This window comes from Marmota flaviventris, chromosome 6 (genome assembly GCF_047511675.1).
Source record: "Marmota flaviventris isolate mMarFla1 chromosome 6, mMarFla1.hap1, whole genome shotgun sequence".
Taxonomy (NCBI): Eukaryota; Metazoa; Chordata; class Mammalia; order Rodentia; family Sciuridae; genus Marmota; species Marmota flaviventris.
Window position 1 is genome coordinate 15,800,765 of NC_092503.1, and position 576,716 is coordinate 16,377,480.

At 41.0% G+C, this 576,716-nt stretch overlaps 7 protein-coding genes, 2 long non-coding RNA genes and 5 pseudogenes across 11 annotated transcripts; 9 read left to right on the top strand and 5 right to left on the bottom strand.

Annotated features, from left to right (window-relative positions):
- The first annotated feature begins 68,621 nt into the window (after positions 1 to 68,621).
- On the top strand, positions 68,622 to 71,205 carry LOC114095984 (transcription factor AP-2-alpha-like; annotated as a pseudogene).
- A 24,574-nt stretch (positions 71,206 to 95,779) lies between these two features.
- LOC114095954 (uncharacterized) lies at positions 95,780 to 384,369 on the bottom strand. Of its 3 annotated transcripts, XR_011707696.1 has the most exons (9): positions 384,158 to 384,369; positions 367,282 to 367,366; positions 326,177 to 328,993; positions 323,917 to 324,539; positions 313,605 to 313,692; positions 313,250 to 313,406; positions 309,875 to 310,009; positions 304,389 to 304,554; positions 301,787 to 302,469 (listed from the first exon to the last, which is right to left on the bottom strand). It is a non-coding gene; the product is annotated as an uncharacterized lncRNA (long non-coding RNA). The 3 variants fall into 3 exon arrangements; XR_011707697.1 differs by lacking the exon at positions 309,875 to 310,009; XR_011707695.1 differs by lacking the exons at positions 301,787 to 302,469; positions 304,389 to 304,554; positions 309,875 to 310,009; ... (2 more) ...; positions 323,917 to 324,539; positions 326,177 to 328,993 and adding an exon at positions 95,780 to 95,885 and having other exon boundaries at positions 384,158 to 384,364.
- On the bottom strand, positions 152,241 to 222,765 carry LOC139706035 (uncharacterized). Its single transcript, XM_071613416.1, has 6 exons — positions 222,375 to 222,765; positions 221,573 to 221,753; positions 216,728 to 216,810; positions 160,561 to 160,641; positions 153,232 to 153,306; positions 152,241 to 152,289 (listed from the first exon to the last, which is right to left on the bottom strand). Exons 1-6 carry the CDS (start codon positions 222,763 to 222,765, stop codon positions 152,285 to 152,287), a joined length of 816 nt encoding a protein of 271 aa, XP_071469517.1. The 3' UTR covers positions 152,241 to 152,284.
- LOC114095948 (selenide, water dikinase 1 pseudogene) lies at positions 168,148 to 169,851 on the bottom strand (annotated as a pseudogene).
- Positions 191,518 to 191,809, top strand: LOC114095952 (small ubiquitin-related modifier 2 pseudogene; annotated as a pseudogene).
- Positions 228,686 to 231,059, top strand: LOC139706015 (UL16-binding protein 1-like). Its single transcript, XM_071612914.1, has 4 exons — positions 228,686 to 229,010; positions 229,231 to 229,506; positions 230,034 to 230,156; positions 230,869 to 231,059. The coding sequence occupies exons 1-4, from the start codon at positions 228,881 to 228,883 to the stop codon at positions 230,943 to 230,945; spliced, it is 606 nt and encodes a 201-aa protein (XP_071469015.1). The 5' UTR covers positions 228,686 to 228,880; the 3' UTR covers positions 230,946 to 231,059.
- On the top strand, positions 240,906 to 241,233 carry LOC114095951 (small ubiquitin-related modifier 2-like; annotated as a pseudogene).
- LOC114082493 (UL16-binding protein 1-like) lies at positions 329,144 to 337,236 on the top strand. The gene is given in 6 exon segments (XM_071613431.1): positions 329,144 to 329,214; positions 334,543 to 334,857; positions 334,940 to 335,190; positions 335,193 to 335,348; positions 335,895 to 336,070; positions 337,201 to 337,236. Coding segments are annotated over 6 exon segments (1,005 nt in total).
- Sumo4 (small ubiquitin like modifier 4) lies at positions 362,489 to 362,769 on the top strand. Its single transcript, XM_027939388.3, is given in 2 exon segments — positions 362,489 to 362,594; positions 362,597 to 362,769. Coding segments are annotated over 2 exon segments (279 nt in total).
- A 1,155-nt stretch (positions 384,370 to 385,524) lies between the features above and the next one.
- Raet1e (retinoic acid early transcript 1E) lies at positions 385,525 to 405,979 on the top strand. Its single transcript, XM_071612915.1, has 5 exons — positions 385,525 to 385,620; positions 403,048 to 403,311; positions 403,566 to 403,832; positions 404,677 to 404,823; positions 405,061 to 405,979. The coding sequence occupies exons 1-5, from the start codon at positions 385,539 to 385,541 to the stop codon at positions 405,147 to 405,149; spliced, it is 849 nt and encodes a 282-aa protein (XP_071469016.1). The 5' UTR covers positions 385,525 to 385,538; the 3' UTR covers positions 405,150 to 405,979.
- Positions 404,643 to 444,403, bottom strand: LOC139706016 (uncharacterized). Its single transcript, XR_011707698.1, has 2 exons — positions 443,981 to 444,403; positions 404,643 to 404,794 (listed from the first exon to the last, which is right to left on the bottom strand). It is a non-coding gene; the product is annotated as an uncharacterized lncRNA (long non-coding RNA).
- A 525-nt stretch (positions 444,404 to 444,928) lies between these two features.
- Positions 444,929 to 456,041, top strand: LOC114095949 (UL16-binding protein 1-like). Its single transcript, XM_027939387.2, has 5 exons — positions 444,929 to 445,077; positions 452,650 to 452,913; positions 453,138 to 453,401; positions 453,947 to 454,069; positions 454,791 to 456,041. Exons 1-5 carry the CDS (start codon positions 444,996 to 444,998, stop codon positions 454,793 to 454,795), a joined length of 738 nt encoding a protein of 245 aa, XP_027795188.2. The 5' UTR covers positions 444,929 to 444,995; the 3' UTR covers positions 454,796 to 456,041.
- A 33,305-nt stretch (positions 456,042 to 489,346) lies between these two features.
- Positions 489,347 to 516,463, top strand: LOC139706183 (UL16-binding protein 1-like). The gene is made up of 6 exons (XM_071613870.1): positions 489,347 to 489,405; positions 513,010 to 513,131; positions 513,378 to 513,641; positions 513,869 to 514,135; positions 514,679 to 514,806; positions 516,116 to 516,463. Exons 2-5 carry the CDS (start codon positions 513,038 to 513,040, stop codon positions 514,801 to 514,803), a joined length of 750 nt encoding a protein of 249 aa, XP_071469971.1. The 5' UTR covers positions 489,347 to 489,405; positions 513,010 to 513,037; the 3' UTR covers positions 514,804 to 514,806; positions 516,116 to 516,463.
- Positions 516,464 to 520,756: 4,293 nt separating this feature from the next.
- On the bottom strand, positions 520,757 to 522,082 carry LOC139706184 (heterogeneous nuclear ribonucleoprotein A1-like; annotated as a pseudogene).
- Positions 522,083 to 576,716: the final 54,634 nt, after the last annotated feature.

The following is a 576,716-nucleotide window of genomic DNA, read 5'->3' on the forward strand; positions in this document are numbered from 1 at the left end:
AGCTATCTATGCTAAGCCCAAAGCTGACATCATTATAAATGCAGAAAAATTGAAATCATTACCCCCTAAAAACTGGAACAAGACAGGGATGCCCTCTTTTACCACTTCTATTCAACATAGTCCTTGAAACTCTAGCCAAAGCAATTAGACATAAAAAGAGAAATTAAAGGGATACAAATAGAAAAAGAAGAACTCAAACTATCCCTATTGGCTGATGACATGATTCTATATTTAGACAATCCAAAAAATTCCACCAGAAAATTTCTAAACTCATAAATGAATTCAGCAAAGTAGCAGAAAATAACATTAACACCCATAAATCAATTACATTCCTATTCATCAGTGATGAATCAACTAAAAGAGAAGTAAGAAAAACTATCCCATTTGCAATAGCCTCAGGGAAAAAAAAGAAATATTTGGGAATTAATCTACAAAAGAGGTAAAAGTCCTGTGCAATGAAAACTATAGAACATTAAAAAATTGAAGAAGACCTTAGAAGATGAAACGATCTCCCATGCTCTTCAATAGGGAGAATTAATATTGTCAAAATGATCATACTAACAAAAAGCACTATATAGATTTAATGCAATTCCTATTAAAATTCTAATGATGTTTTTCACAGAAAAAGCAGTCATGAAATTCATTTGGAAAAATAAGAGGTCCAGAATAGCCAAAGTGATCCTTATTGAGAAAAGTGAAGCAGGAGGCATTACAATACCATACCTTAAGTTATACCATAGAGCTATAGTCATGAAAACAGGATGGTATTGGCACAAAAACAGACATGAATACCAATGGTACAGAATATAAGACACAGAGACAAACTCACATATATACAGATATCTCATAGTAGACAAAGGCACCATAAACATACATGGGGGAAAAGATAGCCTCTTCAACAAATGGTGCTGGGAGTACTGGAAATCCATATGTCATAGAATAAGATTGAATCCTTATCTCTCACTCTGCACAAAACTCAACACAAAGTGGATTGAGAACCTAGGCATTAGACTAGAGACCCTATGCCTCCTAGGAACAAAAGTAGACTCAAGTCTCCATCAGGTTGGCTTAGGAACTGAATTCCTCAACAAGGCTCCTAAAGCGCAAGAAGTAAAATCAAGAATCGATAAATGGAATGGATTCAAACTTAAAAAGCTTCTTCACAGCAAAGGAAACAATCAAGAATGTGAAGAGAATGGGAGAAAATCTTTGCCACCTGCACCTCAGATAGAGCATTAATCTCCAGGATATACAAAGAGCTCAAAAAACCTTAATACAGAAAAAAAAAATAACCAATCAATAAATGGGCAAAGGAACTGAACAGGCACTTCAAAGAAAAAGAGATATTAGTGATTAACAAATATATGAAAAAAATGTTCAACAACTCTAGCAGTTGGAGAAATGCAAATTAAAATTACAGTGAGATTTCACCTCTCTTCAGTTGAAATGGCAATTATCAAGAATACAAGTAACAATAAATGTTGACAGGGATGTGGGGGGAAATGTTCGCTCATACATTGCTGGTGCAACCACTATGGAAAGCAGTATGGAGATTCCTCAGAACACTTGGAATGGAACCATCATTTGGTCCAGTTATTGCACTATTCAGTTTATACCCAAAGGACTGAAAATCAACATATGACAGTGACCCAGTCACAGCAATGTTTGTAGCATGTAAATTCACAATAGTTAAGATGTATAACCAAACTAGATGCCCTTCAACAGAGGAATGGATAAAGAAAATGTGGTATATATAATGAAATATCACTCAGTCATAAAGAAGAATGAAATGATGGCATTTTCCAGGAAATGGATGAAACTGGAGACTCTCATACTAAGTGAAATAAGCCAATCCCCCCAAACCAGACTGGATGTTCTCTCTGATATGTGGATATTACCACACAACAGAGAGGAGATTGGGTGGGAGAATAGAAGTTCATTGTATTAGACAAAGGAGAATGAAGGGATGGAAGAGGGCATGGGAATAGGAAAGTCAGTGGAATGACTCTGACATAACTTTCCTGTGTTCATGTATGAATATACAACCAGCAAAACTCCATATCATATACGGCCACAAGAATGAGATCATAAATAATAAGTTATAATCCATGTATGTATAATATGTCAAAATACTCTCCATTGTCATATATATTTAAAAAGAAGGAAAAAATGTGTGAGATCACCAACTTATAAAGATCACCAACTTTATTTTGTTTCATAAATTAGAGGTTTCAGTCCATGTATGGCTGACACCATGGCTCTGGGTTTGTTGTATGGCAATACAACATGGTGAAAACATGTGGCAGAACAAAACCACTCAAATCAGGGTTAGTAGCTGAAAAATAGAGACTGGGAGCCTACAATATCCTTGAGGGCTGTCCCCAGTGACCCAAAGACCTCCCAGTAGGGCCCAGTTCAAAGTTTCCACCAAATCCCCTAGCACCAAGTTGGAGACTGATCCTTTAACACATGGGCCTCTGGGGGGACATTCAAAGTCTAAACTATAGCCCTACATTAACAGAATGAAGGACAAAACCCATATGATTATCTCAACAGATGCATGAAAAACATTTGACAAAATTCAATATCCTTTCCTGATTAAAATTCTCAACAAATCAGTTACAAAGGCAATGTACCTCACTACAATAAAGGCCACATATTACAAGCCCACACTTAACATTATGTGTTATGATTTGGATGTTAGGTGTCCCCCAATGGCTCACATATGTGATAATAAAGAGCAAAAATGATTGGGTTGTAAAAGAGTCTTAACCCAATCAGTGCATTAATCACTTCACAGGATTAACTGAGTGGTAACTAAAGTGTAAGTGTGGCTGGAGGAAGTAGGAATTGAGGCATAGTTTGGGAGTGTATGTTTGTATCTGGCAAGTAGAGACTTCTCTCTCTGCTGCCTGATTGTCATGTGAGCTGTTTCCCTCTGCCATACTTGTCTGCCATGATGCCCTGCCTCACCTCAAACCCCAAGGAGTAGAGTCTGCTATCTGTGGATTAAGGCCTCTGAAATCATGAGCCCCTAAATAAACCTTTTCTCCTTTATAGTTGTTCTGATCAGGTCTTTTAGTCACAGCAGTGAAAAAGCTGACTAAATCATTATGGCAAATAGCAAAGAGTTGAAAGGTTTTCCTCTAAGTTCAATAAGACAAGATGACCTCTCTTATTACTTCTACTCAAGATAATGTTTGATGTATAAGTCAGAGTAAATAGACAAAAGAGAAAAATATAAATTAAAATTGTTCCTTTCCGTAGATGACATGATCTTATGTATGGTTATCCCCTAAACACTCCATCAAAAAAACTATTAGAAATAATACATTAGTTCAGTAAAGTTGCAGGTTATGAACTCAACATATAAAATATAGGTAGCATTTCTATGTACTAAGAGAAAGCTATGGAAAAATAAAAAAAAATCAAGAAAACAATCCCACTTACAAAAGAATTTTAAAAAGCATCTGGGAGTCAACTTAAGAAAGAAGGTAAAAGACTAATATGCTGAAAACTATAAAGTATTAACTAAAGAAAATGAAGAAAATTCAAATAAATGGAAAGATATCCCATATTCATGGACTAGAAAAATTTAAATTATTAAAATCTCTATATTACACAAGATAGTCTACAGATTCAATATAATACCTATCAAAATTTCAATGACATTTTTCACAGGAATGGAAGAAAACAATCCCCGAATTCTTATGGAGCCACAAAATGGATTAAAGGCTTAAACCTAAGACCTGAAACTCTAAAACTACAAGCAAAAAACACAGGGGGAAATCTTGACATTGGTCTTGACAATAAAGTTTCAGATATGACTCCAAAGCACAGGTTACAAATGCAAAAGTGGACAAATGGGATTGCATCAGATGAAAGAGGTTCTGTGCAGTGAAGGAAAGGATCTACAGAGTAAGAGACCAGCTGCAAAAATGGGAGAAAATATTTGCAAACTCTACATCTAAAAAGGGACTAATAACTAAAATATATCAGGAACTCAACTCAATAATAAGATCATTTAAAAGGGGGCAAAACACCTTAAATAGACATTTCTCAAAAGAGGGCACACAAATGGCCCACAGGCACGTGAAAAAAATGCTGAACTTCAGGGAAATGTAAATTCAAACCACAACAGGATATCACCTTACACCTGTCAGGTGGTCATCAGCAAACAGACAAAAGGTTAGTTTGGCAAGGCTATGGAAAAAAGGGAACCACTTGTTGGTAGAAATGTAAATTAGTACAGCCATTATGGAAAACAGTAGTGAGGTTCCTCAAAAACATTAAAACTAGAACTACTATCTGAGCCAGCAATCCCTCCTCTGGGTATAGATCCAAAGGAAACAAAATCAGTAAGTCAAAGAGATAGCTACGCGTCCAGGTCCATTGAAGCACTTAGACAATAGCCAAGATAAGGAACCAATCTAAGTGTCCATCAACAGATGAATTGATAAGAAAAGGTGATAGGGAATGTATACATGATACAATACTATTCAGCCTTAAAACGAAGGAAATTCTGTCCTGCATTTGTGACAACATTGACAAGGCTACAGAATATTATGTTCAGTGAAATAAATCAATCACAGAAAGACAAATACTGCCTGATCTCCCTTTCAGGTGGAATAGAAAAAAGTCAAATTCAGAACCAGAGAGTCGAAACGTGGTTACCAAGGCCCTCAATGTGGGGGAGTTTGGAGAGATGTTGGTCAAACGCAAAATTTCAGTACTAGAGAAGAAATAAGTTCAAGATATCTATGTGACTATAGTTAATAACAGTATACTATATACTTAAAAATCATCAAGAGTAGATCCTAAGGGATCTCACCGCAAAAAAATAAAGAAGTATGTGAGATAATACATGTTAATTAGTTTGATTTAGACATTCCACAATGTATACCTATTTCAAATAATTGTTGGGTAAACTATAAATATAGAGAATTTTTATCAATTAAAAAGTATTTTTAAAAATCATTTTAATTACTACAAAAACCACATGATTTGGAAATTTTTTACAAAGAGGCCAATATAGTATAGTTGCAAAAATATTATTATCTTTGTAGTCCCCAAAGCATTTGGTTGAGTGCCCAGTGTGGTTGCCAGATATTTCTACTGTATTTCTCTGGAAGGAAACTAGTAACCCCAAGCTGACTCTCCTGAGGCATCCACAGCATCTGCTGGGACAAAGAAGCCACGAGGAGCTGCAGCTTCCTAGCACTGCTGTTCCACCTGCAATCTGCAAAAAAGTTTCTGAGCCCAGAAGAAGCATTCACTTCCCTCTGGGTGTGACAGCAGTCAACAGTGAGTGTGCAGACTCCTTCCCTAGCAGCGCCAGCAGCATTGACCGGATTCTCTACTTTCACTGATTACACGGTACCACGTGGGATCACTCTCTGCACAGGACTTCAGAGGTACAGGGTTCCAGCAACACTTTAAGTGTCTTTAAAGCACCCAAATCTCAAAACTACCTCCTTGGGACCTTGGGACGGTAGGGTCCTGCTTTGCTTAAGCTCTGCCAGGACTGGTGACATCACATGGGGAGGGCACTTGTTGGAAAATCATCAGTCATTTCAAGAGAGCATCAGCAGAGCCTGGGACCAAGTGTGAGGCGTTCGGAGCCTGAGCCTGCCATTACTGCATGGGCCGGCTGCTGGGGAGACAAGCCCTGAGTTCCTCTCTCCTGCTCAGCTCTCAGTTGTGCTTGGCCTCCAAGGAACTTCCTGAGCCATGCAGCTCTGAGCTGGTCAGGAGTGTTGACATGGCTTCATTGTGAAACCATGTTTACGCAGGTGTGCGTTTGTCACTTTCTTTTGATTCCAGGCTCGAGGGCGCTGAGCAGAGAATCTTGGCTCTGGCTTCCTTCAAGTTTGTGCCAAGGACCAGTTAGCCATTAGCCCGGTGGCTCCTCATGTCCACCAACAATGCCTTCTCCAATCTGGAGACCTCAGAGCCCCCGCATGTTAAGTATAGGGGCATCTTCACTCCCACCAAGACCTCTTCAAGTCCCAGGTTCTCAGGTTTCCAGGGTAAATCCAGATTTTTATGTAAAACCTCCTAATTTTACAATGTTGACAACTAAATTTAAAATTTTTAATGAAAACTGCAAGCAAAACAGAAGATGTCTTTGAGTCCTGTTTAGTTGTGAGCTGCAGTTTGAAAACTTTGTCTCATCTGAGGATTCCTCTGTGGTCTGGATATGGTTTGATTGTATCCACTAAGCCCTTCAAGTGTGGAAATTTAGTCCCTATTGTGAAATATGAAGGGGGTAGATACATAATCTGACTATGATGTTTACAGGAGAGGCCTTTGGGAGGTGATAATTAAATAAGGTCCTCAGAGTGGAGCCCCCATGATTGACTCCCTGTCCCTTGCCATGTGATCCCCTTTGCTACCTTGAGACTGCCAGCAAGAAGGCCATCACCAGATGTGGGCCTTTTCCCTTTGACTTGAAATGTGAGCCCAAATAAACCTCTTTTCTTTTAAGTACCTAGCCTCAGGCGTTTTATTACAGTAACAGAAAGCAGATTAATACTGTTCCCTCTATAATACCTACATGTCTCCAAGTATCATTCCCACCAGCTTGCCCATGAAAATATGTCCACAGGGGTGGGGAAATTTTTCCTCTACCTTCTCAGGGTTTCTAGCTGGTTTAAAAAAAAAAAAAAAAAAAAAATATATATATATATATATATATATATATATATATATATATATATATATATATATATTTATAGGAGAAAACATACAAATTTTATTTACAAGTACATGGGAGTCCCCACAAGAAAAATGAAGCCCCAAAATGAGGGAGCCTAAGTTCTTAATACTAGCTTGAACACAGAGCAGCAATTGTAGGAAAGTAGCTAAATATGTGGGGGAGACTAAAGGAAGATATGAGGTATTTTAACAAGGTCTGTTTGTGTGGATTTCTCTATCTCAATTTCTCTGGCAAGAAGAATATTTCTTCTTCCTGAAAAAGATCCCTTTTTAACAGGAACTTTGTTGCCTGCTTTTGAAAAGAAGAAGGAAGTTCAAAGAGCCCTTCTTTTTCCAGTGTCTTCAAATAGGGGCCGATGACATTTGAGTGGCCCATTGTGAACTCCCCCACCCTCCCTCAGGGCTGTACTTCCTCCCCTCTAGGCTCCAGAAAGGTGTGAGCACTACCAGCCTCCATGAGTCATGTTAGGGTGTGTGTGTGCCCCTCAAAAGCAGAGGAGGCCTGGGGGACATGGTCTCTTTGTTTACCAGGCCAGGGTCAGAGGTGACAGGGGAAGCATGGAGTGTCTTCACAAGGTGGGCGGCATGCAGGCCTTGAATAAAGACAGGGAGCAGGCGTCAGTGGTGAGAAAGGATGGCCAGTGGGACCATGACATTGAGAAGAGGGGATGAGAGACCCAGGAAAGAACGTGCCCGAAGCAAGCCCTCAAAGGAGAGAGACTCTTAGTCCATTTTCTGTTGCTCTAACAAAATACTTGAGGGGGATACCATAAAGAAAAGATATTTATTTAGTTTACCCTTAAAGAGGTTGGAAGTCCAACATGGGGCTGCCCACCTTGGTTCAGCCTCCAGTGCCCTCTAGCTATACCACAGCATGGTACCTGGTTTTATGGTGGGAGCATGCCCAGGAGTAAGAGAGCAGCCACGTGGTGAGACAGGAAGCCAGAGGTCCTCGAGGGCCAGGATTGCTCTTTTTAAAACAATTTGCTCTCCAGGAACTAACTCACTCTATTAGACCAACATTAACCCTTCCAGTGACCTAATTACCTTACTCTAGGCCCCACCTCTTTTAGGTCCCAGCACCTCTCAACAGCACCATATGGGGGACAGGTTTTCAGCACATGAACCTTTGCGGGGAAAACTATCTCCAGACCCACAGCAGAGTCCAATAAGGACAAGTCCACACCTCACAGTTTTCCCCAAGGCTGACCCTTGGTGTCCAGGCCTCCTCAGAGAAATGGTCAGAATCCTGGCCTTCGGGCCCCTCCTGCAGAACACTGTTCCCTTCAAGACATCCCCAGTGGAGCAGAGGGTCCCTCACGGTTATGATTTATAGTCAGTGGGCTGAGCAGCCCTGCTGTTTCTCTAGACCTTGAACCACCAAGTTCCCCACTCTGGAAGCCCCATCAGCTTTCAGCCTGCAGGACTGGCCTCCTGTGAACCCCTGAGAGGAGCAAACACTTGCAGAGTTTGTTCATACCTCTCATTGTGGGTTTCTATTTAATGAACTCCACGTTCCCAGGAAGTGCCCTCTGTAGTTTCAACACTACAATAGCTCTTGTTGAATTGGGGTTGGGGGGGCAGCTTTGTAAAGCACCTGATTGACACCATGAATAGGAACAGGCAGTCAGACATTCCTTCCCAGACCACACTGTTACCTGGAGCCAGTCTGGGTGGGTCAGTTCTGGGGGTGGGGGGCAGGGCAGAGCCAGAGAAGAGAACAGGTGACCTTGCCCCCAGACCCAAGGTGGCATTCTTTCTTCCCTAGACCTTAAGACTAGGACACTCAGTCAGAGAAGCCAACACCAGGCAGTGTTGACTATAATCTTCAGAGGATGTGAGCATCCAAGAAGACACAAAAGGGCCAGAGCCCTCCTGCTGTCCCTTAGATCCTGGGCTCAGATATGCTATCAGGATTTCTCCAGATCACCTAAGGCCATTTTCAAGGGTCACTTTGCCACATTTACCTGTTCAAACAAAGTGAGCGCCAGTGAAACTATCAATGATTTGTATTTACAGTGATAGATATTGTATGTATCTTTATTACTGGAATTACAAAAAATATCTTTTTCAAAAATCTATCTGTGCAATATGGAGCCAAGTGAAAACTCGGCAACTATGGTATCTGTGGATTTAATCAAAGTAGATTAGATAGATTTTCTTGCCCAAATAATACAGTTTGGTTTTGAGGACTGAATGCATTAACCATGTAGATTTTAACTCATTTTCTCTAAATTGTATAGATTTATGGCAAATATTTTCCTTAGAGATGACTTATATTCTTAAATGTTTTCTAAGAAAGAAGTGTATATATTTTAATCTACAGTAAAAGAATTGATACTTACATGTTTTTTATGCATGGTTTCTAGACTCCTTGCCTACAAAACAATGCCTATAAAACAAATTAACTAAGGTAGCTCTGAATGCACTATTTGGAATTGAAAAAGAGCAATTTTACTAAATTTGTACAATTATGCCAGTATATAACATTGTAAAGAGGGGAGGGAGAGGGGAGGAGAAATTTAATGTTATGGCTTGAATCTAGAAATGTCTCTCAGGAAGCTCATGTTTTAGAATCATGGTCCCCAATACAGCAAGGCTCAGAGGTAGAGCTTTTAGGCAAGATGGGAGCTGTAATCTCATCAGTGGGTCAATCCATCTGATGGATTAATAATTTGAATGGTAACTATAGACAGGTGGGCATGGTTGGAGAAAGTATGTCACTGAGGACTTGCCTTGCCTTGGGGTTTATGTTTTGTCCTTGACTCTTTGCATGTCTGTCTGTCTGTCTGTCTCTTCTCCCTTCCTCCCTCCCTACCTCTTTCCCACTCTCCCCTCCCTTCCATGAGCTGAGCAGCTTTCCTCTGCCATGAGGTTCCACCATCACCTCAGGCCCAGAGCAATGGCACCAGACAACCATGGACTGAACCTCTGAAATAAGTTCTTCCTCCTCTAAGTTGTTCTTATCAGGTGTTTTGGCCACAGTGATGAAAAGCTAACTAACACCAGGTGGATGTGTCGAAGAGACGCTCAGCCATGTCACATCTGAGCCTCCCCCTCTTCCCACCAGTTAGCTCTGCCACAGAGGCCCGTGCCATGGGGTTGTCAGTGTCTGGGGCCAGTCTGTATTACTGCAGAAGTGACTGGCACACACTCTCCCACCGTGCAATGTAGATGTCACTGATTCAACTCTTTGTTTCACTCACCAGGTTCTGATACTTCAGGGTTCCTAAAAGATTTGGTCTCCTCTGTGATTTTCTCAGCACATCATCTCTCCTCCAGAGATGGATGAAGAAAATACATCATGGAGTTCTTCAAGGTCACATCATCCCATCAGAGCTGCCAGGTATGATGGCAGATGTAAGAAGCAGGAGGTTGGTGGGTACCTCTGAGTCCTGGTGGAGTTCTGGTATACCTATGCTGTTGTCCTGGAGAGTAACTGAGAAGAGGGAGCAAAAGGAATCTTGAGATGAAGCGAGTGAGAGGACCAGGTCCATTCTAGGGACCCAGGTACAACTAAAGCAAGAAATCAGAGCAGCTACCTATGCTCAGCATGTGACAGAATCATGGAGATTTTTACTTCAACCATAGAGTCCTACTCTCCATATTGCCAAACATTGGTGGGACCAAACCACAAAACTATGAATAAGAACTAATAAAAACAAACTGTATGTGCCATATATGTTCTTCTTGCTGCACAGAAAATAGCTCCAAAACTTATTGATTTAAAACAAATATAAACAATTATCATCTCACACAGATTCTGTAGGTCAGGAATTTAGGAGCAGCTTGGTTGGGTTAATTCATCTCTAGGTTTCTGTGAATTATAGTCAGGACCATGGAACCAGGACAAGTCAGTTGGGGCCATGATCATCTGAGGGCTTGATTAGGGCTGGAGGATCAACCTCCAGGATGGTTCACTCACAGGACTGCCAAGTTGGTGCTGGCTGTTGACTGCCACGTGGACCTCTCCAGGTCCTTACAACCCAAGGCTGACTTTCCCCAGAACATGATCCAACAGAGCCAGCTGGAAGCCACAATGATCCTATAATCTAACCCTAGAATAAGTCACACTCCATCATCTCTTTGACATGCGATGTCCCTCCAGAGTTCCTGCATCAGGACAGGAATATTCAAAGGCGAAACACAGGACTGTCAGAGCTGTAACTTAATCGGCCTATCCTGGTTTGGATGGACTAATTGGGTGGCAACTAGGCAGGTGGGGTGTGGATGGAGGAGGTGGGTCACTGGGGCTGTGTCCTGGAAGGGTTTGTCTTCCCTGTGGCCCCTTCCCCCTCTCTCTCTGCTTCCTGGCTGCCATGAATGGAGCAGCACTCCTCGGCCACATCTTTCTGTCAGGATGTTCTGCCTCACCCCAGGCCCAGCTGGAGTTGGCCAATAATGGACTGGATCTGTGAAACTGGGAGCCAAATAAACTTTGCCTCCTCTAAGCTGCTCTTGTGGTGTATTATGGTCAGTGACAAAAAGCTGCTAACATGCTTCTGCAATGTCCTCTCATTTACATGGGATCGGTCCTGCTATTTAGTGTGGGAGAGGACAGCCCAAAAGCAGGATACCAGGAGGCAAGGCTCTTGAAGGACGGACAACACACTCCTATATGAGGACACTATCAGCACAATGTACATTCTTAGGAGAAATGACCAAATGAAATCCTTAGAATCTTCAAATCTTTCTTTGAAGCAGAAATACTTGTGGCAGAAGTAACTGCTGAGAGCCATTGCCAAGTAAGAATGACGCATGGCATGACCCAGGTCATTTGCAGTGACATTGCATGAAAGGTGACCTTGCTCAAGGACCAGGGCGGATCCGGGTTTAGGGCGGATCAGGGTTTAGGGCGCTCCTTGGGTTTAGGGCGGTTCCAGGTTTAAGGTGTACCCTGCTGGGAATAGGGCGTATCCTGCTGCCTCAGGCGCACCTGCTCCTTGAGTTCCTGTTGAGTTCTCACGGGATTCAGAGAGTATGTTGGGATACAGAGCCCAGTGGAGGTGTGGATTTTGCCCAGAACGTGTTTGTAGAGTGCCAGTGTGAGTTCGGGAATAAAGAGTTGCTGTTTGAATCTACAAGGTGTGTGGTGGTGAAGCCAGATTTAAAGTTAGGTAGTCAGTGTAGTTAGATAAATCGCGTCTAATATTGAGTGAAATCTAAAATGGAGGCCATGCTGGCAATGATTCCGGGAAACGCAGGACAACTCATGGAATGTTAATGAAGTCCCGAAAAGGCCCTAGGCCAAAGTCCACCTCAAAGAAATGTTAATGAACAGCCCCCAGCAAAAAGGTGCTGACTCAGAAGTCCTTCCTGACCAGATTACTTCTTTGGCCCACCTGTGTCCCACCCCTCGGTCCTTCCCACCTACATTCCATCACTGAAAGAACTATAAAAAGGGGAGACAACATCCCTTCCACGGATTCCACCTCTTGGGTCCCCTTCTTCCTCCGGGAGAAGTCTTTTCTGCTGTCCTTTAATAAACTTCTAATTTCTACTCTGACCTTGCCTCGGCGTGCTTCTTTGGTGTTATTCTTCAACATTGGGGAAGCAAGGACTCGTCACGGGTCAACAGCGGTAACAGTGGCTCATGATTTTGTGCCCAGCCAGACTGCGGCAAGTAACTGCATCCCAGTTTCCTTTCACTGTCTCCCTTCCCTACCACTAAAGCTCATGATATGCTCAAAGATGAGACTTTCAGAGAAAAGAGAAGCAGGGACACTATCTTGCTCTTTTCTTTTGGCTCACTGGACATATATTACCACACGTTTGAAAGGATCACCAAGATAAAAGACTGCTCTTAATCAATAAATCAAAGCTAAGAGATAATTGGAATTCAGTGAAACCCAGTTCTAATATGAAGACCAAAGGGGCAATTTGCTAACATGACCCAGATGAGGAATGATGACATCAAACTCAGAAAAGTGGAAGCAGATAGAGGGATGAAGAAAAACAATATGACCAAGTCACATGTGACTGGGAACTGTAAGCCATGGGGGCTGAAGTGAGAAGGGCTAACATTCTAATCTGTCAAGAAGCGAGCTTTCAAGGAAACTTTTCTTTTAATTAATTGCAGCAAACTTATAGCACAGAGATTGTGTGAAATGCACTGTGTTTTGTTAGCAGCAGAGGAAACCTTCAGACCAAGTAGCAGGGTCCCAGTGCTCAGGGAGCTTGTACTTAAAGAGCAAGAAATATACACTTCCACAGGTAAGTGAAACAAGAGTGCTCACCCAGAAGGGCAGCAAGAGGTTATGGGCATGCTGGATGAGGATGACCCCAGGGAAGCCTTCCTCTAAGAGGTGGAAATTGAGTGGGGCATTGTAGCACATACAGAATATTAATAGATAGGGTCAAGGTGGGGGGAAGCACAGAAATATAACAACCGTAAAGGACGAACTTCAGCAGTGAGACTGGTTGGCAAATGCAGGGCTTTTTTTTTTTTTTTTTGAGAATGGACACGATCTAGACTCTAACTAGACTGAGGGTTAGAAGTGAGCAGAGGCAGAAGGTTGTTCTAGATGGAAGAAGAGGCTGAGAGGGTGCCTTGGAATTAGAAACCATATTGCCAATGTTGAAATCCCAGCTGCCGTGGTCCAGCTGTGTGAACTTGAGAATGCTATTTAACTTTCTGAACCTCAATGTCTTCATCTGAAAAAGGAGATGACAAAAGTACCTCATCAGACTCTAATATTAAATGATTTCATATGTTAATGCTCCTGGTCTCACAACAGGGTTATATCCCAATAAACCCATGCTCAGCAGCCCAGTATCACAAAGGAGCATCATACCACATATTTATAGCCTAGGAGAAGATCAAAATTCAGAATGTGAAGTGTGGTTTCTTCCTAGAAGCTGCACCAGCTTCACACCACTGTAAGGTTGAAAAATTGTAACACTAGATCAGTACCTGGAACACTGCTCCATTATAACGCCATCATCATCATTATCATCACCATTTGTTCAGGGAAATAACAATGGCAGGTCTGCAAATGGAAAGTAAAGATTGATCTGTAGAATGCTGCAAAATTACAACAGAAAGGACCAGTGGTCAGTCAGTGGGAAGAGTCCAGATACATGGCTAAGTTTATTCCCAGGAAAACTAAGAGGATAGAAATTATATGATGAAAATTGTATCATATAAACAAAGTTAGTTAAAGGAAGAAATTGCACCCCAATCCCAGGCTTCATACAATGTTGGACCATTTCTCACTATGAGGCACAGCCAACACTGAATGGTGGCAGTCTTTGGGTCACTCAGTCTCTCAGGGACAAGGCTGATAGGACCTCTCTGGCCCAGATGTTAGGACTACACCTCTGGAACAATAGCCTCTGGTGGGGAATACCTTCACTGGAGGGCCTCAGATAAGATTTCAAATGTATTAGCCCATAAGCATCTCTTGTCACTTCTATGTACAGACCACTGGGGCATCTCCCCTCCTAACTGCAGGTGGGCAGGGCTTTCAGAGGGAGTCACAGTGCAATCCAGTAGGCAGTAAACACCTCTGCTACGGAATAAACCAGTGAGACAGGGAAGTCAGTCACATTTGATTACAGATGTTGTATTAGTATACTAGGGATGCTGTAACAAACACCACAGACGGGACAACTTAAACAACTTATTTTCTCCTAGTTCTGGAAGCAGGAAGTCCTAGATCAATATATTTGCAGGTTTGATTTCTCCTGAGGCCTCTCTTTGGTTTCTTGCTAAGCCCTTACATGGTCTCCCCTGTGCAGGCATGCATCCCTGATATCTCCCTTTGTGTCCAAATTTCTCTTCTTATGAGGACACCAGTCAGATTGATCTCATTCTAGCTTAATCCACCTATACCCTGACATATACAGTCTTCTGAGGTACTGGGTGTTAGGCCTTCAACATATGAATTTGGAAGCAGGGACTCAATTCAGCCTATAAGGATGTGTTGCATTTGACCTAGCTAAAGGAGTCATCTAACATTTATAAGTCATCATGTCTCTTAAATGCTGCAATGTTTTACCAAAAGTCTAATTAGTCCAGCCAACCTGAGCAATAGTGATCATAAATGTTATTTCTGTTCAGTTTTTGCAGAACCAACAAATTAAATTTTCAAAACATGATATATAAGGAAAAATTTCTCTTACAGAAACATGTCTGATGTGTGTAAGATGCAAATGTTAACAAGAATCCAACTCATTCTGAGCTGTGATATAAGAAATGGATTAAACCTGACATTCATTAAGGAAATTGAGGCTACAGTGCTGGTCCTAATTAAAATAAAATTAATCTCAATGTCATACAGTAAACACTGACAGGAGGCAGCATGCTCATGACTATTTTCATGCAGTTTTCATTAACCCACAATTAGAATCACTATCACAGCTCAGTCTATATGCTGTCAACATTTGGAAGAACAATTTAAAATTCAATCATGCAAAATATGCAAAAGAAAACAGATAGATATAATCAAATTCCCTCTTTGTTCGTGTGCTTTAGCATTCCCCCACCCAAAAAAATAGCTAGTGACTAAAATTACAAGAAAGGATGCCTCATGAACTTTCAGCAAAACTCCCTCCATTTAGGTAAAATATTTTCTCACAGTAATGCTTTAAGAAAAGCAGACAAACAAATATGTAAGACACATTATGAGTTACAGTTCTAAAATACAAAATGAAGTCAGGCCCTGTCTTAAGTTTTTTCCCCCCACAATGGATTCTCAAGACTATGGTTAAACTTCCAAAATCCTCTCCTCTAGAGGACCCAGTGCAGGTCCTTTAGCCTCACATTTGTGGTCCATGGGTATAAGTGGCCTCCCCATGTTGGAAGGAATGTAGTTGACATGCTTCACATCTCTCTCAGAGATTGTCACAAGGTGGGATGTAGCTAGCCCATTAGAACTCCTATTGCTACATTAGGGAATAGTGTGCTTGTTATAAAAATCAGGGATATTCTGGGTCAGTAGCTTTCAAGACTTCAAACACTATAGCAGTCTCCCTTACCCATGGCTTTGTTTTCTATGGTTTCATTTACCCATAGTCTACTGTGATCCAAAAATATTAAGAAATTTTAGAAATAAATGATACATAAGTTTTAAATTGGGTGCTCTTCTGAGCTGCAGGAGAAAAGTGTTGTCCCTCTCCATCCAGCCCTTGAGATGAGAATCATACCTTTGTCCAGTGTATCCACTCTATGTATATTACCCTCCTGTATTCATCTAATAGCTATCTCAATTATCAAGTTGATTATTGCAGTATCTCAGTGCAAATGTTCAAATAACTCCTTATATTACATAATAGTGGCCTCAAAGTACAAGCATAGTGATACAAAAAGGCACAAGGGCATAAAACTAGGAAGGACAAATTTGCTGTTGCAGCACTATAGGGCATATAGGAAAAAACATCCTACATATAGGGTTCAGTACTATCCACTGTTTCCGAAAGTCTTGAAACACATTCATGGCAGATAAGGGGGTCTACTACACTTTCCACCAATCACTCAATTCAATTGTTCCTCCTATTCCTTTCCCCAAAGAGTTTGACCACAATCATCTCATTCCCCACCCCACACACTTTTTTTTTCTTAGTACAGGGGATTGAACTGAAGGGTGCTTAACCACTGGGCCACATCCTCAGCCTTTTAAAATATTTTCTTTAGAGACAGGGTCTCTCTGAGTTGCTTAGGGCCTTACTAAGTTGCTGAGGCTGGCTTTGAACTTGTGATCCTCCTGCCTCAGCCTCCCAAGTCCCTGGGATTACAGGCATGTGCCACAATGTCTGGCTGTCTTGTTTTCTCTTAACAAGCAAGTAAGACATAAAATTAGGGCCAGGCTAAGAGCCAGGAAGTCCCTGCTGTACATGCCTGTCTTCTTGGAGGGCACCTTGTTGTGGTATTTGTGGAGGTTTCTGTGTCATAGACCCAAAACCACGCCCTGCTCCCCAACCGCCTCCAAACACATGAATACAGTCATGGCTGCTGCATGTCATAAATAGTTGCCTATGGAGAATCGAGAACAGTATGGAGGGTCCAAGAACCCACTTTCTGGAAGGTGAAAGTGGGTAAATCACCATAGGAAGAAGGAACAGGCTGGGTTGTGGCTCAGTGGTAGAGCACTCACCTAGCATGCATGAGGTGCTGGGTTTGATCCTCAGTACCACATAAGAATAAAAAATAAAGATATTGTGTCCACCTAAAATGGAAAAAAAAATAAAGATTAAAAAAAAAGGAACAGAATGATATCACATTTACTTTTGACAACTCTTATAAAAACCGCCAGTCCCACCTAGATGATGTCTTCAGCTCGTTAATTGAGAATCACCAGACCAAGTGACTTCTCAATTGTGCCCTCCTCTCTGGACAGTCAGGAAAGCCTTCCCAGAGGCTTCGCAGAAGCAAGACTGAAGGCAGAAGAGGTTGGGATCCACCCAGTTTCCTGGCCCTGTGGGGTCCATACAAAAGACTGAGGGGCATAAAGGGAAGACTTGATTTCTTCCTTTCTTTGACCAGTCATACCAAAAGCCAGCCGTTTCCACAACATTCCTGGAAATAGGACCCAGGGGGCCAGATATTTGGAGGCAGTGGTCAAAGTCCACCTGCCAGACCCCCACTTCTGGTCCTTTGGGAAAGAAGCAGGTAATGAAGAAACCCCAGGAACAAGGGACACAAGTCACTGACCTGCTGTGGGCTGGACCTGACCAGTCTGAGGAAGCACAGAGAGGACTTTGGGGCAGAGGGACCCATGGCAGCACCCTTTGGTGGACAGAAAGGGAGACTTCACTCACTCAACATTATTGCACACCTACCCTGTGTTAGGGAAGGCGCCACTGAGCAAGACAGGCCCTTCCTGCCCTTCGTGGATCTTTCCACCTTGTGAGATCCCACATTCTGCTAGCCATGGCAGGAGCTCCAAGAAGACACAGGCCCATGGGTAAACCTACAGATTATTTCTGCTTCTCCCTCTGCCTTCAGCCTCGGCCTTCCGCCTACTGGCCACAATCTAGTCAGCCTCAGCTGAGGCCACTCATCCTGCCCATGTAGGGGTGTGACTCGGTCCACGGGGAAATCCTGGTTTGGAGCCTGATGATCTCACCTGTGGGAGCAACTTAGCTACCTAGGTGAGCCCTCATCTGTCTCCACTCTTAAAGGTATCACCTGGGCCAGAGAGGACCCTGTCATCCTGCTTCTGACTTCAGTAGAAAGCTAAGGATAATCTACCACTATCTTAACCCTTAAATCAGTCACTTTCAGACTTTTTAATCCTGACCTACGAAGAAATATATTTTACTTCTGTTAAAGAAACTTCTTATGAAAGTAATTATGAACACATTTCAAAGTTATTTTTTATTGTTTTGGTACCAGGGATTGAACCCAGGAGTGCTTAATCACTGAGTCAGATCCTTATCCCTTTTTTATATTTTATTTAGAGACAGGTCCTGATGAGTGGCTTAAGGCCTTCCGAAGTTGCTAAGACTGGCTTTGCACTTGCAATCCTCCTGCCTCAACCTCCCAAATCACTGGGATTACAGACTTGCATCACGCCCAGCTCAAAGTTATTTTCATAAACTTACTTCAAAGAAAAAAATATTTCTTCTATCCATTTCAAGGATTTATTTGTGGAGAGCACATTCATAGAAAAATAAGATGCTTATTATTAGATGAACTACTAAGTAAAAAGTAAAGGCTTGGGTAAAGGTCACCAGATTCTTGACTGATACTGAGCTGACTGACAGTCAACTGGGTGGGTTACCTACCAGTTTCATTGAACAAGTCTTAATCCCCTTAAAGTGTATCAGAAAATTGCTTAAACATTTTCTCTGGAATGCTGACTTCTTTCCAGAAGGGGATATTGATTTACAACACACTAAGGTTTCTATCCCAGAAAAAAATTGGGGACAATTTTGCCTTTATTGCTACAATTGGAAAACATTTTATATCATTGAAACAGAAGTCATAAAAAATAATACTTACCCAAGTCCAAAGAGTTTGGTTCTTTCCCTTGTTTTCTATTTCTAAAAAAAAAAAAAAAAAAAAAAAAAAAAAAAGTTTTATTTAGAACTCACTGATGGTCCCAATCTACAGTATGAAAAAGCCCTGCTATAAGCTATTCTGTTTGTGTGCCAAAGGTCAAAGTAATGCCAGAGACTTGCTTTAAAAAGTTGCAATTTACTTATCAGAGTAATACCACTTGAAATGATTGTCATCCTTTCAGTTTGGAGGTTTTAATTTATGTTGGAAGCTTCACATTGTTTGTTAGAGCCAAATGTTTTCTATGAAACACATCTGAAAGTTTGTAATAGAAACCAGAACTTAAAGGTAAGAGATTTCATGCTAGCCTTCTTCATAATAGCCAAATCAGAAACAGCCCAAATGTCCATTGGTGGGAGAATGGTCAGTGCAAGCAGAAGAACGGTGATGGACTCAAACAAAGGAACACTAGCCATCGTGTTTTAAAGACTAAACTTCTTGTACACAACTGGGAGGACTCTTGCAGTCATGATGAGAACAAAAGCAGCCAGAAATAAACACAAACATACTATATGATTCCATTTACTTAACGTGAAAGAACAGGAAAACCAAACTGATGGTGAGAGAAATCAGGAGAGTGGTTTCCTCTGGAGGAAAGAACTACAAAGGGCAGGGCAAAGCCTTCTGAGTGTGGAAGCATTGATTTTTTTTTTTTTAATTTTTTATTGTTGGCTGTTCAAAACATTACATAGTTCTTGATATATCATATTTCACAATTTGATTCAAGTGGGTTATGAGCTCCCATTTTTACCCCATATACAGATTGCAGAATCACATCAGCTACACATCCATTGATTTACATATTGCCATACTAGTGTCTGTTGTATTCTGCTGCCTTTCCTATCCTCTACTATCCCCCCTCCCCTCCCCTCCCCTCCCCTCTTCTCTCTCTGACCCCTCTACTGACATTCGTTTGTCCCCCTTGTATTATTTTTCCCCTTCCCCTCACTTCCTCTTGTATGTACTTTTGTATAACTCTGAGGGTCTCCTTCCATTTCCATACATTTTCCCTTCTCTCTCCCTTTCCCTCCCACCTCTCATCCCTGTTTAATGTTAATCTTCTTCTCATGCTCTTCGACCCTACTCTGTTCTTAGTTACTCTCCTTATATCAAAGAAGACATTTGGCATTTGTTTTTTAGGGATTGGCTAGCTTCACTTAGCATAATCTGCTCTAATGCCATCCATTTCCCTGTAAATTCTATGATTTTGTCATTTTTTAATGCAGAGTAATACTCCATTGTGTATAAATGCCACATTTTTTTTTATCCATTCATCCATTGAAGGGCATCTAGGTTGGTTCCACAGTCTAGCTATTGTGAATTGTGCTGCTATGAACATCGATGTAGCAGTGTCCCTGTAGCATGCTCTTTTTAGGTCTTTAGGGAATAGACCGAGAAGGGGAATAGCTGGGTCAAATGGTGGCTCCATTCCCAGCTTTCCAAGAAATCTCCATACTGCTTTCCAAATTGGCTGCACCAATCTGCAGTCCCACCAGCAATGTACAAGTGTACCCTTTTCCCCACATCCTCGCCAGCACTTGTTGTTGTTTGACTTCATAATGGCTGCCAATCTAACTGGAGTGAGATGGTATCTTAGGGTGGTTTTGATTTGCATTTCTCTGACTGCTAGAGATGGTGACCATTTTTTCATGTACTTGTTGATTGATTGTATGTCCTCCTCTGAGAAGTGTCTGTTCAGGTCCTTGGCCCATTTGTTGATTGGGTTGTTTGTTCTCTTATTGTCTAATTTTTTGAGTTCTTTGTATACTCTGGATATTAGGGCTCTATCTGAAGTGTGAGGAGTAAAGATTTGTTCCCAGGATGTAGGCTCTCTATTTACCTCTCTTATTGTATCTTTTGCTGAGAAAAAACTTTTTAGTTTGAGTAAGTCCCATTTGTTGATTCTAGTTATTAACTTTTGTGCTATGGGTGTCCTATTGAGGAATTTGGAGCCCGACCCCACAGTATGTAGATCGTAGCCAACTTTTTCTTCTATCAGACGCCGTGTCTCTGATTTGATATCAAGCTCCTTGATCCATTTTGAATTAACTTTTGTGCATGGCAAGAGAAAGGGATTCAGTTTCATTTTGTTGCATATGGATTTCCAGTTTTCCCAGCACCATTTGTTGAAGATGCTATCCTTCCTCCATTGCATGCTTTTAGACCCTTTATCAAATATAAGATAGTTGTAGTTTTGTGGATTGGTTTCTGTGTCCTCTATTCTGTACCATTGGTCCACCCGCCTGTTTTGGTACCAGTACCATGCTGTTTTTGTTACTATTGCTCTGTAGTATAGTTTGAAGTCTGGTATCGCTATACCGCCTGATTCACACTTCCTGCTTAGCATTGTTTTTGCTATTCTGGGTCTTTTATTTTTCCATATGAATTTCATGATTGCTTTCTCTATTTCTACAAGAAATGCCGTTGGGATTTTGATTGGCATTGCATTAAACCTATAGAGAACTTTTGGTAATATCGCCATTTAGATGATGTTAGTTCTGCCTATCCATGAACAGGGTATATTTTTCCATCTTCTAAGATCTTCTTCTATTTCTCTCTTTAGGGTTCTGTAGTTTTCATTGTATAAGTCTTTCACCTCTTTTGTTAGGTTGATTCCCAAGTATTTTATTTTTTTTGAAGATATTGTGAATGGAGTGGTTGTCCTCATTTCCATTTCAGAGGATTTGTCGCTGATATACAGGAATGCCTTTGATTTATGCGTGTTGATTTTATATCCTGCCACTTTGCTGAATTCATTTATTAGCTCTAATAGTTTCTTTGTAGACCCTTTTGGGTCTGCTAGGTATAGAATCATGTCATCTGCAAATAGTGATAATTTAAGTTCTTCTTTTCCTATTTTGATGCCTTTAATTTCTTTTGTCTGTATAATTGCTCTGGCCAGTGTTTCGAGAACTATGTTGAACAGAAGTGGTGAGAGAGGGCATCCCTGTCTTGTTCCAGATTTTAGAGGGAATGCCTTCAATTTTTCTCCATTCAGAATGATGCTAGCCTGAGGCTTAGCATAGATTGCTTTTACAATATTGAGGTATGTTCCTGTTATCCCTAGTTTTTCTAGAGTTTTGAACATAAAGGGATGCTGTACTTTGTCGAATGCTTTTTCCGCATCTATCGAGATGATCATATGGTTCTTATTTTTAAGTCTATTGATGTGGTGAATAACATTTATTGATTTCCGTATATTGAACCAGCCTTGCATCCCAGGGATGAATCCTACTTGATCATGGTGCACAACTTTTTTGATATGTTTTTGTATCCAAGTCGCCAGAATTTTATTGAGGATTTTTGCATCTAGGTTCATTAGAGATATTGGTCTGTAGTTTTCTTTCTTTGAAGTGTCTTTGTCTGGTTTAGGTATCAGGGTGATGTTGGCCTCGTAGAATGAATTTGGAAGTTCTCCCTCTTTTTCTATTTCCCGAAGTAGCTTGAAAAGTATTGGTATTAGTTCCTCTTTAAAGGTTTTGTAAAACTCTGCTGTATACCCATCCGGTCCTGGGCTTTTCTTAGTTGGTAGTCTTTTGATGGTTTCTTCTATTTCCTCAATTGATATTGGTCTGTTTAGGTTGTCTATATCCTCCTGACTCAATCTGGGCAGATCATATGACTTAAGAAATTTATCTATGCCTTCACTATCTTCTAATTTATTGGAGTATAAGGATTCAAAATAATTTTTGATTATCTTCTGTATTTCTGAAGTGTCTGTTGTGATATTGCCTCTTTCATCCCGTATGTTAGTGATTTGAGTTCTCTCTCTTCTTCTCTTCGCTAGCATGGCTAAGGGTCTGTCGATTTTGTTTATTTTTTCAAAGAACCAACTTTTAGTTTTGTCAATTTTTTCAATTGTTTCTTTTGTTTCGATTTCATTGATTTCAGCTCTGATTTTAATTATTTCTTGCCTTCTACTTCTTTTGCTGTTGTTTTGCTCTTCTTTTTCTAGGATTTTGAGATGAAGTATGAGATCATTTATTTGTTGGTTTTTTCTTTTTTTAAGGAATGAACTCCAAGCAATGAATTTTCCTCTTAGAACTGCTTTCAATGTGTCCCATAGATTCCGATATGTTGTGTCTGTGTTTTCATTAATCTCTAAGAATTTTTTAATTTCCTCCTTGATGTCTTCTATAACCCATTGATCATTCAGTAACCTATTGTTCATTCTCCAAGTGATATATTCTTTTTCCTTCCTTCTTTTATCGTTGATTTTCAGTTCCATTCCATTATGATCAGATAGGATGCATGGTATTATCTCTACTCCTTTGTATTGTCTAAGAGTTTCCCTGTGACATAATATATGATCTATTTTTGAGAAGGATCCATGTGCTGCTGAGAAAAAAGTGTAACTGTTTGATGTTGGGTGGTATATTCTATATATGTCAATTAAGTCTAGGTTATTAATTGTGTTATTGAGTTCTATAGTTTCCTTATTCAACTTTTGTTTGGAAGATCTGTCCAGTGGTGAGAGAGGTGTGTTGAAGTCTCCCATGATTATTGTATGGTGGTCTATTAGACTCTTGAACTTGAGAAGAGTTTGTTTGATGAACATAGCTGCACCATTGTTTGGGGCATATATATTTATGATTGTTATGTCTTGTTGGTGTATGGTTCCCTTGAGCAGTATGTAGTGTCCCTCTTTATCCCTTTTGATTAACTTTGGCTTGAAATCTATTTTATTTGATATGAGTATGGATACTCCTGCTTGTTTCCGAAGTCCATATGAGTGATATGATTTTTCCCAACCTTTCACCTTCAGCCTATGTATGTCTTTTCCTATCAAATGCGTCTCCTGTAGGCAGCATATTGTTGGGTCTTGTTTTGTGATCCATTCTACTAGCCTGTGTCTCTTGATTGGTGAGTTTAAGCCATTAACATTTAGGGTTATTATTGAGATATGGGTTGTTCTTCCAGCCATATTTGTTTATTTATGTTACTAAACATGGTTTGTTTTCCACTTTGATTATTTTCCCCCCTTTAGTGTCCTACCTCCCACTGTTGGTTTTCATTGTTATTTTCCATTTCCTCTTCCTGTAATGTTTTGCCAAGGATGTTTTGAAGAGATGGTTTTCTACCTGCAAATTCTTTTAACTTTTGTTTATCGTGGAAGGTTTTAATTTCATCTTCCATCCTGAAGCTTAATTTCGCTGGAAACACAATTCTTGGTTGGAACCCATTTTCTTTCAGTGTTTGAAATATGTTATTCCAGGATCTTCTAGCTTTCAGAGTCTGTGTTGAAAGATCAGCTGTTATCCTGATTGGCTTACCCCTAAATGTGATCTGCTTCCTTTCTCTTGTAGCTTTTAAAATTCTCTCCTTATTCTGTATGTTGGGCATCTTCATTATAATGTGTCTAGGTGTGGGTCTCTTATGATTTTGCACATTCGGCGTCCTGTAGGCTTCTAGGATTTGGGGTTCTGTCTCATTCTTCAAGTCTGGGAAGTTTTCTCGTATTATTTCATTGAATAGATTGCTCATTCCTTTGGTTTGAAACTCTGTCCCTTCCTGTATCCCAATGACTCTTAAATTTGGTCTCTTGATGTTATCCCATATTTCTTGGATGTTCTGCTCATGGTTTCTTAACAGTCTTGCTGAGCTGTCTATGTTCTTTTCAAGTTGAAATACTTTATCTTCATTGTCTGATGTTCTGTCTTCTAAGTGTTCTACTCTGCTGGTAGTATTCTCAATTGAGTTTTTAAGTTGGCTTATTGCTTCCTGCATTTCTAGGATTTCTGTTTGTTTGTTTTTTATAACCTCTATCTCCCTGTATAGTTGATCTTTTGCTTCTTGGATTTGTTTATGTAATTCATTGTTGAAGTGATCTTTCATTGTCTGATTTTGCTGTCTGATGTCTTCCTTGAGACTCCAGATCATCTGAAGCATGTATATCCTGAATTCTTTATCTGACATTCCATCTGCTGCAGCTATTACCTCTTCTAACGTTGAGTTGACCTGCAATGCTTGTGGTCCTTTCTTTCCTTGTCTCTTCATACTGTTCGCGTTCCTTTCTACTTGGTGAAACTGTTGTGCTATTGAATTTTCCCCCTATATATTTATATTGGTCTTGTACAGTTGCAAAATCTCCCTCGGAGGCGTGGGCGGCGGCTCTGCCCCTCCTCCAATTGGGGCAATGTGCCTACCACGCCGGCAGGCCGCTGGGCCTGCTCTGCCGGTCGGTAGCAGGTCCGCCGACCTTGCAGGCGTGGGCGGCGGCTCTGTCCCTCTGCGGGCCGCTAGGCTTGTTCTGTCGGTGGTCGCAGTTCTGCCTACTTTGCAGGCGCAGGCAGCGGCACTGCCCCTCTGCAGGCCTCTGGGGCTGTACTGCCAGTGGGTCGCAGGTCCGCCTACCTTGCAGGCGCTGGGGGGGGGGGCGGCTCTACCCTTCCTCAGGCCACTGGGCCTGTTCTGTCTCTCGGTTGCAGGTCTGACCTGTTCTGATGGTGGTCACAGTTCCGTCTACCTTGCAGGCACGGCGGGGAGGGGGCGGCTCTGCCTCTCAGCAGGCCACTGCTCCTCTTCTGCTGGTGGGTCGCAGGCCCGCCTACCTTGCAGGAGTGATTGGAAGCTCTGCCCCTCCGCGGGCCACTGGGCCTTTTCTGTCAGTGGTCACAGTTCCACCTACCTGGCAGGCGCGGGGGGTGGGGGGCGGCTCTGCCCCTCAGCAGGCCACTGGGCCTGCTCTGTGTGTGGTCACAGTTCCCTCTACCTTGCCGGTGCAGGGGGAGGGGGCAGCTCTGCCTCTCAGCAGGCCGCTGCTCCTCTTCTGCCGGTGGGTCGCAGGCCCGCCTACCTTGCAGGAGTGATTGGAAGCTCTGTCCCGCCGCGGGCCACTGAGCCTTTTCTGTCAGTGGTCACCGTTCCACCTACCTGGCAGGCGCTGGGGGTGGGGGGCAGCTCTGCCCCTCAGCAGGCCGCTGGGCCTGCTCTGTGCGTGGTCACAGTTCCCTCTACTATGCCGGCGCAGGGGGAGGGGGTGGCTCAGCCTCTCAGCAGGCCGCTGCTCCTCTTCTGCCGGTGGGTCGCAGGCCTGCCTACCTTGCAGGAGTGATTGGAAGCTCTGTCCCGCCGCGGGCCACCGGGCCTTTTCTGTCGGTGGTCACAGTTCCCCTACCTGGCAGGCGCGGGGGGTGTGGGGCGGCTCTGCCCCTCAGCAGGCCGCTGGGCCTGCTCAGCATTGATTTTTGTTGGTTTTCAGTTTTAATGCACTTCATTTTTAAAAATTAGAAACGACATATTTACAGGATTTTTGTTCTGTTTTGTTTGGGTACCTGGGATTGAGCCCAGGGGTGCTTAACTACTGAGCCACATTGCCAGCGCTTTGTATTTTATTTTTGCATTTTATTTAGAGAAAGGGTCTCACTAAGTTGCTGAGGCTGGCTTTGAACTTGCGATCCTCCTGCTTCGGGCTCCTGAGCTGCTGGGATTACAGGTGTGCACCATCGCCCAGAAGGCAGGATGTTTTGAATATAAACTGTGAAGTGATTGCATCCAGCTAACTGATAATTCCATAACCTCACTTGCTTATCATGTTTGTGGCGAGAGCATTTCAGATCTGATCTCTTAATTTTCAAGTATATAATACATTATTATTAACTACAGTCAGCAGGTTGTACAATAAATTTCAAGAACTTAGTCCTCTGACTTAGATTTCATACCTAACATCTCCCCATGCTTCTCCCTGCAGCCCCTGGTAACTACCATTCTACTCTCTGTTTCTATGGATCCAACTCTTTCGAATGCCACATATAAGTGAAATCATGCAGTATTTATCTTCGTTTCGGCAGGGTTTTTTTTTTTTCCACTTAGCATAATGTTCTCCATATTTAACATGTTGTTGTAAATGAGAGGATTTTTTAAATTGAGTGTACTCCATCATCTATCCACACACATACACATCTCACATTTTCTTCATCCATTTGTCTGTTGTTGGGCACATAGGTTGATTCCTTATCTTGGCTATTGTGAACAGTGCTGCAAAAACATGGGAGTATGGTTGTCTCCTCCACATACTGCCTTTATTTCCTTTGGATGTATACCCAGTAGTAGAATTGCTGGATCATATGGAATTCTATTTTTAATCCTTTGAGGAACCTCCAAAATGTTTTCCATAATGGCTGTACTAATTTGCATCCCCACTGACAATATATAAGAGTTCCCTCTTTCCACATCCTTGTTAATACTTCTCACCTTTGGTCTTTATGACAACAGCCATTCTAACATGTGTGAAGTGATATTTCCTTGTGGTTTTGATTTGTAGTTCTCTGATGACTAGATATCAAGCAGTTTCTCATTCATTTGTTGTCTATTTGTATGTCTTCTTCTGAGAAAAAAAATTACCATTTAGATGTTGTACCTACTGTTTAATAGGCTTTTTGCTGCTGTTTTGAATTCTTTAGGCATTTTGGATATTAATCCCTTATCAGATACATGGTTTGCAAATATTTTCCTCCATCTCATAGGGTTTCTCTTCATTTTGTTGATTGTTTCCTTTTCTGTTAAAAAAACAAACAAACAAAACTTTTTACTTGGATACAATCCCATTTGCCTCTTTTGTACTTTTACTTTTCTTGTCTATGCTTTGGGGGACATATCCAAAAAATATTTGCCAGTACCAATGTCAGGAAAATGTTTCTCTGTTTCCTTTTAGTAGTTTCAGAGTTTCAAGTCTTACATTTAGCTCTTGAATCAACGTTGAGTTGATGTTGTACATGGCATGGGATAAGGGTCTGAGTTTATTTGTCTGCATGTGAGATCCAACTTTCCCAATACTGTTTATTATAGAGACTCCTTTCCCTGGTGAGTGTTCTGGCATCCTTGTTGAGTAAAGGTTGTGGGATTAAATGTGTGTATTTGTTTCTAGGTCCTCTTTTGGGTTCCCTTGGTCTATCTGTCTGTTTTTATGCCCTTACCATGCTGTTAGGATTTAGATGTTGTGTCCCTTGAAAGCTCACATGTGAGACAATGCAAGAAGATTTGGAGGAAAAATGATTGGGTTATAGCTTTAGCCTAATCAGTGAGTTAATCCCTGATAGGATTAACTAAAGTGGTAGGGTGTGACTGGAGGAGGTGGGAATTGGAGTGTGGCTTTGGTGTATATATGTATTTATATATTTTTATCTGGCAAGTAGAGTCCCCTCCACCCCCATTTCTTGATCACCATGATGTGAACTGTTTCCCTCCACCACCCTTTCCCGCCATGATGTTCAGCCTCACTTAGAGCCCTGAGGAATGGAGCCTGTGAGCCCTCAAATAAACTCTTCCTCCTCTATAATTGTGCTGGTCAGGTCCTTTAGTCCCAGCAGTGAAAAAAACTAACTAAAACATATGCTGTATGTTACTATCAATTTGTAGTAGACTTTAAGATCAGGTAATGCAATGCCTTGAGTTATCCTTTTTGCTCAAGATTGCTTTGGGGATTTAGTATGAATTTTAGAAATTGTCAATATTTCTGTTAAAAGCAACATTAGAATTTGACAGGGACTGCATCCAATCTATAGATTTCTTTAGGTACTAGGGACATTCTAACACTAATCCTTCTAATCCATGAACACTAGGTATTTTTTTCATTTATTTGTGTCTTCTTCAATTTCTTTCATCACTTCCTTGATTACATGTATTTCCAAGTATATTTTAGTATCATTTTAAATGGGGTTGTTTTCTCAAGGTAGGAGTAAAGTTGGCTATCATTGCCTAGAAACTACTGATTTTTGTATGATAATTTTGTGTCCTGCAACTTTACTAAATTTGTACATAAGTTCTAATTGGTTTGAGGGTGAAATCTTGAAAGTTTCCTATAAATAAGTTCATGTCATCGGCAAACAGAGAAAATTTAACTTCTTTCTTGGAACATTGATTTTAATTTGTATGCCAGTTACATGGAGATAAACGTAGGAAAATATTGTACTTTTTAATGTTGTATCTCAAAGAAAAAGGAATATTCTTTATAGATACACACCTTAAATGCAACTGTTTATGAGTGAGTTTGAGATCAACTCTTCCCTCTCTTTGGTGTCTCACCTTTCATAATGCTAAGCACCTCTGCAAGATGCTTTTGCACATGGTTCCATTGCTTGAGAATTTGTTGGTTGTTACTACTGTCACCTTTACTCACAATTACTCGGGTGATGCAAAGAATTAAACATCATTATTCTGATTTATACATGGACAAATTAAGGCTCAACAAGTATAAGAGTTTAAGAGACGTTCAAAATTCCACAGCTGATCAATGGCTAAGTCAGGACTAGCAGTCACATCTCCTAAGTCCAAATCACGTAATTCTTCCATAAGTCACCTGCCACCCTTTACCCAATAATGACTTCAAGGAAAGAGTCTCATTGTGATCTCCCTCTGACTCAGCCTCAATGCCTCCTTAGAGGAGTTCCTGATGGTGGCAACTGCCTAGTCATAACCACAGCTGCCATGGCTATGTCACACATGCCAGCAGGGTGCCTCCTCTCCGTCTTCATAGTTGGCTTATTCCTCTCAGCCAACTTGTGAAGAATGTTTTCTATCTGCCTTTCACATTTGTAAAAACTGAGACTGGGAAAGGTTAGATAACTTGCCCAAGGTCGCACAGCAAGTAAACAAGATGCCTGGGGCCATTCAGACCCAGGTCAGCCTGTGTTTAAACAGAATGTTCAGAGTCTGTGTTTAAATAGAATGTGTCTGCTTCCCCCTCCAAGTTTTAACTAAAAGCCATCTTCCATAGTGCATGCAGCCCTGTCCCTTCCCAGACCTGTGTGCTGAGTCCCAGTCCTTCAGCCTGTAGTCCTCACTGCCACCTTGTCACATCTGCAGGGTTCAGATCCTAGAAAGGAAATTCCATGTGATGCACCACACAGATGTTGATGGGGTCAGGAGGAACAGAGAACATTAGCAGTCGAGGTTCTTGTCAATGTTTAATTAACCTAGACCTGTTTGTTTGTGCAAAACTAAAGTAAAATACCCCCCTTCTTCTAACATAGCAATGTATGTGTTAGGAATTAAACTACACTTCAGAACTGGGTGTCATGAAGTAGGATTTTTTAATTTGCAAGTCAGCTATCATTTCCCCTCCCCCTGTGGTAGACCAGTTCCAGGCTGAAGTCTCTCCAGCTCTCTGTGATGTGCTGGTAAAAAAGAGAAGGTTCTCCATAGGCTGTAGCTGGCTCAGCACCCACCTCTAAGCCCTGATGTTCACCTGCTGAACACCACAATCTCAACACTGGACGAGGCCATTCTGTGACTACAACGTAGCCAGACGGAAACAAGACTACTTCGTAGTCATGTGTAAATGCAGGTTAAAGAAATATAAAAGCATTGCTTAAGTAAAAGTGACCCACATCTCATGGCTAATAAGAATGGCCACTGCTTTTTTACAAATCATAGTTCTCATCCTATCTCTCCTTTTTGCCATCAAGATAAGAATTGCCAAGATATACAATCGTAGAATTTCCCCATTCCTGACAGTACCCAAGGCAAAGAAAAACTAGCCTTCCTCCAACCCTCTCCAAAAGCACCGAACATAAGCTCAAGTCTTATAAATCCTCTCACACCCTCCTACTGAGACTTCCCAGCGTTTCCCATGTGGTAAGCTTCCAAAGTATTGTTATATTATTTAGAACTCTTCATAGAAATTCCCAGAAGTCTGGTGGCATCTGGCCATATGCATTGAAAGGAAGAAAATATAGCTTGTTTTATAGTAAGGGAGTGTGTTCTTTCTCACTACAAGAAGTGAAGGCCCAATCTGTTCAATGACAAGTGTGTTCCTGGTGTCCTTCGCCTAAAAAGTAATGTCATCAGTTACCCAGCTTCCACTTCCAAAGTCATGGGGAAGAATTCTGAATTTAGAAGATGAGATGAAATTTCATACTGAAATCTATTTCCTTCTTTAAAGATTAAGAATCCCAGGCAATATAAAACAATGTCAAATTATCAATAAAAAGGCAGGTACCTTTGCCTGTGCCCACAATTTCTAACATGCACACACTTCAGCAGGCCCTACTTTAGCTCCTATACTATTAAGTGCCCAAGATGAAGGTCAAAGGGGCTAATGAGGAGTGTCCATGTCCCCTAAGAGCCTGACTCAACAGATGGAAGGAAGGAAAACGTAAGCCCCTCACTGATTCAGACAGGGGACCATAGGGAACCAGATAGATAGGGATCCTGCTTGCTGAAGGCTTACATTCTCCTGAGAGGAGACAGCACTCAGAAAGTAAGAATGAACCAGAAAGGAGAATGACATCAGAGGATAGTGAGGGAAGGGCTCAGAAAAGGTTGGTTTTGAATGCTGAAGCATTATCAAAGGAAGATGAGCTATGGGTTTTATTTTTCCCCCTATTAAGCATATATGCTGACCAGATGCCACCAGACTTCGGGGAATTTCTATGAAGGATTCTGGATAGTATAGCAGTACTTTCAAAAGCTTACCAGATGGCTAGCGGTTGGAGTTGGCTGCTGACTGGGAGCTCAGCTGATGCCATCAGGCCATCGGCAGGGGACCCAGGCTGTACAATATTTGGACCACAGTTTTAAACATAGGTGTTGCCGAACCCCTCCTCAAAAGAGTATAGGATGATGACATACTGAACTGCCATGAAGGGACAGATATTCAGTTTCTAACAATACTTTATGTACTACAATACTACTTGGGAAAAAAAAACACACTTAGGAATAAGATAGCCTGGCTATGGTGATCTGGGATTGTACTTTCCATGAATTTGCTCAAAATCACTTTACCTTTTTGAGCATCCACAGTGTAGAGGGTCAATGTGACCGAGGAAGCAAACTGCCTCCCCAAGAACAGTGGCTATCTGTGCATGATGAAGGCATGCATGCTGCCAGGCAATTCCATAAAGCATATATATATATATATATAAACGCTCCTTGATGGGGGTCTGTTCAGCCTCCAAATAATAAAGCATAAAAAAGGTGATCTAGGGCTAGCAGCACTCAGAGCGATTCGCTACTGTGAAGCTGTCCATAGGGTCAGAAGAATTCCTCACTTACCCTCACACAGAGTTGCCTGGCAATGTCCTTGACATTCACAAATTCTCACTCACCCTTAGCCCTTCCTTACCAACACCTGTTCTGTAGCCAGGTGTTAGTCTGCATTCTGTTACTAGTAAAAATGGTCCCTGGTGTTAGTCAGCATTCTGTTACTATTAAAAATCCCTGAGATAAAGCAACTTAAAAAGAAGAAAGGTTTATGATGGCTCACAGTTTGGGAGGTTTCAGTCCGTGATCAAATGTCCCCATTGCTTTTGGGCTGGTGACAAGGCAGCCCATCATGGCAGGGAGCGTATGGTGGAATAAAGCTGCTCACCTCATGAAAGCCAAAAAGCAACCGAGCAAGAGCAGAAGAGGTCAAGGTCCCACAATTCCCCTTTGAGGACATGCCTCCCATGACCCAAGGCCTCCCGCTAGGCCCTACCTCTTAAAGTCTCCACCAACTCCCAACAGCACTGTGCTGGGGACAAGCCTTTAACACACAGGCTTTGGGGGAGACATTCCAGACTCAAACCATGGCACTGATTTCACTGCTAATTACACAGACACCGTTCATCCTTTTCAATGAGCAGGAGGAAAGGGGCTTTTGTAATTCCACTTACCCTAGAGCATTCCCCACATCTGGCACACCTCTCCTCCCCACTATCTGCCATAAACCAGAGGTTTCCAATGACTCCCATTGACCTTAAAACACAGGAATTCAAGAGCCTCCACCTCTGGGCCCTGAGCTGCATTCCAGCACAGTTATTACCCATTCCACACCAGACCTTCCTTACTACTGGCTTTTCCCCTATATGGAGCCCTGCTCTCTCTGATTCTGTGCCTCTGCCCTCACTGTTCTCCCACCTGGGATGGACAGCTTCCCACCAGGAATCCCACCTGCCATTCTGTATTCACGATTCTCATGCTTTCTTCTCCCCAACTGAGCGGGACCCTGCATTCTCTGAGCCCCATCACCCCCGCTCTGGACTTCCAAGTCCCACTTCTCACCTTCCACCCACATGACATAAGCCAGACCAAGAGCGAACTGCGCAGTCCCGGGGCTGGCGGGGCACTAGATCAGCATCACCCATGATAAGGTCTGTGGTACTGGAGTGATGGTTCTGTGCTCACCTTTTGTTGCTTCTTATTTTTCCTCCTTCCTCACTTTGTTTTGCTTATTTATTTATTGTTCCCTGCATTGTGAAATGAAAGAGCCCCCATTCTCAAAGTTCCACTTTTGAGGTCAACTTGTTCCAAGAATCCGGATTATTCTTCTTTCCCTTTTTTGGTTCTTTCCAAATAAAGCAACAGTCATTGACTAGCACAGATAAAAACACTAGATCCCAGGAGGAGATGGGATTTTACTAGGACTAGGTCAAGACATCAAAGACTTTCATGAAAGTTTGCAAACGTGTTAAAAACCATGGTAAGATTCATTTCAACTGTGAGAGAGTCTTCCTACGGCTCAAAGTCAGGATCCTTTCTGAGACTCCATGGAACTCCCAAGCCTTTCCTCCATCAGTTCTGGATGCCATGCCTCAATGGCATCCTCCTGACATAGTGGGCCCCCCTCTCTGCCCTCAGAGCTGTTCTCTCCTCTGTCTCCCTACAGTCTGATCAACCATATCCCTGCTTCTCCATTTCATCTTTTTTGCCACCCAGGGGGTGAGTATATAGAACCTCTTCTTTATAAGTATCTCCACAATATGAAACACTCACAGGTTAAGCAAACACACATTTATAGAGATTCCAAAAGTTCTTACAGTCGCAGTTCCTAGAAGACCTGGAGGACTTGGCTCTCTGCTTACACTGACCTTGAGTTTGAGGCCTCCTTCTCCCCCACCCTCTGCCCATCCATGCCCCTCTTCCCATGACAATAACAGAACAAATGTGACCCTCTTGCCAAGTGGGTGATCCTTTATCCATTTCTACCTAAGGAACAAATAATGAACAGTAAACTCAAGAAGGTCACATGCAGGACTTGGATTAACCTCACGCAACTGTCCCACAGAACAGGGACATCGCCTTTCTTCTCTAGGAAGCTTTTAAGCTGGTAGAATTTCATCTGTCTGGAATAATTAGATGTGTCTGCTCAGAGCCAGGGAAATAAACGGGCCACTTGCTCAGAGTCTCCCAGTCTGCAGCAGCCACCGTTCTTGGTGACAGTGTTCCTTTGTTTATTTGAATGATCATTCCTCCTAGCCCAAGGAAGTGCCTTCTTCATCACTCATCTGTCATAACATGCGTCACAGCAGTCGAGCACATCCCAACAGAAACACCTTTAAGAGGCTGTGACTCACCCAGGGTGGGATCGCTGGCAGAGGGATGCAGGCGCCGCCGGTTACTGAGGAAACCAGAAGGCATCTGAGATGGAGCAGCTTCCTGACTCTGAAATGTGGATTAAAGGCTCAACTGACTGCCCCACTGAAAGAAGAGAGGAGCTCTGTCCCTAGAAAGTCAGTTTTCTCCTTATGAGCGAATGTGTAGCTGCTACTCTAAAGATGCCAATTGCTCTTCCATGTGAACAATGTATTTACAGAGGCCAAAAGGTTTATATAGCGTAACAGTTAAGGGCGAACTGACTTTGGGATCAGAAACCCTTGGCTTAACTTTGGTTCCCACACTACAAATTACCTTGTTCCAGTTATTAACTTGTATATGTTTAATAATAATCCAAATCATAAATAAGAATAAAACTGCATCTGCCTCACAGCCTTGTCACAGGGCTGGCATGAGAGGTTGATTTTGTATGGTTGATTTTGTAAAGTGCTTAGCACAGCTTGCTGCAGAGTCAGAGGTAGATAAATTCTGGCTAGCAGTATGATTAGGATTGTTATGATGGCTACTTAGTCATGTACACGATGCTCATGGGGGTTGGGGGGAGGGAGTCTTCTATCTAGACTATATTGAGAAATAGTAATGAAATAAGAAACATGAAATGACCACGCTGGCCATAACCAGGTCACTAGTGTCTCAGTCCACATGCTCCACAGCTGGACTCGTTGGGACTAGATTTATTACATGGTGGCCAGAGAAAGGTGTAGAGAGTAGTCCCAAACATCTTAAGGCACTAATTCTCAAGTTTTAAAACAGTAGACATTCCTAATCAAATGCCACACCTAAGAGACATGCACTAGATCAGACTGTAAAGTCTCAACCACAACAAGTTTTACCCTTACCCCCTGAGACGCTATGGAGGCTCAGCTGATATAGATGTCTCCTTTGCCAAGGTAAACAAGAAACTCGGCTTTATTTTATTAAAAATACAAATCAACCAACTAAACGTAAAATCAAGGAACATGAACAGGGGAATGGCCTTGACACTGGAGCAGCTCCCTCCCTGTTCCTGATCCAGGGGAGTCAGCTAGTCCCAGAGCCCTGACATACTGTCTGTGGGTCTTGGGAAGAATCACCCACTTTCCACATCATTTCAACAGTTCGACTATGAAGCACGTGGGCAGTTTGAAATGGAGACTGGAAACTGGTTGGCTTCCAAAGAAAATTACCATAAATTGGAAACCTGAATATGGCCATTCATTCTCTGAACTTGGGGTATGAATGGATCTTTAATTAGGGCCAGAGAAAAAGATTGTGCTGTCTCAAATAGGATGGCAAAAAAAGGAAGCCCTTCCTTAGTAGGAACCATGGCCAAGACATGGGCCCCCGGTGCCAGCCCAGCTCCTGGCACATGGTGGGTGATCGACAATGAAGAAGAAATGGATGAGCATAATACTAGGGACAGAAGATTTAGGTCTGAATCTCTGTTCCTCCATTTCCAGACAGCACAAGCCTAGGAAAATCCTCTCCAAATTCCTTATTCCCCCTACAGTAGACTAAAAATAATACACATCTCAACATCACTGTGAGTCTTGCATAAGCTGATTCCAATGAAAATGATTTTCAAGCCACCACAAGAGTTTGTGGAAGAAAGTGAGAAGGGAAATTACCATTCCCTTAGTATCTGCTATTTTCTCAGCAGACAGACACTTTTCATGTTACCCTGTGTGACAGAACACAATGTGGGTTATTATTAAGAATTAATGGGCTGGGGTTGTGGCTTAGTGGTGGAGTGCTTGCCTAGCATGTGTGATCCACTGGTTTCAATTCTCAGCATCACATATAAACAAATTAATTAAATAAAGGTCCATCAACAAATTAATTAAATAAAGGTCCATAAAACAATTCATTAATGACTTTGTTGATTGGATTATTGTATGAGAGGATTCGGCTGCTTCCTCCAAAGCCTTCACCACTTCACTGGTGGCTTCTGGACTTGTGCTGCTGGAAACCAGCCTGGGTCTCCCTAGTAGGAAGGAGCAGCATCCTCAAGATGAGCAGCTGGGTATGGGTGCTGCCTGCATGAAGGATACACCTGAACATCAGGAGCAGAGGAACAGCCCAGCTATCTGCCTCGCCAACCAACCCAATTTAGGAATCGTATCACAGTTTAACATAAATGCTGAGCACTATGGATTTAGATTAGCTTAGATTTTTGAGGGCATAATGGCACATAATAGATTTTTCCCCTAAATTTCTTGAGCACAATGGCACATAATAATGAACAGGTCAAATTAACTGTTGACAAACTGTTAATTGTTGATGGATAATGAACCTGAAAGTGGACAAGCAAGAAGACATGTCAGGCAGAGAGAGAGCCTCTATGAAGATCTGTTTGGCTTCTTCCTCATCTCATTGTTCCTGCTCTTCCTTTCAACCCATTTTAGAAGGTGATAAGAGGATACACCAACATCATTAGCCCTGTCTCCCCTCTCCTTCCCCTTCCTGACATCTACCCCTGATGAATGGCACGCCCTTAGTCCATGAATTTAGATTTCTAAACTTATTTAAGAAAGGACAAACAAATGTGTACCAGCATTGTCATGAGAACTGAACTGGGCAATCAACTGTGAAGCAATGACTCCCATTTTCTAAGACTTTCTGCATATCAGACGCTATGCTAGGCATTTTAAATGTATTTAGGACCCCTTCAAATACAGTTTTTTTTTTTTTAATCTCTATCCTCTAGATGAGATCCAAAGAAGGTAACTCATTCAAGTTCACAAAGGTACATTAAATAGTAGGCCCAGGGTTAAAATCAAATCTGTCTAACTCCAAATCTGTGTTTTGTTTTGGGGGGTTTGTTTTATTTTGCTTTGTTTGATTTGGTTTGGTTTTGGTTTTGGTACTTGGAATTGAATCCAGAGGTGCTTTAACACTGAGCTGCATTCCCAATCCATTGTTATTTTTCATTTAAGACAGAATCTCACCAAATTACTCAGGGTCTTGCTAAGTTGCTGAGGCTGGCTTTGAACTTGCCATCCTCCTGCCTCAGCCTCCAAACAGCTGGGATTAGAGGTGTGCTCCACCATGCCTGGCTCAAATCTGTGTTCTTAACCAATACTTCACTTCTGTAGCCCACCCACTATCATCTGAATGTCCTCCCAAACTCATGTGTTGAAACTTAATCCCCACTGTGGTGGTATTAAGAGGTAGGCCTTTGGGGAAGTAATTAACTAACGAGGGCTTCATCTACCTTCATAAGTGGATGAGTGCTTCATTAAAGGAATAGAGGAGACCAATTTAGACTCTTGTACATCTGATTTCCATGAAGATTTCCTTGCAAATCTAATTTCCATGAAGGCCTAGACTGGACAAGGTTTGATAGACACTCCAACTCTGGCCACTTTGGGGGAAGTAGAAGAATAAATGATGGGCTTACAGGATCTGAGAGGCCCCATTTAAATCTGGATCCTGATTCCTACTGGTTGCATCACTTGGGTTTTTAGTTACAAACCTGTCTTTAAAGGGTCTATTGAAAAGGAGCCTATATGGATCAAATGGGAGGGCCGAAGGTCCTGGCTTGCAAACAGTAAGGTTGCAAGGCAGGTTCTGCTTAGGAAGCCAGGCTGACCTCACTGAGCGCTCACCTCCACATGGCCACCACGTGCATCCCAGACTCTTCCCTACCTAGTATCACTCCTCCCAGCCAGCATCTCAGGGGGACAGACACATAGTCCTCAGGCTCAACCTTTAACCTGCTGCCTTGCTGCCAGGAAGTTGGGAGAGAGAAAATCTGCCTGGAGGCTCCCCTCCTCCCATTGCAGAGTTTGAGGGAGCACTGTGCTCCACATACCAGTGAATATGCACCCCATCTCCTCCCTTCCTTCCCCTTCCTGCTGCCCACCACTGACTCTTATGTCTCACTCTTAGTCTGCACAGCCCCTGCAGACAGCCCAGCCCTCCCTGGCCTCTGAGCAGCACCAGCTGGCTGGCAGAGCTTCCCCCTCTTTGCTACAGTGGCCACTTGCTTCCCTGTGACCACAGGCTGTAAGCCTTCACAAAGTCCCTGAACTGTTCTAAATCACTAGTCAACAACAACAACAAAATGTTACTAGCAAAAATTTAATAATGGAAAGGAAGCAAATCCATGCAAGAAATATTCTTGGAATTTACTTCAGAAGCCATAAGAATAGCAGAGAATGCATGACATTGGACATGGAACCATGTGGATTTAATCCAATCTGTAAAATAAACTAGTGTGTCCTTGTACATGTCAGGTCACCTTCCCCGGCCTGTTTCTTCACTTAAGAAATGGAGCAAATAATGTTTGTTGAGCAACCTGTGACACAAGACAAGGTATAAAAAGTCAAAGGCTGCCATGGAAGGAGCCTCACAAACATACTCTGGCTTTGAGTGTTAGAGTCTGTAAACAAGTCAAAATAACACCTGGCATTTTGCCAGGGGAATGTTAGAGTTCGTAAACAAGTCTGGATGGTACCTGGCAAAATGCCAGAGGGAATGGTTTAAGAAGTAACAAAAGGGAGCCATTAAGTGTAGAGATTCCTTATTGGTTGACTGATGTATCTAGTTTATGCTAATTAGATAAGCTGTGTGGAATGTATAAATACTGCTCCTGTCCTGCAATAAAGGGCTCCCACTCCTGCTGTATCAACGTACACAAGTTGTTCGTCACCCCCTGGTTATTTTGCCCAGCCAGCCGGGCTGCGGCAGATGGTGGCCCGTACGGGGAGCCCCGGGACACTCGGGGGTAAGTGACAAAAAAAAGCTGCCCGTCCATAGATAGGACGGGAGCAATCTGCTCGTCCCTAGGCAGATAGGGTGAGAGGAAAAATGACCATTTTGAGAAAATGGAGAAGATTGATACAGTATGTTTGTGTCTTGTTTTGTCTAAGTGTATTGTATTGTCTTTATGATGAAAATATGGAAGGGGTGAGAAGTAAATTACTAAGGGAAGAAGGCACCCCAGTGGAACCAAGAATAGTTAGGGCATGTGTTGATAAAAGCCCAAGAACTCTAGTCAGAAAGAAAAAGAAAGTTCAGAAGAAGAAGGATTATCAGAAAAAAAGTTGCAGCAAAAGGCTATTACTAAATACTTTTCGTTACCGGAGGGTGCGTGAAGCGGAGAGGCGGCTGCTGAGTGTGCAAGCCGGTCACAGCGCAGCAAGGATTTTCCAAGAGGCGGTGGCGACTGGCCCTTCCCCGCCTCCTGGCCGGGGAGCTGGCTCTTCCACTGCTGGGAGCCCAAATCTACACCTGACCTGGAGGCACAGTCTCGCAGGCTCTTGCTCCCTGTGCCCAGTAGCAGTTTGAGTTGGGGACACTCCCCAGGGCCATCTGGGGCTGCCCAGGCACTACAGCCTGCAGAAGACGCTACTGGTGTCCCTGATGTTTGGTCATTTTCAATGCCAATAACTAAGCTACAATGGTTCTCCCACACCTGGAAGCTAATGAGTAATGAGCACCTTTAAGGCTTATTTCAAATGTAAAATCCTTGAGATAATGTACTAAATTGTTCAGAAGGTTGTTTTCTTAGTGGAATGCTACAGGATTTTCTTTAGCATCTTTGCAAGAGTTCCTGCTTTCGTCCCAGTGCTGGTGAGGACGAGGATGGAAAAATTTCCAGTGTTGCTGAAAACCGGATGAAACTTCGGCTGAAAAACGGACGAGACTTCGGAGCTATTGCTGTTTCTGCTGCTACAGCTTAGGCTAGCTGCCTGAAGAACTTACCTGGATTGTGATTTAAGCTAGTTGCCTGCAGAACTTACCTGGACTGTGATTTACCAGGACTGTGAGTTAATCTATTGAGACACTACTTTACCTGGACTGAGACAACAAACTGTAATGTACAACAAATTGTAACTCGGTATCTTTGCTAATGGTGTCATTGCTGGTATAATTTTTCCAAGGCCTTCTTGCATGGAGCCATCAATTGGCTTGGTATTGTGACATTTTGTATCCTCCCCTTCTGCTTGTAGCAGATTGTTTGTGGTGTTTGTGTAAAAACCACTATGGTCATTATTTAAATTAAACAAAAGGGGGAAATGTTAGAGTCTGTAAACAAGTCAAAATAACACCTGGCATTTTGCCAGGGGAATGTTAGAGTTTGTAAACAAGTCTGGATGGTACCTGGCAAAATGCCAGAGGGAATGGTTTAAGAAGTAACAAAAGGGAGCCATTAAGTGTGGAGATTCCTTATTGGTTGACTGATGTATCTAGTTTATGCTAATTAGATAAGCTGTGTGGAATGTATAAATACTGCTCCTGTCCTGCAATAAAGGGCTCCCACTCCTGCTGTATCAACGTACACAAGTTGTTCGTCAACCCCCGGTTATTTTGCTGCAGCTGGACTGCAGCATTTGAGAAGATGGAGGGCTGGGAGTGCCAGGTAAGAACAGCCATATAGAAGGCATCTATGCTCCCCTCGCTGCTCAGCCCAAAGGCAGATCGAATTTAGGCTTCTTGGCCGCAGACCCCAGCATGCCTGGTGAACCTGTCCCTCCTCCAAACAACCTGCAGGCCTATGCAGAACCCCTCTCCTTTCAACCACACTTGCTGTCTCCACGTAGCTGTCCAAAGTTCATCTCATGCTTTTAAAGTTCTCTCCTGTTGGGATGCCTTTTCCTTTTGCTCTAGATGCAACTGTTTCACACCAGGTCCCACTGTGAATAGTTACTATAGCTAACACTCCCTAAGATAACTTGCCCTCTGTCCCACAGGATGATTTATACATCCTCACCGGTCACACACACACGGAGGGGTTGTCTTGCAATGAGAGAATTCCTGTTCTCCCCACTTCGCCAGGCTGGAGCAGAGTGACCATGTTTACAGAAGGAAAAGGGCACAGAAATAAGCTTTTCAACATGCTAAGCACCATAGCTGTTTTCTTTTGGAAGCTGGAAAGTAATCTAATAAAAACGTGTGACAGCTCAAATTGGACATGGAAAAGCTATGGGGAAAACAAGGTAGCTGTTCCTAAACACATACTGCAACAAAGTAAAATACTGTTTCTCCTTTCCTTTTAAGATACTTCAGGCCACTTTTTAATCTTTTAATCTCAGAAGACCTAACTTTTAGGGTAAAATAATAATTTACAGACCCATCAATATGCTTAATCCTAAAAAATGCTTCTATTTTCTAAAGTCAAAGGTATAAAAATGTCTGTGACACTTTGGTGGAGATCAAATAACTTGCTAAAAGCGTGTCAGAAAGGAAATACAAAGAAAACAAAGGGTCTATAATTGTTACTTAGTATTTGCTGCCACCCAAGTGACTTTTTGAAAAACAATATCTAATAGAATTTATGGACTATTCATAGGCTTCTAGGTAAATAATCACCTATCTCTGATGCTAATATATATAGCTATGAAAAAAAATCACTCATTGAATAATAATTTCTATAAATCCTCTTCAGAGAAGCTCAATTCTAAAACTTTGCTTTTGACATAGGATCATGGGCTTTCATAGTTGAATGAAGCCTTGCTTCATCCCTCATTTTACATCTGATGGGTGAACTTGACCTGGCAATGTGGAGTGACTTGTTCAAGAGTGGTATGGGGAGCAAGAGTGGCTGGGGAGCAGTAGAAGCCACCAACCTTTCCTGATGTCCTTCCACTGCCCCACCTGGATACAAGAAGAATTAATTTATCACCCAACTTGCTACAGAGAAGGTGAAATGCATAAAAGGGCACCATACCAGGCCAAATGGAGCTCACCTAATTTGAAGAGACAAGTCACAAAATATTTGGCTGGGAGAGAGTCACTTCAGGTGGTGACAGATTTTTTCTTTTCTAATTTGTTTCAGAGCAAATAAAAAGTGCATTGGTTGACTCTTTCTCTCAGTCCAGTCAGAGCACTTGCTTTTCATTGTCAGACATACATTTGTTAAATGTTCTTGCCATCCCCATTTTTGTTGTTTCTAAGAAACTCAACAATCAATATTTTTAAACGTTTTGAACCTAAAGTCATGATTATAATTATAACCTCAACCTACGAACAGGTTGCATTCAAAAGTTCATTTGGAAGATATTTAGCTGATCATGAACTAAAATTCTGTCACTTTCCTCCTAATTCCAAGATATTTAGTTAAACAGCTTATACAAGATAAATACAGTCTTCATTGTCAGGATAAATCTGATTTTAAATCCCTGTTCCCCCAGGTCCTAATATGTCCCCTCTGCAGGACATCTAACATCTGTGAACTTTTAGATCTGGTGTTCAGTGCCTCCCACGGTACAGAGACACACTATCTCTCCAGCTTCACCTTCCATCACTTTTCCTACCTGCTGTGTGACTGCTGGCTCTTCCACCAAAGGCACTGAGCTTCCCACAAGCACTTCTCTTCTCCCCTTCTCCTACAGGAATCCCCACCCATCACGGCACCTGACTGCCAACTTGGGCTGCAGGTCTCCCTCCTGCTTACAGCATTTCTGACACTCGGATGCAATTTCTCCAAGCATTTATGTTTGGTTTGCACTCTAGTTGTTCATTTACTAAAAATAATCTTGAAGACAGGGCCTTTGGCTCCCTCACCTTGTATGTCTTTTTTGGAGTTCACACAGTGTCTTTGATGGTATGGGTGCTCACTAAATATTGGTTGAATTTCACTGTATCATAAGTTCAGATCCCCGATTTAGACTGTAACTGGTAAATGCCCTATCACCAATATGTTTGCCCCAGTTAGAAAGTTGAAATAAATAAGAAATACTAACCAAAGGAATAATAACTTTTCAGAAGTTTCTTTCAAATTTTAATTCTTCAAAGTCACATGATATTTTAATCCAGTGCTGCTATAACAAAATACTTGAGATGGAGTCATTTTAAAAAAAATATTTAGTACAGTTCTGGGGCCTGGGAAGTCTAAGTTTAAAGGAACTCATATCTGATGAGGTCTTGCTTACTACTTCATCCCAGAACAGAAGAGTATGAGGATATGAAGCATAAAAAAACTTAAGCACACAAACTCAGGCACTTGTATATTGGACCTGAATCTACTCAGGCGGGCTCCACCTTCATGACTGACTCATCTGTTCAAGGTCTTGCCTGTCAACACTACTGCATTGGGGACTGAGTTTGTAAGAACTTGGAGGTGCACATTCACACCAAAGCACCTGATATACAGAGAAGGGGGTGGTGGCTCTCTTTCACAGGAGGATAGAGGAATGCAAGAAAGGCAGATTCTGTGGTCTATCCTGACCTGGGACCCCCGATCACCAAATTCCATTCTCACTACAAAATGGGTTTCCCAGATGTTGCTAGCCATCCATGGGCTCTGTGTGTGAGCTATGCGCATTGGAGTTACATGAGGGGCAGGTCTGTCATTGCACTCTGATTGGGCTGTGCGACGCAAATGTGCCTCTCCTCTCACTCTGCCTGTGATCACTGCACCTGAGATGGGTGTGACTTGCCAAGATGTCAGTCAGTCTGCTGACATCACCACGCAAGACTCTACCTTTGAAACATTATCCCCTACCTTATTTGGTGAAGAATATTCTATTGAATCTCCTTTGTGGGTCTCCCCTATAAAAATAAAGAGGTTCTAGGTGCGCACTCTTTCCCAGCTGACCCTTAAGGTCACAGAGCTGTCCTACCCTTGACATGAAAACACGTGACAAAAACAATTTAGAAGAGGAAAAGCTTATTTTGGCTCATGGTCAGCAGGCTCCATGGCTCTGGGCCTAAGGTAAGGCAAAACATCATTGCCAAAGAACATGGCAGAGGACAGAGGATCAGCTCAAAATGGATAAGAAGCAAAGAATAAGAGAGGAGCCAGGGACAAGTTATAGAGTACCCAAGAGCGCAACCCCAGTGACCTACTACCTCCTCCAGCTATGCCCCACCTGTCTGAAGTTACCACCCAGTAATCCAGTCAAATCATTAATCCATCAGATGGACTCATCCACTGATTAGGTTACACCTCTCCTAATTTCATCGTTTCACCTCTGAACACCCCTGCATACCCCACAGGTGTTTGTAGAATGAGTGAGGCAGCTCTCTGGCCCAGCCTTATGACAAAGTAGACACTGGTCAGAAGAGAAGGACAAACATCCCAACCAAATCTAAAAGATCTCCTGGGTGAGCTCTTTGGGGATACTTAGAATTGGCTCTGTGTGACCTTCTAGCTGACCATGGTGAACTCCCATCCCAGTCATTTAGCTACTGGTACTCAGCCTCTTATCCTGACATAGATGAAGCCATGACACAGGTAATAAAATAACAGCTTGCAGAGAAACAGTGCAGGTTGAGGTTAGAGGGAGCCCAGAGCTCAAAAACATTCAAGTGGCTCTTTTTCCCCCACCATGTCCCTCTCCCAAGCCAGGGTTAGCAGCTAAGGTCTCAGAGGCACAGCTGTGCTGTTCTCTTCTATCACAGTAGTGAATTGCCCTAACTGACCTTGAAAACCAAGCCTCATGTGTAAGAGTGCTTCCCAGCCTTTCAAGGGGAGGCCCCCTTCAAAGCTCAGTCATTTTATCCCACACAAGGAGATAAACTTGAGGGCCATCAAAATCTTCTCTAAGGTCAGCCCAGCTTGCAGAAAGAGTATTAGCCAACTTTCTGAAGAACACTCAGAATTCATTAGTATGAAGTAATTGTGGGAGGGCTGAAGGCAATTGCCACCAGAAGAACTGGTTTAAACTCACCTATTCCTACTCAAACTGTGTATTTTCTTCACAAGACACTGACCACCAAGGACATTTCTAGCACAAGGCTCAGCAACAATTTCCAAAGGGTCAATTGGGCTGAAACCAGCAGAATCCAAAGAAATTCCTCTTTCTAAGTGTTGTGTTAGGGATATTTGAACCTCGACCTGCTGGAAAGGGGCCAAGGCTATAGAGGAGGAGACTTTATAAGAACTTCTAGGGAAACATAAACCAGGGTGAACTTTTCATTTAAGAACTTACTACTTTTAAGTGCTATTTATTTTTTTACTCATGCATCCATACACCCTATTGTTCATGGATTTCATAACATTCCATGTTCTGGGCAGTACTAGGTGACAGTGACACAGAGATGATATGAACAGCCCTTGCCCTTGGCCCTTGTGATGCTCTTAGTCCATCAAGGGACATGGAGGCATAAACATTGGAGAAAAATGAGGAGAGTATGTAGCCACATCAGAGGAGCACCCAGGACGGAGTCCCTGATGGGGGACCCATTGAGACAGGTGACCCAAAGCTGGGGTCATAAGCACAGGTCACAGGAATCCACCAGGGGAGAAGGACGAGGAAATATTCATATGGACTGACACAGATTAAAGCACTTCTTGAAGCTCTGATGTCTTTATCTAGTAAGACAGAAGAAGGCATGGATGTGACATTCTTGATGTCATCCCTACTGGCGCTCCTGAGAGGATTAGGGAGCAAATGGCAAGAACAACAGCTGACACTTGCATAGCACTCAAGGAGTTCACCCTCTGGTGGGCCATTTCCCAGCCATGGTGGGTGGATTTAAGGAGATTCCTTCCTGCTGAGACTCATTCTTCCAGGAGCCTGGAGTATGCCTTTAGCATCCAAGGGACAGAATTAGAAGGAAGCCCACAGCCAAGGAATAAAGCAAAGTTTAGCAGTGGAAGTGGTTTGGTGAATCACCGACCACAGGCCATGAAGATGAAGCAGCAGCCAAGGACACTGGCTTGAAATGAACTTGTTGAAGGCAAGCCCCCTCCCATCTCAGTTAGCAAAGTGCTTTCAACTGCTAGACTCAAGTCTTTGGGCTCCATTTCCTCATTCAGCACTTCAGACTTCACTCCTATCTGTTATCTGTTTCCACAGCAAGTGGTATGAGTATTCAGATTTCCTTCTTTCTTTTTAAATACATATTTCTACTGCTGAGGGACTGAGACTAAATCTCTTGCTTAAGTCACACATTGGTTAGTGGCACAGCAGGGTCTAAGATCATGGACCATCTTAGACTCTTCCATAAGCCACCCAAACATGCCTTCTCTGAATTTTCTAATTGACCAAGAACTTGAAGATGGAAGGCTTATAAAGCCAAGTTACATTCACAAGTCAGGTTTTCTCTTTGTGTGGTTTTTTTTTGGGGGGGGCGGGGGGGGGGATGTCGAATGAGATTGTTAAGCAAGGATCTGGTCTGCAAATGTTTAAAGAGCATGAGTGAGCATTTGTTTTACTCTTTAGGACCAAGAAATTTATTTGAAAGCCTTCTGCAAGAGATAAATTTTTTTTTGAAGTTCTTGATTCTTGCTGGAAAAAAAATCATGAACAGTTTTGCATTTTACTCCATAATATAGCTGGATTTGTTTTAACAGAAACAAGGACACTAGCTTGAAATAAGTTTCTCCTCTGCAAGTTTTGACTCAAATGGATTCTTCTAGGCAATGTCCCAGCTCACCCTGTGCTTTCCCGCACTCTTGTCACTCAGCAGAGAACCAACAGGTGCATGCAGGTGAGATTCAGAAACTTACACACCTTGTCCATCTCTGTCCCCACATCTTACAGGCCTTCACTGAATCTCAAAGAACAAAGCTATGAAGTCACATCCAAATTTGATAATGAGTATTAAGAAGATGACAATGAAAAATAATGATTTTTACATTTGTATGTGCCCAAAAGAAACCAACACAGCTCCTTCATCCCAATCAACTAGTATACTGTGGATCTGCAAATTAGCACTCTATGACTAGAAATTTACTTTAAATATGAAACATGATCCCATCACTTACTAATCACTGAGCAAGTCTATTGTCAACTGCTTTGGGAAAGCATGCTTCCTTTGATAGCTATTGGCAACCAAGTATATTGATACACTTGTGTTTAAGTATTTCCTTCTATGGAACTTCTTAATGTAGTGTATATGCATCTGCTCAACTTTTGGAATTTTCATATATGCCCAAATTGGGATGTCTGGTTCTCTTAATGCTCATGTCAGTGACAGTTATAGCTAATTGGAATTTCTAATTTCCTTTTATTTTCTCTTCTCTCTCACCGCCCCCCACCCCAGTCCCCCACCAGTGCTGAGAATCAAGCCCAAGGCTAAGCAAGCATTGTGGCACAGTGTTCCCACCCACTGGCCCAGAAATTCTAATTTTCTAAACCTGCAGAGCTGAGATCAAGATGGAGAGCAGCAGTTAATGGAAACTTCTGTTATCTATGAAAGGCTTTATTTGCCTAGATTTCCATTATTTTTTAACCCTCAGGCAGTTTATTTTGTTATAAATGCTCATTTGCACAAGGTCTTTATTTTTTCCCTTAGAATATGTTAACTGGGAAAAAAAGAGTATGTAACAGAATACAAACCCTTGTCATATAAACAAATATTGAGAGATGATTTAAGAACCCTGTATAGAATTTTATGTTCATGAGCTCCTTTTCTGGGAAGTTGCTTATCTTTGAGAATTAAAACTGGTTCAATTGAACAATGTAATATGTCATATAATATCAACTAATATTGACTGCAGCCACTGTATCTGTACTGACACAAGCTTAGTTCATTTCTAGGGGGTACTTTCCACTAAGTACTCTGAAAGCCTAGAATATTGAAAGGCTGGAAACATGGGCATTAATCATTCATCAAACACTGGAATGCTGGGCACACCTTCTACTGCATGAGCAGCCCCAGCAAAAGTAAAGATTTTCAATTTGGTTATGTTTTTTTGTTTTATCTAAATTTTATAACAACAATCCTTCTGAGGATAACAAAACTACACAATTGCTCTCCCAAGGCGTGCACAACCAGGTAGCTGAAGATTAAACTAAACAACCTTTTCTCACTTGTTTTTCATGGAAGACAAATGCTCTACCACTTCCACTGCCAGGCCTCTACACTCAGACATTTCCTCACCCCCTGAAAAATCTGGCTAGTCACCATTGCTTCCTCCACCTCATTCTTTGACTGAAGTGCCCTCTAGTGTTCACCTTGCTTTTAGCAAATTCACGGGCCTCTGATTCAAATGCCTCAACGGAAGTTTTATCATATTACTCTCAGGCAACATCTACAGATAAATTAAAATTATAGGACTTCACAAAAAGTGATAATAATACAGCTGAATACACCTTATCTTTCTAAAAAAATATGTATTTTTAATGTGGTGTTGAGGATTGAACCAGTGCCTCAACACATGCTAGGCGCACTCTACACTGAGCTACAACCACAGCCCCAAGAATATCCCTTATCTTAAATGCTTGGTAACAGAAGCATTTCAGATTTGAGGTTTGTTTCAATTTCTTATACAAAATGAGATCTTGGGGCTGGTACCCAAATCTAAACCAAAATTTCATGTATGTTTGTTTCATATACACTTATATGCATGGCCTAAGGATAATTTTATTAAATATTTTTAATTTTATAGTGATGAAACCCATCACTGGAGGCCAGGTGTGGAATTCTCCATTTGTGGCATCAGATCAGTGCTCAGGCACTCCTCCTGCTGACCATACAATGCTGAATAAGTAACTTCTTCCAGTTCTCACTTCCTCCATGAATGGATTTGGAGATTGTTGGCTCGGACATTCATGCTATAGATTGTTGAGGACATTTTTTTATCTGAAAGACCAAGACATCATGATCTGAAGAAATTAAGTGACTTGTCAAGATGATATCAGTTCATTTTACCACCTTGATCTTCTGCTACTCATAACAAAAAGAACTGCAGTTTACTTCATGGAATCATGAGCTAGGCACTACACTTAGACGACTGCATGTATTATTTTAATTGAGCCTCACAACACTATTTCAAGGTAGACTGTCCTTCCACCTACTTTAGAGATAGGGAAATAAAATATCTGGGAGAGAGGTTGAGGAAACATAGGTACCCATGTCACACACAAACACAGATTTGGACACAAGGCTGAATCTGGAACCCATGCTTCAAATCATTACTGATCTTGCTGCCTTGATGGTAACTGAGTATGGAGATATACAGGTAAAGGTGTATGGATATACTGTACCTAGGTATATATCAAAAATCAATATGCAAGATATAACATTATTTTTACAGGTTTTCAAACTGTAACTAAATTGCTTTTCAACTGCACGGTGGACAGGGGGAACAGGAGCAGGACACCCATTGTTTCTTCTTTCTTCTTACCTTCTATACCACAGAAATCACAAAAGCTAAATGCTACATTTCCCAGACTCCTTTGCAACCTAACTCCTGGAGGTGCTTTAGATTTTGTCAGTGAAATGAGGCAGAACTGGAACAGAGACCAGGCATCTGTTGCTCCTGCTGCCACACTGGTTGTGAAGACATATGGTTTCATTGCTGTACCATTAACAAAGATCCTGGGCTGTGGTCACTGGAAGGGCTGAGGGCAGGGCCTATGGCATCCATTCTTAGAGTACAGACTTTTATAAGCACAGTGTGTTTCCACAGCCAGCAATGTCACTGTGGCTATTGTAGTAATTTAAGGACTATGGTGGTTTCCTAGCCTAACTTGATGGGCTAGTTGTGATAGAGTGATATGGCACCACCACCACCCCCCCCCCCAGTGACTCATGCAGGTTTGGATAGCTTCCTGGGGCAAAGCAAGAAGATATTGAAGTCCAGGCAATACCAAAAGCAGGGACCGTGATAAATTCCCTGCCCTTTGGGGAGTGATCCTGAAGGACTGGACCCTCAGAAGAAGGATGACCTGGAGGAAAACCAGTCTTCAGACCCACTGCAGTCCAGCCTCAAGGCTTCTGCATGGCCCAAAATATCTTAACTCCTGAAATGGAAATAAGTAATTCTGGACTTGTCGCTTCCAAGTGTGATACAAGCAAATTGGAGTGATTCTGGAGGAAGGAAATACCATAAATTTCAAATGTTTTGAATGGCAACTTTTAAAACAGCATATCCCACATGTTGACTATGATAATCAGGCAGATATGACAAAGAGAATGGGAAACAGCAGAACCTACAGAAAATAATCCAAAGTTATAGATCAGAATTTTAACAGAAGTCTACTGCGTGTCACAATTTTAATTTAAAACTTTTCAGTAACAGCATTAAAAAGGTAAAAATAATTTTTAAATGTTTTCCTTTAACTCAATGTATTTCAATTGATATTTTTACTTAATCCTGATGATTTCAACACGTACTCACCACAGGCCACATCTCCACTTCTTTGCCTCTCACAGCCCAAGCCATCCTCTTCCCACCAAGGGCTGCCAACAAATGATGAATCCAGCATCTGTGAAAAAAATAGGCATTGCTTATAGTGCACTTGGATTCAGCCATGGAACACTAATGACAGGGACACTACATGTTATAACCAGGAAGATGCAACTTTTAGAGACCAAAACAATGGTAATAAAGAATAAGAAAAAAATAAGAAAGGGAAAAGGTAGAGTTCAAATAGTCCTTGGTAAGAATGTTCTACAAGCTAAAATCACAAAAGGCAAGCATATTCCTTTGAGATAAGGATTACAGATATAAAGAGATATGAAATATTATGACTGTAACAAAAATGGATAGCATCCTTTGAAAGGAGCAATTTTTTAATAATGTGGGAGGAAAAAAAAGAAAATGTCTTATGGATGAAAAAATCAGAAAACAAGGAAAATAAAAGTTACTATCAGTTTTTTTCAAGGTGAAATTCAATATTTGGCACATGTCTTACAAAGCAAAATACTCTCATGAGAAATGCATGTTGTTGGCTTCTCATTTTATGTTCAAACACTTTTTTAGATAAATAAATATTAATTCACTCTATTTTTAATTCTCATTCAGTAGTGCTGAGTCAGAGGCTTCGATGCTGTTAGTCATTGTTACTGGTGTTGCTTGCTTGTTAGTTTGTTGGGGAGGATGGACCTTAGACAAACGCTTTGCAAAAGGAGATCTGAAATACACCACAGTGAATCTGTGCAACCACAAGACTGGGATCCTAATTAGAGTAAGATGTACTCCATGTTTGTATAAATATGCCAAACCACACTCTACTGTCATGCATAACTAAAAAGAACAAATGAAGTAAAATAAATAAATAAGAAGAAGATTTTAAGTTTGTTTCTAGTGGGAACATTTCCTGTCCACTGTTGATAGGTCATGAAATATTCTCCAGCCAGAGCTGAACAGTGACTTTATGCCGTTTCTAGGCAGAGAAACACTCACATGGCAGTAAACATCAAGGCATCCTGGGAGGTGGCTCCAGTAATAAGTATTTCCTTGCTCTTTTGTACCCTTAAAGGTTCAATTCTCCTGACTTTTTATGTTTTCCTGGTGTCATTCTATATGTAAAATCCAAATTTTATGATTTCTTTTCAAAGACAAAATGTTACTATACTTCACACAGTCTAAGTCTGATCTTTAGAAATATTTACATCTATTTAAAATTTATTCATTAAACTTCTTAGTCATAAAATCTCATAATACCTGTGTTAGAGCCTATGGTTAATGTGTGCTTCCAATGCCTGAAAGAAACTGTATGTTTTATTAAAATACTTATCATAATTATAATACATCTAGGATAACATGGAATAGTTTTATAAAATCTAGAAAATCCTGGAAGTGAAAGTGAACTGTAGTTCCAGCATTCATTTTGTCTAAAGCTAAAGTGTTTTTACTGAAAAAAAAAATAGATTTTTTCCCCTCTGCAAACCTGAAGATAGTGCCACATGGAAATATGATTTTCAGGATTTACAGGTTGGTAAGGTGACTCATGGCAGAAGTCATATCATTCATCTATATCTATAGCCTGGGAATATGCCTCATAAATTGAACAAATGTCTACATATCTCTAACATACTCCCAAAGAAAAGGAATTTTAAATTCAAAAAGGAGTGTTGTCTTAACTTTAAGAGGCCTCTCTCTGGTCCATACATGAATTTGATTTTTATAAAAGGGAAGGAAAGATAAGTCACTTTAAATTCAAAAAGGAGTGTTGTCTTAAGTATCTCAATGAATTTGATTTTTATAAAAAGAAAGGAAAGATGAGACTAGTAGCAGCTGAATAAAACAAAAACAATAAATTTGTAGAATAAAATAGACACTAGTATTGCTGTGTGTATGTACGTGGCTGTATAACCAATGTGATTCTGCAACCTGTGCACTTGGAAAAATGAGAAATTTTACCCCATGTGATTCAAATGTATGATATGTCAAGATCATTGTGTTGTCATGAGCAACTAATAAAAATAAAATAAAATAAGCTCCAAACACAACTAACCAAAAATTACTTTGCAGATACACTGTGTATATTTTTTTAAGTAATTGATTTTATTTTTTAAAATATATGACAGCAGAATGCATTACAATTCTTATTACACATATATACCACAATTTTTCATATCTCTGTTTGTATATAAAGTATGCTGACACCCAATTTGTGTCTTCACTGTGTATATTTTTGTAACTTATATTCACTGTACAAAATGGAAGCTTTACTCAGAGATTGTTTAAATGGTGGTTTTAAGATTTTATAGATTTTTCTTCCCTGCCAATAAAATGTTCTCTCTCAGGAAAAAAAAAAACAAAACAAAACAATGAATTTGTCGTATCTATGACTGCACCTATGATAAAGAAGGGAAAAAATTAAACCTCCCCACCTCCAAGAGACCATGACTGGCAGCCAAGTAGACTATAAAACTCAGCAGAGGTTGACAAACCAGCACAGCCTTCTGGCTCCCTTCTCAGATGGCCTTGAGAAACAAGTAAGAAGCAAGCACAGCAACAGACTCCTGGACAGCCACCCTGATGACATGAGGACAAAGGAATGTTATTTCTAAACCATTGAAGAAAAGAATTTTATATCCATGCAAATTTTCATTTAAATGGGAAGGGGTTGGTATTCATTTTCTATCGCAGTCATGACAAATTACCCCAAACCTAGCTGCTTAAATCAACACATTTATTATCTTACAATTCATTAGATCAGAAATCTGAGTTGGCTCAACTGATGTCTCCACTTTGGATTTCAAAAGGTCAAAATCAAGATGTTCAACAGCTGAACTCTGATGCAGAAGCTTTGAAAAAAGATGTGCTTCCATGGGCATTCAGATTGTTGGCAGAATCCACTCCTTTGCTGGCTGTGAGCAGGACACTCCTTAACTTTAAGAGGCCTCTCTCTGGTCCACACATCTCCCAAAAGAGCATATCTAATCCTTCTCTTGCTTAGAGTCAAACTTTTCCTTCTGCTTTATCCTTCTTGCCTCCAGCCTGAGAAAGTCCTCTGATTTTAAAGGCTCATCTGATGACACTGGGCCCACTCAGGTAACCTGGAAAGATCTTTTTATTTGGGCTTCAACTGGTTTATAATTGTAACTACAAAACCCTTTCAGAGCAGTGTCTAGATTAGTGTTTGAATAAACAAGGGACAGGAACTTGAGAAGACAGCTTTAGAATTTTTCTGCAAAATGTGCTAAGAATATTTTGAACATAGAAAACCTAAAGAATATTTGCCCCTTAAAGATCCAAGTTGGGGAGGATCCAACATGGCAGCGGGCGCGGAGAGATCAAGTCTCTGACCTCTTCAGCTGCGCAGGCATAGGGAGTCGTAAACTGTCTAAATGCTGTTTGCTCAGGATCACTAGGCAATGCTGAGCTGACGTGGATCTGGGGCGAACAGTCTGGGCCTCTCAGAACACACACCGAGCCCGGATCGGCTGAATTCAAGCTCCCGTTCGCCTGCGTCTGGCAGACAAACTGCTGTGACTCAGCACTAAACGATCCCGCTGAAACAACTGGTCGGCCCTTCTGAACCTGCGGAGGTTAAAACCAACCGAGGCTTCATAGGCAGTGGCCACAGGATTGAGACGAGGCTTGGGAGAGCCAGTCAGGACCCACCAGTTGCATTGGTCACCCGGCAAAGGGAACGAAATGTCGCCATTTGTATGAGATACCACCATGGCAGAGAACTGACATCACCAGAATGCGGCAGAGGAGATAACTTCATTGAAACCGGCGGCGACAGGTGTGTAACCCCCTAGCCCTCCCTCTCCACACAGCGGGGAAACCTTAAGGGCCCCCCCCCAGCTCTCCCGTGAGCGTGATAGTCAGACTGAGGGAATCAGGAGTGGCGCGGGACCCGTGGCGCGGAACCCCCAGCTACCGCTCCCACCAGTGCTGACAACTGAGGTCTCTTGCACCAGCTACCAGGGGCGTGGCTACAGGAGGGCAAGCAAAATACGCTGAGGGTTCTCAGCTCCAAGCTCCACAAACTTAGGTCTGAGGGAATGGCAAACAGGGAGAGTGTGCCCAATTGTTCAAGAAAATATGGCTCCCAGGAGCAGCAGACCTGGCGTGTAGCCAGTATTGTGGTGAGCATCACCGGTGAACGGGTCCTGGCTTGAGGAAAAGTGGGGAAGTGACTAGACACAAGAAAAGGCCCTAGGCACTCAGGATTGGAGACCCGCCCAGTCTGGGAGGAGGAGCTGCTGCACAGTGATTGGTTCCCGCAAATTGAGAGGAGAAGCTTGGCCCGATGGGCACAGCTCCACCTACTGGAAGAGAAGTTAATCAAACTCTTAAGACTGCATTTATTAATTTTTTTTTAAATTTGGGTTTTTTCTTCATTTTCATTTTTTTTATTTTTTAGATTTTTTTAATTTTTTAAAATTTTTTAAAGTATTTTTTTAATTTTTTATTTTTATTTTTTTGATTATTTTTTTAAATTTTTTTCTTTTTTCTTTTCTATTTTTTTTCCTCTGTCGTTTCATTTCTTTTCAATTTCCTTATTCCCCCTTCCTTGAATTCTACCTGCTTACTCTCATTCTCTTTAGTAACTTCTTCCCTTCCCTTCTAATACATTTCCTCCCAAGCATCAAATAATTTATAGGAGTAAACAGTAACTCAGCAGTCAAATAGAACAAGAAGTAACATGAGCAGCATGAAAAATCAAGGAAGAAAAGGAGTACAAACAATGAAGGACAGCCTACATATTCCGGAGGACCTAGAGGCATCAGAAAAATGGTCAAATAAAGAACTCAAGGAATACCTTAGACAGATGGAATGGAATCTTAAAGAGGATATGAGACAGCAAATTCAAACAGTGAAAGAACACATTGAAAATGAATTACATAAACAGATAAAAGAAGCAAATAAGCATCTTTATCAGTAGATAGAGATTATAAAAAAATCAAACAATAATTCTAGAAATGAAGGAAACTATAAACCAAATTAAAAACTCAAATGAGAGTATCACTAACAGAGTGGAGCAAGTAGAAGCCAGAACGTCAGATAATGAAGACAAAATATATCATCTTGAAAAGAGTCTAGCCAACTCAGAAAGGCTGGTAAAAAATCACGAACAAAACATCGAAGAGATATGGGATAACATAAAAAAAAAACAAACGAAGAGTCACCAGGATAGAGGAAGGTATAGAGGTTCAAACCAAGGGAATGAGCCACCTGCTGAATGAAATAATTATAGAAAATTTTCCAGAAATAAAAAAGGAAACAGATGTACAAATTGTAGATGCATACAGGACACCGAGCATACAAAATCACAGTAGGCCAATGCCAAGACACATTGTTATGAAGATATCCAATATACAGAACAAAGAGAAAATATTAAAAGCTACACAAGAAAGGAGGCAGATTACATTCAGGGGTAAACCAATAAGGTTAACAACGGATTTTTCATCACAGACGCTGAAAGCGAGAAGATCCTGGAACAACGTATTTCAAACACTGAAAGACAATGGATGCCAACCAAGAATTTTGTATCCAGCAAAATTAAGCTTCAGGTGCAACAACAAAATAAAAATCTTTCATGATAAACAAAAGTTAAAAGAATTTGCAGCCAGAAAACCAGCATTGCAAAGCATCTTGAGCAAAACACTACATGAGGAAGAAATGAAAAACAATAACCAAAACCAACAGTAGGAAGTACCTCAGTAAAGCCAGAGGGCAGGGAGAAAGCTAATCATGGAGAAACAAACCAAATTAAAAAAAAAAAAGATAAATAATCAAACATGGCTGGCAGTACAAACCATATATCAACAGTAACTCTAAATGTTAATGGCTTTAACTCTCCAATAAAGAGACATAGGCTGGTAACATGGATTAAAAAAACAAATCCAACAATATGCTGCCTCCAGGAGACACATCTGATTGGAAAAGACATACACAGGCTGAAGGTGAAAGGTTGGGAAAAAATATACCACGCACACGGTCCTCGTAAGCAAGCAGAGGTGGCCATCCTCATATCGAATAAAATCGACTTCAAGACTAAGTTAATCAAAAGGGATAAGGAAGGACATTATATACTGTTAAAAGGAACCATTCACCAACAAGACATAACAATTATCAATATTTATGCACCAAATAAGGGTGCTGTGACGTTCATAAAACAAACTCTCCTCAAGTTCAAGAATCAAATAGACCACAACACAATAATTATGGGTGATTTCAACACACCTCTCTCACCTTTGGACAGATCCTCCAAACAAAAGTTGAATAAAGAAACTATAGAACTCAATATCACAATCAATAACCTAGACTTAACTGACATATATAGCATATATCAACCATCATCAAGTGGATGTACTTTTTTCTCAGTAGCACATGGATCCTTCTCAAAAATAGACCATATATTATGCCATAGGGCAACCCTCAGTAAATATAAAGGGGTGGAGATAATACCATGCATTTTATCTGATCATAATGGAATGAAACTGGAAATCAATGATAAAAGAAGGAAGGAAAAATCCTACATTACATGGAAAATGAACAATATGTTACTGAATGATCAATGGGTTACAGAAGATATAAAGGAGGAAATCAAAAAATTCTTGGAGATAAATGAAAATACAGACACAACATATCGGAATCTATGGGACACAATGAAAGCAGTTTTAAGAGGGAAATTTATCGCCTGAAGTTCATTCCTCAAAAAAAGAAAAAACGAACAAATAAATGAGCCCATACTTCATCTCAAAGCCCTAGAAAAGGAAGAGCAAAACAACATCAAATGTAGCAGAAGGCAAGAAATAATTAAAATCAGAGCAGAAATCAATGAAATTGAAACAAAAGAAACTATTGAAAAATTGACAAAACTAAAAGTTGGTTCTTCGAAAAAATAAATAAGATCCACAGACCCTTAGTCATGCTAACGAAGAGAAGAAGAGAGAGAACTCAAATTACTAACATACGGGATGAAAAAGGCAATATCACAACAGATGCTACAGAAATACAAAAGACACTTAGAAATTATTTTGAAACCCTATATTCCAATAAAATAGAAGATAGTGAAGACATCGATAAATTTCTTAAGTCATATGATTTGCCCAGACTGAGTCAGGAGGATACACACAATTTGAACAGACCAATATCAATGGATGAAATAGAAGAAGCAATCAAAAGACTACCAACCAAGAAAAGCCCAGGACCGGATGGTATACAGCGGAGTTTTACAAAACCTTTAAAGAAGAATTAATACCAATACTTTTCAAGTTATTTCAGGAAATAGAAAAAGAGGGAGCTCTTCCAAATTCATTCTATGAGGCCAATATCACCCTGATTCCAAAACCAGACAAAGACACCTCAAAGAAAGAAAACTACAGACCAATATCTCTAATGAACCTAGATGCAAAAATCCTCAATAAAATTCTGGCGAATCAGATACAAAAACACATCAAAAAAATTGTGCACCATGATCAAGTAGGATTCATCCCTGGGATGCAAGGCTGGTTCAATATACGGAAATCAGTAAATGTTATTCACCACATCAATAGACTTAAAGATAAGAACCATATGATCATCTCAATAGACGCAGAAAAAGCATTCGACAAAGTACAGCATCCTTTATGTTCAAAACATTAGAAAAACTAGGGATAACAGGAACTCACCTCAACATTGTAAAAGCTATCTATGCTAAGCCTCAGGCTAGCATCATTCTGAATGGAGAAAAATTGAAGGCATTCCCTCTAAAATCTGGAACAAGACAGGGATGCCCTCTATCACCACTTCTATTCAATATAGTTCTCGAAACACTGGCCAGAGCAATTAGACAGATGAAAGAAATTAAAGGCAAAGGCATAAAGATAGGAAAAGAAGAACTTAAATTATCACTATTTTTGGACGACATGATTCTATACCTAGAAGACCCAAAAGGGTCTACAAAGAAACTACTAGAATTAATAAATGAATTCAGCAAAGTGGCAGGATATAAAATCAACATGCATAAATCAAAGGCATTTCTGTATATCATCGACAAAACTTCTGAAATGGAAATGAGGAAAAACACCCCATTCACGATATCCTCAAAAAAAATAAAATACTTGGGAATCAACCTAACAAAAGAGGTGAAAGATTTATACAATGAAAACTACAGAACCCTAAAGAGAGAAATATAAGAAGATCTTAGAAGATGGAAAAATATACCCTGTTCACGGATAGGCAGAACTAACATCATCAAAATGGTGATATTACCAAAAGTTCTCTATAGGTTTAAGGCAATGCCAATCAAAATCCCAATGGCATTTCTTGTAGAAATAGATAAAGCAATCATGAAATTCATATGGAAAAATAAAAGACCCAGAATAGCAAAAGCAACTCTAAGCAGGAAGTGTGAATCAGGCGGCATAGCGATACCAGATTTCAAACTATACTACAGAGCAATAGTAACAAAAACAGCATGGTACTGGTACCAAAACAGGCGGGTGGACCAAAGGTACAGAATAGAGGACACAGAGACTAATCCACAAAGTTACAACTATCTTACATTTGATAAAGGGGCTAAAAGCATGCAATGGAAGAAGGATAGCATTTTCAACAAATGGTGCTGGGAAAACTGGAAATCCATATGCAACAAAATGAAACTGAATCCCCTTCTCTCGCCATGCACAAAAGTTAACTCAAAATGGATCAAGGAGCTTGATATTAAATCAGAGACACGGCGTCTGATAGAAGAAAAAGTTGGCTTCGGTCTACATATTGTGGGGTTGGCCTCCAAATTCCTTAATAGGACACCCATAGCACAAGAGTTAATAACAAGAATCAACAAATGGGACTTACTTAAACTAAAAAGTTTTTTCTCAGCAAGAGAAACAATAACAGAGGTAAATAGGGAGCCTACATCATGGGAACAAATTTTTACTCCTCACACTTCAGATAGATCCCTAATATCCAGAGTATACAAAGAACTCAAAAAATTAAACAATAAGATAACAAATAACCCAACCAACAAATGGGCCAAGGACCTGAGCAGACACTTCTCAGAGGAGGACATACAATCAATCAACAAGTACATGAAAAAATGCTCACCATCTCTAGCAGTCAGAGAAATGCAAATCAAAACCACCCTAAGATACCATCTCACTCCAGTTAGATTGGCAGCCATTATGAAGTCAAACAACAACAAGTGCTGGCGAGGATGTGGGGAAAAGGGTACACTTGTACATTGCTGGTGGGACTGCAAATTGGTGTGGCCAATTTGGAAAGCAGTATGGAGATTCCTGGGAAAGCTGGGAATGGAACCACCATTTGACCCAGCTATTGCCCTTCTCGGACTATTCCCTGAAGACCTTAAAAGAGCGTACTATAGGGATACTGCTACATCGATGTTCATAGCAGCACAATTCACAATAGCTAGAACGCGGAACCAACCTAGATGCCCTTCAATAGATGAATGGATAAAAAAATGTGGCATTTATACACAATGGAGTATTACTCTGCACTAAAAAATGACAAAATCATGGAATTTGCAGGGAAATGGATGGCACTAGAGCAGATTATGCTAAATGAAGCTAGCCAATCCCTAAAAAACAAATGCCAAATGTCATCTTTGATATAAGGAGAGCAACTAAGAACAGAATAAGGAGGAAGAGCATGAGAAGAAGATCACCATTAAACAGGGTTGAGAGGGGGGAGGGAAAGAGAGAGAGAAGGAAAATTGCATGGTAAAGGAAGGAGACCCTCATTGTTATACAAAATTACATATAAGAGGAAGTGAGGGGAAAGGGGAAAAATCAAGAGAGAGAACTGAATTACAGTAGATGGGGTAGAGAGAGAAGATGGGAAGAGAGGGGAGGGGAGGGGGGATAGTAGAGGATAGGAAAGGCAGCAGAATACAACAGACAATAGTATGGCAGTATGTAAAAAAGTGGATGTGGAACTGATGTGAATCTGCAATATGTATACGGGGAAATGGGAGTTCATAATCTGCTTGAATCAACTGTATGAAATATTATATGTCAAGAGCATTGCAATGTTTTGAATAACTAATAATTTAAAAAAATAAATAAAAATAAAAATAAAGATCCAAGTTGGCAATAGAGGAAGGGGATGGAGAGAGGGAGGGGGGAAGGACATAGGGAACAAGATCTACCAAATCATGCTGTGTCCATGTATGGGCAGACCACAATTGATCCCACTTATATAATATTTTAATTAAAATAATAACAATAACATTAGGGAGATTAGTTGAGTAGAGCAAGTGGGTCAGGAAAAGGAGCAGAAGAGGGATAGAGAAAGGGCTGGGGAAGGAGATTGATCAAATAACGTTTTGTGCATGTATGAATGTGTCACAATGAATCGCACTATTATGTATAATTATAATGCACCAATACTTTTTTGAAAAGATCCAAGTTGAAAGTACTTTTTTTGCAGAAAGCACCCCAACTATAAGGGGGCAGGGAAAGAAGACAAGAGAGCCAAGGAAGATGAGTAACCGAGTAATGTGTTAAAGATTATGACTGTGGAAAAACAAAGGGAAGGAAGGAAAAACTGAAAACAGAAAATAAGAAGGATACTTATAAATAACCCAGATACATAATTCAGAGCAGTCTAAGATCAATAGGGCTGGAGGTAGCAATGTGAAAATATGCCAGATAAGGCAAAGCAAAATTAATGACAAATGCAAATAAACATTTGTGTTTGTCAAAAGTGAAGAGTAACTAACACGACAAGAAAAACAGAATATGTAACTCATGAACCAGCAGAAGAAAATTCAGTATAGTAGCCAGGACACAAAAACAGAGGGAGAAATAAATTTCCAAAATGCACAATAAATGGAAAATATGATGACTAAGTCCAAATATTTAAGAGAAAGTCCAAATATGCAACCCATCTAAATCACTAATCTCAGCAATGAAAGACCTGAAATGCTCAGGTTGAATTTTTGAAAACTCTAACAATGTGCATTGTTTTACAAGATACCCTGAACAGGAAAAGAAAAAAATTAAAAATTTTAAAAGTAGTGTATCAGTCAAGACAGGCCAGGTTTGACTGGAGAAGTAAACACCAAAATTTCAGAGGCTGGAAACATTTATTGTACACTTAAAAATGGTTATAATGATAAATTTTGTCATATTTTTATCACAAATCTTTTACATTATTTTAAAAGAATGTTTATTCATGCTATGTGTCCAACTTGGGGTGGCAAGAAGGCTCTGCACATTAAAATAAAGGACAACAATTAGAAACTTGTTTCTTAAAATCATAACTGCTGATTTTGAAATTACTGAGGTGTGGCACATTTCACTCCCAGTTAAGCTACTGAGCTCCCAGTCTTCCACTGGCTGCTAATTCATAAGGCTCAGCGATGCTGGGTGGTCCATACCTGTAATCCCAGCAGCTTGGGAGACTTAGGCAGGAGGATCGCAAGTTCAAAACCAGCCTCAGCAACTTATCAAAGCACTAAGCAACTCAGCAAGACCCCATCTTTAAATAAACTATAAAAGGGGGGTGCTGGGGATGTGGCACAGTGGTTAAGTACCCCTGGGTTCAATACCTGCTATGTATAAATAAATAAATAAATAAGGCTCAGCAGCACCTCTTTGTTTAAGAGTTAAGTTCCTTGGACTGGGGCTGTAGCTCAATGGCAGACTGCTTGCCTAGCACTCTGGAGGCTCTGGATTTAACCACAAGCTCTTCCCAAAAGAGTTGTTCACATGCTGCTGGCATAATCCATGTCCCCCGCCCCCCCCTCCCCCCACCACCTCAATATTATATATTTCTGTGTTTAAACAGGAGATTCAAACCACAAATGAAAGTATAATTGTTGGAACTGCTGATTCTTGGAATCATAAAGGCTAAAATGCAAGACCAAGGAAGGTGGACGAATGTGTGAGGAGGACGGAGGATGGTGTTCATGGGACAGATGCATGAGGAGTGTTTGTGTTTATGTTAAAGCAGAGAATCCACTTAGCTGCCCACACCTGTTCTCACTGGTTGGCCCAAGGGGCATGTAAAATATGAGGGACAGGTAAATACCATAAGGTGGGGTCTGGAAGACTTGGGAACCCATGGGCCACAAGGGTGTGTCAGGAATAGAAGGCAGTGGCTTTGGGCCAGACCATGCTTCAGGAATAGAGGGGAAATGGGAGAGCATGGGAGGATGGGCTGTGTTTCTGGAAGGTCTCAAGGGAGGATCACGGAAACAAAAACAAACTGGAAAAGGCTCCTGACCCCTTCAGAGAAAATTCAGAGCTGACAGGGACCAAAGGACAGAAAAGGAGTTGGAGGCATATCTGAGGTGACCTCAGCTCTCCTCACTCTGAGTGTGCATGTTTGAGTGAGTGTGTCAGGCATGCACCGTGTGGACCTGCATGCACCACTGAGGCGCAGAGAGCTTGTTTCTCTCATAGATTTTCTCCCAGGCTCACAACTGCCCTGGGATCTCCCAGATCCCCTCCCTGCCCTGTTTCACCACCAACATCTCTTCCTTCCCAATACCCCATGGTTGCGCGTCCCTTGTCTACCCACCAGCCCCCGCTGTCCTGCCTCCTGGCTTTCTATCTGGCACATTCCTCTACCTGGTGTACCTGCTTCCCCAGCCAAGAGCCAGTCATCCTTCATGGATGGACACAAATATCACCTGCCATTATCTCTTCCTCATCCTCCCAGGATAAATAAATAATTCTCTCCTGTGTTCTCTAGTCCTTGAGTTCACAGTAAGAGTATCTCACATTGTGATGGTTGTTTATACATTTCAAGGAATATATATATATATATATATATATATATATATATATATATATATGAGAATATATATATTCCTTTATAGCTTTTATTTAATCAATTTTTTTTTTTAAAAAAAGGACCTACTGGGAAAGTGTGACTCTCTGGTTATGTGATAAATCGTATTTCCATGGAAGCAGGAGCTAAGAGAGGGTTCTTCTTGTGTTTGAGGGTCCCTATCCCATACAATCATCTGGGACAACAATACCTCAATCCACAGCTGCATCTGCATCTCCCCTGAGTTCATCACTATGGTCACTGCAGTCGTCCTCAAAGGCGTACCCTGGCAGCATCCCTGTCTCAGTCATCATGAGGCCAGCAGGTAATGGGCAGAAGTGAGAGGGAAGTAAGAGCCAGTGGCTTCTGGCAGCTGTGGAGAGCAACCTGGGCTGAGACCGGGGAGAGAACCTGAATCCCACTCTGACCCCACCCACTGAGTCTTCTCCCCATTAAATGGACACATGAACAAGATGTCCTACCCTCCACAGCCACCAGTGGGGAGGATAGGCTCCTACTGACCTGAAATGTGTATCTAAAGTTATTTGAATGATGCTTATCTTGTGGTTGCATGGATGTTTAAATGACTGGATCTCGAGGTAACAATGAAAGTGACTAAAGGAAACTTCAGGGATTACTCACAGCCAGGATGTGCTGCACATGCCTGTGATCCCAGGTTCTTGGAGGCTTAAGTAGGAGAATTGCAAGTTCGAGGCCGGCCAGGACAATTTAGCGACATCTTCTCTCAAAATAACAATTTTTATATGAGCAGGGGATGTGGCGCAGTGGTAGAGCGCCCCTGAATTCAAACCTCAGTACCTCAAAAGAAAAAGAAAAAGAGGTTCCTCTTGCAGCCTCAAGGGGGCAGCAGAGCTGGGCATCCTGCCTGGCAGCCTCAACTTTTCCTACAGGAGAAGTTGCTTTTGCTTTTAGAATTTTACCTTAAAGTTTTAGGTCCAAGGGCACAGAATCTACTAAGAACTATCGTTGATGGCAGGTTAGCTAACAACTGCCTTCAATCACGTTGATTTCAGACGGGACTCTTTGAGTCTGAAACTTTTTGATATTCTAATAATAAAAGGGATGAGTCCGAAGGTGGGGAAGACCATGGTTAAACACCCGGGCCCTAGAAGTCCCAAGTGGAGGCAGGAAAAGAATGAGGTGAGGTACACGGAACATCAGAATGATAAGCAACGCAGGAATTTGGAGCACTCAGGCAAGCGGCTACAAATTTGATGCAATCCTCATCAAAATGTCGAAATGTCTGGGGGACCAGTCAGTGGGAGGCTGCTGAGGGTGAAAGCCAGATTTTTTGACGCTCGGACTTTGGTTGCCCTGGCTGGAGGCCCCAACTTTTTCCTTTGCTTTGGGTTCCCCTTCACCAGGTAACAGCCCGGGAGGCGCAGCGAGTGCGGCGGGGAAGGCTGAAGCCGGAGGCAGCAGGAGTCGCTGGGGACGTGCCCTGGCCCGGCCCAGGCAGGGAGTGCGGGGGACCCAGGCGGGACCTGCACCACCACCTGATCCCAGACCTACAGGACCAGTTACACCCTGGGGTAACTGATGGAAAATATGTCTGTGGTCGGTCCGCTGTGAGTCAGCCGGCCGGAACCAGCCAGAAGGAGGAAGGGCATTGCCGGGGCGGGGACTCGGGCTTTAAAGGCTCGTGCGCTGGCCATTCTCGCAGTGCTCCCAGCTCCGGACCCATGGCAGGTGCCCTCCGCGCGGCGCTCTTTCTCGGCGTCCTGGCTCAGCTACCGCCTGATTTTCTTTGGGCGTCCCCGGTCGGTGAGTGGCGGGATCGAACTTACCGGGACGCCTCCGACCCCTTCTCAGTTCCCATATTTCCCCTGCGGGTTCTGTCCCACCGGTCTGTGTCCCCGCAGCAGGTTCTGCACCCTGCGCTTAGGGAGGGAGCCGCGGGACCGAGGATCCCAGGGAGCGGAAAAGAGACGGAAAAGTACGGGTAGGTGGATGGGAGGGAGCGAGATGACTTGATGAGGGTCCCCAGGGCCACCTCAGTCCTCAGGACTGAGGGCCAGAGCCTCTCTCTCCGGGGCCCAGGACCAAAAAAGAGCCACTGTGAAAGGGTGTGCGTTTTCCCACTGCGGGTGGCATTCACTTCTGGACTCCAGGGGCTGTGTTGTGTGTTTCCAGGGAGGAATTGCCCTGAACTCCTCCTGGCCCCTTTGCCCAGCACAGAAGTCTCTATCACAAGTCGTCCTGAGTCATAGTGGCAGGTCCAGTCCTTTCTAAGTTCATGTGATAATGTACTTTTTAGAATTTTCTTTTAAAGGTAAAGAAAGGGGGGGGGGGGTGTCTCATGAAACACCAAAGGGAAATCAGTAGGTAGACGAAAAAGACCAGGGGGAGGAAGGAGAGGCGAGAAAGGAAATACTGGGGAATTATATTGGCCAAATCCTATTGCTATATTGTGTGTGTGTAACAATAAATGCCACCATTAGGGACAACTGTAATGCACCAATGAAATTAAAATTTGAAGTATCATCAAAAAAAGGATTTTCTTACATTTGAAATATACCTATTTCAATCAGTAGGAAAATCGTTAACTGAAGTATATAACTCCTAATATTAGAGAGTTAGTACATCTGAAATGCATCTCTAGCAAACTTCCCCAGCAAACTTCCAGCTGCCGGCTGATGATTGGCTCACAGCTGGAAGTTTGCTGGGGCCCCTTCGGCTGTGGCTCTCAACATCTTTAACAATTTACATTATCTTTAAGAGAATTATTAAATATAATGAAAAGGAAAGGTGAAAGTAAACAAACAGATCTGTTAACCTTCTTTTTTGTTTACATATTAAAACAATCCTCAACAGTTGTTTACCCAATTTAAATTAAACCATATAAATCACGTGAAAAAAAATATTTGGAGCATTCATGATAGGTGTTTTTCTTGTCATTTTTGGAAAAATTACAGGATGCAATGACCAAAAAGACAATAAAGGATTGTGGTTATCAAATGAAACATTAGATTTGCACATGATTATTGCCCAAGTATTTAACTCATTAGCTAACTCATCAATTTGATTCATAGTATATGGAGTAATAATTTTATTGGGAGAAATTCCAAACACTCCCTTTGCTGCTTTTATTCCTTTGAGTATTAATTGTCCTACAGCCTCAGGATACCTAGTAAGAATAGTGTTAGGAGAATAAGATAAATGTATCCATAATAATGGACCTTCTTGCCAAAATACTCCTGTAGGAATATTTTTTGTTGGTAGTACAATAAATAATAAAGGCAAACTTATATCAATTCTATCCAAATGCATATTTTCCATATATGTTTCAATGATTTTTAATGCCTTTCTTGCTTCAGGCGTTAACATTCGGGGTGAATTTGGATCTGATGGACCTTTTAGGATATCAAATAAAGGTCCCAACTCTCCTGTTGGTATACCTAAATAAGGCCTTATCCAATTTATGTCTCCTAATAACTTTTGAAAGTCATTAAGTGATTTGAGTTGATCTACTCGTATTTGAATTTTTGGTGGACGGACCATGGTTGAGGATAATAGAACTCCTAAATAATTAATTGGAAAATTTAATTGTACTTTATCTATTGCTATCTCTAGATTATAATTTTTTAATAAGTTTGTAAGTGTGGCATAACATTCTAGCAATGTGTTTTTATCTTTGTGTGCTAATAATACATCATCCATATAGTGAAATATTTGTAGTTCAGGATTTTGATTTCTAAGTGGCTGGATTACTTTGTTAACATAAATTTGACACATAGTTGGGCTGTTAGCCATCCCTTGAGGGAGTACTTTCCATTCATATCTCTGATCAGGACCTTCATGATTCAGTGCAAGGATAGTAAATGCAAAACGTGAACTATCCTCAGGATGAATTGGAATTGAAAAAATATTTAATTAGTACATCTGAAATGCATCTTTATTTTTGATAAACAGACCAAAGTTCAAAAGAAAAAAAAAGAATTTGCTTTTAAAATATTTTTTCTTCTTTTTTAATTGATGCATTATAATTATACACAATAGGACCCAGATGTAACTCAGGAGTAGGGCTGCATGCACCAGACCCTGGATTCAAAGAACATGGTAGAAGATGAGTAGGCAGAATTAATATTGTCAAAATTGCCATTTATCAAAAATGATCTATACTATTATGAAGACAAACAACAATAAGTGCTGGCCAGGATGTGGGGGAAAAGGTACACTCATACAATCCTGGTGGGACTGCAAAGTGATGCAGCCAATATGGAAAGCAGTATGGAGATTTCTTGGAAAAGTGGGAATGGAACCACCATTTGACCCAACTATCCCTCTCCTCTCCTCGGGACTATACCCACAGGACTTAAAATCAGCATACTGCAGGGACACAGCCACATCAATGTTTATAGCAGCACAATTCACAGTAGCTAAACTGTGGAACCAACCTAGATGCCCCTCAATAGATGAATGGATAAAAAAAATGTGGCATATTTATACAATGGAATATTACTCAGCAATAAGAGAGAATAAAATCATGGCATTTGCAGGTAAATGGATGATGTTAGAGAAGATAATGCTAAGTGTAGTTAGCCAATACCAAAAAAAAAAAAAAAAAACAACAAATGCTGAATGTTTTCTTTGATATAAGGAGGCTGATTCATAGTGGGATAGGGAGAGGGAGCATGGGAGGAATAGAGGAACTCTAGATAGGGCAGCGTAATTGGAGGGGAAGGGAGGGGGCATGGGGTTGTTAATGTTGGTGGAATGTGATGATCATTATTATCCAAAGTACAGGTAGGAAGACATGAATTGGTGTGAATATACTTTGTTTACAACCAGAGGTATGAAAACTTGTACTCTCTATATGTAATAAGAATTATAATGCATTCCACTGTCAAATATATATATATATATATATATATATATATATATATATATATATATATATATATATATATATAAGTGATCCATAAATTTGATGCAATCCCCATCAAAATTCCAGTAATATTCTTAACAAAACTAAAATTCATCTGGAAGTATAAAAGAACCAGAATAACCAAAGCAATCCTGAGCAAGAAGAGCAATGCTGGAGACATGTGACAGTCCTTGATCTCAAGTTATACTACAGAGCTATAGAAGGGGAGGGGGATACCAGTGTGGTACTGGAGGGGGAAAAAAGATATGAAGAACAGTGGAATAGAATAGAAAGCATAGAGACAAATCCACATAGATACAGTCATCTGATCCTTGACAAAGTGCCAGAAATATATGTTGGAGAAGAGATAGCCTTCTTAACAAATGGTGCAGGGAAAACTGCATATCCATATGTAGAAGAATGAAAAGAAATCCCTGTCTTTCACCCTGCACAAAAGGTAAATCACCATGGCTCAAAGACTTAGGAGTTAGACCAGAAATCTTGCAACTGCTTGAAGAAAACATAGGGTGAGCATTCCAGCATATATATGCAGGCACCAACTTCCTTAACAAGACCCCCAAAGCTCAAAAACTAAAAACCAAAACCAAGAATGAATAAAAATATTTGCCAGCTGTTCCTCTGACAAGGAATTAATATGCAGAGTATAATAAAGAACTCAAAAAACTTCTCTCTCTCTCTCTCTCTCTCTCTCTCTCTCTTTCTCTCTCTCACACACACACAAAAAAAACAAGTAATGCAATCAACAAATGGGCAAAAGAACTAAACAGACATTTCTCAAAAGAAGAAACACAAATGGTCAACACATATATGAAAAATATTCAACATCCTCAGCAATCAGGGAAATGCCAATCAAAACTACTTTGAGATTTCATCTCACCCCAGTTAGAATGATAATCATCAAGACTCCATCAATAATTGTGGATGAGGAAGTGGGGGGAAAGGTACATTCACACATTGTTGGTGGGGCTGCAAATTGATATAACCACTTTGGAAAGCAATAGGGAGATTCCTCAAAAGACTAGGAATGGAATCGCCATATGACCCACCTATTTTACTCCTTGGTATTTATCCAAAAGAACTAAAATCAGGATACTATAATGATATTGCATGCTAAAGTTTATAGCAGTACAATTCACAATAGTTGAGTTATGGAACCAGCCTAGGTGCTTATTGACATCGAATGGATAAAGAAAATGTGCTAAATATATTTACACAGTGGAATTTAATTCACTTCTAAAGAAGAATGAAATTACATCATTTGCTGGTAAATGGATGGGACTGGAGAACATTATGCTAAGTGAAATAAGTCAGACCCAGAAAGTCAAAGGTTGAATGTTTCCTCTCTCATAGATACAGAGGGAAAAGAGAAAAAGAATTCAAAAATAAAAGGGGGATTAGGGCAGGGGAGCCATAGGATGAGCACGTAGATGCCCCCACTACTCGGTTGGGAAAACACATACTCATACTTGCGTTAGCCCAGCAAACCTCAGCAGTCAGTTTGCTTCGGTTCCCTGGCAAGGGACTGACCCGGAAAGCGGGATGGGGCTGTTGGGAAAAGCTGGAGCTGACGGCAAGATTGCTGCGGCTATAAATCCATCACTTCCCAGGTGAGTTGTTGGTGAGCAGGTAAAAAGGAGAATTTGCCTAAGTGATTCCAGGGAGCGGGCCAGGGCCGTGCCTAGCCCTCCAGCCCATGCCCGGCCGGGATCCATCTCCAGGAGCGCCTAGCCGCGGCTACTTGCCAAAATGGGGGACTGGCAGGACCTTCACTACTGCACCAGCAACAGGACGGCAGGGTTGCCCCAGCTGGGCACTGTAGGTCAATATCCCTACACGAGTGCCCCGCTGCTGTCCCACACCCCCAATGCCGACTTCCAGCCCCTTACTCCCCCGCCCTATCAGCCCATCTACCCCCAGTCGCAAGATCCTTGCTCCCACGTCAATGATCCGTTCAGCCTGAATCCCCTGCACGCCCAGCCGCAGCCGCGGGAGGCAGAGCCAGGCTCGGGGCTCCTGCACACACACACTGGGGTCTGCCCCACCAGCTGTCAGGCCTGGATGGATCCTCGCAGGGACTACCTGCGGCAAGAGGACCTCCTGCACAGCCCCCAGGGCTTGGCTCCGGACTCGGAGACCTTCCGATCCACTCCTTACCTCACGCCATTGAGGTCATCCTGCTGTAGAAGGTATTAACATCCAGATCAAACTGTAATTAAGAAAGGCTCCGTATCTCTGTCCAAGTGAAGCCAGATTTAGATAGGTAGTTAGTGTAGTTAGGTAAATCGGGTAAGATAAATAAAATGGAGGCTGTTATTGAGAATGGAGTCCAGGAAAACAGAGCAGCACTAGGGGAAATTGAAATGTTAATGTCCCCAAGGCCAGAGCCCATCCTAAGGAACTGTTAATGAAGCAGCTCCCAGCAAACAGGGAAGTGCTAATCAAGAGCTGCCCTAGGCCCTTCCTGCCCAAATTACTTCTTCAGCCCACCTATCTCCCACCTTTGGGGCCTTCTCACCTGCATTTTGACACTGCAAGATAAAGGGAAACAAAGGACAGGAGTGTGGGAAAGCTGAAAGAGACCTTAGCTATAAAAAAAAGGAAGACTTCCCCTTCCACGGATCCTTTCGGGTCCCCTTGTTCCTCCAGGAGAAGTCCTTTCTGCTGTCCTTTAATAAAGCATCTACTTTCCACTCTAAACTTGCCTGGGCCTGCTTCTCCGGTGTTATACTTCAGCATTCTGGGAAGCAAGGACTCATCAACGGTAACCCAAGTGCAACAGCAACACCATCCCTATTAACAAGGACAACCTCTTCGGTGGCGTGGTGAACCCAATGAAGTTTTCGGTTCAGTTCCAGGTGGACTCTCACTCCTCAGCTCCACCTTGAAGTTCAAGGTCACAGTGGGGAAGTGCAGCGACGCCTCTCACCGCCCGAATGTCTAAACCCATCGCTGCTTGGCGAAGTCTAAAACTGGAGGAAGATCTTTAAGAGAAAAACTGGACAAAATAGGATTAAATCTCACATCACTAGTGGAGGGAGAAGCCGTCCACCTAGCCAGGGACTTTGGGTACATGTGTGAAACCGAATTTTCTGCTAAGCAGTAGCTGAATTTCTCAACCGACAACATTCTGATTCCCAAAGAGCAAGTGACAAGAAAAAACATGCTCCTGGTAAAATATGCAAAGAGTTCACCACCACCTGCTGGCTCAGGACCTATCTTCCCCAGGGAACTGGCGGCCCAACCCCGTCCTGGAGTCCGGCATCCAGAGCTGCTTGACTCACTCCAACCTCATCTCCCTTGGCTTTGGCAGCCCGGCGGTGTGGCCGCGGTCACCACCCTGCACCAGAACTGCAGAACTAGCTCACCGAGGCCCTCAAGGCCATGGACAAAATGTACCTCAGCAACAACCCCAACAGCCACACGGACAACAGCGCCAAAAGCAGTGACAAAGAGGAGAAGCGCAGAAAGTGACAGCTCTGGATCGGCGACACTTAAGGCGGCAGCTGTAGCTGCCGCCGCCCTCCGGTGCCCTGGGTCCTCGGGATTGCTCTCTCGACTGCCAGTGGGGCAGCCTCCGTGGACTTAGCCCAGTGCCTCCACTTCCCCATCGGTACCAACGCCCCCTCCCCGCATGTGGAGCCTAAGAGAACAGAAGAGGCCGTGAAACCAGCAGAGGAAAGTTCTGTCGAGTTTTTTTTTTTTTTTTGGTCCATATATTATTTTAATAAGCACTAGACATTGAATAATAATTTATTCATATGAGCTGTTCACATGACTACTGCATGCTAGACATTTGCATATAGATACCTCATTTGTTTTACATTTCTACAAGTTTTCCCTTATCTTATGCATTTCATAGCAGGATGACCTTAGATTCAAAAATGTTCAGACTAAAAACAGACACTGGAAAAACCAAGATTTGGATTCAGATCCATCTTCCAGATTAGGTGCACCTTTTTTCTACTGTACTTCAAGTTTTATTGGAGGGAGGAGGAGAGGGTGAGAGGGAAGAGGAGGAAGAGAAGCATACTTGTCCACTTTTATTCTAACCAAAGAACAAGCTGCAGTCATAGTTTTCTTCTATGTAAATTCCAGAGGGAATATGACTTTAAAAGGCAGGTGAATCCTTGAGTGTGGTAGAATTCTGGACCAGAACTATGTCTTCAACTCCAATACAGTGCCATAAAAGAAAACTGATGTCACACCTGTATAGTCACACCTCACTTTTTTTTGAGTCAAACAGAATAAACAATCTAATTTAGTAATACCTCTTCAAATAATATTTACCATTAAAAATGATAATAGCGTCCATCTTAAATATGAAGGTTTCATAATATGGAAGGTATTTTTGAAATATGCAGTGAAGGAGGCAGCTTTCTTTAAAGTACCAAGTGAAGAGAATTCTATGTATAGGCCAAGCCCCCTCGGAGAAGCATGACCACTCTCAGTCCTCAATGTCTGCCACTCATATCTTTATTTAGCATTGTCCTTTTTCAAATGTAAATCCCTAACTTTCTGGAAGGGTTATATATATATATATATATATATATATATATATATATATATATATATATATATATATTTTTTTTTTTTTTTTTAAAAAAGAATGAAAACATAAGCCCTGAAGACTTTCAAATGTGGTATCTCCATTGGAAAAAAACCCTCATTTTCTTAAGGTGATATTTTGAAATAAAGTATACCATACACACAAACACATACATAAGTGCACACACAATTTGTGGAGTTTGCCCAAATCCTCTACACAAGCCATTTGTCTTAAGGTTATTTTGCATTTCTCATGAACCAGAAAAAGCAGTAGACTTCCCACTCATATTCTCTAATTTATTAGATGCAGCTTCAAGAGATCCTGAGTAGGAACAGCAAGCAGGAACAAAGGAGTTACCAACACACACACACACACACACACACACACAGGTTTTGAAGAGAAATGGACATTTAAATTTGTCTTTCAATACCAAAAATTTCCAAAATAGCTTTTTTTAATTCTTAATAAAAACAGTTAAATGTCAAAAATTGAGCACATGTCTTTGGATTTTCATTCAAATTCATGTTAAATACATTGATTGGAAAGGATTAATCTGCTTTGGATCCTATCTCTTCATTCCCTGTCAAGTTCATTAAGATCAAATTTACTGCAAATTTTCAGTTTGTCATGACAAACTGAAAAGACTCTCAAAAAATGTGGGCACAACCTCAGTCTGTCTTTGGCATGTGATTTCAGAGTTGTCTGTGGCTATGATTCACACATTTGAAGTTCCTTTACTTAAGATAATCGCATTGTATAAGTTCCCAAATCTCACAGTGAGTTAAGAACTGCATTTATTTGAAGAAGTTTCCTTTGGGATCTGTCCAAATCCACCTTAGCAACTGTTAGAAATGAATGCTTTGCCAGAACTATTAACTAATTTATTGATTTTTGTCTGTTGTCATTATTTTTGCTTCTTCTTGATTATAAGGTCAATTTTTACAACACACACATACACATACACAAACACACACACTTATACACAAAGAAGAGAAGGAAGGAAATAAATCTTATTTGATAATAAAATCAGTACTGTGTCAAAAAATATTAAGTACCAAAGGATATAACTGAGGATATTAGGAAGTGGTAATTCCAATTGGTCTTTACTAATCAGATTATGTCAAGAACATTTCCTTTGTTATTCAAAGTGCTATTCTTAGAAGATACATATATAACTGAATATTATTCAAAGGAAAATGATAAAAGTGAGAAAAAGACTGGAAATTATGTCATTTATGGAAATAAAAGAGAGAAATCCTTAAGTTATTTAATCTACAGGTACAAAGAAAATACAGTAAGATCACAAAAGTTGTCAAATATTTCAAACATTTGAAGATGTCAGATCTAAGACCATCAGATAAAACTTGCAGTTATGAAGATTTCAAAAGAAGCAATAATCTACACAGCCCAAATTAACTGGCTTTTAGAGACGGTTCACTTAATTTCCTGAACCATTTTCTGGCTTTTTTTTTTCTAATAGTAAATAAAGACTATTCAAGAAGGGACTACTACAAGTAGGGGTTTTGCAATGGGGACATATTGAATTCAAATCCTTCCTCATCCTTGAAGGTAGCAAATCCTTTGAAATTATTAATAATAAAGGTGCAGATGACATTCCTTAATTTCCTGACTATGTGGATTATTTAGCACTGAGATCCTATATTTTCTTTTTTTTTAATTTTTATTATTAGTTGTTCAAAACATTACATAGCTCTTGACATATCATATTTCATACATTTGATTCAAGTGGGTTATGAACTCCCATTTTTACCCCGTATACAGATTGCAAAATCACATCAGTTACACATCCACGTTTTTACATACTGCCATACTAGTGTCTGACATATTCTGTTGCCTTTCCTATCCTCTACTATCCCCCCTCCCCTCCCATCTTCTCTCTCTACCCCATCTACTGTAATTCATTTCTCTCCCTTGTTTTTTTCCCTTTCCCCTCACTTCCTCTTATATGTAATTTTGTATAACAATGAGGGTCTCCTTCCATTTCCATGCAATTTCCCTTCTCTCTCCCTTTCCCTCCCACCTCTCATCCCTGTAGAGCAGGGAGGAGGAGCATGAGAAGAAGCTCTTCCTTTGTTTAAAAAATATAACTGTTCTACCAGTTAAGGTTAACACCATAGCAGCACAATTCACAATAGCTAGACTGTGAAACCAACCTAGATGCCCTTCAATAGATGAATGGATAAAAAAAAGTGTCATTTATACACAATGGAGTATTACTCTACACTAAAAAATGACAAAATCATGGCATTTGCAGGGAAATGGATGGCATTAGAGCAGATTATGCTAAGTGAAGCTAGCCCATCCCTAAAAAACAAATGCCAAATGTCTTCTTTGATATAAGGAGGGCAACTAAGAACACAGCAGGGAGGAAGTGCATGAGAAGAAGCTTAACATTAAACAGGGATGAGAGGTGGGAGGGAAAGGGAGAGAGAAGGGAGTTTTGTTTTTTTTAAACAAGAGTAAATCAGCAACAACTAAAAAAAATTTAAAAAAACTTTTTTTTCTAAAAAAAGAACATAAAAATTTTTAAAAAATTATATGAGCTTCATGGGACTGAATCACCACCTTCCCTTACACTCTTCAGTTCAGATTGTAACCATACTTAAAAAAAAAAAAAAGCAAAGAGGATAATGACATTTTTATCAGTATTGTGAGTAATCTTGAACACAAATAATACAGGAAGTTCCATGTCATGTCTTCAGTTGTAGAAGTTTTCCCTCTTCAAGGTAAAGCGATCAACTTGAACTTTCTCCAGCAACACGATTGATTCACAGTTATATTAGGGAATATGTATTCATGTCTCAGTGATTCATGTAAATATGGTGAGTCTGTTTTTTCACCCTTTATTATTATTATTATTATTTATCTGGTGATCTCGTTTACCTCTTGTTTAGTGGGTTTTGAATCTTCCCTATTAGTTCCTCATGTGGTTCATGGTACTTATTTAGAAATTCAAGGTTTGGGGTATTCATGAGTTTAGCCCTGTTGTAGCATGTTAAAGATGACAATGAAACAGCTGAACAAATTTTCAAAAGTAAAATAAAATTTTATACATAATTAGTATTACATTTAGCTTTTCATTGAATTGAAAGAAAAAAGTGAAATTGGATCCTGGAAAAAAAATTTTAAACTTGAGTGGTTTGATAACCCTTCTATGTCTTGTGGGGAGGAAAAAAAAAAGTTTATTTTGTTCCATTGTCCTCCCTAAAAAGCATCATTTGAGCAATAAATGAATATTGTCTTTACACCAAGGGTTAGGGATTTTTCCTCTTTCTCTCACTCTTTTTGTTCAAAGAACTCCAAACATTTGGGACCATCTGGTATTCTGTATTTTCACTGGCCATATTGGAAGCAGTTCTAGTTGTATTGAGTTGTGCTGGCAGTACTTTCCATACCTGCCAATGTATCATAGTCCTTTGTTGCCCAGATAAATAAATATTTGATACACTTCAAAAAAATAAAGGGGGGAATATCATGTAAACAGAGAGAAAGAAAAAAAATGGAGTAAAGGAAGGGATGGGGAGGGAGGAAGGAAGGGAGGGGATAGGGAAGTACTGGGTAACAAAATCTAATACCAGATGTGTTATGTGCATGTATGAATATGGTACACATCCCATTATTATGTATAATTATAATGAACCCCTGCAAACATTTTACATGAGGATGTGCAGGGGCAGGAGAGGGGGAAACATACGATTGGTAGGAGTGTATGTTAGAATGGCTGCTTTTGACTTACAAGAACAGAGTTGAGTGGTTGTAACAAAGACTGCAAAGCCCTTGGGGCTGGGGATGTGGCTCAAGTGGTAGCGCTCTCGCCTGGCGTGCGTGCGGCCTGGGTTCGATCCTCAGCACCACATACAAACAAAGATGTTGTGTCCGCCTAAAACTAAAAAAAAAAAAAAAGACTGCAAAGCCTAAATATATAATAGTAAGCCCTTTACAGAAAATTCCAGGGCCCAGGCTGGAAATAACATAGGAGAGGATAGAGTTGACCCACTAGTGTATCCTTCAAGGTTTTAGGTTGGCACAAATCTCCCTGTGTTCTCAAGGATGAGATATCACTTTAAAAGTAGTGTATGGGGAATGGGGGAGACAGTGTCAGAAGACTGTACTTGGCCTTCCCTTCTAGGTTAGCTCTGATTCCAGCAAGTGACTCACTGTGCCCTAAATCATTTCTATTATAAATTCAGGGAATTTGAAATGACCCCTATTAGCAGGACCTGGGACAGGTCCCTTCATTCCTGGCCCCACATGGACCTTGTCAGTACCAGGGGGCTGTGGTGATGCTTCAGATGCCTGGATATGACTATCTCCCAGATAAATGAATGCATGTTTTCTCTTTCTCTATGCATAGAGATCCAAGTGAATGGGTGCATGCCCCAGGGGCAGGCTGAAAGGGAACACTGAATTGACTCTGGGGTTGAAGGGTCCCTCCTGATAGGAGCCTGGCCTCTCCTCCTAGGAATGAGTTCAGGCTCTGAGAAATGGCTGAGGTCTGGAAACTGAGCAAACAACCAGACTTTGGTGGGTGTCAACTTTCAGTCTCCTGATCATCTGTCCTTGGGTTTTGCTTTCCTTCTTGAAATCAGGCAGAGTCTGGGTTGCCTGCCCAGGAGCTTTTCCATGAGGTTCCCTGTGATCTCTCAGCTCCAGGCTTAGCTCCCCTAAGAGCCAACTGCTTCCTGGCTTCCTCCTTTTTCACTGTCTGCACCATTGCACACACTTTCCTTCCAACTGTTCATCGCCTCCATTTGGGGTCTATCGTATCAGCATTTTTCTTCCCCTTTACTACTGGGACCCCAGTTCTGAAATCCTAACTGCCACCATAGACCCCAGTCTTTAGCAATCATCATCAGTGACCTTCTAGACAATGCTGGTGCCCTTGTGAGCAGACTTTTTGTTTTACATTATATACTGATACATATAAACACAACAATTATACATATTAAGTTGTCCCATGTGAAGTTTCGATACATGTGTACCTTGTATAATGTTTAAAGCAGGTTAAACTTAAATATCTCTACAAATTTCAAACTTCTTACTTTTAATTTTTATTAGGGCATTAGAGATATACATGGTAGCTGGATTCATCCCAACACAGTCCCACATGCATGGAATCTGCCCTGCTCCATTTCAGTCCTTGTTCTCCTCCCAACTCCCCACCCACTCCCCTTCCATTGTACCTCCCTCACTCACCTATTTACCCATCCTTGATTGATGCTTTCCACACACACATTAAGGTCAAGTTCCCTGCGGTTACATTTATACATGCACATGACATGATTTTGTTAACTTCATTCTGCACTTTCCTCCCTTTCCTGCCCCCTTCCCTCCCTATCTCCTTCCACTCCACTGATCTACCTGTATCTTTATGATATCCAATCCTCCTCCCACCTTCTTTTTCTTTTTTCTCTTTAGCTTCCACATATAAGGGAAAATATTCGACCCTTGACTCTCTGAGTCCGGCTTACTTCACTTAGCAGGATGTTCTCCATTTTCATCCATTTACCTGCAAATGCCATAATTCCATTATTCTTTATGGCTGAGTAATACTTTATTGTATATAGATTCCATATTTTTGTATTCATTCATCTCTTGGTGGGCATCTGGGCTGACTGCATAATTTGACTATTGTGAATTGTGCTACTATAAACATTAAAATTGTTATATCACTGTAGTATGCTCTTTTAAATAAATATCAAGGAGTGTGATAGCTGAGTTGTATGGAGGTTCCATTTCTAGATTTTTGAGGAATCTCTGTACTGGTTTTTGGAGTGGTTGTACTAATCTTCAGTCCCACCCACAAAAAAATGTATGAATGTACCTTCATATCCTCATTAGCATTTATTTTTATTATTTTGTTCTTGTTTTGTTTTGTGGTGCTGGGGATTGAACCCATGGCCTTGTGCATGTGAGGCAAGCACTCTACCAACTGAACTACATCCCCAGCCCTGTGTTCTTGATAATTGTCCTTCTGAATGGGCTGAGATGAAATCTTGGTGTAGTTTTGCATTTCTCTGATGTATTTCTCTGATGCTAGAAATGTTGAACTTTTTTTTCCATATATTTGTTGGCCATTTGTGTTTCTTTTTGTGAGAAATGTCTTGTTAGTTCTTTTGCCCATTTATTGATTGGGTTATTTGGGCTTTGGGTTATAAGATTTTTTAGTTCTTTATATATTCTGGATGTTAATCTTCTGTCAGAGGAACAGTGGCAAAGATTTTCTCCCATTGTGCAGATTTTCTCTATATACTCCTGTTTCCTTTCCTGTGCAGAAGTTTTTTTGACAGCATCCCACTTACTTATTCTTGGTTTTATTTTCTGAGCTTTGGGAGACTTGGTAAGGAGGTCAGTGCCTGCACCTATAAGCTGGAGTATTCACCCTATTTTTCTTCTAGCAATTGCAAGTTTTCTGATCTAATTCCTAAGTCTTTGATCCTTTTTGATTTGGCTTTTGTGCAGGGTTAGAGACAGGGATCTCATTTCATTCTTCTACATATAGATATCCAGTTTTCCCTGCACCATTTGTTTAAAAGGCTGTCTTTTCTCCAACATCTTTTTTGCAAATTTGTTGACTTCAGATGGTGAACAATACACTTTTGACCGAGCAGTCAATCATTCAAGAAATCAAGAAGGAAATTTTAAAAATTTCAGAGCCAAATGAAAAGAAAAACACTCAGAATATTTGCAACAGTGAAAGCAGATGCACAAGGGAAATTTATAGTCATAGTGCTTACATTAGAAAAGAGATAGATCTGCCAGATATGGTGGCACATGCCTGTAATCCCAGCGGTTCAGGAGGCTGAGGCAGGAGGATCTCCAGTTCAAAGCCAGACTCAGCAAAAGCGAGGTGCTAAGCAATTCGGTGAGATCCTGTCTCTAAATAAAATACACAATAGGGCTGGGGTTGTGGCTCAGTGGTTGAGTACCCCTGAGTTCAATCCCTGGTACAAAAAAAAAAAAAGAAAAGGAAAGATCTAAAAAAAAATAATCTAATAATGCATCTCAAGGTTTTAGAAAAACAAATTAGCCCCCAAATCAGTAGAAGGATAAAAGTAATAAAAATCAAAGCTGAAATAAATGAAATAGAGACTAAAGAACAATACAGAGGATCAATGAAATAAATTTCAATGAAATAAAGAATGGGTTTTTTAAATTTTTTTTAATTTTTTATTGTTGGTTGTTCAAAACATTACATAGTTCTTGATATATCATATTTCACACTTTGATTCAAGTGGGTTATGAGCTCCCATTTTTACCCCATATACAGATTGCAGAATCACATCAGTTACACATCCATTGATTTACATATTGCCATACTAGTGTCTGTTGTGTTCTGCTGCCTTTCCTATCCTCTACTATGCCCCCTCCCCTCCCCTCCCCTCCCCTCTTCTCTCTCTGACCCCTCTACTGACATTCATTTGTCCCCCTTGTATTATTTTTCCCTTTCCCCTCACTTCCTCTTGTATGTACTTTTGTATAACTCTGAGGGTCTCCTTCCATTTCCATGCAATTTCCCTTCTCTCTCCCTTTCCCTCCCACCTCTCATCCCTGTTTAATGTTAATCTTCTTCTCATGCTCTTCGACCCTACTCTGTTCTTAGTTACTCTCCTTATATCAAAGAAGACATTTGGCATTTGTTTTTTAGGGATTGGCTTGCTTTACTTAGCATAATCTGCTCTAATGCCATCCATTTCCCTGTAAATTCTATGATTTTGTCATTTTTTAATGCAGAGTAATACTCCATTGTGTATAAATGCCACATTTTTTTTATCCATTCATCTATTGAAGGGCATCTAGGTTGGTTCCACAGTCTTGCTATTGTGAATTGTGCTGCTATGAACATCGATGTAGCAGTGTCCCTGTAGCATGCTCTTTTTAGGTCTTTAGGGAATAGACCGAGAAGGGGAATAGCTGGGTCAAATGGTGGCTCCATTCCCAGCTTTCCAAGAAATCTCCATACTGCTTTCCAAATTGGCTGCACCAATTTGCAGTCCCACCAGCAATGTACAAGTGTACCCTTTTCCCCACATCCTCGCCAGCACTTGTTGTTGTTTGACTTCATAATGACTGCCAATCTAACTGGAGTGAGATGGTATCTTAGGGTGGTTTTGATTTGCATTTCTCTGACTGCTAGAGATGGTGAGCATTTTTTTCATGTACTTGTTGATTGATTGTATGTCCTCCTCTGAGAAGTGTCTGTTCAGGTCCTTGGCCCATTTGTTGATTGGGTTGTTTGTTCTCTTATTGTCTAATTTTTTGAGTTCTTTGTATACTCTGGATATTAGGGCACTATCTGAAGTGTGAGGAGTAAAGATTTGTTCCCAGGATGTAGGCTCTCTATTTACCTCTCTTATTGTTTCTTTTGCTGAGAAAAAACTTTTTAGTTTGAGTAAGTCCCATTTGTTGATTCTAGTTATTAACTTTTGTGCTATGGGTGTCCTGTTGAGGAATTTGGAGCCCGACCCCACAGTATGTAGATCGTAGCCAACTTTTTCTTCTATCAGACGGCGTGTCTCTGATTTGATATCAAGCTCCTTGATCCATTTTGAATTAACTTTTGTGCATGGCGAGAGAAAGGGATTCAGTTTCATTTTGTTGCATATGGATTTCCAGTTTTCCCAGCACCATTTGTTGAAGATGCTATCCTTCCTCCATTGCATGCTTTTAGCCCCTTTATCAAATATAAGATAGTTGTAGTTTTGTGGATTGGTTTCTGTGTCCTCTATTCTGTACCATTGGTCCACAGAATGGGTTTTTTTTTAAAAGATAAACAAAATTGACAAACTGTTAGCCAAACTAACCAAAAGAAAAAGAGATGCAAATAAACAAAATCAGAGATGAAAAAGAGGATACTGCAATGGGTACTATTGAAATCTAGAGGATCATTAGGGGATATTTTGAAAAATAATATAACAACAAATTGGAAAATCTAGAAGAAATGGACAAATTTCTAGACATCTATGACCTACCAAAACTGATCCAAGGAGATTTTTTAAAAAAATCAAATTGATCAATAACAATAAAAAGCCAATGAGATTGAAGCAGTAACAAAAATTCTCCCAGCAAAGAAAATCCCAGGACCAGAAGGATTCACGACTGAGTTCATCCATATTTTAAAGACCAGTGGTCCTTAAACTCTTCCATAAAATAGAAAGGAAGGAATGCTTCCAAACTCATTCCATGAAGCCAGTATTAGCCTGCTACTACAACACAGTAAGTACATATTAAAAAGAACACTATATAGACTGATATCCTTGATGAACACAAAGATGTAAAAATTGTCAAAGAAATAGTTTTAAATTGAATTCAACGTCACATTAACAATTCATACACCATGATCAAGTTAGTTTTATTCCAGAGATACAAGATTGGTTCAATATATGCAAATCAGTAAATGTAATATACCACATAATAGAATCAAGGATAAAAATCACATGAGCATCTCAATACATACAGGAACACGTACAGGAAAAGCCTTTGGCAAAATTCAACATCTCTTCATGATAAAGACCTATGTAAAGTAGGTATAGAAGGATCATACCTCAACATAAAAATATTACCATGCTATGTATATTTTTTGCCATAACTTTACCACTGAACATTGTATTTACTCATGCCAATAAATATACCTCAAAACTATTACTTTTAATAATAGTATAATTCCTTATGTTGTAGGTATAACATTATTTTACGATGGTTTTAAGATAAATAATCCTAGTTAGTTGTATATTTATCATCTCTGATTATTTTCTTAAAATTAATTCATAGCAGTATAATTATTAAATTGAATGATTTCAGTTTTCTATATTTCTTCATCTTACCAATTTTGTATATTTCATGATCAAAATATTTTAAAGGTTATTTGTAATCATCATTTGGGTTTTGAATTCCCCCAAAGATACATGATTTAAGGCTTAGTCCTTAATCAGGTGGGACCTGATGGGACGTCTTTAGGTCATTGCAAGTGTGCCCTTCAAAAGGACTGTGGGATTCTAGCCTCTTGCTCCTGTTCTCTTGCTTCCTGGACATTAGCTTAGTGGTTTGGGCCTGATGCATTCTCTCACCATGCTGCCTTGCCACATGCTCAGAGCCTCAGGGCCAGTTGTTCATGGGTCAGAACCTCAAAAATTCTCAGCCAAAATAAATCTTTTCTTTTAATTCATTGATTATCTCAGACATTTGTTATGGTGATAGAAAAATAACACTGTAAATTCCCAACTCTTTCTACATTCACTGTCTTTGAACTTATATTCAAGATTTGAACTTTTATTGGAATATTTATTGTTCTCCTAGGACATTTTTAAACACTAACAAATAAATGGGAATATATATTTTTAATTTTTACTTTATTATTTTAGGTACTTGGAAAATATTGTCACATTATCCTTCAAACAAATACCAATTTTTTTTCATACTACCAGTGGATTTTTACAACTTTTTGCCAAAGCTTGGTCTTTATTAAAAATATCTAGCCAATGTTGTAATTGAGTGAAATGATAAATTATGTACCTTTTCACAACACTTCTGTATCTATGAATTTATGTTACAAAATTGTATAAAAAATTATGTTTGTACAAGTATGGTTACTGCAACCACTAAATGTCATGCAGAGGTAAAAAGAAAAGCGAATCTATATGGATTGGAATAAGAATATCTTCAGGTTAAAAAATATGGCTATAACCTGAGTGTTTCAGAGTATATATAGACTTTTGTTTGTTTTAAAAGTAAACATTTATACATACAAATAAATATTGTATTAAGGACAACAACATTTTCATAACCTATTCCATGTTTGCCTATTCTCTTATAGGAAAAAATATACTTGAAAAGCCGCTTGAAAAGTGGTATCAATTAGTCATAAAACATCCCTAATGTTAGCATATGTTACAAACAATTAGATTAAGATTGTCAACAGGAACACAGTGACAGTGATGAGAATTTAATGTAGGGCTAAGAATGTTCCTCAGTGGTGGGATAGGTGGAACCACAGCCACCTCGATGTTTTTAGCAGCTCATCTCACAATAGCTAAACTATGGAACCAACCTAGGTACCATACCTTCAACAAATGAATGGATAAAGAAAATGTAATATATATACATAGTGTAATACTACTCAGCGTTAAAGAATAATGAAATTATGGCCAGTAAATGGATGGAACTGGAGAATATTATGCTAAGCAAAATAAACTAATCCCAAAGAACCAAAGGCCGAATGTTTCTCTGGTATGTAGATGCTAATTCATAATAATGGGGTGGGAAAGAATGGTGCTATTTTAAACTAGGCAGAGAAGAGTAAAGGGAGGAGAGGGGTCATGGGTAGGAATGAAAGAATGGGTCAACATTATTACCTTATGTGCATATATGATTACATGACCTATGTAACTCTACATCATGTACAATCAGAGAAATGAGAAGTTATACTCCTTTTATGTAGGATGTGTCAAATACCTTCTACTGTTATGTATAACTAATTAGAACAAATAAAATATGTCAAAAAGAAAGAAAGAAAATAGGTGGAAAAGAGGGTACACATGGAAATATTAATATTATTCTTCTGTGAAGGGATCTTTCTAGAAAAACGTAAAATGTAGCTGAGTTACAACTAAGAACATTTACCTATGACCTACTTCCAGTGTGTGGTTATCCGATGAACTTAGTATACCCATAGGTTCATTTTGCTTTTGCTTTTCAGTGATAACTTTTTGTAAAATTTATTTTTTTTATTGTCATATTTTATACAAAGAAAATATATTTGTTTATAGTTTTTATATTAAACATTTGTATTTGTAAATATAAACATTTTCTTTATATAAAATGTTGATATACTCCCAAATTAAAATTTATAAAACCAAGTATGTTCAAACAAAAATTTTAACTTCTATCCCTGTCTCTTCCATTGACAAATTTCTTAAGTCATACGATTTGCCCAGATTGAGTTAGGAAGATATACACAATTTAAACAGACCAATATCAAGTGAGGAAACAGAAGAAACCATCAAAAGCTTAAAAACCAATAGAAGCCCAGGACCAGATGGATACACAGCCGAGTTCTACAAGACCTTTAAAGAAGAACTAATACCAATACACTTCAATTTATTTCAGGAAATAGAAAAAGAGGCAGTAATTCTAAACTTATTCTATGAGGCCAATATCACCCTGATCCCAAAACCAGGCAAAGACACATCAAAGAAAGAAAACTGCAGACCAATATATCTAATGAACATGGATGCAAAAATTCTCAATAAAATGTTGGCAGATCTAATACAAAAACATATCAAAAAGATTGTGCACCATGATCAGGTGACATTCATCCCAGGGATGCAAGGTTAGTTCAACATACGGAAATCAATAAATGTAATTCATCACATCAATAGACTTAAAGATAAGAATCATATGATCATCTCAATAGACGCAAAAAAAGCATTTGACAAAATACAGCACCCCTTCATGTTCAAAACACTAGAAAAACTAGGGATAACAGGAACATACCTCAACATTGTAAAGGCTATGTATGCTAAGCCTCAGGCCAACATCATTCTAAACAGAGAAAAACTGAAGGCATTTCCTCTAAAATCTTTCACCATTTCTATTTAACATAGTCCTTGAAACACTGGCCAGAGCAATTAGACAGATGAAAGAAATCAAAGGGATATGTATAGGAAAAGAAGAACTTAAATTAGCACTATTTGCTGATGATTTGATTCTATAACTAGAAGTCCCAAAAAACTTCTAGAACTAGTAAATGAATTCAGCAAAGTAGTAGGATATAAAATCAACACCCATAAATCAAAGGCATTTCTGTATTTCAGTGACAAACCCTGTAAGAAGGAAATGAGGAAAACTACCCCATTCACAATAACCTCAAAAAAAAAAAAAAAAGATACTTGGGAATCAACTTAATGAAAGAGGTGAAAGACCTATACAGTGGAACTACAGAACTCTAAAGAGAGAAACCAAAGAAGACCTTAGAAGATGGAAAGATCTACCTTGCTCTTGGATAGTCAGAATTAATAATATCAAAATGACCATACTACCAAAAACACTACACAGATTTAATGCAATTCCAATCAAAATCCCAATGGCATTCCTCATAGAAATAGAAAAAGCAATCATGAAATTCATCTGGAAAAATAAGAGACCCAGAATAGCTAAATAGACCTTCTTAGCAGGAAGAGTGAAGCAGGTGGCATCACTATATCAGACCTTAAACTATGCTACAGAGCAATAGTAACAAAAACAGCATGGTATTGGCACCAAAACAGACTGGTGGGCCAATGGTACAGAATAGAGGACACAGAGACTAACCCACAAAATTATAATTATCTTATATTAGACAAAAGTGCCAAAAACATGCACTGGAGAAAAAATAGCCTCTTCAACAAATGGTGCTGGGAAAACTGGAAATCCATATGCAACAACATGAAATTAAACCCCTACCTCTCACCATGCACAAAACTTAACTCAAAATTGATCAAGGACCTAGGAATTAAACCAGAGACTCTGCATCTAATAGAAGAAAAAGTAGGCCCTAATCTTCATCATGAGGGATTAGTCCCCAACTTCCTTAACAAGACTCCAATACTGCAAAAATTAAAACCAAAATCAATAAATGGGATGGAATCAAACTAAAAAGGTTTTTTGTTTTTTTTTTCCCTCAGCAAAAGAAATAATCTGTGAGGTGAACAGAGAGCCTACATCCTGGGAACAAATCTTTACCTCTCACACATCAGATAGAGCACTAATCTCTAGGGTATATAAAGAACTCACAAAGCTAAGCACCAAAATAATAATAATAATAATAATAATAATTATTATTATTATTATTATTATAACAACAACAACAACAACCCAATCAATAAATGGGCCAAGGACCTGAACAGACACTTCTCAGAAGAGGATATACAAATATATGAAAAAATGCTCATCATCTCTAGCAATCAGAGAAATACAACTTAAAACTACTCTATGATACCATTTAACTCCAGTCAGAATGGCAGCTATTATGAAGACAAACAACAATAAGTGTTGGCGAGGATGTGGGGGAAAAGGTACACTCATGAATTGCTGGTGGGACTGCAAATTGGTTCAGCCAATATGGAAAGCAGTATGGATATTCCTTGGAAATCTTGGAATGGAACCACCATTTGACCAAGCTATCCCTCTCCTCAGACTATACCCAAAAGACTTAAAAACAGCATACTACAGGGACACAGCCACATCAATGTTTATAGCAGCACAATTTGTAATAGATAAACTGTGGAGCCAACCTAGATGCCCTTCAGTGGATGAATAGATAAAAAATGTGGCATATATACACAATGAAATTTTACCAGGCAATAAAAGAGAATCAAATCATGGCATTTGCAGGTAAATGGATGGCGTTGGAGAAGATAATGCTAAGTGAAATTAGCCAGTCTCCCCAAAACAAATGCTGAATGTTTTCTCTGATATAAGGAGGCTGACTCATAGTGGGGTAGGGATGGAGAACATGAGGGGAATAGATGAATTCTAGGTAGAGAAGAGGGGAGGGAGGGAAAGGGAGGAGGCAGGGGATTAGCAAGGATGGTGGAATGTGATAGACATCATTATCCAAAGTACATATATGAAGACTCGAATTGGATGTCAACCTACTTTATATACAAACAGAGTTATGAAAAATTGTGGCATATATGTGTAATAAGAATTGTAATGCAAAAAAAAAGTATACGTAAAAGACATGAATTGGCATGAACATACTTTATATACAAAGATATAAAAAATATGCTGTATATGTGTAATAAGAATAGTAATGCATTCTACTGTCGTGTATTTAAAAAAATAAAATAAATAAAAAAAAGATGTGCAGATCTTGGTGGTTGCCCTATGAAACACTGTAGAATTCTGACCCGTGCAGGGCAGCTGTGGCAATCGTCAGCATATACCACCACCTACTGGTCCTATAGTTGTAGCACAGAGACCAATCCAGATAATCTGATGGGACTTTGAACAGTATGCCTAACCTCACAAGACAGTTAACTAGGAAAACTGGAATAAATATACATACTTCAAGCATTATAGTGTACATGAAAAAATACACACAATATTATATGTCCACTTTTTTAATAATAAAAATTAAAGCACCAGTCAATCAAAAATACAAGAGAGCCATGTGTGGTGGCGCATGCCTATTATCCCAGCAGCTCTGGAGGCTGAAGCAGGAGGACTGCAAGTTCAAAGCCAGCCTCACCAATCTAGTGAGGCTCTAAGTAACCATCTTAGTGAGACCCTGTCTAAATAAAATATAAAAAGGGCTGGGGATTTGGCTCAGTGTTTAAGCAACCCCTGGTTTCAATCTCTGCAATCCCCCAAAATATATATTCACATTTTACAATCAAACAATTAAAATATTACCTATAGACTGCATGAAGTGTCTCCCCCATGCAAGCCCGCACCCTCTTGTATTAGCCACACACTCAAAATAAAAAGCTTTATGGGATTATTTGTTGTCCTCCCAGAGGGTTTTAACACAATTTCAACACAAGGGTATGTATTCTCCACTGGAAATTTTGTTACTTTTACACTCCCGATGAATACGGTCACATTATTGTTGAGAAAAGTTGTACCAGTTTGCACTCCTACCATAATAACAATTTCACTTTCTTGCCAATTCTGGATGTTAACAATGACAAGTTTTTACAAAACGTTTCACTCAATGAAATGACGCACTTTTAAATTGTACCAATTTTCACAGCAATTTATTCTAGGAAATTGCATGGAGGTTTATACACGTATGCTAATTGCAACATTTTCTTTTTGTTAAAGTAACTCTAATGGGAGGCCATCTTTATCTTCATCAACAGACAGCTGGCTGCATATAAGTCTGACAGTCATTCCATAGATTTCCGTGCAGAGCTAAAAAGAAAATCACCTGTACAATGTGCTAGTCTGGGAGAATCTTCAAGATGTATCATTTTAAAATATAAACGGAGAGCAGCAGAACGTATGCAGGCTCACATCTGCTTTAAAAACAAGCATCAAGGACTGGGGATATAGCTCAGTTAGTAGAGCACTTGCCTAGCATGTACAGGCCTTGGGTTCAATCCTCAGCACCACCAAAATAATAATAATAATAATAATAATAATAATAATAATAATAATAATAATAATACATGATCACAGCTCCCTTTTTCCTAGCGAGGACACTGTTCCCATAACCTATTCCGAGTTTGCCGGTCCACTGACTAGTCATCAACTCCCCTGATTCTGCAGTGTCCGACAATTAAACAACCTTATTGTGGGATTAGGACAGGAGCATGTCCCAGACCAGAAGCTTGAAGGAGTCCCTGGTAGCAGACCGCGCAGCGCCCAGTGCGCAGGACGTGACTAAGCTGGGCCCCCTTCTCCGCCCCAGCCCCCCAGGTCCAGGTTCCCGAGTCCAGAGCCTCCCCCCCTCCCCCGGGTGCAGCAAAGGTTGCCTGACAGGACGTTGCCACTAGGCACAAAACTGCTTGTTAAAACACGTTAGAGAAGAAGAAAAGCAAAACCCGACTGGGAAAAAAAGACTTGCAAAATATGTCTTGGATAAGACCATTTTTTATGGAAAAGAAAAGGGCGGAGGCTAAAAACCGCTGATGGAGAAACCAAGGGAAAGCGGCCTCAGTCCGTGAAGTGAAAAGTCTGAAATTCGTCCGTAAAACCAGCAGCGGAGGCTTAAGGAGCCGCCCCGCCCCCGCCCCCGCCCCCGCCCCCGCCCCCGCCCTCGCCCCCGCCCTCCACAGGGCTCTCATCAAACTACAGAAGTTCCTGTCATTCTCCTATCCACGCCCACAGAAGGCAACCCCGCTTCGGATTCGCCCGCAGAAGTTATGCCCGCCCCGCCCCCAGTCCCCGCCTCCCCGCCACCCCTCCCCCGCCAGGTCCCAGCGGAATATTTTAAGAACTCCCCGGCGGACACACCAGGGCTCTCGCGGGCGCTGTCCGGTCCACACATGGCTCTGGATACGCTCACCTGTCTCTTTTCTGTCACCCTGGCTCTGCTTCTGGGACCCAACTGTTTCTGGGCGGCGCGAACCGGTGAGTTCCCAGGATACAATTTAAGGGGTGGCGAAAGGTCATGGGACAGGGTGTCACCTAACACCTGATCCCAAGACTGAGCCCGGGTCCCCTCTTCAGGTCCCTCCACCCCCCACCGCGAGCTCCGTCCTGCTTGGTCCCAGTCTTCTTGTCTCATCCTCAGGCCATTGAGAGGAGCAAGAAAGAAAACAGTAAGGGCAGTAGGTGGGAGGGACAATAGGGAAGGAGATCACAAGTTGACAATAACTGATGATGCCCCCAGCCCCACAGCTGCCTTCCCAAATCAGTGCCACAGCCATAGCTGCAGCCACCAGGACCAGGTGCACAGGGGCAAGATCCCCCAGGTTCAAGACAACAGACACCCCCAGACCCAGCTCTGCCCTACAGACTCTCACCCCCTGCAAACCTTTCAGCATCCCAAGGCTGTTGACCCTTGAACTTCCCACCACACTTTGCCTGGGGATCTCAGGAAATGCGCCCACAGAGCCTCACCAGCCACATCCACCCATTTTTCTGTGATTCAGTGAGCCACCACCCAGCTCACCTCCCTTCACTGCTTTTCTCATCTAACCAAGCCCCACCCAGGGCCTCCCTACCTTCCCATCCTCCTAGGGACCCTAACCTCCTCCACCACCACCTGGCACCATATGCCTCTGCCTGAGGACACAACCGGCAAACATCCCCACCTCACCCACAGATCCTAACACAAGAGGAAGAGACCCCAGTTTTCCAAGTATGGCCCTGTTAATTTATAGAGCTGGGGTCTTCTAAGAAACTGAAACAGTGCAAAGACCCCCTGTTTAAACCCTGATTCTTTGATCAACTCAGATTTCAGACTTGTTGCTCAGAGTAACAGGAATGAGTTCATTGAACGGATAGGAAAATGGAAAGGCAACACTCTCAAGGGAGAGAGTGGGTCCTCTCAGAGAAGAGAGAGACAACCTGCCTCTCCTGTGCTCCAGTTTTATTGGGGATCCCAGGAAAGTTTCCAGAGAGTCCCACCCAGGCCCTCCTCTTGGCTTTTGACTGACAGCAGGGTGACATCAGACTTTCAAGTCTGCTTTGCCATGGCAACTCTGTCACCTTGGCCAATACTGACTGGTTCTAACTGGTTTCTTAATCATTTTTGCAGGTTTTATGGTTAGGAGGAATTATCCTTATCTTCCAGAATTTGGTCTGTGAAGGGTCACAAATGTCTCCCTTCTAAGTAACTTGGGTTTCTCTTATCAATGTTACTTCCTGCCTGCATTTTCTTGAAGATAACAGGTAGTTTGCTGAGGAAAGTGACATATCCTGTCCAGTAGAGATAGATAAATTGCTTTTTAGCAAAGAAAGCATATGGGGGTCAGCACAGTGGGTCATTTTATAGAATTATTCTCTTGACATCATGTTCCCACCATCCTCATCTGTCTGTCTAACAGCAAAGGTGCATCTATACGTTTCTGTTTTAGGGGCATCTATAGACTCCTGACCTTGGATCCTAAGCCCATCTAGTCTATCTCTTGGGGATCCAGCATCATATAATGGTATAAAGTAGGCATGAGTTGCAGTCAGTAAAGGCAGACAGTAAGCACTTTCAACTCTGCAGGACACACTATACCTGTCTCTACATCAAGTACTCAATTCTGCTTTACCGTGAGAGCAACTGAAGACAACATGCAAATGAATAGGGCACTAGATTTGCCCACTGTCCTAGCCATCTGACCCCAGATTAGAGTTTCTCCAGTGTTGGTGCCCATCCCCAGGTTGTCTTCCCCAAAGAGTTCTGCAGATGCATATTTCATAGGGAGACACAGCTCCTATGTTCCTGTGGCTTCAGGTTGGACTGGCTTTTAGGAGGGGTTCCTGTAGATTGGGGCTGACTGTCCCCAAAACCACACCATTTGCTATTTAGTGGATTCCTTGGTTCATGTGGGCAGTAGGGTACCTTTCTGAAGTCACAGGTGTGAGCTGAGGGTGAGATGTTGCACTAAGTAGAGGACAAATGTGTGTCTTCCAGGATGAGATACTATTTTAAACAAACTGCCTGGGCTAGGCATTGTCAGAAGATTGTATTTGGCCTTCACTATAAGGGGCAGCCCTGATCTCACAAGTGACTCACTAAGTCATTCCTGGCCCCACATGCACCTTGTCAGTACCAGGGGGCCACGGTGATAGGTCAGATGCCTGGACATGGGGTCAGCTCACACTCTCTCCAGAATGAATGTCTGCCTGTTTTCTGTTTGTCTATGCACCAAGACTTAAGTGAATGGGCGGATGCTGTGGGGCAGGCTGAAAGGAGACATTGAACTGGCTCTGGGCTTGAATGGTCCTGTTGAGAGCCATGGCCAGGTCAAGATGATGCCTGGCATTTTGCCAGAAGGAGCGGTTCCTGCTGCCTTGGGTGCCCACTATTTTTGAGCTCTTGCGTAGTTCCTGGAGAGTTGGCGCCGCGGGGTGTGGGTTCTAAAAATAAAGTTCGTTCCTGCTTGAATCTTCAAGTGGCTCGTGATTTGTGCCCAGCCAGACTATGGCAGGGTCCCTCCTGATAGGAGCCTGACCTCTTCTCCTAAGACTAATTTCAGGCTTTGAGACATGGATGGGGTCTGGAAAATGAGCAAACAACTAGACGTTGGTTGGGTGTCTGTTTTCGTCTTTTTGGATTTGGTTTCCTTCTTGAAATCAGGCAGAATCTGGTTGCCTGCCCAGGTGCTTTGCCATGAGATTCCCTGTGATCTATCAGCCCGGGGCTTAGCTTCCTGAGGGTCAGGCCCCTGGCTGTCTTTCTGCTGTCTAATCATATGCACACTCTTTCTGTCTGCCTCCATTTGGGTTCCATGGTATCAGAGTTTTTCTTCCCCATTACTTACTCAGAGCCCAGTCCTGCAATTCTCTCACCTATCATGCACCTCGGCCTTTAGCAGTCACATCAGTGATTTTTTACGCAATGCTGGTGCCCTTCTTGCCAGTTTTTTGTTATTTTTAATGGCTACATATTAGCATTAAAATTTCATATAGTAATGGGGTGTCATGTGAGGTTTTGGTACTGTGTGAGGTTTAAATCATGTTAAATGTAGCTGCAAGCATTTACCATTTCTTTATGGTGAAAACTCAAAATCCTTTCTTTTTGCTACTTGAGATACACAGGACTTTGTTGTTGCCTGTACTCACCCCACTGTGCCATAGCACACCAGAACTTCTTACTCCTACATAAATGTAACTTAGGACCATAAGTCAAGCTTTCCCCAACCCTTCTTTTCCCACAGCCTCTGCTAACCACCATTTGATTCTCAACATTTGGGATCAACTTTTTTGGATTCCACCTGCAAGTGAGATCATCTGGTACTTGTCTTTCTGTGCCTGGCTTAATTTCTTTCACGTGATGATCTTCATTTCCATCAATTGTGTTGCAGATGACAAGATTTTATCCTTTTATGGATGAATAGTATTCCAGTGTGTGTGTGTGTGTGCCACATTGTCATTATATGTTGATGGACACCTAGATTGTTTCCATTTCTTGGCTTTTGTGAATAGTGCTGCAATAAACATGGAAGTGGTGTCTGAACCTCAGGATCAATAACTGAATAGGTTTGTGGCTAACACAGAACCTCCTATTGAGGAGTGTCACCACAGCAACTGGGCTATCTCAATAGCACCTTCTCCCTGAGAGTTTCCAAGAGAGGCATCACCTCTGTCACAGGACAGTTCAAGACCCATACTTCAATCACCACTCCCAACAACCTAACCACAGACCAATGGCCTTGTCATAGGAGAAGAAGTTTCTGGAGAAGGGATCTGAGGAGTCCCAGAAGAGAGGCCAACTCAACTCAAGACCAGTCAGGTACTTGGCATATACATCAGAGAAGAATTTCAGCACAAGTCAGACAAAGGCATAGATAGAGCTTTATTTGGGAAGGTAGATATACATCCAAGGGAGAACGCAGCTGACTTGAGTGAGGAGCAGCCCTGACTTGGGCTGGGGGCCCAATATTTAGAGAAGAGCTGTACTAGAGGCTGGAGTGGAGGTGGATCCAGGGTGGGGCTGCAAAATTTCTCCCCAGTTTTTTTTTTTTTTGTGTGTATTTCCCTCATTTTACAAGGGCATGGGCCAAGGGCATGGGCCAAGGTTTGCAACAGTGTCTTCTGCATCTCGGTGGCATGATTCTGCACTAAATGGCTTGAGAGTATTTCCCTTAAGTTTCCATATTTCTCTCTCTTTATCCTAAATCCCTAATTTCTACACATTGTTGATTAGGTTTCAACATATAAATTTGAGAGCAACACAAACATTCAGGCTATAATAATCACTCTGCTGAATTGTCTCACCAAAGAGATGAGGAAACTTGAATAAGGCACATAGTCCTTGTAATTGTCACTTGAATATGATCAGAGTAAAAGCCAAAGCCACCACAAAGACCTAAATAACCTTCTAGTCTGGCCAGCCATTCCGCACTCTGTCCCCTGCTCACTCAGTCCCTACCTCAGTGTTTACTCGCTGGTCTTCAGAACATTTCAGAATTCTCCAGTGTCAGGGCCTTTGCACTGCCATCCCTTGGGCCTGAACTATTCTTTCCTGAGGAATCTACCTGTATCATTCTCACATCTTCTTCTCAGGTAGCACACCCCTCCATGCCTGTTACTCCCTTCCCCCTTTTGAATCCTTTGTTCATTTTTTCTTTCTATACTTTTTAATTTTTCATGTAATAGATATAATTATTTTTCCCTTTTAACCATTTTTGAGTGTAAAGGTATCTATTTAAAATTGTAATACCTCTACCTGCTGGAACTGTCCTGAACCTTCTCAACCTGAATGTTTTTTCTCTCATTCAGTGACTCATTTAAACACACTGTGCCAGCTTTTGATTGTTACTATAACAAATTACAACATATGTATTCTTTCCTAGTTCTGGAAATGAAAACACCAAGAGCTAAAATCAATAAGCATTTCTTTGTAAGGCCGTATTCCTTCAGGAAACTCCAGGGAGAATAGTATTTCCTGGCCTAGAGGAACATATTTCTTCCTGCCCACATTCATTGGTTCAAGATGTTACTTCTCCATTCTCAAAGTTAGCAATGTCAAGGTGACTCCTTAGGGTGCTTTCTAGTTCTTCCTTCTCAACTGACCTCTTCATTTATAAAAATCTTTGGACTCACCTGGATAATTCAGAAAATCACTCCATGTCCAGGTCCACTGACGAGTGACCTTAACTTATCTGCAACCTTAACTCCCCTCCCGTGTAACACAGAGGTTCCAGGGTAGGACCCAACTTGTGGCAGTAAAGGCCCTGGTGTCAGCAGAACTGAGAGGCCCTGGATGACAAGGGCTGCCTACTCCATGTGCCATTGTGTGGTGTTGAGAGCCACAGCAGAGTAGGAATGGCCCCTGGCATTTTGCCAGAAGTAATGGTTGAGAGGCGAGCCATTAAGATGATGATAATTAAGTTAAGCTGTGTATAACTGCTGTGACTGGATGATGCTGGATTGAAGCAGGCTGTGTATTCAATTGTATATAGGCCCCTGCTGTCCAGCAGTGGGGCAGCTCCTGCTGCGGGCGCCCGCTACTTTGGAGTTCCAAAATAAAGTTTGTTCCTGCTTGAGTGGCTCCTGATTTGTGCCCAGCCAGACTGCGGCAGTGTGGCACTTCCTGCCCAAGGCTTCCAGTGAGGCCAGGAGCCCTAGGGACTGGGGACCGGGTGGACTTGCAAGGACACTACTTTGTAGTTGTGCTCATTTCCTATCTGATTCAAAAGACATTAGTAATAATTTTAAAATCATATTGATGGGTTTATTACATATAAAGATATACTTTGTATGAAAACTGTATCATAAAAAAAGGATGAAGGGAACAGAGCTATATTGGAGCAAAGACTTTGTATACTGTTAAATTTAAATGGTTGAATCCTATCTAGGTTGTTGTAAGTTATGAATTATAATCCTTAGGGATCCCACTAAGGAAATAACTTTTTTTAAAAGAAGGGAACTAAAATAATGCAGTAGAAAAATATATATTTAACACAAATGAAGCAAAAATGTTGGGGAAAAGAACAAAAAAGACTTAAACTCTGTGGAAAATTGAGAACAAAGTGGTAGATGTAAGAGCTATCTTATCAGTAATTTTATTACATGTTAAAATATGAAATACTCCAAAGAAAATTATAAAAAATTAATCACCCTAAAGCTATTGGAATTAAAAAGTGAGTTCAGCAATGATATAGGATAAGAAGTAAACAAATAAAAGTCAACTCTTTTTTTATATGGTTGCAATAAACATTCCATAGGTGAAATCAAGAAAACAGCTTTATATATAATAGCACCAAAAAAGATAAAACATGAAGAAATTTAACAAAAGAGGTAGAAGACTTTTACACTGAAAACCACAAAACAAGATCTAGATAAAAGTATAGACATTCCATGTTCATAGGTAGGAAACATAATATTGTTACAATGACAATATTCCCTAAGTTTATTGAATCATAAGGTTCAGTGCAATCCATAGGAAAGTCTCAGCTGTCATTTTGTGCAGAAAAATGACAAGCTGATCCCAGGATTCCTGTGAGAATGCAAAAGAAACAGAAAAGTCAAATTGATCATTAAAATGAACAAACTTGGAGGATTCACACTTACCAATTAGAAACTTGCTACAATTCTACAGAAATGGAGACAGTGTGGTATTGCATATAGATAGACATAAACATGAATGAAATAGAACTGAATGCCCAGAAATATATGCTTATATTCAGTTTGTTTTCAGCACAGGTGCCAGAACAATTCAATGAGGAAAACATAATATTTTCAACAATTTTGAAACAATTTTAACACCTGGATATCTTTGTGCAAAAGAGCAAAGTTAGACCCTTCATTACACCACATACAAAAACAAACACAAAATGAGTCATCAACCTAAATATATGAAATAAAACTGTGAATGCTTAGAAGAAAACACAGGAGCAACTCTCATGTTAATTTAGATAACTTCTTCTAACAGATCACACCAAAATAACAAACAGGAAAAGAAAAAAATAAACTGGATTTCATCAAAATTAAAAACTTTTGTGCTGCATACTATACCATCCAGAAAGTAAATAAGCTGGGTGCAGTGGCATATGCCAGTAACCCCAGTGGCTTTGGAGGCGGAGGCAAGAGGATCATGAGTTCAAAACCAGCCTCAGCAACTTAGCAAGGCCCTAAGGGACTCAAAGAGACCCTGTCTCTAGATAAAATATAAAAAGGGGGCTGGGGTTGTGGCTCAGTGATAGAGCACTTGCCCGACATGTGTGAGGTCTTGGGTTCGATCCTCAGCAACACATATATAAATATAAATAAATAAATAAAGGTATTATGTCCATCTACAACTGAAAATATATATTTAAAAAGTTAAGAAAAAATAAAATAAAAAATGCTAAAGATGTGACTCAGTGGTTAAACACCCCTGGGGTTTTTTCCCTTAGTACCAAAAAGAAAAAAAAAAGTAAATAACCAACATAAAAAAATTTAGAAATATTTGTAAATCATAGATCTAATGAGGAAATTATATCCAGAATATACATGAACTCTTTTAAAAGTCAACAAGAAGATAAATTGCCCAACTTAAAATAAGCAAAAGATCTAAATAAACATTTCTCCAAAGAGAATACATTAACCATCAATAATCACATGAAAAGATGTTTTATATCATAGTATTTGAAAAATACAAATCAAAATCACAATAAAATGCCACTTCACATTCACCTGGATGTCTTTGATCATGAAGACAATATAAGATATAAATCAGAACTCACATATGTTGCTGGTGATAATGTAAAATAATGGAGCCACTTTTAAAAACAGTTGGGAAATCCTTCCAAATATTATCAGAGAGTTAACTGTGACCCAATAACTCCATTCCTAAATATATAGCCAAGAGAAGTAAAAACATGTCCACACAAACTGTATACAAATGCTCACAGCAGCAGCATTCAAAATATCCAAAAAGTAGAAATAATCAACAGATTTGTAAACAGGTTTGGCTGCTACAAAGCAGACACATTTCAGACACACTCAGGTATATTGAATAAAAAGTCAAAGTCAAATATTCCATTGTGTATATATACCACATTTTTGTTATCGATTTATCTGTTGATTTGCACCTAGTTTGGTTTTATTGCTTTGCAATTGTGAATTAAGCTGCTATAAACACTGATGTGGCTACATTACTGTAAATGATGACTTTGAGTCCTTCAGATACATATCAAGGGGTGGAATAACTGAATCAACAGGTTCAACAGATTTGTGAACAGGTTTGGCTGCTACAAAGCAGACACATTTCAGACACACTTAGGTATGCTGAAAAAAAGTAAAAAATGATACTGTGACTAGTTGCACATGACAGGTTAAATATTTTAGCTTCTGTTCTGTGAAAAGCATGTAACATTCCATTTTAATGTAGTTTGATGGTGGTTGTTTTGCACCCAAGCTATTGATTTGTAAATGTAAAGACTGACCATGAAACTGCATGAATGTGTCCTTATTAAATTTTTTTAAAGAAATGGGCATTTTGGGCAACATTCTTGTCAAGGGAACCTGGACATTTATCAAACACAGTAGTGAAAGTCCTCCTATAAAAAGGAAGAGAGATACTATCTGTTACAGAAACTGAGACAAATTTCTCTTATTTGTTCTTTCAGATATACATGACAGTAGAGTGTATTTTAACCTATTGTATATACATGGAATATGACTCATTCTATTAGGATCCCATTCTTGTGGTTGTACATGATACGGAGTTTCACTGGTTCTGTATGCACATACGATCATAGGAATCTTAAGTCTGATTCATTCTGCTGTCTTTCCTATTCCTATCTATCCTCCCTTCCCTTTGTTCCCTTTTATCTAATCCAATAACTTCTATTCTTCCACTGCCCTATACCCCTGTACCCCACCTTATTTTGTGTTAACATCTGCATGTCGGAGAAAACATTTGCCTTTGGTTTTTTGAGACTGACTTATTTCACTTATCATGATATTCTCCAGCAAATGCCATAATTTTATTCTTTATGGCTGAGTAATATTCCATTGTGTATATATACCACATTTTTGTTATCGATTCATGGTGTTGATGGGCACCTAGTTTTGTTTTCTTGCTATGCAATTGTGAATTGAGCTGCTATAAACATTGATGTGGCTGCATTACTGTAGTATGCTGATTTTAAGTCCTTCGGATACATATCAAGGAGTAGAATAACTAGGTCAATTGATGGTTCTATTCCATATGTGTTGAGGAATCTCCATAATGTTTTCCACAGTGGTTTTACCAATTTGAAGACCCACCAGTAATAAATGAGTCAAACTTTTTCCCCACATCCTTGCCAAAATTTATTGTTATTTGTATTTTTGATAATTGCCATTCTGAATGGAGTGAAATGGAATTTCAGTGTAGTTTTAATTTGCATTTCTCTAATTGCTAGAGATATTGGACATTTTTTATATAGTTTTTGACTATTTGTATTTCTTCTTCTGTAAAGTTTCTGTTCAAGTCCTTTGCCCATTTATTGATTAGGTCATTTAGTTTTTTGAGCTCTTTGTATATCCTGGAGATTAATGCTCTAGCTGAGGTACAAGTGGCAAGATTTTCTTCCATTCTGTAGGCTCTCTGTTCACATTCTTGATTGTTTCCCTTGTTGAGAAGAAGCTTTTTAGTTTGATACCATCCCATTTATTGATTCAAGACATTACTTCTTGTGCTTCAGAAGTCTAAGCTGACATGATGGAGAGTTGGGCCTACATATTTTTCTAGTAGGCACAGAGTCTCTGATCTACTGCCTAGGTCCTTGATCCACTTTGAGTTGAGTTTTGTGCAGGGTGAGAGATAGAAGTTCAATTTCATTCTGCTATGTATGAATTTGCAGTTTTCCCAGCACCATTTGTTGAAGAGGCTGTCTTTTCCCCAAATTATATTTATGGAGCCTTTGTCTGGTATGAGACAACAATATATATGTGTGTTTGTCTCTGTGTCTTCTATTCTGTTGCATTGGTCAACATGTATGTTTTTATGCCAATACCATCCCATTTTTTTTTACTATAGCTCTGTAGTATAATTTAAGGTCTAGTATTGTGATGCCTCCTGCTTCACTTTTCTCACTAAGGATTGATTTGGCTGTTCTGGGCCTTTTATTTTTCCAAATGAACTTCATGACTGCCTTTTCTATTTCTATAAAGAATGTCATTGGAATTCCAATAAGAATTGCATTAAATCTGTATATCAATTCTGGTAGTATTGGTCATTTTGACAATATTAATTCTGCCTATCCAAGGACCTGGGAGATCTTTCCATCCTCTAAGGTCTTTTTCAGTTTTTTTCTTTAATTTTTATGGTTTTCATTGTACAGGAATTTCACCTCTTTTGATAGATTGATTCCTTTTTTAGGCTATGGTGAATGGGATAGTTTTCCTAATTTTGCTTTCAGCTGGTTCACATTGGTGTATAGGAACGCAATTCATGTATGGGTGTTAATGTTAAACCCTTTGCCGAATTTTTTTATGAGTTCCAGAAGGTTTTTAGTGGAGTTTTTTTTTTGGGGGGGGGGGGGTCTTCTAAATATAGAATCATATCCTTGGCAAATAGGAATAGTTTGAGCTCTTCTTTTCCTGTTCATATTCCTTTAATTTCTTTTTTCTGTCTAATCACTGTAGCTAGGGTTTCAAGAACTGTGTTGAATAGGAGTAGAAAAAGAGGCATCCCTTTCATTTTTTCTCCATTTAGAATTATGTTGGCCTGGGGCTTAGCATAGATAGCTTCTACAATGTTGAGGTATGTTCCTACTATTCCTATTTTTCTACTGTTCTGAGCATTAATGGATTCTGAATTTTGCCAAATATTTTATCTGCATGTATTGAGACAATCGTGTGATTCTTTGAGACTATTGAGGTGATGAATTATGTTTATTGATTTCCATATGTTGTATCAACCTTGCATCCCTGGAATGAACCCCAGTTGATCATGGTGTACCATCTTTTCAATATGTTTTTGTATGCTACTTGCCTTTATTTTATTAATAATTTTTGCTTCTATGTTCTTAGGTATATTATTCTTAAGTTTTCTTTCCTTGATGTGCCTTTGTCTGGTTTTGGTATCAAAGTGATACTAGCTTTATATAATGAGGTTTTAAGGGTCCCCTTCTTTTCTATTTCATGAAATAATTTGGGGTGTATTGGTGTAAGTTCTTCTTGGAAGTTCTGGTAGATCTTGGCTGAGAAGCCATCTGGTCCTGGGCTTTGCTTTGTTGGTAGGAATTTGATTGTGTATTCAATGTCATTGCTTGAAATTGATCTGTTCAAATTTTCTGTGTTCTCCTGATTCAATGTGAGTAGACCATATGTATCTAGAAATTTAAGACAGAAAATTTTGACAAACTGGTAAACTGTTTTCTTAAATAAACTTCCTCCAGTGCCAGAGATCTTGAATAGCCTCCAGATCAATCATCCAGATACATCTCTCCATGTAATTGAAGAACTTTGTTTCCACTTTGCCATTATGTCTTCAACAGAGGTAGATCCTTTGGTTTTTCAGGAGTGTGGTTTTTTCTCTGTGTTTTGGAGGATTCTTGACCTCTTGATCTTGGTGTCAGTGGTTTTGCATCTTCCCTGTTCTTTTGTTACTGTTGTGCATTTTTACCTGGAAAGTCTCAGAGAGATTTCTTCATTAGAGCTTTTTGTTTAGTTTCCTCATCAACAAAATCATCATCTTCAGCAGCAAGTTTTGCTGCTTTCTGTTGAACCCTGCTACTGCTTCCAGGGTCCAACTGCTTTCCAGATTCACTGAAGAGCTTGACATCCTTCTGTGCTTCTGACCTGGGATCTTCCTCCACAGCCCCTAACTGCCATCCACAGTGTACACAAACCAGAAACCACACTTGATATCAAGACCATAGATGGTGTCATTTTCAAGTCTCCAAGGGAAATTATTTACTACACAGACTTTTTTGAAAACTGCCACCATTGTCTTATGGGACTGCTTTCATAATCCATTGCTTCTGCCTCAGCAAGGCGCAGTTCATCCTTTGCACCAGCCCTCAAAAGACCATTCTTAAGAATGGTGTTCATTTTCATCATTATTCACCTGAAAATGATCATCTTTGTCAGCCTCTATTTCTCAACCAAAAAGATGATTCTGGGGCTCTATGGCTCGTGTCTGTATTGACTGAACCTCTCATTGTGGGGTATTGAATGCAAATGGATCTCAATCATTAAGAGGAAAGAGGAGATATGGGATAGAGGAGAGTGAGGTTGGGAGAAAATATAGTCATGGGAAGAAAGTGGATGCCAAAAGCAGCAGAGAAAAGAGGAGAAGAAGTGGGTAGAAGGAAGGAGCTCATGTAACCTCCAGCAAGCTCTGCTTCCCTTACAGAGACTGGGTATTCACAGGAAGTTTTGGTTTTTAACATCTCCTTTTCAATGTTTGAGCATTCTATTAATAAGTAATTCTGTTTTGCAGTACGTGCTAAACATGACTTTGACAACATTTTTGTTCATTGAATTTCAACAGATGATCTTCAGTCCTCCAATTATAGATTTGGGGCAAGCCCACACCACAGAGGAAGAGATATATGTGCATACGCCTGGCTCATTCTTAAATGTTACTCTGATTTATTCTCAACAGAATGTTTCCAGTATACTTCACTACGTATTTATTTTGCTAATGATGCTGCTAGTAAAAGCCTGTAAGACTCTGGGCCATGGGTGGGGACAGGGAGGAGAGATTGGGGCTCCATGCTGGGTACAAACAAGTGGAGATCTCTTCTGAAGAATGAGCAGAGAGTGTGGTTTGGCTGGAGAGGTTCCCTGGAATCTGATGATCAGCTCATAGGGCTCCAGCCTAGGACACCAGACTAGGTTCTGTGCTCCTGTGTGGCAGCTCCCTCTACTTCCATGTTCCTGCATCTACTCCATCATGACCTGCCACCAAGACCATGATGAATTGACCTGTGATCCCTGGTGCCTCCTTTTATACTCTATTGGAAATACTGTCTGTACAGCTAGGTTTTAATTTTCAGGAGAACAGATACCATTGTGTATTTTTTGTGCCCCAAAGTTGGGAAAAGTCACTAAAAATGTTTATCAGATTAATTCTCCTGGTAACACAGTGCCTGTGGGGGGTCCCTGATAGCATGAAAGCATCCTACAACCTCAGTTAAAGGTGACACCAAATAAAAGATCTAGATAGAGGAAGTTTAGGATGAAGACTCCTCCCTCTGCCAGCCTGGCCCTTCAGAGGGACTCTGGGAGTCACAGAAGGATGGGGACTAATGGTCCTCTTCTCCCTGTCCTGAACCTCACTTCCATGTTTCTCTCACAGGTACCCACTCTCTTTGCCTCGACTTCACTGTCAAATCTCAGTCCAGACCTGGGGAGTCCTGGTGTGAAGTGCAGGGCTCAGTGGATAAGACCGCTTTCCTTCAGTATGACAGTGAGAGCAACAAGATCAAACCTTTGGGTCACCTGGGAAGGGAGGTGAATGCCACCAAAACATGGACACAATTGACAGAAATGCTGAGAGAACTGGGGCAAGATCTCAGGATGATTTTGCTTGACATAAACTTGGAACAAAAGATGGCCAGGGGTAAGTATGGAATGGGGTGAAGAGATAGAGCAGGAGAGAGGAAGGGGTGGAGTGCACATATGAAGGAGGCTCTGGATGTATTTGTGTAAAAGAGCTGGACATTGGCCCAGCCTTAGAGGGATGTGGGGCTTAATGGGCAAGAAAGGGCAAATCTGGGAGAAAAGAATACAGGCCTCTAAATGTGCAGAGAAACGCTCAACTTATTGGGAGGTGATGGATCTATCAAGAGTGGGAGATGATGGTTTTGTTGTGTATTGCAGGTCATCTCACCCTGCAGGCCAAGATGTCTTGTCAGCTTGAAGGAAAAAATCACATTGGTTCATCCTGGAATTTCAGCATTGATGGACAGCCATATCTATGCTTTAGTGGGTTGCACATGGAGTGGACAGTGATTAATCCTAAAGCCAGAAGGCTCAAGGAGAAGTGGGAGAATGACAAAGAACTGATAGAACATTTAAGGAAGGTCTCCATGGGAGATTGCAATCACTGGCTCAGGGAACTCTTAAAGCACTGGAAGAAAATGCCAGGTAGGTGGGAATGCAGGGTGGGAAGCCTGTGGGAGTTCCCTTTGAAGGTCTGATAACTTCCCTGTGGGGTGCGAGCATTTGCATGTAATGGAAAACTTGATGAGCTGAATGACTGACTGATTTCTTCATCGGCTTCTTGACTGGACAGTCAGTGATAGCCATGTGGATTTGTCACCAGCCTCCTTTCTCATCTCACCTCCCAATGTCTCCTCCTCTGTGCAGGAGCCCCATTGTCCATTAAACAATGATCTACTCATTAATGGCCTGCTAACTAGTTCACAGTTCTGTAAACATTTCTGTAAACTTCCAGGCCTTCTCTTCTTCCTTTGTTACAATTAACCTTCAACAACTTGATGGACATTTGCTGTCCTTCCAGTAGTAATGTGAGCTCTATAAGGACATGACACAACCTCTGTTCATCTCTGTACCCCCAGGACCTGGTAGAATAATTGTCCCATAATGAGTCAGTAAATATGAGTCGCATGTACTATAAGGGGAAAACGGGTGCTGAAGAATGGATATTTTAAATTTTGACAGGGATTTTGCTCTTTTGTTTGTTTTAGCACCAACATCAACAGTCCCAGTTACCAGCGGATCTCCACGTACCTCATCTGTTTCAGTGACCAGCTTAGTGGTCATCATTGTCTTAATTTTAGTCGTCATCATCATCATCTTCATGCCCATCAAGTTCTAAAGGAAATCAACAGGTGAAAGGTGAGGAATAGTCTGTCCTCTGGCCTTTGGGTGGCGCTGTCTCAGTCTGGTAGGACCTTGGGACAGGTGTGCCACCAGTTTCACCCAAGCCCCTGGCCACTGATATCTCTCCACAGAAATAATGCCCTTCCTTAGCCTTGAGCACTGCCCACTCCACAGTAGTGCTGGAATGACTGCTGCTGAGTAGAGGAGGCCACTGTAGGTAGCACAGCAGTGCAGTGAGAGGAGGGACACACAGGAGTCTCCTCCTGAGTTGGGGCAGTGTCTGAGATCTGGAGAATCTGGGTGGGTGTTGGCTCCAGATCTTTGGTTGAAGAGTTATTTGCTCTCTAGGATAATATAACATAGGCTAATAATTTTCCTTAATATTGTAGAAGCTGTTCCATCATCTAATATGTCATCAGACCAACACTTGAATGAAGACAAAAAGTGACCTTCAATGACAGTCTTGCTACCAGCCTTTACTTTGTCACTCTTTCCAACAAACTTTCTCCATTTGGGTGGAATTAGAAAGGCTGTGGAAGTTTTACTTATTTGTAGAGGAAAATGAATTAGAAGGATATGTATCGTGGTTTAATCATGTGTTCACAGTTATTTTTGTATATAATTAAATTACTGATGGGCAGAAACCATAAGTCAACAGTGCTCACACACTAGATGTCATGACACAAAGGATTAAGGTCACAGAGTAAAGTGACATGTGAATATATTAACATGCCCCTGTGACACCTGTCACAATAGAAAGGATGAAATGTGATACATTTGTAACTGGAACAGTTATTCTATAAAAAATGTGGATGACTCCCATAAATAAGATAGGGATAGAGAGTTCTGAGCATGATGACCTCTGTGGAGAGTGGTGACAAAGAATGGGAGAACAGTGACTGAGACTGGGGGTCTCTGATGACCTCATTGCTGTGGCACATCTGGTGCCTGGGAATGTTCCTGGGCAAGGGCGTAAGATGCCTAGCTGCTATGATAATGCCCGGCATGAAGAGGCTCTTCAAGGTTGAAGCTAAGACTAAGAGTCTTAGCTTCAACCTTGATCTCAGGCACATAGCTCCCAGGGATAGAGGAATTTGCATGCTAGACAACCACAGGGTTACACCAGCTCTGCTACTTCTGAGCCTGCCTGCTTAACAGTAATTTTAAATATTGAACCTTCTTGAGCATTTCACAAAGCTCCTAACATTGCACATTGCACCTGTGGATTGCAACTATGGAAAAGCTCCATAGATGTTTCTTTTTTCTGTAACTTTCCTGAATAAAAAGAATAATACTTGCATAGTCTTTAACCTGATATGAGACATATAAATAAAGATTTCTGAATAACCTTGAGATCTGCTTCTCCACCAGAAAGCAGCACTTTACCTAATTTCAGCTATTTAATTCAAAATCTGTGTGTGAGTTTTTATTTTCCAATTCAACCATCGCCTCTCGCCAGAACCACAAGTTTGGCCACACTGGTCACAGCAAACCTCCATGTCTGGCAAGATCTTCAAGTCTGTATTTTTTGCTGAAACTTTCTCACAAATAACGTGTGTCTGTGTGCGAGTGTGTGTGTGTGTGTGTGTGTGTGTGTTGCTGGTGAGCAATCCTAGGGCCTTATGCATGAAAGGCAAGCAGTCTACCAACTAAGCTATGTCCCCAGCCCACAAATAACTTTTTGATTACAAAACCTCTATAGTAAACATCCTGAGCTAGCTCTGGGTTATTCATCCTCCATCAGAGGTTAAATTCCCACCTGGTCTCAGGGTTTCTCTCTATGTATGTCTGTCTGTTTGTCTTTTCTCAGTCCCCCATCATCTCTCATCAGTTTCTGAATTTACAGCCTTGCAGGTCGTTGCACCTGAGTTCAAAAAGCTCCATGAACTTAGCTGACCCAGAGGCTGAACTGTGCACTGGTGTTTAAAAGTTCCGTGTGCTTCCCAACTAGCCATGGGCACCTGAGGCAGAGCCATCTTGAAGTGTCCATTCTGTGTCTGCTTCTTAGGGAGCCAGGAAATCAGAGCAAAGACTGTCACACTGTCCCAGCAGGCACCTACACTACAGCCTAGGGTGTACCTAGCAGAATGGGAGTGAAACAGGCACAGAGAAGATTGTACCCATGGGGATTCAAGTTGGAAAAGAGAAAGAGAGCCCAACCTGCTTCTCCTTTGAGTCTGGTGACTCATATGACCAGCCAGAGCAGGGCAGGAATCCCAATAGGCAGGTGTGAATATACTCAGGGACTAACTCAGGAAGGCTGTACTCATGGGCAGCACAGTGTGGAGGATTGGCTCCCTTGTGCCATAAGTAGAATTCATGGGAGGTTCCTGAGATCCACACAAGAGATGGGCATCTGCCAGGCCTTAGGGGTGTGTTGATCTAATGCCTCCAGAGCAGAGTCCACCCAACAAAGTCTCTGAGGCCTGATTAGACCTCAGTTCCACCCACAAGCTGTCCCCTCATAGGATTCTGTGGTAGTCTCACCTTGGGAATGCATCAATCTGGTCTGTGCAGACAAAACTTTAACTGACAGTAGTTAACATCCCATCCTACCACATCCTGGGGAGAAGAGAAGCTGAGAATTGTTTGAAACAGCTTCAGTTTAGATCATTCCAAGTGGCTTCTAGGTGAGCAGCACAGGAGGAAGAGGTTAGCAACCCCCAGCCCTTGCTCTCCTGCTCAGTACATAGCTCAAGAAGAAACAGTAGTAGCACTTGCTTCTGTATTATGTGAGACAGTGATCATCCATTCTTGTAGGCTTCTTTGACAACCTCAGCAGAGTCCTTCATTTTCCATTAAGAATCTTTTTTTCTTTTTTCTTTCTTTAATGATTTAATTAATGTATGTAATGCTACTTGTTAAGTACTAAATCAAACTAAAATGCAAAGATCAAGATTTTCAGCTTAGGCCAGGCCTGGTGGGGAATCCCTGAGCTCAAGAGGCTGAGACAGGAAGATTAGGAGTTCAAAGCCAGCTTTAGCAACAGCAAAGAGCTAAGGAACTCAGGGAAACCCTGCCTCTAAATAAAATAAAAAATAGGGCTGGGAACGTGGTTCAGTGGTCGAGTGCCCCTGAGTTCAGTCCCCAGTACCCCCCCCAAAAAAATTTCAGATTAATGTTTTATATTTTTATTCACAATTTTTTTGCACTGGTACTGACAATATGTATTTTAAATGTAAATATTTAATTTCTTACTTGTTGCTGTTAGTCATTTCCAAAATTTTAAATGTGTGAGGAACCAAAGCAAAATTTTATAATCTTTAAACCACAAAGTTAGCTAATAAGCAAAAAAGTAGGAAAACAGTAGTGGAAGTTTTACAAATTCCCACAACCGCCTAGAAATGATTTTAGGAAAAGCATTTTACTACAAGCTCATAGATAGGGACTCTTGAAAAAGAGGAAAAATTAGTACCAGTTACTTTCTTTCTTTTCACCCTTTGGTCAGACTTGGTCACTGAGAGGAGCAAGACAGGTCAATTTACATAATTTAAATGTCTGCTTGTGCAATACAGGTCAGGTTTTTCGCTTGTTTGGGGGTTTTGTGCTGGGGATCAAACCTGTGCCCTTGCTCTGTTAGTCAGCTTTCCATCTTTCTATCACTGAGACAAAATATTGAGAGAATCGATATATAAGGCTCCCAGTTTGGGAGGTTTCATTGATTTTGGGGTCTGTGTGGCAAGGCAGCGTACCATGGTGGGAGTACAGACTCCCAGTAGCTCCCCCGTGGCATCCCCCCATCTTAAAGTTTCCCCCAAGTCCTAACAGTGCCACACTAGGGCCAAGCCTTTAACCCAGGGGCTTTGGGGTACAATCTATATCCAAACTATAGTACTGGTGCATGCTAGGCCAGTGCTGTGCCACTGAGCTTCATCTCCAGTCCCCAGGTCAACTGGAAATAGTCTCACTTCTGAATCAAACAATATTTTTTTATTATACTGCTTAAATATGATGGTAAGAATTCTTTTTGAAAACTTTTTGGTATGTATTTTATTATGAAAATGTAATTATGTACCAAATGAATATAACATTTATCAGACATAAAAAATAAGATGAATAACCACTGTATACAATAACTTAAAAATATAGAACACTTTTCTCTATAGAAATTTCTCTAACACAGGTAACTAGAAGTGTAATTGAAGTTATAAGGTGGGTGCATCTATCTCACTTTTATTGAAAAAGTCTAAATTATCTTCCAACGTAGATTTAGTAGTAGCATTTGCTTCTGTATTATGTGAGACTATGTTGTTCTAGCACAGACTTTGTCAGCACTTAATAGGGCCCAATTTTGGTATATTTTTGCCAATCTACTGGTTCTCAATCTTTTCTCCTTGTGGTTCTAATTTGTATTGCCCTGATTAATAAAATAAATTATCTTTTAATAGAACAAAAAAGACCCAAAGAAAATAAGTGACTTGTCAAGAAGGTATGAGTTGGTTTTACCACCTAGATCTTTTGCTACTCATCACAAATAGAGCTGCAGTTTACTTCTTGGTACAATGAGCCAGGTGCTATACTTAGACTCCTGCATGCCTTATTTCAACTGAGCCTCACAACAGTATTTAAAGGTAGGCTGTGTCTTTCCACCTATTTTAGAAATAAGAAAATAAAATATCTGGGAGAGAGGTTGAGGAAACATGCGTACCAAAATCACACACAAACACAGGTTTTGAACACCAGGCTGAATCCGGAACCCATGCTTCAAATCACTACTGATCTTACTGCCTTTTTGGTAACTGTGTATGGAGATATACAGGTAAAGGTATATGGACATACTGTACTTCGGTATATATCATAAATCAATAAGCAAGAAACAACATTACTTTTGTCAATTTTCATACAATAACGGAATGGCATTTCAACTGCAGGGTGGACAGGGGAAACAGGAGCAGGACATCCATTGTTTCTTCTTTCTACTGTACCTTCTCTACCACAGAAACCATAAAAGCTAAATCCTACATTTCCCAGACTCTTTGTAACCTAACTCCTGGAGGTGCCTTCAGATTCTGTCAATCAAATGAGGCAGAACTGGAGCAGAAGCCAGACATCTGTTGTTCCTGCTGCCACAATGGTTGTGAAGATATGTGGTTTCTTTGCTGTAGCATTAATAGAGGTCCAGGGATGTGGTCACTGGCTTGGAAAGGTTGAGAGAAGGGCCTGTGACATCCATTCTGAGGGTACAGATGCTTACAGGCACAGTGTGATTCCAGAGCCAGCAATAGAGCTGTGGCTATTGTGGTGAGATACTGATTATGGTGGTTTCCTAGCCTTATTTGATGGCTTCCTAATTGTGATAGAGTGGTATGGTGATGATGTCAGTAGTCTTTTAATCAGGAAAGGGGCACCTCCCCTTGTAACTCATGCAAGTTTGTATAGTTTCCAGGAACAAAGCAAGAAGATACTGAAGTCCAGGCCCTGACGAAGAAAGCAGGGACCCTGATAAATTCCCTGCCCTTTGTGGAGTGATCCTGAAGGACTTGACCCTCAGAGGAAGGGTGACCTGGAGGAAAACCAGTCTTCAGAGCCACTGCAGTCCAGCCTCAAGGCTTCTGCATGGCCCAAAATATCTTAACTCCTGAAATGGAAATAAGTAATTCTGGATTTGTCGCTACCAAGTGTGATACAAGTAAATTGGAGTGATTCTGGAGGAAGAAAATATCATAAAATTCAAATTCTTTCAATGGCATTTTTTAAAACAGCATATACCTCACAGAGACCACAATAATCAAGCATATATGACAATCAAAATGAGAACCAGTAGAAACATGCATTAGAAAATATACAGAATTCTAGGGGCTGGGGCTGGGGCTCAGCAGTAGCACACTTACTGAGTATGTGTGAGGCACTGGGTTCGATTCTTAGCACCACATATAAATAAATAGATAAAATAAAGGTCTATCAACAATTTTAAAGAAAGAATACTAACAGAAGTCTAGTGTGTGTCACAAATGTAATTTAAAACTTCTTAGTAACAACATTAAAAAGATAAAAATAATTGTAAATATTTTTCTTTAACTCAATGTATTTCAACTGATTTCAACACGTACTCACCACAGGCCACATCTCCACCTCCTCTCACAGCCCAAGCCATCCTCTTCCCATCAAGGGCTGCCAACAATGATGAATCCAGGATCTGTGAAAAATAGGCATTGCTTGCAGTGCACTTGGACTCAGCTATGGAACACTAATGACAGGGACACTACATGTTATAACCAGGAAGATGCATCTTTTTGTCCAGGAGTGGAGACCAAAACAATTGTTAGAAAAAATTGTCACAAAATAAGAGAGGGAAAAGGTAGAGTTCAAATAGTCCTTGGTAAGGAAGTTCTACGAGCTGAAATCAAACAGAAGGCAAGCATATTCCTTGGAGAAAAGGATTACTGATATAAAGAGATATGAAATATTATGATCATAATAAAAATGGAAAGCATCCTTTGAAAGGAGCAACTTTTTTAATATTGTGGGAGAAAAAAGAGAAAATTCCTTCTGCATAAAAAAATTACAGAAAGGAAAATAAAAGTATTTTCTGCTTACGTCAAGGTCAAATTCAATATTTGGCACTAGCCTAACAAAGCAAAATATTCTCATGAAAATGCACGTTGTTAGCTTCTCATTTTATGTTCACACACCTTTTCTTTGATAAATAAATATTAATTCACTCTATTTTTAATTCACATCCAGTAATGCAGGCATCAGAGACTTCAATGCTATTCATCATTGTTGCTGGAGTTGCTTGTTTGTTAGTTTGTTGGGAAGAAGGGACCTTAGACAAAATGCTTTGCAAAAGTAGATCTGAAATACACCACAGTAAATCTCTACATTTGTACAACCACAAGACTGGGATCCTAATTAGAGTAAGATGTACTCCATGTTTGTATAAATATATCAAATCACACTCTACTGTCATGTATAACTAAAAAGAACAAATAAAGTAAATAAATAAATAAAAAGAAGATTTGAAGTAAGTTTGTTTCTAGGAGGAACATTTCCTGTCCACTGTTGCTAGGTCATGAAATATTTGCCAGCCAGAGATGAACAGAAAGTCATGCCATTTCTAGGCAGAAAAACTCTCACATGGCAGTAAACATTATTCTTTCTTTTTGGTACTGGGGATTGAACTAAGGGGCACTGATCACTGAGCCACATTCCTAGCACTACTTTGTATTTTATTTAGAGACAGGGTCTTTCTGAGTTGCTTAGTGCCTCTCCATTGCTGAGGCTTTGAACTCATGACCCTCCTGTCTCAGCCTCCCTAGCTGCTGGGATTACAGGCGTGTACCACCATGCCCAGCTCATTTGTACTCTTAAAGGCACAATTCTCTTGACTTTTTACATATTTTCCTGGGTGCTATTCTATATGTGAAATCCAAAATTGATGATTTCTTTTCAAAGTCAAAATATTACTATGATTCACACAATCTAAGTGTAATCTTAAAAAACATTTACATCTATGTACAATTTATGCATTAAACTTCTGTTAATCAGGGGGATCCAAGACGGTAGGCTACAGGGAGGCTGCCTTCTGTGTTGCTCAGTGTTCTGGGATTATAGTGGTGGGAATACTGTTTCTCTGTGAGTTATTAGAGGACCCCTACCAGGTGCTTTCAGGCAGGAATCCTGGCTGCTGTGGTCATGCAGGTCTCCAGGCCTTAGCACCCAGCACCAATATAGGACCCTTAGTGGCCCACCCAGGCACAAATTCCAGGTGCCTCTCCCATGCATGATACCCAGGCACTTCCCACATGAATAACCTATAGCCACCACTCCCATGTGGACCCCCAACTACCAACATGGGGCTCCCCTGGTCACCTCCATTTTGGGACACTACTGCCGCAGTCTGGCTGCAGCAAAATAACCCGGGGGTGACAAACAACTTGTGTAGATCGATACAGCAGGAGTGGAAGCCATTTATTGTAGGACAGGAGGAGTATTTATACATTCCACACAGCTTATCTAATTAACATAAACTCGATACAGCAGTCAACCAATAAGGAATCTCTACACTTAATGGCTTGCTGGCGTTATTTCACAAACCACTCCCTCTGGCATTTTGCCAGGTGCCATCCTGACTTGTTTACAGACTCTAACACACTACAACCACTGCCATAGTTCCCTGCACGTGGTAGCAGGCACAGGATGATACCACAAAGGGTTTGGAGACAGCTACCAGCCACAGCACTGCATTCCACAGAGCTGCATCTCTAAACACACCGTCCAGTGCCACCACTCGACCCAACCTGACCCAACACCCCATCTCTGAAAGCATCCACCTCCATCTTGGGACACCTTTGTCACCATCTTTAATTGGGGTAACTCCCAGCTTGGGACACTGGCTAGGGCCTAGAAGCAACAACAAACTACCTATACATCCCAACACCCCCCTCTCCCCCACAGCCACCAATGTGGCACAGTGCTTGTGGCTTGAAGGCTGGTCCATAGCTCACAAAGCCTGGTCATCAACTGTCCAATACAAAACAGCTCTCTGAGACAGGTGGTCAGCCCCCAGAGCAAAGCCCACAAGACCTCCAGAGAGAGGTTCCTGACTAGGAAGTAGAAAGGGAGAGGGTGAGTGAGATACAGTTTAGAGACTAAATTTAGAGACCAGGAATTATGAGTTCTACAGGAGATATAAGGAGATAGGACAAGGTACTCACATCCCCAAGTGGGCCCCAAAGAAGAGACTTGGGGTGCAGTCTCCCAACAAAGACCAGCAAGTGCTATACCCCACTTTCAGGAGTTCTGCCCTAAAGATCAACCTTCTCACCCTAACAACTTCATCATCCAGCAAACAATAGACAACCCCACCTGTTGGATGAGAAGGGAAGCAGGAAAGATACTGGACCCCCCAAAAAACAATCCTTGTATTTTCCTTCAAGATTTTTTCTTTTTCTTTTCTTTTTTCCCCCTCTCTCTCTCTCTCACTTCTCCCACCCTCACATCCCCAACATTTGTGAAATCAAGTACTTTTCAAGAATTAGGCTACTGAGGACTGGGATGTCTGAATAGTATATTACAATTGTATTGTACATTCATCTCCTATTTTTACATTTTTATTTTTCTTAATATTTATGTTTGATTTTTGTACTCTCTCTATGGTCCTCCCACTTACTTGTCTCCCCAAAATCACTTTCTCTTTTTTTCTCCTGCTTCTAGACAACTTCTTTTGATTCCTCTTTCTTGCTTCCTAAGGTCTAATAACTCTATATCCTCACCTCCTACCTCCTTAATATCTCATCCTACACCCTTCCCTGGTTCTCTCTTAGTCCACCATCAGAAACCGTAGACCTTTTTGCAAACCTAATGTTTATATTGTAGATAATAATTGAAATCACCATTTCTGTATATTGTGACAAAACCGTAAATATCTTAATAGGAGCTATTTGGTTTAAAGCTGTATATTGTTTTATTGGGTTCTATTAATATTGTTCTCCCCATTAAGGGAGAGATATTGTAACCCTACAAGGACACTATAAGCCCATAGGGTAACATCTTGGATCCTCAGTGCTAGAAGGGAAGACACACAAAGAACATGAAAAAACAAGGGAAGAAAGTGCCCCAAACCATGATACTACATTATTAGAATCCATAGCCAGAACAGCACAAAAATTACAGAGAAGGAGTTCAGGATGTACTGCTGAGAAAAATGTGTCACTTGTTGATGGATGAAATATCCTACATATATCTGTTCAGTCTAAGATATTGATTGTGTTATTGAAACCAATTCTGGTTTCTTCCTTTGAGACTTTTTGCTTCTTCTTCTTTTCTCTCTTTTTATTCTCCCCCTCTATCCTCCCGCCCTTATATCACCAACATATGGGAAAACAAGTACTTTGCATGAATTAGGATTTTGAGGACTGGGACATCTGAATAACATATTAGAGATGTGTTGTATATGCCTTTTTTTCTTTTTCCATTCCAATTTTTACTATTTTAACATTCTTTATTTTTCTGAATACATATGTGTGTTTGTTTTATGTACTCTACTGTCTTCCCATGTACTTGTCTACCCAAAATTACTTCCTGTCTATTCTCTTACTACTAACCGTCTTCATTAGATTTCTCTTTCACATGTCCTAACATGTATTAACTCTATATCTGACATCCTACCTCCACAGCATATCATCCTACGCCTCACCCCCAGTTCATTATCCACCATCAGAAACTGTAAACCCTTTTACAAACCTACTGATTACATTATAGATAATAATAAAATTCAACATTTCTGTATATTGCAACCAAACTGTAAACATCTTAATAGCAACGAATTGTTCACAGGTGGTATATTGTTAATATTGGGATCTGTTGACATTGTCCTTCCCCACAAAGGACAGGTATTGGAATCCTACAGGAGTACTATAAGCCTATAGTTAAAAACAATAACACCTTGGATCCACACTGCCACAAGGGAACACACGAGCAACATGTAAAGACAAGAAAATAAAGTGCCACAAACAAATCAATATACCACATTATTAGAATTCATGGCCAGCACTGCAGAAGAAACGACAGAGAAGGAGTTCAGGATGTACATGATTAAAATGTTCTGTGAATTAAAAGATGATATAAGAGAGCAAATACAGGCAGCAAAAGATCATTCTGACAAGGAGCTACACAAACAAATACAGGAAGCAAAAGATCACCTCAATAGGGAGATAGAGGTTCTAAAAAAAAAAGCAGAAATCCTTGAAATGAAAGAAACAATAAACCAAAATAAAAGTTCAATTGAAAGCATCACCAACAGAGTAGACCACTTGAAAGATAGGACATCAGACACTAAATCTTAAAAAGAATGTAGACCACATAGTGAAAATGAGCAGAACATTCAAGAAATATGGGCTAGCATAAAAAGACCAAATTTAAGAGTTATTGAGATAGAGGAAGGCACAGAGTTCTAAACCAAAGGAATGAACAATCTATTTAATGAAATAATATCAGAAAACTTTTCAAGTAGGAAGAATGAATTGGAAAATCAAATTCAAGAAGCATATAAGATATCAAAAGTACAAAATCACAACAGATCCACACCAAGGCACATTATAATGAAAATGCCCAACATACAGAATAAAGAGAGAAAAATAAAAGACACAAGAGAAAGGAAATCAGATTACATACAGGGGGAAACCAATTAGGAGAACAGCAGATTTGTCAACACAGACCCTGAAAGCTAGAAGATTCTGGAACACCATATATCAAGATATGAAAGAAAATAGATGCCAACCAAAAATCTTGTATCTAGCAAAACTAAGCTTCAGATTTGATGATGAAATAAAAACCTTCCATGATAAATGAAAGTTAAAAGAATTTACAACTAGAAAACCAGCACTACAAAACATTGTTGGCAAAATATTCCATGAAGAAGAAACAAAAAAACAGCAATGAAAATTAGCAGAGGGAGGTATTACTTAAAGGAAAAACTAATTAAAGGAGAAAACAAGTCAAAGTAAATAACAAAAATAAAACAAATATGGCTGGGAATACAAATCATTTCTCAATAATAACCCTGAATGTTAGTGGCCTAAATTCACCAATCAAAAGACATAGGCTAGCAGGCTCAATTAAAAAAAAAAAAAAAAAAAGACCCAACATTATGCTGCCTCATGGTGACTCATCTGATAGGAAAGACACATACAAACTAAAGGTGAAAGGTTGGGAAAAATCATACCACTCACATGGACTGCAGAAGCAAGCAGGGATTTCCATCCTCATATCTAATAAAGTAGACTTCAAGCTAAAGTTAATCAAAAGGGTAAAGATGGACATTACATACTGCTCAAGGGAACCATACATCAACAAGATATAACAATTATAAATATATATGCCCCAAACAATGGAACAGCTATGTTCATCAAACAAATTCTTCTCAAGTTCAAGAGTCAAATTGACCACAACACAATAATCTTGGGTAACTTAAACACACCTCTCTCACCACTGGATAGATCGTACAAACAAAAGTTGAACAAAGAAACTATAGAATTCAATAATACAATCAATAACTTTGACTTAACTGACATATATAGAATATTTTATCCATCAACAAGCAAATACATTTTTTTTCTCAGAAGCACATGGATCTTTGTCTAAAATTGTTAAGGTCTGTAAACAAGTCAGGATGGCGCCTGGCAAATGTTAGAGTCTGTAAACAAGTCTGGATGGTGCCTGGCATCTTGCCAGATGGAGTGGTTTGTGAAGTAACGCCAGCGAGCCATTAAGTGTGGAGATTCCTTATTGGTTGACTGCTGTATCTAGTTTATGTTAATTAAGATAAGCTGTGTGGAATGTATATATACTGCTCTGGTTCTACAATAAATGGCTCCCACTCCTGCTGTATCAATCTACACAAGTTATTCGTCACCACCACCACCCCCCCCCCCCGGGGCTATTTTGCTGCAGCGGGACTGCAGCAAAAATAGATCATATAATATGCCACAAAGCAACTCTTAGCAAATACAAAAAAAGTAGAGATGCTACCATGCATTTTATCAGATCATAAAGGAATGAAATTAGAAATTAATGACAAAATAAAAAATAAAAATTACTCCAACACCTGGAGACTAAATAATATGCTACTGAATGAACAATGGGTTGCAAAAGACATCAAGGAGGAGATTTAAAAATTCTTGAAGTGTATATGAGAACACAGATACAACATATTAAAATCTCTGGGACACTATGAAGAAAAGTACTAAGGGGAAAGTTCATTGCATGGAGTTCATTTCTTAAAAGAAGAAAAAGTCAACAAATAAATGACCTAACATTATATCTAAAAGCCCTACAAAAAGAAAAACAAACCAACACCAAAAGCACTAGAAGGCAGAAAATAATTAAAATTAGAGCTGAAATCAATGAAATTGAAGCAAAAGAATTGAAAAAAATCGACAAAACAAAAAGTTGGTTCTTTGAAAAAATAAATAAAATTGACAGACACTTAGTTACACTAAGAAAAAGAAAGAGAGAAACTCAAATTACTAACATACATGATGAAAAAGGTAAAATCACAACAGATACTACAGAAATACAGAAGATAATTAGAAATTATTTTGAAAACTTGTACTCCAATAAAATAGAAGATATTGAAGGCATCAACAAATTTCTTAAGTCATATGATTTGCCCAAATTGACTCAGGATGATATACACAATTCCAACATACCAATATCAAGCAATGAAACAGAACATGCCATCAGAACCTACCAACCAAGAAAAACCTAGGACCAGATGGATACACAGCTGAGTTATACAAGACCTTTAAAGAAGAACTAATAACAATACTCTTCAATTTATTTCAGGAAATAAAAAAAGAGGAAACACTTCTAAACTCACTATACGAGGCCAATATCACCCTGCTCATCAAAGAAAGAAAACCTTAGACCAATATCTCTAATGAAAATAGATGCAAAAATTCTCCATAAAATTCTGGAAAATCAAATACAAAGACATATCAAAAAGATCATGCACCACAATCAAGTGGGATTCATCCCAGGGATGCAAAGTTGATTCAACATACATAAATCAATAAATGTAATTCATCACATCAATAGACTAAAAAAATCATATGATCATCACAATAGATGAAGAAAAAGCATTCAACAAAAAACAGTACTCCTTCATGTTAAAAATACTAGAAAAATTAGGGATAAAAGGAAAATATCTCAACATCATAAAGGTTGTCTACACTAAGCCCTAGGCCAACATTATTCTAAATGGAGAAAAACTGAAGGCATTCCCTCTAAAAACTGAAACAAGACAAGGATGCCGTCTTTCACCACTTCTATTTAACATAGTTTAGGAAACACTGGCCAGAGCAATTAGACAGACATAATAAATTAAAGGGACCCAGATAGGAAAAGAAGAACTCAAATTAGCACTATTTGCCAATGATAAGATTCTATACCCAGAAGACTCAAAAAATTCTACCAGAAAACTTCTAGAAGTAGTTAATAGAGTCAGCAAAGTAGCAGGATATAAAATTAACACCCATAAATCAAAGCCTCTGAAAGAGAAATGAGGAAAACTACCCCATTTACAATAGCCTAAAAAAATACTTGAGAATCAACTTAACAAAAGAGGTAAAGGATCTATACAATGAAAACTACAGAATCCTAAAAAAAAAGAAATCAAAGAAGACTTTAGAAGATGGAAAGACCTAACTTGCTCTTGGATAGACAGAATTAATATTATCAAAATGACCATACTACCAAAAGCACTATAAGATTTAATGCAATTCCAATCAAAATCCAAATGGTGTTCCTCATAGAAATAGAAAAAAAACAATCATGAAATTCATCTGAAAAAATAAAAGACCCAGAATAGTTAAACAATCCTTAGCAAGTGGCATCACTATACCAGATCTTAAACTATACTACAGAGCAATGGTAACAAAAATAACATGGTTTTGGCATCAAAACAGACTGGTAGACCAATGATACAGAATAGAGGACACAGAGATTAAAACCACAAAATTACAATTATCTTATATTAGATGAAGGTGCTAAAAACATACATTGGAGAAAAGATAGCTTCTTCAATAACTGGTGCTGGGAAAACTGGAAATCCATATGCAACAAAATGAAATTAAGCCCCTATCTCTCTCCATGCAAAACAAACAAACAAAGAAAAAAAAACACCTCAATTCAAAGTGGATGAAAAACATAAGAATAAAATCAGAGATCCTGTGCCTAATAGAAGAAAAAGTAGCTCCAAATCTCCAACATGTCGGATCAGGCCACAATATACTTAAGAAGACTCCTATACTCCTATACTCTTATATACTCTTAAAATCAAGAATCAATAAATGGGATGGACTCAAACTAAAAAGTTTCTTCTCAGCAAAAGAAACAATCTGTGAGGTGAATAGAAAGTCTACATCTTGGTAGCAAATTTTTACCCCTCACACATCAGACAGAGCCCTAATTTCTAGGGTATATAAAGAACTCAAAAAGCTGAACACCAAAAAAATCAAATAATCCAACCTGAACAGACACTTCTCAGAATAGGATATACAATTAATCAACAAATATATGAAAAAAAGTTCATCATCTCTAGCAATTAGAGAAATGCAATTTAAAACTACTCTAAGATTTCATCTCACTCCAGTCAAAATGGCAGTTATTATGAATACAAACAACAATATTTTGGCGAGAATGTGGGGGAAAAGGTACACTCATGAATTGCTGGTGGGATTGCAAACTGGTTCAGCCAATATGGAAAGCAGTATGGAGATTCCTTGGAAAACTGGGAATGGAACCACCATTTGACCCAGCTATCCCTCTCCTCTGTCTATACCCCAAGGACTTAAAAACAGCATACTACAGGAACACAGTCACATCAATGTTTATAGAAGCACAATTCACAATAGCTAAACTGTGAAAACCAACCTAGATGCCCTTCAGTAGATGAATGGATAAAGAAAATGTGGTATATTACACAATGGAATTTTACCCAGCAATAAAAGAGAATAAAATCATGGCATTTGCAGGTAAATGGATGGAGTTGGAAAAGATAATGCTAAGTGAAATAAGCCAATCCCCCCCTAAAACAAATGCTAAATGTTTTCTCTGATATATTGGGGTAAGGAGGGGGAGAATGGAAGAAATAGTCAAACTATACATAGGGCAGAAGGATGAGAGGGGAATGGAGGGGCACGGAGGTAGAAATGATGGTGGAATGTGATGGACATCATTATCCAAAGTACATGTATGAAGACACGAATTGATGTGAATATACTTTGTATAAAACCAGAGATTAAAAAAAATTGTGCTCTATATGTGTAACATGAATTATAATGCATTCCACTGTCATATTTTAAAAAATGAAAAAAAAAATCACCAAAAAACCCCTCAAATAACCCAATCAATAAATGGGCAAAAGAACTAATCAGACATTTCTCAAAAGAACAATGGCCAAAAAACATATGAAAAAATGTTTTACCTCCTTAGCAATCAGGGAAGTGCAAATCAAAACTACATTGATATTTCATCTCACCCCAGTTAGAATGGCAATCACCAAATCTACAAATACCAAAAAATTTTGATGAGGATATGGGGGAAAAGGAACAATCATGCATTATTGGTAAGGCTGCAAATTGGTATAACCAGTTTGGAAAGAAGTATGAAGATTCCTCAAGAGACTAGGAATGGAACTACCATATGACCCAGCTATTCCACTCCTTAATATTTATCCAAAAGAACTCAAAATCAGGATACTATAATGCTTTGTACATACTAATATTTATAGCCACACAATTCACAATAGTTTAGTTATGGAACCAACCAAGGTGCTCATCAACATTGAATGAATAAACAAAATGTGCTATATTTACACAGTGGGGTTTAATTCAATCACAAAGAAGAATAGAATCACATCATTTACTGGTAAATAAATGGATGGACCTGGAGAACATCGTGCTAAGTGAAATAAGCCAGACTCTGAAAATCAAAGGTTGAATGTTTTCCCTCTCATAGTTAGAGAGGGAAAAAAGAAAAAGAATTTTAAGATAAAGGGGGGAATCTCGTGAAAATAGAGGGAAAGGGAAAGCAATAGAGTAAAGGAAGGAACTGGATAGGGAGGAATGAAGGGAACAGGTAGGGAAGTACTGAGTAACAAAATCTACCAGATTGTGCTATGTGCATGGGTGATATGGCACACATTCCATTCTTATATGTAATTATAATGAAGCACTGCAAATATTTTACATGAGGATGTGCAGGGGCTGGAGGGGGAAAACAGTACCCTATTGATAGGAATGTGTAGTGGCAGACCAGCAGCCACTGCAGCAATCCTAATGATGGTACAGAGCCCCTGGATTCAACCCACAGTACCTCAAAACAAAAAGAAAGGAAAAAAGGAATAATAAGGTTGTTTCTGCATGCCTTAAGGGCACAGCAGAGATGGCATTTTCTGTCTGAATGCCACAACTATTCTTAAAAGAGAAGTTGCTTTTGCGTTTGCTTTCAGAGAGTTTTTCCTGAAGGTTTTAGGTTCTAGGGACACAGAATCTACTAAAAACTATCCTTCATGGCAGGCTAACAACTGCCTTCAACCACGTTGATTTCAGACTGGACTTTTTTGGGGGAACGAAATTCGTTGGTGTTTTTAAGATGCTTAAACACTTGAGCCCAAAAAGTTCCCAGAGGAGGCAGCAAAGAGGATGAGGCTGCAGGCCCCAATTTTACCCTTTGCTTTGGGTCCACCTTCTCTGCGTAATAGCCAGGGCGGCGTGAGAGGGAGACTGGGAGGGCGGAAGCCAGTGGCTAGCGGGCAGCAGGAGTCCCCGTTCTGCCAAATCGAAATCAAAGAAAGTGGGAGGAGAGCAGTTTCCCGCCACCGCAGTGATCCTAAAGAAGATTCTGGGAGGACAGCTTAGGAAAAAAAAGGAGGCAAGCGACTGGACGCAGGAGGAAAAGCGATGCAGGGGGCGGAGCTTCTGCCTTTAAGGGCTCTGACCAGGGGAGAGGTCTCCAAGTGCTCCTGAGCACCAGGACTCCTGCCAGAGCCTTGCTCTTTACTCTCATTCTTCGCATCCAGACTTTGCTCCCGCCTTACTTTCTTTGGGCAGCGCCGGCTGTAGACTTGCGGGAACAAACTTACTGGGACGCCTCTCTCCCCTCCTCAGTCCCCAGACTTCCCCTGCGGGCTATGTGCCACCGGTTCACTTCCCCGCAGCAGGTACTGAACCCTGCCACTGCCGTGGGAGCCACGGGACCGAAGTAGCATATGGAGTGGAAAGAAAAGAGAAAAAAAGTTTGGACAGGCAGATGAAAGGGAGTGAGATGGTTTGGTGTAGGTCCCAAGTGCCACCTCTGTACAGGAAGTGGGGTGCAGGCAGGCTTCTGCCACCGCGGCGATCCAAAGGATGATTCTGGGAGGACAAGGTGGCCAGGGCAGCTCGGAAGGCAATGCGAAGGGAGGAAACTATGCCCAAAAGCCAGAGGCAGGGTGCTGCAGGGGGCCGGGCCTGGAGCTTTAAAGGTTCTGACCGCCGCTTAGGTCCAGCAGCGCTCCCAGCGCCTTAAGGATGGCAGGTGCAGTCCTAGCTACTGTTATTCTTAGCACCCAGGCTCTGCTCCCGCCTTACTTTCTTTGCTTGGCGCTGAGTGAGTTTCCGGATCGAACTTGTGGGGATACCTCGGTCCCCAGACTTTCCTTGCGGGCTCTGTGCCTGGGATCTACTTCCCCACAGTAAGTTCTTGACCTCAAGCTGTGGTGGAAGCCGCCAGATCGAGGTAGCCCAGGGAGCGGAAAAGAGAGAAAAAAGTTAGGGAGGGAGCGGGATGGCAGGAGAGAGATGACAGGAGAGAGCGAGATGTACCACCTCCCTAGAGGAAGTGGGAGGCGAGCAGAGTCCTGCCACCATGGCAGTACAAAGTAAGATTATGCGAGGACCGGAGCGCCACGGTGTCCTGGGAAGCGGGTGGGTAACAAGGAGGCGAAACTATGGCTAGATGCAGGAGGCAGGGCGCTTCGGTGGCGGGGCCTCAAGCGCTAAAGGCTCTGACTGTGAGCAGGTCCCTCAGCACTCCTGAGATCCTTAAGGATGGCCGTTGTAGTCTGCGCTACTCTCATTCTTAATATCCAGGCTCTGCTCCCACTTTATTTTCTTTGGAAGGTCTGGACAGTAGAGTTGCGTGTAGAAATTACAGGAAAACCTCCATCCCCTCCTCAGTCCCCAGACTTCCCCTGGGGGCGTCGTCCCGCTGGTCTACATCACCGCGGGGGTTCTCAACCCTGTCACTGCAGTGGGAGCCGCCTGACCAAGAGAGCCCAGGGAGCGGAAAAGAGACCTAATAGTTGTTAGGCAGTCAGATGGGTGGGAGAGAGGGAGGGAGGGAGGGAGGGAAAGAGAGAGAGAGAGAGAGAGAGAGAGAGAGAGAGAGAGAGAGAGAGTCCCCAATGCCATCTCTATACAAGAGGTGGGACGCAGGCAGATTCCTGCCACCACAGCTATTAGAAGGATGATTCTGCAATGACTTGATGGCCCGAGCAGCTGGAGGGCGCTCTGCGAGGGGGTTGGGGGCGGGAGGAGTGCAAGAAGTAGGCGAAGCTGCTGGGGCGGGGCCTCGGATATTAAAGGTTCTGACAGCTGTCCAGGTCCCACAGTGCTCCCCAGTGACTTAAAGATGGCTTGTACAGTCCGCGCTACTCTCACTCTTTTCATCCAGGCTCTGCTCCTGCCTTACTTTTGGGGGGAGGCGCTGGCAGTAGAATTGCGGGATTAAATTTACAAGAACACCTCCATCCCCTGCTCAGTCCCCAGACTTCCCCTAGGGGCTCCAGCAAGCTGGTCCATATCCCGCTGCAGGTTCTCGACTCTGAACCTGTGGTGGGAGCCTCGGGACCTAGGTAGCCCAGGGAGAGGAAAAGAGAGGAATAAGCTAGGGCAGGCGGATGGGAGGGAGCGAGATCCTTAAGGATGGCAGCAAGGGAGAGAGAGATGGCTTGGGGGTAGGTCCCCGTTGTCACCTCCGTACAGAAAGTGGTGGAAATGAAGATTCTGCAGGGAAGTGGTGGCCGGGTCAGGAGACGGTGGGCGGAGCTAAGGCCAGAGTCACGTATAAGCAGCTCGCGGGCTGCAAGGCCTGGCTTTTAAAGGCTCTGGCCGCTGCCCAGTCCTGCAGCGCTCCCCAGCACCTTAAGATGGCAGGTGCAATCCGTACTACTCTCATTCGTATCATCTAGGCTGAGCTCCCGCCTTACTTTCTTTGGTTGGCGCTGGCTGGCTGGTGAGTTGCGGAATCAAACTTATGATGACACCTCTGTCCCTCCTCAGTTCCCACACGTGCTCTCCCTGCATCAGGTTCTTGACCCTGCTCCTGCAGAGGCGTCACAGAATTAGACCAGGGAGCAGAACAGAGATGAAAAAATTAGGGTAGTACCATGGGAGGAAGCGAGATGGCAGAAGAGAGCGAGATGGCTTGGTTCAGGTTTCTGGTGCCACTTCTGTCCTCACTATGGGCAGTGCGGAGGGGGGGACATTGAGCCTTCCTTCTTCTGTCTTCGGGGGGCCCAGGAGCATGAAAGAGCCATAGTGAAAGGTGTGACTTTTCCAGCTGTGGATGGCATTTACTTCTGGACTCCAGGGGCTGTGTTGTGCATTTCCAGGGAGGAATTGCCATGAACTCCTCGAGGCCCCTTTGCCCAGCACAGATGCCTCTATCATAGGTCTTCCTGAGTCATAGTGGCAGGCCCAGTCCCTTCCAAGTTCATGTGTTATCTACTTTTTGATATTTTTCTTTTTAAGGAAAAGAAAGATGGGGGGAGGTGTCTCATGAAAATCAAAAGGAGACCAGTAAAGAACCAAGAGAGGGAGGAGAGGAGAGAAAGAGGAAATATTGAGGAATTATATTGGCTATATTCTGTTACTATATTGTGCGTGTACGAATATGTAACAACAAATACAAACATTCTGACAACTGTAATGCACCAATAAAAATAGGGAATTAAATTAACGTTTAAAATATCAAAAATAATTTTCTTACATTTGAAATATCCCTATTTCAATCAGTAGGAAACTAGTTAACAAAAGTATGGTAAATCCATCTACTAGAGAATTATTCAGTTGTTATAAAGAAAGCACATCTGAAATGCATCTGTATTTTTGATAAATAACAAGAGCAAGATGAAAAAATAGAATTTTCTATAAAAAATGTCTTTTTTATTTTTTAAGTAGTGCTTTAAAACTATACACAATAGGAACAGGGATGTAGTTCAGTGGTAGGGCTGCATGCACCAGACCCTGTGTTAAAGAAAGACCTTAGAAAAAGAATAGGCAGAATTAATATTGTCAAAATGCCCATTTTTTTCAAAAGTGATCTACACATTTGTTGAAATATGAGTGACAACCTTTACAAAAGTAGAGTAAGGGAAACAGACATAAAATTCATCTGGAAGAATAGAAGAACCAGAATAGTTAAACCAATCCTGAGTAGGAACATGGAAACATGTGACAGTCCCTATCTCAAATTATACTACAGAGCTAGAGAAGAAGAAAAAAACTGCATGGTATTTGGAAGAAAAGAAAAGATATGAAGACCAATAGAAAACAAAAAGAAAAATTCACATTAATATCATCATTTAATCCTTGACAATGGTGCCAAATATATATTTTGGAGATATGACAAGTATTCTAATGGTGCTGGGAAAAGTGGATATCCCTATGTAGGAAATGAAACTAGCCTGTCTCTCACCCTGCACAAAAAAAGGTAAATCAAAAAGGATCAAAGACTCAGGATTTAGATCAGAAAGTTTGCAACTCCAAGAAGAAAACATAGGGTCAACACTCCAGCATATAGGTACAGGCAGTGACTTCCTTCACAAGATGCCTAAAGTACAACAAATAAAACCAAGAATGAATAAGTGGGATGCTATCCAATTAAAAAGCTTCTGTACAGCAAAGGAAACAATTAAGAACATGAAGAGAGAGCCTATATGATGGGAGAAGATCTTTGCCAGATGTTCCTCTGACAAGGAATTAATATCCAGAATACAAAAAGAACTAAAAAACTTATTGCCAAAATAAATAAATAAATAAAATAACCCAATCAATAAATGGGTCAAAGAACTAAACAAACATTTCTCAAAAAAAGAAACACAATGGACAACAAATATATGAAAAATATATAACATCCTTAACAATTATGGAAATGCAAGTCAAAACTACATTGAGATTTCATCTCACCCCAGTTAGAATGACAATCATCTAAACTACAAATACCAATAATTGCTGATGAGGATGTGGGGGATACGGTACATTCATACATTGTTGGTGGGCTGCAAATTTTGGTATAATGACTTTGGAAAACAGTATGGAGATTCCTCAAAATATTAGGAATGGAACCGCCATATGACCCAGCTATTCCACTCCTTGATACTGGGAAGTACTGAGTAACAATATCTACCAGATTGTGTTATGTGCATGTATGAATATGGTGTACATCCCATTATTATGTATAATTATAATGAACCACTGAAAATATTTTACATGAGGATGTGCAGGGGCAGGAGAGGGGAAACACATACAAGATTGGTAGGAGTGTATGTTAGAATGCCTGCTTTTGACTTACAAGAACAGAGTTGAGTGGTTGTAACAAAGACTGCAAAGCCTAAATATATAATAGTAAGCCCTTTACAGAAAATTCCAGGGCCCAGGCTGGAAATAACATAGGAGAGGATAGAGTTGACCCACTAGTGTATCCTTCAAGGTTTTAGGTTGGCACAAATCTCCCTGTGTTCTCAAGGATGAGATATCACTTTAAAAGTAGTGTATGGGGAATGGGGGAGACAGTGTCAGAAGACTGTACTTGGCCTTCCCTTCTAGGTTAGCTCTGATTCCAGCAAGTGACTCACTGTGCCCTAAATCATTTCTATTATAAATTCAGGGAATTTGAAATGACCCCTATTAGCAGGACCTGGAAGAGGTCCCTTCATTCCTGGCCCCACATGGACCTTGTCAGTACCAGGGGGCTGTGGTGACGCTTCAGATGCCTGGATATGACTGTCTCCCAGATAAATGAATGCATGTTTTCTCTTTCTCTATGCACAGAGATCCAAGTGAATGGGTGCATGCCCCAGAGGCAGGCTGAAAGGGGACACTGAATTGACTCTGGGGTTGAAGGGTCCCTCCTGATAGGAGCCTGGCCTTTCCTCCTAGGAATGAGTTCAGGCCCTGAGACATGGCTGAGGTCTGGAAACTGAGTCAATAACCAGACTTTTGGTGGGTGTCAGCTTTCAGCCTCCTGATTATCCATCCTTGGGTTTTGCTTTCCTTTTTGAAATCAGGCAGAGTCTGGGTTGCCTGCCCAGGAGCTTTGCCATGAGGTTCCCTGTGATCTCTCAACCCCAGGCTTCCTCCTTTTTCACTGTCTGCACCATTGCACACACTTTTCCTTCCAACTGTTCATCGCCTCCATTTGGGGTCTATGGTGTCAGCATTTTTCTTCCCCTTTATTATCATTTCTGAAATCCTAACTGCCACCATAGACCCCAGCCTTTAACAATCATCATCAGTGACCTTCTAGACAATGCTGGTGCCCTTGTGAGCAGACTTTTTGTTTTACATTATATACTGATACATATAAACATAAAAATTATACATATTATGGTGACCTATGTGAAATTTTGATACATGTGTACATTGTATAATGTTTAAAGCAGGTTAAACTTAAATATCTCTACAAATTTCAAGCTCCTTACTTTTTATTTTTATTAGGGCATTAGAGTTATACTTGGTAGCTGGATTCATCCCAACACAATACCACATGCATGGAATCTGACCTGCTCCATTTCAGCCCTAGTTCTCCTCCCAACTCCCCACCCCATGCCCCCTCCATTGAACCTCCCTCACTCACCTATTTATCCATCCTTGATTGATGCTTTCCACACACACATTAAGGTCAAGTTCCCTGTGGTACATTTATACATGCACATGACCTGATTTTGTTGACTTCATTCTGCATTTCCCTCTTTCCTCCCCCGCCCCCATCTCCTTCCACTCCACTGATCTACCTGTATCTTTATGATATCCAATCCTCCTCCCACCTTCTTTTTCTTTTATTTTCTCTCTAGCTTCCACATATAATGGAAAACATTCAACACTTGACTCTCTGAGTCCGGCTTACTTCACTTAGCAGGATGTTCATTTTCATCCATTTACCTGCAAATGCCATAATTTCATTATTCTTTATGGCTAAGTAACACTTCATTGTATATAGATACCACATTTTTAAAAATTCATTCATCTCATGATGGGCATCTGTGCTGATTTCACAATTTGACTATTGTGAGTTGTGCTGCTAAAATATTAAAGTGGCTGTATAATCATAGTATGCTGAGTTTAGTTCTTTTGAATAAAGATCAAGGAGCGGGATAGCTGAGTTGTATGGAGGTTCCATTTCTAGTTTTTGGAGGAATCTCTGTACTGCTTCTCAGAGTGGTTGTACTAATCTGCAGTCCAACCAACAATGTAAGAGTGTACCTTTGTCTCCACATCCTCCCTACCATTTATTATTATTTTTGTTCTTGATAAATGCCCTTTTGGCTGAAATGAGATGAAATCTTGGTGTAGTTTTGATTTGCATTTCTCTGAAATTTTTCTGAAGATAGAGATGTTGAACATTTTTTCATGTATTTGTTGGCTATTTGTGTTTCTTTTTGTGATAAATGTCTGTTTAGTTCTTTTGCCCACTTACTGATTGTATCATCTGGGTTTTGATGGATACATTTTTTGAGTTCTTTATATATTCTGGAACAGCTGGCAAAGATTTTCTCATGTAATCTGGGCTCTCTCTTCATGCTCCTGTTTTTCTTGCTGTGAAGATGCTTTTTAATTTGATGGTTTTAATTTGATGACATCTCAATTACTCATTCTTAGTTTTATTTCATGAGTGTTGAGGGTCTTGTTAAGGAGATGGGTGTCTGCATCTCTATGCTGGAGTGCTCACCTTATGTTTTCTTCCAGCAGTTGCAAGGTTTCTGATCTAATTCCTAAGTCTTTGATTCATTTTGATTTGACTTTTGTGCAAGTTGAGAGACACATATCTGGTTATATTCTTCTACATATGGATATCCAGGCTTCCCTGCACTATTTGTTAAAAGGGCTGTCTTTTCTCCAGCATATCTTTTTGGCAACTTTGTTGACTCTCAGATGGTGAACAATACATTTTTTACTGAGCAGTCAATCATTCAAGAAATCAAGAAGGAAGTTCTAAAATTTCTAGAGTCAAATGCAAAGGGGAACACAGAATTTTGCAATAGTATAAGCAGTTACAAGAGAAATTTATAGTCATAAGTGCCTACATTAAAGAAACAGAAAGATCTCAAAGAAATAACCTGATGATGCATCTCAAGGCCGTAGAATAACAGGTTAGCCCCCAAATCAGAAGAAGGATAAAATTTATAATAATCAGAGCAGAAATAAATGAAATAGACTAAAAGAACAATACAGGGGATCAATGAAATAAAGAATGAGTTTTTGGAAAAGATTAAAAGATCATTAGGGAATATTTTGAAAAATTATGTAACAATAAATTGAAAAATCTAGAAGAAATGGCAAATTTCTAGACATCTAAGACCTACTAAAATTCATCCAAGGAGATTTTATAAAATAAATTGACCAATAACAATAACAAGCCAATGAGATTGAAGAAGTAATAAAAATTCTCCCAACAAAGAAAATCCCAGGACTAGAAGGATTCGCAACTGAGTTCTTCCACATTTTAAAGACAAATACCAGAGCTCCTTAAACTATTCCATAAAATAGAAAGGAAGGAATGGTTCCAAATTCATTCCATGAAGCTAGTATTAGCCTGCTACTACAACACGGTAAGGACACCTCAAAAAGAACACTATATAGACTGATATCCTTGATGAACATAAAGATGCAGAAATTGTCAAAAAAATAGTTATAAATTGAATTCAACATCACATTAACAATTCACACACCATGATCAAGTTAGTTTTATTCCAGAGATACAAGATTGGTTCAACATATGCAAACCAGTAAATGTAATATATCTCATACATAGAATTAAGGATAAAAATCTCATGATCACCTCAACACATACAGGAACATGAACAGGGAAAGCCTTTGAAAAAATTCTACATCTCTTCATGATAATAACAATATGTACAGTACATACAGAAGGATCATACCTCAATATAAAAATATTACCATGCTATATATATTTTGCGCCATAATTTTTCCACTGAATATTATAGTTACTCACACCAATAATCATATCTCAAAACTATTACTTTTAATAATAGTACAGTTGCCTAGGTGTAGGTATAACAATATTTTACAATGATTCTATGATAAATAATCTCTGTAGTTAAATATTTATCATCTCTGATTATTTTCTTAAAATTAATTCATAGAAGTATAATTCTGAGATCAAATGATTTCATTTTTTATATTTCTTCATCTTAATATATTCTTATAGTTCATGTTTCAAAATATTTTAAAGTGAGGTACTCTAAAAGATAGCCTAATGATATTTCTAACACTATGGAAATAATTCCACAGTTAAATAATATTTTTTAAAAAAGACCTAAAAAAGTTTTTAAAAGTTCTCTGTGTGCTATAGTTTGGATATTGAATGTTCTGGAAAGGTCCATTTGTTAAGGCTTGGTGGTGGAACCTTTAAGAGGTGGGACCTGATGAGAGATCTTTAGGTCACTGGGAGTGTGCCCTTGAAAAGGACTGTGGGACCCTAGCCTCTTGCTCCTTTTCTCTGCTTCCTGGACATTAGGTTAGTGGTGTTTGGCCTGACATATGCTCTCACCATGGTGCCTTGCTACAGGCTCAAATCTTCAGGAACAATTGTCCAGGGATCAGAACCTCCAAAACTGTCAGCCAAATTAAACTTTTTCTTTGAATAAGTAGATTATCTCAAACATTTGTTACAGTTATGGAATGCTAACATACTATAAATTCCCAACTCTTCCTACATCTACTCTCTGAACTTTATACTCAAGATTTGAACTTTTATTGAAATATTTCTTATTATACTAGGAAATTTTTAAACATACATAAAAATATGAATATATATTTTTAATTTTACATTTTGTTATTTTAGGCACTTGATAAATATTGTCATGTCATCCTTCAGAAAAGTTGTACCAATTTTCATTCCTACTGTTAGTGGATTTGACAACATTTTGCCAAAGCTTGGTTTTTATTTAAAGTACTTAGCCAGTATTGTAATTGAGTAAAATGATAAACTTAAGTTACATACATTTTTTCAAAAATTCTATATCTGGGAATTTATGCTACAAAATTGTATAGAAAGAATGTATGAAAAAATACATTGGTGGTTGCCTAAGCCCCCCTACCTCTCCCCCACTATGAATCTATATCCGGCTAACAATATGCAGGATTCTCTTGCAGGCACTTATTTTCTTTTGTATTATTGTTAATAACCATTCTTATTGGAGTGAGATAATGTCTTCTTGTGGTTGTGATTTGCATTTCAGTGATGACTGGTGATACTGAGTACTTTTTTGTATGCCTATTGGCCATTTTACTTGTCTCTTTTGAGAAATGTCTTTTCAGATTTTTCTCCATTTTCTAATCAGCCTATTTGTTTTCTAAGTATTAAGTTCTTTGAGTTCCCATATGCATTCTGGATATCAACCTATTATCTGATGTACAATATGCAAATATTTTCTGACATTCTGTAGGTTCTCTCCACTCCCCAAATTGTTGCCTTTGATGTGCGGAGGATTTTTTAATTTGACTCTTCTATTTGTCTGTTTTTGATTTTGTGTTCTGTGCTTTTAGAGACTTGTCCAAAATATCTTTTCCCATTCCAATGTCCTGAAACATTTTCACTACATATTCTTGTAGTAGCTTCATAGCTTCAAAACTTATATTTAAGTCTTCAGTTTTTTGGTTTATTTGTTTGTTTTTTCAAGTACTGGGGGTTGATTCCATGGTCTCCTGCATGGTAAACAAGCATTTTACCCCTGAGCTTCACCCCCAGCCCATTTAATACACTTTAAGTTGATTTTTCTAAGTGAAGAGCTACAGGGGTGTAGTTTTATTCTTTTTCTTGTGGATTCCCTCCCCTGTTTTTCCAACACCATATATAGAAAATACTGTCATTTTTCTACTGCACATTCTTATCACCTTTTTCAATAATAGGCTGCTGTAGGTGTGTGGGTCAAATTCTATGCTCTCTGTTCTGTTCCATTGCTCCATGCTTCTGTTTGTAACCCAGCACCATGCTGTTTGATTACTCCAGCTTGGTTGTGTATTTTGAAGTCAGTTCATGTAACTCCTCTTGCTTTGTTCTTTTCCTGCAAGATAGCTTTGACTCTTCAGCAATTTTGTGGTTCCCTGGAAATCATAGAACTGTCTTTTCTATTTCTGTGAAGAACGCCCTTGATGTTTTGACAGGGATTACATTGAATCTGCGGATCTTGTTGGGTAGAATAGACATTTGAACAATATTGGATCTTCCAAAACATGAACATGGTGATCTTCTCCTATGATTTGTGTGTGTGGTATGTGTGTGTGTGTGTGTGTGTGTGTGTAGTTTTTAATTTCTTTCCTCAGTACTTTATAGCTTTCACTGTAGAGATATTTTACCTCTTTGTTTAAATTCATTCCAAGCTATTGTGTATTTTGCAGTTACTGTAAATAGTATTGTTTGCTTGATTTCTATTTCAGATTATTTGCTATTGGTATATAACAACTCTAATAATTTTATTTTTTATATTCTGCAACTTTGCTAAATTCATCTATCACCACTAATAGTATTTGGTGAAGTCTTTGGAGTTTTCTATATGTAAGGTCAGCTCATCAGCTCATCTGCAAACAGTGAGTATTTCATTTCTTTTCTTTTCTTTTTTTTTTTTTTTGAGTTTAGATACTCTATTCTTTCTCTTGCCTGATTGCTCTACCTAGCACTTCCAGAAGTTCATTAATTAAAAGTGGTAAAAGTGAGCATCCTTCTCTTGTTTCAGATTGGAGAGAGAAAATATTCAGTGCTTACCCACTTGTTATGATGTTAGGTGATGGCTTATTTCGTATGTCCTTTATTCTGATGAGATATATTCCTTTTTGCCTAGGTGGTTTGGCATTTTTATTATGAAGAGATATAGATTTTATCAAATGCCTTTTCTTCATCTTCACTCTATTAATGTGCGGTATTACATTTATTGAAGCTAGTGTTGAACCATGGTTGCATCCCTGAGATGAATACTCTTTTCAGTAGGCAGTTGAATTCAGTGTGCTAATACTTTGTTCAGGATTTTTTCATCTTTGTTCACCAAGAATATTGGCTGTGTTCTTGTCAGGTTTGGGTATCATGGTAATTCTGGCTTTATCAAATGTATTTGGAAGAATTTCTTTCTCTTCTATTGTTTGGAATAACTTAAGGAGAACTAGAAACTGTTCTTATTTAAATGCTTGGTAGAGCTCAGCAGTACAGCTCTATGATCAGGGGATTTTCTTGATGGGAGGCTATTACAACTGATTCAATCTTGTTACTTCTTATTGGTCTGCTCAGCTTTTTTATTTCTTTTGATTCAATCTTGGTAAGGTATGTATGTGTAAGTGTTCAGGAATTTGTCCACTTCTTTTAGGTTGCCAAATTTTTACAAATAATAACAAACATGGATATCTTTGTTCCTAATAATCTGTAATGAACCTTTGTGTTTCCGTGATATCAGTTGCAAAGTCTTCCTTTTCTTGTGTGAATTTATTTGAGTCTTCTCTCTCCTTTACCTAGTTAGGCTAGCTAAGGGTTTATCACTTCTGTTTATCTCTTGAAGGACCAGCTCCTTATTTCATTCATCTTTTTTGCTGTTTTTTAGCCACTAATTTATTTATTTATGCTGTGCTCTGATATTATTTCTCCCTTTTCTCTAATTTTGGTTCTGTTTTGGGGTACTTGATATTTTTTATTAATTTTTTCAAGTTGTAGTTGGACACAACACCTTTATTTTTATGTGGTGCTAAGAATTGAACCCAGTACCTCCCACATATGAGGCAAGCACTCTACCACTGAGCCCCAGCCCCAGCCTAGTACCTGATATTTTCTAATACACTTGATAAACAAAAGTCTGCCAGGCTTTCTTACAAAGCACAGCAGACTAGGCATATTTCTGCCTTTCCTATTACATCTAACCTGGCATAAACACTTTCGGATCCTCTAAAGCAGATAGTTTTGATCCCTCCTCTACTACCGTTCTTTGAACTTATGGATTTTTCCATTTCATTCATGGTAGGATATTACCTTCTATCCTAAAAGAAGGCAAGTCCCTGGCACACAAGTGCTGTCTCTGAACAGTCAAGCTACAAGCTATGAACCATAATTATAAACTCTCCCTCATGCAGCTGTGATCCCATGATCACTGGGCCCACCATGACTCAGCATACACACTGCCCCCTCCCTGCAGTCCAGGGCACTGCTTCTCCACATCCTCTGCCATGCAGGCCCTTCCCTCACAGCAGGCCTGGCACTGCCCTTGCAAGGTCCTGTGCTGCTGGGTGTAGGCATTGTTCAATGGGCAGAGGGGAAGTGGGCCATGTCCTGGGAATGAGGTTGCTTGCCAAGTAGTGTCCCCATCTGCCTGAAACAAGGAAACATGTCCACCATAAACAGGTGGAGCACACAGCTTGGGAAGGGTCATTCTTGCTCTGCCAGCTCAGCCCTTCAGAGGGATGGGGAGAGGGTGCCTAAAGGATCCTTTCTCACCAGCCCAACCCTTACTCGCCCTTTTCCCTCACAAGCACTCACTCTCTTTGCTATGACTTCACCGTCAATTCTAAGCCAGCACCTGGACAGCAATGGTGTACAGTCCAAGCCCAGGTGGACCAGAAGAATTTTCTCTCCTATGACTGTGGCCTGGACAAGGTCAAATCCTTGAGTGCCCTGGGAGGTAAAGTGAGTGCCACAGTCACCTGGGAAGAGCAAAAAGCCATGCTGAGAGATATGGGGGATATGCTAAAACAGCAACTGGCTGACACTAAAGCAGAAAATGACTTGGCCAAAGGTAAGTAAGGATGTTCCAGGGACATGAGAGAGCTGATACTGGGTTTAGTGATATCATTGTGTCCATGAAAAAAAAAAAAATGGGTGTTGGTTGTTCCAAAAAGCCCAGACAGGGCTGGTTTGGAGAGAGAACACAGCCAGATTAGAAGGAGACCAGGGAAGGTGGGACTGGGTGGGACAAAGGATTTGTTAAGCAAGGAGGCTGATCTCTCTCTGATGGGGGCAGGTATCCACACTCTGGAGGGCAGGATGTGTTGGCTTAAATCCTGCTGCAGTCTGGCTGGGCACAAAATCACGAGCCACTCAAGCAAGAACAAACTTTATTTTTTGAAATTGCCACCAATGCCCCGTAAGCTCCTGGGAAGATTGCCGATCAATGCACGCAGCATTCTCCTGGATCCCAAGAGGAAGTTCCTCCTCTGGAATTCCCTCCTATTGCACTTCCCCAACCAATGGGAACTCTCCAGGAGTCCCGTAGCAGGCCAAGGTGAACAGCAGGAGTCAAATATCCATATGAATGCAAATCTTAACATAATCATATCATCTCAATGGCTTGCTGGCATCACCTTTCAACCAAAAACACATCATATTACTTTGCTGTGGCTCTTAGCAAAATCCAGTGGATGCACCAGCAGCTTCTGGCAGTTTGTCTTTAATGGCCGGATGTGGCTTTGCTTTGACTCAGACAACAAAAGGTGGACAGTGGTTCATCCTGGTTCCGACTGGATGAAAGAAAAGTGGGAAAATGACAAGAGAAATGACCAAGTTCTTACACAAGACCTCAATGGGTGACTGTAGAACCTGGCTTCAGAACATGAAGGAATGGGAGGCAGAGCTGGAGCCAACAGGTAACTGGCAGGAGGGGGAGGAAGTGGGAGCTGCTTTCACATGAGTTGCTGCTACCTGTGTGTGTGTGTGTGTGTGTGTGTGTGTGTGTGTGTGAGACCCATCATCCACCTTGACTCAGACCTGGGTTAACAGCCAAAGGTATAGTCTTCCCATCTTTTCCCTTCTTACCTCCTAATGCCTCTTCCTCAATGCACATGCTTTGGTCTGGCATTTGCCAGAGACAACAGAAACACAGGAAGGCAAATATCCCATCCTGGGTGATGGCAGCATAGTAGCTCCATTCATTGTGTACAGAAGAAGGAACTCCATACCCACAGTCAAAAAGAGAGGTCGTACGGCTAATGCCAGGATAGGGAGCAGAGAAGGCCTTTCTGAAGGCTGGAGTTTAGGGCTGCCTTCCCACAGGAGGCTCACTTCTAGCAGTTGAAGGGAAAACTGGGAATAGAGTCTGTCCAGGATGAAGGCAGAGGATGCCAGCTCTCTGGGGACTCCTACAACTCCAGGATTGATCCTTGGGCTATGGCCCTGGAACCCAGCCTCCTGCAGACTCCAGATCCTGAGCCAGCTCAGCAGCCTCTGCCTTGAGCAGAGCCTCTGCAGAGACTGGAGGGGCTGAGCAGCTGCTGGAGTCTGATGCTCCAGCTGACTTAACCAGAGTGGAGGGAGTAGGCAGGGCCAGTCACTTTTAGAGCTGTGCTGCTTCCAGGTAAGGAGAGGTTGAGGGAGAAGAGGGAAGAAAGATGTGTGTCTGTAACCCCACCCAAGTTCTGGGAACCAGGTTCCAAGAACCCCTCTTTCAACAGGGTTCTCCCCACCGCCAGTTCCTATGGCCCCTACTATCTGGAGGAGGAGCAGGCTCCCAGTCAGGGAGCAGATCCAGTCATTACAGCTGCAGTCCTGAGACACCAAGGCCTACAGCAGGGCTGGGGCTGATTCTGGCCTGTGAGAAAGTAGGGAGGAGGGTGGTAGAGGCTGCAGGACCCTTGGGTTATGGGTGGAGGAGAACACATGACCCAAGGTGAGCACCCAGGAGAACTGAGGTAGGATTTCTTCAGAGAGTTGAAGTAACATGTTTCTTGTCTAAAGGTTGAAGATGCTCCCAAGAAGCTTCTGAAAATGTGATTCAGTTAAATAACTGTCCTTACTGGTCTTCTGCCAGTCTACTCCCTGCTCTTCCTCCATAGAGCAGATGAAGATTGAAGTACAAACCCACAGGCCTCAAACATGTCAGACTTTCTCATGTAGCCTAGAGCTCCTCTGCTTATTCAGATCTAGTGAGGATTTGGAAGAAACGTGTATTTCACTTCTAGGAACACCATGAGCCATAATCAACCTCTGCAAGAGTCGGACTGTTCTGGTTGATGCTTTCACTCTCCTGTCCATTGCAGCAGCCACACACACCTTTCCTTTGCCACCCACTGGCTCCTGCCACCCCAGGATCTGATGACCCCCATAAAGATCCTGTAATTTCAGCTTCAACTTTGAGCCCCTTATTCTGTTTTGTGATAGTCCAATTCTGCACTCTTTGTTAACACGTTAGGCCAAGTCTTTTGCTAACCTATGGAATTGTACACTTAGCTCTGGCTGCTAGAACAGGAAATCTCAACAAGGAGTTTCCATCCTGGTTCTGTGTAATCACATACTTCTCTGCACCTTGAGTTGACCTTTATATAGACTGGATCTAGAATGTCCCCCAAACATCCATGTGTTGACTCGGGTGCTATTGAGAGGTGAAGAAAACTTTAGGAGGTGAGGAGTTGGGTATCTCTTTGAAGGGCTCTTTATGTCCCAGGCCCCTTCCTCCCTCTCTTTTAAAAAAGAATAAATTACTTATCATTGCTACCACAATGTGAGCGATATCTTCTGCCACAGATCCTACTGCCAGGATATTCTGCCTTACCTCAGGCCAGAAAACAATGCAGTCAGCCAAACTTGGACTAAAACTTCTGAAACAGTGAGATGAAAACTAATATTTCCTCCTCTAGGTGGCTGTCTTCAGATGTTTTGTCACAATGATGAAAAGCTGACTAACACTGCCTTGAGATGGTGCAATATGTCTCTAAAATACCATGGCAGCCTTCACTATTAACTTCAGGGACTCTGTCTGTTTTGTTCTATTTAAATAAGCATCTCTGTTTTGTCAAAAAAAGAATCTTAATGAGTTTGGAGTTTTTTATGCAATATGGTGGTTAATTTTATGTATCAACCCATTGCCTGGGGATACCCAGATAGTTGGTAAAACATTATTTCTGGGTGTTTCTCTGAAGGTGTATTTGGCAAAGATTTGCTTTGAAAGCAGTAGCCTGAGCAAAGCAGTCTCTCTCCCTAGTGTAAGCAGGCAACATCCAATCCTTTCAGGGCCCAAACAAAACCAAAAGTCAGATTCTTTGGAAAGGCAAATTCCTCTGTGTGATCGAGGTGTCCATCTGCCCTGCTTCTGGGATATGACAAGCCATCACTGTTTCTCAGACTTCATGACTCAGATCAGGACTTACACCATCAGCCCCCAGTCCCAGTTCTTTTGTTCAAACTGAATTATACCTCCTGCTTTCCTGGTTCTCTAGCCTGCAGAAAAAGACTGCAATTTCTTGGCTTCATAATCCATAGACCAATTTCTACAATAAGTCTCTTGGTTCTGTTTCCCTGGAGAACCCTGACCAATAAAACTTTGTGGAGAATGAATGACTTTTTGTACTTCCTTCACATTGTAGAGTAAATAAAACCAGCGATTCTGCTAAATTTGCTTATGTAAGTAGAATTTAAGAATCATTCTTAAACTAACAGGAGTCTAGATGGCGATCTCAAACATTTTGCTGGCTCAAAACAAATGTGCTTAAGGGATGAAATTCTTTCTGGTTTTACCCCAGCACACTTCACCCTTGATAGTGATTTTGGTTTTGTTATTGTTATTCCTCAACCTGACCTCACCTTCAATTAGAAGTAAGTTGTATGCATGTGGTTATGGGAGTATATAGTGGAGAACAAATTGAAAAACAATTCTATTTATCCGATTCCTTCCCCCTGTAGAAATAAAACAAATCTTTACATTCAAAACAAAAAAAAGAAGATGAGCTAAATTGCACAGTAGAACACTCTCTACTTTGAAAAGTTGTTTTATTTATAAATAGGATTAATATCCAAAATAAACAAAGAATTTTTACCCAAGTCAGTTATTCTGAGATATGGGCAAATGCTATGACCAATTCACAGCATATAACACTTCAACAAGATTTAAGATATCTGAAATAGGGCTGGAGATATACCTCCATTGATACAGTGTTTGCCTTGCATGTACAAGGCCCTGAGTTCAATCTCCAGAACCACACACACACAAAAAGTTATCTGAAATAATCAGTAACACAGATTAAAAGCATAATGGGCCATTATTACAACCATCAAATTGACAACTTTTTGAATATATCTGTACCAAGTGGTCAATACGAAAATGATTAGCAGAGTTATCATACTTATTGGTTGCAGCATAAATTGAATCAATCTTTGTTATGTAATTTGATAATAATCTCTACAGTTAACAATGTGCTCACCCAACTGCACAACAATCCCAGCTTTAGTTCTGGACTTCCAAACATGTTCCATATAGCATTTAGATTTATGATTATTGATTGCATTGTGATAGCAAGAAACAGTTCTGATTAATTCATTTTTCTCAGTATGAAGTTACCAAAATAATAGGCCTTACGTCCTCAGGGAAAAGTTGGGAGAAACATTAAGAGTATAATTTTGCATTTGTTTACCACTATTACTAAACTCAATGTGACACACCTCTTTTTCATCCAAAGGATTATGGGTGTATTATCTGGCTTAAGTCTTGAAATTCCTCTGTGTGATCTGAGGTGTCCATCTTCCCTGGTTCTGGGATATGACAAACCAGTAATATAACTGTTTTTATTATTCCAGTTAGACCTTCTCTCTTGGTCTTAAACTGTTCTGTTTATTCAGATCAAGTGAGGATTTAGTAAATCTCTGGTTCCATCCCCAAAGTCTGAAATCCTTCCTTCCTATGGTGGGTGTGCACTCAGGGATAGAAAAATCTGCCTAGAATGTGGAAGAAAGGTAATCATGTTTCCCCTAAGATTAGGGAGGAGGAGGAATTATGGTGGAGCAGGGAAAGAGAAAGAAACATGCTCATTTTAAAAATAAGTTGCATGATGGGGTTGTGCCTCATCAGTAGAGCACTCGCCTATGACATGTGAGGCCCCGGGATTGATACTCAGCACCCACATAAAAATAAATAAATAAATAAAATGTATTATGTCCAACTAATATATATATATATATACATATATATATATATATATATATATATATATGTGTGTGTGTATATATATATATATATATATATATATATATATATATATATTAAGTTGCTGTGGCTAAGCAGCAAGGACTACATTCAAAGCACAAAGTGGACCATTGTTACATTTCCCCACTGTCAATTTCTACATTCCATTTCTATGGAAAAATGGGCAATGACATCTCCAAATTGCTTTCTGCTGAAAGGGGGCAAAGTTGGGGGAAGTAAAACAAAGTCCTTGTTCTCTATCAGGTGGGGCATGGACAGTTAAGGGCATTTAGCATCAGAGCAGTTCAGAGGTCCACAGTGGCAAACGGCATGTGACTGTACAAGGCATACATAGGGATGGGATCATGCTAAACCAACAGTAAACAAGACACAATTTAATTACTTTTTTGTAAACAGTTAACACAAAAACAATTATTTCAGCCAGTCTCTGGAAACCATGAGGACAGTAACTCATAATCTTATCAGTGAAAAACATATCAAATTTATCAATGTAGGGGGTTAGGAAGATTTGCAAGTCTATGAGATAACATTCAAATTAACTCAGGACAAATTTGCAACTCTAGAGTCTTTTGTGATCATTATTATTAGGTACTCTCATATAAGAACCCTTACTTTATAAACTCTAGCTTTACTTACTTGTGGTAGGACTCACATAAGTGTATATCTTAAGTTACATTTAAAAACCCATGGTTTTTCCTTTTAAATGTCCATTTAAGACTGTGCTCAGTCTATCCTCTCCTGCCACATATTTAAGACAAAATTGATCAAAATAGACATTGTGCCTATTTATTCTTTTTTTAAATTTTATTTTAGTTGTAAATGGACACAATAGCTTTTTATGTATTTATTTTTATGTGGTGCTAAGGATTGAACTCAGTGCCTCACGTGTGTGAGGGAAGTGCTCTACCACTGTTTTGCCCTCCTACCTATCTCAAGAGCAAATTGAGAGATCACTCTTGGGAACATATGCAAAGCCTCTTAACTCTTAGCTTTCCTCAATGTTGAGTCAGAGGCCTGCTGACAATAAATGGCTTCTCTTGGAAGCATCAGGGAAATTTCTGTCCCATTACCAAACTCCTTTTTGCAGAATGTGCACTGGTTGGCTTCCTGTTTCTAGGGACTACTAATTTCCCTGATCAGCAGATTGGATGACTCACCAGAGTTGTAGGGCCCAGAGAGGAATATTATCCTTTTCTGAGTCCTGGCTGAACTTAGAGGGTAAGGATCAAATATTTGGCTATTTTTCCTGGGCCCTTTTACTTCCTTGGCCTTGGCCTTGGTCTGCAAGTTTTTGGTTTTAAACACCCAGAAAGCCAGTTTTACCAGTTGTAAAGAGGAGTAAAGTGTTATAACTTTAATATCTATAATTTTACAAATGCCACTTTTATTTAATTGGAGCTAGTATTAGTACTGGAAGTCATCATTATATATTATCTTTCTTGTAGGTGATGGCTTATTATCTCAAATTAACCCATGTATTTTTGTTTGTTTGTTTACTTTGGGTTGGGTTTCTTTTTTTCTTTTTGAAGCAGTACCTCTGCAAAACACTAACAAGAAATAGATATAAATTTGTAAGGAAAATATAAAAGATAATTATAGAGCAAAACATATTCAGTTTGTGTAATATCTATGAGTCAATAAAATTATTTTTATGATCTTAAAATTTACTTAGTTATATGTTATATCCTATTTAAGATCACATTAATCTTTACAACAAAAATAGATTTTTGAACACAATTCTAAATGACCTCAAGTCTAGTCTATTTTGGAGCCATTCTAACATGGAGTAAAGTGGGAGGCAGAGTCTTATCTCAGGTAGGGCAGAGATCTTAACAAATAACACAACAAAACATGACATCTAAAGCATGAATCAAACAAAGGCTAAGAGTGATTTAACTTCCTTTTTGTGGAAAAAGTGGCAAAATGCTTCCATGTTTTACAATGTCACCTTTAAACAGATCAGTTCTCCCTATTATGTTCCAAAAATGCATTTAAATTCTAATTCCAGTGTGAAGAGTAACACAAAATTGTATACACAACTTACTGACAACAGGTTACTTGATCCAGCTACAAAACATTAAATGACATGAAGAAATACCAATCAAATTTATTTTCTTATACAAATCCAAGTGCCTCTGTGCGATCCTGCCCCTATGCTTACCCAGTATTGGTGAAGACTCCCTGAGCATAATCATCCTCTTGACTGGGGGTTACTAGAGACTTGGGGATGCTCCATCTCTAAACTCACCTCCTACATTATATCATGGATGACTCCTCATCCATTCCCTCCCATAGTCCCCTAGGCTGCCTCCTGGCTAACCTAGGGTCTCTCTCATCCCAGACCTTAACCCTCCAAAGCTTATCTGCTTGTGCAATCAGATCTGGCCTCAATATCCTTTGGATAATGACTCTAAATGGCTGCTTAATGGCACTCTTCATCCCAATAATATCAGGGATATTTTCAACTATTGTGAGCATCCAGGAAAATGGAAAGAGATATCATATGTTCAGGCCTTCTCCTCTATTCATTCTAAGCCCTCTCTCTGCAACTCTTGCTCTCCTGCACAAGTCCTCTTAGCTCTCACCTCCCCTATGACTGCTTCCAAAGGGACAGAAGATTCTACCCAGGTCTTCTTCTCCTTTGACCCAGCAGATGAGCCCCTGCCACACCACAATTCTCTTTCTTGTGGAGCCTCCATAGCAACTGTTTCCTCAAACCCTCCTCCGTTCTCTCCTACTGCCACATGTTCATAGACTGCCGCTGCCCAACTGCATCTCTGTGTACTCTATGTGAGGTGGCTGGGGTAGATGGTGTAATCCGGGTTCATGTGCCTTTCTGCGTGTTAGATCTTTCACAGATAGAAAGATGGCTTGGGTCCTATATTTCAAGTTCCACCACATATATCAAAGCATTTCAATATCTGACTCAGTCATATGATTTGACCTTCCATGATGTCCATATGATCTTGTCTAAAAATCCTCCTGCCTGAGGAGCACAGACGAGTTGGGGAGCAAGCTAGAAATTATGCTGATGAGGAACATCAGATCTCCCCTACCCATCTGATTGGCACTGAAGCAGTCCCTGACCAGGACTCCAATTTAGATTTTAATTTGCCTAGAGGAGTAACTAGTAGAAACAAATTCATTATTTGCTGCTTGGCAGGACTTAGAACGGCAGCCCATAAGGCTATCAATTATGAAAGTCTCCAGGAAATCTTCCAAGATAAGAATGAAAACCCTTTAACATTTTTAGATCACCTGACCAAACTTTTATTACAATATACTAAACTAGACCCTGAAATTCCAGATGGGAGCAACTACTAATGACCTTTTTCTCCCAGAATTTCCCCAATATCAAGGCCAAACTAAGGTGCCTCAAGATGGGGCCCCCAAACTCCTCAAGCTGAGGTTCTGGAAGTGGACTTTAAGGTGTATAACAAGAGATGAGAAGGCCTGGAAGCAGAAATATCAGATGCTCACTCAAGCCATCCAGCCAGCCTCCGCATCTGTCCCTGGTTCCACTGGCCCACAGAAGGATCCCTTGGGACCACCTGGACCCTGTTTTACATATGGTCATATGGGTCACTAGGCTCATACATATCTTAAGCCTCACAAGTTTCGAGGCCCTTGTCCTAAATGCCATCAGAAGGAAAAGTCCTGAGCCTATAGTGGCCCTGGCCATCCAGCCCTTCTGGTTCCCCTTTCCAATTCTTAGGACTGGCTGCAGAGGACTGACGAGGCCGAGGACCCCATCACCCAACCACTACCATCACTCTGTGGGAACCCAGTGTAACTCTGCATATTTTAGGTAGGACTGTCTCCTTCCTGCTAGACACTGGGACTACATATTTAGTCCTCAAGGAGTTCTGGGGGCTACTACTCATTCTATAACCCCTATTGTTGGGGTAGAGGGTAAACCTTACCAACCCTTACAGACACCTAGCCTTGTTTGCACTTTTAGCTCTCTAATTTTTACCCACTCCTTTTTGGTCATTCTACAGTGCTCTGTTCCCCTTAAGGGAAGGGACATCCTCACAAAATTGAGAGCTACACTTTCCTTCTCCCCCTCATATACACTTCCATATAGACTCGTCCGCCATTCCCCTGATCCTCACCCTTACCTTAGGACTATCCCCTATTCCATCTGCCAGTGTCTTCCCATTATCCCCTTCCAACGTGGACCCTACTGTCTGGGATGTTTCTATCACCTCACACCAGAAGCCCATTCACATCTCTCTCAAAGACCCCCTTCATTTTTTGGTCCAATCACAATACCCACTCTCCCAACAAAAACTCTTAGACTTACAACCTATCATTCAAGTCTTCTTGTGAAAGGGATTCCTTAGACCTACTCATTCTCCTTATAACACCCCAATCTTGGCAGTAAAAAAGCCTAATGGTTTCTGCCACTTCGTCCAAGACCTCCATTCCATCAACTCTTCGGTCGTCACAATCCATCCCTTGGTAACCAGTCCTTATACCTGTCTTTTCACCATTCCTTCCAGGACCTCTTACTTCTCAGTACTAGACCTGAAAGATGCCTTCTTCTCTATTCTCCTCTATTCTGGATCTCAAGATATTTTTGCCTTTACATGGACATACTCCAAGTCTTATAACTCCACTCAGCTGACATGGACAGTTCTCCCCCAAAGTGTTGAGGCAGCCCTATTATCTTTGGACAGGCCTTGGCTAAGGACTTTCTTTCTGCCCATGGTTATAGGGTTTCTCCATCCAAGGTACAGCTTCCCTTGGCACACCTAAGCCTCCTCCTGACCCCTACACACAAAGCCATTATGGTTGATAGAAAGATCCTTATCACTAAACTACCAATGCCCTCTACTAAGGAATAAATTCCCTCCTTTCTAGGTATGGCAGGATTCCTCAGAGCTTGGATTCCTAACTACTCTGTATTGACTAAGTCTTGATATGATGCAGCCCAGGCCCACTCTCTGAACTCCTATTGCACTCTGTTACAAAGGCCTTCACCTGGGGCTGGGGTTGTGGCTCAGAGGTAGAGTGCTCGCCTAGCAAAGCCCTTCACCAGGCTCCAGGCCCCTGCTCTCCATCTCCCTGATCTCACATGCCTGTTTCACCTTTACATGACTGAAAAACAGGGATTGCTCTATGGGTCCTCAGACACATGCTGGGACCAAACTTTGCCCTTGTGGCTTATCTATCAAAGGGTCTTGACCCTACTGTTTGGGGATGGACCCCTTTCCTAACATTGGCAGCAGGCTGTCTACTCATTATTGAGTCAAAGAAACTCATTTGGGGCCCCACTCACCATCCTGTCTCCCCGTCACCTAAAGGATCTCCTCACCCACAAGGGCTTACATTTATTACCCCCGTCACCTTTTATCTCTACAGATTTCCTTTGTGGAAGATCCCAGTCTTACTTCCCACACATGCTCACCTTTAAACCCTGCTACTCTCCTCCCTGCTCCTCAGGACTCTTCCATCTCTTCTCTTACTCATTCATGCATTGAAACTCTGGAGGAGATTCTTCCACATCCCTCCCACATACAGGAAGGCCCCTTGCTCCAGGCAACCTACACATGGTTCACAGATGGCTCCTCCTTCCTTCAGGAGGGAGTTCTTTGGGCAGGGTATGCTATAGTCTCTCTAGCCTGGGTTGTGGAAGTGGATCCCTTCCCCAATAATACATCCAATCAGCAGGCTAAACTTGTTGCCCTGATTAGAGCCTTCACTTTGGCAAAGGGAGCCTCCCTCAATGCCTACACTGACTCTAAATATGCTCTCCCACTCTATTTGGAAGGAGCGGGATTCTTTACCAGCAAGGGAACTTCAATTACTAATGCCCCCTTTATCTCTGATCTCCTTCAGGCCTCAAAGTTTCCCACTACCATTGGAACTTCACATTATAAATCCCATCACAATGACACCCCCTTTGTGACACTCAGCAACAAGGCAAATTCTGAGGCGAGGGCCCTCCAACAGTCTACTCCACCTGCAGTCCTCTGCCTTGCTAGTACCCTAATGGATTCTTCCCCACCTGACACTCAACAGATGCTTACCTTCCTTCACAACCTCTTTCACCCTAACACCACATCTTTAAAACAATTTCTTATTTCTCACCTTAAACTCTTTCCAGAAAACCTATAATTTCTCTCTACCCTCTCTGCCTCCTGCGAAATCTGCCAAAAAACCAATTCCACCTCCATTTCTGCCCACCTGCCTTCCCTTTACACCAGGCAAGAGGACATCTCCCTGGCTTTGATTGGCAGCTGGATTTCACCCATATGCCCCTGATCAAGCGGTCTGCCGCGCGACCAGCACGCTGGCTTCATACTAGAGGTCCTAAGCATAGAAGTTAACTAGTGAGATCAAAATAAACACACATAAACTCAATTTACCTTTTTCTTGCCCAGCTCAGAGACGGTCCTTCCCGGCTCCTGCCTCGAGCCACCTGGCGGTAGGGAGGTTTACACAAGAGACTAGCAGGAAAGAGGCAGGAGCACACCAGAGAGTGGGCTTTTACTGGGAAACAAAAAATTCAGGGGAAAATTCCATCCAATGAAGGTCGAGGGAGATAGCATTCCAAAGTCAGGGTCAGTGTTGGTTTCCAGGTCAATGGTCAGCCACACCCCCACACGGACAAGCCCTAGCACCCGGAAAGGGTGGGGAAAGCTCTGACTCAGCTGGTCTGAGCGCCTCACACCTAGTCAGGGAGGTATCTCAGTCACGTGTGAGAACGGCTTCCCACAAAGTGGTACAACTTTTTCTTGGTACTTGTTGACATCTTCTCAGAATGGGTCGAAGCTTTTCCTACCACCAATAAATGTGCCCCTATGGTGTCCAACATCCTCACTGAACACATTCTTTCCTGATTCGGCCTCCCCTCTTCGCTCCAGTCCAACAATGGTCCTGAATTTACTTCCCATGTTTTATGGTCTATAGCTAAGGCACTCATCATCTCCTGGAATTTTCATACCCCCTACCATCCCTAGTCCTCTGGCAAAGTGGAACATACCAACCAGACTTTGAAGAACATTCTTGATAAACTATCCCTTGAGTTATATCTAGATTGGACTAAACTCCTTCCCTTGGCTCTTCTTAGGTTATGAGCCCTCCCAAAGAAGCGATTCAACATCTCCCCTTTTGAGCTTCTATATGGATGGCCTATCTCCCTGCTCAGCTCAAAATCCTCTGACTCTCCACTACCCCTTGCTACTCATTTTTTTTCTGTCCCACTCTTACCTACATTAGGAACTTCTTTGGCAAAAACAGTAATGCTGTTTTGGCAAAGCCTAGTTCTGCCTCTTCCTCTTCTCCCACTCTGTCTCCTGGTGACCTGGTACTTTTTAACTCCCACCCCCCAACAGGCCCCCCCCCTCCTCCTCTCAACTCTCCACAAAATGGACTGGACCCTATCAGGTCATTCTTACCACTTCCTTGGTGGCCTGCCTTGAGGACATCCCATATTGGATTCATAAGTCCTGTTTAAAATGTTTTTTTTCCACCGTTTTATACAGTGATACCCACAAGCCCACTCAAGCTGTTTCGCCAAGGCTGGAACCCCCAATCCTCCTCTGGTCTCTGAGGACCACAAGGACACTGCAGAACCATGAGTGTCATTCTTCCCTTTTTCATTTTTGCCCTCCTCCCTTATTCTGCACTCACCTCCCAGGGGTACCATTACCAGAAATTACCATTCCAATTTCTAGGACACTTGTAGCAACTTGCTCAAACCCTACTAACCATACAGTTCCAGCTTGATTCCCAGGCTGCTGTGGTTCTGCAGAATCAAAGGAGCCTTGATCTGGCTGAAAAAGGCAGACTTTGTACCTACAGGAGGAATGCTATTTTTATGTCAATAACTCTGGTAGAGTAAAGGACAAGATAAAACAAGTCCAACAGGACCCTGAAGTCAGAAACAACAGCTCTCCTCTCCTGGAGGAATACCAATCCCTCACTAAAATTGGGCTGCCTGGTACAGCATTCCATCAACCTCAACCTCTGTCACCATTCCAATGACATCCTGCACCCCTAATGAGAGATTCAAATGCTGCCTCTTCCCAGCAGGAAGCAGTTATAGAAGATTGATCTACATCCCAGTTCCTTAAGGGCCCAATAAGAAACAAAAAAAAAAAAAAAAAAGAAAGAAAGAGAGAGAGGTGGTGGGGAGGATATAAGGTCCTTGCTTAGCATCTGGATGGCCATCTTAAGTGACAGCCACCATTTTAAGGAAAAACTTCTGCTTTCCTGCCCAAGGGCTTACCATTCCCTCATAACAACCCAACCTGAACCACCTGCTTTAGGGCCCACCCAGCTCTGATTCCTGAGCCTCTCTCATAAAAGTTCCGGAACCCAAGTCTCTTTTAGCTCTCTTTCCTATAGAGAGATGCCTTTATTTGTCAGTTATGATAAATAACTGTCATGTATATCTCTGCCTGGTCTCTGTCTTTCACTTCTTGCTTACCTGTCTCACATTCCTCACTTTTCCTTCAGGTAATATGGCTATTTTGACAATATTAATTTTGCCTATCCAAGAGCATGGTAGATCTTCCCATTTTCTAACATTTTCTTCAATTTCTTTCTTTAGTGTTCTGTAATTTTCATTGTAGAGGTCTTTCACCTCTTTTGTTAAGTTGATTCCCAAGGTTTTTATTTGTTTGTTTGTTTGTTTGCTTACCAGTATTGGCACCAAAGGAGACATGTAGATGAATGGCACCAAATAGGAGACACAGAGACAAATCCTCATAAATAGTTATGTCATACTAGACAAAGGAGTCAAAAACATATGTTGAAGAAAAGATAGCCTCCTCAACAAATGGTCCTGGAAGAACTGGAAATCTATATCAGCAAAATGAAACTAAACCCCTATCTCTCACCATGCACAAAACTCAATTCAAAGTGGATCAAGGACCTAGGAATTTGATCAGACAACCTACACCTGATAGAGGAAAGAGTAGACCCTAATTTTCATCATGTCAGATTAGGCCCCAACTTAACAAGACTCCTAAAGCACAAAAAATAAAATCAAGAATTAATAAATGGGATGGAGTCAAACTAAAAATCTTCTTCTCAGCAAAAGAAACAATCAATGAGGTGAATAGAGAGCCTACATTTTGAGAGCAAAATTTGCCACATGCACATCAGATATAGAGCACTAATCTCCAGGATATATAAAGAACTCAAAAACTTAACTCCAAAAAAAAAAATCAATAAATGAGCTAAGGAACTGAACAGACACTTCTCAGAACAAGATATACAATCAATGAACAAATATATGATCTCTAGTGATTAGAGAAATGCAAATCAAAACCACTCTAAGATTTCATATCATTCTAGTCAGAATGGCAGCTACCAAAAATACAAACAACAATAATTGTTGGTGAGGATGTGGGGGAAAAGACACAGTCATACATTGCTGGTTAGACTGCATATTGGTGCAGCATTCTGGAAAGCAGTATGGAGATTCCTTAGAAAACTTGGAATGGAACCACCGTTTGACCCACCTATCCCACTCCTTAGTCTATACCCAAAAGATGTAAGATCAGCATACTATAGTAACGCAGTCATATCAATGTTTATAGCAGCTAAATTTACAATAGGTAGCCTATGGAAGGAACTTAGATGTCCTTCAATAAAAGAATGAACAAAGAAACTGTGATATATATATATATATATATATATATATATATATATATATATATTTCAATGTAATATTACTCAGCATTAAAAGAAAATAAAATTATGGCATTTGCAGGTAAATGGATGAAGTCAGAGAATATCATGCTAAGTGAAATAAGCCAGTCCCCCAAACCAAAGGCCAAAACCAAACCCCCCAAACCACTTTTCTCTGATAAGTGAATGCTGATCCATAATGTAGGGGGAGGGACAGAAAGATGGAGGAACATTGGGCAAAAGGGAGGGAGGGGAAGAGGAGGGATATGGGGGCAGGACAGATGGTGGAATGTGATGGAATTATTTTCTTAGGTACATGTATAACTGCACATATGGTATGATGCTACATTGTGGATGATCAGAGAAATGAGAACTTGTGCTGCAATTGTGCACAATGAAAAAAAAAATCATCAGTTTCAGTGGCAGAGCAGCAAGAGCTGTATTCAAAGCAAAAAGTGGGACTCTGTTACATTTGGGCTAGACGTCATTTGTGTTATCTTCTGTCTGAGAAGTTATCTGCATTATGCCCATGTTCTCAGACTTTCTGTGAGGCTGATTTTAAGTGATGGATATCTTAATCAGGTGGAAGAAATGTCTAGGCAGCATAGCATTTAGGAGGTGGCAGCAACATTACTGGCAGATTTTAGCCAAATTTATTGTGACATGCAGAAGCAGAAAGCAGACCAGAAAGATTTTAAAACTTGAACTTCAAAGTTAGAAGTAAAATTGAGACTAAGGAAGTTGCAGTTCTTAAAGAGATTACAGCCACTAAAGAAATGCTACAGACTTTGCCCAGCAAAAATAAGAAAGAAGGTTTGCAGGCTTCTCAGGATCTGGCAATACCACACCCATCTCATGCTCAAGAGAGTAAAAGGGAAAATTCTCTGGAGAAGAGACCATCGGGGAATCCTTCTTGTGCAAGGAGGCCTAGAAAGTTTTAAAAATGTGCTCAGCCACCCAGACACACAGAGGCTGCTGCAGCAAGGGTCTCTGGAGGCTTGGCTGCTGCTCAATATGGCTGCAGACCTTGGCATCAACCACCTAGTGCTGGTTCTGCAGGAATGCAGGATGCTGGAGTTAGGGGGTCATGGAGACTTCCTCCAAGATTTCAAAGGAAGTCCTGGGAGTACAGGCAGAGTGCAGCAGGGTCAGAGTTTCTGCAGGCAGCCCCTGAGAGGGCAAAGCATGGAGATGTGAGGAGGAAGCTGAAGCTGAAGTGGAGGTCTCTGAGATTAAGAAATGCCAGTAATGTCCAACATCATGCTAAAGCTACAGGAATTGACCAGAGTCAAGGCAACAGAAAAGCCACTTGGGCTACCACAACAAAGGCACAAAAAGGGGTGGAGCTACACAAGCCTGTTGGAGGGGACATCATGCCATGTGTCCCAGATGCTGGTCACAGAACTATAGGACCTGTTTGCCCAGCTGAATTTTGGTCTTGCTTTGGTCCCATCCCTTCTTTTGATGTCCCTATTTTTGTAAATGAAAATGTTTACTCAGTACCTTTATATATTGGATATTTGTAAATTGCTTTTAATTTTATGGAAGCTCACAATGCAAGACTGCCTTGAGCCTCAGAGAAGACTTTGGACTTGAACTTTCAGCAATCTTGGAGACATTGAGACTATGGGGATTCTTGGGAATGGACTAAATGCATTTTGCATTGTCAGATGAGTGTGAGCTTTTGAGGGCCAGGGGAGGAATGTTACAGTGTGCATGTGAAGTGTCTCTCAAAAGCTCACATGTGAAATGATGCAAAAATGTTCAGAGAAGAAATGATTTGGTTGCGAGAGCCTTAACCCAATCAATGAATTAATCCCTGATGGCATTAACTGGGTGGTATCTGGAAGAGGTGAGCCATTGAGGGTGTGGCTTTGGGGTATGTATTTGAATCTGGTGAATGGAGTCTCTCTTCCCCTCCCTGCTTCCTAATCATCATTTGAGCAGCTTTCCTCTGCCACATTCTTCTGCCATGATGTGCAGCCTCACCTCAAGCTCCCATGAATAGAGCCAACCTTCTATAAACTAAGACCTCTGAAACCTTAAACCCTGAAACAAAATTTTCCTCTTCTACAATTGTTCTGGTTAGGTCTTTTAGTTAAAGCAATGAGAAAGCTGACTAAAATAATCCATAAATGTATTAATTCATTAAGGAGGTCAGAGTCCTCAAGAACCAATTATCTCCCCAAAGCCCTGCTTCTGAACACAATGTTGCTTTGGGGACCTAGCCTTCAACATATGACCTTTGGGGGGGGGGGGACATTTAAGATGCAAACCATAACAGACCACCTTCTCTACATAATGTTTGGATGCAGGAACTTCTGCTGTGCCTTTAGAAAAGATCTCTGCCATGTGCTCAGATGTCCATCAGGATTCCATTAAAACCACCAGGACCTTCACACCTTCACCACAAAATTGCATAGAAGTGAAACCCTCCCACCGCATTGCACCCATTTATTTCATGTCCAGAGCAGAGAGTAGGAGGGACTAGAAATTGAATATCTTAGAAAACAAAGTTAGAGGAAACACTGGGACCCATATAACTACTCCATTCTGGAGAAAAGGACATGCATATCTTTGAGTGACATGGCCTGAAGAGGGATGCTTCTCTTAGCTGAGGATTATGATCAGAATGTGCCACTGGAGCTGAGGATTCTTCCACTGGCAAGGTATTCACCTATACATACCTGCAGCTTCCTTAGATGCATCAGAAGCAGCATCACATACCATGAGGCAGGTTGGTTCTGAGAAGCACTTTTAGCCTGTGGTTTAAAAGTCCCCTGAAGATGTCCACAAACTTTATAATAACCAGGTTACCCTATAGCATGAATAGTAACAATTAAATATCACATCTATCATATACATTGTTTCCAAATTTATTGAGCTGGTTCTTTCTTAATCTTCACAATGATTCTACAAAACACTAACCCCTGCCACCAGCCTATGTGACTACAGAAGAGAAGATGTTGGGAATTATACTGGTGCCAGTGCTTCTACAGGAAGCATGGAGAACGGAACAATGCCACTCCTGCTATTCTTCCCAGGCCATCAGGTGCATTTTTACTTGCACTTGTCTGAAAATGATATAGTAGTTATTCCTGGGATATGAGGTGGATGTGGAGAGGGTGGGGGTTAATTTTTATTTTGCACAATTTTTGTTGCAATTGAATAAATTTTAATTATATATATTTATATATATTAATTATATATAATTATATATAACAAGGACAAGGAGAAGCTGTAGGAGGGAGGGAAGAGGCAGGGCTCTGTTCAGCTAGTCCTATGCCCTGAGGCATATTTATATCAGATTGAACCCTGGTAATAAGATCTCACCAGGACCTGGGAGCAAAAGTCTCCATGGCGAAGAATGGAACTGAGCATCTCGCTAGGATTTGGGTGTTTGGGGAGGGGAGGGCTGACTTAATGCATCCCAGGATGGTGCTGGTGTCTTCCCCCTACTGGCCTAACCTACTGCCACCTGGTTTTAGACTGGGTGTAGCAATTCATCTTCCAACTTTATCACTGCCACCCTGACCATTCTCATGGCCCCAGCCTTCCCAGTTCACCCCCTACTCTAGGTCTTCACTGAAATCCTGTGGCATGAAGGACTGGATTTGTAAGGCTGTCAGCAGGAGAAGGTGTCCTGTTGGGGACCATCATCCTGTCCACACTGTGAGCCAGACCTGACTTCACAGAGCTGGTCCCTGAGCACCTGCTGCTCCCAGGGCCCCAGAAACATGCTGGCCATCCTAGCTCTCACCTGGTGAGTGTCCAGCTGGTGAAGGAGGAAGACTGGTCCCTGGTACTGGAGAAGGAGGAGCAGGACAAGGAGAAGCTGCAGGAGGAGGGGAGAGGAAGGGCTCTGCTCAGCTGGTCCTGCGCCCTGAGGCCTGACTGGCAGAGGGCAAGACTCTCCAACCCCACACACTCTCCCAGCCTTGCTAATGTGGGTGTGAGGAGAGAAGTGCATTGATCATGTCTCCTGTTCAAGGATAACAAATTTCTAACCTTCACATTCTATCCTTTTCCATCTTCCATAAAATCTGGGAAAATAAAATCTGCTTTGTTTTTTTAAAGCTGAGAACCATAGTTCTAATCAACAGGTAGAAGAGCTTTCCTCTGAGAACAAAATTATCAAGATTTTCACCTGGAAGAATGGACCATTTGGGTTTTGTGTGATATTGCTGGGGAAAGTAGAGGAGTACACTCTGTAGAATGTTAGTGGAAGAGGGCACCTTGTGACACTTAAATACTGTGAGTTGCCTGATTGTATGTGTGTAAAGTGCTGAGACATGCCTTGCTTACAGTAAAGTACTCGCCAAGTGTTTATCATCATCATCTCACCACCAGCATTTTATTTCTACTCCAACCTTTCCATTTTGCAGGAGAGAAGACTAAGACCTAGAGATAAAGGATGTGCTATCCTAAGGTCAAAAAAGTAGTTGTGACAGAGTTGAGACTATGAAGAGTCTACAGGACTCTAATGAAATGGCTCCTTCTGAAACAAAATCCTCAGGTGAGAAGAGCTTGGACAGACTCCTGTCCAACCACCTGCTGAAGTCGAATATCTCCCCCCACCTTCAATGTCCCAGCCATGTGGTCATCACACCAGGGACACTTCAACATGTCTGTGGCTCCAGGAGCCTCCCTCCCCACTACCTTGAGCACTATTGATACAGTCTCAGGTGACACTACCAATGCACCTACCGCTACTATTGATGAGACAAGGAGCAAACCTATGACCAGTGTAGACCTAGTAAGATGGATTACTTCCTGGGGTCTTCAAATGTGGACAAAACCATGTGCAAAGAGAAGTTTCCTGTGCAAAGCGGCAGAGTTATCTTTTGGGACATGCTTTATGAGAAAGGCCAGGCACATGATGGAGCAGAGAAGTTGGCAGCAGAAACAGAAGAAAACAGCAATATGTCAGATTATTGACACAAGAGAGGAGGCAGAAGTTCAGAGAGAAGGAGACAGGTGTCGGGTTGCATGACTAAAACACTCAGGGGTCACTCCAGGGGAACTGGGCTAATTGGGCTGTGCGAAATAACCACACAAGAGACAGAGAAAGCTTTTTCTTTGCGGGTGCTGTGACATTTCCTCTGACCTTGAGGGGGGAGATGGGGGGAGTGCCTGCACATGCTGACCCATTTTATTGAGGAGAAGCCATTCAAATGAGGCAAGGGATCAGGTCAAGGGGCTGAGTCTAGCTTCATGATGTCTGCTGTGAGCGGGTTGGCTGACATCTAGGAAGGCCACACCCAAAGGCAGAGTAAGAGAAGGGGACTCACAAAAGGCGTTTCCATGGAACATTCTATCCCAAACAGGGCAAGGGGTAATATTACAAAGGAACAGGTGAGCATAGCTTCACCCACGGGGCTGTAGGAAAGCACCCCCATGCACAAAGACACAGTCTGGGGCAATTGTCTTGGTTACCTAGGCAACCAGATCACAGAGTGACCAACAGTGTCAGCAGGGTAGACAGATACAGTCATGTGCTAGTCGGCCTCCCACAGACAGGGAAAGCAGAGCCCCAAGACGACTCTCCAGCTTCACAAGGCCCAGCTGTTCTTCCCTCAAATGCTCCTTTGAATGACCCCAGTGTCCTGACAAGAACCCTCCAGTCTCAGGTTTCTCCGTGGGGCTTTTCCATTTCTTCCCTGCTCCTTCATCCTCCCCATTCATCTCACTCATCTTTCTTTGGCTTCAAAAAAAGAAACACCCCCAGCTGTTTTGAGTGTCAAGAGGCTGTTTGCTAATGACACAGGCTGTGTCCTGGCAGCCAAGTATATAGGCCATTGAGTACGTGCAAGAATGCCAGTGGCCTGACAGCTTGTATCTTCACCCCCTCCTCTCACCTACTTCTCATCTCAGCCCTTGACTTCACACGGCCCTGTAGAGATGGCATTCTACCCACTCCATACTCAACACCTTCCCACAGAGACCAAGCTTATATAATGTCAGTTCCAGGCACTTACAGAGTGGCATCAACAATTCCATCCCTGTCCAGAATTCTTTGGGCAGAGGCTAGTGAATGTGGTGTGGGTGCCTGAGGTCAAAGCTCAGGATCTGGAAGTAGCAGGCAGTGGGGGCAGGGGAGAGTATTTTTAATACACTATGCATTTCAGAACTCAGGCTGTGGAGTTTACCACATAGCTTCATCCCACAGAGTCCACCACTGCGAAGAATTGAGCTTTTTATATCCTAGTTGCCTCATCTTTAAAATGGGAATACTAATGGTACCTTACCATCTGTTTTTCTGCAGATTAAGTTAAGTAACACCAGGACAGCCAGCATAGTATAAGCACAGATCAGTGCTTTGACCTCAGGCACCCACACCACATCATACTCTCAGCATGAATAAACCACCCCACAACAAAACTTGAAGAACTTGGCTCTCTGCCATCCAACATTGTCTTGTCAACTAGGATATAAAAAGCTCAAAAAGTGAATGTGTCATTCTCAGAAAGCCCCTGAAAGACATTGCCTCCTTCTGCAGTTAGCCTTTATTAGGGATTTTCCCTAATGGTATCGCCTGGGGTGGGGTTTCCTGTGTGCTGAAGAGAGTTTCCCCCAGTGAGTTCAGCAGATGTGACCCTTAGCAACCTTCATTGCAACCCAGAGGAACAAGGCATGTTCTGTCCAAGGAGGAATAGATCTGAAGCCCTGGAGTTGGGCAGGAGGCTCTTCCAGATATTCTTTCCTTAAGCACTCTACCTCAGCCTTGGAGATAAGAGCTGCTCCCCAGACACTTCACCTATGACTCTTTGGAGCTCTCTTTTCCTCTCAGTAGATAATCACTGTTAGAGTTAATAATTCTTCATATTAAACTTTGCCTCTACAAATTACTCTGTGGTTTGAGTCTCATGACTGGACCTAGGCTGACACCACTGCTCTCCAAATCATCATTCTGTATTATTTTGGTATAGCCAGTGCTTAACTCATCAAAAAAAAAAATGCCCCTTCCTAATGGATACTCGTCAGTGTTCCCTAAAACCATCAGTAAGGCAGGCAAAGTACCTCAGGTCTGTAATCCCAGTAGTTGGGGAGGCTGAGGCAGGAGGATCACAAGTTCAAGACCAGCCTTAGCAACTTAGTGAGGCCCTAAGCAAGTTATCAAGACCCTGTCTCAAAAATAAATAAATAAATAATTTCTTCTTAAAGGACTAGCAGTGTAGCTCAGTGGTAAAGTGCCCATGGTTCAGGTCTCACTATCAAAAAAATTTTTTTTTAATAAAAGGTAAACTGTGTGCTGGGGCTATAGCTCAGTGGCAGAGCACTTGCCTAGCCTGTGTGAATGACTGGATTCCATCTTTTTAGTACCACATAAAAATAAATAAAATAAAAGCACGCTGTCCATCTACAACTACAAAAACAATATTAGAAAATGCAAAAAAGTAAAAACTTGTAAGTACATATGACCTAGTATTTTTCATAAGGTTATTCCACTGTTCATGTTCATCTGAAACACATGAGATCACCTGTACAGGTAGAAATTATTGCCCCTGTAAAACTCAACACAGGAAGCCTACTCAGGAGCCCAGGAGAACTCTTGTTTCCTCTTGGAGTTCTCTCAATTGGTCTTGAAAAACCAATTCAAGAATCTTTGCAGAAAAAAAAACAAAAAACATTTTTTCCAGGTCTCCTATCAAGAAGACTTGGGTAGTCCTTATAGAATTCTCCTCTAAACCAGCACTTCTCAATTTCAGATGATTTTATCCATCAGTGGAACTTTTGGCACATTCTGAAGGCAAATTTAACTATTACAACTGAGTAGAGGGTGCTATTCTTCTGGTGAACCAGGTTTGCCGCCCCAACCAACCTACAAAGCACAGGGCAACTGAACATGGCTAAGAACTATCTGGCCCAAATGGCAGTAATGATCAGGCTAAGAAACCTCTCTGAATTTGACTGGCCAGTGCCCATTTCCATTCTTTGAAGATGTTCCTGTTACACATAACATATTTCCCACACACATAACACAATTTCAACAGTGGTCCGTCTAATGATATGCACATTCATCATAGCCCAGGAATGGAACTTATTTGCCCAGAAAATGGGAACTCACTGAGAACAGTGAGGACTGTCACTATCCTGGCTCTCCCCAGGGGCACTCCTGTGTTTCTGTTACCAAGTCTATTCTCTTCCTCTAAGTTCAAGATTCACTCCTCTTGGCTGAACACTAGAATTTTTGTCTAAATTAAAGTTAGGCAGTAACTTTAATAAAATCACTCAGTGCTTGAAGTTGCCAAACATGAGTGGCAATACAAGAGAGGCACCCAGCCTGAAGCAATGGATGGTGATCAGGAAAAAATGGAAAGGACCAGACACTGAAGGGATGGTTTATAACCAATTATTGTAATTTCTGACTGTAAAATTGATTCATACTGACCATAGACCATTTGAAAATTATGAATATATAAATAACGAAATTAGCTTACATGTACATTAATAACTCAAAGATAATTAGTGTGGGTGACATCAGGAAGATAACCAGGTAGGAGTGCTTCAGCTTCATCCTGCCCCTCCCATACAAATTCACCCAGCAAACATCCACAGACAACAACACTACCCTGGGTGTCCCCAAAACTCAAGAGTGACCAGAGTCAAACGTTTGACTCCAGAAAAGCAGGGCTCAAACAGTGAGAGAGACCATTTGCTTTTCCCATGTTCTCCCTCCCCCAGTTGGAATGAAACCACATATAGCAGATCCCCCTACACACAAGGGTTTCTACAGTGGAAAATGTGGTGGAGGTGGACATTCAGCTTCACCACCATTCTGGAGCCCTTCACAAGAGGCAGACCCCTATCTTGCCCCACAAAAATTATTAGGAGCACTTGCAGAACTTGATCAACTCTAGCAACTATAAACAAAGAAAGAGTAGAACTCACAGCAAAAGATGTACAAATCTTGGTGGTTGCCCTATGCTCTGGCCCAGGGAGCACTGTAAACTTTTGACCTGTGGCAGCTATGGCAATTCTGGGCACATAGCGCTACCTAGTGATCCAACAGCCTCAGTGGAGTGACCAATCCAGATAGTCTGATAGGACTTTGAACGTATGACTCTTGGAAAACCTCTTAGGACAAAGTTCACTAGAAATACTGCAATAAATATACATACTTCCAGCATTATACTGTACATGACAAATGCACACAATATTATCTGTCCAGTTTTTAAAATAATAAAAATTAAAGCCTCAGCCAATTAAAACTAAAAGAGAGCCAGGTGTGGTGGCTCATGCCTGTAATCCCAGCAGTTCTGGAGGCTGAGGCAAGACTGTAAATTCAAAGCCAGCCTCAGCAGTTTAGTGAGGCCCTAAATAAGCAAGTTAGTGAGAACTGTCTGTAAATAAAATATGAAAAGGGCTGTGGATGTGGCTTAGTGGTTAAGCACCAAGGGTTCAGTCCATGCTACACAATACTATATATATATATATAAAAGCAGGGCCTGTGGCATCCACTCTGAGGGTATAGATGCTTATAGGCACAGTGCGATTCCAGAGCCAGCAGTAGAGGTGTGGCTATTGTGGTGAGATACTGATTATGGTGGTTTTATATATATATAAAATAGAATAAAATCACATTGAATAATCAAATAATTAAAATGTAGCCTATAGACTGCATAAATTGTTTCCCCCATACAAGCCTGCACCCTCTGGTATTAGCCACACACTTAAGATAAAATGTTTTATGGGATTATTTCTTATCCACCCAGGGAGTCTTAACTCAATTTCAACCCATGGGAATGTATTATCCACTGGATATTTTGTTGCTTTTATGCTCAAGAGGAATACTGTCATATATTCTTGTGGAGAAAAGATAGCTTGATATCAGCAGTCTTTTAACCACAAAAGGGAACCCCCCCCCTAGTGACTCATGCAGGTTTGGATAGCTTCCTGGGGCAAAACAAAAAGACATTGTTTGTTTTGGTGTTTAGCTTTTGGATTCTTTATATACCCTAGAGACTAGTGCTCTACCTGATGTGTGAGGGGTAAAAATTTGCTCCCAGTATGTAGATTCTCTATCACCTAACAGATAGTTTATAGATCGTTTCTTTTGCTAAGAAGAAACATTTTAGTTTGAATCCATCCCATTTATTGATTGTTGATTTTAATTCTTGTGCTATAGAAGTCTTATTATTTCAATCCTGTCAGAATGGCAGCTATTATGAGGACAAACAATAAGTGTTGGTGAGGACGTGAGGGAAAAGGCACACTCATACATTGCTGGTGGGACAGCAAATTGGTGCAGCCAATATGGAAAGCAATTATGCAGATTTCTTGGAAAACTGGGAATGCAATCACTATTTGACCAAGCTATCCCTCTCCTTGGTCTATACCCAAAGGACTTAAATACACCATACTACAGGGACACAGCCACATCAATGTTTATAGCAGCATAATTCACAATAACTAAACTGTGGAGCCAACCTAGATGTCCTTCAATAGATGAATGGATTAAAAATGTGGCATATATACACAATGGAATATTACTCAGCACTAAAAGAGAATAAAATCATGGCATTTGCAGGTAAATGGATAGAGTTGGAGAATATAATGCTAAGTGAAGTTAGCCAATCCCCCACAAAAAAAAAAATGTCAAATGTTTTCTCTGATATAAGGAGGCTGATTCATAGTGGGATAGGGAGGGGGGATGGGAGGAATAGACAAACTCTAGATAGGGCAGAGGGGTGGGAGGGGAAGGAGGGGCCATGGGGATAGAAATGATGGTGGAATGTGATGGACATCATTGTCCAAAGTACATGTATGAAGACATGAATTGGTGTGAATATACTTTTTATACAACAAGAGGTATGAAAAATTATGCTCTGTATGTATAATATGATTTGTAATACATTCTTCTGTCTCATATTTTAAAAATCAATTAAAATTTTAAAAATAGAAAAAGAAAATATACAGAAGCTGTAGATCAGAATTCTAACAGAAGTCTAGTGCGTGTAACAAATGTACTTTAAAACTTCAGTAACAACATTAAAAAGGTAAAAATAATTTGTAAATAGTTTCCTTTAACTCAATGTATTTCAACTGATATTTTTACTTAATCCTGATGATCTCAACACGTACTCACCACAGGCCACATCTCCACTTCTTTGCCTCTCAGAGCCCAAGCCATCCTCTTCCCACCAAGGGCTGCCAACAAATGATGAATCTGTGAAAAAAATAGGCATTGCTTATAGTGCACTCGGACTCAGCCATGGAACACTAATGACAGGGACACTACATGTTATAATAGGGAAGATGCATATTTTTGAGCAAGAGTGGAGACCAAAAAAATTGTAAGGAAGAATTCTTATAAAATAAAAGAGGGGAAAGGAAAAATTCAAATAGTACTTGGTAAGAATGTTCTACACGCTGAAATCATACAGAAGACAAGTATATTCCTGTGAGATGAGGATTACTGATATAACGAGATATGAATATTTTGATGGTAACAAAAATGGAGAGCTGGGATTGTGGCTCAGTGGTAGAGTACTTGCCTAGCATTTGTGAGGCACTAGGTTCGATTCTCAGCACCATGTATAAATAAATAAATAAGGTCCATTGACAACTAAAAACATTTTAAAAAATGGAAAGCAGACTTTGAAAGGCGAAAATTTTTAATATAGTGGGAGAAAAAAAGAAAAATGTCTTATGGATTTAAAAAAGGAAAATAAAACTTATTATCTGCTTATTTAAAGGTCAAATTCATTTTGTGGCACAGGACTAACAAAGCAAAATATTCTCATGAAAAATGCATGTTGTTGGCTTCTCATTTTATGTCACAAACCCTTTTTTTAGATAAATAAATATTAATTCACTCTATTTTTAATTCTCATCCAGTAATGCAGGCATCAGAGGCTTCAATATTCTTCATCATTGTTGCTGGTGTTGCTCGTTAGTTTGTTGGGGGAGTAGGGACCTTAGACTAAATGGTTTGCAAAACAAGATTCACCGCAGTGAATTCCTATATCGGTACAACCACAAGACTAGGATCCTAATTAGAGTAAGAAGTAGTCCACGTTTGCATAAGTATGTCCAATCACACTGAACTGTCATGTAAACTAAAAAGAACAAATAAAATAAATAAATAAGAAGAAGATTTGAAGTAAGTTTGTTTCCAGTAGGAATATTTCCTGCTCCATTGTTGCTAGGGTCATATGCCAGCCAGACAGGGAACAGTTAGCTATATTGTTTCTAGGTAAAAAAACGCTCCCCTGGTAGTAAACATCCAAGCATCCCATGAGGTGGCTCCAGTAATAAATATTTCCTTACTCATTTGTACTCTTTTTTTTTTTAAGAGAGAGAGAGAGAGTTTTTTAATATTTATTTTTTAGTTTTCGGTGGACACAACATCTTTATTTTATTTTTATGTGATGCTGAGGATTGAACCCAGCACCCCATGCATACCAGGCAAGCGCACCTCCGCTTGAGCCACATCCCCAGCCCCTGTATTCTTAAAGGTACAATTCTCCTGACTTTTTATATTATTTCCTGGGTACCATTCCTTATGTGAAATCCAAAATTGATGATTTCTTTTCAAAAGCAAAATGTTACTATACTTCACACAGTGTAAGTCTAATCTTTAAAAATGTTTACATCTATTTATAATTTATGCATTAAACTTCTGTTATTTATAAAATATCTCATATCTGATTAATTTAGTTGACAGTATGACTAGTGTTAAAGCTTGATTAGCACCTGCTTCCAGTGACTGAAAATGATTGTTTGATTAAAATGCCCATCTTAATTACAATAAATCTAGGATAACATGGACTGGTTTTATGGAATCTGTAAAATTCTGGAAGTGAAAGTGAACTTAATATAGTCCCAGCATTCATTTTGTCTAAAAACTAAAGTGTTTTTACTGAAGAAAAAATTAGTTTTTCTTCCACTCTGCAAACCTGAAGATAGAGCTGCATGGAAATATGATATTCAAAATTTACAGATTTGGGGCTGGGGTTGTGGCCCAGTTGTAGACCACTTTCCTAGCATGTGCAAGGCACTGGGTTCAGTTGTCAGCACCCACATATAAATAAATAAAGGTCCCTCAACAACTAATAAAATATTTTAAAAAAGAAGAAGAAGAATATTTATTTGCCCCTTAAAATCCAAGTTGGGGGAAAAAAAAAAGACCCAAGTTGGCAGTAGAGTAGAGAAAAGGAATTGAGAGAAAGAGAGGATGGAAGGACATGGGAACAAAACCTACCAAATCATGCTATGCTATGTCCATGTAAGGATGGACCACAATGAATCCTGCTTATATAGAGAATTATAATATTCTAATTAAAATAATAACAATAACAAAAGGGATATTAGTCAAGAGCAACTGGGTCAGGAGGAAGGGGAGGCAATAAAAAGGAAGGTTCTGGGGGAAAAGTTTGATCAAATAACTTTATCTGCATGTACAAATATAGCATAATGAATCCCATTATTATGTATAATTGTAATGCACCAATAAAGTTTTTAAAAAGATCCAAGTTGAAAGTACTTTGCAGAAAGCACTCCAATTATAAGATTAAAAAAGAGAGAGAGAGAGAGAGATTATGACTGTGAGCCAGGTGCATGCCTGTAATCCCAGTGGCTCAGAGGCTGAGACAGGATTGCTAGTTGAAAGCCAGCCTCAGCAACAATGAGGCACTTAGCAACTCAGTGAGACCCTGTCTCTAAATAAAATACAAAATAGGGCTTGGGATGTTATTCAGTACTTGAGTGCCCCTGAGTTCAACCCCTGGTACCAAAAAAGAAAAAAAAAAAAAAACAGATTATGACTATGAACAACAAAGGGGAAGAGAGTAAAACTAAAAATGGAAAATAACCCAGATATATAATTAATATATATAATAAATAACCCAATACCATATAATATATATATATAATTTAAAAACCCAGATATACAATTCTGAGCAGTAGCAAGGCAATGGGACTGAAGGTAACACACAAAAGGGATGTGAAAATATGCCAGATACGTTCAATTAGGGGCAAAGCAAAATTAATGATAAATGCAAATAAGCATTGGTGTTGGTCATAAATGAAGGACAACTAACACAGGTGAAGGACAACTAACATGACAAGTAACTCACGAAGCAGCAGAAGAAAATTCCATATAGTAACCAATACACAAAGACAGAGAAGGAAATAAATCCCTGAAATGCACAGTAAATGGAAAATATGATGACAAGTAAAAGTCCAAATATTTAAGAAAAAGTCTAAATATGCAACCCATATAATTTACTAACCTCAGCAATGAAAGACATAAAATGCTCAGGCTGATTTTTTTTAAAACTCTAACAATGTGCATCGTTTTTTACAAGATCCCTGTAACACGAAAAGAAAATTTTTAAAAAACTTTTTCAAAAAGAATGTATCATTCAAGACAGGCAAGGTTTAACTGCAGAAATAAATAATTAAAAATTCAGAGGCTGAGAATATTTACTGTACCCTAAATATGGTTGGGATAATAAATTTTGTTTTATCTTCACCAAAATTTTTTAAAAAATTATTTCTTAAAAAAATTCTTTATTCATCGAGGGTTGTAAAAGCTGTCCTTTGTAGACTCTTTGTTCCATGTACCTGCTATGTGCCCCGCACCAGATGATAAGAAGATTCTGCACATTAAAATAAAGAACAACATTGAGAACCTTGTTTATTAAAGTCATGACTGTGATTTTGCAGCTGAGATTTGGCACCTCCCACTCCCAGTTAAGCAGCTGTCCTCCCAGGCATCCGCTGGCTGAGGATTCATAAGGCTCAGCAGCACTGGGCATGGTGGTGTAACCCCAGCAGCTTGGGAGTCTGAGGCAGGAGAATTGGAACTTAAAAGCCAGCCTCAGCAACTTAGCAAGGCCCTAAGCAACTCAGCAAGACCTGTCTGTAAATAAAATATTTTTAAGAGGGGCTGGGGATATGGCTGGGTGGTTAAGCAGCCCTGGGTTCAATTCCTGAATGAATGAATGAATAATATAAGACTCAGCAGCACCTCTTTGTTTAAGAGTTAAGGTCCTTGGGCTGGTGCTGTAGCTCAATGACAGATCAGTTCCTAGCACTCTGGAGGCTCTGGTTTCAATCTCTAGCACTTCCCCCAAATGTGCTGCTGGCAGGATCTATGTCTCCCCGCCCTGCAATATTATATATTTCTGTGTTTAAACAGAGATTCAAACACAAATGAAGGCACGATGGTTGGAAACTGTTGATCCTCGGAATCATAAAAGCTAAAATGCAAGACAAAGGAAGGTTTTGGAAAGTGTGAGAACTGTGTTCTCGTGCATGAGCCTTTGTCTTAATGCCAAAGCAGTTACAGAGGGCTAAAGCCGGCAGCCAGGAGGCAGCGGGAGTTGCTGGGGCCTCGCTGGCTTCGCGCCATCGCAGGAAGTGGAACCCTGGCAGAAGACACACATAGGGCAGACAGCATAGGACAGAACAGCAGAGCACGGTGCAGCTGAGGAAAAACTCAGGTGGGCCAGAAAGAGAGTGTCCGGGAGAGGGGCCTGGGGCTTTAAAGGCGCAGCTGCAGGACTCCCAGTGCTCCAGAGCGCCTTACCCCTGGCAGGTGCGGTCCTTGCTATGCTCATTGGCATCCAGGCTCTGATCCTGTTTGACTTTCTTCAGGCCACGCAGACCCTTGAGTTGCGTGACCCAATCTACCAGAACACCTCCTTTCCTTCCTTAGTTCCCAGTCTTGGCCTGTGGGCTATGTCCCTGTCCTCCACCCTTCGCCCGCCCTCCACCCCTCCCCCGCCCAGCCCTGGCAAAGGGAGCCAAAATGTAAGGGCATAAGGGCAGAATGTTGGGAGGGATCCTGAGAGAAGAAGGGTTTATGCCAAAAACTCAGTCCCTGTCCCGAATGCTAATCCAATAAGGAGGACAGGTTTTGCTATGGTTATTTCAATTTCACAGGGAATGAGATAGCTACTGGCCTTTTGAGAATCCTAACAGTGTGTTCTGGGCTCTGCCATATGGTTCAATTGATACAGTACTGCAACATACAGTTTTCATATTTAACATAATATATATTCCGTGAGGCATTATAGTGTGTGTGTGTGTGTGTGTGTGTGTGTGTGGTGCTGAGTATTGAACCCAGAGCCTTTTGCATGTAATGCAAGCACTCTACTAACTGAGCTATATCCCCAGTCCACTTATATTGTATTTGAATGGACCCAGATACTAAAATAGAGGGATTTAATCTACATGTTGTGTGAGGTGGAATTCTTTCTGAAGGGAAGAGTTAAGATAGATAACATTTTTTGATTTCCCATATGGACACTCACCATTCTAGCCCCTAAAACCTCATGAGTTAAGCCTATTTCCCATACAGAGTTCTGAAATGGCCCCAAAATCCATTCTCATGGTGGGAGGTGATAATTCACCCTTGTATTAGTACATAAAGGTTTTGGAACCTATGTTATTTCTACAAACGTGAGTTAAATCATCCCCCTGAAAGAATGCCCCGCCTATATCTCTAGATTGAGTATCCATCAGTCCCCCATGAGATCCCTGTTTTCCTACAACAGAAAGATATTGTGGGTAAGGTGTAACACATTCAGACCCTTGTAACAATTTATGTGGAGGATTCCTGTGATTATGGTGAAAGCATAGGATCTGTTTAATGAATAATTAACATGAACTTCCTGCCAGGCTGAAGAGCCTCTGCCAGTGAGAGAAGTGAGCTGGCTTCTCAATCCTGTTTTCCAAGGATGGCATGAAGCCAGGTTTGAAGTTTGACATGGTAACAATATGAGTCATTGAGAGACACACAAAGTGGAAGTCGGGAGGAAAATCCTGAGAAATTAAACAAAAATTGTTGGGTGGACCCAGTAGTTACAAAGGACCTAGAAAAAGGTGATGGAATTAAGACAGATTGAAGAAGGGTATCAAACCATGTTACTGGGTGAGCAATAGCAGGCTGTGGAATAAGGGCCAAATAAATCTCTGGTATGATAAATACACATAAAATGAAAAGATACAATTGCTATGCTTATATTTGTGCATATTACAAAAACCAGCATGATAAACTTGTTAACGGGCTAGTAAGTCGATCTATTTTCCCCAATTGCTCCCCAGTTATTTCTGTTATTTTATCCATTTGTCCCCATAACAGAGAGTCTGCCTTCCATGCTCAAGTCTTCAACATGGTTGTCTGCAGAGATGGGACTCTCAGTGAACTCACCAGCTGCTTCTTGCCTCTGCTGTTTCAGATCCAGGTGACTGTTTGTGAAGTAAAAAATGAGATGTAGAAAACAGAAGGAGGAGAGATTTGGGTGGGGGTTAGGTCAGTCAATGATCCTTGAAGCCAGAGGTGTCAAATGAGGTCTAATGCTTCAGGAGGAGAAAGGTGAAGAGGGAGTAAATATGATAAACTTAATTCATCTCTGAGTAATGTTAAGGAAAGTTGAAAGGAAGTCTGGGAGAAGGACAGCAGGAGTTTTGGTTGTGAGTCATGGCAGCTTCCTCAGGAATGTCTGAGTTAACTAATGTAAAGTTGGATGGGGCCTGTGTAAAAAAACTGATAAGAGACATTAGGAAGCAAGTTTTGCACTGCTCAAGTGAATCCAGGAGGAGTGGCCTGTGGTAGGGGTAGTTAAAATGACTTCCAATGGGCCATCCCATTTTCCTTTTAAGGGGGCTCTGCATTGAGGAGGGGAAAGGTAGACTAAGTCCCCTACTGAAATAGGACTTCATGGGTCTCTGAAGATTGGAGCCGGGGAAGATAAGTGTGGGCATATTTCCAGAGGGCAGCCCTAAGGTAAGCTAAGAAAGTTTTAAGATATCAAGAGGAACACTAGGTAAATGAGGTTGAATGGTGGGGGGAAGGAGGGGTCACTCATACATAAGTTCAAAAGGGCTGCTTATGAGAGGTGGTTTTTGTTTGTTTGGATGGTTGGTTGATTTTTGGTGGATTTTGTTTTGTTTTGTTTTTTGCTTTTAGCAATGCTCAGATTTGGAGAAGGGCCAAAAGGCCAAAGCTCAGTCCAATCCAAATGAGTATCTATAGAAAATTTGGTTAAGGTTGCCTTTGGTTCTATTAGTGCTTTCAACTTTTCCTGGTTTCTATGGATGATATATGGAATGTGGAAGTTCCATTTTATATTTAAAATTTTAGCCAATTCTTGGGTAAGAGAGGAAGTAAACTCAGGGCCATTACTGGACTGGAGGCAGGCAGGTAAACCAAAGAGTGGAATTATTTCCTGGGAAAGTAGGGTTGCTATTGTGAAAGCCCTCTTATTGCTAGTTGGAAAAGTCTTGACCCATCCAGTAAATGTGTCTACCAAAGCCAGACTGAAGCACTTGCCTTGTGGAACTGAATGCACTATTGGAGAATGTCCTGGGTCAAAGAGATGCTCTTGAGTTATTAATCTCAGCTTTACAAATCAAAGATACAAAGGAATCACGCAACATCTTACTACCAGGAGACCATCTTGTCACTTACCAAATCTATTCTTCCAGAATACCATCCAAGACACACAAAAAAGACCAAACTGGTATGATAAATACACATAAAATGAAAAGATACAATTGCTATGTGATACTACTCTCGGTAATGTCTGTGATGGGTGAAAGCACCTTTAGAAAAAGATTAGTGTCTAAAGATTCAAAATGAATCAACAGTATTGTATAACAATATAATTCTCAACTCAGAAGCTGCCTCAAGATTGGGGGCATCTTTAGTTAATGTAATGTAACAGGAAAAGAAGGCCATGGATTTCATTTTATTAATTGTATTCACTCACAATCGACCTAAGGTCACCAGATATGTAGACACAGTGAGATTTTTGTTGTTGTTTATAGTCTTTAATTGAAGTGATGATAAAGGAAATAGATCTATTTAACAACAAAACCAAATTGCTATTTCTGTCTACTTTAGGAGGTGGCCCCAGGTACAGGATTCACATTTTGAGTGGCCACTTGTGGTGCAACTTTGATAATCCAGGCTTGTCTATGATTCTGGCAGTATAGTTGCTCTTCTCTACAATCCCAATAATCCATGCTTGGTGACCTTCACCATACTTGGGGGACTTTATTTCAGCACAGACCAAGCAGCTTGCTCATGTGGTAAACATATTAGAAGGCCTCCTGATGTCTCTGGGCAGGTTCCATGCATGAGACCATAGGCCTTGCTCACAGCAGCCATCTTGGCCAGCACAGGGAGGTTATGAATCAAATAACATGTCATTTGTCAGTTGCTTGTCTAGATTCTGAGCATGGCGCAAGATCCCAAAGCCTGTGATGTCAGTGGCTGCGTGGACATTGAACGTGTGCATGAGTCTGTCCTGTACGTGTCCTGTTGAGCCGTGCCATATTCATCACTGCTTCTTGGTATACCAATTCTACATTTTCTTGGGTGACTAGTAGCTTAATTTTATTCCATTTTTCAGGAATATCCAGCCACTGGTGCACAGCAACAGGGACTTGTGTCCCCAGAGGTTTTGTCAACACAAGCACATCCCCTGGTACTGCGTTATCTGGCATGATAAATTCATTAGGCTGGCAGACAGTTGTAGCAACTTCTCCCAGAACAAGCCAGGGGTTTAATATTGTTTGGCCATCAGTTACAGACATCCCTGCTTCCTCAGCTGCATCTTTAAAACCCTGTATAATTAGGGGCATCACATTATCCCTTTCCTGTCGGTCATTTTATTACTGACTACAGGGAGCATCAGTATATTGTCACATTCTGTGCCCCCATTCCATAGAGGTCATGCTATTCTGTGGACATTGACACATGCTATTCTGCCCATCATGTAAGGGTCATCTACAATAGGATAAATGTAATCTGTGGTTTGAACCAAGGAAAGGCCACTATGCCTCAAAAGAACGATGCAAGTATCCATTCTGATGCCAAGCCTTGGCATAACAGCTCCCAGAAACTGTTCATCTTCTTGGAAGTGGTTCTCTTGTAAAGACTCCAGCAACTTCTGCAGGACATCTTGGGGCACTTTGCAGCCTGTGCCCTTCAGTTCAGTAAACCTGGTTAACCGGAAGCTCTTATCCAATTCATAACTTTCTGGGTTAAAGGACTCCCGTATAGACATTGTTCCTTACAGGTTAGCCCCTTCCCTCCCTCTCTCTTGTTTGGCTGGGATTTTTACTTCTGATCCACCTACCTCCAGGCCCGGCACATGCAGAGGGGTGGACATTGTGGCATGTGCCCAGGATCCAGGCGCTTTCCATGAGGCCCATGGCACAGGCAGCCCATCCCCAAGGACTGCACTTGGAATACCTTAAGTCTCAGGCTGCCATCTTCAAAGGAACAACAGGCCCATCCTGCTCTTTCTGTGGCGCTATGCTGCTGGCTGGTGGCAAAGGAGGAGAGGCACTGCCAGCTAAGCCCTGCCAACTCAGGCCATCCAGGTGGAGCCGTGGGTGGTGGGAAGCCCAAGGGGTCCACAGGCTGGACTGGTACCTGCTGCCTACTGGACAGGCAGGGCGCCCAGGTCCATCAGGCCTGTAGGGCTAGGTGCTGGTAGGTACTTTACCCAGACAGGGAGCTGGCTGTGCACAAAAATGTTGGCAGACAAAAAAAATTAACCCCTGCGTGGCCACCCTCCCCCTCCACTCCTCCCCTGGTGCCTCATTCTTGGTCTGTGGTTCCTGGCCTTGCTGGCCTTTTCTACTATACAATGCCCTTTACAGTGTAAGACTGTCTCCTTGTGGGGCAAATTTTTATGTAGCTAGTATTAAAGGGGTTCTTGTCTGAGTTAGGGAGCCCCTCTCCCTCCAGATTAAAATGTTAGAATAAATAATATTGTATATGTATTTGGAATCCATAAAATATTGACTGATTTTTCCCTGGCTAATGATAAAGCTTACATGAGGGCTGTAATGACACCCGCTTCCTTCACAGAAAAGTCTTACCTGGGCTTCTCTAGAAATCTCCACCATGGCTGATTTTAGGACTGTCAGCAAAAGAGTCTCTACCAAAGAGTTCAATGTAGATAAACTTCCTATTTTCGTGTTGCCCTGTTTTACTTGGCCACTGGCCAGGAAGAAATCAGCACTCCAGGTGCTGGACACCCCCTTACTAGTTTTTCACAAACATGTATATCCAGTATAGTAGTTTGTAGAAATATGTAAACAAAGCCTCTGACCTTCAGCTGTGCTTCACAAAGTGTGATAAGGAAGACAGATCCTTTTACAAAACCTCTGGCCTTGAGCCAGAGCTTCACAGAGATGTCAACATTTCTAAGATAAGAGAAGTTAGCAACTGGGCTCCATGGTAACAGCTGGCAGGGGGAGGAAAGGAGGGGGAAAAGAAACTCTCCCCTTCTCAGGTGTTGTCCTTGAAGGGTTAACTTGCCCAAAACAGTGAAAGAAAAAAACTGCTTTTATGGGAACTTCTGTGGACTGTGAACTTCTGAGACCCTCCCCTTACATGCTGGGTATAAAATTCTGGAACTACCTGAACTCAGGGTTCAGTGGGTTGATTGATTACAGCAAAAGCTGTGTCCTCTGAACCTGGCTGCAGCCAATTAAAACTGTTTCCTGCTATCTTTGGTGCCTTGCCTTGTCTGTCCCTGCAACAGGGCCACTAACTCAGCTTGCTGCGAGGTGGTCTCTGGGAATAGGGAGATAATTCTAATATCTGGGTAAGAAACAGAAGAATCTGCTGTAACTTTTCCTTGAATTATAGCATAACCAGCAAGATAGGGGGGATGTTTCTGGGAGTTTCTAAGTATGAACCAGTCAAGGGAGTAAGGTAATTGCTGATCCATTATGTGAGAAAATGGACTCATCAAAAAGTCCAGAATGTCTGAATAAGAATGAGAAATTATAGGAGCAGAGGGGTTTGTTGGGAGCAGAGTGCCTGGGTTTAGTGAGGAATCTTGCTGAAAGGTAGTTAGGGGATCCAGGAGTTGTGCGTGCAGTAATTGGACTGCAGTTGGGGGAAGGGATAAAAATGAATGATGACTAAGGAGATCTGAGAGGGAGTGTATAGTAAGAACAGTAATGGGTTATATAATGTGAATTTTCTTGGCTTGAGGATCATTAGAGCTGATGTTGCTAAAATCTTGAGGTGTTGGGGACAGCTTTGATAAACTAAGTCGAATTGTTTGGGTAGGAATGCAAAAGGATGGAGGTGGGGGTATTGTCATGGCACTCCCTCCTCTACAGAAAATCTTTACTAAGCTTCTCCAGAAATCTTCATCATAATTGATCTTAGGACTATCAGTAGAAGATCCTCTACAAAATAGTTCAATGTAGTTAAACTTCCTATTTCCTATTGCTCTAGCTTACTTGGTCACTGGCCTAGATGTGATCAGCACTCTAGTGCTGAACACCCCTTAACTAGTGTTTCACAAAGACTTATGGACTATCTAGAATGAGTAACATATAGAATAGTTTGTAGAAGTGTTTTTGCAAATGCAAAGTGTGATAAGATAGATCCTTTAACTGGGCCTCTGGCCTTGAGCCAGAGCTTCACTGAGTTGTTTACATTTCAAATATAAGAGAAGATGTTATTAATTGGGCTCCATGGTAACAGCTGACAGGGGGAGGAAAGAATGTGGAGAAGAAGCTCTCCCCTTCTCAGGTGCTGTCCTTGAAGGGTGAACTTGCCCAGAACACAGTGAAAGAAAAACAGAGATAGATAAATTGTGGTATAAAGGTGTATTAAGAATTGTAATGCAAAAAAATAATAATAATAAGAGAGCTCATGTATAATGGCATAATTTGGTGTGAACATACTTTATATACAGAGTTATGAAAAACTGTGCTGTGGATGGATAATTATGATTGTAATGCATTCCATTATTGTCATGTATGTAAGAAATTTTAAAAAAAAAAAGAAAAGAAAAACCTGCTTTTGTGTAAACTTCTGGTGACTGTGAACTGTGAAGCCCTTTCTCTTACACACTGAGAATAAGTTCTCAAACTGCCTGAACTCAGGGTTCAGGGGGATTAATTGATTATAGAAAAAGTTCTATCCACTAAACCTGGCTGCAGCCAAATAAAACTGCTTCCTGCTGCCCTGGGTGTCCTGACTCATCTGTCCCCTACAACAGTATCTCCTGACTTCTGGTAAATAATTCCCAAAGCTTATTTGTGTTCTGAGTTGAGGGCCAGGAAAAAGGGATTATTGGGGTTTGGTATATAAATAATTGAAAATTTGGGCTGGGAGTATTAGTTCAGTTGGTAGAGTGCTTGCCTTGCATGCACAAGGCCCTGGGTTAAAGCCCAGTACAAAAAAAAAAAAAAAAAAACTGAAGATTTTAGGAAGGAATTCTGAAGGGCAGAAATGGTAGAGGAAAAAGAATGGGGAGATGGAAGGGAATCTGAAAGATTTCCCTTGGATGCCTCATAAAGAGGTTTGGCTATGAGGGAGAATTTTGGTGTCCAGATATGAGAGTAGTTTAAAAGGCCTAAGAGGACAGCATGTCTCTTTTGGTGGTTGGTAGGGGAATGGCCTTTAAGGCTTGGAGTCTCTCTGGGGGAATATTATAGGAGGTGTGGGTTAAAGGATAGCTCAATATTGTACCCGAGAGGAACAGAGTTGGGCCTTAGACTGAGAAACCTGATACCCCAGAGGGCCAGGGAGTTAAGAAGGGAGATAGTGTAACATGTGGGATATTCTAGTGAAGGCCTACAGAGCAGAAGGTCATCTACATACTGTATAAGATGGCTAGAGAATAAATTTAGGTAACCAGGTCGAGTTGGAGAGCTTGGCCAAAGTGGTGGGGGCTATCTCAGAAGACATATGGGAGGATGGTCCAGTTGAGCTGCTCCAAGTAGTTAGTGTCTGGGTCTATCCAAGTAAAGGCAAAAAGTGGGCATGAGTCTGGATCGAGAAGAATAGTAAAGAAGGCCTCTTCCAGTCTCATACTGAGAAATGTGTGGTGGAGGTTGAGATATGAGATAAAAGGGTGTCAGTGTTGGGCACTACAGGGTATGTGGGAACAATGGCCACATGAGCCATAGCTGGCCATTGGATTTCTTTACTCCAAGAATGGGCGAGTTATGAAGTGAGGTGTTTGGTATAAGAAGTTTGCCCTGCAATAACTGGGAGATGATGGGCTTTAAACCTCTGAGGGTTAAGGGAGTTAGAGGATATTGGGGAAGGATTACATAATGGATGGTGTCTCTTAACTGGATATGAATCAGGGAATGATGTCTTGTTATTGTAGGTTGTGAAGTATCCCAGACTGTGGGGTTAATCACAGAAAGTAAAGAACAATCAAAAGGCTTACGGGGGTTCCAGGACATGGTCTGGTGTCAGGGCACATGTCTAAACTAATCAAGGTCACTCCAAGTGAATGTGGGGACTAAATAAAGACACAGACACAGAAAGTACCTTTTCTTTGGGTTCAGTGACCGCTTCTCAGCCACAGCTCCCACAAGGAGGGCAAGGCAAGCAAGAAAAAGAAGGAGCATGCCTTGAACTTGGGTTTTATTGGAGAGAAGCCATTCAAATGAGGCAAGGGGCCAAGTTTCAGGGGGTTAGTCTAGCTAACTGATGTCTGGCTGTCAGCAGATTGACATCTTGGAAGATCATGCCCATCTCATGTGCTGCTGTGTGATAATCAAAGGCAGAGCAAGCGAAAGGGACACATATGTGCACAGCCCAGACAGAGCACCAGCATTAGTCCAGTTCACTTTGTGCACTCAAAATGCTCACAGCTCACACACACAGCCTATGCCTGTCTCGCCACATCTCCCCCTTTCGTAACTTATAAATGCAATTGGGGAATTATATCTTCCAGTCATTGGATTCTTGGTCCGAGGCCATTGTAGCCTAATATTGAGACACAAAAAGGATTAGTACAAAAAAACATTCCAATAACACATCATATAGAATGTTTCAACATATTTTTAGAATTAAAGACACTTAATTAACTTCAAAGGACCCAGGTATTATTATTATTACTCTGCCAAGCACTCGTCAGAAGATTATTAATCTTTTCCCAATTTTATTGGGAAGCATTGTATTTGGTCATAGTAACACAGACATATTTATAGTCAGCATGGCATTCAAACCTTTCCTAAAACCAAAGAGCAGAGGGCTCATTATTCATTATAGTGGCTTCTCGAGTGTGCAATGTAGTTCCAATTTTTCCATCAGCACTTATTTGACTATGAAGAATCTTGGAAGTAATTTAAGTCAAATTATTAAGAAAATTTATATTTTGTAGCTTGTAAAACATAGCCATAAAGGCTGTAATTGTAGAAACAATGAATAATATTTAAAGTAGTCACTTCAAGAATCATGAGATCAAGAGTTTGCACAGGCTATTGTGAATAAAGTAGTTTTCCTAATTTCTCTTTCAGTGGATTCTTCACTGCTACACAGGAATCCTTTTGATTTATGGGTGTTGATTTTATATCCTGCTACTTTGCTGAATTCATTTATTTGTTCTAGAAGTTTTCTGGTGGAATTTTTTGAATCTCCTAGATATAGAATCATGTCATCAGCAAATAGTGATATTTTAAGTTCTTCTTTATCTATTTGTATCCATTTAATTTCTTTTTATTTTCTTCTATCTAATTGCTCTGGCTAGAATTTCAAGGATGATAATGAATAGAAGTGGTGAAAGAGGAATCCTGTCTTATTCCAGTTTTTAGCGGGAATGTTTTCAATGTTTCTTCATTTAGAATGATGCTGACCTTAGGTTTAGCATATATAGCTTTTACACTGCTGAGGTATATTCCTACTATCCCTAGTTTTTCTAGTGTTTTGAACATGAAGGTGTGCTTTGTTTTGTCAAATGCTTTTTCTGCATTTATTGAGATAATCATATGATTCTTGTTCTTAAGTCTATTAATATCATATATTATGTTTATTGATTTCCATATGTTGAACCAACCCTGCATCCCTGGGATGAATCCCACTTGATCATATCTTTTTAATATGTTTTTGTATACAATTTGCAGAATTTTATTGAAAATTTTTGCCTCTATGTTCAACAGGGATATTGGTCTGAAGTTTTCTTTCCTTGATGGGTCTTTTTCTGGTTTTGGTATTAGGGTGATATTAGCCTTGTAGAATGAGTTTGGAAGGATTCCCTCCTTTTCTTTTTCATGGAATACTTTGAGGAGTTTTGGTGTTAATTCTTCTTTGAAAGTGTTATAGAACTCGGCTAAGAATCCATCTGGTTCTGGCTTTTCTTGGTTGGTAAGCTTTTGATGGCATTTTTTATTTCATTATTTGAAACTGATCTATTTAAATCATGTATGGCCTCCTTATTTAGTTTGGGTAGGTCATATGCTTCTAGAAATTTTTCAATGTTTTTGATATTTTCTATTTTATTAGAGTATAAATTTTCAAAATAGTTTCTTTTATTACCTTTATTATCTTTTATTATTATCTTTATTTTATTATTAATTATCTTCTGTATTTCAGATGTGTCCGTTGTGATATTTCTTTCTTCGTCCTGTATTTTAGTAATTTGAGTTTTATCTCTTTTTCTCTTTGTTAGCATGGCCAGGGGTTTATCTATTTTATTTATTTTTTCAAAGAATCACCTTTTTGTTTCGTCAATTTTTTTAATCATTTCTTTTGTTTCAATTTCATTTATTTCAGTTCTGATTTTAATTATTTCCTGTCTTCTACTTCTTTTGGTATTGATTTGTTCTTCTTTCTATAGGGCTTTAAAATGCCTGGGAATCAATCTAACAAAAGGAGTGAAAATCGTCTACAATGAAAACTACAGAACATTAAAGAACGAAATTTAAGAAAACCTCATAAGATGGAAAGATCTCCCATGCTCCTGGATAAGCGGAATTAATATTGTCAAAATGGCCATACTACTAAAAGTGTTATACAGATTTAATGCACTTCCTATTAAAATTCCAATGACATTCTTCATCGAATTAGAAAAAGCAATCATTAAATTTATTTGGAAAACTAAGAGATCCAGAATAGCTAAAGCAATCCTTAGCAAGAAGTGAAGCAGGAAGCTTCATTGACAGACCTTAAACTATACTACAGAGCTATACTAACAAAAACAGCATACTATTGGCACCAAAATAGACTTGTAGACCAATGGTACAGAATAGAGGACACAGAGACATACCCAAATAAATATGGTTATGTCATACTAGACAAAGGTGCCAAAAACATTCACTGGAGAAAAGATAGTCTATTCAATAAATGGTACTGGCAAAACTGGAAATCCATATGTAGCAAAATGAAATTAAACCTCTATCCCTCACCCTGCACAAAAATCAACTCAAAGTGGATCAAAGACTTAGGTACTAAAACAGAGACCTTGCACATATCAGAAGAAAAAATAGGCCCAAATCGTCACCACATCAGCCTAGGATCTGACTTCCTTAACAAGACTCCTAAAGCACAAGAAGTAAAATCAAGAATTATTAAATGGGATGGATTCAAATTAAAGAGCTTTTCCTCAGCAAAGGAAACAATAAAGTGAGGGAAGCGCTTACAGATTGGGAGAAAATCTTTACCACATCCACCTCCAATAAAGCATTAATCTCTAGGATATATAAACAACTCAAAATTTTGAGCACCAAAAAATAATAATAATAATAACCCAATCAATAAATGGGCTAAGGAACTGAATGGTCACTTTACAGAAGAAGAAATACAAATGATCAATAAATGTATGGAAAAGTGTTCAGCATCTCTAGTACTTAGAGAAATGCAAATCAAAACTACTCTAAGATTTCATCTCACTCCTATTAGAATGGCAAACATCAAGAATACAGGCAAAAATAAATGTTGCCAAGGATGTGGGGGAAAAAGGTACACTTATACATTACTGGTGGGACTGCAAATTAGTGCAACCACTATGGAAAGTGGAGATTCCTCAAAAAAATTGTGACTGGAACCACCATTTAACCCAGCTATCCCATTCCTTGGTTTATACCCAAAGGACTTAAAATTAGCATACTATAGTGACTCAGCCACATCAATGCTTACAGCAGCTCAATTCACAATAGCTAGACTATGGAACCAACCTAGGTGTCCCTGAATAGATGAATGAATAAAGAAAATATGGCATATATACTCAACATATACTCAGCTTTAAAGAAGCATAAAATTACAGAATTTGCCAGTAAATGGTTGGAGTTGGAGAATATCATGCTAAGCGAAATAAGCCAATCCCAAAAAACCAAAGGCCGAATGTTTTCTCTAATATGCGGATGCTAATTCACAATAAGGCAGGGGTCACTAGGGAAGAATATTGTTACCTTAGATTAGGCAGAGGGAAGTGATGAGAGGGGAGGGGTGGGGATGTAAGGATAGGAAAGATATTAGAATGAAACAGACATTATTACTGTTTGTATATATGTGACTGCATGCCCAATATGGTTCTGCAACATGTACACTCAGGAAAATGATGTTATATCCTATCCATGTATATCAAAGTGCATAAATGCATTCTATTGTCATGTAAAACTAATTAAAACAAATAAAAAGAATTAAAAAAAAGAGTTTGCCCAGATCTACTTAATTGGCATTCATGTATTTCAAAGCCTGCATGTTAACTTCAGCATGCCAAATGGCAATAGAACAATGGAACATTGAGGAAGGATCAATGTCTTTTTCTTTTAATATAACTAGTGGTACAATTAGGTAAGTTGTATTTTTTATAGGTTACAGGATATTTAATCATCCTTTCTCTTAGTTCTCACATTTAAGGAGTCTTTAAGTCTGTCAATAATGCAAAAATGCTGAAGGCAGAAGTTACACATCAAACATCTTTTTGGAAGCTATCTCAATGAGGGTTAAAGTTTCTATGAGTTATGGTATACTCATGTAATTCTAGGAGACCAGACTAAAATATATCCACTATTTATAGACACCTTATTTTATACTGGCAATCATTTGCACAATCCACCCACTTAGGAAAGATGCCAATTTCTATTGTAGATGATTAGCCAATAATACATTGGTGTAAATAACTGGCCTGTATAGGAAAATTCTATTTCAACAATCTTTCTATTTTGACAATTGTCCAGATATATAGTCTTAATTTCTAAGAAACAGCATGATTAACTGGTTTAGGTTTGTTATATGCTGTCTTTTTCTCAAAAGATACTCCCAGGCAGCCTGTTTGCCATAGGATCAACATATAAGTATAACTGACCACTATAGTCAGTATAATTAGTCTAGTTACATGGGTGAACTTTCCAGTCCACATTGCAATGCACACTAAAAGTGAACTTGAGAGATGGGTCCACAGAAGTCTCTTCATAATTTTTTTACTTATCTGACAAGCTCGTGAAGCTACTTGGCTGTAAACTCTACAGCTGGAAATTTACCTTCCTGTGCCAGGTTTTTCAGTTATTTTCATGATGACAGGTTTAAACTCTCCTTTGAAATCTGATTTAATTTACTGGATCATGTTCAGTAACAGTAAGACTTTTAATATCACAATTTACGTAAAATTTTGAAATATGTAAGATCCAGTATGTGCATATAGGGTCCTGTTTTTCCCCCTTTCTTTATTTAATAAAATTGAATTCAGCCATAGTATAATTAGTTTAAGTTATAGACAATAGTACAGTATTTAAATAATAAGAAAGGATCTATTATCTCTAGCTGGTCATAAAACTTGACAAAAGTCATCTACTAGTTATGTTAAGTTGAACATTAATGGATTGGAAAGGGACCATGTCAAGTAGAAATTTAGCCTTCACTAATTGTACAACTTAATTTTGAAGAATATAATAAGCTGTATATAAAACTTGTACTTTGAAATTAGCTTTAGATTAACTTAAATAATAATCTTAATTTGGGATGAGGCTAGAGACAGAGTTTTTAACTTAGGAGTGGTGGTCTTTATCAGGGGCATGAGAAAAATATAGACATCTATCCAAAATAGGATGTACACATTAAATAAGCCAAGAAAAGATATTTTGTTTTTTACCATTAAGAAAAAAAATGAAATAGAAACATGAATAGTCCTTTATTTACCAATCTATAAAAAACTGTTCTTATTGTTATCAAACTTAGTGTTGACTTAAGTGTGTAGAATTAGTATCTTAAATATTAAAGTGGGGGCCGGGGCTGTGGCTCAGCAGTAGAGCACTCCGCTTGCATGTGTGGAGCCCTGGGTTCAATCTTCAGTACCGCATAAATTAAACAAAGGTATTGCATCCTCCTACAACTAAAATAAAATATATTAAAAAAGAAAGAGCCAAAAAAATTTTTTAAAATATTAATGGGTAAAAACAAGTCAACAGTATGGTTTAAGACAGTAATTTAATTTAGAATTTTATATGATATTGAGCTAGCAATGACATATTGATGGATTTATGTCAAAATAATTTTTACATATAAAAAACAGTTGTATTTTGTGTAGCAATATTAGCTCGAACAATTATGTGTGATTTATTGTTTTAATAATTTCAAAAATATCAATGTTTATAGGACATTACCTCATTATTAACATTGAGAAAAAGTCTATCATGTTAAATTTCTTATTGAAATAAGCTATCGGCATTTTTTTTTTTTTTTTTTAGAGAGAGAGAATTTTTTTAATATTTATTTTTCAGTTTTCGGCAGACACAACATCTTTGTTTGTATGTGGTGCTAAGGATCAAACCTGGGCCACACTCATGCCAGGTGAGCGCGCTACCGCTTGAGCCACATCCCCAGCCCAAGCTATCAGCTTTTGAGCTGATTTATTTATAGCTACCTGTCTAATATTTTAGGGATAACTATTTTCAGAGTCATTTTTTTCTCAGTGATAAACTTATTTTTAACTAGGAGTGCACTCTTATATGTGATGTCATGTGATGTAGCTGAAATAAGATCCTTGTGTATATTATATTTATTTCTTATAATTACATAGTTAGAATTGAAAAGAATAAGGATTTCTTGGTCATCACCAGAACATTGTGAGAAAATTGACCCAGGTTGCTGGCTTCTGTTCCTGCAGGAGCAAAATGTATCCTCATAACCTCCAAAAATAAAACATAAGCAAGCATATTTATCTCTTATAATTGCTACATCTGCAACTTCTCTTAATAATACAGCTATAAAGAAAAAATTAGGTTATTTAACTTTGAGAACAAGTGAGGCCTGATCAGGGCTGCAATGTAGGTGCCTGTTGAACCATATTTTGTGTGGAAAAAGAAATCTTTCTTAGTGGGAATGCATTAAAATTATGAAGATTTCCTTTTTTTTTAACAGATGGGTACAGGTTTCTTAATTCCAGTTGCCAGTGTGAGACATAAAGTATGGGTTAATAAATAGGAGGCGGGCCCAGAAGCCCCATTTGAGTGACAGAGGAAGAACCAATGGAAAACCTGAGTAAAATGCGGGAGGTGGGACTTATCCACCATGTTGCGCCTCCCCCCCCCCCCCCCCGCCCCCATGTAGCTGGAGAACTCTTCAGGGTTTTCTATAGACCAGAGTTTTACCTGAAATTTTGGGATTTTTATCTCCTGCATGGTTTGATCTGACCCTAGCAGTCCTGGTTGTATTTCGCCAGGCCAGGTGGCTTGTGCCTGGAGCCTTGCATCTTTCATGTTGCTCCCGACTACCCCAAGTGGTTGCCTTAGTAACCTGGGAAGCCAGGAGCCAATGGGCGTGGCCACTGTGACCAATGGCTGATGCTCTTGCTGAGGCCTGTGGCCACCTAAGGCAGGGTAGCAAATCAAGCATTACCGGAATTAGCCACTGCGCCTGGCGCCCACGCAGAAATCCTTGGTGCTGCGCTGTTTGGTGCTTGGTCATTTCTCCGCCTATGTTCGTCCCGCTGGAGCGGGAGCTTGTGGCTGGCAACTTGTGTCCATGTCCCCTGGGGTCGCAGGGATCGCGGAGGTCCAAGGTCGCCCCTGTTTCTGGGCTGAGGGGCTAGCGGCCCGACGCAGCAGTGGGGGGAGCTGGTGGGCCTGACTGCCGCCCCTCGCTGCCACTGCGGAGCCCGCACCTGGGAGAAGGTGCACCCAAGGGGCCCAGCCTAGGGAAGTCAAGCGCTCCCAGAGCTTTCCATGCACTCCCTGATCTGTCCACCTTTCCCCGCCCAGGGTATCTCTGTGACTGCATGGCTCCTAGGCCTTCCACCAGTTGTCCTGGGACCCTGTTGCTCAGAGTGGGGTCGCGACCAGCAACCTGTCCTTTTCCTGACAGCAACCCCACCAGAACCCTGAGCACCAAGTGGTTCCCAAGTAGGGTCCCGTGGGCAGTGCTGCCTCTGGGCATTAATCCCAAAACTTACCCCAGATGCCTGGATGCTCATCTGTTTCAGCTTGGAATCCCTCTGGGGCAGCCCCACGTGGATGCTCCCGAGGTTGCCCTGCCTGAGCCCGGGGTTCCTGGGGGGCGGGGCGGTGGCCCCGCCTGTGTTCCTTCCAGCCTCCAGGGTTCAGCGCCTCAGTGCCTCCAGCTCCAGGAACCTGGAGCCTGGGCAAGGGGGCAGCACTCTCTCAGTCAAAAGACCATGTCCCTGCATCCTCCCTTGGTGGGTCTAGTTACAGGCCCCTTGGGGAATAGTGGCTGAAGTCTTGCATTTGTACCAAAACAGCAGAAAAACAAAATCTGTCTTTAGAATTAGAAAAATCCCCTGTATCAAGTCTAACCATAAAAAATCTTTCCCTTTTTTCTCTCACTCTCCAAGCACAGATTTCTAGCATATAACCCCAAAAATCTTTACCTACTATTTCAAAATATAAAAATTCACGAGAAAAAAAATCCACGAAAGTGCTTTTCCTATGGGAGAGGACTGAACTTAGCAATGTCCCATTAATCACCTTAATAATCCCTTACATTTATTTATGGTCTCTAGGATTGCAAAATAAGAATTATTTTTATCTTATATATGGATGAAAAATTCCCAGATATTAGAAGTTTAAGGTCACTGACTTTCTTCTAATTCTCCCCCTTTTACAAATCAAACCACAATATTTTAAAAATCTATGCGTGCTTTCACTACTGGAGAGAAAATAAACAAACCCACCAATTCTCAAAATTCACGTTGGAGCCCCTTGGGACTGGCCACCATTTGTTGGGGCACAGGACTAAACCGACTAAACCAGTCATGGTCACTCCAAGTGAATTTGGGGACTAAATAAAGACACAGACACAGAAAGTACCTTTTCTTTGGGTTTAGTGACCACTTCTCAGCCACAGCTCCCACAAGGGAGGCATGGCAGACAACAAAGAGAGGGAGCACACCTTGAACTTGGGTTTTATTGGGGAGAAGCCATTCAAATGAGGCAAGGGGTCAGGTTTTAGGGGGTTAAGTCTAGCTTTCTCATGTCTTGCTGTGAGCAGATTGACTCAAAGCCCCAGAGCAAGCAAAAGGACCTAAATGTGCACAGCCCAGACAGAGCAGAATCGTCAGTCCAGTCCACTTTGTGTGCTCAAAATGCTCACAGCCCCCACACACAGCCCCCACACACAGCCCATGGCTGGCTCTCCACAGTCTGGGCTAGAATGAATTAAAAAGATGGTAGTGGACTTTAAAGTGGGAATGGTAATGAAGACTTTTAATTTATGAAGAAGATCTCAAACCAATAGGGGAACTTGGTATAACTATTTAAAAATGGGATAGTGAAAGGGATTCAAATATGCAAAAAAAGGAGGGGTCTCTGCAATGGATATGTAGGGGTTCCTGAGACTCCCACAATTGGGATATTTGATTTAAAAGTATATTCATGGCATTTAGTCAAAAGCAAAAGAGCTGCCCGATTGTTGACCACAAATGAAACCTCATGGCCGTCCACAATCCCTGTAACCCAGGACTCCTCAGATGTGCCACCTGTGATGGCAGAGGCAATGGAGCCCAGGCCCCTCGTTCCAACAACTTGGTGAATGGGACTTGGGAATTGGGTGTCTGTACCCAGGGGAGGGGTGTCATTCCCTGGGGACATTCCACATTTAAGTATCCCCATTTTCCACAGTTGGGACAGGGCTTGGAGAGGAGCCTCGGGTTAGGGCAGGCTTTTGCCCAGTGTCCACCTTGCCCACATTGGAAGCAGGGCCTTGGAAATATATTGGAGGGTCACATGAGGCCATGAGCCATGAGGATATTAGAGGGTCAGGTGGGGTCATGAGCCATAGGGGCTTTCCTTGGGCTCTGGATGGAGGAGGGTGGGAGCTGATAGTTAGATTTAAAAGGTTTCTATGTTTTGGCCTCATCCTCCTGCTTGCTAAAAAAAATTGAAAGCTGTATCTAATAGTAACTACTGAGGAGACTCAGGACCCTTCTCTGTCTCAGTTTCTTGCAGATGTCAGGTGCAGACCCATTGATAAAATGTAGAAAGAGACTGCCACCAGGACTGTTGACATCCGAATTTGTATACTTGGTGACATCCTCAGAAGTTGGGCCAAAAATAGGATGGGATTTTCATCAGGTCCCGGGTAACTTCCTTTATTTTTTCCCAATTTACTTGGGTGTGAGAATTTTTGTCATTCCTTCAACAAACAAATGATCATGTATTGTAATCTTATAACCCTTATAAATTCTATTTCAATTATCATTCTATTTTAACAACTGTCCATATATATAAGCTATTGGCTGTTGAGCCAGTGTGTTCATGGCTGTCTCTGTAGTACATAGGGGGTGACTATTTATAGGGTTATTTCTCTCATGACAAACAGGTTAAATCTTGTTTAATAGTTGAACAGTCTTAAATTCTAAGGACCAGTATGATTGGCTGGTTTAGGTTTCTACTGTAGCCAGTATGCTTAAATCCAGTTACGTGGATGGGTGTAACATGAGATTCATTAATAAATATTGGGATGAATTTTCTAGTTCACATTGCCAGGTACATTAAAGGTGGACTTGGGGAATGGGTCCACAGAAGTCTCTTCATAGATTTTACTTACCTGGCAGCTCATGAAGCCTGAATGGCTGTAAACTCTGTAGTTGGAGGTTTACCTTCTTGTGACAGGTTTTTCATTTTCCGGATGACAGGTTTAAATTTTATCCTTTGAAATATGATTTAACTTACTATACCATGTTGTTCAGCAGCAATATGACTTTTAGTATCACAATTTGAGGAAATTTTAAAATATTTTTGTGAGATTAGCATGTGCATGTAGGGTTCTGTTTTCCCCCTTTTATTAATATTGAAGAAAAGTTTGATATAAGTCAGAGTATCATTAGCCTTAAGCTGTACATCATAGTTTAATATAGTTCAAGTATTTTAATAATAAGAAGAGATTTATTGTATGTTTTCATTTTATTTATTACCTCTAGTTGGCCAGGAAAGTTACTCATTAGGCATGTTAACACCAATATTATTGAGCTGGAAAGGGACTATAGTAAATGAAAGTTTAATTTTTGTTGGAAGTTAGTTTTCTAACTTGTTTGTTTTATAGGTAATAGTCTTATATTTTAAATGTAACTTAAGTTATGTATTAGAATGGATATTTGTTTAAGGCATAAACAAACAATAGCTGTATGTTTGTAGTAAAAATACAAAATTAACAAAAGTAAAAAAAGCAATTATTAATAGCTATGAATTAAGGAATATAATTTTATAAAATTGATCTCCCTATATATACAGTATTTTTGTTTTAGTGACTATGGTAAGTTACACATAAAAACTTATGTTTTGAAACTAACTTTGTATGAACTAGGATGATTAACTTAATTTGGAATGAGGTAAGAGAGTTTTAACTTAGGAAAAGTGGCTTTTGTAAAGGACATGAAAGATAAATAGATACCTTTTTAGAGTAGTAAATATATATGTTTAATGAGCATAGGAAAGCTATTTTGTCTCTTGCCATAAACAAAAAAATGAAATAGAAGAATGAATGGCCATTTATTTACTAATTTATGAAAAATTATTTATTATTATTATTAAACCTAATGTTGACCTAAGCATGGGGAATCAGTACCTTAAACATTGATGGCTAAAAGTAAGTCAATAGTATTGTTTAGGACACTGATCTAATGAATTATTTAGGAGAATTTAGAATTTTATATGGTCTCAACTTAGCAATGACATCTCAAGGGACTTATGTCAAAATAATCTTATGTATAAAGATACAGTTGTATGAATATCTTTTCCCCCCTTTTTATGAATATCTTTAATAATTTTATTTAAGGTAGTAAGATCAACTTAAATAATTATGTAAAACTTATAATGATTTTATAAATTTTAAAAATATAAATATGTGTTGTAGGGCATTACCTTATTTTTTATTATGTTTGAGAAAGAGCTTACTGTGTTAAGCTCCTTATTGAGATAAGCTATTGGCTGTTGAGCCAGTTTGTTCATGAAATATACTGTCTCTCTAGTATACTGGGGGTGACTATTTCTAGGGTTATTTCTCTCATGACAAACAGGTTAAATCTTATTTAGTAGGTGAACTGAGGACAGGAGCTCCAAGTAAGGCCCTGTTTTAATGTCTTAGAGGCTCTCAAATCCTGCTCACAACTCAGAGGGGGAGTAAAATTTCTACCCAGTATGTTTACTCCTCCTGGGGCCAAGACTGGCATTTCAGTCTTTTTTTTTTTTTTCTTTCTATGCTCTTTCTTTCTTTTTATTTGATCTCTATTTAAGCTGCAGGGTATCATCTAAGGATTGATCAGGGCCACATGTCAATTTTTGTAATTTCCTCTGAATGTCTGGGGCCAAGTGAATGATAAATTTATCCTTTAAAAATGAATGGCCATCTGTAGATTTAGGATTTAGGGTGCTATGTATTGTCTCATTGAGTCTTTCCATAAAACAGCAGGAATTCCCTGAAGGCCTACTATCATTATTTTCCAGGCATCCTGTTCATCATTTGGATCCCAGTTTGTTTTGGGAATTTGCTTGTGCTCTAGATGAATAATTAGACTTGTTTGTGCTGTTGGGGCATGGGCAAGTGCAATGTTTTTTGTTCCTTTTACAAGTAGTCATTTCCCTCTTGGTATGGGGTTAGTCTAGGTGGAAGTTTTTGGATTTTTGGTGTCTTGATTTTCGTAAAATGATATAAATGTACTATTCCTGGCCTATCATGACTGTTATATGTAAATTAGTACATATACGCTACAAAAAGTTATTCTGGCTGTGTAATAAAGTAGATGTTGTTCTCTAAAGTTGTCTCCGGAGTGGATCCTTTGTGTCCTTAAGCTCCCCGCAGGCGATGTTGTAGGGCTAAGATTCCCAATAAACATGATTTTATTGTTATATAAAGTATGTATATTTATGTGTACAGGAAACAGTTTAAAAGGTCATATATTAAATGTCAACAGTAGTTAACTATGGACAGTAGAATCCTATGGAGTTTATATGTATGTCTCCTATTAATTTCTGTAAACATGGGTCTTTTGGATAAAGATAGGTAAGGTGTTTTAATCTTGAAATTAATTTTAGTTTCTCATTAGAATGTCAGCCTATAAACTTTGGTATGTAATTTGGTGGGGGGAGTAACATAAATAAGTTGATCCCTAGGATTATAGCTGTCTCAAGGAACCCACAAGCTAGGACATGAAAGAATAGTCCCCCTAGGACAATAACCTCTATTTCAGAGAGTAAGGCAACTTCGAGGCTTACTAGGAATAACTGGACACTGCAGGCTTTGGATTCCAGAATATGAGGAATTAGCTAAGTCTCTTTACATCCTCCTTAAAGAAACTTTACACCAAGGAACAACTGCCATATGGGAGCCAGAACATATTAAAGCCATTAAGGCATTAAGGGGGACTTATTTTAAGTCCTTGCTCTCACATTACCTACTGAACAAAAATTTAACCTGTTGTCACTGAGAGAGGATGAATAACCCTGGGAGTGGTCACAGGAAAGAGTGGACCTGCTCAACAGCCAGTAGCTTATCTCAGTAAGGAGATTGACATATTGTTTGCAAGTGGTTGCAGCAGTTGCCCTGCTAGTCCCTGAGGCAACCAAAAGCACCCTGGGAAAAGACCTCATTGTCTACACCTCCAATTGTCACCAGCCGGCCATGGACTGTGTGTGGGCTGTTGCACTGTAGCCTCCTGAGGGGATAGGTCTGGCATTTCAAACTCCCTGTTGAAAGAAAGAAAAGTGACCCCCAACACTTGGAGCGACCAAGAGATCTTTATTGCAGCAGTGAGAGAGAGAGAAGCGAGAGAAGAAAGAGAACAAAAGCAAAAGCAAGAGAGATCAAGACATAGGGACCCAGCAGGAGGGAGTTTTTATAGCCAAAATCTAATTGGATCTCTGGTTCTGCAAGCTGCCTTGTTGTGGTACAGTGACTGGATCATAAGTAGTGTCATCTTCTGCCTTCAGGCAAACGGGGCAGGTACTAGATGTGGGTTTCCTTGCAGCAGACGGGTGGGGTCAAGTGTTCAGCCTTGAGTGGGGTTGAGTGTTCAGACCTGATGCAAACAGGTGGTAAAGGGCCAGACAGAGGGGGTTTGAGTGCCTGGATTATCCTGCAGCTAATGTTTGTTCAGCCTGCCCTGCAAACAACTTAGTTCACCCTGCTCTGCACCTAATACCTGTAGCACCCCCTCAAGGACTGATCACCTGATGCAGATGAACCTCCCTCCCAAGCTCTGCCTAAGATCCCACACAGCACCTGAGATGGGTGTGACATGCCAAGATGACAATCAATCTGCTGACCAGAAGACTCCACCCTTGAAACTTTATCCCTGCTTTTGAAGTCCCTGTTATATATAAACCAAAATAGGGCTCATTCTCTCACTCTTTTTCCTGGAAGCAGGACCTTTAAGGTCGCAGACTCATCCCACCCTGGATTCCAAAACTATTTCTGTTTCAGGTGACTTTTCAGTTGTATTTTGCAGTCAGCTCACTATACGTATGGGAGGGAACACTGCATATCTTGCCTGCGCGGGTTGCTGGCGAGATTTGGTGCCTGGGACAGGGACTTTCTCATTGCATAGATTCAAGGTGAATGGTGAGATCTAACAGGTGAGGTCCGGCCTTCTCTCATAGGTAAATCGTGCTTATGGTATAGATATCATGTTTAAAAAAAAATTGTGGATTTCCTGTATAATGGATTGAAGAATTATTGAATGGAAATGTTTTAGAAGAGAATTTTGTGGATATATTGTATTGTGGATCGTAGTGTTATGGATAGAAATATTTTGAACAGGGTTAGCATGGAAATTGAGTGCATCATGGATTAGTTTTTGAGAGTAAGAGGCGAGGGGAAAGATTTCTTTTACTGTGAGACATTAAGCACGAGAAATTCTCCATTTAGGAGAAACAATTTTACAAAAAAGCAAGCAAACAAAATTAAAAGACTACTGCTTTCGGGAATATGCAGGCAATTTGAACTGGGCTGCCGGAACCGCTGACCCTCTGGCTGCATCCTTGCGGATTGCTGCAATCAATAACCTAACTTAGAGCTGTAACCTGGCGGGGCTTTATTTATGCAGATTCGGTATTCTATGACAGGAGCAGGGCTCTAACCCGCTGATTCCTTCGGGGGTTCACCCAAGAACAGATCCGCCACCAGCAATGTTTTTGCCCCTTAGACACCTAGCTTGGGCAAGGCGGCCCTGGGAACTGCTAGCTCCAGTTGCCTTTGGAGAATATTTGTGGTGTGCACCATTTCGCGGGTGCTTGGGCGCCTGCCCCCGAGCGGGAGGGACACAGGCAGGGCTGCTGTTCCCGCCCAAGGCTCTGGGGCGATAAGGAAACGCACGCCCGCGGGAATCCCCGCGCAATGCTGCCATTGAGGGGTTGGAGCGGTGAGATGCAAGCGGGTTGGGCAAGATGTGGGCGACTGGGGAAGCTCTGGGAGTGGGCGGCGGCTGGCGAAGCACTTGCCCCAGCCTTAGGAACCAGGCACCCCGCGCAGAGGCACAGCAGCAGACGTGGTGGCTCGCTAACAGGCGTCCACAGAAGGCTGCCAAGGCTCCGGGGAAGCTGCGGCTCTCCGCCCTGCGGAGTCCAACAGGACTACTTCAGATGGACTGCATGGAGGGCACTCAGGACACCACTACAGGAGGAGTGGGAACCCCGGGACTGCACTCCCACCTCCCGCACTTCTTCTGTTTGGTCCTTCGAGCTGTCACTCAGGCGGGGCTTGGCCTCTCGGTCTTTGCTAACCCGCATCTCACCATCTCTCCCTTACTGGTGACTGAGTTACACTCCCCAGATGGATGCTGAGGCGCTCAGTCACAGAAATGGGTGTGTCTTGCTACAGCCCCATGGGTGAAGCTATGCTCACCTGTTCCTTTGTAATACAACCCCTTGCCCTGTTTAGGATAGAATCTTCCATGGAAGTGCCTTGTGTGTGTCCCCTCCTCTTACTGTGCCCTTGGGTGTGGCCTACCCAGGTGTCAGTCAACCTGCTGACAGTGGACATCATGAAGATAGACTCAGCCCCTGAAACCTGACCCCTTGCCTCATTTGAATAGCTTCTCCTCAATAAAAGGGGTCCGCGCATGCTCTCTCTCTCTTTCTGCAGACCCTTAAGGTCAGAAGAGCCTTCACAGCAACCCCAAAGAAAAAGGTATTTGTGTCTCTTGTGTGGTTATTTCGTGCAGCCCAGTTAGCCCAGTTTAACTAGAGTGACCCCTGAGCCTTTTAGTCCTAGAACAGAAACCCGGCAATTGGCGTCCAACCTGGGGCGAAAGGTCTTTAAGCCGCCAGTACAAAAGCGACAAATGCTGGCTCCTAAGGGGACTCCAATTTAAATATTAAAGAAAGTTAGTGAAGTTGAAAGTTCTTTCCAGAAGTTAAGCATGCTATAGATTGCAGAGTATTGTGGGCAAAATTGTAGAAAGTAAGTGAATTAGACAAAAGGAAAATCTGTGATGTTAAAATTTTTAATATTGGGTATAATTGTAGAGACTCTAAATAAATATAGTTATTAAGATGATTGATGGGCTATGTTGTTGAGTTGAGTCCTCTCCATGGAAAGCGCGCTTTTGTGGATTTTTTATACTTGTTTTTATAAATCTTTATACAAGATTTTTTGGGGGCTAGGATTGTTGCTTAGCGGTAGAGTGCTCGCCTAGCATGGGCGGAACCTGAGTTCCATCCTCAGGATCACATAAAAAAAAAAAAAAAAAAAAAGCTAAAAAAAAAAAAAAGAGAGAGAGAGAGATTTTTTGGCCTTTATGTTCTAGAAGTTTGCGCTAGGAGAGTGAGGCCCTAAGTAAGCAACTTAGTGAGACCCTGTCTCTAAATAAAATACAAAAAGGGCTGTGGCTATGGCTGTGGCTTAGTGGTTAAACACCCCTCATTCTATCCCTGCTACCTACCCCATATATATTCACAATGAGTAATAAAACAATTAAAATATTTCCTATAAACTGCATAAATTGTCTCCCCCATGCAAGCCTGAATCCTCTGGTATTAGCCACACACTCAAGATAAAAAGTTTTATGGAATTATTTATTATCCTCCCAGGGAGGATACATTTCAAGCATGTATTGGGAATGTATTCTCCACTGGAAAGTCTTTTACACTCACAATGAATACTGTCAAGTTCTTCTTGAGAAAAGTTGTACCAGTTTGCACTGTTACTATACTAACAGTTTCAACTTCCCTTGCCAATGCTGGGTTTTAACAATTACAAGTTTTTACAAAACATTGCCCTAGATGAAATGATGCATCAATTTGCACAGCAATTTATTCTAGGAAATGGTTTAGAGCCTCATACATGTATGGTTATTGCAACGTTCTCTTTTTGTTAAAGTAACTAACCAGAGACCATCTTTATCTTCATCAACAGGAAGCTGGCTGCATATAAATCTGACAGTCATTCCATAGCTTGCCAAGCAGAGCTAAGAAGAAAAGTACCTGTACGATGCTCTAGTCTGGGAGAAACTTCAAGAAGATTTTAAGACATACACTGGGAGCAGCAGAACGTAAAAGGGATCATATTTGCTTTGAAGATAAGCATTAATACACGGACACAGCTCTCCTTTTCCTAGCAAGAACAGAGTTCCCAAAACCTATCCCTAGTTTGCCTGTCTGCTTGTAGAAAAAAAAGAAATACATTTGAAAAGCCACAGGTATTAGTCATCAACTCTGGTGATTCTGCAGTGAAATAATCAAACCACCTTATGTCACATTAGAACAAAAACAGGGTACCAGCATGCAGGGTGGGGCGAGGGAGCTCATGAGGATGCCCTCTCCCTCATCCACCACTGTGGCTTCCTTCTGTTGCTTCCAGAGCTTCTGGTGTGCTCCTTAATAGAGGACCTGGTACCTCTTTTGTGAAGCAGCAGGTGAGACTCTGGCGCTCGCCATGGCTGATGAAAGGTCCAAGGAAGGAGTTAAGACTGAGAACAACCATCATACTAACTTGAAGGTGGCAGGGCAGGATGGTTCTGTGGTGCAGTTTAAGATTAAGAGCCTCTTAATCTTAAACTAATGAAAAGCCTATGGTGAATGACAGGGTGTGTCAATGAGGCAGATGGGATTCTGATTTGATGGGCAGCCAATTAATGTAACAGACACACCTGCACATGGAAATGGAGGATGAAGGTGCAGTTGATGTGTTCCAGCAGCAGACAGGAGGTGTCTACTAAAAAGGGAACCTGCCGCTTTAATCCAGAGTTCTCTCTGTTCTTACAGACCAAGAACATATTCTCAATTTGAAAAGTGCAATTTGGTTCCACCTCATCCTGACTACCACAGTACATTATTCTTTTATTTTCCACTTTCCCGTTTCTTTATTGTACATAAAGTAACTGGTGTATGTGCACAAGAATATTGCATTTAAATAAACTAAATGGCCAGTGATATGTTTTGATTGACATCCAATGGAGACGGATGGGGAAAATACTGGTTCTGTGAAAATATGCCCTTTATCTGTTAGTGGCATGCTCATTCAGACCTTATCTTTATATTCCAGTAAGTTATTTTGCTCTCAATGTTTTAACAAACAACAACAACAACAAAAGAAGCACATTGTGTAGCATAAAAATACTTGCATACCTTGTTCGATTGGAGACTTTTAATGTTTTTCAGTTATCATTGTAAAACCAAGAGCAATTGTATAACTTTTTTTGTATGTAGCTGCTACATGTAGGGCAATCTGTCTTTAAGTAGGGGTAAATTACTCTTTAAAAAAAATCCTATCCGGGTTGGTGGCACAAGCCTGTATGTAATCCCAGCAGCAATGGAGGCTGAGGCAGGAGGATCTTGAGTTCAAAGCCAGCCTCAGCAATGGCAAGATGCCAAATAACTCCTGAGACCCTCTCTCTAAATAAAATAAAAAATAGGGCTGGGGATGTGGCTCAGTGGTAGAGTACCCCTGAGTTGAATCCCCACTATTCCCATTCACCCTACCACCAGAAAAAAAAAAAAATCCTAGTTTTCCCTTCAACTCAAGTGTCTTGTTTAAATATAAAACCACAGTCCCACGCCAGAGTCTTGAAGGAGTCGCTGACTTTGGTAGCAAACAGCATGGAATGCTTGGGACATGACTAAGAAGGGCCCACTTCTCCAGCCCCAGACCGTCTTGATCAGGTTCCAGGCTCCTGTCAGATGCCTGCTCCTCATCCACATCCCCACCAAGTACAGCAACAGTTGCCTGACAGGATGCTAACACTAGGCATGAAACTCAAAACTGCTGTGCTTTTTTAAATACATGTTTAAGAAGAAGAGAAAAAGCAGCAAAACTCAATTGTGAAAAAAAGACTTGCAAAACTTGGATTTCACCTACAGAATAGCACCCACGAAAACCCGTGAAAAGTCAAGAGAATGGTACCTTTAAGAGTACAAATGAGCTGGGCATGGTTACTCACACCTGTAATCCCAGAAGCTAAGAAAGCTGAGACAGGAGGATCATGAGTTCAAAGCCAGCCTCAGTAATGGAGAGGCACTAAGCAACTCAGTGAGACCCTGTCTGTAAATAAAATACAAAATAGGGTTGGGGGTTTGGCCTAACATAATTGGTGTATAACACTACATGTTATAATCAGAAAGATGCATATTTTGATGAAGAGTGGAGACCAAAACAATTTTAAGAAAGAATTCCTGCAAAATAAGAGAAGAGAAAGGTAGAGTTCAAATAGTACTAGGTAAGAATGTTCTACAGCCTGAAATCATACAGAAGGCAAGCACATTCCTTTGAGATAAGGATTACTAATATAAAGAAATATGAATATTCAGAGCAAAACAAAAATAGATAGCATCCTTGAAAGGAGCAATTTTTAATATTGTGGAAGAAAAAAAGAGAAAATGTATTATGCATAAAAATTAGAGAAAGGAAAATGAAACTAATTATCTGCTTATGTCAAGGTCAAATTCAATATTTGGAACATGCTTAACAAAGCAAAATAATCTCTTGTGAAATGCATGTTGGTGGCTTTTCATTTTATGTTCACAAATATATTTTTAGATAAATAAATATTAATTCATTCTATTTTTAATTATCATCCAGTAGTGCAGGTGTCAGAGGCTTCAATGCTGTTCACCATTGTTGCTGGTGTTGGTGTTTCCTGTTAGTTTGTTGGGGAGGAGGGACCTTAGACAAAAGATCTGAAATACACCACAGTGTATCTCCACATCTGTACAGCCACAGGATGGGGACCTTAATTAGAAGAAGATGTTTGTATAAATATACCAAATCACACTCTACTGTCGTGCATAACTAAAAAGAACAAATAAAGTAAATAAATAAATAAGGGAAAGATTTGAAATAAGTTTGTTTCTTATAGGAACATTTTATGTTCACTGTTGCTAGGTCACATGGGGTCTGCCAGCCAGAGCTGAACAGTGGGTTATGCTGTTTCTAGGCAGAAAAATGCTCACATGGCAGTGAACATCAAGGCATCCCATGAGGTGGTTCCAGCAATAAGTATTTCCTTGCTTACTTGTATTCTTTTTTTTTTTTTTTTTTTTTTGGTACTGGAGATTGAACTGAGGGGCACTGATCACTGAGCCACATTCCTAGCCCTACTTTGTATTTTATTTAGAGACAGGGTCTTTCTGAGTTGCTTAGTGCCTCTCCATTGCTGAGGCTTTGAACTCATGATCCTCCTGTGTCAGCCTCCCTAGCTGCTGGGATTACAGGCAAGCACCACCACACCCAGCTCATTTGTACTCTTAAAGGTATAATGCTCTTGACTTTTTACAAGACTTCCTGGATGCTATTCGGGATGTGAAATCCAAAATTGATGAATTCTTTTCAAAGACAAAATCTTACCATAATTTGGACTGGAGTTGTAGCTCAGAGGAACGTGCTCGCCCAGCACAGGCGAGGCCCTGAGTTTGATCCTCAGCACCACATATAAATGAATAAATAAATTAAAGATATTAAAACAACTTACTATGATTCACATAATCTAAGACTAATCTTAAAAAAATTATATCTATTTACAATTTATGCATTAAAATACTGTTAGTCAGGGGGATCCAAGATGGTGGGCTAGAGGGAGGCTGCATTCTGTGTTGCTCTTGAGATACTAATAGTGAGAATACTATTTCTCTGTGAGTTATTGGACGACCCTGACAGCTGCTCCCATGAAGGAATCCTGACTGCTGTGCCCACGAAAGTCTCCACGCCTCAGCACCTGCAGGACCCCTGGATGCCCACCCAAGCAGGAATCTCGGCCTCCATTCCCATGCAGGATACCCAGAAGCTGCCCACACACAGTACCTCAAGCTTCCACTCCCATGTGGACCCCCATCTGCCACTGTGGGGCTCCCTTGATCACCTCCATCACGGGACACTGTAACCACTGCTATAGTTCCCTACATATGGTAGCTGGCACCTGAGGATACAGTACAGAGTCTGAAGACAGCCACCAGCCACAACACTGCAGGCCATAAAGTGGCATCTCTGAACACAATGCCTAGTGTTACCACCTGCCCAACCTGACACCCCATCTCTGAAAGCAGTCGCCTCCATCTTGGGACACCTTTGTCACCATCTTTACTTGGGGCAACTCCCAGCTTGGGATACCAGCTGGGGCTTAGAAGCAACACAAAGGTACCTGTTCTTCCTAACACCCCTCTCCCCTGTAGCCACTAATCTCTCACAGTGCTTGTGGCTGGTCCATAGCTCACAAAGCCTGGCCCTGAACTGACCAATAGAAACCAGCTCTCTGCAACAGGTGTGCAGCCCCCAGAGTGCAGCTCACAAGACCTCCAGAGAGAGAGGTTACTGATCGGGAAGTAGAAAGGGAGAGGTTTAGAGACTAAATTAGAGACCAGGAATTGTGAGGTCTACAGGCAATATAAGGAGATAGGACCAGATGCCCACATAACCCAAGTGGGCTCCAAAGGAGAGCCTTGGGGAGCAGTCTCCCAACAGGGATCAGCAAGTGCTATATCCCACCTCCAGAGCTCTGCCCTCAAGACCAACCTTCTCACCCTAATAACCTTCAGCATTCTGAGGGTGGAGATAGCAGCAAACAACAGACAACCCCACCTATTGGATGAGAAGGGAAGCAGAAAAATGTACTGAACTCAAACAAAAACAATCCTGGTATTTTCCTTTGAGATTTTTTTCTTTCCTTTTTTCTTTCTTTCTTTCTTTCTTTCTTTCTTTCTTTCTTTCTTTCTTTCTTTCACTTTTCTCTCTTTCTCTTCTCCCACTCTCACATCCCCAACATTACCAAGAACTTTTCAAGAATTAGGCTACTAAGGATTGGGATGTCTAAATAGTATATTACAATTGTTTGGTATATTATTTTACCTCCTATTTTTACATTTTTATTTTTCTTAATTTTTATGTTTGTTTATTTTATTTTTTGTACTCTCTCTATTCTCTTCCCCCAAAATTACCTTTTCTTTTTTTCCTGCTATTAGTCAACTTCTTTAGATTCCTCTTTCATGCTTCCTAAGATTCAATAACTCTATGTCCTCACCTCCTACCTCCTTAACATCTCATGCTACATCCCACACCCGGTTCTCTCTTTGTCCACCACCAGAAACTGTAGACTCTTTGCAAATATACTGTTTATATTGTAGATAATAATTAAAATCACCATTTCTGTATATTGTGACAAAACCGTAAATGTCTTAATAGAAGCTATTTGGTTTAAGGGTGTATATTGTTTGTATTGAGATCTGTTAATATTGTTCTCCCCATTAAAGGAGAGATATTGTAATCCTGCAGAGACACTATAAGCCTAAATGGTAATAACTGTAACACTTCAAATCCACAGTGCCTGAAGAGAATATATACAAACAACATGAAAATACAAGGGAAGAAAGTTCCCAAACAAAGATACTACAATATTAGAATCTATTGCTAGCACAGCAGAAGAAATGTCAGAGAAGAAGTTCAGGGTGTACATAATTAAAATGTTCTGTGAATTGAAGAATGATATAAGAGAGCAAATACAGGCAGCAAAAGATCAAATTGATAAAGAGCTATATAAGCAAATACAGGAAGCAAAAGATTACTTCAATAAGAAGATAGAAGTTCTAAAATAAACCCAGAAATCTTTGACATGAAGGAAATAATAAACCAAATTAAAAACTCCATAGAAAGCATCACCAACAGATAAAATCACTGGGAAGACAGAACTTCAGACAATGAAGACAAAATATATAATCTTGAAAATAAAGATAACCACACATTGAAGATGGTAAGAAACCATGAGCAGAACACACAAGAATTATGGGATAACATGAAAAGACCAAATTCAAGAATTACTGGGATAGAGGAAGGCATAGAGTTATAAACCAAAGAAATGAACAACCTATTCAATGAAATAATATCAGAAAATTTTCCAAACCTAAAGAATAAATTGGAGAATCAAATACAAGATGCTTACAGGACACCAAACATACAAAAACCACAACAGACCTACACCAAGGTACATTATAATAAAAAATGCCAGCATACAGAATAAGGAGAGAATTTTCAAAGCCACAAGAGAAAGGAATCAGATTACGTACAGGGGGAAAACCAATTTGAATCTCTGCAGATTTTTCAAACCAGACCCTGAGAGCTAGATCCTGGAATAACAAAACTAAGCTCTGAAAGAAAATGGATGCCAGTCAAGAATCTTCTGTCCAGAAAAATTAACCTTTAGATTTTATGAGAAAATAAAAACCTTCCATGATATACAAAAGTTAAAATAATTTACAACTAGAAAGCCTGCACTAGAGAACATCCTCAGCAAAATGTTCCATGAGGAGTAAATGAAAAACAACAATGAAAATCAGCAAAGTGAGGAACTATGCTAAAGGTAAAAGCAATCAAAGGAGAAGCCAAGTCAAGTTCAAAAACCAAAATAAACAAAAATGACTGGGAATATAAATCATGTCTCAATAATAATCCTGAATGTTAATGGCCTAAATATAGACTGACATATTGCATTTAAAAAGTGATGCAACACGGCTGGGTTTGTGGTGGACTATTCACCTAGCTTGTAGGAGGACTGGGATCGATCCTCAGTACCATGTAAAAAATATAAAATAAAGGTATTATGTCCAAGTACAACTAAAAAATAAATATTTTTTTAAAAAGATGCAACAATATGCTGTCTTCAAGAGACTCATCTCATAGGAAGAGACATCCAGAGACTGAAGGTGAAGGATGGGAAGAAACATACTACTCATGTGGACTGTGGAAACAAGCAGGGGTTTCCATCCTTATACCAAATAAAGTAGATTTCAAGCCAAAGTTAATCAAAAGGGATAAAGAAGGATTTTACATCCTGTTCAAGGGAACCATTCACCAACAAGATTTAACAATTATAAACATACTTGCCCGAAACAATGTAGCATCTACATTCATCAAACAAACTCTTCTCAAATTCAAGAGTCAGACCAAACACAATAATTCTGGGGGACTTTAATACACCTCTTTCACTACTGGATAGATCTTCCAAACAAAAGTTAAACAGAGAAACTATAGAATTCAATAACACAATCAATAACTTGACTTAACAGACATATATAGAATATTTCATCCATCAAAGAGTGACGCTATCTTCTCAGAAGTACATGGATCTTCTCTAAATTAGACCATACATTATGCCACAAAGCAACTCTTAGCAAATACAAGAAAAGTAGAGATACTACCCTGCATTTTATCAGATCATAATTGGATGAAATTAGAAATCAATGATAAATAAAAAAATAGTAGCTACTCCAAGACCTGGAGACGAAAATATGCTATTGAATGAAAAATGATTACAAAAGATATAAAAAGGAGATGAAAAAATTCTTAGAGCTACATGAGAACACTGACACAACATATCAAAATCTCTGGGACACTATGAAGGCAGTATTAAAAGGAATGATCATTGCATGGAGTTCATTCCTGAAAAAAAAAAAAAAAAGTCAACAAATAAATATAACCTAACATTACATGTGAAATTCCTAGAAAAAGAAGAACAAATCAACAACAAAAACAGTAGAAGACAGGAAATAATTAAAATCAGGAGTGAAATCAATAAAATTGAAACAAAAGAAAAAGTTGACAAAACCACAAGTTGGTTTTTTGAAAAAAAATAAATAAAATTGATAAACCCTTAGCCATGCTAGCAAAGAGAAAGCGAGAGAAAACTCAAATTACTGACATCATGATGAAAAAGAAAATATCATTATGGACACCACAGAAACACAAAAGATAATTAGAAATTGTTTTAAAAACTTTTACTTCATTAAAATAGAAAATATCAAAGGCATTAACAGGTTTCAAGAGACATGATTTGCCTAAACTGAGTCAGCATGACATACACGAGTTAAGCAGATCAATTTCAAGCAATGAAATAGAAGACACTCTCACAAGCTTACCAACCAAGAAAAGCCCAGGACCAGATGGATACATAGCTGAGTTCTACAAGACCTTCAAAGAAGAACTAATACCGATACTTCTCAAGTTATTCCATGAAATAAAAAAAGAGGGAACACTGCTAAACTCATTATATGAGGCCAATATCACCCTGATCCCCAAACCAGACAACAACAACAAAAAAAAAACTTCAGACCAATATCTCTAATGAACACAGATGAAAAAATTCTCAGTAAAATTCTGGTAAATCGAACACAAAAACATATTTAAAAGATAGTTCACCACAATCAAGTGGGGTTCATCCCAGGGATACAAGGTTGGTTCAACATACAGAAATCAATAAATGTAATTCAGTACATCAATAGAAAGATGATCATATGATCATTTCAATAGATGGAGAAAAAGCATTTGACAAAATACAGCACCCCTTCATGTTCAAAACACTAGAAAAACTAGGGATAACAGGAATATATCTCAACACTGTAAAAGCTATATAAGCTAAGCCCAAGACCAACATCATTCTAAATGGAGAAAAATTGGAAGCACTCCATCTAAAAACTGGAACAAGACAGGGAAGTCTTGTTCTCTCTTTAACCACTTCTTGTTAACATAGTTCTTGAAATTAGACAGATGAAAGAAATCAGAGGATATAAATAGGAAAAGAAGAACTCAAAATATCACTACTTGCTGATGACATGATTGTATACCTAGAAGATCCAAAATATTCCATGAGAAAACTTCTAGAACTAATAAATGAATTCAGCAAAGTAGCAGGATATAAAATCAACACCCATAAATCAAAGGCATTTCTGTATATCAGTGACAAATCCTCTGAAAGAAAAACTAGGAAAACTACCCCTGCCGCAGTCCGGCTGCAGCAAAATAACTGGGGGGGTGACGAACAACTTGTGTAGATTGATACAGCAGGAGTAGGAGCCGTTTATTGTAGGACAGGAGCGGTATTTATACATTCCACACAGCTTATCTAATTAACATAAACTAGATACAGCAGTCAATCAATCAGGAATCTCCACACTTAATGGCTCGCTTTTGTTACTTCTCAAACCACTTCCTCTGGCATTTTGCCAGGCACCATCCAGACTTGTTTATGAACTCTAACATTCCCCTGGCAAAATGCCAGGTGTTATTTTGACTTATTTACAGACTCTAACATACCCCATTTACAACAGCCTCAAAAAAAAAAATACTTGGGAATCAACTCAACAAAAGAGGTCAAAGACCTCTACAATGAAAATTACAGAATGCTAAAGAGAGAAATTAAAGAAGACCTTAGCAGATGGAAAGATTTCCCTTGTTTCTAGATAGGCAGAATTAATATTGTTAACATGACCATATTACAAAAAGCACCATATAAATTTAATGCAATTCAAATCAAACTCCAAATGACATTCCTCATAGAAATTGAAAAAGCAATCATGAAATTTATCTTAAAAAATCAGAAACCCAGAATAGCCAAAGCAATCCTTAGCAAGATGATTGAAACAGGTGGCATCACTATACCAGAGCTTAAATTATACTACAGAGCAACAGTAACAAAAATGGCATGGCACCAAAATAGATTTGTAGACCAATGGTACAGAATAGAGGACACAGAAACAAATGCACATAAAAACAGTTACCTCACACTAGACAAAGGTGCCAAAACATACACTGGAGAAAAGATAGCTTCTACAACAAATGGTGCTAGAAAAACTGGAAATCCATATGCAGCAAAATGAAACTAAAACTCTATCTCTCACCACGCACAAAACTCAAAGTGGGTGAAAAACATAGGAATTAAACCAAAGACACTGCGCCCAATAGAAGAAAAAATAGGTCCAAATCTCCATCATGTCAGATTAGGCCTCAACTTCCTTAATAAGACTCCTATAGTATAAGAATTAAAACCAAGAATCAATAAATGAGATGGATTTAAATTAAAAGGCTTCTTCTCAGCAGAAGAAATAGTCAGTGAGATGAATGGGAACAATTTTTTTTACCACACACACAAAAGAGAGAGCAATAATCTCTAAGATATATAAAGAACTCAAAAAACTAAACACCAAAAAAAAAAAAAAAAAAACAAACCCAAAGCCCAATCAATAAATGAGGCAAAGAACTGAACAGACACTTCTCTGAAAATGATATACAATCAATCAATAAATATATGAAAAAATGTTCAACATCTCTAGCAATTAGAGAAATGCAAATCAAAACTACTCTAAGATTTCATCTCACTACAGTCAAAACAGCAGTTATCAAGAATACAAACAACAATAAGTGTTGGCGAGGATGTGGGGGAAAAGGCACATTCATACCTGCTGGTGGGACTTCAAATTGGTGCAACCAACCTGGAAAGCAATATGGAGATTCCTTGAAAAACTTAGAATGAAACCACCATTTGCCCCAGCTATTCCACTCCTCAGTTTTTACCCAAAGGACTTAAAAACAGCATACTAGAGTGACAGAGCCGCATCAATGTTTATAACAGCACAATTCACAATAGCTAAATTGTAGAACCAACCTAGATGCCCTTCAATAGATGAATGGATAAAGAAACTGTGGTATAATACACAATGGAATACTACTCAGCATTAAAACAGAATAAAATCATGGTGTTTGAAGGTAAATGGATAGAATTGGAGAATACATTGCTAAGTGAAGTCAGCCAATCCCAAAAAAACAAATTCCGAAAGTTTTCTCTGATATGTGGATGCTGATCCATGATGGGGGTAGGGAGGGAACATGGAAGGAATCTAGAAACTTTAGATAGGGTAAAGGGGAGAGAGGGATAGGGAGGGGGAATGGGAGTAGGAAAGATGGAGGAATGAGATGGATATGATTACCCTGAATGCATATATGAAGACACCAGTGGTGTGACTCTACTTTGTGTACAGAGACATGAAAAATTGTGCTCTATATGTGAACTATGAATTGGATTACATTTTTCTGTCAGGTATAACAAATTAGAATAAATTTTAAAATTTTTTTTAAAAACTTCCATTACTCATAAATATCTCATTATGTCTGATGAACAAAGCTGACAGTATGACTAGTGTTAAAGCCTATGATTAACACGTGCTTCCAATGGCCTAAAAGGATTGTATGTTTTATTAGAATACCTACCATAATCATAATAAATCTAGGATAACATGGACTACTTTAATGAAATCTATAAAATCCTGGAAGTCAAAGTGAACTATAGTTCCAGAATTCATTTTGTTTAAAGTTAAGTGTTTTTACTGAAAAAAAAAAAAAGATTTTTTCACCTCAGCAAACCTGAAGATAGTGCAACATGGTAATTTGATTTCCAGAATTTACAAGTTAGTAAGATGACTCATAGCAGAAGTCACACCATACATCTCTTTTTATGTCTGTAGCCTGTTAATATGCTGCATAAATTAGACAAATGCCCACATATTTCTAACATGCTTCCCAAGATAAGGGACTTTAAATTAAAAAAGAAGTGTTGTTCTAAATTACCTCAATGAACTTGATTTTTATAAAAGTGAGGGCAAGATGAGACTAGTAGCAGCTGAATAAAACAAAAGCAATGAATTTCTCACATCTACCAGTGCACCTAAGAAGAATCAGGGAAAGAAATTAAACCTCCCCACCTCCAAGAGACCATGACCAGCAGCCAAGTAGACTGCAAAACTCAGCAGAGGTGACAAACCAGCACAGCCTTCTGGCTCCCTTCCCAGATGGCCCTGAGAAACAAGTAAGCAGCAAGCACAGCAACAGACTCCTGGACAGCCACCCTGGTCACATGACGACAAAGGAATATTATTTCTAAAGCATTGAAGAAAAGAATTTTATACCCAAGCAAATTCTCATTTAAATGGGAGGAGTTGTTATTCATTTTCTATTTCAGTCATGACAAATTACCCCAAGCCTAGCTGCTCAAATCAACACATTTATTATCTTACAGTTCTATATGTCAGAAATCTGACATCCAACTGATGTCTCCACTTTGGATTTCACAAGGTCAAAAACAAGATGTTGAACAGCTGAACTCTTATGGGGAAGCTCTAGAAAAAATGTGCTTCCAAGGGCATTCAGATTGTTGGTAGAATCCACTTCCTTGCTCTCTGTGAGCAGGGCACTCCTTAACTTTAAGAGGCCTCTCTCTGGTCCACACATCTCAAACCCACCAACAGCATATCTAATCCTTCTCTTGCTTAGAGTCAGACTTCTCCTTTCGCTTCCTCCTTCCTGCTTCCAGCCTGAGAAAGTTCTCTGATTTTAAGGGTTCATCTGATGGCCCTGGACCCACTCAGGTAACCCGGAAAGATCTTTCTATTTGAGGGCAACTCATCAAGAAGTCCAAGTCTTCTCAGACTCATGTGATCATTTCACTCATCCCCATACTGGACTGAAATGTGTATTTGAAATTATTTAAATGGTGCTTACCTGGTGGTTGGATAGACATTTAAATGATTGGATCTTGAGATAACAATGAAAGTGACCAAAAGAAACTTTAAGAGGTTAATCATAGCCAGGCACTGTGGCACATCCCTGTGGGATCCCAACTTCTTGGAGGCTGAAGCAGGAGAATCTCAAGTTCGAGGCTGGCCTGGGCAATTTAGGGACTTGCCATCCAAAATAAAATTTTTTTTAAAGGAGCAGAAGATGTAGCTCCATGGTGGAGCGCACTTGATTCAATCCTTAGTACCTCAAAAGAAAAAGAAAAAAAAAATGATTCTTGCCTCAAGTAGGCAGCAGAGCTGGGCATTTCCTATTTGACTGTCAGAATTTTTCACAAACGAGAAGGTGCTTTAGCTTTTGCTTTCCGAGAGTTTTTCCTGAAGGTTTTTGGCTCCATAGGCACAGAAAAACTACCAACAAAACTATTTTTGATGACAGGCTACCTAAAACCTGTCCCATTGATTTTAGATGGGACTTTACTGGGGGATGGAAATTCTTTTTTTTTTTCTTCAGAATAAAAGGAATGAGTATGAAGGTGGGAATGCAGATGGTTTGGGTCCAATAAGTCCCCAGAGGAGGCAAGAAAGAGGCTGAGGCTGGAAGCCCCAACTTTAGCCTTTGCTTTGGGTCCACCTTCTCTGGATAACAGCTATGGTGGCTCAGTGAGTGAGGCAGGGAAGGCTGAAACCAGTGGCAAGGAAGCAGTGGGAGTCACTTGGGAGACCTCAGGCCCTGCTCTCCCAGGAAGTGGGACACAGGCGTGGTCTCACACCTGGGCACAAAAGTCTCTGCCCAGGGCGGGAGGCACAGGAGCAGAGGGCCCAGGGCTTTAAAGGCTCCACACCAGGAGGCAGGTCTCCCAGTGCTCCCAGTCAGCTCTGCCCTCATTCTTTGCATTCAGGCTCAGCTCTAGTCTTATTTTCTTTGGGTGGCACTGGCCAGTGAGTTGTGGGAGCCCTCTTAAGGGACACTTCCACATCCACCTCAGTCCCCAAACTTCCCCTGCAGGCTCTGTCCCACCCACTGGTCCACGTCCTGCATCAGGTTCTCCACCCTACACCTGCTTTGGAAGCCTCAGTACTGAGGTAGCCCAGGGAGTGGAAAAGAGACTAAAAAGTAAGGGCAGGTGGATGGGAGTGAGTGAGATGGCAGGAAAGAGCAAGATGGTTGGTGTAGGTCCCCAGTGCCACCTCCATCCTCAGAAGTGAGGGCAGAACCTCTCTCTCTGGGGGCCCCAAAACATGAATAAGTCACTGTAAAAGGGTTTGCGTTTTCCTGCTGTGGGTGGCATTTCTGGAATTCAGGGACTGTGTTGTGTGTTGGCATGAATTGCATGTGGCCCCTTTTCCTAGCACAGATGCCTCTATTACAGGTTGTCCTGAGTCATAGTGGCAGGTCCAGTCACTTCCAAATTCATATTTTATCTACTTTACAGAGTTTTCTTTTAAAGGAAAAGAAAGGTAGGGGAAGGTATGTCATGAAAATCAAAGGAAGATCAGTAGAGGAAAGAGATGAGGGGGAGGGAGGAGAGGAGAGAAAGGAAACAGTGGGGCATTATATTGGCAAAATTCTGTTGCTGTATTGTGTGTATATGAATGGAACAAGAAATACAAACATTATGACAACTACTATAATGCATCAATAAAAATAGAGAATTAAATTAAAATTTAAAATATCCAAAAGAATATTCCTACATTTGAAATATCCCTATTTAAATCAGTAGGAAATTAGTTAACTAGAGTATGATAAATCCTTCTACTAGAAAACTATGCACTTGATACAAAGAAAGTACATCTGAAATGCATGTGTATTTTTGATAAATAAAAAGACCTAAGTGCAAAAAAATAATTTTCCTTAAAAATGTTTTTGAAATTAGTTCATTATAATTATACACGATCAAACCAAAGATGTTGGGAGCTCAGTGGTAGGGCTGCACGCACCAGACCCTGGGTTAAGGGAGACCTTAGAAGATTAACAGTCAGAATTAATATTGTCAACACGGCCAGTTTGTCAAAAGTGATCTATAGATTTGATGCAATACTCGATCCTCATTAAAATAAGAATGACAACCTTCACAAAACTACAGGAGAATTTTTTAAAAATCATAAAATTCATCTGGAAGAATAAAAGAGCCAGAATAGCTAAAGCAATCATGAGTAAGAACAGCAATGCTGGAGGCATGTGACAGGCCCTGATCTCAAATTATACTACAGAGCTATAGGGGGGAAAAATGCATGGTATGGGACAGGGGTAGATATGAAGATCAATAGAATAGAACAGAAACCACAGAGACAAATCCACTTAGATACAGTTATCTGATCTTTGAAAAAAGTGTCAAAAAGATATGTTGGAGAAAAGACAGCATTTTTAGTGGTGCTAGAAAAACTGGATATCCATATGTAGGAAATGAAACTAGCCTGTCACCCTGCACAAAAGTAAACCAAAATGGGCCAAGACTCAGGAATTACATCAGAAACCTTGCAACTTCTAGAAGAAAACAGGGTCAACACTCAAGCATATCTGTGGAGGGGCGGAGCCTCTGCTTTAAAGGCTCAGACCCAGGTGAAGGTCTCCAGGTGCTCTTGAGCACCAAGACCTGGGCAGGTGCCTTGCACCTTCCTCTCATTCTTAGCATCCAGGCTCTGCTCCCTCCTTACTTTCTTGTGGCTCCACTATTAGAATTGCAGGATAGAACTTATGGGGACACCTCCATCCCCTCCTCAGTCCCCAGACTGCCCCTGAAGGCTCTGTCCCACCAGTCCACGTCCCTGCAGCAGGTTCTGGATCTGTGCCTGCAGTGGGAGCCTCGAACCGGACCGGACCGAGGTAGCCCAAGAAATGGAAAAAAGACAAAGCATTTGTGCAGGAGGATGGGAGGGAGAGGGATGGCTGGGAGAGAGAGAGAGAGAGAGAGATGAGAGAGATGGTTTGCTGTAGGTCCCCAGTGCCACCTCCGTACAGGAAGTGGGACAAGGGCAGACTTCTGCTGCCACGGAGATCCGAATGGTGATTCTGTGAGGCAGAATCATGGGGAGACGGGGCACCATGGGGAGAAATACCACGGGCGAAAATATAGCCAGATGCAGGAGGTAGGGTGCTGCAGGAGGCCGGGCCTCGAGCATTAAAGGCTCTGACCACTGCCCAGGTCCAGCAAAGCTGGGAGCACCTTAAGGATGACAGGTGCAGTCCGCTCTCCTCTCATTCTTAGCATCTGCTAAGAAACCTCTGCTCCAGCCTTACTTTCTCTGGGCGGCACCCTCCAGTGAGTTGCAGGATGGAACTTATGGGGATACTTCCCCAGACTTCCCCTGCGGGCTCTGCTGCGGGTCCACTTCCCCACAGCAGGTTCTCGACCCTGAGCCTGCAGTGGAAGCCGCGGGACCCAGGCAGCCAAGATATTTCCCAAGAAACTACCCATAGAATCAATGCAGTACTAACCACGTCTTACAAGGGCCAGTAATAGATACAAACAAAATGGACAATCAGAGGGAATTCCCAAGCCCAAGCCCAAGCCCAACAAATAGAACACAGAATAGATGAGAAAGAAGTAAATATCCATAGGTTCTAAAGTTTCAGCTTCATGAGGACTCTGATTATCCTCGCTCTTCCCCAGGCACTCCCATTTTCCCATGACCAGGTCTATTCTCTTCCTCTAAGTTTGGTATTCACTCCTCTTGGTTGAAGTCTAAATTCTTGACCCAAGTGAAGTTGAGCTGAAAATCATTCAGTGCTTGAAGCTGCCAAATGTGAGTGGCAATACAAGAGGGGCACCCAGTCTGAAGCAAGGGATGGTGATCAGAAAACAATGGAAAACAATTGCTCTCCCAACACATGCACACCCAGGTAGCTGAAAATTAAATTAAACAAGCTTTTTTCACTTGTTTTTCATGGAAGACAAATGTCCTACCACTGTCAACTCCAGGCTTATGCAACATCTAAAGATAAATTAAAATCATAGAACTTCACAAAAAAATGATAATAATACAGATGACTATCCCTTACCTTAAAGGCTTGGTGCCAGAGCATTTCAGATTTGGGATTTGTTTAAATTTGTTATACAAAATGAGAGCTTGGGGCTGGGACCCAAGTCTAAACTCCAAATGCATGTGTTTCATATACACCTTATATGCATGGCCTAAGGATGATTTTATAAAATATTTAACGAGTCGTCATTTTGACAGCATCCCATCACAGGAGGCCCGGTGTGGAATTTTCCACTTGTGGCATCAGGTCAGAGCTCAAGCACTCCCCCTGCTGACCAGAAAATGCTGAGTAAGTAACTTCTTCCAGTCCTCACTTCTGCCAGGAAAGGGAAAGGACTTGGACATTGTCAGCTCAGGCATTCACCTTACAGATTATTGAGGACAACTTCTTCATCTCAAAGACCAAGAAATTAAGACCCAAAGAGGCCAAGGCGCGGCGACGAGGCTGGCTGGACCCAGCCAGGGCAGCGGAGCGAGCGGCGCTGATAGGGCTCTTGGGGGCACTCGCTGCAGGTGGGGCGCGCTGGCTCTGGGCTCTTTTAGCTCAGCTCCCTTGCTGGCTCCTGCCTATCTTGGCAGCCAGGGAGGCAACAGGATAAGGCAGCGGCAGTGGCTGGACATCAGACAGGGCTACGGATCGGAACCTGGAGTGGATCTGCTCCCTGTTCTGGTCCTGGACTAATGGGATCACCAGGGGCGGCCCAGTCACCGTCATCATTGAGGAGGCCCAGGATACCCCTGGCTGCACCCCATCACCATCAAGGCGCTGGTCACAAGACAACACTGGTAGAGCTCAGATTGCCCAATGGCTGGGAGGAAGCATATACTCTTGGAGGTGCAAGATCCTATCTACAGAGGCTACCCCAGACATGCTCTCTGTTGGAGAAAGAGTTCAAGAAAATGAGCAGAAGCCCTCAAGGTCTCCTGAGGTCTGGGCTCCCAACTGGGGCACTATCACTTCTACCACTTTCCCTTGGCAGAAGGTAGTCATGAGGCCAGCTCAGATTCAAGGACTGGAGACATAGATTGTTTTTTTGATGGAAGAGGTTGCAAACTCACATTGGAAAAGGTTGTTGACTCAAGGAGGAAATGAAAATTGGGACTTTTTATTTTTGTCACCCATATAGCATGTTATGAAAACATTACTGAACCCAGCTGAAGTTTATGATTCCTCCTTCTCAAATAACCAGGTAACACTTGGTCACAGGCAGAGTATTAATCATATACTCCTTTGATTATATACAAAAATTAAGTGGACACATGTGAGGATGCTTTTTTTAAAAAAACTTTTTTTTTTTTTTTTTGAGACAGGGTCTAAGTTGCTTAGTGCCTCAAGAAGTTTCTGAGGCAGGCTGGCCTTTAACTCACAATCCTTCTGCCTCAGCCTCCTTAGCCTGCACCAGTATGCTGGCTAAAACAGATAATTCTAAACTTCTGTAAAATAAGGTGATTGATTGATTGGTTAATTGATTTTTAGGCACGTGTGTTTTTGTTTGTTTGTTTGAATTTTTTTTCTTTTGTTTTGTTTTGGTGCAGGGGATTGAACCCAGAGGCACTTTACCACTGAGATACATCTCCTATTTTATTTTATTTATGTGTGTATTTTATATTGAGACAGACTCTCACTAAGTTGCTTAGGGTCTTACTTAAGTTACTGAGGCTGGTCTTGAACTCATTATCCTCCTGACTCAGTCTTCACAGTCACTGGGATTACAGGGGAGTGCCACTGCAACCCAGCTATTTATTCATTTTGATTCTGGCTTAGTTGGTTTGAGATCCTGTCAGTTAGTTAAAGCCCACAAGGACTGAGTGCTTCTATTTTGGGGGGTGGAGAAGGTGTTCCTGAAAAGGTTTTTAAGATGACCTCCCTGTTCTGTGGATAAGAAAAAAAAAATTGTATGTGTTCAGTACAGACAGAACCTTCAAAGGCCTAACTGCACAGCACATGAACAAGGCTCAAGGTGCTGGAGAGACTGAGGATCTCTGAAATGGCAGAAGGCCTATAAGTCACTTCATTCACATGGATTTTGCTTACTGCTCAGTGTGAGGCTAATTAAAGTTGGGATTGTAAGAACTTCCTGGGGAAACCCTCCACCACAGCTTCCTATCTGCAGGTGATTGAATCTCTGGATGCTGAACCCACAGATATGCAGGACTGACTATATGCTGATTTAACAGCTTTGTTATTTGCACTGTCATCTTTTCAGAATGTTTTAAATATAGTTTCATGGGCTGGGGATGTGGCTCATGCTGTAGCGCGCTCTCCTGGCAAGCGTGCAGCCCGGGTTCGATCCTCAGCACCACATACAAAGATGTTGTGTCCGATGAAAACTAAAAAATAAATATTGAAAAGTTCTCTCTCTCTCTCTCTCTCTTTCTTTAAAAAAATATAGTTTTCATTAGAAATTACATTTGTAAGCTATTTAAAGATATGAAACATTAATAATATATGCAAATTCTAAAGGATAATGATTTAAGTAATGTATGTAATGCTATTGTTATGTAGTAAGTCAAATCGAAAATGCAAAAATCAGGATTGTCAGGTAAATATTTTCTGGATTTTGTTTATAACGTGTTTTTGCATTGGTACTAACAATAGATATTTTAAATGTAAAATATTCAATTTCTTACTTGTTGCTGTTAGTCATTTTTTTGTTTTTTTTTTTTTTCTTTTTTGTAGTTCAACACAATAATTTTATTTTATTGTAATGTGATGCTTGGGACACTGCAACCACTGCCATAGTTTTCTACATACGGTAGCTGGCACCTGAGGATTCAAGACAGGGTCTGGAGACAGCTGCCAGTACCCTGCATGTGCCAGGTGAGTGCTCTACCACTAAGCCACAACCCCTGCCTGCTGTTAGTCATTTTGAAAGCTTAAATGTGTGAGGAACCAGAGCAAAATTTCTTTATCTTTAAACCACAAACTTGGCTAATAGGCTAAAAAGAGAGAAAAACAGTAGTGGAAGATTTACAAATTCCCACAACCACGTAGAAATGATTTTAGGAAAAGCATTTTACTATAAGCACATAGATAGGGACTCTTGAAAAAGAAGAATTAGTACCAGTTTCATTCTTGCCTTCCACTCTTTGGTCAGATCTGGTCAGTGGCAGGAGCAAGACGAGTCAATACATAATTGAAACTGTCTGCTTGTGCAATACAGGTCAGGTTTTTTACTTGTTTTTGAATTTTGTGCTGGGGATCAAAACTATGCTCTTGCTCTTTTAGTCAGCTTTTCATCTTCCCATCACTGTGACAAAATATTGAGAGAATCGATATAAAAGGCTCCCAGTTTAGGAGGTTTCATTGCTTTGGGGCCTGTGGGGCCAGGCAGCGTACCAAGGTGGGAGTACAGACTCCCAGTAGCTCCCCCATGGCATCCCCCCATCTTAAAGTTTCCCCCAAGTCCTAACAGGGCCACAATAGGGCCAAGCCTTTAACCCAGGGGCTTTGGGGTACATTCTAGATCCAAACTATAGTACTGGTGCATGCTAGGCCAGTGCTGTGCCACTGAGCTTTATCTCCAGTCCCCAGGTCAACTGGAAATAGTCACACTTCTGTTCTGAATTAAACAATATTTTTTATGATACTGATCAAATATGATGGTAAGAATTAAAAAAAATTTTCAGTATATGTTCTATTATGAAAATATAATTATGTACCAAATGAATATAACATTTATCAGAGAAAAAAGAAAAATAAGATGAATAACCACTGCATATGATAACTTAAAAATATAGAACATTTTTCTCCATAGAACTTTCTCTAACACAGGTGACTAGGAGTGTAATTGAAGTTGGAAGGTATGTGCATTTCACCTTTATTGAAAAAAACTCAATAGTTTTCCTAAGTAGATTTGTTAGTAGCATTTGCTTCTGTATTATATGAGTCTGTGTTGTTCCAGCACAGACTTTGTCAGCATTTAAGAGTGTCCAATTTTGGCATATTTTGCCAGTCTATTGGACCTCAATGTTTTCTCCTTGTGGTTGTAATTTGTATTGCTCAGATTAATTAAATAAATTGTCTTTTAATACAACAAAAAAGACCCAAAGAAAATTAAGAAACTTGTCAAGATGATAGGAGTTGGTTTCACCACCGAGATCTGCTAATCAACAAAAAGAGCTGCAGTTGACTTTGTGGTATCATGGGTAAGCACTACACTTAGACTATTTTTAATTGAGCCTTGCAACAGTATTTCAAGGTAGACTGTACTTCCTCCTATTTTAGGATAGGGAAATAAAATTGTGGAGATCCAAGATGGCAGGCTAGAGGGAGGCTTCATTCCTTGTGTCTCCGTGACCTGGGAATCAAGTAGTGGGCATACTATTTCTTTGCAAGTTATTAGAAGACCCTGAATGCTACTCCAGCACAGGAATCCTAACCACCTTGCCAAGCAGGACCAGGGGTATCAGCACCCATGCAGGACCCCCTGCTGCTGTTTCCATGTAGACCCCCATCTACCAACATGAGGCTCCCCTGGTCACCTCCATCTTGGGACACTGCAACCACTGCCATAGTTTTCTACATATGGTAGCTGGCACCTGAGGATTCAAGACACGGTCTGGAGACAGCTGCCAGCCACAACACTGCACGCCACAGAGCTGCATCTGATCACACCACCCAACATGACTCAACATCCCATCTCTGAAAGCAGCCACCTCCATCTTGGGACACATCTTTGTCGCCATCTTAACTTGAGGCAACTCCCAACTTGGGACACTGGCTAGGGCTTAGAAAGCAATATCAAGGTACCTATAGTCCCCAACTCCGCCCTCTCCCCCACAGCCACTAGCCCAGCACAGTGCTTGCAGTTACACAGCTGGTCTGTAACTCACAAAGCCTGGCCCTGAACTGCCCAATAGAAAACAGCTCTCTGAGACAGGTGTACAGCCCCCAGAGTGCAGCCCACAAGACCTCCAAAGACAGAGGTTCCTGACTAGGAAGTAGAAAGGGAGAAGGTGTGTGAGATACAGTTTAAAGACTAAATTAGAGATCAGGATATGTGAGGTCTACAGGCAATATAAGGAGATAGGACCAGACACCCACATAACCCAAGTGGGCCCCAAGGAGAGCCTTGGGATAAAACAAGGGAAAAAAAACAAGGGGAAGAAATTTCCCCCAACAAACTAAGATGCTACATTATCAGAATCCATGGCTAGCACAGCAGAAGAAATGTCAGAAAAGAAGGTCAAGGCTCTTGCAGTCTCCCAACAGGGACCAGCAAGTGCTATACCCAACCTCTAGGAGCTCCACCCCCAACACCACCCTCTCACACTAATAACCTTCAACATCCAGAGGGTGGAGAACCCAGCAAACAACAGACCACCCCACCTATTGGATGAGAAGGGAAGCAGGAAACATACTGAACTCCAACAGAAACAATCCTTTAATTTTCCTTCTATTTTTTCCTTTTCTTTTCTTTTTCTTTCTTTTTTCTTTTCTCTCTCTTTTCCCACCTTCACATCCCCAACATTTGTGAAACCAAGTACTTTTCATGGATTAGACTACTGAGAACTGGGATGTCTGATTAGCATATTACAATTGTGTTCCATATACTTTTATTTCCTATTTTTACATTTTTTATTTTCTTAATTTTTGTTTATTTTTTGTTCTCTCTCTATTGGCTTCTCACTTACTTGCCCCCCCCCATCACTTTCTCTCTTTCTCCTGCTACTAGACAACTTCTTTGATTCCTCTTTCTTGCTTCCTAAGATCTAATAACTATATCCTCACCTCCTATCTCTTTAATATCTCATCTTACACCTCCCCCTCCAGTTCTCTCTTAGTCCACCATCAGAAACTGTCAACCCTTTTGCAAACCTATTGTTTATATTGTAGATAATAAGTGAGCTCAACATTTTTGTATATTGTGACAAAACCATAAACATCTTAATAGGAGCTATTTGGTTTAAAGCTGTATGTATATTGTTTGTATTGGGATCTGTTAACATTGATTTCCCCCATAAAGGAGAGGTATTGGAACTCTGCATGACACAATAAACCTATAGGGTAAAAACTGTAACACCTTAGATCCGCAGTGCTAGAAGGGAAGACACATGAACAACATGAAAAAACAAGGGAAGAATGTGACCCCCAACAAAATAAGATGCTACATTATTAGAAGCCATGGCTAACACAGCAGAAGAAATGTCAGAGAAGAAATTTAAGATATACATAATTAAAATGTTCTGTGAATTGAAGGATGATATAAGAGAGCAAATACTGGCAGCAAAAGATCTTATTGATAAAGAGTTACATAAGCAAATACAGGAAGCAAAAGATTACTTCAATAAGGAGATAGAAGTTCTAAAAAAAAAGAGAAATCCTTGAAATGAAGGAAACAATAAACCAAATTAAAAACTCAGTAGAAAGCATCACCTACAGATTAGATCACAGAACCTCAGACAAGGAAGACAAACTATATGATCCTGAAAATAAAGATGACCACACCGTGAAGATAGTAAGAAACTATGAGCAGAACACTCAAGAATTATGGGATAACATAAAAAGATCAAATTCAAGAACTACTGGGATAGAGGAAGGCATAGAGTTATAAACCAAAGGAATGAGCAATCTATTCAATGAGATAATATCAGGAAAATTTCCAAACCTGAAGAATGAATTGTAAAATCAAATACAAGAGGCTTACAGGACACCAAACAGATCTAAATCAAGGCACATTTTAATAAAAATGCCTAGAATAAGAAGAGAATTTTAAAAGCCACAAGAGAAAGAAATCAGATTACATTTGGGGGGAACCAATTAGGATCTCTATAGATTTCTCAACCCAGACCCTCAAAGCTATAAGAACTGGAATAATATATATCAAGTTCTGAAAGGAAATGGATGCCAAACAATAATTTTATATCCAGCAAAATCAAACTTTAGATTTGATGAAAAAAAAAACCTTTCATGATAAACAAAAGTTAAAAGAATTTATAACTAGAAATCCTGCACTACAGAACATCCTCAGCAAAAGTTCCATGAAGAAGAAATTTAAAACAACAATTTAAATCAGCAAAGGGAAGTATTACACTAAAGAAAAAAACCAATCAAAGGAGAAACTAAGTCAAGTTCAACACCAAAAATAAACAAAAATGAACAGGAATATAAATCATGTCTCAATAATAATCCTGAATATTAATTGCCTAAACTCATCAATCAAAAGACATAGACTAGGGCTGGGGTTATGGCTCAGTGGTAGAGGGCTCGCCTTGCACAGGCAAAGCCCTGGGTTCAATCCTCAGCACCACATATAAATAAATAAATAATAAAGTTATTAAAAAAAGACATAGACTCGAAGACTGGATTTTTTAAAAAGACAACAACAATATGCTGCCTTCAAGTGACTCATCTCATAGGAAAAGACATTCACAGACTAAAGGTGAAAGGTTTTGAAAAGAACATAGTGCTCACATGGGCTGCGTAAGCAAGCAGAGGTTTTCATCCTCATATTAAATAAAGTAGACTTCAAACAAAAGCTAATCAAAAGGGATAAAGAAGGATATTTCATACTGCTTAATGGAACCATATATCAACCAGACATAACAATTATAAATATATAATGCCCTAACCAATGGAGTGTCTATGTTCATCAAACAAACTCTTCTCAAGTTCAAGAGTCAAATAGAACACAATAAAATATACTGGGAAGTAAAATATCTGGGAGAGAAGTTGAGGAAACATGGGCACCCATATCACACAGAAACACAGGTTTTGAACACCAGGCTGAATCTGGAACCCAGGCTTGAAATAACGATTCATTTTACTGCCTTTATAGTAACTGTGTATGGAGATATACAGGTAAAGGTATATGGATATACTGTACTTAGGTATATATCAAAAATCAATAAGCAAGATATAAAATTATTTTTGCAGATTTTCAAACAATAACTAAATGGCATTTCAACTGAAGGGGGGACAAGGAAAACAGGAACAGGACATTCATTGTTTCTTCTTTCTACTCTACCTTCTATACCACAGAAACCATAAAAGCTAAATGCTACACTTCCCAGACTCTTTTGCAACCTAACTCCTGTAGGTGCTTTAGATTCTGTCAATCAAATGTGGAAGAACTGGAGCAGAGGCCAAGCATCTGTTGATCCTGATGCCACACTGGTTATGAAGACACGTGGTTTCTTTGCTGTACCATTAACAGAGGTTCTGGGCTGTGTTCACTGGCTTGGAAGGGCTGAGGGCAGTGAAAGGATGTTCAAGGCTTCTGTTGGAGAAAATGCCTGTTTATTGAGGAACAGCTCTTCATATTTATAGAACCAGGGGTGGTTTGAGAGTTATGACACTTTAATGGTTGAAGGGTTTGACAGTTGGCATGGGGTGCTTTCTGATTGGTGGGTAAGGATCAATTGAGCCATCAGTGCTAGTCTGATTGGTGGGTAAGGATCATGTGAGCCAGCAGGGCTAGTCTGATTGGTGGGTAAGGATCATAGGGCTACTCTGATTGGAGGGTAAGGATCATGCTAGCCAGCAGGGCTCACTATCAGATGGCTATTCTGGGGGGGGGGGATGGGGAAGTTAGTCTTTCGAGCCCAGGAGACTCCCAACAGGCAGGGCCTATGGCATCCATTGAGAGAGTACAGAAGCTTATAGGCACAGTGTGATTTCACAGCCAGCAATGTCGTTATAGCTATTGTGGTAAGCACTATGGTGGTTTCCCAGCCTAACTTGATGGCTTCTTAGTTGTGATAGAGTGATATGGCACCCCCACCCAGTAACTCATGCAGGTTTGGATACCTTCCTGGGGCAAAGCAAAAAGATATTGAAGTTCACAACCTGCCAAAAGCAGGGACCTTGATAAATCCCCTGCCCTTTGCGGAGTGATCATGAGGGACTAGACCCTCAGAGGAAGGGTGACCTGGATGAAAACCAGTCTTCAGACCCACTGCAGTCCAGCCTCAAGGCTTCTGCATGGCTCAAAATATCTTAACTCCTGAAATGGAAATAAGCAATTCTGGACTTGTGGCTACCAAGTGTGGTACAAGAAAATGACAGTAATACTGGAGGAGGAAAATATCCTAAGCATCAAATTCTTTCAGTGGAAACTTTTAAAACAGCATATCTCACAGAGACCATGATAATCAAGCATTAGGATAATAAAAATGAGAACCAGCAGAATGTAGAATAGAAAAAAGAAAATATACAGAAGCTGTAGATCAGAATTCTAACAGAAGTCTAGTACATATCACAAATGTAATTTAAAACTTTCTATTAACAACATTAAAAAGGTAAAAATAGTTTGTGAATATTTTCTTATGACTCAGTTTCTGCCAACTGATATTTTTACTTAACCACTATTGTTTCAACACGTACTCACCACAGGTCACATCTCCACTTCCTCTCAGAGCCCAGCCATCCTCTTCCCACCAAGGGCTACCAAACAAATGATGAATCCAGGATCTGTGAAAAAATAGGCATTGCTTGCAGTGCACTTGGACTCAGCCATGGAACACTAATGACAGGGACACTCCTTGTTATAACCAGGAAGATGCATCTTTTGACCAAGAGTGGAAACTAAAACTATTGTAAGAAAGAAACCCTGCAAAATAAGAGAAGAGAAAGGTAGAGTTCAGATAGTACTTGGTAAGGAATTTCTACAAGCTGAAATCATACAGAAGGCAAGCATAATCTTTTGAGATGAGGATTACTGATATAAAGAGTATATCAGTAATGTCAAAATATTGTGACAGTAACAAAAATAGATGGCATCCTTTGAAAAGCAATTTTTTAATATTGTGGGAGGAAAAAAGAGGAATTGTCTTATGGGTTAAAAAATTAGAAAAAGGAAAACAAAAGTAATTATCTGCTTATTTCAAGGTCAAATTCAATATTTGGCACATGCCTAACAAAGCAAAATACTCTCACGAGAAATGCACGTTTTTGGCTTCTCGTTTTATGTCCATGCACCATTTAAAAATAAATAAATGTTAATTCACTCCAGTTCTAATTCCCATCCCATAGTGCAAGCATCAGAAGCTTCAATGCTGTTCATTATTGTTGCTGGTGTTGCTTGTTTGCTAATTTGTTGGGGAGGAGGGATCTTAGAAAAAACGCTTTGCAAAAGGAGATCTGAAATACACCACAGTGAATCACCACATCTCTACAACCACATGCTGGTATCCTAATTAGAGTAAGATGTACTACATGTCTGTATAAATATATCAAATCACATTCTACTGTCATGTATAACTGAAAAGAACAAATAAAATAAATAAATGAATAAGAAGAAGATTTGAAATAAGTTTGTTTCTAGAAGGAACATTTCCTGTTCCACTGTTGCTAGGTCACCTGGTGTCTGTCAGCCAGAGCTGAACAGTGGATCATGCTGTTTCTAAGCAGAAAAATGCTCATATGGCAGTAAACATAGAGGTATCCCATGAAGTGGCTCCAGTAATAAGTATTTCCTTGCTCATTTGTACTCTAAATGTACAATTCTCCTGACTTTACACGGTTTCCAGTGTGCCATTCTATATGTGAAATCCATAAATGATGATTTCTTTTCAAAAGCAAAATGTTAGTATACGTCACAAAGAACAAATCTGATCTTTCAAAATACTTACATATATTTATAATTTAATCATTAAACTTCTGTTAGTCATTAAATATCTCATAATATCTGATGAATGAAGCTAACATTAAGCTAAGGGTATGTTTCTCCCATTATTTGGGGAAACAATTTTACAAAAAAGCAAGCAAACAAAATAAAAAGACTCTTTTTCTACTGCTTTCGGGAATATGCAGGCAATTTGAACTGGGCTGGCAGAACCTGGTGACCCTCTGCTGCATCCCTGTGGACTGCTGGGATCAATAACCTAACCTAGAGCTGTAACCTGGTGGAGCTTTATTTATGCAGATTCTAAGACAGGAGCAGGGCTCTAACCTGCTGATTCCTACCAGGTCCACCCAAGTACAGATCCGCCACCAGCAATGTTTTTGCCCCTTAGACACCTAACTTGGGCGCAGCGGCCCTGGGAACTGCTAGATCCAGTTACCTTTGAGTTGGAGAATATTTGTTCTGTGCACCCTTTAGAGGGTGCTTGGGCGCCTGCCCGCGAGCGGGAGGGACACAGGCAGGGCTGCTGTTCCAGCCCAAGGCTCTGGGGCGATAAGGAAACGCCCGCCTGCGGGAACCCCCGCGCAATGCTGCCATTGAGGGGTTCCAAGCGGTGAGATGCAAGCGGGTTGGGCACGATGTGGGCGACGGGGGAAGCTCTGGGAGTGGGCGGCGGCTGGCGGAGCACTTGCCCCAGCCTTAGGAACCAGGCACCGCGCACAGCGTCGCAGCAGCAGACGTGGTGGCTCGCTAACAGGCGTCCACAGAAGGCTGCCAAGGCTCCGGGGAAGCTGCGGCTCTCCGCCCTGCGGAGTCCAACAGGACTACTTCAGAGGGACGGCATGGAGGGCACTCAGGACGCGACTACAGGAGGAGTGGGAACCCCGGGACTGCACTCCCACCTCCCGCACTTTCGTGGACTTCTGTTTGGTCCTTCCCGCTGTCACTCAGGCGGGGCTTGGCCTCCCTGTCTTTGCTAACCCGCATCTCACTGTCTCTCCACTCAGACATCCAGCCTCGCAGTTTCTGCTCCTTAAAGAGAAGCGCCCAACTCCGGAGCCCCGAATTCCTAACTACTAACCCCAAGCATTTTTTCCTTAATCAAGAGTCCAGACAGGCAAACTTCTGCATCCTCAATAAGAGTCTATGCTTAACCTTTAGAGACTGCCCCCTTTTCTCCACAGTTATGCTACCAAGAAAGAGATGCAGAAGAATTATTCCATTGATGAAAGTTGTTCTGTTTATATTTTAACTTTCCTTTCAGGGATGTTAGAGGTAAATTTGACCCAAAATTCTCGTTCTTCTGATTTCTAAGTATATAAATACAAAAAATGAATAAATATATGCACAGTAATTCTATTTTAACTACATTACATATGTCAAGGTTTACACAGATAAGAGTGCACTCTAAAAATTTAAAGAGTGCTCTGATATGATAATATTCAAACTAAGATTTAAAAAGATCCAAATATTTTTAAAATCGTGTTTTAATAATATTGAATTCAAATTAGGTAATTATATAAGAATAAACTGTATAAGCATGTATATTTTTTACTTGCTTAAATAATCTATAATCTTTAATTCGTAAGATAATTAACATATGTATATATTTGCTTCTAACCCTTTTTCCTCAACAGGAAACATGTAATTCAGGTTTTTATTCATGTGTTTACCTGATGCTCTGCCTTTTATAGTTAGAGATATTCAAGATAAATGCAATTTATTATATAAGTGCTTATTCCAATAGATACTATTTAAATTATAAGGTTAAGATGCAATCATCAAGTATCTTAACTGCCAAATGTTATTCAAGTTTTCATAAGATGCTAAACAGAGGTCTGGGGCTGTAGCTCAGTGGTAGAGAGCTTGCCTGACACTTGTGAGGCACTGGGTTCAATCCTCAGCACCACATAAAAATGAATAAATAAAGTTAAGCAAAAAAGGTGGATAACAATTACCTTAAAAAAAGAAAAAGAAACCAAACATATGATTCTGTGAACAACATGTCCGAAAAGTTTTGGCTACATTTCTATTAAAATATTTTTAATTATGAAAATATAATAATTTGTTTAGATTCTAAGATTTACAGAAATTATTCCCAAGTATAATCAAGAGGAAAAATTCTGGAAGGAGAAAAAGAAATGCTTCTACAAAGAAGAAACAAAAATTGGAGAGTCCTAAAAGAAAGAAAGAAAACATTTCTGGGTAAAAGGGTCTTTATGTATTCAAGACTTTATGGATCAAAAGATTTTCCTCAGGCTGGGGATATAGCTCAGTTGGCAGAGTGCTTGCCTCACATGCACAAAACCCTGGGTTCAATCCTCAGCACCACAAAAAAAAAAAAAAAAAAGAAAAAGAAAAATCTTTATATGATTATCTAGACAGGTGATATAAATGGTTAAAATAATTGAAAAAACAAACTTATGTATGACTAAATTGGCTACAGATATATGAAACAATCAATTTCAGAATATTTCAGGCTTTTCCCTAATTATGCTAATATTATGCTGAAATAAACCAAGATTTTACCCATATATTGAGATGACAAAAACTTATCGAAACATTAGTCTATTCTCATTCCAATAAAATCATTACTTATGTCTAGTAATTTTTACTATTTAAACAAAGGAATAATTTTTAATAAATTAAGATTCATGCATCTTTGATTAGATGGTAAACGTTTTCAAATAACACCTTAAGTTCAAATTTTAAAACTTCTCCACAAAAGCTAAATTTGATTGATATAAAAACATCAATAATTATGATAATTATATCAATGCTATCTCTGTTTTCTAAAAATATGTCTTTTAAAGTATAAGATTTAAGAGAACATTTTATCAGAAGTGGTTTCCTTCAAACTAAAGCTATATGTTAATTCTAAAATATAAAAATTACAAATTTTATTATAAATTCATTTATATTGTTTAGGGTTATCTTGTAAAATTTGTATGTTATTCCCTATACTGGAAATTAACCTTGTTATATTTTTAAAGGACAATTTGAGAGACGCTGACTTGTTTAGCTGGTAGCATTTAAAGATACAAAGATATTTTAAGACCTTCTCTTATGAAGGAATTAAAAGTTTTCTTAATTTGTCCATTTTATATTTTAGATTTAACATTAAACTGGCTTTTCTAATATAGTGATTAGTTCCCGTTTCTCTGATGCCACAAGTCTGAGGCCCAGGTCATGAGGTGGGGCCCCCTGTGTACTTCCTGGGTCTAAACCCTGAATGTGATGTAAGAGGTGACAGACCGGCAGCCACTCATCAAGAAACCAGGGTAGAGAACCCCAGACTCGCTTCACAGTATTGCAAAAGAAAATTTAAAAAATTGTTTCTGCAAGCCTCAATCTTGCTGAGATGGCATTTCATGTCCGACAGTGGGAACAGTTCCTAAAGGAGAAGTTGCTCTTGCTTGCTTTCAATGTTTTGTTTGGGGTTTTTTGTTTTTGTTTGTTTGTTTGTTTTTCTTTTTCCTCGGGTTGCAGACCAGGAGCCACTCATCAACAAGCTCCTTCATCAGCAGTCTTCTCAGACTCAGGTGATCATTACTCTCATTCTCACACTGGCCTGAAATGTGTATCTGAAGTTATTTAAATGGTGCTTACCTGGCGGTTGCACGGATGTTTAAATGAGTGAATCTCAAGATAACATTGAAAGTGACCAAAGGAAACTTTAAGAGGTTAACCATGGCCAGGCACTGTGGCACATGCCTGTGATCCAGCTTCTTGGAGACTGAAGCAGGAGGATCCCATGTTCCAGGCCGGCCTGGATTTAGCGATATCCTGTCTCAAAAAAAAAATTAAGAAGCCCCTGGATTCAATGCTCAGAGTACCTCAAAAGAAAAAGAAAAGAAAAGAAAAAAAGATTCTTTCTGCCTCCGGGGCACAGAAGAGCTGGCATTTCCTGACTGTGGAACTTTTCCTAAAGAAGTTGCTTTTGCTTTCAGAGAGTTTTTCCTGAAGGTTTTAGGCTCCCACAGAGAATCTACTAAAAACTATGATTGATGGCCGGCTACCTAACAACTGCCTTCAACCACGTTTATTTCAGATGGGACTTTATGGGAAGCCCGAAGTTCTTTGGTCTTCTCAGAATAAAAGGGATGATCATGCCCCAAGATGGTGTTGGAGATGGTTAAAGGCCCTTGCCCAAATCTCGACAGGAGGAAGGAAAGAGGATGAGGCTGGAGGCCCCAGCTGGATCCTTTGCATGGGGTCCACCATATCCAGAAAACAGCTGGAATGGCTGGGAGGGCGAAGCCCTCCGGAGTCTCTGGCGACTTCGCAGGAAGAGTGACAGAGGTGTGTAGGACAAACACACTGTCGCCTACGTCACCTTCGAGGGCAAATAGCGAGCGGGGCACGGGAGCCATGAGACTCAAGCTTTAGTCTCTGTGCCCGGGCTCCTTACCTCGGCAGGTGTGGTGGGCGCTGCTCTCATTCTTGGCGTCCTGGCTCAGCTCCCGCCTTCCTTTATTTGGGCGGCACAGGCTGGTGAGTTGCGGGATCGAATTTACGGGGCGCCTCCTTCTTGCCCTCAGTCCCCAGACTTTGTCTGCAGGCTCTGTCCCGCAGGTCTCCGCCTGGCGGCAGGTTCTGCACCCTGCGCCTTCGGGGAGAGCCGCGGGACGAGGTAGCCCCGGAGCGGAAAAGAGAAGGAAAAGTAAGGGCAGGGGGATGCCAGGGAGCCAGATGTCAGGAGAGCGAGAGGTGGCTTGGTGTAGGTCCTCAGTGCCACCTCCGTCCTCAGAAGCGGGGGCACTGCCCCTCTCTTCCGGGACCCAGGAGCAGGAAAGGGCCATCATGAAAGGGTTTCCTTTTCCCGCTGCAGATGGCATTTACTTCTGTGTTGAGCGTTTCCAGTGAGGAATTGCCATGAACTGCACGCGGCCCCTTTGCCCAGCACAGATGCCGCTATCCCAGGTCCAGTGGCTTCCAAGTTCATGTGATATCTACTTTTTAGAATTTTCTTTTAAAGGAAAAGAAAGGTAGGGGAGGTGTCTCAGGAAAATCAAGGGTAGAGTAGAAGAAAGAGACCAGGGGAGAGAGGAGAGAGAGAGAGAGAGAGAGAGAGAGAGAGAGAGAGAGAGAGAGAGAGAGAGAGAGAGAGAGAGAGAGAGAGAGAGAGAGAGAGAGAAAATACTGGGGAATTATATTGACCAAATTTTGTTGCCATGTCAATGATATAGTTGTAAATAGAATTCAACATCACATTGAAAATTCACACACAATGATCAAGTTAGTTTTATTCCAGAGATACAAGATTGGTTCAGCATATGCAAATCAGTAAATATAATATACCACAAACTTTGAATCAAAGATAAAAATCACATGAGCGTATCCACACCTACAGGAAAATATACTTGAAAAGCCACAGGAGTATGAATTAGTCATAAAACATCCCTGATGTTAGTGTATGTTACTAATAAACCGACTGAAATTGTCAACAGGAACCCAGTGACAGTGATGAGAATTTACTGTAGGGCTGGGGATGTTGCTCAGTGCTGTGATGCCTGTCTAGCATGTACAAGGCCCTGAGTTCAACCTCCAATACTGAAAAAAAAAAAAAAAAAGGATTATGGTAACATGTTTGAACCATTGATAATCCATGGGGGGAAAAGAAGGGACCTATCCCTTCTTTTGATAGAAATACTATCATTTGGTGAAGGGATCTTTCTGGAAAAATATATGTAACTGAGTTATGTCTAGGAATATTTCTCTAGGTCCTACTTTTAGTGTGTGGTTATGTAATAAAATTTGTATATAGATAGGTTTATTTTGCTTTTACTTTTCAAGGATAATTTTTTGTAGAATTTAATTTTATTTTTCATTTATATAAGATATTGTCATATTCCCAAAGTAAAATTTTATGAAACCATGTATGCGCAAACAATGGTTTTTTCTTTGTTTGTTTTCCATCACTGAGCCACATCCCCAGCCCTACTTTGTATATTATTTAGAGGCAGGGTCTCACTGAGTTGCTTAGCACCTTGCTCTTGTTGAGGCTGGCTTTGAACTCCTTAGCCTCCTGTCTCAACATCCTGACCTACTGTGCCACCATGCACAGCATACTCAAACAATTTTAATTTCTATCCCTGTCTCTTTCAGTGCGCTTTTCTTTCCTTTTCCAGACAATGAATTTCAGAAGGAGATTTCCTGGTGAACTTTCTCTGGAAGTCAGTATGTCCCCATGAAACTGTCTTTTATCTTCCTGCTCTCAGGGAACCTCTTGATCTTCTTCCTCATTAAGCTGACCCAAAGGGACTATGGTTTACTCTCTTGGACTGCTTGCTGTTCCCACACCAGTGTGCATAATGGCACTAGCTCCTGATCATCTCAACATTTACACTATTTTTCCCACCAGATCTACTAGCAATATTTCTTCAGGGGTGGGTTTAATGTCATCTGCTAACATGTTTTCTCAACCTGTCCCAGATCTATGAACCTATATTTACAAAAGGCTCTGGCTACAGAAGAATTCCACCAGATGTGGACAGAATGTTGTCTCTCTGACTCCCACACTGGGATGATTGGCTTTTTAAAGAAAGGGAAGGCTTTCTTTGCCTTTGACTCCCTGGGAGAACCATATATACAACATAGGTCCTCAGTATATGTTAAGGAACTATTTAGTAAACTAACAACAGAAATTTCCCCAAATCATGAAAATTATATGCACATTCAGGTACTGGATTTATTTGTGTTGTGTGTGTGTGTGTGTTGTTTCGTTTTTGGTACTAGGGTACTAGGTATAGATACTTGATGCCTAACCCCTGTCCTTTTTTAAAAAAGTATTTATTTTTTGTTATATGTGGCCTCAATATCTTTATTTTTATATGGTGCTGAGGATCCAACCCAGTGCCACACACAGATGATTGCTAGGTGAGCAATCTACTTCTGAGCCACAACCACAGCCTTTTTTTTTTTTTTTTTTTTTTTTTGTTTGTTTGTTTGAGGCAGATTCCACTAAGTTGCTCACACCCTCCCTGAGTTGCCAACTCTGCAGTCCTCCTTCCTTGGGTTCCTTAGCCGCTAGGATTACAGGTGTGTGCCACCATGCCCAGCTTGGGGTTATGTTTTTGTTTGTTCGTGTGTTTGTTTTGCTTTGTTGAGTCATTTATATATTCCGGATATCAGTCCCCTGTCAGAGGAACAGCTAAGGAAGGTTTTGTCCATTGTGTAGGCTGTGGCTTCACACTTTCTATCCTTTCCTTTGCTGTCCAAGGCTTTTTAATTTGATGGCCTCACATTTACTGACTCTTGATTTTCTTAAGACCCTAAAGGGGAAGGGGTCTTGTTAAGGAAGTAATTGCCTGCACGTATTGGATAGAGTGTTGCCCAATGTATTCTTTTAGCAGTTGCAAGGTTCTGGTCTCTTTCCTCAGTCTTTGAGGAGCGGGCCCGGGAGCAGGGCTCGGGTCCTGGGGAGGGAGGGCTGGGCGCATTCCAGAGGAGCGGGGCGGGGCCGTGCCGCTGCCTTGCTGGAGTGCGCTCGGCCGGGCAGGTGGTGGCAGAGAAGCGCGACGGAGCCCGGACGACCGCAGACCTAAGGAGGCGGCAACCGGAGCCCCGGAGACGCGGGTCCCGCGGAACCCTCGGACAGAGAGCCCCGCGCAAAAGTCGGGGCGGGCGCGTCCGGGGCGAGTGTCAAAAGTCGGGGAGGGGAGTCCGGGGCGAGCGAGTCCCAGGCCACCAGGGAGGCTGCGCGGGGGCGGAAGGAAGCCGGGGTAAAAGGGAGCGGTCCGGGAGCCGGCGGCGACCGGGGCTTTGCGTTTTCAAACGCCGGGAGAGAAGACGGGCGAGGGGGCGCGTGGAGAGCGTGGAGGACTGGGGACAAGTGACCGGTGAGTAGGGCGAGGGCAGAGCAAGCCCGGTGGGGCCAGGCCCAGCGGGTCGGGCTGCGGGATTCGCAGCTTCCTCAGGTGCCCGGCAGCTCCTCAGCCTGCGTCTGGAGCCCGGGCCGCGGGCTTGCGAAGGAGCATGAATGCGAGGTGGGGGTGGGCGCTGGCGACCCACGGGAAAAGGGAAAAGTCCCCCACCTTCCGACAGGAAAAGGGGTGCAGCGGAAGCTGAGGGCCTGGCCGCTGGGCCCAGAGGCTTACAGGAGGGTTGGCGGGGCAGGGAGTTCACAAATGAAAGGGTAGCGCCAGGGGAGCCCCGATGCCCAGCGTCCTGGACTCTGCTCCTACCCTGTCCCCTTCCTTTTGATTCTTCATTGGTACGGGGTAGTCAGCTGATTCACTCTGTCTTCACGGCCTGACATTGTTCTATCCTCAAAGCTGAAAGCGCTGCTTTCTAGCCAGTCTAACGTGTAGGTGATGTCACCCGGGAACTTTTAATCCTTGTCCCCTTCATTTACAGCTAATCTGATTGGTTTCTTTTCAATATTGACATGGTCTTTCGTCTGCATTTATTCTCTTATTCAGTTGTTAGATCTTCTTTTAGATCATTGGACGTTTTAATAATTACTTTTTCATAATCTTTATCTGGAATTTCATCCACTTCCTTATCTGTGGGATCCTTTGTTGGAGGATTGTAAGTGGGGGAGGGGGATTTTTTGCTTGTTTCCTCATATTTTCTGAGATCTTGGACTTTCACACCAAATGAGATGGATTTTCTTTCCTCTTTTATATATGGGTCCCTTTGTCTGTAGTTATCCTTTTGTTGGTATATTTCTCTCTGTTTCTGATATATGAGTAGATGTCCAGGAGTGGGGGACCTAAGATCTCCTCCGGTTGTTCCTCCTTGGGGCTTGGTTGTTAGTTTCAGAGTTTTGTGGTTTATTTTTTATTTGTTTGTTTGCTTGCTTTTAATATTTTTATAGTAGATGAACATGCCTTTATTTTATATTTCTGTGGTGCTAAGGGTTGAACCCAGTGTCTCACAGGGTGCTAGGCAAGTGCTCTACCAAACTGAACTGTAACCTCAGCCCCATAGTTTCATATTTTTATCTCCCCAGTTCTATGTGTTGAAGTTTTGTTGAGGCTTAGATGAGGCTCAGATGAGGCTCATGTATGGGGTAAGATTCACTATTATTTGCTGAGTTGTGAGTATTGCTTGGCAGCACTTGAAATGTCCCAATCACTTTCCAGCCCAGCTTAGAAGAAGAGGGGAGCCAGGAATTGCTCTAATGTTAACAACAGATGTACAGCCTTAATATTAATGCCCAGTGTCTACTTTGACATCTACAACACTAACTGCCAACACTTTTTTAATATTTATTTTTTTAATTGTAGAAGGACACAATACCTTTATTTTGATGATTTACTCCTATGTGGTGCTGAGGATCTAAACCAGTGACTCACACTTGACAGGCAAATGTTGTACCACTGAGAAACCACCTCAGCCCCTGCCAACACTTGCATGGAATGGTGATTCAATTTGATCATGTTAAATAACTTTTTAGTGGGCAGTTGAATTTAGTTTGCTGATTGATAATTTGTTCAGGATTTTTGCACCTTTATTCATCAAGAATATTAGCTGTGGATTAGTTTTGTGTGTGTTGTCAGGTTTGGGGATCATGGTAATGCTGGCTTTATCAAATGTATTTGGAAGAATTTATTTCTCTTCCATTTTGGGGAATAACTTAAGGAGAACTAGAAACTGTTCTTCTTTAAATATTTGATAGAACTTAGCAGTAAAGCTCTCTTGTATTGGTATTTTCTTTCCTGGAAGGCTATTACTACTGATTCAATCTTGTTACTTCTTATTGGTCGGCTCAGTTTTTTTTTTTTTTTTTAAATTTCTTCATGATTCAACCTGGATAAGATATATATGTGTAAGTGTTCAGGAATTTGTTCATTTATTCTAGGTTACCAAATTTTTGCAAATAATAACAAACATGGATATCTTTGTTCCTAATAATCTCGAAGGAACCTTTGTATTTCTGTGATGACACTTGCAATGACCCCCTTCTCTTGTCTGAATTTGAGTCTTCTCTCTCCTTTGCCTAATTAGTCCAGCTAAGGTTTATCACTTGTGTTTAGTTCTTTGAAGAACTCCTTATTCTATTACTCTCTTGTGCTTCTTTTTTGTCTCTATTTCATTTATTTGTGCTCTGTTCTGATCTTATTATTTCTTCTTTTCTGCTAATATTGGTTCTGGGTTTGGGTACCAGACATTTTCTAATACACTTGATCAATAAGAGTCTCCCAGGCTTTCTTATAAAGCACAGGGGACTGGGCATTTCACTGGCTTTTCTATTACATCTAACCTGGCACATACACTTTTCTGAGCCACAAAGCACATACTTCGGATTCCTTCCTCTACTGCCTTTCTTTGAACTTATGGATTTTTCCATTTCTTTTAGGGTAGGATATCAATTGCAACCTGAAAAAAGGAAATCTCCTGGGATACTAGTGCCATCTAACACTCAAGCTAAAAGCTATGAACCATAATTATGAACTCTTTCTCATGCAGCTGTGATCCCATCCTCACTGTGCCCACCATGACTCAGCATGCACAGTCCCTTCTCCTGCGTCTGATCATCCTCTGCCAGGCAGGCCCTTCCCTCACAGCAGGCCTGGCACCGCCATTGCAAGGTGATGTGCTGCTGGGTGTAGGCATTGTTCAAAGGGCAGAGGGGAAGTGGGCCATGTCCTGGGACATGAGATTGCTGTCCCCTCCTCTTCAAAGGAGGGGAACATGCCCACCTAAACAGGTGGAGCAGACAGCTTGGGAAGGGTCATTCTTGCTCTGCCAGCTCAGCCCTTCAGAGGTATGGGGAGGGGGTGCCTAAAGGGTCCTTTCTCACCAGCCCAACACTTACTCGCCTTTTCCTTCATAGGGACTCACTCCCTTTGCTATGATTTCACCATCAATTCTAAGCCAGCACCTGGACAGCAATGGTGTACAGTCCAAGGCCAGGTGGACCACAAGAATTTTCTCTCCTATGACTGTGGTCTGGACAAGGTCAAATCCATGAGTGCCCTGGGAGGGAAAGTGAATGCCACAATCACCTGGGAAGAGCAAAACACCATGCTGAGAGAAATGGGGGATATGCTAAAACAGCAACTGGCTGACATTAAAGCAGAAAATGGCATGGGCAGGGGTAAGTAAGGATGGTCCAGGGGCATGAGAGAGCTGACTGTGGGTGTAGAGATATTGATTGTATCCATGTTTTAAAAAAAGGATGTTTTTCATTCTAAAAAATCCACACAAGACTGGTTTGGGGGAGAAAACCAGCCAGATTAGGAGGCCAGGGAAGGTGGTACTGGATGGGACATAGGATTTGTTAAGCATGGAGGCTGATCTCTCTCTGATGGGGGCAGCTCTCGAGACCCTGGAGGGGAGGATGACTTGTCAGCATAAATCCAGTGGATGCACCAGTGGCTCCTGGCAGTTTGGATTCAATGGACAGATGTGGCTCCGCTTTGACTCAGACAAGAGAAGCTGGACAGAGGTTCATCCTGAGTCCAACTGGATGAAAGAAAAGTGGGAAAATGACAGGGAAGTGTCCGAATTCTTACACAAGACCTCAATGGGTGACTGTAGAACCTGGCTTGAGAAGTTCTTGGTGGAATGGAAAACAGAGCTGGAGCCAACAGGTAACTGGCAGGAGGGGGAGGAAGTGGGAGCTGCCTTCACATGAGATGCTGCTACCTGTGTGTGTGAGAGAGAGACACATCATCCACCTTGAGTCAGACCTGGGTTAACAGCCAAAGGTATAGTCTTCCCATCTTTCCCCTTCTCACCTCCTAATGCCTCTTCCTCAATGCACATGCTTTGGTCTGCATTTGCTCATCTCTTTTTGGAAATTCTTGTGAATCACTTCACATGTCAGCTCCTGAGACCCTTCTCCACCACCATCCTCATGGGTCACCTCATATTCTGCCACCAGGAAGGATGGGAGTTGTATGTCACCCAGGCTTCTCCCTTTATCTATGTGAGCTTCTTAAGGTCAGGACCCTTCTCCTGTCTCCCTCCTTCTCATGACCTGTCATAGCAGCTGCCACATAGCAGAGGTCTAGGAACTATCTGCCTGCCTGAGTGATGTGGGGCAGCAGGAGCTGAGCAGGCATCTCCACAGATTTTGGTCTGAAAAAGGGCTAACACTCTTGTGTTCCCATTTCAGGACCTTCAACCACCACCCCAGACAGAGTCTCCCAGGAGTCCACAGCCAGCACCCTTATTCCCTCGGTCCTACTCTTGATCCTCACCTGTTTCATCCACCTAGGCCTCCAGATCTTCCTGACAGGTGCTGTGGGCAGAATGGGAAGAGAGACATGGGGCAGCTGTGTGAGCAATGAGGACAGGAAAGTGAACTCCCAAGAACCCAGTCTGCACTCTGACTGGTCCTTCTCATTCTGAGATGAGACAGAAGAATCGGGCCTCCCTCCTGTCACTGGTAGCAATAGCTTGGCCATTCTGAGCCCTGAGCTCTGAGAAATCCTTCCTGTTAGGGTTCATGGGAAAGAGAAGGGGCCATACCAAGGCAGCCTGTGGATTCTAAAGGGTTTTAGCTTATACAGGTCTGATTCAGACCACATTTCTACAAAAAAGGGGCCCAGTGGTGTGTGGTGAAGAGATAACAGGAACACAGGAAGGAAATACCCAATCCTGCGTGATGGCAGCAGGGTAGCTCCATTCAATTTGTTAAAAGAAAGGAACTCCTTACCCATAGTCAAAAAGAGAGGTCCTATGCTAATTCCAGGAGAGGAAGCAGGAAAGGCCTTTCTCAACCAAGCTTGGAAGGCTGGAGTTCAGGGCTGCATTCCCACAGGAGGCTCATTTCCAGCTGTTGAATTGATAACTGAGAAGAGAGTCTGTCCAGGATGACAGGCAGAGGGTTCCAGCTCTCTGGGGACTCCTACAACTCCAGGATTGACCCTTGGGCCTGGGACCCAGCCTCCTGCAGACTCCAGATCCTGAGCCTGTGTGTGTGTCCCCTTCTCTTACTGTGCCCTTAGGTGTGGCCTACCCAGGTGTCAGTCAACCTGCTGACAGTGGACATCATGAAGATAGACTCAGCCCCCTGAAAACCTGACCCTTTGCCTCATTTGAATAGCTTCTCCTCAATAAAAGGGGTCAACTAGTGCTCTTGCTCTGTCTCTTCCTGCGGACACTTCAGGTCAGAAGAACCCTCAAAGCAACCCCAAAGAAAAAGGTATTTGTGTCTCTTGTGTGGTTATTTTGCACAGTCTAGTCAACCCAGTTCAACTGGAGTAACCCCTGAGCACGAGAACAGAAACCCGGCAATAAACCAATTACTACAATAAATCCCTTGGTTCTGTTTCCCTGGAAAACCCTGATCAAAAACTGAATAGAGAATGAATGACATTTTGTGCTTTTTTCGCATTGTAAACACAACGAGTGATTTTGCTAAATTTGTGTATAAGTAGAATTGAAGGATTAATCTTAAACTACCAGGTAGTCTAGATGTCAATCTCAAACATTTTGCTGGCTCAAAACAAATTTTATTGTGCTTAAGGAATGAAATTTTTCCCGGTTGTACCCGAGTGTATGTCACCCTTGATAGTGATTTTTTGTTATTATTGTTATTCCTCAACCTGACCTCACCTTTAATTAGAAGTAAGTTGTATGCATGTAAGTATGGGTGTATATAGTGGAGTGAAAATTAAAAAAAAAAAAAAACAGTTCCATTTGTTCTCTTCCTTCCCCAGTTTAAAAAAAAAAAAAAAATCTTTAAAAAATTGTTTTACTTATTCAAGGATAGGATTAATATTCAAAATATATGAAGAATTTCTACCAAAGTCAGTTCTTTTGACATATGTGTATATGCTATGAGCAATTCACAGCATATAATCCTGCACCAAGATTCTACAATCTGAAATAATCAGGAGCACAGATTAAAAGCACACTGGGCCATTATTACAACCATCAAATTGACAACTTCTTGCATATACATGTACCAAGTGGGGAATAGGAAAAGGATCAACATAGCTGTCATACTTGTTGGTCAGAACATAAATTGAATCCATCCTTTGATATGTAACTAGATAATAACCTGTACAGTTAACAATGTGCTCATGCAACTTCACAACAATCTCGGCATTATTTCTGGGTTTCCGAATGTGTTCATATAGCATTTAGATATATAGTTGCTTATTGTAGTGTGGTAGTGTAGCCAGAAAGAGTTCTGGTTATTTCATTTTTCCTAGATTGTGGTTACCAAGGTAATAGGCCTTATATCCCTGTGTGGCAAGTTAGAAAAAACATTAAAAGCATAATTTTGCATTTGTGTTCCAAGTTTTTACACATTGCAACACACCTCCTCTTTATTCAAATCATTCTGGGTTTCTAATCTGGCTTAAGTCTTGGAACTGATTGAGGTAATACAGCTGTTTTTATTATTCCAGTTAGACCTTCCCCCTTGGTCTTAAACTCTTCTGTTTACTCAGATCCAGTGAGGATTTAGTAAACCTCTCATATCTTTCACTTCCAGGAACACCATGAACTCACATCCTCGGGCTGCAGGAGTCAGACTGTTCTGTTTGCTGTTTTGACTCTCCTGCCCATTACAGTAACCCCCTTTGCTCTGCAGCTTGAGTGCCATCAAATGACTCCCATTGCATTTTAGTGTTCTAATTCAGGGATGTGGGCAGGATGTGGGGACAGACAGGATCGGCTTCATCAGGTCAGAAGGTTGTAAGAGGATGTGAGGGCATCTTGCCTTCAACTCACGCAGCCAACTGACTGGTACCCATCGGACTAGAGCTATCATCAAACTCCAGACCACCCCCACCCCCATCACAACTCTAAATGAGCTCAACTTGAGCCTGTTTTGCAGCATTCTAACATGTAATAAGTTTCTTATCTTAGCTAAGGTGGGACAAATAATACAATACAACATTACATCTGAAACATGAATCAAACAAAGGCTAAGAGAGCTTTTAACTTTCTTTTTTGGAAAAAGTGACAAAAATGCTTCCATGTTTTACAATTTCAATTTAAACAGATCAGGCTCTCCTTACTAGCTTCCAAAAATGCATTTAAATTCCAATTCCTTTGTGAAGAGTAAAACCAAATGGTATATATAACTTATTTACAATAGGTTACTTGATCCAGCTATAAAACCTCAAATGACATGAATAAATACCAACCAAATTTGTTATTTTTATACAAATCAGAGATTTTGTTACACATAATTTTAGTTTGTAGAACACCAACTTGACAAAGCTTTGCATTTAACTAAGTGTAACTTTTAAAGTGCAATTTAGAATCCACAGTGTATGGTAACAGTAATCACAGGTCTGTAGGGGTTAGCAAAATCAATAGCGTTAAATCTCTTATACATTTAGGAAACAGGGTCAATGATAAGAAATTGACTTACTCAAAGCAAACATATATAAGACAGGTCTTCAATTGAGAGCATGCCCTTCAATATCAGATATAATGTATAAAAGAGAGCACTTAGTGGATATTTTGCCATTAAACTTCAATACACTTTCATTTTATAAACTTTTACAAAACACATACACAAGGTTTAGACAGCTATAGTTTTCAGACGCATACATAAACCTAGTCACATATATTTAGGGTGTCATATATATTGGTAGGTTTAAATAACAGTTGCTTGTTTAACCAGTTACAAAGTAATCATTTCAGACTTTCGAACAGGTACAAACCCTAATTACCTTAAGACTTAATTTCCCCTTTCCCCCAAAAAACCTAACAAATACAAGAAAATTATCTTGATAGATAAATTATAGCCAATTTAATCACACATACAAAGTTTTTTGAGATTTACCTTCCCCAAACTTTCTGCAACTTACTTAGACACTCACAACTTTACATCCTTAGTTTTGTCCTCATTCATCTTGGATTTTAGCACAAGAATATTGTTTTACCAGACAAATTACTTTCTCATTCAGAAACATTTCTTTTACCATCTAATTTTCCATACTAAAATATATATCTATTCCTGTAAAGTTCTTTTATCTTTTCTAGTTTTGAAACCTCTTTTAAATTCATATTCTGAAACAATCCTTATGAATATTATCTGTGCATTTAATTCACACAATGAATTTCATCCCAGGAGAGGGTTGGGTAATCCAGCATATACAAAAACTGTGATTTAATCTTTTTTCTCCTGTGTTGCATTCAATGACTTTTTAAAATCTGACCTGTCTCCATGAACACTATCACAATGCCATCAACGTTAAGTGAGTTCCCCACTGTCACTTGTACCCAGAGGCTCCTTTTGGGCCTTTTCTTATACTAGGCAGACTGGTATGCAATGCAAGAAGCCCTTTCCATTTTTCTCTTTAGGAGTTCTTGAAGATTCCTTTGTAGAGGCTGCCTATGAAATACAAGTTGTCCTTAGTTTCTGTCTTTTTCTTTTCTGTGTGCAGTTATGTGTCCTGCCAGACTCCCCAGACTTTTAGTTTGATAGGATAGTGTTGTAGCAAGAACACCCCTTTGTCCTACTACCACATCCTTCTTAAGCTGCCTCCATCCCCCCCACCCCCCCACACCAGAACAAAAGGGGCAGAAAGGCAGGACAGAGGCCAGGCTCTCTTAGGCTATTGTTCTAGAGCCCAGGCAGTTTTCTGTGATTTTCCCCCAGGTTTAGGGCTGGTGTCCTTGACCCATAGTGAGATGACCTGCAGTGACTGGGGCCAGGATGAGGAACAGTGCTAGGAGTGCCAGCTCTGGGTTTAAAGACTGACATCTTTTGACCCTTTCCTCTGGTGTCTCCTTGCACACCAGCAGCAACGCCTTTGGCACCTTCCGCTTACTTCCTGATGGTTGAGAACCCTGATCTTCCTAAGTGCCCATCCATACAGGATCCTTCATGTACTTTACCCTGACAGGCCTACTTCAACTTCCAAATCATATAATAATACAGAAAGTTCAAGAGCAGCCTCAGCAAATTAGTGAGGCCCTAAGCAAGTTATTATGATCCGGTCTCAAAAATAAATAAATGATTTAGAAAAAAAACTGGCACTGTTGCTCATTGGTAAAGGGTCCATGGGCTTAGTTCCCATAATCAAAATTTTTTTTTAGTAAAAAGGAAAACCATGGGCTGGGGTTGTAGCTCAGAGGTAGAGCACTTGCCTAGAATGTGGGAGCCACTGGTTTGATACTTAGCACAACATAAAAATAAATAAAATAATCATATTATGTCCATATACAACTAAAAAAGCACATTGAAAAAAAAAGTTAAACCGTGGACTGGGGCTGTAACTTGGTGGCAGAACACTTGCCAAGCATGTGCAAGGCCCTGTGTTTGATACTTAGCATCACGTAAAAATAAAATGAAATAATTTTAAAAAGTAAAACTGTGTAAGTATATATTACCTAATAGTTTTCATAATAATATTAGCATACCCCACATGAGATCACCTGAATAGGTAAAAGTTATTGTCCCTCTATACCCAACACAGAATGCCTATTCGGAAGCCTGAGAAACATACTTATTTTCTCTTGGAGTTCTCTCAGTTAATCTTGAAAAACTGATTCAAGAACCTTTGCAGAAAAAAAAAAAAGAATTTTTTCTGGGTCTCATATCAAGAAGACTCAGGTAGTCCTTATAAATGCTCCCCTCTAAACCAGCACTTCTCAATTACAGATGATTTTGTATATCAGCAGAACATTTGGCACTGTCTGAAGGCAAGTTTGGCTATTACAACTGGGTAGAGGGTGTTATTCATCCAGTGAACCAGGTTTGCATCCCCAGCCTATCTACATAGCACAGGCTAACTGACCATGGCTAAGTATTATCTGGCCCAAATGACAGTAATGATGAAGCTAAGGAAACTTCTCAGAATTTGGTCTGGCCAGGGCCCACTTCCATTCTTTGAAGACATTTCCATTAACCACAACACATTACCCACACAATCACACAATTCCAACAGTGGTCAGCCTTATTGTGTACACATCCATCATACCCAGGAATGGAACTTATTTGCACAGAAAATGGGAACTCTCTGAGAACAGCGAGGGCTCTCATTATCCTAGCTCTCTCCTCCGCTGCTCCCAGCACCCCCTTTTCCTGTTACCAGCTCTTTTGTTTTCCTCAAAGATTCACTCCTCCTGGCTAAAAACTAGAATCTTACCCAAAGTAAGGTTAGTAAAGTCATTCAGTCTTGAAGCTGCCATACGTGAGTGGATATACAAGAGTGGCACCCAGCCTGAAGCAAGGGATGGTGATCAAAAAAAAAATGGAAAGGACCAGACACCGAAGGGATGGTTTATAAGCAATTATTATAATTTCTGATTGTAAAATTGATTCTTACTGGCCACACACCATTTGAATATTAAGAATTTATAAATAACAAAATTAACTTAACTTACATATACATTAACAACCCAAAAATAATTAGTGTGGGTGACATCAGGAAGGTAGCCAAGTAGTACAGCTTCAGCTTCATCCTGCCCCTCCCATACAAATTCACCCACCAAATATCCACAGACAAGAACACTACTCTGGGTGTGAGCCGAGACAAACATTTGAATCAAATGTTTGACTCCCCTCTGAAAGAGAAATTTTGAAAACCAACTCATTCACAATAGCCTCAAAAAATACAATACAATACAATACTTGGGAATCAATTTAACAAAAGAGATGAAAGACTTCTACAAGGAAAACTACAGAACACTAAAGAAAGAAATTGAAGAGGACCTTAGAAGATGGAAAGCTCTTCCATGCTGTAGTGGCACCCCCTCCTCCACAGAATATCTTAACCAAGCTTCTCCAGAAATCTTCACCATAATTGATTTTAGGACTACCAGCAAAAGAGACTTTACAAAAGAGTTCAATGTACGTAAACTTCCTATTTTCCAGTTGCTCAATTTTACTTGGCCATTGACATGGAAGAAATCAGCACTCCAGGTGCTGAACTTTACAAGTTTTTCACAAATATTTATCCAGTATAGTAGTTTGTAGAAAGTGTTTGCAAAGGCAAAATAAAACACATACCCCAAGTAGTGTCTTGGGGCATTAAAAAAAAAAAGATAGATATTTAACAAGGCCTCTGGCCTTGAGCTGGAGTTTTATGGAGATGTCTACATTTCTAAGATAAGAGAAGATACCAACAGGGCTCCATGTTAACATCTGGCAGGAGGAGGGAAGAAAGTGGAGAAGAAGCTCTCCCCTTCTCAGGTGTTGTCCTTGAAGGGTTAACTTGCCCAGAAGAGTAAAAGAAAAATCTGCTTTCATGTGAACTTCTGCAGACTGTGAGCTCCTGAGCCCCTTCCCTTACATGCTGCATATGAAGTTCTGAAATGACCTGAACTCAGGGTTCAGGGGATTAATTGATTACAGTGAAAGCTGTACCCTCTGAACTTGGATGCAGCCAAATAAAACTGTTTCCTGCTATCTTCAGTGCCCTGCCTCGTCCATTCCTGCAACAATGCTCTTAGATAGGCAGAATTAATGGTCTCAAAATGGCGATACTACCAAAAGCGCTATACAGATTCAATGCAATACCAATTAAAATCCCAACATCATGGGCTGCATTTGTGGTTCAATGTTAGAGTGCTTGCCTAGCACACATGAGACACTGGGTTTGATCCTCAGCACCACATAAAAATAAATAAGTAAAATATAGGTATTGTGTCCATCTAAACTAAAAATTTAAAAAATTAAAATGTCATACCTAATAGAAATAAAAAAGCACTAATGAAATTCATTTGGAAAAATAAGAGACCCAGAATAGCCAAAGCAATCCTTAGCAAAAAGAGTGAAGCAGAAAGCATCACAATACCAGAACTTAAACTATATTACAGAGCCATAGTAACAAAAACGGCAAGATGTTGGCAACAAAAGAGACATGTAGACCAATGGTACAGAATAGAAGACACAGTGACAAACCCACATAAATACAGTTATCTCATAGTAGACAAAGGCCCCCAAAACACACATTGGAGAAAAGATAGCCTCTTCAACAAATGGTGATGGGAAAACTGGATAACTAGATGAAGCAAAATGAAATTAAACCCTTATCTCTCTCCATACAGAAAACTCAACTCAAAGTATACCAAGGACCTAGGAATTAGACCAGAGACTTTATGCCTAAGAGAAGAAAAAGTAGGCCCAAAACTTCACCATGTGAGATTAGGCCCTGACTTCCTTAACAAGACTCCTAAGCACAAGAAACAAAACTAAGAATCAATTAATGGTATGGATTCACTTAAAAGCTTCTTCTCAGCAAAAGAAACAATCAATGAAGTAAAGAAAGAACCTAAAGTATGAGCAAATTTTTACCAAATGCACATCAGATAGTGCACTAATCTCCAGGATATATAAAGAACTCAAAAAACTTAACACCAAAAAAATCCAAACAACCCATCATAAACGGGTTAAGGAGCTGAACAGACATCTTTCAGAAGAATATATACAGTAAATCAGTAAATGTATGAAAAAATGTTCAATGTCCCAGTAATTGGGAAACACAAATCAAAACTACTCTATGATTATATCTCACTCCAGTCAGAATAGCAGTTATCAAGAATACAAACAACAATAAGTGTTGGTGAGGATGTAGAGGGAAAGGCACACTCATACTTTGCTGGTGGGACTGCAAATTGGTGCAACAAATCTGAAAATTAGTACGGAGATTTCTTTAAAAATTTGGAATGGAACCACCATTTGACACAGCTACTCTACTCCTTGGTCTATACCCAAAGGACTTCAAAACGGCATACTATAGTAATAGAGCCATATCCATGTTTATAGCACCACAATTCACAATAGCTAGAGTGTGGAACCAAACTAGATGCCCTTAAATAGATGATTGGATGAAGAAACTGTGGTGTATATACACAATGGAATATTACTCAGCAGTAAATGAGAATAAAATGATGGCATTTGCCAGTAAATGGATGGAGTTAGAGAATATCATGCTAAGCGAAGTAAGCCAATCCCTCAAAACCAAAGGCCAAATGTTTTCTCTGATAAGTGGGTGCTAATTCATAATGGAAGCGGGGGCATGGGATAAGTGGAGGAACTTTGGATTGGCCAAAGGGGAGGGAGGGGTGGAGAGGGGCCATGGGAATAGGAAACATGTGGGAAGGACGAAACTACTCTAGGCACATGTAGGATTGCACAAATGGTGTGATCTTCCTTTGTGTATAAATCAGAGAAGCTCAAAATTGTGCTCCATTTGTTTACAATGAATGATTCTGCTGTCCTCTATAACTAATTAGAACAAATAAATAAAACAAAATTATTGAATCCCCAAACTTAAAAAAAGAAAAGCAGGATTCAAACAGTGAGAGAAATGGTTTGCTTTTCCCATGCTGTCCCTTCCCCAACTGACATGAAACCACATACAGCACATACCCCTATAAACAGGGTTTGTACAGTGGAAAATGTGAAGTGGAGGTGGACATCAGCTTCACCACCATTCTGGAGCCTTTCACAAGAGACAGGCCCCTGTCTTGCCCCACTAAAAACATAGGAAGCAATTGCAGAATTGGATCAACTAGAGCAGCTATAAAGAAACAAAGAGGAGCTCACAGAAAAAGATGTGCAGATCTTGGTAGTTGCCCTATGCTCTGGCCCAGGGAACACTGTAAAATTCTGACCTGTACAGGGCAGCTGTGGCAATCCTGGTCATATAGCGGGAAGTAAGGGTCCAACAGCTGCAGCAGAGACCAATCCAGATAGTCTGATGGGACTTTATGAACAGGATGCCTATTGGAAAACCTAATAGGATAAAGATAGATAGGAAGACTGGAATAAATATACATATTTCAAGCAATACAGTGTACATGACAAATGAACACAATGTTATCGGTCCACTTTTTTAAGAGAATAAAAATTAAAGCCTCAGCCAATTAAAAATAGAAGAGATCCAGGTGTGGTGGCACATGCCTATAATCCCACCAGGTCTGGAGGCTGAGGCAGGAAAATTGCAAGTTCAAAGCCAGCTTCAACAATTTAGTGAGGCTCTAAGTAAGCCACTTAGTGAGACCTTGTCGCTAAATAAAATACAAAAAGGGCTGTGGATGTGGGTCAGTGGTTAACACCCCTCTTCTATCCCATTGAATAATCAAACAATTAAAATATATCCTATAGACTGCATAAATTGTCTCCCCCGTGCAAGCCTGCATCCTCTAGTATTAGCCACACACTCAAGATAAAAAGTTTTATGGAATTATTTGTTATCCTCCCAGGGAGGATACATTTCAAGCATGTATTGGGAATGTATTCTCCACTGGAAATTCTCTTTTACACTCACAATGAATACTGTCATGTTCTTCTTGGGAAAAGTTGTACCAGTTTGCACTCCTACTATAGTAAGAGTTTCAACTTCCCTTGCCCATGCTGGGTCTTAACAATTACAAGTTTTCACAAAACATTGCCCTAGATGAAATGATACACTTTTAAATTGTATCAATTTGCACAGCAATTTATTCTAGGAAATTGTTTAGAGGCTCATACATGTATGGTTATTGCAACGTTCTCTTTTTGTCAAAGTAACTAACCAGAGACCATCTTTATCTTCATCAACAGGAAGCTGGCTGCATATAAATCTGACAGTCATTCCATAGCTTGCCAAGCACAGCTAACAAGAAAAGTACCTGTACGATGCTGTAGTCTGGGAGAAACTTCAAGAAGATTTTAAGACATACACTGGGAGCAGCAGAACGTAAAAGAGATCATATTTGCTTTGAAGATAAGCATTAATACATGGACACAGCTCTCCTTTTCCTAGCGAGAACAGTGTTCCCATAACCTATCCCAAGTTTGCCTGTCTGCTTGTAGGAAAAAGAAATATATTTGAAAAGCCACAAGTATTAGTCATCAACTCTGGTGATTCTGCAGTGTCAAATAATCAAACCACCTTATGTCACATTAGAACAAGAACAGGGTCCCAGCATGCAGAGTGGGGCGAGGGAGCTCATGAGGATGTCCTCTCCCTCATCCACCACTGTGGCTTCCTTCTGTCACTCCCAGAACTTCTGATGTGCTCCTTAGGAGTGGGCCTGATACCTCTTTTGTGAAGCGGCAGCTGAAGAGACTCTGGCGCTCTCCATGGCTGATGAAAGGCCCAAGGAAGGAGTTAAGACTGAGAACAACCATCATACTAACTTGAAGGAGTCAAGACTGAGAACAACCATCATACTAACTGCACCACAGAACCATCCTGCAGGACAGGATGGTTCTGTGGTGCAGTTTAAGATTAAGAGCCTCTTAGTGAACTAATGAAAAGCCTATTGTGAATGACAGGGTGTGTCAATGAGGCAGATCAGATTCCAATTTGATGGGTAGCCAATTAATGTAACAGACACCTGCACAGTTGGAAAGGGAGGATGAAGATGTAATTGATATGTTCCAGCAGCATACAGGAGGTGTCTACTAAAAAGGGAACCAGCCACTTTAATCCAGAGTTCTCTCTGTTCTTACAGATCAAGAACACATTCTCAATTGCAAAACTGCAAATTGGTTCCACCTCATCCTGACTACCACAGTACATTTTTTCTATTCTTTCATTTTCCACTTACCCATTTCTTTATTGTACATAAAGTAACTGGTGTATGTGCACAAGAATATTGCATTTAAAAAAACTAAATGGCCAATGATATGTTTTGATTGACATCCAATGGAGATGGATGGGGAAAATACTGGTTCTGTGAAAATATCCCCTTTATCTGTTAGTGGCGTGCTCATTCAGCTCTTATCTTTATATTCCAGTAAGTTATTTTGCTCCCACTGTTTTAACAACAACAACAACAACAAAATAAGCACCCTGGATAGCATAAAAATACTTGCATACCTTGTTCGATTGGAAAATTTTAAAGTTTTTCACTTATCATTGTAAAACCAAGAGCAATTGTATAACTTTTTTTGTATGTAGCTGCTACATGTAGGGCAATCTGTCTTAAAGTAGGGGTAAACTACTCTTTTAAAAAAATCCTATCTGGGCAGTGGCACAAGTCTGTATGTAATCCCAGTAGCAATGGAGGCTGAGGCAGGAGGATCTTGAGTTCAAAGCCAGCCTCAGCAATTGCAAGATGCCAAATAACTCCTGAGACCCTCTCTCTAAATAAAATACAAAATAGGGCTGGGGATGTGGCTCAGTGATGGAGTGCCCCTGAGTTCAATCCCCACTATTCCCCTTCCCCAGCCCCACCAAAAAAAAAAAAAAAAAAAAAAAATTCCTAGTTTTCCCTTCAATTCAAGTGTCTTGTTTAAATATAAAACCACAGTCCCACCCCAGATTCTTGAAGGAGTCGCTGACTTTGGTAGCAAACAGCACGGAGTGCTTGGGACATGACTAAGAAGGGCCCACTTCTCCAGCCCCAGACCATCTTGATCAGGTTCCAGGCTCCTGTCAGATGCCTGCTCCTCACCCACATCCCCACCGAGTACAGCAACAATTGCCTGACAGGCAACAACAGTTGCTAACACTAGGCACAAAACTCAAAACTGCTGTGCTTTTTTAAATACATATTTCAGAAGAAGAGAAAAAGCAGCAAAACTCAATTGGGAAAAAAGACTTGCAAAACTTGGATTTCACCTACAGAATAGCACCCAAGAAAACCCGTGAAAAGTCAAGAGAATGGTACCTTTAAGAGTACAAATGACCTGGGCATAGTTACTCATACCTGTAATCCCAATAGCTAGGAAAGCTGAGACAGGAGGATCATGAGTTCAAAGCCAGCCTCAGTAATGGAGAGGCACTAAGCAACTTAGTTAGACCCTATCTCTAAATAAAATACAAAATAGGGCTGGGCGTGTGGCCTAACGTAACTGGTGTATAACACTACATGTTATAATCAGAAAGATGCATATTTTGACCAAGAGTGGAGAGGAGAAAAAAGAGAGGAGAAAGGTAGAGTTCAAATAGTACTTGGTAAGATGTTCTACAGCCTGAAATCATACAGAAGGCAAGCACATTCCTTTGAGATAAGGATTACTAATATAAAGAGATATGAATATTCAGAGCAAAACAAAAATAGATAGCATCCTTTGAAAGGAGCAATTTTTTAATGTTGTGGAAGAAAAAAGAGAAAATATATTATGCATAAAAATTAGAGAAAGGAAAATAAAACTAATTATCTGCTTATGTCAAGGTCAAATTCAATATTTGGAACATGCTTAACAAAGCAAAATATTTTCTTGTGAAATGCATGTTGGTGGCTTTTTGTTTTATGTTCACAAATATATTTTTAGATAAATATATATTAATTCATTCTATTTTTAATTATCATCCAGTAGTGCAGGTGTCAGAGGCTTCAATGCTGTTCACCATTGTTGCTGGTGTTGCTTGTTAGTTTGTTGGGGAGGAGGGACCTTAGACAAAAGAAGATCTGAAATACACCACATCTGTACAGCCACAAGATGGGGACCTTAATTAGAATAAAATGTTTGTATAAATATACCAAATCACACTCTACTGTCATGTACAACTAAAAACAACAAATAAAGTAAATAAATAAATAAGAAAAAATGATTTGAAATAAGTTTGTTTCTTGTAGGAACATTTTATGTTCACTGTTGCTAGGTCACATGGGGTCTGCCAGCCAGAGCTGAACAGTGGGTTATGCTGTTTCTAGGCAGAAAAATGCTCACATGACAGCAAACATCAAGGCATCTTCATGAGGTGGTTCCAGCAATAAGTATTTCCTTGCTCATTTGTATTCTTTCTTTCTTTTTTTTTTTTTTTTTTTTTTTTTTTGGTACTGGGGATTGAACTAAAGGGCACTGATCACTGAGCCACATCCCTAGCCCTACTTTGTATTTTATTTAGAGACAGAGTCTCACTGAGTTGCTTAGTGCCTCTCCATTGCTGAGGCTTTGAACTCATGATCCTCCTGTCTCAGCCTCCCTAGCTGCTGGGATTACAGGCACGCACCACCGCACCCAGCTCATTTGTACTCTTAAAGGTACAATTCTCTTGACTTTTTACATGATTTCCTGGGTGCTATTCGGGATGTGAAATCCAAAATTAATGAATTCTTTTCAAAGACAAAATCTTACTATAATTCGGACTGGGATTGTGGCTCAGAGGTAGTGCACTCGCCTAGGACTGGATTCGATCCTCAGCACCACATATAAATGAATAAATAAATTAAAGATACTAAAAATGTTACTATAATTCACATAATCTAACACTAATCTTTAAAAAAAATTATATCTATTCACAATTTATGCACTAAACTACTGTTAGTCAGGGGGATCCATGATGGTGGGCTAGAGGGAGGCTGCATTCTGTGTTGCTCCTGAGATACTAATAGTGAGAATACTATTTCTCTGTGAGTTATTGGAGGACCCTGACAGCTGCTCCCATGAAGGAATCCTGACTGCTGCGCCCACGAAGGTCTCCAGGCCTCAGCACCTGCAGGACCCCTGGCTGCCCACCCAAGTATGAATCTCAGCCTCCATTCCCATGCAGGATACCCAGGAGCTGCCCACACACAGTACCTCCAGCTGCCACTCCCATGTGGACCCCCATCTGCCAATGTGGGGCTCCCTTGGTCACCTCCATCACGGGACACTGTAACCACTGCTATAGTTCCCTACATATGGTAGCTGGCACCTGAGGATAGAGGACAGGATCTGGAGACAGCCACCAGCCACAACACTGCAGGCCATAAAGCGGCATCTCTGAACACAACGCCCAGTGTTACCACCTGACACCCCATCTCTGAAAGCAGTTGCCTCCATCTTGGGACACCTTTGTCAACATCTTTACTTGAGGCAACTCTCAGCTTGGGACGCCAGCTGGGGCTTAGAAGCAACAAAAAGGTACCTGTTCTTCCTAACACCCCTCTCCCCTGTAGCCACTAATCTCTCACAGTGCTTGTGGCTGGTCCATAGCTCACATAGCCTGGCCCTGAACTGACTAATAGAAACCAGCTCTCTGCAACAGGTGTGCAGCCCCCATAGTGCAGTTCACAAGACCTCCAGAGAGAGAGGTTCCTGACTGGTAAGTAGAAAGGAAGAGGGTGAGTGAGATACAGTCTAGAGACTAAATTAGAGACCAAGAATTGTGAGATCTACAGGCAATATAAGGAGATAGGACCAGATGCCCACATAACCCAAGTGGGCTCCAAAGAAGAGCCTTGGGGTGCAGACTCCCAACAGGGATCAGCAAGTGCTATACCCCACCTCCAGGAGCTCTGCCCTGAAGACTAACCCTCTCACCCTAATAACCTTCACCATTCTGAGGGTGGAGATACCAGCAAACAACAGACAACCCCACCTATTGGATGAGAAGGGATGCAGAAAATGTACTGAAATCAAACAAAAACAATCCTGGTATTTTCCTTTAAGATTTTTTTCTTTCCTTTTTTCTATTTGTTTGTTTGTTTGTTTGTTTTACTGTTCTCTCTTTCTCTTCTCCCACCCTCACATCCCCAACATTACCAAGTACTTTTCATGAATTAGGCTACTAAGGACTGGGATGTCTGAATAGTATATTACAATTGTTTTGTATATTATTTTACCTCTTATTCTTACATTTTTTATTTTTCTTAATTTTTATATTTGTTTATTTTTTGTACTCTCTTTATTCTCTTCACCCAAAATTACCTTCTCTTTTTTTCTGCTATTAGTCAACTTCTTTAGATTCCTCTTTCATGCTTCCTAAGATCCAATAACTCTATATCCTCTCCTCCTACCTCCTTAACATCTCATCCTACATCCCACCCCCAGTTCTATCTTTGTCCACCACCAGAAACTGTAGACCCTTTTGCAAACATACTGTTTATATTGTAGTAATAAGTGAAATCACCATTTCTGTATATTGTGACAAACCCTAAACGTCTTAATAGAAGCTATTTGGTTTAAGGCTGAATATTGTTTGTATTGAGATCTGTTAATATTGTTCTCCCCATTAAAGGAAAGATATTGTAACCCTGCAGGGACACTTTAGCCTAAAGGGTAAAAACTGTAACACTTTGAATCCACAGTTCCAGAAGAGAAGATACAAAAACAAATTAAAATACAAGGGAAGAAAGTTCCCAAACAAAGATACTACAGTATTAGAATCTATTGCTAGCACAGCAGAAGAAATGTCAGAGAAGAAGTTCAGGGTGTACATAATTAAAATGTTCTGTGAATTAAAGGATGATATAAGAGATCAAATACAGGCAGCAAAAGATCATATTGATAAAGAGATACATAAGCAAATACAGGAAGCAAAAGATTACTTCAATAAGAAGATAGAAGTTCTAAAAACACCAGAAATCTTTGACATGAGGAAAATAATAAACCAAATTAAACTCCATAGAAAGCATCACCAACAGATAAAAATCACTGTGAAGACAGAACCTCAGACAATGAAGACAAAATATATAATCTTGAAAATAAAGATGACCACATAGAGAAGATGGTAAGAAACCATGAGCAGAATACTCAAGAATTATGGGGTAACATGAAAAGCCCAAATTCAAGAATTACTGGCATAGAGGAAGGCATAGAGTTATAAACCAAAGAAATGAACAATCTATTCAATGAAATAATATCAGAAAAATTTCCAAACCTAAAGAATAAATTGGAAAATCAAATACAAGGTGCTTACATGACACCAAATGTACAAAACCACAACAGATCTACACCAAGATACATTATAATAAAAATGCCAGCATACAGAATAAGGAGAGAATTTTCAAACCCATGAGAGAAAGGAATCAGATTACGTACAGGGTGAAACCAGTTAGGATCTCTGCAGATTTTTTATCACAGACCCTGAGAACTAGAACATCCTGGAACAACAATAACAAAGCTCCGAAAGAAAATGGATCCCAGCCAAGAATCTTCTGTCCAGAAAAATTAACCTTTAGATTTGATGACAAAATAAAAACCTTTCATGATAAACAAAAGTTAAAATAATTTACTACTAGAAAGCCTGCACTAGAGAACATCCTCAGCAAACTGTTCCATGAGGAAGAAATGAAAAATAACAATGAAAATCAGCAAAGTGAGGAACTACACTAAAGGAAAAAATAATCAAAGGAGAAACCAAGTCAAGTTCAAAAACCAAAATAAACAAAAATGACGGGGAATATGAATTATGTCGCAGTAATAATCCTGAATGTTAATGGCCTAAACATCGATTGGCATATTGCATTTAAAAAATGATGCAACACGGCTGGGGTTGTGGTAGACTGTTCACCTAGCTTGTAGGAGGACTGGGATCAATCCTCAGCACCACATAAAAATGTAAAATAAAGGTATTGTGTCCAAGTACAACTAAAAAATAAATATTTTTTTAAAAAGATGCAACAATATGCTGTCTTCAAGAGACTCAACTCATAGGAAGAGACATCCAGAGACTGAAGGTGAAGGATGGGAAGAAACATACTACTCATGTGAACTGTGGAAACAAGCAGGGGTTTCCATCCTTGTACCAAATAAAGTAGACTTCAAGCCAAAGTTAATCAAAAGGGATAAAGAATGATTTTACATCCTGCTCAAGGAAACCATTCACCCACAAGACTTAACAATTATAAATATATATGCCCCAAACAATGAAGCCTCTATATTCATCAAACAAAATTCTTCTCAAATTCAAGAGTCAAATAGACCACAACACAATAATTCTGGGTGGCTTTGACATACCTCTTTCACCACTGGATAGATCTTCCAAACAAAAGCTAAACAGAGAAACTATAGAATTCAATAACATATTCAATAACTTAGACTTAACAGACATATATAGACTATTTCATCTATCAACGAGTGACACTTTCTTCTCAGCAACACATGGATCCTTCTCTAAATTACACCACATATTATGCCACAAAGCAACTCTTAGCAAATACAAAAAAACTAGAGATACCCTCCTGAATTTTATCAGATCATAATCAGATGAAATTAGAAATCAATGATAAAATAAAAAATAGTCTCCATCACCTGGAGACTAAAATATGCTATTGAATGAACAATGGATTACAAAAGATATCAAAAAGGAAGATTAAACAATTCTTAGAGGTACATGAGAACACTGATACAACATATCAATATCTCTGGGACAGTATAAAGGCAGTACTAAGAGGAATGATCATTGCATGGAGTTCATTCCTGAAAAGAAAAAGAAAAGTCAACAAATAAATAACCTAACATTACATGTAAAAGCTCTAGAAAAAGCAGAAAAAATCAACACCAAACACAGTAGAAGCCAGGAAATAATTAAAAACAGAACTGAAATCAATGAAATTGAAACAAAAGAAAAAGTTGAAAAAACCACAAGTTGGTTCTTTGAAAATATAAATAAAATTGATAAACCCTTAGCCATGCTAACAAAGAAAAGGCGAGAGAACACTCAAATTACTAACATCCATGATGGACAGAAAATATCATGATGGACAGAAACACAGAAGATAATTAGAAATTGTTTTAAAAACTTGTACTCCATTAAAATAGACAATATCAAAGTCAATAACAGGTTTCAAGAGACATGATTTGCCTAAACTGAATCAGGATGATATATACAAGTTAAACAGATCGATTTCAAGCAATGAAATAGAAGACACTATCACAAGCGTACCAACCAAGAAAAGCCCAGGACCACATGGATACATAGCTAAGTTCACAAGACCTTCAAAGAAGAACTAATACCGATACTTCTCAAATTATTCCATGAAATAAAAAAAGAGGAAACACTGCTAAACTCATTATATGAGGCCAATATCACCCTGATTCCAAAACCAGACAAAGACACATCAAAGAAAAAAAAAAAAAAAACACCTTCAGACCAATATCTCTAATGAACATAGATGAAAAAATTCTCAGTAAAATTCTGGCAAATCGAACACAAAAACATATTTAAATGATAGTTCACCACAATCAAGTGGGGTTCATCCCAGGGATACAAGGTTGGTTAAACATACAGAAATCAATAAATGTAATTCATCACATCAACAGAAATATGATCACATGATCATTTCAATAGATAGAGAAAAAGCATTTGACAAATACAGAACCCCCTCATGTTCAAAACACTAGAAAAACTAGGGACAAAAGGAAGATATCTCAACACTGTAAAAGCTATATAAGCTAAGCCCAAGGTCAACATCATTCTAAATGGAGAAAAATTGGAAGCACTCCATCTAAAAACTGGAACAAGACAGGGATGTCCTCTTTCACCACTTCTTGTTAACATAGTTCTTGAAATTAGACAGATGAAAGAAATTAGAGGATACAAACAGGAAAAGAAGAACTCAAAATATCACTACTTGCTGACGACATGATTGTACCCCTAGAAGATCCAAAAAATTCAATGAGAAAACTTCTAGAACTAATAAATGAATTCTGCAAAGTAGCAGGATATAAAATCAACACCCATAAATCAAAGGCATTTCTGTGTAACAGTGACAAATCCTCTGAAAGAGAAACTAGGAAAACTACCTCATATTTAACAGCCTCAAAAAAAAAAAAAAAAAACAAACTTGGGAATCAACTCAACAAAAGAGGTCAAAGACCTCTACAATAAAAATTTATCTGAAAAAAATCAAAGACCCAGAATAGCCAAAGCAATCCTTAGCAAGAAGATTGAAGCAGGTGGCATCACTATACCAGAGCTTGAATTATACTACAGAGCAACAGTAACAAAAATGGCATGGCACCAAAATAGACTTGTAGACCAATGGTACAGAATAGAGGATACAGAATCAAATGCACATAAAAACAGTTACCTCACACTAGACAAAGGTGCCAAAACATACATTGGAGAAAAGATAGCTTCTTCAACAAATGGTGCTAGAAAAACTGGAAATCCATATGCAGCAAAATGACACTAAAACTCCATCTCTCACCATGCACAAAACTCAACTCAAAATGGATGAAAAACATAGCAATTAAACCAAAGACCCTGCGCCTAATAGAAGAAAAAATAGGCCCAAATCTCCATCATGTCGGATTAGGCCCAACTTCCTTAATAAGACTCCTCTAGTATAAGAATTAAAACCAAGAATCAATAAATGGGATGGATTTAAATTTAAAAGCTTCTTCTCAGCAAAAGAAATGGTCAGTGAGATGAATAGAGAGCCTACAGAATGGGAACAATTTTTTACCACACACTCATCAAAGAGAGCAATAACCTCTAAGATATATAAAGAACTCAAAAAACTAAACACCAAAAAACTCAATCAATAAATGAGCCAAGGAACTGAATAGACACTTCTCTGAAAATGATATACAATCAATCAACAAATATATGAAAAAATGTTCAACATCTCTAGCAATTAGAGAAATACAAATCAAAACTACTCTAAGATTTTATCTCACTATAGTCAAAACAGCAGTTATCAATAATACAAACAACAATAAGTGTTGGCGAGGATGTGGGGGGAAAGGCACATTCATACATTGCTGGCAGGACTTCAAATTGGTGCAACCTATCTGGAAAGCAATATGGAGATTCCTTGAAAAACTTAGAATGAAACCACCATTTGCTCCAGCTATTCCACTCCTCAGTTTATACCCAAAGAACTTAAAAACAGCATTAAGTGACAGAGCCGCATCAATGTTTATAACAGCACAATTCACAATAGCTAAATTGTAGAACCTTACCTAGATGCCCTTCAATAGATGAGTGGGTAAAGAAACTGTGGTATAATACACAATGGAATACTACTCAGCATTAAAACAGTACTACTCAGCATTAAAACATTAAATCATGGCGTTTGAAGGTAAATGGACAAGAGTTGGAGAATATCATGCTAAGTGAAGTCAGCCAATCCCAAAAAACCAAATGCCGAATGTTTTCTCTGATATGTGGATGCTGATCCATGATGGGGGTAGGGAGGGAACATGGGAGGAATCTAGGAAGTTTAGATAGGGTAAAGGGGAGAGAGGGAGAGGGAGGGGAAATGGGAGGAAAGATGGAGGAATGAGAAGGATATGATTACCCTGAATGCATATATGAAGACACCAGTGGTGTGACTCTACTTTGTGTACAGAGACATGAAAAATTGTGCTCTATATGTGTACTATGAATTGAATTGCATATTTTTGTCAGGTATAACAAATTAGAATAAATTTTAAAATTTTTTTTTAAAACTTCCATTAGTTATCTCATTATGTCTGATGAACGAAGCTGACAGTATGACTAATGTTAAAGCCTATGATTAATACGTGCTTCCAATGGCCTAAAAGGATTATATGTTTTATTAAAATACCTATCATAATTATAATAAATCTAGGATAACATGGACTGGTTTTATGAAATCTATAAAATCTTGGAAGTCAAAGTGACCTATAGTTCCAGAATTCATTTTGTCTAAAGTTAAGTGTTTTTACTGAAAAAAAAAAAAAAAAAGATTTTTTTTTTTCCCTTCAGAAAACCTGAAGATAGTACAACATGGAAATATGATTTTCAGAATTTACAGGTTGGTAAGATGACTCATAGCAGAAATCATACCATACATATCTTTTTATGTCTGTAGCCTGTTAATATGCTGCATAAATTAGACAAATGCCCACATGTTTCTAACATGCTTCCCAAGATAAGGGACTTTAAATTCAAAAAGAAGTGTTGTTCTAAATTACCTCAATGAATTTGATTTTTATAAAAGTGAGGGGAAGATGAGACTTGTAGCAGCTGAATAAAACAAAAGCAATGAATTTCTTGTATCTACCAGTGCACCTAAGAAGAAGCAGGGAAAGAAATTAAACCTCCCCACCCCCAAGAGACCATGACCAGCAGCCAAGTAGACTGCAAAACTCAGCAGAGGTGACAAACCAGCACAGCCTTCTGGCTCCCTTCCCAGATGGCCCTGAGAAACAAGTAAGAAGCAAGCACAGCAACAGACTCCTGGACAGCCACCCTGGTCACATGGGGACAAAGGAATATTATTTCTAAAGAATTGAGGAAAAGAATTTTATATCCAGGCAAATTCTCATTTAAATGGGAAGGGGTTGGTATTCATTTTGTATCACAGTCATGACAAATGACCCCAAACCTAGCTGCTTCAATCAACACATTTATTATCCTACAGTTATATAGGTCAGAAATCTGAGTTGGCTCAACTGATGTCTCCACTTTGGATTTCACAAGATCAAAATCAAGATGTTGAACAGCTGAACTCTTATGGGGAAGCTCTAGAAAAGATGTGCTTTGAAGGGCATTCAGATGGTTGGCAGAATCCACTTCCTTGTTGGCTGTGAGCAGGGCACTCCTTAACTTTCAGAGGCCTCTCTCTGGTCCACACATCTCAAACCCACCAACAGCACATCTAATCCTTCTCTTGCTTAGAGTCAAACTTCTCCTTTCGCTTCCTCCTTCCTGCCTCCAGCCTGAGAAAGTCCTCTGATTTTAAGAGCTCATCTGATGGCCCTGGGCCCATGCAGGTAACCTGGAAAGATCTTTCTATTGGAGGCCAACTGATTGATAACTACAACTACAAAATGCTCTCAGAGCTGTGTCTAGATTAGTGTTTGAATAACCAAGAGATAGAACCTTGAAAAGACAGCTTTAGAATTTGTCTGCTAAGTGTGCTAAAATATTTTGAACATAGAAAGAATATTTCCCTTTGAAGACCCAAGTTGGCAATAGAGGAAGGGGATAGAGAGAGGGAGGAGGGAAGGACATAGAGAACAAATTCTACCAAATCATGCTATGTCCATGTATGAATGGACCACAATGAATCTGCTTATATATACAATTATAATATTTTATTTAAAATAATCAAATAACAGAATGGAGATTAGCTGAGTACAACAAGTGGGTCACAGGGAGATTTCTGGCTGCCAAACTCAAACCAGATCCCAAATGGGGACAGAATCAACTCCAGAGTTTGCTGAAAGAGTGTGAGTTGGAGATTGTACTTTTGGAAGTAGAAGTCATGATATTTTGACTGATGAGTATTGCACTCCCATTTTTAAACATTTTCCTGCATCAATATTAACTTCTGTATGTTAGTGCCCTCTGGTGGAAAGAAGGTGAATGGACTCAACCCTGTAGTTAGACAAACTGATCCCTCACCAGGACTTTCCTAACTCAGTAGTTAGTTCTCCCTTCTCTGATGTCACAGGCCTGAGGCCCAGGCCATGAGATGGGGTCCTGTGTCTGAACCTCTGAATGGCAGTATCTCAGACCAGGGGCCACTCATCAAGAAGCCAGAGTCTTCTCAGACTCATGTGATCATTTTACTCATCCCCACACTGGACTGAAATGTGTATTTGAAGTTATTTAAATGGTGCTTACCTGGTGGTTGGATAGACATTTAAATGACTGGATCTTGAGAAAACAATGAAAGTGACCAAAAGAAACTTTAAGAGGTTAATCATGGCCAGGCACTCTGGCACATCCCTGTGATCCCAGCTTCTTGGAGGCTGAAGCAGGAGGATCTCAAGTACCAGGCTGGCCTGGACAATTTACGGACTTGCCATCCAAAATAAAAAATTTTTAAAAGGAGCAGAAGATGTAGCTCCATGGTGGAGCACACCCAGATTCAATCCTTAGTACCCCAAAAGAAAAAGGAAAAAAAAAAAGATTCTTGCCTTAAGCTGGCAGCAGAGCTGGGCATTTCCTGTTTGACTGTCAGAACTTTTCATAAAGGAGAAGGTGCTTTAGCTTTTGCTTTCAGAGAGTTTATCCTGAAGGTTTTTGGCTCCATAGGCACAGAAAAACTACCAACAAAACTATTGTTGATGACAGGCTACCTAAAACCTGCCTCCAAACACATTGATTTTAGATGGGACTTTACTGGAGGATGGAAATTCTTTTTCTTTTTCAGAATAAAAAGGAATGAGTATGAAGGTGGGAATACAGATGGTTTGGGTCCAATAAGTCCCAGAGGAGGCAAGAAAGAGGTGGAGGCTGGAAGCCCCAACTTTAGCCTTTGCTTTGGGTCCACCTTCTCTGGGTAACAGCTGTGGTGGCTCAGTGAGTGAGGCAGGGAGGGCTGAAGCCAGTGGCAAGGAGGCAGCAGGAGTCACTTGGGAGACCTCAGGCCCATGCCCTCCCAGGAAGTGGAATACAGGTGTGGTCCCACACAAAAGTCTCTGCCCAGGGCGCGAGGCACAGGAGCAGAGGTGTCTGGGACTTAAAGGCTGGACACCAGGAGGCAGGTCTCCCAGTGCTCTTGAGCTTGGGACCCAAGTCAGGTGCAGTCAGCTCTGCCCTCATTCTTTGCATCTGGGCTCAGCTCCACTCTTATTTTCTTTGGGTGGCACTGGCCAGTGAGTTGTGGGATCCATCTTAAAGGACACCTCCATATCCACCTCAGTCCCCAGACTTCCCCTGCAGGCTCTGTCCCACCCACCGGTCCATGTTCTGCATCAGGTTCTCCACCCTACACCTGCCTTGGAAGCCTCAGGACTGAGGTAGCCCAGGGAGTGGAAAAGAGACTAAAAACTAAGGGCTCTGTCTCTGGGGGCCCAAAAAATGAATGAGCCACTGTAAAAGGGTTTCCGTTTTCCTGCTGAGGCTGGCATTTCTGGAATTCAGGGACTGTGTTGTGTGTTGGCATGAATTGCATGTGGCCCCTTTTCCTAGCACAGATGCCTCTATTACAGGTTGTCCTGAGTCATAGTGGCAGGTCCAGTCCCTTCCAAATTCATGTTTTATCTACTTTACAGAGTTTTCTTTTAAAGGAAAAGAAAGGTGGGGGGAGGGGTCTCATGAAAATCAAAGGAAGATCAGTAGAGGAAAGAGATGAGGGGGAGGGAGGAGAGGAGAGAAAGGAAACAGTGGGGAATTATATTGGCAAAATTCTGTTGCTGTATTGTGTGTATATGAATGTAACAAGAAATACAAACATTATGACAACTACTATAATGCACCAATAAAAATAGAGAATTAAATTAAAATTTAAAATATCCAGAAGAATATTCCTACATTTGAAATATCCCTATTTAAATCAGTAGGAAATTAGTTAACTAAAGTATGATAAATCCTTCTACTAGAAAACTACTCACTTGATACAAAGAAAGTACATCTGAAATGCATCTGTATTTTTGATAAATAAAAAGACCTAAGTGCAAAAAAATAATTTTACTTAAACATGTTTTTTAAATTAGTTCATTATAATTATACACAATCAAACCAAAGATGTTGGGAGCTCAGTGGTAGGGCTGCACGCACCAGACCCTGGGTTAAGGGAGACCTTAGAAGATTAACAGTCAGAATTAATATTGTCAACACGGCCAGTTTGTCAAAAGTGATCTATAGATTTGATGCAATACTCAATCCCCATTAAAATAAGAATGACAACCTTCACAAAACTACAGGAGAATTCATCTGGAAGAATAAAAGAACCAGAATAGCTAAAGCAATCATGAGTAAGAACAGTGATGCTGAAGGCATGTGACAGGCCCTGATCTCAAATTATACTACAGAGCTATAGAAGAAAAAAAAATGCATGGTATGGGGCAGGGGTAGATATGAAGATCAGAAGAACAGAACAGAAACCACAGAGACAAATGCACTTAGATACAGTTATCTGATCTTTGACAAAAGTGCCAAAAAGATATGTTGGAGAAAAGACAGCATTTTTAGTGGTGCTGGGAAAGCTGGATATCCATATGTAGGAAATGAAACAAGCCTCTCACCCTGCACAAAAGTAAATCAAAATGGGCCAAGACTCAGGAATTCCATCAGAAACCTTGCAATTTCTAAAAGAAAACATAGGGTCAACACTCAAGCATATAGGTACAGGCACCAACATCCTTCAAAAGATGCCCAAAGTACAAGAAACAAAACCAAGAATGAATAAGTGGAATGTTATCCAATTAGAAAGCTTCTGCACAGCAAGGGAAACAATTAAGAACATGGAGAGCCTATATCATGGGAGAAAATCTTTTTCAGCTGTTCCTCTGACAAGGGATTAATATTCAGAACATATAAACAACCCCAAAAAAACTTATCACCAAAAAAAAAAAATATCCCAAATAACCCAATCAACAAATGGGCAAAAGATCTAAACAGATATTTCTCAAAAGAAGAAACACAAATCGCCAATAAACATATCAAAACATGTTTCCCATCCTTAGCAATCAGGGAAGTGCAAATCAAAACTACATTGAGATTTCATCTCACCCCAGTTAGAATGACAATCAACAAAACTACAAATACCAATAATTGCTGATGAGGATGTGGGGGGAAAGGAACAATTATGCATTGTTCATGGGGCTGCAAATTGTTATACCACTTTGGAAAGCAGTATGCAGATTTCTCAAAAGACTAGGAATGAAACTGCCATATGACCCAGTTATTCCACTCATTGGTATTTATCCAAAAAAAAAAAAACTAAAAGCATCTTACTATAATGATATGTGCATACTAATGTTTATAGCAGCACAATTCACAATAGTTCAGTTATGGAAACAGCTCAGGTGCTCACCAATGTTGAATGAATAAAGAAAATGTGCTATATTTACACAGTGGGGTTTAATTCAATCACAAAGAAGAATGGAATTACATCATTTGCTGGTAAATAAATGGATGAACTGAAGAACATCATGCTAAGAGAAATAAGCCAGACTCTGAAAGTCAAAGGTTGAATGTTTTCTCTCTCATAGGTAGAGATGTCATTTCCTGTCTGACTGTCGCCACTTTTCCTAAAAGAGAAGTTGCTTTTGCTGTTATTTTTAGACAGTTTTTCCTGAAGGTTTTAGGCTCCAGGGGCCCAGAATCTACTAAACATTATCCCTGATGGTAGGCTAGCTAACATCTGCCTTCAACCACGCTGATTTCAGATCGGATTTTATTGGGGGACCGAAATTCTTGGGTCTTTTTAGAATAAAGGGGATAAATTCGGTGGTAGTTCAGGTGGTGAAATACCTGGGCCCAGGAAGTTCCAAAAGGAGGCAGGAAAGAGGATGAGGCTGCAGGCCCCAACTTTACCCTTTGCTTTGGGTCCACCTTCTCTGAGCAATAGCCAGAGCAGCTCGAGAGTGAGGCGGGAAGGGAGGAAGACAATTGCAGGGAGGCAGCAGGAGTCCCTGGGACGCCCCGGGTTCCGCCCCGCGGAATCCTAGAAAGTGGGATGAAAGCAGGTTACTGCCTACCCAGAGATCCTAACACAGATTCTGCTAGGACACTTGGGCCTGGCGGCTTAGGGAAAAACGAGGGGGCGGAGTTACGGCCAGACGCGGGGGGGAGGGAGGGGGGATTTGTGGAGGGGCGGAGCCTCTGCTTTAAAGGCTCAGACCCAGGTGAAGGTCTCCAGGTGCTCTTGAGCACCAAGACCTGGGCAGGTGCCTTGCGCCTTGCTGTCATTCTTAGCATCCAGGCTCTGCTCCCTCCTTACCTTCTTTGGGTGGGGCCACTATCAGAATTGCAGGATAGAATTTAAGGGGACACCTCCGTCTCTTCCTCAGTCCCCAGACTGCCCCTAAAGGCTCCGTCCCACCAGTCCACATCCCTGAAGCAGGTTCTCGACCCTGCGCCTGCAGTGGGAGCCTCGGGACCGAACCGGACCGGACCGAGGTAGCCCAAGAAATGGAAAAAAGACAAAGCATTTGGGCAGGAGGATGGGAGGGAGCAGGATGGCAGGGGAGAGAGAGAGAGAGAGAGAGAGAGAGAGAGAGAGAGAGAGAGAGAGATAGATAGATAGATAAGAGAGATGGTTTGCTGTAGGTCCCCAGTGCCACCTCGGTACAGGAAGTGGGACATGGGCAGACTTCTGCCGCCACGGAGATCCGAATGATGATTCTGTGAGGACACGGTGGACCGGGGAGCATGGGGAGAAATACCACGGGGCGAAAATATGGCCAGATGCGGGAGGTAGGGTGCTACAGGAGGCCGGGCCTCCAGCATTAAAGGTTCTGACCACTGCCCAGGTCCAGCAAAGCTCTGAGCACCTTAAAGATGACAGGTGCAGTCCGCGCTCCTCTCATGCTTAGCATCTGCTAAGAAACCTCTGCTCCAGCCTTACTTTCTCTGGGCGGCACCCTCCAGTGAGTTGCATGTTGGAACTTATGGGGATACTTCCCCAGACTTCCCCTGCGGGCTCTGCCGCGGGTCCACTTCCCCGCACCAGGTTCTTGACCCTGAGCCTGCGGTGGAAGCCGCGGGACCGGGACCGAGGTAGCTGGCGCAGGGAGCGGAAGAGAGGGAAACTTTAGGGCAGGCAGATGAGTGGGAGCAAGAGGGCTTGGTGTGGTCCCCAGTGCCACCTGCATAGGGGACATGGGAGGAGAGCAGGGTTCTGCCACCGCGGCAGTCCGAAGTATAATTTTGGAGGACTTCAGTGGCCTGGGTTGCTGGAGGGCTGGTAACAAGGGGGTGAAACTATGGCAGGGCGCTGCGGGCGGGGTGTGGGGGGGGGGGATCTCGCACATTAAAGGCTCTGACCTGGTCCAGGTCTGGAGGGCTCTGAGCACCTCAAGGATGACTGGTGTAGTCCATGCTACTCTAGCTCTTAGTACCCAAGGCTCTGCTCCTGGCTTACTTGCTTTGGGAGGTGCTGGCAGCAGTGATGCGGGATGGAACATACAAGGAAACCTCGGTTCCCTCCTCAGTCCACAGACTTCCCCTGCGGGCTCTGTCCGGCTGGTTCATGTCCTTGCAGCAGATTTTCGACCAGGGAGCGGAAAAGAGACTAAAAAGCTAGCGCAGGCGGATGGGTGGGAGCGAGATGGCAGGAGTGAGAAATGGCTTGGTGTATGTCCCCAGTAAAAACTCCGTGCAGGAAGTGGGATGCGGACAGGTTCCTGCCACCACAGCGATTCAAAGGACGATTCTGCGAGGACACGGTGGACTGAGAAGCACGGGGGGGGGGGGGGGGGGGCGGGGAATGCCAGGGGGCTAAACTGTGGTCAGACGGCGGGGGGCAGGGTGCTGCAGCGGGTCGGGCCTCCAGCATTAAAGGCTCTGACCACTGCCCAGGTCCAGCAGTGCTCTGAGCACCTGAAGGATGGCGGGTGTAGTCTGGGCTACTTTCAATCTTAGCATCCGAGGTCTGCTCCCGCCTTACTTTCTTTGGTTGGCGCCTACCAGTGAGTTGCAGGATTGAACTTAGGGGGATACTTCCGTCCCCAGAATTCCCCTGGGGGCCTGGGCCTCTTGACCACTTTGTAGGAGCGGGTCCTTGATCCTGAGCCTGCTGTGGGAGCCTAGGGACCCAGGTAGCCCTGGGAGCAGAAAGGGGAGGAAAGGGTTAGGGCAGGCGGATGGGAGGGAGCGAGATGGCAGGAGTCAGCGAGATTGCTTGGTGTAGATCCCAGTACCACCTCCATAGAGGAAGTGGGACGCGAGCGGGGTCCTGCCACCACAGGATCCAAAGGATGATTCTGCAAGGACCGCGGTGACAAGGGGACGAAACTATAGTCAGACCCGGGAGGCCAGGCGCTGCGGGCAGAAGGGTAAAGGCTCTGGTCCTGCAGCGCTCCAGACTTCCTTAAGGATGGCAGGTGAGTCTGCCTTACTCTCATTCCGTGCATCCAGGCTCAGATCCTGCCTTACTTTCTATGGGTGGCTCCGCCAGGTGAGTTGGGAAATGAACTCACAGGAACACCTCCATCCCCTCCTCGGTCCCCAGACTTCCCCTGCCGGCTCTGCCCCACACCTGCACGTCATGCATCTCATTCTTGACCCTGCGCCTGCAGAGGCGCCAGGGAACCAAGTTAGATCAGGGAGAGGAAAAGAGATGAAAAGGTAAGGGCATGAGGATAGGAGGGAGCGAGTTGGCAGAAGAGAGCAAGATTGCTTGGTGCTGGACCCCAGTGTCACTTCTGCCCTCACTTGGGGAGGGGGCGAGGTGGGATTTGTACCTTCCTATCCAGGGGCCCAGGAGCAGGAAAGAACCACAGTGAAAAGGAGTGCGTTTTCCAGCTGCGCATGGCATTTACTACTGGACCCTAGGGTCTGTGTTGTGTGTTTCCAGTAAAGAATTGTCATTAACCCCTCCTGGCCCCTTTTCCCAGCACAGATGCCTCTAACATAGTTTGTCCTGAGTCATAGTGGCAGGTCCAGTCGCTTCCAAGTTCATGTGATATCTACTTTTTAGAATTTTCTTTTCAAGGAAAAGAAAGGTAAGGGGAGGTGTCTCATGAAAATCAAAGGGAGAGTAGAGGAAAGAGACCAGAGGAGGGAGGAGAGGAGAGAAAGGAAATAGTGGGGAATTATATTGGCCAAATTCTGTTACCATATAGTGTGTGTACGAATATTTGTAACAACAAATATGAACATTATGACAACTATAATACACTGATACAAATAGGGAATTAAAGTAAAATTTAAAATATCAAAAAGAATATTCTTACATTTCAAATATCCTTATTTGAATCCGTAGGAAAATAATTAACTAAAGTATGATAAATCCTTCTATTAGAGTTTATTCAGGAAACTGAAGGTACATCTGAAATGCATCTGTATTTTGGGCAAATAACAAGAGTAATATGAAAAATAGAATTTTATTTAAAAATATGTTTTTGGTTTTTTAATTAGTGCATTATAATTATACACAATAGGAACAGGGATGTAGCTATATGTTGGGCTTCATGCACCAGACCCCGGTTTAAAAAAAGACCTTAGAAAATAAATAGGCAGAATTAATATTATCAAAATGACCATATTTTCAAAAGTGATTTGATGACATCTCCATTGAAATATGAATGACAACCTTCACAAAACTAGAGGGGGAAAACAGAACATAAAATTCATCTGGAAGAATAGAAGAACCAGAATAGCTAAACTAATCCTGAGTAGGAAGATGGAAGCATGTGACAGTCCCTGATCTCAAATTATATTACAGAGCTCTAGAAGAAGATGATGATGAGTATGTGGATGACGCCATGGTATTTGAAAAAAAAAAAAAAGATATGAAGACCTATAGAATAGAATAGAAACCACAGAGACAAATCCACATCAATATGGTCATTTATCCCTGACAAAGGTGCCAAATATATATTTTGGAGATAGGACAAGCATCCTAATGGTGCTGGGAAAACAGGATATCTCTGTGTAGAAATGAAACTAGCCTATTTCTCAGCCTGCACAAAAGTAAATCAAAAAGGATCAAAGACTCAAGAATTAGATCAGAAACCTTGCAACTGCTAGAAGAAAACATAGGGTCAACACTCCAGCATATAGTTACAGGCACCAACATCCTTCACAAGATGCCCAAAGTACAAGAAATAAAATCAAGGATGAATGAATGCAATGCCATCCAATTAAAAAGCTTCTGTACAGCAAGGGAAACAATTAAGAACATGAAGAGTGAGCCTACATGATGAGAGAAAATCTTTGCAAGGTGTTCCTCTGACAAGGGATTAATATCCAGAATACATAAAGACTCAAAAAACTTATTGAAAAATAAAATAAAATAACCCAATCAACAAATGGGCCAAAGAACTAAACAGACATTTCTCAAAAGAAGAAACACAAATGGCCAACAAATATGTGAAAAATGTTTAACATCCTTAACAATAAAGAAAGTGCAAATCAAAACCACATTGAGATATTATCTCACCCCAGTTACAATGACAATCATCAAAACTACAAATACCAATAATTGATGAGGATGTCGGGATAAGGTACATTCATGCATTGTTAGTGGGGCTGCAAATTGTTATAACCACTTTGGAAAGCAATATGGAGATTCCTCAAAAGACTAGGAATGGAACTGCCATATGACTCAGCTATGCCACTCCTCGGTACTGGGTAACAAAATCTACCAGATTGTGCTATGTGCATGTGTGAATATGATGTACATCCCATTATTATGTATAATTTTAATGAACCACTGCAAATATTTTACATGAGAATGGGCAGGGGCAGGAGAGGGGGAAACATACACTATTGATATGAATGTAGGTCAGTATGGCTACTTTTGAGCTACAAAAGCAGAGTTGAGTAGTTGTACAAAGACTGCAAAGCCTAAAATATATAATAGTAATCCCTATAGAGAAAATTCCAGGATTCAGGCTGGGAAAAAATAGGAGAGGATAGAGTTGACCTATGTGCAACTTTCATGGTTTTAGATCCATAAAATCTCCATGTGTTCTTCAGGATGAGATATTATTTTAAACGTAGTGTCTGGGGGATGGGGGAAGCAATGTCAGAAGATTGTACTTGGCTTTCCCTACTAGGATAGCTCTGACTCCACAAGAGACTCACTAAGACGATGATTATTCATTTTTATTACAAATTTGGGGAATTTAATATGAACCCCTATGAGCAAGGGCCTGGGACAGGTCCATTCATTCCTGGCCCCACATGCACCTTTGCTAGTACCAGGGGGCCAAGGTGATGCTTCAGATGTCTGCACATGAGGTCAGCTCACACTGTCTCCAAGATGGAATGTCTTCATGTTTTGTTTCTCTATGCACAGAGACCTGAGTGAATGGGCGGATGGTCCTTTGGGGCAGGCTGGAAGGAGACATTGTAATGGCTCTTGGGTTGAAGGGTCCCTCCTGATAGACTCCTGGCCTCTCCTCCTAGCCTGAACTCTCTGAGACATGGCTGAAGTCTGGAAACTGAGCCAACAACCAGACTTTTGGTGGGTGTTAGCTTTCAGCTTCCTGATCATCCATCCTTGGGTTTTGCTTTCCTTCTTGAACTCAGAATCTGGTTGCCTGCCCAGGTGCTTTGCCATGATATTCCCTATGATCTCTCAGCCCCAGGCTTAGCTCCCCTAAGAGCCCACTGCTTCCTGGATTCCTCCTTTTTACCTCTCTGCATCATTCCATATACATTCCTTCTACCTGTTGATTGCCTCCATTTGGAGTCTATGGTATCAGCATGTTTCTTTCTCCTTACTACTGGGACCACAGTTCTGAAACCCTAAATTCCACCATAGACTCTAGCCTTTAGCAATCAGCAGCAGCAGTGACAATGCTGGTGCCCTTGTGAGCAGACTTTATGTTATGTCATTAACTGATACATAAAAACATAAAAATTATACATATTAAGGTGTGCCATCTGAAGTTTTATTACATGTGTACATTGTATAATGTTTAAAGCAGGTTAAACATATACGTCTGCAAACTTCAAAATCCTTTCTTTTTTATTTTTCTTAGAGCATTTTAGTTACACATGGTGGGTGGATTCATCCCAACACAATCATACTGGCATGGAATTGGACACACTCCAATTTGGTCCCCATTTTCCCCCCCACCATGCCCCCACTCCCTCTCCATTGAACCTCCCCTCACTCATCCATTTATTCATCCTTGGTTGGTTCTTTTTATCTACGCATAAATGTGAAGTTCCCTGAGGTACATTTATATATCATTTTGTTAAATTTATATATACTTTTGTTAAATTCATTCTACATTTCCTCCCTTTTCTGTCCTTCCTCCCTTCCTATCTCCTTCTACTCCACTGATCTGCCTGTATCTTTATGATATGATCCTCCTCCCACCTTCTTTCCCTTATTTCTCTCTAGCTTCCACATATGAAGGAAAACATCTGATCTTTGTCTCTCTCAGTCTGGCTTACTTCACTTAGCAGGATGTTCTCCATTTTCATCCATTTACCTGCAAATGCCATAATTTCATTATTCCTTATGGCTGAGTGTATATATATATATATATATATATATATATATATATATACACATATATATATCTCACATTTTCTTGATTCATTCATCTCTTGATGGGCATCTGTACCGGTTTCATAATTTGACTATTGTGAATTGTGCTACTATAAATATTAAAGTGGTTATATCATTATAGTATGCTGAGTTTAGTTCTTTTGAATAAAGATCAAGGAGTGGGATAGCTGAGTTGTATAGAGGTTCCATTTCTAGTTTTTTGAGGAATCTCTGTACTGCTTCTCAGAATGGTTGTACTATTCTGCAGTCCAAACAACAATGTAAGAGTGCACCTTTGTCTCCACATGCTCCCTAGCATTTATTATTATTTTTCTTCTTGGTAATGGTCCTTCTGGCTGAAATGAGATGAAATATTAGTGTAGTTTTGATTTGTATTTCTCTGATGTATTTCTCTGAAGATAGAAATAATTGAACACTTTTCATGTATTTATTGGCCATTTGTGTTTCTTTTTGTAAGAAATGTCTATTTAGTTCTTCTGCTCACTTATTGATCATGTTATTTGGGTTTTGGTGGATACACTTTTTGAGTTCTTTATATATTCTGGATGTGACAGGAACAGCTGGTAAAGATTTTTCTCCTATCATGTGGGCTGTCTCTTCATGGTCCTGTTTTTCTTGCTGTGCAGATGTTTTTTTAATTTGGTGGCATCCCAATTACTCGTTCTTGTTTTTTTCTTTCTTTTTTTTAATTTATGTGTGACAGAGGAATGCAATACAATTCTTATTATACATATAGAGCACAATTTTTCATATCTTTGTTTGTATACACATTATATTCACACCAATTCATGTTTTCATACATGTACTTTGGATAATAATGTCCATCACATTCCACCATCATTTCTAACCCCATGCCCCCTCCCATTCCCTCCTACTCCTCTGCCCTATCTAGAGTTCATCTGTTCCTCCCATGCTCCCTCTCCTAACCCCACTATGAATCAGTCTCCTTATATCAGAGAAAACATTCGGCATTTGGTTTTTTGGGATTGACTAATTTCACTTGGCATTATCTTCTCTACTTCCATCCATTTACCTGCAAATACCATGATTTTACTCTCTTTTATTGCTGAGTAATATTCAATTGTGTATTTATGCCACATTTTTTTAAAGAGAGAGTGAGAGAGAGAGAGGGGGAGAGAATTTTTAATATTTTTGTTTGTTTGTTTTTTAGTTTTCCGTGGACACAACATCTTTGTTCATATGTGGTGCTGAGGATAGAACCTGGGCGGCACGCATGCCAGGCAAGCTCGCTACTGCTTGAGCCATATCCCCAGCCCCTTATGCCACATTATTTATCCATTCATCTATTGAAAGGCATCTATGTTGGTTCCATAGCTTAACTATTGTGAATTGTGCTTCTATAAACATTGATGTGGCTGTGTCCCTGTAGTATGCTGTTTTTAAGTCCTTTGGGTATAGACTGAAGAGAGGGATAGCTGGGTCAAATGGTGGTTCCATTCCCAGTTTTCCAAGAAATCTCCATACTGTTTTCCATATTGGCTGCACCAATTTGCAGTCCCACCAGCAGTGTATGAGTTTATCTTTTTCCCCACATCCTTGCCAACACTTATTGTTGTTTGTCTTCATAATAGCTACCATTCTGACTGAAGTGAGATGGTATGTTAGAGTAGTTTTGATTTCCATTTCTCTAATTGCTAGCGATGATGAACGTTTTTCACTTATTTGTTGATTAATTCTATATCATCTGAGAAGTATATCATTATTTGTATATCATTCTGAGAAGTATCTGTTCAGGTCCTTGGCCCATTTATTAATTAGGTTATTTGATTTTTCTGGTATTTAGCTTTTTGAGCTCTTTATATACCCTAGAGATTAATGCTCTATCTGATATGTGAGGGGTAAATATTTGCTCCCAAGATGCAGGCTCTCTATTCATCGCACAGATTGTTTCTTTTCTGAGAAGAAACTTTTTATTTTGAGTCCATCCTGTTTATTGATTTTATTTTAATTCTTGCACCAAAGGAGTCTTATTAAGGAAGTTGGGGCCTAATCCCACATGATGGAGATTAGGGCCTACTTTTTCTTCCTTTAGATGCAGGGTCTCTGGTTTTATTCCTAAGTCCTTGATCCATTTTGAGTTGAGTTTTGTGCATGGTGAGAGATAGGGGTTTAATTTCATTTGGTTGCATATGGATTTCCAGTTTTCACAGCACCAGTTGTTGAAGAGGCTATATTTTCTCCAATGAATGTTTTTAGCACCTTTGTCTAATATAATTGTAATTTTGTGGGTTAGTCTCTGTGTCCTCTATTCTGTACCATTGGTCTACCAGTCTGTCTTGGTGCCAATACCATCCTGGTTTTGTTACTCTTGCTCTATAGTATAGTTTGAGGTCTGGTATAGTGATGCCACATGCTTCACTCCTCCTGCTAAGGATTGCTTTAGCTATTCTGGGTCTCTTCTTTTTCCAGATAAATTTCATGACAGCTTTTTCTATTTCTATGAGGAATGTCATTGGAATTTTGATCAGAATTGCATTACATCTGTGTAGTATTTTGGTAGTATGGTCATTTTGATAATATTAGTTCTGCCTATGCAATGTCAAGGTAGATATTTCCATCTTCTAATGTCTTATTTGACTTCTCTCTTTAGGGTTCTGAATTTTCATTATATAGATCTTTCACCTCTTTTGTTAAGTTGGTTCCCAAATTTTTTTTCTTTCTTTCTTTTTTTTTTTTGAGGCTATTGTAAATGGGGTAGTTGTCCTTGTTTCTCTTTCTGAGGAGGCCACCTATGATACTCAACATTATGGTCCTCACTGTGGTGGTGGTGGTGGTCCACTCTGCAGACAAGTAAGCTCTTATTGATCTGGCTAATGTCTTCTTTTCCATCCATTTCCTGGATGAGGATCAGGACCAATTTTCATTTACCTGAAACAGCCTGGAATATACTTCCACTGTACTTCCTTCAGGAGACTTTAGTTCCCCTACAATACAGCAGCAGTGAGCAGGACTTGATCTGCAATAAACCCATTGCCCACAAAACAAGTTCTTTCATCCTCAATCTAAATGACATCCTGTCAGCCAAAATCACAAACAAGTTGTCCATGCCCCTACATATGGTCACAGACACCGTGACACATGCAGGTTGAGCCATCAATCCCAACAAATTCCTGACCTGCCAACAAATTTTGATCAAAATGTCATCTCCACTAGTCACTAAAAGAAATTTCCTGATAAATTCAAACAATCATTGCTGCCTTTGAAAGCCTCAATCAATGACCAAGAAGCTGAATAGCTAGTAGGAATGCTTGACCCACTGTGTCAATTCTGGATGTTTTCTGGATCCTTTAATTAAGGTTACCCAAGAGACAGTGACTTTTGAATGAGGGCCCCCATCAACAGCAAGCTAAATAGACCATGCATCATGCAGGGGCACAAGCCATGACATTGGGGGTCAATGATTCCCATCAACCCTATGAAACCACAGGCCAGCACCTCTTACACATGCAGGATGGAACCTGGGGCAACCAGAGACTCCTACAGAGGTGTCTGATCCTCTCAGACTTTAGCCATAAAAATTATCAGTGGCCACAAATTATACCCTATTGGATCACTAACTCCTAGCCTCTGATGGGCCTTTTGGATCTCCCGTTGAATGAAACATAGAAGTCCACTTCAGATATGGAGTCATCATTTGGGTCAGCTTCCTATGGATATGAAAAAATACCTGAGCAAACTTAAGGAGGAAAGATTTAGAGAGTTCAGTCCACAGTTGACTGGCTCCATTGCTCCAGGTCTGTGATATGACAGCATCACATCAAGGAGCACATTGTAGAGCAAAGATGCTCACATCATGGCAACCCAGAAGCACAGAGTAAGAGGATGGGACAGGGACAAAATATATCCTTTAAGAGCACACTCCCATGGACCTACTTCCTCCAACTAGGACTCACCTCCTAAAGTGTTCACCACCTCCCAATAACTCATTAAGTAATAAATCCATTTATGGTTTGGATGTGAGATATCCCCCAAAGACTCACGTGTGAGACAATGAAAGAAATTTCAGTGAAGAAATGATTAGGTTGTGAGAGCTTTAGTGAATAAATCCCCTGATGGGATTTACTGAGTGGTAACTAGAGAAGGTGGGGCACTGGGGGACTTAGGTTTGGGGTACACATTTGTATTTGGTGAGTAAAGTCTCTCTCTTCTTCCTTGTTGAGAGCCACAGCCGAAGGGGCCCCAGCAAACTTCCAGCTGCCAGCAAACTTCCAGCTGCCGGCTGACAGCGGCCCCAGCAACATCTAGCTGATTGGCTCCTCTGCGGTGATGCTCATTGGGCTGTTTCCCTGCCCTTTCAGACCACGGAGCTGCTCATTGGGGGACTTTTTTGGCTCCGCCCACGTGACCCAGCCAATCGGCCTCAAGAGCAGGAGGATTGTGGGAGGTGGAGAGAAGCTTGTGTGGGAGAGAGAGGCTTGTGGAAAGCCGGTGGTGGCAGTTGAGGCTCTGAGGGTTTTTCCTGAGAGGCTGTTTTGTTTGGCGTGTGTGGTTCTAAAAATAAAGTTAGTTTCTTTTGACAAGTGGCTCCTGATTGTGCCCAGCCAGACTGCGGCATTCCTGATCAGCATGTTATTAGCTTCCCTCTGACACATTTTTCTGTCATAATTTTCGGTCTCACCTCGAGCCATGAGGAATCAAGCCAGGCTTCTATGAACTAAGACTTATGAAACCCTGAGCCCTCAAGTAAACTTTTTCTCCTCTGCCATTTTTTCTGGTTGGATCTTTTACTTATAGCAGCAAGAAAGCTAACTAAAACACAAATTGCTACCTAGAGTGGGGTCATTGCTGTAAATAATCTGACCATGTGATTCCAATTTTTTTGGAGCTTTTATAAGTAGGTGGGAGGAATTTTGCTGGAAATGTTTTAGATTGTTGTAAGTGGAACTTAAAGGCTGATTCTAGTGGAAGCTCCAAAGATCAGAATGCCAATGGGACTGTGGACAGTGAAGACAGAGTTCAAGGGAGTTCTGAAGAGGAATCTATTGAATTTGTGTTGCCAAAAGCTCAGTCCTGTATCCAATCCCAGTCCAATAAGAGGACATGGTATTATGGAGGGAAAAAAGGGGGAGGTATTGTTTTGCCAGCAAAGGATAAACACAGGGGACTTCTTTTCCAGAGTCTGTGATTCTGGACATCAGCAGGAACAGGGGACTTTTAAAGGATGATTCAAAGGCTACATTCTGCTTGTTCTCTGTTGGAATTGTAACTCACTTGTTAATTTTGGAGATAGTCATTTCTGAGATCTTCTGGTACCATCCCCAAAGTCTGGATTATTTTGTTTCTATGATGGGTTGCCACAGTCTGGCTGGGCACAAATCACGAGCCACTGAAGCAGGAACAAACTTTATTTTTTAACTGCAGGAAAACACTTCACACACGCTCCTGGGGAATTCTCCCGAACCACGCGGCTTCTCCAGGAACCCGCAGCCGGAAATATCTGTCCCGGAAATCCCTCCTCCTGCACTTCCCCAACCAATGGGAACTCTCGGGGAATCCCCAGGAATCTCCAGGAGAACTCCAAAGTAGCTCCAGAACTCAAAAGTAGCGGCTGAGGCGGATAGTAATGCCCTGCCTGTCAACCAATAGTGTTGGCAAAATGCCAGGGGCCATACAGACTTGGCCATGGCTCTCAGCAATGGGTGTGTACTCAAAGAAAGATATATCTGCCTATCATAGGGAACAAAGGTAATCTTGTTTCCCAAAGTTCAGGGAGGGAGAAGAATTAGGGAGGAAATGGGAGAGAGGAAGAGAAAACATGTCCTTTAAAAAATATGTTGCAGTAGCTGAGAAGCAAGGGCTATATTCAAAGCACAAAGTGAATCACTGTTAGATTTCTCCACTGTCAACTTCTACATTCCATTTCCATGGCAAAATGGGTGATGTGCCAGGTGCATTGGCACATGCCTGTAAACCCATCTGCTCGGGAGCCTGAGACAGGAGGATCATGAGTTCAAAGCCTTCCTTAGCAACAGCACAGCACAAAGCAACTCAGTGAGACCATCTCTCTAAATAAAAAACAAAAATAGGTCTGGTCAAATGCCCCTGAGTTCAATCCCCGGTACCAAAAAATAAAATAAAAAATATAAAATGTGATGACATTTCCAAACTGCTTCCTACTGAAAGGGGGTGAAGTTGGCAGAAGTAACCCAAAGACCTTGTTCTGTATCAGGTGGGGTGTGGACAGTTAAGGACATTCATCATCAAAACAGTCCAGAGGTCCACAGAAGCAGATGGCAGGTGACTGAACAAGGCATACATAGGACAGGGATCATACTGACACAACACTAAATAAGACAGAAAAGCATTACTATTTGTAAATAATTAGTCACAAAACAATTAGTATTTCAGCCAGTTTCTGAAAAACCATGAGGACAGATCAAGTTTATAGATTTAGGAGGTTAGGAAGATTTGTAGGTCTATTGGATCAGACTCAAATTAACTCAGGACAAATTTGTGACTCTAGAGTCCTTTGTGATCATTACTATTAGGCACTCTGACATAAAAACACTTCCTTTCTAGCTCTCAGCCTTACTTCCTTTTGGTATTGCTGACATAAGTGTACATTTTTATATACATTTTTAAAAAATTGGTATTCCTTTTAAATATCCATGTAGGACTGTGCTCAGGCTAGACTCTCCTGTCAGTGTTTAAGACCAAGTTGGTCAAAACTAACTTTCTTCCTATCTACTCATAAGAGTCAGCTGAGATTCTCAGAGATCATCCTTGGGGATGTGTGCAAAGTCTCTTGGCTCCTTTGGCTTTCATCTACCAGTGGTTCTATCTGTCAGGATGAATAAGGGTCCTAATGACCATATGTGGCTTCTTGCGGAAGCATCATGAACATTTCCATCTCTAATGACCCTCCTCTTTGGAGACTGTGCACTGGTTTTGGTTTCCTGTTCTCTGGGATCCTCTAGATCTCCCTGATCAGATCAGGTGACTCACCAGAATTGCAGAGCCCAGAGAGGGGTCCCATGGTTCCCTGGGTTCTGGCCAACCTTATAGTGCAAGAGCCAAAACATTGGCTGCTTTTTCCTTGGCCCTTTTACTTTCTTCACTTTGGTCTCCACGGTTTTCATTTTAAACACCAGCAAGCCAGTTTCACCAGTTTTAATGAGAGAGTCACAGGTTATATCTTCAATATCTATAATTTTACAGACACCACTTTTATTTAATTGGGGTTAGAATTAGTAGTGGAAGTCAGCATTATATAATATTTGTGCTGTAGTTGATAGTTTATTATCTCAAATTAACCCAGGTTTATTTAGGGATTTTTTGTTGTTGTTAGTTTGTGTGAAGCAGTACCTCTGCAAAAAACTAACAGGCGGGCTGGGGATGTGGCTCAAGCGGTAGTGCGCTCGCCAGGCATGCGCGGCACGGGTTCGATTCTCAGCACCACATACAAACAAAGATGTTGTGTCTGCCGATAACTAAAAAAATAAATAAATATTAAAATTCTCTCTCTCTCTCTCTCTCTCTCTCTCTCTCTCTGAAAAAAAAAAAACTAACGGGCAACAGTTATAAAGTGTACAAGAAAAATACATATTGAAATTAACAGAGCAAAAACATCTTCAGTTTGTATACCAGCTATGAACCAAGAAAAATGACTTTTATAATCTTGAATGTTTACCTAGTTATATATTCCCTGCTTGAGATCATAGTAATCTTCATAACAAAAATCAATCTTTTGAACACAACTTATTTTAAATGAGCTGAAGTCTAGCCTATTTGGAGCCATTCTAACATGGAGTAAGGCGGGAGGCAGAGCTTTATCTCAGGTAAGGCGGGCTCTTGACAAACAACACAACACAACATCATATCTGAAACATGAATCAAAGAAAGGCTAAGAGAGATTTTAACTTTCTTTTTGAGGAAAAAGCAGCAGACTGCTTCCATGTTTTACAACGTCACCTTTAAACAGATCAGGTTTTCCTTAATGCCTTTCAAAAATACAATTAAATTCCTATTTCAGTATGAAAAGTAACACAAAATCGCATATATAACTTATTGACAATGGGCTATCTTATCCAGCCCCAGTGATGAATATCACCTGGCCAAATGGGGTATCCTGTTAGAACCTAAAAGGGGAGACTATTCCTGTCCCCAGGTCAAAACTTAAATCACTGAAACCTACTATCACATTCTTTGTGGGCAGAAGCCTCCACCCCAGGGGTAAAAGGGACTGAAAGGCAGGGCAGGGGCCAGGTTCTCTTTGGCCATTTTCTACAGCACAGACAGCTTTTCTGGGATCCCCCACCCCGCCCCCGCCAGTTTAGAGCTGGTGTTCTTTACCCACAGTGAGATGATCAGCAGCCACCTGAGGCCAGGCTGAGACAGTGCTGGGAGTGCCAGCACTGGGCTTAAAAGATTGAAGTCTTTTTTAACCCTTTCTTCTGGTGTCCTGCTGTCCTTGCACACCAGAGGCAGTGCCTTTTGGCACCATCAAATTATTTCCTGATGGTTCAGACCCCTTCATCATGCAACCGCATAAGTGCCTATACATACAGAATCTCTTTCATATACTTTACCCATGACAGACCAACTTCAATGTCAAGATTGCATAATAATCCAGAAAAACCACTTAAAGGCCATATTGTGTTACAGCAAACCCTCTTTCTTAGACATGGTTTTCCCCATAGGTGGCTTGTGCAGTCAAGATCTCTCTGCTCAAGAAATTACCAGTAAGATCAATGCAGCATAGCCCAGGTCTTAAAGGGCCAGTTACAGAGCCCCACCCCCCCAAATAAAAGCAAATAAGAGAAGATCACCAAAACCAGAGCTGACAGAAGGGACCCTTTAAAACAGACAGACCTGCATGTACAAATTGCTTCTACTTACTTTACCTTTGACAGACCAACTTCAAAAGTAATATCGCACAATAATCTAGAAAGCTATTAAAAAGCCAGATAATTACAGTAAAACATTAACTTAGACTCCTTGGCGGCCCTTTCTTCAACTCACTTTCCCTCTGACAGGCCAAGGGCAATTACAAGATTGTACAAAAAGGAAATAGAGAGAGAGACAACCAGAGAGGAGCCCCAAACCAAGGTCAACAGATGGGAATCTTTACATTGAGCAGCCAAGATATTTCCCAAGAAACTACCCATAGAATCAATGCAGTACTGACCACGTCTTACAAGGGCCAGTAATAGATACAAACAAAATGGACAATCAGAGGGAATTCCCAAGCCCAAGCCCAACAAACAGAACATAGAATAGATCAGAAGGGAGTAAATATCCCGAGGTTCTAAAGTTTCAGTTATAATAACTCCTATACCAGTGGTACCACAGATGCCCCCAAATGAGTGACCAGCTCTTCCCATGAAGATGAACCTGATGTGTGGATTCAAGGGTCTCATGGGCACACCCAAGGACTTACCAAATGGTCAGGGTGTCACGACCTCACTGAGTTCAGTTTCCTTTGTCTCAAAGTGGACCATGACGGAGCAACCTCTAACATTCAGGTTCAGCGAGCGAAGGTAGAAGCTCCCTGAAACAAAAGCTTCAGAAGCTGCAAGATAGCCCCAAGTCCCTCCCTTTACTCAGAGAAACAGCTCCTCTGGTTTGACATGAGTGAGGCAAACTCACCCTCAACAAGTTTGCCAGCACCTTGCATCCTCAGCATGGAGTGGGAGTCTTTGGAGAGCCTGGCCTGCCCAAGAAAGCCAGAGTAGAGCTGCTCTCAGGTCCCATCTGGATCACCATATTTGTTGTTGAAAGCGCAGTCCATGTCCCCAGTGCCAATCCAATAATAAGGACATGGTTTTGAGAAGAAAGAAAAAAGAAAGTCTATTGCTTTGCTACCAAAGGAGAAACACAGAGGACTCCAATCCCAAAGGCATGATTCTGCCTAACAGCAAGAACAGGGGGCTTTTAAAGGGTGATTCAAAGTCTACATTCCACTTCTTCTCTGTAGGAGTTGTAATTCCTTTGCTAATTTAAGAGATAGTCTTTTCTGAGATCTTCTGGTACCCTCCCCAAAGACTAGATTACCTCCTTCCTATGGTGGGTGTGTACTCAGGAACAAATAACTCTGCCTAGGATGGGGAAGAAAGGTAATCCTGTTTCCCCTGAGATTAGGGAGGGGGATAGATTAGGGAAAAGCAGGAAGAGAGGAAGAGAAAGAAACGTGCACATTTTAAAAAATAAGTGCAGTAGCAGAGAAGCAAGGGCTATATTCAAAGGTTAATGTGGACCACTGTTACAACACATTACCCACACACATAACACAATTCCAACAGTGATCAGTCTTATTGTGTGCACATTTATCATAGCCCAGGAATGGAACTTATTTGCATAGGAAAATGGATTTCACTGGGAACAGTGATGGAGTGACATGGGTTCTGTTTTCTGGATATGAAGAATAAACACCAGAGAAACCCTGAAGCAATTGTAGAAAGCAATGGGAACACAGACTTCTTTCTGCCTGGAAGAATAGGGGGACCATAGTTGCTGTCCATATGTAATGGGTAACTGACTCAGGCCTGGATAGAAATTAAACTAAGGACACTGTCTGTGAAAATTAGTGCCTGGGAATAGGAGAATTCTCCTGTCCCCTTTCTAGCTGATTTTCAGGGAACCTAATTAGCACTATTCACTCTGACTTTCCCTAGGATCAAACTACTTTCCATTGAAGTGTTAACACCCCTGTGAAGTCTCCAAGTCCAAGGCTACAGATTTACTGAAGGCTTTGTAAAAGGAGTCAGTTCACCTCTATGGCACTATGCCTCTGTAAACATGCTTCCCACTTAAACACTCTTACACACAATCATATATCTTTTTTAAAAAACCTTGTACATAAGCATGTACCATTTCAGACTAGAAAATTTATGTCACTCGATAGCCTATAAATGGTGTGAAAAACTGCTAAGTTGTTCTCAAGAATCTGGAACGCTGATCTCCTCTGGGCTCTCTGGTGCAAAATAAAGTTTGGTTTCTCCCATTCTTCCAGTGGCATTTGCAGATTCTCGCCTGATTCCTGCAACGTGGGTATTGGTATCACAAGTGGGAATGTCCTACCCTTTTAATAAATTTCAGGTTTTATTAGTTCTCCTGCCCTCTTCCCTCTCTTATCTCTCCCCATCCTGCATACATGATTAGGCCTATGTGACCAGGCCAGGGTGAGCCCAAAGGTGGGAATCAAATAGACAAGGGGTAGGGACAAATGGTGTAGTGATCAGACAGGCTGCAAGCCAGGAGACATTAATTAACAGCTCCTGCTAGTTACCTTAGCAACAGGTTGGAGCAGGGGAAAGGGATTTAGAGGGATGAGGGAGAAAGGCAGCATTTGATTTTATTTCCTCTCCAACTAGGACTTCCTGATTGAACCCAATTATTTATTGTCTAAGCTAACTGTCTTTTTGTCCCCTGTCAAGTCCCATGTCCCTCCCCACTTCCCGGCTTCATGAGGACTCTGATTATCCTCGCTCTTCCCCAGGCACTCCCATTTTCCCATTACCAGATCTATTCTCTTCCTCTAAGTTTGGTATTCACTCCTCTTGGTTGAAGTCTAAATTCTTGACCCAAGTGAAGTTGAGCTGAAAATCATTCAGTGCTTGAAGCTGCCAAATGTGAGTGGCAATACAAGAGGGGCACCCAGTCTGAAGCAAGGGATGGTGATCAGAAAACAATGGAAAGGACCAGACACTAAAGGGATGGTTTATAACCAATTATTGTAATTCCCAATTGTAAAATTGATTTATACTGATCACACACCATTTCAAAATCAAGAATATGTAAATAACTAAATCAACTTACATGTACATTAACAACTCAAAGATAATTAGTGTGGGTGACATCAGGAAGTCAGCCAGATAGAAGTTCTTCAGCTTCATCCTGCTCCTCCCATACAAATTCACCCTAGCAAATATCCACAGACAAGAACATTACCCTGGATGTCCCAAAAACTTGGGAGTGACCTGAGACAAACTTCTGAATCAATAAAAGCAGAATTCAAACAGTAAGATAAACGATTTGAATTTATCATTCTGTCCCTCCCTCAGCTGGCATGACACCACACACAGCTCATGCCCCTATGCATAAGGGTTTCTACAGTGGAAAATGTGAGGTGGAGGTGAACATTCAACTTCATTGCCATTCTGGGGCCCTTCACAAGAGGCAGGTGCCTGTCTTGCCTCATAGAAAACACTGGGAGCACTTGCAGAACTGGATTAACTGTAGCAACTGTAAACAAAAAAAAAAAAAAAAAAAAAAGAGGAGAGCTCACAGCAAAAGAAGTGCAGATCTTGGTGGTTTCCCTATGCTCTGGCCCAAGGAACACTGTAAGAGTCTGACCTGTGCAGGGCATCAGTGGCAATCCTGGGCATACAGTGACACCTAGTGGTCCAACTACTGCAGCAAAGAGACCAATCCAGATAGTCTATGGGACTTTATGGATGTCTCTTGGAAAACTTATAGACAAAGTTATCTAGGAAGACTGGAATAAATATACATACTTCAAGCATAAGAGTATACATGACAAATACACACAATATTATCTATCCATGTTTAAATAATAAAAGTTAAAGCCTCAGCCAATGAAAAATAAAAGAAAGCCAGGTGTAGTGGTGCATGTCTGTAATCCCAGCAATTCTGGATATATATATACATATATATATATATATATATATATATATATATATATATATGATAGCCAGGTAGAAGTGCTTCAGCTTCATCCTGCTCCTCCCATACAAATTCACCCAGCAAATATTCACAAACAAGAACACTACCCTGGATGTCCCCAAAACTTAGGAATGACCTGAGACAATCTTCTCAATTAATAAAAGCAGATTTCAAACAAAAAGGGAAAGCAAAAGTGGGTAAATGAAAAGTCTGAAAGTTGACGTTAAAGTGCTGGAACAAAGGCCCGCAAGCCCATGCTTGCGTGGTGTCCAGGGAATCGCCACACCTTGGTAACCAGTACGCTTTGCTCATTCCATGCAGTGACCCACAAGCCTGTCCCATCATTTACTAATCAATAAGCAACTCTATTGTCAACTGCTTTGGGAAAGCATTCTTTCTTTGATAGCTATTGACAACCAATTATATTGCTACAGTTGTGTTTTAAGTATTTCCTTCTATAGAACTACCTAATCTACTATATAGGTGTCTGCTCAATATTTGAAAAGTTCATATCCCAAAATGGCATGTCCATTTCTCTTTATGCTCATGTCAGCTACAGTTAGAGCTAATAAGAATTTCTAATTTTCTTTTCTTTTCTTCCCCGCACCCTCCCCCTGCTGGTTTTGAGAATCAAATCCAAGGCTGAGCAATTACTGTGGCACACTCTCCATGAGTTCCCCACCCCTAATCCCAGAATTTCTAATTTTCTAAACCTGCAGTGCTGAGATCAAGATGGAAAGTAGCAGTTAATGAAAACTGTTATCTGAGAGGCTTTACTTGCCTAGATTTACAGTATTTTTTTTTAACTCTCAGGCAGTTTATATTGTATTATTATTTCTTGGTAGGGTACTGAAGATTGAAATTGGGGGCAAACAACCACTGAGCCCCATCCCCAACCCTATTTTGTATTTATTTAGAGACAGGGTCTCACTGAGTTGCTTAGCGCCTTGCTTTTGCTGAGGTTGGCTTTGAACTCTTTATCCTCCTGCCTCAGCCTCTGGAGCCCCTGGGAATACAGGTGGGCATTCCCGAGCACAGCCAATTTATTGGATTATGAAAGGTCTTTTGCACAGAGATTATTATTTGTTTCTTTAGAATATGTTAACTGAGAAAAACTGAGTATATAACAGAACTCTTGTCATATAAACAAATATGGAGAGATAATTTAAGAACAATGTATAGAATTTCATGTTCATGAGCTCTTTTTCTAGGAAGATGCTTATCTTCGAGAATTCATGCTAAGCAAAATAAGCCAATCCCAAAATATCCAAAGGCTTAATGTTTTCTCTAACATACAGATGCTAATTCACAATAAGTTGGGGGGGACACTAAGAAGAATAGTGTTACCTTAGATTAGGTAGAGGGAAGTGAAGGGGGGATGTGAAGATAGTAGAATAAAACACACATTATTACATTATGTATATATGTGACTACATGATCAATATGATTCTGCAACAAGTACATTCAGTAAAATGAGAGATTATAATTCATCTATGTATGATATACATAAATGCATTCTACTGTCACGTATAACTAATTAAAACAAATTTAAAAATTAAAAAAAAACTGGTTCAATTGAATAGCATAATATATAATATAATATCAAGGAATGTTGACTGTAGTCACTGTGTATATACTGGCATAAGCTTAGTTCATTTCCAGGGGTTCTCTCCACTAAGTACTGTGAAAGCCCAGAATCTTGAGAGGCTGGAAACATAGGCATTTTCTCATTCATCAAACACTAGAAGGCTGGGCACACTTCCCATTGCATAAAAAGCCACAGCAAAAGTAAAAGTTTTTTACTTTTATTATATAATTTTGTTTTATTATTGTTACCCTTAAAGCTTTATAACAACAATCCACTGAAGAGTACCAAAACTACACAATTGCTCTCCCAACATATGCACACCCAGGTAGCTGAAAACTGAATTAAACAAGCTTTTTTTCACTTGTTTTTCATGGAAGACAAATGTCCTACCACTGTCAACTCCAGGCCTAAACAGTCAGAAAGTGAAAGTTTTAATATATTTCTCTCAAGCAACATCTAAAAATAAATTAAAATCATAGAACTTCACACAAAAAATGATAATAATACAGAAGAATATCCCTTACCTTAAAGGCTTGGTGCCAGAGCATTTTAGATTTGGGATTTGTTTAAATTTGTTATACAAAATGAGAGCTCGGGGCTGGGACCCAAGTCTAAACTCCAAATGCATGTGTTTCATATACACCTTATATGCATGGCCTAAGGATGATTTTATAAAATATTTAACCAGTCGTCATTTTGACAGCATCCCATCACGGGAGGCCAGGTGTGGAATTTTCCACTTGTGGCATCAGGTCAGAGCTCAAGCACTCCCCCTGCTGACCAGAAAATGCCGAGTAAGTAACTTCTTCCAGTCCTCACTTCCACCAGAAAGGACATGGAGACTGTCAGCTCAGGCATTCACCTTACAGATAATTGAGGACAACTTCCTCATCTGAAAGACCAAGAAATCAAGACCCAAAGAAGCCAAGGCGCGGCGACGAGGCCGGCTGGACCCAGCCAGGGCAGCGGGGCGAGCGGCGCGGATAGGGCTCTTGGGGGCGCTCGCGGCAGATGGGGCGCGCTCACTCTGGGCTCTTTTAGCTCAGCTCCCTTGCTGGCTCCTGCCTATCTTCGCAGCCAGGGACGCAGCAGGATAAGGCGGCGGCAGTGGCTGGGCATCAGACAGGGCTACGGATCGGAACCAGGAGTGGATCTGCTCCCTGTTCTGGTCCTGGACTTATGGGATCACCAAGGGCGATCCAGTCGCCTTCGTCATTGAGGAGGCCCAGGCTATCCCAGACTTGCTCTCTCATGGATAAAGAAGTTCAAGTAAATGAGCAGAAGCCCTCAAGGTCTCTTGAGGTCTGGGCTCCCAACTGGGGCACTGTCACTTCTACCACTTTCCCTTGGCAGAAGGTAGTCATGAGGCCAGCTCAGATTCAATGACTGGAGACATAGATTGCTTTTTTTGATGGAAGAGGTTGGAAAATCACATTGGAAAAGGTTGTAGATTCAAGGAGGAAATGAAAATTGGGACTTTTTATTTTTATTTTTGTCATCCATATGGAATGTTAGGAAAATATTACTGAACCCAGCTGAAGTTTATGATTCCTCCTTCTCAAATAATCAGGTAATACTTGGTCACAGGCAGAGCGTTAATCATATACTCCTTTGATTATATACAAAAATTAAGTGGACACATGTGAGGATTCTTTTTTAAATTTTTTTTTTTTTTTTTTTTTTTTGAGACAGGGTCTAAGTTGCTTAGGACCTCAGGAAGTTTCTGAGGCAGGCTGGCCTTTAACTCACAATCCTTCTGCCTCAGCCTCCTTCGCCTGGGCCAGTATGCCTGGCTAAAACAGATAATTCTAAACTTCTGTAAAATAAGGTGATTGATTTTTAGGCATGTGTGGGTTTTTTTGTTTTTGTTTGTTTATTTTGGTTTCTTTTGTTCTTTCTTTCTTTCTTTTTTGGTGCAGGGGATTGAACCCAGAGGCACTTTACCACTGAGATACATCTCCTATTTTATTTTATTTATGTATGTATTTTATTTTGAGAGAGACTCTCATTAAGTTGCTTAGGGTCTTGCTTAAGTTACTGAGGCTGGTCTTGAACTCATTATCCTCCTGACTCAGTCTTCACAGTCACTGGGATTACAGGCGGGTACCACTGCCAACCCAACTATTTTTTCATTTTGATTCTGGTTTAGTTGGTTTGAGATCCTGTCAGCTAGTTAAAGCCCACAAGGCCTGAGTACTTGTATTTTGGGGAATGGAGAAGATGGGCTTCAATTTGTTTCTGAAAAGGCTTTTAAGATGACCTTCCTGTTCTGTTGATGAGAAAAAAAAAATCTGTATGTGTTCAGTACAGACAGAATCATTAAAGGCCTAACTGCACAGCACAAGAACAAGGCTCAAGGTACTGAAGAGAAGGAGGATCTCTGAAATGGCAGGAAGCCTATAAGTCACTTCATTCACATGGATTTTGCTTACTGCTCAGTGTGAGGCTAATTAAAGTTGGGATTGTAAGAACTTCCTGGGGAAACCCTCCACCACAGCTTCCTATCTGCAGGTGATTGAATCTCTGGATGCTGAACCCACAGATATGCAGGACTGACTATATGCTGATTTAACAGCTTTGTTATTTGCACTGTCATCTTTTCAGAATGTTTTAAATATAGTTTTCATGGGCTGGGGATGTGGCTCAAGCCGTAGCGTGCTCACCTGGCAAGCATGGGCCCGGGTTCAATCCTCAGCACCACATACAAAGATGTTGTGTCAGCCAAAAACTAAAAAATAAATATTGAAAAATTCTCTCTCTCTCTCTCTTTCTTTAAAAAAAATATAGTTTTCATTAGAAATTACATTTGTAAGCTATTTAAAGATATGAAACATTAATAATATATGCAAATTCTAAAGGATAATGATTTAAGTAATGTATGTAATGCTATTGTTATGTAGTAAGTCAAATCGAAAATGCAAAAATCAGGATTGTCAGGTAAATATTTTCTGGATTTTGTTTATAACTTTTTTTGCATTGGTACTAACAATAGATATTTTAAATGTAAAATATTCAATTTCTTACTTGTTGCTGTTAGTCAGTTGTTTTTTTTTTTTTTTTTTTTTTTTTGTTTGTTTTCTTTTCTTTTCTTTTCTTTTTTTGGTAGTTCAACACAATACTTTTATTTTATTTTTATGTGGTGCTGAGGATTGAACCCAGCACCCAGCATGTGCCAGGCGAGGGCTCTACCACTAAGCCACAACCCCAGCCCACTGTTAGTCATTTTGAAAGCTTAAAATGTGTGAGAAACCAGAGCAAAATTTTTTTATCTTTAAACCACAAACATGGCTAATAGGCTAAAAAGTAGGAAAACAGTAGTGGAAGTTTTACAAATTCCCACAACCACCTAGAAATGATTTTAGGAAAAGCATTTTATTACAAGCTCATAGATAGGGACTCTTGAAAAAGAAGACAAATTAGTACCAGTTACTTTGGGGTACATTCTAGATCCAAACTATAGTACTAGTGCATGCTAGGCCAGTGCTGTGCCACTGAGCTTTATCTCCAGTCCCCAGGTCAATTGGAAATAGTCACACTTCTGTTCTGAATTAAACAATATTTTTTATGATACTGATTAAATATTATGGTAAGAATTAAAAAAAAATTTTCAGTATATGTTCTATTATGAAAATATAATTATGTACCAAATGTATATAACATTTATCAGAGAAAAAAGAAAAATAAGATGAATAACCACTGCATATGATAACTTAAAAATATAGAACATTTTTCTCCATAGAACTTTCTCTAACACAGGTGACTAGGAGTGTAATTGAAGTTGGAAGGTATGTGCATTTCACCTTTATTGAAAAAAACTAAATAGTTTTCCTAAGTAGATTTATTAGTAGCATTTGCTTCTGTATTATATGAGTCTGTGTTGTTCCAGCACAGACTTTGTCAGCACTTAAGAGTGTCCAATTTTGGCATATTTTGCCAGTCTATTGGATCTCAATATTTTCTCCTTCTGGTTTTAATTTGTATTGCCCAGATTAATGAAATAAATTGTCTTTTAATACAACAAAAAAGACCCAAAGGAAATTAAGAAACTTGTCAAGATGATAGAGTTGGTTTTACCACCGAGATCTGCTAATCAACAAATAGAGCTGCAGTTGACTTTGTGGTATCATGGGTAAGCACTACACTTAGACTATTTTTAATTGAGCCTTGCAACAGTATTTCAAGGTAGACTGTACTTCCTCCTACTTTAGGGATAGGGAAATAAAATTGTGGAGATCCAAGATGGCAGGCTAGAGGGAAGCTTCATTCCTTGTGTCTCCGTGACCTGGGATTCAAGTAGTGGGAATACTATTTCTTTGCAAGTTATTAGAAGACCCTGAATGCTGCTCCAGCACAGGAATCCTAACCACCTTGCCAAGCAGGACCAGGGGCATCAACACCCATGCAGGACCCCCTGCTGCTGTTTCCATGTAGACCCCCATCTACCAACATGAGGCTCTCCCGGGTCACCTCCATCTGCAACCACTGCTATAGTTTTCTACACATGGTAGCTGGCACCTGAGGATAAAGGACAGGATCTGGAGACAGCTGCCAGCCACAACATTGCACACCACAGAGCTGCACCCTGATCACACCACCCAACACCACCGCAGGTCTTGACTCAACACCCCATCTCTGAAAGCAGCCACCTCCATCTTGGGACACCTTTGTTGCAACTTTACTTGAGGCAACTCCCAGCTTGGGACACTGGCTAGGACCTAGAAGCAATATCAAGGTACTTATAGTCCCCAACTCCCCCCTCTCCCCCACAGCCACTAGCCCAGCACAATGATTGCAGCTACACAGCTGGTCCCTAGCTCACAAAGCCTGACCCTGAACTGACCAATAGAAACCAGCTCTCTCTGTGACAGGTGTGCAGTCCCCAGAGCACAGCCCACAAGACCTCCAGAGAGAGAGGTTCCTGACTAGGAAGTAAAAAGGGAGAGGGTGAGTGAGATACAGTTTAGAGACTAAATTAGAGATCAGGATATGTGAGGTCTACAGGCAATATAAGGAGATAAGACCAGATGCCCACATCACCCAAGTGGGCCGCAAAGGAGAGCCTTGGGATGCAGTCTCCCAACAGGGACTGGCAAGTGCTCCAGGAGCTCCACCCCCAACACCACCCTCTCACACTAATAACCTTCAACATCCAGAGGGTGGAGAACCCAGCAAACAACAGACCACCCCACCTATTGGATGAGAAGGGAAGCAGGAAACATACTGAACTCCAACAGAAACAATCCTTTAATTTTCCTTCGATTTTTTCCTTTTCTTTTCTTTTCCTTTCTTTTTTCTTTTCTCTCTCTCTTTTTCCACCTTCACATCCCCAACATTTGTGAAACCAAGTACTTTTCATGGATTAGGCTACTGAGAACTGGGATGTCTGATTAGTATATTACAGTTGTGTTCTATATTCTTTTATCTCCTATTTTTTTACATTTTTAAATTTTTCTTAATTTTTACTTATTTTCTGTACTCTCTCTATTGTCTTCTCACTTACTTGTCCTCCCAAATCACTTTCTCTCTTTCTCCTGCTACTAGACAACTTCTTTTGATTCCTCTTTCTTGCTTCCTAAGATCTAATAACTATATCCACATCTCCCACCTCTTCAATATCTCATCCTACACCTCACCCCCAGTTCTCTCTTAGTCCACCATCAGAAACTGTAGACCCTTTTGAAAACCTACTGTTTATATTGTAGATAAAAAGCGAACTCACCATTTTTGTATATTTTGACAAAACCATAAACTTCTTAATAGGAGCTATTTGGTTTAAGGCTGTATGTATATTGTTTGTATCGGGATCTGTTAACATTGATTTCCCCCATAAAGGAGAAGTATTGGAACCCTGCATGACACAATAAACCTTTAGGGTAAAAACTGTAACAACTTGGATCCGCAGTGCTAGAAGGGAAGACACATGAACAACATGAAAAAACAAGGGATGAAAGTGCCCCCAACAAACTAAGATGCTACATTATTAGAGTCCATGGCTAACACAGCAGAAGAAATGTCAGAGAAGAAATTCAAGATATACATAATTAAAATGTTCTGTGAATTGAAGGATGATATAAGAGAGCAAATACAGGCAGCAAAAGATCTTATTGATAAAGAGTTACATAAGCAAATAAAGGAAGCAAAAGATTACTTCAATAAGGAGATAGAAGTTCTAAAAAACAAAAAAGAAATCCTTGAAATGAAGGAAACAAACTAAATTAAAAACTCAATAGAAAGCCTCACCTACAGATTAGATCACTGTGAAGACAGAACCTCAGACAAAGAAGACAAAATATATAATCTTGAATATAAAGATGACCACACAGTGAAGACAGTAAGAAACCATGAGCAGAACACTCAAGAATTATGGGATAACATAAAAAGACCAAATTCAAGAATTACTGGGATAGAGGAAGGCATAGAGTTATAAACCAAATGAATGAGCAATCTATTCAAGGAGATAATATCAGGAAAATTTCCAAACCTCAAGAATGAATTGTAAAATCAAATACAAGAGGCTTACAGACACCAAACAGATCTAAACCAAGGCACATTTTAATAAAAATGCCTAGCATACAGAATAAGGAGAGAATTTTAAAAGCCACAAGAGAAAGAAATCAGATTACATATAGAGGGAAACCAATTAAGATTTCTATAGATTTCTCAACCCAGACCCTCAAACTAGAAGAACTGGAATAATATATATACCAAGTTCTGAAAGGAAATGGATGCCAAACAAGAATTTTATATCCAGCAAAACCAAACTTTAGGTTTGATAAAAAAAATAAAAACCTTTCATGATAAACAAAAATTAAAAAATTTATAACTAGAAATCCTGCACTACAGAACATCCTCGGCAAATGTTCCATGAAGAAGAAATTTAAAGCAACAATGAAAATCAGCAAAGGGAAGTATTACACTAAAGGAAAAACCAATCAAAGGAGAAACTAAGTCAAGTTCAAAACCAAAAATAAACAAAAATGAATAGGAATATAAATCATGTTTCAATAGTAATCCTGAATATTAATGGCCTAAACTCTTCAATCAAAAGACATAGACTGGGGCTGGGGTTATGGCTCAGAGGTAGAGTGTTGACCTTGCACATGCAAAGCCCTGGGTTCAATCCTCAGCACCATGTATAAATAAATAAAAAATAAAGTTATTAAAAAAAAGACATAGACTGGAAGACTGGATTTTTTAAAAAGATACAACAATATGCTGCCTTCAAGAGACTCATCTCATAGGAAAAGACATCCACAGACTAAAGGTGAAAGGTTAGGAAAAGAACATAGCACTCACATGGGCTGTGTAAGCAAGCAGAGGTATTCATCCTCATATCAAATAAAGTAGACTTCAAACAAAAGCTAACCAAAAGGGATAAAGAAGGATATTTTATACTGCTTAAGGGAACTATATATCAACAAGGCATAACAATTATAAATATATAATGCCCCAAACAATGAAGCATCTACGTTCATCAAACAAATTCTTCTCAAGTTCAAGCATCAAATAGAACACCAAAAGAATACTGGGAAGTAAAATATCTGGGAGAAAGTTTGAGGAAACATGGGCGTCCACATCACACAGAAACACAGGTTTTGAACACCAGGCTGAATCTAGAAATAACTACTCATCTTATTGCCTTTATGGTAACTGTATATGGAGATATATAGGTAAAGGTATATGGATATACTGTATTTAGGTATATATCAAAAATCAATAAGCAAGATATAACATTATTTTTGCAGATTTTCAAACAATAACTAAATTGCATTTCAACTGAAGGGTGAACAGGGGAAACAGGAACAGGACATCCATTGTTTCTTCTTCTACTGTACCTTCTATACCACAGAAACCATAAAAGCTAAATGCTACACTTCCCAGACTCCTTTGCAATCTAACTCCTAGAGGTGCTTTAGATTCTGTCAATCAAATGTAACAGAACTGGAGCAGAGACCAGGCATCTGTTGCTCCTGATGCCACAATGGTTATGAAGACATGTGGTTTCTTTGCTGTACCATTAACAGAGGTTCTGGGCTGTGGTCACTGGCTTGGAGGGCAGAGGACAGGGCCAATGGCATCCATTCTAAGAGTACAGAAGCTTATGGGCACAGTGTGATTCCATAGCCAGCAATGTCATTGTGGCTATTGTGGTAACCACTATGGTGGTTTCCTACCCTAACTTGATGGCTTCCTAGTTGTGCTAGAGTGATATGGCACCCCCCCGCCCAAGTGACTCATGCAGGTTTGGATAACTTCCTTGGGCAAAGCAAGAAGATATTGAAGTTCACGACCTGCCAAAAGCAAGGACCTTGATAAATTCCCTGCCCTTTGGGGAGTGATCCTGAAGGACAGGACCATCAGAGGAAGGGTGACCTGGAGGAAAACCAGTCTTCAGACCCACTGCAGTCCAGCCTTAAGGCTTCTGCATGGCCTGAAATATCTTAAATCCGGAAATGGAAATAAGTAATTCTGGACTTGTGGCTACCAAGTGTGGTACAAGCAAATGAGAATAATACTAGAGGAGGGAAATATCCTAAGCATCAAATTCTTTCAATGGAAACTTTTAAAACAGCATATCTCACAGAGACCATGATAATCAAACATTAGGATAATAAAAATGAGAACCAGCAGAACATACAATAGAAAAAAGAAAATATACAGAAGCTGTAGATCAGAATTCTAACAGAAGTCTAGTTCATGTTACAAATGCAATTTAAAACTTTCTAGTAACAACATTAAAAAGGTCAAAATAGTTTGTGAATATTTTCCTATAACTCAATGTATGTGAACTTATATTTTTACTTAACCACTATTGTTTCAACACGTACTCACCACAGGCCACATCTCCACTTCCTCTCAGAGCCCAGCCATCCTCTTCCCACCAAGGGCTACCAAACAAATGATGAATCCAGGATCTGTGAAAAAATAGGCATTGCTTGCAGTGCACTTGGACTCAGCCATGGAACACTAATGACAGGGACACTCCATGTTATAACCAGGAAAATGCATCTTTTGACCAAGAGTGGAGACCAAAACTATTGTAAGAAAGAATTCCTGCAAAATAAGAGAAAGGTAGAGTTCAAATAGTCCTTGGTAAGGAAGTTCTACAAGCTGAAATCATACAGAAGGCAAGCATATTCCTTTGAGATGAGGATTACTGATATAAAGAATATATCAGTAATATCAGAAATATTCTGACAGTAACAAAAATAGATAGCATCCTTTGAAAAGCAATTTTTTCATATTGTGGGAGGAAAAAAGAGAAAATGTCTTTTCGGTTAAAAAATTAGAAAAAGGAAAACAAAAGCAATTATCTGCTTTTCTCAATGTCAAATTCAATATTTGGCACATGCCTAACAAAGCAAAATAGTCTCATGAGAAATGCACGTTTTTGGCTTCTCATTTTATGTCCATGCACCATTTTTAAAAGTAAATAAATATTAATCCACTCCAGTTTTAATTCCCATCCCATAGTGCAAGCATCAGAGGCTTCAATGCTGTTCATTATTGTTGCTGGTATTGCTTGTTTGCTAGTTTGTTGAGGAGGAGGGATCTTAGATAAAACGCTTTGCAAAAGGAGATCTGAAATACACCACAGTGAATCACCACATCTGTACAACCACATGCTGGTATCCTAATTAGAGTAAGATGTACTCCATGTCTGTATAAATATGTCAAATCCCATTCTACTGTCATGTATAACTAAAAAGAACAAATAAAATAAATAAATGAATAAGAAGATTTGAAATAAGTTCCTGTTCCACTGTTGCTAGGTCACCTGGTGTCTGTCAGCCAGAGCTGACAGGGTCATGCCGTTTCTAAGCAAAAAAATGCTCACGTGGCAGTAAACATAAAGGTATCCCATGAAGTGGCTCCAGTAATAAGTATTTCCATGCTCATTTGTACTCTAAATGTACAATTCTCTTGACTTTACATGATTTCCAGTGTGCCATTCTATATGTGAAATCCATAAATGATGATTTCTTTTCAAAAGCAAAATGTTAGTATACTTCTCAAAGAACAAGTCTGATCTTTCAAAATATTTACATATATTTATAATTTAGTAACAAAATTCTGTTACTAAATCTGTTTAATATCTCATAATATCTGATGAATGAAGCTAACAGTATGCCTAGTGTTAAAGCCTATTATTAACACATGCTTCCTTGACTGAAAAGGATGATGTTTTATTAAAATACCTATTATAATTACAATAAATCTAGGATAACATGGACTGGTTTTATGAAATCTATAAAATCCTGGAAGTCAAAGTGAACTTAATGTAATTCCAGCATTCATTTTGTTTAAAAGTTTATATGTTTTTATTGAAAAAAAAATTGGTTTTCTTTTCCCCTCTGTAAACCTGAAGAGGGTTCTGCATGGAAATAAGATTTTCAAAATTTACGCGTTGGTAAGATGACTCATGGCAGAAGTAATACCATGCACCTCTTTTTAATTCTGTAGCCATGAGAATATGCCACATAAATTAGCCAAAGCCTACATATTTCTAACATACTCCCCAAGATAAGAGACTTTAAACACAAAAAGGAGTGTTGTCTTAAATTATCTCAATGATTCTGATTTTTATAAAAGAGAGGGGAATATGAGACTAGTAGTAGCTGAATAAAACAAGAACAATGAGTTTGACATATCTATGAGTGCACCTCAGAAGAAGTAGAGAAAGAAATTAAACCTCCCCCACTCCAAGAGACCATGACCAGCAACCAAGTAAACTGCAAAACTCAGCAGAGATGACAAACCCACATCCTTCTTTCCCAGAATGCCCTGAGAAACAAGTAAGAAAGATATAGAGCAACAGACACCTGGACAGCCACCCTGGTCATGTGCAAATAAAGAAATATTATTTTTAAAGCATTGAAGAAAAGAATTTTATTTCCAGTCAAATTCTCATTTAAGTTTGAAGGAGTTCGTATTCATTTTCTATTGCAGTCATGACAAATGACCCCAAACCTAGCTGCTCAGATCAACATATTTATTATCTTACAGTTCTATGGGTCAGAAATATGAGTTGGCTCAACTGATGTCTCCACTTTGAGTATCACAAGGTCAAAATCAAGATGTTAAACAGCTAAACTGTGATGTGGAAGCTCTTGAAAAGATGTGCTTCCAAGGGCATTCAGATTGTTGGCAGACTCCACTTCCTTGCTGGCTGTGAGCAGGGCACTCCTTAACTTTCAGAGGCCTCTCTCTGGTCCACACATTTCAAATCCAGTAACAGTGCATTTAATCCTTCTCCTGCTTGGAGTCTAACTTTTCTTTCTGCTTCATCCTTCTTGACTCCAGCCTGAGAAAGTTCTCTTATTTTAAGGGCTCATCTAATGGCACTGGGCCCACTCAGGTTACCTGGAAAGATATTTCTATTGGAGAGCCAGCTGATTGATAATTACAACTACAAAAACACTTTCAGAGCAGTGTCTAGATTACTGAAAGAATAAACAAGTAATGGGAACTTGATAAGAGGACTTTGGAATTGTTTACAAAGTGTGCTAAAAATATTTTGAACACAGAAAGCCTATAAAGAATATTTGCTCCTTAAAGGTCCAAGTTGGCAATAGAGTAGAAAAAGGAGATTGGGAGGGAGGGAGGAGGGAAGGACATAGGGAACAAAGTCTACCAAATCATGCTATGTCCATATGCGAATGGACCATAATGAATCCCTCTTACATATATAATATTCTAATTAAAATAGGACACTCCCTATCTGACCTTGGAACATTTTGATTTCGCTTTTGTTCTCAGAGTTTTTTCTGAAGGTTTAGGTTCCAGGGAGATTGGTCAAGTAGAGCAAGTGAGTCAGGAGGAGGTTTCTGGCTGCCAAACTCAAACCAGATACCAAATGGAGATGGAATCAGCTCTAGAGTTGACTGAAAGAGTGTGAGTTGTAGATTGTACTTTCTGAAATAGATGTCATGACATTTTTGACTGATGACTGTTGCACTCATTTTTTTTAAACATTTTCCTGCATCAATTTGCACTTCTGGTCAGTGCTCTCTGGTGGAAGGAAAGAGGTCAATAAAGAGATTATGCAAGAGTCCTGCACTTAAACAAGCTGATCCCTAGCCAGGGCTTTCCTAACTAAGCAGTTAGTTCCCCCCTTTCTGATGCCACAGGCCTGAGGCCCAGGCCATGAGATGGGGCCCTGTGTGTTCTTCCTGTGTCTGGACCTCTGAATGGCTGTGTCAGAGGTGGTAGACCAGGAGCCAAGAAGTGGTAGACCACTCATCAAGAAGCTGGAGTCTTCTCAGGCTCAGGTGATCATTACACTAATCCCCACACTGGTTTGAGTGGGTATTTGAAGTTACTGAAATGATGTTTACCTGGTGGCTGGATAGATGTTCAAATGATTGGATCTAGAGATAATGATGGAAGTGACCAAAGGAAACTTTAAGCTGTTAATCATAGTCAGGTGCTGCAACACATGCCTGTGATCCCAGCTTCTTGGAGGCTAAAGCAGGAGGATTGCAAATCGAGGTCTGCCTGGACCATTTAGCAACATGCAGTCACAAAATTTAAAAAAAAAAAATTAAAGAAGCAGAGGATGTAGCTCCTGATAGAGCGCCCTTGTATTCAATCTTCAGCATCTCAAAAGAAAAAGAAAGATTCTTTCTGCCTCATGCAGGCGGCAGAGCTGGACACTGTCTATCTGACCTCGGAACATTTTGCTTTCGCTTTTGTTCTCAGAGTTTTCTCTGACGGTTTAGGCTCCAGGGGCACAAAATCCACTCAAAACTATCCTTGATGGCAGTCTAGCTGACAACTGCCTTCAACCACGTTGATTTCGGACGGGACTTTCATTAGGGGCCCGAAATTCTTTCTTTTCAGAATGAAAGTGATGAGACCAAAGGTGGAAATGCAAATCGTTAAACCCCCGACCCAAGAAGTTCAGAGAGGAGGCAGGGAAGAGGATGAGGCTGGAGGCTCCAACTTACCCTTTGCTTTGGGTCCACCTTATAAGGTGACAGCCAGGGAGGCGCGGCAAGTGCGACCCAGAGGGCAGAAGCCAGTGGCGAGGAGGCAGCAGGTGTCGCTGAGGACGCATCCTGTCCCGTGCATCTCAGGAAGGGGGACCAAGGCGGGTCCGGCATCTGACCAGCGACGTCTCTGCCCCAGGCACGGGAGCGGAGGGGCCTCGGGCTTTAAGGTCTCCCAGGGCTCCTGAGCTCCGGACCCAAGGCCAGGTCGTGCTTGGCGCCTGGGCTCAGCTCCCGCCTTAATTTATTTGGGCGCGCAGGCCGCTGAGGGGCGGGACCGAACTTACGGGTACACCTCCGTCCCCTCCTCAGTCCCCACACTTTCCCTGCGTGCTCTGTCCCGCTGATCCGCGTCCCCGTGGAAGGTTCTCCACCCTTCGCCCGCAGAGGGAACCGAAGGAGCTGAAAAGAGACAAAAAGGTAAGTGCAGGAGGACTGGAGGGCACGAAGTGGCAGGAGAGAGCGAGTGCGGGTCCCCAGTGCTACCTCCATCCTCAGAAGTGGGGACAGAGCTGCTCTCTCCCGAGGCCCAGGAGCATGAAAGAGCCACTGTGAAAGGTTTTGAGTTTTCCCGCTGCGGGTGGCATTCACTTCTGGACTCCAGGGGCGGTGTCGTGCGTTTCCAGGGAGGAACTGCCCTGAACTCCAAGAGGCCCCTTTGCCCAGCACAGATGTCTCTATCACAGGTCGTCCTGACTCACCGTGGCAGGCCCAGTCCCTTCCAAGTTCATGGGATATCTACTTTTTTTAGAATTTTTCTTTTAAAGGGAAAGAAAGGTGGGGGGAGGTGTCTCATGAAAACTCAAAGGGAGATCAGTAGAGTAGAGGAAAGAGACCAGGAGGGGGGAGGAGAGGAGAGAAAGGAAACACTGGCCAAATTCTGTTGCTGTATTGTGCGTGAACGAATATGAAACAACAAATGGCAACATTTCAGACAACTGTAATGCACCAATAAAATTATGGAATGAAATTAAAATTTAAAATATCAAAAAAGAATTTTCTGACATTTGAAATATCACTATTTCAATCGTTAGTTAAAATTGTTAACTAAAGTATGGAAAATCCTTTACTAGAGAATTAGGCAGTTGTTATAAAGAATGTACATCTGAAATGCATTTATATTTTAGATTAAAAAAGAGCCAAGTGCAAAAAAAAAAGACTTTAGAAAATATTTTCTCTTTTGTAATTGGTGCATTATAATTATACACAATAGGGCCCAGGATGTAGTTCAGTGGTAGGGTTGCATGCACCTGACCCTGGGTTTCATGAATACCTTAGAAGATGGATAGTCATAATTAATATTGTCACAGTGATCTACAGATTTGATGCAATCCCCTCTTGAAATATTAATAACAGCCCTCGTAAAACTACAGGGGAGAAAAACCAGTCATAAAATTCATCTGGAAGAATAAAAGAACCAGAATAGCCATAGCAATTCTGAGTAAGAAAAGCAATGCTAGAGGCATGTGACAGTCCCTGATCTGATCTCAAATTATACTACAGAGCTATAGAAGACAAAAATAAAATAAAATAAAACCTACATAGGTATTGGGAGGAAAAAGATATGAAGACCAATAGAATAGAATAGAACAGAAACCAGAGACAAACCCACTTAGATCCAGTCATCTGAGCCTTGACAAAAGTGCCAAAAAGATATATTGGAGAGAAGACAGCCTTTTTAGTGGTGCTGGGAAAACTGGATATCTATATGTAGGAAGTGAAACTAGCCTGTCTCTCACCCTGCACAGGACTTAAATCAAAATGGATCAAAGACTCAGGAATTAAATCTTAAAACTGCTAGAAGAAAACAGAGGGTCAACACTCCAGCACATAGGTGCAGGCACCAACTTCCTTCAGAAGACACTTAATGTACAAGAAATAAGACCAAAATGAATAAGTGTGATGCCATCAAATTCAAAGCTTCTGCACAACAAGGACAACAATTAAGAACATGAAGAGAGAGCCTATGTGATGGGAGCAAACCTTTGCCAGCTGTTCCTCTGACAAGGAATTTTTATCCAGAATATATAAAGAACTCAAAAAAAAATTATCACCCAAAACAAATAAACAGACAACCCAATCAACAAATGGGCCAAAGAACTAAACAGACATTTCTCAAAAGAAGAAACACAAATGGCCAGCAAATATGTGAAAAAATGTTTAACATTGTTAGCAATCAAGGAAGTGCAAATCAAAACTACATTGAGATTTCATCTCACTCCAGTTAGAATAACAATCACCAAAATTCCATATGCTAACAATATCTGATGAGGATGTGGGGGAAAAGGTACTTTCATGCACTATTCATGGGGCCACAAATTGTTATAGCCACTTTGGAAAGCAGTGTGGAGATTCCTCAAAACACTAGGAATGGAACTGACTCAGCTATTGCACTCCTTGTTACTTATCCAAAAGAAATAAAATCAGGATACTATGATGATATGTGTATACTAGTGTTTATAGCAATGCAATTCATAATAATTAAGTTATGGAACCAGTCTAGGTGCTCATCAGCATTGAATGGATAAAGAAAATGTGCTCTATTTACACAGTGGAGTTTAATTCGCGCATAAAGAAGAATGAAGCTACATCAGTTGCTGCTAAATGGATGGAACTGGAGAACATCATGCTAAGTGAAATAAGACAGACTGAGAAAGTCAAAGGCTGAATGTTTTCTGTCTCATAGTTAGAAAAAGAAAAAGGAAAAAGAATTTAACAATAAAGGGACAATCTCCGGAAAATAGAGGAAAAGGGAAAACAATAGAACAAAGGAAGGGACTGGAGAAGGAGAAATGAGGAGAGAGTATTGGGAAGTACTGGGTTACAAAATCTACCAGACAGTGCTATGTGCATGGATGAATATGACATACATCTCACTATTATGTAAAATTATAATGAACCACTGAAAATATTTTACACATATTTGTTTTTTCTCCTTTTTTAATTGTGTCTTATAATTATACATAGTAGGATTAGGAGCATAGCTGGGTGGTAGAGTGCTTGCCCAGAATTTGCAAGGCCCTGAGTTTGAACCCCAGCATCGCTAAAAAAAAAAAAAATTAATTTAATTTAAAAATAATAGTGGGATTTATTATGACATGTTCATTTCACACATGCATATGTATAACATAATTTGAACAATTTCATTTCCCAGTACCTCCCCTTTCCTCCCTTCCTTTCACCCCTTGATCCTATTTCTCTACCCTAGTCATCTCCCTTCTATTTTCTTATTTTTGTTTTGTTTTGTTTTTTTCTCTTTGGCCTCCACATATGAGAAAAAATATATGACTCTTAACTTTCTGTGTCTGGTTTATTTAACTTAACATGATCCTCTTTAGCTTCACCCGTTTTCCTGCAAACAATATAATTTTGTTCTTCTTTAGGGCTAAATAAAACTCCATTGTGTATCTATACATTTACTTTACCTATTCATCTGTCCACAATCAACTAGGCTGGGTCTATAACTTGGCTATGGTCAATAGTGCAGCTATAAACATGGCTATACCTTTATCTCTATAGTATGCTGATTTCAATTCTTTTGGATAAATACCAAAGAGTGGGATAGCTGGATCATATGGTAGTTTCATTCCTAACTTCCAAAGTAGGTGATTTTTAAAAGTTGATGTACAATAACCCAATCAATAAGAGGGCAAAGGAACTAAACATGTTTCTCTAAAGAAGTACAGATAGCAACAAATACATGAAAAACCACACTAAAATTTCATCTCCAGCTACAATGGCAAGCATCAAGGTTAAAAATTATAATTAGAGCTGGTAAAAATATGCAGGGGCAGGAGAGGGGAAAACGTGCAAAATTTGAAGACACGTGGGTTAATATGGCTGCTTATAAGCTACAAGAACAGAGTTGAGTGGTTGTAATACAGACTGCAACGCCTAAAATATATAATAGTAATCCCTTTACAGAAAATTCGAGGGCCCAGGTTGGGAATAACAGGAGAGGATGGAGTCAACCCACGTGCATCCCTCAAGGTTTTAGATTGGTACAAATCTCCATGTGTTCTCCAGGATGAAATATTACTTTTATCATAGTGTCTGGGGAATGGGGGAAGGAGTATGAGAAGATCGTACTTGGCTTTCCCTACTAGGGTAGCTCTGATTCCACAAGTGATTCACTAAGCCCATGATTATTCATTTCTATTACAAATACAGAGAATTTGAAATGACCCCTATTAGCAGGACCAGGGATAAGTCTATTCATTCCTGGCCCCTCTTGCACCTTGTCAGTACCAGGGGGCCATGGTGATGCTTCAGATGCCTGAATATGAGATCAACTCACACTGTCTCCAGGATGAATGTCTGAATGTTTTCTGTTTCTCTGTGCACAGAGACCAATGTGAACAGGCAGATAGCCTTGTGGGCAGGTTGAAAGGGGACACTAAACTGGCTATTGTGAATTGTGGTGCCATACACATTGAAGAGGTTGTATCATTTTAGTATGCTGATTTTAATTCTTTATTTAAATAAACATCAAGGAGTGGGGTAGCTGAGTTGTATGGAGGTTCTATTTCTCGTTTTTGGAAGAATCTCTGTACTGCTTTTTGGAGTGGTTGTACTAATCTGCAATCCCACCAACAACGCATCAGTGTACCTTTCCCTCCACATGCTCACTAGCATTTGTTATTATTCTTGACAATAACAAATTATCTGTATTCTTGATAGTTGTCCTTTTGAATGGAATCAGATGAAATCTTGATGTAGTTTTGCATTCCTCTGATGTATTTCTCTGATGCTAGAGATGTTGAAAGTTTTATTCATATATTTGTTGGCCATTTGTGTTTCGTTTTGTGAGAAATGTCTGTTTAGTTCTTTTGCCCATTTATTGATTTGGTTATTTGGGTTTGGGGTGATAAGTTTTTTGAGGTCTTTATATATTCTGGATGTTAATCTTCTGTCAGAGGAACAGTGACAAAGATTTTCTCCCATGTGCAGACTCTCTTTCTGCTCCTGCTTCCCTTGCTGTGCAGAAAATTTTTAATTCAATGGCATCCCAGTTACTTGTTCTTGGTTTTATTTTTTGAGCCTTGGGGGTCTTGTTAAGGAAGTGCACCTATATACTGCACCTATATATTAAAGTATTGGCCCTATGTTTTCTTCTAGCACTTGCAAGTTTTCTGGTCTAATTCCTAAGTCTTTGATGTTTTTATTTAACTTTTGTGCAAAGTGAGAGATACAGATCTAATTTCATTCTTCTACATAAGGATATCCAGTTTTCCCTCCACCATTTGTTAAAAGGCTGTCTTTTCTCCAACATATCTTTTTGGCAACGTTGTCAACTCTCAGATGGTGAACAATACACTTTTGACTAAGCAGTCAATCTTTCAAGAAATCAAGAAGGAAATTTAAAAATTTGTAGAGTCAAATGAAAAGAGAAACACAGAATCTTTGCAACAGTAAAAGCAGATACATGATGGAAATTTATACTCATTAGTGCCTACATTAGAAACAGAAAGATCTAAAAAAAAGTAACCTAATGATGTATCTCAAGGCCTTAGAAAAACAAATTAGCCCCCAAATCAGTAGAAGGATAGAAGTAATAATAATCAGAACAGAAATAAATGGGATAGAGACTAAAAGAACAATAGAGAGGATTAATGCAATGAAGAATTGGTTTTTTGAAAACATAAGCAAAATTGACAAACTCTTAGCCAAACTAACCAAAAGAAAGAGAAGATGCAAATGAATAAAATTAGAGATAAAAAGAGGGTATTCCAATAGGTGCTACTGAAATCAGGGGATCATTAGGGAATATTTTGAAATATTATGTAACAGTAAATTGGAAAATCAGGAAGAAATGGACAAACTTCTATACACCTATGACCTACCAAACCTTTTCCAAGGAGATATTTTTAAAAACAAATTGATCAATGACCATAACAAGACAATGAGATTAAAGCAGTAACAAAAATTCTCCCAACAAAGAAACTCCCAGGACCACAGGGATTCACAACTGAGTTCTTCCACATTTTAAAGACAAGTACCAGTGCTCCTTAAACTATTCCATAAAATAGAAAGGAAGGAATGCTTCCAAACTCATACAATCAGGCCAGTATTAGCCTGCTACTACAACATAGTAAGGACATATAAAAAAAATTATAGGGGCAGGGGTTGTAGCTCAGCAGTAGGGTGCTTGCCTCACATGTGTGAGGCACTGGGTTTGATCCCAGCACCACTTAAAAATAAATATAAAGATATTGTGTCCATATACAACTAATTTTTTTAAAAAAACTATAGACTGATATACTTGATAAACATAAATTCAAAAATTGTCAGTGAAATAGTTGTAAATTGAATTCAACTTCACATTAACAATTCACACACCATGATCAAGTTAGTTTTATTTCAGAGATACAAGATTGGGTCAACATTGCAAATCAGTAAATGTAATATACCACATACATAGAATTAAGGATAAAAATCGCATGATCATCTCAACACATAGAGGAACATGAACAGGGAAAGCCTTTGATAAAATTCAACATCTCTTCATGATAAAAACCCTATGTAAAGTAGGTATAAAAGGGTCATATTTTAACATAAATATATTACCATGCTACATATGTCTTGTGCCATACATCTTCTAAGATCTTCTTCAATTCATTCTTAAGAAACAATGGATTTCTAGAAATTCTTTCTAGAAATTCTTCCTAGAATGGATTTGTATTAAGAGTGCTATAGTTTTCATTGTAGAGATCTTTATCTCCTTGGTTAGATCAATTCCAAAGGCTTTGGGTGTTTTTGGTTTTGTTTTGTTTGGTTTGGGGTTTGGTTTTTGTTTTGGGGTTTTGTTTGTTGAGGTTATTTTGAATAAAGTGATTTTCCTTATCTTGTCAGCTGAATCGCTGTTGGAGTATAGGAAAGCTATTTACTTATGAATGTTTTCTAATATCCTGCTAATTTGATGATTTCATTTATCATCTTTAGAAAGTCTTCTGGTGAACTTTTTTGGGGTCTCTATATGTAGGATCATGTCATTAGCAAACAGAAATAGTTTGACTTTTTCTTTTCCTATCCATATCCCTTTAATTTCCTGCCCTTCCTACTTGCCCTGGCTAGAGTTTCAAAAACTAAATTGAATAGAAGTGGTAAAAATAGACATCCTTGACATATTACCTGATTTTAGAGAGAAAGCTTTCAATTTCTCTCTATTTAGTATGATATTGGCTTTTGGTTTGTTATGTAGTCTTTATAATGTTGCAGTATATTTCCTCTATACCTATTCTTTTCAGGATTAACATGAATGAGTGCTGTTTCTTATCAAAGGTCTTTTTTCATCTATTGAGATGATCACATGATTCTTGACCTTAATTCTATTTATGTGGAGAATTGCATTTATTTTATTTTATTTTGCAGGTATTGGGGGTTGAACCCAGGGGCACTCAACCACTGATCCACACCCCCAGCCATTATTTTGTATTTTAGAGTCAGGATTGGGGGCCGCTGGCCCCTGAGCTAAGTTTGCTGTCTCAGCCTTGAGTGATTGGCTTGGCACATGCGCTCCACACGCCACCAAGCAAGTGCCCTTACCTTCACTGGGTGAAGAATCTTGCTTCAGCCCTGGACCTGAGCATTACCCAATGCGGTCAAGAAACACCCCAGCCCACCCCCACTAATCCCTGTTGCCCCCTGTGAAACCTGATCCCCTGCCTAATTTGGGGTAGAATACTCTATTGAAAGTCCATTTCTCCCTTTCCCTATAAATGAAAGGAATCCCGGTATGCTAGCTCTCCTGCCCTCTCTTGCCTTCCAGTGAGGAATAGAACCCTCGAGGTCCCAGAGCCCTCTGCAAACCCCGCTTTGTGATAAAATTACCTCAGTCTCTGTGTGGTCGTTTCACCCCAGTCCACACCCCACGGAGTGATCCCGATTCTATTGCTGGTGCTGGATTTGGGCGACAGAGAGAGTCTCACTGAGGTGCTTAGTGCCTCACCAGGCTGAGGCTGGCTTTGAACTTGTGATCCTCCCATCTCAGCCTCCCGTGTCACTGGGGAGGTAACACAGGAGGCTGTGTGGGCCACCACGCCTGGCTAAGAATTGCATTCATTGATTCTACATTTTTGAATAGACCTTACATTCCTGGGATGAATCCCACTTGATCATGTTGCATTATCTTTTTAAAATATTTGTTATGTGGTTTGCTAACATTTTATTAAGGATTCTTGCATCTATGTTCATCGGGGAGATTGGTCTGCAGTTTTCTCCCCTTAATGTATCTTTTTCTGGTTTTGGTATCAGGGTTACACTGAATTCCTAGAATGGATTTGTGAGTGTTCCCTCCCCTTCAATTTTGTGGAATTATATGAGAAAGACTGGTGTTAGTTCTTCTTTAAAGGTCTGGTAGAACTCAGCTGAGAATTCATCTGGTCCTGGGCTTTTCTTTGTTGGAAGACTTTTAATTGCCATTTTAATTTTATTATTTGTTATTAGTTTATATAGGTTTTCTATGTCTCCTGATTCAATTTGGGTGGTTGTATATATCTAGAAATTAGCCAATATTTTCTAGGTTTTCCAATTTATTGGAGTTCACATATTCAAAATAGTTTCAATGATCCTCTAGATTTCAGAAATGTCTGTGATAACATCTCTTTTTTCACATCTAATTTGTTTTTGGTTTTTTGTTTTGTTTTATTTTTTGAGTCTTCTCTCTTCTTTTCTTTTTGTTATTTTGGCTAAGGGTTTATCAATCTTATGTATCTTTTCAAAGAAGCAACACTTTGTTGTATGGAACCTGTGTATTTTAAAAATTCTCAATTTCATTATTTTGAGCTCTAGCCTTAATTGTTTTCTGTCTTCTACTGATTTGGGGGTTAGTTTGTTCTTCCTTTTTGAAGACTATTTATTTAGGATCTCTCCATTTTTTAAGGTTGGCATACAGTGCTATGAATTTTTCCCTTAGAAAATTCATACCCCAGAGATTTTGATATATTGTATCTCACTTCCCACTTGTTTCTAAGAACTTCGTGATTTCTCTCTAATTTCTTCCATGATCCATTATTCATTTAAGAGTATTGTTCAATCTCCATGAGTTTATGTGGCATCCATCATTTTTCTTGCTGCTGAATTCTAGTTTCATTCCTTTATAATCTTACAGGATGCATGCCATTATGATAACTTTTTGTATTTACTAAGATGTGCATTGTGAGCTAGAATATTATCTATTTTGGATAAGGTTCCATGAACTTCTAAGGAGAAGGTAAATTCAGCTGTTTGGGGGTGAAATATTCTGTAGATGCCTATTAGATCTATTTGATTTATGCTGTTATTTAGATTGAAGATATCTTTATTGACTTCACATTTGTAGGACCTCTCTATTGATGATAAGAGTGTATTGGAATCAGTATTATTGTTGGGGTGTATGAGGAATTGAATGTCAAGAAGTTATTCTTTTTATGTAATTAGCTCTACTGACATTTGGGATGTGTACGTTACTATTGTTATATCTTCTTCTTGAATTGCTCCATTTATCTATGTGGTGGCATTCTTTGTCTCTTCTCATTAATTGTGCTTGAAATCTGCTTTATCAGATGAGAATAGCTGCTCCTGCTTGTTTTTGGACTCCATTTGCATGAAACAATTTTTCCATCCTTTTACCTTCAGCCTGGTGTCTTTGTCTATGAGATGAATCTAGTGCAAATAGTAAATAGCTAGATTTTATTTCTAGATCTATTCAATCTATGTCTTTGAATTAGGAAATTGAGACCATTTGCATTCAGTGTTATTATGGATATGTGTTTGTAGTTTCCTGCTATTTGGCTTTGTTTGCTATATTTAATTCTGTCTTGATTCTCATTTGGTTGTTGCTCTTCTAATGATCTTCATCTATTGGGGAGTTTCTTTTGGGGGGAATGGGTTCCTCTGTGCGCAGTTTAACTTGGAGTATTTTTTTGTAGTGCTGGCTTAGTGGTCATGACTTCTTTTACTTTATTTTTGTGATAGAAAGATTTCATTTCCCCATCGATTTTGAAAGAAAGCTTTGATGGATACAGCAATCTTGTCTGGCAATTGCTTTCTTTTAGAACTTGGAATATCTCATTTCAGGCCCTCCTTAGTTTTAGGACCTTATTTGAAGTGAGCCTTATTGGCTTACCTTTATATGAAACTTAATATTTTTCTCTTTCAACTTTTAATATTCTTTCCTTATTCTCTGTTAGGTATTTTGACTATGATGTGTCTTTGAGAATTTCTGTGCTAATCTTGTCTTCTTGGGGTCCGATACATCTTCTGTATGTAATTGTTTATCTCATTTCTTATATAGGGAATGAGATACCCTGTATCTCCATATTCTTTTCTATACCAATTATTCTCAGGTTTGTTCTCTTGATACTATCACAGAGTTCTTACATATACTGATCACAATCATTTTTATTTATTTTTATTACCAAGTGATATAATTGGTGATATGCTGTTTCTTCTATACCCAAGCCTTAGGAACCCAATGACTGTCCCCCAAGAAGAATCACAATGTGAGGTTGTCTACAAGGCCCAGATAACAGCTGTTTCCTCATCACAAGGTTACTCCACCTGGCAATCCTTTGGAGAGAGATAGGGAGGAAGGGAGACCCTCTTAGGAGGGTCTAGCCTTATTGGTCCCCTAGGGCTGCAGCCCAGCACAGTCTGAACCCATACCAGAGGGGAGGAAGAAATGAGAGGAATCCACAGCCAAACCATCCCTACCTCACCAAGGGAAAAACCAACAACCTAAAACCCCAAAGGAAGGAGAGTGCCAAATGTCTCAATGGGGAAGTATTTTACAATTGGGATGCTTGCTCTGCATATGGCCTTGAATCTTCTCATTGTTGAGTCACTGTCTAAGCCTTAGGTGTTGAAACTGGTCTGGTGTCTTGCTAATTAATGAATTACAAATCCCCCAGGCATGTGCATTTTCCCTGTCCCAGCCTCTGGTGCCTCACTGAGCTCCAGCTTTTGGAAATGGGACAAGTAGCAGAACAATAGGCAAGAGGGTCAGTGAGCCCAGACAAAGGGCAGCAGGAAAAATACCATTACTTGCTTTGAGGCCAGTTCACGGGCATTTGGGAGAATGTATCATTGCATTTACTCAAGGGGGAGGGAATGTTAGATGATGAGGCAGAGATAGGGTGGGAAGAGGGAACCCAAACAGGACAGGAGGCAGGGGGTAGGTAATACTGCTGGTTATAGGTGATGAATCCTGCCTCCTCACATGTTGAAGTTTGAACATTAGAGAAGCTCACTAAGGCAAGCATATAAAGCAAGTTTATTTAAAAAGGGTAACATAGACTTCTCCTGGGAGGGAGAAGGGGGCCATAGCTGGTATCCTGGTATCCCCAGAAATGAGGTGTTCTGCCCTTTTATATGTCCTAGCCTTTCTTTGTTCTGACCTTATCTCTCTCCTTCCTGCATACACGAAGCCCTAGAAAATGCTCAGTGGGATGACCAAAAGTTGGGAAACAGGTAGGCTGAAGGCAGAAGGGCAGGATGGTGCAGCCAACAACACATTAACAACCTTATAGCTTCCTGTAGGGATGGGCCAATCCTGGGACAAGTTACCTTAGCTACAGGTTGGAGCAGGGGCAGGTTCTTGATAAGGGTGGAGGAAGGGCTCTGAAGAAATTAACATTTCAGTCCCTCAAGGGACAGTCTCCCACTTCAGGGGATTCACTCAAAATTGGCATCCTTGTTTAGACCTGACTCACTTTAACCATTTATGCTGACTGCCCATCTAATTCTGGTTTCATTCCCCCCTCTAATTTTAGGAACTCCTTATTGCTGTAAGGAGAATAGGAAATTACTGCTCTGGATGCTTTAAAGCTGAGAGGGGACAATATGAGGTGGGGCAAGCAACTTTGGAGTTCCCTTTTAGAAGTCAGTGTCAGTCCAGTTGGGGAAGAATGGGTTGTAAAGTCATCTGGGGATGGGTGCATCTATGAGAGAGAAACAAAAATATGAGTACTCAATAAATGTTGCAGCATTTGGGACATGTCAATGTATACCATGAAGATAATAACAGTCAATAATCTCTTACCAGGAAGTGTGAGGGCTGAGAAGTTGTTTCCATAATAAGGCCAGAGTGTACAAAGCCTTTATTTGGGAATGTAAATCTTTAATATCCCCAGAGTTACCAGGAATGTAAACACAACATTTAACTTTTAATGTTACAAATGTCAATCCCCATAAAATGTACTTAAGCTACTTTATGTCATCTCATCTTATAAAACCTTTCTACTGGTATGATCTCTGTGTCTAGTAAAGAACCCATTGTTTCTGTTACTTAGGGCTAGATAATCATACTAGAGAACATCAGGCCTACCTGTGTGGATTAGGAAGATCTGTACCCTTAAACTGACTAAAAACTTCTGACTTGGCAGTTTCACTTGATAGTTGTTAGGCATTCCTTCCTAAGAATCTCTCTTTTGTAGCAACTAGTCTTACTTATTTTGGGAGGCTAACACAAATGTATATCTTAAGTTACATTTAATTATTATTTTTTAAATGCCCAGGAATGGCTGTGTTTTGGTTTTAACTGTTTTTGCTAGGTGTTTAAGATGAAGCAGGTCAAACTGACTTTTGTTTCTATCTATTTTTAAGAGTCAGCTGAATTCCAATGAATATCACTCTTGGGGGAACTTGAGAGCAGCTTCTTAGTTCTGCTAGTGCCATTTGCACTAGGATGGTCCAGGTCTTACTTGACCATGGGGCTTCCCTGGAAGCATCAGGGATGTCTCCCTTTTCCAATGATCTTCTCCTTCATAGCAAGTGCACTGATTGATTTTGGCTTTCTGTTCTCCAGGGGTCTCATTAATCTCCCTGATCAGGAGGTTATGCGGCTCAGAGTTGCAAAGCCTTTAGAGAAGTTTCCTGTTCCCTGATTCAGACTGAGTCCAAGGGCAAGAGCCAAATATTGGTTTTCTTGGCCCTTTTAATTTAACTTTAATTTTTAAGTCATGATCTTAAACATCTAGCAAATCAGTCTCACTAGATGTAAATTAAGAGTACTGGACTTTAACTTTAACGTCTATAACCTTATAATCATTTACCCTTTTTATTAATTGGGTTCTGCACTATCCTATCTATCCTGTAGGTGATGGCTTATTATCTTAAATTAACCCAGGTTGTGTGTTCTTAAAGCAATACCTCTGCAAAACATTAACAGGCAACATTTAGACCATTTATAAGGAAAATACAAAATAAAATGAACAAGAGTAAAAACATATTTACTTTGTGTAATCATTATCTTGAATTTTGACTGAGTTATACATTATACCCCTCATTTGAGATCCTGGTAATCTTAACAACAAAAATCAATCTTTTGAACATAATGTTCAATGAACTGAAGTCTGGCCTACTTTGGAGTCATTTTGACATGTAGTAAGATGGGAGGCAGAGCCTTATCTCAGGTAAGACAGGACTTCATAAATTTTTATAAGTCTTAAGTAAAGTGTTCTAGTTCTGAAGCTGATCTTTGCTTTTTAAATATCATATTATAAAGTACATATATTGTTGCTCAAGGTCACATGAATATTAGCTAACACAGTATGATATTACATTTAAAACATGAATTTAAAAAAGATTGAGAGCTTTTAAACATTTGTGGAAAAGTAGCAAAATGCTTTTGTGTTTTACAATATTAATCTTTATATAGATTAGGCTCTCATTAACTTAAAAATACATAAAACTTTATATATCTTATTGAAAACAAGTCCAGTTATAGAACATTAAATGATATAAATAAATCTTCAATATGTTATTCTTATAAGCCTAAATTTACCATAAAACTTTAGTGTGGAGAACACCAGCTTGATATAATGCTCTTTTAAAGTTTTTACCTTAAAGACTTGCTTACCTGGAAGATATTAACACATTTAATATCCAAAGAAGAGTAATAGCACCACAATTGCATTGATGTTTTTATATTAACCAAGTTTAGCCTTTAAAGAAATAACATAGTATAATGCTCTAACAGTTGTTGTTTAACCAGTTGTTGTTTAATTTCTTCAAGATTACTTGCTCTAAAAAAAACAAAACAATAAATACAATGTTATATGGGTAAATTAATGTTTTAAAAAATCTTTATCCCTTTAACATATAGGTGTGTTTACCAAGGTAATAGGCCTTACATCCCTGTGGAGAATGTTGGGACTAACATTAAAAGTATACTTTTGCATTTATGTTCCCAGTTTACTCATTGCAACACCCCTCCTTTCATTCAGATCATTCTGGGTTTGTAATCTGGCTTAGGTCTTGGAATTGATTGAGGTAATATAGCTGTTTTTATTATTCCAGTTAGATCTTCCCCTTTGGTCTTAAATGGCTCTGTTTACTCAGATCCAGTGAGGATTTAGTAAACTTCTCATGTTTTTCTTGCAGGAACACCATGAACTCACATCCTCGGGCTGCAGGAGTCAGACTATTCTGTTTGCTGTTTTGACTCTCCTGCCCATTACAGTAGCCCCCTTTGCTCTGCAGCTTGAGTGCCATGAAATGACTCCCATTGCCTTTTGGTGTCCCATCAGGGTCTGGTCTCAAGATTAGAGTAATGACAGAGCCCTTCAAGGATTCCAGAGTTTCCCTTGTAAATTGTTTTGCACAGTAATGGTGACAGTGGTAAGAAGCAGTGGGGACTCTGAGGGTGCCACTGCTACCACCATCGCCCAGAAGTCCAACTTGGGCTACAGGTCTCCCTCCCACTTACAGCATTTCTGACACTCGGATGCAATTTATCTAAGCATTTATGTTTGGTTTGCACTCTGGTTGTTTATTTACTAAAAATAATCTTGAAGACAGGGCCTTTGGTTCCCTCACCTTGTACTTCTTTTTTGCAGTTCACACAGTGTCTTTGATGCTATGGGTGCTCACTAAATATTTGTTGAATTTCACTGTATCATGAATTCAGATTCCCGATTTAGACTGTAACTGGTAAATGCCCTATCACCAATGTATTTGCCCCACTTAGAAAGTTGAGATAAATAAGAAATACTAACCAAAGGAATAATAACTTTTCAGAAGTTTGTTTCAAATTTTAATTCTTCACAGTCACATAGTATTTTAGTCCAGTGCTGCTATAACAAAATACTTGAGATTGAGTCATTTATTTTTTTTTTAAAAAAATATTTAGTACAGTTCTGGGGCCTCGGAAGTCCAAGTTTAAAGGAACCCATATCTGATGAGGTCTTGCTTACTACTTCATCCCAAGACAAAAGAATATGATGACATGAAGCATAAAAAAACTTAAGCACATAGACTCAGGCATTTGTATAATAGACCTGAATTTACTCAGGAGGGTTCCACCTTCACGATTGACTCATCTGTTCAAGGTCTTGCCTGTCAACACTATTATATTGGGGACTGAGTTTGTAAGAATTTGGAGGTGCACATGCACAACAAAGCACCCAATATAGAGGGGGTGGTGGCTTTCTTTCACAGGAAGATAGAGGAAAGCAAGAAAGGCAGATTCTGTGGTCCATCCTGTCCTGAGACTCGACGCTCACCAAACCATTCTCACTACAAGATGGGTTTCCCAGGTGTCGCTAGCCTTCCATGGGCTCTGTGTGTGAGCTATGTGAATTGGAGCTGTGTGAGGGGGCAGGTCTGGCATTGTACTCTGATTGGGCTGTGCAACACAAATGCGCCTCTCCTCTCACTCTGCCTGTGATCACTGCACCTGAGATGGGTGTGACTTGCCAAGATGTCAGTCAATTTGCTGACATCACAAAGCAAGACTCTTCCTTTGAAACATTATCTCCTGCCTTATTTGGTGAAGAATATTCCATCGAATCTCCTTTGTGAGTCCCACTTATAAAAATAAATAGACTCCAGGTGCACATTCTCTTTCCCAGTTGACCCTTAAGGTCTCAGAGGTGTCCTGCCCTTGACATGAAAACTACTTCTGTATTGTGTGATTTCTCACCATTTTCTTAGCTTAATGTTGCAGCCAGTTCTTTTGAACCCAGCTTATCTCATCAGTGCAGGCAGCTGGTGATATCCAGGTATGTGGAAAGGAAGGCTCACAAATACTTTGAGAAATAAGAATCAAGAGGCACGTCACTGGCCTGACTTCCATGCTGCCATTAAAACTACTTATAAACATCAGGGATTTCCCTGTGCTAGCCAGAAGGGACATTAACCTAATCATACACATTTGTTTTACAAAGTACTGTATCATCTCCTCTCCTGGCCAACTCCTGTGACTTTTCAAGACCCACTTCAAGTGGCACCGCCTCTGTAAAACTTTCCACAGCAGCCCAACCATTCCACGTTTGTACACTGAGCACCTAGGATGTGCTATTCACTGTGCTTAGTGCTAGAACACAGTGATGAGCAGGACTGACATGGTCCCCACCTTGTGGAGCTCATGGCTAGTGTAAGGTAAGGTACAGCTTTAGGACAGGGAACTGCAACCTTGAGCAGGGAATCAGGGAAGACTTGGAGGTTTCCACCCTTGCTTGGAACCATGAGGTTAATCTACCCATATGGGACAAAGACAAAGACATGCCAGAGCCTGGCATGGGGCAGTGTCTGGTATGTTAGTCAGCTTTTTATCACTGTGACCAAAACACCTGACGAAAACAACTTAGAGGAGGAAAAGTTTATTTTGGCTCATGGTTTTAGAGGGTCAGTCCGTGGTCAGCAGGCTCCATGGCTCTGGGCCTAAGGTAAGGCAAAACATCATTGCCAAAGAACATGGCAGAGGAAAGAGGATCAGCTCAAAATGGATAAGAAGCAAAGAATAAGAGAGGAGCCAGGGACAAGTTATAGAGTCCCCAAGAGCACAACCCCAGTGACCTACTACCTCCTCCAGCTATGCCCCACCTGTCTGAAGTTACCACCCAGTAATCCAGTCAAATCATTAATCCATCAAATGGACTCATCCACTGATTAGGTTACACCTCTCCTAATTTCATCGTTTCACCTCTGAACACCCCTGCATACCCCACAGGTGTTTGTAGAATGAGTGAGGCAGCTTTCTGGCCCAGCCTTATGACAAAATAGACACTGGTCAGAAGAGAAGGACAAACATCCCAACCAAATCTAAAAGACCCCCTGGGTGAGCTCTTTGGGGATACTTAGAATTGGCTCTGTGTGACCTTCTAGCTGACCATGGTGAACTCCCATCCCAGTCATTTAGCTACTGGTAGTCAGCCTCTTATCCTGACATAGATGAAGCCATGACACAGGTAATACAATAACCTGGCAGAGAAACAGTGCAGGTTTGAGGTTAGAGGGAGCCCATAGCTCAAAAACATTCAAGTGGCTCTTTTTCCCCACCATGTCCCTCTCTCAGGCCAGGGTTAGCAGCTAAGGTCTCAGAGGCACAGCTGTGCTGTTCTCTTCCATCACAGTAGTGAGAGAGAAGCCACATAATTGCCCTAACTGACCATGAAAACCAAGCCTCATGTGGAAGAGTGCTTAGCAGCCTTTCAAGAGGAGGCTCCCTTCAAAGTTCAGTCATTTTATCCCACACAAGGAGAGAACTCTTACAGGCCATCAAAATCTTCTTTGAGGTCATCCCAGCTTGCAGAAAGAGTATTTGCCAACTTTCTAAAGAACACTCAGAATTCATTAGTATGAAGTAATTGTGGGAGGGCTAAAGGCAATTGCCACCAGAAGAACTGGTTTAAACTCACCTATTCCTACTCAAACGATGTATTTTCTTCACAAGACACTGACCACTAAGGATATTTCTAGCACAAGGCTCAGCAACAATTTCCAAAGGGTCAATTGGGCTGAAACCAGCAGAATCCAAAGAAATTCCTCTTTCTAAGTGTTGTGTTAGGGATATTTGAACCTCGACCTGCTGGAAAGGGGCCAAGGCTGTAGAGGAGGAGACTTTATAAGAACTTCTAGGGAAACATAAACCAGGGTGAACTTTTCATTTAAGAACTTACTACTTTTAAGTGCTATTTATTTTTTTACTCATGCATCCATACACCCTATTGTTCATGGATTTCATAACATTCCATGTTCTGGGCAGTACTAGGTGACAGTGACACAGAGATGATATGAACAGCCCTTGCCCTTGGCCCTTGTGATGCTCTTAGTCCATCAAGGGACATGGAGGCATAAACATTGGAGAAAAATGAGGAGACTATGTAGCCACATCAGAGGAGCACCCAGGAGGGAGTCCCTGATGGGGGACCCATTGAGACAGGTGACCCAAAGCTGGGGTCATAAGCACAGGTCACAGGAATCCACCAGGGGAGAAGGACGAGGAAATATTCATATGGACTGACACAGATTAAAGCACTTCTTGAAGCTCTGATGTCTTTATCTAGTAAGACAGAAGAAGGCATGGATGTGACATTCTTGATGTCATCCCTACTGGCGCTCCTGAGAGGATTAGGGAGCAAATGGCAAGAACAACAGCTGACACTTGCATAGCACTCAAGGAGCTCACCCTCTGGTGGGCCATTTCCCAGCCATGGTGGGTGGATTTAAGGAGATTCCTTCCTGCTGAGACTCATTCTTCCAGGAGCCTGGAGTATGCCTTTAGCATCCAAGGGACAGAATTAGAAGGAAGCCCACAGCCAAGGAATAAAGCAAAGTTTAGCAGTGGAAGTGGTTTGGTAAATCACCGACCACAGGCCATGAAGATGAAGCAGCAGCCAAGGACACTGGCTTGAAATGAACTTGTTGAAGGCAAGCCCCCTCCCGTCTCAGTTAGCAAAGTGCTTTCAACTGCTAGACTCAAGTCTTTGGGCTCCATTTCCTCATTCAGCACTTCAGACTTCACTCCTATCTGTTATCTGTTTCCACAGCAAGTGGTATGAGTATTCAGATTTCCTTCTTTCTTTTTAAATACATATTTCTACTGCTGAGGGACTGAGACTAAATCTCTTGCTTAAGTCACACATTGGTTAGTGGCACAGCAGGGACTAAGATCATGGACCATCTTAGATTCTTCCATAAGCCACCCAAACATGCCTTCTCTGAATTTTCTAATTGGCCAAGAATAAGCATCCAAGGTTAACTTGAAGATGGAAGGCATATAAAGCCAAATTACATTCACAAGTCAGGTTTTCTCTTTGTGCTTTTTTTTAATGTCAAATGAGATTATTAAGCAAGGATCTTGTCTGCAAATGTTTAAAGAGCATGAGTAAGCTTTTGTTTTACACTTAAGGACCAAGAAATTCATTTCAAAGCCTTCTGCAAGAGATAAATTTTTTTGAAGTTCTTGATTCTTGCTGGAAAAAAATCATTAACAGTTTTGCATTTTACTCCATAATATAGCTGGATTTGTTTTAATAGAAACAAGGATACTAGCTTGAAATGAGTTTCTCCTCTGCAAATTTTTGACTCAAATGGATTCTTCTAGGCAATGTCCCAGCTCACCTTGTGCTTTCCTGCATTCTTGTCACTCAGCAGAGAACCAACAGGTGCATGCAAGTGAGATTCAGAGACTTACATACCTTGTCCATCTCTGTCCCCACATCTTACAGGCCTTCACTTGAGTCTCAAAGAACAAAGCTGTGAAGTCACATCCAAATTTGATAATTAGTATTATGAAGATGACAATGAAAAATAATGATTTTTACATTTGTATGTGCCAAAAGAAACACAGCTCCTTCATGCCAACCAACCAGTATACTATGGATCTGCAAATTAACACTCTGTGACTAGAAATTTGCTTTAAATATGAAACATGATCCCATCATTTGCTAATCACTAAGCAAGTCTATTGTCAACTGCTTTGGGAAAGCACACTTCATTAATAGCTATTGGCAACCAAGTATATTGATATAGTTCTTTCTATGGAACTACTTAGTGTAGTATATTTGTATCTGCTCAATTTTTGGAATTTTCATACATGCCCAAACTGGGATGTCCAGTTCTCTTAATGCTCATGTCAGTGACAGTTATAGCTATTAGGAATTTCTGATTTCCTTTTATTTTCTCTTCTTTCTTGCCACCCCCACCCACTCCCCCACCAGTGCTGAGAATCAAGCCCAAGGCTAAGCAAGCATTGTGGCACAGTATTCCCACCTGCAAGCCCAGAAATTCTAATTTTCTTTTCTTTTTTAAAATACTTTATTTTTAGTTGTAGATGGATACAATCTCTTTATTTTATGTGGTGTTGAGGATCGAACCCAGGGCCTCGCACGTGCTAGGCGAGCCCTCTACTACTGAGCCACAACCTCAGCCCCCAGAAATTCTAATTTTCTAAACCTGCAGTGCTAAGATCAAGAAGGAGAGCAGCAGTTAATGGAAACTTCTATATCTGTGAGAGGATTTATTAGCCTAGATTTCCATTATTTTTTAACCTTCTGGAAGTTTTATTTTATTATAAAAGGTCATTTGCACAAGATCTTTATTTTTTCCCTTAGAATATGTTAATTGGGAAAAAAGATTATATAACAGAATACAAATCCTTGTCATATAAACAAATATTGAGAGATGATTTAAGAACCCTGTATAGAATTTTATGTTCATGAGCTCCTTTTCTGGGAAGTTGCTTGTCTTTAAGAATTAAAACTGGTTCAATTGAACAATGTAATATGTCATATAATATCAACTAATATTGACTGCAGCCACTGTATCTGTACTGACACAAGCTTAGTTCATTTCTAGGGGGTATTTTCCACTAAGTACTGTGAAAGCCTAGAATCTTGAAAGGCTGGAAACATGGGTATTAATCATTCATCAAACACTGGAATGCTGGGCACACCTTCTACTGCATAAGGAACCCCAGCAAAAGTAAAGATTTTCAATTTGGTTATGTGTTTTTGTTTTATCTAAACTTTATAACAACAATCCTCCTGAGGATAACAAAACTACACAATTGCTCTCCCAAGGAGTGCATAACCAGGTAGCTGATGATTGAATTAAACAACATTTTCTCACTTGTTTTTCATGGAAGCAAATGTTCTACCACTTCCACTACCAGGCCTCTATACTCAGACATTCCCCCCCCCACCCCGGAAAAACCTGGCTAGTCACCTTTGTTTCCTCCACCTCATTCTTTGACTGAAGTGCCCTCTGGTTTTTAGCAAATTCACTGGCCTCTGATTCAAATGCCTCAATGGAAGTTTTATCATGTTACTCTCAGGCAACATCTACAGATAAATTAAAATTACAGGACTTCAAGTGATAATAATACACCTGAATATACCTTATCTTTAAAAAAAAACATGTTTTTAAATGTGGGGTTGAGGATTGAACCAGTGCCTTAACACATGCTAGGCGCACTCTACACTGAGCTACAACCACAGCCCCAAGAATATCCCTTATCTTAAACGCTTGGTACCAGAAGCATTTCAGATTTGGTGTTTGTTTCAATTTCTTATACAAAATGAGAGCTTGGGGCTGGTACCCAAGTCTAAACAAAAAATTTTCCACTTGGGACATCAGGTCAGTGCTTAAGCACTCCACCTGCTTACTATAAATGCTGAGTAAGTAACTTCTTCCACTTCTCACTTTCTCCATGAAAGGACTTGGAGATTGTTAGCTCGGATATTCATGTTATAGATTGTTGAGGACAACTTCCTTACCTGAAAGACCACAACATAATGACCTAAAGAAAATTAAGTGACTTGTCAAGATGATATCAGTTCGTTTTACCACCTCGATCTTCTCCTACTCATAACAAAAAGAACTGCAGTTTACTTCATGGAATCATGAGCTAGGCACTACACTTAGATGACTGCATGTATTATTTTATTTGAGCCTGGCAACACTTTTTCAAGGTAGATTGTCCTTCCACTTACTTTGAGATAGGGAAATAAAATATCTGGGAGAGAGGTTGAGGAAACATAGGTACCCACATCACATACAAACACAGATTTGAACACCAGCTGAATCTGGAACCCATGCTTCAAATCACTACTGATCTTGCTGCCTTTTTGGTAACTGTGTATGGAGATATGCAGGTAAAGGTATATAGATATACTGTACCTAGGTATATATCAAAAGTCAATAAGCAAGATATACATTATTTTTGCAGGTTTTCAAACTGTAACTAAATTGCATTTCAACTGCAGGGTGGACAGGGGAACAGGAGCAGGACATCCATTGTTTCTTCTTTCTTCTACCTTCTATACCACAGAAATCACAAAAGCTAAATGCTATATTTCCCAGACTCCTTTGCAACCTAACTCCTGGAGGTGCTTTAGATTCTGTCAATCAAATATGGCAGAACTGGAGCAGAGGCCAGGCATCTGTTGTTCTTGATGCCACACTGGTTGTGAAGACATGTGGTTTCCTTGCTGTACCATTAACAGAGGTTCTGGGCTGTGGTCACTGGCTTGGAAAGTTGAGAGGAGGGCCTGTGGCATCCATTTGGATGGTACAGATGCTTACAGGCACAGTGTGATTCCAGAGCCAGCAATAGAGCTGTGGCTATTGTGGTGAAATACTGATTATGGTGGTTTCCTGGCCTTATTTGATGGCTTCCTAGTTGTGATAGAGTGGTATGGCAATGATGTCAGCAGTATTTTGACCAAGAATGGGACACTTCCCCTAGTGACTCATGCAGGTTTGGATAGCTTCCTGGAGCAAAGCAAGAAGATATTGAATTCCAGGCCCAGCCGAAAGCAGGACCCTGATAAATTCCCTGCCCTTTGTGGAGTGATCCTGAAGGACTGGACCCTCAGAGGAAGGGTAAACTGGAGGAAAACCAGTCTTCAGACCCACCGCAGTCCAGCCTCAAGGCTTCTGCACGGCCCAAAATATCTTAACTCCTGAAATGGAAATAAGTAATTCTGGACTTACGGTTACCAAATGTGGTACAAGTTAATGAAAGTACTTCTGGAGGAAGGAAATATCCTAAACTTCAAATTTTTGAATGGCAACTTTTAAAACAGCATATCCCACATGTTGCCTATGATAATCAAGCAGCTATGACAATGAGAATGAGAAACAGCAGAACCTACAATAGAAACAGAAAATAATCAGAAGTTATAGCTCAAAATTCTAAAAGAAGTCTAGTGCATGTCACAAATATGATTTAAAACTTTCTAATAACAACATTAAAAAGGTAAAAATAATTTGTAAATATTTTCCTTTAACTCAATGTATTTCAACTGATAATTTTTGCTTAATCCTGATGATTTCAACACATACTCACCACAGGCCACATCTCCACTTCTTTGACTCTCAGAGCCCAAGCCATCCTCTTCCCACCAAGGGCTGCCAACAAATGATGAATCCGGCATCTGTGAAAAAAAATAGGCATTGCTTGCAGTGCACTTGGACTCAGCTGTGGAACACTAATGACAGGGACACTCCATGTTATAACCAGGAAGATGCATCTTTTAGAGACCAAAACAATTTAAGGAAGAATTGTTACAAAAAAGAGAGGGGAAAGGAAGAGTTCAAATAGTACTTGGTAAGAACATTGTACAAGCTGAAATCATACAGAAGGCAAGTATATTCCTTTGAGATAAGGATTACGGATATAAAGAGATATGAAATATTATGACAGTAACAAAAATGGATAGCATCCTTTGAAAGGAGCAATTTTTTAATAATGTGGAAGAAAATGTCTTATGGATAAAAAATCAGAAAACAAGAGAAAAAAGCTACTATCAGTTTTTTTCAAGGTCAAATTCAATATTTGGCACATGCCTTACAAAGCAAAATACTCTCATGAGAAATGCATGTTGTTGGCTTCTCATTTTATCTTCAAACACCATTTTAAAGATAAATAAATATTAATTCACTCTATTTTTAATTCTCATCCAGTAGTGCAGGATTCAGAGGCTCCAATGTGTTCATCATTGTTGCTGGTGTTGCTTGTTTGTCAGTTTGTTGGGGAGGAGAGATCTTAGACAAAATGCTTTGCAAAAGGAGATCTGAAATATACCACAGTGAATCTCCACATCTGTACAACCACAAGTCTGGGATCCTAATTAGAGTAAGATGCACTCCATATTTGTATACATATGCCAAACCACACTCTATTGTCATGCATAACTAAAAAGCACAAATGAAGTAAAATAAATAAATAAGAAGAAGATTTGAAGTAAGTTTGTTTCTAGTAGGACCTGTCTGCTGTTGCTAGGTCATGAAATATTCTCCAGCCAGAGCTGGAGGTGACTTATGCCGTTTCTAGGCAGAGAAACACTCACATGGCAGTAAACATCCAGGCATCCCAGGAGGTGGCTCTAGTAATAATTTTCTTGCTCTTTTGTACCCTTAAAGGTTCAATTCTCCTGACTTTTTACTTTTTCCTGGTGCCATTCTGTATGTAAAATCCAAAATTGATGATTTCTTTTCAAAGACAAAAATGTTACTATACTTCACACAGCCTAAGTCTGATCTTTAAAAATATTTATATCTACTTACAATATATTCATCTTTGTCATAAAATATCTCATAATATCTGTGTTTGAGCCTATGATTAACATGTGCTTCCAATGACTGAAAAGGTTTGTATATTTTATTAAAATATCTATCATTATTACAATACATCTAAGATAACATGGACTAGTTTTATAAAATCTAGAAAATCCTGGAAGTGAAAGTGAACTATTGTTCCAGCATTCATTTTTGTCTAAAACTAAAGAGTTTTTACTGAAAAAAATAGTTTTTTTTCCCTTCTACAAACCTGAACACAGTGCCACCTGGAAATATGATTTTCAGAATTTACAGGTTGGTAAGATGACTCATAGCAGAAGTCATACCATACATCTCTTTTTATGTCTGTAGCCTGGTAATATGCTGTATAAATTAGACAAATGCCCACATATTTCTAACATGCTTCCCAAGATAAGGGACTTTAAATTCAAAAAGAAGTGTTGTCCTAAATTACCTCAATGAACTTGATTTTTATAAAAGTGAGGGCAAGATGAGACTAGTAGCAGCTGAATAAAACAAAAGCAATGAATTTGTAGTATCTACCAGTGCACCTAAGAAGAAGCAGGGAAAGAAATTAAACCTCCCCACCTCCAAGAGACCATGACTGGCAGCCAAGTAGACTGCAAAACTCAGCAGAGGTGACAAACCAGCATAGCCTTCTGGCTCCCTTCCCAGATGGCCCTGAGAAACAAATAAGCAGCAAGCACAGCAACAGACTCCTGGACAGCCACCCTGGTCACATGGGGACAAAGGAATATTATTTCTAAAGCATTGAAGAAAAGAATTTTATATCCAGGCAAATTCTCATTTAAATGGGAAGGGGTTGGTATTCATTTTGTATCACAGTCATGACAAATGACCCCAAACCTAGATGCTTCAAACAACACATTTATTATCCTACAGTTATATAGGTCAGAAATCTGAGTTGGCTCAACTGATGTCTCCACTTTGGATTTCACAAAGTCAAAATCAAGATGTTCAACAGCTGAACTCTTATGCAGAAGCTTTGAAAACAATGTGCTTCCAAGGGCATTCAGATTGTTGGCAGAATCCACTCCCTTGCTGGCTGTGAGCAGGACACTCCTTAACTTTAAGAGGCCTCTCTCTGGTCCATACATCTCAGATCCAGCAACAGCACATCTAATTCTTCTCTTGCTTAGAGTAACTTTTCCTTCTGCTTTATCCTTCTTGTCTCTATCCTGAGAAAGTCCTCTGATTTTAAGGGCTCATCTGATGACACTGGACCCACTCAGGTAACCTGGAAAGATCTTTTTATTTGGGCTTCAACTGATTGATAATTTTAACTACAAAACCCTTCAGAGCAGTGTCTAGATTAGTGTTTGAATAAGCAAGGGACAGGAACTTGAGAAGAGAGCTTTAGAATTTGTCTGTAAAGTGTGCTAAGAATATTTTGAAATAGAAAGCCTAAAGAATATTTTCCTCTTAAAGACCCAAGTTGGCAATAAAGGAAGGGGAGGGAGAGACAGGGAGGCGGGGAGGACATAGGGAACAAGATCTACCAAATCATGCTATGTCCATGTATGGGCAGACCACAATTGATCCCGCATATATAATATTTTAATTAAGATAATAACAATAACATTAGGGAGATTAGTTGAGTAGAGCAAGTGGGTCAGGAAAAGGAGCAGAGGAAGGATAGGAAAGGGCTGGGGAAGGAGATTGATCAAATAACGTTTTGTGCATGTACGGATGTGTCACAATGAATCGCACTATTATGTATAAAATATAATGCACCAATACTTTTTTTGTATAAGATCCCAAGTTGAAAGTACTTTTTTTGCAGAAAGCACCCCAACTATAAGAGGTGGGAAAAAAGAAGACAAGAGAGCCAAGGAAGATGAGTAACCGAGTAATGTGTTAAAGATTATGACTGTGGAAAAACAAAGGGGAGGAAGGAAAAACTGAAAACAGAAAATAAGAAGTATACTTATAAATAACCCAGATACATAATTCAGAGCAGTCTAAGATCAATAGGGCTGGAGGTAGCACACAGAAGAGATGTGAAAATATGCCAGATACTTTTTATTAGGGATAAAGCAAAATTAATGACAAATGCAAATAAATATTAGCATTTGTCATAAGTGAAGAGTAACTAACACGACAAGAAAAACAGAATGTGTAAGTCATGAACCAGCAGAAGACAATTCAGTATAGTAGCCAGGACACAAAAACAGAGAAAGAAATAAATCCCCAAAACGCACAACAAATGGAAAATATGATGACAAAGTCCAAATATTTAACAGAAAGTCCAAAATATGCAACCCACCTAAATCACTAATCTCAGCAATGAAAGACCTGAAATTCTCAGGTTGAATTTTTGAAAACTCTAACAATGTGCATTGTTTTACAAGATACCCTGAACAGGAAAAGGAAAAAAATAAAACTTTTAAAAGTAGTGTATCAGTTAAGACAGGCCAGGTTTGACTGGAGAAGTAAACACCAAAATTTCAGAGACTGAAAACATTTATTATTCTCCTAAAAAAATGGTTGTAATGATAATTTTGTTATATTTTTATCACAAATCTTTTAAATTATTTTTAAAAGAATGTTTATTTATGCTATATATTCAACTTGGGGTGGCAAGAAGGCTCTGCACATTAAAATAAAGGACAACAATTAGAACCTTGTTTCTTTTTTTATTGCTTGCTCAAAACATTACAATGATCTTGACATATCACATATCATACATTTGATTCAAATGGGGTATGAATTATTATTTTTACCATGTGTACAGATTGCAGGATCACATTGGTCATACATCCACATTTACACATACTGCCATACTAGTGTCTGTTGTATTTTGCTGCCTTTCCTATTCCCTTCCTATCCCGCCTTCCCTCCCCTCCCCTCCCCTCCCCTCCCATCATCTCTCTCTACCCCATCCACTGTAACTCATTTCTCTCTTTTTCCCCCTTTCCCCTCACATCCTCTTATATGTAATTTTGTATAACAATGAGAGTCTCCTCCCATCTTCCGTGCAATTCCTTCTCTTTCCCATTCCCTCCCACCTCTCATCCCTGCTTAATGGTAATCTTCTTCTCATGCTCTTCCTTCCTGCTTTGTTTTGAGTCACCATCCTTATATCAAAGAAGATATTTGGCATTTGTTTTTTAGGGATTGGATAATTCACTTAGCATAATCTGCTCTAATGCCATCCGTTTCCCTGCAAATGCCATGATTTTGTTATTTTTTAGTGCTGAGTAATATTCCATTGTGTAAAAATGCACATTTTTTTTAATCCATTCATCTATTGATGGGCATCTAGGTTGGTTCCACAGTTTAGCTATTGTGAATTGTGCTGCTATGAACATTGATGTACCTGTATCCCTGTAGTATGCTCTTTTTAGATCTTTGGGGAATAGTCAGAGAAGGGGAATAGCTGGGTCGAATGATGGTTCTATTCCCAGCTTTCCAAGGAATCTCCATACTGCTTTCCAAATTGGCCGCACCAATTTGCAGTCCCACCAGCAATGTACAAGTGTACCCTTTTCCCCACATCCCCGCCAGCACTTTTTGTTGTTTGACTTCATAATGGCTGCCATCCTTACTGGAGTGAGATGGTATCTTAGAGTGGATTTAATTTGCATTTCTCTGATTGCTAGAGATGATGAGCATTTTTTGTGTGTGTATTTGTTTATTGATTGTATATCCTTCTCTGAGAAGTGTCTGTTCAGGTCCTTGGCCCATTTGTTGATGGGTTATTTGTTTTCTTATTGTTTAATTTTTTGAGTTCTTTGTATACTCTGGAGATTAGATCTCTATCTGAAGTAGTGAGGGGTAAAAACTTGTTCCCAGGACGTAGGCTCCCTATTTACCTCTCTTATTTTTCCTCTTGCTGAGAAAAAACTTTTTCCATATAGTTTGAATACATCCCATTTGTTGATTCTTGATTTTAACTCTTGTGCTATAGGTGTCCTATTAAGGAATTTGGAGCCCAACCCCACAAGATGGAGATTAGAGCCAACTTTTTCTTCTATCAGATGCAGAGTTTCTGGTTTGATCTCTAGCTCCTTAATCCATTTTGAGTTAACTTTTGTGCATGGCAAAAGAAAGGGATTCAGTTTCATTTTGTTGCATATGGATTTCCAGTTCTCCCAGCACCATTTGTTGAAGATGCTATCCTTTCTCCATTGCATGCTTTTAGCACCTTTTCTAATATAAGTTAGTTGTAATTTTGTGGATTGGTCTCTGTGTCCTCTATTCTGTACCTTTGGTCTACCCATCTGTTTTGGTACCATGGCCATGCTGTTTTTGTTATTATTGCTCTGTAGTATAGTTTAAAATCTGGTATCACTATACCGCCTGTTTCACTCTTCCTGCTTAGAATTGCTTTTGCTATTGTGGGTCTTTTATTTTTCCAGATGAATTTCATGATTGCTTTTTCTATTTCTGCAAGAAATGCCATTGGGATTTTGATTGGCATTGCATTAAACCTATAGAGTACTTTTGGTAATATCATCATTTTAATGATGTTAGTTCTGCCTTCCATGAACAGGGTGTATCTTTCCATCTTCTAAGATCTTCTTCTATTTCTCTCTTTAAGGTTCTGTAGTTTTCATTGTATAGGTCTTTCACCTCTTTTGTTAGGTTGATTCCCAAGTATTTTTTTTTTTTTGAGGATATTGTGAATGGGGTAGTTGTCTTCATTTCCATTTCAAAGGATTTGTCACTGATATACAGGAATGCCTCTGATTTATGCGTGTTGATTTTACATCCTGCCACTTTGCTGAATTCATTTATTAGCTCTAGAAGTTTCTTGGTAGAACCTTTTGAGTCTTCTAGGTATAGGATCATGTCATTTGCAAATAGTGCTAATTTAAGTTCTTCTTTTCCTATCTTTATGCCTTTGCCTTTAATTTCTTTCATCTGTCTAATTGCTCTGGCCAGTGTTTTGAGAACTATGTTGAATAGAACTGGTGAGAGAGGGCATCCCTGTCTTGTTCCAGATTTTAGAGGGAATGACTTCAATTTTTCTCCGTTTAGAATGATACTAGCCTGAGGCATAGCATAGATAGCTTTTACAATTTTGAGGTAAGTTCCTGTCATCCTTAGTTTTTCTAGTGTTTTGAACATAAAGGGATGCTGTACTTTGTCGAATGCTTTTTCTGCGTCTATTGAGATGATCATATGGTTCTTATCTTAAGTCTATGGATGTGGTGAATAACATTTATTGATTTCCGTATATTGAACCAGCCTTGCATCCCAGGGATGAATCCTACTTGATCATGGTGCACGATCTTTTTGATATGTTTTTGTATCCGATTTGCCAGAATTTTATTGAGGATTTTTGCATCTAAGTTCATTAGAGATATTGGTCTGTAATTTTCTTTCTTTGAAGTGTCTTTGTCTGGTTTCGGAATCAGGGTGATGTTGGCCTTGTGGAATGAATTTGGAAGAGCTCCCTCTTTTTCTATTTCCTGAAATAGCTTGAAAAATATTGGTATTAGTTCTTCTTTAAAGGTTTTGTAAAACTCCGCTGTATACCATCCGGTCCTGGGCTTTTCTTGGTTGGTAGTCTTTTGATTGCTTCTTCTATTTCATCCATTGATATTGGTCTGTTCAAATTGTGTGTATCCTCCTGACTCAATCTGGGCAAATCATATGACTTAAGAAATTTATCGATGTCTTCACTATTTTCTATTATATTGGAATATAAGGTTTCAAAATAATTTCTAATTATCTTCTGTATTTCTGTAGTGTTGGTTGTCATATTGCCTTTTTCATTCGGTATGCTAGTAATTTGAGTTCTCTCTCTTCTTCTCTTTGTTAGCATGGCTAAGGGTCTGTTGATCTTATTTATTTTTTCAAAGAACCAACTTTTAGTTTTGTAATTTTTTCAATTGTTTCTTTTGTTTCAATTTCATTGATTTCAGCTCTGATTTTAACTATTTCTTGCCTTCTACTACATTTGCTGTTGTTTTTCTCTTCTTTTTCTAGGGTTTTGAGATGGAGTGTGAGATCATTTATTTGTTGTTTTTTTCTTTTTTGAGGAATGAACTTCAAGCAATGAATTTTCCTCTTAGAACTGCTTTCATTGTGTCCCATAGATTCCGATATGTTGTGTCTTTGTTTTCATTTATCTCTAAGAATTTTTTGATTTCCTCCTTTATGTCTTCTGTAACCCAGTGATCATTCAGTAATATATTGTTCATTCTCCAAGTGATGTAGGATTTTTCCTTCCTTCTTTTATCATTGATTTACAGTTTCATTCCATTATAATCAGATAAAATGCAAGGTATAATCTCCACTCCTTTATAATTTCTAAGAGTTGCCCTATGGCATAATATATGGTCTATTTTTGAGAAGGATCCATGTGCTGCTGAGAAAAAAGTATATCCGCTTGATGATGGTTGATATAGTCTATATATGTCGGTTAAGTCTACTTTATTAATTGTGTTATTGAGTTCTATAGTTTCTTTATTCAACTTTTATTTGGAAGATCTGTCCAATGGTGAGAAAGGTGTGTTGAAGTCACCCCACCCATAATTATTGTGTTGTGGTCTATTTGACTCTTGAACTTTAGGAGAGTTTGTTTTATGAACATAGCTGCATCATTGTTTGGTATTGATAATTGTTATGTCTTGTTGGTGAATGGTTCCCTTTAATAGTATATAGTGTCCTTCTTTATCCCTTTTGATTAACTTAGGCTTGAAGTCGATTTTATTCGATATGAGGATGGCCACCCCTGCTTGTTTCCGAGGACCATGTGAGTGGTATGATTTTTCCCAACCTTTCACCTTCAGCCTGTGTATGTCTTTTCCTATCAGATGATTCTCCTGAAGGCAGCATATTGTTGGATCTGTTTTTTTAATCCAGGTTACCAGCCTATGTCACTTTATTGGTGAGTTTAAGCCATTAACTTTAGGGTTACTATTGATATATAGTTTGTACTTCAGTCATGTTTGTTTATTTATTTTTAATTTTGTTTGTTTTTCCCTCTTTGATTAGTTCCCCCCCTTTTACTGAGGTACTTCCCACTGTTGGTTTTGGTTGTTGTTTTGCATTTTCTCTTCGTGTATTGTTTTGCCCTAAATGCTTTCCAGTGCTGGTTTTCTGGCTGCAAATCTTTTAACTTTTGTTTATTATGAAAGATTTTTATTTTGTTGTCAAATTTGAAGCTTAATTTTGCTGGATGCAATATTTTTGGTTGGCACCCATGATCTTTCAGCGTTTGAAATACATTGTTCCAGGATCTTCTCGCTTTCAGAGTCTGTGATGAAAAATCAGCCGTTAACCTAATTGGTTTACCCCTGAATGTAATCTGCCTCCTTTATTTTGTAGCTTTTAATATTCTCTCTTTGTTCTGTATGTTGGATATCTTTATAATAATGTGTCTTGGAGTTGGTCTATTGTGGTTCTGTATGTTCAGTGTCCTGTAGGTTTCTAGGATTTGGACATCCATTTCATTTTTCATGTCTGGAAAGTTTTCTAAAATTATTTCATTCAACAGATTGCTGATTCCTTTGGTTTAGACCTCTATACCTTCCTCTATCCCAATGACTCTTAAGTTTCATTTTTTTATGATATCCTATATCTCTTGGATGTTTTGCTCATGGTTTCTTACTAGCCTTTCTGAGTTGACTAGACTCTTTTCGAGATGATATATTTTGTCTTCATTGTCTGATGTTCTGACTTCTACTTGATCTACTCTACTAGTAATACTCTCATTTGAGTTTTTCATTTGGTTTATAGTTTCCTTCATTTCTAGGATTATTGTTTAATTTTTTTATAACCTCTATCTCCCAGTAGAGTAGTTCTTTTGCTTCTTGAATATGTTTATGTAATTCATTTTCAATGTGTTCTTTCATTGTTTGCATTTGCTGTCTAATAACCTCTTTAAGATTCCATTCCATCTGAGTCAGGTATGCCTTGAGTTCTTTATCTGACCATTTTTCTGATGCCTCTAGGTTCTCCTGTAGATTTAGGCTGTCCTGCATTGTTTGTAATCCTTTTTTTCCTTGTTTTTTCATGATGCTCATGTTACTTTCCAGCTCTGTTTGACTGCTGTGTTACTATTTACTCCTATAAATTTGTTTTGGGTTTGTATATCTCCAGGATCTCTCCTTTGTGATGGGAGACTATGTCTGGAGATGTTGGGTTTTATTGTACTTTAAAGCAAATTCATTCATTTCATAAAAGGCATACGGATTCTGATGGCATATAGCGATCAGCAGTTTGGTCTTAGGACTTTACATTTAGGTTGGATGATGTGATGGTATGGGGGTTGGTATATATTAGCAACCTTGGAAGATTGCTCTAATGTAGGGGGATATTAACAGGAGAATGGACCGGAGTATTTGGGGGTAGGTAGGGACTTGGGAGCATTATAGACTGCCTCGGAACATTCACCTATATGCATTTAATAAATTACACATAATAGAAGTCGTAATTCTTGGGAGGTAAGGTAGGAGAAGGAGAAGGAAGAAGTCATTAAAGAGAAAGAGAGAAAGAAAAATAGGTAGAATAAAAGAAAATGGAAAAAATTGAAAAGAAAAGAAAAAAAAGATAAATGCAGTCTTAGAGTTCGATTATCTTCTCTTCTAGTAGGTGAAGCTGTGCCCTCTGGGCCAAGCTTCTGCCCTCAATATGCAGGAAACAATTCCTGTGAGGCGGCTCCTCCTCCCCAGCTGGGCGGTTCACCAATCCTGGTCACCCAGGGCCACTCCTGGTCTCCAATCCCCTGCTTCTTCTGCCCGCCAGGCCCCACTCACCAGTGGCATTCTCCACAGAACTAGCTACACTCCGAGCCTGCAGTCCCCTGGGTGCCCTGTTCTCCCCAACGACTGGGCACTCTCTCTGTTTGCCATTCACCCAGACCCCAAGGTTGTGGAGCTCGGGGGCTGGGGGCTGTCAGCTTGTTTTGCCTGATTCCCTCCGGTAGCCAGGCCCCGGGAGCTGGCGGAAGAAGGCCTCCATTGTCAGCACTGGTGGGAGGGGGAGTTGGAGGTCAGGTGTCCCTCCTGATTCCCTGGGCTCCTACAATCACACTCATGGAGAGCTGGGGAGAGATTTTTGAGATTTCCCCGATGTATGGGGAGGGAGGGCTGAGGGTCACACACCTGTGGTCACTGATTTCACTGCAGAGCCATCCATCCACCGAATTCTGATGCCGTCAGTTCTCTGCCATGGTGGACGCTGGTCTCCTTGCCGGTGTGTCCGATGAGAAGGGTGGGTCTGGTCTGTCTCTCCCAAGTCCCACTTCAGCCCTCGGTCCGTTGGCCCATGGAGGCTCGGTTGGCACCACCTCAAAAGATCCGAAGTTTTGTTTCTCTACTCCGCTTGAGGGTCTCTGTAGCACTGAGTCGTGGCGGGTTGGCAGCGGGTCATCAATCAACCAGCCAGTATCTCCGTGCTCAGAGTGGTCTGGATTCACCCACGCCTGAGCACGCTGGGGCCTCTGAGAAGCTCAAACTGCTCACTTATGTTCCACCTCAGCCCAACATTGCTGGACGTTCCTGAGCAGGCATCATTCCTCATTCTGAAGTCTCTCTCTGCCAGCTTAGCTGAGGAGGTCACAGGAGTGTTCCCTCCGCACCCTCTCAGAACCTTGTTTCTTAAAGTCATAACTGCTGATTTCAAATTACTGAGGTGTGGCACATTCCACTCGCTGTTAAGCAACTGTCCTTCCAGGATTCCATTGGCTGCTAATTCATAAGGCTCAGCAATGCTGGGTGGTGCACACCTGCAATCCCAGCAGTTTACGAGACTAAGGCAGGAGGATCGCAAGTTCAAAACCAGCCTCAGCAACTTAGCAAAACACTAAGCAACTCAGCAAGACCCCATCTTTAAATAAACTACTTAAAAAGTGACGGGGGAGGGCTGGGGATGTGGAAAAGTGGTAAAGTGCCCCTGTGTTCAATATCTGCTATGAATGAATAGATAGATAGATAGATAGATAAAATAAGGCTCAGCTGCACCTCTTTAAGAGTTAAGTTCCTTGGGCTGGGGCTGTAGCTCAATGGCAGACTCTGGAGGCTCTGGATTTAACCCCTACTTCTTCCCGAAAAAATGTTAAGTCCCGTGCTCCTGGCACAATCCTTGTCTCCTTCCCCCACTGCAATATTATATATTTCTGTGTTTAAACAGGAGATTCAAACCACAAATGAAAGTATAATGGTTGGAACTGTTGATTCTTGGAATCATAAAGGCTAAAATGCAAGACAAAGGAAGGTGGATGAATGTGTGAGGAGGACGGAGGATGGTGTTCATGTGACAGATGCATGAGGAGTGCTTGTGTTTATGTTAAAGCAGAGAATCCACTTAGCTGCCCACACCTGTTCTCACTGGTTGGCACAAGGGGCATGTAAAATATGAGAGGACAGGTAAATACCATAAGGTGGGGTCTGGAAGACTTGGAAGCCTATGGGTGACAAGGATTTGTCAGGAATTCGGACGAAGGGGGAAGTTTCTCCTGGCTCCCAGGCCAAGAAGAGAATGCCACAACACAGTGGCCTCCATGGAGAGTGCTTTCTCATCCTGGGCCAGATCATGCTTCGGGAATAGAGGGGAAATGGGAGAGCACAGGAGGATGGGCTGTGTTTCTGGAAGGTCTCAAGGGAGGATCACGGGAACAAAAACAAACTGGAAAAGGCTCCTGACTCCTTCCGAGAAAATTCAGAGATGACAGGGACCAAAGGACAGAAAACGAGTTGGCGGCATATCTGAGGTGACCTCAACTCTCCTCACTCTGAGTGTGCATATTTGAGCGAGTGTGTCAGGCATGCACCGTGTGGACCTGCATGCACCACTGAGGCACAAAGAGCTTGTTTCTCTCATAGATTTTCTCCCAGGTTCACAACTGCCCTGGGATCTCCCAGACCCCCTCCCTGCCCTGTTTCACCACCACCATCTCTTCCTTCCCAATACCCCATGGTTGAGCGTCCCTTGTCTACCCACCAGCCCCCGCTGTCCTGCCTCCAGGCCTTCTATCTGGCACATTCCTCTACCTGGAGTACCTGCTTCCCCAGCCAAGAGCCAGTCATCCTTCATGGGTGGACACAAATATCACCTGCCATTATCTCTTCCTCATCCTCCCAGGATAAATAAATAATTCTCTCCTGTGTTCTCTAGTCCTTGAGGTCACAGTAAGAGTACCTCACATTGTGATGGTTGTTTATACATTTCAAGGAATGAGGTATTTGAGAATATACATATCCCTTTATAGCTTTTGTTTAATCAATTTTTTTAAAGGACCTACTGGGAAAGTATGGCCCTCTGGTTATGTGATAAATAATATTTCCAAGGGAAGCAGGAGCTAAGAGAGTGTTCTTCTTGTGTTTGAGGGTCCCTTTCCCATACAATGATCTGGGACAACAATACCTCAATCCACAGCTGCATCTGCATCTCCCCTGAGTTCATCACCATGGTCACTACAGTCGTCTTCAAAGGCGTACCCTGACAGCATTCCTGTCTCAGTTATCATAAGGCCAGCAGGTCATGGGCAGAAGTGAGAGGGAAGAGCCAGTGGCTTGTGGCAGCTGTGGAGAGCAACCTGGGCTGAGACGGGGGAGAGAACTTGAATCCCACTCTGACCCCACCCACTGAGCCTTCTCCCCATTAAATGGACACATGAACAAGATGTCCTACCCTCCACAGCCATCAGTGGGGAGGATAAGCCCCTTTGACCATAAATCACATGATCCTCAGGCTGTGGTAAAGTAGAGGACTGCTGAACCAAGCACAGAGCCTGACGCTGCTGCTTCAGGGCAGGGGCACAGGATGACTGCAAACAGATTTCCTTAGGTACAAAGAAGCAGAGAAGATTCTGCCCTGATTCACTAACATCTCTACCCAAGAGGACCATGTGGAAGGTGGGCTACAGGACAACAGAAACACAAGGGGTGGGCAGTACACAGACTTGGGAGGAACAGTACTTGGTGGCTCCCATGCATACATCTGGGGACAGGAGCCTTGGGTAATCCCTGGGAGGAGGCAGCTGGGAAGGGCTTGGCACTCCTAACTCATGAGTCTGGGTGAACCAGGCAGGTAACCTGGAGAACAGAAGGAATAGAAGGCTGCAGTAGAGACATAGGAAGGATGGCCAGGTGAGAAGGAGATGGAGAGCATATCTGGGCACTCCTGCCCCTTGCCTGGTGCAGATTCCTGGCTGCCAAACTCAAACCAGATCCCACATGGGGATGAATGAGCTCCAGAGTTGACTGAAAGAGTATGGGTTGTAGATTGTACTTTCAGAAATAGAAGTCATGACATTTTGACTGATGAGTGTTGTACTCTTTTTTTTTTTTTTTTTTTAACGTTTTCCTGCATCAACTCCACTTCTGTCAGTTAATGCTGTCTGGTGGAATAAAAGGGGCAAATGACAAGATTATGTAAGTGCCCTGCCCTTAGCCAAACTTATGACTCAACAGGGCCCTCTCTTCCTTCTTGTGTTTGAGGGTCCCTTTCCCATACAATCATTTGGGACAAAACAATACCTCAATCCACAGCTGCATCTGCATCTCCCCTCAGTTCTTCACTATGGTCTCTGCAGTTGTCCTCAAAGGCGTACCCTGGCAGCATCCCTGTCTCAGTCATCATGATTCTACAGGCTCCTGAGGTCCAGGCCATGAGATGGGGCCCTGTGTGTAGTTCCTATGTCTGAACCTCTGAATGGCAGTGTGAGAGATCTCAGACCAGGACCCACTCATCAAGAAGCGGGAGTCTTCTCAGACTCAGGTGATCGCTTCATTCATGCCTACACTGGCCTGAAATGTGTATTTGAAGCTGTTTAAATGGTGGTTGCCTGATTGGATCTCGAGATAACAATGAAATTGACCAAAGGAAACTTTGAAAGGTTAATTATAGCCAGGCGCTGCTGCACATGCCTGTGATTCCAGCTTCTTGGAGGCTGACGTAGGAGTATTGCAAGTTGGAAAATGGCCTGGATGATTTAGCAACATCCTGTCTCAAAATAACAATTTTTAAATGAGCAGGGGACGTGGCTCAGTAGCAGAGCGCCCCTGCTGGATTCAATCCTCAGTACCTCAAAAGAAAAAGAAAAAGATTGTTTCTGCAAGCCTCCAGGTGGCAGCAGAGCTAGGCATTTTCTTCCTGACTGTCCGAACTTTTCCCAAAGGAGAAGTTGCTTTTGCTTTTAGAGAGTCTTTCCTGAAAGTTTTCGGGCCAGGGGCACAGAATCTACTGAAAACTATCGCTGATGGCAGGCTAGCTAACAACTGCCTTCAACCACGTTGATTTCAGACGGGACTTTATTAGGAGCCCGAAATTTGTTGGTATTTTAATAATAAAAAGGATGAGTCGGAAGGTGGGAATGCAAATGGTTAAACACTCGGGCCCAAGAAGTCCGGAGAGGAGACAGGAAAAGAACGAGGTGAGGAAGGCGACATATCAGAATGGTTAAGCAGCGCAGGGATTTGGGGCAGTCAGTGGAAAGCGGCCAGTCCCGGGGGCCAGTCAGCGGGGCGGCTGCTGATGTTTTGTAAAAGGCAGATTTTTCTGCTGCTCCGACTTGGGTCGCCACCTGCCCTGGCCGGAGGCCCCAACTTTATCCTTGGCTTTGGGTTCGTCTTCTCCGGAAACAGCCAGGGCGGCGGGACGAGTGCGAAAGGAGGGCGGAAGCCGGCGGCGAGGAGGCAGCGGGAGGCGCTGGGGACGCGTCCCGGTCCCGCGCCGTCGCAGGAAGGGGACCCAGGCGGGGTCCTGCACCGGGCGGTGATCCAGCCGACGCCTCTGTAAGGGCACGGTGGCCAGGGGCACCCGAGGGAAAACGCGGGTGCGGGGATGCCAAGGCAGCTTAGTGGAGTGGCTTAGAAAGTCGGGGCGGGGCAACAGCCGGAGCCAATCAGCAGGAGGAAGGACCCGGCGGAGCGGATTCCCCGGGGGGCGGGGCGGGGGGTTTTCGGCTTTAAAGCCTCTGAGCCCCGCGGCTGGTCTCCCAGTTCTCCTGAGCGACGAACCCACGGCCGGTTCTGTCCGCGCGGCGCTCTTTCTTGGTGTCCTGGCTCAGCTCCCGCCCCACTTTCTTTGGGCGTCGCCGGCCGGTGAGTTGCGGGATCGAACTTACGGGACACCTCCGTCCCCTTCTCAGTCCCCAGACTTCCCCTGCATGTTCCGTCCCACCGGTCCACGTCCCCGCAGCAGGTTATGCACCCTGCGCCTGGGAAGGAGCCGCGGGAGCTGAAAAGAGACGAAAAAATAAGGGTAGGAGGATGCGAGGGAGCGAGATGACAGGGGAGAGCTAGATGGCTTGGTAATGGTCCCCGGTGCCACCCCCTTCTTCAGAAAGCGGGAATCAGAGCCTCTTTCTCCGAGAGCCCAGGAGCAAGAATGAGTCACTGTGAAAGGGTGTGCGTTTTCCCGCTGCGGGTGGCATTTACTGGCTGTGTTGTGCGTTTCCAGTGAGGAATTGCCCTGAACTCCTCCTGGCCCCTTTGCCTAGCACAGATGTCTCTATCACAGGTCGTCCTAAGTCGTAATAACAGGTCCAGTCCCTTCCAAGTTCATGTGATATCTACTTTTTAGAATTTTCTTTTAAAGGTAAAGAAAGGTGGGGGAGGTGCCTCATGAAAATCAAAGGGAGATCAGTAGAGGAAAGAGACCAGGGGGAGGGAGGGGAGGAGAGAAAGGAAATACTGGGGAATTATATTGGTCAAATTCCGTTGCTATATTGTGCGTGTACGAATGTGACAACAAATGTCACCCGTGATGACAACTATAATACACCAATAAAACTATGAAATGAAATTGAAATTTAAAATATCCTCAATGGGCACTCTCTCACTCTCTTTGGTATTTGGAGACCATATGCTGCAGGCACAGGTTTCTTTGAGCCTAGTTCAGTCACTCTAGTCCAAGCACACTCTGGAGATCATGATGGGCACCTTCTGGGTTCACTTCGCCTTCCTTTCTGAGTTCCTGATCTCCAGTCTGCTCACTGCTGCACAGCACCTAGCAGTGGCTCCTATGCTGGCAATCCAGTTCCCACCGAACTATCAGCCTGTGGGCTGAGATATTTTCATTGCTTTGCAATCAATTGCTTCCCTACCAACTCTGGGTCCATTGAGTTCAGCCTCCCTGTTCCACAGGTTCTCACAGACATGTATATTTTAATCTGCCGCTGTCCCCCCCTCCTCCCCTCAGCAACCACAGTTGCTGCTGCCAGCCAAACTGGCACAATTCTAAACATATTATTTCTTTTATTATATTCAAAGTTTCTGACTTTCTATGTCTCTGCAGTTTCTTTTACAGTTCCCCTAGTTACCTACCCATCTCTCTAAGGAGCACTCTTCCCGTGTTTTAAGTCTGCTGCTAAGGAACTATGGGAAATTGTGCCCTTCCTCTATTCTGCCATCCTCTCTCTCAAAATTCTTTCTTCCAGCTTCTTGAGATAAACAGAATGTTACAGTTTTCTATAGTCTCTCTACTGTGCCAGAACACACTGTTATCTGTTAGTTCCCTTCTATCAACATTTTCTCATCCCTCCATCCCTCTTACTGTCCACACCATCTAATTTCAACTTCTGAGATCAACTTTTGTGGATTCCACATGCAAGTGAGATCATTTGGTGCTTGTCTTTCTGTGCCTGGCTTACTTCCCTTAACATGATGATCTCCATTTCCATCAATTGTGTTGGAGAGAACATGATTTTGTTCTTTTTATGGATAAATAGTATTCCAGTGTGTGTAGGTACCACATTGTCTTTATCTGTTCATCACTTGATGGACACCTAGGTTGTTTCTGTTTCTTTGCCTTTGTGAACAGTGCTAAAATGAACATGGGAGTGCAGATGTCTTTGACAGACTGTATTTATATACTTTGGCTATTACCCAGTAGAGGAATTCCTGGATCATATGCAAGTTCAATTTTTCAATTTTTGAGGACCTCAATACTGTTTTTCCTAGTATCCCTATTATTACCACCTAGAGGTACTAGAATCATTGACTCCATTCAGCAAAGAATCTAAGAACAAGACACCAAGATAGAAAGTAAGAAGTAGGTTTATTGCAAATGTGAAAAAGATATAGAGAAGACTTCTCTGAGAAAAAGGGCCTCAGACCCGGGAATCTGGTGGGGGAGTTTGGGCCTGTTCTTTTGATGGTCTCTGGAATTCCTCCTTTGCTTATCTGCTCCCCTGTTCATGCTCTCCTCACTATTATTGAATGGTGCCCACTCTGTCCATGCATCTGTTTTAGTTTTCCTATTGGATCTCTTGCTTGGGAGCACTAGTATGGAAGTGTCTGTCTGACTGGGTCTCCTGTTTGTGTCCACAAGCACTTAGGTCAAGCAGGAAGTTGACCTCATCAGAAGACCCTCCCCATGCTCCTTTGTTCTGACCCTGCCCAACCTCCTCACTTGCCATCTTGCCCTGGTTGCCTAAGCCCCCCTACCTCTCCCCCACTATGAATCGACATCCAGCTAACAATATGCAGGATTCTCTTGCAGGCACTTATTTTCTTTTGTATTATTGTTAACAACCATTCTTACTGGAGTGAGATAATGTCTTCTTGTGGTTGTGATTTGCATTTCAGTGATGACTGGTGATACTGAGTACTTTTTTGTATGCCTATTGGCCATTTTACTTGTCTCTTTTGAGAAATGTCTTTTCAGATTTTTCTCCATTTTCTAATCAGCCTATTTGTTTTCTAAGTATTAAGTTCTTTGAGTTCCATATGCATTCTGGATATCAACCTATTATCTGATGTACAATATGCAAATATTTTCTGACATTCTGTAGATTCTGTCCACTCCCCAAATTGTTGCCTTTGATGTGCAGAGGATTTTTTAATTTGACTCTTCTATTTGTCTGTTTTTGATTTTGTGTTCTGTGCTTTTAGAGACTTGTCCAAAATATCTTTTCCCATTCCAATGTCCTGAAACATTTTCACTACATATTCTTGTAGTACCTTCATAGCTTCAAAACTTACATTTAAGTCTTCAGTTTTTTGGTTTATTTGTTTGTTTTTTCAAGTACTGGGGGTTGATTCCATGGTCTCCTGCATGGTAAACAAGCATTTTACCCCTGAGCTTCACCCCCAGCCCATTTAATACACTTTAAGTTGATTTTTCTAAGTGAAGAGCTACAGGGGTCTAGTTTTATTCTTTTTCTTGTGGATTCCCTCCCCTGTTTTTCCAACACCATATATAGAAAATACTGTCAATTTTCTACTGCACATTCTTATCACCTTTTTCAATAATTGGCTGCTGTAGGTGTGTGGGTCAAATTCTATGCTCTCTGTTCTGTTCCATTGCTCCATGCTTCTGTTTGTAACCCAGCACCATGCTGTTTGATTACTCCAGCTTGGTTGTGTATTTTGAAGTCAGTTCATGTAACTCCTCTTGCTTTGTTCTTTTCCTGCAAGATAGCTTTGACTCTTCAGCAATTTTGTGGTTCCCTGGAAATTATAGAACTGTCTTTTCTATTTCTGTGAAGAACGCCCTTGATGTTTTGATAGGGATTACATTGAATCTGCGGATCTTGTTGGGTGGAATAGACATTTGAACAATATTGGATCTTCCAAAACATAAACATGGTGATCTTCTCCTATGATTTGTGTGTGTGTGTGTGGTATATGTGTGTGTGTAGTTTTTAATTTCTTTCCTCAGTACTTTATAGCTTTCACTGTAGAGATATTTTACCTCTTTGTTTAAATTCATTCCAAGCTATTGTATATTTTGCAGTTACTGTAAATAGTATTGTTTGCTTGATTTCTATTTCAGATTATTTGCTATTGGTATATAACAACTCTAATAATTTTATTTTTTGTATTCTGCAACTTTGCTAAATTCATCTATCACCACTAACAGTATTTGGTGAAGTCTTTGGAGTTTTCTATATGTAAGGTCAGCTCATCAGCTCATCTGCAAACAGTGAGTATTTAATTTCTTTTCTTTTTTTTTTCGAATTTAGATACTCTATTCTTTCTCTTGCCTGATTGCTCTACCTAGCACTTCCAGAAGTTCATTAATTAGAAGTGGTAAAAGTGAGCATCCTTCTCTTGTTCCAGATTGGAGAGAGAAAACGTTCAGTGCTTACCCACTTGTTATGATGTTAGGTGATGGCTTATTTCATATGTCCTTTATTCTGATGAGATATATTCCTTTTGCCTAGGTGGTTTGGCATTTTTATTATGAAGAGATATAGATTTTATCAAATGCCTTTTCTTCATCTTCATTCTATTAATGTGGGGTATTACATTTATTGAAGCTAGTGTTGAACCATGGTTGCATCCCTGAGATGAATACTCTTTTCAGTAGGCAGTTGAATTCAGTGTGCTAATACTTTGTTCAGGATTTTTTCATCTTTGTTCACCAAGAATATTGGCTGTGTTCTTGTCAGGTTTGGGTATCATGGTAATTCTGGCTTTATCAAATGTATTTGGAAGAATTTCTTTCTCTTCTATTGTTTGGAATAACTTAAGGAGAACTAGAAACTGTTCTTATTTAAATGCTTGGTAGAGCTCAGCAGTACAGCTCTATGATCAGGGGATTTTCTTGATGGGAGGCTATTACAACTGATTCAATCTTGTTACTTCTTATTGGTCTGCTCAGCTTTTTTATTTCTTTTGATTCAATCTTGGTAAGGTATGTATGTGTAAGTGTTCAGGAATTTGTCCACTTCTTTTAGGTTGCCAAATTTTTACAAATAATAACAAACATGGATATCTTTGTTCCTAATAATCTGTAATGAACCTTTGTGTTTCCGTGATATCAGTTGCAAAGTCTTCCTTTTCTTGTGTGAATTTATTTGAGTCTTCTCTCTCCTTTACCTAGTTAGGCTAGCTAAGGGTTTATCACTTCTGTTTATCTCTTGAAGGACCAGCTCCTTATTTCATTCATCTTTTTTGCTGTTTTTTAGCCACTAATTTATTTATTTATGCTATGCTCTGATATTATTTCTCCTTTTTCTCTAATTTTGGTTCTGTTTTGGGGTACTTGATATTTTTTATTAATTTTTTCAAGTTGTAGTTGGACACAACATATTTAATTTTATGTGGTGCTAAGGATCGAACCCAGTACCTCCCACATATGAGGCAAGCACTTTACCACTGAGCCCAAGCCCCAGCCTAGTACCTGATATTTTCTAATACACTTGATAAACAAAAGTCTGCCAGGCTTTCTTACAAAGCACAGCAGACTAAGCATATTTCTGCCTTTCCTATTACATCTAACCTGGCATAAACACTTTCGGATCCTCTAAAGCAGATAGTTTTGATCCCTCCTCTACTACCGTTCTTTGAACTTATGGATTTTTCCATTTCATTCATGGTAGGATATTACCTTCTATCCTAAAAGAAGGCAAGTCCCTGGCACACAAGTGCTGTCTCTGAACAGTCAAGCTACAAGCTATGAACCATAATTATAAACTCTCCCTCATGCAGCTGTGATCCCATGATCACTGGGCCCACCATGACTCAGCATACACACTGCCCCCTCCCTGCAGTCCAGGGCACTGCTTCTCCACATCCTCTGCCATGCAGGCCCTTCCCTCACAGCAGGCCTGGCACTGCCCTTGCAAGGTCCTGTGCTGCTGGGTGTAGGCATTGTTCAATGGGCAGAGGGGAAGTGGGCCATGTCCTGGGAATGAGGTTGCTTGCCAAGTAGTGTCCCCATCTGCCTGAAACAAGGAAACATGTCCACCATAAACAGGTGGAGCACACAGCTTGGGAAGGGTCATTCTTGCTCTGCCAGCTCAGCCCTTCAGAGGGATGGGGAGAGGGTGCCTAAAGGATCCTTTCTCACCAGCCCAACCCTTACTCGCCCTTTTCCCTCACAGGCACTCACTCTCTTTGCTATGACTTCACCGTCAATTCTAAGCCAGCACCTGGACAGCAATGGTGTACAGTCCAAGGCCAGGTGGACCACAAGAATTTTCTCTCCTATGACTGTGGCCTGGACAAGGTCAAATCCTTGAGTGCCCTGGGAGGGAAAGTGAGTGCCACAGTCACCTGGGAAGAGCAAAAAGCCATGCTGAGAGATATGGGGGATATGCTAAAACAGAAACTGGCTGACACTAAAGCAGAAAATGACATGGCCAAAGGTAAGTAAGGATGTTCCAGGGACATGAGAGAGCTGATACTGGGTTTAGTGATATCATTGTGTCCATGAAAAAAAAAAAAATGGTGTTGGTGTTCCAAAAAGCCCAGACAGGGCTGGTTTGGAGAGAGAACACAGCCAGATTAGAAGGAGACCAGGGAAGGTGGGACTGGGTGGGACAAAGGATTTGTTAAGCAAGGAGGCTGATCTCTTTCTGATGGGGGCAGGTCTCCACACTCTGGAGGGCAGGATGTGTTGTAGGCTTAAATCCAGTGGATGCACCGGCGGCTCTTGGCAGTTTGACTTCAATGGCCGGATGTGACTTTGCTTTGACTCAGACAACAAAAGTGGACAGTGGTTCATCCTGGGTCCAACTGGATGAAAGAAAAGTGGGAAAATGACAGAGAAATGACCAAGTTCTTATACAAGACCTCAATGGGTGACTGTAGAACCTGGCGTCAGAACTTGAAGGAATGGGAGGCAGAGCTGGAGCCAACAGGTAACTGGCAGGAGGGGGAGGAAGTGGGAGCTGCTTTCACATGAGTTGCTGCTACCTGTGTGTGTGTGTGTGTGTGTGTGTGTGTGTGTGTGACCCATCATCCACCTTGACTCAGACCTGGGTTAACAGCCAAAGGTATAGTCTTCCCATCTTTTCCCTTCTTACCTCCTAATGCCTCTTCCTCAATGCACATGCTTTGGTCTGGCATTTGCTCGTCTCTTTTTGGAAATTCTTGTGAATCACTTCACATGTCAGCTCCTGAGACCCTTCTCCACCACCATCCTCATGGGTCACCTCATATTCTGCCACCAGGAAGGACGATTTTTATTGTCACCCAGGCTTCTCCCTTTATCTATATGAGATTCTTAAGGTCAGGACCCTTCTCCTGTCTCCCTTAGTCTTCATGACCTGTCACAGCAGCTGCCACATAGCAGAGGTCTAGGAACTATGTGCCTGCCTCAATGATGTGGGGCAGCAGGAGCTGAGCAGGCATCTCCACAGATTTTGCTCTGAACAAGGGCTAACTGTCTTGTGTTTCCACTTCAGGACCTTCAATCGCCAACCCAGACAGAGTCTTCCAGGAGTCCACAGCCAGCACGCTGATTCCCTGGGCCCTGCTCTGGATCCTCACCTACTTTATCCACCTAGGCCTCCAGATCTTCCTGACAGGTGCTGTGGGCAGAGAAACATGGGGCAGCTGTGTGAGCAATGAGGACAGGAAAGTAAATTCCAAGGCCCCAGTCTGCACTTTGACTGGTCCTTCTCATTCTGAGACAGAAGAATCAGGCCTCCTGTCACTGGTAGAAATAGCTTGGCCATTCTGAGCCCTGAGTTCTGAGAAATCCTCCCTGTCAGGGCCCATGGGAAAGAGGAGGGGCCATACCAAGGCAGCCTGTGGATTCTAAAGGGTTTTAGCTGATTCAGGTCTGACTCAGACCAGATTTCTACAAAAAAAAAAAAAGGGCTCAGTGGTGCGTGGCGAAGAGACAACAGAAACACAGGAAGGCAAATATCCCATCCTGGGTGATGGCAGCATAGTAGCTCCATTCATTGTGTACAGAAGAAGGAACTCCATACCCACAGTCAAAAAGAGAGGTCGTACGGCTAATGCCAGGATAGGGAGCAGAGAAGGCCTTTCCGAAGGCTGGAGTTTAGGGCTGCCTTCCCACAGGAGGCTCACTTCTAGCAGTTGAAGGGAAAACTGGGAATAGAGTCTGTCCAGGATGAAGGCAGATGATGCCAGCTCTCTGGGGACTCCTACAACTCCAGGATTGAACCTTGGGCTGTGGCCCTGGAACCCAGCCTCCTGCAGACTCCAGATCCTGAGCCAGCTCAGCAGCCTCTGCCTTGAGCAGAGCCTCTGCAGAGACTGGTGGGGCTGAGCAGCTGCTGTAGCCTGATGCTGCAGCTGACTTAACTAGAGTGGAGGGAGTAGGCAGGGCCAGTCACTTTTAGAGCTGTGCTGCTCCCAGGTAAGGAGAGGTTGAGGGGGAAGGGGGAAGAAAGATGTGTGTCTGTAACCCCACCCAAGTTCTGGGAACCAGGTTCCAAGAACCCCTCTTTCCACAGGGTTCTTCCCATCCCCAGGTCCTATGGCCCCTACTATCTGGAGGAGGAGCAGGCTCCCAGTCAGGGAGCAGATCCAGTCATTACAGCTGCAGTCCTGAGACACCAAGGCCTACAGCAGGGCTGGGGCTGATTCTGGCCTGTGAGAAAGAAGGGAAGAGGGTGATAGAGGCTGCAGGACCCTTGGGTTATGGGTGGAGGAGAACACATGACCCAAGGTAAGCACCCAGGAGAACTGAGGTAGGATTTCTTCAGAGAGTTGAAGTAACATGTTTCTTGTCTAAAGGTTGAAGATGCTCCCAAGAAGCTTCTGAAAATGTGATTCAGTTAAATAACTGTCCTTACTGGTCTTCTGCCAGTCTACTCCCTGCTCTTCCTCCATAGAGCAGATGAAGATTGAAGTACAAACCCACAGGCCTCAAACATGTCAGACTTTCTCATGTAGCCTAGAGCTCCTCTGCTTATTCAGATCTAGTGAGATTTAGAAGAAAGTTGTGAATGTCCCTTCTAGGAACACCACGAGCCATAATCAACTTCTTCAAGAGTTGGACTGTTCTGATTGCTGCTTTCACTTTCCCATCCATTATAGCAGCCACACATACCTTTCCTTTGCCACCAACTGGCCCCTGCTACCCCAGGATCTGATGACCCCTGCTACCCCAGGATCTGATGACCCCCATGAAGATACAGTGACTTCAGCTTCAACTTTGAGCCCCTTATTCTGTTTTGTGATAGTCCAATTCTGCACTCTTTGTTAACACGTTAGGCCAAGTCCTTTGCTAACCTATGGAATTGTACACTTAGCCTCTGGCTGCTGGAACAGGAAATCTCAACAAGGTGTTTCCATCCTGGTCCTGTGTAATCAAATACTTCTCTGCACCTTGAGTTGACCTTTGTATAGACTGGATCTGGAATGTCCCCCAAAGATCTGTATGATCTATGTGTTGACTCTGGTTCTATTGAGAGGTGAAGAAAACTTTAGGAGGTGAAGAGTTGGGTCACTCTTTGAAGGGCTCTTTATATCCCAGGCCCCTTCCTCCCTCTCTCCCTCTCTTTTAAAAAAGAATAAATTACTTATCATTGCTACCACAATGTGAGCGGTATCTTCTGCCACTGCTCCTACTGCCAGGATATTCTGCCTTATCTCAGGCCAAAAAGCAATGCGGTCAGCCAAACTTGGACTAAAACTTCTGAAACAGTGAACCGAGAACTAATATTTCCTCCTCTAGGTGGCTGTTTTGTCAGATATTTTGTCACAATGATGAAAATCTGAATAACACTGCCTTGAGATGGTGCAATATGTCTCTAAAATACCATGGCAGCCTTCACTATTAACTTCAGGGACTCTGTCTGTTTTGTTATATTTAAATAAACATCTCTGTTTTTAAAAAATCTTATTGGTTTGGAGTTTTTTTATGCAATCAATCAATGTGGTGGTTAATTTTATGTGACAACATAAAATTATGTGACAACCCACTGCCTCAGGGATACCCAGATAGCTGGTAAAAAACAAAAAACATTATTTCTGAAGGTGTATTTGGCAAAGATTTGCTCTGAAAGCAGTAGCCTGAGAAAACAAATCTCCTTCCCTAGTGTGAGCAGGGATCATCCAATCCTTTCAGGGCCCCCAGCAAAACCCAAAGCAAGATTCTTTGTGAGATTCCTCTGCGTGATCTGAGGTGTCCGTCTTCCCTGGTTCTGGGATATGACAAGCCATCACTGATTCTCGACTTCATGACTCAGATCAGGACTTAACACCATCAGCCCTCAGTCCCATATCTTTGGTTCAATCTGAATTATACCCCTTACTTTCCTGATTCCCCAGCCTGCACACAAACACTGGAATTTCTTGGTTCCATAATCCATAGACCAATTTCTACAGTAAGTCTCTTGGTTCTGTTTCCCTGGAGAACCCTGACCAATAAAACTTACTAGAGAATGAGTGACATTTTGTGCTTCCTTCACATTGTAGAGTAAATAAAACCAGTGACTCTGCTACATTAGTTTATGTAAGTAGAATTTAAAGATCATTCCTAAACTAACAGGTAGTCTAGATGGCAATCTCAAACATTTTGCTGGCTCAAAACAAATGTGCTTAAGGGATGAAATTTTTCCTGGTTTTACCCCGGCACACTTGATAGTGATTTTGTTGTTGTTACTGTTATTCCTCAACCTGACCTCACCTTCAATTAGAAGTAAGTTGTATGCATGTGGGAATGGGTGTACATAGTGGAGAGAAAATTAAAAAACGGTTCTATTTATTCTCTTCCTTCCCCCAGTAGAAATAAATCAAATCTTTACATTCAAACAGCAGAACACTCTCTACTTTGAAAAGTTGTTACTTATTCAAGGATAGGATTAATATCCAAAATATATGAAGAATATGTACCAAAAGTTACTTCTTTCAACATATGGGCATATGCTATGAGCAATTCACAGCATATAATCCTGCACCAAGATTCTACAATATGACATAATCAGGAGCAAGATTAAAAGCACAATGGGCAATTATTACAACCATCAAATTGACAACTTCTTGAATATAACTGTATCAAGTGGGGAATAGGAAAAGGATCAACATAGCTATCATACTTGTTGGTCAGTGCACAAATTGAATCAATCCTTTGATATGTAACTGGATAATATTCTGTATGGTAGGGTTGGGGTTGTGGCTCAACAGTAGAGTGCTCACCTAGCACATGCGAGGCCCTGGGTTCGATCCTCAACACCACATAGAAATAAATAAAACAAAGGTTAAAAAAAAAAGATTAAAAAAAATAACCTGTACGGTTAACAATGTGCTCATGCAACTTCACAACAATCCCAGCATTATTTCTGGGCTTCCAAATGTGTTCATATAGCATTTAGATATATAGTTGTTGTTGTTGTTTTTTTTTTTTTCTTTTTAGAGAGAGAGAGAATTTTTTAATATTTAGTTTTTAGTTCTCGGCGGACACAACATCTTTGTTTGTATGTGGTGCTGAGGATCGAACCCGGGCCGCACGCATGCCAGGTGAGCGCGCTACCGCTTGAGCCACATCCCCAGCCCCTAGATATATAGTTGTTTATTGTAGTGTGGTATGTAACCAGAAAGAGTCCTGGTTATTTCATTTTTCATAGGGTGTGCTTACCAAGATAGTAAGCCTTACATCTCTGTAGAGGATGTTGGGACTAAAATATAATTTTGCACTTGTGTTCCAAGTTTTTACTCATTGCAACACACCTCTTCTTCATTCAGATCATTCTGGGTTTCTAATCTGGCTTAGGTCTTGGAATTGATTGAGGTAATATAGCTGTTTTTATTATTCCAGTTAGACCTTCCCCCTTGGTCTTAAACTCTTCTGTTTACTCGGATCCAGTGAGGATTTAGCAAACCTCTCGTATCTTTCACTTCCAGGAACACCATGAACTCACATCCTCGGGCTGCAGGGGTCAGACTATTCTGTTTGCTGTTTTGACTCTCCTGACAGTAGCCCCTTTGCTCTGCAGCTTGAGTGCCATCAAATGACTCCCATTGCCTTTTGGTGTCCCAATTCAGGGACTGCAGTTCCCTCTCTGAGGTCTGGTCTCAGGATTAGAGTAATGACAGAGCCCTTCAAGGATTCCAGAGTTTCCCTTGGAAATTGTGTTGCACAGTAGTGGTGACAGTGGTAAGAAGCAGTGGGGACTCTCAGGGTGCCACTGCCGCCACTGTCGCCCAGAGGTCCATTGCCAAGTTGCCTGCAGGGTTGGTTGCACACAGCCCTCTCCATCTTGGGACAGTGGCCAGGGCCTTGTGGGCCAGGGTGCTTGCAGGTTTGCTGCTACCACCATCTCACAGTGCAGCCAGTTCTGCCTGAGAACACCACCCAGGGCCTGAGGTCCAGTGTCAGGGTGCCTAGGTTTTGGCTGCCCTATGGTTCTCCTGCTGGGAGTGCTGGTGGCCACCACTTCTTTGCAAGGTCACTCATTTGTGCACATGTCTCATGGTCTCTCTGCAAGGTGAAATGGCATTGAGATCCTGGGACTGCAACAAAGCTGAGCCTGGGGTATCTTACATCCTTATCTGGCAGATAGTGAGTGGGTCTGCATGGGTTGTTCATGGCCAGGCAATCCTGTGAACATTCAGACTGGGGGCATTTTGCCTGGGGGAAGCATTCATTGTAGATGCTAGAGAGTGCCGGGCTCCCCAGCTCCACTAGTTCTGAAATATGCGGGTGCAGGGAGCCACCTGCGAATTACTTGAGGGTCTTCATTTGGTGTCAAGCCATGGAGATTTAGGTTTTTCCTTGAAAACTATACCAACTCCCCCCACCATATCCCCCAGTGCATTAGATTGCCCAAGGCACATGACCTCTATCTCCTCTCAAGTAGGGAGACCCCTTTCATAGCTCTGGAGTTGGGCATAACCCGTTGGGAACTGGACAACCACCTCCTACCTTATTTGGCAAAGAACATTCCATGGAAAACCTTTGATGTTCCCTGATCTAAATAAAGCAAGCACAGGCTTCATCTTGCTCATGTTAGTGTGGAAGATTGATCCCTAAGATCAGCTAGCACACCCACCCCTGCTTTTCAAAATTACTTTCTCTGTCCTGTGGTTTTATCACTGCTTTCTCTTTCTTAGCTTTTATTCTGCATCCAGTCATTCCACCAAGAGCAACTGATTTCAATCAACTGGCCAGGATGTGGGCAGGACATGGGGACAGATGGGGCTGGCTACATGGGGTCAGAAGGTTGGAAGAGGGTGCGAGGGCACCTTGCTAGCAACTTGCCCAGCCAACCAGTCCAGGACCCACCGGACTGAAGCTATCATCAAACTCCAGACAACCCCACCTATCATAACCCTAAATGAGCTCAAGTCTAGCCTATTTTGGAGTCATTCTAACATGTAGTAAGGTGGGAGGCAGAGTTTGATCTCGGGTAAGGTGGAGGTCCTGGCAAATGCCACAATACAACATTACATCTTAAACATGAATCAAACAAAGGCTAAGAGAGCTTTTAACATTTGTGTGTGTGTGTGTGTGTGTGTGTGTATGGAAAAAGTGGCAAAATGCTTCCATGTTTTAGAATTTCACCTTTAAACAAATCAGGCTCTCCTATAACCTTCCAAAATGCATTTAAATTCCAAATCCACTGGGAAGATTAACAGCAAATTGTAATTTACTGACAACAGGTTACTTGAAACAGCTATAAAACCACAAATGACACAAATAAGTACCAAGTAAATTTGTTATTTTTATACAAATCAGAGATTTTGCTACACATAATTTTAGTTTGGAGAACATCAACTTGGCAAAGCTTTGCATTTAACTAAGTTTAGCTTTTAAAGTGCAATTTAGAATTCAGAGTGTATGGTGACAGTAATCACAGTAATCTGCATGGATTAACAAAATTAATAGCCTTAAATCTCTTATACATTTAGGAAACAGGGTTAATGATAAGAAATTGACTTACTCAAAGCACACATATATAGCACATGTCTTCAGTTGAGAGCATGGCCCTTCAATGTCAGATACAATGTATAAAAGAGAGCATTTAGTGGTTATCTTGTCAGTAAACTTACACACACTTTCATTTTATAAACTTTTTTTTAGAAAAATATTTATTTTTCAGTTGTATTTAGACACAATACTTTTATTTTTTATTTATTTATTTATTTATTTATATGTGGTGCTCAGGATCGAACCCAGGGCCTCACACATGCTAGGCAAGTGCTCTACTGCTAAGCCACAACCCCAGCCACTCATTTTATAAACTTTTACATAATACTTAGACAAGGCTTAGACAGCTATAGTTCTCAGATGCATACATTTACCTAGTCACATATATTTAGGGTGTCATCTATATTGCTAGGTTTAAATAACAGTTGTTTCGCATAAATCAAAGGCATTCCTGTATATCAGTGACAAATCCTCTGAAATGGAAATGAGGACAACCACTCCATTCACAATATCTTCAAAAAAAATAAAATACTTGGGAATCAACTTAACAAAAGAGGTGAAAGACTTATATAATGAAAACTACAGAACCCTAAAGAGAGAAATAGAAGAAGATCTTAGAAGATGGAAAAATATACCCTGTTCATGGATAGGCAGAACTAACATCATCAAAATGGCGATATTACCAAAAGTTCTCTATAGGTTTAATGCAATGCCAATCAAAATCCCAACGGCATTTCTTGTAGAAATAGAGAAAGCAATCATGAAATTCATATGGAAAAATAAAAGACCCAGAATAGCAAAAACAATGCTAAGCAGGAAGTGTGAATCAGGCGGTATAGCGATACCAGACTTCAAACTATACTACAGAGCAATAATAACAAAAACAGCATGGTACCGGTACCAAAACAGGCGGGTGGACCAATGGTACAGAATAGAGGACACAGAAACCCATCCACAAAACTACAACCATCTTATATTTGATAAAGGGGCTAAAAGCATGCAATGGAGGAAGGATAGCATCTTAACAAATGGTGCTGGGAAAACTGGAAATCCATATGCAACAAAATGAAACTGAATCCCTTTCTCTCGCCATGCACAAAAGTTAATTCAAAATGGATCAAGGAGCTTGATATCAAATCAGAGACACGCCGTCTGATAGAAGAAAAAGTTGGCTACGATCTACATTCAGTGGGGTCGGGCTCCAAATTCCTCAATAGGACACCCATAGCACAAAATTTAATAACTAGAATCAACAAATGGGACTTACTCAAACTAAAATGTTTTTTCTCAGCAAAAGAAACAATAAGAGAGGTAAATAGGGAGCCTACATCCTGGGAACAAATCTTTACTCCTCACACTTCAGATAGAGCCCTAATATCCAGAGTATACAAAGAACTCAAAAAATTAGACAATAAGATAACAAATAACCCAATCAACAAATGGGCCAAGGACCTGAACAGACACTTCTCAGAGGAGGACTTACAGTCAATCAACAAGTACATGAAAAAATGCTCACCATCTCTAGCAGTCAGAGAAATGCAAATCAAAACCACCCTAAGATACCATCTCACTCCAGTAAGATTGGCAGCCATTATGAAGTCAAACAACAACAAGTGCTGGCGAGGATGTGGGGAAAAGGGTACACTTGTACATTGCTGGTGGGACTGCAAATTGGTGCAGCCAATTTGGAAAGCAGTATGGAGATTTCTTGGAAAGCTGGGAATGGAGCCACCATTTGACCCAGCTATTCCCCTTCTCCGTCTATTCCCTAAAGACCTAAAAAGAGCATGCTACAGGGACACTGCTAATCGATGTTCATAGCAGCTCAATTCACAATAGCAAGACTGTGGAACCAACCTAGATGCCCTTCAATAGACGAATGGATAAAAAAAATGTGGCATTTATACACAATGGAGTATTACTCTGCATTAAAAAATGACAAAATCATAGAATTTGCAGGGAAATGGATGGCATTAGAGCAGATTATGCTAAGTGAAGCTAGCCAATCCCTAAAAAACAAATGCCAAATGTCTTCTTTGATATAAGGAGAGTAACTAAGAACAGAGTAGGGACGAAGAGCAGGAGAAGAAGATTAACATTAAACAGGGATGAGAGGTGGGAGGGAAAGGGAGAGAGAAGGGAAATTGCATGGAAATGGAAGGAGACCCTCAGGGTTATACAAAAGTACATACAAGAGGAAGTGAGGGGAAAGGGAAAAATAATACAAGGGGGAGAAATGAATGACAGTAGAGGGGGTAGAGAGAGAAGAGGGGAGGGGAGGGGAGGGGAGGGGGGATAGTAGAGGATAGGAAAGGCAGCAGAACACAACAGACACTAGTATGGCAATATGTAAATCAATAGATGTGTAACTGATGTGATTCTGCAATCTGTATATGGGGTAAAAATGGGAGTTCATAACCCACTTGAATCAAAGTGTGAAATATGATATGTCAAGAGCTATGTAATGTTTTGAACAACCAACAATAAAAATTTAAAAAATAAATAAATAAATAACAGTTGTTTGTTTAATCAGTTACAAAGTAATCTTTTCAGACTTTCAAACAGATGCAAACCCTAAAACTTTAAGACTTATTTTCCACAAGTAATAAAGCCCAACAAATGAAGAAAATTATCTTGGTAGATAAATTATATCCAATTTAATCACACACAAAAAACATTTGCGATTTACCTTCCCCAACTTTTGTGCAACTTACTTAGACATTCAGAACTTTACCTCCTTAGTTTTGTCCTCATTCATCTTGGACAAATAATATTGCTTTACCAGACAAAACACTTTCTCATTCAGAAACATTTCTTTTACCTTCTAATTTTCCATATTAAAATATATTTCTATACCTGTAAAGTTCTTTTATCTTTTCTAGTTTTGAAACCTTTTTTAAATTCATATTCTGAAACAATCCCTATGAATGTTATCTGTGCATTTAATTTACACAATGAATTTCATCCCAGAAGAGGGTTGGACAATCCAGCATATACAAAAACTGTGATTTAATCTTTTTTCTCCTGTGTTGCTTTCAATGGCATTTTTGAGCCTCACCTGTCTCCATGAACACTATCACAATGCCATCAAGTTCCCCACTGTCACTTGTACCCAGAGGCTCATTTTGGGCCTTTTCTTATATTAGGCAGACTGATATGCAATGCAAGAAGCCCTTTCCATTTTTCTCTTTAGGAGTTCTTGAAGATCCCTTTGCAGAGGCTGCCTATGAAACACAGGTTGTCCTTAGTTTCTGTCTTTTTCTTTTCTGGATGCAGTTATTTGTCCTGTCAGTCTTCCCAGACTTTTAGTTTATGGGATAGTGTTGTAGCAAGAACACCGCTTTGTCCCAGTGATGAATATCCCCTGGCCAAATGGAGTGTCCTGTCAGATCTTAACAGTGGAGACTCTTTCTGTCCCCAGGTCATAAACTGACAGTTCTGGGACCTACTATCACATCCTTTGTAGCCAGCGACCTCCCCCTCCCCACACACCAGAAAAAAGGGGCAGAAAGGCAGGACAGAGGCCAGGCTCTCTTAGGCTATTGTTCTAGAGCCCAGGCAGTTTTCTGTGATTTTCCCCCCAGGTTTAGGGCTGGTGTCCTTGACTCACAGTGAGATGACCTGCAGCTGACAGGGGCCAGGATGAGGAACAGTGCTAGGAGTGCCAGCTCTGGGTTTAAAGACTGAAATCTTTTTGACCCTTTCCTCTGGTGTCTTGCTATCCTTGCACACCAGCAACGCCTTTGGCACCTTCCGCTTAGTTCCTGATGGTTGAGAATCCTGATCTTGCAACTTCATAAGTGCCCGTCCATACAGGATCCTTCATATACTTTACCCTGGCAGGCCTACTTCAACTTCCAAATTGTATAATAATCCAGAAAAACCATTCAAAGGTAAGATTGCATTACAGTAAACTGTCCTTCTCTTAGACAGGTTTATACCTATGCATGGCACATTCAGCCAAGCTCTCTGGGCTCCAAAGACTACTAGTAAGATCAATGCATGAAGGCCCACGTCTTAAAGGGCCAATAACAAATACAAAAAAAAAATGAAGACAGGATCACCAAAACCAGGGATGAGAGACAGGAACCTTTAAAACAGACAAACATGCATGTACAAATTTCTTCAATATGTTTCCCTAGAGATACCTATAGGATCGATGCAGTATTGGCTGAAGAACCCAGCATAATTCCATCTTAAGATTGGGAGCCATCTCGTCACAAGGTCATCAAAACACCATTTCTGTTTTAATGTAAAGTCCTAAGATTTCTATTTGGCCTGACCACACTTTGATGTTTTAAACTTGCTTGGAACTCCTGCCCATACTTTGAACTTACCTGTGCCTGACTTTCCCTGACCAGTTAACAACCCTCCCTGAAATCTCAGCTTCTCCTCATTAACTTTGATATTGGAATCTCAGTTTACTTCCTACCTTGAGCTATTAAGCCATGTAGATCATTAACCTGCTTTCTGCCCTTGTATCATGCTTGCCAGAACCCTGTCAACTGTAAGCTTCCAAGACACCCACTTTTCTAAATTTTTGTATTATAAAAACCTTCCTGCTCTTAGACCAGTCACTGTCCTCTGGCCCTGCATTTGGATGAGGTGGTCGCTGATCAGCTCTCTTGTGTACACAATATAAACTTGCTTTGATGATTTGATTTAAAATTGGAGTCAAGGGTCTTTTCTTTGTATCATAGGTTCAATATGGCCCTGTCTTAAGAGGAGCAGTAACAGATACAAACAAAACAGATGACCATAGGGAATTCCCAAGCCCACAGCCAACAAGCAGATCAGACCCTAGAACAGATCAGAAGACAGTAAATATCCCGAGGTTCCAGAGTTCCACTTATCGGTGACTTCTACACCAATAGTGCCATAGATGTCCACACCAAAAGGGACCAGTAGTTCCCATGAAGAGGAATCCAATATCTGTAATAAAGGGTCTCAGCCTGCCCACTGGGGACTTACCAACAATCACGGTGTTGCAACTTCACTTCGTTCTGTTTCCTTTTTCTTGAAGTGGACCAAGATGGAGCAACCTGCACCATTCAGGTTCAGGGAGAGAAGGTGGGAGTTCCCTGAAACAAAAGGAGCTTCAGCAGCTGCTGAGATGGTCCCTCAGTTTCCTCCTATACTCACAGAAGAGCTTCTCTTGTTTGATTCAAGGCAAACGCACTTGACTCCTATCTCTCCTGCAGTTGGTTTTCAGCAAGTTCGCCAGCAACCTTGCATCCTCAGCATGGAAGTGGGGTTCCTTGCAGAGCCAGGCCTGCCCAAGGAAGCTATAGCAGGGGCTGTTCTTGGGTCCCATATGGGAAGCCAAATTTGTTGCTGAAATCTCAGTCCTTTTCCCCCAATGCCAATCCAATAATAAGAACATGATTTGAGAAAAAAGGAAAAAGGTTTATTGCTTTGCTCGAAAAGGAGAAACACGGGGGACTCCAGCTTCAGAGTCTGTGATTCTGTCCATCCACAGGAACAGGGGGCTTTTAAAGAGGCGAGTCAAAGGTGTTCTTTGTTGGAGTTGCAATTCACTTATTAATTTGGAAGATAGTCATTTCTGAGATCTGATGTGACCATCCCCAAATCTGGGGCCTATGGTGGGTGTATACTCAGGGACAGACAACTCTGCCTAGAATGGGGAAGTAAGGCAATCCTATTTTCTCTGAAATTAGGCAGGGGGAGATTAAGGAGAAGGAGGGAGAGAGGAAGAGAAAGAAATATGTCCCATTTTAAAAATCATTTGCAGTGGCAGAGCAGCAAGGGCTGTGTTCAAAGCACAAAGTGGGCCCCTGATACATCAGGACTAAAGGCCATTCCTGTTATGATCTGGCTGAGAAGTTGTCTGCATTATGCCCATGTCCTGAGACTCTCTGTGAGGCTAATTTAAAAGGGATGGACTTCTTATTCTGGTGGAAGAAATGTCTAGGCAACATAGCATTCAGGTGATGGCATGGATATTACTGGTGGCTTTTAGCCAAATTGATTGTGATAATTAGGAGTAGAAAGCAGAGCAGAAAGATTTTAGGAACTTGGACTTAAAAGTTGGGAGCAAAACTGGGGCTAAGGAAGTTGCAAACATTAAAGACAAAGCCGGCACTGCCACTAAAGAAATACTAAAGACCTTGCCTGAGACAATGAGAAAGATGGCTTGAGGGCATCTCAAGAGCCGGAAGACCACACCCATCTCAGGCTCCAGGGAATAAAAGTCAAAATTCTCTTTAATAGAGACCAGTGGGGCATCCTTCTTGGATAAGGGGGTTTTTTCAAGTTGCTCAGCCACCCAGATGCTCAGAAGGTGCTTCAGCCAGGGTACTTGGAAGCTTGGCTACTGCTTGAGATGGCTGCAGACCTTGGCATCAACCACTTGGTGCTGGTTTGGCAGGGATGCAGGATGCTGGGGCTCAGGGGACAGGAGGTTTCCACCAAGATTTCAAAGGAAGGCCTGAGAGGCCAGGAAAAGTGCAGCATAGTCAGTCTCTGCGGGCAGCCCCTGAGAGGGCTTGGAGACTTGAGTGGAAGCCAAAGCTGCCGTGGAGAACCCTGGGATTAAGAAATGACAGTAACAGGGGACATTTTCTAGGAAAGTTGCAGGAATTGAGCAGAGATGAGCCAACAGAAAGGCCACTTGGGCTGCGATCAACAAGGCCACAGCGTTGGAGCTACACAAGCCCTTTGGAGGGGACATCATGCCATGTGCCCCAGATGCTGGATACTGAATTACAGAACATATTTGCCCAGAATTTTGGTCTTGCTTTGGTCCCATTCCTTCTTTCTATGCCCGATTTTTGTAAATGAAAAATGTTTACTCAGTGCCTTTATATACTGAATATTTGTAAATCGCTTTTAATTTTATAGGCGCTCACAAAGTGAGATCACCTTGAGTCTCAGAGAAGACTTTGGACATGAATTTTGACCAAATATCAGAACTCTTGAGATTATGGGGACTCTTGGGAGTGGATTAAATGTATTTTGCATTACCGGATGAGTGTAAGCTTTTGGGGTCCAGGGATAGAATGTTATGGTGTAGATGTGAGGTGTCCCCCAGAATCTCACAGATAAGACAATGCAAGAAAGTTCAGAGAAGAAATGATCTGGTTGTGAGAGCCTTAACCTAATCAGTGAATTAATCGCCTGAAGGAATTAAATGATTGGTAAATGGAGGAGGTGGGGCATTGGAGGCATAGCTTTGGGGTATATATTTGTATCTGGTGAATGGAGTCTCTTTCTGCTTCCTGGTCATTATGTGAGCTGCTTCCTTCTGTCACATTCTTCTGCCATGATGTTTAGCCTCATCTCCAGGCTTGAGCAATGGAGCCAGCCTTGTATGAGCCATCCTGAAACTATGAGCCCCCAAATAAAATTTTCCTCCTCTACAATTGTTCTGATTGGGTCTTTTAGTCAGAGCAATGAGAAAGCTGATTAAAACAATCCATAAATGGATTAATCCATTAAGGAGGTCAGAGTCCTTATGAACCAATCATCTCCCAAAGGCCCTGCTTCTGAACACTGCTGTTTGGGGAACAAGCCATTAACACATGACCTTTGGGGGAACATTCAAGATCCAAACCATAACAAACCACCTTCGCTATATCACATTTAGATGCAGAAACCACTGCTCTGCCTTTAGAAAAGATCCCTGCCATGTGCTCAGATGTCCATCAGGATTCCATTACAACCACCAGCACCTTCACCATCTCCACCACACAAGTGCACAGGAGTGGAACCCTCCCACGGAATTGCATCCATTTATTTTGGGTCCAGAGCAGAGAGTAGAAGAGACTAGAAATTGAACACCTTACAAAACAAAGTTAAGGACCCCAACTCACTACTCTATTCAAATTGTGGAGATAAGGACATGAATAACTTTGAGTGACTTGGACTGCAGAGGGAGGCTGCTCTTAGCTGAGGACTATGATCAGAGTGTGCCACTGGAGCTGAGGATTCTTCCACTGGCAAGGTAGTGACCTTCACATACCTGCAGCTTCCTTAGGTGCTCAGAAGCAGCATGAAGGATTCAAATCACAGAGCATGAGTCGGGTTGGTTCTGAGTAGCACTTTTAACCTGTGGGGTTTTTGTTTGTTTGTTTTATATATTTTATAGCTGTAGATGGACAGAATATCTTTATGTTTCTTTTTATGTGGTGCTGAGGATCGAACCCAGTATCTCAAACTTGCGAGGCAAGTGCTCTAACACTGAGTCACAATCTCAGCCCTAACCTGTAGTTTAAAAGTCTTCTCAAGGTGTCCACAAACTTTACAATAACCAGGTTACCCGATAGCATGAATGTTAACAATTAAGTGTCACTTATCCATCATACACATTGAGTCCAAATTTGTGGAGCTCTTTCTTTTTTAATAGTCACAGTGTTTCTACATGGGCAGTAACCCCTGAGACCAGCATCCCTGACTGTGCAAGAGTATTTGTGGGGAAGGCGACTGGTGCCTGTGCTTCTGCTCAGAGGAGACAGAGGGCAACAGGGAGGACAGCCCAATGCCACACCTGCTATTATTCTCAGGCCATTGGGTGCAGTTTACTCACACTTGTATGGAAATGATGTAGTAGCTACTTCTGGGGTATAAATTGGGTGTGGAAAGGGGGGATTTAATCTTTTATTCTATTCAATTTTATAAACACTGAACAAATTTTAATGATATATTAAAATACATATAATAAAATATATATTTGATAGATTGAACCCTGGTGATAAAACCTCATCCAGGACCTGAGAAGGATAGTCTCCATGGGGAGGGATGGAGTTAAACATGTCCCAGGATTTTGGAGTTTGGACATGGGAGAGCAGACTTTAGCTCCAACCCCCAACCCCCTGATTGTGACAATGCCTTTCCCCTGCTGGCCTAACCTATAGCCACCTGGTTTTAGACAGGGTGTAGGAATTCATCTTCTAACTCTCATCACTGCCACCCTGACCACCTGCATTGCCCCAGCCTTCCCAGTGCACCCCCTACTCTAGATCTTCACTGAAAATCCTGTGGCTGTGCATGAAGGACTGGATTTGTAAGGCTGTCAGCAGGAGAAGGTGTCCTGTTGGGGACCATCATCCTGCCCACACTGTGAGCCAGACCTGACTTCACAGAGCTGGTCCCTGAGCACCTGCTGATCCCAGGGCCCCAGAAACATGCTGGCCGTCCTAGCTCTCACCTGCTGCAGTGTCCAGCTGGTGAAGGAGGAAGACTGATCCCTGGTGCTGGAGAAGCAGGAGCAGGACAAGGAGAAGCTGCAGGAGGAGGGGAGAGGAAGGGCTCTGCTCAGCTGGTCCTGCGCCCTGAGGCCTGACTGGCAGAGGGCAAGACTCTCCAACCCCACACACTCTCCCAGCCTTGCTAATGTGGGTGTGAGGAGAGAAGTGCATTGATCATGTCTCCTGTTCAAGGATAACAAATTTCTAACCTTCACATTCTAACCTTTTCCATCTTCCATAAAATCTGGAAAAATAAAATCTGTATTTTTAAAGCTGAGAACCATAGTTCTAATCAACAGGTAGGAGAGCTTCCCTCTGAGAATAAGATCAGGATACTCAACTGGAAGGATGGGATCATTTGGGTTTATTTGATATTGCTGGATAGGGTAGAGAGGTATATGGGACTAAACAATGTGAAGAAAGTTAGCAATGGAGATCACCTTGGTAATAAATACTGTGAGTTACCTAATTTAATGTGTGTGAAGTGCTGAGACATATGCCTTGCTTACAGCAAATGCTCAGTAATTGTTTATCATCTTCATCATCACCATCATCATCCCAGCAGGATTTTATTTCTATTCCAGGCTTCCCATTTTGCAGGTGAAAAGACTAAGACCTAGAGAAAAAGGATGGGCTATCCCAAGGTCAAAAATCAGTTGAGGAACACTACTCAGAGTCTACAGGACCCTAATCCATGACTCCTTCTGAAACAAAAATCCCAGTGAGAAAAGCTTGGACTGAGTCCTATGCGGCCACCAGCTGAAGTTGAATCTCTCTCTCCAGTGTCCCCAGCCATGTGGTCAGTACTCCAAGGACTTCACCATGTCCGTGGCTCTTTCCAGGAGTCTCCCTCCCCCACTACCCTGAGGTCTCAGGTGACACTCCCTACCTCCTCGCAGCCACTACTGAAGTGACAAGGGGTAAACGTATTGCCAGTGTGGACCTAGTGAGATGGATGACTTCCTAGGGTCTTGGAAAATGGAAAAGTGCACAGAGAAGTCTGGTGCAAAAGGGACAGAGTTACCTATAAGGGCATGCTTTATGATGAAAGGCCAGGCACATGATGGAGCAGAGAAGTGGGCCACAGAAAGGAAAAAAACAACAGCTGTCAGAGATAATGACACCAGAGAGGGGGCAGGAGTCTAGAGCAAAGGAGACAGGGAGAGCAGAGCCACAAGACCACTCTCCAGCTTCACAAGGCCCAGCTGTTCTTCCCCCAAATGCTCCTTTGAATGACCCCAGTGTCCTGACAAGAATCCCCCAGTCTCAGGTTTCTCTGTGGGGCTTTTCCATTTCTTCCCTGCCCCTGCATCCTCCCCATTCATCTCACTCATCTTTCTTTGGCTTGAAGACAAAGAAACACCTCCATATGTTTAAAGATGTTTTGATGCAGGTGAGAGGCTGTTTGCTAATGATACAGGGTGTGTCCTGGCAGCCAAGGATATAAAGGCCATTGAGCACATGCAGGAATCTCATTGGCTTGTCAGCCAGTGTCTCTACTCCTCCCCTTACCTACCTACCTCTCACCTCAGCCCTTGACTTCACTCTGCCCCGTAGAGATGGCATTCTCCCCTCTCCATACCCAACACCTTCCCACAGAGACAAAGCTTATATATAATGTCAGTTCCAGGCACTTACAGAGTGGCATCAGCAATTCCATCCCAGTCAAAGGTTCCCTGGGCAGAGGCTCTAGTGAATGTAGTGTGGGTGTCAAACCCAATGGCTGAGGTCAAAGCTGCAGGATCTGGAAGTGATGGGTGGTGGGGGATAATGGGAAGTATTTTCAGTACACCATGCATTTCAGAGCTCAGGCTGTGGAGTTCAACCACATAGGTTCATATCCCAGAGTCCACCACTGCCAAGTCATTTAAGCTTATTACATCCTTGTTTCCTCCTCAACAAAAGGAGAATACTAATGGTACTTTACCATCTGTTGTTCTGCAGGTTGAGTTACTAACACCAGGACAGCCAGAATAGTATAAGCACACATCAGTGCACCATAGTAATGACCTATCACCAATTATCCTTGCTGGCAACCTAATGCTGGGTTCACAATATCTGACTACTCCAATAATTCAAGAAAATGACAAAGAAAGCACACAACCACACAGAATTACATTTTCAATAATCCAGAGACAGCTCTGCGACCTTAAGTGTTTTTGGAAAGAGAGAGAGCCACAGGAATTCTTCATTCTTATGTAGGGAACACACAAGGGGAGGTTCCATGGAACATTCTATCCCAAAAAGGGCAAAGGGGTAAGATTACATAGGAACAGGTGGTGTGGCTCAACCCTTCTGGGTCCAGCCTACTCCTAGGGCTAGGCTTGTTATCCCAGTGAGGGAAAAGCCCAAGTCAGGAGACATGGCATTGCTGCACCAGACTACAGTGATCTGTCACATCCCCATGGTGCATCAGGACTTAAAGATGCCTGCATTTGGACTGGCTCCCCACAATGACCCTTAACCCTTGTTATACTCTCAGCATGAATAATCCACCCCACAACAAACCTTGGCTCACTGCCATCTGACATTGCCCCACAGGCTGAGGAAAACCAGCAGTACATGTGCCTTTCTCAGAAAGCCCCTGACATTTCCTCCTTCTGCTTTTAGCCTTTGTTCCAGATTCTCCCTGATCTATCTCCTGAGGTGGGGTGTCCTGTGTGCTGCAGAGAGTTGCCCCCGGTGAGTTCAGCAGATGTGGCACCTTAGTGATCTTCCAGAAGGACAAAGCATATTCTCTCCAAGAGGAATGGATCTCAATCCCTGGAGGGGGCAGGAACTTTTCCAGACTTATTCCTTCCTTAAGCGCTCTGCCTCAGCATTAGAGATAAGGGCTGCTCCCCAGACACTCCACCTATGAATCTTTAGAGCTCTTTTTCCCCCAACAGATTATCACTGTTAGTGTTAATAATTCCTCTTCTTAAACATTGATTGCCTCTACTTCCTCATATTAAACATTGCCATTCCTCTGTGGTTTGAGTCTCGTGACTGGACCTAGGCTGACACCACTGCTCTACAAATCATTATTCTGTATTATTTTGGCACAGCCAGTGAGTAATTCACACAGATGCCCCTTCCCAATGCATACTTCTCAGTCTTCCCTAAAACTGTCAGTAAGGCAAGCATAGTTGTGCACACCTGTAAGCTCAGTGATTTGGGAGGGTGAGGTAGGAGGATCACAAGTTCAAGACCAGCCTCAGCAACTTAGTGAGGCCCTAAGGAAGTAAGCATGACCCCGTCTCAAAAATAAATAAATATTGTTATAGGACTAGCAGTGTAGCTCAGTGGTAAAGTGCCTATGGGTTCAGTTCCCAGTATCAAAAAAAAAAAAAAAAATTAACAAAAAGTAAAACCATGGGGTTGTAACTCAGTGGTAGAGAACTTGCCTAGCATGTTGAAGGCAATTGGTTTGGTACTTAGCACCACATAAAAATAAATAAAATAAAGGTATTATGTCCATATACAACTCAAAAATCATATTAAAAAAAAGTTAAATCGTGGACTGGGGCTGTAGCTTGGTGGCAAAGAGCTTGCCTAGCATGTGCAAAGCCCTATGTTTGATACTTAGAATCACATAAAAATAAAATAAAATAATTTTTAAAAGTAAAACCATGTAATTAGATATTACCCAATATTTCCCATAAGACTAGTACACTGCACATGAGATCACCTGAACAGATAAATATTATTGCCCCTGTACACCTAATCCAGGATGCTGATTCAGGAGCCTGAGGAGCACTCTTCTTTTCCCTTGGAGTTCTCACAATTGGTCTTGAAAAACTGATTCAAGATTCTTTGTTGTTGTTGTTGTTTTTTTTTTTAAAAAAAAGAATTCTTTCTGGGTCTCATATCAAGAAGACTCAGTTAGTCCTTCTAGAACTCTTCTCTAAACCAGTACTTTTCAATTACACATGATTTTGTCCATCAGTGGAACATTTGGCACTTTCTGAAGGCAAATTTGGCTATTACAACTGGTGGAGGATGTTATTCATCCAGTGAACCAGGTTTGTAACTCCAACCAATCTACATAGCACAGGGCAACTGACCATAGTGAAGAACTATCTGGCCAAAATGACAGTCATGATCAGAGTAAGAAACTTCACAGAATTTCGTCTGGCCAGTGTCCGTTTCCATTTGGTGAACACATTTCCATTACCCACACACATAACACAATTTCAACAGTGGTCAGCTTTATTGTGTACATGTTCATCATAGCCCAGGAATGGAACTTATTTGCACAGAAAATGGGAACTCACTAAGAACAGTGAGGACTCTCATCATCCTGGCTCTCCCCCCTGACCCAGCACTCCCACTTTCCTCTTACCAGGTCTATTCTCTTCCTCTAACTCCAAGATTCACTCCTCTTGGCTGAAAACCATTATTCTTATCCAAAGTAAATAAGTAAAAGCATTCAGTGCTTGAAGCTGTCAAACATGAATGGCAATACAAAGTGACCCAGTCCTAAGCAATGGATGATCAGAAAAAAATGGAAAGGACCAGACACTAAATGGATGGTTTATAACCAATTATTGTGATTTCTGACTGTAAAATTAATTTATACTGATCATACACCATTTGAAAAGTAACAATATATAAATAACAAAATTAACTTACATGTACATTAACAACTTCAAGATAATTAGTGTGGGTGACATCAGGAAGGTAGCCAAGTGGGAGCGCTTCAGCTTCATCCAGCCTCTCCCATACAAATTCACCCTGCAAATATCCACCCCATTCATAATAGCTCCCCTCCCTTGAGAATCAATTGAACAAAAGAGATGAAAGACTTCTACAGGGAAAACTACAGAACACTAAAGAATGAAATATAAGAAGGCCTTAGAAGATGGAAAGATCTCCCATGCTCTTAGATAGGCAAAATTAATGGCCATATTACCAAAAGCACTACACAGATTCAATGTGATACCAATTAAAATCCCAGTGTCTTGGGCTGGGGTTGAGGCTCAGTGGTAGAGCACAAGTCTAGCATGCATGAGGCACCATGTTCAATCCTCAGCACCACATTAAAATAAATAAGTAATATATTGTATGGTATTGTTTCCATATACAACTAAAAATTAATAATAATCCAATACCATACCTCACAGATTTAGAAAAAGCAATCATGAAATAAATTTGGAAAAATAAGAGACCCAGAATAACCAAATGAATTCTTAGCAAGAATGAAGCAGGAGGCATCACAACACCAGACCTTAAACTATACTACAAGCCACAGTACCAAAAACAGCATGGTATGGACACCAAAACAGACATGTAGACCAATGGTACGAATAGAGGACACAGAGACTAACCCACATAAATACAATTGACAAAGGTGCCCAAAACACACATTGAAGAAAAGATGGCCTCTTCACCAAATGGTGCTGGGGAAACTGGATATTCATATGCAGCAAAATGAAATTGAGCCCTTATCTCTCTCTATGCACAAAATTCAACTCAAAGTGATTAAGAACCTAGGACTTAGATCAGAGACCCTATGCCTATGAGAAGAAAAGGTAGGTCCAAATCTTCATCACGTCAGATTAGGCCCCGACTTCCTTAACAAGACTCCTAAGCACAAGAAACAAAACTAAGAATTAATTAATGGGATGGATTCACTTAAAAGCTCCTTCTCAGTAAAAGAAACAATCAATGAAGTAAAGAGAAAGCCTACCATATGGGAGAAAATTTTTACCACACACACATCAGATAGAGCACTAATCTCCAGGATATATAAAGAACTCAATAAACTTAACACCAAAAAAAAAAAAAAAAAACCCAATCAATAAATGGCTTAGGAGACTAAACGGACACTTCTCAGAAGAAGATATACAATTGATTAACAAATATATGAAAAATGCTTAACATCACTTGTAATTAGAGAAATTTAAATCAAAGGTATAATCTCATCTCACTCCAGTCACAATAGCAGTTATCAAGAATACAAACAACAATAAACGTTGGTGATGTTGTGAGGGGAAAGGCACACTCATACATTGCTAGTGGACTCCAAATTTGCAACCAATCTGGAAAATACTATGTAGATTCCTTTAAAAACTTGGAATGGAACCACCATTTGACCCACCTATCCCACCCTTGGTCTATACCCAAAGGACTTTAAAACAACACACTACAGTGACACAGCCATATCAATGTTTATAGCAGCACAATTCACAATAGCCAAACTGTGGAACCAATCTAGAGGCCTTTCAATAGATGAATGGATAAAGAAACCATGGTATTGTATATATACACAATGGAATATTGCTCAACAATAAAAGAGAATAAAATTATGGCATTGGGAGTAAATGGATTGTATTAGAGAATATCATACTAAGCAAAGTAAGCCAATCCCCCAAAAAACGAAAGGCCAAATGTTTTCTCTGATAAGTGGGTAAGAATCCAAAGTGGGGGGCTGGGGCATGTGATGAGTGGAGGAACATGGGAGGGGAGGGGCAAGGGAATAGGAAAGATGCTGGAATGAGACAGACATCACTACCCTAGGTCCATGTAGGATGCACAAATGGTGTGACCCTACTTTGTGTTCAATCAGAGAAAATAAAATTGTGATCCATTTGTTTACAATGAATCAAAGGGCATTCTGCTGACATCTATAACTGATTAGAACAAATAAATAAAATAAACTTAGGACTACAAAAACTTAAAAACATAAGAAAAAAAAGCAGGATTGAAACAGTGCGAGAAATGGTTTGCTTTTCCTATGCTGTCCTTTCCCCCAATTGACACGAAACCACACACAGCCCATCCCCCTACACACAGGGTTTCTACAGTGGAAAATGTGAGGTGGAGGTGGACATTCAGCTTCACCACCATTCTGGAGCCCTTCACAAGAGGCAGACCTCTGTCTTGCCTCCCACCCCCCCCCCACACACACACACAAAACAAAAAACAACAAAAAAAAAAAAACAGAGAGCACTTGCAGAAGTGGATCAACTGGAGAAACTATAAAGAAACAAAGAGGAGCTCACAGCAAAAGATGTGCAGATCTTGGTGGTTGCCCTTTGCTGTGGCTCAGGGAACACTGTAAAATTCTGACCTATGTAGGGCAGCTGTGGCAATCCTGGGCATGGAACTAATGGTCCAACAGCTGTAGCAGAGAGACCAATCCAGATAGTCTGATGGGACTTTATGAACAGGATGCCTGTTGGAAAACCTCACAGAATAAAGTTAACTAGGAAGATTGGAATAAATATACATATTTCAAGCATTATAGTGTCCATGACAAATACACCCAATAGTATCTGTCCACTTTTTAAAAATTAAAGCCTCAATTAGAAATAAAAGAGAGCCAGGTGTGGTGGTGCATGCCTGGAATCCAAGCAGGTCTGGAGGCTGACGCAGGAGGATTGCAAATTCAAAGCCAGCTTCAGCAATTTAGTGAGGCCCTAAGTAAGCAACTTAGTGAGACCCTCTTGCTACATAAAATATAAAAAGGGCTGGGTATGTGGCTCAGTTGTTAAGCACCCCTGAGTTCAATCTCTGCTACCATCCATCCACCAGTATCCCCAAATTTATATTTTTTTCCACAACACATGACTAAACCAGTCAGAATCACTCCAGATGTATTAGCCGGGCATGAAATAATCACACAAAGACAGAGAAAATACCTTTTTCTTTGGGTTCTGTGATGGGTCCTCTGACTCAGCTCTCACAAAGGGGGAAAGGCAGTCAAGAAAGAGAAGGAGCACACCTCAAACCTGGTTTTATGGGGGAGGCTGTTCAAAAGAACATTCCACCCATATAAGGCAGAGGGGTAATGTTACAAGGGGCAGCCCACTCCCAAAGCTGTGCTCCTCTGCTGAGTGGAAATGGGGATCCACCTGCCTCCTGGTCAGGGAAGCCAGTCTCCACATTCCCATCTCTCAAAGCTAGGGGGCGCTCAGCTCCCATGTGGCAGCTCCCAACATATATTCACATTTAACAATCAAACAATTAAAAATATAGCCTATAGACTGCATGAATTATCTCCCCCATGCAAGCCTGCATCCTCTGGTATTAGCCACACATTCAAGATAAAAAATTTTATGGGATTATTTGTTATCCTCCCAGGAGTCTTAACACAATTTCAACACATGTACTGGGAATGTATTGTCCACCGGAAATTCTCTTACTTTTACATTCACAATGAATACTGTCACATTCTTGTTGAGAAAAGTTGTACCGGTTTGCACTCCTACTATAGTTGTTGTGGGACAAACGAGACAAGGCACCGAAGACAACAGGAAACAGTTTTATTTGGCCACAGCCAGGTTCAGAGGGCACAGCTTTTGCTATAATCAATCAATCCCCTGAACCCCGAGTCCAGGCCGCCTCAGAATTTTACACCCAGCATGTAAGGGGAGGGGCTCAGAAGTTCACATAAAAACAGCCTTCCCTTTCACTGCCTTGGGCAAACCAACCCCCAAGGACAACACCCCAGAAAGGGAGAGCTTCTTATCCCCTTTCTTTCCTGCCCCTGCCAGCTGCCACCAGGGAGCCCAGTTGCAACTTATCTGAAAAATGTAGACATCTCTGTGAAGCCCAGCTCAAGGCCAGAGGCCTTGTTTGCACATTTCCACAAAGCACCACACTGGATATGCTTGTGAAAAACTAGTAAGAGGGTGTCCAACACCTGGAGTGCTGGTACCCTTCCCCTCCCCCTGCACAGCCAGTGGCCAAGCAAAACAGGGCAACAGGAAAATGGAAAGTCCACCCACACTGAACTCCCCTGCAGAGACTCTTTTGCTGACAGTCCTAAAATCAGCCACTGGGAAGATTTCTGAAGAAGCCCAGCCAAGACCCCTCTGTGGAGAAAGGGGGGTGCCACCACATAGTAACAGTTTCAACTTCTCTTGCCAATGCTCCACTTAACATTTACAAGTTTTTACAAAATGTTGCCCTTGATGAAATGATACACTTTTAATTTATCAATTTGCACAGCAATTCCTTCTAGGAAATTGTGTAGAGGTTTATACATGCATGGTTATTGCAACTTTCTCATTTGTTAAAGTAACTAACAGGAGACCATCTTTATAAACAGCTGGTTGCTTATAAATCTAACAATCATTCCATGGATTGCTATGCAGAGCTAAAAAGAAAATCACCTGTATAATGTGCTATTCTAGAAGGACTTTCAAGAAGATTTTAAGATATAAATTGAACACTTTATTTCATTTATATTTTCTATTTGTTAGAATTTCTATTAATGGGGCTGGGGATGTGGCTCAAGCAGTAGCGCCCCCACCTGGCATGCATGCCGCCCGGGTTCAATGCTCAGTACCACATACAAACAAAGATTTGTGTCTGCCGAAAACTAAAAAATAAATATTAAAAGATTATTTTAAAAAAGAATTTCTATTAAATTTGGGGCAGCTGCAACAGATTAGATCATAATGTCTGCAAGAAATGGAAGTGAAGAAAACAACTAAGATAATGAATAGTATGATCAGATATATTGATCAAGGTGTCCATCACAGACACATGACATTGAAAACCATGATGGCATTTGCATTGGGAAAGTAAAGATAATGGACTCGCCCTTAAAGTAACAAGTGTAGATATAAATAATTGCATTTTATGAAGCATGGTGAACTGATATCCAGCCTGCTACAATGAGGTAATAAAGTTACTCTTCCAAGAACTGTTCCTTATATTCTCCGCCTTTCTTTAATGAAGCTGTACATCCTTGCCCTTGGAGCAATGTGGAAATCACAGTACAGTGTAGTGCCTCTTGCATGTGTACTGTCCTAAACCATCAGTTGAGTCTTCAGACCAACAAGGGCTGCGGCTCAGAGCTAAGAAACAAAGCCACAAGGCAGCACCAGCATATAGATCAAAAGTCCTGTTCCTACTGAAGCAGGTTTAATCACAGGTAACATCTCTACCTGAATGTCCCTTCTTAAAGAATCATTTGTCTGCAAGAGGGGAGGCAATGAGACCTAACAGGAAGTGTCAGTGTGTGCATCATGATAATTTCCCCCCACATACTCAGCCCATCACAACTATATCATGAAAATGCAGGTCAGGAGCCAACACCCTCGCTGGCCACTGGAGAGGCCAGCTCAGCTCCAACAGGTATAAAGACACGGGAGAAGACACCAAAGCCAAAGATCAGGAGAGTGAGGCCAATGCAGTGCCAATGCAGAGCAACATCCAGTAAAGGAGAGAGGGCCTGAAGGGATGAGACTGAGTAGGAAAAAGGAACCTGCTAGCAGAGGTCAAGTACAGGAGAAGGGAGGAAAAGGCTCAAGAGGAGAAGCCCAGAGACTGCCTCCTCAATTCTGGAGACCTTGACCTCTGGCCAATGTTCCAGGCCCTTCTCTGCCTCAGGGCAGGCTGCCTCCTTCAGGGAATATTTTTTATTCTCTCTTACTCAACCTTATAGAGACTATGGGCTGACATATCCAGAAACAAAAATTAATCTGAAAAGGCTCACGAGAAACAAATCAGCAGGCCACAAGTAAACACCATAAAAAGTACTCTGCATTGCATTATTGTTCTAAGCCTTTTCAGGGGACTTTGCCTTTATGAGAACAGTATTTGTGTATCAATTCAAAAATACAAATTTCTGTAGTTTTTTTCATGAAAATAAAAGACATAAACTGAGAGAGCAGTTTACACGGGTTCATATTTGCTTTGAAGATAAGCATTAATACATCGACACAGGTCTCCTTTTCCTAGTGAGGACAGTGTTTCCATAACCTAGTCCAAGTATTAGTCATCAACTTGGGTGATTCTGCAGTGTTAATCAACCAAAGGTATAGTCAGATTAGAACAAGAACATGGTCCCATTATGCAGGGTGGGGCGAAGGAGCTCATGAGGATGCCCTCCTCCTTGTCCACCACTTCTGCTCCCTTCCATAGCTCCTGGAGGTGCTTGTGTACTCCTTAGGTGAAGACATGGTACCTATTTTGTTAAGAGGCAGCTGAGGAGACTCTGGCAGTCACCATGGCGGTTGAAAACCCCAAGGAAGGAGTCAAGATTGAGAACAACCATCATACTAACTTGAAGGTGGCAGGGCAGGATGGTTTTGCGGTGCAGTTTAAGACTAAGAGACTCTTAATAACCTAATGAAAGCCTATTGTGAATGGCAGGGTGTGTCAATGAGGCAGATCAGATTCCAATTTGATGGGCAGCCAATTAAAGCAACACACACACCTGCACAATTGGAAAGGGAGGATGAAGATGCAATTGATGTGTTCCAGCAGCAGACAAGAGGTGTCTACTAAAAAGGGAACCTGCTACTTTATTCCAAAGCTCTGTTCTTACAGACAAAGAACACATTCTCGATTGCAAAACTGCAATTTAGTTCCAGCTCATCCTGTCTACTACAGTATAGTCGTCTCTATTCTTTCATTTTCTGCTTCTCCATTCCTTTATTGTACATAATGTAACTGGTGTATTTGCACAAGCAAATTTCATTTTTAAGAAACTAAATGGCCAATGATATTTTTTGATTGAAATCCAATGGAAATGGATGGGGAAATACTGTTTTGTGAAAATATCCTCTTACTCTGTTAATGGCATGCTCATTCAACTCTTATCTTTATACTCCAATAAGTTATTTTGCTCTCACTGTTTTAACAAAAAACAAATTTAAAAAAGCCCCAGAGAACATAAAAACATGTGCATACCTTGTTCAATTGGAGAATTTTAATGTTTTTCATTTATCATTATAAAACCAAAGACAATTCTTAACTTTTTGGTACATAGCTGTTACGTGTAAGGCAATCTGTCTTTAAGAAGGAGTAAATTACTCTTTAAAAAAAAAATTACCATCCAGGCAGTGGCACAAGTCTGTATGTAATCCCAGCGGCAATGGAGGATGAGACAGGAGGATAGCTAGTTCAAAGCCAGCTTCAGCAATGGCGAGATGGCGAGATGCTAAGCAACCCTGTCTCTAAATAAAATACAAAACAGGGCTGGGGCTGTGACTCAGTGGTGGAGCGCCCCTGAGTTCACTCCCTGGTACCCACATCCCTTCCCCCCTAAAAAATTTCTAGTTTTCCCTTCAAGTCAAGCATCTTGTTTAAATAAACCTCTTGTTGCACGCACACACACACACACACACACACATAACTGTGACAGCCCGGAATCTTGAAGGAGTCGCTGACTGCTATACCAAACAGCACGGAGGGCTCAGGACCTGGCTAAGTGCACTTCTCTGCCTCAGCTCCTGGTCCAGGTTCCGGGCTCCTTGAGTGAGCCTGCTCCTCGCCCACCTCCCCACCGAGAACAGCAACAGTTGCCTGGCAGGACGTTACCACTAGATACAAAACTGCCATGCTTTTTTTTGAACACACATTTAAGAAGAAGAGAAAAAACAGCAAAACTCGACTGGGAAAGTACTAAGTCAAATCTAAAATGCCAAGATCAAGATTAGGCTGGGCCCAGTGAGGCACAGCCATAATCCCAGCAGCTCAGGAGGCTGAGATAGGAGAATCAGGAGTTCAAAGCCAGCCTCAGCAACAGCAAGATGCTAAGCACCTCAGTGAGACCCTATTTCTAAATAAATACAAAATAGGACTGGGGATATGACTCAGTGGTCAAGTGCCCCTAAGATGAATCCCTAGTAGCACCCCCACCAAAAAAAAAAGAAAGATTTTTAGATTAATATTTTGGGTTTTGCTCATAAAATTTTTGCATTGGTACCAACAATAGGTATTTTCATATAAATATTTAATTTCTTACTTGTTGCTGTTAGTCATTTTGAAAGCTTAAAATGTGTGAAGAACCAGAGCAAAATTTCATCATCATTAAACCACAAACTTGACTAATAGGCAAAAAAAGTAGGAAAAACTGTACTGGAAGATCTACAAATTCCCACAACCACCTAGAAATAATTTTAGAAAAAGCATTTTACTATAAGCTCACAGATAGAGACTCTTGAAAAAGAAGAATTAGTATTACTTTCTTGCCTTTCACCTTTTGGTCAGACTTGGTCAGTGAGAGGAGCAAGACAAGTCAATCTACATAATTTAAACGGTCTCCTTGTGCCATACAGGTCAGGTTTTTTGCTTGTTTTTGGTTTTGTGTACATCAAACCTCTGCCCTTACTCTCTTAGTCAGCTTTCTATCTTTCTATCACTGAGACAAAATATTAAGAGAATTAATATATAAGGCTCCCAGTTTAGGAGGTTTCATTGCTTTTGGGGCCTGTGGGCAAGGCAGCGTACCATGGTAGGAGTACAGAACTCTCAGTAGTTCCCCCAAGGCACCCCCCAATCTTAAAGTTTTCACCAAGTCCTAACAGTGCCACACTAGGGCCAAATCTTTAACCCAGGGGCTTTGGGGTACATTCTAGATCCAAACTATAGTACTGGTGCATGCTAGGCCAGTGCTGTGCCACTGAGCTTTATCTCCAGTCCCCATGTCAACTGGAAATAGTCTCACTTCTGAATCAAACAATATTTTTTATTATACTGCTTAAATACGATGGTAAGAATTCTTTTTGAAAACTTTTGGGTATGTGTCTTATTTCATTATAAAAATTTAATTGTGTACCAAATGAATATAACATTTTTCAGAATAACATTAATCAGAAATAAAAACATAAGATGAACAACTACAGCACATAACTTAAAAATATAGAATATTTTTCTCCATAGAAATTTCTCGTACATAGGTAACTAGAAGTGTAACTGAAGTTGTGAGATATGTGCATTTCAGTTTATTGAAAAAAAAATCTAAATTGTCTTCCAAGGTACATTTATTAATGGCATTTGCTTCTGTATTATATGAGTTTGTGTTCTTCCAGCACAGACTTTGCCAGCACTTAATAGGGCCCAATTTCGGCATATTTTGCCAATCTAGTGATTCTTAATGTTTTCTCCTTGTGGTCCTAATTTGTCTTGCCCAGATTAATGAAATAAATTGTCTTTTAATAGAACAAAAAATGACCCAAAGAAAATTAAGTGACCTGTCAAGATGATATGCATTGGTTTTACCACCTAGATCTTCTGCTGCAGTTTACTTCTTGGTATGATGAGCCAGGCACTACACTTAGACTACTGTATGCACTATTTTAATTGAAATGTGCAACAGTATTTCAAGGTAGACTCTCCTTACACCTATTTTATAAATAGGGAAATAAAATATCTGGGAGAGAGATTGAGGAAACATGGGCACCCACATCACTCACAGACACAGGTCTTGAAATCCAGGCTGAGTCTGGAACCCATGTTTCAAATCACTACTGATCTTACTGTATTTTTGGGAACTGTGTATGGAGATATACAGGTAAAGCTGTATAGATATACTGTACCTAGGTATATATTATGAATCAATAAGCAAAATATAACATTATTTTTGTAGATTTTCAAACAATAACTAAAATGGCATTTCAACTGCAGAGTACACAGGGGGAACAGAAGCAGGACACCCATTGTTTCTTCTTTCTACTGTACCTTCTCTACCACAGGAACCATAAGAGCTAGATGCTATATTTCCCAGACTCCTTTGCAACCTAACTCCTGGAGGTGCCTTTAGATTCTGTCAATCAAATGTGGCAGAACTGGAGCAGAGGCCAGGCATCTGTTGTTCCTGCTGCCACAATGGTTTCTTGGCTGTCCGATTAACAGAGGTCCTGGGCTGTGGTCACTTGCTGAGAGCCACGGCAGAGTCTGTATGGCCCCTGGCATTTTGCCAACAGTATTGATTGACAGGCGAGGCATTACTATCCGCCTGTGCCGCAACTTTTGAGTTCTCGCACTATTTTGGAGTTCTCTTGGGATTCCCCGAGAGTTCCCATTGGTTGGGGAAGTGCAGGAGGAGGGATTTCCGGGAGAGATATTTCCGGCTGGGGGTTCCTGGAGGAGCCGGGTGGTGTTAGGGAGGATTCCCCCGGGAGCTGTGTGAAGTGTTTTCCTGCAGTTCAAAAATAAAGTTTGTTCCTGCTTCAGTGGCTCGAGATTTGTGCCCAGCCAGACTGTGGCAGTCACTGGCTTGAAAGGATTGAGAGCAGGGCCTGTGGCATCCATTCTGAGGGTACAGATACTTACAGGCTCAGTGTGATTCCAGAGCCAGCAATAGAGCTGTGGCTATTGTGGTGAGATACTGATTATGGTGGTTTCCTAGCCTAACATGATGGCTTCCTAGTTGTGATAGATTGGTATGGTTATGATGTCAGCGGTCTTTTGATCAGCAAAGGGGCACCTCTCTTAGTGACTCATGCAGGTTTGGATAGCTTTCTGGGGCAAAGCAAGAAGATATTGAAGTTCATGACTTGCCAAAAGCAGGGACCAAAATAAATTCCTTGCTGAAGGACTGGATCCTCAGAGGAAGGGTGAACTGGAGGAAAACCAGTCTTCAGACAGACTGCAGTCCAGCTGCAAGGTTTCTGCATGGCCCCAAATATCTTAACTCCTGAAATGGAAATAAGTAATTCTGGACTTATGGTCATGAAGCAAATTAGAGTGGTTCTGGAGGAAGGAAATACATAAACTTCAAATTCTTTCAATGGCAACTTTTAATACAGCATATACCTCACAGAGACCATGATAATCAAGCATATATAACAATATGAACGAGAACCAGCAGAAATGTACAATAGAAACAGAAAATATACAGAAACTATAGATCAGAATTCTAACAAAAGTCTAGTGCATGTCACAAATGTAATTTAAAACTTTCTAGTAACAACATTAAAATGGTAAAAAATAATTTGTAAATATTTTTTCTTTAACTCAAAATATTTTAACTGATATTTTTATTTAATCCTGATGATTTCAACACATACTCACCACAGGCCACATCATCACGTCCTCTCACAGCCCAAGCCACCTTCTTCCCATCAAAGTGCTACCAAACAAATGATGAATCCAGGATCTGTGAAAAAAATAGGCATTGCTTGCAGTGCACTTGGACTCAACCATAGAACACTAATGGCAGGGACACTGCATGTTATAACCAGGAAGATGCATCTTTTGACCAAGAGTGGAGACCAAAACTGTTGTAAGAAAGAATTCCTGCAAAATAAGAGCAGAGAAAGGTAGAGTTCAAATAGTACTTGGTAAGGAAGTTCTACAAGCTGAAATCATACAGAAGGCAAGCATATTCCTTTGAGATAAGGATTACTGATATAAAGAGATACGAAATATTCTGACCATAACAAAAATGGATAGCATCCTTTGAAAGGAGCAAACTTTTAATATCGTGGGAAAATAAAGAAAAAATACCTTCTGCATAAAAAATTAGAAAAAGGAAAATAAAAGTAATTATCTGCTTATGTCAAGCTCAAATTCAATATTTCTCACGTGCCTAACAAAGCAAAATATTCTCATGAGAAATGCATGTTGTTGGCTTCTCGTTTTATGTTCACACACCCTTTTTTAGATAAATAAATATTAATTCACTCTATTTTTAATCTGCATCCAGTAGTGCAAGCATTAGAGGCTTCAATGTTATTCATCTTTGTTGCTTGTTTGTTTGTTAATTTGTTGGGGAGGAGGGACCTTAGACAAAATGATTTGCAAAAGGAGATCTGAAATACACCACAGAGAATCTCTACATCTGTACAACTACATGCTGGGATCCTAATTAGAATATGATGTACTCCATGTTTGTATAAATATGTCAAACCACACACTACTGACATGTATAACTAAAAAGAACAAATAAAGAAAATAAATAAATAAGAAGAAGATTGGAAATAAGTTTGCTTCTAGTGGGAACATTTCCTGTCCACTGTTGCTAGGTCACATTGTGTCTGTCAACCAGAGCTAAACAGTTGCCTATGTTGTTTCTAGGCAGAAAAATACTCCCATGGTGGTAAATATTGAGGCATCCCATGAGGTGGCTCAAGTAATAAGTATTTCCTTGCTCATTTGCACTCTTTGATTTATTTATTTATTTTTTTCTGGTACTGGGGATTGAACTCAGGGTCACTTGATCACTGAGCTACATCCCTAGCCCTATTTTGTATTTATTTAGAGACAGTTTCTCACTGAGTTGCTTAGTGACTCTGTTTATGAGGCTGGCTTTGGACTCGAGATCCCCCTGTCTCAGCCTCCCTTATTCCTGGGAACACCAATCTGCCCAGTTCATTTGTACTCTTATAAGTATAATTCTCCTGACTTTTTACATGTTTTCTTTGGTGCTATTCTGTATGTAAAATCCAGAATTGATGATTTCTTTTCAAAGAAAATATGTTACTATAATTCACACAAATCTAAGTCTAATCTTAAAAATATTTACATACATTTATGATTTATGCTTTACACTTTTGTTAGGGGGATCCAAGATGGCAGGCTGGAGAGAGGCTGCATTCTGTATTGCTCCATGATCAGGGATTCTAGTAGTGGGAATACTGTTTCTCTGTGAGTTACTAGAGGACCCCGACAGCTGCTCCCATACAGGAAACCTGGCCACTGTGCCCATGCAGATCTCCAGTCCTCAGCACCCACACACAGGAACCATGGCCACCCACCTGCACAGGAATCCTGACCTCCTATCCATGCAGGATACCAGGGAGCTACCCACACGCAGAACCTCTGGCCACCATTCTCATGTGCACCCTCATCTGCCAACGTAGAGCTCCCCGATTGCCTCCATCTTGGGAAACTGTAACCACTGCCATAGTTCCCTACACGTGGTAGCCACCACCTGATGACACAGGACAGGTTCTGGAGACAGCCACCAGCCACAGCACTGCATGCGACTCAGCTGCATCTCTGAACACTCCACCCAGTGCCACCACCCAGCCCAACTTGACCTGACACCCCATCTCTAAAAGCAACCACCTCTATCTTTGAACACCTTTGTAGCCATCTTTAGTTGCGGCAATTCCCAGCTTGGGACACTGGCTGGGGCCCTGAAGCAACAACAAGGACCTATACTTCCCAACACCCACCTCTCCCCCGCAGCCACTAAAGCGGCACAGTGCTTGTGGCAATGCAGCTGGTTCATACCTCGCAAAGCCTGATCCTGGACTGCCCAATAGAAAATAGCTCTCCATAACAGGTGCATATCCCCCAGAGCACAGCCTACAAGACCTCCAGAGAAAGAGATTCCTAATTGGGAAGTAGAAAGGGAGAGGGTGAATGAGATACAGTTGTGTCTGCCGAAAACTAAAAAATAAATATTAAAATTCTCTCTAAAAAACTATACAGGTTTAATGCAATTTCAATCAAAATCCCAATGGCATTCCTCATAGAAATAGAAAAAGCAATCATGAAAATCATCTGAAAACATTAGACACCCAGAATAGCTAAAGCGATGTTTAGCAGGAAAAGTGAAGCAAGTGGCATCACTATACCAGATCTTAAAATATACTACAGAGCATAGTAAAAACAGCATGGTATTGGCACCAAAACAGACTGGTAGACCAATAGTACAGAATAGAGGACACAGAGACTAACCCACAAAATTACAATTATCTTATATTAGACAAAAGTGCCAAAAACATACATTGGAGAAAAGATAGACTCTTCAACAAATGGTGCTGGGAAAACTGGAAATACATATGCTGCAAAATTAAATTAAACCTCTATATCTCACTATGCACAAAACTCAATTCAAAGTGGATCAAGGACCTAGGAATTAAACTGGAAACCCTGTGTCTAATAGAAGAAAAAATAGGCCCTAATATCCACCATGTGGGATTAGGCCCCAACTTTCTTAATAAAACTTCTTTGGTGCAAGAATTAAAATCAAAAATCAATAAATGGGGGCTGGGGATGTGGCTCAAGCGGTAGCGCGCTTGCCTGGCATGCGTGCGGCCCGGGTTCGATCCTCAGCACCACATACAAACAAAGATGTTGTGTCTGCCGAAAACTAAAAAAAATAAATAAATATTAAAATTTTTTTAAAAATCAATAAATGGGATGGACTCAAATTAAAAAGTTTCTTCTTGGCAAAAGAAACAATCTGTCAGGTCAATACAGAGCCTACATTCTGGGAATAAATATTTACCCTTCACACATCAGATGGAGCACTAATCTCTAGGGTATATAAAGAACTCAAAAAGCTAAACACCAAAAAACAAATAACACAATAAATGGGCCAAGAACCTGAACAGACACTTCTCAGAAGATGATATACATCAATCAACAAATATATGAAAAAATGTTCATCATCACTAGCAATTAGAGAAATGCAAATCAAAACTATTCTAAGATTTTATCTCACTCCTGTCAGAATGGCAGTTATTATGAATACAAACAATAATAGGTGTTGGTGAGGATGTGGAGGGGAAAGGTACACTCATACACTGCTTTGTGGGGCTGCAAATTGGTGCAGCCAATATGGAAAACGGTGTAGAGATTTCTTGACAAATTGGGAATGGAACCACCATTTGACCCAGCTATTCCTCTCCTCGGTCTATATCCAAAGGGCTTAAAAACAACATACTACAGGAACACAGCCACATCAATGTTTATAGCATCACAATTCACAATAGCTAAATTGTGGAACCAAGATGCCTTCAACAGATGAATGAATAAAGAAACTGTGGTATATATACAGAATGGAATATTACTCAGCATTAAAAGAGAATTAAATCATGGCATTTGAAAGTAAATGGATGGAGATGGAGAATATCATGCTAAGTGAAGTAAGACAATCCCCAAAAACCAAAGGCTGAATGTTTTCTCTGATATGTGGATGCTGATCCACAATGGTGATGGGTGGGGAAAGAAAGGGAGGAATGGAGGAACTTTAAATAGGGCAAAGGGAAGGGAGGGGAAGGAAAGGGTATGGGGTAGGAAAGGTGGTGGAATGAGATGGACATCAGTACGCTAAGTACATGTATGAAGTCACAAATGGTGTGTACAGAGACAAAAAAATTGTGCTCTATAAGTGTACTATGTATAACACATTATAATAATAAAAATTTTGAAAAAAAACTCAGCCATAAAATATCTCATAATATCTGATTATGAAGCTGAAAGTATGACTAGTGTTAAAGCCTATGATTAACATGTGCTTCCAGTGACTGAAAAGGTGTGTATGTTTTATTAAAATAACTATCATAATTACAGTAAATGGTTTTTTGAAATCTATAAAATCCTGAAGGTCAAAGTGTACTTAATGTAGTTCGAGAATTCACTTTGTCTAAAAGCTAAATTGTTTTTACTGAAAAAAAAAAAAAGAATTATTTTTCCCCATGCAAACCTGAAGATGGTGCTGCATGGAAATATGATTTTCAGAATTGACAGGTTGGTAAGATGACTCATGCAGAAGTAATACCATGCATCTCTTTTTACTTCTGTAGCCTGGGAATATGCCTCATAAGTTGAAAAATGCCTACATATTTCTAACATACTTCCAAAGATAAGGAGGAGTGTTAGCTCAATGAATTTGGTTTTTATAAAAGGGAGGCGAAGGCAAGATTAGTAGTAGCTGAATAAAAGTGAAACATTAAATTTGTCGTATCTATGACTGCAACCATGAAAAGAAGAGAAACAAATTAAATCTCCCCATATCCATGAGACCATGATTGGCAACGAAGTAGACTGTAAACTCAGCAGAGGCGACAAACCAGCACAGCCTTCTGGCTCCCTTCCCGGATGGCCCTGAGAAACAAGTAAGAAGCAAGCACAGCAACAGATTCCTGGACAGCCACCCTGGTCACATGGGGACAAAGGAATATTATTTCTAAAGCATTGAAGAAAAGAACTTTATATCCAGTCAAATTCTCATTTAAATGGGAAGGAGTTGGTATTCATTTTTTATTGCAGTCATGACAAATTATCCCAAACCTAGCTGCTTTTCAACACATTTATTATCTTACAATTCATTAGGTCAGAAATCTGAGTTGGCTCAACTGCTGTCTCCACTTTGGATTTCAAAAGGTCAAAATCAAGATGCTGAAGAGCTAAACTGTGATGCGGAAGCTTTGAAAAAGCTGTGCTTCCAAGGGCATTCCGATTGTTGGCAGAATCCACTTCCTTGCTGGCTGTGAGCAGGGCACTCCTTCACTTTAAGAGGCCTCTCTCTGGTCCACACACCTCAGATCCAGCAACAGCACATCTAATCCTTCTCTTGCTTACAGTCAAACTTCTCCTTCTGCTTCCTCCTTCTTGCCTCCAGCCTGAGAAAGTCCTCTGATTTTAAAGGCTCATCTGATGGCCCTGGGCCCACTCAGGTAACCTGGAAAGGTTTTTCTATTGGAGGGCAACTGCTTTACAATTTCAGCTACAAAACCTTCTCAGAGCTGGGTCTAGATTAGTGTTTGAATAACCAAGGACAGAAACTTAAGAAGAAAACTTTAGAATTTCTCTGCTAAGTATGTTAAAAATATATTGAAGATAGAAAGCCTACAGGATATTTGTCCCTTAAAGACGAAAGTTGACAATAGAGAAAGGGGAATCAAGAGAATGGGACAAGGGAAGGCTATAGGGTATGAAATTGTGTTATGTCCATGTATAAATGGACCACACTGAATCCCACTTATATAGAGAATTATAATATTCTAATTAAAATAATAACAATAACAGAAGGGAGATAAATCAAGTAGAGCAAGTGAGTCAGGAGGAAGTTCCTGGCCTCCAAACTCAAACCAGATCCCAAATGGAGATGGAATCAGCTCCAGAGTTGGCTAAAAGAGTGTGAGTTGGAGATTGTATTTTCAGAAATAGAAATCATGACATTTTGACTGATGAGTGTTGCACTCCTTTTTTAAATGTTTTCCTGCATCAATCTCCACTTCTGTCAGTTAGTGCTCTCTGGTGGAATGAAGGTCAAGGAAGAGATTATGCAAGTGCCCTGCACTTAGACAAGCTGATCCCTCACCAGGGCTTTCCTAACTCAGTAGTTCCTTTCCCCCTCTTTGATGCCACAGGCCTGAGGCCCAGGCTATGAGATGGGGCCCTGTGTCTGAACCTCTGGATGGCAGAATAAGAGATCTCAGGCCAGGGGCCACTCATCAAGAAGCCAGAGTGGTCTTAGAGTCAGGTGATCATTTCACTCATCCCCCCACTGGCCTGAAATGTGTATTTGAAGTTATTTAAACTGTGCTTACCTAGTAGTTGAATGGATGTTTAAATGATTGGATCTCCAGATAACAATAAAAGTGACCAAAAGAAACCTTAAGAGGTTAATCATAGCCAGGGGCTACTGCACATGCCTGTGATCACAGCTTCTTGGAGGTGAAGAAGAAGCATTGCAAGTTCGAGGCCGGCCTAGGCGATTTAGGGACATGCTGTCCAAAATTTAAAATTTTTAAAGGAGCAGAGGATTTAGCTCCATGGTGGAGTGTGCCTGGATTCAATCCTCACTACCTCTAAAGAAAAAGGGGGAAAAAATGATTCTTTCTGCCTCAAGAATGGCAGCAGAGCTGCGCATTTCCTGTTTGGCTGTCAGAACTTTTCATAAAGGAGAAGTTGCTTTTTACTTCTGCATTCAGAGTTTTTCCTGAAGGTTTAGGTTCCAGGGCACAGAATCTACCCAGAACTCTCCTTGATGGCGGTCTAGCTGACTTCCACCACGTTGATTTTAGATGGGAGTTTACTGGGTGACCGAAATTCTTTGGTCTTTTCAGAGTCCAAAGGTGGGAAAGAGGATGAAACTGGAGGCCCCAACTTTGTCCTTTGATTTGGGTTCACCTTCTCTGGGTCTCAGCCAGGGTGGCGCAGGGAGTGAGGCTGGGAGGGCAGATGCCAGTGGCTAGGCCTCCAGAGTCGCTGGGGAGTGTCTGGCCCGCATGCTCCCAGGAACTGGGACCTAGGCGAGGGCAGCAGAGGGGAAGTAGGGCACTGGGCACCAGGGTGGAGGGGACTTGGGCTTTAAAGGCCTGGCACCGGGAGGCAGGTCTTCAGGGCTCCGGAGCTGGGACCCATGGCAGGTGGGGTCCACCCCATGCTCATTCCTGGCTCTGCTCCTGCCTTCAGTCCCCAGGCTTCCCCTGCGGGTTCCGCCCCACTGGTCTGCATCCCCCCAGAGGGTTCTGCACCTTGCTCCAGTGGTGGGAGCCTCAGGACCCAGGTAGCTCAGGGAGCAGGAAAGAGAGGGAAAAGTTAGGGCAGGGGCTGGGATTATAGCTCAGGGGTAGAGCCATTGCCTCGCACTGGGTGGAGCCTCAGCAGCACATAAAACTCAATAAAGATATTGTGTCCATCTTTTAAAAGTAAAATAAAATGAAAATAAGGGCAGGAGGATGCGAAGAAGCAAGAAGGCTTGGTAAGGGTCCCCAGTGCCACTTTCGTTTTCAGAAGTGGGGGAAGAGCCTCTCTCTCCAGAGACCCAAGAGCATGACAGAAAATGCTTTAAGTTTTCCCTCTGCGGTGGCATTTAATTCTGCACTCCAGGGGCGGTGTTGTGCCTTTCCAGGGAGGAATTGCCATGAACTCCACGTGGCCCCTTTGCCCAGCACAGATGTCTCTATCAAAGGTTGTTCTGAGTCAAGGTGGCAGGTCCAGTTGCTTCCAAGTTCATGTGATATCAACTTTTTAGAATTTTCTTTTCAAGGAAAAGAAAGGCGGGTGTCTCATGAAAAATCAAAGGGAGATCAGTAGAGTAGAGGAAAAAGACCCACCAGGGGGAGGGAGGAGAGGAGAGAAAGGAAATACAGGGGAATTATATTGGCCAAATTCTGTTGCTATATTGTGCTTGAACGACTATGTAACAACAAATACGAACATTACCACAACTATAATGCACCAAGAATAAGAGGGAATTAAATTAAAATTTAAAATATCAAAACGAAATTTCTTACATTTGAAATATCCCTTTTTCAATCACTAGGAAATTGTTAACTAAATTTCGGTAAATCCTTCTACTAGAAAACTATTCAATTGTTACAAAGAAAGTATTCTGAGATGCATCTGTATTTTTGAAAAATAAAAACAGTTAAATGCAAAAAAAAAGAATTTTTAAAAAATATTTTTGGGGTTTTTAAAAATTAGTGTGTTATAATTATACACAATAGGACTCAGTGATAGGGCTGCACTCACCAGACCCTGGGTTAAAGGAAGACCTTAGAAGATGAGTAGGCTGGCAGAGCAGGCCCAGCGGCCTGCCGGCGTGGTAGGCACATTGCCCCAATTGGCGGAGGGGCAGAGCCGCCGCCCGCGCCTGCGAGGGAGACTTTGCAACTATACAAGACCAATATAAATATATAGGGGGAAAATTCAATAGCACAACAGTTTCACCAAGAAGAAAGGAACGCGAACAGTATGAAGAGACAAGGAAAGAAAGGACCACAAGCATTGCAGGTCAACTCAACTTTAGAAGAGGTAATAGCTGCAGCTGATGGAATGTCAGATAAAGAATTCAGGATATACATGCTTCAGATGATCTGGAGTCTCAAGGAAGACATCAGACAGCAAAATCAGACAATGAAAGATCACTTCAACAATGAATTACATAAACAAATCCAAGAAGCAAAAGATCAACTATACAGGGAAATAGAGGTTATAAAAAACAAACAAACAGAAATCCTAGAAATGCAGGAAGCAATAAGCCAACTTAAAAACTCAATTGAGAATACTACCAGCAGAGTAGAACACTTAGAAGACAGAACATCAGACAATGAAGATAAAGTATTTCAACTTGAAAAGAACATAGACAGCTCAGCAAGACTGTTAAGAAACCATGAGCAGAACATCCAAGAAATATGGGATAACATCAAGAGACCAAATTTAAGAGTCATTGGGATACAGGAAGGAACAGAGTTTCAAACCAAAGGAATGAGCAATCTATTCAATGAAATAATTCGAGAAAACTTCCCAGACTTGAAGAATGAGACAGAACCCCAAATCCTAGAAGCCTACAGGACGCCGAATGTGCAAAATCATAAGAGACCCACACCTAGACACATTATAATGAAGATGCCCAACATACAGAATAAGGAGAGAATTTTAAAAGCTACAAGAGAAAGGAAGCAGATCACATTTAGGGGTAAGCCAATCAGGATAACAGCTGATCTTTCAACACAGACTCTGAAAGCTAGAAGATCCTGGAATAACATATTTCAAACACTGAAAGAAAATGGGTTCCAACCAAGAATTGTGTTTCCAGCGAAATTAAGCTTCAGGATGGAAGATGAAATTAAAACCTTCCACGATAAACAAAAGTTAAAAGAATTTGCAGCTAGAAAACCATCTCTTCAAAACATCCTTGGCAAAACATTACAGGAAGAGGAAATGGAAAATAACAATGAAAACCAACAGTGGGAGGTAGGACACTAAAGGGGGGAAAATAATCAAAGTGGAAAACAAACCATGTTTAGTAACACAAATGAACAAATATGGCTGGAAGAACAACCCATATCTCAATAATAACCCTAAATGTTAATGGCTTAAACTCACCAATCAAGAGACACAGGCTAGTAGAATGGATCACAAAACAAGACCCAACAATATGCTGCCTACAGGAGACGCATTTGATAGGAAAAGACATACATAGGCTGAAGGTGAAAGGTTGGGAAAAATCATATCACTCATATGGACTTCGGAAACAAGCAGGAGTATCCATACTCATATCAAATAAAATAGATTTTAAGCCAAAGTTAATCAAAAGGGATAAAGAGGGACACTACATACTGCTCAAGGGAACCATACACCAACAAGACATAACAATCATAAATATATATGCCCCAAACAATGGTGCAGCTATGTTCATCAAACAAACTCTTCTCAAGTTCAAGAGTCTAATAGACCACCATACAATAATCATGGGAGACTTCAACACACCTCTCTCACCACTGGACAGATCTTCCAAACAAAAGTTGAATAAGGAAACTATAGAACTCAATAACACAATTAATAACCTAGACTTAATTGACATATATAGAATATACCACCCAACATCAAACAGTTACACTTTTTTCTCAGCAGCACATGGATCCTTCTCAAAAATAGATCATATATTATGTCACAGGGAAACTCTTAGACAATACAAAGGAGTAGAGATAATACCATGCATCCTATCTGATCATAATGGAATGGAACTGAAAATCAACGATAAAAGAAGGAAGGAAAAAGAATATATCACTTGGAGAATGAACAATAGGTTACTGAATGATCAATGGGTTATAGAAGACATCAAGGAGGAAATTAAAAAATTCTTAGAGATTAATGAAAACACAGACACAACATATCGGAATCTATGGGACACACTGAAAGCAGTTCTAAGAGGAAAATTCATTGCTTGGAGTTCATTCCTTAAAAAAAGAAAAAACCAACAAATAAATGATCTCATACTTCATCTCAAAATCCTAGAAAAAGAAGAGCAAAACAACAGCAAAAGAAGTAGAAGGCAAGAAATAATTAAAATCAGAGCTGAAATCAATGAAATCGAAACAAAAGAAACAATTGAAAAAATTGACAAAACTAAAAGTTGGTTCTTTGAAAAAATAAACAAAATCGACAGACCCTTAGCCATGCTAGCGAAGAGAAGAAGAGAGAGAACTCAAATCACTAACATACGGGATGAAAGAGGCAATATCACAACAGACACTTCAGAAATACAGAAGATAATCAAAAATTATTTTGAATCCTTATACTCCAATAAATTAGAAGATAGTGAAGGCATAGATAAATTTCTTAAGTCATATGATCTGCCCAGATTGAGTCAGGAGGATATAGACAATCTAAACAGACCAATATCAATTGAGGAAATAGAAGAAACCATCAAAAGACTACCAACTAAGAAAAGCCCAGGACCGGATGGGTATATAGCAGAGTTTTACAAAACCTTTAAAGAGGAACTAATACCAATACTTTTCAAGCTACTTCGGGAAATAGAAAAAGAGGGAGAACTTCCAAATTCATTCTACAAGGCCAACATCACCCTGATACCTAAACCAGACAAAGACACTTCAAAGAAAGAAAACTACAGACCAATATCTCTAATGAACCTAGAAGCAAAAATCCTCAATAAAATTCTGGCCATTCGGATACAAAGGCACATCAAAAAAATTGTGCACCATGATCAAGTAGGATTCATCCCTGGGATGCAAGGCTGGTTCAATATAAGGAAATCAATAAATGTTATTCACCACATCAATAGACTTAAAAATAAGAACCATATGATCATCTCGATAGATGCGGAAAAAGCATTCGACAAAGTACAGCATCCCTTTATGTTCAAAACTCTAGAAAAACTAGGGATAACAGGAACATACCTCAATATTGTAAAAGCAATCTATGCTAAGCCTCAGGCTAGCATCATTCTGAATGGAGAAAAATTGAAGGCATTCCCTCTAAAATCTGGAACAAGACAGGGATGCCCTCTCTCACCACTTCTGTTCAACATAGTTCTCGAAACACTGGCCAGAGCAATTAGACAGACGAAAGAAATTAAAGGCATCAAAATAGGAAAAGAAGAACTTAAATTATCACTATTTGCAGATGACATGATTCTATACCTAGCAGACCCAAAAGGGTCTACAAAGAAACTATTAGAGCTAATAAATGAATTCAGCAAAGTGGCAGGATATAAAATCAACACGCATAAATCAAAGGCATTCCTGTATATCAGCGACAAATCCTCTGAAATGGAAATGAGGACAACCACTCCATTCACAATATCTTCAAAAAAAATAAAATACTTGGGAATCAACCTAACAAAAGAGGTGAAAGACTTATACAATGAAAACTACAGAACCCTAAAGAGAGAAATAGAAGAAGATCTTAGAAGATGGAAAAATATACCCTGTTCATGGATAGGCAGAACTAACATCATCAAAATGGCGATATTACCAAAAGTTCTCTATAGGTTTAATGCAATGCCAATCAAAATCCCAACGGCATTTCTTGTAGAAATAGAGAAAGCAATCATGAAATTCATATGGAAAAATAAAAGACCCAGAATAGCAAAAACAATGCTAAGCAGGAAGTGTGAATCAGGCGGTATAGCGATACCAGACTTCAAACTATATTACAGAGCAATAGTAACAAAAACAGCATGGTACTGGTACCAAAACAGGCGGGTGGACCAATGGTACAGAATAGAGGACACAGAAACCAATCCACAAAACTACAACTATCTTATATTTGATAAAGGGTCTAAAAGCATGCAATGGAGGAAGGATAGCATCTTCAACAAATGGTGCTGGGAAAACTGGAAATCCATATGCAACAAAATGAAACTGAATCCCTTTCTCTCGCCATGCACAAAAGTTAATTCCAAATGGATCAAGGAGCTTGATATCAAATCAGAGACGCGCCGTCTGATAGAAGAAAAAGTTGGCTACGATCTACAGTCGGTGGGGTCGGGCTCCAAATTCCTCAATAGGACACCCATAGCACAAAAGTTAATAACTAGAATCAACAAATGGGACTTACTCAAACTAAAATGTTTTTTCTCAGCAAAAGATACAATAAGAGAGGTAAATAGAGAGCCTACATCCTGGGAACAAATCTTTACTCCTCACACTTCAGATAGAGCCCTAATATCCAGAGTATACAAAGAACTCAAAAAATTAGACAATAAGAGAACAAACAACCCAATCAACAAATGGGCCAAGGACCTGAACAGACACTTCTCAGAGGAGGACATACAGTCAATCAACAAGTACATGAAAAAATGCTCACCATCTCTAGCAGTCAGAGAAATGCAAATCAAAACCACCCTAAGATACCATCTCACTCCAGTTAGATTGGCAGCCATTATGAAGTCAAACAACAACAAGTGCTGGCGAGGATGTGGGGAAAAGGGTACACTTGTACATTGCTGGTGGGACTGCAAATTGGTGCAGCCAATTTGGAAAGCAGTATGGAGATTTCTTGGAAAGCTGGGAATGGAGCCACCATTTGACCCAGCTATTCCCCTTCTCCGTCTATTCCCTAAAGACCTAAAAAGAGCATGCTACAGGGACACTGCTACATCGATGTTCATAGCAGCACAATTCACAATAGCTAGACTGTGGAACCAACCTAGATGCCCTTCAATGGATGAATGGATAAAAAAAATGTGGCATTTATACACAATGGAGTATTACTCTGCATTAAAAAATGACAAAATCATAGAATTTACAGGGAAATGGATGGCATTAGAGCAGATTATGCTAAGTGAAGCTAGCCAATCCCTAAAAAACAAATGTCAAATGTCTTCTTTGATATAAGGAGAGTAGCTAAGAACAGAGTAGGGTCGAAGAGCATGAGAAGAAGATTAACATTAAACAGGGATGAGAGGTGGGAGGGAAAGGGAGAGAGAAGGGAAAATGCATGGAAATGGAAGGAGACCCTCAGAGGTATACAAAAGTACATACAAGAGGAAGTGAGGGGAAGGGGAAAAATAATACAAGGGGGACAAACGAATGTCAGTAAAGGGGGCAGAGAGAGAAGAGGGGAGGGGAGGGGAGGGGAGGGGAGGGGAGGGGGGATAGTAGAGGATAGGAAAGACAGCAGAATACAACAGACACTAGTATGGCAATATGTAAATCAATGGATGTATAACTGATGTGATTCTGCAATCTGTATATGGGGTAAAAATGGGAGCTCATAACCCACTTGAATCAAATTGTGAAATATGATATATCAAGAACTATGTAATGTTTTGAAGAGCCAACAATAAAAAATTAAAAAAAAAAAAAAAAGTACAAGCACAAGTTGTGCTGAATCACAGTTGTTTACAGAGTGGTAGGTTTTTAGGAAAAAAAATGATCTTAATGGATTAAAACTCTCCTTCCACCCATGACCAACTATAATCTAAATGGGTCAAAGAGATATATCCAGAATAAGACAGGACATATTACTACAAACCCTGCAGAATCAGAAGGCAGTAAGGGAATACTACCAGTAACTCCACATACAACAATTGGTAGCTTAGATGGAATGGGATCAACTTCTATAAAATATAAATTACCCAACTCAACCAAAAGAAAATAGATATAGATTTAGTGTCCCTTATCCCAAATGTTTGGAACCAGAAGTATTTTGGATTTGGGATTTTTTTCAGATTTTGGAATATTTGCATGTACATGAGATATCTCAGAGATGGGATGCAAGTTACTATAGAATTCATTTATGTCTCAAATATACCTTATACACATGGCCTGAATGAATTTCATATACTATTTTTATTATATAATTTTTATTATATCAAATTTTGCTTTTATGATATTTTATAAAATATTTTATTATATAATGCTTTATTACATGTGACCCATCACTTGGGGTCATATGTGGAATTTTCTACTTAGAACTTTATATTGATACTCAATAAATTTTGGATTTGGGATTACAGATTTTCAGATTAGGGATGCAATAGCATTGTAACTATAAACAAAATTAAATTTGTAATTTTGGAACTTCCATAAGAGACACCTCCAAGAACAGAGAATACCAACTTCCACGATTGTTTATGTAGAAAATTCCAAGGAATCTACAAGAAGAATTCCTACAACTAATAAATGAGTTCAGCAATGTCACAGGGTATATGATATATAATCAAAAATCAATTGTGGAGCACAGAGGATTTGGGAGGCAGTGAAAATACTCTGTATGATACTATAACACTGGACACATACCATTACATATTGTCCAAACTCATAGAATGTATAAAACCAAGAGTGAACCCTGAAGTAAACTCTGGACTTTGTGTGCCAAAAAAAAAAGAAGATGAGTAGGCAGAATTAATATTGTCAAAATGACCATTTTGTCAAAAATGGTTTACAGATTTGATGTGATCACCATTAAAATGAGAATGACAACCTTCACAAAACTACCAGCGGGGAAAAAGTCATTAAATTCATCTGGAAGAATACAAGAACCAGAGTAGCCAAAGCAATCATGAGTAAGAACAGCGATGCGGGAGGCATGTGACCTGATCTCAAATTATACTACAGAGGTATAGGGTGGGGGGGGGGAACCACATGGTATTGGGGGGAGGGAATATAAAGATCAATAGAATAGAATAGAAACCACAAAGACAAACCCACTTAGATTCAGTTATCTAATCTTTGACAAAGGTGCAAGAAAGATATGTTGGAGAAAAGTCAGCCTTTTTATTGGTGCTGGGAAAACTGGATATCCATATGTAGGAAATGAAACTAGCCTGTCTGTCAACCTGCACAAAAGACATATCAAAATGGTTGAAAGTCTAAGGATTTAGATCAGAACCCTTGAAACTGCTAGAAGAAAGCATAGGTCAACACTCAGAGCATATAGATACAGGAACCAACATCCTTCACAAGATGCCCAAAGTACAAGAAATAAAACCAAGATTAAATAAGTGGGATGCCATCCAAATAAAAAGCTTCTACACAGCAAGGGAAATAATTAAGAACATGAAGAGAGAGCATACATTAAGGGGGAAAAATCTGTCAGCTTTCCTCTGACAAGGGATTAATATCCAGAATACATAAAGAACTCAAAAAATTTCTCACCAAAAGGGCGAAAAAAAAAACAAACACCCAAATAACACAATCAACAAATGGACAAAAGAACTAAACAAACATTTTTCAAGAGAAGAAACACAAATGGCCAAGAAACATATGAAAACATGTTTACATCCTTAGCATGAGATTTCATCTCAACCCAGTTAGAATGACAATCATGAAAACTACAAATATCAAAAATTGCTGATGAGGATGAGAGGGAAAGGAACAATCAAGCATTGTTCATGGGGCTGCAAATTGCTATAACCACTTTTGAAAGCAGTATGGAGATTCCTCAGAAGACTTGGAATCAAACCGCCATATGACCCAGCTATTACACTCCTTGGTATTTATCCAAAAGAACTAAAATCAGGATACTATAATGATGTGTGCATACTCATGTTTAGAACAGCACAATTCACAATAGTTCAGTTATGGAACCACCCAGGGACTCATCGACATTGAATGGATAAAGAAAATGTGCAAAACTTACATAGTGAGGTTTAATTCAATCACAAAGAAGAATGGAATTATATCATTTGCTGGTAAATAAATGGATGGACCTGGAGAACATCATGCTAAGTGAAATAAGACAGACTCTGAAAGCCAAAGGTTGAATGTTTTCCCTCTCATAGTTAGAGAGGGAAAAAAGAAAAAGAATTTAAAGATAAAGGGGGGAATCTCATAAAAATAGAGGGAAAGGGCAAACAATGGAGTAAAGGAAAGGGCTGGAGAGGGAGGAATGAAGGGAGGGGATAGGGAAGTACTGGGTAACAAAATCTACCAGATTGTGCTATGTGCATGGGTGATATGGCACACATCCCATTCTTATATGTAAGTATAATGAAGCACTGCAAATATTTTACATGAGGATGTGCAGGGCTGGTGGGGGAAAACGGTAACCTATTGATAGGAATGTGTAGTGGCAGATCAGGAGCCACTCATCAAGAAGCCAGTGGTACAGAACCCCTGGATTCAATCTCTAGTACCTCAAAACAGAAAGAAAGATCTTTTCTGCAAGCCTCAAGGGCGGAGTAGAGAAAGCATTTCCTGTCTGAATGTCACAACTCCTAAAAGAGAAGTTGCTTTCGCTTTTGCTTTCAGAGAGTTTTTCCTGAAGGTTTTGGGATCAAGGGGCTCAGAGTCTACTGAAAACTATCACTGATGGTAGGCTACCTAGCAACTGCCTTCAACAATGTTGATTTCAGACCGGACTCTAAGGGGGTAACGAAATTCTTTGGTCTTTTAGAATAAAAGGGATGAATCCGGGGGCTGGAATTCAAGGAGCTAAACACCCAGGCCCAAGAAGTCCCTAGAGGAGGCAGGAAAAAGGATAAGACCCCAGGCCCCAACTTTACCCTTTGCTTTGGGTCCACCTTCTCCGGGTAATAGCCAGGGCCGCGCGAGAATGAGACGAGGAGGTCGGAAGCCAGTGGCTGGGAGGCAACCAGAGTCCCTGGGCGCGCGCTCCGCACCATCGCAGAAAGCGAAACGAGGGCCAATTCCTACCACCACAGCGATCCCGATGACGGATGACACCCTGGGCCAAGCAGCTTCGGAAAGACCGAGGGGCGGAGCTGCGATCAGATGCAGGGGACAGGGAGGGGAGTGGTACAGGGGGCGGGGCCTCAGGCTTCAAAGGCTCTTTTCCCGGAGGAGGTCTCCGGATGATCTCCAGCACAGTGACCCTGGCCAGTGCAGGCCTACTTACTCTCATTCTTAGCATCCATTCTAACCTTACTTTCTTTGAGCGGTGCCAGCTGTAGAGTTGGAAAGTCGAACTTATGGGGACACCTTCGTCCCCTCCACACTCCCCATACTTCCCCTGCAGGTTAGGTGCCCCAGTTCACCTCCTCGCAGCAGGTTCTCGACCCTGCATCTGCACTGGGACCCAGGTAGCCCAGGGAGCAGAAAAGAAAGGAAAAAGTTAGGGCAGGAGGATGGGAGGGGGCGAGATGGCAGGAGAGATACAGATGGCTTGTGTAAATCCCCAGTGCCACTTCCATACAAGAAGTGGGACTCGTGCAGGGTCCAGCCACAGAGGTGATCCGAACTATGATTCTGTAAGGACACGGTGACCAGGCGGGGGAATACTAGGGGGAGAAACTATGGCCAGATGCCAGAGGCAGGGTGCTACCGGCGGGGGTGAGGGCGGGTGTCAGGACTCGACCATTGAAGGCTCTGATCGCTGCCCAGGTACAGCAGCGCTCCAGAGCTCCTGAAGGATGGCAGGTGCAGAACCCGCTATTCTCATTCATACCATCCAGGCTCTGTTCCCGCCTTAATTTCTTTGCTCTGTGCGGGCCGGTGAGTTGAGGGATCCAACCTACGGGGACACCTCCATCCTCTCCTCACTCCCCAGACTTTCCCTGAGGGCTTTGTCCCTCTGGTCCACAGCAGGTTCTCCACTCTGAGCCTGCGGTTGGAGCCCTGGGACCAAGGTAGCCCAGGGAGCGGAAAAGAGAGGAAAAAGTTAGGGCAGGCAGATGGGAGGGAGCGAGATAGCTTGGTATAGGTCCCCAGTGTCACCAAGGAAGCGGAACGTGCACCAGATCCATCCACAGCAGCGATTCTGAAACATTACTGTGTCCTGGGCAGCTGGAGGGCGCGGGGGAGGGGAAGAAGAGTAGACGGAGTTACGTCCAACGCAGGAGGCGGGCATTGCTGGGGGGCGGGCCCTGGGACTTTAAAAGCTCTCACCGCGGCCAAGGTCCCACGGTGATCAAGAGCTCCCTAACTATGGCAGGTGTAGTCTGCGCTACTCTGATTCTTATCATCGAGGCTCTACTCCAGCCTGACTTTCTTTGGGCGGTGCCAGACGGTGAGTTGCGGGATCGAACTTGTGGGGACACCGCCGTCCCCACTTTATTCCCCAGGCTTCTCCTGCGGGCTCTGGGTCACACTTCATCGCAGCAGGTTCTAGATCTTGCAGCTGCGGTGGGAGTGGCGGGACCGCGGTAGCCCAGGGAGCGGAAAAGAGACAAAAAAGTAAGGGCAGGAGGATGCGAGGGAGCGAGATGGCAGAAGACAGCGAGATGGCTTAGTGTAGGTCCCCAGTGCCACCATCGTAATCTGAACCATGTTCCCGTGATTCCGCTGGGACACCGGGCCCCAGGCAGCAGGAGGGCGTGCGCTTTGGAGGGCGGGGGAGGAAGGATGGTGACGAATAGACCGAGCTACAGCCAAACGCGGGAATTGGGCGCTGCTGTGGGCGGGGCCTCGGACTTAAAAGGCTCAGACAGCTGCCCGGGTCCTGCCCTGCTCCTGGGCTTCTTAAGGATGGTAGGTGTAGTCTGAGCTACTCTCATTCTTAGCGTTCAGGCTCTGCTCCCGCCTTACTTTCTTTGGAGGGCGCCAGCGGGTGAGTTGAGGAATCGAACTTACGGGGACACCTCTGTCCCCTTCTCAGTCCCCAGACCTCCCCTGCGGGCTCTGCCCCTCAGGTGCGTGCCCTGCTTCAGGCGCTTGTCCCTGCACCTGCGGAGGGAGCCACAGACCTAGTTAGACCAGGGAGCCAAAGAGAGAGGAAAGGGTAAAGGCAGGAGGATGGGAGGGAGCGAGATGGCAGTAGATAGCAAGAAGGCTTGGTACAGGTCCCAGATGCCACTTCTGACTTTACTCCTTGGAGGGGGAGGGGGGCTAGAGAGTCTCTAGAGGCCCAGGAGCACCAAAGAGCCACTGTGAAAGGGTGTGCGTTTTCCCGCTGCGGGTGGCATTCACTTCTGGACTCCAGGAGAGGTGTTGTGCGTTTCCAGGGAGGAATTGCCCTGAACTCCTTGAGGCCCCTTTGCCCAGCATAGAAGTCTCTATCACAAGTCGTCCTGAGTCATAGTGGCAGGTCCAGTCCCTTCCAAGTTCATGCGATATCTACTTTTTAGAATTTTCTTTTCAAGGGAAAGAAAGGTGGGGGGAGGTATCTCATGAAAATCAAAGGGAGATCAGTGGGAGTAGGTCCCCAGTGCTACCTCCATGCAGGAAGTGGAGATTCTGCCACCACGGAGATCTGAACAACAATTCAGCTGGGACACCAGGGCCCAGGCAGCAGGAGGGCGTGCGCTGTGGCGGGCAGGGGAGGACGATGGTGACAAATAGAGGGCGCTACAGCCAGATGCGGGAATTGGGTGCTTCTGGGGGCGGGGCCTCGGACTTGGGCTCTGACAGCTGCCAGATCCTGCAGTGCTCCTGGGAAGAAGGAGAGGAGAGAAAGTGGAAATACACGGGAATTATATTGGCCAAATTCTGTTGCTATATTGTGTGTTACAAATATGTAACAACAAATGCGACCATTATGAACAACTATAATGCACCAATAAAAATAGGGAATTAAATTAAAATGATAAATATCACAAAAGGATTTCTTACATTTGAAATATTCCTATTCCAATCAGTAAGAAAACAGTTAACTAAAGTATGGTAAATTCTTCTACTAGAGAATTATTCATTTGTCATAAAGTACATCTGAGATGCATTTGTATTTTTGACAAATATCAAGAGTCATGTGAAAAAATAGAATTTTCTTTAAATTGTGTGTGTGTGTGTGTGTGTGTGTGTGTGGTGCTGGGGATTGAACCCAGGGCCTTGTACATGCGAGGCAAGCACTCGACTAAGTAAGCTGTATCCCAAGCCCATATTTTTTGTTTTTTAATTAGTGCATTGTAATTATACATAATAGGAACAGGGATGTAGCTCAGTGGTAGGCTGCATACACCAGACCCAGGGTTGATGGAAGACCTTAGAAGATGAATAGGCAGAACTAATATTGTCAAAATGGCCAATTTTGCAAAAGTGATCTACACTTGATGAAATCCCCCATTGAAATATGAATGACAACCTTCATAAAACTAGGTTGGGGGACAGGCATAACATTCATCTGGAAGAGTAAAAGAACCAAAATAGATAAAGCAATCCTGAGTAGGATCCCTCCCTTTCCTCCCTTCCTCCCAACCCTTCATCCTATTTCTCTACCCTTTTGGTCTCCTTTCTATTTTCATGATATTTGTTGTTGTTGTTTTCCTTTTTTCTCTATGGTCTCTACATATGAGAGAAAATGTATGAACCCTAACTTTCTGAGTCTGGTTTATTTCACTTAACATGGTCCTCTTCTGTTCCATCCATTTTTCTCAAACAATATGATTTTGTTCTTCCTTAGGGATGAATAAAAGTCCATGGTGTATATATTCATTTACTTTACTCATTTGTCTGTTGACAGAAAATTAGGCTGGGTCACTGATTTGGCTATGGTCAATTGTGCTGCTATAAACATGGATATTCCTTTATCTCTATTGAATATTCTCGCTTAATTCTTTTGGATAAATACCAAAGAATGGGATAACTGGATAATATGGTAGTTTCATTCCTAATTTCCCAAATACGTGACTTCCAAATAACCCAGCCGATAAGTGGGCAAATGAAATAAACATGTTTCTCAAAAAAAAAAAAAAAAAAAAAAAAAAGCACCAATGAGCAGGAAATATATGAAAAACTACACAATGATTTTATCTCCAACTAGAATGGCAAGCATCAAGGACAAAATCACAATTAAAGCCAGTGAGGATGTACAGGGGCAGGAGAGGGGAAAAGAAAACATATACAAGATTGGTAGGAATGTATGTTAGTATGGCTGCCTTTGAGCTACAAGAGCAGAGTTGAGTGGTTGTAACAAGGACTGCAAAGCCTAAAATATGTAATAGTAAGCCCTTTACAGAAAATTCCAGGGTCTGGGATGGAAATAAGATTGGAAAGGATAAAGTTGAACTACATGTGTCTTTCAAGGTTTTAGATTGGTACAAATCTCCATGAGTTCTCTAGGATGAGATATTATTTAAATATAGTATCTGGGAAATGGGGGAGACAGTGTCAGAAGATTCCTTGGCCTTCCCTACTAGGGTAGCTCTAACTCCACATGTGACCCACCAAGCCCATGATTGTTCATTTCTATTACAAATTCAGGGAATTTGAAATGACCCCTATGAGCAGAACCTGGGACAGGTTCATTCTTTCCTGGCCCCACATGCACCATTGTCAGTACCAGGGGGCCATATTGATGCTTCAGATGCCTGGACATGAGGTCAGCTCACACTGTCTCCAGGATGAATGCTTTCTCTCTCTCTCTCTCTCTCTCTCTCTCTCTCTCTCTCTCTCTCTCTCTCTCCAGAGTCCCATGTGAATGGGCATATGGCCTTGTGGGACAGGCTGAAAAGGGACACTGAACTGGCTCTGGGGTTGAAGGGTGAGAGCCATGTCTCTCCTCCTAGGAATGATTTCAGGCTCTGAGACATGGCCCAGGTCTGGAAACTGAGCCAATAACCAGACTTTGGGTGGGTATCAACACTCAGCTGCCTGATTGTCCATCCTTGGGTTTGCTTCACTTCTTGAAATCAGGCAGAATCTGAGTTGCCTGCCCAGGTACTTTGCTATGAGGTTCCCTGTGATCTGTCAACCCCGGGTTTAGCTCCCTGAGTGTCAGGTCCCTGGCTGACTTCCTCCTTTTTCACTGTCTGCACCATTGCACACACTTTTCTTCCACCTGTTCATTGCCTATTTGGAGTCTATGTTATCAGCATTTTTATTCTCCTTTACTACTGGGACCCCAGTTCTGAAATCCAACTTCTACCATAGACCCCAGCCTTTAGCAATCATCACCAATGAACTTATAGACAATGCTGGTGACCTTGAGAGCAGACTTTATATAATGTTTAAAGCAGATTAAACTTACATATCTCTGTAAATTTCAAAATCCTTTCTATTTTATTTTTCTTAGGGCATTTTAGTTATACATGGTAGCTGGATTCATCCCAACACAATCACACATGCAGGGAATCTGACCCACTCCAATTTGGTCCCTATTTTCCCCCCTTCCCCCAGTCCCCCTCCATTGAGCCTCCCCATACTCACCCATTTACCATCCATGGTTGATGTTTTCCAAACACATAAAAGAGAAGTTCCCTGTGTTACATTTATACATGCATATAACATGATTGTGTTAACTTCATTCTGAATTTCCTCCCTTTCCTGTCCCCCGTCCCTCCCTATCTCCTTCTACTCCACTGATCTTTCCTGTATTGTTTTGATAACTGATCCTCCTCACCATCTCCTTTCGCTTATTTCTCTCTATCTTCCACATATGAGGGAAAACATTTGACCCTTGTCTCTCTGAATCTTCACTTAGCAGGATATTCTCCATTTTCATCCATTTACAGGCAAATGCCATAATTTCATAATTCTTTATTTTAAATTCCATAATTTTATTTTTCTTTATTAAATCATAGATCTGCTGAGAAACTTGTATCCAGAATATATATGAAGTCTTTTAAAAGTCAACAAGATAAATTCCCCAATACACAAAAGATCTAGACATTTCTCCAAAGAGGATACATTAGTCATTAATAATCACATGAAAAGATGTTTAATATCATTAGTATTTGGAAAATACAAATCAAAGTCACAGTTTCACTAAGTGAAGGAAGTTAATCACAAAACCAACTTATTGTATGATTCCATTCATATGAAATGTCTAGAATAGACAAAAGCATTGAGACCAAGTAGATTACTAGTTGCCAGGTGCTACAGGGAGGGGGTGAAGATGTGAGTTCCATTAGAGATTTGGCCTTAGTTTCTTGTAATGATAAAAATGTTGTCGAATTAGGTAGCAAAACCAGATGCACAACTCTGTGAATATACCCAAGAACATACTGAATTGAACATTGTAAAAGGGCCAGTTTTATGTTTGTGAACATCAGATGGTATGCAAATATCTCAAAAAAGCTTGCCCTGACTCTGCTTCTTAAAATAAAGGTCACAGTCCAATTAAGTGAGAGACCACCTAGAAGGTTGCTGTAGTAACAGGCATCAGGTAAAAGTTGGTGGATGAACTAGGGTGGGTGCAGGGATGAGAATGAGAAGTGATCAGATTCTGATAGAATTTTTCTCCTCATTTGTGGAAATGTGGGAGATTCCCATGCCAAATGAATATTGTTTGTGGTTTGTATTGTGTGTGTATGTACACTAAAATCTTCAGGATAGCTTCATGTTTTCTCTTATTGCGTTGTATAGTGACTATGTGACAAAGTCAAATTAAAGAGATCCCCAGGATTCTACTTGGGTTTCTGGATTATAGAGAATGGAGAGGCAAGGACAGTGAAACAAGGGAAAAACTAGTGTTCAGTGGAAGCAGGAATTTGGAGCCAGAGGAGACCAGAACAATATGGATACAGCACAGAAATCAGATAGTGGAGGGAGACATTCAACTTTCCAGAAAACATGAGGAAGAGGCTGTGGTGAGCCGTTCCTATAGACCGTGGCCGCCATTAGAAGATGGCGCCGGCTTCCACTGTGGTATGTGACAAACAACTCCTTATCTGAGAGAGTTGGCACATGATTTTTCACCACCCTGTGAGAAAGTTCCACGCGGCAGCTTTGCATTGGGGCTTGGGATGCTTTATTAAGGCTGGGAGGGCATCCGGGGGAGAGAGAAGAGGAGAAGGAGAAGAAGAAATATCAAGGGCCTGAATAAACTGCTGAAAGAAGATTCCTGAGTTGCGTCTTCCTTGCGGGCAAGGGGTCGCGACAAGTGGTGCCGAAACCCGGGAACCAGAACTTTCAGCAGTCAGGGGTGGTGCACCGGTTAGTCCCAGGTAAGTGGGATCCGCGACCAAAGCGGGGTTAGTCCCTAGTAAATGGGATCCGCGACCAAAGCGGGGCAGCTCCTCTGTAAACACAGAGAGAGCCTTACATTTTATTGCAGCTGCACTGTGTACTTTTGCTTCTACTTTCGCTTTTGTTTTTTGTGCTTCTTTTGTTGTTGTGTCATGGGTGCCGCATCTTCAAGTCCGCTTCTCCTGGCCCTAGATGGCCTGTTGCGTTCCAAGGGCCTGGAAGTGAAACATTGTACTTTACAGAGATTTTTACAGAAGATAGATATCGCTGCACCGTGGTTTGCATTTTCGGGCAGCCTTACTGTACCTAGTTGGGATAAATTAGGCAAAGATCTTGACTTTGCATCTGAGCAGGGCATATTAGAGGGTGGGGTGATACCCCTTTGGAACATGGTCCGTAGTTGCCTTACAGATGGTAAATGCCAAGAAGCTGTGAGTGAGGGTCAGGCCGTTCTTGAACAACTACATGAGGAAAAATCTGAAGGATCACATAGTGAAGTGGCAGAGAGTATCAAAAGTAACAGTAGTGAGAAGGCAAAAGAGCCTGAAGATAAAAATAGGAGAAGGCTCTATCCAGACTTGACCGAATTCAAAACATCTGAGGACACAAGCAGCTCAGAGTGTTCTGAGGACCTTGATATATTGTTGCAACAACTACATAAGATAAAAGTAAAAAAGAAGAAAAAGGAGACACAAGGCGCGCATGCCTACTGTAAGAAGGGGGAGGGATCTAATATTGGTCAACAAAACTCTGAGGAGGAGGAGGTTGAAAATTTAGAAGAAGATATGATGCCTGTTGCCCCACCCCCGTATGTGGGGGGGAGCCAAGGTTCCGGGAGGTCTTTTCATGCACAAGTTTGGAGGACAGTTAATACAGATATGGGACTTGCGTACCCGGTGTTTCAGGACAATAATAGGGGAAGATATCATGAGCCTTTAGACTTTAAGATAGTTAAAACCTTGGCAGAATCCGTCCGTACTTATGGCATAGATGCCGCTTTCACTCTCACTCAGGTGGAGGGACTTACTAGATTTTGTATCCCTCAGATTGGGCTAGTCTAGTCCGCGCTTGTGTTTCCCCAGGGAAATATTAGGAGTCCAAAGTTGGCTGTTTAATGTTTCTGGCACTACCCAAGACTGGGAGCGAGGTAGGAGGCTTAAAATTTTTGCAAATAATTCACAATTATCTAATGCTACATTACCCTCCGCAGCAGTCTGTCTCCAATCTCCGTTCCTGTTTCTTTTGGCTAATGTTACATTACAGGGGATGCTTAATTGTTCTAATGTTACTTGCTACTTGTCTGAGTGTTGGAATGGCTCCTGGATTATGGCAGTGATTATGAAAATTCCAACCTTTGTCCCGATCCCGGTTACTGCAGATCCAGAATCCTTTCCTATTGTTGAATTGATTAGAACCCGTAGAGATTTTGGAATTATGGCAGCTATAGTGACAGCTGTGGCAGTGTCTGCTGCTGCAGCAGCTACAGCTGGAGTAGCCATGGCCAGCCAAGTACAAACTGCTGCCACTATTAATCAGGTTATTCAACAAACGTCCACCATACTTGAATCCCAAAATTCAATTAATCAACATATTTTGTCAGGGATTTTAGCTGCCAACCAAAGGATAGATTTACTCCAAGCTCAGGTAGAAGAATTGGCTGACTTGGTGCTTTTGGGTTGTGTTGACCAACGTGCACATTTATGTATAACCTCTGTCAGATTTAATGATTCCAGGAATGCCTCCCGCATCATTGGCGAATATTTGGCCGGAAATTGGTCCATGGCAGCGGAAGACATGATCCAGTCTCAACTAACCCAGATAGCTGTCTTGAACAGTACCCGTGTCGATCCCGTGACTTTGGGTCAATTCACCGATTGGATATCTTCTGCTTTTTCCTTCTTCAAAGAGTGGGTGGGAGTAGGCATTTTTGGGGCAATGTGTTGCTTCGGTGTTGTACTTTGTTTGTGGTTTCTCTGTCGCCTTAAAACTCGCCATGCACAAGAAAAGGCTATGATCATACAAGCTCTTGCAGCTTTAGAAAATGGCAACTCACCTCAAGTCTGGCTTGCGCATCTTAAACAGTAAACCTTTGTCATGGTCGTTGCACCCCAAGTTATTATAACATTGCACTGGGATCGACATGACTTTCCTTGTTATTCTCTTAGTGTTGGAAAGCCCTTGCACTCTGCTGGTCTTGCTGCCATTGCACGCAGATGGGTTTCCACACTAGTGCTTTACTATCGCTTTAAAGTCCGTGCCTTTCTTTCAGGGTGCTGTCAACTTGTTTGTCATTAATACAGCCACAGTTCAGCCTCAGCTATCCCCCTTCGTCCACCATCGTCACGATACAGGATGCGAGGCAAGGCACTGCACTTGAGTGATCCTTGACGTGGACCTCAAGGAGAGCATGTCCTATTGCATGCGGGTTAGACGCGTCCACGCCCCGCCCCACGAAAAAAGGCGTCGGCTGATATGGCCTCAGATCTGGGGAAGGGCCCTCCTTAGGACTGAGTCATACTATGCAGCCACTTCTGCACAGTGGGATAGGACCTCTACTCTCGCCTGTATTGTTTTATAAAACAGAAGGGGGAACTGTGGTGAGCCGTTCCTATAGACCGTGGCCGCCATTAGAAGATGGCGCCGGCTTCCACTGTGGTATGTGACAAACAACTCCTTATCTGAGAGAGTTGGCACATGATTTTTCACCACCCTGTGAGAAAGTTCCACGCGGCAGCTTTGCATTGGGGCTTGGGATGCTTTATTAAGGCTGGGAGGGCATCCGGGGGAGAGAGAAGAGGAGAAGGAGAAGAAGAAATATCAAGGGCCTGAATAAACTGCTGAAAGAAGATTCCTGAGTTGCGTCTTCCTTGCGGGCAAGGGGTCGCGACAAGAGGCCTTCATCTCAGATGAAGACTTTCCACTCAGCAGGGCACAGTGGCACACGCCTGTAATCCCAGCAGCTTGGGAGGCTGAGGCAGGAAGACTGGGAGTTCAAAGCCAGCCTCAGCAATTTAGCAAAGTGCCAGGCAGCTCAGGGGAGAGACCCTGTCTCTAAGTAAAATATTTTTTAAAGCCGGGGATGTGACTCAGTTGTTCAATACCCAGTTTAAAAAAAAAAAAAATCAAAACCAAAAATTTTAGATATCTGAAGCACTAAAAATATTTTCAGGGACAACTATAGTAAAACTGAGAAACAATACACAAAACTGAAGTGGATTCTGCAATAAACAAAATTTCTTCTTAAATTTTTTATTATGATGCTCTGAATAACACTACAAAAGTTAATTTGATACTTTTTTCATTCCCTCAGTTTGGTGATATGTGCTACATGTCCTCCACTGACCAGTCGAGGTAGAATGAAGTTTTGGCCAGGGGACAAATCCAGCTTGCTGTTTTTACAGCCTGTGATCTAAAAAAAAAAAAAAAAATGTGTTCTGACTTTTGTCTCTCTTATACCCTGCCATCCTCTGCCAATGATCCTGCAGACCATGATCTGAATCTTGTCTCCTATCACTCAAGGTTGGACTCCTTTCCCAGAAACTCCCTCACTCTCTGGATATTGTGGAAATAGATCCTTGGTTCTAGAATCTCCCTACAATCTTACTTCCCTGTGTCCTACTCATTGCCAATTTCCACCTTCTCCTTCAGGAGCCCTCTGACCACCTGAGCCTACTGTTCACTTACCACATTTCCCAGGATGCTTTGGCTGTTCATTGTCTGCTGAAAGTTAACTTTGTGTTCAGGTAGAGTACAATAGGTACCTGGAGGAGAGACGCTTGTTCTTCGGCAGCATGCCCCATACCCAGCCCAGGTTTTTGCTCATTGTAACAGCTCTCCAAAACATGTTTTTGCCAAATGGTTGTTCAAAATGTAGAGCTTGAGAATGAGGCTCCTGCTCTACCAGCCAACCCTAATGGGTTCCTTCTGGAGTCACAGGGGCAGGGGGATAAAGGGTTCTTTTCTCCCCATCCAGCCTCCCCTGACCGACTCCTACATGCTCACTGTCTTTAGTACAGCCTCAACATGACTCAGTCCAGACTGGAACAGCTGTGCTGATTGGTCCATGGCTGGCTGGATGAAACCTTGTCCTTCTCTTTGACAATGACAGCATGGCTCCCTGACATGATTAATGACAGATTAGGGGTGACACAAAGGCATGGGGAGGCCCAGACTATATCAAATACAGCCACAAGGTCAGGATAATTTTCTTGGAGAGAAAGCTGGAGACTTCCCTAATCAGCCTGGGTTTGGGGAGGGTCAGGTTGGGCGTCAGTGAGCAGGGGTGGGTTAAAGAAAGAACAGATATGTGGGCAGATGCTGGGGTTGCATTTGTGTGAAATAACAGGTAGCAGTTAGTCTAACCTTTAGTGTGTGCAAGACTGGAGAACAGAACTGGGGCCTTTCACAATCAGTAGGATAGGTGCCTCCAGTTTATGGACCCCTTTGTGCCATAGTAACTTTGTCAATGCACCTCTAAAATAAAAGAAATATCTAGAAATTCTGTATATGAGGTAGTTAGGGCTAAATAATAAATATTTATGCTGTAGCAATATGAGAGTCAATTAAGAAAATCATATACCCAAGTTGAAAGAAAAACCGATATGTTTATTTTTTTTCTTAAATAAGTAAATTTACTAACAAGACATGTGTATCTGTTGGGCACCATACAATTTCCCCAACCAGGAATCAGACTGTACACTGACATCTTCATTTCCCATTTCACACACATTTTTATATCAGTATTTAAGTTTTATCGCTGCACCTGCTGAAAATATAGAGTGTAAAAATAAGATAATCCAAAGAAATTTTGCATAATATAAATGTTGAAAATGGAAAAAAAAGAAATGAATAAAAACTTTGAAATAGTACTTCCTATGGTGTCCAGCAAAGGACAGTGTATTTTGTTCAAATCCTTCTTCATTTGGGTGTAGAATTCCTCTGACTAGCTTCTGCAATCCTAGTTTAGTGCTGATAAATCTTCTAATTTAGACTTACCTTGCAAGGCTTTATTTTGACTTTAATTATGAAGGATAACTTTTGCAAATATTGTCATTCAGGTTGGCAGTTATTTTCTTCCAAGGTTTGAAATATATCGTTCCATGCCTTCTTGGCCTTTAGAGTTTCTTCTGAGAAATCTGCTGTTATTCTCCTAGCTTTGCCTTTGTAAGTGACTTGGCACTTCCCTCTTGCAGCTGTTAATATTGTCTCTTTTTTTGTGCTTTTTGCAGTTAACTATAATACATCATGGAGAGATTCTTCCCAGGTGGTGTGTATTTGAGGTTCAAATGCCTCCAGTACCTGGATGTCCACATCAGTCACAAGATTTGAGAAATTTTGCCGCAGTCCAGCTGCAGCAAAATAATCAGGGGGGTGACGAATAACTTGTGTAGATTGATACAGCACGAATGGGAGCCGTTTATTGTAGGACAGGAACGGTATTTATACATTCCACACAGCTTATCTAATTAGCATAAACTAGATACATCAGTCAACCAATAAGGAATCTTCACACTTAATGGCTCACTGGAGTTACTTCACAAACCACTCCCTCTGGCATTTTGCCAGGCGCCATCCAGACTTGTTTACAGACTCTAACAAAATTTTATGTTATTTCACAGAATAGGTTTTTCCATGCCATTAGTCTGTAGCTTGAATCCCTCTTCTAAACCTATGATTCAAATGCTGGGTCTTTTACTGTTGTCCCAGAGATCTTGTACATTCTCTTCTTGTTATGGTTTGGATGTGAGGTGTCCCCCAAAAGCTCATGTGTGAGACAGTGCAAGAAGGTTCAGAGGAGAAATGATTGGGTTGTGAGAGTCTTAACCCAATCAGTGATTTAGTTCCTAAGAGGGATTAACTGAGTGGTAACTGAGGTGGTAGGCTGTGGCCGGAGGACGTGGGAATTGGGGTGTGGCTTTGAGTATATATTCATATCTAGCAAGTGGAGACCTCACTCCCTGCTTCCCTCTGCCACACTCTTCTGCCATGATATTCAGCCTCACCTTGAGCCCCAAAGAATGGAGCCTCCTATCTGTGGATTGAGACCTCTGAAACCATGAGCCCTTAAATAAACTCTTCCTCCTCTACAACTGTGCTGGTTAAGTCCTTTAGTCACAGCAGCAAAAAAGCTAGCTAAAACACTTCCTATTTATTTTTTGTTCTTATGATTTGAATGTGCTAATTTCATATACCTTGTCTTCAAACCCTAATATTCTTTCTTCTTCTTGATCTAGTCTCTTGCTGAGGCATTCAACTGAGGTGGTCTTCTTGTCACTGTTATTTGGTACCAGGGATTGAACTTCGGGGCACTTGACCATTAAGCCACATCCGTGCCCATTTTTGTATTTTATTTAGAGACAAGGTCTCACTGAGTTGCTTAGTGCCTCTTATTGATGGCTTTGAACTCACAATCCTCCTATCTCAGCCTCCCTACCTCCTGGGTTTACAGGCACCACTGTGCCCAGCTCAACTGAGTTTTTAGTTTGACTCATTGAGCTTTTTAATTGATAAATTTCTTTACGATACTTTTTTTTTATTTTCAAGATTTCTGCCTGGTTCTTTTTCAGAATTTCCATATTTTTATTGAAATGCTCTTTCCTATTCTTCATCGTTTTCCTTAATTCATTCAGCTATTTATTTGTATCTCCTTTGAAGGTATTGCCTTTTTAACAATCTTTCTAATTCTTTGTCCCCATTTCATCCACTTCAATGTCTTTGAATTTGATCACTCGGGCATTTGTGCATATGAGCGAGCAGTCTTGTTTTTTGGCATTTCCTGTTTTTCTATGTTGAGCTGTGTACATCTGTTGGGATGGCTCTCTCTTCCACTTTTATGTGGGGGTCTTCTTATTGAGCAGCCTTCTTTTGATGATGTGCTCTCGGATATTAGTTTTCCATGTAGTGTTGAGTTAATTCCAAACGGAATCTGCATTGTTAATTCCTTGTGTTTTCTTAGGCTGTGTTTGGTAGGGTTTGATTCTCTGAGTACTATGTCAGAACCTGAGAGATCCACCTTTGCTGTAGAAATCACATGTGCGGGATCCCTCTGCTACTTCAGGTAGGAAGGTATATGAGGTGTGCTCTCTAGGGCACTCCTCCAGACTTGTCAGCACTGTGCCTTCTGAAAAAGTTTGAGAGCAACCTCTGCCAGGGACCCTCACAGATGGCATGGCCACAACAGTTGTGTTATTTCTCTCTGGTGTTGCTAAGGGGTGAATGTCCATCGTGGGTCCTCATGCCTCCACCACCTACCTGTGCCTACTTGGGGCCGAGTCATCAGCTAGGAGCTTTTTTGTCTTCCCTATTCTCCCCTCTCCTTTAGGGTGAGATATCTACCAAAGTTTGAGCAGGATTAGGTCATGGATGGTATATAAGGTACAAATTCTCTCAAATAGGTTGAGGGTATAGCAGAGCACACACACCCAATGCATTCAGAGTGCTTGGTTCAATTCAGCACCACTTTGAGAGGAGAGAACAACCACCAGTAACAACAAAAATTAAAAGCAAACCACATTATGTGTGTGTGTGTGTGTGTGTGTGTGTGTGTGTAAAACGTACTAAAAATATCTACAGCACAAATAATTGTGGATAAGAAAGAGGCAGAGATAATAGAAAATACACTAGAGAGTTAAATGTCCACGAGACTCAAATTAATAGAAAAAATATAATTTTTTAAAAGGGAGAAGGGAAGAAAGAAGAAATAAAGAGAAAAGAAGGAAGGAAAGAAAGAAAGAAGATTATTAAAAATCCTATATTAGCTACATATCATTCCTACTGTTCATTTGGATTAGAAATAAAATATTCATTATTTTACTATATCTCTCATTTCTTTCTCAACCCTAATCTGCTGCAGTCTTGCTGGGCACAATCAGGAGCCACTCAAGCAGGAACAAACATTAGTTCTGAACTCCACCAGCATGCTCCACACGCTTCCCGGGAACCTCTCCCAAAAGTAATGCAAGCAGCTCCTCCAGGTACACACCACACCAACCGGAAATCCCTCCTCCATAACTTCCCCAACCAATGCGAATCCTCCAGGAATCCCCTGGAGAACTCCAAAGTAGCGCCAGAACTCCAAAGCAGTGGGCACCCAAGGCAGCAAGAGCCGCCCCATTGCCCGACAGTAAAGGTCAAATATACAATAAAATCAATCCAGCATCACAGCAATTATATATAGCTTAACTCCAATTATCATCTCAATGGTTCGCTGGCATCACCTTTCAAACATTCCCTCTGGCAAATGCCAGGCATCATTCTGACCTGCATGGCTCTCAACACTGATCTATGCCTCCTTCCTCTTTAGCCTGGATTATTGCATTCCTGCTCAATGGACTTGTTCAATCCACCCTATAGCAAAAAAAGAAAAGATAAAAGTTCAGAGAAGAGGAGAGAAAAAGAAAGGAGAAAGGGGGATTCAAAAAAAGAGAGAAAAAAACTAATTAAAAATTTAAAGTAAATAAAACTAGATAAATGTATGAAAAAATAATGAGTAAAAACAAAAGATGGGCTGGGGATGTTGCTCAAGCAGTAGCGTGCTCACATGGCATGAGCGGGACGCTGGGTTGGATCCTCAGCACCACATACAAATAAAGATGTTGTGTCCGCTGAAAAAAAAGAATAAATATTTAAAAATTCTCTCTCTCTCTCTCTCTCTCTCTCTCTCTCTCTCTCTCTTTAAAAACAAGAGAACACAGACAAAACAAAAACAAAAGTCAACAATTCTTCCTTGCTCAGGTATTTGAACCTCTAACTTTGGATCCACCAGTTATGGGGTAGTCATGGCTGCCATGAGGGTGCTTCTTCTTAGCTTCAGCCAAAGAAGCCAAACTAGATTTGCATGACGCAGACAGAATCTCACCCACCTTCCCCACTGGATTGGCTAGGGCAAAGCTGCCTGCATCAGGGCTGTATTCACTCCAGAGGTCTCTGTATGTGCAGCTGGGGACAGCAATGCTGCCAGTACTAGGAACCTTCACATGCAGGACCTTTGTGTACCCATATTCCTCTGTGATACCCAGTGAGTGAGTCAGCAGGATGGGATGTTTCCTCTTTGAAAACTGAGCAATTACTTTTCTCCATATGAAAGCCAGATAAAGCCAGGCATGGTGGCACACACCAATGGACAGAAAGGGTACATTTTGAGCAGAAAGTACATGAGTACGGCACTGTAGTATGCTGGTTTTAGTCTTTTTGGTATAGACCGAGGAGTGGGATAGAGGGGTCAATTGGTGGTTCCATTCCAAGTTTTCTGAGGAATCTCCACCCTGCTTTCCAAAGTGGTTGCACCAATTAGCATATAGGTTTTGACCATTTGTATTGCTTCTTCTATGAAGTGTCTGTTCAGGTCCTTTGCCCACTTATTGCTTAGGATATTTAGTTTTTGGGTGTTAAGTTTTGTGAGCTCTTTGTATATCCTAGAGTAAATGCTCTATCTGAGAAGCAGGCAGCAAAGATTTTCTCCCATTTTTTAGGCTCTCTCTTCACATACTTGATTGTTTCCTTTGTTAAGAAGAAGCTTTTTAGCTTGATACCATCCCTTTTATTGATTCTTGATTTTACTTCCTGTGCTTTAGGAGTCTTCTTGAGGAATTTGGTTCCTAAATTGATCTGTTCAAATTTTCTGTACCCTCCTGACTCAATTTTAGTAGATCATATGTCTCTTAAATTTAAGACAGAAAATGTTGACAAACTGGTAAACTGTTTTCTTAAAGAAGCTTCCTCCAGGGCCAGAGATCTTGAATTACCTCCAGATCAATCATCCAAAAACATCTCTCCACATAATTGAAGAACTTGGCTTTCCCTTTGGGAAGTGAAGCACCTTTTTGATATTTTCTTTCATTTTTGCTTTTCTGTCTTCAACAGAAGTAGGTCCTTGGTTTTTCAGGAGTTTTTCCCTGTGTTTAGGAGGATTCTTGACCTCTTGATCTTGGTGTCAGTGGCTTTGCATCTTTCCTGTTCTTGTGTCACTGTTGTGCATTTTCAGCTGCTGGGTCTCAGAGATTTTCTCACTAGAGCTTTTGTTTAGGTTCCTTATTAACAAAATCATCATCTTCAGCAGCAGCAAGTTTTGCTGCTTTCTGTTGAACCCTGATACTGCTTCCAGGGTCCAGCTGAACCACACATCATGTCAAGACCATAGGTGGTGTCATTTTCAAGTCCACAAGGGAAATTATTTACTGCACAGACATTTTTCAAAACTGCCACTATTGCCTTGAGGGGACTGCCTTCATAATTCATTCCCTTTACACCAGCACCTGAAATGACCATTCTAAAGAATTACTTGTGTTCATTTTCATCATTATCAACCTCAAAGTCATCATATTTGTCATCCTCTATTCTCAACAAGAAAAATAATTCTGGGGCGTTAGGACTTGTGTCTATATTAATTGAATCTTTCATTGTGATGTATTTAATGCAAATGGATCCCAATCATTAAGATGAAAGAAATTGAAAAGATTAGATTTAATGTGATCGAGGAGAGTGAGGCTGGGAGAAAATATAGACATGGGAAGAAACAGATGGCAACGAGGCAGGAAAAGGAGGAGGAGAAGTGGGTAGAAGAAGGGCAGAAGGAAGGAGCTCAGTAACCTCCAGCAAGCTCTGCTTCCCCTACAGAGACTGGGTATTCACAGTGAATTTTCATTTTTTAACATCTCCTTTTCTATGTTTGAGCATTCTATTAAAAGGAAATTCTGTGTTGCATTACCTGCTAAACATGTCTTTGACAACATTTTTCTTCACTGAATATCAACTGACCGGTTCTCAGTCCACCATTGTAGATTTGGGGCCAGCCCATGCCACAGGAGAAAAGGCATATTCGCACATGCCTGACTCCTTCTTGCCTGTTACTCTGTGATTTATTCTCAATAGAATGTCTCCAGTATATTTTGCTGTAGATCTTCTTTTGCTACTACTACTATGCTGCTGGTAGAAGCCTGGAAGACTCTGGTCCACGATTATTAGCAAGAACTAGTTGGGAACAGGGAGGAGAGATTGGGGCTCCATTATGGGTACAAACAAGTGGAGATCTCTTCTGAAGAATGACCAGAGAGTATGGTTAGGCTGGAGAGGTTCCCTGGAATCTGATGATCAGCTCATAGGGCTCCAGCCTAGGACACCAGACTAGGTTCTGTGCTCCTGTGTGGCAGCTCCCCTCTGCTGCCTTGTTCCTGCATCTACTCCATGATGACCAGCCTGAACACCAAGACCATGATGAATTGACCTGTGATCCCTGGTGCCTCCTTTTCCACTCTATTGGAAATACTGTCTGTTCAGCTAGGTTTTAATTTTCAGGAGAACAGATACCATTGTGTATTTTTTGTGCCCAGAACTTGGTTGAGATCACTGAAAGTGCTTTCAGATTAATCCTCCTGGTTACATTCTGCCTGTGCGGGGTCCCTGATAGCACGAGAGCATCCTACAACCTCAGTTAAAGGTGACACCAAATAAAAGATCTAGATAGAGGAGGTTTAGGATGAAGACTCCTCCCTCTGCCAGCCTGGCCCTTCAGAGGGAGTCTGGGAGTCACAGAAGGATGGGAACTAATGGTCCTCTTCTCCCTGTCCTGAACCTCACTTCCATGTTTCTCTCACAGGTACCCACTCTCTTTGCCTCGACTTCACTGTCAAATCTCAGTCCAGACCTGGGGAGTCCTGGTGTGAAGTGCAGGGCTCAGTGGATAAGACCACTTTCCTTCAGTATGACAGTGAGAGCAATAAGATCAAACCTTTGGGTCACCTGGGAAGGGAGGTGAATGCCACCAAAACATGGACACAATTGACTCAAATGCTGAGAGAACTGGGGCAAGAACTCAGGACGATCCTGCTTGACATGGACTTGGAACAAAAGATGGCCAGGGGTAAGTATGGAATGGGGTGAAGAGACAGAGAGAGCAGGAGAGAGGAAGGGGTGGAGTGCACATATGGAGGAGGCTCTGGGTGTAAAAGAGCTGAATATTGGCCAGCTTTAGAGGGATGTGGCAATTAATGGAGAAGAAAGGGCAAGCCTGGGAGAAAGAATACAGGCCTCTAAATGTGCAGAGAAACGCTCAACCTATTAGGAGGTGATGGATCTATCAAGAGTGGGAGATGATGGTTTTGTTGTGTATTGCAGGTCATCTCACCCTGCAGGCCAAGATGTCTTGTCAGCTTAAAGGAAAAAATCACATTGGTTCATTCTGGAATTTCAGCATTGCTGGACAGCCATCTCTCTGCTTAAATGTGATGCACATGGAGTGGACAGTGATTAATCCTAGAGCCCGGGAGATCAAGGAGAAGTGGGAGAATGACAAAGAACTGAGAGAACATTTAAGGAAGGTCTCCATGGGAGATTGCAGTCACTGGCTCAGGGAATTCTCAGAGCACTTGGAGGAAATGCCAGGTAGGGTGCTGAGTTTTCATGATATAGCTCAGCAGAGTGGGAAAGATGTGAGAGTTCTCTTTAAAGGTCTTATTCTGAGGGCTGGAGTTGTGGCACAGTGGTAGAGTGCTTGCCTGGCATGAGTGGGGCACTGGGTTCAATCCTCAGCACTACATAAATAAATAAAGGAAAGGTATTGTGTCAATCTATAGCTAAAAAAATTAAAAAATAAATAAATAAATGCCTAATGGCTTACCTGTAGGATATTAGCGTGTGTGTAATGGAAAATTTGTTGGGCTGAATGACTGACTGATTTCTTGATGGGCTTCCTGTCTGGATGGTCAGTGATAGCCATATGGATTTATCACCAGTCTCTCTTTCCCATCTCACCTCCTAAGTGCCCTTCATTATGTAGGAACTCCCATTCTCCATTAAATAATGATCCAGTCTTAATAGTCTGCTAACTAGTTCCCAAGTTATATATACTTCTGTAAGCTTTCAGGCCTTCTCTTCTCCCTATGTTATAATTACCCTTCAACCAGCTTCAGTGTTAACTTCTTATGAAGCCTTCCCTACCCCCTCAGACAAAATTAAGCACCACCAGTTGTGTCAACCGCCAAAGTGTCATAAGTACAATAAATATGCCAAAATGGATGGACATTTGCTGTCCCCTTCAATAGTGATGTGAGCTCCATAAGGACACGGCACAACCTCTGTTCATCTCTGTACCCCCAGGACCTGGTAGAATAGTGGTCCCATAATGAGTCAGTGAATATATGAGTCCCATGGGCTGCATGGGATCACAGGTGCTGAAGAATGGATATTTTCAAATCTGACAGCGATTTTGCTCTTTTATTTGTTTTAGCAACAACATCAAGAGTCCCAGTTACCGAGCAGTCTCCACATAACCGATCTGTTTCCATGATCATCATAGGGGTCGCCAGTGGCCTAATCATAATTATCTTCATCATCATCTTCTTTTTCTGGAGGAAAAAAAAAGACACAATTAAAGGTGAGGAATAGTCTGTTTTCTGTGGTTGTTTTTTCCTTTAGTGGGGAGCAGTGTCTGTCTTAGTCTGGTAGGGTCTTGGGACAGTGAGGGGAGGGCATACAGGAGTCTCTTCCTGAGTTGGGGCGGTTCTGAGATCTGGAAAACCTGTGTGAGTGTCGGGTTCAGATCTTTGGTTGAGGAGTTATTTGCTCTCTAGGATAATATCACATAGGTGAATAATTTTCCTTCATATTGTAGAAGCTGTTTCATCATCAACTATGAATTCTGTGGACCATGGGAAGGCAACATCATCAGACCAACTCGTGATGGCAAGAAGTGTCCTTTGATGACAGTCTTTATTCTGCCATTCTTTCCAACAAACTGTCCTCCATTTGGGTGCAATTGGGAAGACTGTGGATGTTTTCATTATTTATAGAAGAAAATGAAATAGAAGGGTATAAATCCTGGTATAATGAGGTTTATTTATGTGTTTACACTTATTTTTATATATACTTAAGTTACTGATGAGCAGAAACCACAAGTCAACTGTGCTAACTCCCTAGATGTCATGACCCAAAGGATTAAGGCCATAGAGTGAAGTGACATGTGGATATATTAACATCTTGTTGTGACACTTGGAACAAAAGAAAGGATAAAGTGTGACATGTTTATAGCTGGAACAGTTACCCTATAAAAAATATGGTTAACTCCCATTGTGGAGAGCAGTGACAATGACTGGTAGACCAGTGTCTGAGATTGCAATCCCTTTTGACTTCGTGGCTGTGGCATACTTGGTGGCTAGGAAAGTTTTGGTGCAAAGCCATAGGATGCCTGGTTGCTGTGAAGACGTCCTCCCTGCTAGAGACTTATCAGCCTCAACCTTATTCTCAGGTACCTCAGCTCCTGGGAATGAAGGAACTTCCTTCCTAAGATAAGGACAATGTTTCAATAGTTCTGCTGCTCCTGAATCTGCCTGTGAATTAGTAGCTTAAAACAATGGACTTTGTTGAGAGATGCACAATTCTACTAACATTGCACATTGCAAATGTAGAATGTAACTGAGGAAATAGTTTTATACTGTTGCTAACTCTGTAACTTTCATGAATATAAAGAATAATGCTTGCATAGTCTTTAATCCCTGATTTAGAGACATATATAATAAAGATTTCTGGTGTAATTTTTTAGACCTGCTTCTAAAGCCCTCCATCCAACCGCAGCTGTTTTATCTTCAAGATCCACGCATGTTAACTCTTTATTTCTTCCAATCTCTCATCGCCGCTCGCCGGAATCTTCTGCTAGTTTGGCCATGCTGGTCGTAGCTCCCATAGATAGGATCTATGACTGTCTTAGACCCAATTTTCATAGATAGGAGGAAAATAGCAGACACAAAAGAATGGATACTTTATGATTTAATTTATCTACATTTTAAAAAGAGACAAAACTAATCTTTAGTAATAGAAGTCAAATTATGGGGGATTTGGGGGTTTCATGATGGCAGTTTAGAGGAAGGCTGCATTCCTAGTTGCTCCATGGCTTGGGATTCAAGCAGCAGGAGTACTGCTTCTCTGCAAGGTGGGTAAAAGAGCGATTTCACTGAAACTCAATATTGGACAGTCACAGTGGCTTAGAGACTCTGAAGTTTGGGTAAGTAAAACAAAGAAGAAAGAGTACATTGAAACTGAGCTGGTTTTGGCAGCAGTGGTAGCAGCACTGGTTCAGCACAGAGGGAGAAACAAAATTAACAGATTTAGTACAGAAAATCCTGAGTGTAGACAGCAGTGAGTTGAACCATGATTTCTAACTGCCTCATGTCTGTGTTTCTGCTGGGAACCTCCTATGTAATGGTTGAGGTCAAGGTGGCCTGGTTGCTATGGTGATGCCCAGCCAGAGGAAGCTCCCTGGGAAGGCGCAGAGCTGTATCATTTCAAACCTTAAACTCAGGCATCAACTTCCTGGAATGGAGAATTCTGAGCATGATAACCTCTGTGGAGAGTGGTGACAAAGAATGGGAGAGCAGTGAATGAGACTGGGGGTCTCTGATGACCTCATGGCTGTGGCACATCTGGTGCCTGGGAATGTTCCTGGGTGGCTGCATAAGATGCCTAGCTGCTATGATAATGCCCTGCATGAAAAGGATCTTCATAAGAGGCTTAGCTTCAACCTTGATCTCAGGCACATAGCTCCCAGGGATAGAGGAATTCTCATGCTAGACGACTACAATGTTCCACCAGCTCTGCTACTTCTAAGCCTGCCTGCTTAATAGTAACTTTAAACAATGGACCTTCTTGAGCATTTCACAAAGCTGCTAACATTCCACATGGCAACTGTGGATTGCAACTTTGGAAAATCTCCATAGAAGTTTCTTTTTTCTGTAACTTTCCTGAAGACAAAGAATAATGCTAGCATAGTCCTTAACCTGACATGAGACATACATAAATAAAAATTGCTGGCCAATTTTGAGACATGCTTCTCTATCAGAAAGCAGCACTCCACCTAATCCCAGCTACATAATTCACAATCTGTGTGTGAATCTTCATTTTCTAATCTGTTATCACCCTTTGCTGGAACCATGAGTTTGGCCACACCGATTGCAGCAAATCTCGATGTCTCACAATTTTCACTATGAACTTCACGTCTCTCTGCTTTGCTAAAACTTTCTCACAAAGCACTTTGTGTGTGTGTGTGTGTGTGTGTGTGTGTGTGTGTTGTGCTGTGGAGCAAACCCAGAGCCTGTGCATGAGAGGCAAGCACTCTACCATCCTGAGCTATCTCTGGGTTGTTTATCCTCCATCAGAGGTTGAATCCCCACCTGGCCTCAGGTTTTTTCTCTATGTGTGTCTGTTTGTCTTTTCTCAGTCCCCCATCACGTCTCACCAGTGTCTGAATTAATAGCCATGCATGTCCTTGCACCTGAGTCAGAAAAGCTCCCTGAACTTAGTTGATCCAGAGGCCGCACTGAGCAATGGTATTTGAAAAGTGCCCTGTGCTTCCAAATGAGTCATGGGCACCTGAGGCAGAGCCATTTTGAAGTGTCCATTCTGTGTCTGCTCCTTAGGGAGCCAGGAAATCAGAGCAAAGACTGTCACACTGTCCCAGCAGGCACATACACTATAGCCTAGGGTGTACCTAGCAGAATGGGAGTGAAACAGGCACAGAAAAGATTGTTCCCATGGGGATTCAAGTTGGAAAAGAGAAAGAGAGCCCAACCTGCTTCTCCTTTGAGTCTGGTGACTCATATGACCAGCCAGAGCAGGGCAGGAATCCCAATAGGCAGGTGTGAATATAATTCAGGAAGGCTGTACTCATGGGCAGCACAGTGTGGAGGATTGGCTCCCCTGTGCCATGAATGGAATTCATGGGAGGTTCCTGAGATCCACACAAGAGATGGGCATCTGCCAGGCCTTAGGGGTGTGTTGATCTAATGCCTCCAGAGCAGAGTCCACCCAACAAAGTCTCTGAGGCCTGATTAGACCTCAGTCCCACCCACAAGCTTTCCCCTCATAGGATTCTGTGGCTGCCCCACCCTGAGAAGGCATCAATCTGGTCTGCGCAGACAAAACTCGCACTGACAGTAGGTAACATCCCATCCTACCACATCCTGGAGAGAAGAGAAGCTGAGAATTATTTGAACCAGCTTCAGTTTAGTTCATTCCAACTGGCTTCTAGGTGGGCAGCACAGGAGGAAGAGATTAACAACCCCCAGCCCTTGCTCTCCTGCTCAGTAAGTAGCTCAAGAAGAAATGGAAAGACAATAAAGCATAGACAGTGATCATCCATCCTCGTCAGCTGTTTTGACCACCTCAGTGAAAACAAGCCCTTCATTTTACATTAAGAATATTTTTTCTTTTTTCTTTCTTTTGTGTGTGTGTCTGGTGTGCTGATCGGTTCATGGAGATAGATATAGATATAGATACAGATATTTCTTTTTCTCTCTTTTAGCATTTTTTTAAAGTGTAGTTATTTTTCCTTGCCTTCAAGCTTAAGATTTGGGGTTTGAATATTTTGGTTTTGTTTTATATTGTTTTCTTTTTCTCTTGTTTCTCTCTTTCTCCCTCTCTTATCATGCCAGCAGCCAGAATCCATTATTCTTTCATTCACTCTCCATTTACATTGTTACTTCTATCTTTTCTCCCCCCTTGCTTATAACCATCACCTATTCAATCTCTTCTGAATTCTTTCTGGTCCCTTTTTGAAATCATTAACCCTTTCATGTCTTTCTATCACATCTTCTTTCTCCTAATTTATTCTTCCATTGTATAGCATGAACTGGTTTATATAACTCCTGCTCCTACCATTAATGCTTTTGTAGTTTTGACTGCTGTGGATGGCAGTTGACACCTGTTGTTTGGTTTAATGCCAGGTCCAGATTATGGTTACAAACTGTTTTTGCTATTGGTAATTCCTGACCCCAACATTTCTGGGGTTTTGTTTTGTTTTGTTTTTGTAAAATTAACAGTGTAGATATCATAGTAGGTAAATTCTAACAGAATATGATTTGAGTGAATGAATAAGAGTTCTATGCTCTTTCTTTACCACATTTATCTCAGGCCCAAATTTATGCATTTCTTTTTATTAGATCTGAACCATCAGAGCTAAATATTTTATTCCATCATGAACAAAAGCAAAAAAAAAAAATCATACTTATTCTAAATGGATTTCATGAAAATCTAAAAGATGGGTTGTTTTTTAAACTCTGTAAAGTTGAGGCAGTATTGCAGAATTATAAAAGATCTCTGTTTTTTCTATATATGAAAGCATTATAGTTCTAAAATCTGTAAGAACTTTTGCCTAGGAATGTCTCTTTTGAATTCAATTTTAACAATATCACAATATTTTTCAGATTTTACATTGGAAGTAACATTTAGAAGTTCCAATAGTTCAGTGAAGTTGTTCAAGTGTGTCATTTATACTTTAGGGAGTAGTATTTGGGAGGGGCAGGAATTCACCTTTATCAATTACCAATAAATCTAGATATGCTTCAAAGCTTAAAATTTGTTTACAAATAAATATCACTACATTTTTACAGACCACAATTTTAATCAGTAGAGAAAAACTTTCAGAGTTCCAGGGCAAGGGCAGAGCCATCCCACACCCACACAGAAAGCCAACCCATGCTGAGGTTCCTTATTCACCTAAGTGTGACTCCGCAGCCTAAGATCAGGAAACATACAGGCTTGAGGCTTCCACTGATAAGAAACTGGAAAATCACTGCTTCTATCAAGAGGCAACAATAAGGGCCTGGTAAAATGTCACCAAGGTCCCTGTGGTCTGGCAGCACCAGAGGTTTCTCTACCAGGGGTGCTAACAGTTATCCTATTACTAAGTAACAGAGAGTCTCGCATAGGGTTGCCTAGCTTTTGTTTCTTCTACTAACAGCCAACTTCCTATGATTATCCTCTCACAAGTCATATAATCTAATACATGCATATTCTCACATCCTACCTCATAAACATCTCCTCCAACCACCTAGTCCGCCTTCCACCATCAGAAACTGTAAACTATTATGCAAACCTATTGATTATATGGTTGAAGAAAACCAAACTCATCGTTTATGTTCATAGTGACAATACTGTAAACATAAAAATAGAAGCTAACTGATACATGGCTGCACATTCGATACATTGAGGGCTATAATATTAATCTCTCCCTTAAAAATGAAGTATGGGTAACCGGTAGGCACACAATAAGGCAATAGGACAAAAGCTGTAATATCTCAGATGTACACTGCAAGAGAGGAAGACACATAGACATCATTAAAAAAAAAAAACAAGAAAGGAAAGTGCCCCCAAATAAACCAAGATACTACAACAATAGAATCCATAGATAGTGAAGTAGGTAAAATATCAGAGAAGGAGTTCATAATATACATAATTAAAATGATTAGGGAAGAATGACCTAAATGAACAGATAAAGGTAAAAATCAATCACTCCAACAAAGAGATAAGAGAACAAATTCAGGTGATCATTGATCACACCAACAAAGAGATCAGAGAGCAAACACAGATTACAAGAGATTACTTCAAGAAAGATATAGAGATACTGAAAAAAAAAACAGAAATCCTTGAAATGAAAGAAACAATAAGCAAAAAAACCCTCAATAAATAACATCATCAACAGACTAGATGACTTGGAAAACAGAACCTCAGACTGAAGACAAAATATACATTCTTGAAAATAAAGTTGACCTCACAGTAAAGATGGTAAGAAACCATGAACAGAATATCCAAGAATTATAGGATACCATCAAAAGACCAAATTTAAGATTTACTAGGATATTGGAGGGTTCAGAGATTCAAACCAAAGGAATGCACAATCTCTTCAATGAAATAATATCCAAAAATTTCCCAAGCATGAAGAATGAATTGAAAAATCAAATACAAGACGCCTATAGGACACCAAGTGTACAAAATTACAACAGATCTACACCAAGACACATTATAATGAAAATGCTTAGCATGCAGAATAAGGATAGAATTCCAAAGGCCACAATAGATTAAAATCAGATTACCTCTGAGAGAAAACCAATGCAAATCTCAGCAGATTTTTCAACCCAGACTCTCAAAGCTAGGAGATCCTGGAACAACATATACCAAGCCTTAAAAGATAATGGATACCAACAACAATATTATATCCAGCAAAATTAACCTTCAAATTTGACAATGAAATAAAAACCTTCCATGATAAACAAAAGCTAAAAGAATTTACAGCAAGTAAGCCTGAACTACAGAACATTCTTGGCAAAATATTCCACGAGGAGAGAATGAAAAACAACAATGAAAATCTGCAAAGGGAAGAACTTCAATAAAAGAAAAGCAAATTAAAGGAGAAACCAAGTCAAGCTAAATACTAAAAACAAACAAAAATGCCCGGTTATCCAAATCATATTTCAGTAATAACCCTAAATGTTAATGGCTTAAAGTTACCAATCAAAAGACATAGGCTGTTAGATTGGATTTAAAAAATACAAAAGAACCAACAATATGCTGCCTTTAAGAGATTCATGTCATAGAAAAAGATGCCCACAGACTGAAAGTGAAATGTTAGGATAAAATATACCATTCACATGGCCTACATAAGTAAGCAGGGGTTTCCATACTCATATCAAATAAAGTAGACTTTGAGCAAAAGTTAATCCAAAGGGATAAAGATAGACATTTCATACTGCTTAATGGAACCATACATCAACAAGACATAACAGTTATAAATATATATACGCCCCAAAGTGGAGCATCTACATTCATCAATCAAACTCTTCTCGAGTTCAAGAGTCAAATAGATCACAACACAATAATTCTGAGTGACTTTAACACCTTTTCACCACTAGATAGATCTACCAAACAAAAGCTTATAAAAAGAAACTATAGAACTCAATAATACAATCAATAACTTAGACTTAACTGAGCTTAATTATAATCCATCAATGAATGAATACACTTTCTTCTCAGTAGCACATGGATCCTTCCCTAAAATTGATCATATGTTATTATGCCACAAAACAAATTTTAGTAAATACTGAAAAGTAGAGATATTACCCTGCATTCTATCAGACAATAATGGAATGCAATTAGAAATTAATGAGAAAATAAAAAATAAATGCTACTCCAACACCTGGAGACTAAATAATATGCTACTAAATGAGCAATGATTAACAAAAGATATCAATGAGGAGACTAAAAAATTCTTAAAAGTAAATGAGAACATTGATACAACATATTGAAACCTCTGGGACACTGTGAAGGCTGTTTTAACAGGAAAGTTCATTGCATGGAGTTCATTCCTTCAAAGAAGAAAAAGTCAACAAATAAATGACCTAACATTACATCTCAAAGCCCTAGAAAGAGAAGAACAAATCAACCCCCAAAGCAGCAGAAGGTAGGAGATAATTAAAATTAGAGATGAAATTGAAACAAAACAACAATTGAAAAAATTGACAAAACAAAAAGTTGGTTCTTTCAAAAAATAAGTAAAATTGATAAACCCTTAGCCATGCTAACAAAGATAAGGAGAGAGAAAACAAAAATTATTAACATCCATGATGAAAAAGGAAATATTATGATGGACACAACAGAAACACAGAAGATAATTAGAAATTATTTTGAAAATTTGTACTCCAATAAAGTGGAAAATATCAAAGACATCAACAAATTTGTGAAGGCATATGATATGCCTAACCTAAATCAGAATGATATACACAATTTCAACAGATCAAATTCAAGCAAGGAAATAGAGGACTCCATCAGAAGTCTACAAACCAAGAAAAGCCCAGGACCCGATGCATACACAACTGAGTTCTAAAAGACCTTTAAAAAGAACTGACACCAAAACGTCTCAAACTATTTCATGAAATAGAAAAATTGTCAAAATGACTATACTACCAAAAGCACTATATAGATTCAATGGAATTCCAATCAGAATCACAGTGGCATTTTTTATAGAAATACAGAAAGCAATCATGAAATTCATCTGGAAACATAGGAGACCCAGAATAGCTAAAGCAATCCTTAGCAAGAAGAGTGAGGCTGGTGGCATCACTATTCTAGAACTAAAACTATACTACAGAGCAACAGTAATGAAAACAGCATAGCATTGACACCAAAACAGTCTGGTAGACCAATGGTACAGAATAGAGGACACAGAGACTAACCCACAAAATTACAATCATCTTATCTTAGAAAAAGTGCCAAAAAAATACATTGGAGAAAAGATAGCCTCTTCAACAAATGGTGCTGGGAAAACTGGAAATCCATATGCTGCAAAATTAAATTAAACCCCTATATCTCACCATGCACAAAACTCAACTCAAAGTGGATCAAGGACCTAGCAATTAAACCAGAGACCCTGAGTCTAATAGAAAAAAAAATAGGCCCTAATATCCACCATGTGGGATTAGGCCCCAACTTCCTTAATAAAAACTTCTTTCGTGCAAGAATTAAAATCAAAAATCAATAAGTGGGATGGACTCAAACTAAAAAGTTTCTTCTCAGCAAAACAAACAATTAGTGAAGTGAATAGAGAGCCTACAGAATGGGAGCAGATCTTTACCACAAGCACATCAGATAGAGCATTAATCTCTAGAATACATAAAGCATTCAAAACACCTAACACCAAAAACAAATAACCCAGTAAATGGGCCAAGGAACCGAACAGACACTTCTCAGAAGAGGATATACAATCAATCAACAAACATATGAAAAAATGTTCATCATCTCTAGCAATTAGAAAATGCAAATAAAAACTACTTCAAGATTTCATCTCACTCCAGTCAGAATGGCAGTTATCAAGAATACAAACAGCAATAAGTGTTGGTAAGCATGTGGGCAAAAAAAGAACACTCTTACATTGCTGGTGGGACTGCAAATTGGTACAGCCAATCTGGAAAGCAGTGTGGAGATTCCTTGGAAAACTGGGAATGGAGCCACCATCTGACCCAGCTATCCCACTCCTCAGTTCATACCCAATGGACTTAAAAACAGCATATTACAGGGACACAGCCATGTCAATGTTTATAGCAGCACAATTCACAATAGTTAAACTGTGGAACCAACCTAGATGCCCTTCAGTAGATGAATGGGTAGGAAAACTTTGGTATATATACACAATGGAAGATTATCTGCATTAAAAGAGAATAAAATCATGGCAATTGCAGGTAAATGGATGAAGCTGGAGAATATAGTGCTAAGTTAAGCATGCCAATCCCAAAAAACCAAAAGCCAAATGGTTTCTTTGATATGAGGACACAGACATAATGGTGATTGAGGGTGAGCATGGGAAGAATGGAGATACTTTAGATAGGGCAAAGGGGAAGGTGGGGAAGGAAGTTGGCAAGGGGGTAGGAATGATGGTGGAATGAGTTAGACATCATTACCCTAAGTACATGTATAAGACATGAGTGGTGTGAAAATATTCTATGTACAATCAGTGTCTTGAAAAATTGTGTTCTGTATGTATAATATGAAATAAATTGCATGCCGCCATGATGTATAACAAATCAGAATAAATTTTTAAAAACAAGTTAAAAAAGCAGAGAGAATAACTTTCAGTAGACTTTCAATTGATGCTTGATAAAGACATTCTCAATGCAGTTTTCAGATTTTGTGCTCAAGTGTTTAAAATTCAGTTTACCTAAAGACAAGAATGTATGAATAATAAAAGTGGGTACTTAGGGGAGAAAGATATGAATGTAACATTTTAGAATTTGGACTATGCAAATACTAAAGGATAATGATTTAATATATGTATGGAATGCTATTTGTTAAGTACTAAGTCAAATCTAAAATGTAAAGATCAAGATTTTCAGCTTAGGCCAGGCCTGATAGGGCATGCCTTCAATCCCTGTGGCTTAGGAGGTTGAGATAGGAGCATCAGGAGTTCAAAGGCAGCTTCAGCAACAGTGAGGTGTTAAGCAACTCAGTGAAACCCTGTCTCTAAATAAAATAAAATATAGGGCTGGGGATGGTCTCAGTGGCTGAGTGCCCCTGAGTTCAATTCCTTTTAGCACCCCCCCCAGAAAATTTCAGATTAATATTTTATGTTTTTGTTCATAAAATTTTTGCATTGGTACTAACAATAGGTATTTTAAATGAAATATTTAATTTCCTACTTGTTGCTGTTAGTCATTTTGAAAGTTTACAATGTGTGAGGAACCAGAGCAAAAGTTTATAATCTTTCAACCACAATATTGGCTAACAGGCCAAAAAGTAGGAAAAACAGTAGTGGAAGATTTACAAATTCCCACAAGCACCTAGAAATGATTTTAGGAAAAGCATTTTACTACCAACTCATAGATAGGGACTCTTGAAAATGAAGAAGAATTAGTACCAGTTACTTTCTTGCCTTTCACCCTTTGGTCAGACTTGGTCAGTGAGAGGAGCAGGACAAGTCAATCTACATAATTGAAACTGCTTGTGCCATACAGGTCAGGTTTTCTGCTGGTTTTGGGGTTTTGTGCTGGGGATCAAAACTGTGCCCTGGCTCTGTTAGTCAGCTTCTCCTCTTCCCATCACTGTGACAAAATACTGAGAGAATTAATGTATAATATTAATATATGCTCCCAGTTTGGGAGGTTTGGGGCCTGTGGGGCCTGTGGGGCAAGGCAGCATTCCATGGTGGGAGTACAGAACTCCCACTAACTCCCCCATGGCATCCCCCCATCTTAAAGTTTCCCCCAAGTCCTAACAGTGCCACACTAGGGCCAAATCTTTAACCCAGGGGCTTTGGGGTACAATCTATATCCAAACTATAGTACTGGTGCATGCTAGGCCAGTGCTGTGCCACTGAGCTTCATCTCCAGTCCCCAGGTCAACTGGAAATAGTCTCACTTCTGAATCAAGAGGAAGCCCCTGGTGGGGGGGCAGGTGGCAATAGGAGGGGACGAAACTATACCCAGACCCCAGAGGCAGGGGGCTGTAGGGGACCTGGCCTGGAGGAAAGGCTCTGACCTCCCCTTAGGTCCAAGTGCCTTAAGGATGACAGGGACAGTCCGCATTACACTCTCTTTTCATCCAGGCTCGGCTCCCTCCTTTCTTTCTTTGGGAGGCACTGGCAGTAGAATTTGCAGGATCAAAATGACAGAAAGCCCACCTCTGTGCCCTCCTCAGTCTCCAGACTTCCCTTAGGGGCTCCTTCCTGCTGGTCCACTCCCCTGCAGCAGGTTCTCGACCGTGAGCCTGTGGTAGGAGCCAAGGGACCCAGGTAGCCCAGAGAGTGGAAAAGAGAAGAAAAAGTTAGGGCAGGCCTGGGAGGGAGCGAGACTACAGGAGGGAGAGATGGCTTGGTGTAGGTCCCCAGTGCCACCTCCATAGAGGAAGTGGGACATGGGAGGATCCCTGTACCTCAGCGAGGGGAATGATGATTCTGCGGGGTCCTGGTGGCCCTGGCAGCTGGAGGACGTGGTCCAACTGGATGCAGGAGGAGCGCGCTGCAGCTGCCAGCCCTGGCTTTTAAAGGCTCTGACTGCTGCCCAGGTCCTGCCTTGCTCCCCAGCGCCTTCAGGATGGCAGGTGCAGTCCCCACTCCTCTTTCTTATCATCCAGGCTAAGCTCTGCCTTACTTTCTTTGTTTTGCGCTGGCCAGTGAGTTGTGGAATTGAACTTATGGGGACATCTCTGACCCCTTCTCAGTCCCCAGACTATGGGCTGTGTCCCACAGGGGCATTTCCTGCATCAGGTTCTTGACCCTGCGCCTGCAGAGGGGACAGGAGACAGAACTAGACCAGGGAGCAGAAAAGAGATGAAAAGATTAGGGGCAGTGGGATAGGAGGAAGTGAGCTAGCAGAATAGAGCCAGATGGCTTGGTGCAGGGTTCAGATGCCACTTCTGTCCTCATTCGGGGGGGGGGGGGGGGGGGGCGGGGGGGCCAGCACTGAGCCTTCCTATCCCGGGGCCCAGGAGCATGAAAGAACCACAGTGAAAGGGTTTGGGTTTTCCAGCTGTGGAGGGCATTTACTTCTGCACACTAGGGGCTGTGTTGTGCCCCTTTGCCTAGCACAGATGCCTCTATCATAGGTTGTCCTGGTACTGGCAGGTCCAGTGGCCTCCAAGTTCATGTGCTATTTACTCTTTAGAATTTCCTTTTCAAAGAAAGAAAGGTTGGGGGAGGTGTCTCATGAAAATCAAAGGGGGATCAGTATTGTAGAGGAAAGAGACCAGGGGAAGGGAGGAGAGGAGAGAAAGAGGAAATACTGGAGATTTATATTGGCTAAATTCTGTTGCTATATTTGGCGTGTACAAATATGTAAAAACAAATACGAATATTAGGACAAGTACAGTGCACCAATACAACTATGGAATTAAATTAAAATTTAAAATATCAAAAAGAATTTTCTTACATTTGAAATATACCCATTTCAATCATTAGGAAATTACTTAAGTATGGTAAATCCATCTGCTAGAGAAATATTCAGTTGTTATAAAGAAAGAACATCTGAAATCCATCTGTATTTTTGATAAATAACAAGAGCAAAATAAAAAAAATAGAACTTTCTTTAAAGATTTTTTTGTTTGTTTTTTATATACTGCTTTATAATAATATACAATAGGAACAGGGATGGTGCTGCATGCACCAGACCCTATGTTAAAGAAAGACATTAGAAAATAAATAGGCAGAATGAATATTGTCAAATGGCCATATTTTCAAAAGTGATCTACAGATTTGATGACATCTCCATTGAAATATAAATGGCAACCTTCACAAAAGTAGAGTGGGGAAAACAGACATAAAATTCATCTGGAAGTATAGAATAACTGGAATAGCTAAACCAATCCTGAGTAGGAAGATGAAGGCATGTGACAGTCCCTGGTCTCAAATTATACTACAAAGCTATAGAAGAAAGAAAAACTGCATGGTATCTGGAAGAAAAAAAAAAAAAAGATTTGAGGACCAATAGAATAGAGTAGAAAACAAAGAGGAAAATTCACATTGATATGATCATTTGATTGTTGACAAAGTTGCCACATATATATTTTGGAGTGGTTAAGAGAGAAGGGGGAAGAAGTATGCTGTCTGAAACCCCACCCAAAACCCAAGAACAAGGTTCTAGGCCCCTCTCTTTGGACAGGATTCTCCCCACCCCCAGGTCCTATGGCCCCTCCTATCTGGAGGAGGAGCAGGCTCCCAATCAGGGAGCAAATCCAGTCATTACAGCTTCAGTCCTCAGATACCAAGGCCTACAGCAGGGCTGGGGCTGATTCTGGCCTGAGAGAAAGAAGGGAGGACCTGGTTGGTAGAGGAGGGATACACATGACCCAAGGTGAGCATGGCTCTGAGATTGGGAGTGACTGGTGAGAGGTCACCAGAACTGATGGTAGGATTTCTTGAGAGAGTTGAAGGAATATCGGTTTCTTTTCCAAAGGTTAAAGATGCTCCCAAGAAGCTTTTGGAACTGTGATTCAGTTAAAGAACTGTGCTTTCTGGTCTTCTGCCAGTCTATTCCCTGCTATTCCTCCATAGAGCAAACGGAGATTGAACTACAAATCCAGAGGCCTCCAGAGAGTCAGTCACAGGTTCTAACTTAGCCTAGAACTCTCCCACTCACATCCCGCAGGGGCGACCAATTGGGCACCCATGGGAGGGATGGGCTCTTTGTGAAATAAAAGCTATGAGAGTGTATGTGAAGAAATAAAGACAAAAAGGCAAGAATTATATATTTGAAAGCAGGGGCATGACTGGTTGAGCCAACCAGATGGGCCTGACTTGTAACAAAGAATAAGCCTGCACTTGGTATATTTATAGCAGTACAAATCAAAGTTAGTTTTAGGACTTGTTTGTCCTCTAGGTAATAGCCTTATTATCTTAAATTAACTTATGTTTTATATTAGAATTGATACTCATATAAGATATTGACAAATAATAGTTGTAAAGTTTGTAAGGAAAATACAATATAAACTTAACAAGAGTAAAAAACATTTAATTTTTTATTACATATGAATTAAGGAACTAATTTTGAATATTCATTCAGTTATATATCATATTTTATTTATTGTATGAATACAATAATTTGTGTAACAAAAGTTTATCTTTTAAACTTAAATTTAAGTGAACTTGAATGATTATTTTAACCTGGATTGACATGAGAGGCAGAGTTTTAATTTAAGAGAGATGGCCTCTGCAAAAAATACAAAAGATTCAAACCGACACTTTTTATAATAAGAAATACATATGTTCAATGAGCAGAGGAGAAATATTTTCCACCAATTAATAATAAAAAAACAGGAAGCAAATGAATGAATAGCTTTTTATCTACCAAATTAGGAAAGGTTTTCATTATCATAAAATCTAGTGTTGATCCAACTATGAGGAATTAGTACTTTCAAATACTGCTGGGTAGAATGTGAATTTGTAGTATTTTTCGGGACAGTAATTTTAAAATCAGTGAAATAATCCTTGATGGGATTACCTGAGTGGTGACTGGAGGAGGTGGGGCATTGAGGGCATGACTTGGGGTATGTATCTGCATCTGGTGAATGGAGTCTCTCTCTCTCTCTCTCTCTCTCTCTCTCTCTCTCTCTCTCTCTCTCTCTCTCTCTCCCCTCACCACTTCTTTCTGATCATCATTTGAGCTACTTTCCTCTGCCACATTCTTCTGCCAGATGTTCAGCCTCACTCAAGCCCCAATGAATGCAGCCAGTCTTCTATGAACCAAGACCTCTGAAACCCTGTGAGCCCTCAAACAAACTTTTCCTCCTCTACAATTGTTCTGGTTGAGTCTTTTAGTCTCAGCAGCGAGAAAGCTGACTAAAATAATCCATAAATGGATTAATCCATTAAGGAGGTCAGAATCCTCATGAACCTATTATCTCCCCAAAACCCTGTTTCTGAATATTGCTGCTTTGAAGACCACATGAACATTTGAGGGCATTTAAGATCCAAACCATAGGAGACCACGTTCTTTTTATAACATTTAGATTAGAAACCACTGCTTTGCCTTTAGAAAAAATCTTTGCCATGTGCGCAAATGTCCATCAGGATTCCATTACCAACCACTAGCACCTTCACACCTTCACCACACAAGGGGACAGGGGTGGACACCCTCCCATGGCATTGCACCTGTTTATTTCGGGTCTAGAGCAGAGAGTAGAAGGGACTGGAAATTGAACATGTTAGAAAACAAAGTTAGAGGAAACACTGGGCCCCATCTTACTACTCCATTCAAATTGTGGAGATAAGGACATGCATAACTTTGAGTGACATGGACTGCAGAGGGAGCCTGCTCTTAGCTGAGGACTATGATCAGAGTGTGTCACTGCGGCTGAGGATTGTTCCATTGGCATATTCACCTGCACATACCTGCAGCTTCCTTAGGTGCACAGAAGCAGCATGAAGGATTCACATCTGGCTGGTTTTGAGAAGCACTTTTAATCTCTGGTTTAAAAGTCCCCTGAAGGTGTCTATAAACATTATAGTAATCAGGTTACACTATAGTGTGGATATTAACAATATCAGACATCCACCATACACATTGCTTCCAAATTTATGGAGCTCTTTCTTTCTTGATCTTCACAGTGTTTCTACAAAGATACTATAAGCCCTGCTGCAGGCCTCCGCAACTGTGCAAGAGGAGTTGTGGGGAAGGGGACTGGTGCCTGTGCTTCTGCACAGAGGAGATGAGGGCAGCAGGGAGGACAGCCCAATGCCACACCTGCTATTATTCTCAGCCCATCAGGTGCAGTTAACTCACATTTGACTGGAAATGATGTAGAAGCTGCTTCTGGGGTATGGTGGGAAGGGTTATTTTTATTTTATCCAATTTTATAACAACTGAATAAATTTTAATTATAAATGTTTATATATATTTGACAGATTGAAGCCTGGTGATAAGACCTTATCCAGGACCTGAGAGGGAAAGTCTCCATGGGGAAGGATAGAGTTCAGAATCTGCCCAGGATTTGGGATTATAGACAGGGGAAAGCTATCTTGATACCTGCCCCTCCCCCAGTGCCTTCCGCCTACTGGCCTAACCTATAGCCACCTGGTTTTAGACAGGGTGTAGGAATTCATCTTCTGACTCTCATCACTGCTATTCTGACCACCTGCATTGCCCCAGCCTTCCAAGTGCACCCCCTACTCTAGGTCTTCACTGAATATCCTGTGGCTGTGCATGAAGGACTGGATTTGTAAGGCTGTCAGCAGGAGAAGGTGTCCTGTTGGGGACCATCATCCTGTCCACACTGTGAGCCAGACCTGACTTCACAGAGCTGGTCCCTGAGCACCTGCTGCTCCCAGGGCCCCAGAAACATGCTGGCCGTCCTAGCTCTCACCTGCTGCAGTGTCCAGCTGGTGAAGGAGGGAGACTGGTCCCTGGTGCTGGAGAAGCAGGAGCAGGACAAGGAGAAGCTGCAGGAGGAGGGGAGAGGAAAGGCTCTGCTCAGCTGGTCCTGCGCCCTGAGGCCTGACTGGCAGAGGGCAAGACTCTCCAACCCCACACACTCTCCCAGCATTGCTAATGTGGGTGTGAAGAGAGAAGTGCATTGATCATGTCTCCTGTTCAAGGATAACAAATTGTTAACTTTTACATTCTATTCTTTTCTATCTTCCTTAAAATCTGGAAAAACAAAATCTACTTTGTTTTTTAAAACTGAGCATCATAGTTCTAATCAACAGGTAGGAGAACTTCCCTCTGAGAATAAAATGATCAGGATTCTCACCTGGAAGGATGAGACCATTTGGGTTTTATTTGATATTGCTGGGAAAGGAAGAGAAGTATGTGGGATAGAACACTGCATAAAATGTTAGTGGAAGAGGGCACCTTGGTGTACTTAAATACTGTGAGTTGCCTAATTTCATGTGTATAAAGTGCTGAGACAGTAAGTGCTCAGTAAGTGTTTATCATCATCATCATCATCATCATCATCATCATCATCATCATCTCATCAGCAGCATTTTATTTCTACTGCAGCCATCCCATTTTGCAGTTGAGAAGACTCGGACCCAGGGACCCAAGGACAAAAAATTAATTAGGGACAGTGTTGAGACTACTAAGAGTCTACAGGATCTAATCCATGGCCCCTTTGGAAACAAAATCCTCAGGTGCAAAACTTTAGACAGAGTCCTGTCCAACCACCAGCTGAAATCCAAATCTCACTCTCCCCCTGTCCCCCCCCCCCCGCCAGTGTCCCAGCCATGTGGTCATCACACCAGAGATTTCACTGTGTCCCTGGCTATGTCTAGTAGCCTCCCTCCCCACCACCTTCAGCTCACTCAGGATGAAGCTTCAGGTGACACTACCCACATGCTCACACCCACTACTGATGAGACAGGGGGTGAAACTATGACCAGTGTGGACCCAGTGACAGATGACTTCCTAGGGTCTTGGAATGTGGACAAGACCAAGTGCAAAGAGAAGCCTGGTGCAAAGGGGCAGAGTTACCTTTAGGGACATGCTTTATGATGAAAGGCCAGGCACATGACGGAGCAGAGACATTGGCAGCAGAAATGGAAGAAAACAGCAGCCCTGCAGAGATAATGACACAAGAGAGGCGGCAGAGAGAAGGATATAGGGAGAGCGGAGCTCCAAGACAACTCTCCAGCTTCACAAGGCCCAGATGTTCTTCCTCCAAACTTCCCCTTTGAATGACCCCAGTGTCCTGACAAAAATCCCCTTTTCAGGTTTCTCTGTGGGGCTTTTACATTTCTTCCCGGAAACTCGATTCTCCCCATTCATCTCACTCCTCTTTCTTTGGCTTGAAGAAAAACAAACTCAACTCTAGTTGTTTTGAGTGGCAAGAGGCTGTTTGCTAATGACACAAGCTGTGTCCTGCCAGCCAAGGATATAAAGGCCATTGAGGACATGCAGAAATCCCATTTACCTGACAGCCTGTGTCTCTACCCACTCCTTTCACCTACCTCTCACCTCAGATGTTGACTTCACACTGCCCTTTTAGAGATGGCATTCTCCCCTCTGTATACCCACCACCTTCACACAGAGACCAAGCTTATATAATCTCAGTTCCAGGCACTTACAGAGTGGCATCAGCAATTCCATCTCAGTACAGAATTCCCTGGGCAGAGGCTCTAATAAATGTGGTGTGGGTGCCAATCCCAATGCCTGAGGTCAAAGCTGCAGGATCTGGAAGTGGGGGCAGGGAGGGCAGGAGGAGTACTTTCAATACACCATGACCAATTTAAGAGCAACTTTAAAATGGGAACACTAATGGTACCTTCCCATCTGTTGTTCTGCAGATTGAATTAAGTAACACCAGGACAGCCAGGAAAATATAAGCACAGATTCTTGCACTATATTACTGACCCTTGACCCTTGTCATACTCTCAGCATGAATAGTCCACCCCACAACAAAACTTGGCTCTCTGCCATCTGACATTGTCACACAAGCTGAGGAAAACCAGCAGTACATGTGCCATTCTCAGAAAGTCCCCGAAAGACACTGCCTACTTCTGTGGTTAGCCTTTATTAGGGATTTTCCCTGAGGTGTCTCCTGGGGTGGAGTTTCCTGTGTGCTGAAGAGAGTTGCCCCCAGTGAGTTCAGCAGATGTGACCCTTAGCAACCTTCATTGCAACCCAGAGGAACAAGGCATGTTCTGTCCAAGGAGGAATAGATCTGAAGCCCTGGAGGTGGGCAGGTGGCGCTTCAGATATTCTTTCCTTAAGGGCTCTGCCTCAGCCTTGGAGATAAGGGCTGCTCCCCAGACACGCCACCTATGAATCTTTAGAGCTCTTTCTCTCTCAGTAGATAATCACTGTTAGAGTTAATAATTCCTCATATTAAACATTGCCTCTATAAATTACGCTGTGGTTTGAGTCTCATGACTGGACCTAGGCTGACACCACTGCTCTCCAAATCATTATTCTGTATTATTTTGGCATGGCCAGTGCATAACTCACAAATGCCCCTTCCCAATGCATACTTCTCAGTCTTCCATCAGGCAGGCATGGTATCTCAGGCTGAGGCAGGAGGATCACAATATCAAGACCAACCTCAGCAATTTTTTAAGTAGTGTATCTTTTTTTCTTATAATATTTTTGTTTTGTTTATTTATTTGTTATTTTTAATTATACATGACAATGGAATATATTTTGACATACACGTACATGGAGTATCACTTCAAATTCTTATGGTTGTATGTGGTGTGGACTTACACTGGTCATGTATTCATATATGAATATAGGAAAGTTATGTCTGATTTATTCTACTCTCTTTCCCAGTCACATCATCTGCCATTCACCCATTTACCCCTGTCCAATCCAGTGACCCTCCACTCCTCCCTCCCCCTATTGTGAGTCAGCATTCCAGCCTCAGCATTTAGTGAGGCTAAGCAAGTTAGCAAGACCCTATCTCAAAAATACATAAATAATTTTTAAAGGACTGGCAGTATAGCTCAGTGGTAAAGTGCCCAGTATAAAAAAAAAATCCTTTTCTTAATAAAAAGTAAGATCATGTAAGTAGATATTACCTAATATTTTTCAAAAGATTAGTCCACCTTTCATGTTAGTATGAAACACATGAGATCATCTGAACAGGTAAATGTTGTTGCCCCTGTACACCCACACAGGAAGCCTATTGGACCCCGAAGAGCAATCTTGCTTCCTCTTGCAGTTCTCTCAATTGGTTTTGAAAAACTGGTCAAGAATCTTTTCATAGGAAAAAAAGAGAGAGAGAATTTTTCCAAGTGTCATGTCAGAAGACTTGGGTAGCCCTTACATAAATCTCCACTAAAATACTGGGCATGGTGGCTCATGTCTATATTACCAGCATGAGCCTAGGCAAACTTTTGAATCAACAAAAGCTGGATTCAAAGGGTTTGCTTTTATCATTCTGTCACTCACCTATCTGGCACGACACCACATACAGCCCATCACCTACACACAGGATTTCTACAGTGGAAAATGTGATGTGGGGGTGGACGCTTGGCTTTAGCGCCATTCTGGGACCCTTCACAAGAAGCAGGCCCCTGTCTTACCCCACCAAAAAACATTGGGAGCGCTTGAAGAACTGGATCAACTGTAGCAACTGTAAACACAGAAAGGGGAGAGCAGACAGCAAAGATGTGCAGATCTTGGTGACTGCCCTCTGCTTTGGTCCAGGAACTATAAAATTCTGACCTGTGCCAGGCAGTTGTGGCAATCCTGGGCATACAGCGGCACCTAGTGGTGGCACAGCTGCCTCTTGGAAAACCTCACAGGACAAAGTTAACTAGAAAGACTGAAATAAATATACATACTTCAAACATTATATTGCACATGAAAAAAATACACACAACATTATCACTTTTTTGTAGTAGGGATCGAACTCAGGAGCACTCAAACACTGAGCCACATCCCCAACCCTATTTTGTATTTTACTTATAAAGACAGGGTCTCATGGAGCTGCTTAGTGCCTCGCTGTTGCTGAGGCTGGCTTTAAATCCTGCAATCCTCCTGTCTGTCTCAGCCTCTTGAAGCTGAGGCAGGAGGATTGCAAGTTCAAAGCCAGCTTCAGCATTTAGTGAGACCCTATGTAAGCAATTTAGGCATACCCCATCTCTAAATAAAATATAAAAAGGTCCGGGGATGTGACTCAGTGGTTAAGTGCCCCCTTGGTTCAATCCCTGGTGTGTGTGTGTGTGTGTGTGTGTGTGTGTGTGTGTGTGTATATATATATATATATATATATATATATATATATATAATCACATTTCACAGAAAATTTAAATATAGTCTATAGACTGCATAAATTGTCTCCCCCATGCAAGTCTGCATCCTCTGGTATCGCGGGGTGCCAGACCCTGACAGGGTAATTCCTGCTCAAGAAGTGTGACCCATCTGAGAAATAGAAACTCTGAAATAATGAGAAATACAGACAGAGCCAGAAATTACATAAGCGGAGCGCCTGATAGGTCTTCCAGTCCTGCTAGGAACCGGAACAGAACGACTAAAAATGGCTCTGATTATTTAAGAGGGAGTAGATGAAGGACAGGGATAAGGTTTCAGTGAGAGGAGTCTTGGGTACTTGCTTCTGGGTGTGGCAGGGGTCTTGCAGTAAACAGGTTGATTGGCATTTTGGCAAGCCATCTCCTAGAGACTGTTAGCTCTGGTGGGTCACCCATCTCTGATGTTGTGCTAACCTTTTGATGGAGCTGGGTAGGAAGCCACATAAACCAAGCATTCTCAAACCAGCAGGGTTGCCACTGAGAGTTCCCAGTACCAGGCTTTCCTGACCAATGGCTTCCACATGGATTTGGTTGGTGCACAGTTAGTTCACAGATGGCACTCTGATATTAGCCACATACTCAAGATAAAAAGTTTTAGCCCACGGGGTGGCGCCTGCACACCTGTAATCCCAGTGTCTGGAGAGGCTGAGACATGAGGATCAGAGTTCAAAGCCAGCCTCAGCAACTTAGCAAGGGTGTAAGCAACTCAGTGAGATCCTGTTTCTAAATAAAATATAAAATAGGGCTGGGGATATGGCTCAGTGGCCCAGTGCCCTGAGTTCAATCCCTGGTACTGTGCACCCTCAAAAAAAAAAAAAAAAGATAAAAAGTTTTACAGGATTATTTGTTATTCTCTCAGGGAATATTAACACAATTTCAACACATAGAAATGTATTCTCCATTGGAAATTGTTAGAGTCTGTAAACAAGTCAGGATAGCACCTGGCATTTTGCCAGAGGGAGTAATTTATGAAGTAACCTCAGCGAGCCATTAAGTATGGAGATTTCTTATTGGTTGACTGCTGTATCTATTTTATGTTAATTAAGATAAGCTATGTGAAATGTATATATACCAATCCTGTCCTACAATAAACGGCTCCCACTCCTGCTGTATCAATGTACACAAGATGCTCCTCACCCCCCCCCCCCGTTATTTTGATGCAGCCAGACTACAGCAGGAAATTTTCTTTCTTTTACACTTACTATGAATATTGTGATATTCTTGTTGAGAGGAGATGTACCAGTTTGCACTCCTATCACAGTAACAGTTTCACTTCCCTTTCCAACGCTGGGTCTTAACAATTACAAGTTTTTACAAAATGTTGCCCTTGATGAAATGATGCACTTTTAAATTGGATGGATCTGCACAGCAATTCATTCTAGGAAATTGTATAGAGGTTTATACAAGTATGGTTATTGCAACGTTCTCTTTTATTAAGTAACTAAAAGGAGACCATCTTTATTTTCCTCAATAGACAGCTGGCTGCACATAAATCTGACAGTCACTCCATAGATTGCCATACAGAGTTAAAAAGAAAAGTGGTTCAATGCGCTGGTCTGGGAAAATCTTCAAGGTGTATATTATTTTAAGATACAAGCTGAGAGCAACAGAACATATACGGGCTCATATTTGCTTTGAAAATAAGTATTAACACATAGACACAGCTCTCCTTTTCCTAAGGATGAAGTGGTCCCATAACCTATTCCAAGTTAGTCGGTTTTTAGGGAAAAAAAATTATTTGAAAAGCCAAAAGTATCAACTCCCGTGATTCCGCAGTGCCTACAATCAATCAACCCTATTGTCAGATCAGAACAAGAACAGGGTCCCAGCCCAGAAACTTGAAGGAGTCGCTGGCCTTGGTAGCAAACAGCGCGGTGTGGAGTGCGCTGGATGCGACTAAGCATCCCCTCCCGGGTTCCCAAGGGCACCACTCCTCACCCACCTCCCAGCTGGGTACAGCAACAGCTGCCTGACTGGATGTTACCTCTAGACACAAAACTGCTCTGCTTTTTTAAACACACGTTTAAGAAGAAGGGGGAAAAAACCCAGCAAATCATGATTGGGGGAAAAACTTGCAATACTTGTTTTGGATAAAACAATTTTTACGGAAAAGAAAAGAACAGAGGGAGAAGCCAAGGGAAAGCGGCCTTAGTTGAGTAAATGTAAAGTCTGAAAGTTGACATCAAAGCACTGAAACTATGTGCTGGCACCTATGCCCCGCTGCCTTGACCCTCTGCCTTGCCCTAACCCCTTCCCCTCCCGCGTCGAGCCCCGCACCCCGTGCCCTCATGTACTGATCACTGAGCAAGTCTATTGTCAACTCTTTGGGAAAGCAGGCTTCCTTTGACAGCTATCCACAACCAAGTATATTGTTACAGTTGTGTTTAAATGCTTCCTTCTGTGGAACTACCTTATGTACTATATAGGTATCTGCTCGATTTTAGGAATTTTCACATGCCCAAGTGGGCTGACCATTTTTCCTTATGCTCATGTCAACTAGGGTTACAGCTATGGGAATTTCTAAGTTCTTCCCCACCCCCACCCCCTACCCCACCTGTGATGAGAACCAAACCCTGGGCGCTCCCACAAGGAGGCGACTTGCGACCCTGCTCACTCTGCGCTCTCTCTGCTCCATTCACTCGCTTGCTCCCGCCTCCCTTCACAGTCAGGGTTGCTGCTTTTGAAGGGGGACGCCTTCAACAGGGTGCACCTGCTATTAATTTATTTTTGATTCTGTATTTGGTTGGTTTATGATTGTGTCGGTTAAGTCCCACAACAAGCCAGAGTGCTTCTATTTTGGGGAGTGGAGAAGGTGAATTTCAGTTTGTTTCTAAGAAGGCTTTTAAGAGGACCTCCCTGTTCTGGTGATAAGAAAAAAAAAATCTGTGTGTGTTCAGTACAGACAGAACCATTAAAGGCCTAAGTGCACAGCACATGAACAAGACTCAAGATTCTGGAGAGACTGAGGATCTCTAAAATGGCAAAAGATCTACACATTACTTCATTCACGTGGATTCAGCTTACTGCTCAGTGTGAGGCAAATTAAAGTTGTGATTGTGAGAACGTCCTGAGAAGTGCTCCCCACATACTTCCTATGATTGAATCAGTGGATGTTGAGCCCACAGATATGTAGGACTGACTATGTGCTCATTTAACAGCTTTGTTATTTGCACTGTAGTTTTTCAGAATATTTTAAATATCTTTTTCGTTAGAAATGACATTTGTAAACTATTTAAAGATACAAAATATCAGTGATATGTGCAAATAACAAAGGATAATGATTTAATTATTGTTATAGGATGCTATTTATTAAGTACTAAGTCAAATCTAAAATGCAAAGATCAAGTTCCAGCAGAGAGCATAGTGAGAAATGGGACCCCGGACCCGCGGGCTGCCAGGTCTCCTGCTCCAATCCTGTCCGTCCCAGCTGAAGCCGCCGCAGCCGCAGCCGAGGACGTGGCGCCTTTGGGTGGCTGCCGGGATGGCTCTGCGAGAAGAATGGTGGAGGCCGGCTGGGGCTTGGAGGTCCCAAGCAGAGGGGACGCCCAAAAGTGTGGCCACGGTTTGGCCAGCGGAGCCTCACAGATTAGCGCCCTCCGTGAGCGCCCTGGCCGGCTCCTGGAGACTCCGCCTTGTCCCGCCAACCTGGAGCCCTCCGGGCAGGTGAGCGAAGCCCCCCGCTGAGGACAACGGGTGGAAGGGTTATGGCCTCGGGCGGCTGGTGTTGGTTCTACCAAGGAGAAATGGTAGAGTCACCTTAGAGTCACCAGCTGCATCTGCCCAGTTGGAATGGGCCCCAACCCTCTGGGAAGATTTCCTGCCCCTGTGTATAATAGGCAAAAGCTGTTCTCCACCTGCCCCGCAAACTTAAAACTTGTGCTATGTCTGGACCTTCTAAATGGGAAGAGGATGCCCCGACGTGTGGACGTGTGATAGAGTTAGAAAATAACGTCTCCTAAATGCCCATTTGTTTGAAACAATCAGAAATGCTTTCTGGAAGTGACTTTGAAATGGATTTGTTAGACCACCTCTAGGAGCGACACTTGTCCACGTTTGTTCAGTGGGTTGTTGGACATGGAGAAAACTGACCATGAGAAGGAGGGCCTGTCACACAGGTTTTACCTAAAAGACATTTTTCATATAATAACCGTTGTTTTCTGTGTGCATTTTATTCCTCATTAGTCTATTTATAGTTGAAAATGCTAAGTACTTTTTTTAAAAAATATCTAGGTTTTCTAGATGTTCTAAAGTGCCTGATAAATGTTAAAAGTAGAAGTGGTAAAAATACATATTTTGGACAGAAAAGGCCCAGTGGCCCGCGTCGGGACAGAGCTTCCAATCACTCCTGCAAGGTAGGCGGGCCTGCGACCCACTGGCAGAAGAGGAGCAGCCGCCTGCTGAGAGGCTGAGCCGCCCCCTCCCCCTGCGCCAGCATAGTAGAGGGAACTGGGACCAAAGACAGAGCAGGCCCAGCGGCCTGCTGAGGGGCAGAGCCGCCCCCCACCCCCCTCGCCTGCCAGGTAGGGGAAGGGTGACCACCGACAGAAAAGGCCCAGTGGCCCAGGACGGGACAGAGCTTCCAATCACTCCTGCAAGGTAGGCGGGCCTGCGACCCACCGGCAGAAGAGGAGCAGTCGCCTGCTGAGAGGCTGAGCCGCCCCCTCCCCCTGCGCCGGCATAGTAGAGGGAACTGGGAACAAAGACAGAGCAGGCCCAGCGGCCTGCTGAGGGGCAGAGCCGCCCCCCACCCCCCTCGCCTGCCAGGTAGGGGAAGGGTGACCACCGACAGAAAAGGCCCAGTGGCCCAGGGCGGGACAGAGCTTCCAATCACTCCTGCAAGGTAGGCGGGCCTGCGACCCACCGGCAGAAGAGGAGCAGTCGCCTGCTGAGAGGTTGAGCCGCCCCCTCCCCCTGCGCCGGCATAGTAGAGGGAACTGGGACCAAAGACAGAGCAGGCCCAGCGGCCTGCTGAGGGGCAGAGCCGCCCCCCACCCCCCTCGCCTGCCAGGTAGGGGAAGGGTGACCACCGACAGAAAAGGCCCAGTGGCCCAGGGTGGGACAGAGCTTCCAATCACTCCTGCAAGGTAGGCGGGCCTGCGACCCACTGGCAGAAGAGGAGCAGCCGCCTGCTGAGAGGCTGAGCCGCCCCCTCCCCCTGCGCCGGCATAGTAGAGGGAACTGGGACCAAAGACAGAGCAGGCCCAGCGGCCTGCTGAGGGGCAGAGCCGCCCCCCACCCCCCTCGCCTGCCAGGTAGGGGAAGGGTGACCACCGACAGAAAAGGCCCAGTGGCCCGCGGCGGGACAGAGCTTCCAATCACTCCTGCAAGGTAGGCGGGCCTGCAACCCACCGGCAGAAGAGGAGCAGCGGCCTGCTGGGAGGCAGAGCGGCCCCCTCCCCCCCGCGCCTGCAAGGTAGTCGGAACTGAGACCACCATCAGAACAGGTCAGACCTGCAACCGAGAGACAGAACAGGCCCAGTGGCCTGAGGAAGGGTAGAGCCGCCCCCCCCACACACGCCTGCAAAGTAGGCGGACCTGCGACCCACTGGCAGTACAGCCCCAGAGGCCTGCAGAGGGGCAGTGCCGCTGCCTGCGCCTGCAAAGTAGGCAGAACTGCGACCACCTACAGAACAAGCCTAGCGGCCCGCAGAGGGACAGAGCCGCCGCCCGCGCCTGCAAGGACGGCGGACCTGCTACCGACTGGCAGAGCAGGCCCAGCGGCCTGCCGGCGTGGTAGGCACATTGCCCCAATTGGCGGAGGGGCAGAGCCGCCGCCCGTGCCTGCGAGGGAGACTTTGCAACTATACAAGACCAATATAAATATATAGGGGGAAAATTCAATAGCACAACAGTTTCACCAAGAAGAAAGGAACGCGAACAGTATGAAGAGACAAGGAAAGAAAGGACCACAAGCATTGCAGGTCAACTCAACTTTAGAAGAGGTAATAGCTGCAGCTGATGGAATGTCAGATAAAGAATTCAGGATATACATGCTTCAGATGATCTGGAGTCTCAAGGAAGACATCAGACAGCAAAATCAGACAATGAAAGATCACTTCAACAATGAATTACATAAACAAATCCAAGAAGCAAAAGATCAACTATACAGGGAAATAGAGGTTATAAAAAACAAACAAACAGAAATCCTAGAAATGCAGGAAGCAATAAGCCAACTTAAAAACTCAATTGAGAATACTACCAGCAGAGTAGAACACTTAGAAGACAGAACATCAGACAATGAAGATAAAGTATATCAACTTGAAAAGAACATAGACAGCTCAGCAAGACTGTTAAGAAACCATGAGCAGAACATCCAAGAAATATGGGATAACATCAAGAGACCAAATTTAAGAGTCATTGGGATACAGGAAGGAACAGAGTTTCAAACCAAAGGAATGAGCAATCTATTCAATGAAATAATTCGAGAAAACTTCCCAGATTTGAAGAATGAGACAGAACCCCAAATCCTAGAAGCCTACAGGACGCCGAATGTGCAAAATCATAAGAGACCCACACCTAGACACATTATAATGAAGATGCCCAACATACAGAACAAGGAGAGAATTTTAAAAGCTACAAGAGAAAGGAAGCAGATCACATTTAGGGGTAAGCCAATCAGGATAACAGCTGATCTTTCAACACAGACTCTGAAAGCTAGAAGATCCTGGAATAACATATTTCAAACACTGAAAGAAAATGGGTTCCAACCAAGAATTGTGTTTCCAGCGAAATTAAGCTTCAGGATGGAAGATGAAATTAAAACCTTCCACGATAAACAAAAGTTAAAAGAATTTGCAGCTAGAAAACCATCTCTTCAAAACATCCTTGGCAAAACATTACAGGAAGAGGAAATGGAAAATAACAATGAAAACCAACAGTGGGAGGTAGGACACTAAAGGGGGGAAAATAATCAAAGTGGAAAACAAACCATGTTTAGTAACATAAATAAACAAATATGGCTGGAAGAACAACCCATATCTCAATAATAACCCTAAATGTTAATGGCTTAAACTCACCAATTAAGAGACACAGGCTAGTAGAATGGATCACAAAACAAGACCCAACAATATGCTGCCTACAGGAGACGCATTTGATAGGAAAAGACATACATAGGCTGAAGGTGAAAGGTTGGGAAAAATCATATCACTCATATGGACTTCGGAAACAAGCAGGAGTATCCATACTCATATCAAATAAAATAGATTTTAAGCCAAAGTTAATCAAAAGGGATAAAGAGGGACACTACATACTGCTTAAGGGAACCATACACCAACAAGACATAACAATCATAAATATATATGCCCCAAACAATGGTGCAGCTATGTTCATCAAACAAACTCTTCTCAAGTTCAAGAGTCTAATAGACCACCATACAATAATCATGGGAGACTTCAACACACCTCTCTCACCACTGGACAGATCTTCCAAACAAAAGTTGAATAAGGAAACTATAGAACTCAATAACACAATTAATAACCTAGATTTAATTGACATATATAGAATATACCACCCAACATCAAACAGTTACACTTTTTTCTCAGCAGCACATGGATCCTTCTCAAAAATAGATCATATAGTATGTCACAGGGAAACTCTTAGACAATACAAAGGAGTAGAGATAATACCATGCATCCTATCTGATCATAATGGAATGGAACTGAAAATCAACGATAAAAGAAGGAAGGAAAAAGAATATATCACTTGGAGAATGAACAATAGGTTACTGAATGATCAATGGGTTATAGAAGACATCAAGGAGGAAATTAAAAAATTCTTAGAGATTAATGAAAACACAGACACAACATATCGGAATCTATGGGACACATTGAAAGCAGTTCTAAGAGGAAAATTCATTGCTTGGAGTTCATTCCTTAAAAAAAGAAAAAACCAACAAATAAATGATCTCATACTTCATCTCAAAATCCTAGAAAAAGAAGAGCAAAACAACAGCAAAAGAAGTAGAAGGCAAGAAATAATTAAAATCAGAGCTGAAATCAATGAAATCGAAACAAAAGAAACAATTGAAAAAATTGACAAAACTAAAAGTTGGTTCTTTGAAAAAATAAACAAAATCGACAGACCCTTAGCCATGCTAGCGAAGAGAAGAAGAGAGAGAACTCAAATCACTAACATACGGGATGAAAGAGGCAATATCACAACAGACACTTCAGAAATACAGAAGATAATCAAAAATTATTTTGAATCCTTATACTCTAATAAATTAGAAGATAGTGAAGGCATAGATAAATTTCTTAAGTCATATGATCTGCCCAGATTGAGTCAGGAGGATATAGACAACCTAAACAGACCAATATCAATTGAGGAAATAGAAGAAACCATCAAAAGACTACCAACTAAGAAAAGCCCAGGACCGGATGGGTATACAGCAGAGTTTTACAAAACCTTTAAAGAGGAACTAATACCAATACTTTTCAAGCTACTTCGGGAAATAGAAAAAGAGGGAGAACTTCCAAATTCATTCTACGAGGCCAACATCACCCTGATACCTAAACCAGACAAAGACACTTCAAAGAAAGAAAACTACAGACCAATATCTCTAATGAACCTAGATGCAAAAATCCTCAATAAAATTCTGGCCACTCGGATACAAAGGCACATCAAAAAAATTGTGCACCATGATCAAGTAGGATTCATCCCTGGGATGCAAGGCTGGTTCAATATAAGGAAATCAATAAATGTTATTCACCACATCAATAGACTTAAAAATAAGAACCATATGATCATCTCGATAGATGCGGAAAAAGCATTCGACAAAGTACAGCATCCCTTTATGTTCAAAACTCTAGAAAAACTAGGGATAACAGGAACATACCTCAATATTGTAAAAGCAATCTATGCTAAGCCTCAGGCTAGCATCATTCTGAATGGAGAAAAATTGAAGGCATTCCCTCTAAAATCTGGAACAAGACAGGGATGCCCTCTCTCACCACTTCTGTTCAACACAGTTCTCGAAACACTGGCCAGAGCAATTAGACAGACGAAAGAAATTAAAGGCATCAAAATAGGAAAAGAAGAACTTAAATTATCACTATTTGCAGATGACATGATTCTATACCTAGCAGACCCAAAAGGGTCTACAAAGAAACTATTAGAGCTAATAAATGAATTCAGCAAAGTGGCAGGATATAAAATCAACACGCATAAATCAAAGGCATTCCTGTATATCAGCGACAAATCCTCTGAAATGGAAATGAGGACAACCACTCCATTCACAATATCTTCAAAAAAAATAAAATACTTGGGAATCAACCTAACAAAAGAGGTGAAAGACTTATACAATGAAAACTACAGAACCCTAAAGAGAGAAATAGAAGAAGATCTTAGAAGATGGAAAAATATACCCTGTTCATGGATAGGCAGAACTAACATCATCAAAATGGCGATATTACCAAAAGTTCTCTATAGGTTTAATGCAATGCCAATCAAAATCCCAACGGCATTTCTTGTAGAAATAGAGAAAGCAATCATGAAATTCATATGGAAAAATAAAAGACCCAGAATAGCAAAAACAATGCTAAGCAGGAAATGTGAATCAGGCGGTATAGCGATACCAGACTTCAAACTATATTACAGAGCAATAGTAACAAAAACAGCATGGTACTGGTACCAAAACAGGCGGGTGGACCAATGGTACAGAATAGAGGACACAGAAACCAATCCACAAAACTACAACTATCTTATATTTGATAAAGGGTCTAAAAGCATGCATTGGAGGAAGGATAGCATCTTCAACAAATGGTGCTGGGAAAACTGGAAATCCATATGCAACAAAATGAAACTGAATCCCTTTCTCTCGCCATGCACAAAAGTTAATTCAAAATGGATCAAGGAGCTTGATATCAAATCAGAGACACGCCGTCTGATAGAAGAAAAAGTTGGCTACGATCTACATTTGGTGGGGTCGGGCTCCAAATTCCTCAATAGGACACCCATAGCACAAAAGTTAATAACTAGAATCAACAAATGGGACTTACTCAAACTAAAAAGTTTTTTCTCAGCAAAAGATACAATAAGAGAGGTAAATAGAGAGCCTACATCCTGGGAACAAATCTTTACTCCTCACACTTCAGATAGAGCCCTAATATCCAGAGTATACAAAGAGCTCAAAAAATTAGACAATAAGAGAACAAACAACCCAATCAACAAATGGGCCAAGGACCTGAACAGACACTTCTCAGAGGAGGACATACAGTCAATCAACAAGTACATGAAAAAATGCTCACCATCTCTAGCAGTCAGAGAAATGCAAATCAAAACCACCCTAAGATACCATCTCACTCCAGTTAGATTGGCAGCCATTATGAAGTCAAACAACAACAAGTGCTGGCGAGGATGTGGGGAAAAGGGTACACTTGTACATTGCTGGTGGGACTGCAAATTGGTGCAGCCAATTTGGAAAGCAGTATGGAGATTTCTTGGAAAGCTGGGAATGGAGCCACCATTTGACCCAGCTATTCCCCTTCTCGGTCTATTCCCTAAAGACCTAAAAAGAGCATGCTACAGGGACACTGCTACATCGATGTTCATAGCAGCACAATTCACAATAGCTAGACTGTGGAACCAACCTAGATGCCCTTCAATGGATGAATGGATAAAAAAAATGTGGCATTTATACACAATGGAGTATTACTCTGCATTAAAAAATGACAAAATCATAGAATTTACAGGGAAATGGATGGCATTAGAGCAGATTATGCTAAGTGAAGCTAGCCAATCCCTAAAAAACAAATGTCAAATGTCTTCTTTGATATAAGGAGAGTAGCTAAGAACAGAGTAGGGTCGAAGAGCATGAGAAGAAGATTAAAATTAAACAGGGATGAGAGGTGGGAGGGAAAGGGAGAGAGAAGGGAAAATGCATGGAAATGGAAGGAGACCCTCAGAGGTATACAAAAGTACATACAAGAGGAAGTGAGGGGAAGGGGAAAAATAATACAAGGGGGACAAACGAATGTCAGTAAAGGGGGCAGAGAGAGAAGAGGGGAGGGGAGGGGAGGGGAGGGGAGGGGGGATGGTAGAGGATAGGAAAGACAGCAGAATACAACAGACACTAGTATGGCAAGATGTAAATCAATTGATGTGTAACTGACGTGATTCTGCAATCTGTATATGGGGTAAAAAGGGGAGCTCATAACCCACTTGAATCAAATTGTGAAATATGATATATCAAGAACTATGTAATGTTTTGAACAGCCAACAATAAAAAATTAAAAAAAAAAAAAAATACATATTTTGTAAATTTCCTTTTGTTAAATTCTTATGAAATGTTTTTCTTTTTTTTTTTTTTTTTGGCGGGGTGGGGGTGGTGGTGTGTGGGAATGCAATAGCCAAACCCCTGTTGAGTAGTACAGAATTGTATACTGCTTCTGGGGAGTACTGTGCTGTGTGCTTACTGTGAGCTAAGAGTTGTACCTATGTCTATGGGTTCTGTTTTACTTTGCTGTGTACATACTATATATAAAAGACAAATGAGTCCTAATCTACATCTAGTCTTTCTAGATGTTAAAGAGGTTGCCAGTGTATGACAAAAGTAAAATTAGTAAACCAGTTTTGTGTTAATATTCTTAGGAAGGATTCTCTTCCACGAAATGGAACAATATAGCTCACCGAGTCAGTAAAAGGCCAGAATGCTCATAGTTTGAAGACATTTTCAAATTAGAACCATTATTACATGTGTGCAGTCCTTATTTGAAACATCTAGTCTTGTCTAGATGTTTAGAAGGGTGCTATATATGTTAAATGTATAGGTAGTAAAATACCACTTTGTAAATATATTTTTGCTAAAATTCATATGAAATTGTCTTTTGGGGAATGGAACTATTAAACCACATCTATGAGCAGCATAGTATTGTCTGTACTTGCTCAGTGGTGTGGAGGAGGTGGGAAGGAAGCAATTGCAAAAGGTAATATGTTAGTGCATTCATACTTGGACATTTTCAGACATCAGTTTTCTGTATCTTCTGTGCATTTTGTTTTGCTATGTATATAGTGTATATAATGGACAAATGAGTCCTAATTTTGCAACATCTACTCTCTGGATGTTACAGAGGTTGCCAGTGTATGACCAAGTAGTTAGTAAAATTAGAACGTTTTGTACAGTTTTAGTTGAAATTCATAGAAAAGCTTATCCTCTGTAAATGACTTTTGGATATGAATTTGTTCATCCATCTCTAAGTGTTACATATTCCTGTCCTTGTTCACTGGACTGAAAATAGAAGGAAGTGGGGAGGGAAAGGTTCAAGGATAAAATGATCATATTAGAAGAAAAAATTTTATAAATGCTGTTATATTCAACATGTTTATTTTAGCATATGTTCAAATTATTTATAACCATACTTTTTTTGCTACACGATTCTTGCAGATTCTGTAAGAGATTACAAAGTTCTGCACTTTCATTTTGATTGTATCAGAATTTTGAATTTCCAAGAGTGTTTACATTATGTGTTTCACAACTTTATTGTTTGATGTATGAAGTTTCAAAATTGTTACAAAAAAATTTAAAAATAAAGTTAGCCTACTTTAAAAAAAAGAAGATACCTCAGATTATAACCATTGCTACGTGTCCAATTTTATTTACCAGTGCTGTGTGCATAGCGGACAGGTTTCTTATGTGGAATAGCTAGTCCTTCGGTATATTTAGAAGTGCTTGATATATTTAAAAGTAGAAGTAGTAGAACTGAAACTTTTTGAAAATACTTTTTAAAAACTGATGAGAAATACTGTTTGGATTGTTAAACCACCTCTTAACAGAACACTGTCTATACTTGTTCATTGGATTGAGGGAGGCAGGAGGGAAGAAGTTACAGAAAGTGTTTTCTTAGAATGCTAGAAAATTTCAACTTACCCATTGCCCTGTAACATGCATTTCATTTAACTTTGCTGTACTGTATATATATTGTATATACATTAAACAAAGGAGTCTTAATTTTATAATATCTAGTCTTTGGATATTAAATGAGGTTGCCAATGTATGAGAAAAATAGAGTTAGTGAACTCACACATTTTGTACACTTTGTGTTCAAATTCATAGAAAGGCAGTCTTCTGAAAAGGACTTTTAGAAGTGAAATTGAAACACATCATATCATGTGACACTCAGGTGTGACACGTGTGACAGAGGAGAAAGGAGCTGAAGAAATGAAGGATTCTAGGTCAGAATGATCCTACTTAGAAGACACTTTCAGGTATAACCATTGTCGCGTGTGTGTAGCTTATTCAACACTACTATATACATAGTGGACAAACTTAAGTCCTTATTTGAAACATCTAGTCTTTCTAGATGTTTAGAAGTGCACAAAGTATGTTAAAACTAAAGGTAGTAAATAAAACATTTTGTAGATATCTTTTTGTTAAAATTCATGAGGAAATAACCGCCTTTTGGAATGATCAAAACACTTCTCTGAGCAGTGCATAATATATCTGTGCTGGTTCAGGGAGGAAGAAGGAAAAGAAAATATAAAGGGTTTTATATTTTCTGTGAAGCAAAATTAACCATTGCCTCTTTATATTTGCAAGTTTTGTTTCACTATTCTGTGCAAATAGTGTATATAAAGGACAAATGAGTCCTAATTTACATCTAGTCTATCTAGATGTTAAAGAGGTTGCCAGTGTATGACATAAGTAGAGTTAGTAACTAACACATTGAGTACATGTTGTGTTAAATTCATAGGAAAGACTCTTCTTAAAACCACTTAGGAAGTAAATTGTTAAAGTCATCTCTAAGCATTACAGATGCATATATCTGACCCATGGGGTGATAAAACTAGAAGGAGAAGGGTTCTAGGCCAGAATGTTACTGATTGGGAGACACTTTCAAATTCTAGCCTTTAAAAAAGGGGAGGAGTTGTGCTTTCAAGTGTAGTCTTTGTTAAGTAACTGTTGCAATTTATTCAGTGCTACAGTATGTATAGTTGGCAACTTAAGTCCTTGTTGGAAACATCTAGTGTTTCTAGATGTTTAAAAGTGCACAACACATGGTAAAAGTAGAGAGCTAAGTAATGCCCTTTAAGTAGGTTTTGTTACTACATAGGAATGGTTGCCATTTAGAGGAATGGAATTGCTGAACATGATGTCTTGGAGGGTAGGGGGAAGGTTCACTGGGTGGGGGGTGGGGGAAGAAGAAAGTATGCACAGAGAAGCAATCTGTGCCCCTTAGATTAGTTCAGACTGTCTAGCCATTTTATATGTGCATTTTAGTTAATCTTGCTGGGTATTAAAGGATAAGTCCTAATGCCCAAAGTTTGTTAGAAGTAGCAAAATTATCCCTATATAAATATACTTTTGTTAGTTCTTAGGAAGAACTGTCTTCTGGGAATGACCCTTGTTAATCCAACTCTTGGGGCTAGGAAAAGTCCTGAATTTAGTCATTGGAATGGTGAAGGGACAAAAGGAAGGGTGAGGGGAAGTGCTCTTTGTTAGTGTCGCCATATCTGGAAGATCTGTATGTGCATTTTTGGTAAGTTGTGTTTATTTTGCACAAAGTTCATATTTCAACTCACAATATCTAGGCTTTCTAGCTGTCCTGAGGTGACAGTGAATCCTAAAAAGTAGTGCTAGTGAATTAGCCAATTTGTAAATATATTTTTGTTATAATTGATACAAGAGATGCATCTTGGACATAGAATTGCTTTATCTCTGGGCATTGTGTATCAGGACTTGTTCATGAGGCTGGCAGCAGAGGGACACAGGGAAACACACAGGAAAAGATGGGAGCAAGTGCTCAAAGATTTACATTTTGATGTGAGCCATGGGTGTGTGTGCATCTTCTGACTGTACTATAAGAATACTTTAATTCAAAGGGAACATGCATTCTGCTAATATTTGAATAGTAGAAATTTGGTAATAAAACAAGCTGGTTTATTCTGTTGCTGTCTCATTTTAAATTGAGCATCAAGGGAATGAATTATTTTAGTTGTAATTGCCAAAATGTCTATCTAGAGGCCTGTTGCCATTTCTGTCTTCAGTGAATTTTTTGTCCTCAAGAAAGGATAACACATCGAATTAGTGTCGTGTATTCTTGGTTTTCAAAAAAAATACTCATCAAAAAAAGGATATCAAAATACTTGGTTATCAAAAAAAAGTAGCTTTGGGATTTTAAATTTGTGAATACTCATGATGTGTGGAAAAGCATGACACCATGATCTCAATCACACAAAATGGGATATTGCGCATATACAACCTATAGCAACACGTCCAACTAAGCTGCTTCTGACTGGTTGACTTTGTTCTTTGCTTGTGTTTTTATTTTTCCTGTAATGCAGAATTAACTTTTAAAAAATAAAAATTATTTTAAAAACCTGTAAAAATAAATGAAATGCAAAGATCAAGATTTTTCAATTTAATATTTTCTGTTTTTAAAGTTTTTTGCATTGGTACTACCAATAGATATTCTAAATGTAAAATTTAATTTCTTATTTGTTACTTTTAGTCTTTTTGAGAGTTTACAGTGTGTGAGGAACCAGAGCAAAATTTCATTATCTTTAAACCACAATGCTGGCTAATAGGCAAAGATGTAGGAAATACAGTAATCAAAGATTTACAAATTCCCACAACCACCTAGAAATGATTTTAGGAAAAGCATTTTACTATAAGCTCATAGATAGGGACTCTTGAAAAAGAAGAATTAGTACCAGTTACTTTCTTGCCTTTCACCCTTTGGTCACACTTGGTCAGTGAGAGGAGCAAGACAAGTCAATCTACATAATTGAAACTGTCTGCTTGTGCATTGCAGCTCAGATTTTCTGTTTCTTTTTGGGTTTTGTGCTGGGGATCAAACCTGTGCCCTGGCTCTGTTAGTCAGCTTTCCATCTTTCCATCACTGAGACAAAATATTAAGACAATTAATATATTAGGCTCCCAGTTTGGGAGATTTCATTGCACCCCTGTGTAATCCCCTCCAACACCTCACTCCCAACACACACACACACACACACACACACACACACACACACACGTCTTAGAGTTTCCACCAAGTCCCAATACTGCTAAACTAGGGCCAAGTCTTTAACCCAGGGGCTTTGGGGGTTAATTATAGATCCAAACAATAGTACTGGTACATGCTAGGCCAGTGCTGGGCCACTGAGCTTTATTCCCAGTACTCGGGTCAACTGGAAATAGTCTCAATTCTGAAACAAATAAGATTTTGATTACATATGATAATCAAAATTTGTTTTTTAACTTTTCGATGTATGTTTTAATTCATTATGAAAATTTAATTATTTACCAAATGAATATAACATTTATCAGACATAAAGGAAAACGAAGATGAATAACCACTGCATATGATATTGACCTTAAATATATAGAACATTTTTCTCTATAGAAATTTCTCTAGCACAGGTAACTAGGAGTATAATTGAAGATGTAAGGTATGTGCATTTCCCCTTTATTGAAAAAATCTAAATTGTTTTCCAAGGTCCATTAATTAGTGGCATTTGCCTCTGTATTTTATGAGTCTGTGTTGTTCCAGCACAGACTTTGTCAGTACTTAATACTGTCCAGTTTTTGCCAATCTAGTGGGTCTCAATGTTTTCTCCTTGTGGTTTTAATTTGTCTTGCCCAGACTACTAAGATAAATTGTATTTTAATAGAAAAAAAAAGACCCAAAGAAAATTAAGTGACTTGTCAAGATGATATGCATTAGTTTTACCACCTAGATCTTCTGCTACTCATAACAAAAAAATCTACAGTTTACTTCCTGGAATCATGAGCCAGGCACTACACTTACACTACTGCATCCATTATTTTAATTGAGCTGCACAACAATACTTCAAAGTAGACTTGTTCTTCCACCTATTTGAGAAATAGGGAAACAAATATCTGGGAGCAAGGTTCAGGAAACATGGGTACCCACATCACATACAAACATTAATTTGTCATATCTATGAGTGCACTTATGAAGAAGTAGGGGAAGATATTAAACCTCCCCACCTCCAAGAGACCATGACCAGCAGCCAAGTAGACTCAGAAGAGGTGACAAACCCACAGCCTCTGGCTCCCTTCCCAGATGGCCCTGAAAAACAAGTAAGAAGAAGCAGAGCAATAGAGTCCTGGTCACATGAGGACAAAGGAATATTATTTCTAAAGTATTGAAGAAAAGAATTTTATATCTAGTCAAATTCTCACTTAAAATGTGAAGGAGTTGCTATTTGTTTTATATTCAATAATGACAAATTACCCCAAACCTAGCTGCTTAAATCAACCCATTTATTATCTTACAGTCTACAGGTCAGAAATCTGAGTTGGTTCAATGGATGTCTCCACTTTGGATTTCACAAGGTCAAATCAAAATGTTGAACAGCTAAACTCTTACATATATAGTATTCTAATTAAAACAATAACAACAACAGTAGGGAGATTAGTCGAGTAGAGCAAGTGGATCAGGAGGAAGTTCCTGGCTGCCAAACAAAAAGCAGATCCCATATGGAGATGGAATCAGCTTCAGAGTTGGCTGAAAGAGTGTGAGTTGGAGATTGGACTTTCAGAAATAGAAGTCATGACATTTTGACTGAGGGGTGTTGCCTTCCTGTTTTTAAACACTTTCCTGCATCAGTTTCCACTTCTGTCAGTTAGTGCTCTCTGGTGGAATGAAGGTGAAGGAAGAGATTATGCAAGTGCCCTGCACTTAGACAAGCCTATCCCTCACCAGGGCTTTCCTAACTCAGTAGTTACTTTCCCCTTCTTTGATGCCACAGACCTGAGGCCCAGGCCATGAGATGGGGCCCTGTGTCTGAACCTCTGAATGACAGAATAAGAGATCTCAGACCAGGGGCCACTCATCAAGAAGCCAGAGTCCTCTTAGATTAGTTTTCCCTTCTCTGATGCCACAGGCCTGATACCCAGGCCATGAGATGGGGCCCTGTGTGTAGTTCCTGTGTCTGAACCTGTGAATGGCTGTGTAAGAGATCTCAGATCAGGGGCCACTCATCAAGAAGCTGAAGTCTCCTCAGGCTCAGGTGATCAGTTCACTAATTCCCACTCAGGGCTGAAGTGTGTATTTGAAGTTATTTAAATGGGGCTTACCTGGTGGTTGGATGGATGTTCAGATGATTGGATCCTGAGGAGATAACAATGAATGTGACCACAGGAAACTTTAAGACATTCATCCTCATCAAGTGCTTCTGCACTTGCCTGTGTTCCCACCTCCCTGGAGGCTGAAGCAGGAGGCCTGGATGATTTAGCGACCTGCCATCCAAAAGAAAAATTTCCAAAGGAGCAGAAGATGTAGCTCCGTGGAAGAGCACCCCTGGACTCAATCTTCAGTACCTCAAAAGAAAAGGATGAAAGAGGGGCTGGGGTTGTGGTTCAGCTGTGGAGTGCTAGCCCAGCACTTGGAAGGCCCTTGGGTTCGATCCTCAGCACCATATAAAAATAAGTAAGTAAAATAAAGGTATTAGGAAAAAAAAAAAAAAAAAGATTCTTTCTGTCTCATGCAGGCGGTAGAGCTGCTGGGCACTTCCTGTCTGACTGTGGGAGCTTTTCCTAAAGGAGAAGTTGCTTTCACTTTTGCTTTCAGAGAGTTTTTCCCGAAGGTTTTAGGCTCCAGAGGCACAAAATCTACTCAAAACTATCCTTGATGGCAGGCTACCCAACAACTGCCTTCAACCACATTGATTTCAGACGGTCCGAAATTCTTTGGTCTTTTCAGAATGGAAGGGATGAGACCCAAGGTGGGAATGCAGATGGTTAAACATCTGGGCCCAAGAAGTCCCCGGAGGACGCAGGGAAGACGCTGAGGCTGGTGTCTCCAACTTGATCCTTTGCTTTGGGTCCACCTTATCCAGGTAACAGCCTGGGCCTCACAGCGAGTGCGGCAGGGAGGGCGGAAGCCGGTGGCAAGGGGGAGGGGGGGGACGAGCTGGGGATGCGTCCTGCCCCGCCCCGTCGCAGAGATCCTGGCGGCGTCCAGCACCGGCCGCAGGTGTCTCCGCCCGGGACCGCAGAGGGAAAGGAGGGCGCCGGGCGCGGGAGGGGAGGGGCCTCAGGCTTTAAGTCTTGGCGCCCGGAGGCGGGTCTCCAGGGCCCAGAGCTCCAGGCCATGGAGGGTGCGGTACGCGCGGAGCTCGCTCTCGGCGTCCTCGCTCAGTTCCTGCCCAACTTTCTTTTGGCGTCGCGGGCAGGTGAGTTGCATATCGAACTTCCTCAGTCCCCAGACTTTCCCTGCGGGCTCTGTCCCGCCGGTCCACGTCCCCGCGGCAGGTTCTGGACTCTGCGCCTGTGGTGGGAGCCGCGGGAGCTGGAGGATGCGCGGGAGCGAGGTGACAGGGGAGGAGGAGTGACAGCGCCGGCGTCTCTTCCGCCCTCAGAAGTGGGGGCCGAGCCTCTCTCTCCGTGGGCCCTGGATCCCCCTGGGAAAGAGCCACTGTGAAAGGCTGTGCGTTTTCCCGCTGCGGGTGGCATTTCTGCACTCCAGGGGCTGCATTGTGCGTTTCCAGAGAGGAATTGCCCTGAAGGAGGCCCCTTTGCCCAGCACAGATGTCTCTATCACAGGTCGTCCTGAGTCATAGTGGCAGGTCCAGTCCCTTCCAAGTTCATGTGATAATGTACTTTTTAGAATTTTCTATTCAAGGAAAAGAAGGCGGCGGGGGGTGGGAGACAGGTGTCTCATGAAAATCAAAGGGAGATCAGTAGAGAAGAGGAAAGAGACCAGGGGAGGGAGGAGAGGAGAGAAAGGAAACACTGGGGAATTATATTGGCCAAATTCTGTTGCTGTATTGTGCGTGTACGAAAATGCCACCCGTAATGACAACTATAATGCACCAATAAAAATATGGAATTAATTAAAGTTATAAATATCAAAAAATAATTTTCTTACATTTGAAATATCCTGATTTCAATCACTAGGCAAATAGTTAACAAAAGTATGATAAATCCTTCTACTAGAGAATTATTCAGTTGTTATCAAGAATGTACATCTGAAATGCGTCTGTATTTTTGATAAAGAAAAAGAGCCAAGTGCAAAAAATTTTTTTTCTTTTTTAATTGGTGTATTATAATTACACACAATAGGAACAGGGATGTAGTTCAGTGGTAGGGCTGCATGCACCTGACCTTGTGTTCAAGGAATACCGTAGAAGATGGATAGACAGAATTAATATTGTTAAAATGGCCATTTAATCAAAAGGGATCTACAGATTTGATGCAATCCCCATTGAAATGTGGATGACAACCTTCACAAAACTACAGGGGGGAAAAGCAGTCATAAAATTCATCTGGAAGTATAAAGGAACCAGAATAGCCAAAACAATCAGAAATCTTGAAACTGCTAGAGGAAAACAGAGGGTCAACACTCCAGCACATAGGTGCAGGCACCAACTTCCTTCAGAAGACACCCAATGTACAGGAAATAAGACCAAGAATGAATAAGTGTGATGCCATCAATAAAAGCTTCTGCACAACAAGGACAACAACTAAGAACATGAAGAGAGAGCCGACGTGATGGGAGCAAACCTTTGCCAGCTGTTCCTCTGACGAGACTATTATCCAGAATATATAAAGAAGTCAGAAGAAATTATCACCAAAAATAAGTAAATAAATAACCCAATCAACAAATGGGCCAAAGAACAGACATTTCTCAAAGGAAACACAAATGGCCAACAAATATATGAAAAATGTTTAACATTGTTAGCAATCAAGAAAGTGCAAAATAAAAGTGCTTGAGACTTTATCTCACCTCAGTTAGAATAATAATCACCAAAATTACAAATGTCAGCAATTTCTGATGAGGATGTGGGGGAAGGTACTTTCATCCATTGCTCATGGGACTGCAAATTGGTATAACCACTTTGGAAAGATATATGGCGATTCCTCAAAAGACTAGGAATGGAACTGACCCAGCTATTCCACTACTTGGTATTTATCCAAAAGTGCTGAGAGCCATAGCCAAGTAGGAATGATGCATGGCAATTTCCTTATCAGCCTACCCAATGTTGCTTAGAGGGAGGACTCTCCATTGTGGAAATGGGCTTGCCTTGGACCCAGTTCATTTGCAGTGACATTGCATGAATGTTTGAGAGTTTTGGTTTGAAAGGTGACCCTGCTCAGGGATTAGGGTGGCTCCGGGTTTAGAGGGATCCAGGTTTAGGGTGGATCCTGCTGGGAATAGGGCATATCCTGATGCCTCAGGTGCCCGCTCCTTGAGTTCCTGGGGAGTTCTCGCAGGGTTCTGAGAGTATTTGGTACGCAGAGCCCGGTGGAGGGGGTGTATTTTCCCCAGAACATGCGTGTAGAGTGCCAGTGAGAGTTCGGGAATAAAGAGTTGCTGTTTGAATCTACAATGCTTTTGTGGTGGCTCGGTTATTTTGTGCCCAGCCAGACTGCGGCACAAAAGAACCAAAAACAAGGTACTATGATGCTATGTGCATACCAGTGTTTATAGCAGTGCAATTCATAATAATTAAGTTGTGGAACCAATCTAGGTGCTCATCAACATTGAGTGGATAAAGAAAATGTGCTCTATTTACACAATGGAGTTTAATTGGGGCATAAAGAAGAATGAAATTACATCATTTGCTGCTAAATGGATGGAACTGGAGAACATTATGCTAAGTGAAATAAGACAGACTGAGAAAGTCAAAGGTTGATTATTTTCTGCCTAGAAAATAGCTAAAAAAGAAATAGAATTTAAAAATAAAGGAAGGATCTCATGAAAATAGAGGGAAATAGAAAACAATAGAGTAAAGGAAGGGGCTGGAGAGGGAGGAATGAAGGGAGAGTATTGGTAAGTACTGGGCAACAAAATCTACCAGATTGGACTATGTGTATGTTTGAATATGATGTACATCTCACTACTATGTAAAATTATAATGAATTGCAAATACTTCACAAATATTTGTTTATTTTCTCTTTTTTAATTGCTGCCTTATAATTATACACAGTAGGACTGGGAGCAAGCTGGGTGGTAGAGTGCTTGCCCAGCATTTTCAAAGCCCTGGGTTTGAGCCCCAGCATGGCTAAAAAAATTAAATAAAATTTAAAAATAATAGTGAAATTCATTATGACATATTCATTCAACGTGCATATGTATAACATAATTTGAACAATTTCATTTCCTAGTACCTCTCCTTTCCTTCCTTCCTCCTACCCCTTGATCCTATTTATCTACCCTACTAGTGGTCTCCCTTCTATTTTCATATTTTTCCCCCTTGGCCTCCACATATGAGAAAAAATATATGACCCTTAACTTTCTGAGTCTGGTTTATTTCACTTAACATGATCCTTTCCAGCTTCATCCATTTTTCTGCAAACAATATAATTTTGTTCTTCTTTAGGGCTGAATAAAACTCCATTGTGTGAATATACATTTACTTTACCTATTTGTCGACAGACAACTAGGCTGGGTCTATAACTTGGTTATGGTCAATTGTGCAGCTATAAACATGGCTATACCTTTATCTATATAGTATGCTGACTTCAATTGTTTTGGATAAATATCAAATAGTAGGATAGCTGGATCATATGGTAGTTTCATTCCTAATTTCCCAAATATCTTATTTTTAAAAGTAATTGTACAACTAATCCAATCGATAAGAGGGCAAATAAACTAAACATATTTCTCTAAAGAAGTACAGATGGGCAACAAATACATGAAAAACTACACTAAAATTTAATCTCCAACTACAATGGCAAGTATCAAGGCTACAAATTACAATTAAAGCCAGTAAGGATATGCAGGGACAGGAGAGGGGGAAACATGCAAAATTTGTAGAAATGTAGGTCAAGTGTTGGGGTGTGGCTCAATGGTAAAGCACTTGCCTAGCATGTGTGAGGCACTGGGTTCGAGTCTCAGCACCACATATAAATTAATGAAATAAAGGTCCATCAACAACTAAAAAAATTTTTAAAAAATAAAAATAAAAAAGAAAGAAATGTAGGTCAATATGGCTGCTTATGTGCTACAAGAACAGAATTGAGTGATTGTAACAAAGACTATAAAGCCTAAAATATATTACAGAAAATTCCAGGGCCCAGGCTGGGAATAACAGGAGAGGATAGAGTTGACCCACGTGCGTCCTTCAAGGTTTTAGGTTGGCACAAATCTCCATATTTTCTCTAGGATGAGATCTTACTTTAAAAGCAGTGTCTGGGGAATGGGGGAGACAGTGTCAGAAGATTGTACTTGGCTTTCCCTACTAGGGTAGCTCCAATGCCAGCCAGTGACTCACTAAGCCCATGATTGTTCATTTCTATTACAAATTCAGGGAATTTGAAATGACTCCTATTTCAGCAGGAAGTAGGATAGGTCAATTCATTCCTGGCCCCATATGTACCTTTATCAATACCACGGGGCCCTGGTGATGCTTCAGATGCCTGGATATGAGGTCAGCGCACACCATCTCCAGGATGAATGTCTGCATGTTTTCTCTTTCTCTGTGCACAGAGACCCACATGAATAAGGGATGGCTCTGTGGAATAATCTGAAAGGGGACACTGAACTGACTCTGGGATTGAAGGGTCTCTCCTGATAGGATCCTGGTCTCTCCTCCTAGGAATAAGGTCAGGCTCTGAGACATGACCGAGGTCTGGAAACTGAGCAAACAACCAGACTTTTGGTGGGTGTCAGCTTTCAGCCTTCTAAACATCCATCCTTGGATTTTGCTTTACTTCTTGAAATCAGGCAGAATCTGAGTTGCCTGCCCAACCCCAGGCTTAGCTCCCTGAGGATCAGGCCCCTTTCTGACTGTATGCATCATGGCACACATTTTCCTTCTACCTTTTCATGGCCTCTATTTGGGGTCTATCAGTATTTTTCTTCCCCTTTACTTTTAGAATCCCAGTTCTGAACTGTAACTTCCACCATAGACCCCAGCCTTTAGCAATCATCATCAGTGACCTTCTAGACAGTGCTGGTGCCCTTGTGAGCAGACTTGTTTTATGTTATTAACTGATACATAAAAAACATCACAATTACACATATTAAGGGGTGCCATGTTAAGTTTTGATATATGTGTACATTATATACTGTTCAAAGCAGTTTGAACATATATCTCTGCAAATTTCAAAATCCTTTCTTTTTTATTTTTATTGGAGCATTATAGTTATTCATGGTAGCTGGATCATCCCAACACAACCACACATGCATGGAATCTGACCCACTCCATTCCAGTACCTGTTCTTCTTCCCCTTCCATTGAACTTCCCCTCACTCATTATTTAGCCATCCTTGATTGAAGCTGTCCACACACACATAAAGGGGAAGTTCTCTATGGTATATTTACATATGCACATAACATCATTTTGTTAAATTCATTCTGCATTTCCTACCTTGTCTGTCCTTCCCCCTCCCTATCTCCTTCTACTCCACTGATCTTCCCTGTATCGTTATGATATCTGATTGTCCCAAACACCTTCTTTCCCTTATTTCTCTGTAGCTTCCAAATATAATGGAAAACAAATATTTGACCCTTGAGTCTGGCTTATTTCACTTAGCAGGATGTTTTCCACTTTCATGCATTTACTGGAAAATACTATGATTTCGTTATTCTTTATGGCTGGGTAAAACTTCATTGTGTCTATATACCACATTTTCTTGATTCATTCATCTCTTGATGGGTATCTGGACTGATTTCATAATTTGGCTATTGTAAATTGTGCTGCTATAAACATTAAAGTGGTTGTGTCACTACAGTATGCTGATTTTAGTTCTTTTAAATAAAGATGAAGGAGTGGGATAGCTGAGTTGTATGGAGGTTCTATTTCTAGTTTTTGGAGGAATCTCTGTACTGCTCTTTGGAGAGGTTGTACTAATCTGCAGTCCCAACAACAATGTGTGAGTGTACCTTTCTCTCCACATCCTCACTAGTATTTGTTATTATTATCTGTATTTTTGATAATTGTCCTTCTGAATGGAATGAGATGAAATCTTGGTGTAATTTTGCATTTCTCCAATGTAATTCTCTGATACTAGAAATATTGAACATTTTATTCAAATATTTTTTGTCATTTATGTTTCTTTTTGTGAGAAATATCTGTTTAGTTCTTTTGCCCATTTACAGATTGAGTTATTTGAGTTTGGGGTGATAAGTTTTTTGAGATGTTTATATATTCTGGATGTTAATCTTCTGTCAAAGGAACTGTGGCAAAGAATTTCTTTCATTGTGCAGACTTTTTGTTTATGCTCCTGTGTCCCTTGCTGTGTAGATGCTTTTTAATTGATGGCATCCTACTTAGATTAATTTCTCTGTGTGTTGTCAGGTTTTGATATCATGGCAATACTGATCTTATCAAATGTAGTTAGAATAATTTCTTTGTCTTCTATTTTTGGGAATAAATTAAGGAAAACTAGAAACTGTTCTTCTTTAAATATTTGGCAGAACTTAGCAATAAAGCTCTCTTGTATTGGGATTTTCTTTGCTGGAAGGCTATTACTACTGATTCATTCTTGTTATGTCTTATTGGTCTGCTCAGTTTTGTTTTTTTTTTTTATTTCTTCATGATTCAACTTGGGTAAGGTATATATGTGTAAGTGATCTGGAATTTGTTTATTTATTCTAGGTTCCAAATTTTTGCAAATAATAACAAACATGAATATCTTTGTTCCTAATAATCTCAAATGACCCTTTGTATTTCTATGGAGTCAATGTCTCCCTTTTCTTGTCTGAATTTGAGTCTTCTCTCTCCTTTGCCTACTTAGTCCAGATAAGGGTTTATCACTTCTGTTTAGTTCTTGGAAGAAGCAGCTCCTTATTTCATTAATTGTTTGTGCTGACTTTTCATGTCTAATTCATTTATTTGTGCTCTGCTCTGATCTTATTATTTCTTCCTTTCTACTAATTTTGGTTCTGGATTAGCGTACCAGATATTTTCTTTTTTATTGGGTACCAGGGATTGAATTCAGGGGCACTCGACCACTGAGCCACATACCCAGCTCTATTTTGAATTTTATTTAGAGACAGGGACTCACTGAGTTGCTTAGTTCCTCACAGTTACTGAGGCTGGCTTTAATCTTGCAATTCTCCTGACTTAGCCTCCTAAGCCACTGGGATTATGGGTGTGCACCACCATGTCTGGCTCAGGTACCAGACACTTTCAAATACACTTGATAAACAAGAATCTGCCAGGCTTTCTTATAAAGCACAGTGGACTAGGCATTTTTCTGGCTATTATATGACATGCAACATGGCATGTACCCTTTTGTGATCCTCAAAGTGTGTACTTTTGTTTTCTTCCTCTACTACTTTTCTTTGAACTTACAGATTTCCCATTTTACTCAGGGTAGGATATCACTTTCCAACCTAAAAGAACGCAATTCCCTGAGGCACTAGTGCCATCTCCTAACACTCAAGATAAAAGCTATGAACCATAATTATGAACTCTCCGACATTCAGCTGTGATCCCATCCTCACTGCCCCACCATGACCCAGCATGCGCACTCCCTTCTCCTGCTTCTGATCATCCTCTGCCAGGCAGGCCTTCCCCTCACAGCAGGCCTGGCACCGCCATTGCAAGGTGATGTGCTGCTGGGTGTAGGCATTGTTCAAAGGGCAGAGGGGAAGTGGGCCATGTCCTGGGACATGAGGTTGCTGTCCCCTCCTCCTCAAAGAAGGGGAACATGCCCACCTGAAACAGGTAGAGCAGAGAGCTTGGGAAGGGTCATTTTGCTCTGCCAGCTCAGCCCTTCAGAGGGATGGGGAGAGGGTGCCTAAAGGATCCTTTCTCACCAGCCCAACCCTTATTCGCCCTTTTCCCTTACAGGCACTCACTCTCTCTGCTATGACTTCACCATCAATCCTAAGGCAGCAACTGGACAGCAATGGTGTACAGTCCAAGCCCAGGTGGACCAGAAGAATTTTCTCTCCTATGACTGTGGCCTGGACAAGGTCAAATCCTTGAGTGCCCTGGGAGAGAAAGTGAGCGCCACAATCACCTGGGAAGAGCAAAACACCATGCTGAGAGAAATGGGGGATATGCTAAAACAGAAACTGGCTGACATTAAAGCAGAAAATGACATGGCCAGGGGTAAGTGAGGATGGTCCAGGGACATGAGAGAGCTGATATTGGGTTGAGGGAAATTGATTGTGTGCATGTTTTTTAAAAAATTAGATGTTGGTCACTCCAGAAAGCCCAGACAGGGCTGGACTGGCAGACAGAACACAGCCAGATTAGGAAACCGGGGAAGGTGGTATTGTGTGGGACAAAAGATTTGTTAAGAAAAGAGGCTGATTTCTCTCTGATGGGGGCAGGTCTGCACACCCTGAAGGGCAGGATGTGTTGTCAGCATAAATCCAACAGCTCCTGGCAGTTTGGCTTCAATGGACGGATGTGGCTCCACTTTGACTCAGACAACAGAAGGTGGAGAGAGATGCATTCTGGGTCCAACTGGATGAAAGAAATGTGGGAAAATGACAAGGAGGTGACAGAATTCTTACACAGGTCCTCAATAGGTGACTGTAGAACCTGGCTTCAGAAGTTCTTGGTGCAATGGAAGCCAGAGCTGGAGCCAACAGGTAACTGGCAGGCGGGGGAGGAAGTGGGAGCTGCCTTCACATGAGATGCTGCTGCGTGTGTGTGTGTGTGTGTGTGTGTGTGTGTGTGTGTGAGAGAGAGAGAGAGAGAGAGAGAGACCTAGGTTAACAATCAAAGGTATAGTCTTCCCATCTTTTTCCTTCTCACCTCCTAATGACTCTTCCTCAATGCACATGCTTTGGTCTGGCATTTGCTCATCTCTTTTTGGAAATTCTTATCAATCACTTCACATGACAGTTCCTGAGACCCTTCTCCACCATCATTCTCATGGGTCACCTCATATTCTGCCACCAGGAAGGATGAGTTGTATGTCACCCAGGCTTCTCCCTTTATCTATATGAGCTCCTTAAGGACATGGCCCTTCTCCTGTCTCCCTCCTCCTCATGACCTGTCACAATAGCTGCCACATCACAGAGGTCTAGGAACTATGTGCCTGCCTGAGTGACGTGGGGCAGCAGGAGCTGAGCAGGCATCTCCACAGATTTTGCTCTGAACAAGGGCTAACGCTCTTGTGTTTCCACTTCAGGACCTTCAAGTGCCATCATAGACAGAGTCTTCCAGGAGTCCGCAGCCAGCACACTTGTTCCCTTGGCCCTGCTCTGGATCCTCACCTGCTTCATCCACCTAGGCCTCCAGATCTTCCTGACAGGTGCTGTGGGCAGAATGGAGAGAGAGACATGGGGCAGCTGTGTGAGCAATGAGGACAGGAAAGTGAACTCCCAAGGTCCCAGTCTGCACTCTGACTGGTCCTTCTCATTCTGAGATGAGACGGAAGAATCAGGCCTCCCTCCTCTCACTGGTAGCAATAGCTTGGCCTTGCTCAGCCCTGAGTTCTGAGAAATTCTCCCTGTCAGGGCAGAGACTAGAGGGGCTGAGCAGCTGCTGGAGTGTGATGCTCCAGCTGACTTAACCAGAGTGGAGGGAGTAGGCAGGGCCAGTCACTTTTAGAGCTCTGCTGCTCCCAGGTAAGGAGAGGCTGAGGGAGAAGAGGGAAGAAAGATGTTATCTGCAGCCAAGGCCCAGGAACCAGGTTCCAGGCTCCTTTCTTTGTTCAGGACTCTCTCCACCCCCAGTTCCTATGGCCCCTCCTATCTGGAGGAGGAGCAGGCTCCCAGTCAGGGAGCAGATCCAGTCATTGCAGCTGCAGTCCTGAGACACCAAGGCCTACAGCAGGGCTGGGGCTGACTCTGGCCTGTGAGAAAGAAGGGAGGAGGGTGGTAGAGGCTGCAGGACCCTTGGGTCATAGAGGAGGGAAACATGACCCAAGGTGAGCATGGCTATGAACTGGGGAGTGACTGATGAGGGGTCATGCAGGAGAACTGAAGTAGGATTTCTTCAGAGAGTTGAAATAACGTGTTTCTTTTCTGAAGGTTAAAGATGCTCCCAAGAAGCTTCTGGAAATGTGATTCAGTGAAATGACAGTCCTTACTGATCTTCTGCCAATCTACTTCCTGCTCTTCCTCCTTAGAGCAAACAAAGACTGAACTGCAAATCCAGAGGCCTCCAGCATGTCAGTCAGACTTAGTCACTCAGCCTAGAGCTCCTCTGCTTTTTCAGATCTAGTGAGGATTTAAAAGGTGTATCTGTATGTCACTTGTAGGTACACCATGAGCCCATACCCTACTTCTACAAGAGGTGGACTGTTCTAATTGCTGCTTTCACTCTCCCATCCATCATAGCAGCCACCCGCATCTTTCCTTTGCCACCCATTCGCCCCTACCACCCCAAGATCTGATAACCCCCATGAAGATCCATTAACTTCAATTTCAACTTTGAGCTCTTTGTTCTGTTTTGTGACAGTCCAATCCTGCACTTTTTCTTAACCATTTCCTGTGCTAACCTCAGTAATCATAGACTGAGCCTCTGACTGCTAGAACAAGAAACCTCAACAAAAAGTTTTAATCTTGGTTGTGTTATCAACTACTTCTCTGTACCTTGAGCTGATGTTTATTATAGTTTGGATCTGGAATGTTCCACAAAGATCCATGTGTTGACTACGGTGCTATTGAGAGGTGAGGAAAACTTTAGGAGTAGAGTTGTTGAGTCGTGTTTTGAAAGGTTCTTTATGTCCCAGGCACCTTCCTGCCTCCCACATCTCCCTCCCCCTTTTCCTCTATTTAAACTGTAAATTATTTTTTTATTGCTACAATAAATTAAACCATCTCTTCTCCAAAGCTCCTGCTGCTGTGATATTCTGCCTTACCTCAGAGCCAAAAGCAATATAGTCAACCAAACTTGGACTAAAACTTCTGAAACACTGAGCCAGAAATCAATTTTTCTTCCTTTAGTTTACTGTCTTCAAATGTTTTTCCACAGTTCGTGCTGGGGATGTGGCTCAAGCGGTAGTGCGCTTGCCTGGCATGCGTGCGGCCCGGGTTCGATCCTCAGCACCACACACAAACAAAGATGTTGTGACCACTGAAAACTAAAAAATAAATGTTAAGATTCTCTCTCTCTCTCTCTCTTTAAAAAAATGTTTTTCCACAGTGATGAAAAGACAATACAACATTGATGGTGCAATGTTCTCTGTAAAATACAATGACAGACATCATTTATAACTTCAGGAATTCTTTGTATGTTTTGTTTTAGTTAAATAAACATATTATGTCAACAAATTTAAATGAGTTTGGAATTCTTATACAATCAAGGTGGTGGTTGATTTTATGTGTCAACCCACTGCCTGAAGTCTACCCTGATAGCTAGTAAAACATTGTTTCTGGGCTGGGTGCAGTGGTGTATGCCTGTAATTTCACCTGCTCAGGAGGCTGGGACTGGAGGATCACAAGTTCAAAGCCAGCCTCAGCAATGGTGAGACAATTAGCAACTCAGTGAGACCCTCTCTAAATAAAACACAAAATAGGGCTGGGGATGTGGCTCAGGGGTTGAGCACCCCTGAATTCAATCCCCAGTACAAAAAAAAAAAAAAAACCCATAACAACATTTCAAGGTCTTTCTCTGAGGGTGTTTCTTGCAAAGATTTACTTTTAAATCAGTAAGTAGGCTCTGCAAAGAAGTTTTTATCCCTTGTGTGAGTAGGCATCATCCAATCTTTTCAGGGCCCCAACAAAACAAAAGGTTAGAAGAAGGACAAATTCCTCTGTTTGATCTGAGGTGTCCATCTTCCCTGGTCTGGGATATGACAGGCCATCATTGTTTCTCGGGCTCAATGACAGTCTGGCCTTAAACCAACAACTCTCAGCCCCAGGTCCTTAGTTCAAACTGAATTATACCTTTGATTTCCTGATTCTCCAGCCTCAGACAAACACTGGACTCTCTTGGCTCCATAACCAATAAGCCAATTTTTACAATAAGTCTCTTGGTTCTTTTTCCCTGGAGAACCCTGAACAATAAAAATTAATGGAGAGTGACTGATATTTTGTGCTTCCTTCATATTGTAGAGTAACTAAAACCCGTGATTTTGCCAAATTTGTTTTTGTAAGTAGAGTTTAAGGATTACTCTTAAACTAACAGGTAGTCTAGATGGCAATCTCAAACATTTTGCTGGCTCAAAACAAATCATCTTGTGCTTAAGGAATAAAATATTTTTTCTGTTTTTTCCCCAGTGCTCTTCACCCTTGGTAGTGTTTTTTTTTTTTTTTTCTTGTTGTTGCTGTTATTCCTCAACCTGACCTCACCTTTAATTAGAAGTAAGTTGTATGCATGTGGGTATGGGTGTGCATAGTGGAGAGAAAGTTTAAAACAATTCTATTTATTTTATTTTCCCCCCAGTATAAATAATAAAAAAAACCCTTACATTCAAACAAAAATAAGAAATACATTGCACTGCAGAACACTCTTTACTTGAAATGTTGTTTTATTTATTCAAGGATAGGATTAATATCCAAAGTATAAGAAGAATTTCTACCAAAGTTACTTCTTCTGACATATGGGCATATGCTATGAGCAATTCACAGCATATAATCCTGCCCCAAGATTCTACAATCTGAAATAACCAGGAGCACAGATTAAAAGCACAATGGGCAATTATTATAACCATCAAATTGACAACCACTTAAATATACCTGTACCAAGTGGTGAATAGGAAAAGGATTAACATAGCTATCATATTTGTTGGTCAGAGCACAAATTGAATTAATCTTTTGATATGTAACTTGATAATAACCTGTACAGTTAACAATGTGCTCATGCAACTTCACAACAATCCTGGCATTATTTCTGGGCTTTTGAATGTGTTCATATAGCATTTAGATATATAGTTGCTTATTGTAGTGTGGTATTGTAGCCAGAAAGAGTTCTGGTTATTTCATTTTTCCTAGGTTGTGGTTACCAAGGTAATAGGCCTTATGTCTCCATTACATAATGTTGGGACTAACATTAAAAGTATAATTTTGCATTTGTGTTCCAAGTTTTTACTCATTGCAACACACCTCCTCTTCATTCAGATCATTCTGGGTTTCTAATCTGGCTTAGGCCTTGGAATTGATTGAGGTAATACAGCTGGTTTTTTTTATTCCACTCAGACCTCCCCCCTTGGTCTTAAACTCTTCTGTTTACTCAGATCCGGTGAGGATTTAGTAAACCTCTCATATCTTTCTCTTCCAGGAACACCATGAACTCACATCCTCGGGCTGCAGCAGTCAGACTATTCTGTTTGCTGTTTTGACTCTCCTGCCCATTACAGTAGCCCCTTTGCTCTGCAGCTTGAGTGCCATCAAATGACTCCCACTGACTTTTGGTGTCCCAGTTCAGAGACTGCAGTTCCCTCTCTGAGGTCTGGTCTCAGGATTAGAGTAATGGCAGAGCCCTTCAAGGATTCCAGAGTTTCCCTTGGAAATTGTGTTGCACAGTAGTGGTGACAGTGGTAAGAAGCAGTGGGGACTCTCAGGGTGCCACTGCCGCCACTGTCGCCCAGAGGTCCATTGCCAAGTTGCCTGCAGGGTTGGTTGCACACAGCCATCTCCATCTTGGGACAGTGGCCAGAGCCTTGTGGGCCAGGGTGCTTGCAGGTTTGCTGCTACCACCATCTCAGTGCAGCCAATTCTGCCTGAGAACACCACCCAGGGCCTGAGGTCTAGTGTCAGGGTGCCTAGGTTTTGGCTGTTCTATGGTCCTCCTGCTGGGAGTTCTGGTGGCCACCATTTTGCCGCTTCTTTGCAAGGTCACTCATTTGTGCACATGTCTCATGGTCTCTCTGCAAGGTGGAATGGCATTGAGATCCTGGGACTGCAACATGGCTGAGACTGGGGCATCTTACGTCCTTATCTGTCGGATAGTGACTGGGTCTGCATGGGTTGTTCATGGCCAGGCAATCCTGTGAACATTCAGACTGGGGGCATTTTGCCTGGGGGAAGCATTGGTTAGAGATGCTGGAGAGAGCAGGCTCACTGGTTCCATTAGTCCTGATGTGTGTTGGTGCAGGGAGCTACCCGCAAATTACTTGAGGGTCTTTATTTGTTGTCGAGCCATGGAGATTTATGTTTTCCCTTGGGAACTATACTGACTCCCCCACCACCACGCCATGTATTAGATTGCCCCAAACCATGACCTCTATCTCTGCTCTACTAGGGAGACCCCTCTCATAGCTCTGGAGTTGGGCATAACCTGTTGGGAACTTGACAGCCCACCTCCTACCTTTTTTGGCAAAGAACATTCCATGGAAAACCTTTGATGTTCCCTGATATAAATAAAGCAAGTGCAGGCTCCATGTTGCTCATGTTAGTGTGGAAGATTGATCCCTAAGATCGGCTAGCACATCCCGCCCCCGCTTTTCAAAATTACTTTCTCTGTCCTGTGGTTTTATCACTTTCTTTTTCTTAGCTTTTATTCTGCATCCAGCCATTCCACCAAGAGCAACTCATTTCAATCAACTGGAAGGAATGTGGGCAGGACATGGGGACAGTTAGGGCTGGCTACATCAGGTCAGAAGGTTAGAAGAGGGTGTGAGGGCACCTTGCTATCACCTTGCCCAGCCAACCAGTCCAGCACCTACCGGACTGGAGCTATCATCAACCTCCTGACAACCCCACCTATAACAACCCTAAATGAGCTCAAGTCTAGCCTATTTGGGAGCCATTCTAACATGTAGTAAGTTGGGAGGCAGAGTTTGATCTCGGGGAAGGTGGAGGTCCTGATAAATGCCACAATACATTACATCTGAAACATGATTCAAACAAAGGCTAACAGAGCTTTTAACTTTCTTTTTGTGGAAAAAGTGGCAAAATGCTTCCGTGTTTTACAGTTTCACCTTTAAACAGATCAGGCTCTCATTATCAGCTTCCAAAATGCATTTAAATTCCAATTCCAGTGGGAAGATTAACACCAAATTGTATATATAACTTATTCACAACAGATTACTTGATTCAGCTATAAAATGACAAATGATATGAATCAGTACCAACCAATTTGTTATTTTTATATAAAACAGAGATTTTGCTACACATAATTTTAGTTTGGAGAACATCAACTTGGCAAAGCTTTGCATTCAACTAAGTTTAACGTTTAAAGTGCAATTTAGAATCCAGAGTGTATGGTAACAGTAATCACAGGTCTGCATGGATTAACAAAGTCAATAGGCTTAAATCTCTTATACATTTAGGAAACAGAGTTAATGATAAGAAATTGTCTTACTCAAAACAAATATATAAGACAGGTCTTCAGTTGAGAGCATGGCCCTTCAATGTCAGATACAATGTATAAAAGAGAGCAGTTTGGGGCTGGGGATGTGGCTCAAACAGTATTGCGCTCGCCTGGCATGCGTGCAGCCCGGGTTCGATCCTCAGCACTACATACAAAGATGCTGTGCCCTCCAAAAATTAAAAAATAAATATTAAAAAATTCTCTCTCTCTCTCTTTCTCACTCTCTCTTTTAAAAAAAAAAGAGAGAGCAGTTAGTGGTTATCTTGACGGTAAACTTACATACACTTTCATTTTATAAACTTTTAAAAAAATATTTATTTTTCAGTTGTATTTAGACACAATACCTTTATTTATTTATTTATTTATTTATTTTTATGTGGTGCTTAGGATCAAACTCAAGGCCTCACATGTGCTAGGTGAGTGCTCTACGGCTAAGCCACAACCCCAGCCCCTCATTTTATAAACTTTAACATAACACTTAGACAAAGCTTAGATAGCTATAGTTCTCAGATGCATATATTATACTTAGTCACATACTTAGGGTGTCATCTATATTGGTAGGTTTAAGTAACAGTTGTTTAACCAGTTACAAAGTAATCATTTCAGTCTTTCAAACAGATACAAACCCTAATTACTTTAAGACTTAGTTTCCACAAGTAATAAAGCCCAAGAAATAGAAGAAAATTATCTTGATAGATAAATTATAGCCAATTTAATCACACAAAAAAATGTTGAGATTTGCCTTCCCCAAACTTTCTGCAACTTACTTAGACATTCACAACTTTACATCCTTAATTTTGTCATCTTTAATCTGGGACATTAGCACAAGAATATTGCTTTACCAGACAAAATACTTTCTCATTCAGAAACATTTCTCTTACCCTCTAATTTTCCATACTAAAATATATTTCTATACCTGTAATGTTCTTTTATCTTTTCTAGTTTTAAAATCTTTTTAAAATTCATATTCCAAAACAATCCTTATGAATGTTTTCTGTGCATTTAATTTACACAACAAATTTCATCCCAGGAGAGGGTTGGACAACCCAGCATATACAAAAACTGTATTTTAATCTTTATTCTCCCATGTTGCTTTCAAGGAATTTTTGAGTCTGATCTGTCTCCATGAACACTGTCACAATGCCACCAACTTTAAGTGAGTTCCCCACTGTCACTTGTACCCAGAGGCTCCTTTTGGGCCTTTTCTTATACTAGGCAGACTGGTATGCAATGCAAGAAGCCCTTTCCATTTTTCTCTTTAGGAGTTCTTGAAGATCCCTTTGCAGAGGCTGCCTATGAAACACGGGTTGTCCTTAGTTTCTGTCTTTTTCATTTCTGGGTGCAGTTATTTGTCCTGACAGACTCCCCAGGCTTTTAGTTTATGGGATAGTGTTGTAGCAAGAACCACTTGTCCCAGTGATGAATATCCCCTTGCCAAATGGGTTGCCCTGTCAGATCTTAACAGTGGAGACTCTTCCTGTCCCCAGGACATAAACTGATAGTGCTGGGACCTACTATCACATCCTTTGTAGCCAGCGACCTCCATCCCCCCACACCAGAACAAAAGGGGCAGAAAGGCAGGACAGAGGCCAGTTCTGGCTATTGTTCTACAGCCCAGGCAGTTTTCTGTGATTTTTTCCCCCAAGTTTAGGGCTGGTGTCCTTGACCCACAGTGAGATGACCTGTAGCTGACAGGGGCCGAGATGAGGAACAGTGTTTGAAATCTTTTTGACCCTTTCCTCTGGTGTCTTGTTATCCTTGCACACCAGCAGCAATGCCTTTGGCACCTTCTGCTTAGTTCCTGATGGTTGAGAACCCTGATCTTGCAACTTCATAAGTGCCCGTCCATACAGGATCTTTCACATACTTTACCCCTGACAGGCCTACTTCAACTTATGAATTGTATAATAATCCAGAAAAACCATTCAAAGGTAAGATTGTATTAAAGTCAACTGTCTTTCTCTTAGACAGGTTTATACCAATGCATGGCACATTCAGCCAAGCTCTCTAGGCTCCAAAGACTACTAGTAAGATCAATGCTTCATGGCCCATGTCTTAAAGGGCCAATGACAAATACAAAAAAAAAAAAAAAAATGAAGATAGGACCACCAAAACCAAGGATGACAGACAGGAACCTTTAAAACAGACAGATGTGCATGTACAAATTTCTTCAATATGTTTCCCTAGAGATACCTATATTGGCTGATGAGCCCAGCTTAATTCCATCTTAAGATTGAGAGCCATCTCATCACAAAGTCATCAAAACATCATTTCTGTTTTACTGTAAAGTCCTAAGATTTCCATTTGGCCTGATCATACTTTGATGTTTTAAACTTGCTTGGAACTCCTGCCCATGCTTTGAACTTACCCATGCCTGGTTCTCCCTGACCAGATAACAACCCTCCCTGAAATCTCAGCTGCTCCTCATTAACTTTGATGTTGGAATCTGAGTTTACTCCCTACCTTGACATGTTAAGCCATGTAGATCATTAACCTGCTATCTGCCCTTGTATTATGCTTGCCAGAACCCTGTCAACTGTAAGCTCCCAAGATACCCACCTTTGTAAATTTTTGTGTTATAAAAACCTTCCTGCTCTTAGACCAGACACTGTTCTCTGGCCCTGCATTTGGATGAGGTGGTCGCTGATCAGCTCTCTTGTGTACACAATGTAAACTTGCTTTAATTTGGTTTAAAAATGGAGTCGGTGGTCTTTCCTTTGCATCATATGTTCAATATGGCCATGTCTTAAGAGGAGCAGTAACAGATACAAAAAACAAAAAACAGATGACCAGAGGGCATTCCCAAGCTCACAGCCAACAAGCAGATCAGAACCTAGAACAGATCAGAAGGGAGTAAATATCCCGAGGTTCCAGAGTCCCACTTAATGGTGACTTCTATACCAGTAGTTACACAGAGGTCCACACCAAAAGGGACCAGTAGTTCCCATGAAGAGGAACCCAATATCTGTAATAAAGGGTCTCGGCCTGCCCACTGGGGACTTACCAAACAATCTGGGTGTTGCAACTTCACTTAGTTCTGTTTCCTTTTTCTTGAAGTGGACCAAGATGGAGCAACCTGTACCATTCAGGTTCAGGGAGAGAAGGTGGGAGTTCCCTGAAACAAAAGGAGCTTCAGCAGCTTCTGGGATGGTCCCTCAGTCTCCTCCTATACTCACAGAAGAGCTCCTCTGGTTTGATTTGAGGCAAACGCACTTGTCTCCCATCTCTCCTGCAATTGGTTCTCAGCAAGTTCGCCAGCAACCTTGCATTCTCAGCATGGAAGTGGGGTTCTTTGAAGAGCCAGGCCTGCCCAAGGAAGCTAGAGCGGGGGCTGTTCTCCCCATCTGGGGAGCCAGATTTGTTACTGAAATCTCAGTCCTTGTCCCCAATGCCAATCCAATAATAAGAACATGATTTAAGAAACAGGAAAAAAGTTTATTGCTTTGCTAGAAAAGGAGAAACACAGGGGACTCCACCTTCACTATGTCACATTTAGAGGCAGAAACCACTGCTCTGCCTTTAGAAAAGATCCCTGCCATGTGCTCAGACATCCATCAGGATTCCATTACAACCACCAACACCTTCACCACCTTCACCACACAAGTGCACAGGAGTGGAACCCTCTCATGGCATTGCACCCATTTATTTCGAGTCTAAAACAGAGAGTAGAGGAGACTAGAAATTGAGCACGTTAGAAAACAAAGTTAGGGAACACACTGGGCCCCAACTCACTACTCTATTCAAATTGTGGAAATAAGGTCATGCATAATTTTGAGTGACGTGGACTGCAGAGGGAGCCTGCTCTTAGCTGAGGACTTCTACATGGGCACTAACCCCTGCCGCCTGCGTCCGCGACTGTGCAAGAGGAGTTGTGGAGAAGGGGACTTGTGCCTGTGCTTCTGCACAGAGGAGATGAGAGCAGCAGAGAGGACAGCCCAGTGCCACACCTGCTATCATTCTCAGGCCATTGGGTGCAGTTTACTCTCACTTGTATGGAAATGATGTAGTAGCTACTTCTGGGGTATGAATTGAGTGTGGAGAGGGGGCTTTAATCTTTTATTTTATCCAATTTTATAACCTCTAAACAAATTTTAATTATATTAATATATGTATATGTGTATAAAAATATGAAATATATATTTGACAGATTGAACCCTGGTGATAAGACCTCACCCAAACCTGGGAAGGATAGTCTCCTTGGGGAAAGATGGAGCTAAACATGTCCCTAGGATTTGGGAGTTTGGACAGGGGAGAGCTGACTTTATCCCCAACCCCTCATCCCATTATGGTGACCATGACTTCCCCCTACTGGCCTAGCCTACTGCCACCTGGTTTTAGACTGGGTGTAGGAATTCATCTTCTGACTCTCATCACTGCCACCCTGACCACCTGCATTGCTCCAGCCTTCCCAGTGCACCCCCTACTCTAGATCTTCACTGAAAATCCCATGGCTGTGCATGAAGGACTGGATTTGTAAGGCTGTCAGCAGCAGAACGTGTCCTGTTGGGGACCATCATCCTGTCCACACTGTGAGCCAGACCTGACTTCACAGAGCTGGTCCCTGAGCACCTGCTGCTCCCAGGGCCCCAGAAACATGCTGGCCGTCCTAGCTCTCACCTGCTGCAGTGTCCAGCTGGTGAAGGAGGAAGACTGGTCCCTGGTGCTGGAGAAGCAGGAGCAGGACAAGGAGAAGCTGCAGGAGGAGGGGAGAGGAAGGGCTCTGCTCAGCTGGTCCTGTGCCCTGAGGCCTGACTGGCAGAGGGCAAGACTCTCCAACCTACACACTCTCCCAGCCTTGCTAATGGGGGTATGAGGAGAGAAGTGCATTGATCATGTCTCCTGTTCAAGGATAACAAATTTCTAACCTTCACATTCTATTCTTTTTCCATCTTCCATAAAATTTGGAAAATAAAATCTACTGTGTTTTTAAAACTGAGCATCATAGTTCTAATCAACAGGTAGGAGAGCTTCCCTTTGAGAATAAAATGATCAGGATTCTCACCTGGAAGGAAGGACCATTTGGGTTTTATTTGATATTGCTGGGTAGGTTAGAGAGGTATATGGGACAAAACAATGTGTAAAACCTTAGCAATGGAGGTCACCTTGGTGATAAATACTGTGAGTTACCTAATTTAATGTGTGTGAAGTGCTGAGACATATGCCTTGCTTATAGCAAATGCTCAGTAATTGTTTATCATCTTCATCATCACCGTCATCATCTCAGCAGGATTTTATTTCTATACCAGTCTTCCTGTTTTTCAGGTGAAAAGACTAAGACCTAGAGATAAAGGATGGGCTATCCCAAGGCCAAAAATCAGTTGAGGAACACTACTCAGAGTCTACAGGACTCTAATCCATGACTCCTTCTGAAACAAAATTCCAGATGAGAAAAGCTTGGACACCAGCTGAAGCTGAATCTCTTCCAGTGTCCCAGCCATGTGGTCATTACTCCAGGGACTTCACCATGTCTGTGGCTCTTTCCAGGAGCCTCTCTCCCCACTACTTTGAGCTCACTTTGATGGGGTTTCAGGTGACCCCCAGCCACTACTAAGGTGACAACAGGTAAACCTATGACCAGTGTGGACCCAATGAGATGCATTACTTCCTAGGGTTTTGGAATGCGGACAAGACAAAGTTCAAAGAGAAGCCTGGTGCAAAGGGACAGAGTTACCTTTAGGGACATGCTTGATGATGAAAGGCCAGCCACATGATGGAGCAGAGAAATTAGCAGCAGAAATGGAGAAAAAGAGCAGCCCTACAGAGTTTATGACACAAGAGAGGGGGCAGGAGTCCAGAGAGAAGGGAGAGTGGAGCTCCAAGACAACTCTCCAGCTTCACAAGGCCCAGCTGTTCTTCCTCCAAATGCTCCTTTGAATGATCCCAGTGTCCTGACAAGAACCCCCCAGTCTCAGGTTTCTCTGTGGGGCTTTTCCATTTCTTCCCTCCACTCCATTCATCTCACTCATCTTTCTTTGGCTTGAAGAAAAAGAAACACCTCCATATGTTTTGAGTAGCAAGAGGCTGTTTGCTAATGACACAGAGCTTGTCCTGGCAGCCAAGGATATAAAGGCCATTGAGCACATACAGGAATCTCATTGGCTTGTCAGCCAGTGTCTCTACCTCCTCCCCTTACCTACCTACCTCTCATCTCAGCACTTGACTTTACACCACCCTGTAGAAAGGGTATTCTCCCCCCTCCACACCCAACCCTTTACACAGAGACAAAGCTTATATAATGTCAGTTCCAGGCACTTACAGAGTGGCATCAGCAATTCCATCCCAGTCCAGAATTCCCTGGGCTGAGGCTCTAGTGAATGTAGTGTGGGTGTCAAACCCAATGGCTGAGGTCAAAGCTGCAGGATCTGGAAGTGATGGGCGGTGGGGGATAATGGGGAGTATTTTCAGTACACCATGCATTTCAGAGCTCAGGCTGAGGAGTTCAACCACATAGGTTCATATCCCAGAGTCAACCACTGCCAAATCATTTAAGCTTCTTACATCCTTATTTCCTCCTCTTCAAAAGGGGAATACTAATGGTACTTTACCATCTGTTGTTCTGCAGGTTGAGTTATTAACACCAGGACAGCCAGAATAGTATAAGCACAGATCAGTGCACTATAGTAATGACCTATCACCAACCTAATGCTGGGTTCACAAAAATCTGACTACTCCAATAATTCAAGAAAATGACAAAGAAAGCACACAACCACACAGAATTACATTTTCAATAATTCCAGGACAGTTCTGTGACCTAAGTGTCCTTGGAAAGAGAGAGCCACAGGAATTCTTCATTCTTACGTAGGGAACGCACAAGGGGAGGTTCCATGGAACATTCTATCCCAAAAGGGACAAAGGGGTAGGATTACAAAGGAACAGTTGGTGTGGCTCAACCCTTCTGGGTGCAGCCTACTCCTAGGGCTAAGCCTTATTATCCCAGTGAGGGAAAAGCCCAAGTCAGAAGTCATGGCATTGCTGCTCCAGACTACAGTGATCTGTCACATCCCCATGGTGCATCAGGACTTAAAGATGTGTGTTTGGATTGGCTCCCCACAATGACCCTTGACCCTTGTCATAATCTCAGCATGAATAATCCACCCCACAACAAAATTCGGCTCTCTGCTATCTGACCATTGCCCCACAGGCTGAGGAAAAACAGAAGAAAATGTACCATTCTCAGAAAGCCGCTGACAGACATTGCCTTCTGCTTTTAGACTTTGTTCAGGATTCTCCCTGATCTATCTCCTGGGGTGGGGTTTCCTGGGTGCTGAAGAGAGTTGCCCCCGGTTAGTTCAGCAGATGTGGCACCTTAGTGATCTTCCAGAAGGACAAGGCATATTCTCTCCAAGGAGGAATGGATCTCAATCCCTGGAGCGGGCAGGAACTTTTCTAGACTTATTCCTTCCTTAAGCGCTCTGCCTCAGCATTAGAGATAAGGGCTGCTCCCCAGACACTCCACCTATGAATCTTTAGAGCTCTTTTCCCTCCAACAGATTATCACTGTTAGTGTTAATAATTCCTCTTCTTAAACATTGATTGCCTCTACTTCCTCATATTAAACATTGCCATTCCTCTGTGGTTTGAGTCTCATGACTGGACGTAGGCTGACACCACTGCTCTCCAAATCATTATTCTGCATTCTTTTGGCACAGCCAGTGAGTAATTCACCACACAAATACCCCTTCCCAATGCATACTTCTCAGTCTTCCCTAAAACTGTCAGTAAGGCAAGCATAGTTGTGCACACCTGTAAGCTCAGTGATTTGGGAGGGTGAGGTAGGAGGATCACAAGTTCAAGACCAGCCTCAGCAACATAGTGAGGCCCTAAGGAAGTTAGCATGACCCTGTCTCAAAAAGAAATAAATGATTTTTTTATAGGACTGGCAGTGTAGCTCAGTAGTAAAGTGCCCATGGGTTCAGTTCCCAGTGTCAAAAAAAAAAATGTTTTTAATAAAAAGTGAAAACAGAGGTAGAGCACTTGCCTAGCATGTTGTAGGCACTGGGTTTGATACTTAGCACCACATAAAAAGTAAATAAAATAAAGGTATTATGTCCATATATAACTAAAAAATCATATTAAAAAAATAAGGGCTGGAGATTTGTCTCAGTGGCTAAGTGCCCCTGAATTCAATCTCTGGTACCAAAAAAAAAAAAAAAAAAAAGTAAAACCATGGACTGGGGCTGTATCTTGGTGGCAAAGCGTTTGCCTAGCATGTGCAAAGCCCTGTATTTTATCCTAAGCGTTACATAAAATAAAATAAAAAGTAAAACCATGTAATGATATTTCCCAATATTTTTCATAAGATTAATACACCGCACATGAGATCACCTGATAGATAAATATTATTGCCCCTATACACCTAACCCAGGATGCCTATTCAGGAGCCTGAGGAGCACTCCTCTTTTCTCTTGGAGTTCTCTCAATTGGTCTTGATTCACAAATCTTTGCAAAAAAAAAAAAAAAAAAGAATTTTTTCTGGGTCTCATTTCAAGAAGACTTGGTTAGTCCCTCTAGATCTCTCCTCTAAACCAGCACTTCTCAATTATAGATGATTTTGTCCATTGTGGAACATTTGTCACTGTCTGAAGGCAAATTTGACTATTACAGCTGGTAGAGGATGTTATTCATCCAGTGAACCAGGTTTGCAGCTCCAACCAATCTACATAGCACAGGCAACTGCCCATGGCTAAGAACTATCTGGCCAAAATGACAGTCATGATCAGACTAAGAAACTTCACAGAATTTGGTTTGGCTAGTAGTGCCCATTTCCATTTGGTGAACACATTTCCATTACCCACACACATAACACAATTTCAACAGTGGTCTGTCTTATTGTGTACATGTTCATCATAGCCCAGGAATGGAACTTATTTGCACAGAAAATGGGAACTCACTAAGAACAGTGAGGACTCTCATCATCCTGGCTCTCCCCCTGACCCAGCACTCCCACTTTCCTCTTACCAGGTCTATTCTCTTCCTCTAACTCCAAGATTCACTCCTCTTGGCTGAAAACCATTATTCTTATCCAAAGTAAATAAGTAAAAGCATTCAGTGCTTGAAGCTGTCAAACATGAGTGGCAATACAAGAGTGACACCCAGTCTGAAGCAAGAGATGGTGATCAGAAAAAAACGGAAAGGACCAGACCCTGAAGGGATGGTTTATAACCAATTATTGTAATTTCTGACTGTAAAATTGATTCATACTGATCACACACCATTAAACAGTAAGAATATATAAACAACAAAACAACTTACATGTACATTAACAACTCAAAGATAGTTAGTGTGGAAAACATCAGGAAGACAGCCAAGTAGGAGCGCTTCAGCTTCATCCTGCCCTCCTATACAAATGACCCAGCAAACAGTCACAGACAAGAACACTACCCTGGTTGTCTCAAAAACTTGAGAGTGACCAGAGACAAATGTTTGAATCCAGAAAAGCAGGGTTCAAACGGTAAGAGAGACCGTCTGCTTTTCCCGTGCTCTCCCTCCCCCAGCTGGAATGAAACCACACACAGCCCATCCCCCTACACACAAGGGTTCCTATAGTGGAAAATGTAAGGTAGAGGTGGCCATCAGTTTAACCACCATTCTGGATCCCTTCACAAGAGGCAGGCCCCCATCTAGCCCCACAAAAAATATTGGGAGCGCTTGCAGAACTTGATCAACTGTAGCAACTATAAACAAAGAAGGAGGAGAGAGATGCCCTATGCTCTGGCCCAGGGAACACTGTAAAATTTTGACTTGTGCAGGGCGGCTGTGGCAATCCTGGGTATACAGCAGCACCTAGTGGTCCAATAGATAGTCTGATACGACTTTGAACAAAATGCCTTTTGGAAAACCCCACAGGACAAAGTTAACTGGAAAAACTGGTTTAAATATACACGCTTCCAGCATTATAGTGTACATGACAAATGCACACAATATTATCTGTCCATTTTTTAAAATAGTAAAAATTAAAGCCTCAGCCAGCTAAAACTAAAAGAGAGCCAGCCAGGTTCAGTGGCACATGCCTGTAATCCCAGCAGTTCTGGAGGCTGAGGCAAGACTGTAAATTCAAAGCCAGCCTCAGCAGTTTAGTGAGGCCCTAAATAAGCAAGTTAGTGAGACCTGTCTCTAAATAAAATATGAAAAGGGCTGCAGATGTGGCTCAATGGTTAAGCACCACAGATTCAGTCCATGCTACCCAACACCCCAAATATATATATATATAATCACATTTCACAATCAAACAATTAAAATACAGCCTATAGACTGCATAAATTGTCTCCCCCATACAAGCCTGCACTCTCTAGTTTTAGCCACACACTTAAGATAAAAAGTTTTGTGGGATTATTTGTTATCCTTCCAGGGAGTCTTAACTCAATTTCAACACATAGAAATGTATTCTCCATTGGATATTTTGTTATTTTATGCTTAGGATGAACACTGTCACAGTCTTGTTGAGAAAAATTGTACCAGTTTGCACTCCTACCATAGTAACTGTCTCACTTCCTTTTCCAACGCCGGGTCTTAACAATTACAAGTTTTTACAAAACATTGCCCTCGATGAAATCATGCACTTTTAAATTGGATCAATATGCACAGCAACTTATTCTAGGAAATTGTATACAGGTTTATACACATATGGTTATTGCAACATTTTCTTTTTGTTAAAGTAACTAATGGGAGACCATCTTTATCTTGATCAACAGACAGCTGGCTGCATATAAATCTGACAGTAATTCCATAGCTTGTCATGCAGAGCTAAAAAGAAAAGTATCTGTACAATGTGCTAGTCTGGGAGGACCTTCAAGGTGTATTAGTTTAAGACATAAACTGAATGTAGCTGAACATATATGGGCTTCTATTTGCTTTGAAAATAAGCATTAAACATAGACACAGCTCTCCTTTTCCTAGAGAGAATAGTGTTCTCAAAACCTATTCTAAATTTCTCTGTTTGTAGAAAAAATAAATAAGTATATTTGAAAAGCCACAACACTGGGATAAATTTGAAACCCATTTTTGAAATCACTACGAATCCTACTACCTTTATGGTAATTGTTTATGTAGATACACAGGTAAAGGTATATGTATAAACTGTACTTTTGTGGCTCTCATAAATCAATAAGCGGGGTGGGGATGTGGCTAAGTGGTAGAGCTCTTGCCTAGAATGTACAAGACCCTGGGTTCAATCCCCAACATACTAAAAATAGTAAATAAACAAAAATAAATCAATAAGCAAGATATAATAGTATTGGCTGGGGTTGTGGCTCAGTGGTAGAGGCTCACCTAGTGAGGACCTGGGTTTGATCCTCATCATCACAAAAAAAAATTGGTTAATTAATCAAAGGTATTGTGTTCAACTACAACTAAAAAATAAGTATTTAAAAAGAAAAAGATATAATATTATTTTTGCAGGTTTTCAAACCATAACTAAATGGCATTTCAACTGTAGGGTGGACAGGGGAAACAGTAGCATGACATCCATTCTTTCCACAGTACCTAATAGAGCTAAATAATACATTTCCCAGACTCCTTTGCAACCTCCTGGAGGTGCTTTAGATTCTCTCAATCCAGGGGCAGAACTGGAGCAGAGGCCAGGCATCTGTTGTTCCTGCTGCCATACTGGTTATGAAGATATGTGATTTCTTTGCTGTACCATTAACAGGGTCCTGGACTGTGGTCACTGGCTTGGAAGGGTTGATAGCAGGGCCTGTGGCATCCATTCTGAGGGTACAGATGCTTACAGCCACAGTGTGATTCCAGAGCCAGCAATAGAGCTGTGGCTATTGTAGTGAGATTCTGATTATGGTGGTTTCCTAGCCTTACTTGATAGCTTGATATCAGCAGTCTTTTGATCACAAAAGGGGCCCTCCTTTAGTGACTCACATAGGTTTGGATAGCTTCCTGGGGCAAAGCAAGAAGATATTGAAGTCCAGGGCCTGCCAAAAGCAGGGACCCTCATAAATTCAATGTTCTTCATCACTGTTGCTGGTGTTACTTGTTTGTTAGTTTGTTGGGGGAGGAGGGACCTTAGACTAAATGGTTTGCAAAACAACCTTTTCCTCACACCAATCCTGGCACTGTCCTTGCAAGGTCCTGTGCTACTGGATGTAGGCAATTTTCAATGGGCAGAGGGGAAGTGGGCCATGTCCTGGAACACGAGGTTGCTTGCCAGGTAGTGTCTCCCTCCTCCTCAAACAAGGAGAGCATGCTCACCTTAAACAGGTGGAGCAGACAACATGAGAAGGGTCATTCTTGCTCTGCCAGCTCAGCCCTTCAGAGGGATGGGGAGGGGGTGTCTAAAGGGTCCTTTCTCACCACCCCAACCCTTACTCGCCCTTTTCCCTCACAGGCACTCACTCCCTTTGCTATGACTTCACTGTCAATTCTAAGCCAGCACCTGGACAGCAATAGTGTACAGTTCTAGCCTAAGTAGATCAGAAGAATTTTCTCTCCCATGACTGTGACATGAAAGGTAAAACCTTTGAGTGACCTGGGAGAGAAAGTGAGTGCCACAGTCACCTGGGAAGAGCAAAAAAACTGCGCTGATAGATATGGGAGATATACTAAAATGGAAACTGGCTGAAAATGACATGGCCAGAGATAAGTAAGGATGGTCCAGGGACATTAGAAAGTTGATTGTGGATTTAGGGATATTGATTGTATCCATGTAAAATATATATATATTGAATATTGGTCCTTCCAAAAATCCCACACAAGGCTGGTTTGGAGGAAAGAACTCAGTCAGATTAGAAGGAGATCAGGGAAGGTGGTACTGAGTGGACAAAGGATTCATTAACATAGGAGGCTGATCTCTCTCGATGGGGGCAGGTCTCCACACCCTGGAGGGCAGGATGTATTGTCATTGTAAATCCAGTGGATGCACCAGCGGCTCCTGGCAGTTTGGTTTCAATGGACAGATGTGGCTCCGCTTTGAGGTACATCCTGAGTCCAACTGCATGAAAGAAAAGTGGGAAAACGACAGGGAGGTGACCAAGTTCTTACAGGAGACCTCAATGGGTGACTGTAGAACCTGGCTTCAGAACTTCTTAAAGAATGGGAGGCAGAGCTGGAACCAATAGGAAAGTGGCAGGAGGGGGAGGAAGTGGGAGCTACCTGCACATAAGATGCTGCTGCCTGTAAGTATGTATGTGTGACCCATCATCCACCCTGAGTCAGACCTGGATTAACAGCCAAAGATATAGTCTTCCCATCTTTTCCCTTCTCACCTCCTAATGCCTCTTCCTCAATGCTCATGCTTTGGTCTGGCATTTGGTGGTCTGTTTTTGGAAATTCTTGTGAATCACTTCACATGACAGCTCCTGAGACCCTTCTCCACCACCATCCTCATGGGTCATTCTGCTGGGTAACCAGCACGCTGGCTTCATACTAGAGGTCCTAAGCATAGACGTTAACTAGTGAGATCAAAATAAACACACATAAAGTCAATTTACCTTTTTCTTGACCAGGTCAGAGACGGCCCTCCCTGGCTCCTGCCTCGAGCCACCTGGTGGGGTAGCGAGGTTTACATAAGAAACTAGCAGGAGAGAGGGAGGGCACGCCAGAGAGTGGCCTTTTATTGGGGAACAAGAAATTCAGGAGAAAATTCCATCCAATGAAGGTTGAGGGGGACAGCATTCCTAGGTCAGGGTCAGTGATTGGTCTCAGGGTCAATGGTCAGTCACACCCCCACACAGATGGGCTCTCGCACCTAAAAAGGGTGGGGATTAGTTCTGACACAGTTTGGCCAGAACGCTTCACACCCAGTCAGGGAGGTGCCCAATCACGTGCGAGACCGGCTTCCTACAGGTCACCTCATATTCTGCCACCAGGAAGGATGAGTTGTATTGTCACCCAGGCTTCTCCCATTAGCTATATGAGCTCTTTAAGGTCAGGACCCTTCTCCTGTCTGCCTCCTCCTCATGACCTGTCACAGTAGCTGCCACACCACAGAGGTCTAGGAACTATCTGCCTGCCTGAATGACGTGGGACACCAGGAGCTGAGCAGGCATCTCCTCAGATTTTGCTTGAACAAGAGCTAACGCTCTTGGGCTGGGGATGTGGCTCAAGCGGTAGTGCGCTCGCCTGGCAGGCATGCGGCCCGGGTTCGATTCTCAGCACCACATACAAACAAAGATGTTGTGTCGGCCGAAAACTAAATATTCAGGACCTTCAAGTGCCATCATAGACAGAGTCTCCTAGGAGTCCACAGCCAGCACGCTGATTCCCTCGGCTCTGCTCTGGATCCTCACCTGCTTCATCCGCCTAGGCCTCCAGACCTTCCTGACAGGTGCTGTGGGCAGAATGGACAGAGAGACATGGGGCAGCTGTGTGAGCAATGAGGACAGGAAAGTGAATTCCCAAGGTCCCAGTCTGCACTTTGATTGGTCCTTCAGGCCTCCAGTCACTGGTAGCAATAGCTTGGCCATTCTGAGCCCTGAGTTCTGAGAAATCCTCCCTGTCAGGGCCCATGGGAAAGAGGAGGGGCCATACCAAGGCAGCCTGTGGATTCTAAAGGGTTTTAGCTGATGCAGGTCTGATTCAGACCAGATTTCTATAAGAGAGGGACACAGTGGGGCATGGTGTGGAGATAACAGGAACACGGGAAGGAAATACCCAATCCTGGAAGATGGCAGCATGGTAGCTCCATTCAATGTGTACAGAGAAAGGGACTTGATACCCACAGTCAAAAGAGAGGTTCTTGGTCTGGGGCTCAGCGGTAGTGTGCTTGCCTGGCATGTGTGAGGCACTGGGTTTGATTCTCAGCACCACATATAAATAACTAAAGGTCTATCAACAACTAAAAAGATATTTTTTAAAAAAGGGGGGGGTGGTGGTTCTTAGGGCTAATCTCAGGATAGGGAACAGAGAAGGCCTTTCCCAGCCCAACTTGGAAGGCTAGATGGAGTTCAGGACCGCATGCTCATTTCCAGAAACTCAATTGAAACTGAGAGTGGAGTCTGTTCAGGATGAAGGCAGAGGATGCCAGCTCTCTGGGGACTCCAGGCTTGGCCTTTGGCTGTGGCCCTGGAACCCAGCCTCCTGCAGACTCCAGATCCTGAGCCAGCTCAGCAGCCTCTGCCTTGAGCAGAGCCTCTGCAGAGACTGGTGGGGCTGAGCAGCTGCTGGAGTCTGATGCTCCAGCTGACTTAACCAGAGTGGAGGGAGTAGGCAGGGCCAGTCACTTTTAGAGCTGTGCTGCTCCCAGGTAAGGAGAGGCTGAGGGAGAAGAGGGAAGAAAGATGTTGTCTGCAACCAAGGCCCAGGAACCAGGTTCCAGGCTCCTTTCTTTGTTCAGGACTCTCTCCACCCCCAGTTCCTATGGCCCCTCCTATCTGGAGGAGGAGCAGGCTCCCAGTCAGGGAGCAGATCCAGTCATTGCAGCTGCAGTCCTGAGACACCAAGGCCTACAGCAGGGCTGGGGCTGACTCTGGCCTGTGAGAAAGAAGGGAGGAGGGTGGTAGAGGCTGCAGGACCCTTGGGTTGAGGGTGGAGGGGAACACATGACCCAAGGTGAGCATGGCTCTGAGATGGGAATGACTGATAGGGGGACCAGGAGATGTAGGATTTCTTCAGAGAGTTGAAGTAACATCTGTTTCTTTTTTAAAGGTTAAAGATGCTCCAAAGAAGCTTCTGAAAATGTGATTCAGTTAAATAACTGTTCTTACTGGTCTTCTGTCAATCAACTACTTGCTATTCCTCCAGCACATCACATGTCCCTCCAGCATGTCACACCTTCTAACATAGCCTACAGCTCTCCCACTCACTTCGCACATGGTCAAGGGAGTGGGTTGTTTATGAAATAAAAACTCTGAGAGTATATATCAAGAAATAAAGGCAAAAAGGCAAGCATTATATTTTTTCAAAGCGGGAACATGACTGAACCAACCAGATGGGCCTGACTTGTAACAAAGAATAAGGCTGCACTTGCTATATTTATAGCAGTACAGACCAAAGTCAATTTTAGGACTTGTTTGTCCCCTAGGTAATAGCCCTATTACCTTAAATTAACTTATGTTTTATATTAAAATTAGTACTTGTATAAAGCATTGATAAACAATAGTTGTAAAGTTTATAAGGAAAACACAATATATAATTAACTAGAGTAAAAACATTAAATTTTTAATACCTATAAATTAAGGAACATAATTTTGCATAATTTTAAATCTTTCTTTAGTTACATATAGTAATTTTTGTTTACCTTTGGAACATAATAACTTGTATAACAAAAATTTATCTTTTGGGGATGGGGTTGTAGCTCGGTGGTAGAGCACTTGCCTTGTATGCATGAGGCCCTGGGTTCCATCCTTGGCACCACATTAAAAAAATAAATAAATAATAAAGATGTTGTGTCCATCTACAACTAAAACAATATTTTTAAAAAATTATCTTTTAAACTTAATTTTAAATTAACTTGAAGGATTATCTTAACCTGGATTGAGACAAGAGGCAGAGTTTTAACTTAAGGGGTGGCCTCTACAAGGACACAGAAGATTCAAACAGGCACTTTTTATAATGAGAAATACATATGTTCAGTGAGCACAGGAAAAATATCTTCCACCTATTAATAATAAAAAGCAGGAAGTAAATGAATGAATAGCTTTTTACCTACCAAATTAGGAAAAGTTTTCATTATCATCAAATCTAGTGTTGATCCAAGTATGGGGAGTTAATACTTTCAAATAATGCTGGGTAGAATGTACATTTGTAGTAGCTTTCAGGACAGTAATTTAATAAGATATTCAAAAGTCTTAGAATTTATATGCCATTGATGTAGCAATCACATTTTAAGGGTAAAATAATTTTAGTTTGATGGGATAGTGTTGTAGCAAGAACTGTTTTGTCCAGTGACAAATATCCCCTGGCCAAATGGAGTCTCCTATCAGATCTTAAAAGAGGAGACTCTTCTGTCCCAGGACACAAACTGACAGTGCTGGGACCTACTACCACATCCTTTGTAGCCAGCAGCCTCCACCCCTAAGTGCAAAGGGGGGTAGAAAGGCAGGACAGAGGCCGAGTTCTCCTTGTCCATTTTTCTACAGCCCAGGAAGCTTTTCTGGGATACCCCCCGCCCCCCAGCTTAGGGCTGGTGTCCTTGAGCCTTGCTGACTGGGGCCAGGATGATAGTCATTCCATAGCTTGCCATGCAGAGCTAAAAAGAAAAGTACCTGTACAATGCACAGGTCTGGGAGGATCTTCAAAATGTGTTATTTTAAGATATAAACTGACAGCAGCAGAATGTATACGGGCTCATATTTGCTTTAAAAATAAACATTAATACATAAACCCAGCTCTCCTTTTCATAGGGAGAACAGTGTTCCCATAACATTCTAAGTTTGCCTGTCCGTGTGCAAAAAAATAAATGTATTTGAAAAGGCACAAATATTAGTCCCTTGATCCTCAAGTGTCCAACAATCAACAATTAGAACAAGAACACAGTCCCAGCTCTGAAGCCAGTGGGCTTTGGTAGCAAAGAGGCAGAGTGAGCAGGACAAGATTAAGCGACTAAGTGACTAAACGGGGCCCACTTCTCTACCCCAGCTCACCTGGGCCAGGTTCCAGGCTCCAAGCGGGTGCCTGCTCCTCACCCACAACCCCACCAAGTACAGCAACAGTTGCCTGACAGGATGTTACCACAAGACACAAAACTGCCCTGTTTTTTTAAACACATGTTTAAGATGAAGAGAAAAGGCAGCATGGGGCTGGGGTTATGGCCAAGTGATACAGTGGTCACCTAGCACATGTGAGGCCCTGGGTTCGATCCTCAGCACCACATAAAAATAATAAAATAATAAAGGTATTGTGTCTATCTACAACTAAAAAAGTTTTTAAAAAGCAGCAAAACTCAGTGGGAAAAAAGACTTGCAAAACATGTTTTGAATAAAACCATTTTTATGGAAAAGAAAAGGGCAGAGGCTAGAAACTCAGAGGGAGAAACCAAGGGAAAGCAGCCTCAGTTGCATAAATGACAAGTCTGAAAATTATCATCAAAGCACTAGAACTATTTGCAGGTACCTGTGCCCAGCAGCCTTGCCCTGTAACCCCTGCGTCCTGCGCCGCACCCCACCCACTGTCCCATCATTTACTAATCACTAAGCAAGTCTATTGTCAACTGCTTTGGGAAAGCAGGCTTCCTTTTGATAGCTATTGATAACCAAGTATATTGTTACAGTTGTGTTTAAGTGCTTCCTTCTGTGGAACTTCCTAATGTACTATATAGGCATCTGTTCAATTTTTGGAATTTTCATATGCCCAAGTTGGGATGTCCATTCCTCTTTATGCCCATGTCAGCTACAGTTACAACTAATAATAGTTTCTAATTTTTTTTCTTTTCTCCCTTCCTACACCCCCTTCCAGTGCTGAGAATCAAACTCAAGGCTAAGCAATTACTGTGCCCCACTATCCTTGAGCTCCCCACCTCCAAGCCCAGAAGTTCTAATTTTCTAAACCTGAAGTGCTAAGATCAAGATGGAGAGCAGCAGTTAATGGAAACTTCTGTTATCTGGGAGGCTTTATTTGCATAGATTTACATTATTTTTTAACCCTCAGGCACTTTATTGTATTACAAAATGTCTATGCACAAAGATCTTTATTTGTTCCTTTAGAATATGTTAACTGGGAAAAAAGAGTACATACCAGAACATAAACCCTTGTCATATAAACAAATAGTGAGACACAATTTAACAACCATGAATAGAATTTCATATTCATGAGCTCTTTTTCTGGGAAATTACTAATCTTTGAGGATTAAAATTGGTTTAATGAAATAACGTAATATACAATATAATATCAATGAATATTGACTGCAGTCACTGTGTATATACTGCCACAAACTTAATTCATCTCCAGAGCATCTCTCCACTAAGTACTATGAAAGCCTAGAATCTTGAAGGCTAGAAACTTGGGCATTTTCTCATTCATCAAACACTGGAAGGCTAAGAACACTTTGCATTTTATAAGAAGCCACAGCAAAAGTAAAGATTTTACTTTTGTTGTTTTTGTTTTATTATTGTGACCCTTTAAGCTTTGTAACAACAATCCACCTGAGGGTAACAAAACTACACAATTGCTCTCAGGTAACTGAAGATTGAATTAAAACCTTTTTTCACTGTTTTTTCATGGAAGACAAATGTCCTGCTACTTTCACTACCAGACCTATGCAGTCAGACTTTTTCTCACCCCATGAAAAACCAGGCTACAAAACCTTCCTTCTCTCAACCTCATTCTTTGACTCTAGCGCCCTCTGGTGCTCCTTTTGATTTTAGCAATCAAATGCCTCAAAATGGAAGTTTTAACATGTTTCTCTCAGGCAACATCTAAAAATAAATTAAAATGGTAGGGCTTTAAAAAATACAGCTGAATATCCTTTGTCTTAAATTCTGGGTGCCAGAAGCATTTCAGATTTTGTATTTGTTTAGACTTTTATTCAAAATGAGAGCTTGGGGCTGGGACCCAAGTCTAAACACCAAGTGCATGTGTTTCATATACGCTTTATTTGCATGGCCTAAGCATGGCTTTATAAAATATTTTAATGAGTCTTCATTTTGGTTGCAACCCATCACATGAGGCCCGGTGTGGAATTTTCCACTTGTGGCATCAGGTCAGAGCTCAAGCACTCCCCCCTGCTGACCAGAAAATGCTGAGTAAACATCTCTTCCAGTAAACATCTCTTCCCGAAAGGACATGGAGACTGTCAGCTCAGGCATTCACCTTACAGATTATTGAGGACAACTTCCTCATCTGAAAGACCAAGAAATCAAGACCCACTCCCAGCGAGCAGTCCAGCTGTGCTCGCGAGCTCTCTCCTCCCTTCGCAGGCCTGGTGGCAGTAGGAGAAGGCTGCCACAGTGGCTGCTGGGGATCAGAGAGGGCAGCGGATCTGTACCTGGAGTAGATCAGCATACTGTCCTGGTCCTGGACTTACGGGATCACCAGGGGCAGCCGAGTTGTCTTCATCAAGGAGGAGGCCCAGATCACCACCTGGCTGCACCCCATCACCCGCGAGGCTGTGGTCACTGGACACTGGTGATAGAGCACAGATTGCCTACTGGCTGGGAAGAAGTATATATATATATATATTGGGGGGGAGGGGATCGTAGGAATTGACCTGGGGCACTAGACACTGAGCCACATCCCCAGCCCTATAGTATTTTATTTAGAGACAGGATCTCACTGAGTTGCTGAGGGACTCCTTTTTTGCTGAGGCTAGATTTGAACTCCTGATCTTCCTGTCTCAGTCTCCCCAGGCGCTGGGATTAAAGGCGTCTACTTTTGAACCCCAAGGCAAAGAAAAGGCCACTGACTCCAATTTTAAATCAAATTAAAGCAAGCTTGTATTTGTGTACACAAAGCAGCTGTCTCTCCTAACACTGGCTAGAGACCAGTCCCCAGTTCTCCAGGAACAAGGTTTTATAGCACAAAAAGTTGCAAAGGGGGATGTCTTGAGAACTTACAGCTAACAGGATTTTAACAAGCATAATACGAAGACAGATATATATACATGGCATGATATTTCAAGGTAGGGAGTAAATTCAGATCCCAACATCAGAATTTATGAGGCACCGTTGAGGTTTCAGAAAGGGTTGTTGTTTGATGAATTCAAGTCACAGGCAGGAATTCCAAACAAGTTTAAAAATCACAATAATTTAATTTATAGTAATTAAAACAGAAATTAACTTTTTATGACTTTGTGATGAGATGGCTCCCAATCTTAAAATGGAATTAGGCTGGGTTCATCACCGCCACTGCACCTAGCTGAGGAAGCATATACTTTCAAATGTGCAAGATCCTATCTAAAGACTAACCCAGACTTGCTCTCTGAAGAAGAAAGAAATGCAAGCAAATGAGCAGAAGCCCTCCAGGTCTCTTGAGGTCTAAGCTCCCAACTGGGGCACTGTCACTTCTACCACTTTCCCTTGGCTGAAGGTAGTCATGAGGCCAGCTCAGATTCACAGACTGGATTCATAGATTGCTTTTTTTAATGGAAGAGGTTGCAAACTCACATTGGAAAAGGTTGTAGATTCAAGGAGTAAATGAAAATTGGGGATTTTTTTTTTTTTTTTGTAATCCATATAGTATGTGTTGAAAAGATTACTGAACCCAGCTGAAGTTTGATTCCTCCATCTCAGATAAAAGGATTGCACTTGGTCACAGGCACAGCACTGATCATATATAAAAAATTAAGTGGACGCATATAAAGATTCTTTTTTTTAACTTTTTTTTTTTTTTTTTTAGTACCAGGATTTGAATCCAGGGGCACAAACCATGGAGCCACATCTCCAGCCCTTTTTAATTTTTTTTGAAACAGTTTCTCTCTAAGTTGCTTAGGGCCTTTAGAAGTTGGCCTTTAACACTCAACCGTCCTGCCTTAGCCTACTGAGGCTACGCCACTGTGCCTGGCTAAAGCAGACAATTCTTAACTCCTGTAAAATAAGGTTATTGATTGATTGATTGATTTTTAGGCATGTGTGGGTTTTTGGCTTTGTTTGTTTTGGGTTTTGTGAGGGTTTTGTTTTGGTTTTGGTTTTGGTGCTGGGGATTGAATCCAGAGGCACTTTACCACTGAAATACATCTTCTATTTTATTTTATTTATTTATGTGTTTAATTTTGAGACAGAGTCTCACTATGTTGCTTAGGGCCTTGTTCCTAAGGCTTGTCTTGAACTTGTGATCCTCCTGACTCAGCCTTCCCAGTCACTGGGATTATAGGCGGGTGCCACTGCAACCCAGCTATTTATATATTTTTGATTCTGTGTTTAGTTGGTTTGAGATCCTGTCAGTTAGTTAAGGCTCACAGTGGATCTGAGGGCTTCTATTTTGGGGGTGAAGGTAAGTTTCAGTTTGTTTCTGAAAAGGCCTTTAAGATGACCTCCCTGTTCTGGAGATAAGAAAAAAAAAATCTGTATGTGTTCAGTGCAGACAGAACCATTAAAGGCCTAACTGCACAGCACATGAACAAGGCTCAAGGTGCTGGAGAGACCAAGGATCTCTGAAATGGCAGAAGGACAATAAGTCACTTCATTCACATGGATTCCTCTTATGCTCAGTGTGAGGCTAATTCAAGTTGGGATTATAAGAACTTCCCGGGGAAACCCTCCACCACCACTTCCTATCTGCAGATGATTGAATCTGTGGATGCTGAACCTACAGATATGCAGGACTGACTATATGCTCATATAACAGCTTTGTATTTGCACTGTAGTTTTTTTCAGAATATTTGAAATATCTTTTTTCATTAGAAATGACATTTGTAAACTATTTAAAGATATGAAATATTAATGATATATGCACATTCTAAAGAATAATGACTTAGCATATGTAATGGTGTTTATTTAGTACTAAGTCAAATCTAAAATGCAAAGATCAAGATTTTCAGATCAATATTTTCTGGGTTTTGTTTTTCATAAAGCTTTTTCCATTAGTACTAACAATAGATATTTTAAATGTAAGTATTGTAATTTCTTACTTGTTGCTGTTAACATTTTTTTTTTAATTTTGGGTTTTTTTTTTTTTTTAGTTGTCAATGGACCTTTATTTTATTTATTTATATGTGGTGCTGATGATCAAACCCAGTGCCTCACATGTGCTAGGCAAGTGCTCTACTACTGAACCACAACCCGAGCCCCATTATATATATATATATTTTAATGTGGTATTGAGGATTGAACCCAGGGCCTTGCATGCGCTAGGCAAGCTCTATACCGCGGAGCCACAATCCCAGCCCCCCAGCCCCACTCTTAGTCAAATGTGTGAGGTACCAGAGCAAAATTTCATAATCTTTAAGCCATAAACTGGCTACTATGCAGAAAAATAGGAAAAACGGTGGTGGAAGATTTATAAATTCTCACCTAGAAATTATTTTAGGAAAAGCATTTTACTATCAGCTCATAAATAGGTACTCTTGAAAAAGAAGAATTAGTACCATTTACTTTCTTGCCTTTCACCCTTTGGTCAGACTTGGTCAATGAGAGGAGCAAGACAAGTCAGTCTGCATAATTGAAACTGTCTTCTTCTGCAATGCAGGTCAGGTTTTTTCATTTGTTTTTGGGTTTTGTGCTGGGGATCAAACCTGTGCCCTGGCTCTGTTAGTCAGCTTTCCATCTTTCCATCACTGAGACAAAATATTTAAGAGAATCAATTTATTGGGCATCCAGTTTTGAAAGTTTTGTCACTTTTAGGACTGTGGGACAAGGCAGCATATTATGGTGGGAATACAGAACTTCAAATAGCACCCCCATGTCATCTGCCCAACACCTCACCCCCGCCACTCCCAAACACACACACACACACACACACACACACACACGTCTTAGAGTTTCCACGAGTCCTAATAGTGCTAAACTATGACCAAGCCTTTAATCCATGGGCTTTGGGGCACATTCTAGATCCAAACTATAGTACTAGTGCATGCTAGGCCAGTGCTGGGCCACTGAGCTGTACTTACAGCCCCCAAGTCAACTAGAAATAGTCTCACTTCTGAATCAAACAATATTTTTTATTATACTGCTTACATATGATGGTAAGAATTTTAAAAAAAAAAAAAACTTTTGGTATTTATTTTATTTCATTATGAAAATTTAATTCTGTACCAAATGAATATAACACTTATCAGACATAAAAGAAAAATGAGTAACCACTGCATATGATACTTTAAAAATATAGGACATATTTCTCTATAGAAATTTCTCTAAAAAAGGTATCTAGGAGTGTGATTGAAGTTGCAAAGTATGTGCATTTCACCTTTATTGAAAAAATCTAAATTGTTTTCCAAAGTAGATTTATTAGTGGCATTTGCTTCTGTATTATATGAGTCTGTGTAGTTCCATATCTTTGTCAGCACTTACTAGTGTCCAAATTTTGCATTTTTTGCCAATCTCGTGGTTCTCAATTTATTCTCCTTGTGGTTTTGTCTTTTAATAGAAAAACAAAAGACCCAAAGAAAATTAAGTGAATTGTCAAGATGATATGAGTTGGAGGAAAAAAAAAAAGATGATATGAGTTGGTTTTGCAACGTAGATCTTCTGCAACTCCTAACAAATAGAGCTGCAGTTTACTTCTGAAATCATGAGCCAGTCACTATACTTAGACTACTGCAAGCATTATTTTAATTGAGTATCACAACAGTACTTCAACCTATTTTAGAGATAGGAAAATAAAACATCTGGGAGAGAGGTTGAGGAAAAATGGGTACCCACATAACACAAACACAGGTTTCATCGGGGTGAATCTGGAACCCATGCTTGAAATTACTGCCTTTATGGTAACTGTGTATGGAGATATACAGGTAAAGGTGTATGGATATACTGTACTCAGGTATGTATCATAAATCAGTGAGCAAGATATAATATTATTTTTGCAGATTTTCAAACAAACTAATGGCATTTCAACTGTAGAGTGAATGGGGGGAATAGGAGCATGACATCCATTGTTTCTTCTTTCTATTGTACCTTCCACAGAAACCATAAAAGCTAAACACTACATTTCCCAGACTCCTTCGAAACCTAACTCCTGGAGGTGCTTTGGATTCTGTGAATCAAATGTGGCAGAACTGGAACAGAGGCCAGACATCTGTTGTTCCTGCTGCCACACTGGTTGTGAAGACCTGTGGTTTATTTGCTGTACCTTTAACAGAAGTCCGAGGGTGTGGTCACTGGCTTGGAAGAATTGACAGCAGGGCCTGTGGCATCCACTCTGAAAGTGCAGATGTTTACAGGCATAGTGTGATTCTGGAGCCACCAATAACACTGTGGCTATTGTGGTAAATTATTAATTATAGTGATTTTCTAACCTCACTTAATGGCTTCCTACTTGTGATAGAGTGATGTGGTGATGAGATTAGCAGTCTTCTGATCACAAAAGGAGCCCTTCCTTTAGTGACTCATGCAGGTTTGGATAGCTTTCTAATTCAAAGCAAGAATTATTGAAGTCCAGGACCTGCCAAAAGCAGGGACCCTGATAAATTCCCTGCCCTTTGTGGAGTGATCCTGAAGGACTGGACCCTCAGAGGAAGGGTGACCTGGAGGAAAACCAGTCTTCAGACCCACTGCAGTGCAGCCTCAAGGCTTCTGCATGGCCTGAAATATCTTAACTCCTGAAATGGAAATAAGCAGTTCTGGACTTGTCACTACCAAGTGTAATACAAATTAATGAAAGTAATTCTTGAGGAAGGAAATATCCTAAACTTCAAATTCTTTCAATGGCAACTTTTAAAATAACATATCCCACAAAGAGACCATGATAATCAAGCAGATACAACAATATGAATGAGAACCAGCAGAACATACAATAGAAACAGAAAATATACAGAAGATATAGATTAGAATTCTAACAGAAGTCTAGTGCATGTCACAATTTTAATTTAAACCTCTCCAGTAGTGACATTAAACAGGTAAAAATAGTTTGTAAATATTTTCCTTTAACTCAATGTATTTCAACTGATATTTTTACTTAATCCTGATTATTTCAACACGTACTCACCACAGGCCACATCTCCACTTCTTTGCCTCTCAGAGCCCAAGCCATCCTCTTCCCACCAAGGGCTGCCAACAAATGATGAACCCAGGATCTGTGAAAAAAATAGGCATTGCTTGCAGTGCACTCGGACTCAGCCATGGAACACTAATGACAGGGACACTCCATGTTATAACCAGGAAGATGCATCTTTTTGTCCAGGTATAAGAAAAAAATTGTCCAATTGTAAGAAAGAATTTCTACAAAATAAGAGAGTGAAAAGGTATGGTTCAAATAGTACTTGGTAAGGAAGTTCTACAAGCTGAATTCATACAGAAGGCAAGCATATTCCTTTGAGATGAGGATTACTGATATAAAGAAATATGAAATATTCTGACAGTAACAAAAATGGATAGCATCCTTTGAAAGAAGCAATTTTTTTAATATTGTGGGAGGAAAAAAAGAAAATGTCTTACGGATAAAAAGATAGAAAAAAAGAAAATAAAAGTTATTATCTGCTTATTTCAAGGTCAAATTCAATATTTGACACATGCCTAACAAAGTAAAATATTCTCGTGAGAAATGCATGTTGGTGGCTTCTCGTTTTATGTTCACACAGCTTTCTTTAGATAAGTAAATATTAATTCACTCTATTTTTAATTCACATCCAGGAGTGCAGGAGTCAGAGGCTTTAATGTTGTTCATCATTGTTGCTGGTGTGACTTGTTTGTTAGTTTGTTGGGGAGGAGGGATCTTAGACAAAAACGCTTTGCAAAAGGAGATCTGAAATACATCACAGTGAATCTCCACATCTGTACAACCACATGCTGGGATTCTAATTAGAATAAGATGTACTCCATGTTTGTATAAATATGCCAAACCATACTCTACTGTCATGTATAACTAAAAAGAACAAATAAAATACATAAATAAGTAGGAAGAAGATTTGAAATAAGTTTGTTTCTAGTAGGAATATTCCCTATCAACTGTTGCTAGGTCATGAGATACTTGCCAGCCAGAGCTGAAGAGTGGATTATGTAGTTTCTAGGCAGAAAACCACTCACAAGGCAGTATACATCCAGGCATCCCATGAAGTGGCTCCAGTAATAAGTATTTTTTGCTCATTTGTACTCTTAAAAGTACAATTCTTCTGACTTTTTACATGTTTTCCTGGGTGCCATTCTATATGTGAAATCCAAAATTGATGATTTCTTTTCAAAGGCAAAATGTTACTACACTTCACACAGTCTAAGTCTGATCTCTAAAAATATTTGCATCTATTTGTTATTTATTTATTAAAGTCTGTTAGTCACAAAATATCTCATAACATCTGATGAACTGAGCTGACATTATGACTATTGTTGAAACCTATGATTAATGTGTGCTTCCAATGACTGTAAAGGATTGTATATTTTTAAAATAAATATCATAATTACAATAGGTCTAGAATAACATGGACTGGTTTTATGAAATCTATAAGATCCTGGAAATGAAAATGTACTTAACATATTTCCAGCATTCATTTTCTCTAAAGCTAAAGTGTTTGTGCCTGAAAAAAAAATAGGTTTTTTTTTTCTTTTCTGCAAACCTGAAGATACTGCTGCATGGAAATATGATTTTCAAAGTTTACAGGTTGGTAAGATGACTCATGGCAGAAGTGATACCATGCATCCCTTTTTACCTCTGTAGCCCTGGGAATATGCCACATAAACTGAACAAATGCCTACATCTTTCTAACATACTCCCAAAGATAAGGGACTTTAAATACAAAAAGGAGTGTTGTTTTACATTATCTTAATGAATTTGATTTTTATAAAAGGGAAGGGAAGAAGAGACTAGTAGCATCTTAATAAAAGAAAAACAATTAATTAGTCATATATATAAGTGCACCTAAGAAGAAGCAGGGAAAGAATTTAAACCTCCTCACCTCCAAGAGATCATGATCAGCAGCCAAGTAGACTATAAAACTCACCAGATTAAATAAATTCACAGCCTTCTGGCTCCCTTCCCAGATGGCCCTGAGAAACAAGTAAAACAAGAAAGAAGCAAGCACAGCAACAGACTCCTGAACAGCCACCCTGGTCACATGAGAACTAAGAAATATTATTTCTAAAGCATTGAAGAAAAGAATTTTATATTCAGTCAAATTCTCATTTAAATAGGAAGGAGTTGGTATTCATTTTCTATTGCAGTCATGACAAATTACCCAAACCTAGCTGCTTGTTAAATCGAGATACTTATTATCTTATAGTTCTATAGATCAGAAATCTGAGTCTCAATTGATGTCTCAACTTTGGATTTCACAAGGTCAAAATCAAGATTTTGAAGAGCTAAACTCTTATGAGGAAGCTCTTGAAAAGATGTGCATCCAAGGGCATTCAGATTGTTGGCAGAATCCATTTCCTTGCTGGCTGTGAGCAGGGCACTCCTTCACTTTAAGAGGCCTCTCTCTGGTCCATACATCTCAGATCCACCAACAGCGCATTTAATCCTTTTCTTGCTTGGAGTCTAAATTTTCCTTCTGCTTCATCCTTCTTGCCTCCAGCCTGAAAAAGTTTCCTCATTTTAAGGGTTCATTAATGGCACTGGGCCCACTCAGGTTACCTGGAAAGATCTTTCTATTGGAGGGTCAATTGATTAATAATTAGAACTACAAAACCCTTTCAGAGCAGTGTCTAGATTAGTGTTTGAATAACCGAGGGACAGGAACTTGAGAAGAGAGCTTTAGAATTTGTCTGCAAAGTGTGCTAAGAATATTTTGAACATAGAAAGCCTAAAGAATATTTGCCCCTTAAAGATCCAAGTTGGCAATAGAGTAGAGGTAGGAGATCAACAGGGAGGGAGGAGGGAAGGACATAAGGAACAAAGTCTACCAAATCATGCTATGTTCATATGAATTGTGTGTGTGTGTGTGTGTGTTTGTGCGCGTATTCTTCTAATTAGATTAATAACAATAAAAGAAGGGAGATTAATCAAGTACAGCAAGTGGATCAGGAGGAGGTTTCTGGCTGCCAGACTGAAACCAGATCCCCAAAGGAAATGGAATCAGCTCCAGAGTTGACTGAAAGAGTTGTAGATGGTACTTTCAGAAATAGAAGTCATGGAGCTGGGATTGTGGCTCAGCGTAGAGCACTCGCCTAGCATGGGTGGGACCTAGGTTTAATCCTCAGCACCACATAAAAATAAAGGCATTGTGTTGTGTCCATCTACACCTAAAAAATAAATAAAATTTCCTCAAAAGAAATAGACATCATGACATTTTGACTGATGAGTGCTGCACTCCTTTTTTTAAACATTTTCCTGCATCAATTTCCACTTCTGTCAGTTAGTGCCCTCTGGTGGAAGGAAAGAGGCGAATGAAGAGATTATACAAATGCCCTGCACTTTTGACAAGCTGTTGACTCACAGGGGCTTTCCTAATTTTGTAATTAATTCACCCCTCTCTGATGCCACAGGCCTGAGGCTCAGGCCATGACATGGGACTCTGTATGTAGTTCTTGTGTCTGAACCTCTGAACGGTGATATAAGAGGTGGCAAACCAGGAGCCACTCATCAAGAAACCAGTGGTAGAGCGCCCCTTTTAAAAATTCTTTCTGCAAGCCCGAGCTTGCTGAGAAGGCATTTCCTGCTTGTGGGAACAGTTCCTTAAAAAGTTGCTTTCATTTTTGCTTTTAGAAAGCTTACCTCCAAGTTTTTAGGCTCCAGGGGCACAGAATCTACTCAAAACTCTCCTTGATGGCAGGCTACCTAACAACTGCCTTCAACCACGTTGATTTCAGGCGGGACTTTATTAGGGGTCAGGACTTCTTTGGTGTTTTCAGCATGAAAGGGACGAGGCTGAAGGTGGAAATGCAGATGGTTAATCACCCGGGCCCAAGAAGTCCAGAGAGGAGGCAGGGAAGAGGATGAGGCTGGAGGCTCCAACTTTACCCTTTGCTTTGGGTCCACCTTATCCAGGTAACAGCCAGGGCGGCACTGCGAGTGCCACTGCGGGGCAGGGCGGCTAAAGCCTGCGATAAGAAGGCAGCGGGAGTCGCTGGGGACATGTCCTGCCCTGCGCTGTCACTGGAAGAAGGAATCCAGGCGGGCGGGGTCCAGCACCTGGCCACTGATGGCTCTGCCAGGACAGCAGAGGGAAACGAGGGCGCCGGGCACAGGGGCGGAGGGCCTCGGGCTTTAATGGCCCGGTGCCAGGAGGCAGGTCTGGCAGGGCTCCTGAGCTCCCGACCCTTGGCGGTGCCTCAGGGGCGCTCTTTCTTGGCGTCCTCACTCAGTTCCCGCCTTACTTTGGGCGAAGTGGGCCGGTGAGTTCCGGGATGGAACTTAAGGGGACACCTCCTTCTCCTCCTCAGTCCCCAAACGTCCCCTGCGGGCTCTGTCCCAAGGGTCCACATCTCGGACGACAGGTTCTGTTAGACCAAAGACGCAAAGACCACCTACTCCAATTGAAATCAAATTAAAGCAAGCTTATAACTTCAACTAGCCAGGCTGCCTCTCCCAACCCCAAACCACAGGAACAAAAGACAGCCCTGCAGCTCTCCAGGAGTGCAACTTTATAGCCCAGAAAGTTACACAAAGGGAGGTTTGAGAACTTACAGATAACAAAACTCTGATGAGCATAACACAAAGGCTAGTTTATATTTTTGCTGGCCCCAACATCAGAATTTATGAAGGTCATATTTATGAAGGTCATTAGAGCCTCAGGAGGATCATTATCTGGCCAGGGAAGGCCAAGATTTATGAGATCTCACCAAAGTTTCAGAGAGGGTTGTTATCTGGTCAGGGAAAGTCAGGCATGGGTGAGTCCAGGGGACCGGCAGGCATTGCAAGCAAGTTTAGAAATCGCAGTAATTTATAGTAAAGCCGAATCTTTACTATAAATCTTATATAATCTTAAGAGGGTATTAGGCTGAGTTTATCAGGCTCAATTTACTTTCTTTATCATCCTGACTAGATCATCCTGACTGCCTCTATTTTTCAAACACCTTTTGGGCTATCTCTAGTAGTTCTGACCTGTTCTTCCTTGCAGAGCCATTTATATTTTGAATCTTTTTATGGATGTCTGGGGCTGACTGAGTTACAAAAGCCAGGTTAATCGCCTTCAGGTTTGTCGGGTCCTCAGGGTCTATAGGGGTATATAGACGGTATGCCTCTAGGAGCCATTAGAGAAATGCTGAAGGCAACTGTCTGGGCTTTATTTTACCTCTGCTACTTTAGAAAGATTGGTGGGCTTGCAAGCTGCACTCTTAAGACCCTCTAACAGAGCCTGGTGTATTCTCTGAGTGTTCTCCTACCTTCAGCTGTTCCATGGTCCCAGTCTGGTCTCCTTTTAGGTAAAGCAAGGTCGATCACTTGTGTTTTCTCATCACTTTAAGAGAGCCTATTCCAGGCAGCGCTTTAGCTGCTTCTACCAGGATTCGCTCCCTTTCCTCTGTAGTGAAGAGGGTGGAGAGTCTGTGGCAGTCCTCCCAGGTAGGGAGGTGATTAAAGAAGAAAGAATCCACCAGCGAAATCAGGGAACTAGGATCCCACACTAAATGAGGGATTCTGGTTTTTCCAGTTGTAAAGATCCATCAAGGAAAATGGAACATACATATAGCAACCTTCTGGAACCTGGCAGAGAGGAAGGACAAAGGCAGGAGTTGCCTCTACTTCTGGGATAGAAATAGAAATGGAGCCCACAGGTAGACCAGGGGAAGGAATTGAGTGAGATCTTACATAAGGGTGACCCTGTCAGGTATGGGGAGGAGAAAGAACAGAGGCTGGTTCTTTGGAGAAGGTGGAGTGGAAGAAGTGGTGGAATGAGGTGTTTGTGAAAGTGGTTAAGGGGTGGGGGAGGGAGGCAGTTGGTGGGGCAGGTTCAACTGGCAGCAGGAAGATGAAGAGGAGCTGAAGTGTATGGGGGGGTGGGGGAAGGGAGTCCTCCTGAGCATCCTGTAGAACAGAGTTCTTGGTTAAGAGGCCCAGGGGAGTTTTTCTGGTCACCATCAGGGCTTGTCCTCCCTATCCATTCTGGACCCTACATACCTTCATCCATGGGGGTGGATTAGTTGTCACTTCTGCCCAGGGTAGAATATATCCTATCTGATCTAGGTGACCAGGATTGCCAAGAGTGGCATTGGTTATAGCCCATGCCACCTGGGGATCAAAGGTGCCCTCAGGGGGTCAGCTGACTCCAAAGGTGGGCCATTCTGTCTCATAGAAAGTTCCGAGGCGATTCTTGGTGATGGCGCCACTGAGGTTTCAGAGAGGGTTGTTATCTGGTCAGGGAAAAGCCAGGCATGGGTGAGTTCAAGGCACAGACAGGCATTCCAAGCAAGTTTAAAACATCAGAATATGGCCAGGCCAAATAGAAATCCTAATATTTTACAGAAAACAGAAATGAATCTTTTATGACTTTTGACAAGATGGCTCCTGACCTTAAGAGGGAATTAGGCTGGGTTTATCAAAGAGAAAACAATAGAGTAAAGGAAGGGCTGGAGAGGGAGGAATGAAGGGAGGGGGTAGGGAAGTACTGGATTACAAAATCGACCGGATTGTGCTACTTGCAGGTTTGAATATGACATACATCTCACTATTATGTTAAATTATAATAAACCATTGCAAATATTTTATACAAATTTTTTTTCTCCTTTTTAAATTGCTGCCTTATAATTACACATAACTATACTCTCATTTCCCAAAGACACTTCTGATCCTGGGGTATGTAAAATGTCAACCCAATTCACTGCAACATTTCCTGAGCAAGCTTCAAGTCACAGGAGCATAGCTGGGTGATAGAGTGCTTGCCCAGAATTTACAAGGCCCTGTGTTTGAGCCCAAGGCATGGCTAAAAAAAATTAAATAAAATTTAAAAATAATAGTAGGATTCATTATGACATATTCTTCTCCTACATGCATATGTATAACACAATGTGAAAATTTTCATTTCCTAGTACCTCCCCTTTCCTCCCATCCTCCCACCCCTTGATCCTATTTCTCTACCCTACTGGTCTCCCTTCTATTTTCATATTTTTGTCTTGTTTTGTTCCCTTGGCCTCCATATGAGAAAAAATATATGACCCTTAACTTTCTGGAGTCTGGTTTATTTCACTTAATATGATCCCCTCCAGCTTCATACATTTTTCTGCAAACGATATAATTTTGCTCTTCTTTAGGGCTGAATAAAACTCCATTGTGTGTATATACATTTACTTTACCTATTTGTCGACAGACAACTAGTCTGGATCTATAATTTGGCTATGTCAATTGTGCGGCTATAAATATGGTTATACCTTTATCTCTATAGTATGTTGACTTCAGTTCTTTTGGATAAATACCAAAAAGTGGGATAGCTGGATCATATGGTGGTTTCATTCCTAATTTCCCAAGTAGCTTATTTTTAAAAGTAGTTGTACTGAAGTGGCACCCACTTTCTCCACAGAAAAGCCCTCTTCACCATGGCTGATTTTAGGTTAGCAAAAGAGTCTCTGCAAAAGAGTTCAATGTAGATAAACTTCTTATTTTCATGTTGCCCTGTTTTACTTGGCCACTGACCAGAAAGATATGAACACTCCAGGTGCTGGATACCCCCTTACTAGTTTTTCACAAACGTATCCAGTATAGTAGTTTGTAGAAATGTACAAACAAGGCCTCTGGCCTTAAGCTGGGGCTTCACAGAGATGTCTACATTTTTAAGATAAGTTACAATTGGGCTCCATGGTAACAGCTGGCAGGGGGAGGAAAGAAAGGGGAGAAGAAGCCCTCCCCTTCTCAGGTGTTATCCTTGAGGAGTTAACTTGCCCAGAACAGTGAGAGAAAAAGCTGCTCTAATTTGATTTTAATTGGAGTCAGTGGTCTTTTCTTTGCGTCCTGGTCTAACAAAAGGCAGTATGAAAAGATTGTACTTGGCTTTCCCTAGGGTAGTGCTGATTCACTAAGCCCATGATTGTGCATTTCTATTACAAATTCAGGGAATTTGAAATGACCCCTATTAGCTGGACTAGGGACAGGTCCATTTATTCCTGACTCCATGTGAAACTTCTCAGTACCAGGGGGCCATGGTGATAGATTCAATATGAGCTCAGCTCACATTGTCTACAGGATGCATGTCTGCATATTTTGTTTCTCTATGCACAGAGACCAAAGTGAATGTGTGGATGGCCCTGGGGGGCAGGCTGAAAGGGGACACTGAACTGGCTCTGGTGTTAGAGGTTCTCCCCAGATAGGAGCCTGGCTCTCCTCCTAGGAATGAGTTTAGGCTCTGAAACATGGCCAAGGTCTGGAAACTGAGCAAAAAACCAGACTTTTGGTGGGTATAAACTTTCAGTCTCCTGATCATCCATCCTTGAGTTTTGCTTTACTTCTTGAAATCAGGCAGAATCTGAGTTGCCTGCCAGGTGCTTTGCCATGTGGTTCCCTGTGATCTCTCAGCCCCAGGCTTAGCTCCCTGAGGTTCAGGCCCCTGCCTGGCTTCCTCCTTTCTGACTGTATGCACCATTGCACACATTTTCCTTCTATCTTTTCATGGCCTCCATTTGGGGTCTATCAGTATTTTTCCCCCCTTTACTTTTAGGATCCCAGTTCTGAAACCAGACATTCCACCACAGATCCCAACCTTTAGCAATCATATCAGTGACCTTCTAGACAATGCTGGTGCCCTTGTGAGCAGACTTTTTGTTTTATGTTATTAACTAACACATCAAAAACATAAGAATTATACATATCAAGGGGTTCCATGTGAAGTTTTAATACATGTGTACATTATATACTGTTCAAAGCAGTTTGAACATATATCTCTGTAAATTTCAAAATCCTTTTTTAAAAATTTTTATTAGAGCATTATAGTTATTCATGGTAGCTGGATCATCCCAACACAATCACACATGCATGGAATCTGACCCACTCCTTTTCGGTTCCCTTTCTTCCCCCCACTCTTCACCCAAGTCCTCCTCCAGTGAACCTGCCCAAACTCATCTATTTATCCATTCTTGATTGATGCTTTCCACACACACACATTAAGATGAAGCTCCTTGTGGTATATTTACATATGCACATAACATCATTTTGTTAATGATGATGCATTTCCTACCTTGTCTGTCCTTCCCCCTCCCTATCTCCTTCTACTCCACTGATCTTCCTGTATAGTTATGATATCTGATTCTCCCCGATACCTTCTTTCCCTTATTTCTCTGTAGCTTCCAAATACAAGAGGAAACAAATATTTGACCCTTGAGTCTGGTTTAATTCACTTAGCAGGATATTCTTCACTTTCATGCATTTACTGGAAAATACCATAATTTCATTATTCTTTATGGCTGGGTAAAACTTCATTGTGTCTATATACCACATTTTCTTGATTCATTCATCTCTTGATGGGTATCTGGGCTGATTTCATAATTTGGCTATTGTGAATTGTGCTGCTATAAACATTAAAGTGGTGTGTCACTATAGTATGCTGATTTTAGTTCTTCTAAATAAAGATCAAGAAGTGGGATAGCTGAGTTGTATGGAGGTTCTATTTCTAGTTTTTTGAGGAATCTCTATACTGCTCTTTGGAGTGGTTGTACTAATCTGCAGTCCCAACAACAATGTGTGAGTGTACCTTTCCCTCCACATCCTCACTAGCATTTGTTATTATTATCTGTATTCTTGATAGTTGTCCTTCTGAATGGAATGAGATAAAATCTTGGTGTAGTTTTGCATTTCTCTGATGTATTTCTCTGATGCTAGAGATGTTGAATATTTTACTCAAATATTTGTTGGCCATTTGTGTTTCTTTTTGTGAGAAATATCTGTCTAGTTCTTTTTGCCCATTTATTGATTGAGTTATTTGGGTTTTGGGGTGATAAGTTTTTTGAGGTGTTTATATATTCTGGATGTTAATCTTCTGTCAGAGGAACAGTGGCAAAGGATGTCTTTTATTGTGTAGACTTTCTCTTTATGTTCCTGTGTCCCTTGCTGTGTAGAAGCTTTTTAATTTGAAGGCATCCTACTTACTTGTTCTTGGCTTTATTTTTTGAGCCTTGGGGGTCTTGTTAAGGAAGTCAGGGCCTATACCTCTATGTTGGAATATTGAACCTATGTTTTCTTCTAGCAGTTGCAAGTTTTCTGGTCTAATTCCTAAGTCTTTGATCTTTTTTGTTTGACTTTTGTGCAGGGTGAGAATACAGTTCTAATTCCATTCTTCTACATATGAAAATGCACTTTTCCCTCCACCATTTGTTAAAAGATTGTCTTTTAGCCAGGCATGGTGGCACATGCCTGTAATCTCAGTGGCTCAGAAGGCAGAGGTAGGAGGATTGCAAGTTCAAAGCCAGTCTCAGCAATTTAGCAAGGTGCTGAGCAACTCAATGAGACTCTGTCTCTAATAAAATATAAAATAGGGGTAAGGATGTGGCTCAGTGGTCAAGTGCCCCTGAGTTTAGTCTCTGGTACTCCCCCCACTCCCACCCCCACCAAAATAGGCTGTCTTTTCTCTAACATATCTGTTTGACAACTTTATCAACTCTCAGATGGTGAGCAAGACAATTTTGACGGAGCAATCAATCATTCAAGAAAGCAAAAAGGAAATTTAAAAATTTTTAGAGTCAAATGAAAAGGGAAACACAGAATCTTTGCAACAGTAAAAGCAGATACAAGAAGGAAATTTTTTAAAATATTTCCTTTTGGGGTGTAGTTGGACACAATACCTTTATTTCACTTATTTATTTTTATGTAGTGCTGAGGATCGAATGCAGGGTCTCGCACATGTGAGGCAAGTCCTCTACCCCTGAGCTACAGCCCCAGCCCAAGAAGGAAATTTATACTCATTAGTGCCTACATTAAAAACAGAAAGATCTCAAAAAAAAAAAAAAAAAACCTTAATGATGCATCTCAAGGCTTTAGAAAAACAAATTAACCCCCGTCAGTAGAAGGATAGAAGTAATAATAATCAGAACAGAAATAAATGAAATAGACTAAAAGAACAATACAGAGGATCAATGAAATAATGAATTGGTTTTTTGAAAAGATAAACAAAATTGACAAACTTTAGCCAAACTAACCAAAAGAAAGAAAAGATGTAAATGAAAAAATAAGAGATGAAAAATAGGATATTACAACAGGTACTATTGAAATCCAAGGGCTCATTAGCGATTATTTTGATATGTTATGTAACAATAAATTGGAAAATCTAGAAGAAATGGAAAAACTTCTAGACACCTATGACCTACCAAAACTAATCCAAGGAGATGTTTTTAAAAACAAATTGATCAATGACCATAACAAGACAATGAGAGTAAAGCAGTAACAAAAATTCTTTCAACAAAGAAAATCCCAGGACCAGAGGAATTTGCAACTGAGTTCTTCCACATTTTAAAGACAAATACCAGAGCTCCTTAAAGTATTCCATAAAATAGAAAGGAAGGAATGCTTCCAAACTCATTCCACGAAGCCAGTATTAGCCTGCTACTACAACACGGTAAGGACATAACAAAAAAGAACAGTATAGACTGATATCCTTGATGAAAACAGATACAAAAATTGTCAACGAAATAGTTGTAAATTGAATTCAATGTCACATTAAATGTTAACACACCATGATCAAGTTAGTTTTATTCCAGAGATATAAGATTGGCTCAACATACACAAATCAGTAAATGTAATATACCACATAATAGAATCAAGGATAAAGATCACATGGGCATCTCAACACATACAGGAATATGAGCAAGAAAAGCCTTTGATAAAATTCAAAACCTCTTCATGATAAAAACTCTATGTAAATTAGATATAAAAGAATCATACTTTAACATAAAAATATTACCATGCTACGTATATTTTGGGCCACACATTTTCCACTGGATATTATATTTACTCATGCTAACAAACATATCTCAAAATGATTACATTTAATAGTAGTATAATTTCCCATGTTGTAAGTGGAACATTATTTATTCTACAATGATTCTATGATAAATAATCCCTATAGTTAAACATTTATCATCTCTGATTATTTAATTAAAATTAAGTCATAGCAACATAATTATCAGATTGAATGATTTCAGTTTTTCATACTTCTTCATCTTAACATATTTATATATTTGATGATCAAAACATTTTAAAATGTTCTCCGTGTGCTATAGTTTGGATTCTGAATGTTCCCCAAAGGTCCATGTGTTAAAGCTTAGTCCCTACCATGGAGGAACCTTTAAGAGGTTGGGCCTGATGGGAAGTCTTTAGGTCACTGGGAGTGTGCCCTTGAAAAGGACTGTGGGAGCCTAGCCCTAGCTCCTGTTCTCTTTGCTTCCTGGACATCAGCTTAGTGGTTTGGGCTTGACACATGCTCTCTTTAGTTGTAAATTGAATTCAATGTCACATTAAATGTTACACATACATATCCCTATTTTATTAGGAAATCAATATTTTCCTAACCTGTTTCATGTTTGCTTATTCCCTTACACGAAAAATATACATGAAAAGCCACAGTGGTATAGGAAAAATATACATGAAAAGCCACAGCTCTCACCATGCTGCCTAACCACATGTCAAAAGCCCCAAGGCCACTTGTTCATGGATCAGAACCTCCAAGACTGTCAGCCAAAATAAACCTTTTCTTTTAGTAAGTTGATTATCTCAGACTTTTGTTACTGTGATGGAAAGCTAACACACTATAAATTCCCAACTCTTCCTACATTTACTCTCTTTGATCTCATACTCAAGATTTGAACTTTTATTGGAATATTTGCTATTCTACTAGGAAATTTTTAAACACATATAAACAAATGTGAATATATATTTTTAATTTTATTCTTTATTTTTTTAAGCACTGATAAATATTGTCACATTATCCTTCAGAAAAGTTGTACCAATTTTCAGTCCCACTATCAGTGGATTAGACATCCTTTTTCCAAAGTTTGGTCTTTATTAAAAGTATTTAGTCAATATTCTAATTGATCAAAATGATAAACTTAAGTTATATACATTTTCACAACAATTCTGTATCTGGGAATTTATGCTACAAAATTATATAGAAAAAAATTGATGTTGTTACAAGTATAGCTACTGCAACCATTAAATGTCATGCAGAGTTAAAAAGAAAAATGAATCTTTATGAGTTGGTCTAAGAATATCTTCAAGGTACAAAATTATGGCTATAACCTGGGTTCATCTGAGCATATGTAGTCTTTTTATATGTTTTTAAAGTAAGTGTTTCTACATACACATCCCTATTTTATTAAGGAAATCAACATTTTCATAACCTATTTCATGTTTGCTTATTCCCTTATAGGAAAAATATACATGAAAAGCCACAGTGGTATGAATTAGTCATAAAACTTCCCTAATGTTACAAATAATCAGACTGAGATTGTCAATAGGAACCCAGTGACAGTGATGAGAATTTACTGTAGGGCTGGGGATGTTGCTCAGTGGTGTGACTCCTGTCTAGCATGTACAAGGCCCTGGGTTCAACCTCCAATACTGAAAATAAATAAGTAAATAAATAAATAAATAAAAGGACTATGGTAACTTGTCTGAACCAATTGAAAATCCATGGGTCGAAAAAAGGGTACACATAGAAATATTATCTTCCTGCGAAGGAATCTTTCTGGAAAAGTGTAAAATGTAACTGAGTTATGTCTAGGAATATTTACCTAGGACCTACTTCCAGAGTGAGATTTTGTGATAAAATTTATATACAGACAGATTCATTTTGCCTTTGCTTTTCAGGGATAACTTTTTGTAATATTTAATTTTTGGTTTTTATTTATATAAAATAATGTCATATGCCCAAAGTAAAATTTACAAAACCAAGTGTGTTCAAGGAATTTTAACTTCTATCCCTGTCTCTTCTGCTTTATCTTTTCCTTCCTTTTCCAGACAATGAATTGCCAAAGATTTCCTGGTGAGCTTTCTCTGGGAGTCTGTATGTCCCCATGAAGCTGTCCTTTATCTTTCCTTTCCCATGGAACCTCTTGATCCTCTTTCTCGCTAAGCTGACCTGCAGGGCCATGGTTCACTGTCCTGCCCTGCTTGCTGTCCCCACCACAGTATGCATAACAGCACTAGCTCCTGCTCATCTCTCTATTTACATTATTTTTTCCACCCATCAAGTAGTAACTTTTCTTCAGGAATGAGTTTAATGTCATCTTCTATCATGTTCCCTCAACCTCTCCCAGATGATATGAACCTCTCTTATCTGTACTAAAAGCTCTGGCTACAGAAGAATGACACCAGATGTGGGCAGAAGGTGGTCTCTCTGACTTTCACACTGGGATGATGGGCTGTAAAAAAAGGAGGAATATTTTCTTTGCCTTTGAGTCTCTGGGAGAACTATATACACAAATAGGCATTCAATACAAGTTAAGGAATGATTCAGTAAACTAATAACAAAAAATTTCCCAAATCAGGTACTGGGTTGGTTACTTGGGGTGTGTGTGTGTGTTAAGTTTTTTGTTTTTTGGTACTAGGGATTGAACCCAGAGATGCTTAACAATTGAGCCCTATCCCCAGCCCTTTTTATTTTTTAGTTTGAGACAGGTTTCACTAAGTTGCTCACAGCCTCACTAAGTTGCTGAGGCTGGCTTTGGACATGCAATCCTCCTGCCTCAGGTCCCTGAGCCACTGGGATTACAGGTATGTGCCACCTTGCCTAGCGTGGTGTTATGTTTTTTTTAGATCTTTATATATTCTGGATATTAATCCCCTGTCAGAGGAACAGCTGACGAAGATTTTCTTTCATTGTGTAGGCTCTCTCATCATGCTTTCTATCATTTTCTTTCTGTGCCAGGCTTTTTAATTTGATGGCAGCACATTTATTGACTTTTCATTTTCTTAAGCCTTAGTGGTTTTGTTAAGGAAGTAAGTGCCTGCACTTATATGATAGAGTGTTGACCCATGTATTCTTTTAGCAGTTGCAAGGTTCTGGTCTAATTCCTCAGTCTTTGATCCATTTTGATTTGACTTTCATGCAGGGTGAGAGAAAGGGATCTAATTTCATTCTTCTACATGAGGATATCCAGTTTTCCCTGCATCATTTGCTGAAAAAGGTTGTCTTTTCTCCAACATATATTTTTGTCACCTGTGTCAAAGATCAGATGACTGTATCTAAGTGGATTTGTCTCTGTGTTTTCTAATCTCTTCCATTGGTGTTTGTGTCTATTTTGATGACAATACCATGTAATTTTTGTTACTCTAGCTCCACAGTATAATTGAAATGAAGTATTGTGATGCCTCCTCTATTGCTCTTCTTGCTCAGGGTTTCTTTGGCTATTCTGGGTCTCTTAATCATCTGAATGAATTTTGGAACTACTTCTCTCTAGAGTACTAGTAAAGAATGTCATTGGTATTTTAATAGGAATGATATTAAATCTATATTTTACTTTTGGAGGTATGGCCATTATGACAATATTGATTCTGCCTCTCCAAGAACAAGGGAGGTCTTTCCGTCTTCTGAGGCCTTCTTCAATTTCTTTCTTAAGAGTTCTAAGCTTTTCATTGTAGAGATCTTCATCTCATTGATTAGATTAATTCCCAAGGGTTTGGATGCTTTGGTTTGGTTTGGGTTTTGGTTCTTGGTTTGGGGTTTTGTTTTTGTTTGTTTGTTGAGGTTATTTTAAATAAAGTGATTTTCCTTATCATCTTCTCAGCTGAATCACTGTTGGAGTATAGGAAACTATTATAAATGTGTTCTTATATCCGGCTACTTTGATGATTTCATTTATCATTTCTAGAAAGTCTTCTGGTGAACATTTTTGGGGTCTTCTAGATATAGGATCATGTCATCAGCAAACAGAAATAGTTTGACTTCTTCTTTTCTTATTTGTATCCCTTTAATTTCCTGCCTTTGTCTACTTGCTCTGGGTAGAGTTTCAAAACCTAAATTGAATAGAAGTGGTGAAAGTGGACATCCTTGTAATATTCCTAATTTTAGAGAAAAAGCTTTCAGTTTTTCTCCATTCAGTATGATATTGGCTTTGGGTTTGTTATCAAGTCTTTATAATATTGAGGTATGTTCCTTCTATACCTAGTTTCTCCAGGTTAACATGAAAGGGTTCTGTTTCTTATCAAAGGCCTTTTTTGCATCTATTGAGATGATCACATGATTCTTGTCCTTAATTCTATCTGTGTGGAGTATTACATTTATTTTATTTTATTTTGGGCATGCCAGGGATTGAACATAGGAGCACTCAACCACTGATCCACATCCCCACCCCTTATTTTGTATTATATTTAGAGACAGTTTCTCACTGAGTTGCTTAGTGCCTCCCCAAGGCTGAGGTTGGCATTGAACTTGGGATCCTCCTGTCTCACCTCCCGTGTCACTGAGATTACAAGCATGCATCACCACACCTGGCTAAGAATTGCATTTATTGATTTGCACATGTTGAACAGACCTTACATTCCTGGGATGAATTCCACTTGATCATGGTGTATTATCCTCTTAAAATGTTTTCTTATGTGGTTTGCTAACATTTTATTAAGGATTTTTATATCTATTTTTATATCTATGTTCTTCAGGGAACATCTTCTTTCCTTGATTTATCTTTGTCTGGTTTTGGTATCAGGATTATACTAATTTTGGAGAGTGGATTCGTGAGTATTCCCTCCCTTTCAATTTTGTGAAATAATTTGAGAAAGTCTGGTGTTATTTCTTCTTTAAAGGTATGGGAGAACTCAGCTGAGAATCCATCTTGTCCTGGGGTTTTCTTTGTTGGAAGACTTTTAATTGTCATCTCAATTTTATTACTTGTTATTAGTTTATATAGGTTTTCTATGTCTTCCTGGTTCACTTTGGGTGGTTGTATATGTCTAGAACTTATTCAGTGTGTTCTAGGTTTTCCAATTTATTGGAGTATACATTTTCAAAATAGTTTCTGATGATCCTCTGAATTTCAGAAATGTCTGTGATAACATCTCTTTTTTCATCCTTTTTTTAAAAGGCTTCTCTCTCCTTTTCTTTTGGTGAGTTTGGCTAAGGGTTTATCAATCTGAACCAACCATTTCCTGTACTGATCCTGTATATTTTTTTAATTCTCAATTTCATTATTTTAGGGATTAGTTTGTTCTTCCTTTTCTAAGGCTTAGAAATGGAGCATAAGATTATTTATTTAGGATCTCTCCATTTTTTAAAGATTGCCATTTTGCACTATGAATTTTTCCCTTAGAAGTGCTTTCATACTATCCCAGAGATTTTGATATATTGTATCTCACTTCACACTTGTCTCTAAGAACTTCATGATTTTTTCTCTAATTTCTTCTGTGATCATTATTCATTTCAGAGTATTCAATCTCCAGGTATTTATGTGGTATCTATTCTTTTTTCTTACTATTAAATTCTAGTTTCATTCCATTATAATCCTAAAGGATTCATGCCATTATGACAATTTTTTGGTATTTTAAGATGTACATTGAGACTTAGATTATGGTCTATTTTGGATAAGGTTCCATGAGCTTCTGAGAAGAAGGTAAATTCAGCTGCTTGAGGGTGATATATTCTGTAGATGTCTTTTAGATCCATTTGATTTATACCATTATTTAGGTTGAAGAAATCTTTATTGATTTCACATTTGAATGACATCTCTATTGATGGTAAGGGCATGTTAAAATCACTCAGTATTATTGTATTGGGGTCTATGGGAAATTGAATGTCAATAAGTTATTCTTTTTATGTAATTAACTATATTGGCATTTGGGATTTATACATTACTCTTGTTATATCTTCTTATTGAATTGCTCCATTTATCTATGTAGTGGCATTCTTTGTCCCTTCTAATTAATTGTGCTTGAAATCTGCTTTGCCAGATGTGAATAGCTGCTCCTGCTTGTTTTTGAACTCCATTTGCATGAAACAATTTTTCCATCCTTTTACCCTCAGCTTGCTGATGTCTTTTCCTGTGAGTCTAGTGCAAATAGAAAATAATTAGATCTTAGTTTTAGATCCATTCAACCAATCTATGTCTTTGAATTAGGGAATTGAGACCATTTGCATTCAGTGTTATTATGGACATGTTTGTAGTTTCCTGCCTTTTGCTTTGTTTGCTATATTTAATTCTGTCTTGATCCTCATTTGGTTGTTTTTCTTCTAGTGATCTTCATCTATTGGGGAGTTTTTTTTATTTTGTTTTGTTTTGTTTTGTTTTTTGGCAGAGGGGGAGCGGTGGTTCCTGTGTGTGCAATTTAACTTGGGAGTATTTTTTGTAGTGCTGGCTTGGTGGTCATGACTTCTTTTACTTTAAGATTTTATTTCCCCATTGATTTTGAAAGAAAGCTTTGCTGTATATAAAAATCTTGTCTGGCCATTGTTTTCTTTTAGAACTTGAAATATCTTGATTTTACAGTCTGATTTGAAGTGAACCTTATTGGCTTACCTATAATATTTTTTTCTTTCAGCTTTTAATATTCTTTCCTTATTGTCTATATTAGGTAGTTTGACTATGATGGTATTTGAGAAGTTCTGTGCTGATCTTGACCAAATGGGGTACTATAGGCCTTCTGTATGTAGTTGTCTATCTAATTTCTGATATGGGGAAATTTTTTCTGTTACTATCTCATTGAAAATAAGATACTGTGTATCTCCATGTTGTTTTCTATACCAATTATTCTCAGGCTTACTCTCTTGATGCTATCTCAGAGTTCTTATACATTCTGATCATGATCTTCCATTTTTATTTTATTTTTATTACCAAAAGATATAATTGGTGATATTGATACCTCCAGTTACTGATGATAAACTCTGCTCCCTCAAATGTTGTAGTTTGAACATTAGAGAATGTTGCAAGGGGGCAAAATCACGATGTATGAAGAAATAAAGAATGTCCACATGCTTCTGCCCCTATTCAATGCTTTATTCACTCAAATTATTCAATACAATTTCACTCTATAGGGTCCTAATCAAGAAAATGGCAATCCCTAATGCTAGGCACTGCAATAGACATAATCAGTTCACAGCAAACAATTCTAGATTAATTCTAAGCACTGCAAACACTTAATCATGAAAGGCTTTCCCTCTGCATGCTAAGTTCAAAAGTCTTAAGCCTTAGGCTTTATGTCCAGCAGATTCACACTCACTCAGACCACAGTGATGAGTCCAGAACCAAGGCAGGCTTCTCCTGGTGTGGAGTGGACGACCGGTTGAGGAGAGTAGGTCATAGGGAGAAGTTGCAGCTCTCACCAGGGTCCAGATGAGGTGGTAGAGTTTGAGAATGGTGAGGATCATGCAGAGGATCAGGAAAATGATGACAAGTGATGGGATGTCAGTCCAGGTCCTCATCAGTCTCTCCAGCTCAAATGCATTCTTGTTTGGGCTGGCTGAATCCCTGTTCATTAGCTCTATTATTTATACTAAATCTGGGGGCTTTTGACCCCCCTTTCAATCCTTATCAGCTACCACCCATTTCTCCATGACATCATTTACCCTGGGGTCAGAAACATCTGCTCTGGTGGTCTCCACCCTGATCTTCTCACCTTTCCCATTAATCAGAGAGGACAGTCTGCCAGAGACTTCATGCTGTTTATCAGGGTGAGAGGAAGTAACTTGTCTGAGGGCCATACTGAAGAGTTCTGTTAGATGTGCCTGGTGAGACTGCAGGTTTCAAACTGGAGTTTTTTGAAATGGAGTTGCCTAGGCTCAGGCCTAAGACCATCCTCACAGAGAAGCACGCTGAGGCAAGCATATAAAGCAGGGTTTATTTAAAAAGGGGTACCACAGATGTCTCCCAGAAGGGAGAAGGGGGCCACAGCTGGTATCCCCAGAGGCGAGGTGTTCTGCCCATTTTATATGTCCTAGGCTTCCTTTGTTCTCCTGCTCTCTTCCCCTTATCTTTCTCCTAGTGACTAAGCCCAGGGCGGACCAAAGGTGAGAAACAGATGGGTTGAAGGGCAGGACCATGAAGCCCAGGACACAGTAATTAACAACTTTATGGCTCTTGTAGTGAGGGGCAATTCCTGGGACAGGTTACCTTAGCAACAGGTTGGAAGGTTCTTGATAAGGGTGGAGGAAGGGCTCTGAAGGAATTAACATTTCAGTCCTTCAGGGGACAGTTTCCAACTTGCCAGACTCACTCAAAATTGGCCTCCTGACTCAATTTACCTATCTATGTTGACTGCCTGTCTAATTCTGGTTTCAATATGCTGCTTCTAGGACACCCAAGCCTTGTCATCCAAGAATAATAACAAAGTGGGGCTGTCTTCAAGCCCCAGATAACAGGTGTTTTGTCTTTACAAGTTCACTCCCCCTGGCAGCCCTTTGGAGAGGGAGGAAGGGAGACCTTCTTAGGAGGTTCTAGCTTTATGGGTCCCCTTGGTCTCCAACCCAGCAATGTTCTAACCCATACTGGAGGGGAGGAAGGAGGGAGAGTGCTCCACAGGCAAACCACCCCTACCTCACCACTGGAAAAGCAAACTACCCCAAATCACAAAGAAAGGAGGGTGCTAAATGGCTCAGGTGGGAACTGTTTACAATTGGGATGCTAGCTGGGCCAGAGACCTTGAATCCTTTCATTCTTGCTGAGTCATTGTCTAGCCTCTGGCATGGAATAAATGAATCTCAAATTCTAAATTCTACCTGTGTGCACTCTCCCTGGTCACTGTCTCAGTCTCTGGTGCCTCACTGAGCTCCAGCTTTGGGAAATGGGACAAACAAAAGGACAATAGGCAAGGGGGGATGGTCAGCCCAGAGAAAGGGCAGCAGGAAAAACACTATTTCTTGCTTTGAGGCCAGTCTGCTGGCATTTGGGAGAATGTGTCACTGCATTACTCAAGGGGGAGAGAAAGAGAAGGTTAGAGATGAGAAGGCATAGGTAGGGTGGGCACAGGGAACCCAAACAGGGCAGGAGGCAGGGAGCAGACATCCTCAGGCAGAAGCTGAGGGTGAAGCACAGATGGAGGCCAACTCCTCCCTTGATGATGTCCTCCCTCAGGAGGCCCAGAGTGGTACTGCTGCAGCCTAGCCTCACCTCACCCTCAGTGTTGTGGGAAAGGGGCCCCAGAAGCCTTCCCTTCACTCCTCCCTGCCTCTCCCCACCCCAGGATGGCTGCTACAATTTGTGGTTATGTAACCGAAAGCTCGGTCCCTGTCCCCAATGCCAATCAATGCCAATTTAATAATGGGACACGGTTTGGAAAAAAAAAAAAAAAGGAATAAGAAGTTTTATTGCTTTGCTAGCAAAGGAGAAACACAGGGGACTCCTATCCCAAAGAGTGTGACTCTTTTAAAGGAACTTCAAGGGTTACATTCTAGGTGTCTCTACTAGGGGGAGCAGTGCACCCTGAGAGCTTTAGTATTCACTTGTAAATTTGGTAGCTATTCACTTTCCAGATCTTCAGCAGTCATCTCCTCCCTGTAGTGGGTGAGTTACAGGGCAATCAACTAGGGGAAGAAAAGATTACACCATCTCCCTAAACTTGTTAGAGAGGGGGAGAGGAGAGAAGGGGGAAAAATTTTTTTAAAAAAATAAGCCTTAGAGCAATGACGGCTACTTTCGAAAGATGAACTGTAACTGTTACAGTTACAGCTTTACACATTAAGGGAAAAAAAGTTTGAAAACTATCCCACACCCAGGGGGGAAAAAAAAAAACCCTGCAAGTGGGACTTAGTGGTAGAGCTTTTGCCTAACAGTCGTGAGACACTGGGTTTGATCCCCAGCACCACATAAAAATGAACAAATAAAATAAAGGTATTGTGCCACTTACAAAGTTTAGCCAGAGCAGCGCTTTGCCTATCCCCAGCCTCAGGACAGGAGCCGCCCAGCGGCCCGCCCCCAGAACACCCAGCTGGTAGGAGCCGCGGCCCGGAGATCCGTCCACCTTCTCCGCCCGCCAGGAGGAGGAGCCCCATACCAGGCCGCACGGGGAGCAGGGCTCGGAGCCCTCGAAAGGGACCGGGCGGGACGCGGCAAGTGCTTCCAAGTGGTGGCCGGAGCACGACGGAGTCCAGACGTCCCGCCGACCTGGGGAGGACGCAGAGCCCCGCGAGCGAGTCCCAGGCAAGAAGCAAGGCTGGAGGGCGGGGAAGATGGAGAGAGGCAGGGGGACGCTGGCCGCGCTGCTCTCCCTCCCTGGCCCACCCGGAGAGAAGCGGGGACCCGCAGGGAGAGCGGGCCAGAGCGGAGGGCGCGGGCCTGGGGAGCGACAGCCGTCGGGACGCGTGGGAGAGTTGGGGGGGCAGTGAGGGAGAGGCCGAGTGGGGAGACCCGGCGGGGGGCCGTGGAGCTGGCGGCGGGGAGAGCGGGCCAGAGCGGAGGGAGCGGGCGAGAGGTGGGGGGAGAGGGCGGCCCGGGGCGGGGGCGGCCGGAGAGAGGGTGCAGGGAAGGGGTCTGGAGAGCAGGAGGGCTGGCTGCTGGGGGGTGAAGGGCGGGGGCCGCGGGACCGGTGGCTTCCTTGCTGATGCCCGAGACAATTACTGCGGGGATGGGGGCGAGTGGCAGAGGACCTAACCCAGCAGGAAAAAGTCCGTCACTGTCCAGGAGCTGGGAGCGCTGCCTGCAGCGGATGCTGTGCCGGCGCCCGGCCTAAGGGGGGCGTCCAGGGCTGGGAGACACGTGAGGGAAAGGAAAGCGGCGGGAAGAGCCGCACAGCCCAGCGCCCGGGACCTTGCCGCGGGACCTTGGTTTGGATTCTTCATTGGTACCGGGTAGTCAGCTGACTTACTCTGTCTTCACGGCCTGACGTTCTATCCTCAAAGCTGGAAGCGCTGCTTTCTAGGCAGTCTAACGTGTTGGTGCTGTCCCCCGGGAGCTTTTAATTCGATTCTTTGTCTCATTCATTTACAGCTATTCTCATTGGTTTCTTTTCAATATCGCTGTTTCTTTATTGACATGGTTTTTCGTCTGCATTTATTCTCTTATTCAGTTGTTATATCTTCTTTTAGATCATTGGACATTTTAATAATTAGTTTTTCATTATCTTTATCTGTGATTTTTATCTACTTCCATAACTGTGGGATCCTTTGTTGGAGCATTGTGGGGGGGGGGGGGGCGTGCCTGTTTCCTCATGTTTTCTGAGATCTCGGACTTTCACTTCAAATGAGATGGATTTTCTTTCCTCTTTTTTTTTTTTTTTTACATGTGTCCCTTTGTCTGTAGTTATCCTTTTTGTTGGTATCATTCTCTGTTTCTGATACGAGTAGATGTCCAGGAGTGGAACCTGAGCCCCTCCTTAGGGCTTGGTTGTTAGTTTAAGGTTTTGGTTTTAATATAGTAGATGAACACAATACCTTTATTTTATTTTTATGTGGTGTTAAGGATGAAACCCAGTGCCTCATACTTGACAGGCAAATGCTCTACCACTGAGCCACAACCCCAGCCCTCTTCTAGCTTCTTGAGTTAAACAAAAAACAGTTTTCTACAGTCACTCTACTGTGCTGGAGCACACCAGAAATTATCACTGTTATCTAATTGCAAATTAATTCCCATCTATCAACATCTCCTATCCCTTTTTCTGTACACACCATCTGATTTCAAATACTGAGATGAACTTTTTTTGGATTCCACATGCAAGTGAGATCATATGATACTTGTCTTTCTGGCTTACTTCTCTTAACATGATGATCTCCATTTCCATCAATGGTGTTGCAGATGACAGGATTTTGTCCTTTATATGGATGAATAGTATTCCAGTTTGTATTATGTATCATATTGTCTTTAAATCTGTTAATCACTTGATTGACACCTAGGTTGTTTATGTTTCTTGGCCTTTTTGAATAGTGTTACATTGAACATGGGAGTGCAGATGACTTTGAAAGACTGTATTTATTTACTTTGGCTATTACTCAGTAGAGGAATTCCTAGATCGTATGCTAGTTCAATTTTTAAATTTTTAAGGACCTCATACTGTTTTTCCTAGTGGCCCTATTATTACCACCTATAATTAATAATTAGAAAACACCTATCATTGTGTTCATTCAGCAAAGACTCTAAGAACAGAAAACTGAGAAAGTAAGAAGTGGGTTTATTGCAAAAGTGAGAGAGATATAGAGAGGACTTCTCTGAGAAAAGGGGCCTCAGAGCTGGGAATCCAGTGGGAGTTTTGGCCTGTTCTTTTGATGGTCTCTGGAATTCCTCCTTTTCTGATCTCCTCCCCTGTCTACACACTCCTAAATATTATTTATTGGTGCCCCCTCTGTCCATGCATCTATTTTAGTTTTCCTTTTGGATCTCTTGCTTGGGAGTGCTAATATGGAAGTGCTAATATGGAAGTGTCTGTCTGATTGGGTCCCCCACTTGTGTCCACCAGCACTTAGGTCAAGCAGGAAGTTGACCTCATCAGAAGACCCTCCCCATGCTCCTTTGTTTGGGCCCTGCCCAACCTCCTCACTTGCCATCTTGCCCTGGTTGCCTATGCCCCCCTACCTCTCCCCCACTATGCATCTACATCCCGCTAACAATATACAGGATTCTCTTGCAGGCACTTTTTGTTTGTTTGTTTGTTTTATTGTTAACAGTCATTCTTACTGGAGTGAGATGATGTCACCTTGTGGTTGTGATGTGCATTTCAAAGATGACTGGTGATACTGAGCACAGTTTTGTGTGCCTATGGGCCATTTACTTATCACTATTGAGAAATGTCTTCAGATTTTTTTCTCCATTTTGCAATCAGGCTATTTGTTTTCTAATTATTAAGTTCTTTGAGTTCCATATATAACCTCTTACCTGATATACAACATGCAAATATTTTCTGACATTCTGTAGGTTGTCTCTTCACTCCCAAAATTGTTGCCTTTGATGTGCAGAGGATTTTTTAGTTTGATTCATCTTGTTTATCTGTTTTTGCTTTTGTTTTCTCTACTTTTAGGGTCTTGTCTAAAAAATCTTTTCCCATTACAATATCCTTAAAATGTTTAAAAATAAAATTTTATTTATTTTTTTTTAATATTTATTTTTCAGTTTTTGGTGGACACAACATCTTTATTTTATGTTTTTTTATGTGGTGCTGAGGATCGAACCCAGCGCCCCGCGCGTGCCAGGCAAGCGCGTTACCACTTGAGCCACATCCCCAGCCCTTTTTTTTATTTTTATTTTATTATTTTTTTCAATTAATCCCTGGTTCTCCTGCATGGTAAGCAAGCATTTTACCACTGCGCTACACCCCCAGCCCATTTAATCCACTTTGAGTTGATTGTTTCTGAGTGAAGAGCCACAGGGGTCTAGTTTCATTCTTTTTCCTGTGGATTCCCTGTTTTCCCAACACCATGTATAGAAAAAAATGTCTTTTTTTTTTTTTTTTAAGAGAGAGAGAGAATTTTTTTTTTTTTTTAAGATGGACACAACACAATGCCTTTATTTTTTTTTTTATGTGGTGTTGAGAATCGAACCCGGGTCCCTCCCGTGCTAGGCGAGCGCTTTACCGCTGAGCCACAATCCCAGCCCCAAAACTGTCCTTTTTCTACTGTACATTCTTACACCTTTTTCAAAAATAGGCTGCTGTAGGTGTGTGGGTCGAATTCTATGCTCTCTGTTCTGTTCCATGGTCCATGCTTCTGTTTGTAAGTCAGCACCATGCTGTTCTGATTACTCCAGCTTTGTCCTGTATTTTGAAGTCAGGTCATGGAACTCCTCTTGCTTGGTTCTTTTCATGCAGGATGACTGTGACTCTTCAGGAGCTCTGTGGTTCCATAGAAATTTTAGGATTGTCTTTTCTAGTTCTGTGAAGAATGCTCTTGGTGTTTTGGTAGGGATTACATTGAATCTGCTGATCTTGTTGGGTAGAATAGACATTTGAACAATATTGGTTATCTTTTTATTTGTGTGTGTGTGTGTGTGTGTGTGATTTTCAATTTCTTTCCTCATTGCTTTATAGTTTTCATTTTAGAGATCTTTTACCTCTTTATTTTAATTTGTTCCAAGGTTTTATATTTTTTGCAGTTATCGTAAGTAGTATTGTTTGCTTGATTTCTATTTCAGATGATTGCTATTTGTATATAACAACTCTAATAATTTTATTTTTTTTGTATCTTGCAATTTTGTTAAATTCATCTATTACCACTACTAGTTTTGGGTGAAGTCCTTGGAGTTTTCTATATGTAACATCAGCTCATCTGCAAACAGTGAGAATTTTATTCCTTTTTTCCCAGTTTGGATGCCCTTCATTTTTTCTCTTGCCTGATTGCTCTAGCAAGCACTCCCAGAATTCCATTGATTAAAAGTGGTAAAATGGGCATCATTCTTCTGTTTCAGATCTGAGAGAAAAAACTTTCAGTGTTTATCCATTTGATATGATGCTTGCTGATGGCTTATTTCACACACCTTTTATCATGTTGAGATATATTCCTTCTATACCTAGTTGTTCAGCATTTTCATCATGAAGAGATGTTGATTTTATCAAATGCCTTTTCTACATCTATTATATTGGTTTTGCCCTTCATTCTGTTAATGTGGGATATTACATTTATTGATTAGATAGTGTTGAACCATTATTGCATCCCTGAGATGCATTCCACTTGGTCATGTTGAATAATCTTTCCAGTGGGCAATTAATTTAGTTTGCTAGTATTTTGTTCAGGATTTTTGTATCTTTATTCATCAAAAATATTAGCTGTGGGGGCTGGGGCTGGGGCTCAGCAGTAGCACACTTGCCTGGCATGTGTGAGGCACTGGGTTCGATTCTCAGCACCACATATAAATAAATAAATAAAATAAAGTTTTATCAACAATTAAAAAAATATTTTTAAAAAATAGCTGTGGATTAGTTTTTGCGTGTGTTTTCAGGTTTTGGTATCATGGAATTGCTGGCTTTATCAAATGTATTTGGAAGAATTTCTTTCTCTTCTATTTTTGGGAATTACTTAAGGAGAACTAGAAACTGTTCTTCAAATATTTGGTAGAACTTAGCAGTAAAGCTCTCTTGTATTGGAATTTTCTTTCCTGGAAGACTATTATTACTGATTCAATCTTGTTACTTATTATAGGTCCGCTCAGTTTTTTATTTATTCATGATTCAACCTGGGTAAGATATATATGTGTAAGTGTTAAGGAATTTTTCCATTTATTCTAGGTGACCAAATTTTTGCAAATAATAACAAACATGGGTATCTTTGTTCCTAATAATCTCAAATGATCCTTTGTACTTTTGTGGTGTCAGTTGCAATCTCTCCCTTTTCTTGTCTGAATTTGAGTCTTCTCTCTACTTTTCCTAGTTGTCTAGCTACTGACTTTTCACCTGTGTTTAGTTCTTTGAAAAACCAGCTCCTTATTTCATTACTCTCTTGTGCTTCTTTTTAGTCTCTGATTCATTTATTTGTGCTCTGCTCTGAACTTATTATTTCTTCCTTTCCACTAATTTTGGTTCAGGTTTGGATACCAGATATTTTTAATACACTTGATAAACAAGAGTCTCCCAGGCTTTCTTAAAAATCACAGTGGACTGGTCATTTTTCTGGCTTTTCTAGTATATCTAACCTGGCATATACAATTTTCTGAGCCACAAAGCACATACTTCTGATTCCTTCCTTTACTACCTTTCTTCAAACTATGGATTTTTCATTTCATTCAGATTACAATATCACTTTCCAACCTAAAAAAAGGCAATCTCCTGGGACAGTAGTGCCATCTCCTAACAGTCAAGCTAAAAGCTATGAACCATAATTATGAACTCTTTCTCATGCAGCTGTGATCCCATCCTCACTGCACCCACCATGACTCAGCATGCACAGTCCCTTCTCCTGCATCTGATCGTCCTCTGCCAGGCAGGCCCTTCCCTCACAGCAGGCCTGGCACCGCCATTGCAAGGTGATGTGCTGCTGGGTGTAGGCATTGTTCAAAGGGCAGAGGGGAAGTGGGCCATGTCCTGGGACATGAGGTTGCTGTCCCCTCCTCTTCAAAGGAGGGGAACATGCCCACCTAAACAGGTGGAGCAGACAGCTTGGGAAGGGTCATTCTTGCTCTGCCAGCTCAGCCCTTCAGAGGGATGGGGAGAGGGTGCCTAAAGGGTCCTTTCTCACCAGCCCAACCCTTATTCGCCCTTTTCCTTCACAGGCACTCACTCCCTTTGCTATGACTTCACCATCAATCCTAAGGCAGCACCTGGACAGCAATGGTGTACAGTCCAAGCCCAGGTGGACCAGAAGAATTTTCTCTCCTTTGACTGTGGCATGGACAAGGTCAAATCCTTGAGTGCCCTGGGAGGGAAAGTGAATGCCACAATCAACTGGGAAGAGCAGAAAACCTTACTGAGAGATATTGGGAATACGCTAAAACAGAAACTGGCTGACATTAAAGCAGAAAATGACATGGCCAGAGGTATGTAAGGATGGTCCAATGGCACAAGAGAGCTGATATTGGGTTGAAGGAAATTGATTGTGTGCATGTAAAAAAAAAAAAAAAGAGTTAGATGTTGGTCCCTCTAAAAGCCCAGACATAACTGTTTTGGAGGACAGAACACAGCCAGATTTGAAGGAAAACAGGGAAGGTGGTACTGGGTTGGACAAAGGATTTGTTAAGAAAAGAGGCTGATTTCTTTCTGATAGGGGCAGGTCTGAACACCCTGGAGGGCAGGATGTGTTGTCAGCATAAATCCAACAGCTCTTGGCAGTTTGGCTTCAATGGACGGATGTGGCTCCTTTTTGACTCAGACAACAGAAAGTGGAGAGAGATACGTCCTGGGTCCAGCTGGATGAAAAAAATGTGGGAAGATGACAAGGAGGTGACCGAGTTCTTACATAGGTCCTCGATAGGTGACTGTAGAACCTGGATTCAGAACTTGAAGGAATGGGAGGCAGAGTTGGAGCCAACAGGTAACTGGCAGGAGGGGGAAGAAGTGGGATTCACATGAGATGCTGCTACGTGTGTGTGTGTGTGTGTGTGTGTGTGTGTGTGTGTGTACACTCCATCAAGCATGAATCAGACCTGGGTTAACATTCATAGGTATAGTCTATCCATATTTTTCCCTTCTCACCTCCTAATGCCTCTTTTTCAGTGCACATTCTTTTGGTCTGACATTTGCTCATCTCTTTTTGGAAATTCCTCTAAATCACTTCACATGTCAGCTCCTGAGACCCTTCTCCACCACCATCCTCATGGGTCTCCTCATATTCTGCCACCAGGAAGGATGAGTTGCATGATCACCCAGGCTTCTCCCATTAGCTATATGAGCCCCTTAAAGACATGACCCTTTTCCTGTCTCCCTCACTTCTCAGGACCTGTCACAGCAGCTGCCACATAGCAGAGATCTAGGAACTATCTGCCTTCCTGAATGACTTGGGGCAGCAGGATCTAAGCAGATATGTCCTCATATTTTGGTCTGAAGAAGGGCTAACACTCTTGTGTTTCCATTTCAGGACCTTCAACCACCACCCCAGACACAGTCATTGAGAAGTCCTCAGCCAGTACCTTTAATCACTGGAATTCAGTACCTTTAATCACTAGAATCCTCATCATAGGATGCATCATAATTTTTTTCTGACAGGTATTGTAGGCAGATTGAAGAGAGGGGTGGGGGAGATGGGGGAGCAATGAGGACAGGAAAGTGAATTCCCAAGATCCTAGTCTGTACCTTGACTGGTCCTTCCCATTCTGAGGTGAGACAGAAGAATCAGGCCTCCAGTCACTGGAAGCAATAGCTTGACCATGCTCAGCCCTGAGTTCTGAGAAATCCTCCCTGTCAGGGCCCATGGGAAAGAGGAGGGGCCATACCAAGGCAGCCTGTGGATTCTAAAGGGTTTTAGCTGATGCAGGTCTGATTCAGACCAGATTTCTGTAAGAGAGGGACACAGTGGGGCATTGTGTGGAAATAACAGGAACACAGGAAGGAAATACCCAATCCTGGAAGATGGCAGCATGGTAGCTCCATTCAATGTGTACAGAGAAAGGGACTTCATACCCACAAAGAAGAGGGTCCTGGGGCCTCGGTCCTGGCTCAGTGGTAGAGTGCTTGCTTAGCATGTATTAGGCACTGAGTTTAAACTTAAAATAAAGGTATTATGTTCATATATAAAAGAGAGGGAGAGAGAGGGTCCTATGGCTAATGCCAGGGTAAGGCGCAGGGAAGGCCTTTCCCAGCCCAACCTGGAAGGCTGGAGTTCAGGGCTGCATTCCACAGGAGGCTCATTTCCAGAAGCTGAATTGAAAACAGAGTGGAGTCTGTTCAGGATGAAGGCAGAGGATGCCAGCTCTCTGGGGACTCCTAGAACCCCAGGCTTGACCCTTGGGCTGTGGCCCGGGAACCCAGCCTCCTGCAGACTCCAGATCCTGAGCCAGCTCAGCAGCCTCTGCCTTGAGCAGAGCCTCTACAGAGACTGGTGGGGCTGAGCATCTGCTGGAGTCTGATGCTCCAGCTGACTTAACCAGAGTGGAGGGAGTAGGCAGGGCCAGTCACTTTTAGAGCTGTGCTGCTCCCAGGTAAGGAGAGGTTGAGGGAGAAGGGGGAAGAAAGATGTCGTCTGCAACCCCACCCAAAGTCTGGGAACTAGGTTCCACACCCCTCTCTTTGGACAGGACTCTCGGCATCCCCAGGTCCTATGGACCCTCCTATCGGGGAGAGAAGCAGACTTCCAGTCAGGGAGCAGATCCAGTCATTAGCTTCAGTCCTGAGACCAAAGCCTATAGCAGGGCAGGAACTGATTCTGGCCTGTGGGAAAGAAGGGAGGTGGTTGATAGAGGCTGTTGGATCCTTGGGTAATGGATGGAGGGAAATACATGACCCAAGGCGAGCACCCAGAAGAATTGAGATAGAATTTCTTCAGAGAGTTGAAGTAACACCTGTTTCTTTTCTAAAGGTGCTCCCAAGAAGCTTCTGAAATGTGATTTAAATAACTGGCCTTACCGGTTAAATAACTGGCCTTACCGGTCTTCTGCCAGTCTACTCCCTGCTATTCCTCCATAGAGCAGATGAAGATTGAAGTACAAATCCAGAGGCCTGCAGCACATCATCACATATTCTAACTTAGCCTACAGCTCTCCTGTTCATATCCAGCATGGGTGAGGTACCCATGGGAGGAATGGGCTGGCTGTGAAATAAAAACTGTGAAGGTAATCTATCAAGAAATAAAGACAAAATGGCAAGAATCATGTATTTTCAAAGCAGGGCATGACCTGTTGAGCCGATCATAGGGGCCTGACTTCTAACAAAGAAAAAGCCTGCACTTGCTTTATTTATAGCGGTACAGATTGAAGTTAGTTTTACAACTTGTTTGTCCTATAGTTAATAGCCTTATTATCTCAAATTAACTTAGGTATTTATATTAGAATTGGTACTTGTGTAAGACATTGACAAACAGTAGTTGTAAGGTTAAGGAAAACATATTATAAAATTGACGAGTAAAAACATTTAATTTTTATAATTGCTATGAATTAAGGAAAATAATTTTCTATAATTATAAATCTTCATTTAGTTATATATAGTATTTTTTGTTTTAGGAAATGTTAATTTGTGTAACAAAAATTTATCTTAAAATAGGTGGCCTCTACAAAGGATGCAGGAGATTTAAACAGACTTTTAAAAATAAGAAGTACATATGTTGAGTGAGCACAGAAAAAAAAAATCTTCCACTTATTAATAATTTAAAAATGAAGTAAAAGAATGAGTGGCTTTTTACCTTCCAAATTAGGAAAAATTTTCAATATGATGAGTATTGATCCAAGTATGGGGAATTTGTACTTTCAAATATTGCTGGGTAGAATGTCAATTGGTAATATCTTTTCAGGTAATGATTTAATAAGTAATTCAAAACTCTTTTAGAATTTTATATGCCATTGATCTAGCAATCACATTTTAAAGAAAGTACGCTAAAATAATTTTTGTGTAGAAAGGTATCAGGTGTATGAACATTCTTAATAATTCTGTTTTTAAGGTAACAAAAATAATTTAAATGTCCAATATTTGGATAATGAACTATATGATTTTTAAAAACTGGCATTAAAAATAATATTGTAAAATATTAATTATGTGCAATTTAAAATTATAAGTTTTAAAAATAATATTAATATGATTCTTTGTTCATAAAATATGTATATCTATAAGGATATGCATAGAAAACTATTTAGAAGGTTATGTACTAAATGTTAATAGTAGTTATCTATGGATAGTAGAATTTTAAAAGAGTTTTGTTGTTGTTGTCTTATGTATCCTCCTTAATTTTTTAAAAATGGGCCTCTTGACAATACTTATGTAAGGTTTAATTTTGAATAATCTTAGTTTTTTATTTGAATATTATTTTATAAAAATTTTATATATACTTATTTGGATCAATATAAATTAGTTAACATAATTTAATATTATATCTGAAACATGAAACAGACAAGTTAAGCGAGCTTTTAAAACCATCTTGAAGGAAAATCTCAAAACGTTTATATAGGGACTGGGGATATAGCTCTGTTGGTAAAATGCTTGCCTTGCACAAGGCCCTGCTTCAACCCCTAGCACCACAAAAAAAAAAAAAAAAAAATTATATACTTCATATTGTTAACTTATAAATAAGCTAGTGTGTCTTAATTGTCTTTTGGAAATATAGTTTACTTCTCAGTGTAGAGAGTAACGTAAAATTTTATACCGTATTTATTTAATTATAAAATATTAAATGACACCATTAATTTCTAATTAACTTGTTATTATTTTATAGTTTAAGAGCTATTGTTGTAGAAACTTTTGTTTGAATAACATCAGCTTAGTAAAATGTTCTTTTAAATCTTGTACTTTAATGACGTGTATATTTGGGAAATGAAGATACAATTAATATGTTATTAATAATTATCATAATTACATTGATTTTTTATATTAACCAAGTTTAGCTTTTAAAGAAAAATTTGAAATATGGAATGTAATGTGGTACTTTAAAATAATAGTTATTGTTTAAACAAAATTTTATATACCTTAAATCCTTTAAAACTAGTATTTTTTTAAAATAATAAAACTCAACAGACATAAAAAAATTATTTTATTGGAATGAGAGTAGATTAATGTTTTCAGTATTTCTTATTTCTTTTATCTTTTAGTTATAATGCCCAAATAATAAAGGTCTGTGAAAAGATCTTATCTATATTGGTAAATAGGCCTCATGTCAGAAACTTAGCAGGATTTAAAGAATATAAATATTTCAATAACCTCAGCTGATTGTGTTAATTTCATGTAACCAATTTAGTTATATGTAAACATTTTGAAAATTATTTTGTACAAATTTTGTTTTAATTTACTTAGACTTTATAGCCTTTCACTTTACTGGGTGAAATTTTTCTTAAACCTTTCTATATAAATCACACCTGATAGAAGTTTAACTCCCAGCCCCTTGGTTCTCATGAGGACATAGAAAACAAAGGAATTTTAGATCTTTTTTTATATTAACCAAATTACAAACACATCTAATGTTTACGTATATTTTAGTTAATAGGGTCTGATGTTTTTATATTTAGTAGATGATATTTTAGCACCCAATGGATGACATTCTAGCACTCTAACCTTGCAAATCAATAAGTACCTCTTTTAATAAAGACATATAATTACTCCCCTTTACCTTAAATGCATTTATTCTTAACTATAAGATCCAAGACATCAAACAAATGTAGATAACAGTATTAATTATCTTTTTCCTGCTAAGGAAAATTGTTAGAAGCAAATAGATATAAATTTTAAATATCATAGGGATTAACAACTTTATTATTATTATTATTATTTTAATATCTGTATTTTATTTATTTATTTTTATGTGGTGCTGAGGATTGAACCCAGCGCCTCGAATGTGCTAGGGGAGCATTCTATCACTGAACCCCAGCCCCAGCCCCGCAAGTTAATTATTTAACCAGCTGGAAAATTTTGATTTAATAATTTTAAAGATATCTTTATTTATAACTCTCTACCCTATTTCAATTGAAACTTTTTAAATCAAGTGAATTAAAGCTATTTGGGTCCATTTTTATGTTAATTTTAAATTATGATCATGCTTATTATAAGTCAATTTTAATATCATGTAATGTAGACATAATATAAGCATTATGTACACACATTTACAAATCAGACAAATAAAAGAATTTTTATAACTTTCTGTAAGTGGAGCTCCAAAGGTTGTATGGAGTGGTACAAATACTTATCAAAGCTTTTATTTGATTTAACCTGTTTAGGAATTATGTTAGAACCAATAAAACATTTATATGATTTAATTACAAGGCAGGCCTGCTTTGATGGATAAGCCACATTGAAATCTGACAATTATGAGAACACTTAAATAAATTATTTCAGATTGCCAGCTTCTTGTCCTAATAATTGTCAGACCTACTCTTAGCATCATCCCTAACAAACAAAAAATAATCCATTAAAAAGCATAATTAGAATGTTCTTTATTAACTTTGGAATTTTTCTCATTTAACTTTGGCTATCGACAGTTTAGTTGTTGAGAATGAGAGGGTTCCTACCGTGAACGCTATTGATAAAGCAATGAATTGTAGCTTGTTAGCTTTAAAGGGATTCAGGTTTTGAGTAGAAGATCACCATAGTGTAATCCTTACCATGCCCGTCTCACAAGGTTGAAGGTCACCAAAAGCTATGAAAGTAATATATCAAGAAGTAAAGTCAAAAAGGCAAGGGTTATATATTTTCAAAGGTAGGTGTGACCCATTGAGCTGATCAGAGGGGTCTGACTTCTAACAAAGAATAGGCCCATGCTTGTCTTATTTATCGTGGTACAGATCAATGGGGTCAGTAGATAGTTTTCAATGTGGTAGGAGGCTTGTTTCGGTGCTTGTTTCTTGGTGTTGCAGGGATCTTGAAGGAAATAGGTTGTTTGGTCCTAAAGCTGTGAGCCAAGACAAGGGCAAGCATGATCTGGGCTTTCTTAAACTGGGGAATTTCACCCAGGAGTTCCCAGAAAAGTGGCTTCTGTGCCTTAATGGCTCAAACAAACCCCTAATTTATATATGGTTCTTTTGCTTATTCACATCTAGTCAGGATTTAGAAGACACTCAGGTATTTCACTTTTAGGGACACAATGGGCCTATACCCTCTTTTGCAAGAGGTGGACTATTCTGATAGCTGCTTTCACTCTCCTGTCCACTGCAGCAGCCACACCCACCTTTTCTTTGCCACCCATTGATTCCTGCTACCCCAGGATATGATGACCCTCATGAAGATCCTGTAACTTCAACTTTGAGCTTTTTTTTTTTTAAAGACATTTATTCAGCGTCATGATCAGACTATTACATTTAGCAATCAACAGCATGGGTGCCAAAAACAAAGTAGATTAATACCCTTTGTGGAATGCTTTGAACTTTTCACAGAACAGAAACTAAAAATAACCTGTTATACAATTAGTCGCAAGTATAGCCCTTGAGTTTTTTGCCCATACATATGAGTATTGTCTAAACCATGTCTTCTTTGTAGCAGCTAGGCCCTGCCAACACTGCTTGGCTGAGTTCACAAATCTATTGTAACCTTTAGCTTCCCTGTCACTTCTCTGGCTCTTCTCTCCTGCTAAGCTTTGTTTCCTGGCAGTATTAAAACCTTCTGCCACTGCCATAACTACTGCTGCTGCTGGAACCGCCATTACCATCATGGTTTCATGGTTTGGCAAATATTGGCCTCCACCACCATAAGGTCCAGAGCTTCTGCCTCCAAAGTTTCCACCCTTCATGGGTCCAAATTTTGATGACTGATTGTTATAACTCCCAGAATCATTGTAGCTTCCACCACCTCCAAAATTGCTTCCATCATTACCAAATCCATTGTAGCCATCCCCACTGCCACCATATCCACCACCATCATGGCTGCCACTGCCGCAGTCCGGCTGCAGCAAACTAACCAGGGGGTGACGAGCAACTTGTGTAGATCGATACAGCAGGAGTGGGAGCCGTTTATTGTAGGACAACAGAGGTATTTATACATTCCACACAGCTTATCTAATTAACATAAACTAGATATAGCAGTCAACCAATAAGGAATCTCCACACTTAATGGCTCGCTGGCGTTACTTCACAAACCACTCCCTCTGGCAAAATGCCAGGCGCCATCCGACTTGTTTACAGACTCTAACATTTGCCAGGTGCCATCCTGACTTGTTTACAGACTCTAACATGCCACCAAAGCCACCATTACCACTGAAGTTCCCTCCATGACCAAAATTGTCATTTCCACCAAAACCACCTCCACGATCACCACCAGTTTCCAGAACCACTTCGACCTCTTTGGCTAGATGAGGCACTAGCCATCTCTTGCTTTGACAGGGCTCTCCTCACTTCACAGTTGTGGCCATTCACAGTATGGTATTTCTGAATGACAATCTTATCCACAGAGTCATGGTCATCAAAAGTTACAAAAGCAAAGCCCTCTTTTTTTCCACTGCCTTGGTCAGTCATGATTTCAATAACTTAAATTTTCCCATACTGTTCAAAATAATCTCGTAGGTGATGTTCTTCGGTGACTTCTTTAATGCCACCAACAAAGATCTTTTTCACAGCTCAGTGGGCCCCCGGTCTTTGAGAATCTTCCTTGAGACAGCTCTCTCTGGTTCCACAACTCTTTTATCTACCTTGTGTGGTCTTGCATTCATGGCTGCATCCACTTCCTCCACAGTGGCACAAGTGACAAACCCAAAGCCTCTGGAGCGCTTGGTGTTTGGGTGTCTCACAATCACACAGTCCATGAGTGCTCCCCATTGCTCATAATGGCTTCTCAGACTTTCATCAGTTGTTTCAAAACTCAGCCCTCCAATGAATAGCTTCCACAGCTGTTCGGGCTCTTTAGGGGACACTGATTTAGACATGATGGCAGCAGGAAGAGAGACTTTAACAATGCTTTCTCTGCGGCATCCACGGGCAGAAAAGCCAACTTTGAGCTTTTTATTGTGTTTTGTGATAGTTCAATTCTGCACTTTTCGTTAACGTGATAAGCCATGTCCTTCGCTAACCTGTGGAAATGTACACTTAGCCTCTGGCTATTGGAACAAGAAATCTCAACAGTTTCCATCTTGGTTTGTGTAACCAAATATTTCTCCGCACCTTGAGTTGACCTTTGTTATCGTTTAGAACTGGGGTGTCCCCCAAAGATCCATGTATTGACTATGGTGCTGTTGAGAAGTGAGGAAAACCTTATGAGGACAGGAGCTGGGTCACTCTCTGAAGGGCTCTTTGTGTCCCAGGCCCCTTCCTCCCTCTCTTTCCTCTCTTCTTTCTCTCTCTCTCCCTCCCTGTCTCAACTTTCAAAAAGAATTAATTATTTATCATTGCTACCATAAAGGGAGCACTCTCTTCTGCCACAGATCCTACTGCCAGGATATTCTGCCTTACCTCAGACCCTAAAGCAATGCAGTCGACCAAACTTGGACTAAAAATTCTGAAACAGTGAGCCAGAAATTAATCTTTCCTCCTTTAGTTTACTGTCTTCAGTAGTTTCCTCACAGTGATGGAAAGCTAACAACCTTGATGGTGCAAGCAGTATTGTTTGTAAAATACCATGGCAGACTTCATTTTTAACTTCAGGGATTCTCTTTATATGTTTTGTTGTACTTAAATAAACATCTCTGTTTTTTAAACAATTTTTAATGAATTGACAAATTTTTAATGCAATGAATGTGGTGGTTAATTTTATGCGTCAACACACTGCCTAAGGAATACCCTGATAGCTGGTAAAACATTATTTCTGGGTAGTGTTCTGAGAGTGATTCTGGCAAAGATTTGCTCTCAAAGCAGTAGACTGAGCAAAGTCTCCATTCTTAGTAAAAGCAGGCATCATCCAGTCCTTTCAGGGGCTCAACAAAACCAAAAGTCAAAGGAAGGGCAAATTCCCCTGCATGATCTGAGATGTCCATCTTTCCTGGTTCTGGGATATGACAAACCTTTACTATTTCTCAGTCTCCATGACTCAGATCAGGACTTAAACTATCAGCCCTCAGTCCCAGGTCTTTGGTTCAAACCGAATTATACCCCTTGCTTTCTTGATTCTCCTGCCTGCAGACAAACACTAAAATTTCTTGGCTCCATAACCCATAAGCCAATTTCTACAATAAGTCTCTTGGTTCTGATTCCCTGCAGAACTCTGACCAAAAAAATCTTGGTAAAGAATGAATGATATTTTATACTTCCTTCATATTATAGAGTAAACAAAACAAAACAAAAACCAGTGATTCTGCTAAATTGGTTCATATAAGTAGAATGTAAGGATCACTCTTAACAGGTAGTCTAGATTGCAATCTCAAACATTTTGCTGGCTCAAAACAAATGTTCTTGTGCTTAAGGTATGAAATTTTACCCCAGTGAACTTCACCCTTGATAGTGATTTTTTTGTTGTTGTAACGGCAACAACCTCAACCTGACCTCACTATCAATTAGTAGTCCTGCTGCTTCCACCCACACCCAGAGGTCCATTGCCAAGTTGCCTGCAGGTTTGATTGCACACAGCCATCTCCATCTTGAGACACTGGCCAGTGCCTGGAGGATGGGGGACAGGATGCTTGCAGGTTTGCTGCCACCACCACCTCGTAGTGCAGCCAACTCTGTCTGAGGACACCAGCCAAGACCTGGAGGTCCTGTGCCAGGGTGCCTAGGGTTTGGCTGCCCTAAGGTCCTCCTGCTGGGAGTGCTGGTGGCCACCATCTTGCCACTTCTTTGCAGGGTCCCTCCTTTGAGCACATCCCTCATGGTCTTTCTGCAAGGTGAAATGGTGTTCAGATCCTGGGACTGCAACATGGTTGAGCCTGGGGTATCTTACATCCTTATCTGTCAGATAGTGACTGGGTCTGCATGGGTCATTCATGTCCAGGCAATCCTGTGAAACTTCACAGACTAGGGGCATTTTGCCTGGGGGAAGCATTGGTTGGAGATGCTGGAGAGAGCCAAGTTTCCCAGAACTACTAGTCCTGAAGTGTCCGGGGACAGATGGAGCTGGTCAGAAGGTTGTAAGAGGGTGCGAGGGCATCTTGCTATCAACTTGCCCAGCCAACCAGTCTGGCACCCACCGGACTGGAGCTATCATCAAACCCTAGATAATCCCACCTATCACAACTCTAAATGATCTCAAGTCTAGCCTATTTTGCAGCCATTCTAACATGTACTAAGGTGGGATGCAGACTCTTATTTCAGGTAAGGTGGGGATCCTGACAAATAACACAATACAACATTACATCTGAAACATAAATTAAACAAAGACTAAGAGAGATTTTAACTTTCTTTTTGTGAAAAAAGCAGCAAAATGCTTCCTTGTTTTACAATTTCACCTTTAAACAGATCAGGCTCTCATTATTAGCTTCCAAAAATGCATTTAAATTCCAATTCCAGTGTGAAGATTAACACCAAATTGAATATATAACTTATTCAACATGTTACTTGATCCAGCTATAAAACCTCAAATGACATGAATAAATACTAACCAAATTTGTTATTTTTATACAAATCAGAGATTTTGCTACACATAATTTTAGTTTGGAGAACACCAACTTGGCAAAGCTTTGCATTCAACTAAGTTTAACTTTAAAGTGCAATTTAGAATCCAGAGTGTATGGTAACAGTAATCACAGGTCTGCATGGATTAACAAAATCAATAGCCTTAAATTTCTTATACATTTAGGAAACAGGGTTAATGATAAGAAATTGACTTACTCAAAGCAAACATATATAAGACAGGTCTTCAATTGAGAGCATGGTCCTTCAATGTCAGATACAATGTATAAAAGAGAGCACTTAGTGGTTATCTTGCCAGTAAACTTGCATATACTTTCATTTTATAAACTTTTTAAAAAATATTTATTTTTCAGTTGTAGTTAGACACAATACCTTTATTTTGTTTGTTTATTTATTTGTTTGTTTGTTTGTTTGTTTTTATGTGGTGCTCAGGAAAGAACCCAGGGTCTCTGCTCTACTGCTAAGCTACAACCCCAGCCCCTCATTTTATAAATTTTTACATAATACTTAGACAAGGCTTAGATAGCCATAGTTCTCAGTATATGTGACTAGGTATAATGAATACATTATACCTAGTCACATATACTTAGGGTGACATCTATATTGGTAGGTTTAAGTAACAGTTGTTTGATTAACCAGTTACAAAGTAATTATTTCAGACTTTCAAACAGATACAAACCCTAATTACTTTAAGACTTTGTTTCCACAAGCCCAACAAATAGAATAAATTTATCTTGATAGATAAATTATAGCCAAATTAAACAAACACACAAAATTTTTGAGATTTACCTTCCCCCAACTTTCTTCAACTTACTTAGACATTCACAACTTTAAATCCTTAGTTTTGTCATCTTTAATCCTGGATGTTAGCATAAGAATATTACTTTACTGGACAAAATATTTTCTCATTCAGAAACATTTCTCTTACCTTCTAATTTTCCATACTAAAATATATTTCTATACCTGTAATTTTCTTTTATCTTTACTAGTTTGGGAACCTCTTTAAAATTCATATTCTGAAACAATCCTTATGAATGTTATCTGTGCATTTAATTTACACAACAAATTTCATCCCAGGAGAGGGTTGGGCAATCCAACATATACAAAAATTATGATTTAATCTTTTTTCTCCTATGTTGCTTTCAATGACATTTTTGAGCCTGACCTGTCTCCATGAACACTATCACAATGCCATCAACTTTAAGTGAGTTCCCCACTGTCACTTGTACCCAGAGGTTATTTTGGGCCTTTTCTTATATTAGGCAGACTGATATGCAATGCAAGAAGCCCTTTCCATTTTTCTCTTTAGGAGTTCTTGAAGATCCCTTTGCAGAGGCTGCCTATGAAACACAGGTTGTCCTTAGTTTCTGTCTTTTTCTTTTCTGGGTGCAGTTATTTGTCCTGCCAGACTCCCCAGGCTTTTAGTTTATGGGATAGTGTTGTAGCAAGAACCACTTGTCCCAGTGATGAATATCTCCTGGCCAAATGGGGTGTCCTGTCAGTTCTTAACAGTGGAGACTTCCTGTCCCCAGGTCATAAACTGACAGAGCTGGGACCTACTATCACATCCTTTGTAGCCAGCCACCTCCACACCCCCCACACACACCAGAACAAAAGGGGCAGAAAGGCAGGACAGAGGCCAGGCTCTCTTTGGCTATTGTTCTAGAGCCCAGGCAGTTTTCTGTGATTTTCCCCCAGGTTTAGGGCTGGTGTCCATGACCCACTGTGAGATGACCTGCAGCTGACAGGGTCCAGGACGAGGAACAGTGCTAGGAGTGCCAGCTCTGGGTTTAAAGACTGAAATCTTTTGACCCTTTCCTCTGGTGTCTTGCTATCCTTGCACACCAGCAGCAACGCCTTTGGCACCTTCTGCTTAGTTCCTGATGGTTGAGAACCCTGATCTTCCTAAGTGCCCGTCCATACAGGATCCTTCATATACTTAAGCCCTGACAGGCCTACTTCAACTTCCGAATTGTATAATAATCCAGCAAAACCATTCAAAGGTAAGATTGTGTTACAGTAAACTGTCTTTCTCTTAGACAGGTTTATACCTATTCATGGTGAAAGGAAAGTAATCACTACACTCGGAGCAATCAAGGGATCTTGATTGCAGAGGTGTCTGATTGACTCAGAGAAAAAGAGGAGAGAGAGAGAAGGCCCAGCAGGAGAAGGTTTTTAATAGCCCTTTACTGTGCTAGCTGCCTTGTTGGTGTACAGTGATTGGGTCACACTGTAGTTGCTAAAGGTGTCATCTTCTGCCTTCAAGCAGATTGGGCATGGGGTAGGTGTGGGTTTCAAATTAAAAAACAACAAGAGGAAGTAAAGGGAAAAGGTGCCAAATAATCATCCCAAAAGGAAGGGCTAATGAAGGGTGGGAACCAGACAGGTGAGGGTCCAGTGTTCAACCTGCCCCGCAGCTAACATTTGTTCAGCCTGCTCCGCAACTAACAGTACTTCCTTATATGTGGAAGGCAGTGGGTTTGACACTTAGCACCACATAATACTAAATAAGATAAAGGTATTGTGTCCATCTACAACTATAAAAACTTATTTTAAAAAATGTAAAACCACAGACTGGGGCTGTAATTTGGTGGCAGAGCACTTGCCTAGCATGTGCAAGGCACCGGTTTTCAAACTTAGCATCACATAAAAATAAAATAATTTTAAAAAAGTAAAACTATGAAAGTGGTATTACCTAATATTTTCCATAAGATTAGTCCACTATTCAAGTTCGTCTGAAACATGAATACTGTTCAGTCTTACTGTGTGCACATTCATCATAGTCCAGGAATGGAACTTACTTGAAGGGGAAATTAGAACTCACTGAGAACACTGAGGACTGTCTTTATCCTGGCTCTCTGCCCCCACCCAGCACTCCCATTTTCCTGTTACCAGGTCTATTCTCTTCCTCTAAGGCCAAGATTCACTCCACTTGGCTGAACTCCAGAATTCTTGTCTCTATTAAAGTTAGGCAGAAAATCATTCAGTGCTTGAAGCTGCCAAACATGAATGGCAATACAAGAGTGGCACCCAGTCTGAAGCAAGGGATGGTGATCAGAAAAACATGGAAAGGACCAGACATTGAAGGGAGGTTTATAACCAATTATTGTAATTTCTAACTGTAAAATTGATTCATACTGATCACACACCATTTGAAAAGTAAGAATACATAAATAACAAAATTAACTTACATGTACATTAACAACCCAAAGATAATTAGTGTGAGTGACATCAGGAAGATAGCCAGGTAGGAGTGCTTCAGCTTCATCCTGCCCCTCCCATACAAATTCACCCCACAAATATCCACAGACAAGAGTGACCAGAGACAAACATTTAAATCCAGAAAAGCAGGGTTCAAGTGGTAAGAGAGACCATTTTTTTTCCCATGTTCTCCCTTCCCCAGCTGGAATGAAACCACACACAGCCCATCCCCCTACACACAAGGGTTTCTACAGTGGAAAATGTGAGGTGCAGGTGGACATTCAGCTTCACCACCATTCTGGAGCCCTTCACAAGAGGCAGGCCCCTGTCTCTCCCCACTAAAGACATTGAGAAACCTTTCAAAATTGGATCAACTGTAGCAACTATAAACAAAGATAGAAGAGAGCTCACAGCAAAAGATGTGCAGATCTTGGTGGTTGCCCTATGCTCTGGCCCAGGGAACACTGTAAAATTCTGACCTGGACTGGGCAGTTGTGGCAATCCTGGTCATATAATGGTAACTAGTGATCCAACAGGTTCTGCAGAGAGACCAATCCAGATAGTCTGATGGGACTTTCTGAATAGGATGCCTCTTGGAAAACCTCACAGGACAAAGTTAACTAGGAAGGATGGAGTAAGTATACATACTTCAAGCTTTATAATGTACATGACAAATATACACAAGATTATCTGTCCATTTTTTAAAATAATAAAAATTGAAGTTTCAGCCAATTAAAAATAAAAGAGAGCTGGGTATGGCTCATGCCTGTAGCAGCTCAGGAGGCTGAGGCAGGAAGATTGCAAGTTCAAAGCCAGCCTCACCAATTTAGTGAGGCCCTAAGTAAGCAACTTAGTGAGACCCTGTCTCTAAATAAAATATAAAAAGAGCTGGGGATGTGGCTCACTAGTTTAAGTGCCCTGGGTTCAATCCCTGTTAGCCCCTAATATATATATATATATATATATATATATATATATATATATATATATATTTTTTTTTTTTTTTTCAATTAAAATATAGCCTATAGGGGCTGGAGTTGTAGCTCAGTGGTAGAGCACTTGCCTTGCAAGTGTGAGGCACTGGGTTCAATCCTAGGACCACATAAAAACAAATAAAGTCATTGAATCCATATACAACTAAAAAATTTTTTTAAATACATATTTTTTAGCTCTAGGTAGACACAATATCTTTATTTTATTTTTATGTGATGCTGAGGCTAGAACCCAGTGCCTCACACATGCCAGATGAGAGCCTACCACTTGAGCCACATCCCCAGCCCCCCAAAATTTTTTTAATAGAGTAAAATATAGCCTATAGCCTACATAAAGTTCTCTCCCATGCAAACCTGCATCCTCTGGCATTAGCCACACACTCAAGATAAAAAATTTTATGGGATTATTTGTTATCCTCCCAGGGAGTCTTAACTCAATTTCAACACATGGGAATCTATTCTCCACTGGAAATTTTGTTACTTTTAGGCTCACTATGAATACTGTCACATTCTTGTTGAGAAAAATTGGACCACTTTGCATTCCTACCATAGTAACAATTTCACTTCCCTTGTCAAAGCTGGGTCTTAACAATTACAAGTTTTTACAAAAAAGTTGCCCTCAATGAAATGATGCACTTTTAAGTTGGATCAATTTGCACAGCATTTTATTCTAGGAAGTTGTATACAGGTTTATACACGTATGGTTATTGCAATGTTCTCTTTTTGCTAAAGTAACTAATGGGAGACCATCTTCATCTTCATCAAAGAGCTGGCTGCATATAAATCTGATGGACAGTGGATAGATTGCCATGCAGAGGGAAAAAGAAAAGTACTTATAAAATGAGCTAGTCTGGGAGGATCTTTAAGATGCAATATTTTAAGATATAAACTAAGAACAGCTGAACGTATATGGGGCTCCATATTTGCTTTGAAAATAAGCATTAATACTAGACACAGCTCTCCTTTCCCTAATGAGAAGTGTTCCCAAACTCATCCAAGTTTTCCTGTCTGATGTCGAAAAATAAATGTATTTGAAAAGCCACTAGTATTAGTTATCAACTCCCCTGATTCTGCAGTGTCCGACAATCAACCTAGTTTATTGTCAAATTAGAACAAGAACATGGTCCCAGCTCAGAAGCTTAAAGGTGTCGCTGGCTTTGGTAGCAAAGAAAAGCAGAGTGTGATGGACATGACTAAGCTGGGCCCACTTCTCTGCCCTAGCTTCCCTGGGCCAGGTTCCAGGATCTGAGTGGGCGCCTGCTCCTCACCCACCTCCCCACCAAGTACAGCAACAGCTGCCTGACAGGACTTTACCACTAGACAAAAAACTGCTGTGCTTTTATAAACACACGTGTAAGAAAAAGAAAAAACAGCACAACTGGATTGGGAAGAAAAGACTTGCAAAACATGTTTTTGATAAAACCATTTTAAAATTTTTTTAGTTTATTTTTATTTTGTTAGATGTGACAGCAGAATGCATTACAATTCATACTACACATATAGAGCACTTTTCATATCTCTGGTTGTATGCAAAGTGGAGTCACACCATTCGTGTCTTCATACATGTACTTAGGGTGATGATGAAGAACATGAAGATGTATGAGGGCACGAATGGTGTGATTCTACTTTGATAAAACCATTTTTATGCAAAAGAAAAGGGCAGAGACTAGAAACGATGATGGAGAAATCAAGGGAAAGCGGCCCTAGTCCCTTCAATGAAAAGTCTAAAATTTGCAAGTAAAGTACTGAAGCGGAGGCCTAGAAAGTCTCCAGGATGCACCCCCACCACCGTGCCCAGCCCAGCCCACACCCCCGCGCCTCCCCCGCACCCAGAAATTCCCAGCACCCCCTGCCCGCCCTTACCAGCATGCACAAATTCCCTGCTCCCCGCTCCCCACTCCACCCCGCTCCCCACTCCGCCCAGAATCCAGCTCCCCCCTGCTCCCCGCTCAGATCCCTGAGCCCCACTCCCGGCCCAAGCTCCGCCCCCTGCCCCAGCCCCGCCCCCTCCCCAGCTCCACCCCCTGCCCCCAGCTCCACCCCCTGCCCCCAGCTCCTGGGGACCATGCGGCACCCCTCTTCCAGCTGCGCCCACAGAAAGTCTGTGCTACCGGCCACCCGCCTAGCATCCAGCTTCCCGCCTCGTCCTGCCTCCTGCCTCCTGCCTTGAAACCGGTCTTAGCCCTATGTATAGTCTCCACGCCCAGCTCCGCTCTCTGCCCCGCGCCTGCGGATCTTTTAAAAAGCGGCCGGCACACACCCGCACCCCCTCGCGCTCCAGTGTAATCCACACATGGCTCTGGATACCCTCACCTGGCTGCTCTTTTCTGTCACCCTAGCTCTGCTTCTACTGCCCGACTGTTTCTGGGCGGCGCGGACCGGTGAGTTCAACTGAAGAGGACTTGGACCAGGTGGGACTGAGCCTGCGGGGGCGGTGGAGGGGCCTGAGGAAGGGACCCAGGCTCAGTCCTGCTATCAGGTGCACATATGTGACGCCTGTCACATGACTTTCCGCCACCCCTTAAGTTGTATCTTGTCTGGTTCTCATCCTCAGGCCATTGAGAGGAGCTGGAAAGAAAAAAGTAAGGGCGGGAGGTGGGAGGGGCAAGAGGAAAAGAGAACACTAGCTGGCAATCTCGGGTGATGTCTCCCAGCCCCACCGCTGTCTCCCCAAAGCAGTGCCAGAGCCACAGCCACCAGGACCAGGTGCACAGGGGCGTGACCCCACAGGGTTAGGACAACATATATCCCTAGGCCTGGCTCTGCTCTATAGACTCTCATCCCAAGGCTGTTGACCCTTGAACTTTCCACCACACTTTGCCTGGGGATCTCAGCACATGCGCCCACAGAGCCTCAACTGCCACCAGCCACAATCACTTTTCTGTGATTCAGTGAGCCACCACCCAGCTCACCTCCCTTCACTACTTTTCTTATCTAGCCACGCCCCCATCCAGGGCCTCCCTACCTTCCCATCCACCTAGGGGACCCTAACCTCCTCCACCACCACCTGGCACCATATACCCATGCCTGAGGACATACCCTGCAAACATCCCCACCTCACCCACAGATCCTAAGGCAAGAGGAGGTGGCCCCATTTTTCCAAGTATGACCTTGGTAATGGTATAGAGCTGGGGTCATCTAAGAAACAGATAGTGCAAAGACCTCCTCTTCAAACCCCAATTCTTTTGATCAAGTCGTAAAGATTTCAGACATTTTGCCAGAATAACAAAAATGAGTTTATTGAAGAGATACGAAAAGGGAAAGGCAACACTCTCAAGGGAGAGACTGGGTCCTCTCTGAGAGGAAAGAGACAGCCTGCCTCTCCTGTGCTCCAGTTGTATTGGGGATCCCAGGAAAGTTTCCAGAGAGTCCTGCCCAGGCTCATCTCTTGGCTTTTTTTTTTTTTTAATATTTATTTATTTATTTTTAGGTGTAGTTGGACACAATACCTTTATTTTATTTATTTTTATGTGGTGCTGAGAATCGAACCCAGGGCCCTGCACATGCTAGGCGAGCGCTCTACCTCTGAGCCACAACCCCAGCCCACCTCTTGGCTTTTGACTGACATCAGGGTGACATCAGGTTTCAAGTTAGCATTGCCATGACAACTGTCTCTCCTTGGCCCATGCTGCCTGGTTCTAAATGGAATTTTAATCATTTTTATAGGGGTTTTATGGTTAGGAGGAATTATCTTTATATTCCAAAATCTGTTCTGTGAAACACCCTTCACATAACTCTCCCTTCAAAGTAACTTGGGTTCCTCTTATCAACATTATTTCCTGCCTACATTTCTTGCAGATAACAGGTAGTTTGCTGAGGAATGTGACATATCCTGTCCAGTCGAGTTAGATAAATTGCTTTTTAGCAAAGAAAGCATATGGGGGTCAGCACAGTGGGACATTTTATAATTATTATTCAATTATTCTCTTGACATCATGTTCCCACCATCCTCAACTGTCTGTCTAACAGCAAATGTGCCATCTGTATGTTTCTGTTGTGGGTGCATCTATAGACTCCTGACCTTGATCCTAAGCCTATGTAGTCTATCTCTTGGGGAGCCAACATCTTATAGTGGTATAAAGTAGGCACAAATTGCAGACAGTAAGCACTTTCAACTCTGCAGGACACACTATACCTGTCTCTATATCAAGTACTCAATTCTGCTTTACTGTGAGAGGAACTAAAGACAACATGAAAATGAATGGGGCACTGGATTTGCCCACTGTCCTAGTCATCTGACCCTAGATTAGAGTGTCTCCAATGTTGGTGCCCATCCCCAGGTTGTCTTCTCCAAATAGTTCTTCAGATGCATATTTCATAGGGAGACGCAGGTCCTATGTTCCTGTGGCTTCAGGTTGGACTGGTTTTTAGGAGGGGTTCCTGTAGATTGGGGCTGACTATCCCCCAAAACACAGCATTTGCTACCCAGTGGATTCCTTGGTTCATTAGGCAGTAGGGTACCTTCCTGAAGTCACAGGTGTGAGCTGAGGGGGGAGGTGTTGTACTAAGTAGAGGACAAATGTTTGTCCTCCAGGATGAGATACTATTTAAACAAACTGCCTGGACAAGGCATTGTCAGAAGATTGTACTTGGCCTTCACTACTGGGGGAAGCCCTGACCTCACAAGTGACTCACTAAGCCCATGGATGATTCATTTCAGTTACAAATTGAGAGAATTTCAAATGACCATTGAGTGGATCTGTGGCCCAAGACCTCTGTGAGCAGGACCTGAGACAGGTCCATTCATTCCTGGCCCCACATGCACCTACCTTGTCAGTACCAGGAGGCCATGTGATACTTCAGATGCCTGGGCATGAGGTCAGCTCACACTGCCTCCAGGATGAATGTCTGACTATTTTCTCTATCTCTATGCACACAGACCCAACTGAATGGGTGGATGGCCCTGTGGGACAGGCTGAAAGGGAACACTGACTGGCTCTGTGGTTGAAGGGTCCCTCCTGATAGGACCCTGGCCTCTCCTCCTAGGAATGAGTTCAGGCTCTGAGACATGGCTGAGGTCTGGAAACTGAGCCAACAGCCAGACTTTGGCGGGCGTCAGCCATCCTTGGGTTTTGCTTCACTTCTTGAACTCAGACAGAATCTGGGTTGCCTGCCCAGATGCTTTGCCATGAGGTACCCTGTGATCTCTCAGCCCAGGCTGGCTTTCTTCTTCTAAGAATGTGCAGACTCTTTCCTTCCACCTATTCATCACGTCCATTTGGGTTCTGTGTTACCAGAATTTTTCTTCTCCATTACTTGCTCGGAGCCCAGTTCTGGAATTCTGTCACCCAGCAAGCACCTAGGCCCTTAGCAGTCATCATCAGTGACCTCCTAGACAATGTTGGTGCCCTTGTTGCCAGGTTTTTTATTTTGTTTTATTTTTAATTGCTACATATAAACATAAAATTTTATATATTAAAGGAGGTGCCATGTGAAGTTTTAATACTGTTAAATGTATTAAATGTATCTTTTGCTATAAGCATTTATCATCTTTATGGTGAAAACTTTCAAAATCCTTTCTTTTAGCTACTTGAGATAGCTAAAAGTTGTTGTTGTCTATAGTCACCCCACTGTGTCATAGCACACCAGAACTTCTTACTCCTACATAACTGTAACTGTAACTTAGGACCCATCAGTCAACCCTTTCCCCAACCCTCCTTTTTCATTTACCATATACAGCCTCTGGTAAACACCATTCAATTCTCAACTTTTGGGATTAACTTTTTTTGGATTCTATCTCCAAGTGAGATCATATGGTACTAGTCTTCCTGTGCCTGACTTACTTCTTTAACATGATGATCTCCATTTCCATTAATTGTGTTGAAGATGACAAGATTTTGTCCATTTTATGGATGAATAGTATTCCAGTGTGTGTTATGTATCACATGGTCATTATCTGTTCATCAGTAGATCGTTTGTTCTTTGGCCTTTGTGAATAGTGCTACAATAAACATGGGAGTGCAGGTGTCTTTGATAGACTATATTTATTTCCTTTGGCTAATACCTAGTAGAGGAATTCCTGGATCATATCCTGGTGTTATTTTTTTAATTTTTTGAGGACACTCCATACTGCTTTTCCTAGTGGCTCTATGAATTGACATTCCCACCAACAGTATATAAGGGTTCCAAGCCAGCACTTATTATCTTTTGTGTATTTAATAATGACCATTCTTAGTGGAGGGAAATGATATCTCATTGTAGTTATGATCTGCATTTCAAAGACAATTTGTGGTACTGAGTACTTTTGCATATGCCTGTTGGCTATTTGTGTGTCTCTTCTGAGAAATGTCTGTTCAGATTTTTCTCCATTTTTTATCAGGTTGTTGGGTTGTTATTTTTTTTTAGTTCCTTATGTAGTCTGGATATTAACCTCTCATCACATGTGACATTTACACACATCTTCTTCCATTCAGTATAGTGTCTCTTCACACTGAAAATTGTTTCCTTTGCTGTGCAGAAGCTTTTTATCCTGGTCTAAGTCCAGGCCTTCTGGAATGGTATAGTGAGGATGCCTAAAAATCTGTTCCTCATAGAACTATTGAGAAAAGGTACAAATGTTTTCAACAATCAGCTTTGTCAGGCCTCTGAAAATTAACCAAAACATACACCAACGTGAGGAGCATTTATTCAAGAAAAATGGCCAAATTTCAGAAAGAACAGTGAGATTTATGGCATGTTAACATGACCCATTCCATTCCCCACACCCATCTTGGAAGTAGTCTGGAAAAGGAGCAAGTGCACAATCTTCTAGGAAAACTAGCATCCCAGCCCAGAAGGTGCACTCTGGCCTTGGTGCACTCTGGAGTTGCCCCATTCATAGGTCTCATCATTATTTGACTACACAGAACTCATTCTTGGCAAAAGTGGGCAAGGGGAATCCCTACAGCAACTTTGTCTTTATATATATATATATATATATATATATATATTTTACTTATAGATGGATATAATAACTTTAATTTAATTATTTATTTTTATGTGGTGCTGAGGATCAAACCCAGTGCTTCACATGTGCAAGGCAAGCATTTTACCACTGAGCCACAACCCCAACCCCTACCTTCTCGTTTAAAAGCAAACTAATTTTATTCTTAAGGGACTCCATCTTCATGGCCTAATGCTGCGACCTGCACTGCAGTTAATTCAGGAAACCAGACAAGGGGCAATAGGGGATTAGAAAAGACAAATAGATGGTAGAGTGCTTGCATTGCATGCACAGGTCCTGGATTTCATACCTAGCACCATTAAAAAAAAAAAAAAAAAGACACAGAAGGAGAGAAAAAGCTGGGACCTGGTAAATATAACACTCTGGTGGAGTGCAATGACCATGAGTCAGCTCAGCACATTTATTATATGTTTTATCATTAAAAGGGTTTTGTGAGAAAGTTTCTTTAAAGCAAGCAGAATCAAGATCATAGCTATGAGCAGCCCAATTATGATAATTAGCTTGCATCCATAACTTTCTACCCCTGAGCAGCTGGCACCTGAACCTCAAGGTCAAGAACTGGATAACTCTGTGGCTAACAACCTCCTATTGAACAGGGTGTCACCACAGCAACTGGGCTATCTCAATAGCACCTTCTCCCTGAGAGTTCCCAAGAGAGGCATCACATCTGTCACAGGACAGTTCAAGACCCATACTTCAGTCACCACTCCCAACAACCTAATCACCAACCAATAACTTTGTCACAGGAGAAGAAGTTTCTGGAGAAGGGGTCTGAGGATTCCCAGAAGGAGGCTGACTCAGCTCAAGACTAGCTGGGTCCTTGGCATATGCATCAGAGAAGAATTTCAGCATGAGCCAGGCAAAGACATAGACTGGGCTTTATTTAGGAAGGTAGATACACATTCAAGGGAGAACGCAGCTGACTTGAGTGAGGAGCAGCCCTGACTTGGGCTGGGGGCCCAGTATTTAGAGAAGAGTTGTACTAGAGGCTGGAGTGGAGGTGGATCCAGGGTGGGGCTGCAAAATTTCTCCCCAGTTTTCCTGCACTTGTGTATTTCCCTCATTTTACAAGGGCATGGGCCAAGGTTTGCAACTGTGTCTTCTGCATCTCGGTGGCATGATTCTGCACTTCAGTGGCTTGAGGGTGTTTCCCTTAAGATTCCATATTTCTGTCTCTTTATCCTAAATCCCTAATACACATTGTTGATTAGGTTTCAACATATAAATTTGAGGGCAACTCAAATATTCAGGCTATAATAATCCTTCTGCTGAATTGTCTCACCAAAGAGATGAGGAAACTTGAATAAGGCACATAGCCCTTGTATTTGTCACTTGAATATGATCAGAGTAAAAACCAAAGGCCTAGGTATCTCTATAGTTTGGCCAGCCATTCCCTACTCTGTCCTCTGCTCACTTAGTCCCTACCCCAGTGTTTACTTGCTGGTCTTCAGCATATTGCAGAATTCTCCAGCCTCAGAGCCTTTGCACTGCCATCCCTTCAGACTGGACTGTTCTTCCCTGAGGAATCTACCTGTGTCATTCTCACATCTAGTTCTCAGGTGACACACCCTTCCATGCCTCCCCCTTTTGAATCCTTTATTCATTTATTCTTTATTTAATTTTTAAAATTGTCATATAATAGAGATATATTTTTCCCCCTTTAACCATTTTGATTGTAAAGGTACCATTTAAAATTGTAATACCTCGACCTGCTGGAACAGTCCTGAACCTTCTCAACCTGAGTTTTTTCCCCCTCATTCAGTGACCTATTTAAACACACTGTGCCAGTTTTTGATTGCTACTGTAATAAATTACATATATATATTCTTTCATCGTTCTGGAGATGTAAACACCAAACTCTCACAGGGTTATAATCAATAATCATTTCTTTGTAAGGCTGTATTCCTTCAGAAAACTCTAGAAAGAATATATTTCCTGACCTTTTCCTGATTCTAATCTTTAAGTCTATTGATGTGATGAATTCCAAAAACCTAAACAGAACACTGGACATCTTTTTATTGTTTTAAGTTTAGTTTTAATTTACACTTCTCTAATTGCTAGAGATGTTGGACATTTTTTCATATAGTTTTTGACCATTTGGATTTCTTCTTCTGTGAAGTGCCTGTTCATTTCCTTTGCCCATTTATCGATTTTGTTTTTTTAGTTTTTTGAGTTCTTTGTATATCTGAGGTACAAATGGAAAATATTTTCTCCCATTCTATAAGCTCTCTCTTCATGTTCTTAATTGTTGCCTTTGCTGAGAAAAGGCTTTTTAGTTTAATGCCATCCCATTTATTGATTCTTGATTTTACTTCTTGTGCTTTAGGAGTCTTTTTGAGGAATTTGGTTCCTAAGCTGACATGATGAGAGTTGGGCCTACAATTTTTTCTACTAGGCACAGAGTCTCTGCTCTACTATCAAGGTCCTTGATGCACTTTGAGTTGTGTTTTGTGCAAAGTGAGAGATAGGGGGTCAATTTCATTCTGCTATGTATGGATTTCTAGTTTTCCCAGCACCATTTGTTGAAGAGGCTGTCTTTTCTCTAATTTATGTTCATGGTGCCTCTATCTAGTATGAGATAACTGTATATATGTGGGTTTGTCTCTGTGTCTTCTATTCTGTTCTATATATTCCCTTCAAACTGGACTGTTCTTCATAAATGTTTTTATGCCAATACCATGCTGTTTTCATTACTACAGCTTTGTAGTACAATTCAAGGTCTGGTATTGTGATGCCTCCTGCTTCACTTTTCTCACTAAGGATTGCTTTGGCTATTCTGGGCCTCTTATTTTTCCAACTGAACTTTATGACTGCTTCTTCTATATCTATGAAAAATATCATTGGAATTTTAATAGGACTTGCATTAAATCTGTATAGGACTTTTGGTAGCATGGCTGTTTTGACAATATTAATTCTGCCTATCCAAGAACATGGAAGATTTTTTTCCATTTTCTAAGGTCTTCTTCAGTTTATTTCTTTAGTATTCTATGGTTTTCATGTTGGAGGACTTTTACCTCTTAGTTAGATTGATTCCCAAGTTTTTGTTTGTTCTTTTTTTTTTTAGGTTATTGTGAATGGGATAGTTTTCCTAATTTCTCTTTCAGCTGATTCATCATTGGTGTGTAGGAATGCAATTGATTTATGGGTGTTAATGTTAAACCCTCTTACTTTGCTGAATTCATTTATGACTTTTAGATACTTTTTGGTGGAGTTTTGGGGTCTTCTAAATGTAGAATCATGTCTTGGCAAATAGGAATAGTTTGAGCTCTTCTTTTCCTATTTATGTTCCTTTAATTTCTTTCTTTTCTCTAATTGCTTTGGCTAGGGTTTCAAGAACTATGTTGAATAGGAGTAGGAAAAAGAGGGCATCCCTGTATTATTTCAGTTTTTAGAGTGAATGATTTCATTTTTTCCCCATTTATAATGATGTTGGCCTTGGGTTTAGCATGGATAGTTTTTACAATGGTAAAGTATGTTCCAATTATCCCTATTTTTCTACTGTTTTGAGCACAAATGGATGCTGATTTTTGTCAAATGCTTTTTCTGCATGTACTCACAGAATCATATGATTCTAGTCTTTAGGTCTATTGAATTACATTTATTGATTTCCACATGTTGAAACAACCTTGCATCACTAGAATGAACCCCATTTGATCATGATGCAATATCTTTTTAATGTGTTTTGATATGCTACTTGCAATTATTTTATTAAGAATTTTTGCATCTATGTTCATCAGGTATATTGATCTGAAATTTTCTTCCCTTGAAGTGTCTTTGTCTGGTTTTGGTATCAAGATGATATTAGAGTCATAGAATGAGTTTGGAAGGTCCCTCTTCTTTCTTACTTCATGAAATAATTTGGTGTAAGTTCTTCTTTGAAGTTTTGGTAGATCTTGGCTAAGAGGCCCTCTGGTCCTAGGCTTTTCTTTGTTGATAGCATTTTGACGGTGCCTTCAATATCTTTGTTTGAAATTGGTACATTCAAATTTTCTATGCCCTCCTGATTCAATTTAGTAGATCATATGTATCTAGAGATTTAAGACAGAAACTTTTGACAAACTGGTAAACTGTTTTCTTAAAAAAAACTTCCTCCAATACCAGAGATCTTGAATAGCCTCCAGATCAATCATCCAGAAACATCTCTCCACATAATTGAAGAACTTGGCTTCCATTTTGGGAAGAGAAGGACCCTTTTGTACTTTCTTTCATTCTTGTTTTTATGCTTTGGCATAAGTGGGTCTTTGGTTTTTCAGGAGTTTTTCCCTATGTTCTGGAGGATTCTTGACCTCTTGATCTTGGTGTCAGTGGTTTTTCATCTTCCCTGTTCTTATGTCATTGTTGTGCATTTTTAGCTGGAGAGTCACAAAGAGGTTTCCTCACGAGTGCTTTTATTTAGTTTCTTCATCAACAAAATCATCATCTTTAGCAGCAACAAGTTTTACTGCTTTCTGTTGAACCTTGCTACTGCTTCTAGGGTCCAACTGCTTTCCAGATTCCTGAAGAACTTGACATCCTTCTGTGCTTCTGACCTGGGATCTTCCTCCACAGTGTGCACAGACCAGGAAGCACACTTCATATCAAGACCATACATGGTATAATTTTCAAGTCCCCAAGGGAAATTATTTACTGCACAGACATTTTTCAAAACTGCCACCATTGCCTTACTGGGACTGCCTTCATAATCCATTGCCTCTGCTTCAGCAAGGTGCAGTTCATCCTTTGCACCACCCATCAAAAGACCATTCTTAAAAATTACTTGTGTTCATTTTCATCATTATCCACCTGAAAGTGATCAACTTTGTCAGCCTCCATTTCTCAACCAAAAAGGTAATTCTGGGGCTCTAGGGCTCGTGTCTGTATTGACTGAATCTCTAATTGTGGGGTATTGAATGCAAATGGATCTCAGTCATTAAGAGGAAGGGTTTGAAAGGTTAGAGGTAATGGGACAGAGGAGAGTGAGGTTGGGAGAAAATACAGACTTGGGAAGAAAGCAGATAGCAAAAGAGGCAGGGAAAAGAGGAGAAGCAGTATGTAGAAGGAAGGAACTCATATAACCTCCAGCAAGCTCTGCTTCCCCTACAGAGACTGGGTATTCACAGTGAATTTTGTTTTTTAACATCTGCATTTCTAATTTTTAGAATTCTATTAATAAGTAATTCTGTTTTGCATTACCTGCTAACCATGCCTTTGACAACATTTTTCTTCATTGAATTTCAATAGACTGGTCCTTAGTCCTCCAATGGTAGGTTTGGGGCATGCCCACACCCAGGGGAAGAGGCATACCTGCACATGCCTGGCTAATTTTGCCTGTTTCTCTGATATTTATTCTCAATAGAATGTCTCCAGTATATTCCACTAGCTATCTTCTTTTGCTACTTCTGCTGCTACTAGAAGCTTGGAAGACTGTGAGTCATGAGTGTTAGCAAGAACTGGTTAGGGGTTGGGTTTGTAGCTCAGTGGTAGAGCACTTGCCTTGCATGCGTGAGGTACTGGGTTTGATCCTCAGCACCAAATAAATAAATAAAATAAAGGTTTTGTGTCCATCTAAACTAAAAATAAAATAAAAAATAAAAAAAAATAACTGGTTGGAAACAGGGAGAAGAGATTGGGGCTCCATGCTGGGCACAGATAAGTGGATACGTCTTCTAAAGAATGGGGAAAGGGTGTGGTTTGGCTAGAGAGGTTCCCCGGAATCTGATAATCAGCTCATAGGGCTCCAGCCTAGGACACCAGACTAGGTTCTGTGCTCCTGTGTGGCAGCTCCCTTCTGCTGCCATGTTCCTGTATTTACTCCATGATGACCTCCCTGAACACCAAGACCCATGATGAATTTGGCCTGTGATCTCTGATGCCTCCTTTTTCTCTCTATTGGAAATACTGACTGTTCAGCTAGGTTTTAAGTTTCAGGAGGAGAGATACCATCTTGTATTTTTTGTACCCAGAACTTGGTAGAGGTCACTGAAAGTGCTTTCAGATTTTCTCCTGGTACAACTGTGCCTGTGAGGGGTCCCTGATATCATGAGAGCATCCTACAACCTCAGTTAAAGGTGACACCAAAATAACGATCTAGAAGGTTGACGGGGTCTAGGATGAAGACTCTTCCCTCTGCCAGCTTGGCCCTTCAGAGGGAGTCTGAGAGTCACAGAAGGATGGGAACTAATGGTCCTATTCTCCCTGTCCTGAACCTCACTTCCATGTTTCTCTCACAGGTACCCACTCTCTTTGCCTCGACTTCACTGTCAAATCTCAGTCCAGACCTGGGGAGTCCTGGTGTGAAGTGCAGGGCTCAGTGGATAAGACCACTTTCCTTCAGTATGACTGTGAGAGCAATAAGATCAAACCTTTGGGTCACCTGGGAAGGGAGGTGAATGCCACCAAAACATGGACACAATTGACCGAAATGCTGAGAGAACTGGGGCAAGATCTCAGGATGATCCTGCTTGACATGGACTTGGAAAAAAATAAGACCACGGGTAAGTATGGAATGGGGTGAAGAGATAGAGCAGGAGAGAGGAAGGGGTGGAGTGCACATATGGAGGAGGCTCTGGATGTATTTGTGTAAAAGAGATTAACATTGGCCCAGCCTTAGAGGGATGTGGGGCTTAATGTGCAAGAAAGGGCAAATCTGGGAGAAAAGAATACAGACCTCTAAATGTGCAGAGAAATGCTCAACTTATTGGGAGGTGATGGATCTATCAAGAGTGGGAGATGATGGTTTTGTTGTGTATTGCAGGTCATCTCACCCTGCAGGCCAAGATGTCTTGTCAGCTTGAAGGAAACAATGACCTTGGTTCATTCTGGAATTTCAGCATTGATGGACAGCCATCTCTCTACTTAAATGTGATGCACATGGAGTGGACAGTGATTAATCCTAGAGCCAGAGGGATCAAGGAGAAGTGGGGGAATGACAAAGAACTGACAGAACGTTTAAGGAAGGTCTCCATGGGAGATTGCAATCACTGGATCAGGGGATTCTCAGAGCACTTGGAGGAAATGCCAGGTAGGGAGCTGAGTTACTATGAAACTCAGCAGGATGGGAAAGATGTGGGAATTCTCTTTAAAGGTCTGATGATTTTCCTGTGGGGTGTGAGCATGTGCATATAATGAAAAATTTGATGGGTTGAATGACTGATTTCTTCATCGGCTTCTTCACTGGTCAGTCAGTGATAGCCATGTGGATTTGTCACCAGCCTTCTTTCTCATCTCACCTCCCAAGGTCTCTTCTTTACAGGAGCCCCCATTGTCCATTAATCAATGATCCAGTCATTAATGGTCGGCCAACTAGTTCCCAGGTCTATATACATTTCTGTAAACTTCCAGGCCTTCTCTTGTTACAACAAATTGGATGGACTTTTGCTGTCCCCTTCAGTAGTAATGTGAGCTCTATAAAGACATGGCACAACCTCTGTTCATCTCTGTACCCCCAGGACCTGGTAGAATAATTGTCCCATAATGAGTCAGTATATATGAGTCGCATGCACTGTATGGGGAAAACGGGTGCTGAAGAATGGATATTTTTAATTTTGACAGGGATTTTGCTCTTTTGTTTGTTTTAGCACCAACATCAACAGTCCCAGTTACCAGCGGGTCTCCACGTACCTCATCTGTTTCAGTGACCAGCTTAGTGATCATCATTGTCTTAATTTTAGTCGTCATCATCATCTTTATGCCCATCAAGTTCTATATGAAATCAGCAGACACCATGAAAGGTGAGGAATAGGCTGTCCTCTGGCCTTTGGGTGGCGCTGTCTCAGTCTGGTAGGGCCTTGGGACAGGCGTTCCACCAGTTTCACCCAAACCCCTGACCACTGATATCTCTCCACAAAAATGATGCCCTTCCTTAGCCTTGAGCACTGCCCACTCCACAGTAGTGCTGGAATGACTGCTGCTGAGTAGAGGAGGCCACTGTAGGTAGCACAGCAGTGCAGTGAGAGGAGGGACACACAGGAGTCTCATCCTGAGTGGGGCAGTGCCTGAGATCTGGAGAATCTGGGTGGGTGTTGGCTCTAGATCTTTGGTTGAGGAGTTATTTGCTCTCTAGGATAATATAACATAGGTTAATAATTTTCCTTAATGTTGTAGAAGCTGTTCCATCATCTAATATGTCTTCTGTGGACCATGGGAAGGCAACATCATCAGACCACCCTTGGTGGCAAGAAGTGTCCTTTGATGACAGTCTCTACTCTGCCACTCTTTCCAACAAACTTTCCTCCATTTGAGTGGAATTGGAAAGCCTGTAGACATTTCCCTTATTTATAGAGGAAGATGATTTAAAAGGATATTTATCTTGGTTTAGGGAGGTTTATCTATGTATTCACACTTATTTTTGTATATAATTAAGTTATTGATGGACAGAAACCACAAGTCAACTGTGCTAACTCACTAGATATTATGACACAAATGATTAAGGCCATAGAGTGAAGTGACATGTGGATATATTAACATCTTGTTGTGACACCTGGCATAAAAGATTCTTAACAACCTTCATTGCAACCCAGAGGAACAAGGCATGTTCTGTCCGAGGAAGAATGGATCTGAAGCCCTGGAGGTGGGCAGGAGGCTCTTTCAGATATTCTTTCCTTAAGGGCTCTGCCTCAGCCTTGGGGATAAGGGCTGCTCCCCAGACACACCATCTATGAATCTTTAGAGCTCTTTCCCTCTCAGTAGATAATCACTGTTAGAGTCAATAATTCCTCATACTAAACATTGCCTCTATAAATTACTTTAGTTTTAGTTTCACAACTGGACCTAGACTGACACCACTGCTCTCCAAATCATTATTCTGTATTATTTTGGCATGGCCAGTGAGTAACTCACCACACAAATGCCCCTTCCCAATGCATACTTCTCAGTCTTCTCTAAAACTACCAGTAAAGATCCCAGTGATTGGGTACGCTGAAGCAGAAGGATCACAAGTTCAAAACCAACCTCAGCAACTTTTTTTTAAAAATGGCATCTTTTTTTTCTTATAATATTTTTGTTTTGTTTTAGTTATTTATTTTTAGTATTTTTATGTGCTCTTTTTAATTATACATGATAGTAGAACGTATTTTGACATATCATACATACATGGAGTATAACTTCCCATTGTTGTGGTTTTTACATGATGTGGAGTTACACTGTTCATGTATTTATATATGAACATAGGAAAGTTATGTCTGATTCATACAGTCTTTCCTTCTCCCACCCCCCTCTGTTTCCCCATTTACCTCTGTCTAATCCAAGAACCTCCCCTTATTGTGAGTCAGCCTCCCAGCCTCAGCAACTTAGTGAAGCTAAGCAAGTTAGGAAGACTGTATCAAAAATAAATAATTAAATTTTAAAGGACTGGTAGTATAGCTCAGTGGTACTGTGCCTTTGGATTCAGTTTCCAATATCAAAAATTTCTATTTCTTAATAAAAAGTAAAATTGTGTAAGTAGATATTACCTAATATTTTTCAAAAGATTAGTCTACCATTCATGTCAGTATGAAACACATGAGATCATCTGAACAGGTAAATGTTGTTGCCCCTGTACACCCAACATAGTGAAAGGGTAAAGTTTCTAAGCTGCTTCTAAACTGCAAAGCCTGAGTTAAAATGTAAAAGACCGGGCATCGTAAAGTTTCTAAGCTGCAAGGCCTGAGTTAAAAAGTGAAGGACCGGGAATTGTTAAGTTCCTCTGCTACATCCAGAACCTGAAATTCCTGAGGCAGTTAAGACAATGCCCTACTGGCCATTTAGTTGATTAATAGCCTAGGGCCCTGTGCAGCTTGTCACATAGGCATACAAGGCCCGAACCAATCAGTCTGAATGTAACCCCCTCCTTAGGAATGACCTATCACTCCAGCCTGCCCTGTTCCCGCCAATGTATGTACTAATCAAGTCTAAGAATTGTTGTTTGACTTTCCTGCGGTGTATGGTGATTTGTTAAAGGAGACTGTGATGTATGTAAAGTCCCCGCCCTCCCCCCAAAAAGTGTACTTAAGCATTGTTCAACCCCGGCTCTGGGCTCTGGGCTGCTCTCCCTTCTTGAGTGGGCACGGAGCCCCAGTATGCTGGAATCTCAATAAACCCCCTCCTGCTTATTGCATAAAGTCAGTCTCTTGGTGGTCTCTTCCTCCGGTGTTAGCTGGGCCCTTACAATAGGAAGCCTATTTAAGAGCTGGAGGAGCACACTTGTTTCCTCTTGGAGTTCTCTCAATTTGTCTTGAAAAACTGGTTCAAGAATCTTTTACAAAAAATTATATTTTCCAAGTCTCATAACAAGAAGACTCAGGTAGTCCTTCTAGAACTCTCCTCTAAACCAGCACTTCTCAACTACAGATGATTTTGTCCATCAGTGGAACATTTGGCACTTTCTGGAGGCAAATTAGGCTATTACATGGGTAGAGGGTGCGAACTATCTGGCCCAAATGGCAGTAATTATCAGGCTAAGAAATCTCTCAGAATTTGGACTGGCCAGTGCCCATTGCCCATAACACATTACCACATGTCGCTCACATCCTGCTTGGGCGAGGAAGTGGGTACCCATCAGAGGCATGGACTGGCTGTGAAATAAAAGCTTTGAAATAAAGACAAAAGGCAAGAATTATATATTTTCAAAGCACTGGCATGTCCTGTTTAGCTGACCAGAGGGGTCTGACTTCTAACAAAGAAAAAGCCCATGCTTACTTTATTTATAGTGGTACAGAACAAAGGGGATAGATAGAGATTTCCTTGGGGCAGGGAGGGTGGACAGGATGAGAGTGGAGACAAACAGGTTGTTTATCCTTGGCAGGTTATGCCTATCTCCAGTGGTTGTGTTTGAACAGGAGCTTAGAGCCAGGTCAGGATGCCAGCATGATCTGGGATATCTCCAACTAGGGAATTCTACCCAGGAGTTCCTGGAAGACTGACTTCCCTGCCTTAATGGCTCCAACATTGTCCAGTTTGCATACAGTTCACACATGGCTCCTAACACATAAAACAGTTCCAACAGTGGCCAATCTTATTGTGTGCACATTCATCAAAGCCCAGGAATGGAACTCATTTGCACAGGAAATTAGAATTTACTAGAATACTGAGGACTGTCATTATCCTGGCTCTCCCCAGGGGCACTCCTGTTACCAGGTCTATTCTCTTCCTCTAAGTCCAAGATTCACTCCTCTTGGCTGAACTCTAGAATTCTTGTCCAAAGTGAAGTAAGGCAGAAAATCATTCAGTGCTTGAAGCTGCCAAACGTGAATGGCAATACAAAAGGAGCACCCAGTCTGAAGCAAGGGATGGTGATCAGAAAAAAATGGAAAGAACCAGACACTAAAGGGATGGTTTATAACCAATTATTGTAATTTCTGACTGCAAAATTGATTCATACTGATCACAGATTGTTTTAGTCAGCTTTTTCACTGCTATGACCAAAAGACCCAACCAGCACAACTGTAGAGGAGGAAACGTTTAAGGGCTCACAATTTCCAAGGTCTTATTTCACAGAAGGCCAGCTCCATTCCTCGAGGCTCATGGCACAAGAGTGTGGCACAGGGAAGCAGCTCTCATGTTATCAGAAAGCAGAGAGAGGTCTCCACTTGCCAGATACAAATATATACCCCATAGCCACACCCCACCGGCCTCCAGTGATCACTCAGTAATCCCATCAGGTATTAATTCGCTGGCTGGGTTAAGGCTATAACCCAATCATTTTTCCTCCAAACACTCTTGCATTGTCTTACACATGAGCTTTGGGGGGATACCACATCTAGACCATAACACAGACCATTTGAAAATTAATAATATATAGCCAGGTGCAGTGGCACCTGTAATCCCAGCAGCTCAAGAGTCCAGGCAGGAGGATTGCAAATTCAAAGCCAGCCTCAGCAATTTAGTGAGGCCCTAAGCAACTCATTGAAACTCTGTGTCTAAAGGGCTGGGTATGTGGCTCAGTAGTTGAGTGCCCCTGGGTTCAATCCCCAGTACCACAAACAAACAAACAAACAAACTTACATGTATGTTAACTACTCAAAGATAATTAGTATGGGTAGCATCAGGAAGATCGCCAAATAGGAGTGCTTCAGCTTCATCCTGCCCCACTCATACAAATTCACCCAGCAAATTTCCAAAGACAGGAACATTACCCTGGGAGTGAGCCTAGACAACATTTCTCAAGAAATGCAGGATTCAAAGGGTAAGTGAAACTGCTTTTCCCATGCTGTCCCTCCCCCAGCTGGAATGAAACCACACACATCCCCCTACACACAAGAGCTTTTACAGTGCAAAATGTGAGGTAGAGGTGGACATTCAGCTTCACTGATATTTTGGGGCTCTTCACAAGAGGCAGGCCCCTGTCTTGCCACCCCCCCCCAAAAAAAAAAAAAAAAAAACATTGGGAGAACTTGCAGAACTGGATTAACTGTAGCAATTGTAAGCAAAAAAGGAGAGCCTACAGCAAAAGATGTGCATATCTTGGTGGTTGCCCTATGCTTTGGCCCAGGGAACACTATAAAATTCTAATATTTACCGGGCAGCTGTAGCAATCCTGGGCATACAGCTGCACTAGTGGTTCAACAGCTGCAGCAGAGAGACCAATCCAGATAGTCTGATGGGACTTTCTGAATAGGATGCCTCTTGGAAAACCTCACAGGACAAAGTTAACTAGGAAAACTGAAATAAATATACATACCTCAAGCATCATATTGTACATAAAAAATACATACAATGTTATCATCCATTTTTAAAAAATGATAAAAATTAAAGGCTCAGCCAATTAAAAATAAAAAAGAAAGCTGGGTGTGATGGTGCATGCCTGTAATCCCAGCAGCTCTGGAGTTGAGGCAGGAGGATTGCAAGTTCAAAGCCAGCCTCAGCAATTTACAAGGTCCTAAGTAAACAACTTAGTGAGACTCTGTCTCTAAATAAAATATTAAAAGGGCTTGGGATGTGACTTAGTGGTTAAGCGACCCCTGGGTTCAATCCCTGCTACACGCCCCCAATGTGTGTGTGTGTGTGTGTGTGTGTGTGTGTGTGTGTGATATATATATCACCATCCTCACATTTCACGAGCAAACAATTAAAATATAGCTTATAGTCTGCATAAAGTGTCTTCCCCATGCAAGCCTGTATCCTCTGGTATTAGCCACACACTCAAGATAAAGTTTGATTAGATTTTTGTAATCCTCCCAGGAAGTTTTAGCACACGAGAATGTATCACCCCTCCCCCCCGGAAGTTGATGAATAATGTCACTTTTCTGTTAAAAATCGTTGTACCAGTTAGCACTCCTAGCATAGTAACAGTTCCACTTCCCTTTCCAAAGCTGGGCCTTAACAATTACAAGTTTTTACAAAAAATTGCCCTCGATGAAATGATGCAGTTTTAAATTGGATCAATTTGCACAGCAATTTATTCTAAGAAATTGTATAGAGGTTTATACACGTATGGTTATTCCAAAGTTTTGTTTTTTGTTTTTTTTTTTTTGTTTTTTTTTTTTTAACAGGAGACTTTCTTTATCTTCATCAACAGACAGCTAGTTACATATAAATCATCAGTCATTCCATACATTGCCTTACAGAGTTAAAAAGAAAAGTACCTGTACAACGTGCTTGTCTGGGACTATCTTGAATATGTATTATTTTAAGATATAAACTGAGAACAGCTGAATGTATACGGGCTCATATTCGCTTTGAAAATAAGCATTAACACACAGACCCAGCTCTCCTTTTCATAGTGAGAACAGTGTTCCTATAATCTATTCCGAGTTTGCCTGTCCGATTGCAGAAAAATAAATGTATTAGTCGTCTACTGCTCTGATTCTGCAGTGCCCAACAGTCAATCAATCTTATTGTCAGATCAGAACAAGAACACGGTCCCAGCCCAGAAGCTTGAAGGAGTCGCTGCTTTGGTGGCAAACAGCTGGGAGTGCGCTGGACACGACTAAGCGGGGCCGACTTCTCCGCCCCAGCTCGCCTGGTCCAGCTTCCAGGCTCGAAATGAGCACTTGCTCCTCATCCACCTCCCCACCGAGTACAGCAGAGGTTGCCCGACAAGACGTCACCACTAGACACAAAACTCCTGTGCTTTTTTAAACACAAGTTTAAAATGAAGAAGAAAAAAAAGCAGCACAACTCGATTGGAAAAAAGTTGCAAAACATGTTTTTGATAAAACCATTTTCTATGGAAAGAAAAGGGCGGAGACTTGAAACTCTGGTGTAGAAACCTAGGGAAAACGGCCTCTGTCCGTTAAGTAAAAAGTCTGAAATTTATCACCAAACCTCTGCAGCAAAGGCAGGAGAAGCCTGGGGGAAGCTCCGCTCCGCGACCTGCCCGGCCCTCAGCAGGCCTCCCAGACCTGCGACCCGCCCCGCACCCTGCTCCCGCCCCTGTCCCGCGCACCAAAGGTCTACGTGCCAGTCCCGCCTCACCTCGCCCCGCCCTGTCCCGCGCCCCGTCCCGCGCGCGGTCCTCGCGCCTCACCTCGCCCCATCCTCGCGCTTCATCTCGCCTCGCGCCTCACCTCGCCCCGCCCCTGTCCGCGCCCCGTCCCGCGCGCGGTCCTCGAGCCTCACCTCGCCCCGCCCTTGTCTAGCGCTCAGTCCCGCGCGCACGATCCCCGCGCCTCACCTCGCCCCGCCCCTGTCCCGCGCCCAGAAGTACTACGCGCCGGTCCCGAGCGCAGTCCTCGCGCCTCACCTCGCCCCGCCCCTGTCCCTCGCATAGAAGGATTATGCGCCCCGTTCCGCGCGTGGCCCGCACACGTAGGCACCCTCTCGCGCTCTGTCTAGTCCAGATATGGATGTGGATACCCTCACCTGGCTCTTTTCTGTCCGCCTGGCTCTGCTTGTGCGGCCGGACTGTTTCTGGGCGGCGCCGACCGGTGAGTTCCCAGATTACAATTTAAGGGGTGTGGCAGAGGATCACTGGGACAGGGTTAGAGTCCCTCCCCAGGCCCCTCCACCGCCCCCGCGGGTTCAGTCCCACCTGGTGCAAGTGTCTGGCTCTCCTCCTGAGGCCCGAGAGGAGCGAGAAAGAAAAAAAAAATAGTAAGGGCAGGAGGTGGGAGAGACAATAGGGAAGGAGACCACAGGCTGGCAGTCTCTGGTGACATCTCACAGCCTGGAAGCGGAGCCAGAGCCACAACCCCCAGGACCAGGTGTGGTCGTGCACAGGGGCGTGATCCCCCCAGGGTCAGGACAACAGACACTCCCAGACCCAGCTCTGCTCTGCAGACTTTCACCCACTGCAAACCCTCAGCATCCCAAGGCTGTTGACTCTTGAACTTCCCACTACACTTTGCCTGGAGATCTCAGCACATGCGCCCACAGAGCCTCACCAGCCACCAGCCACAATCACTTTTCTGTGATTCAGTGAGCCACCACCCAGCTCACCTCCCTTCACTCCTTTTCTCATCTAGCCACGCCCCATCCAGGGCCTCCCTACCTTCCCTTCCTCCTAGGGACCCTAACCTCCACCAGGACCACCTGGCACCATATGCCTCTGCCTGAGGACACAACCGGCAACATCCCCCACCTCACCCAAGATCCTAAAGCAAGAGCAGGGGGCCCAATTTCTCTAATGACCCTGGTGATGTTATACAGCTGGGGGTCTTTCTAAAAACTGAGGCAGCTGGACGACCCCCATCTTCAAACCCTGATTCTTTTGATCAACTCAGAAAGGTTTCAGACATATTGCTCAGAGTAGGAAAAGGGACATTCTCAAGGGAGAGAGTGGGTCCTCTCAGAGGGGAGAGACAAAGTACCTCTCCTGTGTTCCAGTTCTTTTTTTTTGGGGGGGGGGCGGCAGGAAAGTTTCCAGAGAGTCCCACCCAGGCCCACCTCTTGGCTTTTGACTGACAGCAGGGTGACATCAGAATTTCAAGTCTGCTTTGCCATGACAACTCTGTCACCTTGGTCCATGCTGACTGGTTCTAATTGGATTCTTAATCATTTTTACAGGTTTTATGGTTAGGAGGAATTATCTTTATCTTCCAGAATCTGGTCTGTGAAGGGACACATAACTTGGGTTCTTCTTGTCAATGTTACTTCCTGCCTGAATTTCCTTGTAGATAATAGTTTGCTGAAGAATATGACATATCCTTTCCACTTTGGTTAGGCAGGACTGCAGGTAAATTGTTTTTTGGCAAAGAAAGCATGTGGGGTGAAGAAAGCATGTGGGAGTCAGCACAGTGGGACATTTCAAAGAATTATTCTCTTAATGTGTGTTCCCACCCTCCTCATCTGTCTGTCCCCTAACAGCAATGGTACATCTATACATTTCTGTAGTAGCATCTATAGACTTCTAACCTTGGATCCTAGGCTCATCTAACTCTTGAGGATCCAGCATCATATAAGGGTATAAAGTAGGCACAAGTTGTTTACTTTCTCCGTAAAGGCAGATAGTAAGGGGTGGCAGGCCTCTGCAGGCCACACTATAACTGTCTCTATATCAAGTACTCATGGGAGCAACTGAAGACTACATGCCAATGAATGGGGCACTGGCATAGTTTTCTATGCCCTAGTTTTCTGACCCTAGATTAGGGTATCTCCGGTGTCTCCAGTGTTGGTGCCCATCCTTACGCTGTCTTTCCCAAGTGATTCTGCAGATGCATATTTTGGAGTGAGCAGCAGGTCCTATGCTCCTGTGGCTTCAGATGGTCTGGTTTTTAGGAGGGGTTCCTGTAGATTGAGGCCTACTGTACCCCCACCCCCACACACACCCTTTGCTGCCCAGTGGATTCTTCGGTTCATGTGGATTATAGGGTACACTTCCTAAAACCACAGGTGTGAGCTCAAGGTGAGGTGATACACTTAGTAGAGGACAAATGTGTATTCTCCAGGATGAGATACTATTTTAAACATATTGGTCTGGGGAAAGTAGTGTCAGAAGATTGTACTTGACCTTCTCTACTAGGGTAGCCCTGACCCCACAGGTGACTCACTAAGTCCATGGATGATTCATTTCAGTTACAAATTCAGAGAATTTGAAATAACCATCGAATGGATCTGTGACCCCAGACCTCTAGGAGAAGAACCTGGGACAGGTCCATTTATTCCTTATTCCTGGCCCCATGTGAACCTTGTCAGTACCAGGGGGCCATCATGATGCTTCAGATGCCTGGACATGGGGTCAGCTCACACTGTTTCCAGGATGAATGTCTCCACCATGTGGCCTGCGCATTGGTTTCATTAATGAGGTTCTTGGCATAAAAGTTAGCTAGTAGAGATCGAAATAAAACACACAGACTCAGTTACCTTTTTCTATGGCCAGGTCCGAGACAGCTCCCCTCTCTGGCTCCAACCTCGAACCACCCGTAGGGCAGCAAGGATTACTCAGGGCTAGCAGGAGAGAGAGAGAGGGAGCACGCCAGGGAGTAGCCTTTTATTGGGGAACAAGAAATTCAGGGGAGAATTCCATCCAATGAAGGTTGAGGGGGGGCTGCACTCCAAGGTCAGGGTCAGTGATTGGGCCCCTGGGGTCAGTGGTCAGTCACACCACCACACGGATGGGTTTTCTCATCAGGAGAGGGCCGGGACACAGCCGGAACGCCTCAGACCCAATCCGGGAGTCGCCCAGTCACGTGTGAGAATGGCTCTCCACATATCCCCCCTTTCTTTTCTTAAAAATGAGGCGGCGGTTCACTCTTTGGAGTTTCTGTATTCTTGTTCCGAAGACTCGCCATCCTATGATTACAACACAAAAGAGAATTAACAGCAAAGAGAATAATCCAATAATGTACCAGGCTGAGTGTTTAAGAATGTTTCCAGGGTTGAATCCATTCAACTCCTTCAATATTTGGTTAGCCAAAGAAGAAGGATCTGAAAAATCAGCTCTATTATTTTGAATGTCTTGGATATGGTGATGAAGTTCCAGAATATCCAAGCTATTATTACTATTTTGCCAAATACCTAACAAATGGTTTTTAACCTTCTCCCAATCCCAGAGAGAAGCATTGTACTTGGCAGCTGTGACACACACATACTTATAATTAGCATGGCATTTAAGCCTTTCTTTAAATTTTAAGGCTGAAAGTTCATTACCTATGTCTATAACAGTTGCCTCTAACGCGTTTAATTTAGTCTCAATCCTTTCATCAATATTTACTTGATTATGCAGAGCCTTGGAAGTATTTTGAACTAAATTATTAAGAAATTTTGCATGCTGAATATTGAGACAATGTCGGAGACACAGAGACAGTTGAAGCAATAAAAGAGACTAGCGCCAAAACACCAACAATTATAACTCCAATAGCACGTTTAGGTCTTGCTAACTGGGCATGAATTTGCTGCAAGACTTGTAAACCAGTATCAGCATACCATGGCTCTGAAATATTAGCAGGCAATAAAACGAAAGAGGGCTGATGTAGTATCAGCACTCCTTTTCCCCCATTATACCTAGTAATACAATTGGTTAGGTTACATTTATTACAAGTAACAATATATCTGTCATCTATCCATTTAACTTTTACATTTCCAATAATTAAAACATAAGGAGATTGGACACAGGCTCATAAGCCATAGCAAGATCCCTCTTTACAGTTCTTGCCAACAAATTTTGGTAAAGGTTTGTCTGTAAAATGTAAGAATTCTGAGGCAGCAATTAAACGCCAAACATCCTTTTGAACACCACCTTCACTATAAGTTAAAATATTACTAACAAATCCTGCAGGTGTCATAGCAGAATTTCTTCGTAATTGTCTCATCAATTTTTGGAGACCAGTCTAAAATATACCCACTATCTTTAGACACCTTATGTTGTACAGGAAAGGTATTTACACAATCCATCCATCTAGGAAAGGTGCTAATCTCAATTGTAGAACTATTTGGACAGTGGTGTATCCGAGGAGGTTTTACAGAAATGACTGGCTTGTTATGGGAAAGTCCCATCTTAATTACTGATCTAGTATAAGGTCTTAAGTCCCCATAAATAGAATTATTTGTCAGTCTAGGTCTACCAATCGCTGTCTTTTCTTTGAATGATACCTTCAGACAGCCAGCATGTTTATCGTGTGACCAGCACAAAGGTAATTGGGCACTGTAGCCAGAATAATTAAATCTAGTCACATGATTGGGAGTAATATGAGTATCTGTAAATCCTCCCATCATGAATGAGTCATTAGTAAATACTGGAATAGATTCTCCAGTCCACACAGCTGGGTGTACCAGGGGTGGATCTGGGAAATATGTCCAGTAAGTGTCTACTTGATCCCCCTTTACCTGACAGCCCAGCAGGGCAATTACTGTTGCTACCATCATCACTGGGGTCCTGTTCTCTCCTAGGTGTCGAAGTATTCGGGAAGCCTGGGTTGTTAGCTTCTTCACGTCTTCCCATGAAATCAGCTTTTCGGCTGGGTCAATCTGGTCTTTCTTCTTCCTTTTCCGGTATCTCCTCCTTTTGGATAGGGGCTCCTCCAGGTTGATCCTCAGACACTTGAATCTGGGTTCTATCTCTTCCATGTCTGATAGCACGTTCAGGCACCCACATAGGACGAAAAGCACCTTCCGGGAAAATACAAGCATGACCTCTGCCCCATATAAGCACCAGGTCTGGGCCTTTCCACTGACCAGTCTGTAAATCTTTCCACAAAACTCTGCCTAAAGGGCCTGTTACTGAGGGAGACATTTGTCTCTCAGCAGCAGTGTGACCTTCTGCATCACAGTTTTAAAAATTTAAAACAAACAAGGCATGATTAAGGCTATTTTGGGGAGTCACAACCCTATTCCCCCCCTTTAATTTTTGTAATTGAAGCTTAATAGATAAATGAGCTCATTTCACAATGGCTTGACCTTGGGGGTTATAAGGAATTCCTGTTTTATGATTAATTTTAAACTCTTGGCAAAACTGTTGAAAAGAAGAGCTTACATAAGCTGGAGCATTATCTGTTTTAATCTGCATAGGGTACCCTAAAACAGAAAAAGCTGCTAGGCAATGAGAAATTACATGTTGAGTATTTTCCTTAGTACGTGCTGTGGCAAAAATAAATCTAGAATAAGTGTCCACTATGACATGCACATAACACTGCTTACCAAATTGAGGAATATGAGTTACATCCATTTGCCATATTTGATTTGGTTTTAATCCACGGGGATTTACCCCTGATGGCAGAGATGGAGTGTGAATAACACACTTAGGGCATTGGCTTACAATCTGACGAGCTTGTTCTCTAGTAATATTAAATTTTTTACGTAAGCTAGAAGCATTTTGATGATGCAAGGAATGGGAAGCTAGTGCACAGTCATATGAAGACATCTGTTGACAAAAAGCTACTAATTTATCAATTTTGTCATTACCTGAAACTAAAGGTCCTGGAAGATTATTATGAGCTCGTATGTGCCCTATGAAACATGGGTATTTTCGCATTAGCACTGCTTTTTGTAAATTATGAAATAATTCAAATAACTCCTGTGATGAAGTATACCCAATAATTGAAGTTTCAATGTTTTTAGTAACTCCGACTGCATATAAGCTGTCAGAATAAATATTAATAGGCTCATTTGAAAAGTAATTTAAGGCACAAATCAGAGCTTGAAGCTCTGCTCTTTGGGCAGAAGTATAAGAAGTTTGTATTACCTCTGTGTGAACACGACTATAAAAACCTGCTTTACCTGAGCTCGACCCATCAGTGAACACCAATAAAGCTTCATCTATAGGATGTGCACGTACAATCTTTGGAAAAATAAGTGACGTTAATGATGCAAATTGTATAATCTTATCACAAGGATAATGGCTATCTATCTGGCCAGGAAAATCAGCAAAGGCTATCTGCCATGAGCTAGAAGTTTGAAAAAGCCAATTAGTCTGTTGAACAGAAAATGGAATGATAATGATAGCAGGCTCAGATCCAATTAATTGTAAAATCCTAGTTCTGCCCTTAATTACTAATTGAGCTATAGAATCATGAAAAGGAATTAATGTTTTTTGAGGGGAGTGGGATAAATAAATCCACTCAATAACTCCTAATCTTTGCCATATGGCTCCTGTTGGGGTATGCTCAGTTGGAAATATTAATAAATACACTATTTCTTTAGGATCAACTCTAGTAAGCTGTGCATTTTTAATTGCATGTTCAACTCTCCTTAAAGCCATTCTAGTCTCTAAGGTCAGCTGACGTGGAGAGGTTGGAGAGGGATTTCCTTGTAATATCTGAAATAAAGGACTTAATTCAGAAGTAGTTAGTTTTAAGGATGGCCTCAGCCAATTAATATCTCCTAATAGCTTTTGAAAATCATTAAGGGTATGTAACTCCTTAACTCTTATCTGAAGATTTTGAGGACGGATTGTACGTCCTTGAATTATCTGACCTAGATATTGAAAAGGAGGCACCTTTTGAATTTTTTGAGGGGCTATGCATAAACCCATTGCTGTAAGCGAAGTCTCTGAGTAAAAATTTTTGAAAGTACCTCTGGATTAGCATGAGCCAATAATATATCATCCATAAAATGAATAATATACGCATCAGGAAAGCTATTTCTTATGGGATCTATCACCTGGTCTACATATTTTTGGCACAGGGTAGGACTATTATGCATTCCCTGTGGGAATACTTTCCAGCAATATCTTTTAACAGGTTCCTTAAAATTAATTGCTGGGACAGTGAAGGCAAATCTCTCACAATCTCCAGGATGTAACCTTATAGAGAAAAAAACAGTCTTTTAAATCTATTACCATCAAGCTATAGTCTAAAGGGATGGCTGTGGGGGAGGGAAGTCCTGGCTGTAATGATCCCATAGGTCGAATTGCATGATTTATCGCCCTTAAGTCCTGTAGCAATCTCCAATTTCCTGACTTTTTCTTAATAACAAAAATAGGTGTGTTCCAAGGACTAAGCGTTGGTTCAATATGACCAGCCTGAAGTTGTTCCTCAACTAACCTATGAATTATTTTAAGCTTTTCCCCTGAGATGGGCCACTGAGAAATCCATATAGGCTCCTCTGTGAGCCAGGTGATTTTTTCAGCTGTCTTAGGGATCGGGGAAGTGCTCAGGGACCCTAGTAAAAATTTTGGCTTGGAGCATTTACGAATCTTTGTCGTGGAGACTAGTTTGTAAACAGATACTCTTCCTGAAAGGTCTCCTTATCATCTCCAGGAAAATACCTCTGATTGAGTTCCTCAATTGACCTTATAGAGTTTGGAGTAACTAATAATAATCCCATCTTGGCTAAAATATCCCTTCCCCATAGGTTAGCTGGTAAAGACTCTAACACATAAGGCTTAAATACTCCACTGTTTCCATCGGAATCTTCCCAATGGAGATAGTTGGCACTTTGAGCAGGCTGTGAAACCTGTCCTATTCCCTCTAGGTTAGCTGGTGCTACATGCAAAGGCCAGTTCCTAGGCCAGAATCTACTAGAAAAGACAGATATATCAGCCCCTGTGTCTACAATTCCTAGGAACTTTTTATTATTAATTTTAAGCTCTAATAAAGGGCATTCTTGTCTCACTAGCTGCGACCAGTATACTCTGTCCAGCGGTTTAGAAACTGAATCTACTGGTGGGTGTCTCCCTGAATCACAAGGCAATAAAATCAATTGGGCAAATGTATCCTTTGGAGTGAGCCTTAGGGCATAATTGGACTTTACAGTAACATTTAATTGTCCTTTAAAATTTGAATCTATCACACCAGGTATCACCTCAATGGCTCCTTTTAAATTATTACGTCCCAAAATTAAACCTATAGTATTATCAGGAAGCAGTCCGAAAATCCCAGTAGGGATTTGTTCTGGCCCTGTTTCAGGATTTAATTCAACTGTCCTTGAAGGTCCTAAGAAAACTGTCTGCGACCTATGTTCCGATAAAAATCACGGGCTGTCCTGGTCGGTGCCAGTGACGTCACACTGTGCGACCTCTCCTCGAATTCCCCGTATTGTTGCTTGGCCCGGGGAGGGGCCGACCGGAAGTTTTTTGTCCTCCCGCTAGGAGGAAATGACGGCGAGAAGGCGGGCTGATCCGCGCCATCTTGATTCGCCACGTGGGGTTGAGTCCTGCAATATCTATTACCGCCAGTAGATGGAGCCCTGAACTTAAAATTGCGCATGCGACACGCCCGCGCAAAATGATTACTTCTCCCGCAAACGTAACATTTTCCGCGGGGCTTTCATACTAAATCCTGTGGTTTTAAGGTTTCTTTTAGTGCCGCGGCTACGGCTACTGTCTTCAAATGGGTAGAGTCTATGTCAGAACATAAGCGAATAAACTCAGAAATTGTCCCTTTTTTACGGTGCACCCTAAGAACATCTTGACAATACTTATTTGCATTTTCAAATGCCAATTGCCTAACAATGAACTCACTCGCCCCCAGGTCCCCGATCGACCTGTTTGCAGCCTGGTACAATCAGGCTACAAAATCTGAGTAAGATTCACTCGCACCTTGCCTGATTTTGGTAAGAACTAAATTGGATTGGTCCTTGGAGACGATCTGTCTCCAAGCATGTTTTGCACAATCAGTTATTGGATTGTATACTACAAAATTATAATTTAACTGTCTTTTTATATCAGTAAATTTATCTGTCCCTAGCGTCTTTGTTTTTAAATGGCTTAAGGGAAAAGGAATTAACTTAGCCTCAGGCGGATTTTCCATTTGAATAGACTTAATAGCCCTTTGCAAGCCTTTTAACAGGTCTTCGGGGGCCACGAACTTTGACCCATATATTCAAAAAGACAAACTTCTAGAGCCGTCCAAGTTTTCTGAATACTTTCTATGCCTCCAGGTAGTTCATTAGAAAAATAAACTTTTTGTAACTTTCTTCTTAATTTCTCCCAAGTAGATGAATTTGGAGACTCTTGTTCACAAAACCAAGGACAATATTCACCTACAATCTTTAAGAATTGTAATAACTGAGCTTTCTTTATCTGTTTTCCTTTCTGATTAATTATACTGTCTAAAATAGTCAGATACATTTCCTTATCCGTAGAAGTTGAATTTCCCATTTTAATTAATTTAATGTCTCTTTCCTTCAATAGCTCCAGGTACTTTTGTGACTCTAAATTGTCATTACTTCCTTTATCTTTATCTTTATCTTTATCTTTATAGTGTGCTCCCACTCAATCTAACTAATCTACAATGCCCCACGTTGGGCGCCAATTCCACCATGCGGCCTGCGCAATGGTTTCATTAATGAGGTTCTTGGCATAAAGTTAGCTAGAAGAGATCGAAATAAAACACACAGACTCAGTTACCTTATTTCTATTGCCAGGTCCGAGACGGCTCCCCTCTCTGGCTCCAACCTCTAACCGCCCAGCAGGGCAGCAAGGATTACTCAGGGCTAGCAGGAGAGAGAGAGAGTGAACACGCCAGGGAGTAGCCTTTTATTGGGGAACAAGAAATTCAGGGGAGAATTCCATCCAATGAAGGTTGAGGGGGACTGCACTCCAAGGTCAGGGTCAGTGATTGGGCCCCCGGGGTCAGTGGTCAGTCACACCCCCACATGGACGGGTTCTCTCATCAGGAAAGGGCCGGGAAAATTCCGACACAGCCAGAAGCCTCAGACCCTTAACGGGAGCCTCCCAGTCACGTGTCAGGATGGCTTCCCACAGCACATCAGTTATTTGATTGTATACTACAAATTCATAATTTAACTGTCTTTCTATATCAGTAAATTCACCTGTCCCTAGAAACATTTCTACTGGCGTTTCTATATCCTGTCTTTTGTTCTTTTCTGCCTGTTCAGTACATAAATCAGTCCAATAAGTTCGCCAGAGCAAGAAATCTCCCCCGCTCAGACAAGATCTGGCTAAAGAAATCCAATCACTAGGAGGAAGGGGCTGCGAGCAAATATTTTCTATCAGACTCTGTACAAAAGGCGAATTCGGACCATACGTCTCACATGCACTTTTTAGTTCCTTAATGGTTTTAAATGGGATTACAGCATGAACTCTAACTCTCTGATCTTGCTCATTAACTTGCTCAAAAACTGGAAAAAGTTGAAAACCGCTAGTATCCTCCCCATCTTCCTGTGCTTTCTTAACACCTCGCTGGAACGGGGTAAGAAAAGTCATTGTTAATCCAGCGTACCTGTTAAATTTTGTCCTTTTAGCAGGTACTGGCCGAATTCGAATAGCCTGGGCAGGCGGTGTTAAACGCAGCCTGTTAAGATTTCTCTGTAAGTCCTGAATTTCAACGTCTGATTCTTCTCCCTCAGACTGCGAGTCATGGTCAGACTCTGTGCTGTCGCCATTTTGGAATTGGGCTTCTAAGCCACGTGGCTGAGAAGAACTCTGAGCCCCTCTAGGAATCTCTTCCGGATTTTCCTCTCCAGGAAGATCCTCTACCTCTTCCGGAGGGCTTTCTAGGACTTCGGAGGTTTCTTCTCTATGATGTTCCTCTTTATAATCTCCCTGCAGGCTAGCCTGATCTTGCAAGTTTAAAGTCACATTCCTAACTTTTGGTTTGGCCCCTAGTGCCTTTGTTTTTAAATGGCTTAAGGGAAAGGGAATTAACTTAGCCTCAGGCGGATTTTCCATTTGAATAGACCTAATAGCCCTCTGCATGCCTTTTAACAGGTCTTCAGGGGGCCACGAACTTTGGCCCATATATTCAAAAAGACAAACTTCTAGAGCCGTCCAAGTTTTCTGAATACTTTCTATGCCTCCAGGTAGTTCATTAGAAAGATAAACCTTTTGTAACTTTCTTCCTAATTTCTCCCAAGTAAATAAATTTGGAGACTCTTGTTCACAAAACCAAGGACAATATTCGCCTACAATCTTTAAGAATTATAATAACTGAGCTTTCTTTATCTGTTTTCCTTTCTGATTAATTATACTGTCTAAAATAGTCAGATACATTTCCTTATCCGTAGAAGTTGAATTTCCCATTTTAATTAATTTAATGTCTCTTTCCTTCAATATCTCCAGGTACTTTTGTGACCTAAATTGTCACCACTTCCTTTATCTTTATCTTTATAGCGCGCTCCCACTCAATCTAGCTAATCTAGAATGCCCCCCTCGTGGGCGCCAATTCCACCATGCGGCCTGCACATTGGTTTCATTAATGAGGTTCTTGGTATAAAAGTTAGCTAGTAGAGATCGAAATAAAACACACAGACTTAGTTACCTTTTTCTATGACCAGGTCCGAGACAGCTCCCCTCTCTGGCTCCAACCTCGAACCACCCGTAGGGCAGCAAGGATTACTCAGGGCTAGCAGGAGAGAGAGAGAGGGAGCACGCCAGGGAGTAGCCTTTTATTGGGGAACAAGAAATTCAGGGGAGAATTCCATCCAATGAAGGTTGAGGGGGGGCTACACTCCAAGGTCAGGGTCAGTGATTGGGCCCCTGGGGTCAGTGGTCAGTCACACCCCCACACGGACGGGTTCTCTCATCAGGAGAGGGCCGGGAAAGTTCCGACACAGCCAGAACGCCTGAGACCCAAACCGGGAGTCGCCCAGTCACGTGTGAGAATGGCTCTCCACAAATGTCTGAGTTTTTTCTGCATCTTGATGCACAGAGAACTGAATGAATGGGTGGATGGCCCTTTGGGGCAGACTGGAAGGAGACATTGTAATGGCTCTCGAGTTCAAGGGTCACTCCTGATAGACTCCTGGCCTCTCCTCCTAGGAATGCGGTTCAGGCACTGAGACATGGCTGAGGTCTGGAAACTGAGCCAACAACCAGACTTTTGATGCATGTCAGCATTCAGCCTCCTGATCATTCATCCTTGGGTTTTGCTTTCCTTCTTAAAATCAGGCAGAATCTGAGTTGCCTATCCAGGTGCTTTGCCATGAGGTTCCTTGTGATCTCTCAGCCCCAGGCTTAGCTCCCTGAGGATCAGGCCCCTGGCTGTCTTTCTACTTTCTAAGCATGTGCACACTCTTTCCTTCTGCCTATTCATCACCTTCATTCAAGTTCCATGGTATCAGAATTTTTCTTCTCCATTACTTGCTCAGAGGCCAGATGTGGAATTCTGTCCCCCATCCTGTACCCCGGTCTTCAGCAGTCATCATCACTGAGCTTCTAGACAATGTTGGTGCCCTTCTTGCCAGGCAGGCTTTTTATTGTGTTACTTTATTTTAAATCACTACATATTAACATAAAAATGTTATATATTGAGGAGGTGCCATGTGAAGGTTATACTGTGTAAGATTTAAATTATGTTAAACATATCTGTCACTGCTAGCATTTATCATTTCTTTATGGCAAAGGCTTTCAAAATCCTTTAACTACTTGAGATATATAAGATTTATAGTTGTCTATAGTCGCCCCACTGTGCCATAGCACACCAGAACTTCTTAATCCTGCATAACTAGAACTTAGGACCCATCAGTCAACCTTTCCCCAACCCTCCTTTTTCAGTTACTGTATACAGCCTCTGGTATCCACTATTCAATTCTCAACTTTTGAGATCAACTTTTTTGGATTCTATCTGCAAGTGAGATCATATGGTATTGGTATTTCTGTGTTTGACTTACTTCCTTTAACATGATGATCTCCATTTCCATTATTTTGTTGCAAATGAGAGGATTTTGTCCATTTTATGGATGAATAGTATTCCAGTGTGTATTATGTATCACATGGTCATTATCTGTTCATCAGTTGATGGACACCTAGATTGTTTCTGTTTCTTGGCCTTTGTGAATAGTGCTACAGTAAACATGGAAGTGCAAGTGTCTTTGATAGACTATATTTATTTCCTTTGGCTAATACCCAGTAGAGGAATTCCTGGATCATATCCTGGTGTTATTTTTTAATTTTTTGAGGACACTCCATACTGTTTTTCCTAGTGGCTCTATGAATTGACATTCCCACCAACAGTATATAAGGGTTCCAAAGCCAACACTTACTATCTTTTGTGTATTTGATAATAACCATTCTTAGTGGAGTGAGATGATATCTCATTGTGGTTATGATCTGCATTTCAAAGACAATTAGTGGTACTGAGTACTTTTGCATATGCCTGTTGGCTATTTGTAGGTTTCTTCTGAGAAAAGTCTGTTCAGTTTCTCTCCAGTTTTTAATCAGGTTGTGGGTTGTTATTATTTTTTTTTTTTAGATCCTTATATAGTCTGGATATTAACCTCTCATAAGATGTGCCATTTACACACATCTTCTTCCATTCAGTATAGTGTCTCTTCACACTGAAAATTGTTTCCTTTGCTGTGCATAAGCTTTTTATCCTGGTCTAAGTCCAGGCCTTCTGGAATGGTATAGTGAGGATGCCTAAAAATCTGTTCCTCATAGAACTACCTGTTTAAAACTGTAATACCTCGACCTGCTGGAACAGTCCTGAACCTTCTCAACCTGAATTTTTTCCCCTAATGTAGTAATCTATTTAAACACACTGTGCCAGCTTTTGATTGCTACTATAATAAATTACAACATATGTATTCTTTCCTAGTTCTGGAAATGAAAACACCAAGAGCTAAAATCAATAAGCATTTCTTTGTAAGGCCGTATTCCTTCAGGAAACTCCAGGGAGAATAGTATTTCCTGGCCTTTTCCTGAGTCTAGAGGAATGTATTTCTTCCTGCCCACATTCATTGGTTCAAGATGTTACTTCTCCATTCTCAAAGGTAGCAATGTCAAGGTGACTCCTTAGGGTGCTTTCTAGTTCTTCCTCTTCTGCTGGCTTCTTCATTTATAAAACTCCTGTGATGGCTTTGGACTCACCTGGATAATCCAGAAAATCACTCCATGTCCAGGTCCACTGATGAGTGACCTTAACTTATCTGCAACCTTAACTCCCCTCCCATGTAACACAGAGGTTCCAGGGTAGGACCCAACTTGTAGCAGGACTAACCCTGGATGACAAGGGTTGCCCACCCTATCTGCCATTGTGTGGCACTTCCTGCCCAAGGCTTCCAGTGAGGCCAGGAGTCCTGGGGACTGGTGACTGGGTGGACTTGCAGGGACACTACTTTGTAATTTTGCTTATTTCTTATCTGATTTAAAAGACAACTACATTAGTAATCAGTATAAAACTATGTTGATGCATTTATTATATATAAAGATATACTTTGTATGACAACTGTATCATTAAAAAAGGGGAAGGGAACAGAACTATATTGGAGCAAAGATTTTAAATACTATTAAATTTAAATTGGTTGAATCCAATCTGTGTGTTATAAGTTATGAATTATAACCCCTAGGGAACCCACTAAGAAAATAACTCTTTTAAAATTAAGAGAAAGGGAACTAAAATGATGCAGTAGAAAATACCTATTTAACACAAAAGGAGGCAAAAATGATGGGGAAAAGAACAAAAAATATATAAACTCTATGGAAAATTGAGAACAAAGTGGTAGATATAAGAGCTATCTTATCAGTAATTTTATTACATATTAAAATAGTAAATACTCCAAAGAAAATTATAAAAATTTAATCACCCTAAACCTATTGGAACTAAAAAGTGAGTTCAGTAATGATATAGGATAAGATGTAAACAAATAAAATTCAACTCTCTTTTTATATGGTTGTAATAAATATTCCATAAGTGAAATCAAGAAAACAGCTCCCTATATAATAGCACCAAAAAAGATATAACACGTGAATAAATTTAACAAAAGAGGTAGAAGACTTTTACATTGAATACCACAGAATAAGATCTATATAAAAGTATAGACAATTCCATGTTCATAGATAGGAAATGTAATATTGTTACAATGACAATATTCCTTAAGTTTATTGAATCATAAGGCTCAGTGCAATCCATAGGAAAGTGTCAGCTGTCGTTTTTGTGCAGAAAAATGACAAGCTGATCCCAGGATTCCTGTGAGAATGCAAAAGAAACAGAAAAGTAAAATTTATCATAAAAAGAACAAAGTTGGAGGATTCACACTTATCAATTTAAAAACTTGCTACAATTCTACAGTGATCAAGACAGTGCTGTATTGCATAAATAGGACTGGAAGCCCAGAAATAAATGCTTCACATTTATGATCAGTTGATTTTCAACATAGGAGCCAGGATAATTCAATGAGGAAAAAATAATCTTTTCAACAATTTTGGAACAACTGGATATTTATGTGGAAAAGAACAAAGTTAAACCCTTTCATTATACCATACAGAAAAAGTAACACAAAATGAGTCATCAACCTAAATAAGGAGATAAAACTATGAACACTTAAAAGAAACCATAGGAATATCTCTGACATTTAATTTAGATAAAGTATTCTTACAGATCACACCAAAAGAACAAACAGCAAAAGAAAGAAATAAACTGGATTTCATCAAAATTAAGTTTTTGTGCTCTGCATACACTACCATCCAGAAAGCAAATAAACTGGGTGTAGTGGTGCACGCCTGTAATCCCGGTGGCTTTGAAGGCTGAGGCAAGAGGATCACGAGTTAAAAGCCAGACTCAGCAACTTAGCAAGGCCCTAAGCAACTTAGCAAGACTATGTCTATAAAAAGGAAGAGAGGTACTACCTGTTACAGAAATTGAGACAATTTTTTTTATTCATTCTTTTCAAATATACATGACAGTAGACTGTATTTTGACATATTGTACATACATGGAGTATGACTTATTCTATTAGGATCACATTCTTGTGGTTGCACATGATTTGGAGTTTCACTGGTTCTGTATGCATATATGAGTATAGTAAAGTTATGTCCAATACATTCTGCTGTCTTTCCTATTCCTATCCCCCATACCTTCCTTTCATTCCCCTAGGTGTAATCCAATAACTTCTATTCTTCCACTGCCCTGTACCCCTGTACTACACCTTGTTATGTATTAGCATCAGCATATCAGAGAACATTCATCCTTTGGTTTTTGGGGACTGGATTATTTCACTTAACCTGATATTCTCCAGCAAATGCCATAATTTCATTCTTCTTTATGGATAAATAATATTCCATTGTGTATATATGCCACATTTTCCTTATCCATCCATCCGTTGAAGGGCTCCTAGGTTGGTTCCATAGTTTAGCTACTGTGAGTTGAGCTGCTGTAAGCATTGATGTGGCTGCATCACTGTAGTATGCTAATTTTAAGTCCTTTGAATATAAACTGAGGAGTGGGATAACTAAATCAAATGGAATGGGTCCATTCCAGTTTTCTGAGGAATCTCCATACTGCTTTCTAGAGTGGTTGCACCAATTTGCACATCCACCAGCAACGTATGAATGAAACTTTTTTCCCACATCCTTGCCAACATTTATTGTTACTTATATTCTCTATAATTGCCATTATGACTAGAGTGAGATGGAATCTCACTGTAGTTTTAATTTATACTTCTCTAATTGCTAGAGATATTGAACATTTTTATATAGTTTTTGATCATTAGTATTTCTTCTTCTGTGAAGTGCCTGTTCATTTCCTTTGCCCATTTATTGATTTTGTTAGTTAGTTTTTTAAGTGTTAAGTTTTTTGAGTTCTTTGAATATCCTGGAGATTAATGCTCTATCAGAGGTGCAAGTGGCATTGATTTTCTGCCATTCTATAAGTTCTCTCTTCGTGTTCTTAATTGTTTCCTTTGCTGAGAAGAAGCTTTTTTAAAAAAATATTTTTAAAAATATATTTTTAAATATTGTTGATAGGCCTTTATTTTATTTATTAATTTATATGTGGTGCTAAGAATCAAACCCAGTGCCTCATACATACTAGGCAAGCACTCTACCACTGAGTCACAAGCTCAGCCCAACAAGAAGCTTTTTAGTTTGAACCATCCCATTTATTGATTCTTGATTTTACTTCTTGTGCTTTAGGAGTCTTCTTGAGGAATTTGGTTCCTAAGCTGACCTAATGGAGAGCCGGACCTACATTTTTTGCTAGCTGGCACAGGATCTCTGGTCTACTGCCTAGGCACTTGATCTACTTTGAGTTGAATTTTGTGCACGGTGAGAGATAAGGACTTGATTTCATTCTGCTTTGTATGAATTTCCAATTTTCCCAGCACTATTTGTTGAAAAAAGCTATCCTTTCTCTAATGTACATTTATAGCACCTTTGTCCAGTTTACCTGTATTTCTGTGGGGTTTTCTCTATGTCTTATAATCTATTCCATTGATCTTCATGCCTCTATTGTGTCAATACTATGCTGTTTTTTTTTTACTATAGCTCTGTATTATAATTTATATTAAATTATATAATTATATAATTTAATGTGTAGTATTGGGATGCCTCTGCTTCACTTTTCTCACTAAGGATTGTTTTGGCTATTCTGGGCTTCTTATTTTTCCAAATAAAATTCATGACCGCTTCTTCTATTTCTATGAAGAATGTCATTGAAATTTTAATAGGAATAGCATTAAATCTGAATAGCACTTTTGGTAGCATGGCCATTTTGACAATGTTAATTATATATTGATCAAGTGGGGTTCATCCCAGGGATGCAAGGTTGGTTTAACATATGGAATAGGTATACTGGATATACCTATCCAAGAGCATGGGAGATCTTTCTATCTTCTAAGGTCTTCTTCAGTTTCTTGCTTTGGTATTCTATAGTTTTCATTGTAGAGGATTTCCATCTCTTTGGTTAGATTGACTCCCAAGTATTTTTTTTAGGCTACTGTGAATGGGATAGTTTTCCTAATTTCTCTTTCAGCTGATTCATCATTGGTGTGTAGGAACACAATTGATTTATGGGTGTTAATGTTAAATCCTTCTACTTTCATTTATGAATTATAGATGCTTTTTGGTGGAGTTTTTTGGGTCTTCTAAATATAGAATCATGTCTTTGGCAAATAGGAATAGTTTGAGCTCTTTTTTTCCTTTTCATATTCTTTAAATTTCTTTATTCTGTCTGATCGCGCTAGCTAGGATTTTAAGAGCTGTGTTGAATAGGAGTAGAAAAAGAGGGCATCCCTGTCTTATTTCAGTTTTTAGAGCGAATGCTTTCATTTTTTCTCCAATTAGAATGATGTTGGCTTTGGGTTTAGCATAGATAGCTTTTACAATGTTAAGGTATGTTTCTAATATTCCTATTTTTCAACTGTTTTGAGCATGAATGGATGCTGATTTTTCTCAAATGCTTTTTCTGCATGTATTGAGATAATCGTGTGATTCTTGTCTTTAAGTCTATTGATGTGATGAATTCCACTTATTGATTTCCATATGTTAAACCAACCTTGCATCCCTGGGATGAATCCCACTTGATCAGAGTGCACTATCTTTTTAACATGTTTTGGAATGTTACTTGACATTATTTTATTAAGAATTTTTGCATCTATGTTCATCAAGTATATTGATCTGAAGTTATCTTTCCTGGATGTATCTTTGTCTGGCTTTTATATCAAGGTGATACCAGCTTCATAGAATGAGTTTGAAAGGATTCCCTTCTTTTCTATTCATGAAATAATTTGAGGAGTATTGCTGTAAGTTCTTCTTTGAAGTTCTGGTAGATCGAGAAGCCATCTGGTCCTGGGCTTTTCTTTGTTGGTAGGAGTTTGACAGTGTCTTCAATTTCATTGCATGAAATTCATCTGTTCAAATTTTCTGTGCCCTCTTGATTCAATTTTAATAGGTCATAGGTCTCTAGAAACTTAAGGCAGAAACTTTTGACAAACTGGTAAACGGTTTTCTTTTTTTAAAAAAATATTTTTATTTTTCAGTTTTCGGTGGACACAACATCTTTGTTTGTATGTGGTGCTGTGAATCGAACCCGGGCCGCACGCATGCCAGGCGAGCGCACTACCGCTTGAGCCACATCCCCAGCCCTGGTAAACTGTTTTCTTAAAGAAACTTCCTCCAATACCAGAGATCTTGAATAGCCTCCAGATCAATCATCCAGAAATATCTCTCCACATAATTGAAGAACTTGGCTTTCCCTTTGGGAAAAGAAGCACCTATTTGGTACTTTCTTTCATTTTTGCTTTTATTCTTCATCAAAATTGGGTCTTTGGTTTTTCAGGAGTTTTCCCCATGTTTAAGAGGATTTGTGACCTCTTGATCTTGGTGTCAGTGGTTTTTTTATATTCCCTGTTCTTGTGTCACTCTTGTGCATTTTTAGCTGCTGGGTCTCCAAGAGGTTTCTTCACTAGAGCTTTTTTTAGTTTCCTTATCAACAAAATCATCATCTTCAGCAGCAACAAGTTTTACTGCTTTCTGTTTTACTGCTTTTCTCTACTGCTTCCAGGGTCCAACTGCTTTCCAGATTCACTGAAGAGTTGGACATACTCCTCCGCAGTCACTTGGAACCTTCCTCCACAGCCACTAACAGCCATCCTCAGTGTGCACAGGCCAGGAACCACACTTGATCATATCAAGACCATAGGTGATGTCATTTTCAAATCCCCCCCCCCAAAAATTACTTACTGAACAGAATTTTTCAAAACTGCCACTCTTGCCTTAGAGTGAACTGCCTTCAAAATTCATTGCTTCTGCTTCAGCAAGATGCAGTTCATTATTTGCACCAGCACCTGAAATGACCATTCTTAAAAATTACTATGCTTGTTTTCATCATTATCCACCTGAAAGTGATCATCTTTGTCAGCCTCTATTTCTCAACCAAAAAAAATAATTCTGTAGCTTTGGGCTTGTGTCTGTACTAACTGAATCTTTCATTGTGAGGTATTTAATGAAAATTGATCTCAGTCATTAAGAGGAAAGAGTTTTAAAAGGATAGAGGCAATGGGATAGAAGAGAGTGAGGTTGGGAGAAAACGAGAAATAGGAAGAAAGGGGATGTCAAAAGAGTCAGGGAAAAGGGGAGAAAAGTGGGTAGAAGGAAGGGAAGAAGGAAGGAGCTCATGTAACCTCCAGCAAGCTATGCTTCCCCTACAGAGACTGGGTATTCACAGTGAATTTTGTTTTTTAACATCTCCATTTCTAAGTTTTAGCATTCTATTAATAAGTAATTCTGTTTTGCATTACCTGGTAAACATGCTTTTGACCACATTGTTCACTGAATTTCAACAGATGGTCCTCAGTCCTCCAATGGTAGGTTTGGGGCATGCCCACACCACAGGGGAAGAGGAATATCTGCACATGCCTGGCTACATCTTGCCTGTTATTCTGTGATTTATTCTCAACAGAATGTCTCCAGTATACTTCACTACGTATATATTTTGCTAATGCTGCTGCTAGTAAAAGCCTGGAAGACTCTGGGCCATGGGTGGGAACAGGGAGAAGAGATTGGGGCTCCATGCTGGTCACAGATAAGTGGAGATCTCTTCTGAAGAATGGGGAAAAGGTGTGGTTTGGCTGGAGAGGTTCCCTGGAATCTGATAATCAGCTCATAGGGCCCCAGCCTAGGACATCAGACTAGGTTCTGTGCTCCTGTGTGGCAGCTCCCCTCTGCTGCCATGTTCCTGCATCTACTCCATGATGACCTAACACCAAGACCATGATGAATTGACCTGTGATCCCTGATGCCTCCTTTTCTACTCTATTGGAAATACTGTCTGTTCAGCTAGGTTTTAATTTTCAGGAGGACAGATACCATCTTGTATTTTTTTGTGTCCAGAACTTGCAGAGGTCACTGAAAGTGCTTTCAGATTAATCCTCCTAGTAACACTGTGCTTGTGAGGGGTCCCTGATAGCATGAGACCATCCTACAACCTCAGTTAAAGGTGACACCAAAATAAGGATCTAGAAGGTTGACGGGGTCTAGGATGAAGACTCCTCCCTCTGCCAGCTTGGCCCTTCAGAGGGAGTCTGAGAGTCACAGAAGGATGGGAACTAATGGTCCTCTTCTCCCTGTCCTGAACCTCACTTCCATGTTTCTCTCACAGGTACCCACTCTCTTTGCCTCGACTTCACAGTCAAATCTCAGTCCAGACCTGGAGAGTCCTGGTGTGAAGTGCAGGGCTCAGTGGATAAGACCGCTTTCCTTCAGTATGACTGTGAGAGCAATAAGATCAAACCTTTGGGTCACCTGGGAAGGGAGGTGAATGCCACCAAAACATGGACACAATTGACCGAAATGCTGAAAGAACTGGGGCAAGATCTCAGGATGATCCTGCTTGACATGGACTTGGAAAAAAATAAGACCACGGGTAAGCATGGAATGGGGTGAAGAGATAGAGCAGGAGAGAGGAAGGGGTGGAGTGCACATATGGAGGAGGCTCTGGATGTATTTGTGTAAAAGAGATTAACATTGGCCCAGCCTTAGAGGGATGTGGGGCTTAATGGGCAAGAAAGGGCAAAACTGGGAGAAAAGAATACAGGCCTCTAAATGTGCAGAGAAAAGCTCAACTTATTGGGAGGTGATGGATCTATCAAGAGTGGAAGATGATGGTTTTGTTGTGTATTGCAGGTCATCTCACCCTGCAGGCCAAGATGTCTTGTCAGCTTGAAGGAAAAAATGACCTTGGTTCATTCTGGAATTTCAGCATTGATGGACAGCCATCTCTCTACTTAAATGTGATGCACATGGAGTGGACAGTGATTAATCCTAGAGCCAGAGGGATCAAGGAGAAGTGGGGGAATGACAAAGAACTGACAGAACGTTTAAGGAAGGTCTCCATGGGAGATTGCAATCACTGGCTCACGGGATTCTTAAAGTACCAGAAGGAAATGCCAGGTAGGGAGCTGAGTTATCATGATATAACTCAGCAGGGTGGGAAAGATGTGGAAGTTCTTTTTAAAAGTCTGATGACTTTCCTGAGGGGTGTGAGCATGTACATGTAATGGTAAATTTGTTGGGCTGAATGAATGACTGATTTCTTGATGGGCTTCCTGTCTGGATGGTGATAGCCATATGGATTTATGATCAGCCTCTTTTCCCATCTCACTTACCAAGTTTTCTTCATTATGTACAAGCCCCCACTGTCCATTAAACATTTATACAGTCATTAATGGTCTGCTAACTAGTTCCCAGGTCTATATACATTTCTGTAAACTTCCAGGCCTTCTCTTCTTCCTGTGTTATAATTAACCCTTCAACCAGCTCCAGTGTTAACTTCTTACGAAGCCTACCCTACCTCCCCCAGACAAAGCATCACCAGTTGTTTCAACCTCCAAAATGTTATAAGTATGGTAAATATGCCAAATTGGATGGACATTTGCTGTCCCCTTCAGTAGTAATGTGAGCTCCATAAGGCCATGGCACAACGTCTGTTCATCTCTGTATGCCCAGGACCTGGTAGAATAGTTGTCCCATAATGAGTCAATGAATATATAGTCCCATGGGCTGTATGGGATAACAGTGCCAAAGAATGGATATTTTTAAGTTTGACAAACATTTTTCTCTTGTTTTGTTTCAGCAACAACATCAACAGTCCCAGTTACCAGTGAGACTCCAAATAGCCCATCTACTTTAGTGACCAACGTAGTGGCCATGATTGGCCTAATCTTCATTGTCATTGTTGTCGTCATCACTGCTGTTGCAGTTGTTGTGGTCTTCGTAGTCACCATCGTCGTCATCATCAGCAAGATCTTCACATTCTGTAGCAAATAACAGACACCATGAAAGGTGAGGAATAGGCTGTCCTCTGGCCTTTGGGTGGCGCTGTCTCAGTCTGGTAGGGCCTTGGGACAGGTGTCCCACCAGTTTCACCCAAGCCCCTGGCCACTGATATCTCTCCACAGAAATAATGCCCTTCCTTAACCTTGAGCACTGCCCACTCCACAGTAGTGCTGGAATGACTGCTGCTGAGTAGAGGAGGCCACTGTAGGTAGCACAGCAGTGCAGTGAGAGGAGGGACACACAGGAGTCTCCTCCTGAGTGGGGCAGTGCCTGAGATCTGGAGAATCTGGGAGGGTGTTGGCTCCAGATCTTTGGTTGAGGAGTTATTTGCTCTCTAGGATAATATAACATAGGTTAATAATTTTCCTTAATGTTGTAGAAGCTGTTCCATCATCTACTATGTCTTCTGTGGACCATGGGAAGGCAACATCATCAGACCAACCTTTGGTGGCAAGAAGTGTCCTTAGATGACAGTCTCTACTCTGCCACTCTTTCCAACAAACTTTTCTCCATTTGAGTGAAACTGGAAAGGCTGTGGACATGTTCCTTATTTGTAGAGGAAGATGAATTAAAGGGATATTTATCTTGGTTTAATGAGGTTTATTTATGTATTCACACTTTTTATATAATTAAGATACCGATGGACAGAAACCACAGGTAAACTGTGCTAACTCACTAGATATTATGACACAAACGATTAAGGCCACAGAGTGAAGTGACATGAATATCTTAACATGTCCTATGAAACCTGGAACAATAGAAAGGATAAAGTGTGACATGTTTGTAGCTGTAACAGTTATCTTGTAAAAAACATGGATGATTCCCATAGATTGGATCTATGACTATCTTAGATCCAATTTTCATAGATAGGAGGAACACACCAGACACAAAAGAATCAATACTTTATGATTCAATTTATCTACATTTTTAAAACAGACAAAACTAATCCTTAGTAATAAAAGTCAAAATATTGGGATAGGTGGTGGTCAAGATAGCAGTTTAGAGGAAGGCTGCATTCCTAGTGTCTCCATGGCTTGGGATTCAAGCAGCAGGAATACTGCTTCTCTGAGTGGTGGGTAAAAGATGGATTTCACTAAAACTCAATATTGGACACTTACAGTGTCTTAGAGACTCAGAAGTTTGAGTATGTAAAACAAAGAAGAAAGACTACATTGGAGCCAAGCTGATGTGGCAGCAACAGTAGCGGTACCAGTTTAGGACAAAGGGAGTGATATCACAGAGAAACACAATGGACAGATATAGTACAGAAAAATCTGAGATCAGAAAATGACCTGATGCAGAGGCTGCACTGTGCAATGGTATTTGAAGTGTCCTCTTTCTCAGCTGGCCATGGAGAGCTGAGGTGGACCCATCTTGAAGCAGCCATGCTTCAGCCAGTTCTTTAGGAGCCACGAGATCTGATCAAGTACTGTCACACTGTCCCAGCAAGCACTTAACCCTACATTCTAGGATGTACATAGCAGAGCAGGGGTGAAATAGGCATAGAGAAGATTGTACCTAGGGGAATTCAAGTCAGAAAAGAGAAAAGAATTCTCCTTTGAGTCTGGTGGTTCACATGACCAGCTGAAGCAAGTCGGGAATCTGAACAGGCAGGTGTGAGTACACTCAGGGACCAAGGCCAGGAAGTCTGTATTCATGGGCAGCAGACTAGAGGACTGGCTCCCTTTTCCCACGAGTAGAATTCATGGGAGGCTCCTGAGATCCAGACTTCCAGCAGAGATGGACATCTTCCAGGCCCTAGGGGTATGTTGTTCTAAACCTTCCAGAGGAGATACCTAAGCTCCACCCACAAGATGTCCCCTCATAGAATTCTGTCTCAACTGCACCCTGGGGATGCATTGATCTGGTCTATGCAGACAAAATTCCAACTGACAGCAATTTCAATCCTATCCTACCTCATCTTGGGGAGAAGAGAGGCTGAGAATTATTTGACCCATCTTCAGTTTTAGTTCACTCCAACTGGCAGCTTGGTGAGCCATACAACAAGAGGAATAGGTTAACAACCCCTACTTCTTGCTCTGGCACTCAAGAAGAAATGGAAAGAAGGACAGTAGGGCACAGACAGTGACTGTCCATTCTCGTCAACTGTTTTGACCACTTCAGTAGAAAAACTCCCTTCATTTTTCATTAAGAACCTTTTTTATATTTTTCTTTCTTTTTTTATGTGTGTGTGTGTGTGCATATTGCTGTGCTGACTGGTTCATGGACATATATGCATATACATTTGTTTCTCTTTTCCATTTTTAGTACTTTTTAAAATACTAGTAGTATTGAAAACTACTAGTATTTTTAATACTATTTAAATATATTTAATATATATTTAAAATATATTTAATATATTTTGGGGTTTCTTGTTTGTTTGTTTTTGTTTTGCACTAGGGATTGAACTCAGGGGCACTTGACCACTGAGCCACATTCCAGCCCTAATTTGTATTTTATTTAGATATAGGGTCTCCCTGAGTTCCTCAGCACCTCACTTTTGCTTAATCTGGCTTTAAACTCGCCATCCTCCTGTCTCAGCCTCCCAGTCCACTGGGATTACAGGCGTGTACCACTGTGCCCAACTATATTTTGGTTTTGGTTTATATTGTTTTATTTTTCTCTTGTTTCTCTTTTGAAGTTTAGGACTTGGAGTTTATATATTCTTGTTTCTCTTTCCCTTTTATCATGCTCACAGCCAAATTCTATTTTTCTTTTTTTTTTTCACTCTCCCTTTACTTTGTTACCTCTACTTTTTATCCCTTTTCCTTATAATCATCACCTGCTGCATCTCTTCTGCATTCTTTCTGTTAGCTTTTTGAAATTATTAACTCTTTTCTACCTTCCCATCACATTTACATTTCTTTTAATTAACTTTATTCTTACCATCTTTTACAACAAATTGGTTTATATAGCTCCTGCCCCCACCATGATACAATTATTACTACTGTGGATAACATTGTTGATACCTGTTGTTTAATTTTTTAATTTGTTCTAATTAGTTATACATGAGAGTAGAAAATGCACTTTGATACATTATTTATAGATGGAGTATAATTTCTCATTATTCTGGTTGTACAGAATGTAGAATCCCACTGGTCATAGAGTTATATATGTGCATAGGATAATAATGTCTGATTCATTCTACTATACTTCCTACCCCAGTGTTGTTTACTTTAATGCTAAATCTAGTCATGATTACTTATTGTATTTGCTATTGGCAATTGCTGATTCCAACATTTCTGGGGATGGATTACGGCAATTAACATTGTAGATGTCATAGTAGAAAACAGGTGTTTATTTTAATTCTGTATATTTTTTATATCGGTTGTTGAAATTATTTGTTTCACACTATTCTGTGAAGTGCTGGGAACCTTCAAGGTTGAGCTGCAAGCTCAAACTCTGTTGTTGAAATACACTCACCCAAAATACAGTGTACCTTGCTCCACATACAAATTAATGACGATCTTCAATATATATTTATACAAACTATAGAAGAGACAAACTCAAACTAAAAACCAGGCCCCAAGTATAAATGACTAGAGTGAGCCGCCAGGTCCCACCTATGAACATCCACTGCTACAAAAAAAAAAAAAAAAAAGAATTAACAAACACTGTGGATACCACACTTATTCAGGGGTTCT

What these genes read in the sequence shown, in the direction of transcription:
- LOC139706015 (XM_071612914.1), top strand. Translation starts at nt 228,881, where the DNA reads ATGAGTGCCCTGGGAGGGAAAGTGAATGCCACAATCACCTGGGAAGAG. An exon ending in AGAAAATGGCATGGGCAGGG is followed by an intron (nt 229,011 to 229,230) that starts GTAAGTAAGGAT and finishes TGATGGGGGCAG; the next exon opens with CTCTCGAGACCCTGGAGGGG. An exon ending in CCTCCAGATCTTCCTGACAG is followed by an intron (nt 230,157 to 230,868) that starts GTGCTGTGGGCA and finishes CTGTGCCCTTAG; the next exon opens with GTGTGGCCTACCCAGGTGTC.
- LOC114095949 (XM_027939387.2), top strand. Translation starts at nt 444,996, where the DNA reads ATGGAGGGTGCGGTACGCGCGGAGCTCGCTCTCGGCGTCCTCGCTCAG. An exon ending in AGAAAATGACATGGCCAGGG is followed by an intron (nt 452,914 to 453,137) that starts GTAAGTGAGGAT and finishes TGATGGGGGCAG; the next exon opens with GTCTGCACACCCTGAAGGGC. An exon ending in GCCAGAGCTGGAGCCAACAG is followed by an intron (nt 453,402 to 453,946) that starts GTAACTGGCAGG and finishes TTTCCACTTCAG; the next exon opens with GACCTTCAAGTGCCATCATA.
- LOC139706183 (XM_071613870.1), top strand. Translation starts at nt 513,038, where the DNA reads ATGACTCAGCATGCACAGTCCCTTCTCCTGCATCTGATCGTCCTCTGC. An exon ending in CCTGGCACCGCCATTGCAAG is followed by an intron (nt 513,132 to 513,377) that starts GTGATGTGCTGC and finishes TTTCCTTCACAG; the next exon opens with GCACTCACTCCCTTTGCTAT. An exon ending in GGCAGAGTTGGAGCCAACAG is followed by an intron (nt 514,136 to 514,678) that starts GTAACTGGCAGG and finishes TTTCCATTTCAG; the next exon opens with GACCTTCAACCACCACCCCA.
- LOC139706035 (XM_071613416.1), bottom strand. Translation starts at nt 222,765, where the DNA reads ATGGCCCTTTCCTGCTCCTGGGTCCCGGAAGAGAGGGGCAGTGCCCCC. An exon ending in CGCCCACCACACCTGCCGAG is followed by an intron (nt 221,754 to 222,374) that starts GTAAGGAGCCCG and finishes TTTTTTTTTGAG; the next exon opens with ACAGGATATCGCTAAATCCA. An exon ending in AAGTGGAGATGTGACCTGTG is followed by an intron (nt 160,642 to 216,727) that starts GTGAGTACGTGT and finishes TTTTTTTCACAG; the next exon opens with ATTCATCATTTGTTGGCAGC.
- Raet1e (XM_071612915.1), top strand. Translation starts at nt 385,539, where the DNA reads ATGGCAGGTGTAGTCTGCGCTACTCTGATTCTTATCATCGAGGCTCTA. An exon ending in GGAACAAAAGATGGCCAGGG is followed by an intron (nt 403,312 to 403,565) that starts GTAAGTATGGAA and finishes TGTGTATTGCAG; the next exon opens with GTCATCTCACCCTGCAGGCC. An exon ending in AAAAAAAGACACAATTAAAG is followed by an intron (nt 404,824 to 405,060) that starts GTGAGGAATAGT and finishes TTCATATTGTAG; the next exon opens with AAGCTGTTTCATCATCAACT.